Raw genomic sequence first — 486917 nt, 5'->3', positions numbered from 1 at the left:
ATCCTTTAAACATGTCTGGAAAGTATTATTTTAATGCATCAGTAAGTTGGTCAAAGCTTCTACAGCCATTGTTTAATAACATCTAAGCCAACTATCTCTGACTAGTCAGCACAGAAGTGTATGTTTTCATTTTACTTATTATAATGTATATATTACTGATTGTAGTCTATTGTATAATACTTATGCACACACCTGAAAATATTTTCTCCATTTTTTTCAGAGAGCTATATTTCCTAAATTACAATAACCAAATAATTTGACCTTGATTCCCAGAAAATTAAGACAACTCTGTCTTACTTGCTGATCGATCTCTACTAGCCACCTATCAGCCCAGCTCACCACTGGCTGCCTTGTCACTAACACATTGGTTAGCGATTACACAAAGTTGTCTCCAGCTTTTCTTGGCCCTTTCAAAATAGTTTCTAATAGTTGAATTGCCAGGGAATGTTTTGTCCTGAATGTTGTGCAACAGCGAGCAAAGGCTGTAATTCCAGACTCTCAGAAAAGTGAGAGAATTTCATATTTTGCAGGATACCTGCAGGAAAGAGATGCCTGGAAAACACTCTGACGACCAGAAAGGCTAGCTGTGGAACAGAAGCACCTTAGCGGCTCAGAAGGGAACACAAATTCCTATTTTGCCACCTAATGCTTGGTAAACTGCATGTGTGTTTATGTGAATAGGACTGCTATGAAGGGTTAATAATGAAGAGAGTGCAATGGACTATATCATCTGGAGAGCTTGGAGATACCGAGCTACTTCAGCCAACAGGGTCTGAGGTGGAAAAATGCAGGTCAGGCCAAAGCTGGAAGGAATGTTCCCATTGCAGGGACAGCAACCGTGGAAAATGATTCCCAGCCCCAAAGATCAGGTTTATACAGCCACCACGGTTCAGATTGCTATGAAAAATTGGAAGCAGAGCCCTGATGAAGCATCATTATCCTTCCAGGTGTTGATTACCATGATATGTTTCAATGTAGAGCAGTAGCTGCAATTTTGGAGGTTGATATGACAGAAATAAAGGAAAACAAGCTGGGGGGTGTGGGGGTGTGGGGTGGGGTGTGTGGGGGGGTGGGGTGTGTGGGGGGGTGGGTTTATTTTTCTTCTATATTAATTCCCTCTTCCTTGGCTGACAATCCTTTTAACAGTGCATTTATACAGCCCTCACACTGGTATTCTGATTTCCTAGGAACTCGCTTAGTGAAGGGACAAAGTACAACTTCTATCCATGTGTTCTGTTCACAAATAAATTACCCTGGAGGTATATAAAAACAAATAGGTAATAAACGAAAGGGTTCTCTACTAATAGGGGAGAAAAGGTGATGTTTTACTGCCATCTCTGCAAACGTAGCTTTGATAATATGAATCATTGGGACATCTCTTTATAGATATCAACTTTGCTGACATATTGGGGAATAAACTGGAACCCTGAAAGCAAAAGCTGCTGCACATTGGACAATCTCTCTCTTTTTGGGGTTTTGTAAAAAAAGCCCTGCTGACTCTCTGCAACTTGACTAGAAGTTAACCTATGGTGTCATGCGTTCATCACAGATTACACATCCATTTCAGATTTGAAATAATTCCTTCAAGTTGTTATAAACCCTTGGTGGCTTACACAAAAGATGACATTTTAATGTAACTCCAACTCAGTTTCTTGTATCTACGTTAACTCAATAAGGATAATCACAAGTGAAAAACCTGCTTGCCAAGGTTAAGTTCAGCTGTTTCTAAACACTCATAAGAAGTATATCCACTGAATAAGATCTGTCTGCTCTTGCACATTCCTCTCTCTGGGCAGCACTGAATTTTGAAAATGGGTGAGAAAGTAGATCACCAATGCAATCTTCTCCCTCAAGGATAACTCTTCCATGGACAAAATCTGTAGTGAGATTGACCCATAAGGATAGAAGTTCTCCCTTCAGGTGCCTTTCTACCCCCCAGCCCTCTGCTAGCACAAGCAAGCAAAGTACACTGAGGCAGAAGAGCTTGTGGCTCTGCCAAGTCAAGATCAAAGCAGCTTCAGTCACTCTTATCTTGAGGAAGGGATCTGCAACAGCAGAAACACCTCTTGGCACAAAACAGAAAGGAGGGAAGACCAGCATTCTGACAGAATCCTGCAAATGGGGAGTCAGCAGAAGGGAAGAAACGCCAAACAGCAAAAAGAATAAAGACAATAACCAAAATGGATAAGAAATGTTGAACACTGCAAGGATTCATGAAGGCAGAGCCACACTGCTCCTTTCTTTTTAGGAGCTGTATGTGATGTCTGAAGAGAAATGTAAGTTGTCTTGATCCACACAGGGAGCAGGCAGAGTTAGTTTGTACTGATCTGGGCTGGCATTTCTTGGAAAATTTAGCCAAACACTTTTCCTCTTTCAAAAAAGCCTGAGATGCAGAGAAATACTAATCTGAGGTAAAATGGTGATCATACTGTTCTGCTTCTACTCATTACCCACAAAATATCCTCACGATTGCACATACATATCTTTGGTGTAAAACTCAGTGCTGGCTTGGTATCCTTCACAGCTTTGCTCTTCTAGTTACACTCCTATGTTTCATGATCAACAACTTTCAGATTATGCAGTTCTCATTATTCTAAAATTAAGTAAATCCTTTGTAGGAGGACTGATTGCCTCTCAATTCCTGAATATTTGTGATGGAAATAAACATGATATGAAGAGGTAGCCAAAATTATCAGTGTCTGACCTTTGTAGGTGCTGCTTCCTGCATATCCAGAATTAAACCAGATTCCATCTTCTTCCCTCCTACCACCTATTTCCTCCTTCCTTTCTCAATTAAACTGCCATCTTCTAATCTCACCATTTGGCCTTTCACCTCTGCAAAAGCTCATGATTCCTGATCTTCTTAATCTAGGATCATTACCATCAATCACTCATTTAGGCAAATGAAACTTTTTTTCACAGGGGCATGCCAGAGGACTACAAATCTTTCAGGCTGATAATATTGTTTTAGTTCTGATGCCAGCTGGGTTTTTTGGCTAAACTGTGTCTAGTGGTGTTTTGTACCAATTAGATCCTCTGGGTTGATCAACAGAAGTTTGCTTGGGTTGTGATTCCTTCCAGCCCAAGCATTTACTGGGAGAGGTGAAGGATTAACTTAATTAAATCAACTAATACTTTGACAAAGCATTAGGGATACTGCCAAGGTTAATGAGGGCTAAGGTTAATGAGGACCAATTTTTCCTTTCCTATGCCTTAATGTCTTTTAGATTGTACTGCTCACCAGACTTGCTTCACTGCAGCTCCCCTCACGTTTCTTACATTGTCCATGTACCCAAATCTAAATACCCTATTAATTTGTTTCTCTAAAATGGATCCTTGTGACTTTTTCTACATCTTCTGCTGAGCACAAGCTTTCCAGCTGGCCCACGTTTCAAGGCTCCTTCTCTTTCATACATTCTGTGAAGCTGGACATCTACCACAGTGGTCTCATTTGATTAACCTGCTTGTCAGTGCAGTGGACATAACACCTTTAGGTAACCACAAATTCTTACTGTTTTAACCTATGTCCTCTTTGTTCCCCTGTTGTCTGCACTGTTTTCATAAGGGCTAATGAAGCACCTTCCACACTACCAGGGCCTGTAAAAAAGACATACTAAGATAATGGAAACGTTATGAACAGCTAGGACTTTAAAGGCATACCAGGCTGCAGTGTTTGAATGCAATTTTTTCAGGAACTGTTCCTAGAAAGTGGATTTTCTTTTTTTTTTTTTTGACTCCTCTGGCACCATACTGTCCATCTACTGTGCCAAATGATAGCACACCATTTTCAGAAGTCCTACCTCAGGAGTAATACAACTGTTATTAACAATACGCTGATAGAATAGAAAGCCACTGCACAGAGCAAATGCATCTTCTGAATGCTGCTGAAGCTTTGAGAAGTATGCATTTTTCTGTTCATCTCTAGCTGAACTCTCTTACTGTTTGCCTGATTTTACACAGGTTTCTTGGATAGTTTTTAGGGATTTTTTTTCCTCCCACTCTTTAGATTTTCTCTAGTGCATTCAGAAGTATAAGAAGGAAGTGTGAGATTTCAGGAGACCTCAGGACAGATTTATCTGTTACATGTAGTTAATGTCAATGGGTACTATTTTAGAATAAAAAGTTTAGCAAAATCTCTTGGTACACTAGACATAATAGCCTGGGACTTTTTCTTGTGGGTATTTTGTTACCTTTTGGCTTACACTTGCTTATTTTTGGAAGTTCTTTCAAAACTTTCAGACAGGAAAGATCCTCAGAATGTTACATAAAAGCACTCTTGGACCCTTGTGCTTTTTCTAAGAGGATGTATGGAATAGATTTGGATGGGGATTAAACAAATGAATTAATTAACTTTATAATACTAATACCAGCTATGAAAAAGCTATTTCTGATGAGCTTTTTGTTTTCAAAGGTTTTGAAATTATTTCCTTAACAATATTGATAGATTAAAAAAAAAACCCCAAATATATTGATAGATTAAAAAAAAAAAAAAAACCAAATAAATCAACTATTGTATTTTTTTAAGGTACATCTTGTGTTCACTTGAAAAGTGCTGGGCAAGAGTATTAAAGATGCTCTTCAAAAAATGGACACAGCCCTGGAGGCAGCCACATTGAAAGCGTCCAAGTACTGCCTTCGTAAATGCTCCATCACCAATCTGACTGGGGAGGTTTAAAGGGTCCCACTCGATCCCTTGCAGAAGTTAGCAGTAAAAATGCAAATGAATTCTGAGTACGATGACTACTTTAAAAGAAAAAGTTGACAGCCACGCTTATAGAGGTGCAACCCATCACATCAACTTGGTTAAGCTATTTATATATGTTTCTTCTACCATCTTCTGTGGCATCCGTTATCACTGAGGTCACGGAGATATTAATGCCTGGCAAATTGCCAGTAATCAAACGCTGTTAGGTGTTTGTCAGCTTCCTTTCAAGCTAGTCTATCTTTATCACGAGGAAGACCTACTTCAGCAGCTACAGACCATTTGTTCTTAAACTGACGCCACCCAGGAAGCATGCATTATATCATTAACATAGCCATACTGTTGCAGAAACATTTGTTCTAAAACAAAACTGCTCAATGAGAAGTGAAGTCTGGTTGTGCCTCTGCAACAAATCTGCTTTCCAACAGCTGAAATGCTTTTGTTTCCCAGCTCCTAAGCCCTCTACCCCAAGGTAGTTTAGATTTTGGCATATATGTAGCGATGTTAGAGTTTTAGTTACACTTAACTGTTTGTTCCAGCTTTTCCAGTTGCTCTTTCCTGTAGTAATAGTTTGCTGGGCACAAAAAAAGATAGTCATCTACTCTCTCTTTCCCTAAATGGAAAAACATTAGGGCAAGGAATGATGAACTGTTAAGGTACAGAGACCTTCAGGCATGTTGATTAAAGCACTTTCTCACCATAGAATAATTACCCCCAAAAATCTGAAACAAGTAATCAGTTGGGGCAGATCAGTATAGCTCAACTGAAATAATGAGCCCACATCAGTTCATGCTACCTGTGCACTAAATTCAACATACATTCAGAACTACCCAGGTATTTAAAAGAAGAAGTTCTGTGAAGAAACTTCACAGTCTTTTGAGGAGATACATATTAAATCTAAATGCTCCTGATGAAATATGTAAGGAAGATATATCTGCCCATCCTATCAAGTTGTTCAGCTCTTTGCTGAGTAGAAAAGATATGGTTGTAGGAAGACTTAAATTCTGAATGTTAAATTAGTCATGAAATACTGTTATCAGTTGAAAGCTTTGGAGAACACCCACGACAGAATTTAATTGAGATTTAATTTTAAATGATCATTTATTATTAATAAAACTTCCTGCTGAAGGAGTCCTGTGCTTAGCAAGTCATAACCATTTTGTGAATCCATCATCCCAAATGTTATAGGAGCACAAGTCTGAAGAACTCTGTCCCTAGGGCTACCTTCTACCCATAGTAGGAGGATTACAGCTGTCTCTGGTGAAGCTGCATGTTAGGTTTTTTTGTCTCAGTTTTTAACAAAGAGTAATTTGCTCAAGCTGAAAACAGCAAGGTAACTGTCTTCTCTAGAAGTCTAACTGTCCCCCAGCATTTTTTCATGTGCACTTCTGGTTAAACTAAACATTTGAAAGATCAACCCATGAAATGAAAACAAACTTCTCCACCTAATTCTTTCCACTGGTCACATATACGTATGTATATATATACACACACATGTATGTATGTGTGTGTTTCTATGCTTCACTCACTGTGACAAGTTCTCATTCAATTTTCCTCAAGATATAGACCTTCATTTAACCTTTATACCTCCAGATTGATCAACAGTTGGTCACTGTTGATCCACAACAAACTCCAATATATTTTTATTATATTTTTATATAGTTTTTCTTATATAAAACCTGAAAACATACATATGTGGATAATATTTCCTTCTCTCCTCCCCAAACATCTCAGTATCTGTTATGTGGATTGTTTTCTGACATGGACTGCTAGAGCTTACGATTAGTGTCCAGCTATGAGTAAGGGAAAGGTTTCTTTTGGCAGTGCGAAGCGCTGTGCAATATTACTCAGCAAGGGTTGTAAAAGACATAGAATTTCTTTGCCCCAACAAAAGTCTAGTTCCCATTAGACGTTTCAAAATCAAACTACTGAAATGCAGTCAGACACTGAATGATACAACCCTACCAACCTGTGTTGGTAAGCTGCTTAGCTGGTTTAGCAACTCTCCTTTGCCCCTCTGTTTTGGGGATACAGTGTTGCTTCTGGGACCTTGACAGTCTGGGGCCAGTTACAGTCAATAGTTTGAGGGCTGCATTTACTTCCTAGGCAGCCACTTTCTTCCTTTTCCAAATCCTCTTTCCTCATGTTCAGGCAGCAAATAAATGATGCTGCAAATGCTGCACCAGGGAAGGCTGATGGTCTGCAGTGCCTAGTCTGGTTCTGTGTACGGATAGCCAAACAAACCTGAAGTATCCTCATAGAGTAGCCTTACTGCTTCCATTCCTGAGTTCACCATATCTTCAAATTAAATTTAAACAATACCTAAACAAGCTCACTTATTTTAAAATCATAAAATGAGAAGTCTAACTCTATAGATACATTTCTTTCAGATTATTTGAAAGACCTCTTCACTAACTTGCAGCAAGTGCTCAGTGTATGGATACATTTCACAACTGTCCAACAGCATGCATCCTGAATACTGTTGGATCTCATTCTCTTCCTAAAAAGTTCTTACAACCTACAAGTTTGGGTCTCAACCCACAACTACAAGGAGCTGCCATAAAATATCACATAGCTATTGGTACTAGAACCATCCTCTGGATGCAATCAATGCTCTTTGTGCATAAACACAGCTTAAGGAGCAATAAAAAAACCAGTCACCTTACTCCCTCAAAACAGGATAGACAGCACATCAGTATTCTGGTTAGTCAGCCACCTCTCCAGCAATCAGAATAAGCAACTTAATAACATACGATATTTTTGGAACTTGAAAGTACTGTTACAGCACAGAGGATGTGATCTATCTGCATTTATGGTGCTTTCATCTGTAAATTCATCTTTCAAGTAAAAGCCGACCACATACCTACTTGATATAAATTTATACTTTCTCTTACCTTGAAAAATCCCAGACCTATCAGTCAGTATCCACATATCAGGATTAACTGATTTCTGCTGAGAAGAACCATAGGCCCCCAAACAAGTTTTAGAGGCCTCTCATGCCAACAGCTTGGTGGGCCTGAGGGACACCCCCAGGCCATAACGATCGTCAGTATAAAGAAGCCTGTCTTACCCTGAATTGTGCCTGTGCCTGAAGTACCAAAATACTGCATTTGACTTGTTTGCACTTGTTTCCTCCATCATGAGACCTACAATAGCATTCATTTGCTAACTCTGGAAAGTTCATGTGATTTCACAAAAACTTCAAAAACACCCAAATAGATCCATGCCAATTTTTCTCTCCACTCCCATCTGTCAAGAGCACTACATCTCTGCAAGATCTTTAAAGCTGTGCTGCAGGGAGTCAACACGCTTTTTAGGTGATGGCAGTGTACCAATGTTAATTTGACTAACCTAGTTCTGCATGCAGTATGCAATTATTTCCTACTTTCCTGATTTTCACCCCCACCCCCGCTATTTTCAATTTAATTTATAGTTTGGTAAAGATTCTACCTTTAGAAAAGATAGCTAGTCCACAAGCCTTCCATCATGCTGCAGCTGCTGCTGTTACATTTGTCACTAAGAAAAAATCTCACCTTGTGTGTGACAATGCAATTTGAATCACAATCGCTAAATATATCATGTGTAGAAATTTGATTGCTTTACCTTTTGTCCTGAAGGGGGGAAATGTGAGGGCAAAACCTTACGGTTTATTTCATGCTTCACTACAATGTAATCCTAGACCCTAAGATTTCTAACGTTCCTATTCTGGTAATGAATGGACTGTAAAAGGGAGGTATTTAAAATTAATTGCAGCAGTTCTGAAGGTTAAACCTGCTTAACCCAACCTTTTATTAAGAGAATGTCAACAGAGCATATATCTTGTCTAGAGACTGCTGGGACATCATTATTCTTCTACCAGCATGTTTAATTCTAAAACCTGGTATTTCTTCAGGTTCCTGTAGCCATCATGCACATGATATACCCATCCCAAATTATAGCATCTGTTCTGAGCTACTCACTACAGCAGGATTTGACCTGAGAAACTCGAGTTTTGTTTTACTTTATTAACTTGGAGTACTTTTAAACAGTTTTTAAACAAAGTTTTTCCCTCGACCAGCAAGGGAATTTTCAGCCTGAAGTTCTCAGCAGCATCCGGTGAGGCTCTTGGCCAAGTTCTCCAGATACTGTACATCCACAAGGACAGCCTTGCTGTGGCATTTTCTTAATCCTCAGAACAGATTTCCTGGATCTAGGAAATTTAATTCCTGACTCCTTTGACCCAGATGCTGGCGAAAGTGTAGTCTGCAGTCTGTACGGAATTGGGTGTGTTCATTGTTTCTCTTTTTTTTAAGTTTCTTTTTTTTTTTTTTTTTCCCCTAGGAACTGGCCTTGCTGTTAAATTTTTCTAAAACAGTCTTATTAATATGTTCAAAAATCCACTGCTGAGTTTCAGATAAAGGATCACATCTGTTCATGAAAATCTTCTTCTCGGCTGGGTTGCAATCTATGCAGCTGCTGCTTACCGGATGGAACAAAGTTTTGTCCTACAGGAACGAAAAAAGAAATTAGAATTAAGTAGCAAATGCCAAGTCATTGGAAGTGTTCTCATTTTACAGAACATGGGTTAACACAGCCCTATCTGAAATGATTCTGCGGTTTCTGTACACTAAACTTGTGCAATAACCACAGCTATTCTTAGGAAGCTGTAGAGAATGGAGTGGTTTCTTTTTTCCCTTGGGTTATTATCCTTCATGAAATGGAAGACTCAAGAAAGAACGAGGAGACATCTTCTTGTTAACTAACAACCACATAATATAATAAAAAACCAGAATGTCTTTTAATAATCTTTGCATATCATGTACTTGCCTGGCGCCTATTTAAATGTCTGAACCTGAGAAGTGGTGGGTTGCTTTCAAGTTTTTCTTTTTGTTTGGATTTGTTTCTGCCAGTTTCTCTGGGTAGGAGGATCTGTAGCAATCTCTCTGGAAAATGGATGCTCTTCAACTTGATGAAAGTCTTAAAAATGAATTATTAACTGAAGTGGTAAGATGGACAGATGGACACAAGACTGATGGTCTCAGTTCTCACCCCCTGAAATGCAGACTGCCCATGGCCTTGATAAGACCTGCCACTGAAATACGCTCGCTCCTAATAAGAAGGGAATCCTAACACTGTTTTAGCTCCCTAGGGAGACTTTTGGAGGATAAGCATGGATTAAGTTGCTTTAAAAAGGATATTTATATTATTATCTTTATTAATTTTGCTTTATTAATTTTGCTTCATAAACTTAGCAAATAACAAGTAACCTGACTGTGAATATTTGGTAAAGCATAAATTACCCAGACAAGCAACTGGTATATGTGGGTTGGGTAGTTTTAACGTACTTAGTTCATGTAGGCAAGTGTTTGAGAGTGACAGATGTGGGAGTGATTAGACGGCTTGAAAGTTTCCAGGGACTATACCTTTACTGTATCTGTTGAAATAAATTTGAGATCACTTTCGGTAAACCACATCCAGGCTTTTCGCCTTTGTGCCAAACATGCCCTGCCAGTATTTTAATACTAATCCAGGATGTGCCTGCTTGCCCAGTTTGTGAGAGGGGGAGTGAAAAAAAAAACCCTGTCAAATTGCAATTGATTAAAAACTCACCCAAGTGCTCTGAATGCTGAGCAACAATCATAATCATACAGAAGCTTCTCTTTACCTAAAAATACCCTACATTCAACAAAGAAGTCTGAAGACAAAAATAAAAAGGTTTTGGGTTTTTTTTGTTTTTGTTTTTTTTTTTGGGGGGGGGAGGGGTTCTTTGTTTAGGAGAGCTGAAATGGATTTTGTGGGTTGCAAAACACTGGTAATGCACAATGTCTTTCTTTGGTATTAGCATGCAACTAAGAGAGGTCAAAAGCATCTTGTGCTATGTCTGAGGGTGCTGCTGTTACATCTGACTTTTGCAAACCCTGGTTTTCACCTCCACCATCTGCCCTTCACCCCAAACAGTGGGTAAACACACACAAGGCTGTAATTCAGAGGGATGACATCAAAGCTGACAGGACTCAACCAAATGGGTGGAGTCCTTTCCATCATGCTCCATTTTGTCCTAGGAGGGGAGCAGATAGGATACTACAGCTTGCAAGAAGGGGCTACCTGTGCCATGTGCAAATGGCAGTCATGTCCCTACTAGGAGGCAGGCCCGCAAGGTCTCCCAAGAATCCTATGGGGTGGTGAGGCACCTGTTTTCATCTTGTCAGCTCCTCCTGTCCTGGCACTGCCCAAAATCAGAACACACTGTCTGTGCCACCGCCACCAGGCCTGCTGTGTGGCCTTGGAGGAAGGTGGCATCTGCTTTTCCTTGCCTTATAGCTGGGCATGAAGGTCAGCCAAGCTATTAGGAAGCCAAGGTTGGAACAGTAGAAGCTTTAATAGGACAGCTGGTACAGGAAGAAAGGAAGCAGCTTCAGCACAGAAGAAGCGTGCTATGAAAAACACTCCAGCCTTCTGAAGGGACCTAGGGCTCTTCTCACAGAAATGTCCAGGGGATGCATCTTTTGAGTGAAGCATTGCTGGCGCTTTCTTTCAGACAGTCTGGTTACTCTGAGAGAAGAGTGTCTTTTAAGAGCATGGACACGGTTACCACTCTGCAAAAACTTCTGGCAAAGTTCTATTAATTTATTATCTCAAGTTTACGCTGACCTAAGGTCAAAGCCTGCTGCTCTCACAGATTTCAATGGGGACAGACTCAGGACTTTAAGGCGTAACAGTTGCATGCATGCCAGAAAGGAGTTTCTGAGAGAAATATATAAATTTTTCTTTACACTAATATAAAAAAACCCACAAGAACTCTTGTGGAGACACTTCTAAAATCTGAAAACAGCAGAGTGATTTTTTTTCCCTTCTGCATGAAGGCAGGCTTAAGATTATTTGCAAGAGGAGAAACTTCTCCGTAAGATAATGGGCCTTGACAGTTCAGGGGATTGGTAATGAGGCACAGAGTCTTTCATTTCTTCTAGGTCACTGCTATAACGATGGCCAAGGTCAATAGCGACTGGAAGTCATTATCAGCTGGTGGCTGCAGTAGTTTATCTGAAATTAGTTGGTAGCCCCAGCACAGTTTCAGTAGGACACATGTCTACATGATAAAAGCCACTATCACAATGACATGTCTTTGGTTGTCTAAGGAAATAATCTATGCACCTACTGCGTGAACAGTGAACTTACTCTTACAGTTTGTCCCTGAAGCTGTCAGGAGAGTATGAGCAAACCATGCTGTTCTTTCTGGGCACAGCTTTTGATGTTGTCAGTATAGCGTCTATCATAACCACTGGGCTCAGGGTAGAATCACCGTATAATGAAATTGATTTCACACAATTGTTTCTTTTTAAAGACATACTAAATCAGCCCTCTCTTGGATACTTGCACTCTGCAAACAGCACTAATGGGCCTAAGGCACATAAATTGAATCATACTTTATCACAATCATTGTATTACCTGTCAATCCAGAATGGTGGTACATTGAAAGCCAGAGCCATATCCCTTCACCGGGAGGAATGGGAATTTGTAAGCACTGTTGAACTTTGGCTCTGACATGCTTAGGAACCTCAAATAGAGTCAAAGAAACGGCTTTAGCTTGGAAAGCCACTGCTCTCCCACACCTCTAATAATTTCAGGTTCTTTACATTTCTCTAATTTCTCACATTGCTCCTGTCATTGATGGGAGCACCATTATGGTGTCATTATTTATTTTTTTTTTTTGCCAGTATTAAACTCACTTTCTTGTATTTCCAACCCTCAGTCATGTTTACAGTACTACCTGGATTTATTTTACTCCATTGCTTCTTACAGGGTTTTCTTAAGGGTATACTTGTCTGTAGACCAATACTTTGGATTGGTCCTAAAAGAATTGATTACTTAATATCACAGGCTTACTAAACTTTCAAATAGTGTCTCAGATGTACTTCAAGCAGTATGGGAGTAAGAACAGTTTTCTGACGTCTATTAGTGGTGGTTTTGGTTTCATTCATCTGTAAAGAACGCAGTTTGCACACTCTGAGGCTGCACTGCAATAAAAAACAAAGTGCAGGTAATGGGAATAAGCTGGATGGGTTTTTTTTTCAGAAGAGTACTCCTTACCCAAAGTAAAATATTAATGTATTCTACTTGCCAATAAAATATTTAATCTGTTTTTATTTGTCAGTATCCAAATACAGGTTGCTAGGGTTTCTATGCTGTAGGAATATGGAATCTTAAAACAGTGCCTGGCTTCAAATAGCACTTTGTAATCATTTCACAGCCCTAACTTCTTCTTACCAAAGGCTCAAGGATGCAAATGATTATGAGAAGAGACTCATTCTTAAAAGAATGGAAACCTCCTATCTTCTGGTTTTGTAGGAACAGTATGACATCATAAGGTAAGAAACACTTCCTATTAAGCAGCTTATGAAATAGTGGACAAACAAGGTAATTTTTCCTAAAAACTGTTTCCAGGATGGATACGTGACCGTTAGGAAGTTACAGTGTCTGTAAGTGGTGCAGAGAACAGAGCAGAGTTGTTGACTTGCTTTCTGGTTTTTAAAAGGAGGCACTTCTTGCTTAACCAGACTACTACTCATATTTACTTAGGGTATAATTTTAGTTGCATACCATCCTCCAGATAAGTATCTAGTACAGATGCAGTTAAACCAATATAACATCCATTTATTTTCTTTTTTTTTGGGGGGGAGATGCCACTGTAAATTCTGTTGCCAAGATGCTTTCAAAATCAGGTAAGGATTATATCACCAGGATTTTGGAGATATAGCTGTACCACCAAAAACCTCTAGGGTAAATCTGCTCTGTACCTGAGGAAATAGACTAACTGAAACAATAAAAAACACTTCCTGTGTAGCCAAACTAAAACTAAGCCTAAAGAAAACCATGAATACATAATTCTATTATTCCAATGTCATTTCTTTATTTGAAGGTTTATGTAAACTAATCAGCTTGCTGTCAGGTTGGTATTACAGTTAAGACTGTGTCAGTACTTCCATCATAACAAAGTTCTGTGGTGTTTCTTGTTGAGATGGAAATGCTTGCCTTGCATTGAGAATTTTTATATCAGCCTTGTCAGCCTTCTGGAAATTAAAAATGAAGCTGTGAAGAGAATTTAATAGAACTCACAGTGTATCTTTTTCAGAAGTCATTTTTGTTTTAGTTATTTGCTGTATTATGTCCTCATCAAAGGAGATGAGCCTTAGAGAGGGCAGCTTCAGACCTGAATTTTGTCTTGTGAACTGGCTACATTAAGCACCAATGAAGTGCTAAAGGTATGAAAGCTTCTTCCTTGCAGCTTGGGTAGGTAAAAAGATAAATCAGAAGGGTTCTGAAGCAAGAAGTTATTATTATGTCATTATAAAGCCAGATATGCATCAATACAGCCACAATGATTTATATCCTTTAAATATCTGGCCCATACATTCTGACTTTATTAGAAATAATACTTCAGTTTCAAAGGGATTATGGTTCTGGAAAATCTTGTGGTGGAGCTCCAATTTCAATATAGGTTGTGTAAAAAGGCACAGGATGATAAGTAGGCACTCAGAAAAAGGGTGAGGGCAAACCTATTTTTAATGGTTCCAAATTGGTTTTCTATTATATATAATTTCAAACTAGAAAGCAGTATTGAGGTTTATCTGACAAAGACCAATTCCTGGCACTTTGGTTTCAGTTTAAACAAGGTGGTGGACAAGGCACAGTGGTCAAAGAAAAGTGAAAGATGTGTAACAGGAATCTTCAGCACTTCAAAGAAAGGCATGTCTTTATCCTACAACTTGCTGATTAATCTTGTAAAAAACCTTAACAACAACTTGGTAGCATTACCAAGACTTTACCCTAAATGAGGCTCTGACAGTTTCCAGCTTGACCTTTTGTTTCCAGTGATTTATAAAAATAGGCTGAAACTCAGCAGATCAAAGCAGTGTCTAAGCTGCTTATCTTTATAAACTCTGGCTTTCTTTGGGCATACAGCAGTGCTTTTTATGTTGGGTGTATTTTTTTTTTTTAACGAGAGATTTTTAAAATCTTTAAAATATAGATCTTAATGATCTTCAAAATCTTTTAAGATCTTAAAATGCAAGATTGTAATACTTAACTCATGAGCAGCATTTCTTGCTGCTGTTACATTCAATGACAACATTTGAAGCAGCACCCCTGTTAAAATATCACAAGCATCTTGAAATGTCAGAATGGCAAAACACCTTTCAGGGAACCGATCCAACACAGATACCCTCCGAGCTGGATCAGATTAATTTCCACTTAAATTTGACCTAAACAGCAGAATGCTTAAAAGAAATATACCTGAGAGAGATTACCACAAAATTAAATTAGAATAAGATGGGGTGAATTTTAAAACAGAAGCTCTCTGGCAGAAAAATACAAGTCTGTGTTAAACTGAATATAGGCTCAAGACAGTCTGAACCTCTGACCTTCCTATAGCTCCAGTGCTGGTTTCCCTTCATCCCGTGACAGTCATACAGTGTGACAGGGCTACTGTGCGAAATGGCGTCGAAGCAGAACTTCCTGGTGTGAAGGGGCTCTCCAGGGCGGATGTCTTCTCTCCAACCAAAAGTGAAGAGCTAGAAAAACAATCAGGCAATATAATGCTATATTACTAGTGAAAAACGTTTAAAACCACAAACAAAGCTTGATCCTTCCTGTGTACGATTCAGTGATGCCAAATGCCTTAACTGAAGTGCATCAGTGCCAGCGTGGAATATACCCCAGGAAGGTACAATCCCTACAGCAAGGAATTAAAAAATCTCTGGTGACACAGTACAGTGCAGGTGAGAGCGGATATGCTGTATTAAAGCCTTTAGTTACCCCAGTTAAAGCATCACTGGTCTGCAGTAGAACTACAGCTACTTAGGACTCAGAAAGTCTCTCCTAGTGATGCTCCTCTAGCTCTTCGGGTCTGAAGCAGCTACCTAGAGAGACCTTCCCATCACAGCATCGTTCCCATGTTTAATGAACAGTTTCCTTCTGTTTATATGGGAAACTGTTAGCATACCCTCTCTCAACTGTCTTCCCTAAACAACACATGTTAAATGAATTTCATCTTCCTACTGCGAGACTTGCGACCTACAGGCAGCTTGTTAAAGACCTTTCTCTTACTGCCTGAGAGGAATCATGGAGGGTCACAGTTAACAGAGGCATCTTTCTCAATTAGATACCAGCTGTCTGAAATAATGCTTTGACACTGCAGTCTTTCAATCATCAGATGAAGGTGACAGGTCTGACAGCACCAGATTTAAAGATGCAGAGTGCATTTTCCTCTCCCATGGACTAATCCTTGCAGAAAACGGGTTGCAGGTTGTAAATTACTACCTAGAAGCTCTGCTGAGAGCTGTGAGGTTTTATTCTCTCCCTTTCCCCCCTCCTTTTTTTTCCTTTTTGATGTCAGTGCTATTCTTAGTCTTTCTGCATGACTTTTGATTTTCCATAGTATAAACTGAAACATAACATTGATAAAGTGAAGCTCTTTCTAAATGAGCTGTGAAGGTTCATGCGGAACTGCATGCAGGCTCATTAGCCGGAGAGGCAGCTCCTGATACTGTGCTCACATTGCCTCCAGCACCGCACCTACCCCATCTCAGGATCTTTTCAGCCCTTACCTAGCACCCTGCTCCTTGCAATCTGTACATTCCCATGTAGAATCAGTATCTACAAATCACACTCAGTGTAGTGTGAGTCTGACTCTGAATACTTCTGCTGTGGTTCCCAAGTTTTAAACCTTTCATTGTGATAGCTATCTTCTTTCTGTGTTCCTTCTAAAAGATACAGCTTTGAAACAAGCTGCATCCTTCAATGCTGTACCATCCTCCAAATGCCTCATTTGAGAGGCATTACTGTTTGCCTTGGCCTGCAAGCACAAAATACAAGCATATATCTGAATATTTGCCTTTTTAATTGTGTGTCTTATTGTAAGCTCTTGCTCCCTCTGTTTACTGCTGTTGCTCCCTATTTACTTCAGCATTACAGGTTTTCTAGACAGCATTTTCTTTATCTACACCTGTGTCCTGCTTCTTTATTCTTTCTCCAAGAGTTCATTTTACATTTATCTGAAGCAAAATGCAATGGACAGTGGACTTTAACTTCATTTTCAAAGCAATCTCTGCTTTTTAAAAGGTTAAGTCTTTTTCTGCGTTTCTTCATGTTTCCTGGAACCAGCGTCATGGATGCCCTACAAACATAAGATCATTTCACAAGCAAAGACAGAAGATTTGGTACAGAAAAAAGCTACACTGCTGTTTCTGTAGAAAAAGAGAAACCCGGGATAATTTTCCCTTAAGGAAAAAGCAACAAAAGACATTTCTTTCTCTTACTTTGTACCTTTCTACAGCCAAGTAATAAACCTGGAGTTCAAAACGATGAATAACAAATACCTAGAGGAACTCTGTGGAACAGTGGTTTTGCAGTATTCTCACTCCCATCACTACTACAAGACAGGGATCCTCTTGCAGGACATTCCTCATCTTTCCCAGTGGGTGGCTCTCCTAATTTCTCATTCTGTGCATGACTGGTGAGCTGAGGGGCCAATTCCTTCTGCTCTTTGGACCTTGGCCCAGCAGTTACCATCCCACTGAATGCATCGCTACACCTGAAAGGCTCAAGCTAGCCCTTACATCAGGTCATACTGATTCAGGCTATCTCTTTCCAGTCCTGTGTGGTTTCTGAAGACTGCCAGGGCCGTGTCCTGTTTGAAAGTCAAGATGTGGTAACAGACAGGGGTTTTCTGATCCCTTTCACTGAAAACCAGGATCTGTGCAATAGTAGATCTCAATGTTTACACTAGCACAGATTCTTTGCCTCCTTCCTAGCCTCCTGTTTTGTAAAACAGTTTCATTTTAAGTCAAGAAGCACATCTTCTCCCTAGTGATACTATTATAAAATAAATTTTAGGACGAAGAGAAGAGAAAAACAATTGATCAGAAAAAGGTTATACTTCTCCATACACCTAATTAATGTTAAGATTTTGTAATTACAAACAAAATTTGAAGGTCTGCAGTCCTTCCAATCTCATAATTCTAAGCTATTCTCCATTTCACAGCCAATTTTCTTTAGTTAACACTAAAAGTGATAGAAATTCTCCACTGCCTAATGTGCCACAATGTTACATGTTATTAGCTGAAGTCCTGAGTTACACAATGCTCTGCTTTGCCACCGTCACTTTGGATTTTGTTGTTCCTTCAACCTAAGCTGTTAGGAGCCACCTGTGATTTTATGAGAAATGGATGAACCTTTTTGTACCCTTTCATTCATTCCTGTCTGCTTTTTGATTTGCAACAAGGCTGCACCTACATTTCCAGACACATTATTGACAAACAGCAGGCTGGTGATAACCTGCAACTTGCCAGGCTGCTGTTCACTGCTCCATGCTGCACCCAAGAAACCTTCTGTCCCAGCGGATGCTCATTCTCTTCCTCTGCCTTCTCCCACACCACAGAGCCCATAAAACAGCCCCATCATCTGCATTTGCATCCAAGCAACCACTCAGCCCTCATGCTTCAGCTTTTCATGCAGCCTAGCCTTGTCACACAGTATCTGGGGAAAACAGAGCTTTCCAGCGTCATGTATAATTGGCACAGGGCCTGAAGAATGATTGCCTGATACAGCCACTGGCTTGGGACTGTATATAGGACAAAGGCCCTTTTGATAATGTTAATGCTTCCCAGCCTGACAACATCGCTCAATTACCTGCTGCCTGGCTGGGGTCCGTCAGCTGGCATTGTGCTTTGACTATGGGTTAGACTTGAGTGGACAACATGTGCCCAGCACAGAGGAAATGCCACGTTTCAGAACTGCACCCTGACCTGAACTATACCTCCAGGCAGAGAAGAAAAACTCAGCAGGCTGCACAGCTGCTTGCTGGGATGTGCTGGAGATGATGCCTGTTCACCTCACTCCCTGGCCAGGCTGGGGCACTTGAGCAGGGAGAGTGATACCCGTCATTTTCCTTTGCTGCTGGTTATCAGTCCAGCAGAGACCCAGTTTTCCCTGAAGTTAGCTCTTGGGCAGACAGAATTGGAAGAACACCACACTGTGCTATCTTAGAGTCATAGATTAGTTAGGGTTGGAAAGGACCTTAAGATCATTTAGTTCCAAACCCTGCCATGGGCATGGACACCTAACACTAAACCATGTCACTCAAGGCTCTGTCCAGCCTATCCTCCTGCCCCTTTCCTTCCCTTTTGTGTTTTAGTTTTGGAGAAGTTTAGAGAAAGTGCAGTGATCTCTGTCAATTTATACCACAAGTTACAAAAGCAGCTCAGTGTCAATCCAAGCTATTTGCAATATGATAATAAAATGCTTGATATTTTCATTAATGCTGATAGTTTCTACTGGCATATGTGAAAACCACGTAGGCAACAAACTAAAAATACATAAGCAATAAGGAGCTTGCTCTGAGGGTCGGTCAGGTGTTCAGCCCTTGTTCCCAAGCACTCTTTAACAAAGTTCATCTTCACAGCTTACTATGTTGCAAGTAGAAGACCTCATCTCCTCAGGAGATGATTTATTAGACTGTGGTCCCACACACACTGCAGGTAATATTCAGCTTTTGGGACGGAACATGAATCAAGGAATTTCATCAAAATATACCAATCTAAACCACACTTCTATCAACTGTCACCAACCTAGGGCCAGATTTTAACACACAATGCCACAACAAACGAGTTGAAACAAAAGAAAACAGCTTGCTTTGAGGGTTCAATAGCTAAACAGCTGCATAATTAAGCTGCCTTTGGGTGTGTTTGCATTTGCTTACCTGGAGCTGCAATAGCCTCAGGAGCAGCATTCAGCAGTGCCCACCACCCAGTCCCTCATCTACAGCAGCCCCTGAGAAATCACCAAACTGAGCAGCAAATGGATCTTTCCCAACCCAGCCACACTGCTTAGGTGGGAGAAGTGGTGTACCCTGGCAGTATTTTCCCTGCTGTTCCACAGTAAGAAGGTACATGCTGCTCCCCCACCAACCTGGCAGAAACAACTCATGCTGTCCTGGAGCGCAGTTCAAGCATGGATGTGCTTGAGGCTAGCTCTGGTTCTATGATCTGAACTGGTCGATTGAACTCCTCTCACTTAACCCTACCTATTTTAATGAAGTTGCTTTTTCTCATTAGTATAGTATGAGACCTTTATATGGAGTCTGATCCCAAACCTTGCAACGCACTGGATTACACTTGAAACACGGATTTCTCCCTAATATCCTTCTCCCTTTGCACCCCTTGCCCTTTCTCTCAAGCATTTACTGTTTCAAAGGATACTTCAAGTCTCCCTTTGTTCTGCTTTCCTTGCTAAATTTTTCTTTTCTCACCTTTTCATCCAGTTTTCTTCCCTCCTTTCTCTCATGTCTGTCAGGACATGACTCCCTCCCTTCTGAGAAAGGTCTGGAGCTCTTCAGGTTTGCAGATTTTAAAGCCAGAAAGCACTGTGATGATCAAGTCTGGACCATCCAACTTCTTTCAATTAATTGCTTGAATTACTGGCTGTCTTTCATAAACAAACAGGATTATATTTATCTAGTCTTGGCATCCTATCACTGTGCTACATCTTTGGTAGCTATGTGAAGAAGTCTTCTTTCAGTAACTTTCTTTTTCCCATGTTGGCACTTCCCTAAGCTGCAATCATCCTTCAGCTTCTCCATTTCAGGCACTTGCATCTCTACCCCTGCATTTCTGAGTGTCCTCAGAGAAGGATTTCTTGACCTCAGCACTTCAAATACCCCTTAGAACCCCCCTCTCCTGAGCTTTTTAAGCTTTTACAAAGTGCCATGTGTGACTGCTAGGTCAATTTTTCTCCTAAGCACTGGGAATTTTTTCTAATCTGGGACCTCTCCTGTGAAAGGTATGCTCACTAAAATTGCTAATAAATGGTTAGGTTGTACTTTTCATCTGGATTCTTTTTGCTCAGGTTGGCCAGACCCATAGCCTTTGGGTCACGACCCCTTTCCTATGGCACTCACAATGAGTACAAATCAGAGCTCTTTTCCCCCGTTCTCCTGAGAGCTAATATATTTTTACCTAGATAAAAGCTTTTTTTTTTTGAATCTTTATCATTCCCTGTCTTTCTGAAATGCTTTTTTTCTAGCTTTTACCCATTCATCTTGCTTTTGTCTCATATTCATTTAAAATATAACCACTTACAGAACTTATTGAAATGAAAGCATAAAGGCAGTCTACCACTAGAGCTTTACAAGTCCAGGTACTATATTTAAAATACTTTCAGGTAACTGAACCAAAACCAACATGTTTTCATGACACAGTGGTGAGAATGGCGCACCAAAAAGCAGTTTGGGCATTTTGGAAATTAAGACTAATACCCAGACCAGGTGGCCGCTGGAGTTTCTGAGGTTATGATAAAGAGTAGTTTGTAAAAACCATAAAGATCAGCAATAATTCACAGATTATTTTGACACCCTGCATTCCTTTGCCTTAGGATAAGGAAAAGCCCTCAGAGAAATGTTTAGAAATTGGAGAAGCAAGAGTTTTACACTGCTTTTCTCCTTCTGCTGTTAAAATACCTGTTCGTGTGACCATGTTCGTTCTGAGCCATCCTTTACACAGATGTCCAGCCTCAGCTCAGTCCCTGTGGCTCCATGTTTACTGTCCACACAGAGGTTGGCTGCCACATTTCGTATCTGCAAAACCAAGCAGTAACATTTCACATCATTACATCAGGCTGCGGAATAGGGCTTCCAACATTGAGTCTACCTCTGAAGGATTTCAGACTGACCATTACATAAAACTGGTGGGAACCGTTTTTTGCAGAGTAGAGGACCATGTCCTTCATTGAACTATTTTTTTTGGGGGAGCAGGTTTAGAAGCAGCAAAGTTTCTGTTTGACAATTTACTCTACAGACAGACGGGAAAAGCCTCACGCTTGCAGGCCCTTGTTCTCATGGGGGATTTCAACCACCCTGACATCTGTTGGAACGATGGCACTGCACGGCACAAGCAATCCAGGAGGTTCCTCGATTGCGTGGAGGACAGCTTCCTTCTGCAAGTGATGGAGGAGCCGACAAGGAGAGGTGCCATGCTCGACCTTGTGCTCACCAACAGGGAAGGGCTTGTTGAGAATGTGGTACTCCAGGGCAGCCTTGGATGCAGCGATCATGAGATGGTCGAATTTGAGATCCCCAGGACAGTGAGAAGAGCGTGCTGCAAGCTCACTGCCCTGGGCTTCAAAAGAGCAGACTTTGGCCTCTTCAGGAGCCTGCTTAGTAAGGTTCCATGGGATATAGCCCTGGAGGGCAGGGGGGCCCAAGACTGTTGGTTGATATTCAAGGATCACCTGCTACAAGCTCAGGAGTGCTGCATCCCAACTAGAAGGAAGTGCAGCAGGAGGGCCAGGAGACCTCCCTGGATGGATAAGGAGCTGCTTAGGAAAATTCAAAGGAAAAAAGAGGCTTATAAAAAATGGAAGCTAGGACAGGCACCCTGGGTAGAGTACAGGGATGTTGTCCGGGAAGCTAGGGGCCAGGTTAGGAAGGCTAAGGCCCAGTTAGAATTAAACCTAGCCAGGGATGTTAAGGATAACAGGAAGGGATTCTACAGGTACGTAGCAAACAAAAAACAGACTAGGGACAAAATAGGCCCCCTGAGGAAGCTTTCGGGAGAACTGGCTACACAGGATTTGGAGAAGGCTGAGGTTCTGAATGGCTTCTTTGCCTCGGTCTTCACTGGCAAAGGCTCTGACTGCACCACCCAGGTCTTAGAAGGTAGGCACAGGGACTGTGAGAATGAAGACCTTGGGCCCACTGTAGGAGAGGATCTGGTTTGAGACCATCTGAAGAACCTGAACGCACACAAGTCCGTGGGACCTGATGCAATCCATCCGCGGGTCCTGAAGGAGATGGCAAATGAAGTTGCTAAGCCACTGGCCATCGTATTTGAAAAATCATGGCAGTCAGGTGAAGTTCCCGACGACTGGAAAAAGGGAAATCTAACCCCCATTTTCAAGAAGGGGAAAATGGAAGACCCGGGGAATTACAGACCAGTCAGTCTCACCTCTGTGCCTGGTAAAGTCTTGGAGCACATTCGCCTGGACAGCATGCTAAGGCACATGAAATAACAACAAGGTGCCTGGTGACAGCCAGCATGGCTTCAGTAAGGGGAAATCCTGCCTGACCAATTTGGTGGCCTTCTATGATGGGGCTACGGAACTGATGAACAGGGGTAGAGAAAATGAACATGAGCCAGCAGTGTGCGCTCGCAGCCTAGAAAGCCAACCGTATCCTGGGCTGCATCAAAAGGAGCGTGACCAGCAGGTCGAAAGAGGTGATCCTGCCCCTCTACTCTGCTCTTGTGAGACCTCACCTGGAGTATTGTGTGCAGTTCTGATGTCCTCAACATAAAAAGGACATGGAACTGCTGGAACAAGTCCAGAGGAGGGCCACGAGGATGATCAGGGGACTGGAGCACCTCCTGTATGAAGACAGGCTGAGGAAGTTGGGGCTGTTCAGCCTGGAGAGGAGAAGGCTGCGTGGGGACCTAATAGCAGCCTTCCAGTATCTGAAGGGGGCCTATAGGGATGCTGGGGAGGGACTCTTCGTCAGGGACTGTAGTGACAGGACAAGGGGTAATGGGTTCAAACTTAAACAGGGGAAGTTTAGATTGGATATAAGGAGGAAATTCTTTCCTGTTAGGGTGGTGAGACACTGGAATGGGTTGCCCAGGGAGGCTGTGAGTGCTCCATCCCTGGCGGTGTTCAAGGCCAGGTTGGATGAAGCCTTGTGTGGGATAGTTTAGTTTGAGGTGTCCCTGCCCATGGCAGGGGGGTTGGAACTAGATGATCTTGAGGTCCTTTCCAACCCTAACTATTCTATGATTCTATTCTATGAAAGGTAGGTCTGTATGAAATACTTTCATGCAAAGAAACTGAGAGAAAAAAGTCTCAGAGGTTGAAAGCTTGGTCTGACTGCTCCTACCAGAGCAAGAGAGATCAACTGTATTAAGAGGAAATTATTCCCGTATGAGCTCCTCACAGGCTTTGGAGCTGTATTTCTTAAAGAACCAGGCACACCCTGTTCCAATCCTTGTTCTTTGACACAGTAACACTGTTGTAGATAAGGTCACACACTAGTGCCCTAAGTCCATAAAATCAAAAAAGTATTCCTCAAACCTGTGCTGAAAGTATGCTTACCCATGGAGGCTCCTTGCGCTGTCTGCATGAGTTCTGCAAACACTCTGCAGTGTAACTTACTCTTAAAAGGAAAATCTCGTTTTTGAGACAGAAGCAAGGGAGTCATAATTAATCTGTGACCATCAGTCGTAACAGTTATGTACCACTGCTGCCACGTGTATGTTTTGAAAGACTGGGTTGAAAAGGGGTAGGTTGCCCGCTGCCACCAAAAGGTGTGAGATCCTAATTTACTGTGCAAATACATGCACATTTCTCCTTAAGTACTTTAGCTGGGCTATTGAAAATTCCTTCAGATACCTCCAGAACAAAGAGGATTTCTTAAAATACTTACCCTGTCAATGAGATACACAGAAAACTGAGTAATCAAAGTGCACATACATGCACAGAAACATACACAAATACTTTATATATAATGTATAGAAAGCAGGTGCGCATTTTAACATTCTAGCCACCACTTTGATCCTTAATTAAAAAAAAGAAGAGCTAAATGCTAAATGGAGATTGAGTTGACATGTATTTTTCCACGGAAAATATTTCAGAAGTCAGTATCGTTGCCATATTATGTTAGACAAATGTAAACATTGCAACTGCATACCTCATACACATCCAAAAGATGGAAAACTTCTCAGCATAGCACAAAACATTGCAAGGAGAAGCAATTCTCTTGCTTGCAAGGCACATGAGAGAGCTATTCTGCCCATTTTCTGATTCTGGGAGGACTGGAATCGAGTCTGTTCACCATGATCTAAGCAACAGTTTGACAGATGGGAAAGCAACAAGAAGTGGAGAAGATGTACAAAAGTCACCTTCAGGAAAGTTTTTAGGAGCTACATTTGCTTAGCCTAGAAAAGAGCAGACAGGGCAAATAATAGGGGAGCATTCGTTTGAGTGACTGGCTCCAAGAACCTTCACCAGATCTCAGAGTAGTATTCTTCTAAAACTCAGACAAGCCAATCTCTAGGGTAATTTTGCTTGTTTTTAATAGAGTAAAAATTGCTATAGGTGAGGTAAGCCACTAGCATTTCATACACACCACCAGATGCAGAAACTGCACTGAGCAGCTCCGTAGTACAAAGAATCATGTTAACCGAAAAAAGAAGGATGAAAAATAATTAGTTCTCAACAATCCTGCCTTCATTTTCATATCACTCAGCAAGAGAGACTGGAAAGATTAATGAGGGGAACAGATTTTAATTTCATATTCTTAAAGTTTTATGTGAAATACCTACTTCAAGTATAATTTTTTTAAGAGTGTTCGATCATTTCTCAGTGCACTTAAATTTGCATAAATAAAGATTTCTGGCTTAATACAAAATTAAATGATACATAAGTTCTGTTCTTAGAACATGAGAGCTAATTAAAATGGAGCTGCTAACAATTGCCATTAATAGTTGGGGTATATTTATGTGATTCAGAACTATAAAATGATGGTGAATATACTCCACATCCAATGAATGCTTATTGGATTAAAGGGCTTTCATAATTTTGTCTTGATTAGCATAACTCCATCCCATTCTCAGTCATTTGGACTATGCAGCAAATGTGTCCAACACATTTCTGGAAAAGGTTTGGGCTAAAGCTACATTTAGTTCCTTCACTGCTGGAATCTGTCTTCCCTGTTCTTTATTTCCTCTCCTCTTCCCTCTGCTCCTGGAAGGTTTCCTTGCATTAGTTCTTCCTCTAGTCTGTTGCAGCTTACATGTTAGCTCATCTTTTTTTTGTTGTATCCTTCCTTTCCACTGCAGAGGGGTCATGGTTTGTTTCTCATTTTCTTTTTGCAATACAGGCATTTCAGTCAAGTCTGTGCTTTTGTTCTCTGGCTTTTTCTGTGTGGCCTTGGCAGTTGCTAGAAATTGAACTGAGCCATCATGCTGCTGCCAGAGCCATGGGGAACATTCTGCCGAGCACCAGTACCACACAGCCTGCAAATCCCCTAAGATGCTTTTACAGACAAAAGAAGGAAAGCAGAAGCAGAGTAAGGAGAGGCTTTTTTTCTCATTTATACATCAATATGCATTTGAACTGCCTTGTCTTCAGTCACACAGCACAATGGATTTTAAATTTCTGAGGTGATGAGTTACAACTAGAAAAGAAACAGCTAGTGATCCTAATACACTCATATTTCTGACACTTGCATTTGGGAAATTGCAGGGACTGGGTATGAACAGGAGGCAGATTTTATCACCCATGCAGGAAGGGCACTGAGTTGCTACATAGAAAGCTTACTTGCTCAACCTTATGCTGTCATTTGTACACACAGCTATACGGGAAAAGCAGGCTTTCAAGGAGTCTGTGTGGACTAACAAGGATGGTTAGTGGTGATCTTAAAGGCTGTTTCAGAATTAGACATCCTGAGAAAATCATGGGACACAACATCTAAGTCAGGCATATTTAGTTCTTGAAATGCCATCCTAACACGTGTTGGGAGAGATACTAAGACTATGGGGTCCTGTGGTTCTTATGGAGAGTGGATAAGGTTTGAGAACACAGAGAATACAAACCCTAAGGGGTCTGTTTTCTCCCTGTTTTACAAGGGAGGTGTCTGAGCAAGGATGTACATACAGGCTTCTTAGTGCTCCATTGATGCTCGTGAAACTAAGATGAGTCACCTGGGTGGGATTTCTGCTGGTGTAATATCTGACTCTTGTGCTGTAAATGAGGTAGAAAGCCATAAGGGGAAGCCGCTGGGTAAGCCTAGATACAGTAATCCGGGTTTTACAAAAAAGCGGTGAACTTATGTTAAAACTACAGCTTGCATGCTCTACGTTAGCCAGCCCATGTTAAAAAGACTTTTCTCCAGTGCAGGCCAGGCCTTGAGAGTAGTTTAGCTCGCTGGCACTGTGATGGGGAAGGAGCTAACCTGCTTGCTCATCACAGCACAAAACTGTCTGTGCCAAAAGCAAGAAGTGGGAAAGCATAGAAATCTAAACTCAAATTCATGTTTAATACGGTCATCTGTTAGAATGATGAATGTGGAGATGGTGTTGGGACATCCTTATGGTGCCCTAGTACATCAACAAGAGAGGCACCCTGGTGCTATCAGTTTACATAATGCTTTCCATACATCTGACTTAACGGCTCAAATAAGAAAGTGTCTGTAGCTCTTCAAAGACATTAGCAGTGTCCATTTATATTGCTTTTTTTTTTTTCATTTGAGCAGCACTTACAGCCAGTTTTAGCTTACATTCTCAGATAAGCCTAGGGCCATCAGTGTCTACAGATCAAATATGGAAAAATGAGCCACCTTTCCTGTCAACTGATACATAGTAATTTTAAAAGTTTTTATCTTTTGTGTGAGCCATAGAAAGGAAAAGTCAAAGTTAAAAGGAGCCAAGTGCTGCCAAAGACCTCACTGAAGAAACAGGGGACTCTGTTATTCAGCACGACATTGATCCCGATGAAAGAATTTGAACAGCCCAGCTGTGTGCAGCACTTGCTCTGTGCAGGGTGGGGAATAGCTGGTTATATTGCTTTTGTACAAAAGACGTGTGACACTTGGTGGGCTCAGATTGACTCATTAGGAGTATGAGTATGACACTTTAAAAAAAGGAAGTTATCAAAAGAGAAGTTAGTGAGTTCTTAAGCTTTAATCCTTTTTCAAATGTGCTGCTTGACTTAACTTCATGGGTGATGTTTTCATGCCGGTGCTGTAAAACACTTCTGTAAAATCTGCAAGTTTGGGACTGAGAAAGAAGTATTTTCAGGTCCTACAGCTCAGCAATAACGCAGTGACTGAAAGACTTGCTGTGTATTAAGTCATTGAATAACAAGTTGTCGTGGTTTAAGCCCAGCCACGCAGCTAGCTCTCTCACTCCCTCCCCTTGCTCCCCTCCTGCTCCAGGAGGGATGGGGAGGAGAATCGAAAGAATGTAACTCCCACAGGCTGAGATAAGAGCAGTCCAGTAACTAAGGTATAACACAAACCACTGCTGCTACCACCACCAATAATAATGATAAGGGAAGTAAAAAGGGAAGAGAATACAGCTGCTCACCACCCATCGACTGATACCCAGCCCGACCTAGCAGTGATCTAGCCCTTTCGGGTAATTGCCCCCAGTTTTACATCCTGGGCATGATGTGCTGTGGTATGGAATATCTCCTTGACTAGTTTGGGTCAGGTGTCCTGTCTCTGCTTCCTCCTGGCTTCCCCTCCTCCCTGGCAGAGCATGAGACTCAGAAAGTCCTTGGTCAGACTAAACATTACGGAGCTGCAACTAAAAACATTGGTGTTATCAGCGCTGTTCCCAGGCCGAAAGTCAAAACCAGAGCACTGCACCAGCTACTGAGAAGGAGAAAAATGACTGCTACTGCTGAACCCAGGACACAAGTTCCTGTAACAGCAAATGAAACCAAGCCTAAATATTTCCCTTTTGACTGAATAAAACATTTTTTACAGCAGTCTATAATAAATAACAATGGCTGACATTATATGATTGATTTACTGTAAAATGTATTTTCAAAGATATTGTTGGAAGCTGTGATATCTGCACAGTATATTCATGCTGGATCACAGCTTGCAGATTCATGAATACTTCCTAAGAAAACATTGGGTGTCCAAATCTCACCTAATGAAGCTATTGTTTTAACTTCCTTCAACAGGATTTCAAATACACATTACAAATAAATTATTCTGTCTTAGAAAGAGAATGGGATGGGTATTACTGTTTTTCAACATGTAGCATACTTCCCAATATATTCAGAAGGGTAAGAACAAAACCTAATTGAAAACTTTCATTTTTTCCATGGTGGGAGAGGAAAGAATAGTTATCTCACCCAGACGCAAAACTGACAGTCTCACTAGGCTTATTCTGTCTGGATTTGCTGTTACATTGCTTTACTACACGTATTTGAGACGTTAAGAGGCAGAACAGGATATCAAGGGAACATGCACACTGCCAGCCACAAAGGACAAAAGGCAGAAACATGCAGAAGAGATAAGGCCATGACAAGCATAGTGAAGAAGAATGGGGTTTGTTTTTCAAATTTCCTTCTTTTCCATTATGAAGAGACTTGGTCAAGAAATGTAGAGGGTCACATTTTAAATAAATGCATTCGCAAAAAAGGAGTTGTACAGAGGCTGTTTATGAGATGCCTGCTTTCCCACCACATGCTTTTACTAGCTAGATAACAAAATACTGGAGCCAAAAATCGTCTGAGTAGCTCATTGTTTATTCTTCCTCAGACTGGCATAGACAAGCAGACATAAAGTCTTTCCAAGTGGAAGCAGAGAGGGTACTAAATGACAGCCTTGGCACAGACTTCTGGTGTGTATAATCGGCAAGGTTTCTGGAGCTGCTTGATTCTTACAAAGCAGTAACACACAGTCTGTTTTCCTCTTTCAGCTTCTAATTATGACAGCCATTGACCTTCAAGTTTTTTCAAGTATCTTGCAAGTGCCAACAAATTAATTAAGACTTCATAGGAAAATGACAGTCTCAGGAAAAAATTGAGTAGTAAGGCTGAAACTTCTCATTGTTTAAGAGAAAGTACATTTTAGAGGAAAAAAGAAAGCCTTTGGTCTGCACTTCCTTCCTAAAAGCTCAGTAAGTACTTTTAAGGTACAGATTTGATTCTACTGCTAAGATTTTTTGTTTCCTTTGTCAAAGTCTTGCTTTTATGCAAAGAGGATATTAATACTGCTGTAAAAAAGAATGAATACCTGAATCACAATCTATTCTACTTAGACCCTCTGGTTAAGGGTTGTTCAGCTGGCCAGAGAAATTACACATCTCATAATCACAGTCATCCAAGGACACACGTGTATAGATGTGGAAGATGATAGTGAAGGAAGATCATAGTAGCAGTTGCAGCACCTGATCTAGCCTGACTTCTACTGATAAAATCCGTACCTCTTGGTATACATTAATCCCATAATGTGTGGACAGCAGCAAAGGTAAAAGGTAAAAAGAAACTTTAACAGCAGAGGAATTCATTATTGACAAAAAGTAGCAAACAGTAAGACACAAGTAAACTGAATTTCCTTGAACATCTGCAATTGGTAGCTTACAAAGAGGACTTAAGGACTGCTACTACCACAGAAAGCTATTATTAAATTTGGAATGAGGTAATTTGCTTTTTAAAAAAGGAATTGTAGAGAACAGTAGAGGCACCTGTTTAGAACCCCCCTGCATGGTCCAGCCTTAACTACTGCGGATATGCACAGGTGTGAGAGGTCTTACCAAATGTTCTGGTCAAAATACTTCAACCCCATACTTCAAACTTCAGCCCCAAGAACACCTCCAGCAAATCAGAGAAGGCCAGAATTCACAGTACAGGTATTCCTATGATGTTTTTAAAAGTAGCACAATACACTGAAAAAGCAAAGCCTTCTTTATAAACCTTAATGAACTGAGAGGCAAAAACCATCTGCATTGCCAAATTTCCATGGAGTGAATGCACTGTAGCTCCTTGGGGTAAAAGGCTACTGCAAATTTCAGCAGAGCTATGGAAGTAATTTTCTGCCTCTGCACTCTTTGTGTTTTCATTTCTCCTACAAAAAACAAACTGTCAAAGCAAGATGTGCTACAGCTTTCCTCTTCAGAGAGGACTGAATGCAGAACACCTTTGAGCACAGGTGGAGAGTTCCATCAGGCTGTTTGCTTGCCCTTACTCTGGAGTGATGCTCAGATTCCGGCTTCTCTTTGGTGGTCTCCCCCCCTTCCCTCATTCCCCAAAGGAGAAATTGCATTTGTCTGCTACTGGTACTCAGTCATGACAGTATGCATAGAATGCAGATGAAAAGCTGAGCAAAACCAGTTCTTTTAAAAGAAAAAGTTTCCACGCTTCGATTGTCACACTTGCACGTGTGAGCGAAACAGAGCAAACCTAACTCCCCCTACATACAATTGTCCTAGTAAGAACAGGAGGAGGTATGTAAGTGGATACATAAAAAATAGTGTTGACTTCAGAGCTCCTTTTTATTAAGGTGATTCTCAGCATCTAAATTCATCTTGTGACATGCAATAATGAATGCTACACATTCTTTCCCACATTCATGTGCTCATTGTCTATGCATCTTATGGCCTCTACACATAAAATTGTAATGAATTATAAAAGGGACAGCATAGTGCTAAGACATGATTTTTTCCTCATTTTAATGGCTCATTTCAACCACTGTGAATTCCCTTAATAACACTACTTATCATAGGAACTAAATCTAGTTTCATAATTTTAATTTCCTGCAATGTAAAATGCTAGACTTACTTAAATTTGATCCAATTTGTGCATTCCTTACCTCTCCCCAGGCAGCAGGTGGAGGCTCCACTGGAGGGTAATATTTGGGGACATCCCAAGCCACTGCAGCCATGAACCACTTGAAATCTTTACATTTCAGGTGCTTGCGAAGTTCCTTCTGGGCAGAGATATCGCCAGTTGAGAGATGTCTATACTCAGGCCGTCGCTGGTAAATGTACTCTGCGAACTCATCCATCCATGTCTCTGCCACACGCTTCAGGTTCTGCACAGTAGAAAAAAAGCAATAATTAATTTCTTCCTGGTTTGAGTGAATACTGTTTCTAATGGTGAGAATTAAAAAAGGAAATTCAGTAGCCCACACAACTTTTAAGCTTAGTTGGTCTAATTCCTCTGTCTTAAAACATGGAAAAACACTGGTAAATGTATGTTATCTTCATCACAGTGTTGAGCAAATACTACAGAGTATTAAGTACATTGCTTTCCTGCTGTCTCTATATGATATGGTCTTCTGTCTGTTGAACAAATTATTTTCCTTCACATTTTTTATGCATTTTCACATGGGTTTTTGATTAATGATAGATGTTGAACAGAAGTTTTCTTTCAGCTGCTCACATTGGTACCCATGCTTTTTTTCCTGTTAGTTCAGAACCTCCTAATGTGCTTGAATGGTTCAAATTACTCCTGATTTATTGAACTTTGCATTTGAAAGGCATCTGAACTTTCAGCTGTCATCATACTGCTTAATCAGCTAGCAATTCCTACCTAAGCTTTAATGGTCAGGTCTTACATGCATATGTATGGGGGCAAACAGCCAGGAGTTTGCTCTGCCTCATCTCACAGCTGGCTATGCACTACCCTGGGACTAGAACCTTCGCTGTTTTGGTGTGATAATAAGTATGTGCAAAAGCATAGCACATAACACTGAAGTGGAGCTGACCTGAAGCGAAGCAGCTCATGGAATAGGTATGGTAATGCGTGGCTTTCTGCATTCATACTGTAGACACATATAAGACTGTTTCTGTTCCATGAAACCCAGTTCTTGCTTATGACCCACAAGGTTTATTTCTGATTGCATTTTACAGGAAATAGAATTACCTATTTTGTTGCATAGGAACTTATTCAAATAATAATTATTTAAATTAGCTGTCACAAATTAGAAAATAATAATAAAAAAAGACATAAGGAAAAATCCTGAGTAGATGAGACTAAAGAGATCTATTTTATTGGTATTTAACATCATAGAGTATGAAGAGCCTGGGGGCAAATTTTTCTGTATTCTTTGTGCTTTTAAAATTCCTCTTGCAACTCAATCCACACAAATTCATATGCAGATGTTGTAGTGGAGTACACGCTTAGTCTATTCTGCATTTCCACAGCTGCCCAATAACCTCTTATCCCACCAACAGAGCAACATCTTAGTGGATGATATTGAGAAACTAGGGTGTTCTTATTGCTTTGTTTGTAAAAACAAGATAATCAAGTTTTGTAATATTCTTTTTATAGAACACTAACTGCAAAATGCTGGGATTCATTCTGCAATAAGCTGGAGGACAATATACATCTGATTATCATCAACATAAGGTAATGTTTCTTCTCAGAACATTCTCTGCATCTAAGTAAGCCTGATTCGTAGTCTGATTTGCTTTCGAGATTCATTTGAAAATTCCTTTCTTGAATTTTATTAATCCATGCAAACTAAATGTCTCTGAACTAATAAGGCTTATCTGAATACAAAGACAGCAAGATACAGAACAAATGAAGTACTTCTAGCTGACACTGCAAGATAAGTTTCTCTATGATTTCTTTCTGGGATCAAATATGCTAAAACCTGCAGGGATAGAACAAGTAAAATTAAAGCAGTGTAAGAATTAACATTTATAGCTTCATTCGAAAATGGCTCGTGCTCCTTATAAAGTTGACTTTCATTGTAATTTATCTGACAGTGGTATTTTAATATTTAAAAAACATACTGTAAAACGTACTATAAAAAGAACTATACAGTAAAAATATAGTAAAAACATTCTCTTAGGAAAGAAAAATTTAGAGTAACTCTAGCAGCAACTTACCCCATCAATACCAAGAGTAGGCTCCGCTGGAGTTTTCTTTTTATTTATTTAGCTGAACTAAAATAACTGCTTTCTGCCTTAGATTATTATAACTGAATAAAAGAGGAGTCCAACAGAAATCTTGATACCATACCTGGTCATTAGCTCGAAATTCTCATTCACCAGTCAAAATTTCTTTGTTTTCCAACAATTGCTTTATCATTTTTGTGTGTGTGTAAACCCACCAAAAATTACATTAAAAAAAATATCAGTTTTTCCCACCATTCCTCACCTATAAGGTAAAACACTTTAGACAAATCTATTTAACACTTTGTTCTCCAGTTCTTCAAACACCATTTTCTCTACGGTATGCTAAAAATCTTCCCAGAATTTGCCAGATCCTGTAATGAACCTATATATTATTCTTAGCGCGTTTATACACTGCTGTCCTAAACTGAACCCTTATGAGGCAACCCTTTGCATTTCAGTACGTTCCCTTTTAAAAATACAAACTCTTGATTTCCTAGCTCTAAATCTCCATGCTATTTACAAACATGACTTCAAGGAACTCTCTGTCCTGGAGTAGTGGGAAGCTCTTTCTGAAACTACCAGTTACCAGGAAGCAAGTACTTGGCATCCAAACACTTTAGTTTTAAAAATGTTTGGTGACTTCAGTTAGCATGCGTTTCTTATCCTTATTATCACTATACAAGTCCTGTAATCATACTTATTTTTAACATAAACATGTACAGACTAGTAGTAAAACTTCAAATTGCAGTTAATCCCTGGACTTGAATTGAACATAGTCAGGAAGAGCTGCTGTCCCAAAAGCTAGGCTGGTGCAACCTTGCACAATAAAGGCAAACATCATTCACATTCCCATTTAGAACATGCTAATCTAGCATGTTCCGGGCGTAAAAACACAGGCTGTCCAAGATGAAATGAGTGAACTCTTGTATGCTGTAAAATTCCTGGTCTGTTGCTGTCTAACAGCATGAAAAGTCACCCAATGTGAAGAACCTCTTAGGAACAGAACTCTTCTCTCCAAATGTCAGTGAACTGCTTTGTCTTTTACTCATCACAATAGAAAGGCAGAGGACCACAACCAAAATGAGAGTGCTGATCTCTGAGTACTTCAAGGCCTACTGATCAAGCGACTTACTGTAAGGTAAGGATCTGAATCAAGTTTTTTATGAGTCTCCCAGAGTTGCCTTTCCCACAAGCTGGATGAATATCCGACATGGTGGAGAAAGGAGGACAGTCACTTCCTCCATACCTGAGCCTTAGGTGAGGCTAGACACAATCTGAGCATGTCAACATATTAAACCCCAGAAGTGGGAACGGTTACGAATAGCTACCAAATCTTGACAGACTCTAGCTGCAAAACAGGTGCTAAGCAGTTTGACTTTGTTAGGACGTCATTCTGTGTGTGTGTATAGTGCTGCAGAACACGCAGGTCAAAGGAGTTTAAGAGACTACCAGATTAGGTGGCATTTTGTTAATGTTTTGTAGCATCATTTAAGTACTCCTCAGCCTCACAATAAATCTAATCTACAACGAATTTAGAACAAAATAAAGAGTTAGATTTGAAGCTTCTTGATTTCTGTTTGTATGTAATCTTCAAGAGAAGACTCCTTTAAATACCGGTTTCTCAAATTGCATCAAATATCTTCATCAATACGAAGAATTAGTTTTGGGATATCTTTGTGGTTGATCACACTTGCCTAGATTCAGACTGAACACCTCATATATACACATATGGAAAAGAAAAACGAAATATTTTTACAGCTGAAAACTGCTTAGCTTGGTTGTCAAATTCATTGCAGGGTTACAGATGCCCAGATTGCCTACCCTGGTCTTTAAATAGAAATAAAGGAAAAATTAAAAATTAAATAGGAGCAATTAAATGAAGATCAAGTCAATATTAATCAGTTACATGATTGACACACAATGTAAGGAAATCACAGGGACTCTAGATGAGTATCTGAGATGTTTCTCAGGACCTATCCATGACAGACCAATGATAATTTGTTCTCTCTCTTGTATTTTCAGTGAAAAATTTCTGTACAAGACTGAATAAGGCTCAATAATATTTCAGTAGATGCATATTTCTATATGTCAGGGTGTGAGAGTTGTCACCAAAAAGCTGTGAGATGCATATAAGAGGGATGGCAAGCATACTAACACTAACTCATCAGCTGCCATCAGTTGCCTATGCACATATTCTTGATATAATTAAGTTTTGTGCCACTTTGTGTTACAATTTTACTCTCCAGTAAATCCTTTATTGTTGGACTTACATTTAGACAAGTAGTCTTTAAATTTGCATGAACTCACACTTTGAAGACTGAATTTGTTTTGTATTTTCACTTGGCAAGAGTCTACAAGACAGTAAGTTACAATGTCATTGGTACCTGGATGTCATGGTTTAACATCAGCTGCTGTCATGTTTTAAGCCCAGCCCGTAACTCACAACCACGCAGTTGCTCTTGCACTCCCCTCCCTTCCTCCCCCTGGCTCCCAGAGGGTTGGGGTGGAGAACCAAAAGAATGTAACTCCCACGGGTTGAGATAAGAGCAGTCCAGTAACTAAGGTATAACACAAAACCACTGCTGCTACCACCAATAGTAATAATGATAAGGGAAATAACAAGGGAAAAGAATACAACCGCTCACCACCTGCCAACTGATACCCAGTCCAAACCCAGCAGTGATCTAACCCTTCTGGGTAACTGCCCCCAGTTTACATCCTGGGCATGACGTGCTGTGGTATGGAATACCTCTTTGGTTAGTTTGGGTCAGGTGTCCTGTCTCTGCTTCCTCCTGGCTTCCCCTCCTCCCTGGCAGAGCATGAGACTCAGAAAGTCCGTGGTCAGAGTAAACATTACTGAGCAGCCACTAAAAACACTGGTGTTATCAGCGCTGTTCCCAGGCTGAAAGTGAAAACCACAGCACTGCACCAGCTACTGAGAAGGAGAAAAATGACTGATACTGCTGAACCTAGGACAGCTGGCAATTAAGCACCATGTGGCCCTCTCCCGCTTAGCTCACCACCGGTTCAAAGGGGGAAAGAATTGAAGGGTAAAAGTGAGAAGACTCATGGGTTGAGATAATGTCAGCTTAACAGGTAAAGCAAAAGCTGTGCGTGTAAACAAAACAAAACAAGGAATTCATTCACTGCTTCCCATGGGCAGGCAGGGGTTCAGCGACCTTCAGGAGAGCAGGGATCCATCATGTGTAATGGTTACTTGGGAAGACAAAAGCCATCACTCCAAACATCCCCCCTTTCCTTCTTCCTCCAGCTTTATATGCTGAGCATGACACCGTGTGGTATGGAATATCCTCTGGTCAATTAGGATCAGCTGTCCCAGGTGTGTCCCCTCCCAACTTCTTACGTATCTGTACTCTCCTCACTGGTGGAGTGGGGTGAGAAGCAGAAAAGGCCTTGACTCTGTGTAAGCAGTGCTGAGCAATAATGAAAACATTTGTTTTTCAACAAATTACCAGTATTATCAACACTGTTTTCAGCACAAATCTGAAACATAGCCTCACACAAACTCCTGTGAAGACAATTAACTCTACAGCTAAAACCCGCACACTGGACCTCAATAAAAGACTTTAAATCAACTTGACTGGAAAGAGAGAGATAAATGCAGACTTCTCCACTTGAAAAGAGGACATTTTTCATGGACCATTTTGTCCCTTTCACTTTCTTCAGTGAGCAGGGAAGATACATCTCTCTGATCAAATGACTGTCCCTTCTTTTTAAGTGCGTAAGATCATCTGTCATTTTCAAGAGACATGATATTACTCAAATAAATGCAGTGAGAAGAAAGTAGATGCTGGCCATGAGAATGGAAAAGTGGAGTGAGGCAGGGACATGTAAAAGGACAGATTCATAAATATTCCCTCTAAACAAGGTTTAACTAGATGGGTCTCTAACATGAGAGGTAGTTCTACATTTCACAACTGTTACTGGTATGCTGGCTTGCAATGACAGCAAGAGAGAGACTCTGTTCTGCATTGCAAGCCTGCACAGCTCCATCCTCCAGTTGTGTCTTTTTCAACTGACATTCCAGATGCAGCAGTAATTCCTGTTTTCAGTTTTTCCAGATGTTCTAAAGTAGATTTTTATTATCTTGTGGCACTAAAGCAGTACAATGGTTGCATTATTGGTTTATTTTCACCTGCACAACCTGTCTTTCACCTGCATGACCTTTTCTTTTCTGCTTTTGTGCCTGTCTCACTGTTTACATGAAACTAACCCTGACTGCAATCCACAGACTTTACTTTTGTCAATATTAAACTATTACAGGAACGTTTGGATCCTGTAACAAGTTCCTGTTGTCAGAACATTTAATCTGAACATCCTCCGGGAAGCTGGATGTCACCAGCTGGTGTAGTCTTTTCTATTATGATAGTAATTTCTCTCATCAGCCAGAACATCAAAAATCATTTTCAATTATACCAATCAAATATGAATCACCACAGCACGTCTGAAGCCTGACTGTATTTCAGTTGTAAAACAGAGAGGATATAACTGTTTATTTGCCAAAAATAACACAACAGTCTCTGCAACAACTGACATACTAATCTCTTTTCCTTCCTGGTAAAATTCCAGTGGGGTTACGTTCACATCATCTACATAATCTTCCTAATTTATTTTTCTTATTGTTTATTTTGTGAAGCACAGTGTTGCTACTTGAAAATGGGTGTCCTGATTACTTGTGGAAGCAGATGAATTTCATCTGCCTGGAAGGAATAGAATAGACAATTTATTTTACATAAAATGTATTTAAAAAACTCATAGGGATCCAGCCAGCCAAGACAACTATATGTTATGTTTCTCTGGAATACAGGTAGCATAATGTCACAATCAATCATCATGGAGGAGGAGAACAAAGTATGACTGGAGGAACCCATCTGACAAGTATAGATTAGTATAACAGAGGCAGCAGGGTACAAAACTCTAGAGCACTCACATGGAGAAAAATGGGACCCTCAATTTCATGCAAAGGTCCTACCAATAGTGTTGGAACAAAGCCATCTACCATTTCATTGTATTTCTGCAGTGAATGCACAATACAACATTTCCTGGACACCAGTTACAGCTTTGTGACGTTCGGTCTCAATATCTAAGCTGCCCACATTAGTTAAGTCTAAATGTGGATTTTCATCCCTTTCCCCTTCTTGCCTAACTCCCTTTTAATTTAGACAGTACTAGTGTTTGTCAGTCTTTCTCCCTCTTGGGCACTGTATTTCGGTCCTTTACACTTAACTTTGTTTAAAACTTAACTGGGTTTCATTCCAGCAATAGACTATTTTTGTGTTAAAAAAACAACCCCCAGACCAAATAAAGAGATGTCTGCAGGCAAAGGGAATGTTTCTCCATGGAAGAGAGTATGCTAACTAGGTGACAAAGCTGGTGGTGTGTTTAAATAAATTCTGTAAGAATTAGCACAGCTGGCAGAGAAGCAAGAGACTAGTTAGTCTGTAGTGGGCAAATACCTAGAACTGAAATTCCACAGATGTAATCTGCAAACAGCCAAGATTTCATTCTTTCTACACAGGTTTTCATCTCCACTGCAAAAACAAACACACAAACAAAAAAAAACCCCAATGGTGTACACTTTGGCAGAAAGTGAAATAAAGCAAAAACCCCAGCCCACTGACTGAAGACTGCATTTCTGCTCACTGGCTCCCTTGAGGCCAGCCTGCAGGGCTGGGAGGGCAGGGTCTGGCACAGTCCCTGGAAGGATGCTGTCTGCCCACAGCTTTCAGCCATGTGTCTCTGCAGGCTGGTTGCAGGGGAGCTGCAAAAAGCAGAGTGACAGTGTAACAGCATCTTCATAGATTTGTTGGCTACTGCTGTGCTTGTTTTACACACCCATACTCTGGGGGCACATACAGACCACAGCCAACCTCTGCAGCTGGGCCTGGAAGAGAGTTCAGAGGTTTGACTCCAAATAGATTTCTTTAGCCATGTGACTTGGGTTCCAGTGCTAGCTTATTGAATGAATCCTGTAAAGCAAATACCACCACTTTGATCTTGTTATTGTCCAGAAACATCTAGTTCTACATCTTCTTTGTATTCCTTTTGGATACCTAAGCTGCCTGTCCTGTTGCATTTATTATCTCAAAAGCAAAACTTGTATTCAGATTGGAGAAAATATAAAAAAATACATTTTAAAAAATTATTTTGACTTTCTTGTAGTCAAGGATTAGAAGACATTAATGCAAAGATTTTCTTTGGTAAGTGCTCTGTTTGAGGTCTTGGTTTAATTAATTTTAATAATGAATTTATAAATCTGTTAAAAAATAACGGAAACTTAAAAGATGTATTGTATAATCATCATAATTATTATGTCATAGCTGCACTGTTGCAAGAAGGTGATTCTTGCTTGATTCCTGAATAATTTACTTATTCTCAGATGATGTTTCAGCTGCTTACTGTGACTACTGAATCACAACTGACTTTGTGATAGTTTTTTTTGTGTTACAGAGTGACTGGGAAAGTGCCAGCAGTGCTTAACAGCACACCTCGTCTATTGGTTTGCACCCCAGTCACGACAAAACATAGCCATTACCTAACTCATTCTGCTTGGCTCTTTAACTTGCCTAGAGCTGAAAAAAAAAGTGTTCATGGGCTCCTTTAAGAAAATCCCAAACATTATCTGCAGCTGGGAAGAAAATAAAGAAGACCAAACTGGTCATAATATTAAAGGAAGTTCTGTCCAAAATGCAAATATGGTTACAGCACCGGATGGTATAGCTACAGCAATTTTCTTTGAAGATCCTTTTTGAAGCCACATGAAAAGGCTGAACAAATGGTGCAGGTGGGAATTTAAACCCAACTTTATCAGCTGAATTCCTGAACCCAAACTTGTGCAAATTCCAATTCAGCGACATTGTGTAATGAGGCACATGTAATCGTGCTTGTGCCTGCTTGGTCAGAGGATCACTGCGCTCTGGGATCCTGTGTGCTGGTGTGCAGGGAGGAGTTCATCCTAAGGTTAGGATTCACCACACTGCTGGGTTAGCATCCAGACTTGAACTTCAGTGGGATTGTCCTTCCCTTCAAAAAGGCCTAATGCTCTAATGTTCTGGAGTTAATACTAAGATGCTACATAAAATACCTGCAAACGAAAAAGATTTCTGTAGAAGCATAGAATGGCTTGGTTTGGAAAGGGGCTTAAGATAGCCTAGTTCCAACCCCTGTGCCATGGGCAGGGACACCTCACCCAAGGCTCTGTTGAACCTGCCCTTGAACACTGCCAGGGATGGAGCATTTATCACTTCTCTGGACAGCCTGTTCCAGTGCCTCACCACCCTCACAGAAAAGAACTCCTTCCTTATTTTGAATTTCTGAGTTCATCTCTGCATATCCTGTGGATCAGTGAGCTTTGGTAAATTTCTTATGGCTTTTATAGAATCACAAATAGAAACCCTTCCCTCCAGTGGGAAACGAGATAAAATAAATAGCAAACTAAGGTACACCTACAAGAAAAAGCTACTGATTTAAAGATTTTAAAGTCTAATTTCGCAGGTAACTGGCTAAAAGAAAACGGCTTAGCTAGAATTGTTAAAAAGAAACAAAAGTCAAGAATACCACTAAAATAATCCAGTAACGCAATTAGAAGTTTTTAATAGGGCAACACCTTGCATACGACTTCAAGATTTTGGGGTTTGCTTTCTATATGTGTTACCTAATATAAACAGGGAAAATAAGTTATTAGTCACTGCAGTTTTGTGCAGAGGTTGACAGGTTTGGAATGAATGAAAAATTATGTGGTGCTTCCACATCATAACGTGGAGTCAGAGTTGACATCTGCATGCCCATTAATCTTGATGCCCAATTACCTGTAAATTTGAGACTGACTGCATTTGGCAAGCAGCAACATCTTAAAATGCCTCCACACAAAAATATTCAGCTTTTTTATCTGCATTTGGCTGTCACATTCTGTTTTATAAATCTACTATGCATGTTTACAGCTTGCTTTACTTTTGCTCTGTGTCACCAAACAGTTCTACTGACAGGATTTCATACGATGCTTTTCAATTAATGGGGTATGTGTCAGCGAAAACTACATGCAGGCTTTGCAGGTCTTGAGTGACAGATATGAAGATAAGAAATATGATGAAAAGGACATACAAAATTGATGTCATGATACATACCACTGTGTGTGGTACACTAATGGTTACTTATTGATGGGGAGGTAGAATAGAGTTTTTGACAAGTCTCTCCTTTAATAAAGCATATATGATCCTCATGCCAGGTCAAAGCTCTTTAAAAATATATCTAGATCTGTCAGGTGTTATGTAGCTGCTTGAAACTGTGTTGAAACTTACTGATAAAAGATAATAGAAATGTGAAATCCCCAGGGAAGGTAAAATGCTCACCCTAAGCATTATTTTTAAGGGCAAACATAAGCTGACACAGCTTGAAAGTAAACCCATGATGTGATTTGGGCTATGCCTGAATTTGTCTAAAAGCTTTGTCCTCTTTGTAACTCTAGTCTCCATATCCTTCGTGCTGCTGCTGTGGGATAGAATGGGAGAATCTCTCATTCTTTAACACAGTATCTGTACAAGGTTAATGAAGGGGCTCTTGCGATCATTTACACAATCACAACACGGCTTCACAGGACTCATTCCTTTATGAACTGCATCTCCAGCATCCTTCTTTACATACAGAAGATGGAAAAGGATTTAGGAAAAACCTTTGTGGAAACTACATAGTAGTGAAAAGTATTGCTTTTGGCAGCAGGAATAATACTTCCAGATATTCTTGAGTGTGTTATTCATTATAGTCTTGAACAGGAGGGAAGTTTTAGATAAAATATTCATAAGGGCTAGACTATAACCTTTCAGGATGTAAGATAATATTTGAAGGATAATGCAAAGATAGCTGAAATATCCAGCCCACTCTTCAGTGTACTCCCGTAGTATTATTTCGGCTAACAGCTCCATTTAAGGCACTTTATTTGGAACACAGGCTGTCTGTACCAAAGGGGCTGACACACTTATGATTAGTATTTCCTTTCTTTTCCTTTTCTGGCTTGGATGAGGAAAAGAGAGTATTTTTAGTTTTAAAATGACAGACAATTTGATGAGGCAGGAACCAAACTCTCTCTTCCTTGGCTAGTTATTGAGATAGCCCCAAAACTAAAACATACAGATCTTATGCTCTTGGCAGCTTTGATGCAATGTATCCTAACATCAATTATTTGATTTAGAATATTGTACTGGGAAGAAGCTGGGAACCTTAGAATTTCCTTTTGGTGATAAATATATGCTAGAAATTTACCTAAGCATCATGTTTTGGAGCCCAACATTTAAGAAAATATCTATTATCTGAATGGAAAGGATAAGACCTTCTCTAAGAGCAAACTATATCTTTTCCCACAAGATATAGTCACTCTGTGCACTGGCAAAGAATTATTTTTTAAAGCTAAGAATGGTTTTTGGTAATATTTAATTACAGGTTTATTGAAATCAAGCTAAATTAAATACTACAGAGGGGCTGCAGGCTGTTGCTACCTGATGGTTCTAAGTACTCACAGTGCCTCCGCAAATGCTAGTTAAGCGTAGAACTGCATGAGATGCTAGTAGTCCAAATAGAAATGATTGTATTTTGCTCCTGCAGATAATGCACAAGACAGCATATTCTCTAATGGGATACTTTGTGTGTAATAGAGAAAAATAGAGACTGAGTTTTAGATTTCTTATTTCAAGTAGCATGTGATTTTTGCAAGGGATACCATAAATGAAGCAGTTTCTTTCACCCAGTCCAAAAATCTGGATGGGGAAACTCTGATATTACACAGAGTTATACTGGGGGAAGATTTTAATCTCACAATTTAGTCAATACAGTTTTTGTCACTATCATTAGTGCCACCACTAATACCATTACTGTATTGTGCTGTCACACTGTCTGCACTGGTGTTCTTTTAAGGTAAATCCTTCTTTCTACCTAGGCAGCTGTCAGGCAGGCAGCACAGACAGCCTCTTTCCTCTGCTCCAGTTACTACAGCAAGCCTTGTCCTGTGGTACTGAAACCAAGAATATCTTCCCCTTAAAGCAAAAGATTTATTCTGTTATCCATACCACATTTTCATTATTAAGAAAAAATATGATTCATAAAATATTACCCTATGGCAATATGCAGACTTTAATACTAATGCCATTTTATAAAAAAACCACCCCAAACCTTTAAAACAGAAAAGATTAAACTCAAGCATGAATAAATACTAGTATCTGCCTGGAAGCTATATCTGTGTCCTTTGTCTCTCATCTTTTGACATCCCGTGAACATCTCCAGAAATTTGCAGAACATTTTCTCTTGAGCACATCATGGATATGGATGTGTTCAGTAGTCCTTCAAAAATGTCTAGAGGTCTTGCGATTTCTCACTCACAAGGCTCCAAGCTGGCTGTATTCCACAACCAGGTTTTATACAATAATTAGACAATCACTCAAATCACTGTTACTCAGTCCTTTTGTCTCAGAAAACACCTCTTCTGTGATATTCTACCTGTTCCGTTGACCAACAGAAAATGTGCATTCAGATTGGTCCTGCTTGTAAAAACTATGACTGGCAACTGTGCAATTCGAGAACTATAAGCCTTAGGTTATTCCTAGATTATGAAACGTTTCTCAGCATGAAGCGTGCTTCTATGCTGAGATGTCCAACCCTGTATTTTTAAGCTTCCATTTTATTCTTGGCAATTTTATCTCTGGAAGGCAGCATAATTTCAGCAATTACACATCTCATTTCAGAAATATAGAAACCCATTCAATTTTCCATTTTAATGGTTTACTGGAAACGAATTCACAGGGAATGAGGAGAATGATGGTGAATGGCTACAAAAACCAGCAAGACTAAATTACTTACCCGTGCTAGGCTGGTTCCAGAAGGGACTTTATATGGGACATACTTCCTGTAGATATGCCCAACTCGAGAGCACGGAACATCAAACATGCCACCTCCACACATCCATACCTGGAAAGCAGTAAGAAGGCAAGTGAAAGAATGATTCCTGGAAATAAATGAGGCAAAAAAGGCATTTTAAGTAATGGGTATGTGAAAATGACACATTGTTCTGTACTGAGCCCCTCTCACATAGTGGTGGCCTTCTCAGTATGATGATAACTGGGATTGGGTAACATGGCAGACTTTCCTACCTGGAATCTCACTGTGCAAAAGCAGAGTATGTTCAAATAAAATCATAACATGTATTTAGAATATCTACCAATAGTCCTCCTGAAAGGCAACCAAGATGTTGTGTCTGTTGTTTTAAAACACCTGGGATGAAAATTTAAAGAAGGCTCTGTGAGTAAAACAGGCCATCAATCAGAAGCATCCCCCCCCTGCAAAACCTGGCTTATGTTTTGAATAGCGAATACAGTGCTTAAATATTAAGGTGCTCTTCATTTAGTAAAGATGTTCTTTATTCTTTAGTAAGCGCACTCTTCATTTTGTAAAGAAAAAGGAACAAAAATCAATTCACTTCTGATCAAATTTACATAACAGAGGAAGAAGAAAATGCCACTACATTTCATCATTAATACTTTAATACTAAAACAGATGGAAACATTTTTGTGGTGGTCTTGGCAGTCCTGGGGTAATGGCTAGACTTGATGATCTTAAAGATCTTTTCCAACCTAGTTGATTCTACCTGGAGTATACAAGTTTGATGCTTCAGGTCTGAGCAACCAAAACAGTTGAGCTGCAAGTACTTCATGGCTCTAAAAATTAAGCTGTTTCCTGATAAACAGCAAGTAAGATATTATTCACCCAGCATGACTAGTCTCTACCAAGTGCATGTGAGAGTAAGGTTTCAGAACTATGGCAATTACGACAACCTATGGGCATGATTTTCTATGCTCTGGCAATGCGGAGACACCAAACTCCAACATGGCCATTAGATGACTTATGTACCTTACTGACAACATTCTCAACTTTCTGATTTCAGAAAAAGCAATTTGACTTTGCAAATCAGAAAAATGGAAAGCAGCATCAAAACTACCCTGGAAAACTCCCAAGCAGAAATCTTAAAGTATCCTAAATCCAATCACACAAGAGTTTATTTCAGAGTAAAAACATTGGTATTGTAAAAATTATTTCCTAGTCCTGGCTAAACAATTTCTGCTCCCCGCAGATTTAGAACAAAATAGCTGTTATTTCACATAAGGAACACTTGTGGTCTCAGTTTTCAGCCTTTAGACTAAAATCAAAGAAATTGTAAACCCCACTCCCATTTAAAAGAAAACCACTCCAAAGCTGGGAAAGAGAAAGGGCTTGTCCTTTCCATGTCTCTTTAGGTGGACATACATATAGATGCTCATGAAACATTGCCATGAATCTGGATAAGAACTTAGGCCCCTGCATTACGTGTATATGCAGGAATTTTAGCTCTGTGTATCTGATGCACTCTGGAGCAGAATGGCATGAAATCAGTTTGTAATAGAGGCTAAAGCAGAGCAGACATAGACAACTGAAAGTTTCACCAACAATTTCTGTTCAGAAAGGAATTAATCCAAAAGCTGATACACTCTGAATAAAAACAACAATAACCAGACTCTTAAAAAAAAGAGGTATAGGAAAATATGATGTGATCACAAGTACTTGGCATTCTACGTGATGCCTGCAGAAAACAATGTGCATCTCTACACTTTTTTACCATACATTTCTCATTCAGTCTCTTTTGTTCTGTCACCCAGCTGGCTGTAGCTACTGGCTTTTTGAAATCAGAGAAGAACAAACACATAAACTCCATTCATCTAAAACAACAGTGAAAATGGGCAAAAGTTTGGCATCTTTTGCTGTGCTTGCCTGTTTATGTTACAGTGGGTATATCTGCTTGGTCCTGGGCAGTGTAACCTTGAGACTCAGTTTTAGTAATCTGAACATGTGGATGCTAAACACTGCAATATGGGACAACTTAGTGCGTGAGCATGACTTAAAGCACTTGCTGAAGGTAGCACGCTGCAGTTCAGCCCCTGAGACTGACTGTGCTACATATGCTTGGCTTTGTTCTAAAATTCTATAGACACCCTTCCACAGCTGGGTACAACTGAGAGTCACCTGGGAAGCCTAGCCAAGGCATAGGAGCTCTGGGTAGGTGCTTCTGGTACACACCAGCATCTCAGAAGAGGAGACAGGTTTTGCAGGTTAGTGGCATGGGGTAATAAAAGCAGCCATCCTGGGCGTCACTCTGCCAGTATGTTGATGGAATCAGAAGTATTTCAGTACCTATTTCTGTGGTTATCCTGAAGTTATCTGTGAAATTATCCTGAACAGTCTCCTAGTGAGCACAGTCCTTCTCAGGGAGGAAATTTACTGGTGGGTTGGAAATAGAGACCCAAATGAACGCTCTGCCTCCATGCCAAAATAGCTCATTACTGTCCGGAGCAGTCTTGCAATGCCATGTAGACATAACCACTATTTTCTTTTCAGAAAACATTTTGTAAAATTCGCTTCTTAAGGAAAACCTTGAAATCCTCACCCATTTAACCTCATGTTACCTAATTCATTGGAAAACGTGTTCATAAACATATTAAAAACCCCATAAAAATTATAGTGTTAAGCTGGATAATGTCATCATTACAAAAAACAGTTATTCACCTCTCTATTAATATTTGATTTCTATGTTACATGACTTGTACCTTTTTTAGCAGGAACCTCTTCTCTGTGGCTGTCTTCAAACAGCCCAGTGCACCAATGGAAGTGCAGACCTATTATTTACTATTTGTTCTTGGTTTTTAAACTAAGGTGTTATTTCAAAGGCTAGACAGGATATTACAGTGATTAATCAAGGTTTCATAGCCTTCAAAGACCGGGTAGTGTACGAGTTTGACTCAGACAAAGGTCAGCCATGGAAGTTTAAGAGACAAGAAAGCAGAAATATACGTATAGGCCAGTATTACTTTAACTCAGACAGTGAGAGCTGAAGTAGACATATATTGCATCCCTTCTAACGTAGTAGGATACCAGCAAAAGAAAAGGGGTGGGGTGGTGGAGACAAATACAACTAGATATGCTGAGGCAATCACATGTGGGAGGAAATAACACTTTGTGTTAGGCTTATATTTGATAGATGTAAAACTTGAAAATGCTGTGCTGCACCTGAAGTGCACTGTGCAGGGTAATTGAAATGAATCTTGGCTGCCCTGAAGGACATTTAGCAGCTGTTCATGTTCATCTTCCAGCTTCAGAATGATTTTAAAGCATTTTTTTTTTTTGTATTTTTCTGGGAAGAACTATTCTGGCAACTTTGTCTTTAAAATGTGCACTTTCATGTCACATGCACTAAGTGCATGAAATTGGAGAATGATTTCTGTGTTAAATATTACAAACCTCCAGTGTACCACGAAAGGAATTCAGGTGGTGTGGGACATTTGGCAAAATGATATCAGAACACCGATGCCTCTCTGTTTATCTAAGAAATGAAACTCTCAAGATCGTTAATGTCTCCTCCTCACAAAAGCAATGAATCTGGTCTGCAGCTGAGGTATAAAAACCAAAACAGTGCAATTTCAGCTTGGAAAGATCAAAAGAAGAGTAGTTTATGAGTCAACAATATACTATATCACAGTGTATGTTTACATACGTCATCCAACAGAATGTTGCAAAATCGTTTATAAGGATGGTCGAAAGCAAAAGGCAGGCATTAATGCAAGCCTTAAAAGAGATTAAGCTGTGGTTATGTGTCTTTGCTCCTAACTGGAGCTTAGATGTCACAGACGCATTTTTTTGGCTCTGTTCTACAGCTCTCATGGGATTTTGGGTGAATCACCCTTTTTTCACATCACTGCTTTGTCTTTAAAATTGAACTCCGTTTGCACTTGTAATTTCCTTTCCTTTCCTTTCCTTTCCTTTTTCCTTTCCTTTCCTTTCCTTTCCTTTCCTTTCCTTTCCTTTCCTTTCCTTTCCTTTCCTTTCCTTTCCTTTCCTTTCCTTTCCTTTCCTTTCCTTTCTTTTCTTTTTTTCTCTTCTCTTCCCTTCTCTTCTCTTCTCTTCTCTTCTCTTCTCTTCTCTTCTCTTCTCTTCTCTTCTCTTCTCTTCTCTTCTCTTCTCTTCTCTTCTTCTCTCCTCTCCTCTTCTCTTTTCCCTTCCCTTCCCTTCCCTTCCCTTCCCTTCCCTTCCCTTCCCTTCCCTTCCCTTCCCTTCCCTTCCCTTCCCTTCCCTTTCTCCTCTTTTCTTTTTTCTGTCTTCCTCACCTATCTAGTTTATGAGTGATCCAGCTTGGGAACAATCTGGAGAATGTAAAGACTATGCATGCTAGAATGAGACTCCAATCCATATGGTACACTGTAATCGTAATTACTGTAGTAAGAGACTCATGATTTCTAGTCTAGTCTAGATGTGTTGCTGTGGAACACGAACATAAATATACAGCAAATTATGTAAAAGATTGAGGGGAGACTGAATAGATTTTGGATCAGGCTTTAAAGTAATTGAGAAATACACTGCTTCTGAGAGTCAGTAACAAGACAGACAACAGTGAGAGACACTGAAATGGATGAATAAACCAAACAGTAAACTGCTGGAAGAGGAATATAAAGTATGTCATGGAAAGCTGTTAGCTAGGTGCTCTCTGCATTGTGCGAGAGGGATGGACTACAAATAGGAGAGATTTATTATCATAATGGGGCTGAAAAAGTTGTAGAAAATAAGACTATAAAAACTTCATGGGATTTTTCGGTCACTATTCCTGAAATATAAGCCAAAAGTACAGATTTAGCAGTTGTAAAAGAGGAGAAAGAATTCTATCCTGAGAATTTTTCCATGTAGTGAGGATGTTCAGTTAAATGCAAGAAAAAATTGAAAAATAGGATCACTGACTGCAAATCTGCAGTCAGTGGGTTCACAAACAGGAAAACCATTTGTGGTGCAGTGGGATTTCTGTCAAGGATATTAAAACTGTACCTTGTAAACTGGGAACTGATGACTGTGGGTATTTGAACAATACTCACTGGCTTCTCTAAAATGCTGAGAAAAAATGGCGATATTCCATGTTTGTCAGTTCTTCATATAGATTACAACTGCATTAACAAGTGGCAGTGCTCCCCCACTCCTGATCTCCTGTCAAGATTTCCAGCAGTGGAGGGAATTAATAATGATGAAGATGATGATAAAGAAAGGGATTAATAAACTTAGAGGTGCTGGAAAGTGTGTCAGCATGGATAAGGATAAAATAACTCTAGATACAGGTGACTAGCTTCAAAGAAGCTAGGGTATCACTGCCAGCATTTTTGTTATGGTATGATTTATGATGCCTTAGGAACATCCAATGTAAAGGACTGTATTGAGTTTTCATGGCAAAGTTTTAGCAACGAGGGGACTACAGGGGTGGCTCCTGTGACAAGCTGCTAGAAACCTCCCTCATGTCCAATAAAGCCAATACCAGGTGTCTCCATGACATCTACTTGGCCAAGGCCAAGCCCATTGGTGACAGTGGTAACTCTGGGATAACAGATTTAAGAAGGGCTAAAAAACCCCTGTGCACCTGCAGCGTCAGAGAGGAGTGAGACTACGTGAGAGAAACAGCCTTGCAGACACCAACGTCAGTGAAGAAGGTTAGCCTGAAGGGGGCTGTGGCCCTGTGGAAAGACCATGTTGGAGCAGGCTTGCTGGCAGGACTTGTGATCCCGTAGGGAACCCACACTATTCCTGAAGGACTGAACCCATGGAAAAGACCCGCACTGGAGCAGTTCGTTAAGAACTGCAGCCCATGGGAAGGACTCACGTTGGAGAAGTTCATGGAGGACTGTCTGCCGCGGGAGAGACCCCACACTGGGACAGGAAAAGTGAGCAGTTGTCCTTGAGAGGAAGGAGCAGCAGAAACAACATGTGATGAACTACCCCAGTTCACTATCTCCCTGCTCTGTTGGCAGGGAGGAGGTAAAACAAAATGGAGAGTTAAGCCTGAGAAGAATGAAGGGGTCTGGCAAAGGTGCTTTAAGATTTAGTTTTATTTTCTTATTACCCTACTCTAATTGGGTTGGTAATTAATAATTTTTCCCCAAGCTGAGTCTGTTTTGCCCCTGATGGTAACTGGTGAGTGACCCATGAGCCTTTTGTTATATTTTCTTTTCCCTGATCTGCTGAGGTGGGGAGTGACAGAGCAGCTTTGGTGGGAAACTGGTGTTCAGCCAGGGTCAACCCATGACAAGGATCTTCAGCAAACACATGAAATCAGTAGAAATCAGTAACTTTCACTACTCTATATTTTGGAGATTGCTGCATAAATTTTGCCTAACAGATTTAAATTTAGGATTTCCTAGCTAGTGGCTTCCTTGGTTATTGAGCAGCGACACTATTAATCAGGTCTCTTTCAGTGCTTTGCCAGCTTTCACAAGTCTAGCACACGCTGAACAGTGTTGTCAGCAAGATATCATACATCTTTCTCATTAAAAAAATTGATTCTGAGGTTACACTGCCAAAGATTAAAATGCTGCACATTATTTCTTATGTAAAACTTAATCTAAGAAGCTATTTAATGAAGAAGTCATACTTTGAGACATGGGTTGTGTCTGCTTCACCATCCACTGAATGTGCATGTGTCCCCTGATTTGGAAAGAGCAGTCAGCTAATCAGCATGGCACCCAGTGCTACAGTTGCTGCTGTCCAAGCAGTAATGATAGCAAGCAAGAGAAGAACAACGGAGAAATATGTTGGGTTTTGTAGCTGGGGAAATAAAGGTCAAACAAATTTTTAAGCAGCAGCTTTTTTTTTTTTTTTTCTGTTTTTTTTTTAACCTGTCATCCTGTGTTCCTGACAATGTAAGCACCTGGAAGAATCATGCCTGAAGTCGAGGAAGTTTCCTTTCCTACTATGACACAATTTCAAATGTCACAGAAACATTATAAAGCGCACTGTGTTTTGAAGAAACTTACTACATTATGCTGCAGTAAATTTAGATTCCCTGCAGACTCACTCTCCCTGGTATCTTTTTTTTCCATCAAACACCCTTTCCCCTCAAACACATGCACATTTATTTTTGCCCACACCACCCACCTTCTGTCCCTGTACAATGAGATAATGCAACCCTCCTCCCTTAACTTTTGGTTAGGACCGTGCTCTGCACTGAAGCCTAGTGTCTGTCACCCCAGGTCACGTCTAGTGGAACAGCAAGTGAAAAACATCAAAACTGACACTTTCCCTCCAAGCCTCCCAGCCTGAATACCTTTCCTAAATCTGGTTCGACCTCTTCTTGTCAGGAACTGCTGCCTGACTCCCCAGGCAACCCCTTGTCCTGCTAATACAATTTTTAATCAGTCCTTGAACTCTGTCTTAGCTTCTTGAACTCATAAAGCAATTAGTGATCCCTTTGAGCTTGTATGGCAGCTCTAGATCCAGTACCAGGCTTCAGTTCCTTGTGTGTCTGGGGTTTGCAAAGTGCAGTAGAATATTACAGTGAGCAGAGCAGAGTAGTTGATATTAAGTTCATGATGAAGAAGCTAATAATTCCTTAAGTCAGAGGACTTTAGACAAACTATTTTATTGTGTCTAGCACAGACATAGCCATCATATTTCTCTGAAAGATCCAATATCTCTGACTCTCTAAGCCCACACTTGGAACTCATGGCTTCCCACCTGATTTATAGCAAACACTTCTGTAACTTGAGCTGTGGGGATGACAATGGAAGTCTCTGGTACAGTAGTATAGAGGCTTTTGGCTGAGAAGATGCTTTACCTTAATAAGATCTTTAAGTAAGTAAGAACTGTATAATGTGTGAATGTTTCTGTGGAGTAAATTTTCATTCCAATGTCTAATAAATTCTTCTCCAAATAAAATTAGGCAGAGAATATCAAACATTTACTGTTTCTTAAATGTTATTCAGCATTTGCCACCAGTGAATTTGGACATATAAAAATGATCTGTGACACAAACATTCGTGAAAAATCTTTCTGAACATGTCTGTAAGCTTTACTTTGCATCAAAACAGTGGTGCTAATTAAAGTCATGCCATAGCTTACCTGGATTCTACAGTACCTGGACTGACCATTAAAATGTTAAGCATAAGGGTTACAGTAGACTGTCAATCCATAGAGTTTAAAATGCATCACTGAGGACCAAAAATGATCTGCAAGCACTCTGCACTCCAGCTCACGGAGCAGGGCAACTGGTTCAAGATGAACCAGACGCTACTTCATTTCAGGGAGCACATAACAGCACATGGAGCATCTTTCCAGAATTACATCGCTGCATTTGAATTAACCATAAGAACCCTCAGTCTGACACTGAGAAGGTCATGTCATCAGCATGTTCATAGCAGAGAAATTGTTTACTTCTTTGCCTTTATATTGCAGGTTTCATACAAATGGATCTCCAAGTTAATAACAAGATAGTGGAAAAACATAAAAGGAACATCATGTCTGCCTCTGAGATTAAAGATCGTCCTGAAACAGTCCTCTAAATACAAACTTCCCACAATTATGGGACATTTCAAACAGGCTTCTTTTTGCAACTTCTTAACAAAAACCCGTCATATTTTTACAAAATACTTAAGAATTGCTTAATCTAAGAGGAATGTGTGAGAATAGCTAATCTGGTAGTTAGAGAAATTCTTGAGTCAGGGTACTCCAAGTAATCATTTGCCAAGGAAAACTACATTAATGTGGGACATGGAATCAACACAGGGCACCCATTCTACCATGCTTCCAGAGGCCACAGATGTAAGAGGTAAGACATACCAAAAAGGTATGACATAGGTTCAGACCAATCCAGCCGGCTGAGGAAACTGAACCACACTGGTCCTCTGCCGTTTTCACTGACTTTGTGAATAAGAGAGAGATGGCAAGTCTACCATTCTTCCAAGTTTTGTGAATTAAATTGAACTGGCTAGCTAACTTCTTGTTTTCAGTTAAGTAAGTTTTAAGACGATTGAATCTATAGCTACAGTAGAAACTATTGAAGCAGAAGCCTTTCCCAAGCTGATATTGGTGATTCGATATAAAAACCAATCCTTTCTGTTTCTCCCTTTTGCCTCTATGAGTTTTCTCTCCTTTTTTTGTTATTCCAGACCAAACAAGAGTCTTCTTTTTAAAACTCTCCTCTGTTAAATTCTTCCAATAGAAAGTTATTTCTACTTGGCAACAATTTCTAAAGAGTATTTTTTTTTCTTCTTCTAACACTAATAAGATAGGACAGGGACCCTAAGGTCAGCGTATACCAGTGAAATGAATCAGAAGATACGACTGAAATGAGACCCAGTGTGACACAGCTGCCTCCAAAAAAACCTATCACTTGAACAAAACACACTGGGACAACCTAGTATCTCAATTTCCAGTGCTGTAACCATGGTTTCTATAAAAGGACAGGAGAGCATTACAAGTATAGTTTGTGATGATAAAAAGAAAAAGAATATTTTTAATAGGATAATAAAATCATGGGTGACCTGTCAAAGACTGCTGTGACAGCTACTCGGGACTACTTACATTTGCCTGTGAAACAATGTGAATGGACAGAAGGTAAATCAATATATTCTAAATACACTTTCTAGCTACTGGGTTTCCTCTGCCTTCCTGTTTTATTTTGCTGGCATATAAAATTTATTTGGAGAAACATGAGAGTAGCTCATGTAGTTAATACAAACTATTTTGCTGTTCTTGATAACCCCTGTAAAGACAGCCTGGCAGTCCAGGTCACACTGTATGTTTCAGTCAACAGAATTGCCTCAGCTCTGTTGTTTTAATTGCTGTTGAAACTCAGATTAAGCAAGATGTATGATATTAGTCATGGCTGACATATTACATTTATTTACTAAGCTTTACACTGCCAGAGTTTGGAAGTAGGTTGGAAAGATCCTGAAGCTAAATGTGAATTCTGATTTCAGTACTAAGTTTTATCCAAATGTGCTTGACTCAATTCATCTATGTAATGAAATTCTATCAAGTTACAGGTCTACTGCAACACAATAAACTCAGTTTTCTAAATTAGACATGTTAGTTCTCATCAAGGTAATCCAAATACTTATTTTACACGTGGAAAGTAACAGGACTTTCAACTCAACATCTAAAAGCCAAGTAACTGATTTGGATATGCATGTCCACATAGAGGATATGAAGATATAACATGAGGATATAACATAGAGGATATGAAGATATAACAAAACACCAGCCTTTGAAAACTCCCTACATATTTAGTCATTACGATACTTCAAATGCAATTGAAAAATCATCTGATTTTGAAAAGCTGGTCTGTAGATAACAGCTCACAGCAGCTGAGCAGATCTAGTGATTCACTGCTACTGAAAGGGGTACTTTTGTCTACAATTGTATCTTTCCATTTCCACCCATTTCCCTTAGCTGACTCCAAGAGATCATACCTCCAGAGTTGATCAAACTTATTGATCTCAGCAGAAAATTATGCAGTTTTCTTTTTTCTGGATTAGTTCTCTGTTGGCTTATTGAGCTGAGCTCAACACTTGCACATGAAGTAAATGCAGCCTGAGAGAAGGAAAAGACTTTTCCACTTGGAAAAGACTGGAAGAAAAAAAAAAGGCAGAGCTTTATTCTTTGATGGCAGTAAGCTACTGCACTTTCAGTGGGAGCTGCACTCAAAGTGATTTTTGTATGGCTTCTGGAGCATATTGTTATAGCACAATTCTCTGTGAAATAATTGTGAATTCCTAAAGAAGAGTCTTATTGTACTAAATTAATTTTAGTTAAAAGATAAAAGCCAGTTTGAATCATAGAATAGGTAGGGTTGGAGAGGACCTTAAGATCATCTAGTTCCAACCCCCCTGCCATGGAATGAAAGCATCTTGATTACCAGTCCTGCACCCAAAAAGTAAGGAAGTATTGTATCAGGTGACTTGATGACTTACCTTAAAGGAGATTTCATACTGCTCTCCTCCCCATATTTCTAATCCTGGATCATAGCCTCCCAGCTCCCAAAACCACTTCCGGTTGACGGCAAATAGACCTCCAGCCATCACAGGAGACCTGAAGGATGAATAAACCAATACAAATAATAATGAAGATGTTTGGACCGTGTGTGTGTGCCTCTGTGTGTGTTTGTGTGAACTGCGAAATTATGGAAGGCACAGATAAAGGATACTGTAAGCAAACACCTTTTACCTCTTCACCCCAAAATGGGCTCTAGATGAGAAACAGTCAATGTACTAGACATGTAGATAGATATATAAAGCATTTGCTATGTTCCCCATGTTCCTGTTTATTCATTGAATAAACATGCAGAATTTACTTTAACTCAGGCTTTTCTACAAATAATATAGAAAACTAATTCGATATTTAAAGTTAGCTTTAGAGAATATTTAAGAAAAGTGCATTTAAATTTACAAGCAGGAATTTTGTAATGGAAACTACGTGTTTGGTTTTTCTTTACACTACGAAGACCGTGTTTTTAATGCAGTAAATACATTGCCAGCTCTAAAGATGTAAACGTTGCTCACTGATTCCTTGAAGTTGTGGTGGAAGGGGGATGCAAAGGGATCTACACTGAACAGGAAGGAAACAACAAGCTGAAGAAAGTCCAACTCAAATGTGCAACTCAATCAATGCAGGTCAACACTTGCCTTATGAGTTTTAGAGCAAGGGGTGAGAAGGAACACATTCCTGTTGACGGCAGGTCGGCAAGAGCCATATGATGCAACAGGGACCTGCATGGCTTCCAGGCAGTGCTTTCTTATCAAAGAAGCAACATGAAACTGGATCCTATGCTGTATGCTTTGTCACACTGAAGCTCCTGAGGGAAAATTACCCCATTTAGGGGCATTTTTCTTCTGAATTACATAGATGGTTTGTTTGGGGCTATGGAAGCAGATGGTACCATCCCTGAAGAGCTGACTAGAAAATAAGAACTTCCCCTTTGCCGCTGATTCAGGATTTAGCAGTAAACTCAGGGCTGGTCGGTATCACAGGAATCCATGCATAAGTTGGAATTTTATTAAAGAGGGCATCAAGTTAATGGAATGACATCCTGTCATATTTTTCCTGTCATAACAATTTTTATATTGCTATATTTTATCCAAGCCAGCAGAGAAGATAAAACAGCAGGCAGTGTGTCCTCTGCCACCATTAGGATGCCAGTGAATCCTCATACGCCTGAATGTTAGAAAAATGATTCTCTCATCCTCATTCTTGGTAACAAAAAACATTGTGGATATTTTACCTCTCACTTCTATACGATAGTTTTAAATATATACATATATATATCTTTTAGATTGTATCTTATATTAAACTACCCATTCTCACAACTAGGGAGCTCGGTTTTTAAGTGATATTCTACTTTCCTTTAGAGATTGTATTTTTAAAAGCACATAGAAGCTTTGTGAAACAAAGCTGCAATATTCTAATTGGCAAGGTCATGCACTGTAACATACACCAAATGCTAATACTTTTTTACTTTTATTGACATTTCATATCTCAAATATTGACTGTTCTTTCCACATATGAATAAATTAAATGGAGATTTTACTAGAAACCTTCCCCTGGGGATTCTGATTACTACAATACATTTTCAATTCATACTGAAGTAAATCTAATTACAACATGCCCTTTGTGACTTCAGGTTCTAACTAATCAAAACACAATGTCCTTTTATAAAGATGAACTTGCATGGAGAATGCTTATAACTAAATTGTTACAGACAGAAGAAATGTAGCCCCAGAAATCACTGGGGAAATGCAGGATTTCTTTAATTTACTTAGGTACATCTTTCTCGAGCATTTCTCTTGGCACAGTGAATAGCCTCTGAAAGGCAATCCCTGCAGATGAATCAGATGGAAGATAAAGAAAAAACAGAGACTTCAAATTGCAAAATAATTGGCAGATGCTTACAAATGATACTTTATAACTAACCTGTAGATTTTCCAGTGCTACTACAGAATAAAGAACCTCCCTGTTATTTAGATGTGAAAGTTCTGAACATTTATGACAATTCGCAAAACTCCCAAACAATGACTGGAAAAGCAGCAAACTCATAGCTCTTGCACTTACTTAAAAAAAAAAAAAAAAAAAGAAAAAAAAAGAAAGAAACTGCATGTAATGTCCCTTCATTCATTCTTATTCTACAGCGTGTTCTGACATTTGTTGCTTTGCAGGAAGAGCAATGAAGAGGACAAACAGGATGGCTTTTTGATTTTCACTGGAGTGTGATGAGCAATAAGCTGTGCGAACCTGACCACTTGGCACAGGATATGTATTCCACTCCACACCACAAGCCTGCTGAACAGGCTTTAAACTGTCTCCAAAATATGTCCAGTCCTACAATCATGACTGATATGAAAAGTCCTTTTGTACTCAACGGGATCACTCACACAGATAAGAACTGCACTGAGCCCAGAGGAGAAGAATTAATCTCTTGTTTAATGGCTTCCGTATAGAAATGTCAAGTACAAAGCTATGCTTGTAAAACGAATTTTTCATGAGATGTCCTACTCAGACACTTAAGCAATCACACTTGAGCTGCTGGTAGCATAATATTATGTGAGCAATTATAGTGGGAAGCTGTAAAATACTTTTTGTCAAAAACTTAGAAGGACAAAGAATCACAAAATATCAGAAAGGCTGGAAGGCTAAGGTTGCTAAACTTCCACATGAGAAGTTCTGCACAGACTCACTGACTATACAATACAAGAACAATATTGCAAGTAAAAGCCAGTTGATCCAAAAGCGACTCGAGAGGTCAGATTGCTGTGCTAAGATAGTTTGATTGAGTGGGAGTGCAAAAAAATACACCAACAAAATTATGTTTTGCAATAAAAGCAATAAAAGCCAGGCTGAGGAAAAGGCAGGTAAATGGTTAATGTGAAAGATTACAAATTAAAAGTGCACTAAAAGAAGTGTAGCAGCAGCTTAAACTGTAGCCAGTGAAGAATTTTGTAACTTCTTGTAATTTACATGCAGAGGAAGAAAAGAGATAATCTTACCTATGAATTTTCAAGGTGAGAGAATGACACATATTTAAAAGGAACATGAAGTTACTTGCATTAGAAACAAATGTGGTATATTGCAAACAAATGAATTACATAGCAGGGTCTGGAATCATTACACTGCAAGAGTGATACATACAGCGGAACTAAAGGATTTGAGAAAAGGAAAGAGGAGCTTTGAGAGCATGCAGAAAGACACTTAGGAAATGAAAATGGGAAAGCACTTGTGCTAGATGACGGGTGCAGTAGGTACGCTGATGTTGAGACTGGAAGATTTCCAATTTATGATACATTTATTCAGTGTCATATAATGAATGTTTGTGTCACCTGTTATTCAGTGTAAAGAATTTATTACACTGCGCATTGATTATTGTTAAACTGAGATGCTGCTGCACGCCCGATGCTTTGGAAAGCATAGGATAGAAATCATCTGCCTGAAACGGGTGAAATTTGGTCATTATAACTGTATCCAGTGAATGCCATATTGCACCATGCATCTCTTTGTATAATGCAGACTCATTAAAGGCTCTGTGCTGAACTGCTGAAGAGAAATGGATGAATGCCGGAAAGAGACATCCATCTCATGCAGGATATGTTAGACAAACTGACCTTCCGTGCCAAACCGACTGGCACAGTGTACAAAACCCGGGGTAAACGTCAGCTGGGGAGTCAGCGCTGGGTCATGCTGACCTTGTGGAGTCAGGGAGGTGATAGACAAGGAGGAAGAGGCCACATTGCTGCTGGCAGAATGACAGTCCCAGAAATGACAGGTGAGCTACTGAGTGCAGCTTTGAGCTGGGCTTGTGCACTTTTTATAGTGAATTTCAATGTCTTGTTAATCAAGGAGAGTGCCCCTCTCCACCATAGTGATACCACATAAAGGCACCTCAGAAGAGTGAATAAATTCAAATACCTTGCCTTAGTGGTTACTGCTCCCAGTGCTCTCTGCAGTGACTCCTGATACTGCACCAAAGCTTCTTAAAGCAAATAGCAGAAGCTGACACTAATCCTAGATAATAAAAGGTTCTAATAAAACTAAAAACTGTAATCTGTGTATGTGTAATGTGAGAGACAGACTTGGTCACCCACATGAAGTGAATGCAGAAATAGAAGAAACTGAAATTGAGTTGCTAAAATGTCAAGCAAGTGATATAGATTAATAAAATAATGACAAAACCCATGAACTTAAAGGTTGCGCCAGCTAAAGATAAATTGAGGGACAGATTATACGCTGTGCATAGAAAAAATGTTGATGTAGCCAGAATGAATATGGATCAGACTCACTGATTTTTTAAGAAATAAAAAGCAGAATCTTTTATATACTTCACTCTACAACCAAGTAGATTTAAAAAATGTATTTCTAAATGTACCAACTTTTAACATTCAATATATCTGCAAGACACTGTTTTCTCTTTTATCCATTCTAACAACATGAGTCATCGCCATCTTTATAAAACATCAAATTTAAAAAGTAAAACCTGTGACATTATCCTATAGGATTTACTCTTTCTTTTTTTTCCCACTAAGAGCAAGTGTCCTGTCTTCTGAAGAATTTCATCTTTGATAAATTTGTGCCCCTATCTGCACCAAATGATCACATAGGTTTTGCAAATCACTGCATTATTACTTCCTTAGAGAGTCTAGAAACAGAATCTTAAAATATATGGCTGACAACTATGTAATGAAAAGGTCTGTCTTAAAGTCAATTTGCTCCCCATAAGAACTGTCTCCACCCTGGTTTATTCACTGTACATTCAAACCTGTCACCACAGTACACTGTAAATTGCCAGCTTGGTTTTTTTCCCCTCTGCTAATGTACGTAACCCTGACGTCCCAACTATTTACGGTAAGGTACCCCAGCAATTTTCACAAAGCAAAAGGAAGGTACTGTCACACAAATTCAAATGTACAGATCTGTATCCCATTGTGCAGACTCCTTCTATATATCCAGTTGGTTTCGGTAATCTGTATTCTCTTCTTAAACTGTTGTATAATTTTATTGTCAGTCTTATGCAGTCGGGATATTCTTATGTTAATTTCCCTCTGCTATATCTTTCTAAAGAGTTGATAGATTTAATATAGATGCATGCTGTCTCCATCTTACCTACCATAAATATGCATGAATGTTTCATACATTTCTACTCACTGGCATCCAGTCAACTATTTTACAAGTGATAATTAAATTGTGAGAGAACTGTCCTGTAAGAGGCAGAGCACTCTTATGTTTATTTCTGTGCTAAATATTCTCCTGATTTTTTCCCCCAAACTTTCTAAAACACTCAGTCTAAAAGAGCACTCAACCACAGGCTAGCATAAAATAGATAACTTTGCAATGATAAATATCTTGCTTTTTAAGCAGCTCCATTCAAATTCTATTCAATGTTGACAACAAAATTATTATCTTTTCCAGAGCAGAGTTGCATTCAGATTTAGCAGAGTTCCATTATGTTTTAAAGTAATATCTTTCCTGGACAATTCCAACTTGTGAAATGCTAATGTGGCAGAAGAGTGGGTATGTACTCAACAATATCCACTAGTGATAGTAGCAGCTTATGACAGGCTGTGACAGAGTCATACAAGCTTTTCCTGACGCGTGGCTACTTCCCAGTGCAGAAGGCACTATTATGCAGGATAGAGATCAGAGCTAATTTACTTTGACTGGTACTTTTGGAGCCTGCATCTCCACCTAATCAACAGTCTCTCTACTAAAATCGCAACCAGGCCTCATCTTGATGCTAAAAGTGGCAAATTTTTCATAACCAGCAGAATTCAAAAAGTTTTGATGAAAATTTGCATTCTTATGTAGTAACTGTTGTTGGAAAGCATGACCAGTTAGTTTCCTTACATGAAAATTGTCTCAGTGGCATTTTACACTTGAAGCTTTAAAGCACAAATTTTTGGCATTTAAGCAAATATTCTTAAAAGTATGAAAAAGACAAAAGCACCAGGCTTAGTTTCCATGCAACCTATCAGTTCAAATCATAATTGTGCTGAAACATGTAGCAACCAAGTCTATATGGGGACTTCCAAGTCCCTATGTAACTATGTTTAATTTTTTAACAAAACTTTAGTTTGGGAAGTATTAAAATAGAGCCCCATTCTTCTCAAATGGACAGCCAGAAAGTCAGCTGCAGAGTCAGCGACAAAGAAAGCTCTAAAAGAGCCTGAGGTTCAGTTTATAAAAGTATTCACTGTGATTTCATCACATGGTTTCTTTGCATATTTTTCTTAGCACATTGCTAAACTGCATAGAAAAAAAACCCCTTTTGTTGTAAAACAGTGATGAGCCCTTATGTGGGTAACGATGTTGAGGCCCATTTAGCCTCCCCTTTCATATTTAGAAAATTAATGAAGCTGTAGAAGAGGTGTGTAAGTTGTGTAGAGAAGGAAGCCTCTGAAAAGACTTCCCCTTCTCATAAATCAAGAGAAATCTATCTGAATTATTGCTAGAGGAGATCTACAGGATTCTAACTGAGGAGGCAAATAAGCAGAAACAAGCATTCTGAAGCCATTGGACAGTGTTCAGAAGGATAAAACTGAGGAGCAAAGTAACAGCAAGCCATACTAAAGAGACCCAGCAGTTTTAAAGACAGAGGCCTGAATGCTGTAAGCAGGAAAGGGGAGTTGGGAACAGCACTTCAGCTGAGCCACATTCGTGTCATGAGGGGAATGGATCTTGAAATTAAGAGTTCAGCTGCAGCAAAACCCCCTTTAGCCTATTAGTAGGAAGTGAGTAAGAACTGCCAGGGGAAACAAAAAAACCCTCTAAGCAAAATTTGAAACAAGTCTATCGATTTAGCACCTTTCCATATTGATGGGTCTCATTTATATTCAGTGTTGTCCCTTGAAGATGTAATATTTGAAAATTAAATGTAGAAATAAAGATTGATGAGAGGCAAAACATTATCAGCCATTCTAAAATAGGAGCACTTTAGCCCTCCTGGGTTTTGGTAAGCTTCAGTTTGAAGCATATTGAAAACTAAACACATTTTTAAAAAGTATACAGTCTTTCTCAACATGTCTAGATTCTCAACCATGCTAGATTCTGCATTTAAAGTTAACCCAAGATGAGGATTCAAGCAGATAAGCAGTGTTTTGCAGAGGATAAGAATTCTGGTAGTGTAGGAAGTCACTCTGTTTCTGGTTCTTGTGAAAATCCAATTATTTCGATTAGGAAGGCGCAATGAACCTCCTACGATCATCTTTTCCCTCTGGGTTATTATGAAATATGAAGCTGGAATTTTAAGACAATGCCAACACTCTAACCCAAGTGCACATCTTACCTTTAAACAGGAAAAATCTGTTCAAGCTAAGAAGGAAATCCACGTCTATGGAAAGTAACACTTCGGTAAAAGTAATCTCATTTGAGATTACACTTCTATTTTCAAATAAGGAACAAGGCCAGCAGCATATCTTTAAATTATCCATCCTGGCTGCACAGTGACTCCATCACCACCCCCCTTACGTTAGGGAATAACAACAGTTCCTTAAATCTCACTACTATCTGTTCTCTCAGAATATATAGGGACAGGAGCTGAACAGAATTACTGTAAAATTACAATGTTATCTTCCCCTGTTTAGATGTAGTGGTATAAACCAGAGAACTATCTTCCATTTCCAGTGCTTACTTTTGCTTTATTGTTCTACTTAAGCCCAGTGCAGCATCATAAGTAAAGTTTTCTCAATGAGAAATTATAAAATAAAGATGATAAATGATTCCTCTTAAAACGTTGCCGCTGGCCTGAACACAAGCTCTTATTTCCAAAATAGCCTTTTAATTCAGACCCTGTCCTCCCAACAGAGATTCCTGGATAAATAATAATAACAAATCCAACTGGTAAGCAGTCTGCTAAAAGTTACAGGTTATTCTGATTAGCTCATTTGGATTACTATAACTCTATGACCTGGATTTCTATAACTCTAAACCACTATGTATTTATTCCAAATTAAAGTAGATTTTAAAGACATTACAGCTCAGAAAAATAGTTTTGTACATAATATGCAAAAGAGCCTTCACAGCAGGGTCACAGACTGCTCCAGGAACGGCCTTTTTTTGCATAGCTGACACCTTGCAGCACAACCTCACAAGCAGACCGGGGCAGCTGGACCACAGAGTGCTCTGGCAGCACTGCTCACCCTAGCCTCTGCTCTGCAGGCAGGACCAGTGGGGCTGTGTCCATTGGGCCTGTATTGTTTCCTGTGCCATACGCACTCCTCCACAGGGGCTGCTAAAACATCTGCTTGGATCTTTTATGGATGCCAGGTGAGGAACAGAGGTCATTCTGCTAACTATACAGCACGCTACTGTGCAGCACCACATGCATATTCGCAACAGTTGGGAACTTTGGAAAAAAAGGCAGTTGAATTACAACCACCACTATAAACTCCACACAAAACAGAAGCCATTTCCCCCCCCCCCCCCCCCCCCCCCCGGCTTTCCTGCAGTATTTCAGGCTGAAGCTTATTTGTACAACACTGAATGACTCAGGTGGGGAAATGTGATGAGTTAGTACTGAAGCACTGCAAGGAAATGGCAACCCAGTTTTCAGTGGGTTTTCTTTTTTGTTCACCCATTTCTGAGTTGCAAAATTTTAAATAAGGGGAAGGATAATCACAAATAACCTGCTCCTGATTTTTTAGCAGAGTCTTTTAAAATACTGCTGCCTAGCATGCTGATAGAATCTCCTTTTCTTCAGGGTCCCACAAACTACCCCTAGTGACTCTGATTCAAGCAGACAGAGCCTTTACACTGGGCTAAGTGGATGAGACACACAGTTAACGATATGGTCTGTGATCTGCCATGGAGCTGAGGATGCGGATGTATGTTATTCCTTTGATCAGTTCTTCAGTAGTACCGTTAGCAGCTGCCCCCACTCTACCTTATGCACACACACTGCTTCAAATGCAGGCAGGAAATGGGGACAAAAGGTAATTTTAGTATTTTATCTATGTCTGTCTTTGGGGGTTAATACAGAAGCTTGAAATGATTACGTGCTGACAGGGAGGAAGACTGGAGCCTGTGTAGCCAGGCCATTGCTACAAAAAGCAGGTCATCCATTTGCAAATGATCCAAGATTTCAAGACCATTATCATTCAGTTTTAGGAAGGCAAAAAAACGCTGCCTGAAGAGGCAAATATGCAGACAAAGATATTCTGGGACCCTGGAAACGTGCTCTTAGATGTATGACAGCTATTTATTAAAGCTTTATAATTTGTTGTGCTATCCTATTACAAAGGGTAATGGGGAGGCAGGCACTTCACTACAAAGAAATTGGATTTCTCTTGTCTGCACCAGAGGCACAACAATATTTTCTTGTAAAAACCGTGAAACAGTGAAAGCAGTTTTTCAAAAATGGAACTGACAGAAAAAACACTGGAAAACACTTCACACTGAAGGATGAAGGAGCTGAAAACTGATGAGGTTGAGCACTTCATTGTTACATGACTGCATCTGCTTTTAATTTGATGTTGCTGTAAAGGTGGGCAGGCAAGGCTGTAGAAACCCAGAGAAATGAACCTTCTGCTTTTATCACCAACTGCAATGAAATTACGCTGTTGGTCTAATTTCTCAGTTTTAAAACGTGGAAAAACACTGGTAAATGTATGTTATCTTCATCACAGTGTTGAGCAAATACTACAGAGTATTAAGTACATTGCTTTCCTGCTGTCTCTATATGATATAGTCTTCTGTCTGTTGAACAAATTATTTTCCTTCACATTTTTTATGCATTTTCACATGGGTTTTTGATTAATTATGGATGTGGAACAGAAGTTTTCTTTCAGCTGCTCACATTGGTACCCATGCTTTTTTTCCTGTTAGTTCAAAACCTCCTAATGTGCTTGAATGGTTCAAATTACTCCTGATTTATTGAACTTTGCATTTGAAAGGCATCTGAACTTTTAGCTGTCATCATACTGCTTAATCAGCTAGCAATTCCTACCTAAGCTTTAAGGTCAGGTCGTACATGCATATGTATGGGGGCAAACAGCCAGGAGCTTGCTCTGCCCCATCTCACAGCTGGCTTTGCACTACCTTGGGACTAGAACCTTCGCTGTTTTGGTGTGATAATAAGTATGTGCAAAAACATTGCACATAACCCTGAAGTGGAGCTGACCTGAAGCGAAGCAGCTTACGGAATAGGTATGGTAACGTGTGGCTTTCTGCATTCATACTGTAGACATATACAAGACTATTTCTGTTCCACGAAACCCAGTTCTGGCTTACGACCCACAAAGTTTATTTCTGATTGCATTTTACAGGAAAGAGAATTACCTATTTTGTTGCATAAGAACTTACTCAAATAATAATGAGGTCTGCTATTTTCATATAGCTGGAAGGTATAGTGCTGAGAACAGCAATAAGAAGGGGAGCTCTGGTAGCAATTCAAAAGCAATTCCCCAGAAGTAATCCTCCCTCATATGGGATAGGCCTAGACTGGATACACAGCTGGCTTATGGGTGACTCACCGACAGAGACTGCAGTTGCCTTTCAGGCGTTCTGCCGCCCTGATGCAGAGGCTTACACAGTCCAGATACGCTTGTGCAGCATCATCCTACTGCCTGCCATGAGATAGCACAAGGATCAGGAGGGGTCCCCCTAACCTATATGTTGATGCATGATGAAAATACTGCAAGAAAAAATTGAAAACTGAAAGTACTGGAGCTGCGTTAACCCGAATCCCAAGACTCCTGTCTATGCTTGCTTTCAGGAAACACTATTCTTTTGCATTCATCTAGACTAATAGTACACAGATAAAATAAATAATACGGTTATTTTAAGAAATATCTGAAGAGTTGGGAGAAACTTGGGGCAGTCATCCCTGAATCATTTCCAAAACACTGCTAGTGAAAGCCCCATGGCTTCCAAATTAAGTTGGAAAGCACACAAAAAGCGTATCAAATCCTGAACTGGCAGGAAGGTAAGCCAGAGAGTAATAAGGACTCTTGACCTATAAAGGCTTTATTGCTAAGAGTTCACCCCCTCCCTCCCGCCCCCCCCCCCCAAAAAAAAAAGCCCAGAACATCAAAAGAAAATTCTTAAAAACAAATAATCAGAATAATCTTTGTTAGAAAGTGCAGCTACCAGCCCCAGTGAAACTCGCTTCATCTGATCTGCTCAATCACAGTCACATTCACCACCATGAACAAATGGACTCTATATTGTCTAAATGGGTACTGACAGATAGTCTTGTTAAATAGATGATATTCATAGGAGGGAATTGGTAATACTGTTATCATTTTACAGACTACACAAAGATGCTCAGTCCTTCTGATCCAACAGATCTCTTAGCTTCTCATGGAAACACTTCAAAGATTATCATCAGTGGGTGCTTGAAGGCTTTGAGTCCACTTTTCCCTAGCTTCTCAGCCTCAAATGTGGAGGCTGTCCTTGGGAGTATGGACCTAATCTCTCTAAGAGATCAAGGTGCTGCTGTACCCATGTTCAGTACCAGCATGTAGGTGGGCTTCACATCTCAAATCATTGTTTTCCCTAGTACATTAAACTGCTCCATCCGCCCAAAAACTTCTCACCACTTTAGCCCTGCAGGTATTTACATCACCTCTGTTTGTACCACTCAGTAATCTACCCTTAATCTTTGAGACTGCCATCTGTTATTTAGTAGCAGGGTCAGCATGGATTATGCTAACTGAGTAAAAGTATACTCACTCTGACCCTGACCTAGCTCATTCCCCATCTCTTCCCTTGGAAACTCCGCCAGCTCCCGTGAAAGGGGGGAACCCTCAGAAGACACTTCTCTCTGTGGCTAGTGTAAGCCAGGAAGCATGGATCTCACTAGCAGGTTGCACTCCCTCCATTTATGGCAGTCCTTCCTTTACTTTCATATGCAAAAGTATTCCCTGTCAACCAGCTAAAAAGAAATGGGAATTATGATGCCATAAACGGCAGGATAATAAATCTGAATACTTTGCTAATGAATACATTTTTAAACCACTCATTTCCAGCTAGCAGAAGAGAAGAGAGCCCCTAGAAACTGTAGAGAAGAACAATAATTAGGTCAGTCTGACATTTGTTGTCCTACACTTGTGAAAATATTTTCCTGAAAACTTCAGTTATACAACAACATATAACCAAACTTAATACACACAGTAAATTGTTGGCTGTCATTACCAGTAATAAGAGAGAAGAGTTATAGTTGCAAAGCAGCTGCTGTAGCATTCAGCCATATTCTGCTGGGAAGAAAATAAAACTAATGAAAGATTTAAAGGAATTATGTTATGCATGAGCTTTCTCAGACAAGCAATTAAATACAAATTGCAAAACACAAATAAGTACACTATAAAGCACAGAATTGCAGGTCAAAGATTGAAATTATTAACACTGAAAGAATCACTTTATAGCTTTCCTTCTGAAGCTGCACACAGGATGCCATACTTCTAAATCTATGCTTATGAATAAAGATAAAACAGAACACTGCAAATATTTCCCCCTTATAACTGTACTTTAAAAGCAGAACCATGTATCTACCGTAATTACATAAGATGCTATTCCATTAACAACTAGTATTAGGAGTGAATGGGAATGCAAAGAAGCCAAAGGGAAAAATCTGCTTCCAAGTAATGCTAAAAGAATCCCATTCATAATTGAGTTTGCTGTTTAGTGATGAGGCTTAATCTCTCAATGGAGGCAGAAAAGCAATACAGTCACAAGTGAGCTGTGTTTTGGGGTCAGGTGAAGTGGATTCCTGACAACATCTTTCAATCACTTGCAGATGCAACCATTCCTGGAGGCCAAAACCTGCTCTAGCAGGAGGATACAATTTCTTGACAGTAATAGCAAGAAAGAAAGACTGAGTACATTTTCTCAGAAGAAGAATGAGCTTCACAGAGGTCAGCATTTTGTCTTTGCTGCTTCTCTTCCCGGAGCAGAGACAGCAGCTTCAAGCAAATCTGACACAGCATGCTCTATATTAGCTGTTTTCTTCCTCCATATATCACCCTGCCTGCACCAATACCCTTTAGGTACCTTCCCATTAATTTGGGAGTGGTTCATACACCTGCGTTTCCCAAGGAGAAAACTCAGTGTACTTCAACTCCCCATATAGAAGCAACAGACAAAACACTTTCTCTCCCTGCATCACAGGGGAAGGATTTACCTTGAGACATGATTTCACTTCCTATGGGATTTATTAAATGAGAGAGCAATGAAGCAAGAGGTCAACTCCTACTTGGGGTTCAGTTTTTAAAGACAGCTGCTGCCGGATACAGTCTCTTATTTCTGGTTCTACAGGTGCAATCTGAAGTAAGAAGAAAATCAAGGAACAGTGAAAAAAAGTCTTCCTATTTTTGCTTCAGTAACTTGAGGAACTGTGAAAGTACACAGTAGATGTCAGCAAAAGATCCATGTATGCATCCCTGGTAGTTCTTCAAGATCAACACATTATTGGCTGTGCGCTAATAATAAAAATGAGTGCTAGGCAAAACTCCAAATGAATATCAATCTCCACAAACTCATATTGCCATGAGCAATGGTGTCCACATGATGAACACTGTCCTACCAAGCCAATATTCCTATAATAGATCTTCACATCTCTGTGGAACAATGAAGTTCACACCACTGTCAAGATATGTTCAGAGCATGTGTATACGTATTTCATTATCAAGAAAAAAGCCAACAGCTAAGTATTCAGCAAGAAATATGTATCATGTTCTTGACAAATACTGTAACTAATAAAAACCTCCTGTTTCAGAGAAAGGAATATAGTCAAGAACATTTTTCTTCTTGCATGAAAGATTTTGAGTTTAGTTTTCCAGTGACAAAGTTTTATCCATGAAGCACAGCTAATTTGTACTCTAGGTGGAGATTAATGAAAGATCTTTTGAATATATTTTCTAATAAGATGTCAGCATGCAATCTATTGCAGTAAGTATCAAAACCATAAAAATAATCCATTTTCAGAAAGTGCATGGCTTGTCTGCTGATGTAAATAATCCTTTGAAACATCAGTTCTTCAGAAAAGGTGTTTGTTTAGAAACTGATACAGGAAAAGGGCTTTTCTCAATCACTAAACTGCTCTAGGGGGACCTGTCTCCTACAGCCTCAGTGCAATCAGACATTCTGCATTCACGACAGCTTAGTTAGCTGCTGAAAATGCCTTGTTTTAAGAAGAATTATTTTCTATTTAAAGAAAATATTGACCTATAATACCAAATACAATCTTTTCAGTGCTACTATTCAGGAAGCTACATTTAAAAGAATCCTTTTAAATATGATTTCACGCAAGCCCCTAATCTTAACTTTGACTATATTGTTTGAAGTTTGGTTGAATTACTTTTCAGTACTCTAAATCTTAATCTTTAAAATAAAACCTTTTACAGTTAAACATTTCCTGTTATTTTAAGCCTTGCAAACTGAATTTACAACAAAAGGTTTAATTACTGTATTTCCCTCTTAGGAAACAAACACATAAATGAAGTACCTCAGTAAATTAAGAATGCTCATCCCTATGTCTCAGTTACTAAATTAATTTCTTTGATTAAGATGAATCATTCAACAAATCACTGAACACTGTTCTTTGTCCATGGAAAAGCAGTTTTCACAGCAAGACAAAGTGTTATGCACAAGTGAATCACCACCACTGAAGTTTTACACAGAACTCCCTAAAATATGTGTATCTACACTATATCACCTTTATGAGAAACATTGGCAACACCAAAAACCTTGAAAGGAAGATCATATTTAGTGCCTTCCTATTCTTCTAGGTAGCCGAGTTCCTAATACTGCTTAACACATCTAAGACTTTCTGGTACCAAAGGGAGAGACCTCACCACTCACTGACTCCTCTAATTCTCTGCAAGTTGTGTGGTCTCTTCCCCATGGAGTAGCTTTGTCCTCCTCAAACTGCTTTATTCTCTCAAATGCTAGAAAATTACACTTTTTTTTTTTTTTTTTTTTTTTTTCCCTCCTGAGTGTGGGGTCTTATATGGCTTTTGGAGATTGGTACTACAAAGCACAGGAGACAGCACTAAGTCAGTAGTGCGCCAGACAGTAGGAGTATTCTTTCCCCAACTTCATGGCAAGGAGCTGGTCATGGTCTTCCTGTGTCTCATGGCACCATATCCTCTCTCACAGAAGGAAACTGAGGTTGTATGACAGGGTCAGCTCCTGACAAGCCCATATTAATAATTTTGTTATCTTTAAGATAACTGCAAGTGGATTATTTTATATATTTTCCAATTTTTGATTCATGCTCAAATTGAGCCTTATTCACTTTTTTCTGATTAAGTAGCTTATAATAGCCTCCAAACACAGATTAAATATTCTGTAATATCTACCATCATTTCTTTCCCCTTCTTCCCTCATCCACAGTCATTCAATAAACCTGCTTCTTGCCTGTCTCAAAATTTCATAGCAAGTATATATAATCTTGTATACCACACAAATCCTCCTCCTCACTCTGATCTAAAGATCAGATTTGCAAACCACTGGGGAAATCCTTGTGTCTGCTTTACCAGATTCAGCACTCCTGGGAGCATAATGAATTTTAGGCTGGTTCTGGGACCCAGGACAGTATGGCCATTCTTTCCAGTTACACTGTACCCAGCAGTATCATTTGCACCTGCAATGATGCCCCAAATCTGCATATTTCTGAGTGCTTCAAATCAGAATTGCAGAATCACTTCAGTTTTGGAAGAACTTGGAGAAGCCACAGCCAGCACAACCTCCATCTCAAACAATGTTTCTCTGGCTCACCTCTTCTGCTTCTTGTTATTATCAGTGTGCTGACCCTACTTTCAGGGCAGGAAAGTGTGTCTACAAAGTGCAATCAGACTGACAACATCCAAGTTTCCCTCGGAGAACACCAGCTGGAGTGTCCCTGCAGCCAACTCTGACATCACTCTTGCAGGTAACTAATACGGATGGATGGCTGTTGGCTTTAAGCCTGTCCTCCAGGGTGTTTTCCTCAGTAATCAAACTTACTTCTGATAATGATGAAACATAACAAGTCTAACAACACATTTGTTTTTATACCTACATTTTTGATTCTTCTAATTTCTCTTCCATAACATTGATATTTGCATTCAGAAAACTCAAATTCAAAACATTTTCCTTGTTGAAATCAGCTTCTCTTTAAGCTTATAAAATACTTGCACAAACTTTTGCTGAGTATCTTTGTCACTTGAAATTATTCCATTAATAATAGCTTGAAATTTATCTTCATGGATCAGAAGTTCCATATTCTGAGCTGTGTTTGTTGTGGCCAGTCAACTGAGTCACCTTGTACAAAACTGCTGTCTCTCCTTGCTTCAATATGAATATACAGCTGCCCATTTGCTTGCCAATAAAGCCTGTACACAGAAAGCTGAAATACAATTTCCATGTATTTTTGAGATAATAAAGCTATGTATGCATCGACTGAAGACAAGCTGAAAGGGGTTGTAGAGCTGACACGAAATATTGGTGGATTTTATTTTTGTGTTATTTCCTTAAATTTATACACAACAGCTAAATGTCCAAAAATATTTTAGGAAATGCTTGATTTTTTAATTTTATTTTTTTTTTTAATTTTCTGCCAAAGAGCTGATGTCGTGGTTTAAGCCCAGCCGGCAACCCAGAACCACGCAGCCACCTGCTCACTCCACCCCCTCTTCCTCCCCGCCATAAAGTACAATGAAACAAGAACCTTGCTAGTTAAAGTAGTTGCATTATAAAGAAAGATAACAGCTAAAGAAAATGAGGGAAGAAGGCCCAAGGTGTTTGTAGCAAAATCTGGCCTCAAGAGTCCTCTGTGGACACTTCCATATGGTTTTAACAATTCAGCGTCATACTGTATGGGGTTCTGAATGAGACGTTTTATAGATAATTGGACAGTTGACAAATTCTTGACAAATCGAAATGCAGATAGCTGCATAAGCATATGCACTAGCAGTAACATCCAGCAACAAGAAGCACAGCCCTTTATAACCTGTATTGCTGTGGGAAAGTGCTATTTCTTTCCTCAAGACCCCGCTAATGGTTCAAAATATCAAAATGGCTCTGTCATGGCTTAAACCACGACAGACCCAAATCCAGAATATCTAATTCCTTTGAAAAGACGGGGGAGAGATATTTGTGATAGTTACACTGGATTTTGCTCTGTTCCTAGCTTTGCCACATGCCTCTCCAGTAAGTCACTTGTTCTGTGCTTCATCTATTCAATACAATACTGGTATCTTTCTACTTCAGTGGGATGCTTTATAACACATTCATTAAAGCTTGTGATGCAAACAAAAGCTTTTAAGAAAGATCTCATTTAAAGGCTCCTAGCGAAAGGTCAAATAAAAACATAATTTCTTTTCATGAAGTGCTCATAAGGAATCAACAATTTAATTTTCTCATTTCATTTCTTAAAACTGCTCCAATCCCAAGAACATGTGTGTCCATTGTTTTTCAGGGATTTCAAGGGTCCATTTAAGCCAGTGCCCATCTGACACAAATACCTGACTTCCAAAGAAAAAAACAAAAGTAGGTTCACTTGGCACTAACCAAGGGACCAGCAGCATAGCCTATTTTTCCCATATACATCAGTCACAGAAAGACAGAGGTTTGTATTCTGCATAGCTGACAGTACATTTTGCCATAGATTAGAGATGCAGGATGATTGCCAAGAAGGAGAATGTTTTTTTAAGATAAACAAGTCTATTCCGACTGAGAAGAAACCAAGTGGGAATACTGACTTACCACGAGACAAATATTAAAGCACCTAGATACCTAATCAAAAGCTTACCAAGCTCCCAGTCCCAAAATGTCACTCCTTGTTTTAGCAAAATGTAGCTTCAGCAAAAAGAGCACTAAATAAAACACTAGCTAAATAATCTTGTTATTATCTCAGTAAGAACTAAACTAATTTCAATTTCCAAGAGAGGTGAGACATGGAAAAAACCTAACTAGACCATTTAACATATGGAGAAAGGGACTGTCCTTCCATTTCTCTTAACAGTGAGGTAGATGTAGGATAGATCACATTTCGGCATTAGTTTAGGTCTATTTTTTTTACGTGTCTTGAAAGGTTTATCTTTTGTCCTGTTTCTTACAACATGAGTTTTGTTATTAACTTGACTGAGACCAGGATATCTCTTCCAGAGTTTCCCAGTCCTGCACTGCAGATTTCTTTGAACTGTAGTTGTTATTTTAAACTGCTATTCGAGTACTCATAAAGCAATGAACATATAACTGGGATCTTTCTTTTTCCCTGGTTTTAACCATTGCTTAGCTAGTTACACTCCAGAGACACTAGTTGACTTAGCAGCAGCAATGCTGAATAATTCAGAAATAAGGAATATCAAGTGTGCAGAAAGGAAAGCTGTCATGAAAATCCACAGGCGTCTGTTTTAGCTAACAAATCTGACAGCATATCAGTTGCCAGCCCTGCCTCTGGCACTGTGATGAGCTCCTACTGTTCAAGCTATTGTTATCATCTACAGGATTTCTGAGTCCCAACAAGAGAATCTCCAAACTGGTACATTCTTCAGACTGAAACACCTAACTTTGAAAAATGGGTTAAGGACACCAAAGTTTACTTTTTCCATTACTACCATATCTCCGGAAGGATGTGTATACTGCTAACATTACTCTTACAGGGACAAAAAGCAGAGAGAGGCAAAAAAAAAAAAAAAAAAAAAAAAAAAAAGCTCAGAAAGGCAGAATTCTCCAAAGTAAATATTAACAGACTCTGACCTTATGGCTAGCACCAAGTTTATTTAGACAGATAGCAAATATACAAGACACCAGAAGTCTCAAGATATATTTCAAATATCAAAATGCTAGTCATCTCACTCATGCTTCCACCTGGCAAAGTTTACTTACTAAAATCTTGCTCACCAGTAACATATACTCATTTATGGTTTTCACAACTTTCAGGATGATTAAGTGCTATAATTCTTCCCTTAAAAATGTACTGGTTTTTTCCATGTTATTACATATGCAAAGCACAGTAAGAAAATTAAATTGCAAGAATGAAATTAATGTGTTTACTTGAGCTTTTTAATAGAACAGTATCTGTGTTAAGGTTAAGTGATGCTACCAAAGAGTTCAGAGTCAAAATAGCTTTCACATCAGATTCACAAGGATTGTCTCCCCGCAAACAAATAGTAGTTTAAATGTAGAGATATTAAATATCAGTTATAGCAGGAAGGATTAAACAACTCAGCATGGTCTTCCTCCCAACATACAGAACCTATCCAAAATACTTTTCTGTTTCCAGCTTTATAAAAACTATTCCCAGTGCCATACTACTACTATCAATGATGTTGTTGCAAATAAGTAAGTAAACAAAAAAGCTATGTTCATTTCAGGCTTCATTAGAAACGGAAGTGAAAAAACATCAACACTTATTGAATGAAAATGGAGGCAAGTATTGGAAAAGCAACATCAAAGTTCTCAGGGAATCTTTCAAATACATCTCATCTTGCTGCTTTCCCATACATCTTGTGCCTGTCACCTCGTCAGAACCATGACTGGAACATTTGAACTTTTGCAAGAATAGCTGCTCCAAGTATCTGAGATACGCAAGGTCATATAGTTCAGGAATGGATGAAACAAGTATCAGATAAGCTTTGGAAAGGGCAAATGCAGCTTTAAGATCTATTAGTAGAGATCTTTGCAGCAGGTACAGATCAATAGCACTGCTGAGGATAGCATGTGGTATGATGCTGCATACAAATCTGCCCTTTTCAAAAAAGGGGAAATGAACCTAAAGTTAGAGCTGTGCCAGAACAATCAGAGGAATTATGGATCCAGTATTTTATGAGCAGAGGCTGAAGAAGGCCACTGAAATGAAGACTGAAACAGGATGTGATTTCTCTTTAGCAAGAGACTAGGGGTTATATGACGGATCAAATATTTTTAAACAACCTGTCTGCTTAGATGTGTTCACTTAATTTCCAGAAAGACCACCATTTTCAGATATCTGAGGCACCATCTCTGCTGCTAGCAAGTTGCAAGAAGCCCTCTAGCTCTGCTGGTGTTCACGGCTTTACGTGTTGAACCCCATGTTCTTCTGTTTCAGTTCTGCTCTCAGGCTATTTCATATTTTCTATTCTATCCAGAAGGTCACAACATGCAGAAATTAAAAAATTCGTTTAATAATTTTAATTAAATTTCAAAGTTTCAGGATTACTTTCTCCAAGTCAAATGAAACCATCCAAAAATCAGTTATCTTGAGAACTACAGCTATCATCTTTCTAGGTAATTAGTATTTCTGCAGGTACCTATTGTTTACAGATAGAGAGCAAAGAACCTGTCAAGTTTCTTTCAGTTACCTTCCACATTTCTGGAAAAATTCTTTTCCAGCTGGGTAACAGCTGGTTTGTTGTTGGTTTTTTATTTATTCAGGGCATGCTCCTATTTTGTGTTATTTTTGCAACTATTTGAAGTAATTGCTCAGTGCAAAAGAAAAATTAGAAGAAAGTCCATTTAGCATCTGGATTCTAGCACTGTTTAACACAAACTTCTGTAGAAAAAGGTACTTAATTCTAAATGGCTTGTATGACTTTTTTGTAGATCCACCTGATGTCTCTGTAAAACCAACAGTATGTGTGTGAGAGAGTTACTATTACTCCACTCCAGCATCAGATTTCTAGTTTCACCATGCCTTGTACTGTGTTTGTTCTTTATATGACTACTAGAGAGATTGTGTGATTACTATTCCTCACAAAGGTTAAGATTTTACTAATGTATCTTTAGTAGAAAGCTTTCTGTAGCTAGAAACTTACTAATTAAGGAGAAATTAAGTAAAAATGCTAGTCAAAAGATATTAAGATGCAGGTAGACAGGACATGATATCATCTCTCACAAATGAATGCCCCACCATAAAGAATGAGAAAGCAAAATCTTTGGAGCTGTAATTTTGTGTCTATTTGATGTTTTTCCCTTCTCCCTGGGGAAATCAGGAAGAGGTTGTAGTGTCTAAAAGACAACAGAAGCATGACAGATTCCATCTGTGGTTGAGAGGAGATGACATCCTGACTTGTGAGGAAAAACAGTAGGGGCAGCTGAGATTCTGTAACCATGAAGGGACAAGGGCTACAGGAAAATAAGTTCCAGGATTGCATTTGCCCTTTTCACAGCTGCCATCACACTGGAGAGTCATTGTCTATGATCATCATTTTTAAAAAACAGCATTTCTCTTTCTCTACCGTTACCAATGGATGAAATCTATCCTGACAGAAATTTTCATTATCAGTTCACTTTGATTTTGAACTCCTCGTTACCAAATTTCAGCCTTTTCTCTTTGCTAATCTCTAAACTGCTACTGGGATTTTTGTGTGTTCCCTGCCCTCCTTTTTCTTTTTCCTGCTGGATGCCAACACTGACAATCACCCAATGGGGTCAGTTGTCAGAGTCCTTTTCTAGAACAGATTGTTCTGTTTGTTTTTCTTTTTTTTTTTGTAATTAATTTCCTGTAGTGATATCATTATTGCTATTAAGCTTTCCTGAGTTAACAGAAATCTTTCTACAGGTCTACTGCACACTTGACTCTCAGATGTGCTCATGCATTCTCAATGAAGGGATCTCCAGGTGATTTTAAATACATTTTTTTTTTTGACTGAAAAATCTTGTTATATTTTCTTTATGAAGACATAGGCTAATATTCATAGGTCAAGGACTACGAAGTCAATGGCTTTATTACATACGTGGCCAAGGAACTCTGAACAAACTTCCCCTGAAAATCGTGCCTGTAAATGATTTTAATATAAGAGCTTTTACAGGTAAAACACTACTTCGACTTCATTTAAACTACCATTTGAATGGAACTTTGCCCTATTAGCCAGTAGGTGGAGATGTAAGTCCAGTAATTACTGCAGAAACCAGCTCTTGATCCAATTGAAGGTTTGTATAATACAATTTAACCGAGGTTAGATTTCTTAATAAGCATTAGATGAGACAGATGAAATCTGTCTGTAGATAAGGCCCATCTATCAGCCTTCCGTGACACAGATATTCTTGCAGCCTATGGTCAGCTGTGCCTGCTGAGCTTAGAAAGCTTTCATATCCCACGAGCTAGTAAGGAAAATAAAAAGGCAAAAAATGAAAAGGCAATCAAAAGACATATTTTCTATTGCACTTGATCACGTGTTTTAATATTTTAAAATACCTGAACATGTGTTAAGTATTCTAGAAAAGCTTGATCAGCATTCTGTTATACCACATTAAAAAAATAAAAAGGCAGTATAAAAATTGCATAGTCTCAGTCATCCTAACACCAACATTTTGAAAAGTTTTGAGTCCTTCCATGTCTACAGAAATTATGAGCATGTTATTACCTTCCACTAGATATATGAATGTTCTTAAATTATTACCAGTTCCACTGAGACAGTCAAAATACTCTGTTTTAGTATTAAAGATTTATGAATCTATTAAATTATCATTATAGGAATTCAATAGTGGAAATTGGTTGCAGTATCTTGTGATTTACAAAAACCTCAGAAATGGAAACGCAATTACAGTAATACAAGATAAAATGCAAATATTAAAGCAGTATAGTTGTACATTTATAATAATTTCATTTTGGTTATGCTGTTTGATTTAAAGTCAAATGAGAACACCCCTGAAACAACAGGGCCCATCTGAATTAGCTACATTGACTAGTTATATATATTGTAACTACCACTAACAAAGGACTATTCTTCTTCTCTGAGTGCCCTTTGCGCAAGTCAGGAACAAAGACTGTGCTTCCAACAGTTTTGCTGTTTAACCTGTCATTCTGTCGAAAAGAATCACTACAAAATGGGCTAAGCATCAAAACCTACTGCAAAGCAGTGAGCTGGGGTTTTGAAACATTTCCTGTGGGTGAGAACTAAGGGAGTTTGCTTTCCTTCAGTGCCTTCTGGGAGTCTTGAAACCACTACCCTCAGGTCCCTGGGCAGTGGTCTGCAAATACTGCTCGAAACTACTTTTTCCCCCACCGTTTATCTTCACCTCAGGTACTCTGAGAGGTCCTTTGCATGGTCACAATGGTCTGAAAGGGAAAATGTTGTTACTGTTCTCCCACTGCGCTCCTGGCTTATCACCATCTCTTGCACTTCCAATTCACTGCATGTCCACAGGTCATTTGTACTCATGGGAAAACAGAGTGGTTATTTCTCCTAGCACAGAAAAGCCAGGGATGTTCTGCAGAATAGCTAAACTTTCTGCTGGATAACCAGTATCCTCAATCCTTGCAGGCACCTCATTCTCTGCAGGGGGCAAATGGACTTGTGTAACTTAAAGCCTACAGCCCCTCTCCAGCACTGAAAATAACACTGACACATTAACTTAACGACAGAAAACATCAGAGGGGTTGATTTTCCAAATAATTCACCTGAAGAGACAGCTGTCATCCCCCAAAGGAAATGGGTGTTTTTAGAAATGAACAAAGGTGATATATGACTCTTCTTCCCTAGTAAAGGACACTACCTTGGCACTTCACTGAAAAACAAATGTCAACTGTTTTGAGCCTTATTTGTTCCTGCTCTCTCAGATATGCACAGCATCTTATAAACTAACACAGCAAAATTTGGAGTGTTTAGCATGATTTTCACCCGCACAAGTTGCTGGAGGCATTTGCCTTTGCCTCTTGACAAAACTTGTCTTCCAGCTAGAATGGTGATATTTTGGTTAATTACATGAAAAGAAAACAGATGCTAGTGTGTCTGGGGACAATTTAGAATGTGATCTTGAATGTCTTATTTCTAAAGTCCTCATCACATCAATACCTATAGTGAACTCCCCATATAATTTAAACAAAATTGGTATTAGCTCTCTTTTTCTCATTCAGGTTCTTAGATCTGATTCACAGCTAACTTTCAGGGTTACTACAGAAATACGGAAGAGAAATAATTGCTGTCAGAGAGATGCAAAAACTGCTGATAGCCATCATTAAAAAGCAATCACTTATTACCCAACATCAGAACGGAAATTTTCTTGAAAGCGTATCTGCAAACACTGTCCTGCATCTGACTCAGTTCAGTGTTGCATTAAAACCCTACATGGTGCAACTCAGCAGCGCTACTCCATGGAGCTTTAAACAGGGCTTTGTAAATAACTGTATTGGTTTGGAACATGTGCCCATGAGGTCTTAGACCTTGGTGTCAGGTTTGGAAGGGACCTGGAGAGACAGCTGCCATTATGCTATAAGTTCAATGCCATCCAGAACATGTGGAGGAAGTCTTGTGTACCATTTTATAAAGGTTTCCTTGGCAGAAAGCAAGTCTTCCACATCTGACAAAATTTCCAGGGCCACAGAACTAGTACATGCTGCATTTTTGGCTGAGAAATTGGAGGAACCACTGGATGCATTGTTTGAAAGCCAGAGACTTTGCATATCTTGGTTTCTGGCATGGACCAAACAGACATTTCTACAAATCAGAATTTAGAACAGAGTTTGCCATTTGCATGAACCTCAAATAGAGCTCAAACATTGCAATAGGCTGTAAAAAATGAGTGATTAATCAGAATGCAAAAACCTTAGCAAACTGGAGAAGTGAAGGCAAAAAAAGATAAAAATCAAAATGTTCTCCTACAAATATCATGCTGATCTAGGGATAATGAAGACAGATCACCTTTTTGGACACTGCACTCCAAATAGATATGAAGAAAAATACCTTGCCTTCAGACATACAAAATCTGAATTACAAGATGGGAATGATGAACACTTGGCTAGATACCAGTTCTGCAGAAACTGATGTAGAGGTTTCACCACAGCACAAGCCTGGCATAAATCAACAATGTCAAGGAAACGTAAAAAGGAACACAGTCTCTGAGACAGACAACATCACCTGCTTATTCTACTAGGCAATGGTAACGCTTTGGCAGTATCTGCTTTCAGTATGGAAAAAATCCCGAGGAGAGCCAAGAATAATCAGAGATCTAGAAAACATGACTTACTGAGACTGAAAAAAATAAATATAAATGACTTGAACAATGAACTGATCTGACATGAATCCTCAATTATTTAAAAGGTCTTCTCCAAGTGTACAGTGTATATGACAAAATATATGGGGGTTAAAGCTGTGGCAAGAAAGTTTCTGGTTAGATATTATAACAGTACTGAAACACTAGCTATACATAAATTTCTTCCCAGCCCCATTTTTTTTGTGCTTCCAGCACAAACTGCATTGGCAGCTTAATTTCTTCAGAGTGGAAGCCAGAAAAACCTCTTCAGGGCTAAGGGAGTCCTATGCCAAGATAGCTGGACAGTCACTATTATTCTATGTGGACAAAAAAATCAGAAAGTATGTATCGGCAAGTGAAGATGCTTCTGTGCCATACTTAGTTGGTCACTGCCTCTGAAAAAAGAGCCATGGGCACTGGAGAGGAAAGGAAGTAAAGCATTGTGATACTGTGGAGTATCTGACAGACCCTATAGAGTAAGGGAAGATGACACACACACATAGACCCCCAAGCCCAACTGCTCATACTGGACAGAAGTTAAAGAGTATCAGTTAATATGAGGCAATGAGCGTGTATGGAACATACATCAATGCACAGATTTGGAAGAGGTTTGGCACAGAGGAGTCTGACAAAATTAGTCAGTTTAGACTTTGCTCTCTCTGTTCGAAGCAAGCGTGGCACTAGATCGAGTCCTTAGATAGAAATTGGTCTTAGATAGAAATTCTTTAATAAAAACCCACAACAACAAATAGAAATGGAAGTGGATGCATAGGTCACTCCTAACTTTATGCAGGCAAACACTACAAAAATGAGTCTTGGTTTTCCATTTCTTAGTACCAATAGGTGTCACCAAATCCTGCATGAAAGTTCTAGAGCAAATGGCTTGAAAATACACAATTAAGAACAGAAATAATTATTTTAAAAGAGTGATTTCCTTTTTTTTTTTTTCTTAGGAAAATTGTTTGGACATGATTTTATAATTTTGAATGCCAAGTCATCTGTATCAATAGCATGTTGATAGCGTTAAATAGCTCACATGTATGCACTGAGCAGCATCTTTCTGTGTTCTTCTTGGCCACCCTCTCAGTCTTTTATTTATGTAAAGAAATATTAAATTCATGTCCAGAAACGACTTAGTTTTCTAATTATTGGTAGTTATGGTGACCCACTCTCTGAATTTGCCTCAGCATATGTGCATATAGACTGTCAAGCTCTAAAGTTAATACTTGTTTTAAGTAGCAGTCTAACAGCTCTAGAAACTCTACATTCAAGGTGAATTATGAACATTTTGAACAAAATTAGTTCCTTTTCATCTTGGAAGGCAAAAGTCACTAGTAACATTGAAGTGTTGTGTATCAAACCTGAATCTACCCATTTCAACTACTATGTAGGACTCGAATAATCCCTTAAGTGACTCTTGTGAGGTTCAAAAAACTATACCAGCAATAGTTTTTTATCCTTGGTTGTTTGTTTTTTAATGATTTTTAAATTTTACTCTGATGGATTACACTCTCTGTAGAGTTCTCACTTCTGAACTGGCCTTCAGAGAAAATGTACTGGTTGTACAGAACCTCTACACTGAATATGCATGTCTTCACTGTGCTAGTGCTACGGGTGGATGGTAGTTTGTAAAAGCTATTGTTATCTCCACTATTGTTATCTCCACTAACAGTCTTCTACAGACCACAGCTTGTAAAAACAATAAATCAAGACCTTAAATTACACAAACTCACACTGTTTGGAGACTGCTTCTCTGCAGGATAATGTCTTCATATCAAACATTCCTGTAGCACAGTTCAAAACAGTAGATTATACTTCGGCTTTATAAAAATAGACGATTGTTTCTGGTTGCGAGAGGTTTTATGAATATGTTTATAGGCAGAAATCAGCCATAAAAGACAGACTATAAAGCTCTGGGAGCTATAGAACAGAAATCATTGTCCAAAGTACTTTCTAAACTTTGGAAAATGATAATAAAATTGTAAAAGTGCTTGTCAGATTTGAAATGTAGTCTTAGCAAAGACTTTCCTTGCACAACATGTTGTAAAATGTACATATAAGGACTGAAAGAAAGGAACAGCAGAAAGAGATTGTTTCTGAGAGTATGTCAATTCAAATAAAAGAGCATGCTTACAACAGCTTGCATAATAATAATATGATTTTACATATGTAATTCAACAAAAAGGGCCACGTAATCTTCCTGGTTTCTTTAAGGTCACACATTACATCCAAGTTGGAGAGTCTGTGATGAAAGGGAAGATAAAAATGTATTGATTGCCTCATTTTATCCCCTAAGCATGTCTGAAATTTTACCAGAAAGTACATCCATAAACCATAAGCGGCCCCTATAACTGTGAGACCTCAATCCTATAACCTTTGCCAGACTCATACGCAAAGTAGATTTGCAATGGTGGAATGATTCCTTATTTTATAAATAGGAAACTGAGTACAGGAACTAAAATGCCTCATCAAAGTTGCTTCTACTTCCTCAGCTAACCCAGTATTTGTCAAACTACTGTCCTGATCCTTTGCTAGAATAATATGATTCTTCAGCTTTGTCTCCCTTCAGTGACATCTGGAGATGACAGCTTTACATCAGAAGGCAAACAAAGAACTCTTAGAGAGTAAGGAGCGGTCATAAGCCAAAAAAACTAACTTTCCCAAATAGGCGCTAGAAGTCTTGGCATCCAGTAAACAGCACAACACTTCTCTCATCAGTTACACTTTCCATCTTGAGTTGCAATTCAATAGCAAAGCTGTTAGATCTCGGCTGCACCTTCCCCTCTCTCCTGAATCATAACGTTACCCCAGCATAAAACTGCACCAAGGAGCTGTGCAGCCCTTTCCTACCCTACTTGATTGGTGCTACATTAACTCTCTCCATTATTTGGTGGGGTTTTGTTTTTCTTGGATTTTTCATTTATTTATTTATTTATTTATTTTTTACAAAGAGTTTTTTCAGTTGAATTGTTTATGCTTTTGTGCCTAGTTAGGTTCACTGCTGCTGGCATGGATGGACACCGATGCCCATTTTCAGATCAGGCATGTGATAACATGAATTGATGTAATCTAAGTGCTGCCAGGAAGTAAAGGGCAGTCATCCCCAGCAGGCCTGAGCATATCAAACCTCTGTTTTAAACTTCCACAGAGCTTTTAGCCCAGACAGGCTATTAAATCATACAAACTGACATGCTGTATATCACAGTCCATTATAGTAACAAGGTTACCCTATTAGTTTAAGCGGCAATCGCTTGGGTTAGGCAAATTCCTCCAGAGACTAAAGTGGTTGCACCATAGAAAGAAACAGCCACACAAGAGCACGCTCTTATATCCTAAATCTACATGTCCCATAAGGGCACGCTTTCAAATCTTTGTCATGATAAAGAAACAAACCAGTGAGAGACAATAAGCTAAGGTCATCCTTGCCACAAAGGAGGTAAACATCTCTGGTCCTCCCAGTTTATAGATGAGAAGATAATTTCCCAAGTCACCTCAAATTCTGCTGAATAATCATTGACCCTGGATCTAGACCGTAAGCATCATCATGACATGGTGATAATTGCCTGACAATTTCCCAAAATACATCAGAACACCAATTTGCTCTGTGTCTTTTATACAACCCTGAATGCATCAGAGGAAAATAGCATGAAGCCCCTTCATAATATATTGGGGCAGTTGTACATGAATCTCAGGAGAAAAATCACTACAGCCAATTGTCATGAGCTGCAAAAGTGGCATGTCAGTTGAATGCAATAGAGAACTTCTGCTGTTTCTATGGCACATGAAAAAGGGAAATTGACAAGGAGTTCACAGATTTAGCCTCTGGATGGGAAGGCAACATTTTATAGGGGTGAAGTCCAACTTCCATGCTTCTAAGGACTCAATGCGTCCTTAAAAAACAGCAACACAGATCTTTGAGAAAAACAATCTTAAAGGCTACTCTATATCTATTTATGCAATAGTTGCTAAACTTTCTTACACACCACAAAGAGCACAGAAAAACAGCCAGTAATTCACACAGGAGCTTCAATTAAAACCATGTTTTATAGTTTGGTTCAAGCAAAACCTATGGAAAACTTGGAGTGGCCAGTAACATACTACATGTGAACCAAACTGATACATTTTGGAGATAAATGCAGCCTAATCCTAATGTCATTATAAATTTGTCATCTGTTTCCCAGGCTGGCGCATCTGTACCACAATTTGACACTGGGTAGGCTGGAAGCAGTACAGTCCTAAAGTCATAAACATCAAGCCAAATCATGGTGTAAAGCTACTTGTGAACAGCTGTAGTTGCCTGAGGATGGGTGTGGGTGTACATCAGGAAAAGCTGAGATCTGAAATGAAACTTCAAGTTCTATCACAGCAAAGGGTGGAGATGGTGCTTGAGTGGCGCTGTAATGTATGAACAATAAACCATGCTCAGTCTCACACCACAAATGGATGAGAATGTCTAGATTCTTCACATGAGGCATTTTGAACTGGAAGATTGTGTCCAGGTAGACAGCATTAAGTAGGAGAGTACCTGTCAAACACTAACCAAAGTGCAGTACATTAAAAAAAAAAATACAATAGAAGCAGGGAAAAAGTAATTCTAGAAACACTGCCACAGCTGGCACTGGAGCTCGGTTAGCTCCATGATACTGTCGCATCAAAAGCCTATCTGACAACACTTCAGTTTCTTGTGTCAAAAGCAAACAGCTGATGTTTGCTACAGCAGTATTTACCATAGTATGGTTAGGGTTGGAAAGGACCCTAAGATCATCTAGTTACAAACCCCCTGCCATGGGCAGGGACTCCTCACACTAGACCAGGTTGCTCATGGCTCTGTCCAACCTGGCCTTGAACTCTGCCAATGATGGGCATTCACAACTTCTTTGGGCAACCTCTTCCAGTGCCTCACCACCCTCACAGTAAAGAACTTCTTCCTTATATCTAACCTGAACTTCCCCTAATGAACAGTCCCTCCCCAGCATCCTTGTAGGCCCCCTTCAGATACTGGAAGGCTGCTATGAGGTCTCCACGCAGCCTTCTCTTCTGAGCCTGTCTTCATACAGAAGGTGCTCCAGCCCCCTTATCATCCTCATGGCCCTCCTGTGGACTTGCTCCAACAGCTCCATGTCCTCCTTCTGTTGGGGACACCAGAACTGTACCCAGTACTCCAAGTGGGATCTCATGAGTTCAGACAGAAAGCCATATATCATTCAGATAATATAATTCAGACAATATAATGACTGGTCTTAGGTCTTCCATCGTTTGATCTGGTTTTATGTACATCAGTTCTTAGGCTAATGTGATCTTTTCTGCTTAGCACATGTACTGAGTTGGCACTTTAAGCCAGGGAAAAAGCTCATCAGCACAATTTTTGGATCACGTACCTATTATTTGCTGGTGTTTTACTAAAAATGCTGGCAGTTTTCCAGTTCATTAAGGATCAGCTCAAAACTGATGCTGCTGGCAAGAAATAAAGCTATTAGGATACCAATAGTAAAATATTTAACCTAAATAAATAAGAAAACCCCAACCCTACTGCTTACAAAAAAAAAAAAAATAACATAATGACTGTGGTGCTAGCTGAAGCCATTTCTAGTTTTAGCGTATATGCACAGGAAAATTGTTCTGTCTCTTAAATTCTATAGAACTTGTCTTGGTCAATTAAATTGCTGATATCTAAAACTGTTTGTAATTTTTACCATACTTCTTGTAAGCAGGTATTAAAAGCTCAACGTGTCAACAGAGAGGGCCCTAGGAGAAAAGCAGTACTGACTCTGAATTAGAAAATAATTCCTCCCCTAAGCAAAATTCATACTGATTATTTAAAACACATCTAAACCCTCACCATTATAGGCAGAGGGTACTTTTGAGCAAAGTTATTGTCCTAGCTCCACCAGCCTTCAATCATGCTGCCATGTGTGGGGTTTGACATAGTGATTCATGTGCAATGCTGCTTTTCCACCTGCATTAGTCTGATGCAGATACTGTCATGGGGAAAACAAAGGAAAACTCTCACTGATTTGTGTAAGAACTAGGAAGCCTTTTTACCTCTCTGGGGAAACAAGAACTCAGATTACATGAGACTACAGGTCGCATTGTTCTTTATGTTACTCCTTGTGAAGCCATTTATGTGTCTTACGAATGCAGGCACGGCGAGATGAGCATCACCTGCTGCCAGGTTGATCGTAGCAACAGTTCATGCAAAACCACCACATCTGTTCTGTACTGCACAAAGCCATGTCTGTTCTAGGAAGTGTCCTACAAATGCATACTCTTCTGTCCTCTCTTGTCTTTGAAAGAAGCATACAACAAACTGTAAATGGGTGAAATAGTAGATAAGTAACCCTTGCAATATAGGAGTTTTACTCATATACAAACTTTGAATGCTGAACCGAATTACATGATATGCTAGGTGGCTTTCAGTAAGTAGAAAGAAATTACAGCTACTCAGAAGACCAGGAAGACTTGTGGAAGAGAAATGGAGGTTCTAGATGCTCTGGAGTGCTATGTGATTGCATTAACTGCATCTATGATGTAGAGTGGTCACATTGGCAGCTGATGGAAAGTATTTCATCAGGACTTACACTAATGCAAGATGAAGACTGACGAGTCTAGATGGAGATAAGTAAAAAGGAACAAGCAGAATAATGAAGATAAGTAAAAAGGAACAAGCAGAATAATGAAAATAAGCCCACTGAATGCCACAATTACCTATTTCTCCCTATACCCATCTAGTCATTCCCTGGACATAAGGGTCAATTTCTGCATGAATTGGATCCATTACTTCAAAATAGAGAAGAGTCTTGGTCAGAGACAGAAGTTTTCTGTTGCTATTGTTCCCAGGTTTTGTTTTGGGGAGGGGAAAATGCTGAGTTTTAAACTGCCAAAACCTGCAGCGAGTTTCAGCCAGAGCTAATGACAGCATCAGAGACAGTCCTGCTGCCAGTCCTGCAAGGATCCAAGCTCTGTGACAGCCCTGGAGACTGTCACATTGAATCATGCCTGTCTGTCTGTCCTCTCTGCTAATGAGGATTAATCCTAGCTGATCCTTACATGAGAATAATTAAAAAAAACCATCTACTTTTGTGAAACGTAGATGATCATTCCTGTGAAAAAGCTTATGTATACAATACTGGCTGGCTTATAACAATTTATTTACAAATCAGCTTGACACTGCTCAGGTTTGACAGCTCTGTTTAAGTTATAGCAATACATATAGAGTAGCAATATCACAAGTCATAAACAAAGCATCTGCTGGCAGAATGTGGACTCAGCTATTGATGCATGCATTGCATCAATCTCCAGCAAATAAAACATTAAACTAAAGTCTGTTCAGTGCTCTGTGGAATAAACAGAGTAACTGCAGTCACATTCACTCCTTGTCCAATGGCAATAATTTCTCTTAACTACCAGTATGTGCCCCTTTCTTTAACGTATGACCACTGGGCCAGAAAAGATGTGGAAGGTTTGTATTTCCAGGCACAGCTTGTGAATCCTGCAAAACATTACCCTGATCTTTCTGCTAGATTTGGGGTTTCATAAATATGTACAGAAGTTGTTTGCTTCTATGACCTTCCATTAGTATGGAGTGGCCCCCACATGGAAATTTCTGGGCTTGGATACTTCTGCTACTGTTGCCTTCTTTGCTTGTTCTGCTTCATGTTCCCACTCTCCCCTTTATCACTACTTACTCAAAGGGGTCGCTGGGATCAGCTCTCTGGAGCTCTGGAGGAATCGGTATTCTTTTGTAGTACATTTCCCAGTCAAAAGCTCCTCGCATGGCATCCCCCGCCTGTGCCTCGTAGCCAAAGTGATTGTGGTCAATGACATCGATCATAGGACACACGATGGTTTTGTGGTTTAGTGCAATCTGGTCTGAAAAATGAAAGTAGAAAATAGGAAACGGCATGTCCAGTCAAGCCATCTATCATATTACTGCAAAGTGAATCCCACAGGTTTTTCTGATGTTTGAAGATTGCTTGCTTTGTTCCCTGTGGCCCCCAAATAATTTCATTTTTCAAATCTGTATCAAACCTTTATCTAAAGTGGACTTAATGCAGTTGGGCAATGATTAGAAGCATTTACAGTTCTTTAAAGGGAGGCATATCCCTGTGAGACCCACAGGAGTCCAGTCATCTATATCTCTGTCACTTTGCTACTCTGAGCTGTCCCCAATCTGTCAGCTATGGAACAAGCCAGCAAGCAAAATGTAAAAATACTCCTTCAGATGTGGGGAGTGTGCATGGCAAGCTCCCATGAGAGAGATTTGTGTTCCTAAATGTGAATCTCAGCCCTTGCAACCATTCAGCTGCTGTTCCTGTGGCGCTAGTGTGCATCAACTTTGAGATCAAAAGCTACAAATTAAAGGCAAACTCCAACATGAACAAAATAGGGCTTGCGTCCTATTTGTTTTGTACTAGTCTTTGAGATATAAAGAAGGCCCCACAGTGTTGCTCTTACTCATTTATTTTCCAAAGAAACGAATTTCTTTTTGCTTTTTTGGAAAAAAATAAGAGAAGTGCGAAGCTAAATCAAATTCCCACGTCTGGTGTAAGGGCAGGGTGAGCCTGAGTCTGCTTTGGTAATTCCTGCTGCTTAATCCCACACAGCTCCTCAGAAAAGAAACAAAAGTAAAGAAGACATTCCAACTGCAAGAATAAGCAGAAAAATAATGGTTTGAAATTAGGAAGTACAGGGAAAATCTGTACTGTAGAAAACCTATCTGTGAACTCTTGAGGAAACAAAATCTTAAAATTCCAAGTATAATAAAGCTTTTTCTCTGAATGATAGCCTAGTTTCTTGCATTGTAGGGAGTATGGGGAAAACTTCTTTTGTTTTTAAGGATTAGATTTCACTGGTGCTTGATAATACCCCAAAAAAATAATCAGGGGGCTGAGTGTGGAACGAACACTTAGATAGGAAGGCAGGTAATCATAGTGTAAGGATTAGCAATACAGACTCTGCTTCTGTGCTTCTGAAGGATTAAAATTAAGAAAAAAGATTATTTCAGTGAAACATCTGTAGTTTTCATATTTATTCTCAGTTGCTGTTTATAGACTGTCCAGATGGGGGAAGAACGCCGACTGCTAGTGAGAAATTACTGTGCCTGGAAATTCAGCAGGTTTTTATATTCTTATCCTTTAATAGTGAAATAAATTTAAAGCACAGGCTCTCACAAAATTATAGGAAACTCATCTCAGACATAATGGCTGCATTACTGTTGCTATTGCCAAATATAATTTCATTCACTGGTATACTGTGTAGTGCTATCTGTAATCATTATGTAAAGCCATTTTTACATAACCTCTTTCATGTGATGGTCCCTCTAATAGTTATAATAATCTGTCTCTGATCCCTCCTTTCTAAATTGATTGGAGGAGCAAAACTAAATGGGATTGATTTGGCTGGAGCAGGTCAAAGGAAGACTCATAATACATTAGCATCATTCTCCTGATCTTTAAAAGCTGTAGCCTTAAATAGACTGAAGGATTGGAACTCTGTAAGTCACACACAGAAATGGCCATGGAGAAAATTATTTGAGGAATGACCAAACTCAATCCCAGCCTTCATTTATACAACTCTGCAACAATTTTGCAAGTAAGACGATGCTTACCTGCCTGTTCTTGTGTGTTTCCGCAGAACCTACTTCTCAGCCCACAGAATGTTTTAGAGAAGACGAGGAACCTCAGAAATATCTTAACTTTTGAAGAAACCAGAGTGTTTGTAGTTGTGCGCAACAAAGGCAGCAAATCAAACTTACAGCCTAAATGTTTCTTTCAGTATGCCTAAATTTATTAATTTTGCATACATACTTCTTAGGCTTAAATGTAAGCCCAATATGAATTTAGGAAACAGAAAAAAGGGCTGTAGGGCTACCTTACATTTCACAAGAGTGCTGGTACCATAGCTTAACAGATGTGAAAATGCTGCTGCCTTTGCCAGCCACTGCTCTTTATTCCACCTGCTCCTCTGCAAGAAGCTGAAAGCCATAGCTGAAATACTTTACAGTATTTCTTTTCCGCTGCATTTACTCATCATCCTGTTATGCATTCCTATGTCCTGAATTCCTATGTTCTGAAAATTTCTGTGTATTATTTCAAAGCATATATGCTGCAGTTAAAGGGAAGAACAGAAAGATAAGCATCACCATACACGTAAAATTTTTGCAGATTTGAGGGAAATCCTAGGAACAAGAGGGAACATCATTGCACAGAGCTTCCTCCCTTGCAGTTTTAAGCAATATATACATATATATTTGAATTCAGCACTTATAGTATCAAGCAGAGTGTGTATATGTGGCAATAAACAGAAGTTTTCAATACTGGTTAAGTCAGTATCTCAAAAACCTAGGTTTTACCTTTACGAGAAAGATGCACCCCTTTAATTTCATTTGCTGGTTTCAAATTGGCCTGGTTAAAGCAACAATGCCACATTGCAAACACTGTTATTTTCCTAACTGAATATGTTGTTACAGATGGTGACAACATTTGAATGGCTCAGCAAATTATCTCATTATCTGAGTTGTCATAAGTACTTGTACTCTTAGTATCCCCACTGGCAAGTGATGCATTATATAATGTTGTGGAGATGGTCGGCTATAGCTAGCAGGTATCTTGATAACTTGCTAAGCATAATCTAATAATGATATAGTTTTAAGTCTAGGTCAGAAAAAAAATCTATTTTAACAAAACTAGTTCTGGTAGCATATGACATTACTAATCTATCTGTTGTCCATCTCCCCTCTTACTGCTCCTACAGCAACATCAGCAGAAAGAAAGAAATGCCTTCATCTTTCAGCTGGTTTGCTGCTCAAGTTTCTTACCTGCAGTAGCAGTGATTTTACACTACACCAGCTGGAGCCCAAATCACATCTTTCCTTCTGCTGACTATATACTATTGAGGAGTGATGACAAACAGCTGTGTTTGCCAACATTTTTACATGACCACAGCTACCTGCTCAGTGAATATCAGGCTAAACTCTCTGAGATCTGAAAGTTGTTTTTCTCAGTTTAGAATCACATTTAAGCTAAAAAAATAAACTAAATAAAGCTTAAAGAAAATAAAGAAAAACCATGTTGCACCTGTTTTTAAGAAAACAAAACGAAGGACTGTAACTGAAACCAGCTGTGGCTCAGCACCACAAAGCTATTTAGATACCTAACAAGTACTAAAATAACTGTCTTCCTGACAGTCAATTCTGAAAATGTAAGTTAGGTGACTAAATAACTTTGAGAACTGTTTTTATGTGATTGCTCTTGCTTTTCTCAGTACCTCCTAGTCCTCTAACTTTCAAGGTCTCATTTTGAACAAAACCTGGTTTGGAACAGTGGAAACCACTGCACCTCTTCAGAGGCAACTCCAGAGCAGGGCTGAACTGCCCTCCTGTTGAGGACTTCTTACTACACATGACAGATAAATCAGAGCTAAAATAAGGCAGCTTCAAAGCAATAAATACACAATATATCCTCTGTTGTGGTTTCCTTGAATGACATTCAGTCACATGCAGCACTGAATGAATCACAAGATAGATCTTTGGATAAACACTTGCAAAAATTCATTAACTTTACTATTATTAGTAACTGGTTGTCCTCTGATTTCAGTATAGTAAATATTTGCCACCTATTGGGTATGAGAAAGTTTTCTCATCCCTTTAGGAAAAAAAAATGCACAGGGCATCCTTAAAAGCTGTGTGTTCATTGTCTGGTTCTCCTCATGTAATGCTCCACATTTTCTTTTAAATTATGCCTGTTGATTCTGGGTTCCAGTATTCCTAAAGATTAATTTCTAGATCCCCTGGCTGGTTAGCTATGGGTATTTCTACTGTATGTGAAATGAGAACTACATGTGGAACATGAGAACTAAGCAGAACTGGGACCTGGTCCCTGATGAAGACTCTCACCTGTTCTCTGGCTTGAGGCCAGGGGCTGCAATCATCAGTTCAACACCCAAATGCAGCCCTACTGCAATTATGAATCCTTTGTGACCATGTGAAACCCAGCTAGATGTATCTTCATTTCAGACAAGAAATCAAGAAAAGGAACTGGCTTCGCAACTTGCAATTTCCCCATCTCTAAGTTAGCAAAATAAAATGTCTATATCTCATCTGCAGTAACATAGCAAAAGATTTCAGGGGACAAGACTGAGAGTCTTCTGGAGAATTTTTCATTAGCAGCAATGTGTTATGCACAGTGTGGCAAAATCAGAAAGCAGAGGAAAGGTGGCTGTATATGTAGAGTACTCCAGAGTGTTTAATATCTACTTGTTTATAGATGTTTGTGGAAGGCTTGTTGAAACTTCTCTCTGCTCTTTTGTGTTATCTAGGCTCTAGACAAAGCTGGAGGTTTTTTAAAAGAATGCTGATGTTGTGCTTAAGGACAAATGGAAACAAGAGGTAAGACTGTATGTGTAATTTGATAAAGAAGCTAGAAAGGAAATAAATTTGGAATTTTGTACATTATTTTGTTACTGATATGAAGAAGAAAAACTAGTTCCTATGGTTGGCTTTGCTTGGTTGTTTTGGGGTTTTTTTGGTTGTTTGTTTTTTTTTTTTGTCTCAAGTGACAGTTCATTAGCAGAACATCATTTCTTGACTGCAAATACTTATTCACCTTATTATGTGGCCAAACAGTTCTAACAACAAAATTCAAGAAACAATAACCATTAATTGGTGAAAACCTATCCTGTTCTGTATTTATGACATACTCTTCTAATTAATACAAATACTGTCCATAGTAAATTCAGAAATTTTCTTTGTTTTTGCTAGCAAAAAAGCACTCGTTTTGCAAAGCACATACTTTTTGCATGCACTCAAGTGTGTAGGAAATGGGACATTGTTTCCTGAAGTGAAATCCTAGACTACAACAATTGATTCTTTCCATTCCTTTGACTAATGGAGCTTTGCTGGCTGCAGCTGGAATCCAGCAAAGCAGTCAATAGCAAATCATTCTTTCTGAGCTTCCTATTGTGAATGCAGTTGTTACTGGATTTAACTCTGAGGTCTTAGATACATTTACAGCAAAAGCTGCTTTAATGGAATGTGGACTGGGAAGGAGTACAATACCTGCATAGCAAAAGTTTACAGGTGTATAGTAAGGGCATACCATACTACTAGATTTAGTAGTGTATTTTGTAGCAGTAATAACAAAATAAATTGTAACTATAATAGGCCAAAATGATACTTCAAAATTTTACCAGCTTTTTATTCACAAGAACCATAAAATAGAGCTGGTTACATTTCTCAGAGTTCTGTCTCATACTGACTCTTCAGAAACTGCAGCAGAGCTCCAAACTCGTCTGTACAGTGTAAATCCCGCTTATTGTGGGACATGGCTTTGAGTGCTTAAGCTATACCATATGCTCTAATTTTAATGGCTGATGAATGCTCGTACACTTACTAAGCAAGGGAGGCAGCCAATTCACGTTGACTTCGCAATGGGAATCCAGAAATGTCAAGACTTCTCCTCTAGCCAGCGAGGCTCCTAGCAGTCTGGTCCGAATGAGCCCTTCTCGTTTCTTGGTACGTACAATCCTCACTTTGCCAAAACGGACCATGTATTCCTCCAGCTTCTCTTTTAAATGTTCTAGAAAGAAGGGCAAAAGAAACTGTCAGTGGTGCCAGGCCTGGAGGAGCCAACAGAAAGACAGGTTGGCATATAACCTGCAAGCAGCTTATCTACTTCCATCTTTTGTCACTTCAAGTCCTCCAAAATCTGCCACAAATCCTTCCTGAGACAGTTTGGAAAGCGTAAATGGTCTCTATTTTATCACACAGAGGAAGACACTGACACTCTGGACCTTTTACTGCAGTTGCTACGGGCAACCTGCCATCCACGATATAATCATGGCCAAAACAACTGCAGGATATTCATCCATCCTCTGGTTCCTGCAGCCCAAGGCCAGCTAAACATTCTGGCATGCTGTTTTATAAACAGTGTCCTTTCCAAGTGGGTTTCCTATATCAACTAATTATGAAGAACTATGCATGGAAATAAATTCTTTAAAAAGTAAGCATTAAACTAGCACGATTAGATTGTTTTTGTAATGGGAAGGGAAACAGACCTGAAGGAAGATCTTAATAGTTGAGTGCCAGCATGAAGCAGCTGGACAGCTGACTTCCTAATAAAATTAAGCCGCAAATGTAGAGTAAGTGATAGGTTCTCTTATCTGCATAATCCTGGTCTGTTTGTATTACAAAACAGCATCTATGGGAACATTTTTTGTTTTGACTAGAAACACACACAAAGAATCATAAAAAAAACCCCAATGATATAAGACACCCTACAGTTTTGCCTCTTCCTAAATACATCTGCAACAGAAATCCTGATCTTTCGTCTTTGACATAACACCTCAGCTTGTCAGACTCATTACTTCGGAAAAATCTGATAATCTCATATGGCAGGGAAAGAGAGAGAGAAAAGCCTAGTGTTCCATAGTTAAAATTCGTGATAAGCCATATCTAGTGATGCTAGGTGTTTCAAACTAAGTCTCACCAAAATGTGTTTGCCAGGTTATGACTGCTTCTCATATCAGGCTACTAATTCTTTGGACTTGTATCATCAGCACAGGCTCCGATCCAGACCTTACATCATTACAGATTGCAAGAAGTTTACTACAGACTACCTGAAAGGACTACCATTTAGTGGTACAGTGGAGCATATAATGCTGACACATAGATTAAAGGCAACAAGCAAATGAGCCACAACACAGAAAATACAGGACCTTGTGTTTAAATAAAATCAAGCTCCACTGAAACAGAGCTCCCTGCACATGCTCCTCCCTGTCTCTGTTCCTTTCCTTCCTAGCTGATCAGCACACAAGACTTCTCCAATCTACTTGCAAAAAAGGAAGGAGTAGAAACTGGTGTGTAGTTATATGTATTTAGTGGGAGAGTACTGCATGGTATTGCGCACTGAGGAATCCTGATGTACACTGACACAGAAGAGGGAGCAGCCTGAGACCTGGGAATATTAGCCTGCAAGGATTACAGTACAGGTGGGGTTTTGGTGAGAAGAAACTTAACACTGGAGACCTGGTGAGTCAAGAGAGTGGTCTGTGTCCATAGTAATACCTGGGAGAAGTATTAGATCAAGCGAGGAAGGCAAAGTCTGAGACAATAAAGAATGACATTCAGCTAAACACTAAATGATTTTGTCCTCTACTCTGGAGCTGATTGAAGAATACACATTTAAATTCCAAAATATGTGGAAAAAAGGTATCCCTTTTTTGGTTGCAAGGGCTGAGATTCACATCTAGGAACACAAATCTCTCTCATGGGAGCTTGCCATGCACACTCCCCGCATCTGAAGGAGCAGTTTTACATTTTCCTATTTACGTACTCAATAAAAACCAGCACAATTCCTAAACAGTCACAGTAACAAGAGAGATACCGTGTCTTTGAATGGTGGTCTTTGTATAACCAACTGTGTTCATGGGACAAGGGCTGTATGCCACTGACTCATTTTAGCTGCAAATCAGTATGATGACTGAACTGAGGTTAAATCAAGTACTTTGTGCCCACGTGCAAGACTGTCTAAAGCATATATTTATCAAACTGCTTTCCTGCTTTTATGAGCTCCATTGAGGCTACTCCCATAGTGCAGAAATATAGAAGAAGGGCAACAGACGTTGAAAACAAAGATAAAAGGCCTTGCAGGTAATACAGGAAAGTCTGATAGGGCCGTCAGTCTGGATTTTTTTCTATATTGTAAATTGTATCATCTTATAGCCTTGAAAAATGAAACTGTTTCAAACTGACAGTATATTATACATTTCCAAAGGAAATCAAATGTAACCTGCTAGGACCATAGCTTATGTTAGCTCTCAGACACTGGAAATTTCCTATAGCTCCTTAATGTCATCTAGTCCTTCTCCTCTGACCTCTTCCACCCCCAAGTCTGAAGATTGTTTGCACTGAATAGCACAAAATAGGAACCCTACACCAAGAGCAAGACCACATTCCTGCACACTATGCAGACAACTGTATAAATAAAAAAGATTCAGGTTACTCAGCCTGAACATGGCTCTCCAACTATGGAAGCAAGCACTTCTCACTATAGCTCCAGTGCAAATCCTCCATCTTCACCTGCTGACCTTCAGACTTGGGTTCACTGATAAGACTCTGGCTGATCACAGAATCCTACTACACAGCTCTGAATTTGGCATTGTATCAGATATGATTTGCTATTCTCTATGAGCTGGTTCTAGGCAGTTTCCCCCTTTGTACGTAAAGGCAGCTACCAAGGAAGCACATAAACTCTCTGATAAGAGAGAAGCAAAAGCCTTACTTGGGCAGCCTAAGTTGTTCATGGTGTTGGTAGGCTCTGTGTTGCCTGTATAGAAATTCTAGGTCACACCTTAACTGGACCTTTGCTAGTTAGGTATCACAATGTCTAAGGAAAGTCCTTTGCAGTAGACAGTTTGAATATGGCCACTGCTGATTTTTAAATGAACTAATACAAAGACATTCTTTTCATGCATTCTGATTGCTAACACTTGTCTTGGGCTAAACAAACTCAGTGAAATTCAGTCTCATACAAAGGACAATTTTATTCCTTTCACATCTCTCAATGGGCAAATTGTAAAAGCTGAGTGACTGTACCTTCAGGAAAACACATCAGTGAGAGATGATGTAAACTCTCATGTTACGATACATTCTTTTCTGTTATTATATCAATTTCTAAATAGAAAAAGGGTTGAATAAAATAATTTGACTGTCATCAGCTGTTGGGGCTTGAACTCCATGAAATAAACGGCAATTTGTACTGTTCTTTCATTGCTTCAAGCTTCTTGAAAACACAGGAAAAGAGGTTTCTCAAATTTTATTATTTTTTCTTTTCAAGAATAATATCTGAAATTCTGTGAAACAAACAAGAGTGCTCTGCCGTAATTTCCTCCCTCTGTCTCAGATAACTCTTCACACATTTCAGACAGCATGTCATCCGATTTGTGAAGAATTGCATTAAAACATCCAGCACATCTTCTAAGGCCAGAATCACATATCTGAAAACTGTCTTCATCTACTCAATTAGTCCCCTGGTTGAAAAATTGTATTATTTTCTCCTTGTCACTTAAAGAACAACTCAAAAAAAGCAGAAGAATACAAACAAAATTTGCATGTCTTGTTCACACAGAATTCTAAATACAGCCTCACTTAGACATATCTGAAAGTAATCAGGAAGAAAAACAGAAGTAGCGTTTATTTTTATAGAGCTTAGACAAGTGACATACAAAGATCAAGTCTACACAGAAATAAAAGTATATGGATTGTTAGAGATAAATAAAGCATCCAAATTTGTTGAATTATATTTTAGTAGTATCCTAACAAGAAGTCATGACACAGTCAAACAGGTGCCAGCAACGATACCTACTCTATCTTTAATTTTGAGATTTGGCCATGATGACAGTTTGGCAATTTATCTGGAAAACCTTCTCAATAACTACAAAACCATCATGAAGTATTCAAGTTCAACAAGCAACTCCAATGTGGCTGTGAAAATGAAAATATCTTGGAGGAAAAAAAATCCCTTTTGGATCCATGAGTAATGATTTTCTTAACTTAAATCAATATGAAAGTGCTCTCATATTGTATTTTCCCCTGCAATGTCTTGTGGCACTGTCTGTTTCAAATCTTGCCAATCTCTAAAAGCATAAACAAACACAGAGTAAAAGCCACAGAGAGTAGAACAGTGGTATTTTAAAAGAAAACTGTAGTATTTTCTACTATTTATATCAGTAGCAAAACCTTATGTTTCATGTTAAATCACTCATTAAAGCAATTCTTGCATTACTGAATATACTGGTATTATCATAGGGTGGTCAGCAGCTGGCTTTAAAGGCTAGCTACTTCATAAAAGAGCCCATGTTTCAGGTGCTCTGACAAAGATAGTACCTGTGAATCTCACAGCTCAAGTCTTGCTTAAAGCAGACCAGACAAGACTTTAGAATTCTCTGTCTGAGAATAATTTTTGATTAACAATTGATCTAGGTGCTTGTGATTACTAACAAACTTTTCACAGAATTCCATAAATTTCTTTCACAGAAGAAAACACCAAATGTCATTTTATTTCCTATTGAACAAGTGCATTTTCTTACAGTTTCTAATTATTGTATTGCTAATATTATCTCCAAAAGAAGCACCTCACAAACACTATATATTACACATACACATTTATTCTATGAGTCTATGATTTAAAAGCAAGTGCCCAAGTAAATGTGCATCAATGTCAGAGCAAAACTATAGTTCTAAAGAAATTCTCTGAAAGGAAGTATATGTGGTGTGTGAAATAGAAACCAACCTGCGCTAAGAAGGCCTTTAAACGTCCAGGGGATAACACATTCTACGCATTTGTTACTAAAGGAAACAGTTCAAGCAAGCTTGCCATGACAATAAAACAGAGAGGCAGGATGGTTTCATTTATATGATATAATATTGCATAAATTTAACTTTTAGAATTAGGCATGATAGAGAAGCCAGTATTTAAATTCTACAGTGAGCTATAAATAGTGCACTTCAAATAAAGGAGCCAAAGCCCTTGTCAATGGATATGGGGTACAAATGTCTAATTTGTAATTTAAAAGAAAATACATCACTCTTTTCTTCACAGTGTTGATCAAATGAACCCATGAATCATATGTTTGACACATGCCAGGCACCTGCTAGGGCAAGAGTTGGCACAGGCGGTGACAAATAAAGAATAATGCATGGGCAGGAGGTTTACAGGCTGTCACTGCTATGACAAGTGATGATAAAGGGAAGCATTACATCTCTTCTAGCAATAGCCTGTAAACAAATTCTCTTCTGTAATTGTTTTGTGTGGGCCTCCTCTGTCTTCATTTAAAGTCTGGAGAAGTTACTCTAAAAGAATAACAGGCACACAATTGCCTGTCCCTAGTAATTAAAGATGTACACAAGCAGAGTACCCAGTTATTTAGTTTAGTGCCCAGAAATACATTGGAAATCAAGGTTTTGTCTTTGTCAGGAAAAAAAACAATTATAGTAGTAAAAAGCAAAACTGCATTTCTTCTCTATTGTTGGGATGCACACAGGGAAGATTTCATTACTGCACTGGTACCCTGTGGCAACATGTGCTGTGTGACGAGCGATGTTGCTTCAAGGTTATTGAGAAGGTGTTAAGAAAGACTTAAAAGATGATGTGAAAGCTGGAGCTGGTCTTCAGGACTTGCTTGACTGCAGCATGGACCGCGAAAGAGGAAGTAAAATACAAAGAAAATAAAGGCTTTTGTTGAGCCCCTCTTCTGTACAACCAGGCAGGTCCATTCCAAATCCAGGTCTGTTACACCTCTTACCCTCTGCATCCCTGTATCATCTTGAAGTTTTGTTCCAAAGTACTGACAACCTCTGTTATAGTATCACTGACTCATAAATTGTCAATTAAGAACAGCCACAGAGCCTGCTAAATGCCCTGATAGGCAATCTGAACTAAATGTTTCTTTTTAACTTTAGTTGACAGAGTAGTACATAATTTGAGCTGTTCTGCCATTCTTAACATGTGCCATATAACAATAGCTTAAGAAAAGCTTACAGTAGCAGAAAATGTGTGTTGGCCTCTCCTGTTACCTCAGCTCAAGCATATGGGAGGAAGCAATGTGGCTAAAGCCATAGCAGTCTGATTTTAGGTCAGTAAAATAATCTGCAAGTGTCTATTCTGTTGGTGAGAACTGAAGCAGTCAAATGGCTGTTTTGACATGCAACAGTAATGAGGCCAGCTCAAGAATATTATCTTTTCTTTTTTTTTTTCCCTTTGGCAGCAGAGCTTTGCCCAATATGCACAGAAAAACCTGCATTTCTCAACATCCATGAGTCTCACTGTGGAAAGGACTTCCATCACTTTATGTCCTTTACTGCAAGATGGGATTATCTTCCCAGGTAAAATCAGCAAGGATACTCTCCATTCCTTTCCTGAGGCCTTGAGCACGCATTTTTCCTGGAACACTTCAGCTTAATCTTTTGGGGACTGAAATGCTTCTGTCTAGTTTATGTCTTAAGCTCAACAGAAAACACAAAACAGAAACTTAGTGGCCTATGACTGCTCAGTCATTGTTTTCTGCAATGACTGACAAAAAAGTCCTCTCCAGTGCACTGCCATTATTTTTACTATCACTGCCTCTACATATGCTACCATAAATGCAAGTCAGTCTGACAAGTAAATACAAGGTGAGCCTATGAATTTGATACATAATTTTTCTTTCTTCCAGTTTCCCTTTAAGCTTCTTATTTGAAGAAGTTTGGTTGGAAATGCTGGTTGGATATAGAAATATTGCAAAGGCTGTACAAGGTCAGCTACCACTTTTTCTAGTCAAGCTGAAGACTCCAAAAGGGCAATTCCCCTGGTTACACCTGGGGTTAAGTTACTCCACTGCCATACTACCCTTCTGGTGAATAACTTTTTCCTAAGGTTCAAACTTAAACTTCCAAGATGCATCTTGGGGCTGTTGTCTCTTATTGCACCATCTATCAGTACTAGGAGGAATTTGGTTCTGCCATCTGTGCAATTCCCAATCAAGCTGCTGTGGCCAGCTATTAGATCACCACTTAGCTGCTGATTTGTCAGACTAAACAAGACTAGGTTCCTCGGCCTCTTTTCAAAGGTCACATACTTATGGCCCATGACAGTCTTGCTAACCTCTGCTAAACTGGCTCCAGGTTTTGTTGTCCTTTTTGAACTGCAGAGCCCAAACTGGATGCGGAATTACAGGTGTATGCAGCACCAGCATCATAAAAAGCATAACTTCATTTTATGTGCTCACTCTCATCCTAATACAATCCAGTTTGCCTTCCTGATGAGTCACAGAACCACAGAATCATAGAATGATTAGGGTTGGAAGGGACCTTAAAGATCATCTAGTTCCAATCCCCTTGCCATGGGCAGGGACACCTTCCACTAGACCAGGTTAGCCAAAAGAACTATCCAATCTGGCCTTGAACACTGCCAGGGATGGGGCAGCCACAACTTCTCTGGGCAACGTGTGCCAGTGCCTCACCACCCTCATAGTGAAGAATTTTTTCCTAGACACCACTTCATCATGTTCACCTAGTATCCACTGTGACCTTTGCAGGTCCTTCACAGTACACCAGCTACCCAGTATAGCATCTTTACTAGCACAAAGGGTTATTCACCTATGCATACAATCTTGTTGAACTCCATGAGATTTATTTTGCCAAGTCCTAGAACTTCTCTAGACTGACACTATACTACTTGATGTGCCAGCCACTTTTTCCATTTTAGTATTGTCCACAGACTTGCTGAGGGTACACTGTCTCATCATTCACATTATTGGTTAAGATACCGACTAACACTGCCCCCCGTACTTACCTTAGATATTCTGCTAAACAGACATCAAGCCATTGATTACCTACCCTTTGAGTCTGTCAGCCTAACCCATATAACAGTCTTTTTGTGCAGCACGTGCTTCCTCTGTCTACCAGTAGGAATGTTACAGGGACGAGAACTTCTTAAAGTCAAAATAAATTACATCCATCACCCTTCCCTTGGCCACCAGCATAATAACAGGCAATCAGACTGTTGAAATATCTTTGCGGTTAGTATATATGTGATGAACATCCTATATATTTTCTTGTCCTTCATGCATTTGCAGATGGCTAAGCATCACCCAACAAGATGTGCTTCATGATTCTTCCAGGCAGTGAGCTGAGGCTTGTTGGTCTGCAGTTAGTGGTTCCACTTTTCTCTATCTCAAAGACATAAGTAGCACCTTTTTCTAATTGCCTGCCATTTCCAATGGTTGACCAGTCTTTTGGTTATCTTCCATCTTGCAGTTACTTTTCACCTAGATGAGTGTGATAGTACTATCTTTTCAGATACCCAGATCTAAAGTCTTTTACTCCTTATTAGTCCTGATGGAGTAATCCTGGAGGAAGAATCAGGAGGTTTTCTACCAGGCAGACTTTAGCACCTGATCCATAGCCATAATAGACTAAAACAAGTTCCAGCAGACAAGTACTGTGAAAACTGTGGGATACAGTAGATCTGGCACAGACTGATAAATAAGAGCAAAATTTGCAACTGTTTGGTACAATAGCAATTGGCTAACAGCAATCTCATTTGAGCACTAGGTAACGCATTCTTTCCAAACAGTTTTGTACGCCACTTGAGAAAAGCTATGTAGTTACTGCTGATCTGGAAGCAGCACTTTTAGAGAGACATTTGTGCCAATCACTTGGAAACTTGCTCTCCTGACTGTGATGTTTGGGTTTGCTGGCTTGGAGCAAGCTAAAATGCAGTCTCTTTTTCTGATCCTAATAATGAGCCAAAGTCCTTGGATGATAAACTGCAAGGCTATGAGAGTATCCTGAATGTGCAATAGTTCCATTCATCACTTGCACATCAGTGGCTATAAACTTCCAGATAGCACTTTCATTTTGATGTTGAATTTCAACTCCAGCCTGTTAAAGTTGAAAGAGCCTTCGAACTTGACAGTAAATGCACATTCTTTTGCCACAGCCTGAAAAGGTCAGCATTACTAAGAGCAGGAGGCTGAACAGAGCAGATGAATACATAGCTTAGCTTGATTTCATTCAGGATAGACTTAAGATAAACTTCTCCGAACAAATCTGTTTTGTACCGTGTGGGCTTTCATATAGTCATGAAAGGAGAGACTGGGACTGCAGAATCTGTGAGGCTAGCTGGATTTGCTGAGACTTTCTCAGAGTGTAGCTCCTGTCAGTAGAGACCTGCAGAGATCCTGGTATCTCTTTATTCCACTTTCCTGAGCCCATGTAATTGTGACTTATCACAGTCATTCTGTTGCCAGCACAGAAGTGCCTAGGATCTTTGTTATCAAGGTGAGTGTCCATGTAATTGAAGACACACAGGAGGTTACTCAGATATAAGGTGTGATGGCTTCTTATACAGATGCCATGGAAGCATCATTAAACTGTTGAGATACATTTCTATTCCAGATTTTGCAAACAGGGGAAGGAGCAAAACACTTCATTTTTAGGTTGCAGTAATGTAACAGTATATTAGATCACACCATGAACAGCTAGAGCTGGCTTGCTAGTTTGTTGGTAGTGCTGACACGGCTCCAAATTTCCCATTTTCACGAGGAAAGAATAAAAGATAGCTATCTATTTTTCTGGATTTATTCCAACTGCCAGGTGTACAATGTATTTGTTGATATGCTCACTGGTGTTGCATTTTGATAACTCGTGTTTTCCACAGCTGAGAGCAGACTCCTTCATTTGCTATCTTTGCAACAGTCTAGTTCTGAGAAACAGGTCTCCAGCTGGGAGAAAGGTGGTGCTATCTTTTACTCAAAGACTAAATGATCTAATCATTATTTATTGTCTGAAAGCCTCCAAAGTAACCAAATTCCCCAAATTGTATTTTACATATCACAGCTAAACCCTTCCAGGATGTAATCAATGCTCAGTGTATTTTGTATCTCCAGAGACAAAAAGAGCTTAAGAACTTACTCCTTATTAATTGATCTTACATGCTTAATACACAAAATTAAACAAATTTACAAAAACCTTCATATCCACATGTTTTATCACCCATCCTTTGCAGCCATGACAATTAAATGTATCTCCCCAAAAGAATAAAATCTTTTAAACTAAAATATTTTAAATAAAGGCAGTTACTATTTCTTTGTATTTTCTTTGCATCCATTTTTAAAGCAATTATCTTTTATATATTCATGCTGTTCACATCTCTTTAATGTCTGTGTTCAGAAAAGGGTTTTGGAATTGCCTGAAGAAAGCCGATGATGTTCTGCTTCATATATGTGCCTGTACCTATTTCTGAATGCTTCCCCATTATTAGCTTTGAAAAAGGTAAAAAAAAAAAAAAAAAAAGAGAGAGGAAATATCTGTTTTTTTTATAGCTCTGTTCCTCTGGCTGTATCCAATGGTTTGCCAGCTGTAAAATGTGGAGGAATAATCTTGTTCACCAGAGGAATGACACATTATTAAATGTAACCACCTTATGCTGGATGAGGAAGTTGGTTAAGAATATACAATGAAGCAGTCTTAAATAGGAAGTAAAAATTAATTAGCAGGAAACTATTTTTGCTGCAAGGCAAATATAATAATCACCTGAGTTAGAATATGAACAGGAAACCTAACACAGCTAATGATACAGCAGATTAAATGGGAGAGAGCTCTTAGCTCACAAACAGGAAACTAAAACTACATTCCTCTCTGCCTCTCTTCCTCCTAACTGTATGGGTTGAGAGCACTAAAAGTAAGGTGCCTGACCTTAAGGGTGGAAAGAAACCATATAACTCACATTGCATAGCACTTGGCAGAGCATTCTGCTCCCTGGAATAGCTTCTCCACCACATCAGCATGGCTCACGGAATAAAGTTCAACCAAACTCAGAAGAATTTGCTCCCCGTACCATCTTGGCAGCCCTGAACCTCATGTGACCTGCACAAGTGCGCTCAAGGATATACTGCCCATTCAGGTGATAAGACGGAAGGCAGAAGAGCTTGCAGAAGCTTTTTTTTTTTTTTTACAGAAAAGAATTTACTGTGGATGGACACACTTCCTTTGGGGCTTTCTTACACCACTCATTCAATGAATGCAACTCTGGCTACAGCTCAAACAAGAATATGGGCAACTGGATTACTTATCAGGGAAACTATGATAAGTATACAGTAAGATAACAAGGAAATATAAAGTTGCCTCTACAGATCATTCTCTGGACACAATTATGGAGAACAGACCTGTCAAAAGGGTTACCTTGCTGCATTAAATTTTGATTCTTTTTAACAAGCCTGTTTACTTCACAGGTACTTATGCAGTAACTTGTCCCTAAGGGAAGCATGTTGTGAGGTTTCTTCCAGGTCGCAAGGACAATTAGAAGAATGTTATTTTGAAGTGAAATCTGGAAAGTGCAACTTTCCTTGGTATCAACACATTACTCACAAATGTCATCCTCTTGTTTTCAGTCACACTTCTGCATGCTGACAACAGTGATTGTTAAAAATTGTAAATGATGACCTGTCAAGCAAGCTTTTTTTTGGAACATATTTCTAATGCTGCAAACAGTCTTGCAGATTTTGAGACCTGTCTTTACACTGACATTTTCTCTGTTTTGCCTGAAACTATCTTTGACGTGTTTTTAGTTCTTCCTCCAAATTATATCACTGACTTTTACAGCTGGTGCTGTCTTCAGAGAACGGTTTTCTCTCATACTGCTCTTTTTAACCTCTCAAATGCCAAGGACAGATTGTACTGGAGAACTGATGAAACACTGCTGCAAGGATGGCACTGACCTTATATTTGCAGAGGATAGTAACAATGGTCCTTGGGAAGGGAGGAAATAGAAGTCATACAACTCCTGTAATTACTTTTTAAGTAGTATCAAATTCTGGTACAGCTCCCTACACTGAACACTTATTTCCCAGAGTAATTCTACTGACATTATAACTCATTGCAAACCTTAGGCTCTACTAACCTAAAGATATTGGAATATGGCCATTTCTTAACAGAATATTTGAACAACTTTCTGCCTAACTAAAGATGCTGCACTTCTGTAGCTCCTGTTGATTCAATGTGCTAACCATCCCAGGTAAATGTTCAGGTCCTAAACAGAACTTGCAATTAGTCTTTTCCTCAAGAATTCAGTTGGTGTTTTTTCCCAGTGGATGAGTTTGTTCTTGTAAATGAGAGAAGTCCTTGAAATACGCTTTGAAATTTCAAAATACAAAAGAGATTTTGGGCAATACCTTGAAGTTTGATATTTTATCAAAAAGGTTGTTCTTGTCTTCCAACATTTGTATCAGCATCTGTTGTTTTAAAAATGCCTTCTCTGACATAAGAACTGGAATTCTGAGGCACCATAGTAAACTATGAGGGGATAAGGATACCTAAGCTCTGCATCCTGCAGCAGGATAAAACATGAAGATACTCAGTAGGGGTTCTTTAACCTACTGAAAAGGCCTTAAGTTCCTAATAATGCAAATACTAGAACCAAGTATGTAGCCATAAATTTTTAAATATTATTTGCATCTCCTGAATTTTATGTCCTACAACATAGCACATGGCATTACTTGACTTTTCATAGCTGGAACACAGGTCTTCAAAAGCTTCAAGAACACTTATTTTTGAAGCAAGTATCCAGTTTCTTCTTTTGACATATGTATTCGATCATCCAAACATTTTACTTTCTTAGTTGTTAAGACTTTTCAACTTTGTCCAGAGTGGAAATATCTCCCTTCTGAAACTCTGATACTAAGAAGTTTCTGTCTTTGCTACAACTGTAGTTCTCAATTTTTTTTCACTCATTTATTTGTAAAAGCTAGCCATGTTCTTGGTGTAACTTTTGCAGTCACTGCTATGTCAAGGAGTGCAGTGAAAGAAGATGGAGTTTATATTGCTGAAGATGTTTTCGGAAAGTTGCAGTCCATGGGAATTCTCTGACAACCAACTGGCAAAGAAAAGCAATCCGTTTGAGTCATGTTTCTGAGATTAGGTTGGGTGTCTTTTTTCTTTTCCCCTTTCATTATCTGCAACAGTTTGCTTTCAAAATAAGGTGCACAGAAATCTTACAATGAAAGAATGAGACTGCTGTTTGGGTTACATACTTTGAAGCATGAGAGCTAATTATCAAAAAGGAAACCATTCTCTGCTCGTAGACTAATCTGCGATGATGATGTTCCTCTATATAATGAGGCAAACATTGATGCATAATTAGGCATCTCCTAACATCAGTATGAGCTATTAATCAGACAATAGCACCATGGGTTTTTTTTATAGATAGATGATTGGCTTTTCACTTTTTATTTAAAACAAGGAAAGGAACAAGTAAATGAGCTGCTGCATATATCACACTTCAGAAGAGAAGACATCAAGTTCTTTTCTTTGTATTCTTTTCTCTCCATTTGTTTTATACATTGAATCAACCTGTCTTGTCCTATCTCTCAGCTGTCACAACTGTTCTGCAGTATCACTAATGCTCTTCACGTTCTCTTTAGTCTGGCAGGTTGCCTCATTAAGGATGTGAATTTAAGAAACAGAAAGACACAGTGAATATTAAATGAGCAGCAAAGATCCAAAGTTTAAATAAATAAATATGGAATATTAACTAGTAGATCCAAGCTCCTAGCAGCTTTCATATGACAACAATGGGATTAGGCTCAGACTACACCCATACATTTATATACAGCCTATTTTGAACACTCCTCCACCACCTTCCCTCCCCTAGACTGCTGTCTGTCTAGCAATGTCAAAAGACAGAGGATGTGACATAGGATATAAACTAGTATTTTTTATTTTATATCTTAACAAAGTTTACCATGACATGGTCATCTCTGCATACAAGGAATAAGCATGCATGAACTGTTCTAAATCCTTTGGAAAGATGAGCATTAGGCTTGTTCCATCTCCATATGGGCAGCCACACAAGTCCAGATCCAAACACAAGAATTTGTTCCATATAACCTTTAATGTATGAACAGAGTCTCCTCCTAGTGATTTAAAAAAAAAAAACTTTCAAAAGCAAAGGATTAAAGGATTAGCACATATCAAGTGAAAAATAAACCATTGCCATAAACTTGTCTTAATACTCTTGGAAAGTGTAAAGCTGTTTCAAAAGCAGACTTGTATCTGCTTTATCCTTAAAGATGGATAAAATGCTGTACTTCTGAACACTTTTTTTAATCTTTATTACTGTATAATATTTATATCTTTATTACTTTATTATTTTATATTTTGTTACTGGTAAAGCTACAGATTATAGATTCAATGGAGGAAACAACTTTTTTATTTCAGATTTCCTTAACATACAAAATATAACTTTGTCCAAAACTGCACTTAAGTGCATAATAGGAATGCCTGAATTTAGGAAATATATAAACAGAAAAACAAAACAGTATATTATTTTCATTTTAAAGCACTTAAAGTATTCAGCAGACTGTCTATATTTTGGCTGACCAAAGAAACCCCACTGGTCCTGATCAGAACTATAGGCATCTTCCCCTCGTCATCTTTTGGTTGAACCAGAAGTGCCATGGTTCACACATAGTATCACTAGAAAATAATAAACAATTGCCAAAGAATGAAAATTTGACTTAATGTTCTGATTAACTAAGGCACTCCTAGATTCACTTAGCATCAGCTGTAGTGGCAGATGCTTGTCAGGCTCTGGAAAGTAAACTGTAACAAAGCTTAGAGGTCAAGGAACATGTTTAGCTTAATTTCAAAGCTACTTCAGAGCAACAGCTCTGGATTCTTTTCCAGAGTTAACTTTCTCTTCATATTTTTTGGGAAGCAGCTGAAAGGAAGCGAGGGTAACAGAAAAACAACAGGGGAGTAAATAAAAGTTACAGTGGGCTAAACTGAACACAGGAAAAACATAAAAATCAAAACAGTAGAGAGTACATAAGTAAAAAGTAAAATACAAGTAACTACAATATTCTGAAATGAATATGACTTCTATTAATACCAGGCTATCATTCTGCTGAAGTAAATGTTGAGCTTTTAGTTCTGCTGTAAAGGTCAGACTGCATTTTAGCTCTACATCTCCTACTCTGGTTCACTTGGAGTGAAAGGAAGAACACTTAAAGCTCACAGAAAAATGAAATACAAATGAACCTGATTTCCAGATGAACAGTTGGAGATGTTCAGGAGAAACAAACAATATACTACCTGGTTTCTTTCACTGACACACGCTTCACTTTGCCCAGAGGAAATTCTCCTGAGGATAAGATTCTCTTAACAGGAAACTTCCCTTGGTACAAAGGTAATGTGTTCCATTTATTAAGTATAAATTTAATTTTCAAGGGAATTAAGGACTGAAGCAGTCATTTATACTGTAGTTCTGTGGACTACTCACTTTGGCATTGCCAAGTGCTAGCAATAGGCCGCTGTTTAAAAATAAATTAAACACATCAGGACATATTACTTGTTATATCTTGATTTGCTGTATCTATGAAAGTATGTAAGAAACACAGAACAGACCCGCAACTTGATTAAAGATCTGACAATTATCATCTAGCTTGCTCTAGCTGCGACACCACAATTATTGGTGGTAAACTGGTTGCTGCTAATCCCGTGTTTCTGTGCTTTAGTTACATTATTTGATTTTTTTCCCTGTCGCATTTTGCTTAGCCTTGTGTAGTTGCAGGGTTCTGCTCTTAGAAGAAAATCATAGCACCTGCAGTGAAGGATTAAAAAAACCTTAGTAACTAACCCTAGGAAGAAGAAAACCTCACCCTCAACTTCATTTTCCTGCTGGCAAAGAACTCAACTCAATGGAACAATGCAGAGGGAGGGTGCGAATAACACCAAAGAAAAGGGCAGAAAATAGGATGCTGTCTTACAGCTAGTTTACTTGCATCATAACAAGAACAAGGAATAATTAGATAATTTGCATAAGTGTAAATACAATTTTAACTGCACTAAAATAACTGTGGTATTTTGATTAGGTAATTAAAACAATAAATTAACAATGCAGTCTAATTTTTGGATGAAAAGGTGTACTTTTTTGTTTTCCATGACTAAATTGTATAAATAGCAGCCCACTTACATGATGCCTTTGGAGGGATCTCACTGAATGCGAGAAAATCAAAAATACTTCAGTTTCCTTTGAACATGTCTTAGTGACTTTTCATAATCTCTTCTTTCAATAACCCTGCTGTGTGTTTTTCTTTTAGCAGCTACTCTAGCAAAACTCTGCAGAATACTTTGAAAGCAACAAAGTCAGCAAGGCAGTATTTCATCTATTCGTCAACGTCAATAATGTTTTTACTTTTAAGACCCTTTGCAGCCACCGAACACCAGAGCTATCTGTTTAGTCAGACAATTGTTTACCATGAGACTTAGGGCTTGTTAGTATAATGATTCAGTATCTGCCATAAGACTGAGGCAGCTTTACACACACAAGCAACAGCTTTATACATCAAGTGAGTTTATGAAAATGCACTTTGTTTTAAACCAAGATCTTCTGAAAGGGTTTTCCACATAGCACAGATAATTTGTGAACTATACAGGGGAAAACTGGGCATATACAAAAGAAGAGGAGATAGAATTCCTAATGCCATCGTTGTGTTTGACTTTTCGGACAGACATGAGCTTCACTAAACTTGAGAGAGGTACAATCTCTCCAAGAGCCGCTGTTCACCAAAGCCACTAAGGTACTGTGTGACTACAATCAGTTCCTGTCTCATTTCATTTTTCCTAGAGCTCATTTCTGGAGTGTGTGAAGGGCTCAAGAGTCCCTAACAAAAGGAGTTTTAAGAACTGCTGGGGAGGCAAGGAAATTTCTGACTCCAGTGTGCCAGTTTATCCTAATTACTGCAGAAGGTAGCGCCAAGTCTTTACGACATTACCCCCAGATAATAATACAAAACACTACCTGTGTGTGTATACACATGAGGATGGGAGGTGATAGCAGATGGGAAATTCCACTCCCTGTGAACCTCCTGTCTCGCTCTGGGGACTGGTTAGACAACACAAGCGGATGAATTGCCATCTCATGTGGCTAAACCTGAGAACAACTCTGTTCGAACTTCAGGCTATTGATTTTATGAAAAGCTTTCTGAACCAAAGTTACCTTTCGTAACTGATAATGACGAATGTATTCATGAGAGGCCTTATTCTAAGGTGCCCTTCTGAAGTCCCTGAATATAAGCTATACCTTGGGATCCACCTGCAAAGTGAACTAGGTACCTTATCCAAAACTAGTTGCCATGAATTTATCCATAGACACAGGAAAAAGCCACATGTGCACCAAAATGTCCTCACAAAAGTAACTTGAAAAACAGTATTAAAGAAGAAACAGGTACATAAAGCCAGTCAAATCCTTCAGGACACAAAGTACTTTGAAAAATAAATTATGTTCACTGAGGAAATAAATCACTAATTAATTAAAAGCTGGATGCTAATACAAGTTAAGATTTGGCTAAGCAACAGGAGTCAATTTAAGACCATGATATTCTATGACTGAGCTTTTCTATGTATTTCTGCTACATTTTGGTGTTTTCACGAAATTGTCAGACTACAGAGATTTATTTTTCTTTTCTCTAATGAAGTCCAGTTTGCTGGTTTGTCCAGAATTTTACCTATGCTTTAAACATGTGGAATGACTGTGTGGAGTAACTGTAGCTTTGATTCTGTTGCCTGCTTCTGATTAATTTAATTTTATTTTTCCATAGGTTTCACATTTCTTCACAGTCTCTCTTCCAGGACAAAAATGGATGTATTGTAAAAAAAAATGGAACGGGATTTTTAAAGTCAGTCAATTATGTATTCATGTATTTTCACACAAGCTACATTACTGTCATTAGAGCTACAGTTACATGAGATTAAAGAATAAACTTAGACTCTGGGCACTGTTTTAGGAAAGACAGACATCACTTGTTATTTTTCATTATTAAAAGCTAAAGTTAATCCTCTTTTCATATTTCTGAACGAAAAAGGTGATTACCTTAGTAAAAATAGAGAATGGTTACTATTGGCAATGTGAAACACTCTTACTTGTTCTGCACTGGGATGACATCATGTATTTCATGTTGTGTGTGACTTGCAGAAGTGCCCAAACTAAAAAGACTCTGCAGGACTTGTTTTCTTAAGTATTTGATAATACTCTTTTAAACACCCAATGACTTTTCGTGGATGTCCGGATTTTTTTCTGAAAACAAACCCAGGGTGAATGTATGTGTGTTTAAAAAATGCTTGCATTGTACTGAATATTCTCCTGGAAAACTTCAGCTAATATAGCAAAGCAGAAATTGCTGTAGTCATCTGATCCACAGTATCATTTGTCTCGCATATTTCTGTCATCAGTCATGAAAATCATATGTAAAGAACAAGCTCTTTCTTCGCTTTCTTTACATTGTACATCTCCATTTCAAACAACACAGCATTTGACCCCTCCAAAATACAGGGATGCAGGCTTTGCTGAATTTCTTTTTTTTTTTTTTTTTTTTTGCAAAATCATTGTAGTCTATATTTCTTCATTTTTCGTGTCATCTGAATGACTTTCTTTCTACCTCCTGGCTTCTTTTCCCCTTTAATTGCCACATTAACACCTGCTCTTGAATCTGAACTGTTGGCAGGACAATATAGAGTTGGAAAACTATGACTGCTGTTACCACAGATCAACGCTTAAGGGAAGCACAGAACGATCCATCCCATGGTAGCAATTAAACTACGGCTTGGCAGAACTGAAAATTCTTCCCCAAGTGTAATCTAGATCCTATAAATGTTCTTGCTGAAGGCAAAATGCAAAGACTGTTTTCAAAAAGACCTCACTGAAAGATTCATGTTCTTTTTACTTTGCACAATTCATCCCTGCTAGGATAACTAATGAATATACACTTTAGCAACAATTCCTCACATTAACAACTTCAGACAGCTATGAATTGCACACACCAGGCAGGAAGATTTTTCTACATAATCTAAAATATTCACAGTTCAACCTCGTGTTACAGAGCATTAGGGAATGGGATGCCATTTATTTAATCTCTGAAGATCACTTTGCTTCTTTATCTGAAGTGAGAGGAATTGATGGCAGTCAGGTGCTTTTAGAAATCTTCCTTGCTTGCATTCGTAAATTTTCATTAAGTGATATGGCTAAACTAAGCAGAGAAAATCCTTTAACAGGCAATCAGCACGTCAGATAAGCTAATCAGTAAGTAATGGCCAGAATGCTAAAGGTCTTTAAGCCTTGAGTGAGCACTGATAACAATGAAAGATAAGTATTTAAATACTTTTAAAACTCTCATTAATAACAAAAAGTCTTAATAGATAAGAATAGTCTGACCTCACTTTCTGCTCTTTTTCTTCATCAAGTTCATTTGTAAAAGCTACGTGAAAAATAGAATTGGTATAATTAGGGAGCAGTATTTATCAATGTACAATGATTTAAAAGCAGTGCACAAGTAATTACTAATCCAAGCTCCATAACTCAGATAAGGAGGAGAGTTGTGAGCAAAACCAGAATTTTGAGTATTATTATTTAACTGATTGGATTTTTACATTATGAATTATCTTTGCTTTACAATTATCTTCCTTTGTGAACAAAACATTCTGGTCATCAGTAGTTTTTAAAAATCTCTTGTTCCATATGCCATCTGCTTTGCCATGGCTAGTGGTGCTTAGAGTGAAGCAGACCATTGCAGTGGGATGTGAGACTGAAGTGAGAAGTACATGCATGAACAGCCACAAAAACACATGTGCTAGAACATATGTTCCCAATGCTGATGGGACTGGCAAAAAGTGAGGCTTAGCTTATATCAAATGGCCTAAATGTCAGAAAAAAACGCCACCAACCCCCCCCCCCCCCAAAAAAAAAAAAAGCCCCAAACCCCCAAAACAAAACCCAAAACAAGCCCAAAACATCTCTACACCTCTATTAGTTCAGTTGACATGGATAAGGATACGGAGACCAGTCAAATGCAGATTGACAGGATAGCAGATAAGTAAAACTAAATCTTGCAAAATGATGGCTTCAGGATGATGAAGACAGTGAGGAAGTATCATTGTTACACACTCTCTAGCACATTCAGAAAAGGCTTTGCAATTTTTGTAGTAGGTTTGCAAATGTTACTGCATAAAGTAATTCACTAATAGTAATAACATGGAAGCAGACCATCACTGGCAAAAAAAAAGGAAAAAAGACTTGATCCACGATCTTGCTGAATCTGTTCAAAAGTAGAATGTTAACCCGTACATCTTAATCAAGGTCTTAGAAGATGCTCTTCCTTAGAGGTGAAAATTACCACTTCATGACTCATGACATTCAGAATTTATCATCCAAGCTAACTGCATGTGTTATTGTGATTATTATCAGTCTGATTTACACTGTGAAAATGTTTATCTGGAACTGTTTACGAATTGTTAAGATGCCAACCATTAAAGTACATTTTGCTGGCATTTATTCAGTGGTAAAAACAGAGGGAAAGAGAGGTGGAAAAGTGACAGAAATATTTTCTTTTTCTCTGGCTTGACCAAGTTGTAGTGACCAAAAACTATCCGGCAGGCTTTGAGACAAAGATGAACAAAATGGTACATACCTATATTTCATATGCCACAGAAAGGATGTTTTTACAGCTTCTGATATTTACAATGCAGGACCATACACTCTATCTTTGCTTTAACACATTCTACTCTTAAACAAAAATTAAATGCACACATTGAAGAAGTTCTTCAGCCAGAAGTTAGTGTACTTTAAGCAAAGTCATCTCAATATCTTCAGAAATTAACAATTTGATCCAACAGCTTTCACTCTGAGAAAATTCCCATTGATGTACCTAATGTAGTACAAGGCAATTAAAGTGGCAAAATCACTTTTGGTCATTGAGCATTATCAGACTTGCAAAAAAAGTAAACTCTTTTGACCATTTTAGCCTTCATTAAGTAATTACCATGCTATGTGAACATTTGTGGTTCAAAGATATCAGGTTGTTGAAAGTCAGGGTTCTAGTCTATCCTACCTTCTTCCCCATTCTGAGACAGCCATCTGCAGGCCCTATTCTGAGACAGCCATCTGCAGGCCCTATCTGGATAGCTCCCTTTCCAGTGGAAACCAGAGCCTAGGGAGTGGTAGGTACATGTCCAGGTACTGAAACTGGGGTGAAACCAGTCATGTACTTGTATCTCTATGAGTCTATGGACTCCTGGGACTCTGCCATCTGCTCAGTTGTGAACTGACTCTGGCTGCCTTTGAAATCTGAACCTAAGATCATACGAACTCTAGAAAATGAAAACAGTTTTAACCATGAAAAATTCCAGTGGTTACCATCTCTGAACTTTGGCCCATGAATGATTCTAGATATCAATATGCATTTGCAAGTTGCATTTTTCGTTCTGCTGGAAAAAAACAAGCAAACAAATAAAGTAGCATTCCAGGTCTGAACTTGTCTAAGCTTAACGAATTTAGAACATGAATCCCTGTTCGGCAGTTTAGATTGGTTCCCCCAAATTACTGATATGCACTGAAGAAAACTTGGGAGTCTATTTTATTATTTGGGGCACAACCTGCATTATCATATTATGCTTTATGCATTAGAAAACCAGTTTCACAAAGAAGGGTCAGAATAAGAATAATAAAGAAAAGGTGAAATAAGAAAAAAAATTGGCACTGATACAATACATGTAATAAAGGGATTTAGAAATGGTAATAGATATTACCCATTAGAAATTCAATCCTGATGCAGTTACTTAAGCATTGATATGGTAGGCACTTGTCCATTCTGTAAGCTCAAAGGCTGGTTTATCTACAAATTTCACTGCGCAAAACTTTCTTTGCTATGTAAGGTTTTTCTTCTGAGATTTGGAGCTTTCTCCAGCATAATAGTGCAATGCCTACAGAGACTCACTCTCTCTTGTCCCACACCTCTCCCCCCACCCCCAGCCCCAGTATATTTAGTTCTACAAAGAAATATTTCACTTTTCACATCTGCAAAATTAGGTAGTTTGTACACTTAACAAAGTCGAGTTGCTAACTTCAGTCATGATATGTTTCTGGAAACAAGATTAGTGGAGAGACATCTATGATGTTTGAACTGGAAAAGAAAATAATGATAACGATGAACATACAGGATAATAATGGCAATGGTGTTTATCCTGAACACAAATCCTTACACACTCAATAATAAAAGAAATGATATTGAGCACTTCAGGGAATTTTATATATTCCCTAGCATTGAGTCAAGATGCCAAAATCATATATCCTTTAAAGTTGAATAATTTCTTAAGTATCTTGCATATATCATATGTGGCATATACAAAACATGCGATGGTGCGAACTAGGAGCTTTAGTTAGACATTAACTTGGGATTCACAGAAAATCTTGTGGTTTTCTCTTGCTGATTTAAACCTTTACACTTTACCGCATTACTGTATTTGCTCTCTGCACTGTTGTTCTCCTCACATTAGTATCTACACACCCATTTGTGTGCAAAAGCATTACAAATTATGTCCAGCTACACTTATCAATGACTTACCAGGGATGAACAAAATGCTATTTTCTGAGAAAGTTCACATTAAACATTTTCCATTAACACAGGAGACCTTATAGCAGCCTTCCCGTACCTGAAGGGGGCCTATAAGGATGCTGGGGAGGCACTCTTCGTTAGGGACTGTAGCAATAGGACAAGGAGTAACGGGTTAAAACTTAAATAGGGGAAGTTTAGATTGGATATAAGGAAAAAATTCTTTACTGTGAGGGTGGTGAGGCACTGGAATGGGTTGCCCAAGGATGTTGTGAATGCTCCATCCCTGGTGGTGTTCAAGGCCAGGTTGGACAGAGCCTTGGGTGACACGGTTTAGTGTGAGGTGTCCCTGCCCATGGCAGGGGGGTTGGAACTAGATGATCTTAAGGTCCTTTCCAACCCTAACTATTCTATGATTCTATGAACACTTGGAAAACGTGGTGTGAATTTGCAGACCAAAGTAGGCTCATCTATTTTGAGACAACCATAAAAAGATTTAATGCTGCAAATACTTAGTCTTTGCTTTAAGAATCTGGATAGTCTCATTCAGGTAAATTGGATTTTATTGTTTAAAGTTGAAATACTTTTTATAAGCTTGAAGAGTCAATGCTTAGACTAAGAAAACAGGCAAAATCAAAGTTCAAATGTTAAGCTTTCAGATATCCTTAAAATATTCTTACTCAAGTTAGCTAAAGAATTTCATAGTCTACTTCTCAGGCGACTGATTAGAGAACAGGCTGATAGGCACTTGAGTCAGATATTGATTGAACATCATGAGAAATCAATTCCGAGAGTCTCTTTTAGTATGTCTATACAAGAACTGGTAATTTAAAATATGTAACATACGCACAAATGTCAGGAACTATTAATGCAACTCCAAAGAGCAGAAATCCAGTTTAATTTCTAATATATGAGGAGAGGACTCCTGAGCAGCTGAGAGCAAGTTTCACCAAGTTCTTACTACCCATTATTTTATGCCAAGGCTGAAGTCTGAAGATACGAGACTTGAAAGACACAAGATAAAACCCAGAAGGGAGAAAGAGGAAGAAAATTGTTAAAGCTGCTGTTGATGGTAGTCTCACATCTTTTAATTTTCTTAATGTAAATGCTTTTAAACAGTACACAGGTAATTTAGTTACCTAATGCACTCAGGGCAAGAGACTTCCTGGTGCTTTAGGAAAATTATGCCTGCATGAAAATTACTAATATCAGTGTTATGTACCTGTGACAGTTTGAGTACAGGGGAAACAAGGGTTTGCAGTCTAGATCAAATATTACATTAAAGTACATGATGTAAGGAATATAGCTTTTTTTTTCAATTAGATCATCAGGTTTCATAGAAGATGTTACATAGATAAAATGCATGTTAATAAATAGTAATCTCGCTTTAAGAAAGTCAGTGGGATGTATTCAGGTTAGCAGTCTGTAATTTAAAGTGATTCATGTCCAAGGCATTTAGCAACACATTCACAAAAAACAATACCAATGTTTCAAAGCATTCAAAATACTAATTTCTCTGCTAACATAATGCTGAAGTGACTTGCAGAAGATAGCTCATGATTCTTAGAGTAAATCAATGTAATACTTTCCTTGCACTTAGGAAAAAAAAAAGAGAGAGAAATTCAAAGTTTGCTGAATCAGAAGAGCTCAGACATTTATAAAGGTGAAAGACTTTGTATGAATATTATTGTGAAATAACATAAACAGTGCAGAAAAAATCAAGGAGTGAATACAGACCTATTAATGAAAGGATCTTTTGCTACCAGTGTTAGCAACAAATATTCCACCCTTGAGGAAGTTAAACAGAAACGTAAATATACAGTCAGGAGAAAAACATTCTTTAAACCTATGGGCTGGTGATCCAGTTTTTTTTTAATAATCTGCTGTATATATTGGGGTAATATTTATTTACAGACAAAATAAATACGAGGCAAATTTGTTTAAGGACAGTCAAGGAATTTTTCAGCCCCTTAAAGATTTCTGTCAAGTTAAGCATTATGTTGCCTGTATTATTTGTGTCCTTGTCCTTTGATTAAGCAAAAGAAAGTTGAAATGACTGACTCGCATATTCCTATCATGTTGCTTGCCCTATTCACTGGTACGAACATAAACAATGCACTCACTACAGGATACTTCCAGTTCCCAAAATCAAATGAAGTCTGATGAACTTAAGCTAATATTGACGTTCTTTCTTCCACACCTTTGAAGCGGTACCTCTTAGCTTTCTCTGTGCTTGCCATTATAACAGAATTTGCACTGTTACTCCACTTCCCAACTTACAGGAAATAAAAGAAATTCATCATCTTGCTACCCAAACATACCCAATGTGAATATTTATGCATTGGGTATAAGCTGCTGAAATCACTACTTAAATCCAGTCCTCACAGCATATTTCAAAGTAACAAGACAAAAATACTAGGAAATAGCATAATTATATATAAATATATATATATATAGTTTCGCCTCAAAGCTTATAGTAATTGGATCTTCTCAGATGTACTTAAAATGCAAGAACATTTGAACACCAAATAAGAAGATGGCTTTTGGGATTCACTTTCAGTGCTTAAAATTTACCTGTGTGTGAAATCGTGAGGTTTAATTCTCCAGAAACTGACCTCTCAATGAAAACAAAAAACCAAAACCAACCAAAACCCATGAAGTTTCAACAATTTAGTTCCCGGACCACAATGTTACAGAGTTAATGATTTTTCTATAAAACTGCAATATCGAGAAAATTCAGTCACAACTGAATGATGGGGAAGGCAGGAAGCCCTGGAATAATGCTGATAATGCCTTTTTTCTTTTCTTCAGTAACAATAGTTTCTCTATAAGAATTATTTTGCCTGACCTTTAGCAAAGAGTAAACATTTCAAATCTTTTACTCCAGGCAATAGCAACCTGGGCTCCCCAGAATTGTTGGAGGAACTCAGCACCTTTGAAATGCTTTGCTTTTTCCTGAAAGACAGTTAAAATTCAAGATCAATACTACTCCTACTTTGCCATCACGATTAATGCAGGGTGTCTTGGAAGACAGTAATATAAAGTTTGTTTGGTTTCCTATTGTGTTTTTGTAATATGAGTAATTATTTAAAGATTATTAATAACATGGAAAATAAAGAATACTGTTTAAAATAATAACAGTTCAAAAGTGAATTGCTTAAAAAAAAAAACCCCAAACTGACTTTCACATTTCTAGTGTACTTAACCACAAGCCTTAATAGTCAACAGCATTCGGAAAAAGTGAATGCGTCTCTCAGAATACTGACTGTTCATGAGAACTATACATTATTAGATTACTTGGGCTTTAGATCAAAATATTTTTCTGATGGTCATAATTTTGCTATTGAGAGGAGTAATTCCACTCTTTGCCAGCCACATGAGCAAGTTAAAATTAGTGAGAGTGAAACAACTTGAAACCATCTTACACTAAGCTACTCTGGCATGGGTAAAAATAGCAGATGATCTGTACTGTTAGTAAAAAAAGTCAGAAGAACTGCAAATACTGAGAATGACCTCCAGCCTGGTCATTTATAATCAAAACCCTCATAAATACCACTTTTTTTAGTGCTATGTGTAGTAAAACTCTAATTCAACCTATTTCTTATACACAGTTCATAACAGCCATTACCAGTCTTTCACGACACTATTTAAGTGTGAGAAATTGTCCCAGACTCGTCAAATCTCAGGTAAAGTCATCTCACTGAAGTCAAAACTAACCTCCTACGTGTCAAGACAAGAATTTCTATCTCTTTATTTACAGTTCAGGTCTCCTACATGAACATACCCTGTGCTAATTCTCATGAGCTGAGGGCGTATAGGTTTTATGGTGCCATCCCACTAGGTACAGAAGTCAGGATTATAGTCCAGAGATTGATTTTGCCCCTTAAGACCAAGGCTGGAGAAAAATACACACATAAGCTCATATGCAAAATGAGATAGTAGCATTCCAGAAAAGATTACGCTTATTATCTATGCAATTATTTTTATTCTATGGAAATTAGTACTAGTAGCTCTAGTCTGTTACTGAAGTACTGTGCTGGGCTCTTTTCACTAGTACTGCTGCCAAGACCCCAGCAGTACATTTCCAAGTTCCTCACTGGGCCCAGGTTAACAAACCTGTCCCATTAGACAAACAAAGAAACAGAAGAATCCACTGGCCTAAAGCTACTCTCACGTGCCTACTCTGTACACAGCACGAGGGACCCAAGGACAAATCAAGGTGTTATTACTGTACATGAGATGCCCTCATGGTACAGAAAGCTAAGCATGTACATACATATTTGCTATACTATGCTCTGCATTCCTCCTTTGCCAGCACTCACACCAATTAGACAATCTCTTGCTTAGCCTAATAAAATAGCAGTAAAAGTTTTTAAAACTGTACCTCTTTTTTAAAATACTTGGGATTCTCTACAGTGAAGAAAAAATCAGTCCCTATATATAAAATTTAAATTTTTGTTTGCCTCAAATACATGAATATTTGCCACTTTGGGATCTTAACAAAGGGATACATAAATACCATTTCAAGCCAAGCAGCTTTTGCGTTTGCTGATTTACTGCGGACACAAAACCTAAACACTGTGTCTTTTCAAAATTGAGCAGCAACATTAATCATGATCTATAAATAGGAAGAATATGAATACATGACTAAAACTTATTTTTTTTTTTTTACACAACCTATTTGCAGTATTTTTGTTACTAAGCAACAAAATGAACAAAATTCTTCTGTTATCGAAAACACTTGCATTATTGCCAGGGTCGCCTTAATACAACTTTATTATCTCAATTGCTTCACTTGCTGAGCATGTGGAGCAGCAGATTAGGGATAATTAGACAAGGAATGAATGAAACTCCAGTGCAGTCACATCCTGAGAGACAAATGAAGTATTGATTTTGATGATTCTACTAACAGCTATTTAATATGCATAGCTACTAAACATTTGAATTGGTATGACTTCACTTCCAATATGTTGTTAAATGTATTCTGGGTTCTGGCTGAGCAAATGATGTTCAGCCTTTATGACACTGCATACCATTCATAATTATTAAACACAATTAAGCAATGCAGAAAAAGTGTGCAGCTTGAAGGAAAGCTCACCAGAACAGCTTTACATTTATCTTGGTGTCTGAGGTAGGATAGAAGGCTGAACATGAGAAAAGGTGCCTTTCCAACATGCACACTCATCTGCAGGATGTAGCATTTCGCAAGATGTTTTGTGGCATAAATCATGTATACGTTTCAGTATCGGGGAACAAAATAAGGTGCAAGCTAGGGAAAATCTGAGATGTCCCTATCTGAGCATACTTTAAAATGATTAATGATTTATGCACCAACAACTGTATAGAAAATAACCTTTTGAGAAAGGTTAAAATTGATTCTCAAGAATGTAAAAACCATAGAAGATAAAATTTTGCCTTCAGTTATATCATTACAAATACAGGCAACAGAAACTAGTGGAGTTAACCAGGATTTATGTTCCTGTAACTCAGTGTTGCATTTTGTTCTTAGACTGCAGAGGAATTGCTTCTCAGATTAAAAACTGGTGCTTTCAAGCAGCTTAAGAACCATTTCGCAGCACATTACTCAATGGAGAGGTACAGAGGAGAAAGGGAAGACTGCTGTGCATAACTGAGCATACAGACGTTTTTATCAAAAAGTTACATGAACTCAAATATCCCCAATACGCCCATAATTTTATGACTCTTAAATAAAACAGACCAGATTTTCATACACTGCAATATAAATCTAGATCAACCACACTGCCCACAAGTCCTGCATAAATAACTTCTTTGGATTCAAGCCAGAAGATACAGCAGTATAAATGAGATCATATCCCATTCTCCCGAGTGGTCAAGACCTCATTGTTCCTGCAAAGGACTCAAGGGCAAAGACAAGAAAAATAATGTACTGAGAATCAATAGCAGTGTGTCTAGTGCATCCTCATTGTAGTGGATAGACTTCAAGACCTGGAAGTTAACCTGAAAGCCTAAAAATACCATGGCTTTTTAAGCTGAGGATCACTCACAAAGTTTACTTGCCTGCATGGGTGATTTTGTGTTCATTTGCTCAGGCCACTCTGCAAACAGACCTCATACTATCCAGAGCCAGACCAAGCACAATTTCTGCACAACTGAATCATGCTTGTTTGGTCTATGACCACAATTGCTGTATGGCTTTCGGTTCATGCTGGATGGTATCTGGACAGCCTGAAACACAAGTGTCTTAAGCATACACCTCAGACCAGTGCAGAGTTCAGGAATATCAGAACAACTCAATACTTCAAGCATTTTAATAAGCTGATGCAGTTCTATGTAAGGATGGGCCTCGACTGCCTAAGTGCCAAAAAAGGAGACATTGGCATACTGCATTACTGTCACACTGTGTTCTCTCATCAGGCCTTTCAACACCAGAAGTTGCTCAATGCCTGTGACAAGTGGGATTTTGGTCCATGACAGAGTAGTAAACTCAAAGCAGTAGAGACCCTAGGGAAACTTTCCAACACCCCACCACAACAGATATACTTCAGACTTACTATATATGTTGTGCAACAGACTATCAGCGATATCAAGGAGGGAATACATGCCCTTCCTGTCACCAGCATCCTTAAAAGTAGCAAACTGAAAGCACTGCTAGGGTTTAGGAGCGCAGGGGCTAGCCATGGCTGGAGAGATTCTGATGAGAACAAAATCAGGAAAAGAAGTAGAAAATAGATGTGAAGCAAGGATTTGATAGGTTAGGGATGAGCAGGGAATAAAGGACTAGCAGGGCTGAAAACGGAAGCTAAGATTTTATACAGAGTGGTGGGATGTATGTCACAGATTAGTTTGCATTTATTTGAAAAAGGTGCCTAAAATGGCGGGGCTCTTTGTGTATCAGTTTGAGTTGGGCTTTTTAGAACTAGGGCAGTACCAGGTAAGATTGAACTCAGTCACTAACATGCAACTCGTGGGCATCAGTCCTGCAGTGGAGAGCCAGAGCCAGCATTATGCTGGCTGATGTTAATTTCTAGTGGTGTACGGGCAGGTGAGACAAGCTATGGCAGGCCTTTCAGATGCAGCAGTGTCATCTGCCGGGGGTCCATCTGAAGACTGACACCATCAGTGGTGCGAGGAAAAAGGAGTTGGGAAGAGCAGCTTGACAGCAGCTTATACTCTAATATTTTTTTTACTGGCTAAGGAATTAACAAGTAGATTTTATTAATTTTTTTGTGAAATGATTTGCTATTTTTTTTAATAAGGGCAACTTTACCTGCAAGGCTTATCATAATTTGGCCTGAAACCACCAGCAGGAGTTAAAACAAGGACCTTCTAAACTTCCCTGTGTTGACACAGCAAAAATACTAGCCAGGGACTTAAAATAATTTTGAGTTACAGTAAGGAAGCAACTGTTATCTTAGTGGGAAGACAGGAAACACCAAACCCTCCCTGTGATGCTTTCTGCGGTAGATGCCCAGCACAGCAGTGTAGATAAGGCTGCAGTTTCCAAACTAGGGGAGGCCAAGTCTAAACAGAAGCACGGGCCATCAAAAATTCAGCTGCTGATATTAGGCTGATACTCAAGCTGTGAACCTAAGAGCAAAGAAGCAAAGCTTTAAAAAGTAAACAAAGCTTCAGATCTTTCAGCTGCTTGCTGGGTGGTGGAAAAGACCTGGGATTTGGTGCTCCTTACTTCATGCGCACTAGTGATATGATCTTTGGCACCACTAATTACAAGCTTCAGACTAATATCTTGCATAGCATGAAGTCTCCTTCCCATAAATAAAAATATAAACTGTTGGAAACCATAGACAACAACATTTTGGCTATAAACTAATGTCATATCTAATGCTTTAGTCCAATAAATTTAATTCAGTTAGCTTTCAAGGCTGTAAACCACTTTGCTGTAAGTTATATTTATATAGTGCTCAAGAAATTCACCAGACATGCCAGGAGGCCTTTCAAGGGGAGAAATATTGGCTTATATCCATTGATGCTGTGAGAGCAGTGTTATTGAAAAAAACACTGAAAGAGTTTTAATGCATTGCTTTCATGATAGCAATTTGAATTTTAGAATGATTTAACAGAGTGGAAATCATTCTTAAAAAGTACTTAACTGAAGAAAAAACCAATTTTGATAGCATGGGCCAAAATACTGTTTGAAAATCACAGACTGGATGGTAGGATTATGAAGTTATATCCAGTGTTGTCAGATTAAAGAATACTGAAAATACAGATGCTTCTCTAATATTCCTGTGAACAACAAACACATAGTTAACTGAATGAACTACTATCACGTTTAGACAACCCGCATACACAAAAATCTTCAGCATCGGCCTATAACTATAAATGTTAAGAAGAGACACACAAAAATCCCTCTGAAATTGTGTTGGTGTCTGTCTAGGATCACAGTCCTTGGAATCCACCTAATCTTCGCAGCACCTAATTAGGCAGTAATGCATATTTCAAGGCCCAAGCATTGTGCATGTGTGTGTGAGTCCGTACTTGCACTTATCCAGCTATGCAGAAATACCCATTTTGTCTGATATAGGGTAGCTACTTCACACCCTTCTATCAGTATTGCATAAAACAACCATTGGATAAAATATGTATGCAGTATGTGGAATAAGAACTTCCGCTTCAGTACGGAAACTATGCTACCTGGTGATAACTCACTTTCCCTTCCTCTAGCAAGTATTTATGGTGTCATTTTTACTCCCACATCTACCATACTTCAAAAGAATTATCTCAGCCTTTTCTACTGTTTGGAAGCAAATACATAACTACAGGAGACAGATCCAAGCAGATCTTGCCAAAGGCATGGGAACTTGTAGTCTGTCCAAGGTAATGAAGGTACGTTATGCAAATCCCTCACATCGAAATTTCTTACCAGAAGTAACGGGCAGCGTGCTGTTTCTTTTGAATGCCACTTAGCAGCCAACAATCCCTAACTATGAAGACATGCATGTGCATAAACATTACAGTCATTAAATGCCTCATCTGGGACAGAGGACATACTCTCCAAGCATCTAAAAGGGATGCTCACAGAGCCTTTGTGTCTCCATCTCTATTCTAGGGCCTTACCCTTGGGAGGGATAATTCAGCCATGTAGCACCCATTAAAAAGTATCACACTCACCCCCAAAAGGCCATATCTTGCAATTAGGAGTACTTTACATTTTCATCCTTGTTTGTACTCTCTCAAATATGGTATTTATTAATGTATTCTACAGATAAGAGCCAAAGCATCTCTACTAACTTATTCATTGGGCTAGCTTTCTTTTGAGAAACAATTCTGCTGAACTGGAATACAATACTGTTCAATCATTTCTAGCTGACTTGGCTTTTCAAGGCTAGCAGGAATGAATAGATGAAATCATCAGCTACATGACCACACTCCTACAGTTCTGTTCCAGATTACAATGACATTTTTTCTAAATTATCTTACATGGCACTGATTAAACCACATTGTCACAAGAAATAACAGTGCAATACAGAAAACTCTGGTTATTCTAGCAGCCAGCTGCTCTCATTGCTCCATTAAGTCCACGTTCCACACCAATAATTAAAAGTTCATCATGGTGCTTTCAACACTTTGAGTCATAAACAAATTAATAGTTAGATTGGACAATGTTTCTGGTTGCCTTTCTTCCCTGTTCTACTGCTTGCTATTTAGGCAAATCATGACTTTTCTGTAGCAATAAACTGTGCTTTTACCAAAACTTCGCAATGCATGAGGAACACCATGAAAGCTACTGTGCAGCAGCAGCTCAGGATCTCAGCATAGAGACAACAGCAATTACTGAGTCAGCTCAGGGTTAGTATACTGTTTTATTTTGCTTGCCATTCCCTTTGGCTCATCCTGCAAACAAGAAAGCACTTTGTGCCATTGACACAAGAGCAGCAATACAGAACAACCCCCCCCCTCCAAAATGATAGACAGCTATACAGGACTGTCAAATATGTTTTTTTGGACACCATTATATTAAAATAGTCTTGCTGATTCTTATCTTCCCCTGTGCAACTTACAGACACAAAACCAGCTTCAAATCCCCATTAAAGGAACAGGCAATGCAAATTTCTGCAAAAACTAATAGCACAGACAGTGAAATGAACCCTATGAAGCACATGCAAATCAATCCAAATCCAGGAGAAAGTAACTTGCTTTGGCTTACAACTGTTATCTGAAATCTTTAAACAAATTTTACTGAAGTCCGCAGATTTTACATTATGAAAACAATTTTATCCCCTTTCAAAAGCTGATGACCCTTACCACTGTGTTAACGTGACCTAGAAAAAGAGACAGGCTGACAACAAGATTTAGGTACAAGAGGACCTTCCACTGTGATACTGTTGAAGGTTGAACTTGGTATGTTACGAGATATTTGGCTATATATAGCTGTAATAGAAATGTCTTCCTGCAATAGGTGTACCACCTTTAGCATCAGTGACAGTAGATTATATTTTAATTACACATGCCCTACACGCAATTATCTGGATAGGAATGTTTTGTAAACTCTACAATGACATACTGTTTCATATTTGTAGTGTACATTGCTGGCAGACAGAGATAAATTCGCTTTGTAAGAGGATATAAGTTTTTTACTTTTTTCTTATATCCGTGCAGGTTTCACTTTGTTTTGTTCTCTTTTTAGTCTTTCATTTTGCATTTTGCCTTATATTACTTTTTATTTTAGCTTTTTTAATAGAATACATTACATCTATAGTAAAACTAATACCTCCTCCTCAAAATCATTCCGGGCATGTGTAGGAAGTCTCATGTTTCTCATCCATGCAGTTTTGACATTGAGTAAACAGACAGCTTTTTAAGTTGACTGATTTTTAATCTCATTTCAAAAGATATGCTCTTCATAAACAGAAATTGGATACTAAAGTCAAAAGTAAAATGAATAATATCACAGTAACTGAAGACAGAAAGCACCAAAAAACCTCACAGAGCCATAATATCTTGATGCTAATTGTCATACTTATGTAAGTAATTCCTACAACACAATTGAACCAAGAATATATAGTCAGCTCTCAAACTGCATCAGTGGGTAGCAGGTGGGAGTGGGGCAGAAGTGGCATGCCAGGGGATTTGTAGTGAAAATTTAGGTTTGCAGTGTTATTGAAAAATGTCAGAACTAGTAACAAAGCATACTACATCACATCAAAGAGTACTGCAGAAGATTGTTGGCTTTTCTTCTGCTATCACCTGTGTGTCTTTTTGTAGGACTTGCTTGCAAGAATTTGCTGTTTTCCAAGCAGACTTTGTTTCAAATAGTGGCACTGAAATAGAAACTGGTTGCAAAATTCTGTCCAAAATCACAGCTTTCCCCCTAAAATGACACCCCTCACCCCCAACGTTAAATATAAAATATTAAAGTGAACCTGCAAACTACTTTTGAAATGTTACTACCCCTTGCAAGTGCCACCAACTCTTTGGAAATATCTTTTCCCATACATGTCATGATTTTTAGGTAGATTAAATGCAGCAAACATGGATTGGCAGCATTTTGAATCTTGCTCCTTTTGTTAGTAAAAATTATAAGTTTAACATTAATATTTAACACAGCTTACTTTAGCGTATATGACAGCATAAGCATTTCTCAACTCAAAGAGAAAATTCAGTGCAAAGTAGTCTTGTAAATTTTGCAGAAGCCTCACCCCCTAAAAACTCCCAAATACTTGCTTGTTAAAGGAATGGGGAAAGGGAAGCTTTTTGAGTGGAAATTTTCAATCAGGTTTCCCCCCTGCCCCTCCATGTATTTTGGTATTATCTTTAGCTTGCAAGTTATGGTTGTGTGAGGATAAAATTGGAGGCTCACAGACTGCTGTCAGCTCTGCTCAGGCTAGTTCTACCACCTGTACAGCCATTTCTGTACTTTCCTGAGCTTTTAATAACAATTCCTTGTTACTTAAAGAGTAAAGACTTTTCACTGTTGCAGTGAACTGAGGGTTTGTGCCTCTACTTTTGCAACTTCGCAAAAATACACAGAGAAAGCCTCAATGACAGTGCAATACTAAGGGGGAAACCATTTCTGTTTCCACAGAACATAAAAGAAAGACATTTGTTCTGACTTGTGCTCAAACGAAACAAATTGCCATTTCTGTTTCTGCAGCACACTTGCTTTTAGTTCTCCCTGCTTATTTAGGTCTCGAGGAGAGGTTCAAATGCAGGCAAGGAATCTTCAGAGTAATTTAACACTCAAAATCCTTCAGTACTCCAATAAGCTGGATTTATCATTCAAAACTTCAACACCGTTGGATGAAAATCAAGAAAGATCTTGTAAAACCCCATACACCAGAAAGAAATGAGCTATATCTCTGGTTGGAAAGGGACTATAGCGATGCAGGAAATATTTCTTTGGCAATATTTTAAAATATTTATTCTCCTTAAAATTTAATGTTTCACATTCGTATTTTCCCATATGAATTCTTTCTGGAAAAGGGTTGATAATTTCACAGATGCTTAAGTTGAAAATCATCTTTCCATCAGATGGTGTCCTGGGATAGAAGAGTGTGCTTGCACCTAGAAAATACTGAGATTCAGCATCTACTACTATGTGCATGTCCTTTTATAGTTCAATAAATCATGTAAGAATTGATGCAAGGGCTATTTGAATGGAAGGATTTATCACTCACAGGTACATCCTGGTAGTGTGAGGGGAAAGTGAAGCACTGGGAAAAGTCAGCATTAGTCACAAAAATGTGTCAGTCAGCATGCCTGACCATCACCAAACTGCCCATTTGCCTCAAAACAACATGATAAGGAAGTATCAAAAAGCACTGAAATAATCTACAGTTAATGATTGTTTTAAATATTGTAGTGAGCCCACTGGTCTTTTCTCCTAGTGCACTACAGGCTGGGGAAACACTCCTCTGAAGTAATGTCCCAGAGCTTGAAAAAAGTCATTCTGAAGCAGAACAGCTTGCCTCAGGGGAACTGTCTGCTGGACTCCATGCCTGTAGAACAGACCAAAACCCAATATATTGTCAGATACTAATTTACATGCTCTCAAAGCATGCATTTCAATATGATATGACAAGCATCACACACCAGATAAGCCAGATCAAATATCAAACACACAAGATAAGCCACATCTTGGGTAAGGGGAGTTACCTTGAACCACTGCAAGTAAGTGATGGTAGAACTGCATTATCCAGGTATGGCTGAACAACAGGCCCATGCCATCAAACAAACAATTCTCAAATAGACCGCACGCGTGCTTCTGACAACTCTGAACAATAGGGGAGCAGCCAGCAAGGACACTGAGCCTGATTCATTCAATGTTACTCTGTTGATCCCTGTATATAGCAAGCCTTAGTTCCAAACTTTGACATTGCTGTGCTATCATATACTCATTCATATAGTATGCACGGTTTCTGCCTGAATCTTAGGGAAACAAGGATGTGAAAAATACATATAAAACTGCCTGAAAACTGATCTTTCATAGCTTACAAAGATAATAAAAGACACCTATTTGTTCAAGATCTGTATTCTTTCTTGGTACAATACTTTTTCCAAACGACATTGATTAGGCTCAGCACTCCAAGCTTGATATACAGCTCTGACTGCAACAGACAGTGCAGCTACTCCAGATCCAAGCACAGCAGCTACACCAGCCCCAGTGACAAGTACAGCAGCTACCCAAACCCCAACAACAGATAACCGCAACCACTATGACCACAGTGATAATCACTGCAGCTAAACCAGAGGACCAATTCGTGCCAATATCGGTTGCCCCAGTACGCAAGGGGAAAAGCAAAAAAGAGGCAAGAAAGATAAAGCAAGATGAAGAAACAACGTACTTACCATCAACAGCATCTGACCAGGAGTTATTAGTACATGAATCGGAGGAAGAAGAGGAAGAAGAGGTGACTTCCTGACCCTGGACCTCAACCGAGCTACGGAATATGCAAAAAGATTTTACCCATCAACCAGGGGAGCACATCATCACCTGGTTGCTCTGATGCTGGGACAATGGGGCCGATGGTCATGAACTAGAAAGCAGAGAAGCCAAACAGCTGGGATCACTTGCTAGGGAAGGGCTAGATCACTGCTTGGGTTGGGCTGGGTATCAGTCAGCAGGTGGTGAGCGGTTGTATTCTCATCCCTTGTTATTTCCCTTATCATTATTATTATTGGTGGCAACAGTAGTGGTTTGTGTTATACCTTAGTTACTGGACTGCTCTTATCTCAGCCCGTGGGAGTTACATTCTTTCAATTCTCCTCCCCATCCCTCCAGGAGCTGGGGGGGGAGGATGGAGGGGGGAGTGAGTGAAAGGCTGCATGGTTTTCTGGGTTGCCGGCTGGGCTTGAACCATGGCACCAATAACGTCCTGTATGTCTGCTGGCGACTTCATATGAGAAAGAGAAGTCATAGAGAAAAACTCTGAAAAAAAACTTTTCATAGAGAAAAACTCTGAAAAATCTGCATTTCGCAAGATTTAAAATAAGCTCTTTCACAGAAAAGAAAATTTAAAAAAACAAAAACATCTCAGGTTGATGAATCATCTGCTGTCATCCACAGCAAATCCTTTATTACCAGAATTTTTCTCTCAATGCACACAATAACTAAAGATGTTGCATTCCAAAGAGCAAGCCAGAGGCCGAGGTTTCAAGTTGTTAGAGCTTCATGTTAGAAAGCTTTCAGATATCCCCCTGCTTCCCCCAAATCCCAAATAAACAACAGAAATGTCAAATACATACAGTGGAAGCTATAAAACAGCTTATGTAAAAGATCAATTTTAGGAAGAACATACAAAAATGCTGAGTTTGAAGTCTAGAAAGACTTTCTGGCTTCACCTTGTCCTTTGCCCTTACACTTTGGGTGGCTTTAAGAAGATAACAGAGAAAGAGGGCATGTGCAGTCAACGGATAATATTAAAAACTAAGTGATGATTATATCATGAAATGGCCTACCACATAAACTGCTAATTAATTATTTATATATATATGTATTATATTATTTATATAGATTAGATAATTATGACTACCATATGTATTATTTTTCACTCATTTGTTAAACACAGAAGTACTGTTTGATGGATAGAGGATTGTCGAACTGACTACTAATATAAAGATTCAGTTATCTATGACTCACTTGTCCCTGAACCATCTTATACTTACTGGGGGAAAAAAACGTCTGTTTTTTATCTCTATTACTTCTGTTTCTTTATCTGTTTTGGTGTGGGGTTTTTTGTTTGCTTTGTTTTGTTTTTTAATTTAGTTCATTAGAGGTAATTAGATTACTGTGTCAGAACAAAACACAAACAATTTCCTTCCCCACCCCTTTCAACTGCCTTGAACCACACTTGTAACTAAATTTTTCTAGATTCATACAAATATATGACTCTGCTTTCTTAATTACTTTCTACTTCTTCATTTCCAAAGTAATAGAACAGGCTTGCTATTGTTATGCTTAACATAATAATGAACAATTTCCATCTCTCTCTCTCCACCTCCGCTTGAACCCATGAAGTTTGGGATTCTGTCAACACTTACGTGGTAGCTATTCCAGCAGAAATCCAGAGCTATTGTCTGGTCTACTCTGCTAATACTCTGTACATCAGTTAATTCCTATCAGGGTATTTTTCTTCTGTCTCTAAAGAATATCCAAACTTGATTTAAATATTGCCAGGGAGGTGATTCCAGCAGAGTTTTTGTTATGTTCTATTTCCAGCTGTTGGATTATATCATTGGTTCGCAGATCTAAGGTTCTAGTAGCACATTTCCATTTTGGTGTGGACATCTATAGACAAAATTTGTGCTGTTAATCTACATAGACTGTGCTCCTGTATAATACATGTTTTTATAGCTTTCCTCTAAAGTCTTTCAATTTTTATCAGTCTTTCCTGAATTACAAACTCCAGAATCGGACACCCTATTTCAGTACTGAATATCTAAGTAAGGTAATTCTGCTTTCAAGATCAATCTTGACTCTATTTTTCTGTCTAATCTGTTTTTAGGAATAAATATGTCTTCACTTGCCCTCCCCATCTACTCCACTGCTTTATGCCAGTGAGAAAGTTTTGCTGCAGTTGAATACCAATCAACCTTGCTGCAGCCAGTTAGGCCTATTTTGCCCTATCCTGTCCACCATGAATTTGAGATGGTCCTTTTTCCTACAAAGCAGCTTTTTATGTGCGTGAGGACGTCACTTCCTTCAGTACAGACACCTAAGGCATCTCATAGCCTCTTCAAACAATCTCCACATGTCTGAAACTTTGCCAACTTCTGGAAGGACTTCTATCTCAACTCTTGGCTGCCTGTTGGTAACCAGTGGATAGCTTCTCATGCATTTGTGATTTACTTTGTGCTTGGTCAACCTAAAAAGTCTGTAAAGTTTTTTACAGATTTAAGATTTAAAGCTGCTAATTTACCCAGAAAGCTGCGTAAGAGATTTCACAGTCTCTGTCATTTGATCTGACTGAAAGCAAAAAGTGAACCTTTCTAAGTAACCGGAGAAAAAACAGCTCTGGCTTCTTCCAGTTTACTCTGGAAAAATACTGTAGGCAGCAAGTCGTGATTCAGGAGCTGCCACACAGTCTTTTTATGAGCTCAGTGGGACAGCTCAAACTCCCTTGGTCTGTAATCTCCTGATTTTTCCCAGTTTTAGCAGACCTCTCATTGGGCAAATTTCTGTGATAGAAAACTCTAATTTCCAGACCAGAACAGCTGTTTTCTGTATTTCACATGAGCCACTGAGAAAAACTCAAGTCCTACCTGCCTCACTGGCTGCTCTGCAGCCCCGGAAGCTGTGCAGGCTTCCTCTTGCACACCTGCCTCATCATTTTGCCGCTGCATTTAAATGGGATCTCTCCACATCTGACTGACTGCAAGTGAAAAGATCAGGTGCAGGGAAAACAACAGCAAGATATTCAGTGCCCGAGAGCACCGTTTTATAATTCTCTCTGCATATAAATATCAAAAGGCATTTTAAACACTATCTTTTAATGTTGGATCCTTATGGCATTCTTTTCCCCAGATATGTTGCTAAAGACAGCAATCAGATAAAGTTCCTGTTGAGTGTACTCACAGCTCTATTTCTGGGCATGAAAATACACAGTTGCTGCCTTTACAGAGAAAATCAAGGATTTCAATATTTATGAGGTTGTGAATATGTGACAGAATTTGTTGTCCTCAGATGCTTCCCCATAGCCTAAGGAAAGGAATGAATTCTGATATTCTGGCGTATCTGGCAGCTGCTAGCCAAAGAAAAAAGCATTATCTTTACGTCTCCACTCTCTCAAGCTGTTTGTCCAGTCTGAAGGAGAAATAGGAACTCAACAAGTCTATCAGAGGAATGACTGAACCACTCTTTGCCTGTCTCAAACTGAAAGGTAACACAGCAAATAATCAGCCTTCAGTGTTAATGGAGTTTTGGACTAAAGGAACAGTTTATTTACTTTTTGTCATGTTAAAGCCTGCACCAGGGTTATTTTTCTCTTGCTTTACCTGGTATCATTTGCTTGCTTTCAATATGAGAAATTCACTAGGTGTTTCTTTAACCATAAATTATTACAGGATAATACTGGAATATACTAAAAGTAATAGAAGAAAAACTGTTTTATGGAGGAGATGAGATTTTCGGTTAGACTGGTTTATAGAACTGTACCTTTATTTCCTCTGTGTAGCTTTAAAATTTCCAGATGAATTTATAGTATGTACATGGTTCTCAATACTAAGATCAAGAAGATGTCACACTACTTCCCTAATTCTCCCTAGTTTCCAATATTCTACAATTCTATACCTAAAATCAGTCTTCAGAAAGGAAATAAGATGAAAATTTAAAACATGAAACTCTCCTCCTACCAGGGAAGGGTGACAAACTCAAGCTATTTATGAACATTTAACTAACAAAACTTGAATTTCAGAGCCAGACACTACTCATTAATTCCCACCACAGCTTTCAAATTCATACAGGACATTTTGTCTAAGTCAAAGGAGTTCAAGTGAGTTGAACTTGAAACATGTATCTTTTATTAATGTGTATCTCATTTCTGAAACTAAAATTAAAAGAAAACGATCTTTCTTTTTACCTATGGCATGTAAGAAAAGAAGTAATGGTTTTAAACCACAATGGAAGAAATTCAGTCTAGAAATATGAATGAAACAGGAAGTGAGCAGAGGAAAAAAACCCAGGCCTAGGTGATTCTAGGAACACCAAAAAGGCAAGTTAGACAAATATCTGGCAGGAGGGACACGCATAGAGACATCCTGTCTTGAAGTGGGAGACACACAAGATGGTTTCACGAGGCTCATTCCAGTTCTGCTACCCAGGATTGGTTATGGGTTAATACCTTAGAGCCTGAGGGAACAGACATACCCCTACACTTGGCTAAAAGGAACCATCACACCACACCTATAATAAGGAACAGACATATCTGTATTTGTGACTGCCACAAACAGCTCACCTAACTTCAGTTACCGGTGTAACACCTGCAATCTTAACAAATGTTAGCAATCCTTCTCACTAGAAAACTGATTTATAATGTGTGAGTATGTGTATATTTATTGCACCTTGCAACAGTGTGTGCTGGGTTCTCAAGAATCTGCAGATTTTCTCCTTTTCAAAAACCCATGTGATCTCTACTGCTTAGTTCCTGCTCTTGAAACATGAATTGTTTGTATTTAATTCTATTTGATTAAAAGGCTGAGTGAATGAATTGATTAATAACTGTTGGATGTTTCAACATCAGAGTGAAGGGACTGCAGAAAAGCTCACATTCAGCTAAACAAAAGTGGTAGTTTTAGGACCAGAAGAGATGGTTCCTGACATTTAACAAGACTTTTTGTATGCTACAGAGCACAGTATTTTGCTCAATGATGCCCTCTGACATCTGAAATGGTAGGAATATCCCACTTGCAGAGCAAAATTAACTTGGATATCAGGATGTCTCACATACCCATTCTACTATTTTCTTAGGCATTCATCATATGCTGCTATGCATATGATAAGAATTGTGCTACGATTCTTATGCTCTTCAGCAGTAAACCTGCATTTGAGTCCATGGAAATGGACTGACAGAGCTGACAAAGAACAAGGTGAAGCCATAGAAGTTTATATGTATTCCTCCCACTAGCGCCCAGACTGTGGCTAGTGTGCATCCTGTTAAGGTTTTTTCCTGATCTTCCCCATCTGTTTTTTTGGTTACTACCAGGTTATGGTTCTCATCCTGTAGAAATCTGGAAAGGGAAGCTTGCCCCAGTGGACTACATATGAGGTAGTCATTGGTTTGAAAGTCAAAAAAGCAAATTAACTCTATCCCAGTCAAAACTAGGACATTCAGGTATCACTCTGTAAGACAGCAGGTGGAACAAAATGAAAACAGCCATCTACACTTATAGATCTTTTGCTATTCTTCCCAATGATATTGTGTTTCCTGCCCTGCTTATTACAAAATGGTGTAAATTCCACAATCTGTAAGAGAAAAAAAACAATTTTCCCCACATGTAATCAAGCTTAAATTACATGAAATCAAATTTAGGATTTGTAAATGGAAAACACTTAGCTGCACAAGTTCCTGTAAAATCTTTCTTGATCTTCTGAATGTATCTATACATTTACAAGAAGCACGATCCATTATATTTATGCCCTTTCTCTTTCAAAATCCTACTATCTTAGGATAAGACCAATTACAGCTTCTTCAGCTATGAATATTTTTCTGTTAAGGGAGAACATAATTATTTTGTTAACAGCTACCTTCAAAAGCAGACAAATTTTTCCACTCCAAAACAGCAGGAAAAGCAAGACCAGTTTTCATCCTTCGTAAAAAGACAGTACTGTACATATTCTGTACAAAATGGTATAGAAAAAGCAATGCATCTTAATATAGGCTGAAAGCAAAGCCAACAGCTACTATGCATCTTTATAACTCCCATTTCAGCCCACAGCAATACAGAATATTAAGAGAGCTTTCTTAAACAGAGTATTAAGAGAGCTTTCTTAAACCATGCCAGTGTGTAAAACAATGCTAAACACTAACATCTTGTTGGATCACATTCAGGTCCTCTGAAGAATTCAGAGGGAGGTAAGGTAGAAATGCCTGAGCTTCCTGTGCAGCTCATAATCTTGCAGAACTATATTCCTGTCTGACAGATTTCCTTAGCTCCTCACAGTTTAGCTACTACTACAGCATGAATAACACATTGCAGCTCTCTCAATTGCAACAACAGTAGTTGTTCTCAAACTCTAGACACCCGGCTTGCCACATCTTAACACACTGGAGTTATACATCTGAAGGACAACTCTTCATATTGGGATTCTTTTCAAAAAAGATAAGGCACCAGAAGGATTTCACTTGGAATATTTTCTAAGCAAAGACAGACCTCCATTCCATTTTGATTCGGTTTACAGAGACAAAAGAAAGGACACACTAATAGAAACAACTCAATGTGCACAATTCAATGAATTCATGAAGAAACACTAGCTAAATTAACTTTAAATTTCCATTTAATTAAACACCTTTTGAACTGCTTGTCTCTTCCAAATCCTGCATGCTTTACATCAAGAAATTTACTGTGGCATTTAGGTGTTTTTTTCTAGTGAATGGACCATTATTACACTATTTTTAAAGGTATTACATACTCTTAATTAAAAGTGACACAGTTACAGAATTAATTGAAGGAAGCCAACCCTAGCTTTACTGCGTAATAACTACAGAACACTGCTATATCCCCACAGGTGACAACCTGCAGGCAAAGCCAGCAACCCTGGAAAAGGTGTTATTTTCAAACAAGGATGAGGAATGGGAACAAGACAGATGGTGTGAAAACTATTTGAAACACTTCCTAAAAACACTGATAATGGTAAGCCAGGAAAGATTTATCAAGATATGTAAATCTTGAGCTTGACTACCAGTGTTGTTTCTTTCAAAGTAGTTTTTCATGGGTCAAAGACTTGACCAAATAGACTGTTGTGGAAGCTCCACCATTAGAAATATTCAAAACTGAACTGGACAAGGTCCTGAGTCACCCGCTTTACCTCTGAAGTTGGTCTTTTCCCTTCCAACCCTAATTACCTTTTGATTGTTAAAGAAACAAAAAGAAAAGGAAAGGAAAGAAAAACAGAAAAGAAAAAAGAAAAAAGTGAAAAAAGAAAAAAGAAAGGGAGGAAGGAAGGGAAGAAGAAAGGAAGGGAGGGAGGGAGGAAAGCTTCTAAATCTGGAAAATTATTAGTACTTGTGCAGAGATTGTATACTATTAAGCATTTTTAAGCTTGAGTTATATAGCTGTGATGGGGAACAGCTTCAGCAATTATGTTCTTTCAGGTGAGTTAAAACCTTGCTTGTTTTGAAGTCATAGTGAGCTTTCCTTCTTTAGCAAGAACTGGTCATGCATGATTAAAACAGGCTGCGATTTATCTTTGTGTATTCAGAGGCCCTAACAACCATTAAAGGTGATATTTCATGAACATTTTAAGCTGGCAGTTCCAAAAGAAGCAATTTGACCACCCTTTCACCCCATCACTTGATCTTGTTCCTTTTACACTGGCACAAGCATTTCTGCAGCTGTGTTGTAAATCAGATTAGGGAAATCCAGGTCAAAATTTATTTATTTTTAGGCTGTTTTGCTTTTATAGGCATTAGCAAATTACTCCTGACAGCATGGCTGGAGATCAGAAAAGCTGATGATTTTCTTAGATGAGAAAAGGGAACGATGTACAGACAACGAGAAACGTGCCCAAATTAGGCATGAAAGCTGCTAGAGACAAGAATTTAATGAAGACGCCCAAACTTTGTCTTTTTTACCAGCATTTTCTTCACAAGAAAGCATAATTAATTCAGTTACCCATCAATGTAATTATATACAGAATTTAAAGGGTTTTCTCCTTCAGAATGATGATATTTTATCAACTAAATTATACTAAGCAATTTCCAGAAGGACATATTAATACTCCAAACAAACACAAAATTGCTCTACTCTGTCTTAACTATTAAAAATGACTGGATTTTTTTTTTTCTCAGTGCACAGGTCATCTTTTTTCTTTGCAAATATTTAGCTAAGCCTGAGTGATAATGCATAATTAGATTGATCTGGGTTGTTCTTTTAAACACAAAGCAGTAACCCCCCTGACAGTGGTAAGAAGCTGGCAAGACACAACAAGCAGTTATGTGGCACATACTGTTCAGAAGTCCAGAAAATACTTGCACTTCATTTTGCTTCAGTAATAACAGTATTCTTACAGTTCTAAAGCATTTGGAACCTTTGTCAAACTCCTTTTGACTTACATACATATCAATTAATTTATTTACAAACTACAACTGAAAGTGTCCCAAGAAAAATAAGTATCTGTAACATGACAATTGAATCCCAGTATTCAGTGGCTGACATCACATTATCTATAGAATTTTCCTGTCTAATGCCTTCATTGTGTGCCTTCTTCTAGTGCCTTCACAGAGGCTGTGTACTTAAATATGTTACATGTGTGACTTAAATGCATGCATACAAAACTATATCCTTTCACAAAGGACACCAGTCACAGATCTTCGCACCATGGTTTTATAGTCTTGAAAGCTTGTTGTCAATGTCTTCCACAGACTCACTCAAGCCCAGTTTTAGTGGATTCCCCTACAGCATGGTAGAATATCAAGCTAAATGATTTCCCAAGTAACCATCAAGTTTACTTCGAGTTGATGGAAAGCTCAAGGAAAAACATTTGCAGTGCTGATTTCAGACTCCTCTCTGACATTTGCTTGGGCTCTCTGTACACCTACCTGGCTTAATAAATGTCCCTGTGAGTCTTCAAATAATTATTTGATTATAAAGCCATTTTGACACATTTACTTTGTTTAAATATATTGGATCATGCCATAATTTCAGTTTTGAACGAACCTTGTGGACTAAGGCTAATTAAACTACCTTCTGGGCCACAACACACACATTGCCACTAAAAACACTATTTAAAATGGCAAACAATCTAACACTGTCTTACAAGCTGCAGAAAAAATTATATGCACAATACTATTTATCAGAACAGAGTCCAAGCATGCTGTGCTTAGGCTGCCCAAAGCACAACCATTCATTATAATTCATTCTGTGAAAACTGAGTGAAAAATTGGCATGCTACAGAAGTCAGTATGCTCATGTTTCACATTGATTTTGGGGAGGTGTAAAGGATTAAACAAGGTGCAGGAACATGCAGACTTGAGCCTGTTGTCTCCACTTTTGATGTTCTAATGGATTCAACAGGAAGAATGAAGAGCAACTGCCTCCTTGCATTTCCTCTTCTTTCTTTCCAAATCCCAGCCAAAGGGAAAACACTGGACACAGTAGATGCAAAAAATTATATGTGGCAATATACAATTACAGAAAACTAAATCTAACTTAGACATTTTTCTCTTAAGGTTTTGAGTTAACTATAACAACCTTTTAGTTTTAGAGTTATCAGACCATTCTTGTAAAATGGAGAAAAAAAGTCAGTTTTAACACCCCCCCCAACTGAAATGTATAGTCAAACCAATTTTCAAATGAAACATTTCCACTTTCTGACTTAATCACTCATTTAAATTTCATACCACAATTTTACTAAGAAGTTGAAAAATATTAAAAAAAAAAATCAAAACCAAAATGTGTCATTTTGATCAAAATGTTTAATTCAATCCAAACCAGTTATTTTCAGTATCTTGGCTAGTAATAACTCTACTTGAGAAAAAAAAAATGAAGCAATCTGATATGATGCTTCTAAAATAACTACTAATGTTTCAAAAAGATCTACTGTGCTTTTCTCCTGCAGCCAAAGAGAAGGATGAAGCTCTAAGCTGTGAGGATACTGAGTAGTGGAGATTGATGGCATTTCTGGAGACACCTGCTAAGGCTTATTTTGTTTTCAGAAGGGATGGGCAAGGAAGGAGAGGCAGTGGGGTAATCCTGTATGTCAGAGAGTGTTTTCATTGTCCAGAGCTGGGTGATAGTGATGACAGTGTTAAGAACTGGGGAGAAGGCCAACAAGACAGATATCATGGTGGGAGCCTGTGGTAGACCAGACAATCAGGATGAAGACAAAATATTCTATAAGCAGCTGCGAGGAGTCTCATGATGGCTAGTCCTTGTTCTCATGGGGGACTTCAACTTATCAGATATCTGCTGGAAATACGGTATAGCAGAGAGGAAACCGTCTGGGAGGTTCCTGGAGTGTGTGGAAGATAACTTTTTGACACAGCTGGTGAGCGGACGAGGGAAGGCACCCTGCTGGACCTACAGGGAACTACAAGCCAGCCTGACCTTTGTGCCAGGGAAGGCTATGGAGCAGATCATCTTGAGTATCACCGCATGCCATTCAAGATGGTCAGGCCCAGTCAGCAAGGGCTTATGAAGAGCAGGTCCTGCTTGACTAATCTGATCTTTTCTGTTACAAGATGACCTGCTTAGTGGATGAAGGAGAAACTGTGGAAGTTCTCTGTCCTGCACAGACACTAATAAAGCCTTTGACACTGTTTCTCTCAGTATTCTCTTGGAGAAACTGGCTGCTCATGGCCTGGATGGTCGTACTCTCTGCTGGGTAAAAAACTCTCTGGATGGCCAAGCCCAAAGAGTGGTGGTGAATGGAGTTAAATCCAGTTTGTGGCTGGCCACAGGCAGTGTTTCTCAGGGCTCAGTATTGGGGCCAGTTCTGTTTAATATCTTTATCAGTGATCTAGACGAGGGGATTGGGTACATCCTCAGTAAGTTTGCAGATGACACCAAGTTGGGCAGGAGTGTTGATCTGTTTAAAGGTAGAAGGCTCTACAGAGGGTTCTGGACAGGTTGGATTGATGGACTGAGGCCAATTATTATGAAGTTCAACAAGGCCATGTCCTGCACTTGGGTCACAACAACCACATGCAATGCTACAGGCTTGGGGAAGAGTGGTTGGAAAACTGCCCAGCAGAGAAGGACCTGGGGGTGTTGGTGAACAGCCACTGAACACGAGTCAGCTTGTGCCCAGGTAGCCAAGAAGGCCAACAGCATCTTGGTTTGTACCAGAAATAGTGTGGCCATCAGGACTAGGGAAGTGATCGTCAGCCTGTAGTCAGCACTGGTGAGGCTGCATCTAGTACTGTGTCCACCTCTGGGCTCACTACAAGAAAGACATTGAGGTGCTGGAGCGTGTCCAGAGAAGGGCAACAAAGCTGGTGAAGGGTCTGGAGTACAAGTCTTAGAGGAACAGCTGAGGGAACTGGGACTGTTTATCCTGGAGAAAAAGAGGCTCAGGGGGGACCTTTTCACTTTCTACAATTATCTGAAAGGACTATGGAGCAAGGAAGGTGTCTGATGTCTCCCCCCCATTTTGTAGGATTTCTGTAAGAAATTTAATGAAATATTAGTTTTCCTCTCTTTTGATTTTTTTTAATTGTTTGCTTTTTGTTATAGATTTTTAGTAGTGATTGAAACAGAGCTACACCTGAAACTTTATTTGGCACTGTACTTTTCTTTTGATTGTCATCTTTTAGAATATTTTCTGCCTAAGTAGAAACTACATCTTACTATTTCAACCATGTTTTTACAGAGCATACACAAAGCCAAACAAACCTTTCCCTTACTTCTCCAGCTGGGGGTGTCACATGCAACCATGGCTCCTCTATATTGTCCTGCGAAGACACTAGCATACATCTGGTAGATAATGAGCATACTTCTACTGTCCCCAGAGCAACATCCAAAGATAGGTCAAATTTCTGTAAAAGTTTTATAAGCATGAAACATATATGGCATAAAAGTGAATATCACGGTCAGAAATGTCCCCATGTGGGGATGTAGCAATGCAAGGTGTGGTAAACATCAGAAGTTTCTGAAGCACTTAATTTTCCTTATGCTGGAAATAACATGCTCTTTCCAGGTTTGTTACTAGAATAGTTGTTGCCCAACCCTCCTTTATGAAAAACAAATGAAAACTAAAATCCCCTCAATTTCTCTCGAGTTGGACTGTGCTACACTACTTAAAAATCATCAGAAAAGATTTGCAGTCTACTCAGAAGAAATACAGAAGGAAGGCGGCAGGTCAAATGGCCTTTTCTAACCTTTGATCTCTATCTTAAATTCTTAGGAGTTGACTTGATGATCATAAGCCAGCTCTTAACTAATTCTCAACCTGTGTCCCACACCAAGTTTCAGGTAAGTTCCAGAAACTTCCTAAGATAAGGAAAAAAAGCAGTAATGGGTTCAGTTTTCAGGTGTGCCTGTCTGCAGGGAGTCCCTGTCTGCAAAAGTTATTGATCACCACGTTCTTCCTTCAATTAATGTGCTGCCTCTTTTCCCAACCCTAAACATGAAGAATATTCCTATTTTTTCAATTTCTGCATTGCGGTTCCTAGAAACACATGGTATTTTATGCTGCAATTCTGCAGTGGTCCCAGAAGCTGTTCTGTTCAAACCAGTTTTCTTTTGATCTGACCCAAGAGCATTCTGTTTGATCCCCTTTAGACCTCCCCAACAACTAAAACTGCTACTGAGGCTTGGAAACTGCCCTTAAAAGGCTACACAATGCAGGGACCTCACCTTGGAAACTAGATGTTAACACAATTGCTTCTCTTACTAGACACATGTAACTCAATTTTTTCACACCTCATTGCTTCACATGCTTGCTAGTCCCCTTCTGCCCTTCTGAAAACTGTCTACCTCCAAGGCCCCTCTCACTTATTACCTTATCCTTGTTTTATGCATCTATAAACCCAGCATTACACCTTTCAGGCACTGGGAATATTATGGAAACTTCTCTTAATAAAATACAGAGATAAAATCGAATTGCCATAGTTAAGTAGATCACAGATAGGATACCACAGATTTACAACATTTACAGTGGGAAAAAGTCCCACAGGTAAATGATAGAGCATACCTTTAAAAACTGCCACTATGTACATAGTGAGAAAGACTAAGCAGGAGGATGCAATGAGTATTAGATCTTTCCTCTACACCCAAAGAACAACTATTTTGTCATGGATAGTGCTCTTAGAAGAGCAGCTAAGAATTTTGTTATTATGTATTTTATACTGATCTCTCATTTGTGCATAACATATTCTAGTAATTTTAATGCAGTGGTTGGCAGCACTTCAGTGGCCTAGGGAAATATTAAGATATGAGGTCATATCTCAAATAGGATACATATTGGTAAAAAAATAAATATTTTGTCTGATATTATAAGGATTACTAATACAATCTGTTCCTCTAATCTTCATCCTTAGTGCCACCATACAGATTTTTAACTCCTGCAATACACAAGGATACACAATCTTTTGGGGTCTTTACAATCTCATTCTAACAGTGCCATCAAAAGAGCTGTTTGGTAGTTTCGAAACATTTTGAGGCTGTTTTTTTTATTATAGTTTAATAACTGCTATGCTGATTCATACATTTTTAACCTTGACATTTCATTCCACCTTATTTGACAGTTTAGAGTGCACCAACTTCAATTAATGTAGCTTTACGTAGGTCAGTCTGATGCATTCTAAAACCTGTTACCTCACTGCTGCCTGTGATAGACCTCTTGTCATCTGCTTAAGCATTGAATTGCATGATGGTAAACTTACAGTGTGAGCAGATGAAGGGTGAGGAAACAAGCATCATGAGTAGCATTTTTTCCCCTTAAACTATGACACTTGTTTCAACATTTTGTCTAACGAGCAAGGAAACACAGTGACAAAGGGCTTCCATGCTACAACAGAAGAAACTACAAAGTAATTTCTGTGGAGTATTCATTATGAACAGAATGAAAAAATCTTAGTCTTCAGAGCTGACAGCACTGCCTATAGGTAGGTTTAGAGCAGGCAAATGGCATTCACAGAAATTAAAACAAAGTTTTAGCAATCTGTAAAACTCTTACAGATATAAACCAGACAACCTCTGACACCTGTACCATTTGACAAGTTTTGCTACTTCCATATCTTATAAGTACCCATCTCCTTGCTCTCACTTTTAAAACAATAAGAGAATTAGGATTTTTTAAAAGTATTTGAGAGTCAGTACTATTATTTGTCTTACAGTGGTCCTAATGACCTACATGAAGAAACAAGCCAAAGTGGAGCAGAGATAAGTGAAAAAGAGAGGTCCTTAACAGATAGTTGTACGTTTGTGGAGAGATAAAATGGAGAGACTGCCTGGATAGAAAAGTGGATGGGTGCAACAGTTAGAGGAATGAAAAGTACAAACCAAAAAACATACACGAGGTGTAGTAGCTGCAAGTCATATAAGACCTCACTGTTTTACACAATATTTTTCCTGCCTATTTCAGCTTTGCAGTCCCTCCTTTTTACAGGTATTTTTGCCTTAATTAAAATGCATCTTGCTCTTTCAACTTTTAAACCTATCCTCAAAGAATAACTGCTTGTTACTGAATACTCTTCAGTGATCTTTTTACTTCTGCATTTTAATTTTTATAATGCATTTAATACTACTTTTTATGGCTTTAAAAAAGATTAAGTCAGTAGATATGACAGTACTACCTTGTTACTTATCTATCTCATTTTTATGTGCAGGGACAGAAAAACAATTTAACCAAACTACCCAATTCCCACTGAAGGAAACAATAAAACAAACAACGTGTTTCTTCCCTGGCCCCATTTTTCTTTTCCTTCTATGTTTTTCTGTTGTTTTGTTTTGGGTTATTTTAAAGGCTGCCAGTAAGTGAACCCAGACCATTGAACTAGCCTTATTTGACATTACTTATAGGAAGTATGATGAAAGTTTTGACAATATTTTAGTAAGTATCAGGCCTTTCTCAATTGCAGGAGAAAGTTGCAATATTATGAAACCCAAAGCTGAAAGAATTTATGTTGTAAAATAAGAAAAATAATTTCAGGAAATGATGTTAATACTTAAGATATGGCAAATTAATTAATCGAAAAGAAGCCAAAAAAATGTGATAATTCCCAGATGAGCTGATCTTGGTCAACAAGATGTCCTCTTATGCTCATTCAATACATACAACATGATAAAGCAATGGTGAAGAGAGGTGAGCAGTTCAGGAAACAGGGTGGCATGAAAGAGATTAGGCAGTAGTGGCTCTAAACAAACTATAAAAAAGCTGCTTTGTTGAGAGGTTATGAACTGATTAGCTAAAGAAAGAACAAATTATTTTGAGAGAAGTTAACCTCTTTTCTGCATTGAATTCTCTCTGTGAAGTTCAGGACAGAGGAGGAAAAACCAGCAGAGAACCTACCTTGGCTTGTACTACTGAAAAGAGCTATTTGCTCATGTACAAACTCTCATTCTGTACAATGGGAAACTTATCTGGATGACTTTAGCTTTCAACATTAAAAGTTCTAGTTTTACAATGGAGTCCAAATGCATGTCCCTCCTCATCAGAGCAAACCCTGGTTTCACTTTCCCCTGTTTGCTCCTGTATGGTCTCACAGACAGAGCTTTCTCCCAAGTAGTGCTTTTGATCTGATTGAGCTCTCTGGCTGAATTTTAGATCCTTACTTCTCTTGTAAAAGAGTAAACCAGGCACCCTTCCCTAATCTTGCATCCTCTTGAGGAGAGATCTCTATCTAGGGTCTTTCCTATACTAAATGATTAAAATGGAAAAGAGGAAAGTTTTACCATTTTTGCCTCAGATGCCTAATTAACAGCAAAATCATAACATTTCTTATTTTTCAGAACTGTCAAAGATGAAGGTGATCTTGCCCCAATTTATAGACTGCAAAACAAACACAGGGAGGAAACTGACTTGCTCAACATCAGCAGCAGCTGCACAAAAATCCAGGGGAAAAAAATTATCCAAAACCCTCTAGATTTTCACTACTTTCTCATCAGCAGACCATAATATCTCTGAAAAAGCCTTAGTTCATAGAAATAATTACTATGTAATATGGAATAGGTCAGTGTTACAGAATTTTATCAAATAAGTAACAAGGATTTCAAGTACCCAGAATCTGACAAAAAATACTTGAAAACAACAGTAACTGCAAGGTAGAGAAGCATCCCAGAAAGCAAATGAAGGTCTGGTATAATGTGTTGAGGTTATGAAAGATTTCACTGGAACTGGAAAGTCAGAGGATGAAAGAAAACTTCAGCAGAATTACACAGTAGTCACTCAAACAGAGACAAGAAGGTCCACACACCTTGCGTGAACTCTGACAATTAAAGAGGATTTAAAAAATAATAAAATAATGAACCCAGTGCTCTGCATTCACTGAATTATGTTAGCAGAAAATGTGTACATTTAGAAATTGTCTGAAGCATGTGAAGCAGAGTAGATATAGTGTCAATAAATAACATACATATACATAGGCTGAATTTTGTCCAGAACCACTACTGAGAAGCTGTTGAGTTTTTATGTAAAATATAGATCAAAATAAAAGAAAGAGAGCTGAAAGGGTCCTTAAGAGTTAACTAGTCTATCCCTCTACTTTGAGGCAAGATTTCTTCATTTTTGTGGCAGACTCTTATCTCATGTATACTTAAAAGTACTCAGTGTTGGAAATGTCACCAGTGACAGAACATTAGAAGTCTGGTTGATATCAGTAGACAAAACAATTACCTCTTACTTAAAGAGAAAAGGATGGTGTAATTAAGTACCCACTGTATGGCCACACATGGTGCAGTCAAAAATCACCTGCTCAACCCACTGGGCTGGAAGGCAAGGCTACTTTAGGGTATATTTGGGGTCTAGTTTAAGGTTCATTGGATACAACGGATGCACTACAACTTGGGTCTAAAGAACGCAAGTAGCCATAGAGCTTTCAAAGAAGCATGGATCAGATTCTTATTGGTAAGATAGCCACACTGAGTCAGACTAAATGTCCATCTCACTTAATATCTTACTGCTGTCAGACAGACACTGACTTTTAAAACACCACAAAACCCACACTCATTCTAACGATTTCCTAAAGTACTGCTTTCTATAGACTAGATTTTTTATGTTTTTCTTTAAGAAAAATAAATCAAAGATTGATCCTTTGGACTGGCTTTTTGTTAGGCTAGCTTCAGGTGGAGCGCTCATCAGGAAGGAAAAATAAGTGGAATCCTATCTCATCTGTATTTTGTGACAAAACTTTCAGGTAGAAACAAGCATAGACTGAAATAGTGCAATCTTTGTCACCTGCTTTTCTTTGTTACTACATTTTCCTTCTGAAGTGTTCACTAAGCTAGCAATTGCTCAGCAATGGCTTGCTATGCTGTGCTGTGCCTGCACCCTGTGCTATAACACTAAGAAGCATCAATGCCCTATTGTGGGATCCTGGACTGAATGACTACCCAGGGAGGTTGTGAGTGCTCCATCCCTGGCAGTGTTCAAGGCCAGGTTAGATGAAGCCTTGTGTTGGATGGTTTAGTGAGAGGTGTCCCTGTCCATGGCAGGGGGGTTGGAACTAGATGATCTTGAGGTCCTTTCCAACCCTAACCATTCTATGATTCTATGATTCTATGACTAAAGGTGAATAGCTATAAGACTGGAACTTATAAATGAGATAGATATTTGTGTAGCATTATTCTCCAATGCCACAAGGAAGGGTACACACTATCAGCTGATACCACTAATCAATGCTGGGGGTAGGAGGGAGTAAAAGAGTAGTACTCACAAGTGTTGAGAAAGCCTGCATATAAAATTAAACTTAGCAGTAAAGCAAAAGTCAACAAGAAGAAGCCAACAAAATTTTCAAAGAGAAGCTGTGAGATGCTAATGTCAAGTGACAGAAATTAATGCTGGCATGCTCCTTTCTTTCTTCTTTTGAATCTTCATAAACCTTTATTACTGCAGCTACATACAACCTGCTCTCCCTGACTGCATCCAGTGTGGCTGAGAGATTGAAACATTGGACTACAACGTCTGTGGGAACCATACCACCTTAACTAGTACTAGGTAGGTTCAGGGAACAAACCACAAAGAACTTCATGCTTTCTAATAGTTTTCATACAATAACTTACAGCCAAGACACCAAATCCTTAGAAGAGAGAACTTTTTCAATGAATTTGAGAGGAGATGCCTTGATGGAACATCAGTCATCTCCAGATATACTGCCAAAGAGTGTTATCAAATATTCATGTTACTTTCAGGCATCTTCTATTGATCTTATGGGTATACTTTATGTCTGTTGTGAGTATAGCAACAAGAACTTCCACCCTTGCACAGGCTTCTCCCCTCTGACCTAATGGCAAAACTAATATCTCTAGTTTCTAATTTATCAAGTATCCAACTCCTCTTACTATGTACTAGATGGAAACATAAAAAAGAAAAAACCACCCAAGAGTATCAAAGCTATATCTTCAAATGTGCATTCTTTCCACTAAGCTATTATTATCACTTCCATGGACGATTTCATCAAACCCTACAGAATAGTTTAAAAGGCAAAACTGGAAGATTGATTCGTAGACAAGAGCTACCAGCTATAGGATCATTATTCTTTATGCTCCAACCCTGAACTGCCCTTTAGAAGAAAAATTTCTGCTCTGCTGTGTAGTTTCTGCACTATGGCCCCATGATTAATTATCAGCTGCCACATGCAAAACCCACCATGATAGATTGTCTGCCCACATGAGCATAATTACTAACCACAGTCATTGACAGTCCTTGTTACTGGAGCAACCAACCAGTAGGATTGAGAGGTGAATGAAAGTACTTTGTAAGACAGGGCACAGAAATGCAATTAGAAAAAGGAAGACCTATCAAAGCAGTTAGCATAGTGAATATTGCACAACAAATCACTTAGGAAATGCAGCATCTTTAGATGCTGAGTCTAAAGACTACAGCATTCAACACTTAGAATTTTAGTCTGTTGTTTAATAATTTCTAAAAATCTCATCAGTTTTTCCAGTCCTTGATGGAATGAATCATGATTATATTCATATAAAGATCTGAAAACTTTGAAACTTTTACAGTGACCATGGCTTTCTTCTTAAAATGACAAAATAAAATTGGATTCTGAATTATGATAAATTGTAAAACTTCTGAGCTTTATTTTATATTTACACCAAAGCTTTGTTTTTAGAGTTTGAAGTCAAGAGTAGGACACTTTTTGATGGGTCTAGACACTAATTACTATTTCACCCTTTAGTAGTCTACAGTGAACTTAGCTACACAAAGTGGGATTCCTGTAAGTCTGACATCTAACGGCTGCTTTCAGATCTTGTGTTTTCACTTTTTGCTTGTCTTTAGGGGCTTTCTTGAAGAATTTGAGGAGACTCTTGCCTTCTGAGCCTACCTCTTTCCCTTACCTTGCTTCCTATGTCAATGGAACATAGGTAGAGGCAACAGGCATCTCAAAGAGTAATTAATTTGGTTATTCAGAAAATGTTACTCCTGTTCATGTCCCTTGAGGATTCAATTCTGTTAAAAACAGACATGGGATGTATGAGAAAGACAGGTAAGGGCACTCAATTCTACTGGTCAGCTATCACTGGAAAACAAAGGTAAGCATATTTTCTTCCCCTAATGTCTTGGTCCTTCAAAGCATAAACTTTTATTCTCCTGTCCTCCTAGTGTGAATTTCTTCAGCAGAAATATAAATATTTATTAAGCTCTTAATTAAGGTGAAAAACAAATGGTGGGGATAGAGAAGAAAAATCCTGCTGCAGGGAAAGCTGTGTATGCATGCTCTTTTGTGATATGTGATGAGAGACCTTGACAAGCATAGATTAGCTGTATGCCACTGAGTCATATGTTGAAACTTAACTGCACAAGAGTGGCAGGCTAAAATGAGACAGGTTTGAAGGAAGGAAAAAAGGAAAAAAGGATGCGTTTAGGTAGTTTTCTTGTAGCATTAAGATCAACTTGCGCTTGGTCACAAAGTGGACCTGTCATTCAATGATGCAACAGCTCTCACAACCAGGCCCATCAGGAACATTAACTATAAGTGCTCCCTACTTAGACCATTGCAAGCAGTATCTTCAGTAGCTGTAATATATTTTTGTACTTTTTCACTAATAACTGCAAATGCAAAATTACAAAATAAGATTTTTTATATGGAAATCTGTAATGTCTCCTCTATGGAATTTAGTTAAAGTCTAATTAACTGAGAAAAGAAATAAATGAAAAGGGGTTTTCTATTGCTGCTGCTATTTTTAAAGCTAAAGGTGTTTATTGAAGAGTTTTTCATTGTTATAAAATAAATGACAGCACTGTCTGACATGGGTGGTGAATCAGCATAGTAAGGCACAAAGATGGTGGCAGTTTGCAATTGCTCAGTGCTGTTCAGGATATTGCATTGCAAAAAGCACATATCTGATTCATTTTAAATAAGATTAAGACAGCCAAATCTTACTCAGAAGCCCAACCATTTATTTATCAATGTCTACTCAATAGACATCTCCTGAGCCAAGAAAAAATACATTGTAATTACTGTACTAACAGAAAAGATGATTATATTAAATAATAGAATTTAGTATTATTAGGATGACCAGCCAAGGATTAGGAATTGTAAAAACTGTAACACGATAAGACAACAACCAGCTCATAGAAAACAACCCAAACTGTAGGCAAAGTTAATATATGAAAGCTTAGCCTATATATATAAAATGAGAAATATATTTAAATATGCAATATAACTTAAATATCACAGGTTTATTAAATATTTGACAGGATTAGGCAATAAATATTCAATTACGTAGGGACTATATTTCACTAGGTAAGGAAATACATATTCCGTTATTTCACTACAGTGTTGCTACAGAAGTTCTTTCTGACAGGAAGCATTGCACCTTTCATATATGCCAACAAAGCACATTTTAGAACAGTAACAGGTTGTGCAAGTCTCAAGCCAGATGGCTACACTCTGACAGAAACACACCAATATTTCCATGAAACAAGAAACCCGTGGAATGAGGTAGGTGTCTAAATATCAATCACGGTTCACCTCACCATAAATGGCAAACTTCAGTAATTAAATAAGCTTTTCATCTTCTATTTGAAACTTCTCTGCTGTTAATACAACTTTGTTAAATTTTCTCTTGTGTAAGTATTGACATGTATTTTACCATGGAGATCTTGGACTTTTAAAGGAGGACTGAATTGTATGTATTCTTTCTATTCCAAGACCACGAAGTTCAGTTTCACTGCTATCAGGCATTGGAGAATAAATTCCAGCGAAATACAAAAGCACCTCAAAGAAGGGACTGGCCGGTATGTTTTAACACAAATTCAGGCAGCCCATAAATCTGCTGATTGAGAGAAAGATCCTATAAGCAAATTGTCCTAAAGATATCTGATCTATCATCTTCATTCATATTGGCAAAATCCGTCATAAATGTGAGACAAGGAAATGCTACACCAATTATTACCATTTAATAAGTTAATACTATTAATCACTGATGATTTCCTCAGAAAGGTATGTGGCTTCTAAAATTTATAAAACAGATTTGTGTATGAACTGTAAGCAATGAAATACTTTATAAAGTAATATATTGCATTCTGCTGTTAATAATCAAGATATCCAAAAATGATATCATCATGGCCAAGACTGATTGTTTTATACACATTATGTTACTTATGGGTAATTTCATTAAAAAACTCCTAGCTACAGGCTGTGGATAAAATCCTGGCAATGTATGGTTTCAGGTGTTTGGCATGCCACAGAATGTTCAAGATATAACAGCATGTGAAATATGGCATACTTTCTTATATACGTTATTGCTAAAGTATTTCACACTACTCTGGAGTATTTGGGAAAGGAAGAAATTTAGGTTTCAGAAAATATGGACCCAATATTCTTTTCTTTATAAGGTTAGACGTGTCAGAGCTATAAATTCACTAGAAATTATTAAATTTAAAGTATTAAAATTATTAATAATTTCAATTATTGTTACTTGAGTTACTGCTCTAATAAAATTCATAACCTAATATGGCCAGATACTTTAGAAAACAACCATTACTATGAAGGGCTATGTCAAACTACAGAAGTAGTTTGAGATTAAGAGCAGCTGTAATTATCTGTGGTATGCCCTAGTACAATACTGTGCTAACTACACAGACAAAACAGAAATACCTTCAATTTTCATTCCTACATTTAACAATGACATACAAAGGAAGACTATATATATTTATGCTGATCATCTTTCACTTTTCGTATTTCCATGCATCTTCTTTCTTTCTACAAATGGATAAAAATGTCTCTCTTCTGTGTCTATAAGATTCTCTAAATCCTTTCAATTTTCATGTAAGACATAAACCAAAGAATTTTACATACACAATTTCCCATTAATACTCTACACTAGCAGAGGGGAACTTCCTAATGGTATCTCTAGGATAAGTAAAAAGGCCAGATACAATGTTCAAAGTTAACTACTTTGCTTGCAAACTGCACCACCTTTCTCAAAGACTTGGAATCTAGCACAAAGTCAATAAAACTTCTTTAGGCAGAAGGGTCTAGTCAGATTTGGCTTTTTTTTCAGTATATGATCACATCACTGTACCCAGCAGAAACGTAAAATGATTTTATCTTAAAAATTATACTCTTACTAAAATTATACCTTTCTCCACTTAAAGTGTAATATTTAATTTTTGCATCACTTACTGCATACGTTCTAAATTATAGCACCACAATTATCAGTTTTAAATTACATGCTGAACGGCTGTAATGCTCCACAGGCTTTATGTGAAGCACCATGACTTTTGACATAAAAAAAAAAGTACTTGCATCCATGTACATGCATAAAAAAACTTAAAACAATTTTTAAGGTAATGGCTTGGAAATCATGCCTTTATATTCAGTCTCAGAAGAGAAACATGCAACCCCTTAGCTGAATTTCTACTACATGCTATTAAAGAAAGTACCTATATCTGCAGCCACCTGGAAACACTCTCCCATGTAAATCTGGTCAATAGCCAATTTAGGAACAAAAGGCTTTATGGTGACAGTAAACCCGAGGTTTTAAGGTAGCCGGCAGCTGACTTCAAGGAGAAGAGTGAAGGAAGCTGCTGGTTCCCAGGCTGGGAAGAGCTGTTTGGGAGTTTTATAACTTCCAAATATATTTTTACCTGTGTAAACTATTTTAACAATGGTGATCAAATCTCATATTTCAGCATGTAAAATGATGACCTAATGGTCAGAAATAATTCCTCTCTCAATCTTATTAATAATTTTTGCACACTGAAACATTGTAGAGTTTAGTGTTGAAGAGTTTAGAATATTTCACTATAACAAAATCCTGTGCCTTCATTAGTGTGTCCATATTTTTAAGGTTATATGGAAGAGCCACACACTATGAAATTCCTCAGTTTAGTTCAACTAATTACCAGTTTGGTATGACAGAAAGGTGTTTGATGAATACCCTAAAACTAGAGTCATCAGATAATTTCGAAGTGTATAGGCAATCAGTGCTGTGCTTTTTTTTGTTTGTTTTTTATGATTTTTTTAATTCCCTTTCCCCTTTTTTTCTCTTTCATGTGATTCAATCTATGGATAATAAAAAGTGAAATAAATGAGTGCAGAGAAACTGGGTTGTTATGAGAAGAAGAATACATGGAGATGCTGCACGATTTTACTATAAATACAGTTGCTTATATTCTGCATTTTAAACCATGTGAATCAACACAAAAAAGTCTATTTGGAAAATATATCTAAGAGGTTGCAGCTTCTCAGAGAGCCATTGTGAACAGCTGGCTGCTTCTCCTTTTTTCCATCAACCTTGCACTACAACCATTTTTGAACCTTTTTTGTCAGTCGTTATAACTTCTCTTATCAAATTACAACTTCTAATCCCCCTGATAACAGACCTTTTTTTTCTCTGCTTCATAAATTACATTAATCCATTAATTTGGCTTATTATCTATTTTCACATGAAAAAGAGAAGCAGAAATCTGGAGGATGGTGGGTTGCAGATTGCTGTCACTGTTAGTGGAGAAGCAGGACAACAAAAGTAAGGATAAAAATAATGCTGCTACAGTAAAACAACTGGGAGGAAGTTTGTATTTTCTGCTACAGATTCTGTGATTATAATGCCAGAAAAAAAAAAAAAAAAGACAATTTAAGACATTTAAAGCCTCTGGACAGCAAGGAAAACAGTCATTCAAGAAATAATTTTGTTCAAGAAAAAAGGTAAACACACTAACATGGGTCTTATCAATGCTACTGGTTTCTACAGTTTCATTTCAGACTGCTTTCCTGAAAGGTTTGATGCAGTGAAGTCTGAAATAAAAATAGTGAAATAACTTATAGGGGCTTATTTCACTATGTGAGCACATGTGAAAGGGGCTTATTTCACTATGGGGGTATGTATGAAAGTTCACATACTGAAACATTAGATTGACATCATTATTATATAGCAATCAAAACTGTAATAAAGAGGACTATTGCAGTTTGCATGGAGCAGATGATAAATGTGTGGTGAACAGAAGCAATATGCTTCATAATTAGGTATCATGAAGAGATATTATGGTAACACACTATCTATGACTTGACCTTCAGCTGGCAATAAAGTGATATATAGAATTAAACAATTGGAGGCAGTACATTCTATGTCAGCACTAAGGGGAAAAGACATGGTAGTGGACACAGCACAAGTAAGATGCTAAATTGAACTTGGAGGTTTCTGGTCTAGCAGACGTTATTCCTAGGGGCCTTAATTTCCCCATGCTTAATGCCTCTCAGATCTAGCTTGTATACTAGCATGGGTCAGTGGTGCAGAACCCAGCAGAATCATAGAATCATAGAATAGTTAGGCCTGGAAAAGACCTTAAGATCATCAAGTTCCAACCCCCCTGCCATGGGCAGGGACACCTCACATTAAACCATAATAAAAAATGGCCTTTTTTGTCTATGTATGGAAACATGGAAAAAAAAAAATCATGTTAAAACAACTTAGACAGAAGTTTGAATAAATAATGCACATTCAAATGTAAATGCACAGACACAAATATATCCTTTTATGTAGGTATAGTTACATATTATACAATACACATTTATATTCCATATGCAATTTTGTCAGATACATGTGTAAATATATATGTGTATGTATATATGATTACACATCAAATCTGCAGTAAAACTAATCAATGCTTACAATGCATAACCATGAAAGGAGGGGTTCAAGGATTTATTAATTATTTTTTACTGAAAAGACCTGTTCTTTGCCCACTAATGCTCTCAGGCCAGCACAGCTACAACCCTATTAGCTCTGCTTGCATAGGATCTATGAAAGCTGCATGATTTATATGTAAGTGAAACAGAAAGGCTTTTAAACCCTTCCTGTCTTCAAACTCTTTTATTTAAGTACCAGTCTTCAGAGAAAGTTTCAAAGAATGCTGTGAGATTTCAGTAACAAATTATGAGAAGGTAAAACTGAAGGACATCTCACCTGGGTAAATACAGGAAAAGGCAGCATGGTGGCTGCACTGCCAAAATTTCAGACTTCTTTGCACAGAGAGAGAAGGGTGGGTCTAGCTGATTTAGTTCACTTGGATTTCCATGAGGTTTGAAAAGAATTTAATAAGCCATAGCATAAGATGAAAAACCTGAGGTATAAATATACAGTGACTGAAATATATGGTGTAAAGCATAAAATTATATGGCTCCTACAGGAGATTGCCAGTAAACCTTTGCCATAGCATGTGCTAGGCAAATATATCAAAAAATTACCTGGAAAACAAGGGGTAAACCACAGGGGTGATATTAGTTTGCTGATGATGCAAAGGGTTTTTAAATGCAGCAAGGTCAGCTGTCAGTTGTGAAGAATCACAGAAGAACCTGCGTAAGACAAGCCTGGGCAATATTTGAGCCTGATGTACCAGCATCCATCTGCTTCAGGGAAAGTCTGAAAACCACTGTTACATTATAAGTTTGAAAAGATTGTTTTCTTAAAAAGCTTATATGAGAAAGCTGTCATTTTTTTCTGCTGTAACATTATTTTCCAGTAAGCAAATTTAAATGCTCTTTTCACTGAGGTGCCAGTTGGAAAACAGCCCTTTTGATAAATGAGTGGGAGATTTTCCTTCATCAGTATTTTGTTCCATGTGAATCTCCATGAACAAAGTGAAGAAAAAAACCTAAAAGTGATGGTGGCTTAAGTTTACAACAACTTAGGTACCTCCTCTTAGATTAAGAACTTATGACCTCATATTTACTGTCTTTTTTTTTTTTTTCCCCATTGTTGGCACTGGTTTTATAAATCTGACTGTACAAGGACCCAGTGCCTGCACATATCAGAGTTTTAAAGTATAACATATGACCATAATATCTGAACCACTCAGGGAAAACTGGTATCAAATAAAATCCCTAAACAAGGCTTTAAAGAGTTTCTGGCACATCTTGCTTTATTGATGTGGCTGTATTTAGGAGAAAGTATGTTGTTGGTTTTGTGTTAGAAACAGCAGATGGAAATAGAAGATTTTGTGAAGTCTGTCAATAAAGGAAACAGTTGTGGTAAACATATATAACTGCACCAAATTGCATTTGTACCTAGTGAAGATTAAACTAATTTGTTTAGAGAGCAACCAAGACAGTTGCAGAAAGATGACATCTCAGTAACAAGTTCTTATTAAAGAAACTGGTCCGGATCTTTAAGTTATGGGCAGGCATATGCTGACTGAGCAATGCTGTCTCTGAAAAGACAAAAATCCTGTAAGCTTTTCTCTGTTGGTAAACCATTTGATGTAACTGTCAAAGTTTTGCAAATAAAAATTGCATAAAAAAGGCAAATCCCTCCTATTCAAACAAGACAAATGTATGCCTGTGGAGCTAATAAACAGAAAAAGACTCATGTTATTAATTAGCAGAATGATATCAATGTTACACATTAAGATCCAGCCAGTGCAAATCTACTATGCATCTTGGCAGCATTTTTTAGGACAGCAGTAATTTAGAAGCCAAAAAGGATGTTATAGTGAGGAAAACTGTCATATTGTATCTCCAGGGACTCACTGCCATCACCAGAGAAGTAAGAGTTATGCATTTGATTCATAAGACACCGACATTCTTGGTCTAGATCATAAAACTAATTGTGAATAGCACAGAAATAAAAGACAATGAAACTCATTTCTTTCATCTCATGGGGAACTAAGTAGACAAAAATAGCATCTTCAGGCTATAAAGCATGCTTAATCTGCCCAAACCAACAGACCTGAAGAAGAAAATAGGAGCAACAGAAAAAAACAAAGCCACTGATAAGCAAACTACAGTGTTACTCATGTGTCTATGCAATTTCTGCCTTTCATTCATTGAAATAAATAATCTTCTTGATAGATTTTGGAAAAGCAGGGGCTGAGGAGAAAGGGGAGCAGAAAAATATGGAGATTGCTAGTGGTTAAAATACATTTTAATTTTCACTCTTTATAGACTACCATAGCATCGTTTGTAAAATGCAGTCAACCATTTCTGGAACAGACAAATATGTACACATAGATAATGGAATGTGAATTGGCTGAATTGTCTTCCATAAGAAATTATGCAGATGTGAACTAAAGCCCACATCATCATCTTCAGAGTTAAAAAAGACACCATAAATATGTTCCTTCCTTGTCTTATTCTAAGTTAAATAGTCTGTATGGTATTCTAAAATACACTATTTCCTTAGAACTGTCTTTAAAGTTTATTATTCCTTAACATGCATACTAACAGTACATTAACGTACTGCTTTTAAAAAGTGCAGTATAGCATACAACTTAATTTTAGGCAAAACAAAGCTCTTACATGTTATCACCATGATAAAATACAGTTAAATTAATCAGAATCAAAAGAAAGAAGATACTTTCTCTCATTTGTAATTTGGAAAGTAGAAATTCCCTTTGGAATACACATTTTTCATAATTGCAGATCACGCTTGACCTCACCTCTTTTGTTTAACCCAGCCTATTAATCAAATACATCCCAGAGGTGGCTAATGATCTTCCAGAATTCTAATAGAAGCAGAAAGTCAAGGACAGCATGAATTGATCCACATCACTTACCTTATTAAGTTTACAATGCTGACAATGCTTCCCTAATTTTACTCAGAATTGCAGCCCATGTTGTTAAGACTATTGCTTAAGAATTAAAGCAATTTGACATACTAACTCCCAAAGGACCAGATGACAGGTTTTTTTGTCTCAGTGCAATATATTCCTTAAAAATCTCAGTTGTAGGTTCTTTCCTTCAGATACAAAGTTAAGGGGCAGCTAAAGTTACTTTTATAAGCCATCCTGAAGCATGTAAGCACCCTCCCACTGAATGACCATTGATGACCGAGTATTATCTGAACATAATTTTTAGAAATAACATATATCAACTTTTTCACACAGTTTTGTTCTCAGTTTTGCCTTCATTTATTAGATGACACTACATTCAGTTTTCAGTCTTCACATGTATAAGCAGAATTTTGTGCTCATATGACTAAGGCATTGAAAAGACATGCTAAAAAATGCAGATGAAAAAATGCTAAACAGGACACAGTAGCAAACAGCATTTCTGTCCTTTATGGGACTCACAAAATAACATGGATTTCCCCCAAAAGGCAAAAATTGGAAATAATACTTCCTATGCTGCCTTGACACAGCAATCTCAGCAACAACAAAATCAGATATCCTTTGCTGCAACAGTTACTCATGTGGGAATGATGGTTTTTATGCTATGTTTTGCATATCTCTATTTAAGAAGATTGGAATATCTTTTATTGGCCTAGATGGGGTCACACAAACCTACTAACTCAGTTCCCACTCAAGAGAAACTGTGATGGCATATGGCAGTTCCAGCTTAGGGCGTCACCGCTTAAAGAATATACACTGCTATCCCACAGCAAAAGCTTGAAGGCAGCAGAAGAAACACTGCCTTCCCATTTCAAGGGATGAATGCCTATGATATCACAGAGATTAATTAATGAGTTGGAGATTATTGTTAGTTGCTGCACATACTGACTTTTTACCTAAAAAAAGTGTATGAGGAAAAGTTAGAAAGTCTTTAAGGCAGAAGTAGGAGGTGATCTGCTATTAGAGTATATACAGAATACTTTTCTTTACACCCTTTTTGTTTTTTACTGAACTACAAAAGGTTATAAATAAAACAGGATTTTCAGATTGAGGAATCTATGTGCATATCTGCTGTTAAGAATTGTGTCGTGTTTGGTAGAAAGAGGATGCCATGAGCATAGAAAAATGAAGGATTCAATTCAATATGTGCTGAAAACCCAATGGAGTGAAAGATCTATTGTTATTCACGTCTTAGGTAGCAAACAGAAGAATGGGAAGGCAATAAAACAGAATCCTCTAAAATCCTGTGGCTTTTCAGAAAAGGAAGACAAACATTTGACACAACAATTAGAGATTTACTGTATGCTTTACTGGTTGTGTGAGAAGAAAAAAAAAGATTAACAGAGCACAGAAAGGTACAAAGGGGAAAACATAAAAAAGGTGTGAGGATAATATTGTTTAAACAAAACTACTTTGAAATGATGCATTTACTTAAATTGAATACATGGAAAGTATTATGAAAGAAAAACTTCAAGGACGCTATGACTTTACCAAAGCTTAAAGAAAAATGAGAGGAGCTTTGCTCAGAGCCCCATTAACCAAAAGCTTTTGATAACATGGTTAGAATCATCTTCTTAGTTTCCCATTACTCCGGGGAAGGGACTTAATGCCCCAAATATAGCACATACTCTCATATTTGAGGTGAAAACGACTAAACACTTAACAGGATAGCCACAGTTCTACTCACTGCCCTCCTTCTGCTTTATTTAGAACTGGAACTGGAGCATCAGAGGATGTTCTTATCCATCTTTCAAAAGCTAAACTAAATGTATTAAACCATTGTCTATAAAATAGTTTTATTCATGACGGCCTCCTGAATGTATTTTTTTCAAATAGAAATGCTCAGTTTAAAACCACTGGTTTGTTTTTTGAATCTAGGAAGACTATATGACAAGAAAGTCTGAAAACTATTGATCAAGCACACCGAAGTTACCAGAATTCTGAGTAGAGAGAGGTGGCAGACCTGAATTACTCATGATTTTGCCAGAAGAAAAAATAAAATGACAATTCTTCTAATTACATCAGTTCTATAAAGACATATGAAAACTATTATGACAGAGAAACAATCATGAAATAAATACATGAAATTTTATCAATTAATCTGGCTGATTTGAAGGATCACTGTGCTCATCTTCAAGATTAGCTATTTTATTCTCTCTTGTTTAGATGACGGAAGAATGAATACCATTATAGGATTTTTTGAGGAGCAGATTTCTTTGGCACTTGCTCCCATGCTTCTAAGAGACTACGGACTGTTTACTTTGACACAGACTTGAAAGAATGGGTCAAGTCTGATGTTCACATAAGGGCTTTGAATTCCCTAGAAATCAACTACTTTTGAAAGACAACTTAAGTTAAAAATAATATAACAAACAAGAGGTGAAATTTGCACAGCATCCAAAACAGTAGTTCCCATAACATAAATTTATTCTTCTTATGGGAATGCCATAATGTCCATGCTACAGTGTTATAATTTCTCTTTTTCCCCATGATCCTAGAGAACATGTTCTTAGGATGTATCTATATTTCATACATAGGATACTCTTTTAGTCATAGAATTGGCTATTTACTGAAACTTTTTGCTTTATATACTTTTTAATATACTTTTATTGTGTTGCCTTTTATTCTGCGTTTTTTTCTCCACAATGATCAGCTAATTGGAGTCACCATCCTTAGAGATATCCAGAAGCTACCAGACATGGTCTTGGGCAACTGACCCTAGCTACCTCTGCTTGAGATTGGACAAGATGACCTCTAGAGTTCCCTTCCCACCTCCACCATTCTGTGAGTCTGTGATGGCATTGCAGAGCAAGTAAGCTGTAAAGGAAGGTAAGCTCACTGAGTCCAGGAACACTTCATGATGAGCCAAAGCACAGTCAAGTGGGAGAGGGAGATTTTCTTTAAAAGCACATGCCTGCTTCTGACTTAAACAATACTAAAGTGGCACCCACTGCATGTAAGACATAGAAACATGAGATTTGGTGAGTCAAGGCTCTTATCTTTCTGGAGCAAATTTCTGATGAGTATGACATTTTGTATTATCCTGTGAACTGCCAAATCCTCCGCCTGCACTGAACAGAGAGCTTTGTATCCTAAATGTAGGAGAAAACTTAGAGAGCCAGGGCAGATAAAACTGAATGCTGTGATATGAAAATATAATACTGAATAAAAGCTGGAGTTCACTACTGTTCGTAACTATGTTCACCATGCTTATAACAGGGCTAGGATGCTCTGATACTGTAAAGAACACCAAGATGACTAGCTAATGAACAAACCAGCTCAAAATGGAGAGAAAAATATTTTATGTTCTTAGAGAAAATGACTTAGCTATCAAATTACTTATAGGCTAATCCACCTACAGAACCAATCTCCATGCAAGCAACATTAATTTTTCCTAAAATGGTCTAAGTGGACCTGATTGAAAATCATTCTCTTCTCCCTCCACCTTTATGAAATCAAGTTACTCTTCTTACGATGGGAAAGCTTTATCAAAGCCACTACAGAATATCCTCCACAAAAACAGAATGTAGAAGGCATTCATCAGTCTCCTTAAAAGGCTCTTTCTACAACCAGTACACCTCATCATAGACTATTTTATCTCTGGCTGCCACATGCATCACACTTGGCTTGGTGAGCTGCATATTTCTCATGTGAAATCAACTGGTCTGGATAGTCATAGGCAACGTTGCAGTTGCTGTTGTGCTTGGGTACCTTAACCATTGAACTGACAGAGGCACAGATTTTGCAAAAAAGCAGTGAGAGCCCAATAAGGTGCCATCTGTTTGTGTTGTGTAATGACACAGGGACATCTAAAGTAGCAGTGCTGCTGAAGCAGTGGCTACTCTGGTCTGGTCTGTAAAGTTTGTGTTAGCATTTAAGTAACCATCACTGAGCCTTAAGTAAAATCCTACCTACTTAAGGTTTTATTAGGCTTAAAGACCTTAAGAGATACTGAGTGTTTTGACTAGAAAATGCCATATGTATCTTATCTTTGTTATCAGTGAAATAAATAAAAATCCATCCCGCAGCAAACACATAGCTGATCAAATTAAGGTGCACAAATAATCAAATGACTAAACGTTATGATGATTATTCCTATCTCAGTGCCATGTAACCTGCTAAGTGAAAACTTGCAAACTAAATAAAATTATCCATTAAAAATATTTCCCGTAATTTAGAAGATTGACATCCACTTCCTCCAACATGATAATACAGGTCTTGCTCTATTACTCAAAGCACAAATAAATCATATTTAATGACACTAAAGCAGTACAGGGCTATTGGTGATTCCTGAAACATTGCTTCAGGGAACACTGAAATACAGAATGATTTATGATTTAAATTAATCTAAGTACAGTGATAACAAGTTTTTTAATATGTGAGAAAATCATATCAGAAGCTATGCTATGGTGATTTGATACAATGCAGTTTTTAGAATTGAATGAAAAGTAATCAAGCTACAATAAAGATAATTGAATATAAATGTGCATAGAACTAAAGTAGTGCCACCCCCAATTAATGTCCTCTGGTAGCAATTTATTAGTTTTGCAATGGGGATCCAGGAAGATGCAAATGAAGAGGGCACTGGGGACTTTAATTACAAGTGGTAATATTTATTTTACTAATATTTTCATTTATATTACTGAACAACAAAGTTCCATAAGCAATTCAATCTGGAACTTTTACCAAAGCCATCTTCTTACAAGAAAAACCTTAAGGAAATTATGACATGTATCATCAGTAAGAGTTCATAAAATAGCATGAAACTAACACAAATAGTTTACATGTTTTCAGCATCACAGGTTGTCTTCATAAAATATTGTAACCTGCCAATAATGACCACCTTATCACTACACAGACCTGCTGTATTGCCTGCACTCGCTGTCAGTCTCCATGATCTCCATGAAAGCTAACTGAAGTTATCTGTGTGAATTTGTTTTTGAGCTTTCATGTATTTGTATCTTCTGTATCTCTACCACTGGAAAAAAACACAACCCTCTCCTACATTACTTTACTTGTGTATCCTTACATTGTAAGGTTTGTTTCTGGAGAGGCTAGATCTGTAAAGAATAAAAGTTGTGTGACCTGAATGCTTTGGGGCTCTATTCTGTAACCTTTGCTCAGGAAAGTGGAACAATTATTCATAACATTAATCCCATTCAAATTTACTGTAATCAGTTGCATAAGTGATAATCAAGACTACTAAGAATTTAATCACTACATTGTTGGATTTCAATCAATATTTACTTAGGAAGCTATCCATTGAAAAATTCACTGCTCCAATAGCTATACAATGAAGTTATGGATTTTTCTTCCCAATGGACTAAATTATATTTCCTGTTGTGATAGGGTGACATTTGATGTTCCAAACACATAAAAGAATTCTGGACTCAGGAATGTATTTAATCTTGTGAGACTGAATGGTCCTTTGTCCTCCATCACACTTCCTCATCAGCAGTCTTTTATGTTTTTTCTACAGATCCGAACAAAACGTTTACAAAGCAAAAGAAGAACCAAATAGGAAGCTGCTCTAAGGAACTACCATTAGAAATGAAACAACCATCAAATGTGCATGGAAGCTAAAAAAGTTTTCTCTAAAAGTAGGACAATTATTTTTAAATTTTGTTCCTTAAGTACAGAAAAAAATAAATGACCCAGTGACTATTTAATTCCCAAATGCATTCTCATTCCCTTTGTCCTGCAGCAAAAATCCACTTTATGACACAGCTGAAAAAGTAGTTTTAATAGGAAAAATGTAGGGGGCATAATATTTTTCTCTTGCTTCTCCAGCTTCGTTGTGGGCATAAATATGCTATTCCCAGCTCTAGGGAGAATCTCTCTTTAGTATTTGTGATTTTGAAAAGCTTATTCTAGCCTCTAGTCTCCCTGTACATTAATGAATTGCTTGGTGGTACGGTCTTAACAAGACTAATACCGTCTACTTTTCACTATGTGTATCATGCCTTAATGCATTAAACATCATTTATTATTTTAGATTCCACAGAAGTTATTATTAAATATCAAGAATATGACTGAATTTTCCTGAGATTAAATGAGCCTTGTAACTTTTCATTTGCCTTTCAGAGGCCTCATTTTAGGGCATCTATTGTACATAAATAAACATTCTGATTTTAAGAAGTCCATTTAGTATGGCTTAAAATTTAAGCATTGACATTACATAATCTTTGAGTGTGAAATTGAAAAGTAAATTTTAATATTCTTAGTCAGTGAAGTCCAACAATTTGTTAGATTGCAAAGAATCTTATTTAAAAGCATAGTCCTACAGAATAAACAGAAAACTAAATGTCCATTGTCTTTCCTTGCCTAAACGGTTGGCATAGATTTCATTAATTAAAAAGTAATACAAGTATTTGTTAAGGAAGAAAATAACCCACAGCAGTATTTGCTGAAACCTCGTCAGATTTCTATACTCTGAAGGATCTGCCCTGAAAGACTGTGCCGCATCTTCTCCTGTACATAGGATTATTGTAAGGTTAAGAACCAGATTAACTTCGTAAGTGAAAACACATGAAATTCAATTTGAACATGAAAGCCCACTATTTTTTTTACTGTGAATTTGGCCAGACACTGAAACAGATTGACCAGAGAGGTTGTGGTGTCTCCTTCGTAGAGATACTCAAAACCTGACATCATTGTTTAACCCATCAGGTAACTAAGCACCACACCTGCCCATTCACACCCCTTCCTCCAACACTAGTAGGATGGGGGAGAGAATTGGAGGAGGGGGGAAATTTGCAAGTTGAGATAAAGACAGCTTAATAGGATAGAAAAGGAAGTGAAAATGTTATTACTTACTAGAACTAGAATATGCACACTGCACAATGCAATAGCTCACCACCTGCCAATCAACACCCAGCCAGTTTCTGAGCAGCAGCTACCAGCCAGATTTCACCCTAGTTTATATGCTGAGCATGACATCATATGGTACGGAACATCACTGTGGTCAGTGGGATCAGCTGTCCCATGTACGTCCTCTCACAGCTTCGTGTGCACCCCCAGCCTACTTGCTGGTGGGGTGGTGTAAGAAGCTGAAAAGTCCTTGACTTATTGTAAGCACTGCTCAGCAACTAAAACATCAGTGTATTACTGACATTATTCTCAGACTAAAGCCAAACCACAACACTGTACCAGCTACTAGGAAGAAAATTAGCTCTATCCCAGCTGAAACCAAGACACTGACTGGATGTGGTCTTGGGCAACAGAGTCTAGCTGACCCCACTTGAGCAGGACTGTTGGATGAGTTGATCTTAAGATCCCTTCCAATCTCAACCATTTTGTGATGCTATAATCATATCTTGTCAATAGTAATGGAATATATGAATGAAGGACAGACCAGTTCTGTGTTAAAAGATTGTTCAAACAAATGACTCTGCAGGAATCAGGTCCATCAGCATTGCAGACTCTTTGCAAATTTAGGCAAATATGTCCCCAGGCTATTTCTGTACAGACTCTGTGACATGTTACTGACCTTTTGCAATCTTTTTCTGGAAGGAAATGAATCTTGATATCAAAGGCTCATGAAACAATAACAGTATAGCTGTTTCTCAGTTATTTTAATGCTACACTGTCAACAGCAGTGTTTATGAGGCTGATAAATGTGCGTTCATGCAGAATAGGGAAAAGGCCACATTTGCATTGAAATTCAATTTTTAATTGTTCTTATTCTTTATTGATGCTTGGTGTATTGGATCTATAAAGAATTGTTTTTAAGCAGAACAGAATTTGACAAATAGCATAGCTGTATAAACAATTTCAGTAATTATGGCAGCAATTATTCTCTGTTCTATCTCTTGGTAGCTTTAAAAAGGGGAGGAAAAGAGTGATGAGCTTTAGAAACCCTGTGGAGATCACAGCATCATGAAAGTTAGAGAAGCCAGATATCAAAAATCTATGCAATGTAGGTTTAGCACAGTAAGATAAACACTGTCCCTATTCCTGAGTTTCAAAGAGGAAAACCCTTCTTAGAGAAATCAATACACTCAAATTGATTAAACACATGGGAAGAATGCCACCCACAAAAAACTTCTAAAAAGAGCATACAAAGTTGTGCAGTCACGAAATGTTATACAGCACCCTATTATTTATACAACTACTAGAAATCATACTGGCATTATTATCTATTCATGCTCTGTTAGAAAAATCAATCATTGCTCAGGATGATAATGAGGACACAGTGGCAGTGAGAGATTAAGTCTTCAGATAAATTTTGCTGTTTTCTTTAGAGGCCTGGTTACACAGCAGGTCTTTTAATCTGAAATTATTGACATTTCCTGTGCAGGGGGACAGGAAATACATTCGAGCTGCTCTGGTGATAAAAACCATGGCTATACTGCATACAAGAATACAAGAGAGATCAGATTATGATAACACTCCTTTCTAGACCTAAACCTCATTAATCACCCAGTATCCAAAGTGTAATAACTCCATCCCAACAGAGAACTACTTGCCAGTTTCTTATTTCACACTAACTACAAGTGGGACCACTGGGAGTACTGTCATACACTGACTACGGAAAGTAGAGAGTCCTGAGCATATCAGTGAATTCCTTCTCAGAAAAAAAAAAGCTCTGAAATCAGTTAGAAAAAAGAAAAAATGGCAACCATTTGCTTTAAGATCTTAAAATACAATGCAGAAGATAGAGAAAAAAGCAGACAAAATTAATCTTGCAAAGAGGAAAGAAGCCTGTGAATTCAGAAACAAATAAACAAAGAGCTTTAAAGATTAACAGCAACAGAAAAAAAGTATCTTTATGACTATAAAATGGTATGCCAATACTCTGGAGAATACGTTACTCATGAGAAGCTAAGCTAATTTACAAGCTCCTTGGTCCTCCAGCTTTTTGTTTTTCTGAAACTCAGGAATATTTGGGAAATGCAGAAAAAAGACAAACATTTTCATTACCTGTCCATTAAGATGATTCAGAGAGCTGCTAGATGCAGAGAACGGTACATCTTAGCTAGCAAATTAAACTCAAATATTTCAATTCATTCTTATACCAAAGCCAGTTTTGCTTACTTTATTTTTCCACTGCTTATAGTCTCATACAAAATGCTGAAAGCTATCTGGCATTGTAAAGAAAAAATGTGTACCAAGGTAGGTGGCTCTCTCTCCTTCACTAGGTAAGAGCCAGACTGGAGAACATTATCCAACAGGGCGTACCACATTTAAAAGCTGTGCTAAGTGAAGCTGAGGTTACAGTTTCTTTTGTGGTATCAATCCTGACAGTTCTGCCCTTCAGTGGATCTCAAGGCACAGAAAGGAAGCAAAGAACTTGGAATCTACAATTGGGCTGGAGACTTAGGTCTAGAAGCACTGGCAAGCATCAGCCACTGCCACACCACACATAACACAAAGCTCTGCAGTTCACGGATAAGACAAAAAGGCAACAAGAGGGTAATCAGGATAATAGTGCAGCTACTGTGACTAATCAAATGACCAGCATCACCAGCAGAGGAAAGATAGATATTTTGCTGGCATCCAGCACAGGCTGTTACTTTAGAAAAGGTTTACAGGATGACCAGCTAAGAAGTCAGAGATGGTCTGCCTGCACAGCAGATCTGCACAGAAAGTATTTATTTAGCTCCTGGCAGGATACACTATCAAATATACTGCTTTGCAAACATAGAACTAACTTGCCAAGAATTAAAAGACTCCTAATACTTAGTGTCAGACAACTGACGACTTGGTTGCCTTTGTATATGTTGGAGACTCATGGTTTCCATTTCTAAAATCCAGAGCATGGCAGCCTTGCTCTCACTTCATGGACTAAGAGCTTCCTCCAAGAGGGGTACTTGTCATAGCCCCAGTCAATCCATCAGCAGGAGAGGCCTGTAGAACAGTTGTTACCTCTACCCTTAGCATGCAACTACATCCCTTCTGCATATAAAGCTCAGAGAAGAGTTTACTTTTATATGTCAATATTATTATGAATTACCTGTGTGGATTAGCAGTGAAGATGTGTTTAATTAGGCCATACAAGTATGGGCTACTGCATGACTAAAATGTAATTAATCTCTTAAAACCTTGGAGAGCTGATGTATAGGGTAGTCTAATGGTAGAAAATAAAATTTAATGAAGCACAGTTAAGCATATGCAAATGCTAATATTATCAGCAAATAACAAACAGATTGCAATATTAAGAACATGAGTGTAATTACTACAATTTCGCATTTTTAATACCGATCAGAAATGTAATCCTAGCCCTCCCCTCATAACATAAATAACCATGTTTAATTATGTAGCTTTTATTTTGAGGGATGAAGAACTGTGCTCCTTATTCATGCCTACAATTTATTTCTTCCCATTTCATTACATTTGACCTGTTTACTATGATGCCTTCTCCCTCTCCTCCGAATCCTACAACACACTGTGAATCAGCTAATTTAAAGACATGATGAATACAGTTGTCTTTGTCTCTGACTCTTTCTTAAACGTGTTTTGTTTTATTGTGTGCTGGGGAATACCTCGTTGATGATACACCAGTTTTCAAATCCAGGTAGCATTCCTTATACATCATAAAAAAAAAAAAAAAGATTAATTTCACAATTCCTCTGGCAAACAGATACATTCATTGTAAATTGCTGACATGTGCATTCTTAAACGAGCAAAAAACCAAACCAAACAACAAACCAAGAACTACAAAGCCAAAAAGACAAACAGAAGGCAACTTCTGTTGTATTTAGAACCATATCTGTGGAGTATTTAGGACTTCCCTGGCCTTTTGAGGTATACACGTTGTTTATACCTAGGAATCTCACCAGAAAAGTAGCAAGGAGTAGTAGTAGTGAGTAACATTTCATCAAGTATAGTTTAAAAATTTGCTAGTTAAGGCTAAAACCAGTAGAGATGGTTGACAAGAGCAATTACATGGTATGTCTATGATTTTACTAGATGGCTGAGTTAGAGGATTAATTTATCACAGTAAAAGTTGTTGGGCTTCTATATTTAAAGATTAAGGAGATATATATACATATCTCTACAAATATATGAGGAGAAACTGTAGGAAAGATGATGGATATTAAATATTTGAGACATCAGCAAGATTTTGTCAGGTGCCATAACCAGGTGACAACACTCACTTGCGTCCTTAAAAGCCATTTTTGCCATTTGAACGGTATTCAATATCTAAAGAACTTCATATAATCACTTTCAATGTGGTATAAGGTATTCAGGAGATTATGATCTGTATAAGAACATGACTATACACATGGAATGATTCTAGAAAGGGTCAGAAATATCTGACTAACCCCAAATCGAGAAAAATTGCAATGTCTCTCCTAAGTATATTATTTCTGTTCAAGAGAATTTATCACATGAATGGTGCTAGTAGGTATTGGTAAAATTGATATAACGCTGTCTGTGCCCAAAACCAACAAGGGATCAAGGTTCCTTGCACAGGTGAGTTTGACAGAGAAATTTCTGTTTGCTTGTCCTATAGAAGCAACCTGAGAGCTCTACAGTTAACAAAGGAAATCTACAGGAAAAAAAGATGGAGAATTTTAAGATACTGAAAATTAAGTCTTTGTGGCAGTGTCCACAGAGACTGAAGTTATCACAGATACCCAGTAAAAGTCTGCTAAAATTGTACAGCAAAACCCAGGGGTTCCATATCTCAGAGAGTAATATGAACTATATAACTATATACTTATACCATACTGATTGTACTCACATGGAATAGTTGGTTTGACAGTAGTCCATCAGCACAAAAAACATCTACAGGAAAACATGCCTTGTGCAGGACAAGCCCATGTTAAATAATACTGACAGCAGACTGTTAATATTATAACCAGTTTCTAATAAACATTCCCTAGAAAATACAGACACTTGGATTTTTTTTTATCCCTTTTACAAATTCAACTTCAGAGATTGATTCCAGAAGAAAAGATGCTGCTAAGCAAGACTCACAACTAGACTGCTTGTTCAAGAGGGAAAAAAGGAAAAGGAGCTAAGCACATCTGCCTGATATCACAGGGAAAGTGGAAACTGCTTAGACATTTAATCATTTCTGTCATTGCCTGATCAATAGCAATCAAGACCTCAAAGTTCCTACAGCTTCTTGAAACTCATGGTCTATGTCTGTAAGAGGAAACAACACTCTCTTTGACATAAAGATATAAATGCACAAGGTTTCCCACACACAGATATACTCCAGGGAGAGGAATATTTAATTTCAAAATTAAAAAATGGGATGCAGGGCACCAAATCAGTGTTTTGCCAGAGAAAGTCTCAGACAGTGTGCAAGCCCACCAGCTTGAGAAAGATTCATCTCAGGAGATAACAGACAGTGCTGAGGAATTTCTCACCTCTTGAAGACACTAAAGCAAGTTACTTTCAGTGACTTTGGTGGCACTGAAAGTTAGTTTGTATATTAGTTATGGATAGTTGAAATGTTGTACTGTATTAATGTTATGGATATTATAATATGCTGTTGATACAGAGAAGCCTCAGTATGAGAATTTCTTTGAAATCTTTCTGAAACTGTTACTCCATACAGGGTCCACCAACTAGGAAGTAGGACTCTGAATTAAATTTGGCTGCTACTCAATTCTTAGCTTCTGACTGGTACCTGAACAACACCAGGGACACCCCTAACTCTTCTTCAAGACACTGGAATGACCAGAGGCCGCATACATGATGGATGCAGCTAGCATAAAGCCAACAGAATTAACATGGTCTGCTAAGGGCAGACTGAGTATTGAGGTTGACCATTGGCACTGTGCTATAACAAAACGTTGGATAACGAGCAGCAAATCTATAATGAGTCACATTTGCCCCTCAGTGGTCATCTAGACCTGCTTCAATTAGTAAGATCACTGCGCAAGGCTACAACAGGTCCTGTTTTAACCACCTACATAATGGCAGTTGAAGCAACTGAAAATTTTTCTCAGCGTATTCTCTGAAACTGCTCCTTTATTATGGCAATGAGAGCTAGAAAGTTTGGTCATTTGCCAGATGCCAGTGTCCTCACAGAAAAATAGAATGAAAATAACTATTTTAATACTTTGCATCTGGCCCAAATCCACACAGCATTTTAGAGTACAATGGAAACTCCGAAAGGGGTTTGAGGAGCAGGCACTAATCTGAAAGTCTGATCCTTATAAGAGTCTCACAGTAGCTGCCAGAGCTACTTCAATGCTCCTAAGTTCAACATGCAAAAATTAATTTTCCGTCATGGGGATGAGTCCTAGGCCATTTCTTCACAAATAAAAAGGCTTCAGGGAACTAGAAGCAGGCCGGAGACATAGCTTGGACAGTCACCCCCTGTTCATACTTCCATACCAGATACTCTTTGCCTTAGAAACTACCCTGCTGGAGTCAAGTCTGACACTGTCACATTTCCCCACTGGTTTTCCCATCAATTAGTATTTCTGATGGTGTTCTATCTCCACAAAAACATCTTTGGCTGCCTGTAATGAAATGAAACAGAGGACAACTTTCGAGCAGGCATGACATTTCAGAGGTTCTTGCACATCTAAATTTTAGATAATCTTACGTTCTGTGATTCTTGGTGCTTTTGGATAATTTAGCAATATCAGTTCCCAGGGATCTACAATAAAGCACACTCATACAGGTCTGATGTGAAAAATTGAGAAAATAATTACTATACTCTGGGACATTTGTTCTATGGAGAAATTCCTATTGTGCCACTCCTGGATTTACAACTTTTGAACATTTTTTCTCTTAATTTTTATGCATATCGTTAGATTTTTAAATTTTGGCATTTATCTTGTAAGCTCATTTAGTGGTTATTGACAGCATCTTAAATACTATAGCTGCAGTGGTGTTGCATCATGATCACGTCTACATTATAAGCATCACAAGGCATATTTCTTCCTCTCCCCCACAAACACTGACATTTCAAGTCAAAGCTCCTCAAAATATTATCATGTTACTTCCGATTCAGCATTTCCTATGGTTACTGGCAGTGGCTGACCTTGAAGGAAGCATGCACTGCACTCTTATAGATTAGACTGTGCCTGGCAAGCTATCCTCAGCACTTTTTTCCTTTCAGCTTATTCTTAGCTACTTAAGTGTCTCTAAAAATGCAGGCAACAGCCAGCTTCAAATATGGTTTGAAGATTATTGGCACAACAGAGAATCACTGCTGGTATTAGACCCTTCCAAGTTTCAATAACAGCAATTCCCTTTATTAAGCAGTGTTGTCTTTGAAAGGTTTAAGTAGAAAAACAAACAAAATTTCACAAGAAATTCAGACCTCACAATCAGCCATGCAAATGCCTAAATGATTTTGCAGAGTCAGAACAGCGAGGACCAGCCTGACTTCCAGACAGTTACTCCACATCTGCACTGTAAACGTGTGGGGAGAGAGCGTGAAAGAGAAACGAACAGAGAGTTTTGTTTGCTTCATTTCAAAAAAACCCAATATGAGCTGCTCTACTACATAAGGAAGCTCCACACATTTTTGCACTGGGAATTACGCAATGATTTTCCCCATCGTAGAAGAATCACTGGCAACAAGAATACAGTGTTTTATTTGTACTACTTATTGAAGGAATTAACAGAAACAAATTTATCAGTATTACCATGTTTGTCTGATTCTATCTTAATTCTTAGCATTCTTAAACTAGGGAAATCCAAAGGGGAAAAACGTTTTTTTGCTTTCCTTTTTGTACTCAGGGTTCAGTTCTTTTTAATAAATAATTTTGGTAATCTTCAAATCTATCATGGAAATAGCCCCACAATGTTTCTGTATTAATAAAAATCATGCAAAGTCTCTGCTTTTCCAGGTAAAAGAGTGTGCTCATCTCAAAGAACTAATAACTTGCAAAATATAAATGAATAAATGTTTGAGTATTAAGAGGACATTTCAAATTAACATACATAATAATTAAAAGTACTTTATCTTATTCATTTTGCATCCCTTGAAAAATCATCTGCACTGTAAAGGCCAGATCCACCACCTGGTAAGTACTTAGCATCCTCTTTACTGGAAGCTTTAATTTCAGAAGAATCAGTTTATGGCTCTGGGAAACTCACATTCTGTATGTCACAAATTTTGGGGTAGGATTTAAAGGACAGAACTATTAATTTCAAAACCAAGGCTAATTAATAACATTAAGACTTGACACTGAGACTACCATTAAACATTATCTACCCAAATACAGCTCTGACTTGCAGCATTTCTGCTTACCTACTGCACTGAAAAACAAAAATAACAGAAGACTGAAATACAAACCAGTGAAAAAAGTTGTTGCATGGATCTGACTTAACTGCTAATTGCATATTGAGACTGTAATGCTTCTTAATGAGACAGATTAGTTTATGAGGTAAGTAGCCTTATAAACATTTTTAAAGCACCTGTGTAATGTATTTGAGTTGTGAGCCAAAGAGTATTTCAGTATTTTAAACAGTAACTAATAGTAATATGTAAAACTCAAAAAGCTTCTAGAAGGTGAAAAGATCTTTGACCTTATCCCTAATTAATTAGCATGGAATACTCAGTAGAAGTGCAAATGCTCTTACACATACAAGACATTAAGTTACAGTAATTACTATGAACCGCAGGATACTTCAGAGTCACCTCTGTAGCTTCACTTCCTTTCAGCAGTGAATATATTAATATTTTAGAGTACTTTGTTTTTATCAAGGCACCTTTTATATGAAACAGAGAGCAATATATCAAAACACCGAGATATTCTGACTATTAAAACAAAGTGAAAATAAGTGGTAAAGAAAATAATTGAACTGAAACTAAAGATGATCTAAATTAAATCTTTTGCAGCTAAGTTTCACAGTATTAAGTATTATAAAACTAGTTTTCAGAATCTGTCTTGCGATGCAACCATTAAATGTTTAAACTGGTCTCTGAAAGGCCCTTATGAATTATTTGCATTTGATTCACAGATACAGATTTACAGGTATGACTATACACAATCTCGTAATCTTCCTGATATATCTACCAGACAATAAACACCAATTAAAATCCTGGAAACCTGTAGTTCTTTGTTTCCTCCAATAATGCAGATGAAAAATGAAAAAAAAACCCAAAACAAACCACCGAAATAATTATGACAAAAATTCCTTAATCTTATTTTTCCTGTATGTGCATTACAGAAGTAATTTAGTGTCCATTTTAGAATAAGCAATAAAAAAGTTTACTTCAAATCTGCTTTCAAAAGTTTTGTTCATTAAAGATTTTTTATTTTGATATATGATATCCTCTCTTCATAACAATAGTTGCCTCTGAAACGATCAGTGGCATCTTTTCATTAGTGAAATGCATGTGTAATTAAGATGATAAATAATATTAGTTTGATTACATTTCATGAGAGAAGGTCTGAGGTCTGGATATTAGTGTGTTTGAAAAATCTTTTCATTTACAGTGCAAAAATTACAATGTTTTCTTAGATTAAATACCAAACATTATATTCCCAACTTTTAGAATTCTTAACTGTGCATTTTTGAGAATTTGGTAGTAATAACCAAACCTATAGATAGTAACTCACATTGAAGAAACATTCCCCATCTATGGTGATAACTGACTGCAGAGAATAGATCTGAAATCCAGCAAGAGGAAGCAATTACCCTTTACAGACCCAGCTTCCATTTGAAGTATTATGAGAACCTTTGAAATATTTGCCAATTAGCAATTTCTAATAGTTATGTTCTGATGAAGAGGAGATGCCAGAATAATTTTAAACTTGTGGGTTTATAGCCTTTGATTTACTTGGAAATGCTAGACATCAAGAGCAGTGTGGAAGAGAAAGGAGATCTTTGCCTTTTCCTCACAGTATGTAAGGAATTAAAGCAAGGGACATACTATTAAGTTCAGCCTATGAGATGCAGGTAAAGGAAAGAAGTGATGTAGGACTGCCTTTTCTTCACGTTGCCATGCATATTCACCACAGTCAAAAAAACAGGGGTATATGGGAGAGGAAAATCTCAAGTAATGTTCTTCTGTTATTTCTTCTAACTGAGCCAAATCAATTCTTAGATCTAAAATATTAACATGGAAAATTGGGGATTATAGCTTAATTTGTTACTTAATTTTAGGAGTGTTTTCACAAGAGGAGAACATTGAAGGGTCATGCTTTTTCAGGAGGCAAATTTAAATGAGTATTCCATCCAAAAATTAAAAAAAAATTACCAGGGTTGAATTCCTGATCACACTAATTGTCAGCAGCATGAAGGAAGGAGAAAGGGGAGAGCAGGCTTTGCTTTTGGTATAGGGATAAGTGAACTAACATTTTTTTTCTTTCCTTCATTAAATTACATATAGTTAATTTTGGATTTAATTTTATTTGTGTTAAGATAGATTTAATGGATAGTGAATGACATCAGGACATACCATCACAGTGGCAATTTGTAAATCCTTGATACTACAGTGTTTTGCACTAAAGAGAACACTAGTACCTATTTTTATGGAATACTCAGAACACATCAAGCTGTTAACTCCCCTTAATATGCTTAGCTGGGAATTATAGAGTCTGTGAAGACATGTCTTCAAGAGCCAGTGTTAGCCAGGAAAACTTAATAGATGGCAGGATTAAAGGTGTACAAAGATACCCGCTAAAAATTGCTTTAACTGAATTTAGAAAATGGAAATTACTCTCCCTGATCAACTTTATTGACTCTACCAAAGGGATCATTATTGGTGGGAAAGCAGCAAGGTACAAATAAAATATCAGAATAGTTGCGTTTGGTGCTGTTAGCAACGGCCAGAACTAGACAATAATGATGTAGCTATTTTCTTTGTTTCATATTGGAATTCAAGAAAATGTTTAATGAGATCCTTCAGAGAATAGCTTTTCTTTTTCATCACTCCAAGGAGTCTGGGCATCAGGAATAATACACTACTGTTGCATATATTACATTGGTTCAATCTTACATGTAAACTGAAGGGGAATTTACTGAAACAGAACCACAGCTAGCGTTAATCCATATGGCTATCCTGAATTAAACAGAATGACACTTATTGATGTAAAGTGAGAATTTAATCTAAGATTTCATGTAAGTAAGGATATCAGTACACAACAGAGAATATTGTCTTGCTACGTCTTGTATGGCAATATTTCAGCTCACCCTAGAAGCTGAAGCAATTTTGCTCAAACAATTCTACAAGATTCAGAATGAGCTCAAAGCTGACAGTTGATAAAATAATTTCAACCTAAAAATATTCAACAAAAAATGACGGTATGTAGGCGCGCAGGTTACTAAATACATGTATTAGTTTTGTTTAAGGTCTGAAGAACTGTTCAGGGTAAATCAGTTCTCTGCAAATACTGAAGGAGTGCTAAGAGGCAATTCTGTAAAGAAAAAGATTTCTTTTAGGTGACAGCTGAAGCATAACAGACATCAAAAGAATGTAGAGTTTTTAAAAAGGAACAATCTCTAGACACAGTAGGGAACTAGGAACAAGGAAAGACATACAATTTTCTACAGTTAACTGAAAGCAAGTCTGTTCAGTTAGAAATTAGAGTAGCACGACCATTAGGAATGGTTAAAAACACAGAGAATGTGTTTATTTTTTCCTCTTAAAAGGCCTCGTCTATTGTTGATATAACCACTTATTTCATAAGCCTCCTCTGATTGTAACATATGCTAGTGCCCACAGCAAAGAATCACATGCACTAAAGATGGTCAGATCTGCTGAACATAAATGGTTGCTACATCACAGTACTGTATCTAGTTGAAAATATTACATGAGAAATGAAGATTCATGTCTAAAAATCTCCACAGAAGCATTCAGAGATATGCATAAGGAAACAAAAGCACAGCTAACCCTGTACCTGTAAAGTCTTACATTGCAAGAAATAAAATATTATTATAAGAAACCCCAAAACCTAGTACTGGTGAACACTTTGAAAAACTCAAAAATAGCTGTAGATGTTTGAGATAGAAGTATAATTTTCAATGTTTTACATATAAATTTTTAAATGAATAAACATTTACCTTTTTTATTTCATACAGCACAAGTTGTAACTTCCTATTCTTACTTATCTTTCAAAATTTACACCTAAAGCTAAAAAAGTCAGTGAAGATGGTAAAAGAGAAAAAAGCAGCAGCTCAGCTTTAAGGTTTTCAACTGTCTTGAGAGATGTATGTTACCTGGTGATTGTCTCAACTACACAGGGAACTTGGTAATACTTCCTCATTGAACAATTGTCTAAATAAGGAAGGAAAATGGTGCTTTGCTCCAAACACAAGTAATGAAAGCCAGAAGGGAGCATAAGTTTAGAATTCTAAGTGGGTTTCTTTCAGTTTTTTTTAAGACAGCCCATGGTGATTGCTTTAAGCCTGGCACAACCACTTCTACCAAGCCCTGTAGCAGTCTGCTGATGTGAAGAATGCATTAGCCAAGGATGATTTTCATAGTTTTGTTATGAAAAATATAGAACACTGACTGAAATGACAGACTTTCTAAAAACTTATCAAGATCCTGCAGCTGTTCAAACCTACACAGGACTGATAAATTTGAGTGCCACTATTGACATCTGAATACTGTCCAGTTTAGCTTGCGCTACAAACTGGAAAACACACTCTCATGTATAGTCTTCAGGGCTAACGATACACATTTTTGTTATACTCCAGCTTTCTTTTTATCAGAGCAATTATTCAGAGATTCGTCTCCTTTTCCCTTCTGAAGTACTGCAGAAAAACACTTTTAAAAGCAAGTAATTAGCTGTGTAAAAGCATCAGCTTTGCTGCCGTCCAGTATTTCTATGATGGGTTTGCTCCTCTATGTTAAAAAGAATACGCTCAACTCTACCATCTTGTTTGATGGGGGGTATCTATGTGCGGTGCACAGAGAGGAAAGAATCCTTGTCTTTATAGGGCCAGAGGATTTGTAAGACCTTGAGGTTCATCAATCTTGTTCATGCAGAGCGTCATATTTCTAGGCCTATATTATAGATAGACTACTGGAGATGTTACTTAAGTGGTTAGTACATACTTGGTTTATTTTTTACATTATTTATGATTAAAATGTTCTTTTATCTCTTCTACTCAGTAAGCAAATATTGGGAAACTATTATTAAAATAAAAATAAGTAAACATTGGATTATTAAAATGAAAACTTTAATGTGATGTGACCCTACACTATGTAGCTGGAAGAGTCTCATTTTTAGCATGAGACTTATTGCAAATTTAACTATATAAAAAAGTGACTTTGTAAGGTTAAAAAAAAAGGCACTTCCAAACATAATATTTAATAAAATGATTGGAACATTACTAATTTTTACTCTTCCAATCTGCAAATTTATAAGACATATACATCAAGGCTTTTCTTAGCAACCCATGAGAAAAGAGTCATTAGAGAAGATCTGTGGGTAACAGGAACAATAATGCTTGCACTAAAAATTCCTTTGCCTTTCAAAAGGAAGATCAAAGGAAAATATTAATCAAACTGATTTTTTTTTTCCTATTCTGACTAGCACTATCCAGGGCTTCAGCTAGGTATTTTCATTTAAGGTTAAGGTGGCTTGTGCATACAAGAATTCCGTAGATTACTTCTGAACTAATTTAATTTTCTTTTCCTTTCTTTTTTCTTTTTTTCCTGTGACGTTACAGAATGTGTGCTGCTGACTAATGGCTTTGTAATTAGAATGAAAAATAGTAGGAATAAAACCTTTTCTTATTTTGCATTTGTAAATGAGTAAATATATGTGAACTGTCATGGAAAACTAATGCTCATGAAACTTGATTCTTTGCTCAATGAACCATCATGACTGTAAAAGTAAATCAAAGCACAAGAGAATTAAAACATTTCGACCACACTACTGGATGTTTTACAAAATCTCTCTGTTGGTAATTCACCAAATTCCATGTTTCACAGGTTACCACTTTTTTCTAAAAGGCACATATCATACTAACCCATAGTGGGCCTAATACATTGTTATTAAAAAGTAGTCAGTACACACTGAATGTGCTTGCTATTTATTTATTTATATCAGGGGAAATTGTAGCATTATTTACTAATAATGCTTCTCAACAATTCCTTGTCACAAGACTGTTCTCAGTATGTTAACCTTACAAAAATTTAACGATCAGTAGTGAAATTTTCCATGTCATGGACTTAATGAAGATTTATTTTCAGTTTCTTAGTATTAGAATAACTTCAGAAAAAGGTTTAATAGGTTATGAATAACTGGAAAGGGTATGTTATTTCTTTGAGAAAACCAATTCTCAGCATGTTTGCTCTGGAAAAAAAGAAAGGGAAAAATCCTCTTGAAAGTCTTTGATTATAACAGATAATTGAAATTTCTCTGTTGGGTGAGGCTTGTGTCAGAAGTTGGTTTCTGTCATTCCTATGGCAGACTTTTCATTGTAGCTTGCAAATGTTCCCTAGAGATGGAGATTTTTCTTCGGAGCTAAATCTTTTGTAGCTTCCCTTTATTCATTTTACTCCATATTTCTTGTGATTGCAGCTTTAGTGACTATTCACAAAACCCCTTCTCAAGACAAGCATTATATAAATCCAGTCTGCAGCTGAGATACATTGCGCCATTATATAGTTGATAAAATGAAGAATAATATTTGGATTAACCTGAACAGAAGGTCACATTCAAGCTACTAGTTGGACTCAGCTGGATAAGGGATGTTTCTGGGTGCCAGACAGAAAATGCAGCACTTGCCTGACATACATATAGATAGATAGATAGATAGATAGACAGACAGATAGATAGATAGATAGATAGATAGATAGATAGATAGATAGATAGATAGATAGATAGATAGAATAAATAGATCTGTGCTCTCCATGCCTTTCATTCACAGGCCATCACTTCAAAAGGAAATTAGTGACAGCTACATACATATGCCTAAAGATTTATTGCCCCTTGACACATAAAAATGCTCTCTATACACACACTTATTTGAGAAATAAAAAGTGAATCAGAGAATAAACTTAAAGTAAAGAAAACACTTCCATTGAAAATCTGTATCTACCTTTACTTCAGGTACTGGAGCACAAAAATTGTTTATTTAAAGGATTTCTTCTTATTTTAAACATTCCTTTATAAAATAATATCACTTAAATGAAAAGTCTTCTAAGGAAATACTTTCTACTTTTGCACATGTACATAACAGTGCAGGACTACACCTAAGCATGATGAATCCAAACTGTTCATAATCACAGCAATTTTTTTCAGGTACCAACATAATTGAGAGCATATTAGGCTCACACAGAGGTAACGGTCAAAAGCTAGAAAAGGTCAGTTACCAGAATTGTTCCGCCAAAACCAACTATAATCTCATGTAAATATTTGCACTGATATGATGGAAAAAATAAACAATGCACCAATCATCCTCTTATTAATCCCCTTATCATCATCATATCATTTTGTGGCAACACAAAGGAACAGACGGGGAAACATATGACATGCATTATCAGATCCATATCTTGCTGGTTGAAGCCACCCGTTTTAGCCATCATTCAAAAAAATGCTTTTATTTTGTACTTTTCTTTTATAAAAGTTGGGGGTTGCATTATCAACCACCTATTTTTTTTTTTTTTTTTTTTTTGTTAGACAGAATATATAAATGGGAACTATGCACACAGCTGTATGAAACTAACTCTTCATCTCCAATTCCTATTTGACTACAAACCACCAAAATAATGGTGGCTTCATATATTCCCTCTCATATTTTTATTCTATGTATTCTGTACCCTTGGGGGTGCAGAAGATACTGCTTACATTCCTAAGAGCTTTATAATATGAGTAAGACTTAAGCATTTCAAACGAATTCATATGTGTAGTGATACTGACTGATATTAGTGAAATTAATAACCTTAAACTAGGACTTTTTATATTATACCAAATGTGAATTTGCATAATTCATGTTCAGATACACAGCTGCAATTTGCACTTTGAAAAAATAAACAGTAAATTAACCATATGATTTTAGAACCAAGTGAAATGCAAAACTGCAATTTACAGAATAAAAGTGAATATTTCGGCAGTACAAAAAGACACGAACTGACAACCTCAATAAAATTAATTTTTACTAGATTTAGACAAAAAACTTTTATGAACTGAATTGAGCTGCACATCAGTTACTAAAGCTCAGTAACACTTTATTTAAAACAATTTAAACTCTTGGTGAAGCCACAAAGAATATAGATAGCATGATTCAAAAGGTAATAAATGTAATATTAATTTTGAGGTTACATTAAAACTATCTATTTAAAAACTCTTCCTTACATTGACTTCACAAGATGGTAGATTCTGAAACTGCAAGAGAGAATTAGGCTAGATGGCATGTATTTGGACCTATACAATGAAATGCTTTCCTATTCTAGCCCTTGTTTAGATCACGCCCCCAGAAGGACACTTGCAAGAGAAGAAATTTTCTTTGGAACACAAGTACAGCAGTCAATAGCTGAAGCACTAGCAAGGTAAATCAGTTCAAAACGACTCTCTTCTACACCCCACTGCAAAGTCCACTATTCTCAAAAGAAATATCATCATGGAAGAAGTACATTATTTTTTGGGATTAAAAAGCTATGTTAAAGTCTTTCTATTCAAAGAAATTTTAATGGCTCATCTCCCCATGAAACTCCGAGAAGCCGCTTTCCACAAGAATAAGGACTAACCCATGCCCTTATCCTGGCATAAAACATGAGTTTATATTTACCAAAATATAAGGTGTTGCTCTGAGACAGACCTTCTTAGACAATACTCCCACATGCCAGCCAGAGTGGGGGGCAATATATAATCCATATCATGTTAAAAAAAAGGAAACCAACCAGAACACCCATCTCACACTTTATGCTGAAATTGGCACACTTGTTTTTGTAGAAAACACACAGAAAAAAAATTTAATGAATTTTTATCCTTAAGCCTTGCATTTCTTAACATTTGATACGATGCAAAGGAAACAAAGCGCCTATCTCAAGAGTCACCTTGCTGTACTATTAATCTACCATAGACCACAAGTTCCTAAAACTGCCTTTTCAGCGAGTACTGAAATGCCATTAACCACAAGTACCCTAAGTGAATGGAAATCTAAATCTAATTTTCTAGTAGGCCTCATTTGTGGAATAAAATTTACCATGTTACATTAAGTTACGTTATTGCTTTGAAAATGACCACTCAAAAAGAAAACGTCTAGGGCCAATCCACTGCAAAGAGTTTCAGCTACTATATATTTTCCAGATAGCATCTGACATTACCGTATCACTGGTGCCAAAGCTGTAAAATGAAAGCTAAAATAAACATTTACAGAAAGTATGTTTTCCATGCATTCTGGAGAGCGTGTCAGAGTAGGGGCTAAAGTGCAGTGCTTTCTGTAACTCAAACTCTGGGCATCCACACTGCCACCTGCAAAATACCTGCTAATTCAGGTTGAGCACACAAGGAGAAGCCTGCCATCAGCAGCCCAGCCATGTTTCAAGCAGGGGAGACATGGGGTGAGGACATAGGGTAACACATGCTCTTTCTGTCCCCTACACCTCTACTCAGAAAGTAACAACCCAATGAACTCCACAATAAAGATTATTAGCTGAGCACCCTTAACCACAATAGTTAACTAATAGCTCAAAAAGACAATGTGAAAAGTGAAAGGGCAACAGACAATGCATATTGGTTTCAGGAACAATATTTCCAGCCATTCTCATTCCTTTCTAGCAGTTAACATATCAGCAACCATTATCTTTTGTCACTTTTCTTTAGTATAAGGACAGTAATTAAGCCTGACACAAAACCAGATTTAAAACCATGCTGAGACAATCCCAGTTTGCCATTATATTATCAGATATTTTAATGCAATAGGATTTAAACTACAGAAAAAAATTTTTGTCTCTGAACCTGTCACTTTAAACCAGTCAAAACTATCTAACTTAGATTAGTGAGCTTGGTCATTTTTAGGAAACGAGTGGTTTGGAAAAGAAATTATTTATTTTGAAATATTTTTAATTTATGGTTGGAATAAAAGAGGATTTAGATCCTCTTTTAGAAAATACATATTCCTTTAAGAATCAGAACTGTAACTTCCAAGCACCTGGTATTTATTGTGTGAAATTTGTAACTTCTCATATACTGGACACCATCTCTTTTCTCTTTCATATTCAAGTAATAACAGCAATTAACTACTGATTCTTGGCAGTACTTTCTGAATTAATGCAATTAAGTATGAGTCTAAAACTCTAGTCACACAGATGCAATACAATTGCCTTCTCATGAAACTGTAATGAATAAAATCAAACAGCAGGAATTTCACTGGAAACAATGAATAGTAGCAATCTACTTCATCTTATATTACACTGTCTGCTTCATATAATTTCATTTCATTTCTACATAAAATGGAGAATTCTATTGTCTGCTCTGCTGCCATTTCTCTTGATATTTGAAATATATTTAATTATACAAGGTCACATTTGAAGAGCTAAAGCTCTCTGGAGAGAAAGAAATTGAACTTTTCCATATCAGATCACTTCTCTCTCCAGAAATGAATTCTTTATTACCCCAAAATTACATGGTATTATCCTGAAATGACATGATATGTCTTATTTCTCATCCGGCACATTCCTGGAATTAGGCTGGAGTATAAAAGAAAACTAATGGTTCTGAGAATTGGCTGCTCCAAAGGCTTCACTCTTTCATTACTCACTCTTGACAATTGGCAGCCCACAGCAGGAGAAGCAGGAAGAAATATGCCAGTTGCATTTAGAAATGGGAGTTATTGCCTTTTTTTTATGATGTTGCATAAAAAATTATGACAAATTAGAACAACTGTTATGGATGTGTTCAACCTGCCAAAGGCCTGTTTGTACTAAAAGATTCTTCCCCCAACCGCCGCAATTCTAAATTTAGAGTTCTTCAGTCCTTCATTGCCTAACAAGAGTGCTTGCAATAGGGTGGCACAAATGGAAAAAGTAATTAATGGGAAGAGAGATGTCATTGAAGATGATGTTAAAAAATTTCTGAAACTTAGCTCCATGTTGAATATATGGATAAAACAGACAAATTTCATAGCTTAGTCATCAATGCATTTTGTTAAATGTTACACTTTTTGGATTGCATCTAATACCCACAAAACATTTAAATATAAAAAACCCAGACCTATTCCTTTTCCTTTACAAAGAAAATAAGAAACTGCAACTAAAGGGAGAACAGTTTTTTCAGCCTGGGCATTAGAGATTACAAAGCTCTCCTTTCAAATTGTTCATGCTTTCTAAAGATATGCAGAACTGGCAAAATCAAAAGAAAGTCTTATGAAAGCTGTAGGTATGACCTATAAAAGTTCATGTTCTGCCATCTAATTCACAATTGCATGCACCATCACAGCACACACATACAGCATAATACTATTATATTATTAAAATTTTCTGCATTCATTAAACTTTTATTAGAATTTATTTAAACTTTTATTAGGCTTTAATAAATAGTTGGAAATCCTGTTTCCATTAACATATTGTTCAAAAAACAGATTTCCCAAGTCTTAAAATAGAGTAACATGGCTACCCTTTGATATGTCTTTGTTACAAAGTTTTCAAGGCATTATGCTGTGTACAAGTTTGTGTCCACAGATGCTTCCTAATTTATTACTGAGTTTTATTTATATTTGCCTGTTTATCAAAGCTAAGCAAAATAACAAAGAAAAAAGAGAAAGACGTAGAGATAATTACAGACTGACTTCTTTGAACAGCTTCAAAACTGTTTAGCAAAGCTTAAAAGTTTAAATATATTCAACTGTTTTCATTTCCAAGAGTAAACTATTATGCAAGATAAAGTGAAAATGGTTTTGAAATCACTTGTCCTTTTTTTTTTATTTATTTTCCATTATTACAGTATTGAAGTGTTCCAATGCAAGTGATGATTCTTCACAGAAGAAATGACTGATTTTCAGAAAACCTTATTTTCCAAAGGGGAAAAATTTCAATAAAAAATTATGAAGACTTTCTATATTATTTTCACAGCAGAAATTATCTTCTTTCCCTTGGCTAACAAATGTCAAAATTAAATTAACATCCTAGCTGTAGAATCTGTAAATGCCAGTCGAAAGTTTGATGTGAAAGACAAACAAAACTTCTGAGGCAAGAACAGTCTTTCTTGTTTCGTAATGATTAATATGTTCGTATACAACTACAGTATGAACTAAAAAAGTAGCAATAAATAAAAGGATAACTGGTCTAAACATTTAACCTTGGCATTGTGGAAATCCTGCGGGCTTTTTTAATTCAATTAAATTCTTGACAGTTTTCACTACTCTGATGTGCACATTAAAATCATATATGGAGCACCTCCCATATGAAGATAGGTTGGCTGAGAAAGTTGGGGCTGTTCAGCCTGGAGAGGAGAAGGCTGCATCCTTCCAGTATCTGAACGGGGCCTACAAGGATGCTGGGGAGGGACGCTTCATTAGGGACTGTAGTGATAGGACAAGGGGTAACGGGTTAAATCTTAAACAGAGGAAGTTTAGATTGGATATAAGGAAGAAGTTCTTTACTGTGAGGGTAGTGAGGCACTGGAATGGGTTGCCCAAAGAAGCTGTGAATGCTCCATCCCTGGCAGTGTCCAAGTCTAGGTTGGACAGAGCCTTGGGTGGCATGGTTTAGTGTGAGGTGTCCCTGCCCATGGCAGGGGGGTTGGAACTTGATGATCTTAAGGTCCTTTCCAACCCTAACTATTCTATGATTCTCTGATTCTAATAAAACTAAAAAAATACTGATGCAATAATTTAAATTTCAATAACTGGAAAGCGATTATCAAATGTTATCTGATGTTTCTTTGTGATTTTTCTACTGCTCCCTTAGAGGCTTTCAATACACCATAAGCTCAGTATCCCTTAAGTCCAGTCTAACTCTACTCCCTGGCAAATAATTTTGGTTTGTATTCTTTGAATTTGTTAAGCCTATACCTCCAGCTGTATTGCCTTCTTGAAGTGTTATTCCTTTGCAGTAGATCCCAGTACAAAAGGAAAAAATGACTAAGAAAAGCCAATAATTTTATTTCACAGGAGTGAAATATTGTCCTACATTTCATGGCATTGGAAAGCAACCAGACTTCCAAAGACTAACTTCTCTATGAGCCTTGTTACGACAAAGAAGAGGAGAAGGCAGCAATGAAAGATTGAGAAAGCGCACTACATATGAACTTTACTTTTACTTTTTCAAAGAGCAGGATATTTTTTGATTACTCGGATAACCTAAAATTCTATTTTTTTATTTATTTGAGTAACCTTTTTTTACTGAGACAAAAGAGGATCAGAACTGGACCTTGATTAACTTGGAGCAAATTGGCAATAATTTGAGAAAACTGAGCACCAGAATTCAGCTATCAGCCATGGGTCATTAAATTTAAGAGTTCTCACAAAGAATTAATAAGACGGTTATTTAACAGTAAATCTTCATTGGTACCTCAGTAACAATACGAAAACAAACAAACAAAGAGGTTTCTATTAAACTTAATCCTTTTCACTTTCTTAACACAACAGCATAAATATTCCTCTCCCATTAAATATTTACTCACTGATCTAAATTTTGTCTGCTAAGACCATACTTTTTGAAGACTTCCCTTGGAAAAATAAAGAGGAGAGTAACTCTGCAGTTGTAAACCATGGAAAATTTCATTCACTTCAGAGAGGGTATATAAATGCTCTAAGTCAGGGTTACATGCTCAGCTTAACACACCTGTGTGAAACTTGTTTCTAAACCCAGATTTTATTGTATATTATTCTAATTTTACTTTCTTTTATTGCAAAATGAATTTTTAATGTATGTCATTTTTCAGCTTCACTTTTATCTTAAATCAGTTTGGAATAGGAGTCCTTTGTGGCTTCAGTTAGTCTAGTATCTTCTGAATGACTGACAGCAGGTAATTTTGAAAGCAGATGAAAACAGTTGAGTTTACTATTATACCTTCCCACACCTCTCTCTGTTTCCACAAGTGTGAACCTTGGCGTGCTGAGGTTAAGTGCTTGCCTATGTACTTATGAACCCCTCAATGAATTTGCCATAAATTTTTCCAGTCTTCCAGACCGATATAATCATTTAGCATATATAACACATGTAGCGAAGCGATTTCATACTTTTGAGCATTCATGCTACTCTTCTACAAATCTATCCCCATTTTGCTATAGCATTTTTGAGATGAGAGCATTGCTCATGGGATTCAATTTGTGGATGGATCCAGGGTACATTAATTGCATATTGATGTTTCTGTTTTCTTTACTCAACTCCTTTCCTAATTTGCATTTTTGGCCGCTATTTCAGAGTCAATTTTTCAGTCAACATTACCTCTTTCAGTCAACAGTGAAACCTCTAAGTTGGTATCAGCAAGTTAAACTACATTGAGAAAGAAAAAAAACATAATCTTAAAATCCCTAAACTATAACGTTATAACTCAAGGAATTGAAAACACATGATCCTTATGGTAAATACTTTGTGAGATGAAGGACTATATCAGAATTTTACAGGAACTCCAGGCACTGTGCATGGAATTAATTTTAGTCAGCATAGCTCCTTCTTTTAGTCAGCAAAACATCAGAGGGCATTTTTAAATTGCTATCTATTTTCAGCAGCCGGTTCATTTTTAATAGCTAACAAACAACCACACTGTCTCTCTTTGAAGAAGTCACCAACATGAGACATGACAAAGAGAATTCATCAGATCTTTGACTATTGTACCGTGCCAGTTTCTCAGATAACAGTTCTTATTCCCTCCTTCCTCTCTCCCTCGCCTTTGAGGAAGAGTTATGAAACTTTTCAAAGCTCTGTAGAAATTTACTGAGATAATTTACTGTTACTTTCCCTTTGCAAAACCTTGGATTTCTGGAATTGTCAGCAAATCTTATACAATGGATGTAGTTCAAATTATTTCCTTTGATCACTGCTGATACAGCTAAAGGTACGACATCATTCACACCATCCAGACATCAGCAATCCTCTCATCCTTTCATCATCCGGTGGCAGAGCTACTAGGTAGCTTGAGAAAGAACCATAAACCTCCAGCTGATCCCCAGTTAATTTTTCTGTTAATGAATTTTACACTTTAACTTCTATGAACTCCCAGGATTCAGATGCTTAAGGCATTTTCTATAAAAAACCCTTCCTCCTTTTGATTAACTTTCTTCTCTTCATGAGTAATACAGGCACGCAGTCATTCACTGGGCCTAGTGCACGTACCAGCTCTCCAAATTAAAATCAAACCAAAACACCACACCTTTTTATCTTGCAGGAGTCATACTCCCTGGCTATTCTAAAGACAAAGCAGTATTATCGTCTGCATGTCTGCTGACAGAACATGCTAATTACTTCCATTAGCATATGGAAGTTGTGCTGATGGCACACTAGGCCTTACTCCTAGTTACCAGAGATGGAATTAAAAACCCCATACATTTCATCCTTCATATTTTAAAATCAGAGAACAAGTTTACCTCAGATACTCTGACCTTCCAACAGGAATTTCAATAAGGATGACCTTTTAGATAGGCAACATTCACACAGAAGTCTGAAGTTCCACTCAAGGGGAAATACATTATTTTTGTTGAATACTCAGCATTTGTTCTAAAGATCCAGTTCATGACACGCCCAACTATTTATTTAGAAGTATGTAACAGACTGTTCGGCCTTTCTCTGATTGATCTGAGTGTAAAAGGAAACTCCTATTAACATCCAATACCAAAAATACCTTTTGCATATGCTCTGTGCAACAAAATCAGAGTGCAGTCACTCATGCTACCTGCAGGAAGCAAGCAGCAGGCTGCTATCTACAGACTGACCTTTCTAAGAGAATACATTCTCAGGTAGTATTGCCTCTCACAAGCTTAGCAGGACCACACTTTTAAAAGTTTTATGAATGAGTACACTCCTACTGAATCAGGTTATTGAAAGTAAGATAGCAAAACCTTCTCAATACTTCAGTGATTTAACTTATTGATTATAATTGTAATCACAGTGCATATATGCACAGATGCCATGTATACTAAGTTTTCTTTTGAGTCTTAGACCAGGTTGTGATATTAAACTAAACAGAAGTTAGTCACAAAGTCATCCCTTAACACAGTAATGCCTCATCTAGAGTTAATACTTGTAATAAGCAAATCAAAATAACAGCTAACTAAAAAATGAAAGCTGCAAGTCTTTGAAACCCTTTTGAAGCAACTGGTACAGTGAGATATAACATGATCATGGCCACCATCACCAAGAAAGAAGAAATTAAATGGAGGAAACAGCAGGAAAGAGCCTAGAGGAAGAGTATAGAGAAGGGCAGCTCAAAGTTGAAGGTAGTGACTTCCAGGAGAAATGCAGAGGTGTGTGCCCCAGAAAAATCCTGTGAGAGAAATCCCAGTCTCAATTACCCTTTTAATAAGGTAAGAAAATTCTGAATTGAATATCCATGAAGGAAGAAGGTAGGAAAATACTCTGGATGCTAGAAGATCATGCTATGTCTCTACAATACTGTAGTTAATTTGCCTGGAACCTGGCCACTATCAGTAGACAAGAGTTGGAATTTTTTGAAAGGTGATGAATGCTGAAAGGATGGATGCTGAGTAGTAAGTAAATGACTAAGCTTTAGAACAGAAGCCAGGATCAGCTCATGGGAGTCAAAAAGAACTACTGCCACACTGTGGTAAATGGTAAAAAAAAAAATGTAATTTCTTTATCAAAATAGGCTGGCAAGAGAACTTTGGTCAAAGAGAAGATTTTTTTTGTTTGTGACCTATCTGCTTTAATACACTGCCAAAAATATGGAGAGAACTATTGAATTGCTTGGAACCTCAGAGTTCATCTCTTGGGAAATGGCTGTGCAGTCGTGATGCCATGTTCATGTAGCAAGGGATGAATCAGACAAAGGAGTTAGCTTACCGGAAAGATGACAGTTTTGGACTAAACTACTCTTGGCAGAACAGGGGAAAAAAAAAGAGGTTATTTAATAGATAATTAAAATTCTACATTTTGTAAACACCGCAAGAGTATGGAGTACAATCATATATACACTACATATGGTAGCTGAAATGCTTCAAGATGCTAAACCAGCTTTAAAAAGGTTAAACAAACCTTAAAAATGCAAAACTACAGCATATTTTGGAATAGAGTTAATTTTTCATTAACAAGTTGCTGAACATATCTTCCAAGCAACTCTTTATTTAAACTATGGCATAGTAGATGATGCTATGAAAAGCAAAGATAATGATTCTACCTTATACCTATTACAAAAAGATGGAAATAAATGTATATAAAGTTCTGATTTTTATACATATATATACACGCACCCAAGCACAATAATTTTTACTCAAAAATTCTTCCAGCATACATAACAGAAAAAACAAGTAACTCATGCCAATTGCAACTTTTGTAGAAAAAGAAAAAAAGTCATCTGTTGTGATTAGTAGTTGCCTTTGGGTTTTAAACTTTTATCATTAGTGTTTGCTCAAAAGTACTCCTAAAAACCCCAACCAGTTTAGAGAGTGATGATTGAAATGTGTACAGATGTGTGGAATTAGATTAGAAATACCAGAGGAAACAAGTTTTTGATGTTCTGTGAAACTTTGAAAGGAAGTGTCTAGCACTAAAGTTGTAAAGAGATGAAAATCAGTCTTGACAGCCCTGCTTAACATTACAGGCTGTTGAGAAGTCAAGCTCTTCAGGGCCTGAGACCCAGAACATGAACATGAAGCAAGTATCTCTCAACTTACTGAAACACACAGAAATGTGTTTTCCTCAAAAAACAAAACAAAAAAAAAAGTGCTTTTTCTCATTTCATAAAGTCTAGAACTGAAATCAAATTACATTTGTTCTTTTTACCACTGCCAGAAAAGGTCTTGCTTTTGTGAGTTAACTAACTGTTCTATTAGTTGAATCAAATACATTTTTTACACAAAAAAAGGGTTCATAAGCTAAGATTTTGTGCAAAATGCATTCAAATTATGCAGAAATGGAGAGACAACCAAAGAGACATACTAGACAAATTAGGATAAGAATTATTTTTAATCAAGAACTAGGTTCTCAAGTATATCTTGATATAATTTGATACTAAAATCAGGGCATGAAGTTGCTAGATTGGTAAAAGTCAGTTTAAAACTGGGCATTGGCAAAGCTTACATCTGTTATATTCATCTGCTGCGTAAAGTTAGTGTGAGGTAGTTTTCATGGATGTAAAGGCATGGAACAGAAACAGCTAAACCAGGTATTATCTTGTCTCCCATCCCCAGGAATTGCAATGGCATAGTAAAAGTGCCATCATAAGTAGAAACAAAGGCATTCAAAATGAAAAGGCTGTATCTTCTTTGTACTTCTGCCTTGGTGCAGTCATTTCCATTCCCCCATGTAGCTGAATACATTCCAACTGTGCTTATTGCAAGAGACGCAACTGTATTTTACGAGTGGAAGTATTCATTCCAGCAGCTTAGGAGACCTCTGCCTTTGTGCCTGGGAGGGATCAAGCATGCCTTATCGCTAACTTTTTTTACAGACTTCTCATTTTATGGACTTACTATGCTGAGCCCACAGAGCTTTCATCTTGCCACAGAGATGCTCAGAAGAAAGGTGGTGTATTCGGCTGCAAGCTCTGAGGCTGACCAGCAGATAAGGAAAAGAAACGTCTTGGATACAACCCTCTCTGGGAGGGAACTGTAAGTCCCTGAGTGAAAGTGGCAGAAACAAGCAACTCCCTTCCGTCCTGGTCTGACTTAACCCAGTGTTTTGCACAGAAATTGAATGTGACCAACTTAGGGGACCATCTGCATTGTTCCTGTATTCTTTTATAGCACCAGTAGAAGTAGAAATGCTTCTAAGCTGCTTTATTACTTTGTGGCAGCACCACTCAAGATTGCAGGCTCAAAAGTCATATTCTGGAGACTGTATACCTGAACCACATACTTTTGTGCTCTCAGGGATTTAGATTCAGCTCACCTGCATGTTCTGGGAGGGTATTAGAAGTTACCAAGGGATTCTATTTCCACATAAATCTAGCTCTGATAGTTTGATTTTGAAGCCTTCAGTTTTCTCAGTTAAAAAAACCCACCACAAAACAATGTAACCCAACACCATCACAACATCTGCACTGCCCAAAATCCCTCACACTGTTTTTTCCCTCATAATGAGGGCTATCATGATTAACTGTACAATGACTTTGTGGGTCCTTTATTTTTTCCTGAATCACATTAGACCTCCTGGCCAGCTTGCAGTAGCTCCTGTAGCTGAGGTGTCAATAAATATTGTACACTCAGGACTAAGAACTGAAGAATAGACTTAAAAAGAAAACAAAAAAGAGGGAGACTGACTCGTGTACCTTAGGCTATATTTGTAATGGGACTGTGAATTTAAAAGGAAAGAAGCCTTATTTTTTTTTTTTCCGCCAGTTTTCAGTAGCCTGCTCCAACATTTACCACAATTTATTTCCCTTGCTACTTTGACATTCTCTACACACTCTGAATCTTTGTTAATTTCTATTGCTGTGACCAACCAAACCTTTTCCCTGCCTTTTAAACTCATACAGTAAACTTGGAGGCAGAAAGGTTAGCATTAGCCACTTTTAAGCTTCAAGGTCAACAACCTTATTGGTAGTGTTTTCACAAGGAAGCAGTGGCACAGGGCACTGACTATGACCAGACAAAGGACAGTTAGGTACCACTAACCACACAGTTCTCATGAATGAAAATGGAGGAAAGAAAAAACAAATTGCAGGAGAGATGATAACTGACTTTTTCAAGTATTATCACAAATGGAATCCTAGCCCTAGACAGAAATGATGCATGTGAACAAGTTGCGAAAATTCAGATAAGGATACAGGTTTTGGGATGGGCAAAGCCAAGGCACTGTTCTAATTTCATTAAAGTGCAGCTTGAGTTCTACTATATTAGCCAGGTCAGTTTAGTGTGATCCTAAGTCTAGGCAACTGCTTTTCTTTCCCTTTATTACTTAGGTAGGTTCTCACACAAAAAAGCAGGATAACTGACATTCAGTACAGTTTAATACTCAATGGAGCACAACTATGCCTTGTCTTCTATTGTGGCTCTATCATTCTACTTCATTCCAATAATTATTTAATTAATAACACAGTACTTTATTTTCTTAGAGGGCAAACTGCATTTTTTTCCTCTGAAGCTCTGAGGATCAAATTGATCACTGTTATTACAACATGTAGTTTCCACGTACATTCTGATCCTTTTCTTTCAGGAATGACACTCTGCTGCTACCTTTTTCCCTTCAATTTTGATTTTCTTTAGGAGATTCTGGTGTCCTGATCAAACACTCTTGTTTGTTTTCCTCTTTACAGGTCTTGATAGTGTTTTCCAGATAATGCATTCTTCAGCTTTGAAATGTGCACTCAGTGAACTTCCACTTGCATCTGTATTGCAATGAACCAGTAGAGAAGCTTTTCTAATTCAGCAAAAGAGAGAAATTTCTTCTCATAGCTAAGCATCTCCAATTCCAATATTTCTATTTCCTTTTTAATTGTGTTTTGTTTTCAGGTAAACTGAAACAGGACAATGATAAGGAATGTGAAGGAATATAACAAGTTGAAAGAGGGTTTTGAATAGTCCGAGATACACCATTTTGCAATCTGTTTCTAGTTGTAAAAAGCAGAGTAAACCCAGAACCAGCCACAATGACAGGTGAGATAAAATCTGATTACAGTTTAAGTACTATAATGCAGAACCTGTGTTATAAAATGAATAATGCACATATTAAAGATCATTTCCACTGCTTTTTTTTTAAAGGAAATTGAGTATCCTAGTTCTTGGAGTAACTGAATAAGCCTCATAGCATTTTGTTTAAGGCTTCCAAATAGACATGTACAAAACTAGGAAAAGCAAGATTCTGAAAGGATAAAGCCAAGGAAAAAAAAAAAAAGAAAAAGAGGAATCAGAATTTAACCAATATACTATGTTTGATTCTGTATGTAAAAGCAAAACTGCTTCATTTTAAATCCTGTGCTGTTACCTCATTTTCAGTTCAACTCCTAAAAGGCTTATTTCCTTCTGATACTGCTCCAGTTGCTCTCTGTGGGAAACTATAGAGTTTATATATTATTCATCCATCTAAAAACCCTGAGGCAGGACCCCTACGGAGCTTCTTCAGTAATTGGTCTCCAGATGCTGGTGATATGCAGTGCTCTAAAAGTCCTTAAACATCATGAGAACACAATTCCATCTGCTTTTCAAGCTGTGTATGTTTAAAGGAACAACACCGACTGCTCACCCGCATTTACACCCAGCTCCTACAGTACCCAGCAACCCATGTGCACTGAACTACAATTTATGTGGCTAATAAAACAGCACAAAAATTTGCAAATGAAATAATCATTGCATTATTTAATAAATATGTGACACAGCTGAGCAATCTATCCACAAAAGCAGTGTACATTGGCAGCAAAATTATTGATCACTTTAATGGTTTCAGAATACACATTACCAGAAGGCTGAGAGTGAAAAGTTGAGCAGGAATCATTGTGTATTAAGATATTGCGACAACATGTAAGCATGTGCTGTGAAAGTTCATTTGGCATTTGCATTTATACCCTGAAACAGTAGAGACAATAATAACATTTAAATCTTATTTCAATGTGACTCCAACATGGGAATTTAGGCAATTCACTGACACAGGGACTTGAAGCAGGACTAAAATTATTTTGTACTACACTTGAATGGTCAATCTCTGTATTTCCTTGAGCCCCCCCCCCCCCCCCTCCACCCCGAAGCCATTAATAATAAGCATTTTAATAATTCTTTTTCCAAAAACACCATAATCAAAAATGCATTAGTTTTCTAGACATGTTATTTGTGAGCGTTGCTTAAACGTTAATCTCAGAAGTTATTAATGTTAAATTAATTTAGATCCGCAAGGGATGCTGACAAATCAATCACTCATCTAGCAGTGCTTTCCCCTTTCTGAGTCATTTTGACCTATCTCCAGGGCTCCCTGCTACAGCCTATACAGTATCACCATTCTTTTTTCTGTCTTCCCCAATACCTTCTATTTCCTTCATCTGCCATAAAGACTTGCCCAGAGACATGAAAGGCAGCAGTTCAAGGCTGACAAACTAATTAAGTTCATTTAGCCTAGAGTTGCTGTTTGCCATCAAGGTCAGTGAGAAGCAACTAATACAATTTGTACCCTAGTGCCATAAAGTAGGCACATCTACGTGGTGAAAGAACTACAACATGAAATCAGATGCTACACACACCAGAAACAGCAAGCATGAGCAATCACAGTTGATAGAGACATGCCTCCTCAAGAAGGGTGAAAATAAAAACTGAAGTGGGAATGTAACAATACACATCAAGAAGATGAGTATGCTAGGTAATAAAAAGGAGTAAGACAGAAAAAACATAACCTACTTGGATTGAAAACAAATTTTGTCACAAAACGATGAAAGAAGTTCTGACAAGAGTAATACCAGAAGGCAAGTACAGGTCTTCAGGGTGAGACAGAAGGTTCTCTTCCCAAGGGGAGACAAAATGACCAACTGTTGCTTAGCAATTGCAAGAGTCAAAAGATTTTTCACCACTGTCATTAGCCAGTAAGAAGGAAAGAAATTTTGGATGTAAACTTTTGGCCACCTATAAGAAAAGCTGTCAGGACAGTATCCTCAGAATAATCACAGACGACTAAAAAATAAATTAAAAATTAGGGCAGTAGCTGAGAGAACATATAACATCACTGTCACTGCCTACAGTAAAGCAACCTTGACAAACTCATGTGGCAATGATTTTGTGGTCCTTATTTATGCAAATCCTTACACCTGTAATGAAGATGTACTCTGGATCTCAGTAGCCAAGGACAAATGTACAGGAATAAATCAGTAGAGTGTCCTACACTGGAGAGCCAGCCTAACCTAATTTGGAGATAGTATTAGGGCAGTCTGCTTGAAAACAAAAATTCATTTATACAACCTTTAGATCATAGATGCACTGCTAGTAATTTTAGAATTATTACTGCAGGTATCATTTACCTAATTGTCATGTGACGGGAGGTTGGTGGGAAGGAGAGATTTTCTCTGCTTCTAGTGTTTGATCTATCAGTGCTCAGGAAAGCCAAGACCCTTGTGCCCGACCAGTCTGTCAGCATCCCATTACAGGGACTCTTCACTGAACAGTCCTGCTGGATCAGAGGGTGAACTGACTGACTTTTTCAGGGAAACGCACAAACATCATAAGGGGGACCCCTAAGCAGGTCTTCCCACTTTGAATGTGTTACCTGCTGCAGGCAACTGCTAGCACCCACAAAGGACTAATACTAACAGTTTATGGAATAACACTGTTAATATAAAATTGTGACAAATTACGGTTCATGACTGCCAGTGATAGAGACCGTCTGCAAAAACAAGCTTGAAGTGAAACACAACCAGACTATAATCACTAATAACAGCTAGCATTAGTTATTTAACATGGATAAGATAAAGTTCTTACCCAATAAGCATCCCTATGGGGGAGAAGACAGCCCATCGACTGATCCCAGAAGTTATGATGGAGTCTATCTATCTCCCTCACTTCTCATTCATTTTTATACTTTTATTTGCTACTATAGATCAGGTGGATCTTGAGTAACTCTAGTCATACATTCTTTTATTACTCATTGGTGTAAAATTCTCTTACTTCTCATTTAAAGATATAGCCGATAAAAAAATATAAAGTGCATGCTTGGTGAGGGGTAGTTGTACCTTGGAGGCAGCTAACTTTGGGATGGAGGCATGCATTACTGTTATAGTGAGATTATCATGAGCAAGGTTCACCTAAGGAAAATGATTTGGCCACAGCCGTTGGCTCAACAATGGACATCTCTTGTATTTCCCATTTGACAGCTGCCATGTGGCTTACCAGCTGCATGGTACCATTAAGTTCCCCATCCTGCAGGGGATGTCTCCACCCCACTCCACCCTCCATTGCTCCTCTACGATAGCAAGTTGTGTTGCCTAGGGAACCATAGTGGAGTAGATTCTGTGCATACCAACCATCCTGAAAGTGGCAACAGTATTTCATCCCTAAGGTTTCTATACTAGAACTTCTGTTAGACCTCAGTTTTCTCTAATTCCTTCCCCCAGTGATTTTCCCACACTAATAATTGTTAAATAATGCACGGGCAGTTGCAAAGTCCAATAGAGATCCACTCTTGTGTAAGGCTTTTCCTCATCACTGGTATGTCAATAATAATAATAGCTGTTGTAAAATGGTACCACTTCAGCGAAGCGAATGGTACTGTGTTGATACAAAAAGACAGCATCTTTTTTAGGTTATCACAGCAACAAATACTCTGTAGAGATGGGACAACAGGAACATTAATAAATTCCTGCAGCACTCAGACCATGAAAATATGATGCATGTATTAATGAAATATTCTCAAGAAACTGTGCCACAGTAAATTATAAATTATGGCAAATTTCTATGAAAATAGGAACATAATAGTAATTGCTAATGGGAAAGGCATCTATGACCCTTGTCAGTAGCATAACTTCACCTTAATTTACAATGATAATTAAGTCTTTATGACATTCTTTAGAAAGTCAAATGTAAGGTTTGCTTCATAGATTATTGAATTCTATTTACCTTTATTGAATTTCACCTTTTTAATAAAGTCTGGCTGTTTGGTTACTGCATACAAAGCTACTAAGAACCACCTTCAATCCAGACCCTCTCGCTTACTGCAGGCATCAGTCTGCTTTTTTCATTGGAGAGAACATCGACCTCACAGTGTTCACCAAAAAAGGAGGAGGCTTCTCTTAGAGAAGATACTACATCTGACAGAGGAAATACTGGTGGAATGAAGCAACTTATCTGAATACAGAAACATTATAAGAGAGAAAAAGAACCTCATGGTGTTGTTTTAGAAATTCATGACAGATGCACACTTGCAGCATTAGGAAAACTGAAGAATACATGTTTATACAGGCAATGTATTCCAAAGCAACATTTGATTTGTACATATTTCCACCTATATTTCCACCTCCCCCCACCTAAATGTACATACTGAAATAATGTTGTGATAATAGCAGAAAGCTGCAATAGAAACAACTCTTGCAGTCTTAAGTACGCATTACAAAGTTTTAAAATGCTCTCGAGTAATCCCACCAGCAGGTACTTGAAACTTCTGCGAAAACCAAGCTATTATAAATAATAATTAGAGAATATTTTTTTTTGAATGTGAACATATTTAAACATTTACAGTTTAAAATATCACAGATACCTAACAAGAAACTGTAAAAATGCAAAGCTTGCAGTCATTAGTATATGCCTGCCTACAACAGGGCTTATAACTAGCAGTACCTTGAAAAATTCAAGATAATTAGAAATCAGCATAACAACTTCTTTCTTTATTTTTCCTTAGTGAATATGATACAGCTTTACAGCTGTCACACATTAATTTCACTGCCTTAGAAAGCTCACAGTTTCTCCTAAGGCTATTTGCACTGCAGAGAGGTGTACTTTCTATGAAATACAAGTGAGAACATGGAACTGTCTTTTTCCTATTCCTCGCCCTAGCCCCTGTGCCTGTCCTAGCTCACATACAGTAGAGAAAAGGAAACTCACCTTGGAAAGCATTAAAGAACACAATTCTCCATCTTGAACAGTGGAAAAAAAGATATAATTTCAATGTCTTTACACCGGTTATCTCAGATCAGCGTAAATGTATACCGCTCTCACCCTTAACACCTTTGATCTGGACCACAGTCCTTGCTGCCCCAGGCAGTCTTAAAGTAAGGTCTAGTAGTGCAGTCTCTATGCAGCACTACCAGAAGTCTTTAGCCATATAATAACTAATACTTTTTGCTCTTCTACTTTGTAAAAAAAGTAGAATTTTCTCTTTTTTGAATTCCTCTTCCAAGAGGTTGTACACTCTTCTGAATCTCCTCTTGAGAAGTCTCCATTTTAGATCTGGAGAGAAGAAATGCAATGCTTTTCCAGCTAAACTGTGTATTTTTGTGTCAATTCACATTTGGAGGCAACATTCAGCAAAATACAATCAATCCTTCATAGACTTATTGCCTTAACCATCTTCAAAATGTGTATAATCACAAGGGATGACAACTAGGTGATGAGAATTTAATGCTACCTGCTATAAACAGTATTCACCCTTTGATATCTATGTTCTCACATACACACGTAAACTCTTTTTTGTCAGTAACAGGAATTAAAGATGCTTAAACTCCATCCAAGAAAAATGAAAATCATAAAATTTTTCTGCATAGGTGCGCAGAAAGATGTGATTCTTATAACACACAACACATATGTGTGTGTCTGTGTCCATGTGTACATTTACCATTTGTAAGAAGTCTCCTCCTTTCCACAATTCTTATCACTCTGGAAGTCACAATCCAAAGTTTTTACAGAGAGTTAGGTAAAAAATTCTCCCAACCAATATGATGAGAAAATTGTAAACACAGAGATATTGTAAACACTGTAATCAGATAATTGACACAAGCAACATAATGCTCAGAAACACAATATTTGATGCAATTACAAATTAATATTTGAAGCACCTGCTATTTGAAGCATTTTAATGGTATTCCATTAAGTATTTGATGAGGTATATATGGAAAAAAGTATATAATTTTTGCCTGCTGTTTATACACTGCAGTATTATTAATTTAAATTTTAAGATTCAGAATATTCTTTGGTGCATTGGGTCACTCATGCATATTTTTCCTATATCTTTTTATTGTCCAAAAAGCTATCCACAAAGCTACTGTATTTATACTTGTGAGGTTATATCAGCAGGTTATGTAGCTCTGAACCTGTCTAACATCAGACATTCAGGACAGGATTTTTTTAATACACAGAGTTATTATTCGAATGCGTCTCATAAATGGGGTGGCATTCTGTGATTCTTGTACTGCAAATCTTAAAAGTATTTACTATTTCCACTTCATATTACTCTATGCCAGCAGTCCACTGGAAAATGACACTTTGCTATGAGATGACTTCCCCACGGAGCAGCTAGGGAAATGCATTTATAACACTTAGAAAGTTAAACAGCAGTTCAGAGAGCTATGGCTCACAGCTGAGAATTTTAAAGAGATTCCATTAATTTTTTTGGAGTAAATCACTGTGGTAGAATCATCAAATTTATGACTAAGAGAAGTGTATAAGCAAAATAATCCTGGGAGGACTGGGAACATGAAACAATTACAGTAAAAGGCAACTTTATGGATTTCTGGTTTACATTGGCTGCTCCCAAACTCCTGTGAGTGAGGCCTATTTCTGAACTTATTTGTCGAGGGAAAGGTGAAACAAAGCAAACATCGACATACAGGGATAAATATATAGCATATTGAATTCTTATATGTAGTTGGTTAAATAACACAGTAATCTGGGATAAATTTTCATATAGATTTAGCATGCAGTTGGAAGGCAAGAGCAGAGCATTTATTTCCTGAATTAAAAATATATCTGGAGATTAGCACCACAGTACAATAACAATCGCATTAAGAACTAGATGATACTAAGGTCCTTTCCAACCCTAACCATTTTATGATTCTGTGACTCTATGAGTCTACTAAAACACATAGGCTAGCATCTGTGAATTTTCAAATCCTTCCTAAGTTGCTTGAAAGGATAAAAGTTAACTATCAGTTGTTACATTATTTTGAATTCATAATCAACAATGTATTCTACAGTTTATGGTTGGTTTGCCTGATATAAAAGACCCTACATTAAATCACTATAACAGCATTAAAGGTCATAGTAAGTAAGTTTCCATAGACTAATAACATTATAGATTATAGAAGGTAACTATAGTTATACGATACTGATGACTCTCTTTCCACGGGGGAAAATGTTTACGAAAGATGCCAGTGGAATTACAATGGAAGTCAATGATCCTCCTAAACAGAGAGTCAAAGAAAAACATCAGATCACACTGATGAAATGTCTTTTCTGTCTTCGGTAGGAATTACTTTATTAACTGAGTTCATTCCTTTAGCGTATTAAGATGATATTAATGTCTTGAAAGCAGCAAGACTTTGGCATCAATATGCTTTGTCTCTCTTTAAGACCTTCATATTTCCTTTAGATCAAAGGCAGACTGTTTTTCTTCCTACTGCACATGGAAATGTCTTCTGTAATATAACACATACTAGAACATACACAATTTTACCCATAACAATTTTACAATAATTTAGTGGGGGGAAGCAAAGCAGTAAAAACATTCTAAAGACCTATTAGGACACATTTGGAGTCAGTAAGAGCATTTTATTCTTATTGCTGAAGAGCTGAGAAAATAATCTGTATCTATTATGTATACAACACCACGTACATTGAAGTTGCCTTCATAAAGATGCATTGGAGATACAGATGAAATGTAAGCCAGGAAATTATTACCTTAATATCCATGCAATAGTACTTAAAAGCAATACAGAATCATTTAATGACCAAAAAAAAAAAAGTTACCTATGATGCTCCACCTGCCTAAATACCACATGTATTAGCCAATAATGTGTTGCTAGAGTGTAATCCTTTTATCTCAGCTTCTCTGAATTCAGATTAAGTCTGGTGCTACCTAAGCAAACAGATCACCTGTACCATAAAGATGGTTTCTGCTAAGAAAATTTGAGTTGTTTCTGTCCCATAACAAACACATAAATTTGTATAGAATCAGGTGTACAAAGCTGACTTTATAGTTGGGTGGGTCCAAGCCTTTCTGGCTGGAAAGCCCAAGAGGTGCCTGAATGAGGTGCTGGAAGGCTAAACTTGATGCCTTAGGTGGACATAGCCATCTGCCAGGGAGCAGATCTGGCTCACATCCTTTCAGGTTTCACATAAGGATCCAACCCAGGAACAGAGAAAAACATAGGGGTGCACTGTCCCACTTGTTACATTGTTCAGTAGCAGACAATCAGAAGGAAACACCTGGGTATAGAGTGGTCTCTCTACAGTAATGCTTCCCTATGTAGCAATTATGGGAAACACAGATTAAGAAGTTGCACCTAGAACACCATTTTCCTCAGTAATCAATAAATCTGGTCTGTATGACTTCACCTGATGAAATTTTGCACACCCAGTTACACATACAGCGTCCATTGTATTTTGAAAGAATGAGTTCCAAGTTCGTAGGATAAAGAGGGATTTTGTTCCTTTTTGCGTTTTCTCAGCCCAACAATTTCTTAAATATCTGTCCGTTATTACATCAACATTTTCCTCACCATCTCCTTTTGCACATACCTGTGGAGACCAGGTCTGTTGGGTAATGTCATTACAATGCACTAAATCATTCACTAAGATGCTCAAGATCCTACAGATATTTAATTTATGCAACCATGCTTAGCATTTACTATCATTTTTCTTTACCATTTAGTCGAAGCGCATGCATAATACTGAAATTGGAAACTACTTTCGTTTTCTTCTTGATGATACAAAATCCTCCTAGGTAGAGCTGATGGTTTTACTTTAAATAATAGAAAATGTAAACCAGAAGTATACACGTGTCCACGGCAACATGCTACAATGAAGTAAATTTATAGCTAAAAACATATAACTTATCACTTCAACTGCTTAAGTCATGGTTAAAAAAACCATTATCAGGGTATTATCGCTTTACAAATCAATGGATAAAACAGTCTGTGTTCAGTGAAGACCAGTTAAAAACATATATATATTAAAAAAAAGAATATAAATATATTAAAAAAAGAATAAAAAAAAAATCAGAAAACCATTCATCTCATTTCCAACTTTTGCCTTTAAGGTTTTTCAGTTTAAGAAAAGGTGCAAATCATTTCTTTCCCATCAACTTGCCAAAGCTCAAAACTGTGTCCCAGAATCAAATGGGATTCAGCTCATCAGATTTCAGGGCAGTGACAATGAATGACTTTTGGCTCTCAAAATAACTGCTTTTTTGGAGGTCAATAGCCAAGGAATTAAACAAAATATTTTCATTGGGATTTGACATTTTCAGTTTCCATCCCAAATAAAGTCCACAATGTAAGAAAGGCTTTCTTCAAGCATACAAGGAAGTGTGATGAAAAAGAAACATTTTTTACCCAGAAATTGGCACTGGAATTAAATCAAGTAAGAGTAGACCAGAGCTGTCCTTGTTCTCATTCTGCCCTGTAGCCACAGAGGTCGGCACAGCCTGAAGACAGAAAGCAACAGCAAGGCACCAAACCTAGAATAACCCATTTGATGATTAGGAAACCATCCTAATTAAATAAAAGATGCAGATCACATCACTGTCATACAGAGAAGGAAATCTCTGAAACTTTGGGTAAGCATTCGACACCCCAAAGAAAGCAAATTAAAAAAAAAACCCAAACACTTGGAGGACTGAAACAAAGGCATTGCCTGTTGTTCAGCCCATTATCTGTATAAACTAATTATTGACAGGAGCCAAACTCTAAGCTATTAACTAGAACTAAATGTAGAAATAGTGGAAATCAGAAATTCTGAAATGATTCTCCCCCTAGTCTCCACCGACTGTGCTTTTGTGGAAGAGGCTCAGAGAAAGTAAACTGGATTGCATTTGGATGATATTAAATCAGAAGATTCTCTCCAGAAACACACTTCCTAACCCTTCTGTTACTAATGGATGTGCAAAACTAGTCCAAAGTAACTCTAATAATAACACTGCAGATTTTGGCTCCTCAGGACATACAGTTTCCTTCTGCACAGCATTTTCTGCTGCATTGCATCGCTTGCTGCAGGCTCAGAACCCCCTGCTATGTGGGGATTCATTGAAATATCACCAGAGGCAAATGCACAGCACTGGAAACAGCATCAAGAGGAACACCATGGCACAGAGTTTTACAAAATAGGGTTCCGAGAAAACCACAGACTATAAGCAAGGGTGAAAGTTGCTAGAAAGGAACAATAAACACTTTCCTAAAAAACTAATGGAACTAGGTGATCTTAAGGTCCTTTCCAACCCTAACTGTTCTATGATTCTATGTACTGGAAATGCACTGTGGCATAAAGCACATAATGTAACTGCTTTAAGGACATCTTCATGGAGTTTTGAATCAAAAAATATTCATAAGAACAATAAATGGTGCATAGCTATTCAACAAGATTAATCTTTAGGACAGAAGGCCCAGCCCAGCACTTGATGGAATTCACCCTAGAGTAACTAAGTAAGCATCTGAAGCAACCTTTAAACCACCATTGTGAACTTACAGAGGCCCAGCATCCCAGAGGAGTGGAAAAGGGTAAGCATATTTTTATAAAATGTAATAACAATTGAGCACCTAAGAATTTAGAGAGTAGTACAAATAGATTCGATGGCTAGAAAAATACTACAGCAAAATATACCCAAACCAAACCAACACCACCAAAAAACCCCCAACAAAAACAACAATAGAAAAATACATGAGCCTCTATAAAAGAACAGGGTGAGAAACTACCACCACACTTTTGCCAATAGAAAAGTATCACAAACAATTCAGTATTTTTCTCAAACAGGATAACTGCCAGCTGGATGAGACACTGTAGAAATGCAGTGCATCTTGTTTTTTAGCTAGTTTATCTGACCTGACGTCCTAGGACTTTTTGTAATGAATATTGCCCAATATCCACAAATATTTCAGAACATTAAAGACTTATGATATACAAGTAACTTCAGTTCTTGTTTTCCCTCTATATAAAAGAACACATATAATTTTTTAAAGTCAAAATCAAGCACTGATTTAGTTACACAATCTTAAAATACAGGGACTGGAATTCACTCCCAATAAAAGAAAACATGGTACTTTGTCTACTGCTACTCACGGGAAAAAGCACAGTAAGATTCATAGTTATCAAAAAAACAGTAAAAGAAAATCATGAAGGACAGTGTAGGATATTCCCAGATAAGACAGACAGATACTGAGATTCTGCAGCAAGAAATTGCTGCAGTCTGATTGTGAAAACAGCCATGAGTGCAACTTGTGCAGAGGGTGAAAAAAAGAGAAAAGCAAAAAAACAAACTAAAGACAGTATGACAAGAAAAAAATAATTTAATAATTTATAAAATATAAAATATAAATTTATAAAATATATAAAATAATAATTTAAAAAATACTCTATTTCATGTCAACATTTTTAAAGGATTGCACAGGCCCTTTTAAATAGATGTATACAACATGGTTAAGAAGTTATGTTTGCAAACTTAGTTTTGGTGAATGCAACATGATATCTGGCACAAATGGTAGTTCCATGTTTGCAAGTACATGTAGGAAAACATCAAATAAGCAAACACATGCATTAAAGCTGACTCACATCAATCCTTATGGATTTGATACTCCTGTAGCAATCCCTTTACGAACTTTTGTTTTCACAACTAATAGGCTTTACAAGAGCAGATGCAAATGCTGCCAGGCACTGAAATATATTTAATCTCTCCTTCAGTTTCATGAAAGAATATAGTTATGGTGAAGGCTGGGATACTAAAACTACAGGAAGAGAAAGGCTTGGATTATCACAGGAGAGTCATGAAGAGCCTACGAAGACAAAGAATTCAGAAAAGCATGCAATAATTTAGAAGTAAGCAGGAGATGAGAAAACTTGTAAAAGGAATCAGAACCTTCCCCCAAACACACACAAATACTATAGCAAATCTACTACAATATATATAAAAGGGCTCTTATGAGAAAAATGGTGAAGATACTGCAATGAAGAATTAAACAAATCTTGGAGCTCTCTTGCTTTGATGATTAACTTTGCAAGGTTTATTTAGAGTATTAATGAAGAACAGTTCAGAGATTGGTAGAAAAGAAAAAAGGGATGAAGCTGCTCTCTGTCAGCTTTATGCACACATTGGAAGATGCAGCAGTAACAAGCTGCAGGCACTTAAAAGTGAAAACCACAACCTATTAACTGAAATAGGGGAATATCACCTCCTGGAGCACTATACTCATGAAGATGGGAACCCCATGGGAAAGGTGCTGTTGAGAAGAGAGCACCTGCTTTCACAGTAGGCAATGGTTTTCTGAACAGAACAGCATCAGAAACAAAGACAATATAGAGCATTATGGTAATAGCCTCCCAGTGGGAGAGCCATGTGTCTGTTCTGCTTTAGGAGGACATGCACATTCACTCTAGAGAGGAGGTAACACAGGAAAACAGCAGGACAGGCTGCCAGCTGACTCCAGTGGGTCAAAGGAGGGTCTTCTTGAAGAGAACGTATGCTCTTTTCTCATTTTCTGGAACAGGAAGCGAAACCAGCCTACCCTTGATGGCCTATGGAAAAATGCAAACTATATGCAATCTGATGTGTGTTTCTTTGTGGTTTTCTACTTTCCCTTCTACTGTTGAATTTTTAGATACTCAAAGCTTGCTTCTGGGGAAAGCAAAATGGCAAAAAAGTCCCTGACCTAGGATGCATTAACAGCATCCAGATCATTTTAAGTGAAAGATTAGGGACAAATAAATATTCTGATTTTAGAAAAGTTTTTAATCTCAGCTAGTGCTTTTCAATTCTGTTTCAAGATTTCGTTTAGTAAATGCACAGTAGCATGCAAACCAGAACTTGAGGTTTTTTTAACTTCTTTCAATCACCTGTGTTCATTTTGAATATTTTATACAATATTTGCTGCCTTTTTTTTTTTTAATTACAGTTTTTCTTTTATATTCTATGAAGAGCCTCCTTTCACAGATGACATGGGTTTCTAGGTTGTTTCCAACCTCCTTATCCCAAGAAACGGCAAGTGGGCTTCAGTGTCATGTGACGGGATTCTCTTGCACAGAATAGCAGTATTACAGCATTTTACTTACTTTTCAAGTTAATTATGGAGAGAAAACACACGGATAAGAATATTAAAATACATCACTAAGAATTTGTTTTGTGCAATATGTTGTGCTGTTAGCAGTAGTGACTTTACAACCGAAGGTTTTCTACTGCTGCTTTCTGTTTGGCTGTTTGTGAAACTCCTGCTATGGAGAAGCCCACCAAGGGTGGTAACAAAAAAGCACCTCACAAAAAAAAGCCCATGGAAGATGCTCTCATTCACACACACTGGAAAACATTTTTCACATGCATTTACCAATTCAGAGTGTAAGCCTGATTTGCTTCTATCTAACCTCCCCGCATGTGGCTTTCTTGGGATTCATCCCTACCATCTCCTTACAGGTACCAAGGCAAAGGTAATGAAGGAAACGCAATGATTAATATATCTCTCTAAGGTGGTTTACTTTTTAAATAAACAAATTAAATGTAATATTTAGATTCAAGAGTTTTTGCCTCTTTCACTGACCTCCCTTTTATTTATTTTTGTAGACTTCTTTAATTGCACAACTATGCTAATGTCTTAATTAATATTAGGTTGCTTTCTTGTGCATGTTCAAATCACGTCCATAAAAAAGGACAGAAAGGAAATTTCAAAACTTGATTTTAACATCTCTTGAAATATTGCATTTTTCTGTTGAATTTCAGTGGGTAAAAGCCAAGGTAGTTTACCTAAAAGTTAATGGAGGATTGGCCCCAATAATTAAGAAAATCATTAAAAAATTCAATAACTTTTGCTCAGATACCCTCAATAATGAGGGTGAATTCTGCTCTCAATTGTAATAAACTACATAAACATCAACGATGAAATAATACTAATGAATTAATGTGAATATACATCCCAAGAGGCTTCACTTGGACTAGAGGGACAGAAAAATTCAAGGCTGGCTTACGAGTAAATTATATCAAAATGGATCCCAACTTTGCTTTAAAACTTCAGTGGACTTACTGGGTATTCAGAAAGTAACACCGAGAGCATAACTATTTATATAAAACTCTTTAAAAAAACAAAGAAAAAACCCCAAACACCGTACAAAAAAGTTATTTTTTATTGGCTACGAGAAAAAAGATACATGGAAAAAACACCACAAAAAATGTCTGGAAGGGGAGCCATTTTACAGCTTATTTATAGGTGCTATGTAAGTGTTGCTGTAGCTCCATTGACTCATTAGAATTAACAAGTTTATCAGGTGAGGACCTGCTCCTAGATTTATTGCATATTCAGACATGGCTGGTCACAGTTCACCCAGAAATTAAATGCTAAAACTCTATGCATTATCTTCTTAGGAAATAAAAAATAACTAAAATTCACTGGCAAGGATTAAGTTTATATTTAAAAAATACTTTACAATGAGTATGGACATACCCATGCAAAAACACACACACACAGACTTGTCAAAATAAAATGCTGACACTCTTCTTATCGGATGCATTCATTGGGTGTTTTCATTGTTCTGCATATGGAAATGTATACTGTGCCTTCGGCCACACAGCAGTTTATGCATTATGTGCAAACATTATTTTCATATAAAGATGTGAATTAGCAGAGGGATGCACTATTTATAGTTGGAAATAAATTCCGCCTTCTACCATTCTGTTCTCCCTTATCTGAACTGTACCAATTTTTACCAAATCCTGCACATCAGCAGTAGTAGCAACAGAGGAGGAGAAAATCAGCAGTAGAGAAATTACAGACATTTTTTTGTGCTCTTTTCTACTATTTTTCTGTCCTTGATTCCTGTCTTAAACTGCATAGCATGAAGATTCCAATTCACAGAGACCTGCAAGCAATACAAGACAGACTGCAAAGCAGAAATATTTCCACTATATTATTTTTACATCTTCCTCTGTCCTTCTATGCAGCTTCCATATAATTCCAGGCTATCAGAGTTGAATATCTGAACAAGCTAATACACGAGAAAAAAATAGAGACACAAAATTAGAGACACAATTGCCTCTCATGACTTAAGAATCATTTCTGCGTTCATCCCTTTCTCTGCATTGGCACATTCACACTGCATTGACAACGCCACATATTTACTGCAAACATGCACAGAGAATGCTCAAATACTGCAGTTTAAATTGACTGAAATGACAACACATATGTGAAAGGAATTCCTTATCTTGTCTCTCTAACATATAATGGATAAAATGAACAAAAGAACTGAAACTGTCAAAAGGCATTTAAACCACCCCATTTCCCTGTTGAAATGTCATCATTTTAGTCCTTTAGTCCACTGAGTCGAGTTCATTCAGCACAACCTCAGGAATATACACCACACTGCAGACTGGGCAAAGAAACTCACCTCCTGATGCCAGATTGTGGTAGAGGCTAAAGGACGCAGTACAGAAACAAAACAATGATAGGCTTTGTCTAGTGTGACAGATGTATCAGGTAACGTCTGGACAGTTTGTCTGATCAGACAGAAGGACCAAAGGACCATCAAGAATCCCAAATCACAAGTTACTTTCACTTTACAAGTGTATGTACTATGCAGAATTTAATTAGCACTTGTATAACTCGGTCACTAGGAACGAAGGTGCTTCACTAAGGTTATTTTCTGCTTGACAATATTGTGAACATATGTGATTTGTAAAATGATGGTGACCCAATAGTTTTCACTAAATATTCATGGAAATAAGGCTTATCAGATGTGAAGGAAATCAAAGCGGACAAATCAAGAACCTGGTTGCGATCACACTGGAAAGTTCTCTCTTCTTCTTGATTTGCGTCCCAGACTCATCACCCAGAAGCCTGATGATGCAAAGAAGTACTGAACAGACTTGATCATGATAAAGGTGTCCAAAAAGTGGCTGAGCATTGTCAAGCAGCTACTGTAACCTTAGTGTTTCAAATTGCTAGGCTGACACCCGCTCGGTGAATCCTGCCTGCATGCCTCCCAATACCTACCATGGAGCGACAAGCTTGACAGGTAACCAGCTCAATGCGTCAGGAAACAAGAGACCTAATGGTGACCATTTGTCACATAATCAAAGGTACTAGGATTATTATTGCCTGGTTGTTTCAGAGGTATAGAACTACACATCAAAATTGATATAAATGTTTTAACAGTATTTTTCTCCTTATTTAGTTGGAAACTTACCTGGGTTAAAACCAGAGATCTCACTTGGATGATTTTGATTAATTATATTATGTTATATGAACTGTATTAATTAATTACATTAGAAGCTGTAAGAGCATTTTTACTGCTTTTCTGTGGCATACAGGCTGAATTGTTACCCCAGCAGAAATAAAAAAATAGAAATGGAATCCCAGCTATCAATGAAAAAAAGAACAGCAAACAATAAGAACCAAATGAATTTGGAAAGAGAAGTAGAAGGGAAAAAATAAACCAAGAAAATTTATTGAGGAGAGGAATTTACTACTATGTTCTTTGCCTCAACATTTTTGTGTCTGTTTGAAGAGAAAATATTTACTGATTTTATTTTTTTTTTTTCCACTGGGAACTATGAGCAGTAACATTGATAAAATACACAGTAATGCTCAGTACCCCAAATATCAATTCACCAGATGAAGAAGAACAGCCTACCTATTCAGACCATTCCTTTAGTCTAGAGACTCTGAGAGTACAATTTCTTTTGGCTGCTTTTACTTAAATAATTAAACAAGTGTCTTTCATAATTTTGCCTCAAACACAACTAAGTGTAAGCCAAAAATGTTTACCAGTGGTATCATCTGTTTTGTTAACTGTGTTACAAACTGTAAAGCAGTATTTGCTCAGGACAGTCCAATTATTCTTTTAGCCATTTCTCACTGAACAGGGGTTTTGGTGCTAAGCTGCCTCTCACCACCTCAGCATGTCAGGTGAAACACTCTAGTAAATAAAGTTTTTGCAAGTCTTGGATATTAGTCCAATCAGATAGTATTTCTAACAGCTTGGAAAGCATTGCCATGAGTAGGAACAGCATTGTTACACTGAGACTGGAATCTTGGTTTTTTTTTTGCCACTAGGATGTTTGTGCATTATGCAACTAACAATAGATAACGCCCACAGCACAAAACTCAGATACCTGTGCCTTAAGCCTGTGAACTCTTCCAATCCCTACTGTCAGGTGAGAATAGTTTCCAATTCCTTAGAATACACAGGGGTCAAAATTTAGAACTTTTAACAGGAAGAAAAAAATCTTTCAAACTCTGAATGTTCACTGTGCTGTTCTCAGTAACTCACATTCCCCTCTGCAGCACAGTTTAATGATTTTAGAGCTTTAAGGAAGAAAACATGCTTTCCAAGGAGAATAAAGAGGGCTAAGAGGGCTGCACTTAATTGGAAGACTAAATTTACTCAAAGCGTCTGTGGACATCTGCCAGATTCTTCTCAGTGACATTCACTGCAATCTTGAAGAAGTAAAAAAACCCCAAAAATCCTAGTGAGACTCCCCAAAGCTAAACTGGCATTTAATATACAGAAATAAATTTGTACAATGAAAAGCAAATTCAAAAGATGGTGAAGATAGAAATGTCATCACATTTTAAGCAGGTTTTTTGGGGGAAAAGAAAGAAATAATTTCAAAATTACTTTTTCAAAACCATCAGCGTGGTAATGGAAAGTATGTCTTTATGAAAGCACAAGAAACAAAGAAACAGATTTGAAAAAATCTGCTGTCTTTGAATAGCAGATATTCAGAGTCTGCAGGCTGGCCAGCTAATCATTTAGTCATTCTAGCCTATTGTTATGAATTACATTATTCAGACTATGCAAACTGAGCAATGAAAAAAAGGCATTAAATGTGTATAAAAGTAATAAGTGAAAATGACTCCTTACTTCAAACATTATTCTGCATTATTAGTCTCTTACGGAGAATGCAAAAAAGATGATAAAAGCATCGATGATTGTGGTGCTTGGACCTACATCTGTATTTGCAAAAAAAAAAAAGCAAAAAAAAAAAGGAGCTGACAGACTTTCTAAAAGAAAACTTCAGTATTAAGATTCATTCTTTTCCATTACAGCAAGAGAAGAGTGTTTACCTCATACACATCAAAGCACTAGAATACAAGCAAATACAAAAAGGAACCTGCTCCAAACACACACAGTTTTAAGTGCAGCCTGGGATATTTACATGAATGTATAAAGGTGTTGGCACTATGGTTTCAAATAGTATTTAGGTTGCTGTATTCAGACAAGGCTTAAGTACATGCGCTACACACCAGAATAGAGTCACACTTGTACCTGAGACTACTCATTTCCGAACTAGAGCAAGCCTCCATTCAGATGTGGTAGTGCCAAGTTTTTATGACACTCTCTGCAGTCTCAGACACATGCGCATACCCTCGTCATCACGGTGAAACCAATAAAAGCACAATTATAACTGCACACAAAAATTTTAACGTGTGGCCTGCAATAAAGCGATGATCCTCAATGGCAAATTCTCTTTTGCAAATACATGGGTGATATATCTCCTCTCCTTCCTCTCTCAAGAAGTAGGTTTGTACAGTGCAAGGATTTCAGAAGTACTGGAATAATACAATGAATATTCAGTTCATCTGCATTTTAAGCAGTGTAATGTTAGTGTATTTTTACTTTCACTATAAGCAAGAATTGAAAACTAAAAATCTCAAGCACTAATCAGACAGCAAAGATTTCACACCTTATAAGTAAAAAGAAGTCCTAATTTTTCTGTCATATAATTCTAATACACTTTATAAATAGTGCAAGTCTATAGTAGAGATTCTGTAGTTTTTTTCACTCAGAAACACTGCACTGAGGACTGAGTAAAATGCCTAATGTCAACAAAGATTTATTCCAATTGGGAATTTAAGCATCCAAATGAGTGCAAGTAAACAAGACATTAATTTGTGTCTGGCCTAAGATCAAATTCTCTTCAAGACTGAAGAAAGAAAACCCTCAAACAATCCAAAACCAAAAACCAAACTCCAAACCGCAAAACATTTCTACAATTTGGAGTGGAACTCATGTTTACACTGGGTTGCTGTAGTTTGAAAATGAAAAACCTGACCTGACATTTACTCCCCAACTCTGGTCTACTTTGGGGTAAAGGCCAAATAAAGTTGCTGCACTAACACCTTCATCCAGTAAAAGAATTTGAGGACTCATTAAAATAGCATACGCATGAAGGTGGGCCAATATATTTTTGTCTTCAAAAGTTAACATATATTTTAAGTTTAAGATGGAAAACTGCTTACGTCAAATGAAACAAAGCAATCATTTAAAACTCAATGAAAATTAAATTCTCAGGAAGAGAATTCATCTGTCAGTATTTTAGAAATAAATTCAATCTTCATCATGGTCCCAAGAAAAGGACAGTGTAAAGAAAAAAACATGTTAGTGGAGTCTGGAAATTCTTAGAATTCTGGCTCTTCAGTGATAATTGAAATGCACTTCACATGGTAAGTATGCATTGACCCACATCAAGTAATGTGTATTTTAATGATTTTAATAATGATAAATGTATATGATTAAAATATGACCTCCAAGGCTCAAGAAACTGCCTTGCATGAAACCTTTATTCTTGAAATTTACTCGTTAGTCTAAAATGCATTTCACATACTGACTTCATAAAAGTATCATTTACATTTATTAGCTTTAGTAGAACATGTTCTTTATAATTAATGCTATATCCTAATGTAGTTAAACCAGAACAATAGTTCAGATTTTATCCTTGGGCTCATTACACTGTTATTTTCAAAGACAAAGGATGACAGCAGTTAATTCACATGATGTTCTTTTGATATCTGTCTCTTGAAAAAAACCCTCCCCAAAAATACAAGGCATTTTAACTATTACTCATAGCCTCCTGTTTCTTCACACAGTTATTAAAACTTGACTCAAACCCTGGTACTATTGAGCCAATACTATTATTAGTGAATTCACATCTTGCATAACTGTGCTACACAGAATACTTTTTACCCAAAATGTACACATACTATTAGATGTTATGTATTTAATAAAACAGACATTTAGCCAGGGCTTCCTCCTGATTAAGTTCTCAAAATCTTACCTTTGACCTAATTGTGTTTTGCTGCTTTAGGTATTTGCACTGAATTCAAGAATGTATTTTAGAATGACAAAAATTTTAGAAAATTAGATGCTCCCTCAGCCATGAGCACTGCATATTGCTATGTAAGACTGTAGCTTATGCTTTCCTAAAGCCTCTTCAACTATTATTAGAATGTAAATAATCTGAGAAAAATATAGTAATCTTTGACTTTGCAGCAAACAACACACTTAGAAAGAAGAGCACAAAAGTAAGTGTTCACAAGCATGTTCAAAAATACGTTGCTAGGTACAATTGCAGAATTTTCAATAGCTCACAATATAGAATCATAGAATCATAGACAGTTAGGGTTGGAAAGGACCTCAAGATCATCTAGTTCCAACCCCCCTCCATAGGCAGGGAAACCTCACACTAAACCATCCCACCCAAGGCTTCGCCCAACCTGGCCTTGAACACTGCCAGGGATGTATATTTATTGAATACATTGTGTAAATTACACACAGTGGAAGAATAATAATGCTAGTATAAGTACAGAAGAAAATCACTTCCATTTCAGATATGCAGAAGAGACAGAGGACAGCAGATGGAAGGACAGAAAATGGTCTCCTCATGAACTACAAAAAGGATGTAATTGGTCAAAAATTAACAAAGGGATTTTTCATATAATAATGTTTAATTTTATATATATAAATAAAATATTATATGCAACAGCCTTCACTGTGTTTCCTTGCAGTGTAATTTTTTAATCTTCGTTGTTAGTTAAAATTTGAATGGAAACAATGCATCTTAGTATGAAGCAATAGACTGTATGGACTATTTTTCTTCAACATATGCTCTTACATCTGATAAGCTATCTATTGCAGGATCACTTGTCTCTGAAAGTGACATGGTGAAAGGAAAACCACAACTTCCAGCTCTGTGTCACTATTCCTAAAAGCTGGGAAAATTTTCTTTGAGAACATAATATTTATGTTGCTTTCATCAGGAAACATAACTTGCTACCTTCAGCTGCTTTTATTAAATATCACTAGATATTTTCAAAATGTTAAAAATTGAAAAGTACCTGGCAATGAACTTCTGAAAACACTAAGTTCTGAATATCCATATATAATTTTTGTCCATCCTTCAAATATTCAGACAGGCAACCAAATAAATTTTTAATCTTATGGACCTTATTTCACAAGTACAGAATTTTTTCTGACAGGATGCCAATTTCAAAAGTACTCAGACAAAACACAATCAGAAATGATGCTGTATAATTAATGCACCACCGCTTGCATTAGACTCTTGTGCATTTTTAGGCAAACCAAAATACAGTAAACTTATCTATAAGGTCTTCAAATATCATGAGAACTTTTATAATACCACTTGGGTTTTTTTTAAGGCATTTAGATCATGCTCCACATATAAGAAACTGGAAAAGGCTGATGTAGTGATTTTATTTATGTCTGTACGTTTTGTGTTTGTTTGGTATTTGTGATAAGGTAGAAACTCAATGTGTGCAGCTGAAGCTTATTCTGCCTGGTGGCCATGATACAATACATGATTTTACTGTATAGTTGGGTGCCAAGTCTGGGGTATGAAGGAACATGATGGAGAGAGCACAGATTATTAAAATAGGTACGTAGAAAATTGTTTCAGGTAGAACAGCATGGTCTATAGGTGTCTATGAACATGTCATCAAGGGTACAAAAATATTAGGAAAAATCATTTAGCTGTACCAATGCTTTGAAAGAATTTCTTTGGTGTAGGTTTATCAGAGCTGGAAAAGAGTCTTTTCTTCTGTGAGAAATTAGCCTTCTCAGCTGTAATCAGGTTTTTGATTTAGATCATACATGAAAAGAAAACTGGTTGAACTAAGAAGGGTTGGCAACTATCACCTAAAAATTTCAGGGGAGGAAAGGGTACACTGGAAAAATGTTTCATCACACAATTTTGTTACTGTGAAGAAATAAAATCTTTCTTGATTCATTAAAGATATAACCACAGTATTAAGCAATTGTACCTAGCGATCTTTAACACTGATGCTAATAATATGCTTGGCACAAACCAGATTTACATACAGGGGCAGTCAGCTGCAGCTGTTGTTGACAACTGGAGAATTTTATGGTACAAATAACTACGTGAATTACTTTTATTTCCCATTTTAAAATCAGTAATTTTTAGAAATGCTCTGAGACTTCTGATACAGATCGTCATTACAAAGGGAAAAAATTCACTGAATTGTATAGCTCACCTCTTTCTTTAAGTTCCAGCAGAACTGCACAGAATTCTGCAATAGGCACACACTGGGCTGCCTCTCTCATAGTCTCCCCAGATTAACAGGCACAGGGAGGAATTATTTGTAGGAAGATGCTTGCAGCTTGATCACTGTGACCAAGTGCTCAGCTGTTAAGGACTGTGTTAAACCAGCAGGGAACCTTCAATTTCACACATGAAGAGACGAAAGGATAATTCTTGTGCCAAACCTAGACCTCAAATTAAGAGTCTGGTGCATCTCTAATTCTATTTGACATGAAACACTCTCTTGGAAGGGTTAGGGTGAATTAGCGTATTTAACTGAGTTTTATTTACTAAAATTTTATGCATAACAAACTGGAGGGACAGACCCAGCAGAAAAAAACATTGTTTTCTTTATTCCCTAAGGACTGGGAAAGAATTGTCAGAATTAAGCAGTTGAGAAATTTGATTCAAATGGACCAGCTAGTTGTTAACAGATAAGCACAGATCCAAAACCAAGGACACAGATGGCAATATGTCAAAACAAAGGTGCATGAAATTTTTAGTTCAGGACCTGGCCCCCTGCTATCCAACTGATTAAAGATGATTTGGTAACTACCATGCTCAGCTAATGCACAAAGGTAATGCTGTAAAACCCTACAGTGACTGACCAGTTGCCTAGCAAATAGCGAAACAAGGCATAGCATATCTGTGGAGTTTTTCATTAAATCACTCTGGTAAAGAACCTCCTAGATGGGAAGAAAGCAAGCACAATGTATACCGTATTAAATACCACGAATATTAAATATGGTCTACATGAAGAAGTCCCCACTGCTTGAGAACACCTCACCTATTATTACCTAGTCAAGTAGTCTGGAAGCTCTTCTCTCTTTCACACTTGTGTTTAAAAAAGTGGCAGGGTAAGGCAGCTAAAATCAAGTTTTCAAATAACACCTTTGAAGTTTGCCTTTGCATAATAGTCAATTGTGATGCAAATGAGAACATGTATTCTATACTTTCAGACATCAGGTGAATTTTACATCAGAAGGATTAATCTATATCTACTCATCTTATGACCAGGGCCCGGTCTGGGAGCTCTGCTCTGGCTGCCCTGGAGGTGGGCGGCGTAGGCACCCAGACAGAGCCGATGAGAGGGGAGGCTGCAGTGCAGAGCTCGGAGTGTGGAGAGTGCCTGCACTGGTCTGGTGAGGGAAAGGAGCACAATGGGCAGGGCTGTGCTCGGTGCCCCTTGGTGGAGGCCCTCCTGCAGCAGGTGGCTTAGCTGTGGGACGCTGTCAATAGGCTGCAAGATGTCAGGGGAGCTGAGAGGAAGCAGGAATGCTTGCTCCAGGGCCAGACTATGCAGGGGCCTCAAGCTTCCCCTCTAGCTCATGAAGGAAAGAAGGAGGACACCAACCCGGGAAGCTGGAAATTAGTAATAAAAATAACCAACAAGAAAAGGAGGAAGTTGACAATTAAAAGCAAGGGGCTTCCTCCTAAATCTGTTGTCCCCACACAGAACCGCTTTGCTGTCCTGCCGGTGGCTAATGAGGAAAAGCACTCACACCAGAAACAGCCGGCTGATGCACTGGTAAAGAAGATCTGTACTGGTGCTGAGGCAAAAGTGGCGGGTCGTAGTAGTAAGGGACTCTACTTTGAAAGGGACAGAAGCACTCGTCTGTCAGCCTGACCTGGTCTCAAGGGAGGTGTGTTGCCTACCTGGGGCATGGATCAAGGATGTTGCAGAGAGGCTACCTGCTCTAGTAAGTCCCGCTACCTATTACCCACTTCTAGTGGGTGTTAGGGATATAGAGAGTAGTAGCCTGGGGAACATAAAGAAGGACTGCAGAGCCCTGAGAGAGGTGGTTAGGGGCTCTGGAGCTCAGACTGTCTTTTTGTCAATTCTCCAAGACACAGGGGAAGACCTAAAAAAAGCTAGGAGGGTTAGCCAGGTTAATAAATAGTTAAAAGGGTGGTGTCATAGTCAGAGGTTTGGGTGTCTTGAACACGGGACACAAGTTTGTAGGCCAGGTCTACTGGGGGCTGGTGAAGCTGGTCTGATCAAGAAGGGGAAGAGCGGTTTTGGTAGGAGGCTTGCCAGACTGGTCAAGGAGGCTTAAACCAAATGTGTTGGGGGAGGGGGGCATCATTCCATCCCAACACACCCAGTCAGTTGCCAGCACCTATAACAAATGCTCGGAGCAATGTAGAGATATTCCAGCCACTCCAGCCAATGAGCCGGCTTCATTTGGAGCTCGGCTCAGATGCGTCTATACAAACGCCCGTAGCATGGGGAACAAACAAGAGGAATTAAAGATGTGTGCACGTTTACAGGGTTATGATATAATAGGCATCACAGGAATATGGTGGGATGGCTCCTATGACTGGAGTGTTGGAATGGAAGGTTACAGGCTCTTCAGAAAAATACAGGCCCAGCAGATGGGGAGGGGGAGTTGCCCTTTATGTTAGGGATAGGCTGGAGAGTATGGAACTCTGTCTGGGGACAGGTGATCACTTAACAGAGAGTTTGTGGGTCAGGGTTAAAAGGAAAACAGCTATGGGAGACATTCCTGTGAGGATCTGTCACAGACCACCTGATCAAGAAGAACCTGCGGATTAATCACCCTACAGACAGATAGGAAAAGCCTCATGCTCACAGGCCCTTGTTCTCATGGGGGACTTCAACCACCCTGACATCTGTTGGAGCAATGGTGCGGCCCGGCACAAGCAATCCAGGAGTTTCCTCGATTGTGTAGAAGACAACTTCTTTCTGCAAGTAATAGAGGAGCCAACAAGGAGAGGTGCCATGCTTGACCTCGTGCTCACCAACAGGGAAGGGCTGGTTAGAAATGTGATGCTCCAGGGCAGCCTTGGATGCAGCGATCATGAGATGGTTAAATTTGAGATCCCCAGGACAGTGAAAAGAGCGTGCAGCAAGCTCACTGCCCTGGGCTTCAAAAGAGCAGACTTTGGCCTCTTCAGGAACCCAGGTTCCATGGGATATAGCCCTGGAGGGCAGGGGGCCCAAGACTCTTGGTTGATATTCAAGGATCACCTGCTACAAGCTCAGGAGTGTTCCATCCCAACTAGAAGGAAGTGCAGCAGGAGGGCCAGGAGACCTCCTTGGATGGATAAGGAGCTGCTGAGGAAAATTCAAATGAAAAAAGAGGCTTATAAAAGGTGGAAGCAAGGGCAGGCTGCCTGGGAAGAATACAGGGATGTTGTCCAGGAAGCTAGGGACCAGGTTAGGAAAGCTAAGGCCCAGTTAGAATTAAACTTGGCTAGGGATGTTAAGGATAACAGGAAGGGATTCTATAGGTATGTAGCGAATAAAAAACAGACTAGGGAAAACACAGGCCCCCTCTGGAAGCTCTCGGGAGAGTTAGCTACACAGGATTTGGAGAAGGCTGAGGTTCTGAATGAATTCTTTGCCTCAGTCTTCACTGGCAAAGGCTCTGACCACACCACACAAGTCTTGGAAGGTAGGCGCAGGGACTGTGAGAATGAAGACCTTGTGCCCACTGTAGGAGAGGATCTGGTTTGAGACGGTCTTAAAAACCTGAATGAACACAAATCCATGGGACCTGATGGAATCTGTCCGCGAGTCCTGAAGGAGCTGGCAAATGAAGTTGCTAAGCCACTGGCCATCATATCTGACAAATCATGGCAGTCTGGTGAAGTTCCCAACAACTGGAAAAAGGGAAATATAGCCCCCATTTTCAAGAAGGGGAAAATGGATGACCGGGGGAATTACAGACCAGTCAGTCTCACCTCTGTGCTTGGCAAAATCTTGGAGCAGATTCTCCTGGAAGGCATGCTAAGGCACATGAAAAAACAAGGTGCCTGGTGACAGCCAGCATGGCTTCACTAAGGGGAAATCCTGCCTGACCAATTTGGTGGCCTTCTATGATGGGGCTACGGAACTGATGGACAGGGGTAGAGCAGTTGATGTCATCTACCTGGACTTCTGCAAAGCGTTCAACACTGTCCCACACAACATCCTTCTCTCTAAATTGGAGAGATATCAATTTGATAGGTGGACCACTCTGTGAATAAAGAACTGGCTGGATGGCCGCATGGAAAGAGTTGTGGTCAACAGCTCAATGTCCAGTTGGAGACCAGTAGCGAGTGGTGTCCCTCAGGGATCGGTGTTGGGACAAGTCTTGTTTAACATCTTCATCGCTGACGTGGACAGTGGGATTAAGTGAGCCCTCAGCAAGTTTGCTGATGACACCAAGCCGTGTGCTTCGGTTGATACACTGGAGGGAAGGAACGCCATCCAGAGGGACCTCAACACGCTTGTATGGTGGGCTGATGCCATCCTCATGAAGTTTAACCATGCCAAGTGCAAGGTCCTACACCTGGGTCAGGGTACAGGTTGGGCAGAGAAGAGATTCAGAGCAGCCCTGTGGAGAAGGACTTGGTGGTGTTGGTTGATGAGAAAATGAACATGAGCCAGCAGTGTGTGCTCGCAGCCCAGAAAGTCAACCGTATCCTGGGCTGCATCAAAAGCAGCGTGACCAGCAGGTCGAAGGAGGTGATCCTGCCCCTCTACTCTGCTCTTGTGAGACCTCACCTGGAGTATTGTGTGCAGTTCTGGTGTCCTCAACATAAAAAGGACATGGAACTGTTGGAACAAGTCCAGAGGAGGGCCACGAGGATGATCAGGGGACTGGAGCACCTCCTGTATGAAGACAGGCTGAGAAAGTTGGGTCTGTTCAGCCTGGAGAAGAGAAGGCTGCATGGAGACCTCATAGCAGCCTTCCAGTACCTGAAGGGGGCCTATAGGGATGCTGGGGAGGGACTATTCATTAGGGACTGTAGTGACAGGATAAGCGGTTATGGGTTAAAACTTAAACAGGGGAAGTTTAGATTGGATATAACGAAGTTCTTTACTGTGAGGTTGGTGAGGCAGTGGAATGGGTTGCCCAGGGAAGTTGTGAATGCTCCATCCCTGGCAGTGTTCAAGGCCAGGTTGGACGAAGCCTTGGGTGACATGGTTTACTGTGAGGTGTCCCTGCCCATGGCAGGGGGGTTGGAACCTGATGATCTTAAGGTCCTTTCCAACCCTAACTATTCTATGATTCTATGATTTTATATTGTAAAAAAACACATTTGAGAGAGAAAAGATATTTTCATTCTTGGGCTATTTGTCCAGCAAATATACAATCATGGTGCCAGAGTGATATGTCTTGTAATCTTTCTCCATTTGCCCATGAAGTGCAAAACTACCAGTATGCAGGACGAAAACTATTAATATCAATTCACACAAATAATGTAGTAATCCAAGCAGACATATGTAGAGATCACTTGTTTGCATTGCAAAGTCTCTCAAAGGAGAAAACTGGAATAACCCAAGATCAGGGTTTAACTTTAAACTTGCTCCCTGCAGGAATTCCTTCCTGCCAAACTTCCAAGCAATCCAAGGCCAGAAGCTTTCTTTGGATGAAGAAGCAAATGCTGTTACATAGATCTCCTACTTAAGGCATTGAGGGAGGCAACTTAGCAGCTTCTGGTTGCAAGTTTACCAAAAGTGAAGCAGCAATAGTAGCTGAGGCTTCCCAGGCACCAGACTTCTTCTGAAAGTCATTATATGGTTGATTGACACGGCAAAGATTTGTTCCAAGTAATGAACTATTATACCCTGCTCTCCCTGGAATGTTCTTTCATTCCCTTTCCTCTGACTTGTCACAACCCAGCAACTTCTGTCACTTTCTGTTCTGAGCCATGCACCATCCAGAAGACTCTGGAGGGAAGAAGAAATTTGAGATTTTAACTCTACATGTGCCATGCTATTTGTGCTAGTCTTTAGCCCAGACCTAGAGAGGGCAACACTAACAGAGATGAAGCCTTTTTCGACAGTAGCAGCCCAAGACAACCAAACCCCACCCTGACTCAGAGCTGCAGTAGTTATCCGAGACAGCCTCAAGAGCACCACCACCTGACAAGAAGGATAATTTCTTCTGCTGCTTTCCGGCCATTCACTTGATATGTATGGACTCAAAGAAGCTCCTGCAGTAGATCAGAAAGACAATGCTAGTAGCAGAGCAAATGACCAACAGATAAAGCCTCCAACCTCCCAGGAAATACTTAGATGATGTGCAGTTATCTATTTCTTTCTAAACCTTATTTCTATTTCTTTCCAAATCTTATTTCTATTTATTTCCAAATCTGTGACAAAAAAAAAAAAAAAAGCTCCTTGACGAAAGACTAAAGCTCAGCACTAGGGACATTACAAGCTATAACAGCAACATAAGTGACACGAGTCATCTTAAAGCAGGTCATCTTTAAATAAAGTCCCTATCCAAGGCTAATGATGAAACCACTTTTCAAAGTTATGGTAAAATTTCTTCCCGAGATCATAAAGCCTAGTCTAAGAAATAACTAGGCAGGTGTAATTTTTGCCTTCTAATGCAGAGCTTGTATATTTGGTTGTTTTCCCCAGTATCTTTTAACACTCATGGAAATTGGTTATTCAAGCTTCTCCTACAGAACATCATCAAAGTCCATGGAGCTCAGCACGAACAGCATTTTTTTTTTTTTTTTTATTTTAGAATTCTTGGGGATATCTAGAATACTGCCAGCTGCTGAAGTACAGCAACTGTTTCACACTGTTGTATATAAACAGTTATGCACTACAAAGGAAAAAAGTGGCAATCACAAAAATAAAGTCGTTTCAATTTTAAGGGTCCATTAATACGCATGTAATAAACACGAGGACTTTTTTAAAGAACATTTGCAGATACAGCAAAACATTAAGACTGTTTTTCAAGGTCAGTGAGCAGCCTGCAGCTATTGCTTATTCTACAGCTGAAAAATCAGAATATATACATCCACAGGGGGAGAATTTGCTAGACCTGAACAGAAATGTGCAGCAAAATTCCTTCTTCAAACCAGAATAGAGGCATATGAATTAGAATTCAGAAGGAACACCGTGCTGAGAAACTGTTTCCTGATAAAACTACCAGCTCTTGACAATGAGCTCTTTTGTTTAATTTCAGAGCTTAAAAGAGACAGACTTGATGTCATCATGACATGATACTTTCACTTTTTAGCAGTGACCCTAACAAAAACTACTGAGGGAGCTCTGCATTACCTGAAAAGAAGAGCAACCGTGGGCAGATCTGGCTACCAAGGCAGGACGGTAGGTGTTTTCCTCCTCCTTCCCAAATCTGTCTTACATATGATGGTCTCACTCCAGGTCTGCTACTGCACTTGTGGACTTCCTTTCTCTTTTGATGCCTCAGTTATTCCACCTTTTCTGCAACCACAGGAACTCTGAAGAGTCCCCAGAACATACTTTTGTCTGACATGTTTTTACCCACTGGAAAATTAGCACTGAAAGATAGCCACAACTTGCCAAGTATATATGGTCAAAGGTCAGGGAGGCTATGAAATTTTGTGCTGACTGCAGAAAGGTTATTTTTGAAAATTGGCCATTATAAACATAGATCAAAAGTTAATCTAACTCAAGAGGAGATTATTTCTTCATGAAATTAGTCATGCAGCATAATGAGATTAATAAAAGAAAAAAATCTTGCTCATCTGGCTCTGTCATTTTCCCAATATGATATATTCCTTATTTAATAGTAGGAAATAAGGAATTCATAAGTAAATTAGATTTTTCCCTTCACCCAATAGAGAAATTTCTTCACACTTCTGTTTTCTTGCTCCGCAGATGCATATTTATAATAGGCAATAAGCAAGTGTTTTCAATTCATTGCTGATTTTAACATGTCATAGAATCATTAAATGAAATTGTTCATGAGGGGCTGAATTTTAAGTATTATAGCTGTAAATATAAGACAATAAATCCTGCTATGTAATCCATTACAAATCTGCTACGCAATCAAAATTCAATTAGATTTAATCCGACAATGTTCAATAAACATGTCAAAATAATGTTTATAATGAATAGTTAGAAATCACTATCCTTTGTCTACCAATGAAGATACTTATCCAAGGCAGAGTTATCAAAATAAAGAATTCATTGTCCAAATTAGACAATTATTTTGACTAATTCAAGTACTCAGTTTGAAAATCTGGAAACCCTATCATCACTTTTCATTTAGAATCAGTAAAATTTCTGATTAGGATGCTTTACAAATGACAGCTGTTAACTAGTCACTGGTATAATTACAGCTTATATAATTGTTAAGATTTCAACAACATTATTTTAAGAAAGATTAAACCTGTGGTGTTAGTCCCAAAGCATTTAATGCAACTGCAAACAAAGGACTTCTGTTGTAAAATCGCTGTCTGTTCCATGTTTTCAAACCATGCTTAAAAGTGTGGAAAAAAGGGTATATAAATGTCTGTAAACTCTGTATGAATTGTTGGTATCAACCAAAACCACTGAAGAAACCTGAAAGCCTTCAATAAGAAAAGCATCTGTAGGTCTGTCAAAAGCAGACTCATAGTAGAAGACGAAAGCAGCTTGTCAGTCCCACAGCCTGCATATTTCAAAACATTGAAGATTTTACCATTTAGTCTTATTTCTGAGTGTAGTCCACAATCAACTTAAGTGGCATAACACGAATAACAACTTTTCGCATGGGAAAGAATGTTTAAAAAATATTTAAAACTTCAATTTCTAATTTTTCAGAGACAGTCTTGGTTCTTAAATTTATTTTCACTCATAATCAATTGAAAGCACAGATAATAGAATTTAAACACAAGTAATTAGTTACACAGTGTATCTGATAATTTGCTACTCTGATTACATACATAAAATTAGAATCAACCTTTAAGAAGTGAATATTATTAATAGAGTAACTGGCAGTCTATTCTGAGACAGTAATGATTTGTGGTATGTCAAACATGGGATGTGAGAAATAGGATCAATTTTTATACTTCTGATCTGTAACCTTATTTTCAGTAACAACTTCATCTCACCAAACTGTGGAATAGTCATATCACATAGCCTGTGATATGACAAGGGTACATCATTTGCTGTTTCTATTTTGTATTTCCCTTCTTCCACTTACATACAGCAGATGGTAGCTGTTAACACATCAGCACTCATAACTAAATCAGACTCAATATCACATCTCACCAAAATTTTAAATATTATTTATTTGTGGAGTGATGCATTTTAGAGTCAGATGGTTGCACAGAAGTTCATGTCAAATTTAGTGAATCATTCTGATAAAAAAGTTAGAATTTTCATTTAAAATGCTTTAAATGCAACAGTTAGCTTGATTTTTTATTATTGTTATTTTAAGATTCAATAGAAGTATTTTTCTTCCAGCAAACTGAAATGCTTTATGTAAAGAAGCATGTTTTATGTAATGTTTTACTCATGTTTTCAAGAAAAATAGAGGCACTTTCAAGCTGGTTTTCCAACTCCCTGATTTAGTAAACAATCAGTTACAAAATGGAACTTTCCATTCAGCTTAATTTTCAATAAACTTCAAGTTGTAAGATCTGAATGATAGCAAATTAGATAGAAAGCAATTGTCTACCAACAGCCACACAGAAATTATTCTTCTACACAGCCAGTAGGATTAGCTAAAAGTAAAGCATCTCTGAGTTCAGGTCCACATTAAACCAGACCACTGCCCACATACGTACATTTATATATATTATATGCTTGAATGAAAAACAGTAATATCTGCAACAGTTTGGGTTTTTTTAATTGAACCTCCTTTTTTTAGCAATCAAAAAGAATTCAAAAATCTCTTTAAATCTCTTTGCTATGTCAGATCAAGTCTGAAAAATTTATTACCATAATGTGAAGAAGTGAATGCTAGGAAAGTAGTTTACCTTCTGTCTTTTGATAAATTGGCTACTTTACTGACTCTAAATCCAGTGTTTTTCCACTAACTGAGGCTATCAGATCCCAAATAATAAATGTTTAAGTAATGCACCATGCAACGTCTGCCTGAAGCAGTTATCAAAATTTTCAGCAGGATCCTGTTAAGCCTCATGGCACCAAGTGGGTGTTACAAGATAAAAGCCTTCCTCACTGAAACCTAATAGGCTTGATTCTGATGTTGAATCTCTTTTAAAATGATCAAAAGAGCACTTAAAATCATATCTACTTCTTATCTGCTTTATACTCCAAGAAAATATTTCCTCAACTTTTAAAAGGCTATAAAATGATTAAATGTTTCCTTTCACCCTAGCTTTCAGAAGAATGTCTCATTCTCCCAGCAAGTACCCAAAGAGAATTAAATTTTTTCTTAAAATTAACTCAGATTTGTATTACTCAGAAGGGTACTTTCTTTTCCTAATAGCTACAGCACTTTTCCATAAGGTCCATTGTACTGTTCAAGCCTGAACACACTTTACAAATACAATCATACTGTAAATCACAGGAAGTGTGAAGATGTAGGTTGCTAGAATCTCATGGACAAGAAAAAGCAAAATACAGATGCACAAACACAGCATTTTACAAGGACAACTTTCAACATTTTATATATTACTCTTTTGATGGACTTAAAAGAGGGTATGCCATTCTCTGTCATACTATACCTAAACAAACTTAATTTTAACTACTTTTGTTTGGTCTATTTACAGGCATTGACTTTGTAACTTGACCTTTATGCTTTAGTAGAGAGTCAGGAATGACTTTCTAGACTCCACTGAAACTTCAGACAAATAAAATTAATATTATACTACACACTGCATTATATTGTGCATATCTATTATAAATCTGAGTTGTAAGTTTATTACTGTTTCTTCAACAGGTATAACAAGATCTTTGGGTTTCCATTCAGATCAAAATTAAATACTGAACTTAAAAAAAAATGTTTTTGGTACAAAGTTCCTTTTGTAAATACTTTCAGCTATGAATCAGTCTACGGAGCAGGGAAGAAGCCAACAACAATTTTCTTTCAAAAGAAGCCATAAAGAGATGTCCAGGGAAAAGAAAAGCAAAAATAGGGCAGATGTACACAATACTTCCCCTAGTGCTCTTTCAGACTCCATTTTAATTAAAGGTAGTTTTGGAACCACGTGGCTTCTATGCATTTCTGAATTAATTTTACAGTCTTGCCTTGAAACTGTCTACCCTGTTAGCGTACACAGAATTGCTTGCTAACTTCTACAGGTTTGGTTAGAAATCAGCTTCAACCAGATCCAACTGATATTCTCTACCTATTCTACAGTATAAATAATGTTTATTAGATAATGAGTGCTAAACATATTCCCTTAATATTCATGTGAGAATGTGCAAGTATGCTTAATAACCAGCAAGCAAACTTTGTGATCTCTATTTAAGCATCAAGATGTGCTTATAACAATACATTTGAAAAAAGAAGTGCCAAATAATATTTCAGTATCTTAAAAACAAAACAAAACAAACAAGATGTATAAGAAATCAGGGGAATTCAGTTAGAATAAGGAATAGTATACAAGTTCATCTAAAGGAAGATCTTGTGCAAACATGTCAGCTTGAAGTGCAACATATATTTGAAAGCTAGAGTGATTTGAATAGTTAAGATAAAGACCACTCAATGCGATTTTGAACACACTTTTAGCATAAAATTAAGATTCCTTGCTGCTACTGAAAATGCCTTATGACTTCCTTAAAGCAATGTTGCAAGAAGACAACCCTATGAGGCTGAATAACAAGTCTGTACCATGATCATAAGCCTACAATTATAAATTTACTACAACATCTATATCGCTTGTACTGCTGTTGCTTACCATGCTTGGTCAATAAAATTGAAAATGAAGAGTAAACCTTTAAAGACTAAAATGAAAAATAAAGAATAAATCTCAGTAACTCACTTTACACTAGAAAAAAAAAAGAGCATTGCATATGGTTCTATGCAAATAATAAAAATACACTGTAACTATTTGATTTTCCTTTCGCATTAATCTAACTTTCATAGCTGTGAATTGATAACATTAAATTATAGAATAGAATCATAGAATAGTTAGGGTTGGAAAGAACCTAAAGATCATCAGGTTTCAACAGCTGCCGTGGGCAGGAGCACCTCACACTAAACCATGCCACCCAAGGCTCTGTCCAGCCTGGCCTCGAACACTGCTAGGGATGGAGCATTCACAACTTTCCTGGGCAACCCATTCCACTGCCTCACCAACCTCACAGTAAAGAACTTCTTCCTTATATCCAATCTAAACTTCGGCTGTTGAAGTTTTAACCTGTTACCCCTTGTCCTATCACCACAGTCTCTAACAAAAAGTCCTTCCCCAGCATCCTTATAGGCCCCCTTCAGACACTGGAAGGCTGCTATGAGGTCTCCATGCAGCCTTCTTTTCTCCAGGCTGAACAGACCCAACTTTCTCAGCCTATCTTCATACGGGAGGTGCTCCAGTCCCCGATCATCCTCGTGGCCCTCCTCTGGACTTGTTCCAACAGTTCCATGTCCTTTTTATGTTGAGGACACCAGAACTGCACACAATACTCCAGGTGAGGTCTCACAAGAGCAGAGTAGAGGGGCAGGATCACCTCCTTCGACCTGCTGGTCACACTGCTTTTGATGCAGCCCAGGATACGGTTGACTTTCTGGGCTGCGAGCACACACTGCTGGCTCATGTTCATTTTCTCATCAACTGACACCCCAAGTCCTTCTCCACAGGTTTGCTCTGAATCCCTTCTTTGCCCAGCCTGTAGATGTGCCTGGGATTGCTCTGACCCAGGTGTAGGACCTTGCACTTGGCATGGTTAAACTTCATGAGGTTGGCATCAGCCCACCTTACAAGTGTGTTGAGGTCCCTCTGGATGGCGTTCCTTCCCTCCAGTGTATCAACCGAAGCACACGGCTTGGTGTCATCGGCAAACTTGCTGAGGGAGCACTCAATCCCACTGTCCATGTCAGCGACAAAGATGTCGAACAAGACTGGTCCCAGCACCGATCCCTGAGGGTGTCCCTACTCGCTACTGGTCTCCAACTGGACATTGAGCTGTCAAACACAACTCTTCGCATGCGGCCATCCAGCCAGTTCTTTATCCACTGAGTGGTCCATCCATCAAATTGATGTCTCTCTAATGTAGAGACAAGGATGTTGTGCAGGACAGTGTTGAAAGCTTTGCACAAGTCCAGGTAGCCAGCTGCTCTGCCCCTGTCCATATATACCTTCATATGTCCTTATACATTCATATATCCATATATACGTATATATACCCTTATATACCTTCAAAGTACATAATTAAAGTTTGACTAGGCTTTTTTGGCACACATGACAACTACATAATTATGAGGGATGTCTGGCCATCTCGACTGTTCAGGTGGGGTGTTACTGGCCTACCAGGGAAACCCCCCCCCCTCCCCCGGTTTTCTTTTTGAAAAGGAAAAAAACCCAACCAAACAAGCAACAAACAAAAGCCATTAATGCTGCAATATGTAAGGATACCATAAAGGATTGGCAGGTTTTCTAATGTTTCTGGCTGTGTGCAAATGAATGTCTTTTAGTGTATCTCGACAGTTACAAGTTAAAAACCAGTAATGTCATCAACTTTTGGAAGACATGCTGTGTTTTGTTCTTTGAAAGGAAATTGACCTTTTTTTTTTTAAGTATTTTTTAAACCGATTGGAAAGTCTTACTGCTGGTGACTTCTACCATCAACTACATAATCTCTGAAGATCAATGCTGATGCAAAGCTCATAAAATGCAACGTTGAATGAGAAAGATTTTCATTCTGAAAAATCTCCTTCAAGCTGAAGTAAAAATTCCACATTGTAGCTTAGAGGAAAAAGGACATTATTTAAACAGTAACTCACAAAAAACATAGCAGGACTCATTATCAGTTAGTTACAAGGCTGCTAATCCTCCTTCAGGAAGCCTAAAAAACCATGTGAAAGTGATGCTGATTTGTCACATTCTGTCCATATCTCTTCTTTGACCTTTATTACTTTTAGTACAAATGCTAGTATCTCAGTGAGGTTTTCAATTGCTACTATATTTTAAAACCTTATTTACTAAGGAAGCATAAAGATTTTCTCACGAAAACAAAGTGTTTCTTCCGAACATATCACCTCTTATGAACAGTTTCTTCTCTGTTTTACTGCAAAATTATTTTCACAGTATCAGTTTAATTGTAACTGCACAGAAATAGAAGATTATGCTTTCAGGAAAAGAAAATAAATGGAAGAAAGTAAGCTTTGCATAGGTGTGACATGCTTCAGGACAGCCTTATTTTTAGTATTTGTATTAAAATAGTTCATATCAAAATTATAGCATGAGAGTTGGCACATTCTTAATGTTAACTTTAAAGTCCATGCTATAAGTACATTAGGAAAAATGTAGACATGCGCTGTAGAAATATGGCCATATCTTGTATTTGCAGACCACTACAGATCCTCTCAATCTTTCTTGTGCTTTCATGGCAGAAGAATGGGCAACCATTGTGAAATGGTGTCAGTTTATATTCAGCTGAGAGGGAACAAAATCCCTTTAGCAGAAAGCTAGAGAGAAATCCACAAGCTTCCTGTTTTGTAAAGGTTTGTGAAGATGACAGCTAACTGGAGGAAAAAGTATCTTTTGTACTGCTGTTTATACAGACCACTAGAGCTTTTGTGTCTTTTTTTATACAACCATTACTTTTTGTTGTTGTTGACTCATTGGCTGCTTTAGATTAGCTATACTTCAGTTTTCTGTATACACATAGATGACAGACTTACTACATTTTCTTAAGCTTACCCAAGATCTCCTCATCCTATACTTACAAGTTGAATATTTTTGTTAAAAGGAACAGCAACACTTCTGTCCTTGTAAGCTGCTTTGTTGCAAAAATATATTTAACAGGCACATGTTCTATCCCATCTTCCAATAGCAAAAATACATAATGCTATCAGAACCAGAGCACAACCCTAACGATCACAGAATCATAAGACTGATTGAATGGTGTGGTTTGGGTTGTGAAGGATCATAAAGATCATCCAGTTCCATCCCCCCTGCTACAGCCAGGGGCACCTTCCACTAGACCAGGTTGCTCAAAGCCCCATCCAGCCTGGCCTTGAACACTGCCAGGGATAGAGCATTCACAACTTCTCTGGGCAACCTGCGGACACACACCTTGGTATTTTGATTAGGAGCCACTGTGAATCACGGCATGCCCAGTTGCACATGCCAGGGTAGTTTCACCTATACTATAAGTTGCCAGTTTATGTGAATGTGATTTATAAGTTTTTAAACTGAAGAGCGTATCTTGACACTCTCAGCCACAGTGGAAATGATATGTAACTAGAACTCTACAAAAGCACAGCCACGCAAATTGTAAACCAAAGTAGCAACAGCTTCAGAAACATTTAGACCAGGAATAAGGGGGAAAAAATAAAATAGCTTAGCATCATGTAAAGGAAAGTAGCAAACATAAGAAAGGGATCAACATATCTCTTACAAAAAACATGCATGCTCATTCCATTCCTAACCCCATTTGTTAAGTCTAAATATTGCAACACTACTACGCTATTAAGAGTAAGAAACCATAACCCTGCCACTGGACATGCTCTTTGTTCAGAGGACACATATATTGAGTGACATGTTTTTCCACACACAACCCTGAATTCCCAGAAAAATCATGTGGAATTTTAATGTATCTGACCCACACAAAATTCTGGTAACTTGCTGTTTGCTTCCTGTTGCTGTTTTCCTTCCTTCAGGTAGTCTGATTGTAGCTAAGTTATTCACTGTGGGTTCAAGCATTTATGTTCCTGTTGTTACAAGTATATTTACACAGGCATGTAACTTAATTGTTCTTCCAAATTATCCAAATGAAAGCTACAACCATGGAAGTGAAATGAAAGAGAAGAAAAGAACTCTGCAGGCTGGCACTGGTTAACTTTTCACTTTTGTTTTTAAATATGACCTTGTCTTTTTTCCTTTGTTGTTTTTTTTTCTTTTTTGGCTCATCTCTGTCTTAGCATATTGTCTTGTAAGAGCATGAAGTACAGATGATCTGCATCTCAATGAAAATTGTATGTGGGGAATACATGTTCAGAAATATTCCAGATCTGTAAGACTGATGTCATTTTTATGATTTTAATAATCATAACTCAATTTTATGGACTTGCACATTTGTGAAGAAACTAATTAACTTTTAAATGTAGCATCTCCTTGGGGGAAAAATGTGTTAGACACTAAAATATATTATGATTCAGAGCTCCCAACCATGATGGAGTGGTGGTGAAATTAATGAAAGTGAAGACAAACAACATTTGTGGTTCAGCAACATTAAGGGAAATTTGGATTTAATTCTGATCATGTATTTAAGAGATTGTCAAAGTCTATTCCTCAATTGTATGAATGGCTAGTTTCTTTAGGAAGGGCAAACTTCTTTCCTTAAAAGTCCCGGACTGAAGATTCCACTAAACAGAATGTGGATAGAGTCCACAAGGCAACACGCCATCAACACTCTGAAGTTAAAAAAACACCTAAACAAGTATAAATATAATTTTCTATCATGTTTCATTCATTACATATCTAAGTGCTAAAAATTTAGTGTACTGACAGCACACATTACTAAAAATTTAGTTATACAAATAAAAGGCTAATTCTTTTGGCTACTTAAACCATGTGACTCCCTTTGAGAAACCTGTTCTGCTGGGGGTTGAGATGGGGTCCACCTCTCAAAGAAAGGAAAGAATGCCTTTGGTCACAGGCTTGCCAAACTGGTGAAGAAGACTTTAAATTAAGTTCTTCATGTAAGCAGAATTTCCAGATACCATCTACAGTATGTTTTTAGCCTAAAAAAAAAAAAAAGTATTTTCAAGATATAAAATTTCTTCAAAGGCTTGTATGTGATGATAACTCAAAGTTTTAAATTTATCCTGTAAGTTGGGGCATTGAACTATGAGGAAAATTACAGTGGACTATACAAGTAATTCCTTGTGAAATGCTAAAAGGCAGGCATTTAAAGGAAAAAAAAGAAAAAGATAATAAAATACAAAGCAGAAAGTTTCACTTTATCAATTAGATATTTTCCAACAGTTACAACTTCTCTGATCTTAATTAAGAGTCTAATTAAACTGGCTGTAATCTGTTATAAAGATGACTAAATTTCACAACAAACAGCAAATCTGTAATATCCCTTTACAGCTAAAGATGACCATTTGTTGGAGGCACACTTCCTCTTTTCATTAACAGCCACCAATCTCTGAAAAGTTTGAAATCTGTGGCCTGATCTTTAATTTACTAAAGCACTCTGAAATTAGATTAATAATAGAGAATTGCTACAAGACTTTAATATGTTAAGTTTTCTGACAAGTTCTATTATTCAAGGTCATTCCTACAATAATATTTTCCTTGTGGGCAGGTACAGGTGCCTACTTTCACTGTTAAGAAAAATCCTCCTTTTCTGGCATTAGTGTCAACAAGTATCATGAAGTGTAAAGAGATGCTTGGCAAAACTGTCACAATGTATGACCTTTCTGTAGCTAAGATAGCAATTGCAGTATTGCTCAAGATTCCTATCTAAAACATGTTTATTTGGCACCTATTAGAAATGGGCTACATGCCATCTTCACAGATGGCTGTAAGTGTTCAGTGCTAAACTATTATACTGCTTAAGAAATGTGAGAGATCAGGGCAGGCTTTCTTATACAAGAACATTCACATGTTGTCATGTTTAAGTTATCCATTAAGTTGCCATTGTAATTCTGCTGTGAGCTATATTAACCTTCAAAGCATGAAACTGTATTTTGCACACAGGTAAAGGAATACTTAGAGAGACCTACAAGGAAAGAACATGAATTCAAATGCCCTGAGTATTGTCTGCATGCAGCTCACTTGACTTTCAAGGGTTTCAAAAGTAAATACTACCTTCCTTTACAGATGTGAAAAACAAGTTGAATGATATTTCCAAACAGGCAATGCAATGTACTGCAAATCTTGGAACTAGGAAGCAGGAGATACTGACACATTATACTGTTTACCTCCTGTTCTAGAGGCAGAGATTTATCTCAGTCTCCAGCTGACTGGCATGCAATTTGGATGCTGCAAAGTATTAAGACTTTTCACTTTTCTAACAGCTGCTTGTCAAACCATGTCTGTTTGCAGAAAACAATTCACATTAATACTTCCTGACACTTTTAAACGCCATTTTTCTAAGGCTCCCATGAACACAGCCGTATGCTGACAGGTACTGAGTAGGACTGGCAAAACGGGAAAATACCCTGCCTAGTTTAGTCATACTAACATAATGCGGAATTTGAGATCACCTGGATATAAAGGGCAGTTTAATTTCTAAGATTAAAAATGTATTTAAAAAAATATCTTTACTAATGGCAAAATGTGTAATGAGACATTTTTAAAGCTTATATAATTAGAAGTATGCACTAGAGGACAGAAAAGGAAGCTAGGAAGGTATACTGATTATAGGAAGAATTTGCCTCCACTGTAAAATTGGATAATGAGGTTTATAAGCCAGTAATTTGACATGAGAAGATTCCAAACAACACAATTTTGAACATTATTATTTTTAATTTCAATAACTGCCTTATGTAAAAAAATTATAAAAGAAGAAGCAGGCTCCTATTCCTCCCCCTGTTACTGATACGTTCAGTGATCACAGAGAAACTGTGATTGTATTTGTGCCTCCCTGTCGCTATCTGCAAAATTGAGACAGTAATGCTGGCTTCTCCAGGAAAGTGTTCTCACCAGTAGTTTGAAATACAGTGTGTTAAAGTATTACAAACATACCATTAAAAGTGTGTAAAACAGTACTGGGGATCTCTTTGACCAACACAACTGCCAAACAGTGGAAAACCGGAAGATTAATTTCCATTTGCACTGTTAGCTTTTTAAAAAAAAAACCAAAACATTTAGACAGTGCTCCACTGAATTTCTGTTTGTCAATTTAGAATATGTCTGGCTTAGGAAAAAGGACTTTGCCCATGGTTTGATTCATACACTCAAAGCAATGATGATCAGACTTTGATTTTAGTGATGTTTGATGAAGAAACTAAATACTTCCTTGGGATGGTATAAAGTCAGACCTTGAGGCTATACTGAATGACTGGAAGATACTGTAGGATGACTAATATATTCATTGATTTTACAAGGCACAGCAACCTTCCTATAATTAGGGAATGCTGTACTTTTTCATGGTTAGAGATATCATTAACCATTTTTACACATGCCACCAAAATTTAAGATTAAAAATAAAAAAAATCTTTGGAAAGATCATAACTGGTCTTTTGTCACTTCCTCTGGTCTGTTCATGCACTATTTGTGGACTTATCAAGATTCCCATGCATAGATTTGTAACAATAATGGGCCAATCAGCTTATGCAAAAATTTCTGCTTGGTAACAGGGTCAGCAAAATACTGCCAGTCAAAACTTGAGCAGAAATAACAGCTTCAGATCTGTAACGGTATAAGCATAGCTTTGAGTTTCCCCAGAATTATAGTTTAAGATTCTTTTAACAACAGAAATCAAGCAATATTTTTAAGACACAAGTTTTCACAACTATTTTTATCAGTAATTTACAAAAAAATATATGAAAATTATGTTTAAAATGTTTTATATAATTCAGACAGCTTCTTACTGAAGTTTAAATGTTTTGATAATGCTCTGGAGCCAGTATTGAAAATACTGTAATAGCAAAAAGTACATCAGAGTTTAGTCACGATTCCATGTGCTTAAATGAGTATCATCTTTTTAACACCCAAACCCCATTGTACTGTTTGTCATATCAACTACTGGTCCTTGATCCAAACCCTTTAATAAATTGCCATTTAATTTCAGAAAGGAAACAACAGCACTTTCTGGATAATATTTTCCTACGAGTATACCATAATTAATGTTGCAGTTTTTATATCCCAAGGGAAAATGATAGTTTGACAACTTTCTCTTTTTGTCTCAGATACTAAGAGAAGAAGCTGATATACATGAGATATGGTCATGACTACGTAATTTTATTTGTCTTTCAGAAAAGCAATATATTTGTCAGTGCTCTCAGTGGGTGCTTTTTAAAGCTTCTCTGAAATTCATGCACAAAATGTCTCACTTGGTAATTTTAAAATTTTCTGCATGCTTATCCTGTTTCCTTTCACTAGCATGTGATTTTCAGCTTCACTTCCTGAAGGATGAACTGACAGCTCACTCTGAGAGTTATGGGCCTTTTTGCCCCAGAGTCTATCCTCATGATATTGCTAACAAAATACATTTCAACTATCCATATACTGCTATAAAAACTGGAAGTGACACTGCAGAAGAGTGCAAGGAGTTTTTGTGCCCGACTTGATTCCTGCTTCCAGTCATCTGATTTCCTTGGAGAACTTAATCTCACTTCAGCTGCAACACAAACCGATCCTGAAAAAAAAGAAATTTCCTCCTTTTCACTTTCCTTTCTTCTCTTTGGCTAAATGCATTTTACCAATACTAGTTTTCACAATTAGTTTCCTAAATTGTGCAAACTGGACACTAATACTAATCGGATTGCTACAACTAGTCTCAACTGCTTATCTCGGTGATGGTTTTCATCTTGGTGTGAGTGATCCATTACTATTGCTGGAAAGACAGCAAAGCTTTAATACAGCCAATGATATGAATAATGAAGAAAAATTAACCCCGAATGATTATCAGCATATAAAATCTTATGCAGTGGGCTTGTACTTTGGAATTTATAAATGACCTTTATACTTAAAAGCAGAAGTAAATTCAATCCCCCCCTTCTTCCAACTTAGGTAGAAAACTTTTCTTAGATTCAAGGCAGCAAAAGGCCTTGATGATTGAAGTTTCTACCATATTCAACGAAAAACTGAATACAAATAATTTTATTTTCCAAGACAGTGTATGAGCATATTTCAATTGATAACTATTAATATTCATCTATAGCTTGTTGTAGGCAGAGGAAATATATGAGCACTCTCTTCAACAAATGAGGATGAGAAACAGCACACTGTCAGGCTATTGCCAGTATTTGTGAAAAATGGGGACATGTGGAGCAAAGTCCAACCAATATTCCCTTTGAGGATGGCAATGTGAACTGAGTGACAAGCTATTAGTAAACTTCAGTGGTGCTTTTAGTATTTCAGTAGCATCAGAAGATGTCCTAATGGCATATTTGCAATATTGAAAAAAGGCTCAAAGCAAAGCAACTTCTCACATAAAATGAAAATTCCTCTCCTTCAAGGGAGACCTGTACAGGGTTTGGAGAATGGAACAGGAAAATGAATGGGTCTTCTAACAATAACATCTTAGATGATTTATTCTAAAGGTTTTCAGGCAAGTTCTCAAACTTCAGCACTGACTGAATTGAGCTGATGTCAAAAAGTCTGTACTGCAAGTTAGAATAACTTACATTTGCCTTAACTCTTCGAACTTTCTTGTCATTAATATGCACTGTCTAAGATCTCAGTTAACAGCTGCCCTCTACCACTTAAGGAGCTGTAGTCCAAAAACACTTCATGAGAACTGTTGTGTAAGTGCAATACAGTGCTACAAAATAATTGGCTTAATTGGGATATGTTGAATGGGACTGTCATTTTATTGAGAAGCCCCAGGAGACTGATTCGGCTACCAATATAGAATAGCAGTAAATGTTATTGGAACAAGACACTAGTGGCATGAAATCAGTGTAATGGAGATGATTTTTGGATAGCATTAAGTTGCTTAATGAAGTGATAAATAGAACTCATTTGCTATTACTTATACATTAATACACAAATTGTCAAATATTTGAGTGTAGGTAATACTTGAATGTAGGTAACATTCAAGTACAGCTGGCTTCAGAAGACATCAAACCAAACAATTTCACAAAAAAATCACAAATACAAGATGATTTCAGTCATTAGCAATCTGTTAAACAAAATAACTTTTCTACAATTACAAATTGCTGTCTAAATGAAAGCACTAAGCAAGATACCTACTTAATACTTCTGAAGACAGGTGTGATTTAATGGTATTGTACAAGGTAGAATCTAGAGAATACAACAATGCATACATACATGTTCAAATGCAAACCTTATTCAAATGTGCAAATATCTACAATGAAAGCAGAAAGCCACATATCTTACACTTCTTATGCCCCTGTCATGGTTTAAGCCCAGTCAGCAACCCAGAACCACGCAGCCGCTTGCTCACTCCCCCTTCCTTCCTCCCCCCACTCCCAGAGGGATGGGGAGGAGAATCAAAAGAATGTAACTCTCACGGGTTGAGATAAGAACAGTCCAGTAACTAAGGTATAACACAAATCACTACTGCTACCACCAATTATAATAATGATAAGGGGAATAACAAGGGAAGAGAATACTGCTCACCACCTGCCAACTGATACCCAGCCCGACTTGAGCAGTGATCTAGCCCTTCCAGGTAGCTGCCCCCAGTTTATATGGCAGGCATGATGTGCTGTGGTATGGAATACCTCTTTGGCTAGTTTGGGTCAGGTGTCCTGTCTCTGCTTCCTCCCGGCTTCCCCTCTTCCCTGGCAGAGCATGAGACTCACAAAGTCCTGGGTTAGAGTAAGCATTACTGAGCAACAACTAAAAACATTGGTGTTATCAGAGCTGTTCCCAAGCTGAAAGTCAAAAACACAGCACTGCACCAGCTACTAAGGAGAAAAATGACTGCTATTGCCAAACCCAGGACAGCCCCATATACACTTCATCCTCTGAAATTATTGCTCATTTTATTCTTTAAAAAAGGCAAAAACATCCCCTGATGTCTAACATCAAACGTAACTGAATCACTGAAGTGCTGCAACGCAAAATATAGTATTAGCATTCCTAAAACAAATGCCATATTTATCCATAACCTACATTAACACTTTTCAATGGTATTGTTGCCACAGAACCATGCATGAATAATCCTGCAGCTTCCATCCTTTTATCATCTCCAGTCAACTGAGTCACTATGACTTCAGAATAAATGAAGCCTGCTCTGTGGGCCAAATCATTAATCAGTCTTGCCCTGTCATTCCCTTTTTTATTCAGTAACAAACCAAACCAGTTTGGTAAAGTACGCCCAAGAGGGCATCATAAGCATCCAAATTAAAGACTTATAAAATGTAAGAAATTTGAAATAGCAAAATAAGATATAGTACAGATACAGCATATGGAAAACAGAGTACCATAATAAGCATTTAAGCATTTCAAGAATATTTTCATGCTAACTTCTGCAAGATCAAGTTTATCTGGGATGTTCACATGAGGATTCAACAAATAGGTTTTCTTTTTTTTTTTTTTAATATACAACGCCATCTCATCCCACCAATGATTTTCAGACAGTTGAAGCTACAGGCTTATGGTAGAATTTGTTTTACATTTGCTGTAACTAAACCCAGATTTACTAACTTCACAATTTGTTTTCCTATTACTAATACAAAAGAGAAAAATAGAGATAACTGTACACTTCATTTTCCAGAAACAACAACAAAAAAATCCTAGGTCCTTTTCCTTAGAGGAATCATGATCTAGATTTCATATAGGACAATAACAAAGATAGATGCAAATACCAAAAGGGAACAAAGTGTCAATGCTGATGCTCACAAGAAATAAGACAAAAATTCATGCAGATACCTCAGGCATCAGCCCATTTTGAGGTGGTTTGCTCCTCTGTTCCATTCTCCCACCCCACCAAAAGGAATACTTTGCTTTGAACTCAGCTTTAAAATTCAGATTAATGGGAAATCAAAGTAAGAGAATAATTTGTGAAAGGTCTATCTCTAATACAAATCTTGGTTAGGGAGATCAAGGGAAGAAGTAGATGAATGTGTGCTCTTTGAAAGCATGGATAAGGAGACCAGCCTGTAAATCTGAGATCAAAAGAGAAAGCTGGGAGACACCCTTAAGACAGAGACCAGCCTTCACCCAAAGTGAAAACTTTCTTCCTGAATATGAATATGAAATGGTTCTGTTCAAATTATTTTGGAATCAACTGAAATTACTGAAATCTGACCCTGCAGATTAACAGGAAGACCATCTGTAAATGAGAAAGAAATACTTCAGTCAGTAAAATAATCTTTTAGCACTCTACTGGCAGTACTGTCCTGTCAGGTAGAAAGGGAAAGGAGAAAGAAATTTAGCTGTCTACAGATATCTTCTAGAATGGTATGACTAACATGCACATTAGTTTAATATACAACCATAGTACCTTCCTTGCTGTCTCATATCTAGTCTGAAAACTGGGAGAATAAATTTGGGAAATTATTTTTGCTGTGCCTTTGTAACATTCCCTTCCCATATTCTCTGTATTTCCTTAATACACAATTAAGGAAATATAAAAACAATTAAATTCGCTACTGGAATATTTTGGCTATGTCTCATGAAACGTAAAAATATGGTTTCTTTGATAGTCTTACTAGCAGTTATTAATATATTAGTTTTGGCACAGAAGATCTGTTTAGCTAACCAAAGTTTATATTAGAATATGGTGCTAAAATGGAAAGTGTCTATAATCTCTTGTTGAGAATGTATACTTCACAAGATTGAGGCAAAAAGCTTTGTAAACAGTGATTAGAAAAACCTAACCAAACAACAGTGTTCTCATGCCTAAGAAATACATAATTAGAAGAAATTTGCATGTATTCATTTCCTCTCTGAAATTTCAAATAACATTGCACATACGTGCCTTCTGTTGGAGGTTATATAAAAGGACAGCCCTGATAGTCAGTAACTACAAGTGACCTATATTTTTCCTACTAACTTCTTTATATTCTTTCTCCAAGAATTCACTACTGACCACAAGGCACTGATCGAGATATTTGGCCTGGACTGTCTTCATGCTATGTACAAGCTCCAAATGCAGTCAAAACTGAGAGGCATCAGAGCAAACAGCAACTTTGGAGCTAGTGGGGGAAAACTTCACTACTCGTTGGAATTTAATATCAAATATTTTTCCAAGAAGCCTGCTTCATAGAAGTTCCAAGTCCACTGCTGCTGATCAAATGAAATATGCACTTCTGTATTTGGGGTGTCTGTCCAAATCAGACCATTCATCAAGGGTCAACTGTCACTAAGCAGGATTAGAGAAGAAATAATAAGAGGGCGCAGCTTCATTATTCTGTGTTACAGGAGAAAGAAATCAGGATGGAGATATACAGGAAGAAATTTATTCTGTGCTATTGTGCCAAGAGAGAAAGTGTATCAGGCAATTTTGTAGGAAATCAGTCCCAGTACACCATTTAATAGATTAGAAGCCTTTGTGTAAAATAGCATTCAATCTACTCTGGGTGTCAGGCTTAAAATCGAACAGGCAATTACACACATCTATTGAGAAATAAATTATTCCAATTGCTTGAAAGTACCTATAAGAAAGCATGCTTCATGGAACTCAAAGGAATTAATAAAACCCAAAAGATTAATGGAAACTTCAGAAAAACTAGAGAACTTATACTGCACTGTGAATCTGTACAGTGACCAGTCCATCTTTCTGCTTGAGCTGGTTGATCAGACAGTATGATTTAGAATTAAAAACTGAGAGTTGCATCAAGTCACTACCAATTTTAACTTAAGCAGAAAAATATATCAAAATGTAGAATTCTAAAAAACTTTCAATCAGCACAGTGCCGGCACAAACAATTCTACTAGAAATTTTCTTTTAGCCTTGTAACTGCTAAGAGGTCACTTGACTCCATGTTGTGAAGGTACAGTGGGTGAAAATGAAATGCAAAAGGTCATACCAGACCTCCAGTTGTCATTAACGGTGAAGGCTTCTGATCAAACAACATTTTCAAAGCCTATCTGCCTTAAAAGGTTAGGAAGAATGCTTTCTAAGTCATTTCATCTAGTGGTGGGCTTTTCTAGAAGTGCTATTTAATTTCTTCCAAGGAGTGACAAAAGTGTTGGGGATTTTTTTTTTGTTGTTGTTGTTGTTTTTCTGTTTTTGTGGTTTCTTGTTTTTTTTTTTTTTTATTTTATTTTGTTTTTAAGTCATAACAACAGAAGGGAGAGGTAATCACTCTGGCCTCCTAAAATAGAGAACAGTTGCTCTTTGGGCAGAGCTCCACTGTTGCTTTTGTAAATGTACTAATGAGCCATTGTCATACGGGTGCCAACCTGGCATTAGCAGTCACCATAAATTTACTGCAAGAACACTGCTGTTTGTAATTAGCTCTTCATTACACAATCAGGCTGATTTAGAGAAGCTCTCATATGATTTGTTCAGCAAATGAAGCAATATAATTACATCTCACTTGAAATCAACAAATTAGACTGCTCTTTGCAATTGGCTGTATTATATGCTGTTAGCATTCTAGCACTTGCAGGCCTGTTGTGGCCTTTAGCACTTAAATAAAGTAAGCATAATTAAAGTACTGAATATTTTTGAATTTGCAAGATCAGCTACATAGTAGTCACAATTCTTTGCAATTTAAAAGGAAGCCAAGATTTATGCACCCCAAGCTCTCCATAAGATTAAGTTGCAATGTTTGTAACACCTAACAATACATATAGAAATCAGCTAAAAATTGCTGTAAGAGGATAGTTAATGGGGCTAATGTTTGCTATGTTGTGATTTATTTCACAGTCAGCACTGGAGACACATAAGTCTATTGAGATCAAAGGAGTAGGGGGCTATTAGCTATGCTTTTGGTATTGCACATCTTTTATAAAAGTGAAAATAATCTTCACTTTTTGCATTTTACAAAACATTTCTGAGATATTTCTCTTTTCTAGGTACACTGATGCAAATCTCTTGGCTAAGTAAAAGCACAGAGGAATAATACAACTGTTTGAATACAGCATAGAAATTTAAATAGAGTGGTTAATCAACAGTTCTTGCATGATTACTTGGGGCCAGGCTGTAAAATGATATAGGAAAATGCAGTACTGAATGTACATCTAATAATTTATAATAAAGACTAACATCAAGAAGTAAAAACATAAAACAAATCTTAGAAATAGGAGACAGATGAGATCATGAGGGGAAAAAAAACACCAAACCTTTGCAGAGAGTCTGCTTAGGAAGGACATGCATTATGCTACTCTAACTGATCAGATAAAAGCACAAATGTCTTGAAGATACAATATTTGATGACACTGAAAAGGCAAACACCATAACAAGTCCAATATTTGCTATTATGAGCCAGCTTGATATACTCACAATAGCAAGGAGGGATAATCAGCTCTTACACTTTGTTTTGGCAAGACTTTTAACAAGGTACCCTCTTTTACGCACCATGGTTACTAAATCCTGTGATTTTGGGATTCTATTGGCTTGCCAGAAGAGATGTCAGGAGGCTAATACTTAAAGACCATATGCATATAGATCTTACTTGAAAAAATCCCCAAACAAATTAGGAAGATGGACAGTCTGAGTTTGAGTTGCTGAGCAGCACTAACCCATTCATTTTTCATTAGGATTAAAGACCATGGTAAGTCACTTACCAGTATAACTGAACAGCTCTAATTCCTTCAATATTTGGCAATCTAGCATTCAAAAGTGCAGTGAAATTACCCCCCCCCCCCTTTTTTTTTTTTGGCAGACAGTAAATATGGACAGACATTTCAGATCTGATGAGGGAAAAATAGTACTATGCTACAAATTAAATGATGACCAGGACTGTATCAATGACTGTGATATCCTAATGGGGATACTAAGATTTGTGTATAGGAAACATTACAAAATCAGCAACGACTTCATTACCAATGCAATTTATCTAAAGTTTAGGTCAGGACACAATTTCAAAGACTTATTTTTTTAGTATCATGAATAAGTACTATGTGTTAGTGCACATGAAGAAAATTACATGAAGAAGAAGAAAGTTTTAGTTGATCCTGAGCAATACTCAAGATACAGTTTGAATAATTTATTGCAACTTCCACACAGATTTTTCAATTCCCTATATTCTACATTTTTTTTCAGAAGATTTAAATAAGACAGTTAAAGAAGAATTACATCAGTAAGAGACTATTAAGAGAAACATCTTATTCTTAATAAAGTGCTATTACACTGCCCTAAAAAGCACCCCTGAAGCATTGAGGAATTTTGGGGTCTGGCAGTCTTTGTTTTTGGTTTTTTTTTTTTTTTTTGAAACAAAATACATTTCAGTCTTAAATAAAGATACAACAAGCTAGAAAAAAAGAGAGAAAGAGAGTGGAAGAAGCTCACTTGGTCAATCAGCAAGACATCAAAGCCTGTTTAAAATAAGGTTATATTCCATGTCAATTCTAAATTATTAAAAAATCCCTCATAGCTGGAAATCTGAGTGTCCTACCTCAAGAAGGTAGGACAAAAAAAGATGTTGAGGGACAGATTGCAAAGGCATGTGCCTAATAACAAGTATTTTACCAAAGAGGGAAGCTTGCCAAAAAGATTGCTGTATAAAAGCAACCAGAAAGGATAACAGCAGAAATCTATGCAAGTTATGTGGCATATGCACTGTAGAAGAGTTTGCAGTGATTTTCACATTACAACTTCTATTTATCACAGATATGGCGGATAGCTCTGTCTCAAAATTAATCGTTAGTAGAAGCAGCCGTAAAACAAGCTTATAATATGATCAGTATCAGAATGTCAAAATCAGAGGCTATTCCACTTGGAGTGTGAGGGAAACCTTGCATGAAATGGCTGAAATACAACCACAGCACATAACCATCACTTAACATTTTGACACTAGAGAAACAGTAGGTGTCAAATATAGCCTCAGTATTTAAAAATGTGTTCGCAGCACCTGGGAAAACAGCTCCTAACGTCTGACACTGGTATCAAGAAAACTGACAAAAAGTGCAGAAAAATAATACCAGATTTGTGCACTTATGGATAATATCCCACATGATCTGTGGGGGTTTTACCAAACATAAAAAGAGAAAGCAACTGAAATGCTAGGGAAGGAAAACTGATTTCATGAGAGGATTACCAGCTAATCACAAGAGTAATGGGAAGCAAATTACTAGTTTTCATATTAGAGGTAAGCCAACGCTGGAATTCCAAAGCCTGTTTTAGAACTGCTTTTCAACTTATTCATATAAGATACAGAAAAGAGTTAATCATGAAATGACAATTTTTTGCTGACAAAAAGGCTATTAAAAAAGACTAAATTATTCCATCAGTTATTGGATGGCAGATGACTTTCACTGTAGAAAAAATTACTCTCATGGGAAAGAAACAGCTAACTTCAAATATATGATGGACTGAGCTGACAAATGCAGAAAAAAATATTGATACTAGATATAAATAGACGCGTCAGTGGAAATGACAGCTCAATGCTCACTAGTAATCAAAATAAGAAATAGAATGCAAAAAAAAATCTAAAATCCCTTTACGCCACTCAAATCCGTTGTGTGTCTGGATCCTTGTTATTATCCACAGCACTCTCTCTACCATGACCCAAGATACACGACAGGTAGAAACAGTGAAAGAAAGAGCAATAGAGATGGCAGGAAAACATATTTCTGAACAAGGAATGGCAGGTTGAGAATCTTCAATGTAGAAAAAAGTTGACTGAAGACTTAATGCAACCCTTATGCATGAAACCATGAAATGTTGGAGGAAAGATAGAGAGATAACCCTGCTTTTATTTACTGATTTGTCCAATACAAGAACCAACAAATATCAAAGCAAATACAGACGAACTAAACAGGTACTTGCCCTATACATGCATTTAAAAACAGAACTTGGTCCCATAAAGCATTCTTCAAAAGAATTACACAAGTTCCTGGAAGAAAAAGCCAACAAATGCTAAAAAGAAAGATGCCAGTACTTCTGCCTGAGTTACTAAGCCACAGATTGAGGAAAACCTGCAATAAAGTGCTATTACACTGCCCAGGCAAAAAGCAAACATTTGAGAACATTTTAAAATCTCAATATGAAAGAGAATCAACTTAATACCTCTGTAAGAGTATGCCTTCTTTAAAGTCCATATGTAATAATAATGAGTTCCTGATGAAACTGGCCTTAAAAAGATCTTAGGCATTTCATATAAGCATTGGGCTACTAAAGGTGGTTTGTAGAAGTACAGTCTAGAATCTTTTGCAAGCAAACTTTAGATCAGTAATACACCAGAATACCTGCAGTGGAAAACATTCAGCTGGGGTTAGGCAATCCAACCATACCTGGTAATTCTTAAAACTTGCTTATTTGAGATTTACAAAAGATTTAAAAAATACCAAGTGGAGGCAGAGGGGTTGTTAATTTTCCTGACAAATAAAACCCAAAGCACACAGACTAACAGATGATAAAATACGTTAAAATCAACTGAGATAACAGGCTTGATTAATGTTTACTTAGATATATGTATAAACAGCTGCATAAATACAATCACTGTGAAGACCAATAAAAATATTACTACCTACACAACAAAAATACTTTTTAAAACAGTAAAAACAATATTTGTGAGGATGCAATCCTAGCACACCTAAAGAGAAAAGCTTGCTGCTCATAGGTTTAGTTTGTGTCTCAATAAACAAGAGGGCAAGCAGCAATACAAATGCTGCAAAGTGGACCGAGGGAAGTGAAACAGATAGAGAAAAACATTGCAAACCTAAGAGATAGATTCAAAAAAACCCTCAAAAAAAGTATATTGTGTAGGTTCCACACAAATGCTGTCTGTGCAGAGATCGGCATAGAAGTAGTAGGAAAAAAAGCCCATATGCTTAACTTTAAAATAAATTCTGGTTTTACTTTCTACTGTATTCTTTATCAAATAACAGGGTTCCTAAGTTACGGCTGAATTTCATAGCAGATTCTCTCCCTCCCCCCAGTGCAACTGTAGTTCTGTTTTGAAGAAAGCTTCTGGACTTTTTCAGATTTTTACTTTCTGGGTAAGTTTTTTTTTTTTTTTTTTTTTTTTCAAATACACAGAAGCGTCTGTGAGTTCTTTTGCAAAATGTTACTAATTGGCTACTATGTTTCCATTCCTTACCTCTCTCAATTTCACGTCAGAAGTAAAGCAATTCTTTCCTAGTTTCTTATCATAAAGTGATTCACATCAACCCATTTGGCTGTCAACTTCGCAGTGCAAACAGAACTGCTAACTAGGGAGGAAGGTGGCAGGATGCTTTAATATACACTGCTGGCTTTCACCCCCTGAAATTAAGTTTGACTCATGTTTCATAACTGGAATAAATTTGGTTGCCTGGGTTGTGACAAATAATCCTAAGAAATGACAGGACAAAATGAGCAACATTCACTGATTTGAGAAGTCCAGGAATTAACTTGTGTAGGTAGCTCACCAGGGAATTAACTCCAGTTCTAACAGAGGTGCTTTAAGAAGTACTGGGATTGAGGCTATACACATAGACATTCATACTCTAGAAGTAAACTTTAAGAACAGAGCTAGGACCATGGGGTTAAGAGTGCCCATTAACATGAAAAAGGAATATTTAACTGCTTTCAATTATCATTGTCTACTTGGAATGCCATCATTTTCAGAATATATTGTGTTAGAAAATTTCGCAAGCTATTTCCATGGAAAACTATATGCCTATCCAGGAAGGTACCACCTGTCACACAGAATGAGAAAGGAATTAAATAATTAATAAACAGAAAAGCATAACTGACTCACATAATAGCAAGCTTCATTCAGACTAAAGCATTCTTTGAATATTTAAGTCATTGCTACTTGTTACCTTTAAAAGACATTATTAATTATGAGGTAACCCACTTTATACTTTTATGTCCTTTGTAGTAATTCCTACACATACCAGTTGAGATTGGGACCATGCCAGACATACACAGATAACCCACCCACCCACCCCAGTTCTTGTTTCAGAGGCTGCAGCTGACTGCACGATCATACAACTGGATAAAACAATAAGTGAAAAAAATTGGCCCTAAAAAGGCCATTGGCATTTGTTTCTTTTCTTATTTGACCTCACTGTTGCAGCACTTGTATCTCTTTCTCTGCAAGACATTTACGTACATCTAAAGTTTTGGGAGCAATATTTAAAACAGTCCCAAGGATGGTTTAGTTGTGTTTGTGGGGGAAAAAAAAAAAAATTAAAAAAAGTTAAGTTTCCCTTGTGTCATAATTTCCATCTTTATTGAAAGAATTTTGTGGCTGTTATTAATGGACAGTTAGGAACCACTTAGAGCATAAAATGTCTCAAAAATGTAAAGTGAATACAGATGCTGTGCTGTAAGTTTTAGTAGATAATTTCTTAGGAAACATTAACAAAATTTGAGCTAATGCCTAAAATAATGATCACTTCTGAGACATAAGAGCAATTAGGCTTCGCTGAGTTCAGAAGGCAGGCAAGACAACTGTGCTCAGAATTCAGCAATACGTGGTGAATTCAGACTCCCAAAAGATTATCTGTGTTAATTTCTCCTACATTTCCATCTTAGCTGTCACATCATCTATGCGAACACATACAAGCTGAATACTGTCTCAAAATACAGCATTACTGAAAAACTGTTAAGGAACAGATAGGAGTGGAAAGGAATAAAACTTGTACTTTATTCAGAAGTCTATTTCCCTCTCCTATATAACCTGGTCATGCCAGAAGCCCCTAACATTTAATTTTTCACATGTAACATTGTAACGTCATTACAGATTTAATTAAAAACAAACAAAAAAAACCACAAACAAACAAACAAAAAAAAAAAAACCAACCCCAAACAAAATGCAAAAATCCTTGGATAAATTTGTGCAGAGAACATACCATATTTGCAGTTCCTTTCTTGAAAGCTAATAGCAAAAACTCCAGTGTCTGACCAGCTAAAATCAACATTCATCTCCTAAGGCAAATGGATCGTTCATGATCTGTCTAGCAGCACATTCCAGGTGTGTGACCACATTTAATGCAGAAATTATCCTCTACCTAAAACCTACAAGTCTGGTTGATGCTGGATACATAAGAAATGCATGTATAGTTTCTTGCTTAGTGTTTAAAATAACAATGTTACAAATTACAGTGTACTTTACACAACATATATACTAAATATACTTAATTGCTATGAAAGTATGTGCTTTAAAAGTTAAAATGATGTGTTAAGTAACCATAATGGTCTGAGAAGAAAGCTAAGCACTGATAATGTCAAAAATTTGCTAGGACTTTTTGTCCTTTTTTTTTTTCCCACTGTCTTTTCTTGCTTCAGTCTTGACCTACAGCCACAGCTTAAATCACACCTGACAGCCCCACCGAAAGGCTGTAAAAGCAGCAATTAGGAACACTGAAAACACCCAAATAATTTATTGTCACCCTGGGATCAATTTGTGTCTGTTACTAAAAGACTACAGTCCATCACATCACAAGAGAGTCACAGAGCAAGCTGTCTCTCGGCATCAAGAAAGAAAACCAGGGAAGTGCTGGCAAGGAATGGAGAAGTGAGCAAAGCCTGTGGCAAAGCTCTTCTTAAGGCATTTGGGAAAAGGACAGCATTCAGTGTAATTTGGCCCCTTCTTCCTATCAGTAGTAATTCCCCCACCATCCATCTCCACCATCTCCATGTTATGTTCTGCCTGCAATGCACAACTTTTCAGGGGAAAAAAACCATAACAAAACAAACAACCAAAACCAAGCAGAGTTAAATAGATTTACATAATGAGCGAGAAAACATCGAGACAGTGATAACTGCTTTTAAGGATCAGGTGCACCAGGTGAAAATCATCTAATTTATTTCCTTTATAACATAATTCATGCTATGCTTCCATATTGGTGTATTCACTAGTATCTTGAAGCATTGCCCTTTGTAACATTTACTTTATGAAAAAATTAAACTGATAGTTGAATAATTTACTTTATTAAAACCAGTATCAGTACCCAAACTACAGTTCTGTGACCAAAATAACTTCACTGTTTTAACCCTTTGATCGTGAACTACTACTTCACTGGTTTATCAAATTTTTTCAAACATGACTTTAATGCTGAGGCTAGACATAATCAAAAATTACAAATCAGAGGGCTGGAACACTTCTCCAATAAAGCCAGTCTGAAAGAATTGGGCTTGTTCAGCCTGGAGAAGAGAAGGCTCCAGAGAGACCTTACAGCAGCCTTCCATGGGCCAACAGGAAATTTGGAGAGGGACTTTTTATGAGGGCATGTAGTGACAGGGCAAGGAGGAATGGCTTTAAATTGAAAGAGGGGAGATTTAGATTAGACATTAAGAAAAAATTCTTCACTGCGAGGATGGCAAGGCACAGGAACAGGTCGCCCAGAGACATTTTGGATGCCTCATTCCTGGCAGGGTTCAAAGCCAGGCTGGATGGGGATTTGAGTAACATGACCTAGTGGAAGGTGTCCCTGCCTGTAGCAGGGGGGCAGAACAAGGTGATCTTTAAGGTCCCTTCCAACCCAAACCATTCTATGATTCTATGAAATCATTAATACAATGCCAGTGAGGTGACTCAAGTTATGGAAGCAGCTTGCTCTATACAGCTGCTGACCTTCCACTTTAGTGTAAGGTCAACAAGCTTAACATGATTCACTTCATTGTTTAGCCTGCATCAAACAATTAAGGAAACCCCTTTCGAAGATTATATCATATCAGTGTGGGTGATTTTATTAGTATAAAAGCATTTACACTGTTAACTTTTTTCCAGTACATGATACTTACAGAAGTTGCCGTAATAGCAGTATAGCAACACTCAAGGTATAAGCTGCAGGGAAACTATCCACCCTAGATCACTTATTCTGTTGAATGCATGTGTAAGTAAAACTTATGCCCTGCCTTAGTTCCTGCAGTGACCTACCTGACACATGCCCACGCAAAACAATTTTCTTAAGGTTTGCAACCTTTACAGAACAAAGATTAAATCAGAAGCTAAAACTGTAGTGACCATTAAATCAAAAGGAACACAGAAATACAGTAACTCAATTAATAGCCATATTCCCAGGATGGCAGATATTTGACAGTAATGAAACATAGACATCAAGAGAAGACAGTAACCTTCTCCATCAAAGTGCAAAATCAATTTAAACGTTCCTTACTACTCACTGGTTTTGTTGTGCCACTAGAGCACACTGCTCTTTACACATATCTTGTTTTCATTGCATCCCACAGCTAACACACATTTGTCTTACTGTTCAAACACTGAAGTCATTAACATGTGCTTTGAGGCACCACAAACCAAATGTTTCCAATTGCTGTGTAATAATCTGCTGGCAAGGCGAGAGATCTGATCAGAGCACCAGGGAACCATGTAGAAGTTTAAAACACAAAACCAAGCATAAATGTATGCAAATCTTTAGGCCCACCTGAGAACATTCCCACAGCAAATCCCTTTTTCTCTGCTTGTATTATGTTAATAACAAGAAGTTAATGTAAGATGTTCCGTGCCTATGGAATATCGCTGGATACCAACACCAGCGATACCCATTCAGCATGAAGCTTCTCAAATGTATAATCTTATCTGCTGGCTTAGAATTCCAGCTGGCTAGAGATACTTCTGGGCAAAGTAGTGAATGAGATGCTTTCCCTGGTATGAGACCATCATACAAATCAACAGGAAATTCAAGAAAGCTAAGTTCATTCTGCTCAATTAGATATGATGCTGGTTTCCCAGTTGAAAAATGATTGGACAAAGACAAAACTAAAATTAGATTATGACACTGGCAAAGCAAATTGACTGCAAGATATCAAAAAAACAGGCAGTCAAGAATGACTTCAGAGTTAATATGCTCACAGATGCCCAATATCAAGCAAAGACATTCTAGACAGAACTTAAAGACAATTAAAAAAGCTGAAAACAAGATTAAGGTAAAAAATCCTCTCTCCCTCTAAGACATGCTCCAATCAAAATTAAGTATCTTATACCAGACTGCTTAATGGAAAAGGGATAACTTGAAATGTCCATGAGAAATTGTAAATATGTTTCCCAGAAATTCATTATATTTAATACTGTCTTGTACTTTAATTTTTGCTCAACTACCCTTCATAAACCAGCAAAAGGCACAGTGCTTAGTTGTACTGATCAGAGTGGAAGTACAATTTATTAAAAGCACCCATCACTCACCAGCTTTCAGCATAAAATTAGACAGCTTTATATAACAGAAGACCCATTGACATAAACAAGAAGAAATAATGTTAAATACAAAGTTTTAGATATAGTGAGTTTTCTGTTTCCCCCTTCCCCTCAGTAGTTCTTGGAACATAGCCACCTAGCCCTACAAACTCAAAGAACATAGAAAAAAGAAATCATGACAGTGCATTAGACAACTTCACACACCTACAGGATATAATTCATATGGGTTATGAAGTTATGAGGTTATGAAGTTAGAATTAAAATGGTAATTTTCATTAGAAGATATACATGAGAATGACAATACAATCTTAACACTCTACTCTCTAGATGCCATCATAACCAATAGTGTGACCTACAAGGTTGCCCAAGATAGCAGGGACAAGTGTTAGATAGATCCATGTATAGTTGGAAACACACATTCCTGTTGCAATGAATACAAAGACAGCTTATTTCTTCTTGTTTCCACACAATAAATTTCTCACTTATGTTTTACCCTAAGGTTATTTGCTTTTCATTATCATCACTGGCATAGAGTTTTTTGGTTCAATTTTAAAAGGAAACTGTCTAGATGAATACTATACTCTCTTGGCTAATTCTTCTTGCTTACTCTTTCTCATACATAATCAATTTAGTCTAAGCCTTTCCTTGTAAAACAGGTGATATACCAAGGAACAACATGCCTTCTGGGACAAAGATTACATCACTGACTTTTTACCTTAACACATCAATCACTCTACTTCAGTTCTCCATGACAACTAATAGTCCCTTAAAGCCATGCAGAAAAACAGCGAAGAGTGGCATTTTATATAATCCCAGAGCTGCTTCATCAGAGACCTAGAAATGAGCCGTTTTGCACATCTTTGATTTCTCATGGCCTAATCCAAGTATTTTAATTAGCCCCTGCACTTTCTGAATCTTACTCAAAGAAAGAAAATCTGATCTGCAGGTCATTATTAGTCATGTTAATCAATTTCACCCTGCATTCACTGTTATTGCCCAGTTCTAGGTGCCAGTCAGCTAAGCAACCATCGATTTCATGAAGTATGGTAAGGCAGCTGTTAACTTCTGGTCAGAGATATTGACCTCTGTCCAGAAGCAGCTTAGTTCTATTTAAATATGAAAGACAACAACAAAAACAACAAAAAGCTAATTTTAGTACTTTTAAGTAATATTTCTTATGAAACTGAGTAAAAGCAAGTGTGTTGCTCATAAAAGCTTTAATGCATTTCTTGACACAGTGAATTTCTGTAACTAATATAATGGAGAGGATTGGCATGCCACAGAAGAGGCATGCTCATTTTGGTAATTTTGGAGCAAAGTATTCTTTCAAACAACACAGATACTGAACATTTTTCTTATTTTATATGATGACAAACCAATAAAAGCATAAGTGAATTCAAGAACAATTCCCATAAATATCATATTAGTGGTTTTCCTTATAATTTTCCATATTAGTGTAATACTTTTAAAAGAAACAACATTAATTTATATATAAATATTTTTGGCAGCAATCCACAAAGTTGTATTTGAACATTCAGTAAGAATCTTTTTTACAGAAAGATACCATTTGAATGATTTAGAAATTTAATAGAAATTATATAATACATTTCACAACATGGCTTTCCATAAAACAGTCAATTAAATAAACGAGCATGTTACTGTCAAACAACCAAAACTGCGCATAGTTCTGGACTTGTTTTTTCAAAAGATACCTCTGACCAGGAATACTAAATTTACTAGATTGCTTATATTCACATCTAATACTGAAATAACTCCATTTATACTCACACATATGTTAGAGAGACACACTGTACCAACAAGATTTATATATCTAATCAGAATACTAACCAGAAACAGCAGCATAAATAATTTCAAAGCTCTGTCCAGCTATCTAAAACAGTAAGAACTGCAGTTTTAGATTGTATTTGTATATAAATATCATCAGAAAAACTACTTTTACCTTTACAGAAAATGGGAACTGGCTTTTAGACATGATTAATATACTGATTAATACACTGAGAAATTAAAAGAAATACTGCTGATTCATGTTAAAATGCAACCTTATGCAGAAACATAAAACTAAAAAAGCAAAAGCATCTCAAAGTTTAAATTAATTGTATCAGAACTGTGTTTCTGGTCTGAATTAAGGTATTTCTACCACTCAGCCCTTTTCCCTACGATCCCCCTCTGCATTTCCTGCAAAACAGATTCTCATTCTTGAATCTATTCCTCATCTCCCCAGAGACTTCACTGATAAGATCCCCTTCAATATATTTTTCCAAGAATAACTTCACCACCATTCCTATTCTTTCTCCTCAGTTACTGAAACCTGGAATCATTCAGATTCCCTGGGATTTTGTAGCCTATTCTGTAAGTTTCAGCTTCAGGGACACTCTTTTTTGGCCAAATATCTGAGAGCAAGAAAAAGTTTCACATGATGCTAGAGAATCTAGCCTGAAGGAGCAGAGGGAAAACAGGATACAGAGAGAGAATTTCTGTTTCTCCTCCACTACTTGTCTCTTGCATGCATGGAGGGATGTAAGTTGGTTTGCAGGGTTCCGTTACCTCATTTGATGACAAGAAGGCATACACTTTTAAGGGGCTTTACAGAAACCCTCTGCAGGAATGCATTACCAAAGAACCACGTATGCATCTGCAATAGGACTTCTAATAGCAAGAGATATTAGACTGGCATCTTACAGTTAAAAACTGCTTCATACAGACTGGTATACAGTTAAGAGTACTGTATCCCTGACTTGGCCTTCAGTTTATGCTGCTGCTTGTGTAATGTAGGAGTGCCACATACGATTTTCACATCACAGCAAGACTGTGAGACAGCCAATACGTTGGAAGAGAAGTCGACTCTTATCTTGAAATAAAACATCATTTGCCTAAAGGAAAACTGATTGCAAACCAGACTGAAACCAAAATGTCTATGCAACATTTTTCAAAGATTTCATAATTCAGCATACAGTTCTGGGGTGGTTTGTTGTAGGGGAGGCTTGGTGGGGTTTTTGTTTGATTATTTTTAATAGTTCTTGGGCATGATGGGTTTTCTTATTTTTTGATCTAAAGCGGTTTGCTAAAATTTAACCCAATATATGCCAACTTCATTAAGTATCTTACGTGAGATACAAGCTATTCCATCACAGATCTTTTCCAGCCAACATAATTGTTTTTAATAGAACAAGCCCATCCCTTCTCTAGCCTTTACGTGAATTTTGAAAGTACCCAAAGAGGACAAAGAAAAAACACTACAGCACAGCGAAATGCAAATGACTGTCCCTATCAAAAACGAAGATGACACCATGATCAATCAACAGGCTAGAATAATTTACTGTTTGATATTTGCATACGGTTTACAGATTTCACACCTCTCTGCTTCCAAACCCTACAGGTTTGTATAGGGCTTCCAAACCCTATCTTAATGAAATAAAGAAAACTTAATTTTAATTTATAATGATTATTATTTTACTGTCATTCATACTCAAGTCATAGCATTTTAAAGTATGCAGTTACAGCATAAGCTACCCACTCCAAGAAGGAAACAAAGTTGAAATAGATAACACTTCAAAAAAGCTACAACAAACAAAACCAGGGTGGGGACATGAGAAAGGGGGAAAAGAAATTAGCTCACATTTCTTGCTAAGCTCTAAATTTAAAGTTTCCTCAACAAATGACATTTACAAGACTCTGCAGAAATACTCCATGCAATTCAGAAACAATAATCATCAATTACCTTCAAACTTTAATCACCCTACAGGAGTACACATCAAAGAAAAAAAATTGAAGGGCTCCAGCATAACTGGCACTGCCAATCTATTTTACATTTCATGCCCTTCTATTCACAGTTGGCATCCAGATTGTCACTCACTGGTTAAGAACATGTTTAACTTTCCTCCACAATAATAAAACCCCATACAATGAGGAAGCATGTCAAAAGAGGATATTTAAGGTCTTCTTACTGACATTCTGACTAAATGAACATATTTTAATTTGTCCTGTAGTACACTTCAATGCTGTGTTCATGCATTTTTAAAGTCTGTAGTGCAAAATCTGTTTCCCGTAATTAACATCAAACTGCCAATAGGAAAACAGAAGCAGGAGGCTTGCAGATAAAAAGCAAGCACTCAGCATTTTCAAATGTGTTCAAGGGCAGCAATAGTTTTAGACTTAAGTATAAGTTTGGATTATTCTTATTTTTCTATTCATTAGCATAATCTACCATTGTTTTCTTCAGTTAAAAACTCCAATACCTTTGAAAGGTAGTCCACTCAAGAACAAGACTAACATCTGCTCTGAATTATTTTGTATTGTTAAAGGATACTGAAGTCAGTATCTTTTTTTCGTGCATATTTCTGTCTTTCTGCACACCTGGATCTACTTTATGAAACAGAGTGTGGGACAAAGATGCTGGAGTAAGCTCTTTTTTCTTAGTTGTCATCTAAATGAATCAGTTGTACATGAAGCATCTTTTAAAGCACCATCACTTTCCATTAGAACTGCATAACATTTTTTAAAAGAAACTTTGTGAAGTCAGAATGTTTACAAATTTGTCTTAAAAGTGAACAGCTTTTCTTTCAATTAGAAATATTTTACCACAAATACAGAAAATGCTGCAAAAAAGCAAAGGAAAGTTACTCACAGCTACTCTATAGAGCTACAGTAGAAACAACTGCTACTCATAAACATCAATGGAAGTTTGAAATCTTATGCCTTATAATTTCTTTAACTCACCTTTTCCATCAATACTGATTTTCAGTCTGAAGGATGATGTGGTTTTTAACATGGAAGACATAATTTTATTTCTTTTGTTGGAAAGAAAATGTTTAATGGTATTGTGACTGGTAAGATTACTGGATACATATGATACTCAGAAAGGTTCATAGATTCATAGACCAGGTAGGGTTGGAAAGGACCTTAAGACTGTCTAGTTCCAACCCCCCTGCCATGGGCAGGGACACCCCACACTAAACCATGCTACCCAAGGCTCTGTCCAGCCTGACCTTGAACACCACCAGGGATGGAGCATTCATAACCTCCCTGGGCAACCCATTCCAGTGCCTCACCACCATCACAGGAAAGAATTTCTTCCTTATATCCAATCTAAACTTCCCATGTGTAAGTTTTAACCCATTACGCCTTGTCCTATCACTACAGTCTCTAGTGAAGAGTCCTGCTCCAGCATCCTTGTAGGCCCCCTTCAGATACTGGAAGGCTGCTATGAGGTCTCCATGCAGCCTTCTCTTCTCCAGGCTGAACAGCCCCAACTTTCTCAGCCTGTCTTCATACGGGAGGTGCTCCAGTCCCCTGATCATCCTCGTGGCCCTCCTCTGGACTTGTTCCAACAGCTCCATGTCCTTTTTATGTTGAGGACACTAGAACTGCACACCATACTCCAAGTGAGGTCTCACAAGAGCAGAGTAGAGGCTCAGGATCACCTCCTTCAACCTGCTGGTCACGCTTACACAACACCCCCTCCTCGCTCAAGCTGTTGTACAGGCTGCATTACTTATAGATGGTGATAATTAATTAGTTGATTCAAACATTTAGAAAACCTTAAAGAAAAAGCATCAGCAATTAAATGTTACATTTCTTACAATAACATACTGGACTGAATAGGCAACCACTTTACTTGGTGTAGCCAGGAGACATCAGAAAAATCCATGAGGTATGGAAGGGCCCTCACACCTGCAAACATCTAAAGACAATTAAATTCAATATCTTCTGCAATTAATTGAGGTAGAAATGGAATAAGACGGCAGACTCATGTCTGTCCTGCTAAATCTATAGCAGCAAGTTTGCTATTTTGATAACTATGCACAAGCAGCACTTTTACAAAAATATGCCAACTCTGTTTTTCTAAATTAGGTGTGCTGCCCTTCAAATGAAGGGGGAAAACAAAAAAAGACCTTAGCCAGACATCCTCACCTCAATTTATTGAGAGATTTCAATCTGTTAAAGATTATTAGGTCCCTAGTAAGGAATCAACATTTTGCCTGAAAATTAGTATTATGCATTCCCTCTGATTATTTTTTTTTAGATAGAAAATATTGTGAAAAGTATCCTGACCTAATAGTAAGAGAAATTAGCTATATACATTAAAAAATCCCAACCAAAAACCCAGAACAAACCAAAACCAAAGCAAATCCACCAGAACGCCACACACCCATCTGACAATAGCAACTCTCGCTCAAGCTTCTGAACCCAGAAATTAGCAGACTGGAAGTTTGCACCCCTGAATGCCATACAAATACTTACAGTATGTTTTACAGCTCTAATTAGAAGTGTTCCCTCCACCACATAAAAGCAAAATCCCTAACAGTCACTAATGGTCAGGAGTTGTTGGCTTGGGGCTTTTTTTTCAGACAGACACATGCCTTTTATTTTCATTATTAGCTCCATTTCAGGTTTGAAGCATTTGCCCTAGCACTTAGTTCTGGAATTTGTGCACCAGAAGGGCAGATATGGGGATCCTACAGCAGGTGAACAAAGGTTGCTAAGCCACTGACCATAAATGAAATCAACAGATTTGTTTGCCTCTACATGCTGTATCTCGTCAGAATTACACAGCAGCCCTGCAAAGCTGGAAAAACTGAAGCATGTTCTATCACAATGCATAAGCATGCAACAGGATAAAAAGTAAAAAAATCTTCCACTGTATGTGGAGCTTACTCTAACTTAGACAGCCTGATTTGACCCAGTCCTATTAAAATCAATCCTTTTTAATTGCTAGATAAAAGTTATTAATGCCTGGTTCACAAACCAGTAACATTTAAAAAACAAACTATGCACGACAGATCCATTAAAGCATTCAGCCATTTATAAACTTCATTAAAATGCCCATCTGCCTGAAAGATGCATAAGCTCAATTTGGGAAAACATCATAGACAGAAAAGCCCCCAAAGTTGACTGAAATGTCTGGCTAGTGATTTCTGAGAGCAACAAAAAATTCCTTTTCAAGCTAATCAAAATTATAATTGTGGTTTTGTACAAGAGATTTGTAACTAGACAATTCCAAACGTCATTAATGCCTCCTGTGAGACATCCAAGATGCACAGAGAAATGAACAAACACGCATAAGTACACTTTTGATTTCTGACTGCACAAAACAAAAATCTGCATAAGCACATCCAACACTAAGCAAAATAGATGCTTTTGGCAACAAGGCCTTCGTTTATGCAGGATAAATAAATTTAATAAATACAGATGATGGTGGAACTGTTTGCCATTAGCCAGGAAAGAATCATCAGAAACAAATGCTGTCAAATTATGTATTGTGTTATCTCAACAGAAAAGCGTCGAGATTAAATGAATACAAATGAATTGCAGCTCTCAACACTCACTGAAAAGATTCTGTAGGCTTTTTTTAATTTGTTTTGAAAGAAATAGAATATACCAGAGCTCCAATGGAAACCAAAACGATTTTCTGTTTAACTCCATGTCAAAAGCAAGGTCAGGATAGCTTTTAGAACTTTAAACATTTCTGATTTTGTCAGGGTTACCAAATTAATAGGACAGGTCAGAACGTTTACTCCTCGCACATAAAGATCTGAAGGCATTCATTGCTAAACTTGTTACAGGATTATTTTTTTTTTCTCTAGGTCATGTTATGAAAAACACTCACTGGGATTCCTACATGTAAGAAGCAGTCTAGGAAAGACGCCAACACTCAGTTTGGAAGAAAACGCATGCAGTTAGTAACTAAATCAACATCCTCCACATAATCTCCCAGAGAAATTATTGGAAACTACTATCTACACTCAGTATCTGACTGTATGAGCTTTTACATGCTAGAACTCTTGGTTTAAAATTCTCTTACAAGTGCCAATTGCAATTTCCTGCTTTGGTCATCTCACGGTTTTCCTTATACTACCCAACTGTATTCCTTATGTGTACATCAAGTTTGGTTACACTGAATGAACAGGAAAATAACTGCTCATTTTTATTATTGCTAATATACTTGGGATAATGTCATCAGATCACAGGCTTTCCAGAGATTTGCGAACAGAAAGAAAAAAACCCCAAACCCAACCAAAACCACCCTGAACCAAACCACTAAACATTTATAACACAGTAAAAGGTTTTCTGGAGTTAAGATGCATAAAATGTAACTCAAGGTATGCACAAGTTATCGCCTGCTCTTTAAGGATGTTGCTACTTTGCTGGATTATAAGCCTAGTTGAAGGTCTACATTCAGAAAAGAGGAAAGATACTTTTAAAGCCTACTTAGGTGAACTCAAATGTTGCAATTAAGACAACGCCGACTTTAACAAACTACCATCTTTGGAAATACTACTAGGATGTTAATTAAAAAAAATTGTCATACTTTGCTAAAATGCATTCAACTCTGAAAACTAAAAGTTGCTAGCCCTTTCTGTGTACAATAAGAAGTTAAAGGTTAACATTGAAACAATGGTCATACATGAAAAAGATCATGAATGAATTTTAAGTAAAAAGAAAGTTTCTAAATAAAAGACAACTGATGTTTAGCAAGAACCCTTTGTGTTTATACTAGGGAAAAACCTAGTTGATTAGCTCATGAAAGACAATACTAAAACTATACAAGTAATGACAAAGAACTACCAAGAAAAAAAATTATGATTGGTTTGAATGGACTGTTTGCAAGAGGTCCAAAGCAATAGATTTCAACAGTTATGCGATATCATCTGACTATGGGTTTCATACTGAATTCTTGAGACGGATAATCCAAAGACTAATTACTTCTGTTACGCTACTCACTGAAGTTGTGGAAGTAATGCATTCGGAGTACTAAGGATTGCTAAATGCAATCCCAAGATCGCCCAACATGCCATGAACTTCGACATAAAAAAAAACCCCCAAAAAAACCCAAAAAACCCCAACACCAACCACCCCCCCCCAAAACAACTTCTTGAAACTTATTACACCAAGAGACAGGAAGGAATGTAGGGAAATGTGCAAGATCTATATATTTTCCAATTTTCAGCTACTAACGTGCATCTTTTCTATAGTTCATTAATTATAATAGCTGAAGAAAGCAACTGTGAGCTAACTGTTCAAGTTTCTTGTCAAGTTAATGTATCCCTGCAATATGTTCATGCTTTTTCAAGTAGAAAGTAAACAGCTGATTTTTGAAAGGAAACCAATGTGTAAACTGGTATTTACTCATTTTTAGAAGTTTTCTTTCCTATTCATGAGGACAGATTTGAATACTTCACTTGAAGAATTTTAAAATAATATAGTTTCAGCCATAATTCACTTTAAACTTAAAAAAATGTAAATCTAATTGAGATGCATAGTAGAAAAATAATAATAATAAAAAGGAACGCAAAACAAGAATGCATTTAATTTGGTACATGAAGAAGTATGTTTCTAGTATTTCAAGATTACTCAGAGTTAATGTACTGATTTATTTTTGAACCTACTTTGAGTATCTTATAAAGCACACTCCATACAAGTCTGGCATAAGCATTTTTATAAGTTGACATACAGAGAACACAATCTTGCAAAGCACAGGCTACCCATTGGTTCCTGCCTCCAAAATTCTTTGCATGTTCACATGGGAAAGGGATGCAGCCTACAGCCATCAGCATGATGTACACCCAGAAAGCATTTCATGGGGTGGGCAAGCCAAGAAAGATTGACTAGAACAGGGCTTGTGGAAATACAATCTTCATATTCTGACTCCACAAGTACTCAAAAAGCAAACCTGCTTATCTACTGCAATCAATTCAAGGAACTATGTGAAATATAAAAATTTGTTTTCATATTAATTATGCACTACTGAAGTTTTCATTTTTACAGCAGTTGTATTTGAGTTGCCCGAATGCTGGCAGCATTGGAATGTGGGGATACTCCTAAATTTTTCCTACCACAGCCACATTCCAAATTAATTCTGTCTAGGGTGAAGTGAACAATCTCAATTATTTGAAGTTTTTCCCACATCTACCTTTCTTGCAACATGATCATATATTGTGCTTCAGCAAATTAAAGGATTTTGAAATGGGCTGCAGATGCATTCAAGATGACCATTCTGAGCTGAACTCTCCCCAGCTTCAGGGCAACCCTTTCTTTTCCCATTGGTAAAGCCCTTCTGTCAAGTCAGAATGCCTTGAATAATGAAACTGCTGTTGCAAGATACAACAAGGAGCTGAAGGCAAAACCTATACTCTGCAATTTCAAAATAAACCCCCAGTGACAGAAATTTAAGTATTAAATAATCAAACCTGAGACTAGACAATGAAGAACAAAAAAACTTGGTATTACAGATTCAAATCAGTTCATTATAACTCATGCTCAGCTATCCTCTAAGTTGTACTTGTCACACCGACAGTACTTTAGTTTGACCAGAAGCAAGCCCAAGTTTAATAAAACTCAAATAACATCTGTGTGAGTGCATTGCAGACAAAATGAAAGAGGCATTTTATTGCTCAATTTCCAAAGTATGAAAATGTAGATCCTGTGTTTAGTTAGATCTCTAGTCAACACAGACACATCTTGAAATAGAATGTTTCATTTTCCATTCAGCTTTTTCTTTTTTATTTAAATATAGTGATGAATTATTTTATTAACTTCAAATAAGAAAGGTTTAACTTTTAACTTTGAATGAGAGCCAGTTTCAATTTTTTTCTGATGTTGCACATGAAGCAGCAATAACCTAATGTTAAGGTCAACATCAAAATTTTGTTGCATTAAACTCTGCCCCTGTAAAGGTTTCCTTACCCTATCGGTGATATAAATAGTGCAGCTGAAGTTTGTTATCACTCTGGGTTCCAGGATGTTACAGTAAGCAGGGGTGAAACCACCACAGATTCTCTAGGGAGTAGAAAACATCTATCTTTACCTTTGTCTAATTACTTAACTGCAGCAATAACTCTCAGCTGCTAAGGATATATGTTCCAGGTACAGCTAACACTGCAGTTAAACACTTAACTTGACAAAACTTTCCAAGATAGCAATGTTAGCTTTCTCAGGTTTACAGCTTTCGAACACCTAGGGTGCGTCAGCATCAGGTGTGACTTTCAGATGACACCAATTCACTTGCAAGTCCTCTTTCTAGATATTGTGCCTACTGCAAGAATCATGCTGTAATTGATAGGGTCACTAAACATCCTTATTACTAACAGCTTGTTAATCCTTCCCAGGTAAAGAGACAAAAACTGGGCTGCTCTAACAGATACAGTATTGCCTCTTGTTCTCAGCAATCTCCCTTCTGTCCATGATAAACCACAAAGACAGTTACTTCAAGGAGACAGGAATGGAAAAAACAGACTGCTGTGGCAAGACAAGTCTATATTCTTAATCCTTCACAGAAAGCATATTTTACAATGCAGGTACAGACTGCTCCTTGCAAGTCACTTCCAAGTTCTCCAGTCTCCAGTTTAAAAGATGGCAAGACTTTAAAAAAAAGATGGCAAGACATGGCCTAGCACTTTCACTGATTGGAAGTTTACTTCAGTGAACCACTCCCTACCGATTTAGCAATGCTTCTCACCACAAACTTCTCTGGCAGAGACGTGTTCTAGATAAACCTAGGAGGGGTTTTGGGGAGGTGATTTGGAGAAATCTCCAGGAACCCGCCAACAAAGTTTAAGTTGACAAGCAGGTATTCTTTATTGCAGCGTCAGGAGACACGGGGGATAGCTCCTCCTAGCGTGTCTCAACGGAACCTCAAACAGACGGTGGTTATATTGTTGCTTAACATGCATGTTCACTAAACATCATACATATTCATTAACCATCCAAGAACCACTTCACATAATTCCACACCCATTTTCACATGCTCACAGCAACGTGGTAGTGGTCTTTGGGGGGTCGTTAATTCTTCCAACAGTCTTCATCACTTCTGTCAGTCTTTGAAGCACGGGTAGTAGATAATGCTTACACCAACTTAATTGGTTTGGTAACACTGCAGACATAATCATCTTGTCCTTCTACTTATCAGTTAGTTTAGCTGCAACCCATCCTGGACACCTGCTAGTTTCAGATACTCTTTATCTACACGTCCTGTTTTTCTATCCTGTTTTTCTTACACTTTTTTTGTACTAAGGTTGTAGGACCTAAAACTACTGCAACTACAACAGTTTATCTTATACAAGGAGTCTCATTATGTTGTCTAGCTGCACTCTAGTTTTTTATTTCTGTGAAACATGTACCTCAGTTATTTTCCATGGCTACTGTTACAAACCCATCAAACTTAATGTTACTTAGAACTGATTCTACTTATTTACAAAGGTTTGTATTTCATTTTGTGCCTCCCTGTCTCAGAGGGTATAAATAATAAAATTCCACTTACAAAAGCATATGCTTGTTTAATCACTGTTTTCATTACAGTTCTATGCAGACACTCACAGCTTGTTCTTAATAAAAAATAAAAAGACCATTTAAAATATTTCAGAGCTAAGCCAAGTACCAAGTCTTATCCAAGGACTTTTATTAGCCTTTATTTTCCTATTTCCTGACATTTCTTTTTGTTAGCAATACCCAGGAGTTCGCTTCAGAAAGTTATAACACCACACTTGGATTTTGTTGTTGGGATATGAATAACTGGTTATTTCTCAAAGTTCTTGCCAATGTGACACAAAATAGCGATGAAAAAGATGATGCATGTCATTCAGAGATGCACAGAGATGTCTTTTAGAATAAGTGCACTTCAAAATCAATGTTCACTGCTTAGTATTTTTCTTTCTCAGCTGTTCCAAAATGGAGCTGATGTCTCTAGTCTGTGCCACATAATTAGTATTCTCCAGAGGACCCATGTATATTGAAGTCAGCTTAACTTAAATGGTGTGGTGTAAATATTGTTGTACACGTACTACAGCACTAATAGATTGTTTTCAACTATAAAAGCTAGAACAGAATTAGCCTGAATTTTTCAACTGAATTATTTCAGTTTAGTACTCAGTAAGTCAAGGCGACAGATTTCTGTGCACCTTTATTCTATTCCTTTTTAACTCTCAGTACTTGTTCGATCTATGCTACTGTATAGAAAAAACTTTTGAAATCACCTTTTATTTATGAACTTCCAACCAGGTGTTAACTTAAGCAGGTAACAGAAAGTTGCACTGGCACAGGTCTCCTACGATAGATATTCATGCTGTACAGCATAATACCAGAGAGACTGTCCAGCTAGCCTCGGTTCCAAAAGCAGTCTATTCTCATAAACACAGCATTTCTCCCCATCTCATTAACCTTACTCAGCAACAGCTGGGTACTTTCACTTGGAACCTCCCTTTTCAGTACAGTAATACCTGTAGAAGCAGAGATGCTCCTCCTTCCACCTTTCTCCTCCCACTGTGGTGGGTTTTTTTTTTGAGCACGTGTGTGTAGGTTTTTGGTTGGTTCCTCCCCCCCCCGCCTTTCTGCCAAAGAGGGGTACTGTAATTACATAAACAATGCTCAACATGCTCAATGTCCCATATCATCACAGCATGGAGAACCACAACAAAACAAAATAATACTGCTCACCAGTGATTTGTCAGAAGATACTGCCATAAAATCACTTGCATAGAATTATTTTTCTATATTTATAAAAGCTTGTTTCTCAGCTTTCTGAGAAGCCATACACAGTTAGGCAGCTGTCAACTTGCCATCAAGAGCAAGTACAGTCCTTAGCTCCTTCATTTGCCACCACTGTTGCCTCCACACACACCACTAATGGTAGCTAGGTCTTCTCTCTGGCTTCCAGTATTTCTTCTCCAAGTTCTGACTTCTGTTCCTACCAAATACCTTTTAGCTACACCATTTCTATTCAAAAGAAAGGCATGTTAGAGAACGTCTTCCCAGCTGCTGTCACTTTGGCTGTACACAGCACCAGGAGGCAATCCCAGACACTTTCCCATTAACACTTAATAATGCCCCATTACTTGTCCTACTGTATCTCCAGGAAGAGCACTAATGAACTATGCCCGCGTACTCCTTTGGATATGTTCAGCATGGACACTGAAGTGTTCTGTTTAGTGCCCCAATACCTTAAAGGCACATGGTTTTTGAGGAGAAGGGTGGTTAATTTTCAGGGATGGGCAGACACCCAAGTTCATGAGTAGTCTCTGGTATGTAAAGGTTGAGAATTATAAATATTTAAGATGAAATAAATCACTTGTGTAACTTTAAAGAGCTCACCTTAAAAGGAAAGTCAATGAGTAATTACAAGACTACAAGACAATTACTACAAGAATGTTGGAGAAGGACTTTTTACAAGGGCATGCAATGATAGGATAAGGGGGAATGGCTTTAAACTGAAGGAGGGGGAGGTTTCGAAGGAAGAAGTTCTTTACTGTGAAGGTAGTGAGCCACTGGAAAGGGCTGCCCAGAGAGGCTGTGGCTGCCCCTTCCCTGGAATTGTTGAAGGCCAGGTTGGACGGGCTTTGAGTAACCTTGTCTAGTGGAAGGTGTCCCTGCCTGTGGTGGAGGGCAGAACTGGATGATCTTTAAGGTCCCTTCCAATTCAATTATTCTACAATTCTATGATTATATACTATTTTGAAAAACAGGTTCCTAAACTTAAGGGACAGAATTATAAGTGCTTTCTTTGGTAGAAGTTGACTTTCACAATATTATAACATCCTTTTTCAATTTTCTTCTTTAAAATGTTGCATATTTTGACAACAATGACAATTTTTGGAGATGTGAGCTTTCACCATATCAGAGAATAACTGTCTACAGCAGAAGTTTCCTATGACAAGATAGTCATTCATACAATATAACCTTCACTTTCATTTCATCAGAAAAGTTATACCCAGCCATAATCTGAAGCAAACATCCATAAATTGGAATCACAAGTGACATGTTACATAAACTAGCTGTCTGCAAGCAAAATACGAGCAACTCGATCTTCATGCAACAAATAGCATGTATCTCTGAAGTGGGAAGTTGTGCAATCTGTACCCTGATAGAGCTCCTTTGCCTTTAGTGTAAACTCTCTTATACCCTACTGTATAATATGACATAATTTTCAGAAATACAGTTAAAAAAAAAAAAAACCAACACAACTCAGACCACCTTTTTAGGGAAAAAAAAAAAAAAGTTTAGCAGGCTATCAGGGCAACTGGGCCATAGATCTGATCTTCCTCCACATTCACAGCAGATAACTGGAACTGGAGTTCAGTTACTGACTAAACTGAGCTCCAATCAAGGAGTTACAGATTGCTTTTGCAGACTGACTTGCACATAATTAATCTGGGCTATTCAGAGGTGTGGCACAAAGCATATGGTACCCGATATTGAACAGTATCATACTCTCAAATGAGTAGTAGCACATAAAACAGAGCTAGGCAAGGGGACAGAGACAGAATAACAGATGACAAAATGAGTAGAGACTGGCTTATCAACATGAAAAAAAAGTTCCCAGTTTCTCATTTTCCATCAAAACACCAGTTCATTGCCAGTGACAGGAACTAGTTCTGTCCTGCAGAAAGGTGTTGGCTATCTAGTTCACCAATTTCATTCTGTTATTTCTGGCAAATCTGATTGACTTTCTCAAACTAAAAAACTCTTGGCTGTGGCATTGCTTATTTTTAATTTTAATAGCTGCTGCACCAGTTAGAGAACTGTAGGGGTAAAAATACTTGGTAAGGGCACATGATGTGTTAATAACAGCACACAGGCCTGACTATGCTAAAAAAGTCATTTAAACACAAAAGGAGTGAAGTTTCATGTACAAATGTATCATGTTTTAGCAACATGCATGAACTCTAACTAATCATGTGAATCTATGTTCCCCAAACTTTTAAAACATTAGAATTTTTAGCATTCCTTGTATTTGCAAGCTGCTCCAGAACATGACCAATGAAAACTTGCTTCTTTTATTATTTTGCCCTTTTCTCTGAAAGTTGCCCATATCCTGCTTTTTGTCATGTTTTCAGGGATCTGTCTGCCAACAGACTGTAACTTCAGAGCAAACTATGTCAACAATAAGCACCGCATCCATAAATATAACCCTGCAAACCAGCACCCTGCCCCCATTTCAAAATCCTCTCATACTAGAAAAAAACCCCAAACAAACAACAAACCTCTCAAACCCCCCATTTTCCACAAGTCTCATTTTCCCAGAAAGCAGGCTTACAATACCAGAGCTGCACACAAAGCCACTGCAGAGATACCTGACACAGATATATGGAGGTACCTCCAACATAAATATGTTCAATGTCCACAGCAGGTGACATTACAGAAACTGCTAGAACTTTAACTTACACAGTTAGGAATACAGGGCTTGCATGAACCAGGTATTGGAATTACTATGCAAAACCATCACAAAGTCATAAATATTCAGCATACCTTAGATTGCAAAGGTATGTATATCATTACTCGTTTTTTTTTTTTGTGAAAAAGCTACAGAACTTGAATATAGAACTGAGTGCTCTACATTCTGAGTATAGAGTGGAAGTCTCTAGCCTCTACAAGACCTGATTCTTAAATCAGCTGGGAAATGTAAAGTGTCTGCCAGAACACAGCATAGCCAGTTCCCTTACCAACAGTTTTCTAAGGCAAACTAAGTTGAAGCCTAATACTTACTTCTTTATAGAACTTGTTAAGTGACAACATATTTCTTTCTTGCATGTTAATAAATTCTAGATTCAGTTTCCGTTCATCTTGCCAGTACACCATGATTCAGCCATTTGTGTTTACAATGTAAATCAAAAATGTTACTTTTGTTGAAACAAAGAGGTCCATTAATTTGATCAATTTTCTCCCTTCCATTCCTTCTTAATTTTAAGTATATAAACTCTCTACAAACTACATGAATATAGATATTTTGCAACTTTGGGTACCTATATTCAAATCTACGCTGATTTCTGTCACAGATGATTTCTTATATACATGTAGGGCTTTTTGTATTAAATTTATCCATAACTGAATACTGCACTTTGAAATTTCATAACATTTGCTTGCCTCCCTCTTAATACCAAGTCTCTAATCTGCATTATATAGATATTTCGAAGGTGCAGCTGTCCTTTTATAACATCTAAACTTCATAATTTATGGTGAATATTATGCATGAACTATCTAAACCTTTTGGTTTTGATCACAAATTTGAAGAAGTAAATATGAATAAAATGAAGGCACTCAAGTAATTTTGCAGACAAATCAGCAAACTGCTGCATACCTGGCTGTGCACTAAAACATTTTCATCATCTGTTATCAAATGTTCTTTATGTGCATTTCAGTATTTATATTTGCAATACTTAAGAAAACTAAAAAGCTCCAGCATTTTTAGCCATCTTCCACACAGCTTTCAAGTTTGTACTTTTTGTCATCTACTCTATTTCCAAGAGGGACTGGCTTTTCATAACAACTTCTTAGACTTTTGTAAAAATTAAAAGTTTGATTAGTAGAACATCCTAGAGAAAAACATTTGCCATTTGACCACTACTTTTAAAAAATAACAGTGCTGTTGAAATATCCCATTTTCACTTTCAACTACGTACGGATATTTAGGTTCCTATCAGAAAACTCTGTTCTTTTCACAAGAAGTTTTGGAACAAGTAAAGCATACACAATATCACTTAAATGGTACATAACTGGTTTGACAAAAGAAAGTAATTGCCATTTGTCAGCTATGTGACACATTAAACTTCATGGAGAAATTATAAAATGAGAAAAAGGGATAGAGATTTATTACTAATCACTGTACTGCTTCAACACTGCAGTAAAATTTGCTTGCAATGTTTCTATCAGTTTTGACAACAACTAAACACACATATTTAATTTTTTATCTAATCTGTCCTCAGTGTCTTTCACAGTGCTTTATTGAGCTCATCAATCTAGGATAAAGCAACTAAAGGGTGAAGGATTAATAACAGTAAAATAGGCATCTATTTAATCACTCTGAAAAAAGATAATTGTGTGAACTGGGAGAGGGAGAGATATCAGTCAGCATTCTTTCAACATAAAATAACCCAACTGTATTATGGCTACTTCATGAAAAATTAAGAAGAGTACAAGAAAATGATACAGCCTCAGTTATGTACAATTTAGAGGATCTCTAAAATACAAGAATAAAATCCAATTCAGATGTGCCAAAATGATTCACCCAACTTGAAATTCAGAGGTACTGAATTCAGAGTAGAGATGCCAATACATGTTTCTTGTGTGTTTGCTCTTCCCCAAACATACGAGAGCAAATATGCTACCAAATATGCTTAAATTCAAAACAGTCAAGCATTCAAAAATGCATTTCTTATCTTTATTTTAATAATACTGAAATCCAGATAAGTAAATCTTCATAATGGTTCAATGGTTCCAGACCCAGCTCCATACAAGTCTTTTTAGTAAATTTCTTTCAGATTTTCAAACCAGACATTTATGTTAAGCATTTGCATGCTATATGAACCACTTCATCCAGCTGAAAACTGTTCAATTGAAAAGTTATATAGGCTTATATAACTGGAAATTAAGATGATGGAGATTTTTACATGATGGAGATTTAAGGAATTAGTATTACAGGCAATATTTACTCCCTAACAGAAGTTAAAATGTTCCCTGCTTACTGGCACTAATTCTTTTTCTAGTAACTGGAGAGTAGATACGCTTTCTAAAGCATTAACACATTTAAAAATATATCAACAGTAATCAGTATGATCTTCAGTAAAAAAATGCTACAGTATCACCATATTGAACAAACATAGCCTCAATAGCAGTGCTCTCAATATAAAAAGCATTTTTACTTGTCAGACACCTCATAAAACAAACTTACAGGCTTCCCCATAAGTTGTTTATTACTAGAGAATTGTTAGCCTGCAGGAAAATTGTTGTGGTACTTCACAGTTCTTGTTTTGAAAACTTTCATCCATGGTCTATATTTTTATAAACATAGAATAGCCAGAACTGTACTCACTTTACAATTTCAATTCAATTGCATTACAGATAGAGAGGCAGTTCGTCAAAGGACACTTTGCCACTAAACCAGCAAATATGAGAGGGTAAGATAGATGTGTGCAGCATTAATCTTTCTAACCCCTGAAATATCAAGCTTAAAATCTTATAAAAATGATTTCACTGCAGTGCTCCCTCTCGGTCACCCAGGGACTTCTCACACTAGTAGTCAGAAATCTGATCCTGTTAAGTTGCTAGCTGAGAAAAAGATTCTACCTAAAACATTAGCAAAGAAGACAATACTCTCTTTCGTTTTCTATCAATCTGCTGAGAACAAGGGCTACATACACACTAGCAACTAATATTTCAACAGAAACAACCAAGAAACCCCATACACCGAGAAGTGAAAGCTCTTCATTCTTGAAGTCATAAAAGACACACTGAAATTTGAAATAAAACCTATTTCCCAGTTCCGTATCATTGTTATGGATTAATTTACCTGAGGAATTGTTAAATTTCACTTAAGGAACTTAGGGCATTCATTCCTTGTGTTGCATTCTAGAACTAATGATAGAAGTCTTTAAGTGATTGCAGTTTTCTTACCTTTACTATATATAGATAATGTAAACTTTGATTAACTTTTCTTAAGCAGTTTTTCACATTCCATTCAGAACAGTCTCATTTCTCTGCATGGCTACTTTACACTAGTATATGAAGCTCTCTAACTCAATAAAATTCCAGGATTAAAATCTAACAAGTTGCATCCCAAATGGACAAAAGTTAATAGGTTTGCTGCATCAAAGTGAAGCCTAAGGAAGAGATGACAAAACACTAAAACTTAAAGTATTTCAGAAATAATATAGTTTCAAAATACTGTATTAATAAGGCCCAATGAACAGTTCACAGTCTCTTCTCTTTGACATGAATTTCAATATTCATGCAAAGTAAAACAAAAGACACTTGTACACATTTATCCCAGATAACAATCAAGCAGTACCTCAAAGCAAGCAGTCCAGCAGGCAGACTTTTCACTTTTTTTCTTCCCTTACACGGACTACAGCACATTACAAAATTCAATTTAAAGCAAAACCAGTTGGGCCTTACCTCTGTCACTGAAGTCATCCACAAGAATGATTTCTGCTATCAGGCTATCTGGAGTGCGGTTGATAATACTGTGTATTGTTCGCAGGAGTGAAGTCCAGCCTTCGTTATGAAATGGGATAATTATGCTAGTATTTGGTAGCTTTTCCAAGTACACCTTGTGCTTACAGCTGGAGAGACAAGAAAATAATTGTATAAGCATACTGAAAAGTCTGAGTTGGCATATACTGTGGGCCATTCAACCATCATGGTTTCTGGCATGAAATCCAGCAGTGTAATCAAGTGGTACTTTCATATAACAATAACTAGTTCATTTAAAATATTTATATTGCTTATGATATGCAATACATCTGAACAGTGACCAAATTTAAGTGGAATGAACAAAAATAACAAATCACTGGTTTGAATTAAATTCTTTTCCTTCACTGAAAACTTTATCTTGCAAAATGACAGAGGACACATCTTCTATGACATTACTTCCAGAAAACAAAACCTCTTATCAGAAAGAATTCTGAAACATAATCTGAAACAAAAGAAAGTCTGTAATTATTTCTTTTTTTGTCCATAGTATAAAAAAAGAACTGTAAAAACAGTCTACCACAAGAGAAACTCTATAGACAACAATTCAGTATTATCCTGGGTGATGCGTGCTTATAGCATGTGAAAGAACAACATCCACAAATACAACCCCAACTTCACAGCTAGGTATCCAAAATAATTGCTGCTATTAGATATGGAGATAAACCGACACATGATTTTCAAAATGCAGACTGATACAAACAAGAAAATGTAAACAACCTTTCATTTTTCAAAGGAAAGCACTGCACCTTCAGCATTTTAATGGAATGGCATCTATGTAATATCAGTGCTTAGCCTTACTGTTTTCAGTATTGAGTTGTTTACATATTTGTGCAAAACACCCCATTTTTAAAAATAAATAATGGCCTTGCAATTCAGTTTCTCCTGATAGCTGAGAATATTTCAAAACTAACATTCAGGTTAATGGAACTGATAGGATTTCATCTTTCATGTTTTGTTGAAAAAGGGGGGGAAAGGGACACATTTCGCTGCTGTTAATACACCGTGGCATTTTCAGCTCTGGGGACAAAGTAACTGAAAGATTTCTCATTCTGCACCCAGATAAGGGTATGCCTACAAGCAGAAATGTCAACCTTGTGATAAACACACAAAAACAGAAAAAAAAAAAAAAAAAGAAAAGAAAAAGAGAGATGATGGTGTAAAAGTAAGACCTGCAACTTCTAGGTTTAAAAAAAGGGTCGGTATCTTTGATGCGTATCAGAAAGAATAACTATGCATAACAATTACTGCTGTAGGTTATAATGTTGATTTACACATATTTGCAGCTTAATTTGCATTTCCACTTATCTTGGTTTTGGCTGGGATAGAGTTAATTTTTTTCCCTAGTAGCTGGTACAGTGCTGTGTTTTGGCTTTACTCTGAGAATAATGCCAATAACACATTGATGTTTTAGTTGTTGCTATGTAGCAATTATCCCCATCAAGCACTTCTCAATCTCACATGCTCTGCCAGTGAGGAAGGGCACAAGAAAGCCAGAAGGAAGCACAGACAGGACACCTGACCCAAACTAGCCACAGGGGTATTCCATACCACAGCACATTATGCCGCGTATAGAAACAGAAGGAAGTACCCGGAATGGACTGATCATTGCCCGGGTTGAGCTGGGTATTGGTCAGCAGGTGGTGAGCAATTGTACTATACATCACTTGCTTTTCTTGGGTTTATTCCTCTTTCTCCTTTTCATTACAATTATTATTAACAGTAGTAGTATATTTTACTTTGGTTTGTTTCAATTATTAAACTGTTCTTATCTTAACCCATGGGTTTATCTTTTTTCAGATTTGCCCCATCCCACCAGAGGCTGGGGTAGGGGGGAAAGCGAGTGAGCAGCTGCATGTAACTTAGTTGCTGGTTGGGGTTAAATCACAACACACTTTATAAATGTCACTTACAAATCAATATTTACTAGCTCATTGTACAGCTACCACACTGACAAAGTGTTCCAAAGATATAAGAAAATGCTCACAGCTACTACAGTTGTATTTGCAAAATATAAGCTGTTACGTAGTTGTGAATAAGCGACCATGTTTTTGGATGTTTTCTTAAAAAATTAGATTTAAATTTGTAATTCAGACAGTTCTTCCTAAGATATGGCAACAACAAATTGAATGAGAAGCTATTTGCAAAAATAATACTTTTTGAAGCTTTTTAATAAGCTGTTTGCTGGTAGAACAGATATACCCCTTGGAAAATGGACAGTCACTTTGCAAGAATGAGAAGTTCTGGAGAAAACAGTACTCATTACCTAGTGACAGAAAAGTCCAAGCATATATTCTAACATTTTGGGGGGTGAAAGGGGGAATAATCCACTGCAGCAACAGAATTAAGTAAAAATTCTTTTGCTTATCTGTAGGTAAAAGAAAGCTGTCAAATTAAGAAAGTCACCTAGCAAACCCACCAGCTACTGCTGGCAGCTGTTTGCCAACAGTGATGCTTCCTGGACTAGAACAAGTGCAACTAGTATACGTGTACTTATTATGCTATTCTTCAAAGTACATTTGTAAAATGCTACAAACTCCCAGTAAGTATGATTTTAAAAATGAATAAGTTCTCCATCACCATAAAACCCTAATATAACACACAACCCTCCAAAATACTACAAAAAACCCAAGAAAAAGAATGCCACACTTCAGACTACAACTTTCAAAGGGTAAGGGTAAAAAGTAGTAACACTCAGAACATGCAAATACATCAGAATGTTGCTTATTTCTAAACAACATACCTTTTGAAAAAGATTGTACTGAAATTTGTGTATTTGCATGATCAATATTATAACCTCAAATGTATATGTATGGGAAGGTCATTAGATTTGGACACACTCATTGATGGTTCCAGGGTAATTGCACATCTGAAGTGATGAGAAGCAGCAGCAACATTGATGGGCTTGGCTTTAAACTAATTAATTCTTCCTACAGAATAGATTTTTCTATTAAACTCAGAAGAAAGACACACTTACAAGACAGAAAAGAAAAACACCTTACATTTTCTTAACACCTCCACCATTCCAATTTGACCTTTAATCCTCATGTTATTTACTTTTACTTTGATAGTGACTGCAAAGGTACCTGGCTATGTGAACAGATTTCTAGTAAGAGCCACAAATCACCAAAATGATTTTTCCTACTTTTTTCAAATAAGCTGCTCAGATTCTCAAGTTAATAGAAATGGAAACTTGAATTTCATCATCTTCTATTGTTAAGACAGTCTCTAAGGTTTCATAGTGGTGCCCTACTTGCCTTTCTTCAGCAAGGTAAATTCTGCTCAGTTTTACCCCTTGGTCTCTGACATGAGACTTCTAACTTAACAGAAGGTCACTGTGTTTTAGAAGATGTGATAGAGAAATCCATTTTATCTGAAGTTCTATTCAGCATTATCTAAAGCAAGGTATAGCTGGCTCTGTGCTGTGATGGGCTGCAGGACAGATCTGATAGATAGCTGTAGTGTTCAGAAAAGGCCCATGAATTGTAATAAGGACACAGAGATCCACTGCTGAGAATTTGATTTAACAAGAGAATAATCATATACACGTGCAGCATTTGTTCAAAGTCCATCAGTGTGGTTCTTCATATTCTGCATAATAGAAATGATGCCAAATACCCTGGCTGTAACAAGACTACTTGGAAGCAGAGTAATATTGCTTCTTGTAAGCCATTGCTAGTCTTCAATGTGATCAAGTCTTTGTGCATAAAAGAAAAAAAACTAGTAATCATATCACTAGGTCAGAGTACAGTCCACAGTCAAACTATTATTACATTTAAACTTATTCATGTGTCTACAAAACAGAATAAACCAGTCTAGGTAGATGGATGATTCATGTATTAAGCAGAAAAGTTTTTATATGCAACAGTAATTAACACAATGATAAATCTTGACACACATAGAGTTATCTTATCTAATACTTCAATTCACCTGCGTTTTAGTGATGATAATGACATTTAAAACCAAGAAGTATCAGCAAGTTATTAGACAAGCTACTAGAAATATACTTTTACCATTAACTGCAACAACTTTGCCTCAGCATCAAAAAATTTTAGAAGTGTTTTTTCAACACTTTTCTCATAAAAAAATTCTGTGGAGTGCATTTACAGAAGCGCTGACAAAGTTTGAACATAGCTTAAAACTAACCTTCCTTTATTATTCATGCTGATTTCAAGGTTCCAACATACATCTTAATAAATATCTTATTTTTCACCCACCATAAAGAAGGCACAGTTTCAAGACTACATGCTTTTTGCTGTCACCAAAATAATCCAAACATAACAGTGTTTTAAGCATTCCCAAGCAAAATACAGACTGATTTTAATATGTCTACTCTATAAAATTAATCTGGTTAACAGCTTAAATACCCTGTGGAATGAATGTTTTAAAACTGAGATTCCTGATTCTCCAAAGTAGTGAGAAATTATTATACCAGAGACTTTTATATTTCCTGAAGAATGCAATCTTACCAAAATTTATTAAAATAAAATATAAAGCAATATTTACTGTAGAAAGAAAATATGCTATGTATAAAATAAGGATTAATATTGCCATCAAATTTTAACAGTTTTTAAAATGAGCACTAATATTCATTAGGGTTTTTTTTTTTTTAATTATGGCATACGTTCAGTGAAACTGAACTGGCTTCCTACAGAAATACTTGAAATACATCTGAGCAAAATATTTTTATTTTTCAAAGACTCAGAATTTACCATTTACTTCTAAATTTCAGCGTTCATATATCTGAATCAACAAATTGGGAAGGGGTAAGGCAACAAAGAAACAACAGTATGTACCTAGGACTCATTGCGGGATACTATTGAAGGGGGAAGAATAACCCAACAACCCAAACTAGAAAAGCACTAATAAAACCTTAATAGGATACTACAGATTGACCTTACCAAAATATTACAGATGCTTTCCTAAAGATGCGGTTATTTTTGCAATTAATGTATGCAAGCACAGCACATCACCACTTATTCGTGGAACAATGCTGAATAAGAGGTTCAATAGCTAAGGTTAAGAGAATGACAATTTCTTAGCACAAATGTTAATAGATTTCTTCAAACTTATAATTAAATAAATTCTTAAATCTTAGAATAATTTCTGTTTTAATACAGAAAATTATATACAAATGTCTTGGTAGAGATACCTAGAAAGAAATTAACTATGATAAGCAATTGTCATCCTGCTAGGTAGGTAGCTCACACCTGTATTTTCTGACTGAACTTACTACATTAGCATCCAGAAGAAAGGGAGTTTAGAAGAGAACATGCAAAGGGCATTACGTACCTCCCTCACACAAATACTCAGAATTATGAAATAACATTAGCAATTTTGACTTTGCCAGAAAAATATTTTGGACACAAACCCTTGTTGTGTAGGTGTGAAAAAAACCTGACACCAAATGGTGAATTTTCTGATGAATCACATACAATGACATTTTCAAGATTATTATCCTGAATGTAAAGTTATGAACTTTGATTTATGCTTTCAAATATTGCTATCCTTGATAGGTTGTGTCTTTCTTTCCATGATATTTCATACCTTGAGATCTGATATTTCTTATCAGAGAATAAAACTACATCACTAAATTTGTCCCTTAAAGAGTTTCATATAAGATTCTTTTAAAAACAGGGGCATGAGCTGTTCTCAAATTAATTTTAAAAGCAATAAGTACCTCTTCACTATCTCTGGACAAAGAATCTCTCTCTTCCCCTTCCATTATAAGATAGACTACTAAGCACTAATCATATGTATGATACAAGTATGTCATTGAAAAAAACAAACTCTGAAAGCTTCACAATACTTTTTATTATACACACCTACCACAGAGTTGCCAGGAAATGATGAGTATGAAATCAAAGTTCTTTACTAAAAGCTAAGGTGGAATTTATTTGCAAAAAATCTGTATAGTGAAATATGTTAAATATATATATAATTGACAAAGTGGAACTTTTCACCAGTTTGTGTTTGTCGTGGTGCTCCTAAAGTTTCTCACAGCTGAACATTTGCACCCTGGAGTTCAAGGCTTTTTTATAAAAACAATACACTCGTACACTTGCCCTTAAAACACTTAATACTGGTTTAGTTATTCTTTTGAGATATAAAATTCTTCTACTGGGTTGAAATAAGAGTCAAACCCGAGTTTCTGAATAAAACAATTTTAGAGCCAATTTCGAAGTTGCAGGTAGACTTTCAGAAGGCTAAAGGAATAAGAAGAAGTTCCTTTATTCCTAAAATACTAACCTGGCTGAGGAAGAAAAAAAAATTGTCACAGAAACATCTGGAAGCTATTTGCAGCAAGCACTAATAAAATACAACTTGAAAAGAGGACCAATCATAAAAAGAGAAGTAGTGAAAGGAGTTAAAATTACACTTTGTTATTCACTACTGAAAGTCCTAAGATGATTATGATTTCATTTTGTAGGTTAGCCTACTCTATTGGGCAGAAATAAAGAAACAGCTTCCTTTTACTTCAAGGTATAAGGATAGTTCTGTTTAATTCCCTGATGAGTATACAAGTAGGAAGAAAAAAAAAAGTCCTAAACTATCATACTAGCTTAAGATGCAGAACTGCAAAATTCTCCATCTTTACAGCTTCTCTGTTAACAGAAACACGCAGAAATCCACTACCTCTGTAGAAGAGCAAATGGAAGAAAATGGGCTTCTAAAGTGATGAAAAAGAAGAGCAGGGCTGGCACCATTTCAGCCACTTTACAGCAAAAGCTGATTCATAAAAGCAGCAATGTGTTTGACCCTGTAGATGTAACAATAATATTTTAGGCACATTAAGGGATGGAAATAGCAATGCCTTGGCCAGTTACCAGGCTCTGTGCCTTCTAGACACAACAGCCTTGTAAACCGCCCTTTCTGATAGATAAATAGCATAGGAGGAGTTAACTGACTTGCAGGTATCCCTTTGCTGCATTTAGGAAGCAAGGTAGCAGCCTACTACTGCAGTTACTTGATTACAAAAGTCGCCCACCTCCAATTTTCTCCTCATTCATGAAGTGCCAAAGAGCAAAAACAGAAAGAGATTTTCAAGCTTCTACCCCTTCTCCTCACTGCACCATCCCACACCTCCCCCTCACCCTGGCTTTGTCAGCGCATGCTTTCTTAGCTGAGCAGCATTTTCAGATCTGACCTTTTCTATCCTTTATTAAACCAACTACAGCACCCGCTGGGTTCCCAGTGGGAAACTACTACTGACAAGCCCTCTATAAACTACCAAGATAAAACATTTTCCAGTGAAAATTTACATAGTATGTGTCTTAGCATGTCAAAGTACTCAATTCACAGCAACAAGCTTCAGTTGCACCTTGTTTCTGTTCCAATCTAGCTTTGTCAACAAAGCCCAGTGAAGTAGTGGTAACTAGTAATTTCTGCTGCCATCTGACAAGGCTGTAAAATTAGCTTGGGTGTGAACTGACGGAGGGAAAAGTAATCTTTATTTTCACAGTGGCTCACAGCTGGGAAGCAAGCAGACATTACTGGGTACACGCCTCAATAAATGTTACACCACTTTTCCCTACTAGAACAAATAAGCCTTCTCCAGAACATTATTGCTATTTTCACAACAATTAAAAAAAAAAGAAAGAAAAAATCAAATTCTACAGCAGTGTCCTTGTTTCCGCTGGAACATATTTAATTTTCTTCCTAATAGCTGGTAGTTGTTGCTAAGTAATGCTTACCCTGATCAAGGACTTTTCAGTCTCTCATGCTCTGCCAGGGAGGAGGAGCACAGGAAGCCGGGAGGAAGCAGAGACAGGACACCTGACCCAAAGGGGTATTCCATACCTCAGCACATCATGCCCAGTATATAAACTTGGGGGAGTTACCCAGAAGGCCCAGATCTCTGCTTGGGTCAGGCTGGGTATCAGTCAGCAGGTGGTGAGCAATTGTATCGTGCATCACTTGTGTTTCTTGGGACTTATTCCTCTCTCTCTTTGTTGTCTCCCTTTTCCTTACAATCATTATTATTCTATGCTATTTTGTTTCAATTATGAAGTTGTTCTTAACCCACAGGTGGTTTTTTTTTTCTCTGCAGGGAGAATGGAAGGTGAGCAAACAACTGTGTGGCAGTTGTCAGGTGGGGTTAAAACACAAGCAGAAATAGTCTGCACTACCACTATTAAACACACAACAAATAACACTTCTTGGAAACTAAATAAGCAAAGCCTTGCACTCTTTATGTAGGTTTTCTTCAGTATGGACTTCATCAAAGCTGATAGACCTGAACTAGGCACTTGTTACTTTATGCCATAGCATGGTTAGGGTTGGAAAGGACCTTAAGATCATCTAGTTACAACCCCCTTGCCGTGGGCAGGGACACCTAGCACTAGACCTTGTCACTCAACACTCTCTCCAACCTGACCTTGAACACTGCAGGGGGGCTGGAACTAGATGATCTTAAGGTCCTTTCCAACCTTAACTATTCTATGATTCTATGGAGCACTTACCACTTTTTTGGGCAAGCTGTTCCAGTGCCTCACCACTCTCACATTAAAAAACTTCTTCCTTATACCTAATCTAAACTTCCCCTGTTTAAGTTTGAACTCTTTCCCCCTTGTCCTGTCACTACAGTCTCTAATGAAGAGTCCCTCCCCAGCACCCTTTTAGGCCCCTTTCAGATACTGGAAGGCTGCTATGAGGTCTCCACACAGCCTTCTCTCCTCCAGGCTGAGCAGTCCCAACTTTCTCAGCCTATCTTCATACAGGAGGTGCTCCAGTCCCCTGATATTCATTGTGACCCTTTTCTGGACTTGCTCCAACAGCCCCATGTCCTTCGTGTGTTGAGGACACCAGAACTGCACACAGTACTCCAAACAGGATCTCACTAGAGCAGAGCAGAGGGCTTGACCTGATGGTCACACTTCTTTTGATGCTGCCCAGTATATGGTTTACTTTCTGGGTTGTGATGTCAATTTGCAGTCTCTCCATAAGCACTGCATTTCTTTGAAAAAATCCATCAGTGAGTTTGCCTCAGTTGGTCCTTAGAACCAACAGGTGTCTCTAACCAAGCAAAGAACATGAGAGGCAGATAAGCCTGAAGACACAAAGCTCATCTGTGTTTGCAAAGCTTGGTTTACAAGACAGTGAGGTATAAAACCATAATGGAAAAATCTTATAAAAAATTATAAAAAACCCCAACAAACTCTTTTACATGCTTTAAGAAACTTTTCTACTCACCCATAGGTATTAAATTTAAGCTTGTAAAAAAGAAATGCATATAGAATTTTATACCATCTCAAAATCCCTCATAAGCAAGCCTACATCAGCAAGCATCTTAGTACTATAATTATATTTCAGCTAAACCTTGCACTTTATCACCTATGAATTCAAAAATATCATCAAGTAGCCCGATTTATATAATATACACACCCCCAAACCACTTGTGAGAGAGACTACAAAAAAAGAAACTACAAAAACATTGATGTACTCATAAATCATTCTCTCACACCAAGCACACTTATAAGATCAATAAAACCCCTCTGTTTTGAGTCTAGGTTCATCTTCCTGGCTGAAGGAGAAGAAACAGGATTAGAATCTCAGATTTTTGCATCTCAAAGTGCATCTTAAGCATGCTACTGCAGGAACAAACCAACTGGTACTTTGGTCAACCACCCTTTAATTTCTGTTTCATAAATCCTTACTATCCTTTTACCAGTCCCTCTTACACTTCAAAGCTATCCCAAAGGCTTCTAGGAACCTGCTGGTGGGTATCAGCCACTCCAGTTTTGTGCCAGTCCTCAGATACTTGTCCCAGTTGTCTTGATCTTGAGAGGGACCTCAAAAAGATATCAGTTCTTCATAGGTACATCCTATCAGGGCGTAAGGACTTACTATGTCCAGTTTGCTGAAGTATTTTAAGATGGTTCTTTGTGATCTACCTCCTTCTCTTCTCCACTCCCTTTCACAGCAATATATGACCAGGCTCACACCTCTCTCTCAATATCATCTCCTGTATACAATATATGAAATAAAATAATGGGTAAGATATTACTAGATCTGACCAATATCTATAGCACAAAAATCCCAGCCAGTAGACATGGGAACAAAAGCTGTGAAAGTGCTGCCTCCAGGTGTCATGGACCACATGTGCCTGTAAGACAAGCAAGTTCTCTTGCCTGCTACCACATCCTGTGGCCAGTGCAGCTTTCAGAAAATAAGCGCTCAACAATGTTATTCATAATCAAACTAGACAAAAGAGAAAGAAACTGACTTTTTTTATTCCACCCTGCTGCACATTTACTGTCCCTATTACATGAGTCTAACAGTTAATTCTGTTGCCAGCAAGAATGTACTGCTGGCACTTGCTGTGTTTTGTTGTTATTAGAGCTGAAATTTCATTTGTTTAAGTATCCAGTCTTACGCAAATTCACATTAGATACATGCCTAATTCTATGGAAAAAAAAAACCCCAAACTTGGAAAGGAAGCAAGAATGGATGTATAAAGGAAGGTGTACTGAGGCTTTTCATAAAACTATTAATGGCATATATCATCACTTTCACCTGTGAAGTGCAAAGGTACAGATCCCCAGAACATTCCACATCTCACAGATCTTACTGGAGTTACACATACTTTCCAAATTTACCATTGTATTATGTGAGAGTTAGAAATTCTCTTTAACTGCTGCCAAATGCTAATAGACTTGGCTATCCAGATGTACAAAACTGGCTGGAGGGTAATACCCTTCAGTATTGCTGTCCCTATTAAGTTTAGATTTCACAGTTATGTTTACTGCAGCTTGTTATTTTCTCAGGAGTGTGGGAGGCTTCACTGGATTTTAAGTAACTTTCAGAGCATCTAAACACACAAGAACTACTTTCCTCCACTTGTATAAACAGCTTATTTCTTTATCAAATTCTTTTCAGTAAACAGAAAAAGACCATCAGGCTTGCACTCTCCTCGGTGGCCTAGTAAACACTGCAGCCTGTTTCTCACCAAAAGGACGGAAGGGGAATCATCAATCTTTTGCCACATTTCAGATGATGCTGTCAGAAAAAAGGACACGCAAAGTACCCAGAAAGCACTTGGGAATTACTCCATGTTATTTGTTACTATCAATACATATCGTGCAGAGGAACTGACAGCAGGCATGACAGAGACAGAAGACCACAAGTTTTCTTAGCTATAAAATATTCCTGTTCCTGTTTTGAGAAGCTGTACTTCAAGTGTGATGCCCTGAAGCAATTGCAGAGAACAATCTGGTAAGGTTTGGAAATGGGGACAATGCCTTTAAGTTTTTGGGCCACACGACTTTCCACCTACTGAAGGTGGAACACACTTTGAAAAGCAGTCAGAGTAAGGACCTCCAGCTTTCTCACTAGCCCACTAAAAGTACAATTTGAGTTTAACCAGTTGCTCTGTGACCAGATGTGGTTAAGGTAATAGTAATAAACATCAGAAAGAAGCAATGCAACATACGTGTGTATTAAGACATTTCAGATTTCCCACAGTGAATGAGAACTAGAAAGAAGCATTCTACTGTTTCTTTCAAAATATAATAAAAAATTCAGTAGAAGATAGATCCAAACACCCAATTGCTTCCATGACCCTTATTAAATATTGTGAAGTTAAGCATATTTAGATTGAATAATTTTTATTTCAGCGTCTTGAAGCAAGACAACCTGAGCCTGTCTTTAAAATCACAGAATGATGAGGGAATTTATTGGATTCTATCTTGGAGTACTGGACTAAAGATGGATTTTTAAGGACAACATACATATCTTAAACTGTAATAAAGGCACTGTATTTATAAAAAAGTTATTAAATACCTTCAATGCAATTACTGAAAATTTGTAGAGGCTTTAAATACAAACTACTGCATGACTGTAGCTATAATTTATAATATATCCCTTTTCCATAGGAGTCCAGTAGTTCTAGTCTTTCTGCAAAGTTTACCAAAGCATAAGTAAGAACTAACAGTAACCCTCCCACCTTCGGAAACTTAATACATATTAATTTTAGCTTCTTTTAAAAATACATGGAACAGGAATCACACTACATTCAAATATTCTGAGGACCATTCAGACATTCTCTCAGCTTTTGCTACTGACAAGGAAGGAGAGTTAGTGAGTTTCCATTATGCAGAACAGGTAGAGTGAAATTTTCCTTTTTTATTATTGAAGACAACCTCATTAGTGTTCAGAACACAGAAGATCTCACAGCCTTTAGCTAAACACCTGTATTTCTTTGAATATTTCTTGAGGCGTGTGAAAAGTTTAATGTTTAAGAAAAAGGAGCACAGCTCAGACTTCTGAAAAGGAATAATGCTGGGAGTGACAGTGAAGGGCCACCACTTCACACAGCAACAGCAAGACCAGCAGGCGATGCTTAAGAGCACTGATCCCAGCCCATACAGCCTAAAATCCAGACATCACAAAAACCAGTTTGTATATTGTATGTCCTTAATGTAGACTATGACCATTAAGAATTTCAGTACAAAGTGAATATATCTATGCCCAGAGAAATCTAAAACGGATGGGATTTCTTGTGATAAATTATTAAGACAAGCCAATGAGGATTTGTGCCTCTGACTTGCGACTACACAAATTATCAATAATTGACAAATTTTATATAAAAATGAGACCTGTTGTTGAAATCAAGCTATACAAGCATACCAAACCCAAAGATTTTCAATGATAATGCTCACAGCTCTATCACTATCAGGAATTAACTTGAATTCCTTGATTCAAGAATGAAAAGCTAAGAAGTTGGATGCTCTGGTCTACAAGGACCCAGGAGTTTGAAACAGGATATGCCACAAAACTTATATTTATGGTAATGTTAAGAATAGATGACCGCAGTCATTCCCCTGAGCCTCATTAAAATCACATTTTGAATAGCATTCAAAATGTGAATCAGATTTAGTTTTGTTTGTTTGAACAAACAAAATGGTAGGATATTTAATAATGCTGAGAAGATAAGAATTAATGGTAACTTCTATATTCAATTATTAGAATAAGTAGCATTTGTGTCTCTACAATAGAAAACAATACTGCCAGCATTTTTCCTATCTTTAGAAGTTTTGCTGCATTCCAGACTACAGAAAGTAGCACAGGACAGGTGAAAAGAAAAAAAAAAAAATCAAAACACTCTTCTTGTGGGTTTTGAAATATTTTTCATACTGGTACAGAACTTCTTTTAAATAGCAATTCCATTGGCAACCCTCAGTACTCCCCAAACCTCATAAAATTGCCTTCCACTTCAGGTGATGAAACCTCTCATTTTCACTGAATCAGTCCTGAACTCCAATGAGCTGACCTGATAATCTTGTTTCACATTTTTATTTGAATTATAGAAGGAAAAATAATGAATGCTTGGCTTGTTTGGATTTTTTCTTTAACTTAAAGCCAGGGGGTGATCATGGGCAAAGAACAGAGAATTAGCTAATGACACTTGGCAAGAGCACCCACTATGAGTGGGATACAAACAAGACAAAACCTCAGAAATGAAAAATAAAAAAAAAAAAAATTCTTCAAGTGTAGCTATAATGTAGCTATGAGATTAAAAACACTGAGTAGTATAAGAGATGCAATAGAATCCATTAAGCACACAGGAAAGCTGTTAAGTCAGCCTTAAAATAGAAGTTAACTGGTTTATTTCTCTAGGGATTTTTACAACACACACATTTTACTGTCTTAAAAAGGAAAGAACCATCAATCTGAATACATCTTGCTGAAGTGCTTTAAATATCACACTTAAAGGAAAAAAAAAAAAAAGATTGTAAAAAAAATTGAAAACTGAATTTCTTAAAGCTCAGTCATCCAAGCATTTGTTCAGTTCCACCCGTCCACCTCCCAGAAGATATAGTTTGCAAATCCCAAGACCAGTTTCCTAAGAGACCAAGAAGGACAAATTTAATTTGGATTAGACAGAGTAAGGTCTGGTTATGTGCCATCTTTGCATACTTTGAAGAAAACCAAACATTTAGAAGTAGGACTTGAAACTGTTTTGGTCTAAGATTTTAGAATAAATATTTTTTATGAAGTTATTTCAGAGAAATGTAGAAACTCCTATAGCTGCTTTTAAAATTTAGATAAAATTTGATCCAAATTACATGATTGATCACTCTGGTTTTTGTTATATTTGAAGATTCATTTTGTGAATTTCCTCTACTGATGGCAATAAAACCATTCTATTTGTTTTTTTAAAACAAATCCTAGACAACATTTTCAGAAATGTTAGTCCTTGGCACAGGTAGGCCCCTGTGCAAATGGTATATGCTAGACAGAAAATCAAAACCTTTGTATCCATATAATAACAGTATCCCCCACAAACATGCAAAAGAAGACAGTTAAAAGCTGAATGACAGGTAGAAGCTCCACAAATCAAAAGCCCTTTATAACACTCAGAAGCTGACAAAATTAAATTTGCCTGCTATACCTCACCTGAATTAGCTGCACTCATTTCAGTAAGACCACCCTTTTGTGGCATAGAAGCTATATAGTTTTCCAGTGAGTTTTTCTGAAAGCAACCTTACGAGCTGTTATTCCATTTCACACATGCTTCTGAAGAGAGGACATGCAGTCCCTAAGTGAAGTGCATCATACTTAACACACAGCAGCTGAGAGATTGTTTTGTTTCTGACAGTAGATCAGAAAGTATTGTCAGGCTTCTGTGTGTCTTAGAAGTTTAAGATAGAGACTTGCTTCAAGGTGCAACCACCAGAAGTATAGGTTATAAGCTTTGTCATCTTATCAGTGTAATACTTAGCACGCAAATTAGCAAAAAACATTTTTTATCTCTGTATTTAGATGATAACAACTGGACTACTTGTGTTTGAAGTCTTTAACATAAGGAAGGTTAGAAGGACATGATGCAAGTCAGTTCACTCAGGACACTACCAAAACATCTACCATACGAGACTTCACTGAATGGTATAGGAACCTAGCTGAATTGGAACATGAAAAAGATGCAGATACCAAGGATTCACACTTGCCAAACAAGATGCTTATGTGAAAGTCACTAAAGGGTTTGTGAAGGGGGAAGAGTGGCATAGAAGGACCAACATAGCTCCTAATATGTCACTTCTGACAACACATCACTCCCAATGCTTCTGGGGACTTGCACGGAAATGTCATTGACTGTGTGGACATTAGCGGGTGAGAAACAAGTTGACAGAAGACCAACTTATAAAAACACTAAGGTAGGATAAACGTCAGCTTCCTTTTGTATTTAGTAGTAGTCCTATGCAGTTTTGCTAAGACGCAATGCTTGATGAGCATATTATTACTCCAACACTGTAATTTAACACAGCTGTGATGCTGTTCAGCTGTACACTAAACCTCAAACATTTTGGAAGCATTCTTTCTACAAATAATTTCCGGTATCTTGGTAAAGTAGAAAGCAAGCAAAATATATAAAATGCATATCTTGTTAGAAAAAGTTACTTGACTTAATTCTAACCAGTGTTTTCTCAAAACAATGATACATGGAAATCAAATAAGAAACACCTCCAACAAAAGATTTTTTGAAAATATTTTGTCAATTCCTCCGCTGAGAATTACATTTAAAAATCTTACTATGCAAACATTCATATACTGCTCATTCTTTGAAAAGGATAGCTCTACATCTGACAGAACAAGATGTGTTAGTTGCCATGATATTTCTTTTCTTCATCTTCCCCCCTCAAGAACGTCTGTCGAGCTCTCAAGTTCTGTTCAGTTCCCTGAGGAATTTCAGTTATTCACACAGCAAAATCGTACAGGTTAAGAAGTAAGTAGCTATCTTAACCTGAAACATACTGTATAAAGGGAATTGCATCCAATGAAAAATACAAACCTAATCATGGAGAAAAAATAGTTTTCTCACACTCCTGTACCTTTCCCCCTTTGACTAGTTGCATAACACCCTATTAAAAGAGGGGGGGAAATGCTATGTAAAGAGAAAAATTAAATCATCCCTCTCTTCAGAGGTCAGAATGACTCTTGAGGATTAGAGCTTGAAGCCTAGAAAAGCATACATGACCTTTCCTGTTGCAGACAGAAAGCCTTACTTCTTGTATATGGGAGAAAAAATTACAGAAAAGGTTTGCTGAGAACTGCATGACCAATTTAACTCACTGGTTATTTTCCAAAATAGTCTTTATCCTGTTTCTCTGTAGGATATTACTGCTATTAAGGAACACCACCATCATCCAACCCCACCAAATTCTGCCCATATATTTCATTATGGCTCATTCTCTTTCATGCAATTCTACGCTCATTATCTGTGCTATCAGCACCCAGTAAGCTGTAGCTATTAGGTTGCTTTCACTTCTTACGTAACAAACCAAAAGAAACATTTTGGAAACACTGGTCCAAACATTTAGCCAAAACCTTTATGCAAATTGTTATGCTGCCCCCCAAAGGAAAGATCAGCTATTACCAAATGAAAACCTGAAAAAATATGTAAAACGTTATTTATCACTGCCTAAAAAATCACTACCCAGAAATGCCATGAAAACAATTTTGTTATTAAGAGAGGCCTCCTATAGTCTTGATGTGTTACTAATAAAATAAAAGTTAAATTTATAAGACAGATAGTGCAAATGATTTAACAATGACGATAAGCTTTCCATTTTCTATTTAAAGGAATGGCCGCAATTTTTTGTCTGAGGGTTCATGACTGACCTCCCAGAAAAGCAAGTTATTTAGAGATATACAAAGATACAAACTAAAAATCAAATAATCCAGGAAAAAAAATTACGCACTTAGGATGTCGGATGTCTGGCAGGGATCGTTCCAGTGCTATGTTGTTGCTAACAAATATGTTGAAGCCATTTTCTCTATATGCAGAATCATCATGGTCTTCCTCTGTAAGAGGGTACGGCTTTCCATGTTCACCTTTCCCTACAGAGAAAAAATACAATTGTTTGACTTAAACTGACAGCACAAAATGGACTACAAAGACAAAAATAAGTTAGATTGAATTTCAATTAGTACACTGTGTCCGGAACATCTCTAAGGAACTTCTTGCAATGTCTTTAACAATGCTTTTGGTAATTGCAATATAAAAATATGAAGTAGCTACAAATAATGGGACTTGGAGGCCCCTCCGAATTCACCCAATTCATTTAGCTTTCCTTCTTTCCAGAGACACAGTAAGCTTAAAGCATTTTATATATAAAAAGGTGGATTAAGCTAAGGCCTTTTTGCATCAGAATCAAGCTTTCATAGCAGTCATAAACAAATGGGTCAGTTATAGCAATTCTGATTGATATGAGTAACATAATTACTCAGTTATTCTATATTTCAGCAGCCAGAGCAACCCTCCCACCCCTACCACCTTTTCCAAAACCAACTTTTGCATTGAAGTTTAGAGTGTCCAACTTTCAAAAACAAATAGCAAGGAAACCAAATGTTTTGCTCTGGGCTCCTTGAGCACCCTTGAACTTGAAGAGACCAGCCAGATCTACTCAGTGCTTCTGATGTCTCAGCACTGCTGATTTGTTTTCAGAAAGTTGTCACTTTGGTTCCCTAAAGAAATTATCTGCTCATTCCCTGGCAAAGAACAGGTCTTCTATTCCAGCTTCTTATTCCCAAGTTATTTCTCATCATCAGTCACTTGGCTTGCTTAGTACATACCTCAGGCAAACTACACCTCTATCTCTTCCAGTCAAAGAGTAGAGAACACACAAAAACACTTCAAAGAAAATCAAAACACAAAAGCCTTCACTTCTCAATTATTTTTATTCTTATTCTTTCAGAGGATGAACACTTCAGAGTTTCTAAGCCTTTCATGCCTACTCAGGTTCCCAAGAAGATACACTTTCTTCTACATCCAATTGATCAGCTTATAACATCTCTATCTTTCTCCCTCCAGGCCCACTTATAAGAAAATATCTCCTTCTTCCTGAGCTCTTTTAGAGACATTTATCAACTTCCCAGCTAGATTTGATAAATGACCACCTGACCCTCAGCTAATCAGGAGCAGCTGCAGGAGGGGATGAAGAGAAAGTGACTGTAAGATGACAGAAACATCCAGTGGTATTCTTAAAGCCTGTGAGCTTCTCTCATTGCTCTATTTCATCTTGTAGAAGCATAAAATATTAACAACATAGAATATGCAGCTAAAGATTCTGTAGCCACTACATTTTAGACTTTTTTCAGATAAAATAATATTTTTATTTAAAAACTGTGCATATAATTGCAATTTCATTTAAATTCTTAAAGAAAACAAGGTTACTTACAAGGGAAAAAAGTTTCTATGATGAAACACTCTTTGTTTATGCTATTTCATGGCTAACAGGTACCTTGCCATTTTATTTTTTTTTTCAAACATCCCCAAATGCACATAACATACTAACAAAATACAAAATCTAAGACTAAGCTTCTACATGAGTCCTTATGATTTCATACTAAGCTTGGGGAGGAACCATAATATTAAAGAGGCATCTGATGAGTCAGAGTACTACTTAAAATTCAATAGTACAATCATATGAAATCTGTTTCATAATACAGTAACAACAAGCTAATGTTGTTCAACTCCCAAGTCATAGAAATTTTAGCCCCTCTTGTAGTACATATTCTAAATAGACTAGTACATATGTCGTACATATTCTAAAATTTTAATTTGCTTTTAATAAGACATTTATCCAGGTAGTTACAAATATAATGGAAATTCCAGAATAAATTACCTATATGATAAAAACATACTATTGCTAATTGATGTTTTTGCAATATAATTGTCTGTATAGTCCAGCTATTCACCCTGTCTGAAGAAAAGTGGATTCTTTGTTTTTCTTAAAGGAGTCCATTTGGCTATTCAGGAGATGAGTATTTTCCATACTGATATAGTTTCTTCATATTATCCCCTGCTAGTGAGACTGAAAGCAAGTACTTCTAAAGTAGACTTCCACTCTTACTCACTGAATATGGAGCACTATCACTGTGCACAAGCCAAAAGAATAGGTATCTTGGTTGTTATCTAGAACAACTCAGAAATGGGCTGAACCTTCTCATACTGTACTGTAGAAGTGTTTGACCAATTGCAGTCTATAAATTGCTTCTGCACTTACACAGTAAGTTGGGCCATGAAGTGTACTAGAAATTGTGAAGTGTGACTCTTTCCTAACACTATATAAAAAGTATGAAATAAAACATGTAGGGCATGAACAGAGGATTGTGGGCTTTTATGAATCCCATGAATACTTCTCCCAGCTTTCTTACTTGCTTGCTTTTTCACCCTGCAGCTCACACTGATTAGCTAGGGATCAGGTGGTCATGTAAAAAGCTGTTGGCTAATTTCTGTAAAAGACCTCAAATAAAACCAGACTATTTCTTATGAGGAGGAGAGAAATAGAGAGCTTGGAAGATAAGGATTAAAAAAAATAAAAATAAAAAAGGAAGTACAGCTTTTGGATAATCAGTAGGCCTCAGGAGTTCCTTTTGTACAAAAAAATGCCATATATAAGTCTCACAGCATTAGAAATTATCGTAAGCACATTAAAACTCTTTCCTGTCACTGATTTGCTTTCCAAGATGACTGTCAGTAATTGCTATCACTGCACACTGGTTCGGAGATGGACTATCCAAAAGTTAGCCTGAAATGACAGGGTGACAAGGGGAAACTTCACAATGCAAGAGTAAAATTCGGGTGAAAAGGAGTGCGAAGGAGTTCAATGTCCCATTAGTGGCTACAGAAAGCTACTTTAAACCCATCAATAGACAGATACAAGCCCTTCTATACTATTTGTTCTGCCTGAAGATAAAACAGCAATGCAGAAGGCGTGTAAGGGGTATTAAGTATTTGTAGAGAAGAGAATAAAAAAGCCCAAATTTTTGGCCAATTTGAGTTTAAAAAGGGGCTTACCCAAATGTGGCGGATAAAATCAGTCCAGCACCTGATACTCTCTCTGAGACTCATTTGCAATTGCAGATTAAAGAACCCCAGAATATTAGAACAATCAGAGACATTTTAGTTCAGTTACTTGGATTTTGATTTTTCAATGAGGTGGGAAAGAAGGGAAAGAACCCAAAAGCATAAGAATGACACATATTCACTGTGGCCCAAAAAATCCCATTAGAATGCTCCATTGTCTGAGAAGCCTAACAACACTGTTTAATTCATACAATGTGGTCTTTGTGATTACAGATATTACATTGATTTTTAATTCAGTACTCAATGTAGGCAATATTTTGAAAATATGTTTGGTTTTTGGTGTTTTTTTCCTAAAACACTATGATGGTTTTGGAGTTGATATCTCTACATTGCTTACTATTATGTTATTGTTAGAATGCACCATTGATACACCATCTCAAAATGCTTCTCCACAGATATTCATATAAACAAAATAGTGAAGTAAGGTATTATAACCATCCAGATAAAGTACTAGCATAGCCAAATATCAGATGCTTGTAAGGCTTTTTTTTTAGCCCCACTCAAGGATGTTACTGTCTCCTAGGAAACAATATACTCTATACCTAGCCCTAAAGGTTTTAAGTTTTATGCTTGACAACTTGTGATAACTGATAGTTCAAGGACACCTCAGTTAAAGCATCTTCTGCTTATTTTAAACACAGATACACCAGAAGGAGAATAAACCTTCTTGAAAAACAGATGGCATGAAGGACAGAGGATTAGGGTGAGAAAGAAAATAAAGAGAAAAACCCCATTCTGTATACTTGATACAAATCTGCAACAGCAGTATAATGGCTCTGGATTAGCAACAATGGTACAGTTGCCAGGTATGATAATTATAAAGAGAATAGGGATATTATTGGCAAAATCTATCAGCTGTAAATCAATTCGCACATGCAACAGCTGTTCTGCACTGCTTCAGCATGAAATGGACAGGGGACCTTGCTTAAAATTAAAAACATCAAAACACATTCAAACAAGTTCGGGTTTCATGGTCTCCTGGGTTTTGTTCTGTTTTTTTTTATAATTGAGATAAACATTATTTATAATTAAACAGGCACGGTAAAAAAAAATGGCTTTGCCATATAAGTTAAAAGAAGCTAAATAGTTGCTTGACATCTTAACACAGGAAACTAAGTAGATGAAGAACAAAGCTACTCAGTGTCTGTAGGGAGGAACTGTGTACAAATCTGAATTATTTACAGTTTATATTCACTGCTATTAGTTTACCCAGGGAAGACTTCACAGCCACACCAAGTCAAGACTATAATTCAGTAAAATATTTAAGCACACCCTTTACTTCAAGCATTCATGCATCCTTTAATCTAGTAACAATTGTAATAGGGAAAAAGAATTCTCTATGATGTGCTAAACGCTTTACTAAATAAAATGAGTTTAATACATAAAACTACAAATAAGTAAGTTGTCTCAGTTACAGTGCATCATTATTTTGGATAAAATACTTTTGCTATTTTTTTTGAAGTTTATGAGGAATTTTGCCTACTACCTCTAAATATTCCATCCAGAATCTAGTACAACATTGTGCACACCATACATAAACTCAGAGCCCATTCTCTCATATGAAAGTTCTCATGGATAGAACAGATACCTAATCTTATCCTAGAGCAATATTTCGCTACAAAACTGAAGTCCTAATGGTGGGGAGACAGACTGTATGTCTTAGCAAGGGTAGACAGAGAAATACAAAGTCAAAATTAATGCAGTCACATGTCAGCTTCAGAAAAGAAGTGTAAGAGTGGAAATAAAGATCATCAGCTGAATAAAAGCATTAAGATCAGACATCATCTTCCACCTTCTTGCCACCTAAACCTCTACACAATAGCCTTCTATGCTCCCTGGTACAAGAGTAAGAGAGCAACTGCTCTGTTTAAAGCAATGTGTACTATTTCCTATAAAATTTCTGAATTTCCCTGATGCATGTACGTATATACGTTTCCCATCTTGTGCTGCGGAGATGAACTGCATATTATTTCAATTAATAACAGGTTATCAATTCAAACTGCCACCAGATTCTGCTTTTTGGTGAAGTGCATTTCCATTTGAATATAAACAAAACCATTTTATTCCTTACTTTTCTTTATCCTCAGAGACAAAGGGTGCAGCACATCTGCTAAGATACTGGTTACATTTTCTTGAACAGAGAGGTGGTTTAATAAATGCACTAAACAGTGAATGTCTCAGCTTCTCCTGGAAAATCTATACTTGATGGAATTCTCATCTTGTTTGCAAATTTTGCATTTTCAAATCTTTAGAAGACATCTAAGTGAGCAATTTTTACCTAAAATTAGTTAAGAGTCAAATCAAGCGCCAGTACAGACTAGTCCTTGGGGAAAAAAGTTGTTTTATCAAATCACTTTCTCTTTTTATACCAGAAAAGAAACTGCTTACTTTGAACAAATGTTTTGTTTTGTTTGGTTTGTGGTTGTTTTTTGTTTTCTTTTTTTTTTTTTTTTTGTGTGTGACTCTACATGTTAATACCAATTTTCTGTAAAAAATATGAAAGCTTTAATTCAATAAAAGCATGAAGAAATTTTGTTTGCTGATTTTTTATGGAGAGAGAAAATTAAAACTGCACATGCCTTACATGAAAGTAATTGTTTCATACCAAATGGGACTAACCAAGTAGTAAAAAATGTGTTTGTGTGTATATGTGTTATGGTTTTTCAGATAGCTAATAAGAACACCTTACTAACTGTATGAGTAGTGAAACAATGGGATAGGCAATCCAGGGAACTGCAGAATCCATGAATAGTCAAGAAAGAAATGACAGCATGCCCCACATGTATGATCAATGCAACTTTAGCCATCTGTTGAGGTTGATCACAATCTTAAATTTCTTTGAACTTTATGAGAAATAAGAGAACTGCAGGTAAATTGCTGGAATTACATTTTTCCCCAGAGTCAATAAAACATGTATCAGAAACTGAAATTTACCACAAGTCTATTACACTTTTCCCAAACTTCTTAGAGTATCCCATTAGTTGTACAACTTCACAGGCCTAATTTATAGGCAAGAAACTGAATTGATTTTACATCAATGGAAACAGGATCAAAAATACTTTTTTTTTCCCCCTACTCTGCCTAGTAACAGCCAAGGCAGTAAGATTTACAATAATTTTAACTATTTATTACATAACTCATACCTCTGTCAAGGTCTGAGGCAGTATTAGGAAAGGCTTTTCCTTAGCATTACAGACACAGCTATAGTCAAACCTTATGCTACTGGGAAAAATAAAAAACCCTGTCAAGGATATCCTGAGCAATACATTTGCAAGTAAGAATAAATAATTTCTTTCTAAATATATAGCAAAAATTATTTATGACTGTTTCAATATCAATCTACTACAGAACACAATTCAAAATTCACTCATTTTCTGGTAGAAAGCTTTAAAATTTCTACTATTTTATTAACCTTGAGATGACAGTAGCATATACAGGTATTTCTTTCAAAGACCGTGTAGTCCTCAGTAAGTGGGATAGATATGTTATTGTCCTTTCTGTATTGCTGCTACAGTAGCATGACAGTCAGCAAAAGAAATATGAACTAAATTGTTTCTCTCTTCAGGAATGGCTTTATAGAAGAACAATAGGTTTGGAGAAAAAGGGAGAAAAACATATAACTTTAAAATTTATTATTTGACTGCTGGCTCACATCCAGAATGGAATATTTGTTTTCCCAGCAAACCACAAACCAAACCACAGGAACATAAAAAAAATCCTCAAAGAAACCACAAAAACAAAGAGAGAAGAATATGCTCCTTAAAAAAATTAAAAGGGTATATTCATACTGTACTGTAGTTGGATCTTTAGAATATTGTTTACTTATCATTCACATGACAGAAAAATGAAAGTAAACTCTTGCTAACACAGAAATGAGATCTATACTTAAAGCAGTGATGCATTTCCCCACCCCTCAAGAAAAAGAAATCCCATACTGGGAAGGAGGTAGATACAGGAAAAGCATTTACTGGAGAGAAGGGGAGATGAGAGGGACAAATGGGAACCTCTGAAATGTACTTATTTTACATATGTTTGAGAGGCATTTCTATACAGAGAAACAGAAACTGCTAGTAAAAGACACACGGTGCGTCAGGGCAGCTAAAAGATGATTACAGCAGCAGTGTGGTGAGCAGAAGAACGAAGCAGCATGGGTAGTACAGCAAGAAAAAATAACATCAGACAGGGCAGCAGAAGCACCAGGTCACAGCAAGCTCCGACAACTTGACCTGGGTCTTGCTGCCTCACAGGAATCCACAGCTCCCAAAAGTAAGGAAGGATTTCATTCAGGAGTGGGGAAAAATCAGCTGGCCTATCCAAAGAGGACTGCAAAATTATTATTGCTATACTTAAGGAATTAGCTGTTATATGTTGTTTGTTTATCTTTAACAAAATATTGTTTGCCAGGTCAATGATTTGCAAGAGCTAAAAATAAGCTCAGTGCTCTCAAGATTAATTCCTGCAGGTATCTAGGCATTGTATTAGATATCACTTCAAATTTCAACCTGGCCTTTGCTGTTGGCAGTTGTGTTCTAGTAGAAAAGGTGCACTGTGCAGGTAACAGTCGGAACAATCCAACTCTGCTTATTGTAACTTTTACATCACTCATTTCATTTTGGTCGTTTTAAATTAAGACACTGTGCTTTACATCTTAAATATGTGCATTTTCTCAATCAGTAATAAATTCCTAAACCATATAGCCCGTGCTTTATAGAAAATAAGAGTAATGTATCCCTCACCTTTTTTATCCATTCAAAACATTAAAAATGCAGCCTCTGAATTTCCAACATACGCATCATGAAGTACAAACACATTGTGCGGAGAAAAGTGATTGCTTTAAAATACATCATGAGGTTAAACAGTGGCATCATTGTGTTTCAGCAGAAGAAAGACTGCATATGGTTCTGAAAAGTAAGTTGTCTGAAGGCTTGAACAAAAGCTTCACAAAAATAAATAATGCTTTTAAACAATCTATAGCTTTTATCACTTGCTGCAAGTACTACAATGGCTTGCCATGCAGAAAGACTCATTCTAATCCCCTTCCCACTTTAATAAGTCTAGAAAAAAGAGGAAGAAAAAAAAAATCATACTATTTAGTATGTCCAGTGTATTTAGAATGCAGCAGTGTACAATCCAAGATAAGCAGGAACACATTCTGTTGTGATATGAGTTGCTCTATCACCACAGCAGAGCAGCAATATCCTCAGTAGTGTTCTGCAGGCTGAGCTGAATCTAATCATAACTCTGTAGCCAGGGGATGCACAGTACATCTTCGATTTAGTCTAACTACTTATCACCAAATGCCACAGCCACTGGAATGCTTTTTTCATTTAACATTAGAACAGGCTGGCTGTAGACCATTAATCAGAGACAAATGCTGAATGAGCAAGCATGTGGGCAACAGAACACAACCATAAAAAAGGGTTCACAGTTTGGTTTAGTAACTGAGTGACCTGCTAGGATAAAAAAAAAAAAGACCTACTATGGAAGAAGATTACCTGAAAAAAAAAAATCTAATACTGTTAAGGTGTTTGTTTCAGTCCTTAAATAAGTTAATTCACATAAACAGCATCAAGAATGGCATTCTAATAGTCTCTAGAACCAGTGGGTCTTCTATAATTAATGCATGTGTCCAAGCTGATCTCTTGAAAGAGCTCACAGTGTTACTAACATGGTATACACAGGAACAAAACAGCTCCACAAAGTTTATGTAAAATTACAGCTGCATAGGTACAGTTTTAGAAAGCCCAGAAATACAAAATGATGGGGTTCTAACAGCTGTAAGAACACAACACTTTTTCCTCCCCTTCTTTTTTTTTTTTTTCCTTCATTCTAAAATGTAATATAACCATGGACCAATTACTGCATACCATCACAGGAAAACAAAGGGGATGTTCATGGAATCAGCCTATTAATAACAGTTCTTTAATTCTCTCTTCTTTTTTTTTTTAATGAATTCAACCTAAACTAGCTCTAGAAGCTGGCTTTCTGGCTGTTGCACAACAAAGATGGAATAACCTGTAAAAATCAATTTAGCTATGTATGATTCAACATTATGCAACAGCACAGTCACTCTTGCACTGGAAGCACTGCTTCATGATGTGTATCCTACAGAGAAAGAATATATGAGCTGTCACAGCTCCCAGTAAATTTAGATTTAGCTTGTAAGACCCCTAACAGATGAAAAAAAATTAAATATATCCATTCTTACATATGAAGATAGCAAATATTCACAGTGAAAGCCTGAGACAGACCCAGGAACAAACTATGTCACCTGATTCCCCACATGGTGATTCAGTGACAAGGCCATCCTTCTTCCTACTGTAAAGCTGAGAAGAGTGCCTATAAGCAAGCAGAGTTCGCACACCCAGGGCCAAGAAGGTACCTTCCTCAGGTAGTATATATGTGTTTTCTTGCTTTCTCAGGTCCACTCTGGTCTATATATTATATAATGTAGCGCCATATTTCTGAGATGATAATTAATATGAAACTGGAGCTAAGCATGAAAATAATGATCTGATTTAATAAAAACACAGCCACCCTCACCTCCACACATTCAGAAATACTATTATTATCCTTGAGAAAAACAATATAAGCCTATGGAACTGTAGTGACATTAAAAGATACAGCAAAGAGCAGTAATGACAGATGAACAACTGAAACTCCAGTTATGTCACGTTCTTGAGACTGGTCTACCTAAGTCCTTCCACTTTAATTAAAACATTATAAATTTTTTTTTCTACCACACCTAAAGTAGCACTTTGAACCTCAACACCCTTCTCCTTTTTGTGTTTTTATTTGCCAAATCAGACACACTACTCTTCTGAAAACTGCTTTTGATGCTGCGTATACTCACTGCTACCACACTTCCCAGTGACTGGCTTTCTTATAACATACTACTAATGCTGCAATCATTAATATTGCTTTTTATCATTCATTTTGTGGTTTAGAACACATTCTATCTTTGAAATGATAAAAGATTTTCCTATGTTAAGGAGATTCCTGTGGTAAGGAGAACTACACTTAATGCTTCCCCGCTATGAGCATAGCTCTGCACAGCCCTCTTCCTCACTTGCCATTGATTCACCCTCTCTCTCAATGACAAGTGTCAAATTAATGCCAGCCTTTTTTCATATCCGTGATACAAAAAGCCAACCGAAATTTCCTGTCAATATATGCTGTGGAATCAAGCAGAGGCATATGTGGAGACTCAAAAAATCTTCAGCCACGAATTGAACAGATTTTCAGTGAGTTAGTTTGAAACATTTTCTATTTAAAAGGACAACTCATCACTTACAGAACACAACTAAATACTTACTCCAGAGCCACACTTACACATCAGCAGGAATCCGCATATACTCATTTGGAACTTTTTGGAAAAAGTTAATTTGCCAAAAACTGGTGTTTGTATTCAGCCAAATGAAACGGTTTTTCATTTTGTTGATGTCTGAGTTGAAGCAAATAAAAAATACATTTTGAAAAGGAAACTGCTAAAATTACAGGCTCTCTTTTTCAAAATCTTATATAAAAAACAAAACTTAATTAAGATGATGAAAGAATAGGCATCCAAGTTGAAAATCCTGTTTGTGAACCAAAACTAGACTTCCTCATTTTATCACAGATAGAAAATTTTCACTTTTTGTCAGTTGTCACTGACATAAATCACTAGCAATGAACTCACTTCCTTTACAGTAAATTTGTTATCCAGATGATGGCCTGTGAAAATGCATGGAATACACTTAAGCTTATTGAAAGAATCCTTCAAAATGCCTTTAAGAGCGGTTGCTAAAAACAAATAGATGAATATAAAAAACATCCCTACAAAGTACATTCACATTTTACACTAAGCAAAGAGGAATCTTCCAATCAATTCCTTTTCTTCTCTCTTTTCCATTTTGTTTGTATCAGTTGACCAAGAAATACTTGAAAACAAACTGCTCATCCAGGCATCTAGAGAGACAGCTACCTCAAGGATTAGCATCAAAGGACCTTTTCAAAACAGGGATGCAGTTCCAGAACTTAGTTCTTAAGCTTCCCTCAGATGAAAGGTCTGAACTGAACTACACCACCTGGCCAAAACTGTAGCCAAGAATCTATTGTTTTATCAGTACTTTTATTAGCATTTTTAATATGTGTAATTCTTATCCACTAAATAAAAGAGACATTAAATTAAAAAAATGTTACTTGAGTATATGACATTGCCAAGAAATCCTCAGGGTTTCCTAACTTCCATGTAAAACTTCAGATTTCTCAGAAAAGAACCCAAAACAGATGAAAACATGGTCTGTATCACAGTTTAATGCGAACTTTAAAAAACTTAGATGGTTGTATAAGTCAGGTGTAAATACCATGCTGAAAGGACAGTATGTTAGTAACTTGCTTAACTTACTGATTAATAAAATGTTAGCTCTCTAGAACATTAACAGCTCACATTTTTCACTCTTCTTTCTCAAGCATGTGAAGTTTGGATTTCTTCCCAGTATAACTGCATTAGCAAAAGCTGGGAACAAAATATATAAAACCCCCCAATAAACTAATATGTTATTTAGTTCAGGCTTCTTTTAATTTTCATGTGACAATATCAAAATTGGATTAATCTCTAACCCAAAATTCTCTCAAGAGTGACTTGAAGTTTTCAGTAACAAAAATATCCTTTCCCCTAAAGAGCAGGAAAGCAGTTCACAGGGGAACCATCAGTGCTGGGAGGACAAAAGAATCAGCATCCTTTTAGTGTCTGCAACTTGCCCTCTGGAGACTATTCTTTCCCTGATCTACACACCAGTACTGTGCGCTTCACGATCAGGGCTTCAGGATCAGTCTCGCCTTTTGTAAGTAAGTTGCCTTACAAACGAGCAACCAGAAGTATCAATAGCCTCATATACATTGACCAAAGTTTACAGAACACCTACATGACACCCAATTAATTAGCATATAAAATAGACGTAATAGTCAGGGTAACCTGAAATTAATTTAAGTATCATTTAAAAATGTAAAAAATATAAACCTCTTTTAAGAGTAAATTAACTAAGGAATACCAAAAGCAAGACCATCTCCATGAACTAAGAACACTGATAATGCAATTTATATATATATATATTATATATATATATATAATCAATTTGTTTGTTTATTTGTTTTTCCATTGAATTTCCTGGCAAGTCTTGCTATTCACATTCCAACATGACTTGCAGGACTTTTAAGATTGCCTAAAAGAAGTTTGTTTCCAGCTTGTAGACAGCAGAACTTTGATGCATGTTGGCAGAACAAAATGCCACTCTCAGAAATGTGGGGATTTTTTTACTTTCCTTTGTTAGAAGGAGGACGGATTCTCCCAGATATCACACCACCACATCATTTGATGAGCTAGTATCTATAAGGCAAATTATAGCAAAACAATCATATATCTCTGCCTTTTCACATATATTGACTAGATGTCAGACAAATTGTTCCACCAGTCCAATGATTTTTCTCTGTCAGCCTTGTTTAATGAAAACAGAAAAGAAAAGAAAGTCAGTTTCCACATATTTCAGTCATAACCTTTATTGAGATAACTATACTAGACATTCACTTGTGGAGTTAATTCATACACTCAGAAGAAAAAAGCTGTGACATGAAAGTAGGCACAGTTCATTGGGTTTTAATAAGGAATGATTGTTAAATCCAAATATCTTGTTGGCCTTTTGAAGGGCAAAAGGCTAAAAAATATTCCAAATTTGTGTTGACGAATGTAACTATGTAATCTTCTAAACCGCATTTTCTATAAATGAAAAAAGTTTACAATATCTAGTCAAATAGAAGCACACAGCTAGTATCATACAACAATACATTATATACCATCTTTGAAGAATCTTTATAGTTGTAATGCTAAGGAAGGCAACTGGTGAATTTTCAAGTGTAAAGAGATTTCTAATTTCTTTGGAATGGAGTGCTTATGATTATCATCATAATTATTCCACATATGTAACATGCAAGATTACTGACTAGTGTGCGGGTAACATGTGACACTGGTATACTATGCTGATAGCAAATTCCCTCAAGTATTATGCAATTAGGCCCCCTAAAGAGCCTTGGTCAATTGCTTGGCTAATCTTTAAAACTGAAGTTCCTCTTATGGGTCATTTGACTTGGATTCAGGTTAAAGGACTGTCTTAATTAAATCTTTAAAAGAAATAGTCTTTATAGCTCATTGGCAGAAGCTTATTCCATGTTTTAAACTTAAAAATATGACACAAAAATAGTAAGGAAAAATCCTCTTTTGTCTTTGCTTCTGAATTGAAGAATATGGTCTTGACATGCTATAATTGCTGCCAAGTACTTGTTCCAGCTCTTTTGCCACAGTTTTGTTAGGATTCATTTCCCTCTTCTTCTTTGAATTGGAATTTTCATAGCAAAAAAAAAAAAAGCAACACTTCAAAACTGGCATACAAAAGAAAACAATGTTTCTTTGTGCAAGTGAGTCAAGCACTAATTGCTCTAAACTGACAAACTTGGTAATTTTTACACCTATCACAACAGACAACTGACTCAATCTAGATGGTCTATAATGCTGTCCTCCTCCTTCCACATGGACAGGTCTAGCCTGAAAGTCTCTCAGCTCTTCCTTCATTTCAAACTCTCCCTGCAAATGAGCCACAGGTTTCAGAAGACTACCTAGATGGAATAATTTTTAGAGAATCACTAAATCTTTCTCTTTCTGATGACCATTTTTGCTGATACTGAAATTATAATTTTCTTTCTTACTGTCATGGTAAAACTCAACATACCAGTGCCCAGTACAGAAGGACACACTGAAGATCACTTTCAGTGCTCTAATTAGTAAATCAAAGGGATGTATTATGACCTCTGTTTCCCCTTCCTCGGCCTCTCTGGTAGTCCTTAAATATTAGGTTACCAATTAGACTTAGGTGGTATCACTGATGAGTTTTCAAAGGTGGGTGGCAGACAGGGAAGAACAGGGAAAGAACTTGGGTAACTTCAACCACAAGTAGGGCCTCAAATCTTTGCTGTGAGTACTGACACCACAGAGTCATTTGTGCATTAAAAAGAAAGCTTGACTGTGACTTACACCCACACAAACTCCTTTTTACAAAGAGATTTAAGTGGCAAGAATTAGTTCTAGCATGTGAACAGTTTTCTGACAGAGACAAATGCTATTACAGCCATAGCCTTACACTTCCTGGCTTCTTCTGAGCAGTGTAAATTTGTTTGTAAGTTGCAACTGAGTGGGGGTGCTTACTAACCCAAAATTACCACTTAAGTAATTCTGTAAAATGCCATTCCACAATCTGACATTTGTAGTCAGCCAGGGGAAAACTTATGCACTTGTGAAAAAAACCAACCAACACGTATTTTCTAGATACTAGGCTTTAAACTTCTGGAGAAGTCATCATTGAAAAATCTCTTTACCAATCAATATCTGAGAGTATAATACGCTTATTTGTATTTGGCACCTGGCTCCAAACTGCTCTCACTGTTTTCAGTATGACGTTCAGACCATTAAGCCTGAGTAAGAGTGGTAGAATCAGACCACAGTCTAAAGAACTTTATATTTACGGGGTAATTGTGGTTTAATATGTTAAATACTTTATGTAACTGCAGTAGACTGTAATTATCTTTCATATTACATATCCTTTACATGCCTTCTCCTTGACAAGCAATGATTAACATTACATTTTTGAATTTTTTTAGTCATGTCAGACTTGCATTAAGATAAACTGATGAACATTTTCTCCTTTTACAAGAAAATACACTGTAAACTCAATGAAGCATATTCATGATTAATGCTATGAACAACTAAGCTATGATTGTTTACTGAGACCTTGGCTACCACTACAGTTCCAATTATATTGCAAGTTCTTAAATTCTTTCTACAGGAATTGCAAGTTCAGAGGCTTAAATTAAAGTTAGCAAATTTGTTTAATATATGATGATGACACAATTCCCAGTATATATAATCCCATCTGACATATGGGATAGGTAAATCAATATTTTAATATGTGCTTCTTTCCCTGCACAACTTTTATTACATTTAGCTGTATAGGTATCACAGAGCTAATTTTTTCGTAACTAATAGGGAAATAAATTTAATGCTACTATCTGTATGATGCTGCCTCATATCTTCCAGAGGCACTTTGAGACTAGGCATTGCTTTGACAAGTTCTTCTGAATTTAAGAGTGGGCACTGTTCAAAATGATAAGGATTAACCATGCCAGTTTGCAGGAATTATTCCACTCCGCTTTATTCTCAAAATTTCTTGAACAGAAGTTACGGGTTAAAAAAGAAATCACCTTTGCACAATTTCTTTAGGTCACAGAGAAGTCAAATCTCAGGTGGTCCCTACTTTTTATTGCTGTACAAGAGCACTCTTGATTCTTTTTCCTCCTTTTAACATTCCACCCCAAGATGGAGTTTCATTCTATTTCCATTTTCATCACACACATATACAGTTAATTTCTTTTTCAGTGTCTGTTTAGTTTGTTTATAGAACTAATCTGTATGAATATTTGTTTGTAGAACTATAGAACATACTGCCTGTTTATAGAACTAATCTTTATGAAATGCCTGCACTGAGGCATGTAAAGGTCAAGATCTTTAAAATCCCCTTCTCCTGGTCAAGATAACATTTTGAAGAAGCAGAATGGCAAAGACTATACTGAATATAGGAAATTCCTTCTGTCCACACAAGGTTTGACCATGCTACTTAAATATACAAATAGGAATAACAAAGACTCTGCTAATGACTCTAAAGCTGCTGGGATAACCATTGGGTGATACGGTACATTCCTTAACCAATTTATTTTGAAGACAAAAGTTTTTATAAGCTTATATTTAGTGCTATAAACACAACTCCTCGCCTGTTCTCTCAGAAATTTGCTTTCAATTACACTGCATTTTCAATATCCCTCATTTTGGCATACATATGCAAGATGCTAAAAATATCTCCAAAAAGTATTTAAAGAACAGAAATTGAAAAGAAACAAATAATCAAAAAAACTCTACAGAACTTGCAGTAGGCAATCTTTCTACATCAGTTTATAGGCTATTAATTTTATTAATAGAATTGATAAAACATTTTTCAGAAATTAAAGCTTACTTTTTGTTTTCAGTCAGGTCTGCTCAGCTGGAAAGTTTCCATTTTTCTATTCCTCCAGTTCCCCCACTGCAGTATTTTACAATGAGAATGGTATCACTTGTAGTTAGAAATAGCTTTTCGTGATTAGAAATGGTGCCATATTTATATATAAACATTCAATCTGTACTTCTTAAAAGCCCAAGAATTATACATTTGAATCCTTCCTCTTATCTGAGAAGGGCTGTAATTCCTCATTACTGCTATTACTTGTAATTGATGAGCACATACATCTGAGAATTTCTTGAGGAAAATAGATACAATAACTTTCAGAAATGGAGTAACAATGACATTGACAGATTTTCTAGGACTTTTAGTCTTACCACCCAGGACATAAAGACAGAGGTGGATTCGACAGAATTTCTTCTCATGGGTACTTCTGAATTACTACCTTAGGCCTTCATGGCTCTCTCCTGTGAATCTCATCCCTCAAAGGAGCATTCAGAGATCTCAAAATCCTAGTTCTGAACAGAAAGTCTGGAAAATCAGTGGCCACAGGTGCCACAGCAGTTGCCATGCTCCTGAAATGAACATCTTGATAGATATGTCCTCAGAGTCCTCACCAGACAACCAAAGGGAAGTAGGGAAACCTCTGATGTAACCTCTGAGGAAATTGCTAAGTCAGTAGCTGATAAATAGTAGTATCAGGAGCTTCAGAGTTCAGGTTCTCTATCAAAAAACATAGGCAGATTCACACTGCCCTGATACAGCATTGCTGTAGCTGGACAAATAAGCATACCAGTAGCTACCCGAGTTATTACTACACAATCTGCATTCATATTTTACTACAAAATCTTGCACTCACAACTATGAACTGAAATTCAAGAATGCTCTTCTGATATAGATATGACATTGTTTACTACTTACACAAACAAAAATTGGCAGATGTAAGATTTGCATTTGTTTGTAGTTCTCATATTTTTTAATGCAAATTAAGCATATTCTTCATCAGAGCATGTCATCAGTTGAATTCCCAGAGGAAACTAAATTAATAGAAACAGTTCTTATTTTAAATGCTGATTTCTTGTCAAAAGATGGCATGACATATCAGCTCCAATAAAGTCAGTTTCTCTGATTAGCTTATTCTGTTCCCTCCTGCTCCATCGTAATATCTGCTCGACTTAATGGCTTACTTCAGAAAATTTAAACAATTAAACCTCTTTTTTTTCTTTTTTCTTCCTGAAGTACCTATCCCAACTGTTTAGTTGGGAATCACATGGTTTTTTTAAGGTAAACTTTTGCATTCCTTTTCCTGCATTTGGCTTTGAGGTTATGACAGAAAAATATTCAGAGAAAAATGTAAGTAATTGCATTAGCTGAATTAAATAACTTTCATTCACTGTGTCTATTCTGTACTGATGAGCAGTGTATTTAATATAAATCATTAAGGTCTCCTTTCTGCCTTTGAGGAAATCAGGGCTTGGGTAGCTGGCAACTAATTGGCTATCTTCCCTATTCTACCTTCAGTATAGCTATTAGTACTTTTGCAACCCAACAGCACATTCCCTTTATTGGCTTCTTGCATTCTTGTATCAAAATCAACCAAATAAAATTCTTAGAGCTCTTTTGAAAATCTTATTTTCACTCATAGAGATTGAAAATATTGAAACTGCATTCAAGTCTTGGTGAAAAAGAAATAAGCTGCATGTAAAATAGTGAATTAATTTGTATTAGACAAATAGTTCTGGTACTTTTCCTAACAAATATTAAAAAAACAACAGTAAACATGATAGTATACAAAAATACACAATTAACCTCTACCTGCAGATCTGTCAGTGGGGAATTTTTAACTGCAAGTTGTTGAGTGTAGAGTTGGGTCGTTTCGGTTTTGTTTGTTTGCTTTTCTAAATCAAAATGACATATGGTTTGAAGTCAGAGAAGAAAATCCAGGCAGAGTGGATGATAACTTCCTTTCAGCGGTGGCTATAAAGCAGGCATTCTGTTACACAAGATACAGCTGGGCATAGGTGTAGGAGACAATTGCTGTCTTGTGCATCTGGGCAACAGCATCAGTAAGGTCATGGCAGTATCTCAGAAAAACCTGCGTGTAGTCCACTGGGCCATGCTGTGATAAGCAAAACTAATAGCAGTGCAGTCCCACATCACATGATAATTTACAGATTTTTACTAGGGTCCAGAAAAAATATGATGTTGGACAAATCAGCTGTCAGGGAATTATGACTCCAAAGATTGCTTTGCATTTTCTCCACCAGTATGAAACAATATCCTACACCATTCTTAACAGAGCCTGAAAGTGTCCTCTTCCCAAAAAATCGAGTCACAGAGAAAATTAAATACCTGTGGAAATTAAATTTATAGACTTCCAGGCTGCTGCCTTAATTACAGGCCATACCACCTGTGATATCTTACACTGGTGTACCTCATTGACGAGTTTATTTCTTTCTCCAATGTCATTAGCATTCAAATATATAAATATATATATACACACACAAATACATACATATATAAATATATCTCACCTAAGAGTACATTGCTTCTGTGTTGAGAACAGAGTAACAATCTACAAGGCCACTGAAAAAAGATGATCTGATGTCCACATCTAGATGTAATCTTATGCACACTTGAAGAGGCTTGCCTGGACTTTGCTATGTGAAAGAGCTTCAGATTTGCTTCTCTTACTCTTAACAAACAAAATATGTATTTTCCAAAAGTAAGCACGTCATCCCAAGAAATACCCACTATGAATACGTATCACAAGTCTTCAGATTACATGTGTAGCAACTAGTTAATGTGTCTTCTGCTGTAAAACTGACATCCTAGAGAGTGGGACTGTAAGCTATAAAGGAATGTTAAATAAAACTACGCGCAGCACAAGTGGACACACTAGGCAGATTTAGACCATCACTGACAGAGCAGTGCCAACAAGCAATAGCTGCAGTGTGATTGCATCTGTACCATCCCTTGTCTTCTCAGGTGGGAAGACCACAAAGCTGTCTTCCTCTCAAAAGGACTTCAGCAAATCCAGCTGAAGGAAACCGACCTTAGAAGGATCTATACCATGAGCTAATTCCATCTAAGTTAGAAGTTGAACAAGTAGTACCAGTTACTGAAGCCTCTGTCTCTGCAAGAGTCTTTGAATATCAATTATGTTTTGGCTAAATGCAAAGCCTTGCCACTCTTTTATTCATTTCCTTCCTTCTCAAGTACCATTCCATGCTTACAGAATGTGAACTAATGGTAGAAACACTATGAGCATACACTTGAGCCTCAGATGCTCCAACAAATGGCTTTTCTCTTTAGCTTTAAACCAATCAATGATTTCCATTGAGGAGAGACCACAAATTCAGGAATATTGGTTTTAATTTGGTGGAATAAAAGGGGGTCAAAATATTTGGTCTTGAAACAGAAGAAATAGCCATGAAGAAGCTAGCACCTCTTCATAATTAGATATATGAAATTCTTTTGCCCAGTTCTTATATATTGTAAACTTTACAATTAAACCTATACTGAATTTGAGAAAGTCTTCACTACTTTTCTGTATAATAAGCATTGACTGCCTTTCCTGAAATGCCCCAAAAAGCCCTTTCATTGGTGTTATTTAATGTCTTGATTGATTTTTAACTAGAAGTTGTTTTCAGCTATATTTTGCTTTGTTATTCAGGACAGAAATTATATAGTATGTTCCAAAAGTGAGCACTGAGATACTTCAGCTTTGCATTTGCATTACTGTGTTGTGATCATCAAAGAAAAAAAAGGAAATCTAATTAATAATAATGACATGGAAATCATTAAAAAAAGATTTCTTAAATGCTAAAACTCAGCAAACACTATCACCAGGAAGCCAATGAAAATATAAACAAGTCTGAATATTTTAGGTATTATTGTTATTACCAAAAATAGAAGTTTACTGGAAGGAAAAAAAAAAATCACTAGGGCATTCTTGTATAGTTATAATGTAAAGAGTAGGACTGGGATATAATATTAATGTAATTAATGTATAATATAATAATGGAATAACATTTTACTCATTTCTTAGTCCACTCCACGCAGTGGCTTGCATTACGTTGCCAGTGCTACAGCTATCCATCAGATAATCATAAGTAGTATTGTTTATTTTCCAAAATATATGGGATCTACACAGCAGGAATCAAAAGTACATTGCCAAAGCATCAGTGCACATCCCTCAAAAAGGTGTATTCTGATATTCGTTACATATGTGCATGCTTATACAGACATGCTGCTTCTATTTTGTATATTCTGTATATTCTGTCTTAGATATTTGTCATTTTACACTTAGCAGTTTGGAACACAATTAATATTGATCTGACAATAACTTAATCCCCTTCCCACATTTTTTCCTCCTAAGATCATGTAGGAAGGAAGGATAATATTTTAGTTACTGATGTCCAGCTGTAGCAGCCATTTTTTCTCCTCAGTAGCTGGTACAGTGCTGTGTTTTTGACTTTAGCCGGAGAACAACACTGATAACACACCAATGTTCTGAATTATCGGCTGGGCTTAAATCACGACAGTGATCAAAGAGATTCAAGAGAAAGAGAAAAATGGTTTATAAAATTAACCTATACTTGCAATATTTTACTGGTTCAGGCTACTGCAAAATCAAATACTTACTAAGTCGTATGAATCTGTCAACTGGATTCAGTTATAGAGGCATTTTGGGGGCGGCGTTGGCTGTCTTCTGACAGTGGGATCAAGACAGCATAATTTATTTTAGAATAGTAGATTGGCCTTTGTAAAATAATGACTTTCAGACACTGATTAAGGTGCAATTCAGCTGCTGCTTCCTTTCTTTCCTTTTAATTTAATTCATCTCACGTTGAATAATTGTAAATTATATTATAAAAGAAAAATTCAAATCTGAACATGTTCTGATGACAGAAAGAAGAACATAAACCTTTCTTTGCACATATGGCATACAGCGCATGAAGGTACGTTAAAATTACATTACTTGCTGTAACAAAGTGCCCTTCAGTGTATCTACAAATAGAATTTGCTTTCATTTTCAAATAATTTTAGACTGTCAGAATGAAGTGAAGTAGCTTCAGCAAAACTAAAGGATTTGGGCTCGGTAATGGTGAAAAGGGTCAAAATTTCATTCTAACATAACCTTGGATGCTCTTGGATGTTCTTGGCAGTTATAGGGACTGGATTCAGGTTTTATTCAGTGATTTAAGGACAACTCAACTTCAGCTGTGACATACATCCCTTTGGAAACTGACACTTTTGCTTATATTTGGTCACAGTATAACAACTGATTTGAACATTAAAAATAGTGTTATAATAATATTTTTGCCCATTTCCTAGTAAAATCATGACATAGCTATTAGCATGAAACACATTCTTTTTATTTTCACTTGCCTATATTCAGAGATAAAGTATCTGTGGTTGGTCTGACCCCTCAGTTCAGGACATTATGTCCTTGTGACATGCTGCAATCAAAGAAAGGCTGTTAGGAATGCTTTTTTAGCTGACTTAAAAGAATAAAGAACCATATGGAGAAAGAATGAATAAACCACTTAAATTTGCTCTGAATTTATGTATACCTGAACGCATAGCATCTTTTTGAATGCTTTCATAATCATGCCAGTCCTTCCTTTTCAAGCCATCAGTCCAGATAAAGAGCTGTCCATCTCCAAGCCCCAATGGAATTGTCTATAAAAACAGAAAACAAACAAACAAACAAATAAATGCATACCTGCTTATATGTTTGCATTATTACAGAACACTTACAATATGACACAAGTAAATAAAATGTTCAGTATATACAATGCAAATATTGAAACTTTACTGTGATAAATGAAGCTGTTTTCCTAAATAGTGTGAGAAAACCACAAATTTAGTTCTTGACAAACATTAATCAAAATATGTCAAACAATTCATGCTTAACATTTCTCTTTCCAGCAGTGTCCTGCTATGGTGGTTTAGCAAGAAGCTCACAGATGTTAAATGGACCACTAAATAAGTTTTGTTTGTTTGTTTTTGTTTTTATAGCTAAAGATGAGTTATTGTTATTCATATAAGGGCATGCTCACGCATTGGAGACAAAAGAGTAAAGAGACCCTCAAAGCACTCCCATATCCTGTAAATCTTTCTTCGTCATAAGAGATAAGGGGAAAAAAGCAAACAAACCCATCCCCCCTAAAAAATACCCAGCAAACAAACCCCGTGCAACATGCAGTTGGTACACTGACTTCCCCTTTCCAGACCCCAATTTCTTGTGTAAACCTGAGAACTGCTTTTGACTTCTAATCGAATTTATCTTTCTAGAGCTTTCCTTTTTTCTTTCTGCAAAAATGCTGGTATTTTAGAAAAATAAATTAGAAAATTACCATCAGAAGTACTTTTGAAGTACAAAATTTAGATCCATAGGAAGTAGTACAAAGCTGCAGAATATTTCAAGTTAGCCATTTTCTAAATGCTTAATCTATAAAAGATGTATGAAGAAGTTGAGAAAATTTTATCAAGCAAAGATAACCTACCATATATGTGCTGAAGGAAGTAAAGAAGCGATTCACTGCTGCCTAGGAGTAACATGAAGCCTCTAGTTCTGATAATTCTAGGTTTGAACTAGTAAGTTGTTCAGAACGAAAAGCATATGTACAATGCATGTTATAATACTGTTGTCAAAGGGTATATGACAACACACTTAAAAAGCAGTTCCAGGGAAGCAACATTTGATCAGCCTTCTACTAGGAAATACTGAAAGCTCCATAATAACCTTACGAATACGTAAGAGTGATGCTCTGAACTTTATGTACGAAGTGTGTAAGCCTAACAAATATTGGACTCACCCATCTTCTTTCATTGACTTTGCACAAAACAGGATGATACTTGATGGCTTCCAGTGAAGTTGTCCAATCATTTTCAGTTAGGGTTTCTCTTTTTAAGACAGATAAATGTTTGCCAAGGTACATGATACGGGTCTGGAAGGTAAGCCATCCTTAACACTGGGGTTTGAAGGCTTTCAGAGTTGTAAGCAGGAAGTGAGGAATGCCAGGTGTGGCTGGTTACCTCCAAGCAAAGGGTACTAGTAATCCTTTGGATCAGTTAGTATTTCTGAGAATGTTGGATTTTCAGAGCAAAGTGCTGTGAGCTCAGTGCTCTCCATTAAATCCCTGAATTACTGAGAAAAATTCACCACATTCAGCTAGCATGACCCACTTTCTTTGGTTTTAATATTAAAGGTACTCATGTTGCGCATCACCAAAATGCGATCCAGCCTGTACTTATTCCTCTATTACAAATTGTGCAGACATACTCCAAGACAACACTGCTGTCTTGTTTTAGTATAATACAGTTCAGAGGTTCACACGTGGAAGAACTGAAGAAGAGCTAAAGATATCCTGACACAACTATTCTATGTTATCAGAATATCTAACCTTCCACATCCTTGAAATGAACTCATTAATGTCAATAATTCTTGAGTTCAAATAATGCTAATATTCTAATGGTAATATGAAATTGTTTTTTTCTTAAAGTCAGAAGCATAAGGTACAACTCAGGCTGTTAGTGGTAACCATGATTTTTGCAACCAAATTCCTAAAATCATCCACTCTGAAGCTCTAACTGGTTAGCTAAAAGTCAGCCCCAGACAGATAGGCTTCAATTAAACTTCTATCACTTGTCAATATGGGTACAGCTGGTATGAAACACTTGGTCTCAAAAATTCAAGACTGTCAAAATTATCCTATCAAGAGCAGGATAAACTTTACTTTTGTGACCCTTTATTCCTGTGTTGGCTTGTTTCCCTAAAAACAGTGATGCAAATGGCAAGTTTATAGCACACTGAAAGAAAGTTGAGTAGTGGAGTTTACAGCTGGTTTTCTGTTGCCTATTTGCATTTTGATGCCATTAGTCTTAAAAAATATTAATTACTTGTAGTTACTTTACCTGATAACATTTACAAGTCTAATGTACCAGGGGGCCCTCTTGCAAGCATAATATAGTTAAATAAATACATCCACCAAAATTAATCTAGCAAAATGATAAATATAAATCCAAATATCATGTGATACACAAAAAGCTAACTGAAGCCTTGCTGTGGATGATATGTTGGATAGGTTACATAGCCCTAAGAGGAAATACGAAACTAACAAATCCAAAAAACATAGTTTTGGAGCCCTCATAAGTCCCTGTTTAGTGACTAAAAAGAGCTTTGTTTAGATTATTTTGGGTTTGTTTATTTTTTTTAAATACATCCCTTACCTCTCTCCCATCAAAATATACATTGTTAAGAGCAATCAATACCATGGTGATCCTTCAGCTCTAGCATCCTTTCAGTGCCTTGAAAATACAATGCCCTCACAAAGTGGCTTCCCAAGGGTGGTATTGGGGAGCACATATTGTGGCCCTTAGAAGGACTGAACTTCATGAAATTCACCCTGTGTACACACTAATTTCAGTTCTGCAGTGAGGATGAAACAGGGTTTATGAAGGGATTCAGAGTTCCAAAGCTACACTCTCTGGAAAGAGCAAGAGGTTTTGCAGTGAAACTTCTAAAGCTCTGAAGAAACCAGAAGTGCTTTCAGTCCCTCAACTAAGTATCTCCCTTGTCAGCAACTGAAGGAATTTTTTTCATTATTATTTTATTTTATTTTATTTTTTTTTTAGTTTTTTGATGTTACTCTATTGCTTAGCAAGATACAAAAGCACCAGGAAAAATTGGTTCCTCCAGTTCACTTTTGTCTAAGGGTAAACAAATTGCATTTCGAAACACAGTTTCTGGAATGTTTTTAGAACTGCTAAAAGGCTACATGGTAAAATTCTGTGCTCACATACCTCCTCCTTCCAGATGACAATGACTGGAAAAGCCCCCATTTCTAGAGCATTTCTGTCTGGCAAGTAAGAAAAGAAGCTTAAATAAATAAATAAATAAATAAATGTACATCTTATTCTAGCCTTGTCTTCTCCCTACATACTCTGTACTTTTCTTTATCTGCTCTGTTTTGGATATATTGATAAATTACACCATTTTATATCAAACTAGAACAAACTCTGGTTTTGTTATATACAGGCTATGATTATCCGCAATGGCTAGATAATAATAACCAATATAGTGTTGCTAGTTTTAAGTACACACAAGAAAGCCCAGAAACCACATCCCAACCTCTATGGTCAATCTCAGAAAGACAAATTCTGAGTACGTGAATAGGAAGTCACTTCACAAGATCAAATGTGCTAACAGATTCTGAATTCTTGCTGATCACACACTTAACCATAAACTGATGGGCTAAACTGAAATAAAATTAATCACACTGCATTAGTAGAAATGCAAAGAAAGCAACAAGAGGAATTCTTCATTTTAAAGGTAATGTATAAGCAGCCAGACCAAAAATGATTAATTTTATGCTACCTTATGACTTCAGCACAAAATCTGGTTTAGACATTTAAACAAATAATCAAATAAGCTTGGTTCCAGACCATAAAAGAAAAATTTATCAAGGATTATTAATTTGTGGATAAGTAAATTACTGAGGCATAGGACACAAGAGACAAAGGATTACGGAGAATACGCTTGCTATTTGCACATTCTGGGTTCTCTTATATTTAAATAGTGGCAACACTGCAACACTGGTGTAAAGCGTTGGTTCTACATGTGCCTGCAAGAGGAACAGTACTCTTTTTGGTATATGTGAAGGCCTAAGAAACGAGAAGTATGATTGGAGAACTTTATGGTTCCTCCCAACAAATGTAGTTGAGCTTCTTTCCAGTGGAAACCAAAGTATGAGAAAGGAGAAGGCACAGGCTCCCCTAACTCCCCCAAGCACCTCACCCTAACATGTAAGCAATGTTTATATGTATACTTTAGTGATATATAAATATGCAGGAATGAGAAACCAGCACAGCTGATTAGCTGAAACATATTCAGTGTTTTCTCCTCCAAACATATCTGTAAGTCACCCACAAAATCGTGCAGTTTGCCTCTACAGCCCACAGCCTCTGGAAGTCAAGAACTACTTTTATCATGGCAACACTATTATAACAGCAAACATCACTCTGCATACAGACAGCTGGAATTTGACTGGCTGTCAAAAAAATCCTACAACAATTTATCATCCAGTCATTTGTTACATGTAGTATGCAGCTGTGAGTTGAACATTTTTAAGTGTTTCAGTCCAAAAGGGATTAGCCACCTACAGCAACATTACATACAGCATCTGCCTTACTATTTCATTTTCACATTAACCTAAAACCTTTTGGGACATAAGAGTGATACAGCACTACACAGACTCTGAAGCCCCTTCTCCTCCAAAGAAGACTCAACATCTGGTTCAATTACAGAGAATATGATAAGCCTCCAAAATACTGCAACCATCAAAAACTCACTCACAGACTATTGAAGACTATTCCTCAGAAGGAAAAATAACCCACCCTCTTCTCTGCTTTGACATTTGAAAGCTTGAACTCAGAAACAAGTGCCTTCATTGAATAACTCATTTATTTTTAATTTCACTCTGTGGAGGCAGACAATTAGAAGGGACTCAGGCAAAGGAAGATGATATATCAATGGAAATGCACCTTTCTAAAAAGAAGAGATAATTACAGATTCGCTTTTAGCCTGAGGTTACTAAACACCAACATACAATCAAATACTGCATTAACAAAACATATGCTGATCAGCATAATCACTTCCAATTGTTTAATTTATTTTAGGAAATAATCTTGCCTAGAACATAAGCACTTGATCCTGCCCAGAAAAAGATGCACATGGGAAAGAAAGGTGGTAAAGTACTGACATTAGACACCTTCAGGGATGTTTCAAGAGAAACATGAAAACAACCACTGTTTGATTCTCCTTTGTTCTTGAAGTAAAATATTCTGTATAGTGTTTGCAAACAGTGTTGTGTAAAACAGAAAATCCACTATTTTGCTTGCATCCTCCTAAAACAGGTTTCAGGACTCTAAGCTCTGACCAGCTACTCTGATCCAACAAGACAATAATAATAATAAACAAACCCAGAACCCACTGAGCAATTAAATTCATTCCTTTATCAGATTATATTCGAGGAACATGTTTAAAAGAGTGGTGCCATCAGATATATCACCATAATTTTATTATAAATCAGCTGCAAAATCACAACGTGCATTTCCCAGATTTCGGTTCTAGTATTATCAGAAGCATAGGAAGACAGACTTTCTCATAAAGCTTTACCCAAAGAGTTGGAGTGATCATGAAAACTACTCATTTTGAAAGATTTCCCCTCTTTCTGTTTATGCTGAATTTTAGCACAAGACCATCAAAGTGAGATATTAGCACTACAGTATCCAAATCTAAACCTGAAGGGCTCTCCCACTTACACAAGCACAAGAAAAATCCATTCTGGTGCAGTGACTGGCTGAGGATAGTAGAGATGAAAACCAAAATATTATTTCCCCTAAAGATGTGCTTGATATAAGGCAGCCCAACCTATAGAAAATGGATAAAATCCAAACATCACACTATCAAATCTTTCTGCCTTTATGCTTAAGCTTTGGATGTCACTTGGGTAGCTTTTCTTTCTTGTATCTCTTTAGTATTAGACGAAAAACCAGAAAAGGCCTTATGTCTGAACTGCCAATGCAACTGAGATCTCCATATAAGTATTATGCAGAGCAAATAGGTACAATACAGTCCTTAGGGACCTGTGAAGTTTCCATCACCATAAAATCACATGTAGTAATTTGGATCCACCACGACCTTTCCCAAAAATACCAAGAGCAGGCATCGCACAGACTGCAAATACCAGCCGATAGTTTCAAACCCTCATGCTACTTGTTTCTCAGGATCCTTCTCTGGGATGCTATCCCACTAGGAGAGGAGAAGTGGCTGCAGTGAGTGCACCGGCAGGCTGGGGTGGGTGGACAGTGGCTGCCCTGGCCACCAGGGCACCTACCTCTCACTGCCATTCAGTCTGTCCTACACCGCTGCTTGCTAGCCACTGCCTGCCAAAACTGCTGGCCATCAGAGCGATGTTTGGGGGACCTCATCCTACAGTGCCACCCTCCCATATAGTTTAAAGAAATAACTGCTGTAGATCTGAATATCCTTATTAGGTTGGAAAACAAGGAAGATGAAGCAAAGGTTGTTTGGTAAAATAAAGGGAACTATTACCTGCTATCAAGAGAAGGTGGTAAAGGCTCTAATGCTCAGAATCTTTCTAAAAGAATAAAAAAAAAAATTAAATTTAATTATATTTTTAAGCAACTTTAGAACATTTTTAAAAATACAAACCTGAATTGTTTTCTAAACCCTTGGCTTGAAGCAATATAATAGAGAGTTGGGGACATGATGAATTTCTGCATATGCTCAGATTTCTTGTGCCATTTATTTGTTATGCCAGAGCAAATAAGTGTTCATTGCTCTGACATTTACATTAGTAGAAATAATTAGCCCAGCACATCAAAAAAAGGGCAGCACTTGATTTAGTCTGCGACATCTGAATGTCTCAAGGTTATTTCATATTTGAAACACATCAGACTTTCTGTGCTTTTAGTTTCTAGAATATCATGGGCAACCCAGTAGCATTGTGTCATCAATTCCAAATTAAAGCTTTTAATAATGTTATTTAGAAAATGCCAAGCTCCCAAAGCATTTAATTACCAAGATTTTAATAGACAGGTACAAAAGCTGTTATTGCTCCACTACAATTATATTGTTAAAGTCACAAATCCACAGAAAAAAAAAACCCTAAGTTAAAATATGAGTTTTAAAAACATTGCAATTTCCTATTGACCCAGTGTATGAGTGCTGGAGTACTGGATGAACATAAACTCTCTAAGGATGCATTTGCATGCTGAGAAGTTGTGATTTATCATGTCAAATTATGGAAGATTACAGCTGTGTACTAATATACATTGGTACGAGAAGACTAACAGCTTCTTTAACTCAGATACTGCCTTGCATCCATCATTCATAGGTTAAGAGCTTGTAGTATGCATTCAGGATGCAGAATTTTAAACATACATATTTTACAAGTTATGAGGAAAAGGATTCACAGACACCTACTATGTTGACTATATCAGGTGATACCCCAAGGGAAGTTCTGTGCTTTGCAACTCTGATGTATTTTGAAACTATCCTCAAAAAATTATTTCTCATTTCTTTTAACATCACACATTTCCACAACATCCATTATCACCACAGTGAAAGAACCAGTGCAATTTCAGTTAGTTTGTCATATGAACAATGAGTTACATGTTGGCATCTCTAATTACTATAAAAGAGAAGTAACCAGAAAGTTGACATTTGTATTTCCTGACTTTTAAGAATGACTCAGGTAACACATGCAATCCCCAAAAGAATACAGCGGAGTAGGACAGAATAACACCAAGTTTCTATCCTGGGCACATCACAGTATGTCCAAACGTATTTTTCTGTATTCCAGCCAATGCCCATTGCCTTTTGCTATTTCCCTTAGCACTACTAGAAAGATCTGGCTCTGTCTTCTTTACTCCCCACAGACCACTGGTATCCACTGGTATGATGGCTATAAACACCTTGTATTTTTAAGGCTAAACAGGCCCATCTCCCTCAGCTTCTCACCAAAAGACAGATGTGCCAATCTCTTTGGAGGAGGAGAAGAGTAATACTAGTTCCACAGATAGGGGATAAAATTCCAGAGGAACTGGGACTTGTTGACCTGAAATACCATGAAACACCATGGTGACCTACGAAGTCTGGCAGTGAACCTTGGCTTCCTAAATGTCACAATTTCAACTGACTGTAGGAGAGGAGGTAGGGTCTAGTCTGAAGGGGTAACAAAAAGATTCCTCAGAGTAAGCAACTGCCATCTCTTTCTTCCTGCTTGTGTAAACTGATGACATTTGCTCAATAACTAAAACACCTAAACCAATCTTTTCTTTATGTTTTATTTTTATTTGTCTTACTTCCAGCTTGGTGAAAAGAAACTCAAGAAACATTGTAAGAGGAAAGGCAGACACAGAAACTGACTTTAGCCAAACTTTCTACGTGTTTTAGCTCTAAATATGAAAAATTGCTACGAAAAAATAGTTTCTGTACCAATGAGAGCGTATTCTATATTTTTGACTGCAGTAGAAGGTAAAACTTCATTTGGCCTCTTAGAGTATTTGTAAAAGCTAAGAGCCATTTATTAATAGATTTTTTAATTGATACAGTAGAAAAGTAATAGATTTTTTAATGATGGCTTTAATGAGCTTTAAATTCTAATCTCTACAGATAAATAACCACACTATGAAACAGCCTCCACATACACGTGAAATACAGTAACTTAACATTTTTACAAACAGCAGAAGGAAAATACTGATTTGTTTAAAGAGTATTTCTGAAGTTGTTTGCTGATCAATGCCACAACAGAATTCATGTTCCAAATGCACTGATTTGCAGAATACTCAAGTTTTTGGCAATACCAATATGGAGGTGGAAAACACTTTACCATCTTACTGAGCACCCCACAGTCCTAGCCTGTTTACAAATACCCCAGAATATCTATATTAAAAGGCAATCCTTTAAGCAAAAAAAAAAAAAAAAAACCAAAACCCACCGTGAATGTAATGCTGTTATTATTAGAAGTCACTTTCCTGCAAAAACATCCATCAGTTCAAGAACTGGTATTAAACCACACCAATTAAAAGCATCACTAATACCCAATTTTTGAATTTGCAGGTTAGATTACATTGGATTAAAGAAAACATTGTTTAATTAACTAAAGTAATAAACCCACATTGCTGAAGAATTATTACCTTGCACTTTAAAGAAGACCCTGAACCAAAGTAATCTGCCCAAATGCAAGTGCCAACCCTTATCAGGAGGCTTTTGATACTGCAGTGTATGTATCATTACTCAATCTCTCAAACAATTCTTTCCTTATGTGGGCATTCAATAGTAATACCCATTCCCTAGGAGACTTTCAAACAAACTTCACAGACTGCTGTAGAAAGAAAGCCAATCAAATGTAACTGACAGGTTTATATTCTTGTCCACCATTCTTAAGAAAATATGAAGCTGACAAGAAGGCCTCTTCCAAGGTCCTTGATTTTTTTTTGTCTCATTATGCTTTCTGAATGTGACTTAACTCCACGCTCGTTCCCTTCTCAGTCTCATATTCCCACAATAATTTCTTTCCTTTCTTCTGAGTGTGGTTAAGTCAAGCTATTCCACACAAACACCCTTTCATAGGTGAATCTCTAAAAATAAACTGAGGGAGATTTGACAAAAGAAATAACATTGTTTAGTATACTCCTTTCATGTAAGAAAGGTTTTCAATCTTGCTTTCTACCAACAGAACACCACCACACAATGAATGTCTTAACATACAAAAATAGAGAAGAATATGCTCTCCTGAATCCATTTAATTGCAAGAACAGGTTAATTAATACTGAAGGAGTTCTGACTAATCTTAATATTAAGATATTAAGGTAGCTCCTGTTGCTGCCCTGTCATGCTCATTTTTGTTGAAACACCAGAAATAAATTTAATACTACAGAAAGTTTTAAGCCATGTTTTATTGTGTGAAATTCAACAATCAGTCTCAGAATCATGAAAATATATCTGGAATGTCTTATGAAACATTATCTTGCCCCAACTCAAATCAGGACTGGGTATGCCTAAATTACTTCCCTGAAGTATCTACCTAATCTGCACTTGCCCACCTCCAATAGCAGAGATTGCACAATCTCTCAAGGCAATCTACTTCGATACTTCATTATCCTTGCAATTAGAAAACTTCCCCTTTCATCTAACCTGCATTACTTGCTGTAATTTAAGCCTTTTATTTCTTTGTTCTTTTTACCAGGGTAAGGAATAACATATTTCCTTTCCAGCAGCTACATTTCATGGACATGAAAATTATTCTCTCCTCTAGACTAAATGCTCTTAGTTTTTCAGTTTCTTCTCAGCTCTTGTTGCTGACCCTGTGAGTATATGAAACTTTAAAGAGAACAGTATTGCTTTGTTAGTAATTGGATAAGACTAAGAATAGCAAGTACAAATTGCTTATTAAAAAAAACCCAAACAAACCAACAAGAAACATTAATACTAACTGGACAAAGAGCTAAGTACCTCAAGGAGACCATTTCCTGAAAATAAGAAAAATTATTTATTGCAATATGTTTTTCCCTCTCTGACAATGTAATAACATACCCATGTTGTGCATTCATATACTTCATACTTTCAACCCAGCCTCATCCTAATTTAAGAAGCAGCAGTGAATTCTCTTAAAGTGGACAAGTGACTGAAATGTTTATGCATAATTAAGGCAGTGAAGAATAAATTACACCACAAACCTGAAAAGCTACTAATCAATGAGATTCTTACACTTAAAATTACTAAACTACTAGGAATGATGATCTACCAGGTTTTGTACTTCTGCTTGTGCGGGTGAATGAATGCTGATTTTTCCCCTGGCAGTGAGAGCATATTTAAAGAATTCAGGTATGCACAGAAACTCTTCCCCAGGTGGGAAAATAGCAAAAGGAGTGGAAGGATGGAAGACTTATGAGAGGTTTTAATGAAATATTTCAAATTCTGCCAATGACCTTATTTCTTTCCTCTGAACGAAAAACCTTGAAATTGGACAAACAGGTGATCTTCTCTGCCTAATGCCATTTAAGCTGACCTTTCCATTTTATGCCAATAGTTTTCAATTATAAAACCAATCACACTATATTTCACTAACAGAGTACTGTGATTAGTTAAATCTATTTTTATCAACAGCCTGAATGTGAACAGCATATTAAAGTAAAGTGAACAGCTTCGATTGATACACAGAGTTTTAATTTCTAATTCCTTGTCTCCCAGTCTTTTGGTAGGAATTGAAGGTTACACATTATTGAACAGCGTAAGCTACTGTAACTCAAAAGTAGCTTCAAGGATTTGACCTTCATTTTTTCTCAGACTTTTTTCTCCCATGTAGTATATAGACACCAAATTGATAGGTCTGGAGCTATGTGGAAAGTTATTAAAATAAAATCCTTATTTAAAATAAAAAAAAAAAAAAAAACAAAGCTCAAGACTGACATTAAAATTAATTACCACAGTTCTTTCAGGAAAAGAATCTATATCCACCCACCTTTGCTACATACCTTTTATAGATTTTGTAAAAGTCTTTAAAATGCAAGACAATAATTCTTCTCTAGTGTGTGTTCATTAGTTGAGCTAATTGAAAATGCCATTTAGTATTCTAAGAACTAGAACCCATGTCCAGAGCTAGGTATTTAAATCTGTGTTTACTTTATGTTAATACAAGCAGCCTAATTTTCATAGGCTACTGATATCAGCATTTAAGTCTGAGAATGTTAATGTTACTTACTATATCTGAGCATCTTGTACTTGAGACCCTGCTGTGGCATTGCACTGTAGAATTCACAAAAAGACTGCGCTGAATAGCCAAGTAAGTTCTGCAAAGAAACCGTGGCAGGCAGAGAAATGGTAATGCAATTCCCACAGCCTCCCCCCGGAAAAGGTGCTAGAGCATGGTCTTACAGACCACTTCCGTAACCCCCTCCTCTGAGAGCAGGTTTTCTAGTAAACTCAAGACAGCAGCCCGTCCTGCCAGACTCCTGCTGGGTCACAGCTGCAGTACCTGTTAACCCCAGCCCTTGCAGAGGCTTTCATCACAGCAGGCTCACATCTTCCTACAGGCTAGCTCTCACCAGGCCTTCTGGCTGAGAACTTAGGAGAGTCTCTGTTCTGCCTTTACGAAGTCTCTATGCATAAACATAAAACACTCTTATTCCCTCTGTGCTACCTTGGCTGAACTCAGTATCCTTATATTCCCCAGCAGATCTGATATACAGCTACGCTTCACTGGCTCTAAGGCAAACTCTAGGGCTCCCTTAAAGGCCAATTCTCTCTACAACCAGGACCATTACTATCATGTAGACACAGAGAAAAAAATACATTATCTCAGCTAGGACCATGAAGTAGCTGTTCTTTCAAAACTGACTTTTTCCTGATGACTGTTACAATTACAGGGATTAATATTATTAGTCCCCTTTTTCTCTTAGCTGGATATTTCCATACCCAAAAAGCCTGAACTTTAAAATGTCTTGGGTCTGGGGAAGAGTCAAAAAGGAAACACATTAAATTGTCAGTTTAATATATATATATTAGATTCCATGGTGACATTAAATTTCCCTTTTTATCCATGAATATTAAACATTAATGAGGTCTCAGGTACAAAGACATTAAAGTGAAACATCAGAGAGCTATCACTTAGCTCATATACAGAGAAAGAAAGTTCACAAGGGAAGCTAATAAAGGTCAAACCCACAGAACTACCACAAAACCAGAACATACAACAGAGAGACTCAAGCAAACCTGCTTTCAAAAGGGCTATTAAGAAACATATACACATTTCCACAAGCAGAATTTTCATGCAAAACACAAAGAAATGGAAAGTAATTAAATGCATGAAACCTATTCATGTATGTATTCCTAACAAAGTAATGCTTGAACTGAGAGCCTACAGACATATCTTGAGTGACTTGTGAACAACATGTAGAGGAGGCTAACAAACCTTAAAATGAAGAATTCATACGCACAAACAAAATCATAGTAATAGCTGCATCCTGATATCCCTTTTTTTCTCTCATGTCTCCAGTCCTGGAGACTTCCACGCCTACAAGTTTTAACATAATAATTCAAAAACCCAAGCACACAGTGACTACACATAAAGATAATAAGGTAATATGCACTATTTGCATGCCAGCATACACAAAATACAAGGAAAGAAATATATAAGGATGAGTAGGAAAGCAAAAGATCATAGGCCAACCAAGTGACAGCTTATTTTCATATACTTGTAATTGACTTTTCTACCTCTACCATTTTATTCATACACACAACACCTCCCCACAGGTATATAAGCAGATATTCCTTTTCTCCACCCTTGAAGAGAAAAAATTATTGTTACAAAATGAAAACCTACCTGGGAGACATTCAGTATTTGGAGGCATAGTTTAGTACATCTGACAGAAGTATAGTGAGGGGAAATTCTATACCAGGTGTTCTATAGGTAAAACCCAAAACCAAAAGTCATAGATCTTTCTAACTTTATATAGAAATTACAATTGTGTACCTTCAGCCAATTGTGTATCCAGGCTGTATTTAAAAATTAATTTCTGTAAAATCAGAGTTATTATGGTGCATATGATGGCTAGCATATCATATTCTGAATACATAGCATCCATTTAACTGGAATATTTTCACTTCTAAATATCATATTATCACTCTGATATAAAATGGCTTTGCACACATACCATAAATGAAATATTAACAGCTCAACAGTAATTTGTAAATTATCTTCGAACTGTAGATAGGTATACTTTAAGCTGCTTTTACTATATTACAGCATCTGTCACCACATTAGCAGTAACCAATACATGAGACTTCACAAGAGAGATATCAATATCTGTACCATTAGATCTTGGATAAAGCCATTTGAAGAATCCTGTCATTCACCTAAAGCTGATCAGGTCACCACAAACCCTAAACGAAGCAAACCCCTGAGAGTTTTCTACTCCAAGTCATTTTTCTAAACAGCAAAATCTGAACCCCCAGAAACACCTTTCCATAGTCAAGTACATCCCTGAGTTTAAACAAGTGAAGCCCGTTAACCCTCTATTTGCAGGGGAATTATCAAATCCAGTGAGGGTGAAGGAGTTACGCTCAAAGCTGGGCTCAGTATGAACAATGTTAACAGAAGTAAAACAAAAGGATATGGTTTTGTTACTGAATTGAACACCCATACTGCGCTCATGCTAACTGCAAAACTAGTGAATAAAAGATATCTTTTTTGTTTTTTAATGGAATTTCAAAGTGCAAACAAATTTTATTAAGTTTTTCCCATGGACACATTTTCAGCAACAGTACCAAGAACAGCTGTAATTAAAGCTTTACTATAGATCCTTCACTATGACAGTGTCTCACATCCCTAGTGATCACAAGACTACTGTGCTCAGCAGCAAAACCTAGTTTTCAGTTTGTCTTCAAACAAGATATCAGACACTATCCTTAAATCACAAGTAACTCTTTAGCTCCCTGATTTTTCTTGTAATTGGTCTGCAAAATTTTTAAGATACAAATTTTTTCATACATACCCTTGTTCATTAAGCATACTTGTTGGGTTTTATACAACTGGACCCACACATTTCTGCCCCCCAGCACCTCTTTATTTCACTCACACAGGCACAGCACTGATAACACAGCTTGTGACACCAAATTGCAATATCACATTGCCTCATGTCCTTCTGCCCTTCCTGAAGAATATGTTCATGATATGGCACATTGTCAGGTCTTTATTTCAGTAATTACCTGTATCAAGCCAATACTGTACATACAAATCCTACAGAAAGTATATCTATCTCTTGAGTATTGCAACATCTCTCCCATGATACGTCCTGACTTGGAGAACTGACTCCATCACACCTCCCTGCATGCAAACATGCACCAGACATGCACCCACTGTTTTTTCATCAGCTACTCTGTATTCACTATCATTCAGTACTGATTCAATACCAGTGTAAGTCAGTACTTGTCATTCACCTACGTTCAGGTATTCTTCCATGTCAGATTGTCTGTATTTAGCACTATACATAAATCTTTTATGAACAGTTCCTTTCAATGTTTCTGCCACCCAATTTCAGTTCAACATACAGTTCTCACTATGAGTAAGAATAGTTCTTCTTAAGCTGACCTGAATAAGAAATAAGAGCTTCAAAAGAAGTTATAACCTAGTCCTTCTCATACCAGAGACGGGGAAAACCCCTCCAGGTACTGTTAACAGTCTCTTCCAAGAGGAAAAATATCACCGTTTAATCTCTAATCAATATCTATTATCGATATCTATTATTGATATCTGTAGCAAGCAAAACTTAAGCAAATCATTCAACAAGCAATTCAATGAAAGCAATTCATTCAACTCAAGACTCATTCAATTTCTGCATCAACTGGCTGTAACTTCCCTTTCATACGTTAACATTTCTACATCTCTTTAGTGGGATCGTCCTTTGAATCAGTGCTTCACTAATCACCAGGTAGGTGCCTGTAGCTAATACACATGTGGAAATGGAAAACCCAGTGCAGAAAAATCTTTAAAAAGACTTTTACTGGAATTTGTTTTATATATATACCTTTTTTCTTTCTGACAATGAATTAATATTATCTGAAAAAACTGTGATTATCAAACCAGAATTTAGATCATAGAATCCTAGAATGGTTATGGCTGGAAAAGTCCTTAAGATCATCCAGTTCCAACACCCCTGCCATGGGCAGGGACGCCTCACCCTAGATCATGCTGCCCAAGGCTTTGTCCAGCCTGGCCTTGAACACCACCAGGGATGGAGCATTCACAACTTCCTTGGCCAGCCTGCTCCAATGCCTCACCACTCTCACAGTAAAGAACTTCTTCCTTATATCCAACCTAAATCGCCCCTGTTTAAGTTTGTACCCATTACGCCTTGTCCTGTTGCTACAGTCCCTAATAAAGAGTCCCCCTCTAGCATCCTGGTAGGCCCTCTTCAGATACTGGAAGGCTGCTATGAGGTCTCCAAGCAGCCTTCTCTGCTCCAGGCTAAACAGCCCCAACTTTCTCAGCCTGTCTTCATACGGGAGGTGCTCCAGTCCCCTGATCATCCTTGTGGCCCTCCTCTAGACTTGCTCCAACAGTTCCATGTGCTTCTTATGTTGAGGACACCAGAACTGCACACAATCGCCCAAGTGAGGTTTCATGAGAGCAGATGGGCAGCATCACTTCCTGTGACCTGCTGGTCACGCTTCTTTTGATGCAACCCAGATACCAATCCTACACTGAAAATATTCCTCATTTTCCAAAGTTCGAAAGGCATGAAAACCAGTTTTAAATATCTAAAAAAAAAAATACATAACTCACCAGAAAGCTGGAGATATGTATTTATATTGTTGTGGATAATGTGTGTCGTTATATAATGCAAATTAATACTTAGCATAATAATGATTGAATTAATTAATCATTACATAATGTGAAATAAGAACAGCAGGTCATCTAAAAAATCAGCTACAGCCACATCACCACTACAGGATCACCCTTTTGAGCTGGAAGCTAAGAAAAGACCACAACTGAAAAATTTTCTCTAGCAAGTTGTGATTGAAGCCTGAGAGCCATCCATCCACATGGTGATCTGCAATACAAAACCCCAAAACCCAGCACCATCCATAGTAGACCATCTGTTCAAGCTCTTGTGAAATGTTACCTAAGAAATACGCTAAGCCTGGGGTGAACTAAATCTGGGCAAGAACAGATGGAGGTCAGTTTTCTGTGGCTTATGATGAACTTGAGTTTATGGTCACCTAGAGCCTTCCTCAAAGTGCCTCTGGTAAAACCACACAGCCAGCTAATTTCTGGACCCAACACGAACCATTTACAAGAAAAACAACATACCGCTAAGGCTATAATGTGCTCGATTAAATTAACGTACCTGAAAACAAATGCCATAAACAGCATCAACTCCTTGTGGAAAATACGAGGCTACAGCCATGCAATACTATCTAATAAAAAGGAAAAGGAAGACTACACATCACAGAATATACTTACCAAAACATATCTAAGTCATAAAAAGAGAACATAAGGTAAAATAAAACCAGCAAGGGAAGGTAAAGTCATGAAGAAAAATTGCTTGCACTGAAAGTCAAATCAGTAGTGAAGAAATCCCTGTCATCTACCAAAAAGGTCTAGATAACTGAGATATTACAAAACAAGGCAGTACATGAAAGCTCTAACAACTGATGTAATTCATTAATTTAAGAAAGGGAATACTCTGACAGGGCAGATTGTAGCATATTAAAGGCAGTAGGCTGTATCTGCACTAGTACATTTAAAAGTGTTTGGGAGTAATTTTGAGCAAGGGAATGTGCTCTTCCTAACTGAGAACTGTTAGAAGACTCTCTGTCATGCTTTTGCCCCTTGCCACCTAGCCCATACATATTTCTGCAGTGATCATATACTGAGCACCAATTCCCATCAGGTGCTGTTCATTGAGAAATCCTGTTTTAGAGATCAGGAGCTGCATAGTGCAGATGCTGGCCACTCTGTGATAGCTGGCTAACATTCCTGGCAGAGTTAAAATTTTGGGTTATAGCATAGAAGAAAAGCACTGCTTGGATGGAGCATGAATGCAAACACAGTCAAATACCAGCTGTCACACTGCACAATACAATTTCTGACATTTCCATTTAAAAGCCATGAAAAAATATTAGCAAACTCTTTCATACCTGCAAAACAGTTAACTGACTTCTTGACAAAAATTCATAAATATGTTAGCTGTAACACTCCTAACTTTCATTTTTAATCTCAGTAACAAAATCTTCAAAATACCTGCTGAAAAGACTACAGACATTACTTGTAGTGTGTTGTAGAGTGCTGAGCAGCACAGATTTTCATTACTGTGTTTAATTCACAAGGTTTGAATCATCAGTTGGTACATTTCAATTCGGGCACAATAAATACACATAAGAGACATGGCAATATTATTTAGGTAGGATTCTGAGAAAAAAAATAAATCTATAAAACAGTCTTTGCAGACATAGAAATAAAACCTGTAGTTACATTGTTTATTATGTATTGATAACTACTATAGCTTGCATGCTTATTATCAGAAAGTAGAGAGAATTATTAAACACTTGAAAGTTTGGTTGTGTTTTTTTTCATGTTTCCTTTGTGGCTGCTCTAAGTAGCAAATTTCAATCAAGTCTTATAGCAAACTCTTGCAGAAACTTTGACTTCACCCAAGGGATGAACGATGTTATCTCTGTAATAGTGTCTATACGCTATCCTTATGCATTTGCTTCTACAACTTTTAAATTTATCCCTGTTTAACAGGCTGAAAAGTATTCTTTTGATCATAAATTTCTCTTGAAACTAATTTCTGCATGGTGAACACTGTACTTTCTGGGACTGCACAGAATCACACTGAATGGTTGGGGTCAAAATGGCCTCTGGACATCATCTAGTCCAAACCCTCTTCTAAAGCAGGTTCACCTAGAGCACATTGCACAGGAACGCATCTGGGCAGGTTTTGAATATCTCCAGAGGAGACTCCAGAACCTCTCTGGGCAGCCTGCTCCAGTGTTCTGTCACCCTCAACATAAAGTTCTTCCTCATATTCTGATGGAACTTCCTGTGTTTCAGTTTGTGAACATTGTCCCTTCTCTTATTGCTGGACACCACTGGAAAGAGTCTGGTCCCATCCTCTTGAGTTTGTATGCAAGTGTACAGAAGCATGGTTCTGAAACCACCTACCTATCTCTGTTTTGACTTCTCCAACACTGTTTCCTGCAACTCAGCCACCCGATGTAACAGATCATCAGATCATAATAATGCAGGTACCTATGTTTTCTCCAGAAGGTCTGGGCATTCATTGCAACCTACTGCCTTTACTGAATTCTCCTTCTTTACCAGTTCCATCTGGGTGGATGCGTCAGCTCAGGGGCTTTCTGTGTAGAAATGCTGGTTTTAACTCTGCAGAGAGTGCGCACCATTATGCAGAGACCTGGAGCACTTCCCTGGGCTGTGGGCCTACAAGCAGCATGCAGAGCCCTCCTTGCTTGCCTTCTCACACCATGCCCTGATTGCTCAAGCTCCCAGGGGCCATTCAGATCTCCCATGGTTGCTCCTGGCAATGTCCAAGCTATGTCAGCCTCTCTCTCTCTTTCTTGAGCTGCTGGCTTCTGGTGGAGCTCTTGGCTCTTTCTTGGGTTTCCCTGGCTCTGTGAACACCCCTGTATGACTTGATCTAGTGCTCAGCCACAGGACTACAACCATTTTAAAAGTAAAATTACGAGGTGCATTTTTAACGTTTAGAAGGGTTTGTTGACTTTTTTTTTTTTCCAGAGCAGATATATAATAAAAAAGCAAACCAAGAAAATTATAAGCACACACATCAGCATATACAGCATTTAGGGAGATATTATTAAAATTCAAATCCACCCAGAAACAGAAATTCTAGTGGAGCAAACTGGATCCTGGTTGCGTGGCACTCTGTACTCTGGTTTTTGTTACGTGCTGAGTATCTAGTAAATTCACAAAATAGCACTGGCTATACTGTACTGCAGAAAAGTACTCTACTGACGAAACATGACTAGTCCAGAATGGGGAGCCCACAGCACAACAAAGTACAGACACTGACTCCATCTGTTCCCTGGAGCAGTACATTTTCTTTGCACAGATGGGATGAGTGGGACTAAGGAAAGCAAGTTGAATTACTCAGCTCAACTTGTGGAAATAAAAGATTCCTTTCAAAGGAAGACGACATTTTACTGACACCATATGTCCTGGATCGGTATCATATACTGAAGAATAAAGGTCAAGGTGCCCTCTCTGCCCAATCCAAACACTCAGCTTGAACTGTAAGGGTATTTTTAAAATATCTTTCTCCAAGTGCTCTTAAAATTGGCTATTGCTATAAAGGTCTCCTGCTGTGCCTACACTGTTTGCTATATAGCATATCTACAAATGGATTAAAGATGATGCCTGAGTATCATCAGGTGCTGGGGGAAGGTATACACAAGTGAGCATGGGATAGAAAAGTGGGAGACTTAAGACACTGACTTCAGAGTTGAAACGCTGCAGTCAGCTTGTTTAAAGAAGGGATGTTAGACCAGGGTCCCAAGACTACAAGAGGGACCAGAAACCCAGAACAGAAACAACTAATGCTTCTCTCCTTAGGCTGAGGATTTCAGAACACTTCAGACCAACACACACGTGATCATATGGTCGTAGGCCAGGCTGTAGCATGTGTGGACATGTTTTTAATGATGAATTTCAAATTGCCAGATATTGTTGCTGCTTCACTCACATACCCTCTGGAGCTCTGGTCAAAGTTTGATTTTTATCACTTTTGCTCCTCCTCAAGTCAGGGCTTGATATTGTAAGAGTAAGGGTTTTTTAGTTAGAATTGAGCAACAGTACCTCAAATCGCAATGTTAAATACACTCTTTCTGTTTAAATTAAACTAGAGTCAGAAGAGTTACATTTACTTTCTGGATGTGCCAAGCAAGTGAGTAAGGAATATGGAATTAGGTTTGCAGCTTTTAAACAGGAGCTGTGTAAATAGCTTAGCTGCTTTAACCCACTTTGGGCTGTGACAACCCTAATTAGCAGATCTCATCCTCTCTACCTGGTCTTCCTCCAAATTGTCTTGAACACTACTGAGCTCATAGCAGCACAAGTTCCCTGTGCAGGTGTCAGGACAACTAATCTTGTGCTCTATCTTGCACAGGATTTGGCAATATATAAAGACAAAGAGCAGATTTCAGAGGATATGCACTGAAGCATGACGGTTAAGGTCAAAAGCTTTATTTGACATGACTAATGTATGTTTTTCTTAAAACATTTGGTATTTTTAAAAATTTTAGTAATCATGTAACAGACCTACATTACCCTAATGTAACAAATTGTTGTATATATATATTACACAGCTATCGAATACACGTATGTCATATATAGAGCATATAATAAATATTTTTCAAGTTATATCTGACTTTATGATGTTACTTTTTATAGAGTAAAGCATTGAATCACAGTAGATTTTGTTACAGGGGTGTATATTAAATTGTAAGCTAACAAAAATCAACACATGATCAATGTTTATGGAACTACAAAATACATGTTCTAGTTCTCCTAAAATAGATGATGCAACATCGTGTTTTGAACTGAAGCACAAAAGCATTCTTGTGTTGTTAAAAACCTTACACATTGTGACAATCATATGACCTTTTTAAGATAATAAAGTATGAATATTGATAAGAATGTGTATTTCTGTGACAGCAAGCATTCATAATCCATATTAAACTATTTTAAACATATTAAACATTAAACTATATTAAAACATATTAAACTATAATCCATATAAATTGCACTACCAGTCTGTACTACATGTCCATGTTTAATTTCCATGTATGTGCTTTTATTTAAACATATGGGCTAATTATTTTATCTCTTCGTCATGTCATAGATTTTTAAGTTTCATTTGATACAGTCTAAATAAAGCACAGCAAATGTTTATTATAAGTATGGTACTATTAAGAATACTCATAAACATCTTCTGCGTGTTGCAGAAAAGGCAAATGAAACTCACACAGCAGAATGCAATTCATTGTACACACTAAGGGCTCAGAACCGAGTGTCTGTCTAGCTCTCAGCCACACCAGGATATAGCAACTAACTGTGGGATAGAAAGGGGACACATTCAGCAATTCTCCACCTGCTCACAAGCATTATTCACACCTGTAATACAGTGATAAGAGTAATGAGCAGATCAGGTATCAGAGTGGAGTCCAAGTGCAGTGGATGTCCTAGAAAGCAAGGGTAAAAGAGAAAAGAATATGCCCTACACATGCTGAGAGTACAGAGAGGAGAGAACTTACGGAAATGTTACTTCCAATTGAGATTTTTCTGTCATTGACCTAGAAGCTGTTATCCCTGCTGCTGACATCATCATTAAGAATATTCCAGCTCACATGGTGTGAAAACACAGATGACTGTGCATGCAGACAGGGTGATCAGATGTGTCAATATTTATCTCTTTCATCCCTGTTCATTATCCAAAACAATACAAAAGAAATTCCAGATTGCTTGGGCAAAAAGAAAAAATCATAAAATAAAACCACTTGAAGTCAGAGGCATGAAAATGAACAATTTTTACCTTTAAAAACCAATTTTGTTAAGCCCTGTTCTGATGATCTGCAGTCATACTACTTATGTTGAAATCTGAAAAAAACCCACCCAAAACTGAACTATATATAGTCAAGGGGATTCTACTTGGCATTCAAAATGTTTTAATTTCATTCATATGATCCCCAGATGAGACTTGGGTGTCATAAGCATATCTGAGGTTGACTAAATTCCCATGGGCTTATATCTAATAACGTAACATAACTTATAGAATAGTTAGGGTTGGAAAGGACCTCAAGATCATCTAGTTCCAAACCCCCTGCCATGGGCAGGGACACCTCACACTAAACCATCCCACACAAGGCTTTGTCCAACCTGGCCTTGAACACTGCCAGGGATGGAGCACTCACAACCTCCCTGGGCAACCTATTCCAGTGCCTCACCACCTCACAGGAAAGAATTTCCTCCTTATATCCAATCTAAACTTCCCCTGTTTAAATTTTAACCTGTTACCCCCTGTCCTGTCACTACAATCCCTGATGAAGAGTCCCTCCCCAGCATCCCTATAGGCCTCCTTATTATTATTTGCACATACATTAGTATTAATAACACCCATTAGCAGTTGTAATATGAACTGCAGGTTAAGGAAATACAAATAGTGAGCAAGTTTGTTAGTGTCAGGACTCTATTTTTTAAAAAGTGCAATTTACAGGTAACTGCAGAATTTCACAGGAGATAAATCACACTTGAGCTTTTTCGGTCTTTCAGTCATAATCACTGTACCAAAACCTCAGCGATGCTGAGGCTGACGCATATGATCTAAAGTACATCCATGATCCTTTTAAACCCATTCCTGAAACACACAGGACTGAATAGTCTGTACGGCAGATAGGTCAACCTTTCAATAATAAGTTCAGCTGCTTTAGTGACTGTTGAGATAGATTAGACAAGCTTTTTCCACAGGCTTAAAATCATCAAGATATGCCATTTTCTTTATCAGAATTCTGCAGATGCTTTATTTCTTTCTCTGATAGCATCACTGTACTCTCATGAGAAAACACTTCTCAACTGTCACACTCCTGAATGATCCACAGCTTTCTATCTAAGCAGATTTTATGTAATGAAAATAAATTATGCCTTTCCATAAGTATTGCGGAATCTCTACATTTTGTATCCCAGAACCTTTTGATTTAAAAATTGCAGTTGTTTAGTCTCAAGGCGTTATTTTATGATAATCAGGATGTTTTTCACATTTCTATGTGAAAATTTATATTAAAAATTCAGACTAGTCTCAAAAGTTACATCTGCTGGAATGAAAACAAGAACTGCCGACTCCAATGCTTCAAGACTTCTATAACAAGAAATAATTGCTTTGTATTAGTATTAGAAGTTTATTATAAATTCTTTTATTAGGTATCTGCTCTAGTCTTTCCAGCCCTCTTCAAGATAGTGGATAAAACACTGGTTTAAACTCTTAGACTTAATTCTCATTAACATTAGCATACAAGAAGGTTCAGTATATCAAACTGAGGGGAAAAAATAGACTGAATAATTTTAAAGGATTATATACTGAATAAAACTTGAGACAGTGACACCATAAACCCACTGAAAAAGGATATTGGAATGGGTTTTCTGTGGAGCTCAGGTTTCAAACATTTCCTTAATTGCAAACCTGTCATAGAGACTACTGGTCTCAATTATTTAGATCCTTCAAAGTAAGGCTCAACTTTAAAAATTTTCTGTTTTACAATGTTGGCTTTTTATAACACATTATAGCTTTTGGATTATAATTAGAGCCCTGCTTGCTTACTTCAATGATAATAATTATAATTACCAAGTTTCATTAAGAATATTACTTGCAGGGTCTTACGAGCAATATAGTGTGTTACATTATATTACTTTTTCTGCAGCAATAATAAATGACTCAAAATCAGTAATTAATGCCTTGATCAACAACCGAGAATTGGTATAAAAATTTCATCACAATAGACAATATGAAGAAAATAGGACAACATCAGTGTTACAAAGGTTTTGGCACTTTTAGTGAAGATGATAGAACAGAAGGTAGAGGTGGCTCTTGGAGCCTTGTTCTGCCTATGACAGAAAAACATGCTTCAAGACTGGAACTCTTGGGCACTATAGCAATCATAAAATAAAAAATTAAAACCATAAAATATTACAGGAACTACTTTGCCAATGGCAATAATTTAACCGAGTTCCAGAATCTTCATTTCGTATTTTCAAAGAAAGAAGCATGATTTTAATGGGAGTTTCCAAGATACCTTGTCTCAGGTTATGAATTTGACTTCGATACATCAGGGCTCTTTATGTTCAAAGCCCTCTCTGCAAATTACAGTACCCACTCTTGTATCAGAAACTTGACAGCAGACATTCTCTGTCTGGGAAACTGCAACAGAAGAATCAAGAGCTTTCAGCACTTAATAGCTCTTCAGTCCTGGAATAATATATTTCTTACCAGCATGGCCATTAACTCTGAATGTCTATTTACTCAGGAGCTCATGATAGGGAACTGGATAAATTCCAGTAGCAGAGCAACAAGAGGGGCACGCCCTTTTTTTCTTTTTTTTTTTATCCTTAAATGGTGTATTTCTTTGCAGAATTGAGTCTGAAAGGACTACCAGGACCAAAACAAGACCAAGAAAGCCAGAAGATACCTCAACAAAGGGGGTACAAAGACTGAGGTGTAGTAAGATGAGCCTGCTGCAATGATAAAGCCTGGCATTCAAAACGCTGAATTTCAAGGTGTTTGAAAGGCAACATCTGTAGACAACACCAGTTCCAAGCACCTCTGAGAGCTGCAGTTTCTATTCAGCATTGCTAATTCAAGACAAAAAAACTCCAAAATCATAAAGTACTTCTTAGTATAATATTGCATTGCTAAGTGTATGTGATCTGCTTTGCTTTATTAACATAGAGGCTTTCAAGAATGCAAGTAGTTCAGAGCTGTGAAGATAAAAGATAAAAATACAAATATTAGGAGAATAGTAGCACTGATTCCAATGACAAAGTAATTCACTTGTGAAATGCCTCTGCCTTCAATGTCTGGCAAACATGTGACTCCACAAAGCTGTCAGCTTAAAAGGCTGATCAGAAATAGTTACGATGAAAGAACAAAAAAGACATGAGGCACTTGGCGGGTCAACTGTGTTCACACCAGCTCTGGTAACTGTTATGAGCGGAAGTGGTCCTCATAATTTTGATACACATTTTACTGTTTAGTTCTAGTGTTCATTTTAAATGAGATGATTACATTACCATAGCAATGAAAAGCTATACACTGCTAGATGAAAGCTAAATCTTATCTTTCAGATTTACTTTTTACCTTACCCTATTTTCGTATTTACAGCTTGGAGGTTACATGTAAAAAAAAATCTGTGATGCAACTGTGGTTGTGTATACATAAAAGTAATATACAGAAAAATTTATGTCAGAGCTGCTTCTCTGTTTCCCACAGCCTGATCCTCCACAGCACCATCTGCATCTCTCAGTAGTAATCTTGCTATTATTTATCCTCACCTTGTTTCCATTACTACAAAACCCATCTTGCTTTTCATTCCCCAGCCTCTCCTCCCCTTCTCCCCCCACTTCTGACATTGATTAGGAGAGGACTACCTGAACATGTGGGCTTAGTTAAGTGTGGAGTTTCTGTCTAAAAATGTAGTAGCTACTTAATTATGCACTTTTAGTTATCACTGATACAGAGAATTTATTTAAAATTATATATAAAAGAATAAAGAAATACCACCAAAATTACTTTCACAGCTTTTTCCTTTATTTTTCATTCAATAGAAAACTATGAGTAGGCATACAACCAGAATCACTTGAAGGCAGATAAAGTATTATACTTCACTTAATTTAGCCTTTTCTTCAAATTCAATATTAGAGCAATAGTAAAATAATCAAAATTATCTGAAATGGATTTACCTTCAATGTCACCTTTATAAGCATTTTTTTGCACTGTACTGCAACATTAGGGAAGTTTACCTGGGTAAGATATTTGCAACTAGGATGTCACAAAGATTCCTGTATTCTAGTTAGGCAAAGAAGACGCATTGCAAGGTTTTCTGAAGGACCTTGTAGCTCTTCATTCTGCATGGCATTCACTTTCAGTCTCTTTCCAAAGCTCAACAGTTGCAAGACTCTGTCACATACTAAGGACTTGAAAGAAAAGCCTTATCTTTCCAATAAAATTAACAATCCTTTGAAGAAACTCAAGAACACCATACCTGGTTTCAGATTCATGACTGAATCACAAGTATCATAAAATATGAGCTGCAACTTAACTTGTAAAAAAATAATTTGAGTAGTCTGTCTTGATGGTTTAAATAATACTTATTTCCCTCCTACACTCTATATTGAAAATCTGGATAACCATATAGCTGGAAAATAGCAAGTCAGGAGATAAGTGTACTACACGGAGAAGTGGATTAATGTTTGTTATGTTGTTATAGACTTGGGCTGCAATAATTTATTTGAGCTCTGTGAATAAAGGCTCATATGTTTTGGCAGGTGTGTGTGATTTCTTCCTTCTTTCCCAAAAACACTGTAGTCATCACATAGTATAGTTATTACAGGTATGAAGGCAAGTTTGTAGAGACACAAAATGGAATGGCAGGGATGTTTGGAAAAATCATATCACTGTCCTGGATATTATGGGACTTTGGGGCAGAACTTGGACACACACAGTTTAATGATGATTTTAATTTAAAAGAAAGTGATTGCTGAAGCAATGTTTTTTAACTGCTTCTACACAGTCCTGAATCAACATGAAAGACAAGTGTTATTGCAGACACACGTCAGCAAAGAATTAGTCAATAGAAGGTGTGTACAAACTAGGACAGAAATGAAGAAGTGCCATAGATGAGTAAAAGACTATGTATCACACAGGCAGGAAAAGTATACGGATCTAAACCTTCAACTTTACGTTTACATCACAAAAATCTCTGCATAAAAATTACAAAATATTATTTGCTATTTCTCTTTGAGCACATATAAATGATGGAAAGAGAAAAATCTTCACATATTGTATGTTTTGGATACCTTCTTTCATATGATTATCAAACATTTTATTGTGATCATTTTAGAACATTTAGTGGGAATAATTAAGGTCTATCTAAGATCACTGAAGGTCAAGAGTGGAAAAAAGAGAAGGGACAGACTAGGGGATGAGGCATAAATGTTAACATTGAGGATGAGGAGAAGGATTTCATGGAGATGCCTCTATTGACATTTGAAATTCTCTTTCTGTACAGTGCAGAATAATGCAAATAGTTATCTTGTTTGGACAGTACGTGTCTCAGGATAAGTTGCAATTACCAATGACTTTGATGGATAATATATGTCAATAAAGTCCCCTTCATCAAATCAAGTGTTTAATATGTCTGCATGGAAAAAGCTTATGACTCCTAATGATGTCTTTGTTTAACTGCTTTTTTTAAGATACAAGGGCAAGACTAGTATTACAATGAACACAGCCAAACTAGGATGAAAGTATTAGCTGAAGAACAAAACAGAGATCTCAGTTGGCTTCATCACATGCTAAGGAATGAAGTGACAAGTGGTAGTGAGCATGTTTGATTACAGAAGGAGATGGTTATACACACTATGCGGATAGCAGGAGAAATAACTCAGTCTCCTAACTGCAATGAACGACCTGAACGAAAAATTAGTTTAATTTTTCATAAGCATTTACTTCCAAACCCTCTTTCTTCATATGCTTATGTTCCTATCCAAAATAACAATTGTTTATGCATAAGTTGTCAATTATATTCTTTAATTGTTGTAAGTGTTTAAAAAATGACACAATTTTATTGTCTAGAATGGTTGGCAGCAGGAAAGCAGTACAAGCTCATACTTCAGACCTTGACGTGCAAAACCTAACTTTGTAGGAGGGAGTGGAAGAAGTCACAGAGGTTTGATCTAGCAAGTTGCCACAGTTACACCTTGCATCAGCCTTCATAGTATGCATTACTTCATCAGACATAGGGAAGAAGATTTTTTTCTTAACAAATCTCCTAGCAAAATTCTCAGGAAAATCATGCTTATTCTCATGCCATAATTAAGATATTTTGCCATTCATAGCCTTGATTCTTACTAACTCAAAGCTTTACTAAATCAAGACGTTTGACAGGATCTAATTATTAAAAAAAATAAAAAAAAATCTTTAAAAAAGCAGAAGGAAACTAGAGAAGCTTAGAATCCAAATCAGCTTTGTGTGTGCAATTAGACACTGTTAGCAATAAAGATTTAACTGAAAATTCAAAGTGAGTTTATTTGTTATAATAGAAAAAAATAAGATAAAGCATCATTAACAATTACAGATATTTGTTTAAAATTAGTAAAATACATGCATTTGTATTTCTAAATACAAACAAAGCCCAGAAACATTATCTAACCTGATGATCCTACTGCAATTTACTTTATAAAGTAAATACATTACACTTGCAGCTCTTCTCAGATTGACCACTAAAGTTCTTGATCTGTCTGTGGAAACTGTCAGCAAAAGCTGATGTCTCCTGAGGTAAAAACTCCCTCAAATAACAAACAAAACATTGAAAGTCCATGAACTGAAATGAGACCATCCCATTTCAGAGGTATTCATGACCAACTGGAATGACAAAAAAGCTCTGATCACTAATCATGGTGACCTTATTTACACTGGTTATTCAAAGGTAATAGATTATAGATCCCATTACCATTCTCTTGAGCTATACAATTTCCTAAATACATAAATTAGATAGCAAACTAAATATTCTTCCAAATTGTGCCAAGATCTGGCTTCAGTTTTATTTGCTTCACTTTCAAGCCACTGAGAAAGCCAAGACTAATCACAGAATTATAGAATAGTTAGGGTTGGAAAGGACCTTAAGATCCTCCAGTTCCAAGCCCCCTGCCATGGGCAGGGATGCCTCACCCTACAGCATGTCACCCAAGGCTCTGTCCAACTTGAATTGGAGTAGAGAGATTTATTCCTTACATTGAATTAGATTCACCTGTACTCTGAACACTTGCAACTGAAGATAAAAGCTATGAATACTGGTTAATCTGGATCATTAAAAAGAAATATTTTTATTTGTTTAGATGTGGTTTTCCATCTATCTTTTTTAGTTCCAAGGATACTATCCAGTCTAAAATCTAGCCTTTAAGCAATACATGCTTAACACCTGGTTTCACATAATGGCTGAAGTGGGGAGTCATGTCTGGAGGTCATCTTGGTTCAACACCCCTGCTCAAGCAGGGCCACTTAGAGCAGGTTGCCCAGTACTATATCCAAACGGCTTTCCAGTGTCTCCAGAGGTGGAGATTTCACAGCCTCCCTGGGAGGCCTGTGCAAGTGCTCAGTGCTTTGGAATGGTGGTGCAGTTTTCCTGTAAAGACTAGCATTTTTTAATACTTAGGTAATTTTTCCTTAAATCGCCTTCCAGGACCTGAGTTAATGCCTACTGTCCCATCCCTACAATTTTGAATGCAAAAATTCCTTTCATTTTATCTTTTAGAAAAACTCTATGACCTGTTGACAAATTGTGTTAATTAACACTATATGTCAAATATGAAAATCTTCCTTCACATTTAAAAAGAAAATATTTCAGCTCATTTTACAAAAGCTCATTATAAAAAGTTTATAATTTTATTTATAAAAGTAATGCAGGAAAAAAAGAATCTGTCTTAAACCGTCTAAAGCAAACTAAACCAATATTATTACATTGCCTAATGAATAATGAATTGAAAATTACCAGTTTAGCATAATTTATGTTTACAATAATCCTTACATTTCAATGCAATAATTTTGGCCTCATTTTCAACCTATGCAAAATTAGTGTCTTCCAAAGACTTACAGAAAACTGTCAAAAACAATGGAAAGAAGCAATTTTTACCTCTTCTTCAGAAATGGAAACATTCTCAACCCCTCCCAACTAAGAAACAAGACCATCCAGTAAACATTTGAAGAAGGTAACCTAAGTGATTGTGATGTCTAGGTAGGAAACATATTATTTAGGCTACTGAAGCAAGTTAATGATGCTAATTCTCCATCATGGTTAAAGCCTCCTTCCTAGCAACTAGATTTTTATAAAAATATATTAAGCACCTTTCTTTTAATAAATTAAGGTTCTACGAGTTCAGAAAATGTAACACTTGAAATGTATAAACCTTACAAAGTATGGCTTCAGATACACAATAAATTAAAACTAACACCTTCATCACTTAAGTTTGAGGGGTGAGAAGAGAGAAAGTGCCCCAAGTCACACACATCTCTTCATAGCAATGAAACATGCAGTTTTTCTCCCAGGTGATGGCAGTGTGGATTTACCAAGGCATTGCTTACAGTCTTATGAGGTAAAACTCAAGGGAATGAGCAATCCCAAATGAAGAAGAAATGAAGAAGATCTACCATCTTTATCCTGTATTTTGAGGAAATCTTAAGGAACCATATTTGTTAAGTATGAAATCTGCAGATTAGATATGATGTTCTCAATGCCCTCAGTACATTTAAAGACAATAAATATTTATTGATGGGCGCTGAATTTTGCTAGAATTTACCCCTGAAACTACACAAAGAAAAGAGATAGTTGCTTCCTCTGGGAAATCATAAATACAGGCAGATGTTATTTCACATTTGAAACTATTTTGAGAATCCCATAGCATTAACATTCCAAATAATCAATTTCAAGAGCACATCTCTACTCCTAAATCAAATGAGAAAAAAAGACATCTCTACCAAATTAAAATTCATGCTGAAAGAGCTACACCTTGTAGCTCTCTCTCTGTCATACAAATAAATTTACAGGCTCACCTGCAATCAAATAAGCCATGAAGCAATAACGTACCATCCACATATTTGAATATATACCTAGTATTAATGGCTCTTAACTGCTGCAGAGACAAGGGCAGGACCAGTGGGAATGATGATAAATTTCATCAAGTTAAAATAATTTCACTTCTATCTTTTCCTTTCCATGTCTACTGTTGCCCTGCTTAGGAGGCAGCTTTATTCTGGGACTTAAAACACATTCTTTAGTACTGTCTGGAATGCAAATGGTCTTTGGTGCTTAATACGAATTTTGAATCAGATCTTGTAACATGGAGAAAAGGGGAATAATTTAAAATACCTCCTAAATCTAATCTTCAGCAATAGATGAAGACTCCACAAAATCATCTGCCTCTCTGCTTATCTGTATTTCATCCTGCTTTCACTGCCTTGTTTCTCAAATACCACACCTATCCTAGTGCAACCATCACCAGATCAAATTGCGCAGATTCTCTTCTCACTCCTAACTTCTCTTTGTTCTGGTGCCTTTGTAAATCCAGTCCTAAATTCTTTCTCCCATACTCATCTCCTAATGTGATCAGATTCTATGCCTGTTTTTCTCCATTCTTCTTCCCATGTCACTTATAACACAGACTTTGTGTGCCACATTTTCAACTCTAAGCTTCCTTCAGCACACACCATGCCATTTTTCTCCATCTTTCCCACTTACTAGTCCTCAGGATTCTGCTCTGATGCTCCATGGAATGGAGATTAATGCTGCTAAGTGACAGAAAGATCTTTGAAGATCTAGTTATCTATGAAGAAGTGAAACATTTTTGTTGGTAATGCAAACAGTGGTATTTCTAATAGTTTTAAAACTTGTCCAAATTTGGGCCTATGAAACAGACAATAAGCATGGATCTGATTCAATCCCCTTCTCCATGTAATTTCACCTTCCCTCTTCACAGTAGGACAGTAAGACCATTGAAAGTAAAATAACAGGTATAAATAAGCAAAACACTCTTTTCCTTACTTAAGGATTTAGAAATACGTATTTTGCCCGAAAATCTCCCTCCAACTATGTAACCTGATAAGACATATAATGTGATATCTCACATTAGGAATTCCAACCATTATGCCTTATGCTCAGTAGTGTCATAAACCACTTAAACCTGAAAATTATATTAAGAAATATTGAACAAACTTAATAGACATTTCATCAGTTCCACTTACGGTAATTGAGTGCAAAATTCTACCATGTATTACAGTATAAACTGCTTGAGCTAAATCATGGAAGTCCCTAAATTGCTCTTTTACAGTATTAATTGTTACAGCTTGCAAAAGGAAACCCCTGTCAAAAATATTAAAAATCAATTAGACATTTAAAAGTATTTGGCACAAGAATTGCAATTATTTTTACAAAGCAGCACACACTTATACCATACAAATGACTTGCAATTATCATTACTTCACTTATTTGCTCGTTTTAATGAGAGAGAAGTTATATACAGAGTTTCCTTTTTTTTTAGGTATCATTTCAAAATTTGAAGTTTATATAAAATAATGTATAATTTCTCTTTAAATAAACCTACTGCAAAATGCACCTCTATTTTCAGACGCATCTACAAATTAATTTATATATATATCTGAACTCGACACTTTCATGATGTGTAAGGAGAACCAGGTGTCTAGGAAAGGAGTTTACTACAATCAGCAAACTGAACACAGGGCACCTATGCTAGTCACTACAAAAAGCTGGCAAGAAAGCTGAGTCGTTTTCCTTACAGCGGCTCCCGGCAGCTCACATTTGTAACTCTCAAACTTTCTGAAACACAGTTGTGAGCTTCCTCCTGAAAACTAAGTAGTGTGGATTTTTTCACTGGTTACAGTGCACGTGAGATTAGAGAAAGCATAGGTTCAAAACCCCTTCAACTATACCGCATCTGAATACTTGCTTTACGCTTTCAGAAGACTGCCACAGTTAGCTGTGGTAACAGACTGTATTGATCCTTGTACTCTTGTAGCTCGCCTCCTTGGCACTGCAAAGGACCCTGAGATACCTGCTGGATCAGCAAGCACATAGGAATTGCCAGAGCTCCATGATTAGGGTGTTCATTCGGGGGGAGGGAGCACCAAGTTCAGGTCCCTGCACTAATGACTGCTTAATTTAGAATACTGACTTTTCATTGTAGTGGAATCAGAAAGCCTGATTTCCCATCCCAAAGGGCTTCCCTAATCACTGGGTCACAGAGTTCTGTCTGGCTTAAAAGATATTTTAGTACTTAATTCTAAATAGAACAGCTCCATCATGAAAGTCTCCGAAAGGACCAGCCAACTGATTAACATGAAAACCTGAATGTAAATCCCTTGGAAAAGGCAGGAGGTGTGCCTCTGGTCTCGCCAATATTTCAGCAAAATATTTTTAAGCAAAACCATCTTACACCGTCTTTTCTGGCAGCTCTTGTCTCATAAGCTCCTTTAAGGACATCCTCTGCCTATCACCACAGAATAGGGGACATAAGCATCCATGCTACATACACGTTGTTTTCAGAAATAAGGTCAATGACTCACAGGTTTCTTGCAGCTCAGTTCACTGGTCACATTTTGCAAGCCATGCAAATACTGAGAAGCAGCAAATTATCATCTTATATGGCTATGGAATTTGAAACTAAAAATCCGAAGTTTTCTTCTCAGTACTTGACAGGTGAGGTATGAATACATTGACATTTAAATGCTTGATTTAAATGCCTGCAGGGACATTTAGGCACTGGCATCCCTCTTGTAAATTTGTCTTTTAAACACTTTGAGATTTACAGACAAACAATACTTGTAATAATGAATTTGGAGAATTTAATAATAATGTCATCAACTAATCTGTTTAAATTACTTGAGTTCCTTCAGCTAACCTGAATTAAAATGTTGCTATTAACTTTAAAAGAAATAGGATTAGACCTGTTTTCCATTGCTGAAACAAACAAACAAAAAACCCCACTTAAAAATCTGGTAAAGATTACTAAAAGCCAGAAATGTTCCTGTGACATCATTCAGAAAATTGGAGTATTTAAAGAAAGGAATAAAATAATTAGCTGAGTCTATCATGTCTTATACTGCTTGTATACAATAAACATAAATACAATTTCACAAAGTATAAGAAACCGCTTTTTGTCACAGGTAAGATTTACTGGCTTCCAATTCCACTTGGTGCTGTATAACTCACAATGTGATAGAACACCATAACTGGGTAAGCTTTACACACAGAAAACAACAAGAACAACGTGCACCTGGCCCCTAAAACCCAACCCAATGCCAAACCAACACATTTCAAAGAAGAAAAGGAACCCAGAAGAAGTCAAGGCGTTCTGACAGAGCTCAGGACAATTTCTGCTTGAGTCAGTGGGCAAACTGCAAAGGTACAGACTCAGCAACTTCTAATGCTTACTGCCAATGTTCTACACGCAGAGATGTAATAGAATTGCATTACTAATTACCTCCATTATATTCTCCATAGATTTTTACAAACAACTAGTTTCCCACTGCATTAAAGTGATCTACATTTTAGTCTGATATGGGTGGGTGGGTTTTAAGAGTAATAATGTAATGAAAACCTTCTGGTTCCTAAAAGAGCACTATGACATCCACAAGTTGAGATTTAGTCATTTTCACCTACAGCTTCACTAAGAAGAGTCAATGAATAGCACTCATCTAATTTTGGAAGGATAAACTTTTGACCGTGTTAATGATTTTGCTTTTCAAAAGCTTTTCCTCTGTGAGGGAATTGCGGCATGTATGCTTTTACGCATTCAGGCCATAATAAAAATCCTGTTGCTTCAAATGTGGATCTGTGTTGTTGTCAGTTTACTTTAAAGCAGACTTTGTATTATACAGAAACATAGACAAACATTCCCAACTACAGTGTGCATCTTTGTTTTCAAAAATAATTAATTAACTCTCTTGTTCAGTGCACTCCAAATCACAAAGGCTAAGAGGCTGCTTTTCTCAATGATTTGACGCTACCATTACAAGATTAATTGCCCTGGAGTAAAAGATAGAAAAAATAATTAATTTCCAAGCAAGCAAATTGTACAGTAAACACAGAAAACCTTTTCTAGTTTAAGAACACCTCAAGAACCTGACGAGGTTATTAAAAAGTGTTTAATCCTGTAAACTACTTTGATATTACTCATAGTACAAGTAAAGCCCAACTTCATGAAACCTTCAGTTTGGATGCTGTGTTTGGAACCCCAAATCCTTACAAAAAATAATCAAACAATTCTATCGATGGGGAAGTTCTTTACAAATTTGTGAGATAGTTGACTGACAAAAGCATTAAGAATAAATCTCTTTCTTGATGTCCTTCAGTATATAAATTCTGTTATACTTCAAGCAACTAAATAACTGCCTCTTCAGGATTGCATATCTTCACTGCCACATACATACGTAACATAAGATTTTCTATGCTATAAGCATTTTCACAGACATATGTGACAAGAAACAGCTTAACTGTTCTTCTATTCATGTTCACAATGTGATTTTTGAAGAACAGAGACATCACTAAAAGGCCTGAAAATTCCTATACATCCTTCCAACCATGGATTTTATATGAATACCTGATCCACATAATATGGTACATATGATCTAGTCATACAGGTTTGAAGTTCTAAACTTAAAAACAAATCACAAGATGTAGGGATTTCATTAGAAAAAACATACTCCCAATACTGGACATTCACTGACATCAAGTCACTTAATAGGCATCAGTATCTCCAGAGATCAGCATTCTGAGCTAGACAAGTAAATGACAATTAAGATCACCATGTGAGGCAACTATTAATAATCTATTAAAAGAAAATAAATCCTGTAAGCATGAGGAGAGATTTCCTGCAAGCAAAAATATAAGAAACTGTGTGTGAAAATGTGTTGGGGTGGAAATCAGTCTTTATTTGATATATCTTGATATTCTATATAATTGCTTTTCTTATAAATATATCACTTATTTATTATTCACATTTTTAAAGTACATAACTAAATGGAAAATAATCACATATGGTGCAGGAGATAAATCTTTCATGTAGATTCAAGCACAGTAATCTTAAGGAAAGCAGAGAACTTGTATGAATTTATAAGAAATAATTAAAAGTATGAAATAAACTAAAGAAATTGGACAGGACAGTGAAAGGCATTTCATAATAGTGAGGTTAATTAAATCTTAGTAGTTTTCCAAAGACAGTGATTACATTTAATTAAAATTCCAAGGGAGGAAAGGAAGGAAAATGTGGTATTTGTATATACCTACATAGTAGTATTAACTCTGCTTGGGCTTCTAGGCTACATCTATAGAGCCTTCTGTGGAGAGACAGGGCAGACTAACTGCCCAGGCTCAGAGAACTGAGCTTTTCCAGATCTACCAGCTAACAGCTAGTGAGCATGCAGTCCATAGGACCAGTCTAGAGCTAGTCCAGAGTGAAACCCTCTGGAGCACACATAAACAAGACATTTGGTCCTCAACAACAAACACTGCAGTATCAACACTATTTGTTGATGTAAACTCAGCGGATGGACACCCATCAAAGCCAAAACTTAAAAAAGGCATACATCAGTTTGCATTCTGCAGTGTGGAAACACAACCAAATCAAATCTTGAGTTACTCTCAGGAGCACACTCATTTGCAACTGCCTCACTATCAGCAAAGTCTGCTCACATCAATCTGCAAAAGGTTATGTGGATTTTCTGTCAGCAGAGTTTGAGCACTTGGCTTTAAAGACTGCTGGAGCTGCAGAAGTCAGCCAGCTGCAGTGGTCTTTCCCAGTTACGCTGCCTCACACCAGACTTCTCTGGCCGTTGATGCTGTGGCATGACATGGTGCTTCAAAAAGACAGTGAACCTAAAGCAGACACAGCCTCACAGTGGTTTCAGTCACTCTAGCGCAGTGCTCAAGACTGATGGGTAAGCTCAGCTAGCCTCCACATTTCTACGTTGTTCATGGGAACCTTCAATGGTGGCTGTGAATGTATTCATGCTGCAAAGCTCCTCAAAGAAGAAGCTCACTTAAGTTTTATTTTAAACTCAGCATTCATAACAACAAACTGACAGAATATAAAGAATAGAATACCCTGAAAATCAGGAATTTCTCATCATTCCTATACACTCACCAGCTGCCTATCCTTCACACTACTTTACTATATTCACATCTATTTCAAAGCAGTTTGGAGGAAATCCAAAGAGCTACCAGATGCTGTTTGCTGTTCCCCAAAGAGAACCACAGATTATATCATAATAACAGACTGCAAATCAGAAGTAAAACTGATACATCATAAATCCCTTTTTAGGGTTCTATTCTGTAGTTTGAAGTTTCTAAATATGATTTTGTGTTTTTTAATATCTGCTTATATTTTCTTTTGTTTTCCACAGCTGGTTTCTTTGGCTAACATTCATACTGCCCAAATTGCAGGCAGAATATTCTTCCTCACATTGACCTTTGTGGCACTGCTTGCTGAGAGCGTATTTTTATTTAGATTTCCAATACTGGCATGGAGAAGTGTGCAAGGCTGCTTTTCACATTAGTGGAAAGTGCCAATAAGCACACAGGAGATGTGACATTAGACACAATCCAAGCCTTATCAGTAGTCAAAACAAAGATAATTAATCTCAGTCCTGCCCCAAAAGAGACACTGTTTATAGAACGTAATGAACATTTCCATCGGATCTACAGGCAGTAGTGTTTTCAGTAGGACAAATTTCCATATTCTGACCATAACAGCAGAAAGCCCTTAGCAGTAGGAGATCCATTCACAGATCTACTACCACCACAAAGTAATACTTGGTAATTTACCAGATTTTTTTTCCCATATATTTTATCATCGCTGAAGAATTACAATAGAAATATACTAACAACCTTCCAAATTCCTGTCTACTTGGAGTTTTTTCCCCAAATTATACAGAGGACCAGCCCCCTTGAGTGCTGAGATGATTCTCTTTCTAGTATTCACGTAACCCAAACTGGTCTTTTCTCTCAATATGTATTTCTCATCAATACGCTTCCTATGTAATTATACAGAAACACTGAAATCATATTCAATACCACCTTATCCATCAAAAGCATCATACAGTGCTTTTGAAGCTGGCATATTTGAAAAGCATCCAGAATGACCTATGAGGCTACTGGGTCATTTTGCCTTTCCTCTGAATTAACAGAAATAATGTTCCTCATCCCAAAAGGCGAACTTCTTACCTAAAAATTCCAAGAAGTTGTCTTTTGCTTTTTGAGTTGTGACACACTGCTCTCCTCAAAATATGATAAAGGTAGTCAATGACACTTTATCATTTCTGGTTTTATTCAGTATCTCTGCTCATGGTGGAAGAGACACATAATTAGCAAATAGCACGACTTCTGCACCTCACACATCAGGAGGGCTGTGATGTTATGCTCCTGCCACCATTTCCCATACCAGCTTCTGTAAGGCTGATGTGATAATAACACACTTTCAATTCACCAACAGTAATAGGAGCACTGAATTCTTTGTACAGTAAAATTACAAATGAAACAAAGGAAAAGCGTGAATGTATTAAGATTAATGAAGCTTCACATTTAACTTAAATGTCATGTTGTGGGTTTTTTTAAATGTTAATACTGGAAGACAATACTTGACAATAACTGTTCTGCCACCCACAGAGTAAATGCAAATAAATTGGACAAGTACTGAACTTTTTATAAACCAGACCTTTAAGTACCAAAGGAAATCTTGCACATTTACATTACAACTTTCATTCCTCCTTCTTTGCATCAGACAGCACATGGAAGACTTATTTAACTTACCTGTTAACTGCAAAGCTGACACAAACACAAAAATGAAAAGTAAAGCACAAAATTCTTTGAAACCACTAGTGCTGTAATCCATTCCTTTTCCTGCAACTGCTAAAGCTGTTATATCTCTTGCTTTCTCTTCTCCGCCCCAGCCTAAGTGAATTTCTAATTTTGAATCAATTCAAGATGACAATTCCAAAATTGCTTTCCTTTATTATACTATCTTATTGCTATTTTAATTCTATTTCCTACTGCATTATACCCTATCCCCTATCTTATGTCTCCACCTCTTTTGTATAAAAACTTTTTTGCCTTCATATTCCAAGTTTCCCATAATATCAAATCTGTCTTCATCCAAGCCTCCAATTAACTCTTGCTCTAAAATCTCCCTAAAAGCTTACTTTCAGGGCTTGTGTTTCACAATACCTTTGTATGTTGTTCTGGGGAGACAGGATGGGTTGTTTTGGTGTTTGGGTTTTTGTTTACCCCTAGGAGAGTGGGGGTGGGTGGTGGTGGAGGGGTTCTTCCATGCTGTTATTGTAATTTTACATTTTACAACTGTATATTGCATTAAGTCAAATATGCTCCTTCATCACAAGTATTTCCAGCATACTCATGAAAAAAATAAATACAAATACCATTACTAGTGAGAGATTTGAAAGTTATTTAGTTTGCCACTTCAAGTGAAACATACAGATTTCTCTGAAATCCATTAATCTGTCATTTCCAAGCTATTAGGATGTGTTTCTTCCAAAAGTTTATGTTTCATGATTCGAACTAATGATTCATAAATAGTTAAATGTGCCTTTTGCATAAGTGCATCATATATTTTTGAAAAACAATAAGTCAGATATGGAGTAGAGGAGCGATTCTAATATATAAAGATTAGTGAGAGAGTGACACTTGCACTTTATAAAAATTAATGTCAGCTGATCTTTGCTGAAATTTCTATAGCATGCTACAAAAATGGGAGCACAAATCCTTTTGCTTTATCACAAATGCAATAATATTGTGACAGGAAAAGTCTACGGCAAATCTCTAGCAAAAATAACCCATTAGCTCCTTCTGGTTCGTTAGTTTTTTGAGTCTTTTGACTTTTTTCTTTCAAGTATGTTACTATGGCTGCTAGTTGTCGTGACATATTATTTATGAGGCATATGTCTTTAGTTAAGCACTGTTTTTTTTATGGATCTTTTTGGCAGGTTTTACTTACTGCCAGATCACAGAATCACAGAATCACAGAATCCCAAGGGTTGGAAGGGACCTAAAAAGATCATCTAGTCCAACCCCCCTGCAAGAGCAGGGTAACCTACAGGACATCACACAGGAACTTGTCCAGGCGGGCCTTGAATATCTCCAGTGTAGGAGACTCCACAACCCCCCTGGGCAGCCTGTTCCAGTGCTCTGTCACTCTTACAGTAAAGAAGTTCTTCCTGATGTTAACGTGGAACTTCCTATGCTCCAGTTTACACCCATTGCCCCTTGTCCTATCACTGGATATCACTGAAAAAAGCCTAGCTCCATCATCCTGACACCTACCCTTCACATATTTGTAAACATTGATGAGGTCACCCCTCAGTCTCCTCTTTTGCAAGCTAAAGAGACCCAGCTCCCTCAGCCTCTCCTCATAAGGGAGATGTTCCACTCCCTTAATCATCTTTGTGGCTCTGCGCTGGACTCCTTCAAGCAATTCCCTGTCCTTCTTGAACAGAGGGGCCCAGAACTGGACGCAATATTCCAGATGCGGCCTCACCAAGGCTGAGTAGAGGGGGAGGAGAACCTCTCTTGACCTACTAACCACTCCCTTTCTAATGCACCCTAAGATGCCATTTGCCTTCTTGGCCACAAGAGCACATTGCTGGCTCATGGTCATCCTCCTATCCACCAGGACCCCCAGGTCCCTTTCCCCTTCACTACTTTCCAGCAGGTCACCCCCCAACCTGTACTGGTACATGGGGTTGTTCTTCCCCAGATGCAAGACTCTACACTTGCCCTTGTTAAATTTCATCCAGTTTCTCCCCGCCCAACTCTCCAGCCTGTCCAGGTCTCGCTGAATGGCAGCACAGTCCTCTGGTGTGTCAGCCACTCCTCCCAGTTTTGTGTCATCAGCAAACTTGCTGAGGGTGCACTCAGTTCCCTCATCCAGGTCATTGATGAAAATATTAAACAGCACCGGTCCCAGCACCGACCCCTGAGGAACTCCACTAGTCACAGACCTCCAGCTAGATTCTGCGCCATTGACCACAACTCTCTGCCTTCTTCCTTTCAACCAGTTCTCGATCCACCTCACTACTTGATCGTCAAGCCCACACTTCCTTAGCTTATCTATGAGGATGCTGTGGGAGACAGTATCAAATGCCTTACTGAAATCAAGAAAAACTACATCTACCGCTCTACCATCATCCCTCCACCTAGTCACTTCCTCATAGAAGGCTATAAGGTTGGTCATACATGACTTCCCCCTCATAAAACCATGTTGGCTGTTCTTAATGACCCCCTCATCCTTGATATGCCTAGTGATGGAGTCAAGAATAAGTTGTTCCATCATCTTTCCAGGGATGGAGGTAAGGCTGACCGGTCTATAATTACCCGGGTCCTCCTTCTTGCCCTTCTTATAGATTGGTGTGACCTTTGCCATCCGCCAATCCTCAGGCACCTCGCCCATTTCCCACGACTTACCAAAGATGATGGAAAGTGGCCTAGCAATGACCTCCGCCAGCTCCCTCAGCACCCGTGGGTGCATTCCATCCGGACCCATCGATTTACAGATGTCCAGTTTGCATAGCTGATCCCTAACCCAATCCTCATCTACCAAAGCAAACTCCTCCTTTGTCCTGACTCCTTCTGGGGCTATAGAAATCCGGGGCCCTCGGGGAGAGTCTGCAGGAGTAAAGACAGAGGCAAAGAAGGCATTCAGCACCTCTGCCTTCTTTATATCCTCTGTCTCCAGGGTACCCACTTCGTTCAGCAGTGGGCCTATATTGCCTCTTGTTTTAGTTTTATTTGCTATGTATTTGAAGAAGCCCTTTCTATTGTCTTTAACCCGACTAGCAAGATTGAGTTCCAAGGAGGCCTTAGCTGTCCTAATTGCCTCCCTACATCCTCTAACAACTGTCCTATATTCCTCCCAAGCGGCCAGCCCCTCCTTCCATAATCCATAGATTCTCCTTTTCCACTTGAGTTTGCCCAGCAGCTCCTTGTTTAACCACGCCGGTCTCCTAGATCCCTTACTTGACTTCCTACTCATTGGGACGCTCCGATCCTGAGCTTGGAAGAAGCGGTCCTTGAATGCTAACCAACTATCTTGAGCCCCTTTACCGCCTAGTACACTTTCCCATGAGACTTCCCTTAGCAGTTGACTGAAGAGGCCAAAGTTGGCCCTTCGGAAATCCAGAACTGTGGCTTTGCTAGGTATTCTATTCCTCCCACACAGGATCCTAAACTCCACCATCTCATGGTCACTGCAGCCAAGGCTGCCATTGACCGTCACCACTTCGACCAAACCCTCCTTGTTGGCGAGTACTAAATCTAGCAGCGCTGCTCCCCTAGTTGGTACGTCCACCATTTGCATTAAGAAATTATCATCAATGCACTCGAGGAACCTCCTAGACTGTGAATGACTGGCTGTGTGAGTCTTCCAGCAAATATCGGGGTAATTAAAGTCCCCCACGACGACTAAGGCATGTAGTCGCGAGGCTACTTCCAGTTGCCTGTAGAAAGCCTCATCAACTCCTTCGTGCTGATCAGGAGGTCTGTAATAGACCCCCACAACTGTATCACCCGTGCCAGTCAGCCCCTTGATTCGTACCCACAGACATTCCACTTGCTCCTCATCCGACCCCGGACAGAACTCAATACATTCTAGTTGCTCTCTCACGTAAAGAGCAACTCCACCACCTCGCTTCGCTGACCTATCTTTCCTAAAAAGGACATAGCCATCCATGACCACATTCCAGTCATGTGAACTGTCCCACCATGTCTCTGTAATCGCCACTAGATCATAACCTTTAGCCCGCACACAGACTTCTAACTCCTCCTGTTTATTCCCCATGCTGCGTGCATTGGTGTACAGGCATTTCAGGGAGCCAGTCCTAGTACTCTTTTTCCCCTGCGGGACAGGGTCTAAAGAGCTATCCTTTCCCACAAGTGAAACAAGAGATTGATAGTCCTCCTTAGCCCGCCACCCTTCAATCCCTAGCATGTTCCTCTTGGGCTTGTCCCCAACAGGCCCAGTTAAATCCCCTCCCCCCTTCCTAACTAGTTTAAAGCCCTGTCAATAAGCCCTGCTAACTCCTGCCCCAAAACCCTTTTTTTTCTCTGGGACTGGTGTATCCCGCCTGTCACCAGCAAACCAGGTGTCCCATACAGCAACCCGTGACTGAAAAACCCAAACCCCTGCCTTTGGCACCAGTCACGTAGCCATACATTAACCTGCAGAGTCTTCTTATATATCCCTTCACCCTCGCTTGCAACAGGTATGGAGGCAAACACCACTTGCGCTCCAGACCCTTTAACCAGCCGTCCCAGGGCCCTGTAGTCTCTCTTCATTGCCCTTACGTTCCTCGTAATAATTTCGTCACTGCCAACCTGAAAAACCAGCAGTGGGTAGTAGTCAGACGGCTGCACCAGTTCAGAGAGCTTATTTTTAACATCTCTAATCCGAGCCCCAGGCAGGCAGCAGACCTCCCTGTGGGGTGGATCCGGTCGACAAATGGGCCCTTCTGTTCCCCTCAGAAGGGAGTCACCCACCACAATTACTCTTCTTTTCTTCTTGGTTGGGGAAGTTCTGAGGCATGTGGGTGAGTGACTAGCCCTGGGTGACTCACTAGATAGATTTGCCTCACCATCTCCATTCACCTGGCCCTGAATTTCCAAGACCTCGTACCTGTTATTCAAGGGCAACTGGGAGGGAGGAAGGGATTGTGAGGGTTTTCGCTTACCTCTCCGAGGAGGAACCTCCCTCCATCCATCCTTGTCCATTAAGCTCTCTCCTTCTGTCTGATGGTAGGAGGGAAGGGGATCCATATCTTGTTGAACCACTTCCCTCTGCCCTTGCCTTAGGGTGTGGTTCCACCAATCTATTTCACTTTCACACTCTCTAATGGCTCTCAACCTTTCTACCTCCTCCCTCAGTTCAGCCACCTGCCTGAGCAGGTCATTTATTTGCTCACAGCGAACACAAGCAGTGTCACTGGCTCCCTCCAATACAAGTGCCAGGCTCAGGCATTCGCTGCAGCCAGAGACCTGCACAGCTGCATGTCTGCAGGAAGGCTCAGTCTGGATACCCACATTAGTACTCACTACAGCTTTCGATCGTGTTGTAACCATGATCTATCTGGTCAATCAATCCGTCTACGTCCCTCAGCACTCCTTCCCCCTCCTGTACTCCAGGCGAGTCCTCTCGATGAGGCGGATGGAACGCTTCCCTGCCCGCTCGCCTGCCCACTCGCCTGCCCGCGCGAACTGCCGCGCAAACTGCCTCGACCCTCTGCCTCGACGCTCTCTGTTTGCCGGCTCTGGTCGCCGCGCTCCTGGTCGCCGCGCTCCCTGGGAAGGTTTTTTAGCCACTCCCAGCTGGTGCCACTCCTCTTGGCTCCGCCCCCTGTGAGTCAGCCCCTCGCGGGAGCTGAGCTTCCGAGTCCTGGGCAAGTCCTGTTGAGGACTTGAGGCTCCCTCCTCAGTGGCTCTTGTCGCTCTGAGGTGAGGCTCCTGGACGCTGATCTCTCCCCTCTCCGCTCCGGTGTTGCAGGCGTCCTCTCACAAGCTACTCACCTCAGCAAGTCCTACTCACCTCAGCAATATACTAGAACATTTTACTGGCATTGGTCATGTTAGGACTGTAAATTAAAGCATCCTGGATGGGGAACTGGAGCTTACTAACTCAAATTATAACCGTTAAAGAACAGGAAAGTTGTGATATTTGATTAATTAGGAAAAGAAAAATTTCTGTATTACAAAACATAGCTTACTATTCGTGACATTCTAAAATAATCATATAAAAACGATCCATCTGCATCAAGAACATCTCACCATAAAACAAGGAAGGATAGCACTAAGTACGTCATTATTAGACAATTTTTTGTTTCATTGCTCCCAATACTTCAAATTTAAGCTAATTTACTTAACAGAACATTAAGAACTTATATTAGCCTATAGATATAAAAGAAGAAAACTTCTTTTAATCTTTTCTGCTCTGTTTAATTACCTACACTGAGAAGCAGAGTAATATAAACCCAGGTGGAGTACTGTGTTAGCTGCTAACATGCAGCTGTATGTAATTATCTTGTGCCATCTGAAAATCCTGTTCTACCAGGCTGAGCTAGCTTGAGAATCTGTGCTCTGTTGTGTTACACAAATCTAAACAAATGTTATTCAACAAGCTTCTCATTTTTCAGAGAATGAATAGGACGTGCCATTAACACATTAAACATCTGTTAGAAATCTCTACATCAAATCAACATACGAATGATTCATCAAGAGAGGTTTAATCTAATTACTTCACTGATACATAACTGTGGTATCATTTGAACAGCAACAGCAGTGAACATACACAAACTAATATTCAAGGTCTAGTAAAGACAGTATAACTGCACACAGAAATCTGTACAACCACAATGTCACTGATGATCCAGTCCAGCTCAATTAAAGGTAGAACAGGTGTGCCTAACTAATGCGCTTGTCACACATTTTGACTGCAGTACAGACATACCCACTGTAGTCAGGAACACCTAGGTGATATTTAAAATGCTTTCATATTTTCATGTTTCGTGTTTCCTTCCCCCACTCAAAAAAGAAAAACCCTCAAAAAAACCCCAACTTTTCTAGCATGGTATTATTATTCCATTTACTTTTCCTTTGTTTTTTTTTTTTTTTTTTTTTTGACTCAGGTGGGTACAGTTAGGCCAGAATTAATTACGTAGAGGAACTGAAGGGACAGCAAATCTCTTCGCAGTTCTAATGCAATTACTCCAATTTAGGAAACAGCCTAAGCAGAAGGTTGAGCTAGCTCAAATTCAGTCTATTTTAGGAGGTCCTACAAGGCCATAAATTGGCTCAGTCTCAAGACTTTTGGAAGCTCAGTACCACACAAAGCCTTTCCTAGCCTTTGAACTCACTTCAGAGGCCTGCTGGGGGGTGGGGATTGAGTGATCTCTCTCTATATTCGTGTGTGATCAGCAAACACACAAGTATCAAGTAGAAAATCACCTATAATTGTGACATCAATTTCAAGACTTTCCAACAATATTAATGGAAACATGCAATTTTAAAGCAAAATGAACAACATCCCCACACCAACACTATAGCCTCTGCTAGTAGGTAATAGCTGCAAAACTCCCAAGCTGAGTTCTCCCAAGCTGTAACTTGGCAGTTGCTATTTATGGGGTCTCAGGAAAGACACTTACCTTCAGGAAGGTAGTATTTATGACTGTGCTGTTACCTCTTGCAGAGACTGCCTTTGAAAGACAATTCAGGGGAGATGGAATACCTATCAGGCTTTATAAAGTACTGCATCTTAGTCACACCTAGGAATTTGTAGATTGATGAGTTCTTTTGAACAACCTCTTTCAATCTACTTCTGGTCTTCCCCATGCATTTAGCCCAACACCTGTGTGAAGCACTCTTGTGATTTCTTGATACAAAGCCTGGTTTAATGTAATTTTAGGCCTTTTTTTGCTGCTTCTCAACAGGAATTCTGGAACTATAGAAATAAGAGACCAAAGTGGACCATTTAGCCTAAAATTACAGAATCTCCCAATAACTAGGTCAATATACACATTCTGATTCCTTTTTTGGATACCTACCTTAGCATACTGGTAAATAATTAGTAATTATTAACCAAGCTCCTGGCTTATTCAAAGGACAGCAATAAACTCCTCCGGAGGACAATTCAGAGCCTTAAATTAGGCTTCTGCTCAAGAACTGCTCTCTGGGGAAGTCATGTTCTCACATATTTTGAAGAGGTCCTAGGGAGTCTAGTCAGGTAATTTAGTCTGCTCAATTAGATGCTAATAGTCATACCATACTGATATCCTCTAAGTTCAAATATAGTGCAACTCCACTTACATATTTCACATGCAAGTTTGTTGTGTTGCTCATCTGCATGTAAACAGTTCTCCAAGGCAAACAAAATGTACAAGCGCTACCTTTGTATGGACATCTTGTTAAACATAATGATTATCATTAATATCTTTTACAGTATTTGTATTTTGAAATGTCTCCTAGCTCCATAATAATCTCATATATAATATTTGGTGACATGCTCAATGATTTAAGTTTATTTAGGACTGAAACAAAGGTAAAGAACTAAACAAATGAATTCTTACATAATATTCATTTGACTGATTCACAGCTAGTTAAGCTAGCTACAGAATTAAAGACAGGCAAGGCTCTTTTTCAAAAGTGAAAAAATACCAGTTATGAGTTTCTTAAAGCAAAAACTTTGATAGCTCTTGATCAAAGTATCTGAATCTACAGATTATCTGTAATGTCATATAATAACCCAAACCTCATTAGATAAACCTCAAAGGGGTAGAGGAAAGAGAAAGAGAGTGAGTGAACAGCTGAGCAAGAAAGTAATCACTTGAACAAAGGCACAAAAACAATTAACAAAAAAGAGTCATAGAATACGACCAAAAATATTTCTCATCCACTGCCCATGGCTCCCTGGTAAACTACATCCCTAGTTCTTTTTTCATCATGAAACTTAACTTGAGAAGAAGTGTGACCCCAGGGTTACACTTTCCCTGTCCCAAGCAAGAACAGAACCACCGAAGTCACCTTCTGAGGCCTCACTCCCGCAATGTTAAAATCATGAGAGGGGCATAACTGCAATTAGCTCAGAAAATGAGTCTGTCTCTTTATCCTTGGCCATATCTAGCCTTGCTGCAGCTTTATCATTATTCTAAAACGGTATGTCAGTTTTTCAATTTACACCATGATCTTGGCCATAAAAACGCTTCAAAGCCAATCTAAGGATGCATATGATTTATTGCCCTACTGTAACCTAAGTCACATTAAATTAAGTAGTATAATTCATTACTTTCTCAAGAATAAATACTCCTTCATATATTATTCTGTTGGAAATAACAGGAATAATTGAATCCTTGACATAAACTTTATGAGAAATACGAAGATGTGGATTCTGCACCTACATGCCTTACACTTACAAAACTATGGACAGGGAGAGACCTACTTTTATATTTTATTTCTGTGTTGTATAGTAGCGAGACACCATTTAACTGCCAAAGGATAGCTGTTCCCTTCTCAAATTCTAGAAGAGAAAAAAAAAAAATCAATGAAATTGTGAGATAAAAGCCAATTACATATTAATAATGCAATATGATAACAATGTATTTTTTATCAGAAAAATAAACTAAACATTCTGAAGTTTTTCAGTAGCTTACTGTTTCTTCTCCAAGTTCATACTTCATGGTGCAATATCATAACTATTTGGACCAATTAATGGCCCAAGGAAGAATATCTAATACAACAAATATACAGAAATTAGGTCCTCTACATACCACCTCATGCTGCTTCACAATCAATAGATCAGTTATTGGCGTAATCTTATGCCATATTCAGCTTTTCATGCCTCAAGCACTAGCTTGCTATCTAGCTGATTTCAACTGGGATATACTGGGCTCTTCCCAGCTGCTGAAATGACTGTTATAGAAACTCTTAAATTTGTCAAGGTAAGGCTGAGGAAAAGATCAAGAATTGAATATGTGTACTTATTATAGCACTTTCCCGCATGAGTAACATGCAGTGAAGATACTATAGCTGCAGAAGTTAAGTAGCCTTATCATGATGTAAATGGACTTCCATTTCCTCCATAAGAAGTTAAACAACTCTATCTGTTTCTACTGTATTTACAATTGAAATATGTCACTGATTACTAGCAAGAGAGGCCAAATGATACTCTTGAACAGACTCAAGAGCTCTTTTACACTGAACTGAAGAGCTGCTGAAGAACAAATTGAGTAATGTGAAACAGGTGGCAACACTGACATACATCTACTCCAGCCCAAATTCACAGTGCAGCTGAAGAGAAGAGCACATAAAAGGTAACACTGATCCAATGTCAAGTGTCAAAGGAGAGTGGAAGCAGGAGCTTTTATTCAAACATTCAGCCCACAAAATTACCGCTGCTTGAACATCTTTGCTTTCGATGTTCAACTGACACCCTCGCCCTTAGACTGGCTACTTCATGATGTCAACATCTGCATCACTTCCTTTCCCCTCTACAGTCAGCATTACAAGAGATAAAAAAATTTTCAAATCTGCACTCTGTACTCTATGTCTTACTAAGACCCTAAAAACTGTTTGCATAACCAAAAACATAGTCACAGAATTTAACAACTATTGCTATATTTATAATAATATACTATAGCCCTGAACACAAGTGTCACAAAACCATAAAAAGCAGCAATTCCTGAACTTCAGTAGCAGTCTCCCTGAATTGCAAATATGTGACAAAACCATGAAAAATGCACGAAAAATGCATAGCTTTAATACAAAGGCAGTAAAAAACAAAATTGTGTCTTAACCAATCTCTGTCAAATAAGAAGGAGGTGGGTAAGCAAGGATAAGGTGAAATCATAATTTTTTCAAGAATTAAGAGGAAAAACATTTATAGTCAAAGATACAAAGTGGTTAATATGTTAACTAAAGATACAATATTACTGGATAAATATGACAATCATTTGACTGAGATTTTATCAAGATACACTTGAGGATGAAAAGCTCTAAGGGACAATATAAACTACAGAAAATACTGACTAGGGAACAGCACTGCAGGAAAAGATATGTAGAATAAGATACAATATACCAAACGTGAACAGAATTAAAAGATCAGCACTGTACGGTAGAGATTGTATGTAGAGAGGCTGTATAGGCAGCTCTAGCAGAGTAATTAATTCTCATGTATTGATGCAGCTAAACACAGAATACTGTAAATATGCTGCTAAGCTGTTTAGTCAGAGTACTGATAGCAAGAACGCGGAGCAGTAAAAAGATATTTTGCAATTAGCGTGGTTTAAACAAAGTCAGCCATAAATCACGCAGTCGCTCTCTCACTCCTCCCCTTCTTGCCCTCCCCCTACTCCCGCAGGGACAGAGAGGAGAATCAAAAAGAATGCAACTCCCACGGGTTGAGATAAGAACAGTTTAGTAACTAAGGTGTAACACAAATCACTACTGCTACCACCAATAATAATAATGATAAAGGAAATAACAAGGGAAGAGAATACAACACCTCACCACCAGCCGACCAATAACTCCCCCCACCCCACCCCGACCGAGCACCGACCAGTAACTCGTCCAGCCCCTCAGTCCTAGCCCTTCCGAGTCACTCTCAGTTACATCCTGGGCATGACGTGCTGTGGTATGGAATACCTCTTTGGCTAGTTTGGGTCAGGTGTCCTGTCTCTGCTTCCTCCCAGCTTCCTCTCCTCCCTGGCAGAGCATGAGGCTCAGAAAGTCCTTGGTCAGACTAAAACATTTGTGTTATCAGTTCTGTTCCCAGGCTAAAAGTCAAAACAGAACGCTGCACCAGCTACTAAGAAGGAGAAAAATGACTGCTACTGCTGAACCTAGGACAGCAATGCAAGAGCAGTAAGTCTGATAAAAATCAGAAGGCATACTGCATAAATAGGAAAAATTAGTTAATATACACTAGAGGAAAAAAAACTTATTGAAAGAGCATAGTAACTTCTTATAGATACATAAAAAGAGCTAATGAAAACAATGCAAAAGTATATATAAAGCAGTTATTGGCAGAATATGAAGAAAGAGCCCTCAGAGTATGAAAAGAAATATAAGCCTAAATAAATGCAAGTATATTTAGTGAAGCTAATTGGGTTGTTTTGCTGAAAGGAAGGCAACAGGGTCACCATCTTGGAAAGTGCTCACAAAGAAAGAAATGAAGAGAGGTGTGGGTGGGGGGGAGTCTAATGAGCATTCTGTAGAAAGTCATAAATAACTCTGAAGCAGCCGGAATGGAGTCATTGAACCAGACTCTCCTTCCAACCCCATCATCCACAAATGCAAGTATTGAATTATGAAGGATGCAACTATTAAGAGTAAAAGTGCTCTTCAAAGATATATGAAGTTGTCAGAAATTGAGGGGAAAACATGGAAAAGAACTAAAGATGCTGTATTACACAGGGTCAGTCCTGGCTCTACTGAATACAGTAATGTGACAAAATGACAGTACACAAAGAAAAGAGCACAGTAATATTAATCGTGAAACTATTCTCATTAACATGAAATAAAGTAACACATTCTGTCTAGAAATAAATGTAAATAGTCATGTCGATTCTTTTTATTTAATTATAATAATGCTCACAGCCAAATATTTGTGCCTATTTAAAGCAAATGAGGCATTGGCTAGAAGGTTAGTCAGACTCTGTGTCTGGCCTTAATTAATTTTCGGATGCTGAACATCTTTTGACTAGGAATTTCACGGTCAAAGGTCAATCCAGGAGGCAGGTGACTTAAAAAGAAAACAGGTTTCTAAACATCTTTGAGGATCTAGTGCCTCCTCTACCTCTTTTTGCTCCAACTTAAAATATAAGAACGAGTGAAATGGTGTTGTGAAGCCACAGTCACTTCATGTTGAGTGCATACATGTTCTTGGGAAAAGACACAATTTCATATTCATAATTCTTGGCTTGTATCTTTTTAAACAATACAGTGATCAAATATCATGTGGGATGTTCCATGCATCCTGTGACATAATGCTTGATTTCGTAGAAAAGAGAAATTGAAGAACTCTAAACACAAAAAACCCCAAGAAAATCTACCAAATACTTTAGGCTGTGTAAGAATGATAAAAAAGAAACTAAAGAGAACACACTAAAATAAAATAAAATAAAAAAAATATATGTACTGGACAAGATAGACAAAGTAATGGCAGCATCAACAAAACCCCAACATTCCCCATAGTTTAAATAACTTAAAAAACAACTAATGGAAAAAGCCCTCTAAAAACCTGCTGTTGCATTCAAAGCAATGTTCTAGCTAAAACAAGTTGATTCACCAATTAAGAGAAGTATTTTTTAGTAGATTTATAAGGGAGAAGTGCATAAATGCCTATATTGACAGAGCTGGAATCACAAGAAAACTGCATCTCTCATTCTTAGGAAGGTTATTACAGAATTTTTCATCATTGCCATTTGTACTTAGCCAGCTTATAGTATAGTAAGAACTTCGCTGCTTCCTTTAAGAAAAATACTGTCACAATAGATGTACTGCAAGCATTTTCCATAATATGAAGTCAGATCATAGAAAGATGATAATCACTTTATGAAATATTGACATCACATCCAGCCTCTAGAACTTTAAGCCATTTCCATAAGAGACAGTACTGCTCACACTGTAACAAACCAAGAGACTGTAATTACTCCTGAAAACATCCTAGAAGCACAGCTAGAAATTTAAATTAATTGCATAGGTAATATCTTGGTAGTAATTGACTTTTATTTCTCAAGAATTGTTTTAACTTTTCAACAGAGAGCTATTCAAGCTAGTATGTAAACTTATTTAGGGAAGTCAATTTGACATACAGCAGAGCAATAAAGAATGGTCTGGCAAAAATCATGTACACTAAAAATAAGTACTTTTATGGTCCTTAAGTAACTGTGGTTGAAAAGTAAATTTTTAATACTACCTTTGTAAGGTCAAGCAGTAACCTTAGAAACTGCTTTTTAAAAAGCCTCATTTTACATTTTTACCTATTCATTATTGTAATACAGGTTTTGCTACCATTTCCTCTTCCAGAGCAGCTCTGCTAGTCAAAAAATAGCAGAAACTTTAGTATTTTGAAAATCTTTCTTCTTGGCAGGTCAGAAATTAGACAACTTAAAAACACCAAAATCATACTTTCATGACTGATAGAATAATAAACAAAACAAAACAAAAAAGAAAACAACAAGGAACATTTCATATTAAAAAAAACAAACAAACAACAATGGTGAGAGTAAAAAGATGACATTCCAGGTGAAAACAGTATTGTTTCCTTGGGCATTTGGAATAAAGTCCTAGAGAAGACATGGGGACAAAATGGATAGTTTTGGTTCTCACAAATACATTTCTAGTTTTCTATATTTTCATTGAGGTACTTTTGAAAAAAAAGGAAAGTTAATTTATTATCATATATTTTAGCTTATTTGTGGCAGAACAGCCATGCCTCTTGTACTTTACTAACATTCATGTTGATATTATTAATATTTATTGATATTTATTTTTTACTGCACTAAGTAATTAATGTTTTTCTTAGTTTCCAAACAAAAATAGAATCTTCTAACATGTGAGGGTTAATGCTCACATATTTATAGTGAAGAAGTTTTATATTTAGTCATCCAGATTTCAATTGACTGGAAATGTTCTCTTAGTTTTCTGAATCACAATCAATTACTGGTATAGTTTTGCTTGGATTTTTTGATTAGTCTAACTTGATGTCAACAACACTAAATCTTTAAAGTAAAGGTGCCTGCAAAATTTATCATGTTGACGTGCTCAGCATCTTTGAATTCTGCACAAACCAAATAGAAATTAATGTTTCTTTAAGCTTGCTAGGAGTAAGTAATGGGTATACCTGTGCTGTGGTTTAAACTCAGTCAGCAATGAAACACCTTGCAGCTGCTCACACGCTCCCCCATGGTCGGGTGGGGAAGAGAATTGTAAAAGTGAGAAAACTTGTTGGTTCAGATAAGAACAGTTTAATAACTGAAAAAATAAAATGAAATAAATCAAATCAAAACAAAACAAAACTGTAATAGAAAAAGAAAATGACACACATGGGGGGGGGGGGGTGTGGGATATGAAATGGGAAAAAAAAAACAAGAAAGAAAAGTGATGCAAATGAAAAACAGCTGCTTACCACCAACCAAACTGTGCTCAACCTGTTCCCAAGCTGCAGCTCCTGGCCAGCTTTCCCCCAGCTTCATATACTTATCATGACATTATACAGTATGGAATACACTTTTTTCAGTGAGGTCAGCTGTCTCAACTGTGTCTCCTCCCTCCCAGCTTCTTGTGCAACTCCCAGGCAACTCACTGGTGGGGTGGTATAAGAAGCAGAAACGTCCTGTGTAAGCACTGCTGAGCTGTAATGAAAACATCCCTGTATTATCAACACTGTTACCATCACAAATCCAAAACATAGCCCCATACTACCTACTACGAAGAAAACTAGCTCTACGGCAGTCAAAACCAGCACAAACTGGAAAATAAATCTTTCCAAACTGAATTTATCTTCATCTGTTTCACTCTTATAACTGTTCAAATGCTTATACTATGATAAGGAATGAGATCTATACTATAATCTATACTTAAAAGGTAAACAAATTGATAAAACAACTGACTGGGCAGTGACTGAGCTGAAGAGTATGTGAGAAATATTCAATACAGCTGAATTCATGCATTTCTTCAGTATATCTAAGTCATGCACACGTAATTCATTCTGAAACCTGACATTTGCACAAACCCATCAGGTAACTAAATTCACAAATCAGAAAAGAAAAACAAAATCAGTTTTATAAAAAGCAATATTGCGGGCCCTACAAATCAAAAAGTAATTATTTGCCTCTCCTTTCCATCACAGATATGGCAAAGAAATATGATTTTCTGAAGCTAACAAAAAAAATTTGTATTTTATTTATATTTGACATACTATTTCAAATTAATGTTTTTTGTCTTTACGGATCACAGTCTTTGTCTATTCCTCTCCTGAAGCCAAAAATACAGATTTCCAAGCAAGGACAGGAAGATGTCTTGCCTGTATTCCACTTTACTCCAGCTCCCTCCCACATGCATATGAAGTAGTACAAAAGTTGCCAGAAGTATTATCACTTTGGAGAAACATTCACAAAAGATTTATGCTGGAGCAGTGGAACAATAGTAGAAATTATAGCTCTAGCATAGTTTGTACTATATGCTGACTTGCTTGCCTCAGTGCCTGTCTAAGAGTAAAGAAAGATACAGAACAAATGTTGGGCTCTTTATTTCCAAAGAATAGGGCACAGAAATATGAAAACAGAACAGAACAGAATAGAAATAATAGCTTTTCCTGCATGTAACAGATAATTTTTGAAAGCCAGGCCTTCTTCAGATTGATACAATTCCTCTGTATATGGCTTGTGGTTTTTTTTTTAGTAGTTCATATGTCACTGGATATGCCAATGACATATGAACTAGTTCTATCTAATCATTATATAGTGTGAAATTTTAAATTATTTAGAGATATTTTAAAGAAAGACAATAGTTTCTGATTTGCCAAAGCACAGGAAGTAAGAGAGAAAAGCAACTGTAATAATTACGTTAATACAATAGAGAATACTTCAAACTTGATTTTGTATTCCTTTTCTTTTCATTTCTTTTAAAAGACTACTTTTTGAAGAGGCCTGTATAAAGAATGAACACTGAAAATTTTAAATGGAGATTTTCTGCCTTCTTTTTCCAACATGATCAAGCATTCAAAATATTGAAGGCTAAAAACTTGCTCAAAAGCTGCATGTTTTGTCTTTGGTTCTCGGCAAGTGAATGAAGGTACAGAGGGGAATTCCAAAGACATAACTAATACATTGGCCTTAACTCCTAGAAATTAATGTGGGTAGAAAGCACTATTTCTTACATTCTGTATTTATAATACGCATTAATATTTTAGTTTTTGCAGTGTCAGATGTCAGTACCTCCACTCGACACTCAGTGTATTACATCAAATGTCGGAAAGACTTTAATTTGAGGTTGAGAGATGAATTGCTCTCTTTCCTCCTCGGACTTCTAAATCTTATGGTCAAGCAAATAGCTCAGCTGTCAGACATGCCCAGGAAATAGTAACAGAGCAGAGCATAAATCCCAGACCTGTTCTAACTTAAAAATAAAAAAAATAAAAAATAATAAAGACCATCGATGGGAATTATTTATAATAGTACTGACAAATGTTATAGATACATAAATTTCTAAACTATCTCACAACATAGAAAGTAAATAAAGCATATTTGTTTCTGAACTCAAAAGACTATATCCTTCTAATATACGGGTTTGTTCTGATCAGTAGCAATCACGCAATTTTTTTCCTCTTGATGCTTTAACTCGCCTACCTACCTTTTTTCTTCTATTAAGTGACATCATCTTTACTAACTCTTTTGTTCTAATCACACTATATTAAAACAATATAACTTAATTCAAAGTAATACATTAAATAATGTGACTGTTCAATTTAAAGTATTTCTAAATTGGTTCAGACCTTCTATTATTAAAAAATGATAAAATGTTATAGCATCCAGTCTGGACCATTTTCAGAAGGAGCTGCCATCATGTCACTAGCAATAAAGCATCCAGCATTCTAGGGGATCCAGGTCTAAATATTCTAAGTCTTCAGAAGAAAACTAAGTTATGATTGGTAATTTTCTCTTTCAGAATTGCCCAATGAGGGCAAGTGCTCCAATTCATACTAAGAATTGAGTATGAAGAGATTTAAGTTTTGAAATATTATCAAGAATGAACTTTGAATGAGCTTCACTTTTGCCACTAACAGAGAAGGTGCCTTATAGGTACGTTTGCTGGGTGAGCATGACTCACAGGGGACCTGGCTGCACTTCAGAGCTTCAGTTCCTTACCTTGGAGCCACTACAGAGCCATCCCTACAGAAACCCCTTCCCCAACAAAGGCAATTCTCAAGTGAAAACACATAATCCAAGTCCTGCTTGTGGCCTTAAAAGCAGGAAGAATATCCTTCCTTGCTTTCATGAAAAACACATCAAGGTTAGAATATGAAGGATTATGTGTTTGAAATAGAGTGTAATGACTTGAGAATGTTGTAAAAAGCATGTAGTAAGAAATGAATATAAGGGAATGCTCCTTAGTACCAATTATCTTCTAATTTTTAGAATATAATTATATCTAAAAATTATAATAGTACTTATAATTACATATTTTTTATCCAAAAAAAATTGAAACCCAAATGCTGCTCCAAAAGTTTCCATTATTTTCATTGATCTCTTCATATTCATTTCACACACTTATCGCACTGAATTGCTTTCTCGCTGTGAGCTGTGTACACTTCAGACATCAGAAAACTCAGGGTTTTTTTCTCTGTTGAACTAATAATTGAAAAATGTCCAGCCAATTTTTCAATATTTTCACAAGTTGTGCGGGGCAGCATGGCTCCAATCAAAAATTCAGTAGATAATGAGGAATCATATAAATGTTTAAGCTGAATATTTAATCTCTGGAGGAGTAGCTTAAAAAATACCCTGCACAAAGAAGCAACTTTGTACATTAGTATTTGCAATATAAAATGTCCTGCAGAATAAAACTTCTGAAATGAAAATCTGAAGTCCAAGCTTCCCGTTCTTACTGTCTGCAGAGTTCACAGACAGCTTATTGCTCCTCTGCATTAATTATTTTCCAAGAGGTTGCTTAAGAAGCCAAGAGCTTGTAATCCTGGCAGGGAAACAAGAGGCTCAGGAGAGTCTTAGCAGCAGTCCAAGAGTTGTCTGTTATACACAGGATGCTAATATATAAAATATAGATCCTATCTCCATTTCCAGCTGACAGCACAGGGTTATGCAGCAGCTGGAAGGCAGGATCAGAGCTCTCCCTTCCAGCAGCAAAGAAGATGAAAGAAGATTACTTTGTCATCCTAATTGTTTGGATTTTACTTTCACCTTCAACATACTCAGAAATATACTCTTGAGAAAAACAGATGGGGGTGAAATTAACTGATACAGAACTCTCTGACAGTATTAATTATAGCATCATTGTCCTATGCCATGGCTAGTTCACCTGTTGCAGCATGCCACTGATTTCCTTACTGTACCATACAGCCCAGGGAGCAGACAGGGCGTCGAAGAGCAAAAAGGGAAATCTCTGCCAGCATGTTCAGAGAGACTTAACTAGTATGTACTCCTGAGACTGGAACTCAGGCTGCAAGTCTGAAATTCCAAATTTCAGTGTGCCACTGAGCTGCTATTTAATGCCACTGAATATCCTATGCTAATCACACACACAGGATCTAAACATAATACCATAATATACTAGCTAAGTTAACAAGCCTTGAAAACCTCAAGGGAGAATTTTCTGAGAGAGCCAACTGTGCCTCGGAGAAGGCTAGTGCAGTGTTGTCTGCTACAAGCCTTAAAATCATCTGTGACTTTCGTGCATTTTGATGCCAATATGTAGCACTGATATAATTATTCTTCACATTGTAGATTAATGTAGATAATTATAATGTAACTAAACATTTAAAAATCAAACATGAAAAAAGATATGTCAATATTTTTAAAATATCACAATATCTAGCAATGGTTATACCCATTTGCAAGGCCTCAGGTGACTTTTTCATGCACCCTTCAGAATCTTTTAAACTCAACTTGAAAAGTGTTTTGATGTCAGTTTATAATATTGACTAAAATACAGGCATCAACTGGTTAAAATTAACTGGACAGGCCACACGTAGTTGTGAATGAGAACAAATAACTGTTTAGTATGGTAGTTTTTTAAAGTACTAAGAGTACTCCAAAAACCTTTTGAAACTACTGAATACTTTGTTCTCATTTGAGAACAAGTTTTAAGTAAAGCTTTACGTAAAGGAACAGAATTATCTGTGACCTCAGCATTTCTTCTAAGCCAATTCAAGATATACTGTTCAATTTTTAAAAGGGCAAACTTTGAAAAAGGAAAATCATTATCTGCCAGAATTGTATTTCTCTATTCCAATCTACTACTTTTTATTTTGTTGAATTTAAATTAGTATGACATGCTTTTTTACATCAAATAAGAATTCATAGCAAGCACTGCACAACTGTAAATGGATAAAAAGTACCAGGAATTCTTTGGGCTAGAATCACTCTCTCAGTGCCAACAGAACAATTTTGTCATATGCTCTTGAATTAAAAAAAAACCCTCTTGGCTAGACTCCATCCCCCTATTCAAATAAACACTTAAAATGCTGCATTCCATTCTGTCCATTTATTTTATAATATTATAGCAAAATGTGGTTTAGAGTTTCAGATAAAGTAATTTATTATATTCTTCAGGGTTTCACGCTTGAGAAAGGCAAAATTGTTTGACAGGCTTCATAAAATTGCAGCTATGAAATAACCAAGTATTTAACATACAGCTACTGTACAACTGTTTATTACTATTTGTTTTTATATGCAATTATACTACTACTACATCTCATATGCACACCAGGTGTTAATAAGTAATATTTCTGCAGGCAGATTTTAAAGATGCTCATGGTGGACATCAGCTGTCAGCAGCAACGAGATGTGGTCACAATTCTCCTTCTCTTTTTCACACTGTGCACCCTCCTAATGATTGTGCTAAACCTAATTGAATGTGTCCTGGTTTAATTTAATCTGGGTTGCCCTCTATCAGTAACTTTATTGCCTCACTCAGAGTCTCTATTGATCTAAAGGTGTAGATACACAACTTGTTTTATACCAGGAGAAAAGCTGTAATGCTGGTTTAAGAGATCATACATCCCAGACCTGACTATCTTAAAGTGTTTTTGAGATGGCAGAGGGAGATTTTCTAGAGCTCCATAAAGAGTGGGATTTGGAGTTTTCCAAATTTTTAGCAATTTGGAAAACTTGGACATGTGGATTGATAAGAGGAAAAGTCTTTCACACATTCAAACTGCATGTGTCTAATCATGAATGCATGCCTTCCTGATTTACATGAGCATAGGTGCTAGGCATGTGCAAATAGATTTAACTACAGAGCAAAGGTTAGACACTCACTTTTCCATTTCACATATTGCTGAAGGGAGGTGAATCACTTCAGTAATGAAAATCTAACTGTTCAAAATGCTTTTATTTTCTGAAAATACATCATTTTAACAAAATGAAGGGTAATACTGTATGGAACTTTCTTTTCTAATGAATTGACAAATTAATTAAAAACATAATTTCTTTTTTTGGTTCTGAAAACATCAGGCTAAGTCAACAAATGCAAAAACCAAAATCTATTTATTCTTACAAGATCTACATAGTTTTTTAAATATAATTCATTCAACAATTCAGTTTCCATCTCAGCTACTTTCCTAACCACTGCTTTGAGATTTGAAGTTTCTTTTCCAGGTTACAGTGCAAGAAAAATATAGCCAAATAAAATTCCACTAATACATCTTTTTGATACATTTTTATTTAACCAGGGGTACAGAGCTTCCTCTTGCTGATACAATAAATATTTACTGTATTTCAATTTTAATTTTAACGAATGCTTTAGGCAACCATAATTGTTTAATATATTTCTACACTATACATCCATTGCAAGAGAAGACCACAGATTAGCCTATTTAAACAGACAAGTTCAAACTAATTGAAAGCAAAGCCCAACGACAACAAAAAAAACCCCACTCTAGATTCAAGTGCAACTGTCTCAGTGAACTTTTTTAACCAGAAAATCATTAGAGAGCTGTGGGGGACACAGCAACTGAAGAACAGCAGCTGATGGGTCAGTCAATTTAACAGTGGCAGGCAGTAGAAGAGGCAGAAGGCAAATACTGGTCTGTGCTTAATCTCAGTCTAGTGATGCTGAGAAACACTGTCCCAGAATCATACAAAAGCCATGACTCCTCTCCCCACTCCAAAATTCCCAGAGTATACTGGAAACCAGAGTATATTGGAAACCTTAAAATGATGGCCTATCTCCTCCTGCCACTTTGGAAAAACAATGGGCCCAGACAAAGACTGAGAGACCACAATATCTGAGACAAATTTAGTATGCACCTTAGTGAAGTCCTGACCTTTAACAGAATATCTGATGAGCCAAAGAGAATATTAAAGTGTTGACCTTTCCATCTAAATCTTCAGCATAAAGACAGGACCTGGGCTTTATGATATATTTCAAAATTACACTTCTACTTCAAAATTCTTCCTTGCATATATCTCTGTTTATTATTTAAGTTCTGCACTGCTAATGAGTAAAAGTCATAAATCATGAGTTGTCTAGCTGAATTAACTAGAAATACAGAGATACAAACAAGTAGGTAGGTAGAGATGGTTTTGAGGATTTATTAAACTATTCTTAAACTATCTACAATGTCAGGATACAACTTAAAAGAAAGAAATGAAGTCTGAACATATTAGAAACATTTTCATACTGAAGGAATTAAAAACTAGTCACACAGGTCTGGCAAGAAAGAAGAGATGATGTAAGGTAATGATTCGTCGGGGTTTGTTTGGGTTTTTTTTTTTACCTATTTTTCTACTTGCTGATTCCTATGAATTTCATTTGGTCACAGACATGTCAAAACTTTTCCACATGTAGGCAACAGGGTGTCATCCTTGTCCTTGCACAGGGATGATATATCTTCTGTGTTAACAGTGATATCCTAAAAGTTTCAGGAAGATTTGAAAGAGTTGGAAAGACCAATGCAAGTTTTTGGGAACTGAGGTGAGAAAAGAGAGAAAAACTGGCAGACGATTTTGGATGACCACCAGAAATCAACAGCAGTCAGTGGACACTGAGAAACAATGAATAATGAAGGGTGAGCAGAGCCTGAGGAGGCTGTGACTGGAGGTAGGACAAAGGAGAGTGGTGCAATAGGGACCAGAGATGGCTGACGTGGAGAGAAGACCTGCAGAGCTGGTGAAATTAATGCCAAGAGATGTGCTTTGAGGAGTCCATCAAGACAGGACATAGTAGATGAATGAAATGGTATGGTACCTTACTGACTCACAGCACACATTAACTTGGACCATATCTTTCTAAAAATGGATAGGCATATATTTCAGATGAGGGGAAATTACCACATAAGTGCCATATATTGTACACAGAATTATCATTATTATTATTATTTAAACTCCAAATTTAGAATTGAAAGTTCTCTGCTGAATGTTTAGCACAACTTTCCCAATCATCATAAACTGAAACCTCATTATTTTCATGTTATTCTGCTGAGTTTGTCAATATTAAATTTGGCAGATTGCATGCTAAAAAGCACTGGCTTGGATTTGCATTTATGCCCAGTTCCCAAAGTCAATCGTCTCATCTGCATTGTCTTCCGAGCCACTAACATTTTAGATACTTTCCGAGAAATCTTTCTGATGCTGCCAAGGAACAGAGAGAGAAAACACTCAAACTGCAATTGTTTCTTCTGAATTTGCATTCTTGCATCCATCCAGTTTTACAAATCCTATCATTACACAAAAGGTCAAAAACTGCCACTGGCAAAGACTGTACTTGTCTCACTGCAATGTTAGTGTTCAGTTTACTAGCATGACTAATTATCTCCCATTGCTGGCTAACATTTAAATCAATACATTTAAACAAATGTCTCTTTCTTAATAGCATGGAAGATTAAAAAGACATGCCTATGGTATAGGTTCCTAATTTTTCATGTTTCATTTTTTGCATGTTTTATTGTATTAATTTCACTAAAATTAGCATCACAATATATCCTTACTTATATAAAACAACACCTATCATTGGAAAATGTAACACACCCCCCCCCCCCCTTTCATGAGTTGTACTTCATTGGAAAATAAACTAAAATTTAGAATCTGTTCAAAACACTATAATATCAAAATTGAGCATAACTATAATGAAGTAATATGAAAATAGAAGATTGATGGAAAATAACAGTCATGGGGGAAATAAAGATTACTGAAAATGTTACTGTTCTGAGCAACTCCTCTGAAAGTACAGCTTTTTATACTTTTCATGTACAGCCAATTGGTGCAACCTTTCCTCCCCTCAATCATGATTATCACAACTGATTCGAGGTACACTAAAATTAATTTATAGTTAATTGAAAATGAGAAAAGTCCAGTGTATTTCACGCTACTGTCATGCCTTTTTAGTGTATACATCACAGCAAGTCCAATCTTTCTTCTACTCACTTTCTTGCTGTTTTCTGAACATGTACTACATGCTCTAAATAGAACATGCCAGTTTATAATTTAAAGTTCAAAAGTTTCCACTGAAACCTATTACTTCTTAAAAAAAAAAAATCACTTGTTAATTCATGAAAAATACCCACACTTTGCTAAACTTTATTCACATGAGAAGTAAATAAGATGAATTACTTCAAGAACAACATGTGTGAACAGTATTCAGATTTTTTTATCATGTTACCCATAATTTGAATTCAACATCCTTTCCTTTGAAGAAGAAACAAATTCTTTCTGTAGTTTTATCGAAAACTGAAGGCCAGAGGTGAAATAATTTGTGACTCAGTCAATAAATACAATAAAGGACTGACATCTGGTAAAAGGTAGCTTTACATATGTAACTGACAGGTTGATGGCAGATTTAATAGCTGTGTAGGCTTACAATAAATTTGACTTCAGCTCTGGGCAAATCATGTTACGAAATTCTGTCATGTCACAGAATTTCTTAGAGATGACCCTGTTGTATAATGGCATGTCACCCAAGAATATTCTCTAGTGACCTGTTTCTCATCCAGAAGACGAAAGAGTCGGATTAGTATTCCTTATTTAAAAGTGCCATAGCACTGAAAAACATTTTGATCATCCCACATCAGACAACAGTAACTACAGAACTGCAATTTTTTTTAAACTTTAATATATTACTCTGGAATGTAATATATTACTTCTTTAACACAAAGTTGCATAATATGAAAAAGGCAGGGAAATACTTTTGTACTTGGGATTCCAAGAGAAATACAGTTACCTCAGTATCTTTATGATCTCCTTGACTTCCCATCTCCATGTGGCAAAGTTGATCTTGAAACTGCTAATACTGATTGACTAAATGCAAATTTTGATAATCATCAAACCTTAAAACTTTTACGGGAAAAAAATCAGCTGCTATAAATCACTTCACTTTCAGTGAAAGCTATGGCTTTATTTCAGTTAATGCCAGGTGGAAGTTAATTCTGTGGTTTCTATCTAGAATATTAATAATCTGAAATGCCACTTCCACAAAGCTTATGCATATATAATTTTATGAGAACTCTTCTTGAAGTTAATGGAAGTTCATTTGAATTTATATACACATGCACATAAGTGTTTAGTGGATCAGTATTTAAGTTCAGAAATAATTATCAATAAATGGAAACAGTAAGCCAGTAGAGTAACAATTCATGGCTACCCTCATCAGTATTTATGAATCTTCATGTTAATTTCTTAATCAAAACAATTAATTCCCTGCTGTCCCTCTCTCTCAAGGTTTAATTTTCTGTGGCACCGACCACAATGAATACATTAAAGTAAAGGTTGTCTTATGGTAAATCTGAAACAAGTCAAATGTCTTTCTTCAAAAAGTAATTTTTACAGGGAATAAACATTCTTTAAAAAAAATCATAGCATTTCTATAATCTACAAAAATGTGTTAGAATCTTAAAGTAACTAAAATCCAAATAAATTATTTTAATTGACTCAGACAAGACTGAATTACTGCAAGGACAGATGAATGACTACTGCTACAGATTTCACAGCTGACATTATCAAAAGATTGGATGCTTTTGCAGATTTTGCAACTGAAGAGGAAGTTCAGGATTGTTCCATTGTTATATCAAGTCTAAACCTTGCGTTCAGAATTCAAGACTTAATTCAGATGCCACACCTTTTCATTGAATACTAACTTAAACATGCTTAAGTGCTTCCCTGACCACAGATGGACTGAAGAAAATGTTTGTTCATTATTCTGAAATGCGTCTGGCATGAGGTTAGCTCTGTAGAGCTACTCTCTCAGCTATGTGACTACTCAGTGCAGTAAATCACTTACTTGCCACATGGATATCCCCACTGCTCAGGATCTGCCATCGCACAGCAATACTTAAACAGCAGAAAAGGAAAAGAAATTATGAAGAACTCTCCTTACAATCATTTCATCTTCAGATTACCTTCAGATCTACTACTACTGAATCAATAGAATGGTATAACAACTGAATTCTGACTATAGAGATTTCCTTGTGAATGTAATGGAGAAAATATTTTTTGGTCAAGAACAAGCAACCATGTCCCATTTTACCATTTCCCTGCACTGCACGGCATCTTAAGCCTACGCAGAAAATGATTCCACATAACTCCTTAATAACTCTACCAAGAGTGGTATGAGGACCAAATCAAGCACTGAATAAAATGGAGATTAAAAAACACCTCTGTGCAGCCACAGTACACTGCTAAATGAAATGGAATCACAACCTGGGTTGAAAACAACTCTAAAATGTATGCATTTAATTATTTTTAATGCAATTTGGATCACAAAATCTGCACTTGGCCCTGGGATGTCTTTTCTTATTGAGACCAAAATCTGAAAAAATCCCTCTAACCTGTGGTTCAGATGCAGAGAAGAAATCACATTAATTGCAACAGTTTGAAGCAGTTAGCGATTGCTTTGAGCTGGAAGCACAGCAAAACTCATGAAATTCTAGTGATAATGATCTAAATCCTGTTCATGTTTGAATGTAACATATTAATTAAAATGAAATTAAAATCTCATTGTAGAAAAAAAAAAAAAAAAAAGTTTTTTTGTTTTCTTTAAGTTTTGATAGAACCAGAGCTCCAATTGCAACAGAATTCAGAAAGAATTCAAATATGGAATTTTTTGCTTCATCAGAAGATATTTAAATTAAACTAATGAGAGACTGTACTCTTTCTGATCTGGCTGTACTGCTTTTAAGCAAAGCTGTATGTGAGACAGTATGGTCTTCTTATTCTACCAACATGCCCATGAAACTCAGGATCCTTGTTAAAATATTGTGTGCTGGAACTATAGAGAAAACTTCCCGTCTGTTCTTTGTAGTACCATTGACAAAATACATTATAGCTGACTTAAAAGCATGTCATTACTTAATGTTTAGCTCAAAGATGCTTGGCTTCTTAGCTTCCTTAATTTTCATATCTAATTTATAACAAGGACCTTTGGTGTGGTCCAAACAATGTACTTGCTTTAAAGCATATGCTCACATCCTGATCATCACCTCTTTTTTAATGAGTACTGGATGAACTGTAAGGAGTTATATTATACACGCTTTTCAAGTTTTCATACTGACAGCCTTATTCTTTAAAGTGTATGAGAGGTTATAGAAACCCCAAGCTACACAGGGCTTCATCCACTAGGATAAGGCTTATATTCTGCTCTGTTTCTTCCTCTCAGAACACCATGTTCTGCCACTACCTTTGATTTTCCTTACAGATCAGTCCAATTACTTTAGAAAGCTTTTGTTAGCATATCCCCTCCTGCTGTTCATAATTCAGTATGAACATGATCCCCACCTGAAACTTTGTTTCAAAACAGTATGACTTCCTCCTCAATCTCTTTAAAAATCCATTTCTTACATAAATAGCTCAGCTGTCTAGAAAACAGTTGCCTGTAGTTTAGTTTTATATTTGCCTCTTTGATAACATAAGTTAATATTAATTATATTTTAATAATATTTAAAATATTTATAATTTTAAAATTATTTTAAATATATAAAATTTTAAGTCACTAGTTTCAGTGCTGATCAGGATTTTTTCCCCCTGGATTTTTGTATATTTTCCTCAAAGTTACTATTTTAGTAATTTTAATAAATGAAAATCCATTTTTAATCAACACAGAAAAATGCAATGGGAAAAGAATACCCTCATTCATGAATTATACGTTCTATAGACGACAAATATGGAGATAAATGTTGCATGTTTGTTCATGTGGCTGAGTATGAAGAAGAAATCACAAGTAAGATTCCTTCTAATTAAGCCATTTTTCTAGCTGACAACTGCCAAAGCCATCCCAGAAATCCATGAATATTAAAGTGCTGTTCACTGGCACATTCGGCATTTTGAAGCTGGGCAAATAGAAGTCATGAAATATGAAAGGAGTGACCCATGTCATTTCGTAGAAAATGTTGCCATTAAGATGATATATGGGAAAATTCATCTTCTGGAAGTACTATACTATATTTTCGGTACTACTTTGCTTCAGAAGCATTACTAGTGGCTGACATTTTTCCTCCTTTGGCTGAAAGAAATTTATGAGAGATATTACAGTCAAGATCTTAAGTGCCTGTTAATATTGATATATATACTTATCTAAAACAAGTGCATATTTTTATTTATAATGAAATTCTCTGCTGACAGCACATTCTAATGCAGCCTTTCTCGTATCTACTAACAGTGACACAAAATCATTACATTAGTTCTAAAAGAATTTTACAATTTTTACAATTAAAATCCACTATAATACAAAAGTATGGGACATTTTTACTTTAAAGTAAAGACTCAACTTTGTTTATATTTCAGTCTTCCCAATTTGGGATGAGCGAAAGTCTCAGAAGATTTAAATTCTCATCACACGTCATAATTCCGGTCTTCCAAACAGCAAAGTGTTTCAGAAAGAGAAGACATTTTCCCAAATTTTAGGGGTATAAAAATCATAAAAATAGAGCCTGCCTGGGGTTAAATCTGTCTCATAATTCATAAAGTGAGTTATCATTAAGGGGCCGCCCTTTGACTTGTTTCAGAAGTTCTTCACTATGTATATTTACCTGTCACTTAAATTACATGTATCTTACAACTTCTGATTACACTTTTTTTTTCTGGCCTTGGTTCAACTAAGCAAACCCAACAGAAAGAGAAGGATGAGCTTTCGGGAAAGTAATATTACTATTCAATTTTCATTTTGTTTAAAAAAGATATTTTTAGCATTATCATTTGAGCCTGAAACCCCGAGTTCCTGGCGTGTCTGTGAGCTATAAATCAATACATCATTTCATCAGTGATGATTTAATTAAGATAAAAAGGCAGCCACGTGTTAGTTTCTTTGTCTAACTGATAGCCATAGGAGTTCATGATGACATCCTGGACGCTTCAAAGAATACTTAGAAAAGAGTGTTGCTTAAGCAGGGAGTTTTCAGTCAACATAGCTTGCACACATTGGAATAAATTACCTTGAATATACCTTTGTGAATAAAGACACTGACGTTCAGCAGCTGGTGTTTCAAATCCTTACTCCCTAAAAGTACATTGATTTTAAGCTGTAAGGCCTACTGTAAATGTGGACAGGAAAACCATCCCTTTTTCTGAAGTCTGTACAAAACGACTCCTGCCTTTTGGCTGCATAGTGATCTGCAATAAATACTTCTCATGTTCCTATATCTTTAATAATTCACTTTGAAAAGCCAACAATAGCTGTAGGCACAGTCTGTTATGATTAATGGCAGAAGCAGTTGCCTTTGTGTAACAAAGCTCTAAAGGTTCTAGAAGTTTTCAAGGTCACCATTTCATCCAGAAATGTTCTACTTATGCTAAATATTCTTTAAATATGACAAAATTGTCATGCAAAGTAAGATGTGTATTATCTTAAAGGAAAGATTATACAAAAAGTGCATCACGAAGCTTCAGCTTAATAAAATTCATATGCACGTCAAGGAAAACTGCAGTTCCAAGGTAAAGTTTTTGTCATCCCCTTCTCATTAGACAGTGGAAGTACAAACCACAACTCAGATAATTTTGCCATGTTACCAGTAATTTGCTATATTAATGTTCTCCACATAAAGCTGAAGCTAGATAAACTAACTTTAGTATGGTCTGTTATGAAATTAAATGATAAAAAATAATGCTGTGAAACTATAGATGTCATTATAAAGAAAGTCTGATTTTGCAGGCAGCCTTTACAAATAGTTGTACCAGAACAGAATGATAGCTTTTGATGCAAAAGTTTTGCTCTTAGCCTTTACAATACCTGAGAGATTTATCTGTGAGAAATTGCCACCACTTACATACTGAAATATTCATCAAGTGTGAAAGATAATTATCCCCAAACTTTCCACTATAAATATATGTTCCTGGAGCTTTAAGTTCCTATATTATTCTTAATAGTCATTGCCATACATTAAAACAATTTGCTACACTTCACAGGATGTCTTCACAATCTTAAAGAGGACAACAAACTTTTATATGATATCTTTCACAGAGGGCATATGCTAAAATACTTCAGAAAACTCAAAGTTTATAGCAGTGGTAAAAGAAATAGAAAGTAAGGTAGATGATCATACAACAAATAAACCCCCTTCTTTTATATTGTAAAATGATAAAGAAAAATATGAATACACATAAATAGCTAATCTTAAGCTTAAATCAGAAACAAACCAGTTCAAAATAAAAGGAGCTTTATGCAGACTCCATTATGGCATAGAAGGAAATGGCATAGAAAATTGCTAAATTTTTAATGATTCTTATTTCCAAAGAACATATTAAAGTTGTTATGTTAATCTCTGTCCCTCAGAATCACCTGATTTTATGAAAACCCTATCTTTCACTTAGCTAAATATATCTACAGTTTCTTGAAGAAAAAGAAAGGAAAAAAAAGAAAGGCACAAAATTTTGACCCACAGAAACCTAAAAGTTTTTAAATCAACTGTGTGTTTGAACATAGTTTAAAAGAGAGCACACTGCTTTCACAGCCTCAGCAAACTGTGATGCTGAGTCACATGCAACAAAGTTACAAACAGCAAAAAACCCTGCAAATTTAAGTAAGCTGCATACAAAAAAGGATTTACAACTGCATTTGGGATTACTTGTTTGGTGAAAAAAACTAAAATAATTTTCACGACGTTTTGAGCAGTATAATACACAAACTGCCTCAGAATACAAGGGGGTGAAGCAGGAAATGGGACAGAAACAGAACTGCCTGTCCTGGTAGTGTAATGCTACCTGGTACTTACGGAGGGGCTAGTTTGCACAAATAAATCTTTGTCTATTTAATTTTTTGTGACTAAAGAAACTTACACACACCTCTGTTTGGAAAAAGTGCTAGTAAATCAGCAATATTTTTTGTCAATGATGTGTGACATGCATCAACACAAAATTTGTTTTCTTCCAATGATAAAAATAAATTATTGATATGTTTTGCTAGCAGTACTATTAGGGACATAGATGACAGCAAAACTAGTTAAGATCATTCATTATCAGCAGAACTGATGAAGTAAGTTGCAGTCTTTAGTGTTATTGATGCCTCTTGTCAGGAGAACCTACCCACATTTCCAATGTCTGTAGGAAATCAGTGTGCAAGAACGAACATGACGGTAACAGAAACAAAAAGAAAAACTCATAAAAAATAGTAACAGATATTTATAACCAAACAAAAAGAAACAACCAGCAAACCTCATAAAAATCGCATACAACACTGTAAAAAGACACTTTTAACAGAGTTTAACACAGCCAGATGCTTGCTTAAGCAATTTAGAGACAGTGTCTAGACAGAAAAAAAAAAAAAAAAAAAAAAAAAAATTATCACATTTCAATCATCCATGACTAGGATAGAATTCAAGTTAAAAAATCATAAAAGAAAGTCTGATTTTGTACTCTTACAGTAAGATTAGCTTAGCTTTAAACTTCAGATTCCAGTCCAGATGAAAATGTGGAATCACAGAATCATCACATTTAGTTGTAGAACAAAATGAAGGGGATAAATGCATATTTTGAAGCAGTATAAATAAACTCCATCCAGCAGAACCAAGCCTGGCTCATGACCTGGTCTATTAAATCATGCAGTACATCATCTTGGATTAGTGCAGAAAACTGGAAGATACAGTCCTTGTCTTACAGTTGAGTGTTATAAAATAGATTGTGAAGCAGCACATAATGACAGGGTGCAATGTAAAGGTCTACAAGTGAAATAAAAATGGACATATAACAGCTGACTGTGATTGCTTAAGAGAAACAAGATGTTTAAAAGTGTTCAAGGGTGAGCATATCCCAAGATATACTGACATACAGCAGGACATAAAACATTCCAAAGCACATGACAACCGATTTAATCACATTTCAAGTATATTTTAGTACATTAAAACTACGTATACTGTGGGTAAGATTCAGTTAGGATTTCAAATTGTAATAGCAACTGACTAAAAGTACCAAACCTACCATAGCATAGATATCTTATATACTCTGTAGCACAACTACTCAGTGCAATGTGTGTACATACACTGACTTTATAATTCAGCTCTTCACATAATTTTTAAACACCTCTCTGGCTGTATCTTCTGACGCCTGTTGTATTTCATATACAAATGAAACGTGAAAAAGGAGAGCCCTGAATGTTAAGCTTGCTTTCACAGATTGAAGGATGGAGGCTCCTAGTCCCCAGAGACTCGTTTAGTAATATTTCAATTTGTTCACAATAAATATTTAATGTGACCTTCAATACGTCAGTGACTAAGATACCACATTATGCATCTTTCCCATTTTTAACAGTCTAAAGTAAAAAGTCAGCTTAATGAATAACTTGCATATAAAAAAAAATCCCTAACTGTGCAAATTATTCATTTTCTAGTGTAAATGCTCAGAGATACCAGTTGGTGCTTTTAGAGCTTTGTAAAAAGTGCTCAAGCTTGTTTTGTAATATAAGTCTGAAAAAAACCCAAACCAGTGCACCCTTGTGCCAGCAAAGGGAGTTGTAAAACTGACACTGGGCAAATTGCCTTCTTTCCACTCAATAAGACACACTGTGTGTGGAGCGATGGGGAGACACAGAGCTCCTTTGTGTATAGGACCTGTGTAGGTTTGTCGCCTTCACTGAACTTCATGGCCTATTTCTGTTACTGATTCAGTGGTTTTTTTCCAAGTAATTTAGTAACAGCTACATCAGGTCCATGAAGCCCAATATCCTACTGGTGACCACTGCCAGGAGCAGAACCTTCATACTGGTTTCACCAGCACAAAAGGAATCTTAAAGATGGTCCTGAGCCTTTGTTTAACAAATGTTCTTCCACTCCCAAATATTGTGGGGCCCATTAGAAATATCTCAACATATGCATATGAAGGAAGATTTCCTGAAATATACTCCAATGAAATGCATAAAAATGGCTCAAAATTTTGTAATACATTTCACATTGGCAAATAGCCATGCTAACTAGCTGCTATTACCTTGGATTTCAATTTCTGCTTGATATGTTTGTGCTCGTCCTAATGCCAAGTGACACCTACAAAATTACGATGATCATTGACAAGTTCCTCTCTGCCTATCCATGACAACTGGTGATAATGCTGATAACCTTCTGTTATCACAAACTTTTACTTCAGCAATGGGGAAGTAAGTGTTTAACATCGCAGATGCTTGTGTGTGCCAAGGCAGAATGCAGAGACAGGGAGGGTAGTAATTAGTTCTTTCATATTAGGTCCCCCACTGTCTTACTATACCAGCAGCAAGACAGACCTGCCAATATACTGTCTTATTTTAGATTCTGTATTTTGCTCCTCCACATTCTTTGCTCAAGACATTAAAGCATTCAAGAAACACTAAGTTTCAATGTTTCTTTTTGCATTCAATATTTTTTTAAAGCTTTACTAGCAGAAACATTGGGAGATGGAAGTGCAAGAGGAAGTTTTACAACTCTGCAGAAGTTGTTTTAAGGATTTTATTTTAAATTCAAAATCAATCTAACAAAAGCACAGTAGCCAACTACCATATGCTGCTTAAAGCATTCAACATTCTATTTAAAATTAATCTAATTGCATTAAAACAAACAAACAAATAAACAAACAAACAAAACCCCCCTGAAGCTCCCATAAAATCTGTATTTCTAAACTGAATGCTAACAGCATCATGCAGATCCAATATCTTAATCTGGGAAAACAAAAGTTCCTGTAGACAAGAGACAGAACTCAGTGAAGGACTGAGATGCCTCTTGTATATAAGGAAAGGACAAACCATAGCAGCAAAGACATTTGGAAAATAATGAACAAGAACTCGTCATTCACTCCCAGTGTGCTTTGTCATCAGAGGAAAGTGAAAGAAAATGGACAAGGACTGTAGGTGAGTAAGAGAAAAATAGCCCTCAGATAACAGCTAGAAATTTGACGAGCAGAGAAAAATAGTCTGAGTGCCCTTCTGCCAGAAAACATCTCTATATCAGGGCATGAGGATAACACCAGTAGTAGCAACCTTTCATAAAATAAAAGGAACATCGCTGTTCTTATCTCACAGGATACATAGTCATTAAGATAATTTGATAATCTATATTTAAAACACCTAGAATAAAGATTTCACTAGGTCAATATTTCATTGGCATTTTAATTAAATAATTGGTCTAAATTCCAAACTGGGAAATGAAATTATGATCTTATTTAAGCAGAATAACTGGGGTCATCAAACGACTTTTAATTAAATTGTTAATAGATTTTTCTGTAATTCTTTCGGATGATTGATGACTGCACACTTAGTTGCTGAGTTTGTTAATTACCATTATGAGTCAATTCCATGCAGTGCACTTTGGTATGGCTGCTCTAGTTATCTCCCTATTAAAAAAAAAATCAAGAATTATCAGTTTTACTCCGCTGCTTAGCATTACTCGTGCATGCTTCCTGATGCAGTTCCCTTTTAAAAAAGTTTGATCATTTCCAAAGTTAATCTGCTAGTGAATTACTAGCCCAATTGTATTTCCCAGCAAATCTTGCTCCAATCGGCTTAGTAAGCTTTCTTGGGATTGTCAAAAGAAACGGTCATTTCATTTTCTGAAAATCACGCAAGACAAGCTACCTTAAACTTCCTTTAACATGAGCTGTAGAGATGGCAAGTTTTTTGGCATGTTCTCTAGCTTCATTTACAGAGTTCTGTAATCTCCTGACAACAGGTCTGTGATTATGCATTGAATAAAGACCTGGAGAAATGACAGCTTGATTTCACGCCTAACTACTGCTATCTGTCCTTAGTTTGTTGACAGCATAATTCCTCTTACCACCAGCACTACATAAGCAGTGTAACTATTTCATCTTCTGCAAATATAAGCTCTGGATTTAAACTTTTTTTACTTTGAGTTGAGATAAGCAATTATATCAGCTTATAGTGCTTTAAAAAAATTGAAAAATACAGAATTCATCTCTGCTTTATTCCTAAATTCTACAGCCCTGAGGATATTGCTACCAAGACCTGAGCTTCCATAAAGCCTTTCTAAATGTATATCTAAACAATTTGTGAGTCGTATTTCTCACTTTTATCAAAAAAAAAAAAAAGGAAACAAAAAAAAAAATACTAGTCCCAGGTTTACCAAATCAGCCGTCTCAATGCACCTCAGTATCTCAGTAAAAAGAACATCATTTCACCACCTCAGCACCATCATGGATGGCAAAGAATCACAATCCATATTTTTAAACAATATTAATAGAAAATTCACAAAGGTTTTATGGAGAACTGCACATCTACACTACCACCTTACTGATGATGTGTTTACCACTCTATAGTCAAGAGCCCAATAAAGATTATAGGATCACTCTTATTATTTTACCTGTGATTATTATGATGGGAAAAACCTTTGCCCCTCACCACCATGCAGGAAACATTATGTTGACAGAAGAAATGCATCTGCTAGGCCACAAATAAAAAGCTAAATAATACTTTTTTCTAAGTATTAATCTATTTAGATCTGAAAAAATACAACAGGGACACAGTTAGTTAAAGCAAAACTGAAGAAAAAAACAAAACCCAAACCCAAACACAGACAAATGCATAGGAAGCTTATTTTCTACAGAGTTCATTTTGACCACAATTACTTTCTTATTGATTTCTTTGGTGGCTTTTGCTGAAACGTAGAAAGTTTCAGTTCTCTTATCAAGTAATTATTAACACTCTGATGAAGCCCAGGGTTTTACTTCAGTCTCCATTTGTTTAGATTTGGGAGGCAGAGTTAGGAATAGAAAATCATACATCTGGTAAATTATTTTTTTTTCTTCCAGTTTACCCACTATGTTTAAGTAGATGAATGGCTACTTGGCACCTCTTTGGACTTAATTTGCGTCTTAAGGTCTGCTAAGCCAACTTTCTTGAATAAGGTGGAGGTTTAAATCAGGCTTTCTACCTGTAGGCACATGCAATTCTAAGTTACATTTAATTAAAAGAAATGTTTTCTGTTCCAGCATATCCAGGAAATTTTGAAATCAGGAATAACTTGATGAAAAAGAACAGTTCTGGAAAGGAAGAAAACCGAGAAAATTCAGAACAGTAAGTGCTACAAGCAAAAGGCTTTGCATCTTTTGAACTCTGGCCTGAACATGGGTATCTGCAAAGCTTTACTGCTTCATGCAGGACGGAAAGGGGAAAAACTGGAAACCTTGGAATTAGCTGCTAGGTGCAAACAAGCCTTCAGGAGCCAGCAGAGAGAGCATAGAGACCATTTGAAATTTTATCTGAGAAGTAAAACATACCTTATCAAAGGTCAAAGGACTGTGAGAAAAAGTTAAATAACAATGAGATTTAGTTCACTGGATTTAAAACTGTGACTTTATGTAGGTTTTTTGTTTCCAGTCTAATACATATTTCATCAGCCTCCAAATATGCCTGCTTATGAAGGGGATGGCCATTTTAACTCCAAGCAGCACTTTTCAAGAACTAAAAAAACCTCTGGCCTTCATCAAGATGTCTTCAGACACAAGTTTCATGCTTGTCTTAGTGAATTAGATCCTCTTCCATGATTTTCTGCATTAGTACTCCACTAATAAAGCAACTAAATTGAAAACACTCAGTTTGTCTTCCTTAAAATAATTTTCAGCACTACTTTACTTGCTTATCCTCATTTAGCAAAATGTTGTAAATTCTTACACGGGAGAACAAAGACTTTCCCTCCCTCTCTATTTTGGGACAGCTAAGCTTGGAGGCTAGCATGGACAGAAAGGCACCCATGGTCTTAACATATATACAGCATGGAAAGTAAAACGTATTGACTTGCGTTTGTCGTTTTGCTTTCCTAGTTAAACTTATGAAAAGGATAAGCCAATGGAAGCAATATCACAGCTTATAGGCAGGAGTTAGGAAATCATGTAGGGCACCTAGAAACAAGACTAATACCATATAGGGTTCAGCACAGAAACTCTACCATCCTTCAGGTTGAAGAGAGATTTTAACTACGAACTGTGAATTGCAGGATTTTTTCCTCTGTTTACATTCTTGCTAAGCCAGAGGCAGCGATTAACCCTTACAAGCTGTTTTACAACATGGGTCATGTCTTCCTGTTTTATATCAGGTTGTCACCACTAAACAAATTACCTCCATAGCCATGTTTATCACTGCAGTGTGCAAGTCAGACACAAACTGAGTTTTGACCCTTCAAGTACAAAATATGACTTTGGATATTTCTATCTCTGTTTATAAAATTGGATTTAATCTCAACAGGATAAAATAGGATCGATGGAATCATGAAATGAAAATCGTTATACATTCATAACAATAAAAATAAATAGAAAATTATGAAGATGATTGCAGGTGGAAGTTGAGGGAAATTATGCCTCAAAAATCAATTTCCTGAAAACACATTTCCCTAAGACAAAGTATTTAATTGTGATATATGTTTTTGAAACACAAGTGACCGCATTCTGTTGTTAACTAATGGAATCAAAACAGCGTAAGTGAAAACAGAACTTATCACTGCATTTTAATGCTATTCTATAAAAGAAAATTAACTTTAAAAGAAGCTTAATTAAAACGTGGAAGGTTATTGTTAAGAGAAAAACCCAGTATGCTGTGAGTTAGCTAAAAATATTAATCAGGTTTTAGAGTTTAAAAAGAAATCTCTCACACATTCCCAATACAGCTCCAGACAGTTATGACAAAACAGTAAGAGCAGATTATGTAAGAATTCAACAAACTTTTCCAACTTGCAAGGCTTCAGACTTAACAGACTTCTATTGTAAAAGCAATTCTATAACCTACTTGAAAGCTTCCCTAGCAAATTCATGAATAAACTGCTTAACCAACATTACTGCAAAGAAACAAGAGACGTGCACCATTTTTTGTTGTTGTTTGTTTTCTTAGGAAAAAGTCCGTATAGACAGAATTACAGAAAAAAACCCCAAAACACACAGTTTAAAAAATGTGTTTGTGTAATATGGCTCCTTTATTGATTTTTAAATAAATGTAACATAAAGAGTATGTCAACAAAACAATTCAGCTACTGCTTATGCTATGAAAAAAACAGGAGAGGAAATTAAACGCTGTCAGCTGTGGCACACTACAACAACAGAACCACAATTTACATTTATTCCTTAAAATAACTCAAGTAATAAAAGCAAAGCATAACAGTGCTTTCTTTGGGCAATGCAGTAATAATGTCAAATGCAATGGCTGTCATAAAAAGGTAAGAATACTGAAGCATACATCCTTTTATATAAATTCTCTTCAAGCACAGAAAATTTTCAGATTCGCAGTAATTTTCCACACTTGTTATAGATATAAATCCCTTTGTATCAACTGAGGTATTATAGATATTCACAATCTAAGATGACCAATACTGGGACAGAAAAGTTTGTTGATACTGAAATCTAGTCCTACTCAACAACTCCAGATTTAAAATCACCCAGAATATATGACACCTTTTAACTATCAGGAAATACTTACCTAAACAAAGCTCTCACTTTCTGGCCTCACTATTGTTAAAGAAGAAACAAGAAAGCTGTAATGCTCAAAACCCAAACTCCTTGGTAATCCAACACCTTAAATACGTATTTAAGAAATATCAAAGTATATATATACCCATCAGTATATAATCTCTTAAATACAAACATCTCTCTAAAAAGAGTTTAAACAGATTCACACACTTAAACCAAAGTTCCCAACTGCGCTTGAAACAGGGCTCTCAGAAACTCAGAGTTGAACGGCAACTTGCAAGACTGGAGCTCATTTGGGTGTGAATATACTGAAGATTTCTTGGAGTAACTGAACCCCAAAAAAGAGCTGACAAATAATAGCACACTAAAGCTAGTATATCAAAACGAGCAGGAGAAGTAATTAGATGTCTGTTTCCTTCAGCAAGGTGTTAACTTACCTAAAACTGTGGTTTAAAGGAATTATTCTAAGAAAGAATTTATATAAAAATAAAAATCGTATACCATTAACTGTCAGCCAACTCATGGCCTTCTGTTACACAGCTCTCTGAAAAATGAATCAAAATGAAAATTTTGTTTCACACTAGGGATGTCTTATTTAAAAAGCTAAAAGAAAAATTTACACAAAACCCATTTCTGTTAAGAAGAGGAATACACTTTTTCATAACTCAGTCATAATTTTCAATTAATTTTCAATTAATTTCAATTAATTGAAATAAATTTCAATTAATAAATACCTGATAATGTATTTTTTAACTTAGATTTTTCCTTCCAACACCAATGAAATTGTCATTGTCAAAGAAAGGAAGCCTAGTTTTTCTTTATTCTGCTATTTCCTCCTCTATATGCTTACAGCATGACTGCTGTGCTAGTCCCTTCACAAATCTCATGGAATTACAAAGAAAACTCCCAAAACAGCTGCCAAAACTCTCTGTAGGAAAGAAAATTAGGGATTTTGTTCAGGAAGTAATGCAACTGGCAGGTAATCAGACTCCCTGAGAGCTCAAAACCATAGTGCTCTTCCACCCAGAAGAATGCTGTTTTACAGAGACTAAAACATCTTTGCAAGTTTTATCTTCTTAAATTTAAGGTTCTAAGGAAAAAGAAATAAAAATAATAAAAAATATTAAAAAAGAAAACCCCACACCACCTTAAGGCTGCTGATCACACAAACGACTATTTAGTGTTATTGTACCTTTTCATGTCTATCCTTGAGATACTATTTTGTGAAACACACTGGTTAACTAGGTAAGATGTGGTTAAAAATAGTTTCAACACTCCAGAAAAAGAATCCACTGCATTTAAATAATATTAAAAAAGATTTTCTTTTTTAAGAGAAGCATGATGAACACCAAAACAGGCAAATACAAATCAGAGATTTCACCAGAAAAATACCAGAATATTGCAATCCCATCCTTCTTAAGGAAATCTTAAGCATTGTTTCAGCCCTTGTAACTATAAGATGATGTAAGCTACCTGAATTAAATGTGCTTACTGTAAAGAATGGATGCAAATCTAAATGGCAAGCTATGCGCCCACACAGCCATCACATGCTGTACCATAGGCACCTTATTTGTCTATGTCACAGACATGAATTTTCCATGAATATAAAATCCAAAAGAAGTCAGGAGCTGATATTTCCTGAACTCATAAACCCAAGTTTATATCCAGATTTGAGTACTACTCCCTGTGAAAACTAACCTACTGCAACAAAACTATGTTCTGAGCATAAGGAATACAGACTAGTGGAAGTTACACATCAGAAGGAAAGGTTCCTAATACTCATTTGGGATTTATTGCATTCATGTTCAGTGGAGTACACTTAGCAAAGTCACTCTCAGTGGAGGAAGATAAATGCTTGTTATGATGGAAAAATACAGTTTTTCAAGTGAAGTGGAGCTAAGAGTGACCCTGTGGTTAGGGACACAGACAAGCATCACAATGATCTTGAAAAGAGCGCATATTACCTGCAGGCTGGAAAGAAAAATTCTCTTCATCCAGTCCATACCTTTGAAAATTATTTTGTGACTTCCCATGAGACAGACACCTTGGACACAAGAGGAAAAAGATACACTATTTGAACTTGCTTGAGCAATGCTTATGACTACAGGAATTTTCTTGTCACCTTCACTTTGTGTCAGGTATTGTGGATCAATATAGTCAGTAAAGAGTAGTGCAAGGAGTAGTTTTTAGCACACAAAAAACTAACAACAACTGTATAGGGTGCAGAACTACTTAATCATGGCCAAACTGAAAAGAGAAACATAGCAAAGCTCCATCACTTGGATCCTTATAGGAAAAAGAAAAATCTCTAAAATAAAACATACTTCAGAAAAGATTCCCTATCATTCAGGAAGGTACGAAACCCCAAAATGCATCCATATGATTAAGTGTACTCTGCCCATATAGTGATGCTGTTTAAGCAAACTATATACATTTTAACAGAAATAATGTTTCCTCGTTTTACTGACAAAATGAAAAGAACATTCGTTGGATGGTGCTGTTTGCATACTGAAAGCTACAGAAATGTAAACAGTAATCACAATAAGCTAACTGCAACAAATGCTTCCCTTACCGGTAATTCTATTATAAGCTACATGGAATAAAATATACCTATTGGAGTAATCAAAAATTATACCTGTATTTTACAGGTTGGAGAAAAATACTGCATGTAAAAATGCATCAGTGTACCTATTTTTACCTACATAAAAGTGACTTTAACTAAGCTACTTCTAACACATTTTTTAAAAATGTTTTTATACTTCCTTAAGAATAGCAATACTTAAATATTTCATGATTAATGTTAACAATAATGACTTAAAACTGGTGTTCTACATAAGTAAAGAGAATATATGTAATGCAGGATTTTTTTCTCAGAGCCAGGAGACACTAAAATTTGATTCTTTTGTCAAAACTTGTTAGATGACAGTTACATTTCTAATACTATTCTAAAAAAGATAATCTCACCTTTTGTTTCAGGAAATATGTTTATATATACAACTGCATGAAAGACCAGCACTTTGTCTTTGATAAACAACAAACAGCAATCTGATGCCCAACAGGGTGGAAAATTTCTTCGTGAGATATGAATCTCATGCTGGTTTCCAACATGAAGTTATTTGTTTACTGCAACGTCAAAGATGTGCACCTTTCAAAGATACAAGAAAAGACAGTCCTGCTTTTAAGGACAGATCTAAAATTCAGGAACAGCAACAATTAAAAAAAAAAAATGCTCCACTAGATAAATATAACCCGAATTCATGCAAGATATCTGTCCCTATTTATTTGTGGGCAACAAGGATACTGTTTACAGGCTAAAAAGAAGTGCCAAGGGTGACAAGATCAGAGGCAGTCAAAGAAAACACAGTGGTAAAGCAAAGATAGAATTCATAGGACTCTGTTTTGCGCTGGAAAAAAGCCACGTGTGTGGATATTTGTGTATGGACATCTATAAATGACAATTATGCTTGTGCACAGGTAGGTAGATTCTCAGAAATACTGAAGCACAGCAGACGGGGTCCAATGAACATATTCAAACAAAAAATATGATCCCATCAGTGAACAAGGATTTAAAATGCACATTCTCTGTATGCAAAGAAAAGCAATACTCACTTGAGAAGCCAAAGATGACTGTGCTTCTGTGATAAATGAATAGACATTCCCCTTCAGCGAAGAATGAGAATTAGAAAAGAATGAAGGGACTGAATATCTGACTTCACTGGAGCTGTGTAAGCACTGAATTGGAAACAAAAATGATAAATAAGAAGCCCAACATGGAATAATGATAAATACAGGGAGGTGGTATCAAATCAACGTAACAGTCAAGTAACAAAGAATGATTAGTTTGAATTATTCTTATCTTTGCAGTATGCAATGCTGAGTGAGCAGCCATTTCAGAAATGTAATTCCAGTAATACAAGCTCCATGGCTGAAGGCTGAGATGTAAACGTGTGCTGTTACATTACCCGAGATATCAGTGTGGGACATAAATTTATGAGAAACAGATCATTGCCAGGACTAAAACCAGTCTATTCAGTATGGCACAGAGAAGTGAGTATCACCAAAGAAGGAGTAGCAAGACGTATTTGATGACCCTGTACAGACACCCTCCCAGAAATCAAAAAATTGTGTTGTATAAGCACTTCTACCAACTGGGGACACCTCTACAGGACAGCTGTGACCAAAGAGATGCATCATACTTGCAAATATAGTGCATTTATCTCCTTATAGCATGTGCAGACCATACAACTATGGCACTATTTTGTTAGTGGAATAGCAAACTTTCTAATTTTTAAGACCTATGAGGAAACACAATGGATCCAAGACAAGCTCCTGAGAAATTGCTTGCTCCTCAGGAAAGCAGTCTCTATAACCTGTTCTTGCTCAAGGGACTGAAGTGACACACGTGTCAGTAAATATCTGGATACCAAATCTCGAAAAACATGTATCTAGAACTTGACTTTACACATCTTAAATTCTGGTAATTGGATCATTGCAGATGGAAAAGATAATTAATTGATTAGTTACTGAGACAGACAGACGGTCTAAAAATATAATGATATGACACTTTCTATGGTATTTGTAAAAGTGAGTAAATAATACCTGGAGATTAAAATTTTTCACTGCTGGGGAAGGCAAATTAAAGCCCCATTTCCCATTTCAGAACTTCACTTCCTTTTTAATGCATCAGAAGTCTCTGAATGTCATCTATGCATTTACTGAATCCCACTTTGTTTTTAAAGCCCTTCCAAACTTCTGAGAGACTGACACATGAAAAGATGGAAAAGGAAGAACACATTTAAAACAACCCACCCAACAGGCATAACAATCAGCAACAACACACTACAATTACAGCAACAGACTTGCTGCAGGTTTCGAGTATGTAAGCCTTCAGCGAGGTCCTTAGTGCTGCAGGCTTAGATTACCATTTCTGAAACAGAAGTGCTGATGACACACTAAGCTTTAAGCATAAAATGCACTGATCTCCTCTGGAGGTAGAGTACATGGTATTGATCTTAGCACTCCTGATACAAACAGCAAGCTGTGACTGATAAAAAGCGTTGTTGTTCTTAAATGCTCTTGAGGGGACTAAGAAAGCAGATGCAAGGTGGCAGAAATTAGAAGGGATTGAGCACTGTGGGTATATTTTGAGGTAGTTGGCTCAATAATTAGAAAACAATTTTGAACAGCATTCCGTAATTCCTGTCTCATTCACTTGCTTCTAACAGACAAAAGCACGCAATTACCTAGATAACCATTTAAAAATTTAAACTCCTAAACTGTGCATCACTGAGCACTGTTTCCACTGCCTATCAAAATGTAAAAACAGATTATTTCGCCTCAGCAGCCAGCTGTGGGCTAGAGAGGTCAGTGGACTTTTTGCTCTCATGCGATTATGCATAATAAAGGTTTGGTAATCCAAAATGGACTCTGAGCACCAGCTGCTTTTGCTGGAGCATCACAGATGTTATTAGCTGTAGGTAAGCCATTCTGCACTAGAAGAAATTTCAGCGAACTCAGCTGATGATGTATTATGGTGTTAAACTGTGCTAGAATGAACAAACATTAAAATAAAACTCATCACTATATGTAACAAAATACACAAACCCAGCAACTACTCGACACTCTGGTATCACTTTTACACATGTAGTCTAGAGCAGAGTAATGCTGAGTCAAAGAAAATCGTATTTATTGAACATGCATCAGGCTACCCAATGGCAAGGATAACTTGTTTCTCTTGCATGTTCGACCCTTCCTTCAGTCATCTTATTTGGAGGGGGAGAGAAAGAGGTTTTGTGTTGAGTTTTGGAAGAAGCATGCACTGGATACAGGCAAGTTAATTTCTGCATAACAAAAAGACATGAAAAAGTAAAAGCAAAAACTTGTTTGTTATTCTTTTAATATAAAAAAGCTATTTGACACATATTAACTTATGTTCAGCAGATTCCCAATCCATAAGCTCTTTAAAATTCATTGATGCCCAATACACTTAAGAGTTTAGGAAAATTAACAGAACTTACTCTTTTTTTACTGACCACATAGAGATGTGAAAATAGCAAATTCAGCTGCCTGCTTTAGTCATAATTTCATATTCCTAATACCTCAAGAGAACATAATTTAAAGGAGAAAGGCATTATTTGATTTTTGAGCTCTTTGATTTGTCTCATTCAAAACTTACAAAGATTTTAACAATTTCTTATTCACAAAATGCATTACCAAAAAAAATTCAGTGTTATTGATATATGACAAGCCAGTAGATAAACTCATTCTCAATACACAATAGATAATCCAACTACCAACATTAATCAGACATCTTGAAAGACATGATCTCAGTTTTAAAAAGCTTCAAAGAAAACATCATCTGAATCTTCTGTCAGTCAGCTGGCAGATGAATTTAAAACGTATTGAAGTGAAAATGTGAGACCCAAGTTTAGGTTTTCCTTTTCTTTACAAGCTTACCTGAAGACATTTCACTTAAATCTTCATAGGAATGTGTGAGTATTCTCAGCTTGCAAACTAAATATAAGTGAACACATAAACATGCAATGCAACATAAAACTGTATTTGTGAGGCACATATAAATTAAAGGATAATGAACAAAACTTGCATTTGGGTGAATAAAGTTTCTGCAGTCAGAGAGCACGATCTTTCATGTTGGTACTGCATGTTATATGTTTAGAACTGCACAGTAAATGTTACCCCTATTTATCTTTTTACAGTATCTTGGCACCGCGCTGTTTACTGTAGGCTATTTTCACAGTAAGAACCCCCCAAGATAAGCATGCATTTAGGAGCCTATCCAATGGCAGGTTACAGAGACTGAATGCATTTACAAGGAAAGATTAAATCATCAGAAAAGTCAGTAGGAGTGCTTATGTGCTTAAAATCAAACAAGTTTATACAGTCCCAGACACTAAGTGAACAATTCTCACAGATGTCACTAACATTGATATACAACATTGTCCTCCTCTTGATTACCACAATCATGTAACTCATCAAAAACAATAGAAGAAAAGTATCTAAATGGCAATTACTTTTTACAGATTCAAAGCTTCTCAGAACAGGGATGAAATCCCTCATCTCTCATTTAGATCCCCACATAATAAGTTCTCTGAACCTCATCTAGATTAACATAGAAATCTGCTGTCTAAATGAGGCAGTTGGGTTTTAACTGGAGAAGCACAAAATTACATGATGATGCAGAGAAGTAACATTGCTATTTTTATAGATGACCACTGGTTTTCTGTATTAAAGGGGTATTTTGGTCAGGGAAGGAGCAAATACTTTACATATTCCTTTCTCTATGCCTGGATGTTTACAAACCACAAATAATCTTCTGGCTGGGTATATTGGGTCTGTGTGGCAAGATTTTGGTAGCGGGTGGGATATAGGGGTGGCTCCTGCGAGAAGCTGCAAGAAGTTTCCCCTATGTCCAACAGAGCAAATGCCAAACAGTTCCAAGACAGACCCATTGCTGGCCACGGTTGAGCACATCAGCAATGGTGGAAGAGCCTCTGGAAGAATATGTTTAAGAAGGGGAAAAGAAAACTGCACACCTGCAGCCAGAGAAGAGAGGATTGAGAATATGTGAGAGCACCAACTCTACAGACACTAAGGTCATAATGAAGAAGAAGGGAGAGGAGATGCTCCAGGTGCCAGGCAGAGATTCCCCTGCAGGTTGTGTGAACACCCTGGTGAGGCAGACTATCCCTCTGTAGCCCATGGAAGTACACAGCAGAGCAGATTCTACCTGCATCCTGGGAGAACATCACACTGGAGCAGGAGAGTGCCTGAAGGAGGCTGTGAACCTATGGGAAGCCTGTGCTGGAGCAGGCTCCTGGCATGACCTGTGGCCCTGTGGAGAGAGGAGCCCATGCTGGAGCAGTCTGTTCAGGTTTGCTGGTGGGACTTGTGCCCTTGTGGGGGATCCACACTGGAACAGTCTGCTCCTGAAGGGCTACACCCCATGGAGGGAACCCATGCTGGAACAAAGGAAGAGTGTGAGGAGTCCTCCCGCTGAGGAGGAAGGAGCAGTGTTTTTAAGACTTGGGTTTATTTCTCACAATTCTGCTCTGATTTGATTGATAACAAACTAATTTCCCTAAGTCGAGTCTGTTTTACCTGTAACAGTAACTGCCAAGCGATCTTCCTGTCCTATCTCAACCCATGAACTTTTTGTTGCATTTCCTCTCGCCTGTCCAGCTGAGGAGGGGAGCAATAGAGCAGCTTTGATGGGCACCCGGCATCCAGCCAAGGTCAACCCACCACACTGGGTCAGGCAGTTTTTGGACTGTTTCAACACTTGCCTCTTACAAAGCACTCCCTCAGTGCACTGGCTATAAGTGTTTTCTGACACCACTTCTCAGGCTTAACCTCCTGCGCTATTCAACACCTCCAAACACCCCTTCAGAAACCACCAACCAACTTCATGGCCTGCTCTGAAGCAGTTACATTCAACTTGATACAAGAATGACTGACAGTTTATAATGTTGTAGTCTACAAAGTGATTTTTATTTTTTTTTTTATTCTTAGGTTTGAAGACTCTTAATAAAGTCCCTTTGCACAGATGAGCTGTGCTGAAGGAAAACCTTAAGGATTTTCAAGGTCTCAAATCCAATCTGGCCAATTTTGCCTCAAAACCTTTCCCAAAAGCCATGACCCATGTAGCAAGGGAAATTTAGAAGTTTCAGATACAACTTTTATTTTGCCACCAGCTGGGGTGACATGATGTTTAACAGTCACATTTTGGACATTAGCCTTGATAATCAAGCTCTAAACACCCAGGCAGGAAGGTCCAGATACAGATATACCCATATACTTTTCCCCTGTGCATTTCACATTTTTTTGGTTTGGTTTACAGTAAATAAGCAGTATACCAGAAGGCACCCTATATTCTTAGCCTGAATAACCCATCTTCGAGATTCTTTACATCTCTTTTACAGCTGATCAAGGGTTAGATGTAACTGAAAGCCCTACAATCCATCTATATAACCCTAAGGGGCAAATTTTTACCTCTGCTGTGATTTTAACCATTAAGACTTTGCCACTACACCTGATGGTTAAAGGCCATGAGTTTTTGCAAAGGCTTGAACTCCTCAAGAAAGATAACCAGTGTGACAATGTTTCGCAGGCACATCTGGATCTGCAAACACCTCGTAATGACCTTAAAAGGTTTCTCAACACCTCTGAAAAAGTGTGCATCAAGGAATAAAGGCCAGTGATTTAGTCTGACTTTGCTGGATGACAGGAAATATTCTAACATTCTGGTTCTGCTACTCAAATGCTCATTTCAAACACTTGATAATGTGCTCAACATTTAGGTATCAAAAATGGCACAAAATTACTTCAGTCTTGGGGTTTCAATTTTTTCTTTTTTAATATTTGCAGTTGCTCAGAATAAGGTATCACCTAGGGACACATAACTAGGAAATTACTGTATATCATAAGAAAAAACGTTTCTCTAGGAAGGCTATGGATTGTCCTTATAAACATACTGCATTTGAGTCAGTTTTCATATATACAAAAGTTATCAACAATGTAGATTTTCTTGACAAAAATCTCCCAAAACTACATAAAACGCTTTCTAATCCTGATGCTTTTAACATTATGCAAATTATTTATCCATTTACTTTATTAATAAAACATTATTGTATTACAGAGACACATTCTGCATTTCCGTTTTTGAGCTATTTTTAAATTAGGTTAGATTTGACAAGGGCCTATTTGCGGTAATGTGGTAATTAAGATTTGAACAGATGTCAGTGTTAATAAGGAACTCAAATGAGGTGTAGGGAGATGAATATACTCTTTTAGCTGTGCTGGCACACCAGACATCATTGAGAGGAGAAGCCAGCATGGCGTCAGCAGGTTTTTTTTTCAGATTGCTTCTGGAAAATTGTCCAGTAACTCAAGTTTTCTGATATTATTAAGTCATTTCACACCACCTTTCAGACTGGTTTATTCTTAAAATAAATTACTGTTCTATCAATATTTATGACATTATAGATTTTAATTGATTCTTTATAATTGCATAACTCTTTATAACAGAAATTATCTTTTTGTTATTGATCACAATTTTAAAAATATTCCTTGCCTAGATTTATTTTTCTTTTTCTTTTTTAGATTTTCTGTCATTACAGGTTGCATGAATACTTAATGCTATGAGAAACAATTTTCAGAAATTACAAGCTAAATTCATAGACAGGTCTGAGTCCTGACCAAGAGTTTTAAATGCAGTGCAAAGAAACCAGTATTCACACTGTGTGTACTCAATTGGAAAAAGCAGTACATAAATTCACCATTAGATAACAAAGATGATAAAAATAATTAGTTACTTACTTCATTCGCAGTCACTCATTTAACCTGCATCTACAGTGGTAAATGAAAGTGGTCAGACACCATTCTCTGCCCCAAAAAGTAACTGGTAGAGCATGTGCCAAACCCTCCAAGCCCTCAAATCAGTGCAGTCACTTCCAAACAAATGGTGACAAGCCATCCCAAGCCCTGAATTTTGCTGATGCACTGTTTGAGAGGAGTAGCTGGCATAAGTAACACCATGTTCTTTACACTGCTCACTGTACAGCAGCATGGGAAACTGGGTGCTAGTGGTCTGAGCCACACCTTGGTCTTATTTCTTTTAAATCAGCAAATCTCCCTGTCTATTCACCTAAACTACTTACATGCCTTTCTTGCCTCACATCATAAATGAACAAATTTTTTACTAAATTCTTAATTGGTTTCTCCATTGCTCATCTTTTTCCCAAGGTCACTTCAACAGAGTTTGGATTGAGTCGGAGAAGAAACAATACAAGAAGCTCTCCTGATAAGGAAGGTTGTTTGTTTCTTTTGGTTTTGTTGGGTTTGTTTTTTTTTAAATCTCTTTAAGAGAAATCACTATCTTGATCTCTTCTTTTCCATTTCTCATGACACATTTCACAGTCACATTCTTCTAGTACCATCTTAAGAACCTCTTCCAATTACAATATTTTCATGTCTCATTAAAAACTCAGCAAGAAGATCCATTAATTTGACCCATAATAGTTTATGCAAATATATTTCAATCTAGCATTCATTATACTTTCAAAATAGAAAAATAAGAGATTAACATATAATAACAAATTGCCTCATCACCATGTAAACACTGGCATGTGTCTAAGCAACATCCACTCTGCAAACCATATCAATATATACTTTTGACCCTGTGAACAATTATACTCAGAATATACCTCAAGAATCATAGAATGACAGAATGGTTTGGTTGGAAAGGACCAACCCATCTAGTTCCAGCCCTCTTGCCATGGCACAGGGAAACTAAACCAGGTTGCTCAAAGCCCCATCCAGCTTGGCCCCGAAGTGTTTATTAAAAGGCTTGGGCCATTTAAACTAGTTGTTGGAACTTGTTCCTATCTTATGCAGAAATCATGGTATGCAGATTAAATTACAGGCACTATTAAGTAGAACTTCATACCTCTATGCAATTTCTGAAAATAGAAAGTTAGTTTAAACAATATTCACTACAAATATTATAAAAGTCTTTAAAAGAACAGAAATTAAAAAAAAAATCAGAATTAAAACTATTATTGAGCATTACTTAAAAAATATTGCTGCTTCTCAGTAAGGATAAGAACCGGCTCTTACACAGTTGGTTTCTTATTTTTTTTCTTTTTTTCTTTTTTTCTTTTAAATGAGCAATGAAGTGCCACTTAATTTAAAGCAGGCATGTTCAGAATGGGATGGATATCAGAAATATTAGAATCTGCCTAAAAGTCTTACAGAATAGTGAGGACCTGAAACAGGACCAGACTGTTCTGGACCAAAACACTCAAAAAGATACATCCTGGCATTATGTCTCAAAGTAACTCTTGCAAATCAAGCAGTGCCTAAATTTGGCAGAAGGTGCAAAAAAAATGGCAATATGTTATCCACTTTACAAGAATCAAAAACTGAATGTGAAAACACAGCCAGCCAAGTGCAGCAATGAGAAAAAGGGTAAGAAAAGTAACATTAGTTCAATAAAGGTCATTATAGAAGGACTGGACAAATATTGCAACAGAAAATTACCAGCTTGTCAGTGTGAACTGATACGAGGAGTTTATTTGTTTCAGGTTTGACAGGGACACAGAGGCCCATGTGTGCCAAGAGCAGCAATATTAGCAGTGAGTAACAACCGTGGGCAACCTAAAACTGATAACCGTGATTTTAATCTTAGTAATGTAGAATTCACTTGAAACAAAAGACAGATTAAAGAAATGGAAACAGGCAAGATTTTAAGAGAAAGAAAAGTTATTACTAGGCTTAAATCCACATAAATTGTGTCATCAAAGTGCTGAACAAAACAGAGGAAGAGTCAGAAGCTTCTTTTTTTTTTTTTTTTTTTCCAATTTCCTATTTTGTTTTTTCAGATATAAATTAAGGTGCCAGTAACAGCTACCAAGTGCTAGGAAAAAAAATGTCATTGTCCTAATCCAATACAATGCTGCAAATGGTAGTCGTATCATAGATGTGCAGTTCTCACCCATGCAGACATGTACCATGAAGAAGTAGGAAACCATTATCTAGTTCCTTAAAGAGGCAGAGAAAGAAATCAACATACTTTGGTTTTCAATGGATCTTCTTCAGATCAGCAAGACTATAAGACATCAAGAAAAACTACTAGACTAACTGGCACTCGCCAACAAACTAATGATTAGGGGAGCCCTGAAATTTCACCCACTGTTGCAGGCACTGGTGTTTCAAACTAAGGGTTTGCAAAGTCTTTGACATACAAAATATTGGTCATTGTTAATTTTAAATCTATTTAACTGGGGAAAGAAGGCACAGGGGATTGTTTCTGCCAAGAAACAATAACACAGACTGGTTCATCTGATTCAGGTGCTGGACTCCTTTTGGCTTTGAGTAACTACTGAGCATGGCAAAAAGCCGACTCAGACTGAGCAACAGGTCAGACTAAACCAAGCAAAAATTATTTTGGATTATTCTGTCATATCAAGAAGAAAAAAATGTTTTCAGTTATTATTACTGCTAAACAGTAGTTCAGCTAAACCAGATGAAAATCCAGTATTGAAGCACATACCAGCTTTATGGTCTGTAAAATGCTCACTTCGAAGCCTACATCTCCACTTCTGACACAATAATGAAATAATTCCAAAGCAAAATTTTAACTTGTTCTAAATTTTTGCCACTAAAGTTAGTAGTTCATAGTCCTAGTTACAGAGGACCAAAAGCTCAAATATTTAATAGGAAAAAACCCCACTGAAAACTTCAAAATAAAAATCCCCCCTCACACACAATCTATATATTGGGGTTTTGACTTATTTACGAATGTGATCTAGAATAACACACATTGCTATGCCAAATCTTAAAAGTAGTTCACCTGTTGACATATAGCACAGCATTCTCTGTTGGTGTCATTTAGATAAACCAGCAGTTCATTATCAGATCGAAATAGATGTTATACAAAAGATATTATATTGCTAAATTTTGACACCACTAGAGACACACTGGGAAATCTGTGTGCAGTTCTGTAGTGAGTGCTTTAATACAGTTACAGTTTTTTCTCAACCATTTCAGATGGATTACTGCTTAGACTCTAAAGAGTTTCTGGACTCTCAACAGATTAGTGCCATCGCATCTGTTTCCATGGCGTTCATTTCAGTGCCCTTTCGCTATGTTATTATTCTACCAATCACTCAATTTTCTGCAAGGTAAAGTACTCTTTTAGATAATTCTTGTTTCTCTGGCCTCCGTTATACATAGACAACATATCTCAGAAGGCAAACATGATATTTATATGCATTTATGTCTTTTTATTCTCTTTCACAGTTCAATTCAGGCAGCAGGATTTCACTCGTACCATTTGGGCTGGCAAAAACTGCAAGTACAGTGTATCCCATGCTAATCTTCTTGTCCTGCTTACTCCATGTGTTTTATTCTTCTACATTATTTACTGTTAACTGTCAGCAGCAAGAGTACTGATCTCCCTTCTGCTCTTCTTCCAAGCTTCCTTGAGTATTAAATATTGTGAACAATACTGTAGCTTCCTTTGAAGAGGTGGAAAAAAAACCCAAACACAAAACCAAAGTGAAAGCCCTTCAACATCTTCATCAGCATTTAAAGCACATGTATTTAAAATGTCAAGATACCTTGTAATGTCAAGGTACCCTTACCGCAGCACTTCATTTCTCATATGGCGTTACATGAGCCAACTTTCTGTATTATCCAAGATATGCACTGATACCACCCCACCACCCCCAAACAAACAAACAAAACTAAACAACACCACCTCCCCCCACACTATAATCATCACAATTACTACCTCCTCCAGGTCCTGAAACATGAGCAAAATAATTAAAAACTCATAATCGAAAAACAAACAAACAAAACTGCAGTAAAGCCTGTTTTTAATATATGATGAAAGTAAAGGTGTGTGGGGGGGGAACAGTTATTTTTGCTTTGTTTCCCCTCTTGCCACAAGTTTAGTGTAACACTTTGGGAAATTCACTCAGTCCTGTGATTTTGAGGAAGTCTACCACAGTGAATTCAGTCACATACAAAAAGTAACTACTGCTACAACTCTTAGAAATTTAAAGAAACTTTTCTTGCTTTCCCAAAGATATCTTGGATCCTCTCATCATTCCCAAATATGGCGTGATACTCCACAGCCTTAAGGTTTCTATTGCAGTGCCTGAATTTCTGTACACATCACAGTGACATGAACCTGGAGATTTTCAGGATCACCACAAGTGATACTTCCCTACTTGTCAGATAGTACCTACGATCTTGAAGGATCCTGTATGATCCCCATACAGTATGGGCTTGAAAGATCTTCCTGGGTTAAAATTTTACCATATCCCTCTGTACATCCATCCCCTGGTAGCTTTTGATGCAATATATCCTGTCTCATACACTGAGAAACAAAAAGTGGAAAGCTCTTATACAGGCCTGAGTACACTGCACAGAAGTTAATTAAGCTAAAGGATTTTCAGCTGGCAATGATTTGTACATTTGACGTAGCTTTCTGAGACCCATATAACATTTTTTGAAGTAAAACAAAAAGTGAAAGTTATGAAAACAGTAAATACTCTTAGCAGTGAAAAATGCTGAACTAGAAAAATAGCAGTAAAAAGAGTTTATGAATTTAATTACACAACATCACTTTGCTTGTAAAAAAATCAAAATTCTGTGTCTATGTGACATTTACACAGATGAGCTTTAACAACTGTATGTAGATGGCTGCAGATATTCCAATCTTATTATTATGAATTCAGAGAATAAGATTATTCTCTGAAATTCTGGCAAACAAAAAATTTCATCACTTTGCTCTTCTGCATGTAGGGCACAGCGCTTTACTCCTTTCCATGCTATAGCCACCTGAATGAGTCAGGAAGCCTGCTTTAATCTGCTATCCATCTTATGGCAGAGTCTGTCTATATTTTTGGCTCAATGTGGCCCTAAGTGATCAAGATATCAGACCATCTGTATGTAAAGCACTCTCTCACAAACACATCATATAGGAAAACTATTTTTTTCTGATTTTACATATGTTCAGTATAATAATTTAAAAGACACATTTCCAAATATATCCACTAAATGGTCTTTTCTATAAAGCTGTCCTTAGCAGTAGAACACCAGATAAAGCAGAGACGCAGTGAAAAACAGAAACCGTAAGCTTAGAATTATGGCCTTAGTCACACCAGTTTACAGCTTCTACTTACCCATCATAGCAAAAATGCAACATGGAGACAGGAGAGAACTATGCTGAGTACCTCCAACAGCAAAAGATAAAAAGGCTTTAGAAAAAAGACTGTATCACTATTTACTAACAAAGATACATAGGAAATGTTTTCTTGTTACAGGATGATGACAAGCTACAGTTTTCAATTATCCACAGCATCACTTTAATGTCAATGAGAAGGAGGTATTAAAGTTTGATTAGGTTAAAGGAGTTTATTCCTGCTGATAAATCTAACCATAAGCCTGACAATTCCTTATTTATGTTCTGCTAAAACATTTGCATTTTTAAAAAGCACTTCTTTACCATTCACATTCCTACATCCTGTGTTGTCGCTGTAGGGTTTTTTTTTTTTTTTTTTTTTTTTGTAATTACTAGTTAAAATCTCTGCCCTTTTACACCCAACAATATAAGAACCATATAGTCTCAAATAAGTTCACATGTTATTCTAACAACACAGCATTAGGACCATGGAAGATACTTGAATAGTCACACAGAGAATGTACATGACATGTATTTTGCAAATGAGCTCTGAGAGCCTATTTGTCCTCATTAAACTATTGCAGATCAGAATGATTACATTGGTATTAGTGTAATTCATGAGAGACACTGATGGAATAAGAGACATTACTGCAGCAGTTATCTATAATTGTCAAGTTATAATGTTGGTTCTTGGGCTTGTTAGGTAAACACATGGCCAGCAGACAGAAACCTCTATGAAGAAGATATGTAGTACCATCACTATTAATCACCACCCCATGCATATTTTCTGTAGCCCTATAAAAAAAATAATTAAAAAAAAAATCTTCTAAACAAAATTACTAACTTCAAGGACTCATAATGGTAAAATTATGTATCATAAATTTTTCCCACCAGACAAACACTTCAGGTGGCATTCCATGTAATGGTGTATAGCAAGTATCAGCTTGAAGAAAGTTATATTACACAAATATATATGAATTCTTATTAGTAAATTAGTATGGAAAGAATAGGCTGGTGTTATTGCCCATCTGACTTCCCAAAATGTTTTCACAGGTTTTCAAAATTTCTTAAAGAAACTAACTTGTCACGCAATAAAATCAAAAGCATTCTAGTAGAATATTATGTATTAAAAATGAGAAACCTATGGTCATTCCCACAAAAAGCAGTATTTGCAAGTTTTACAATATCTGTCTTGAGCTCTGTATTTTTCATTATGTTCAACAAACTATATGGAAGAGGGAATGAATGATGTCACACCGAAGTTTAACAATGATTTGAAATTATTCAGAATAATGAAAAGTAAGGTTAAATGGAAAAGAGGTACAAGTTGATAAAATGAGAAAATTAAGCATTGATGACAAGGTCACTTATGATAATTTTAAGAATAAGTTGTAAATTTGTTATTATCTCTTAGGAAAAAAAAACCCAACAAACAACAAATTAGAATCTCTTTTAGACAGAAACCAAAAAGATAACAAAATTTCTGGAATTCTTATAAAGAAATAGAGAATAAATTATTAGTCCACTCACTATGTAAGTTTGTGGCAATTGAAAACCTTGTCTATTGAACAAGGTTGACCCTATCTCGGAAACTTATGACTAAATTAAATTAAGCTATAAACCTTGTAGAAAGGAAGGCAAGAAAGGTGATCAAAGGCAAGAAAAGCTTCCAAGAGCAGCTCCAAGTCTTCAGCTTAGCAGGCTATTGAAATCATGAATGGTATTGTAGGCTTTTCTTTTACTGACTTTTGCGGGAACAGCATAAAGAAGTTAAATAAGGAAACATTACTTACTGTTTCTCATAATGCAAACTGTAAGGAGGCAACCTTAAAAGCAATAGGAAAAAAAAATAATCCCAAACAGTAAAATACTTTCTCAGACCTCACATGAACTGTGAAATCCCTTTTATTTTGTAGATTCAAAAATGTTTCTGGAAATTTCAGCAGAACGACCACTGAACATTTATCAATGAACATTATAGTTAAAGAACCTCTCAGTAAAGAAGGTGAACATTATTTCCTTTCTGTCCCTGAACTGAAAGCAAGGATGGTGCCTGTTCTTAAAAAGTTTAATTTGGCAGTAGGATTCCAAGGAAGGCCCTCTTCCAAGATATGCCAAGATATATCAAAGGCAGTTCATGTTCATCCCAACCAGACAATGTAGAATGGATTGGAATGTGGAAGCCAGATTAGGGGTTATTAAAAATCGGAGAGTGGCAAAAACATATTAGGAGGCAAAAATCTGATATTTTGAATAAACTTCTATTTTTTCCAGATACTCTAAAAGAACAAAATAAAAGCTTTCAGGTTACAGAAAGCAACTCTGTGTCCAAAATTTCCCTCCAGATGCAGCATTCCCACATAAGAAATTTGATGATACCTTCTACTTTCAAATGTTTCTAATATATTGGCTTTGGTTTTCAATGAAAAATAAAGTTTCTCATAAAAATTTCTTCTATTTTTAATATAGGAATCTTAGTGTTTATAGAGGATAAGAGAAGATCCACGTAAAGCAGTTAAGTGAGTAGGAGTGGATACAGAGAAACCTCAAGATTAAATTATAAAGAAAAAAAAATCTGATAAATTAAGTAACTTTTTCCCTTCATGTTAGCAATTCTTCACTTTTAGGTGAATAGAAAACCCCAACACATTTATCACTGCATTTTCCAAATAAGAAGTCAACTGTAAATCATCAATGTCATTTTGTATGCACATTTTAGTTAAGATCATAGCTGAGTAACTGCTGCTCTGCTGCTGTTCAGTTTGCTAAAACTTCAAAACATAGAAGCAGTTGGACTATGATAAAAAAATTACAAAATGGCTGGAAATAGCTCTCTCCAAACTGAACTCTGCTTTGATAAAGGATTAATTCAAGCTGCCAAGTAACCAATACTGTTTGACAATATTTTGAAACTGTGGTCAGTTTTGACCATAATACCAATGGCATTAAATCAGCTGACTCTGAAGAAGAAAATTTTGACCTACAGCCTTGCAGGCTTCCATTAGTCAAACAAATCTGTAAATGGCAGCCTCTACAGCAGAACTTGACACTGATGTGGAGACATCTGCTCTACTGCACCTCTGCCAACAAAACACAATAGCAACAAAGCATTTAGAGCTGTTTGATTTATAAAAGAAAAACGAAAATTACTAGTTTTCTGGAAGACTTTCAAGTGCATACAGGAAATCAGTCCATTCTTAATTATATCTATTTTGTTAAAAAATGAAGCAAAAATATCCTTTGAGTTGGCAGATTATTCCTTATTTTGCAATACTAACACATAAGTGTACAATAGATTTACAATGATGACATATAGTAAATGACATATAGTTATAGGATCTACAAAGGTCTATAAGAAAGAACATACTGTAAGGTAACATGAACAAACCTTAAAATTTGTATTCAGAGATCACAATCTGATTTATTTTTGAAAGGACAGCAACTTGCTTTACCTATGTTGTCTTCATAATCTATTTTTAAAGACATTATGATAGTTTAGAAAAAGTTTTCCCTGTAATATAAATGATGGCAATCTGAAATGCATATATATATATATATGACTGCTGTCTATGACATGATAATGATATGAAATCAGAATGTGCTTATCTTTGAAGAAAGCACATTGCTTTAAGAAACAGATAGGATTTTCAAATATCCAAGTCCACAGAAGAAGAGAACTGCAACATAAATCTGAGCAAATCTGAAACTTCATGAAACTCTTTGCCCTCTCACAGCTGGAGTGAATAGAGAAATCCAAGGCTCCATCACACCTATAATCCAAAGACATGAGTGGGCTCCAAGCACCCCTAACTACTAAATTTTAAGGACTAACATTAATACTACAGGCCTGGTTTCCTATCTCTTTATCACCTGGCACAGTGACCAATTTAGCAAAGGGTATAAGCTAACCCTCTATTTTATCAAAGACCAAAATTATTCCAAAATCTGAATTTGAAAATAAGAAGGTGCCTGTGTACCCTACTGAACCTGCGATAGTTCCAAATGCCATTGAAGTGGCAGACTTCACCTGAAAAGGAAGCATTCACACCAACGCTGGCACTTAGGGAAGGATCTTCTCTTTGCACAGCAGTTCTGGCACTACCAGCAGCTCACAAAAAACTAAGCAAAGCCTTCAAAGCGGAAAGCAGTTGACAGAGAAGTCAAACCAGTTTCTTCAAGTGCAGAAGAATGTTGCTGCTCCAGGGACACATTTTGAAATTATTAATAGTTATGCTTACAAACTGGATAACTGCTCCCTAGACACAAAGGAACATACACGCACACATATGCACGTGCACAGCATGCTTTAGATCACTGCCACTACTGCACTGAGGGAAGTACATTTAGATATAGAGCGTGTCCTAAGAAACATTCATCCCAAGATGAATATTCTCATGCATTCTTTCATACAAATGAAAACCTCATGCATTCTGAATGAACAGTCTCAGCAAATTTAAGTGAATGAGCATCTTTTACAAATATTTTCTTCAAAGAAAAGAAGTGTGTATGCTTCTGAACTTATTAGTCTAACCATTTCTGAATAGACCATATATTTTCTGCCCTCAGACATGATTTTTCAATACTTCAATACTGAAGACAGACATATACAAGTTACTATATATGTTACTTATTTTAGTTTCAAATTGAAGAATTCTGTAATGTCAGAACAAATAAAAAGACTCTACACAAAAGTTTTATTTCGTAAGACAAGTACCACAGGCTGACTCAACGCAACATTTACTTTTTTATGTCTCCTACTGATGCAAAAGAAATAAACAAAATATCTTTCCCATTTACTGCCACTTGCACAGGAAACTGTATTTTACTTTTAACCTTCTATTCCTTGTAATGTCTGCACAAACAAGGTGAGAAAAAGGAAGCACTCTTATTTCTTCCCCATGGAGAATCTTCTCTTCCCAGCTTTGTAAAAAAAGCCACCAAATAAACACAAAGCTAAACAAATAAAACCCAACAACTGCCCCCCCCCCCCCCCCCCCGACACACAAGAAAAAAAAAACCTACAGTGGTATTTAAAAATTGATACAAATGAAAATGGTGAAGTCTGGATATGTAGTTTCACGGAGATTTCAGAGATGCTGGACTTCAATTCGTCACTAGGTTTCTGCACTTGTATTGGCCATGTCTAGATCAAAACCTCTACAAACACTAAGAATGGCTGGAGCACTGGTTTAGATTTAGTATAAAGGGAAATGTACTACAATCTTGTTGAGCTGTGGTGTAGTAACAGCCACCAGCAATAAAAACAAATTGTAAGTTTCCCTTGGACCTCTCTCTGCCATACAAAAGAACTGGGTTTTACCCTGACATTGAAATACAAACCTTCTGGGAGACAGTAGGAAGCTGGGTGATAAGAGCTCTACCTCCTCCATCAGCAACAGTGTGGGTGCCACTCTGCCGACAGCTGGCAGAGACTTCTTTCCACAAAAAGAAAGGAGAAGAAACAGGAGTGGCACCTTTATCATTTGTGGAGACCTTTCCATGGCACAAGTGGTAAGAAAGCTGCTACAACCCAAACGGCATTGGTTTCAAGAGTTAATCCTTCAACATGAAAAGAGGGATGTACCTTATGGCATTTGCTTCATCAGAAAGAAACAGCTTACATACCCAACCAGCAGCCACAGAAGCAAACAAAGCTCAAGAATGAAAATTAATTGGAATCAGGTCAGGAAACCTCGTTTGCAGCCACAAATTGATGCTAACTTTGAAAAAAACTCTTATTTGTCATTTGGAAACCACATACCACAGGATCCTGGAGAATGTGCGTGCAGAATAAAGGAAACTGACTTCATTTGCCCTCATCAACAATACCGAAATATTTACAAGAAAGCATTTTCAGTTTTCAGTAGCCTGGTACAAAGGCTCCTCTGCAGTTTTAGGCACTTGGAGGTAACATTTTTCTTACTTATTGGTAAGAGTATGCCTGCAATGTAGCCTTTGTTCTGTTAATCATAACTGAATTTCTAGACACATCACATGAAAAAGGCAGCACTTGAGACGATTTACTAATGTGAGAGTAAAACTGTCAGATTGAAGTCAATAAAATTTTTAAAGAGTATTCACACTCCATATCCAGTGACTTCAGGAGACACTGTGTGCAGCAGTCACTAATGCTTAGGTAATCAATACGGAATTATGAGACTGGTATTTTTCTTTTATGGATATCTTTGTAATCAGCTTCCTGGCATTCTACCCAGTGTTCTGCACAATGCTTTAGAGGAAAGACTCTTTATAGAGTAATTAAAGGAAAATACACCTACCTGTTCATATATATGGAACTCTGGATAATCATTCTTGTGGAGAATTGCCAGATTGCATGGCGAAAAAATACATCTGAAACATAATGAAGTATCTTTATCTGGTGTTCACAATAGGGAACAGAGGAACCAGTGACCAGCTCCCTCCTTTTTCAGAAGTTGTGGAATGTTTAATTCAGCAAATGTATGAAAAAAATCGGCACAGCTTAAATACGGGTTAAAATCTGCACATACTGTGCTTTATACAGTGTTTACAAGATTCTTCACTTTAATGTTTGTGAAGTGTGCAGATGGCACTGTGTTTTGGAGGTTACTTGTTTGTAAATCGCTTTCTGAAGTATGCATAAGACATTTATGAATACACACACTTACACTTTGAACTCCAAGCTGGGAATTGTTAATATAGCTCAGCATCACACAGAAGTCTTGCTCCTTTCTCTGTCTTGTTTGCCAGATGAGATCATACTGAAGATGAAAGTAGGTTTTTTTACTATGTAGGGGCTTACAGTTGCTATAATGACTCTGCTTCACCTTGTGCAACCTGTTTTGCAATAAAGAACTAATGCTAGTGATAAAAAGACACTGTCATCTGTGATGTGGAAACCAGAATACTACAAGGTTTTAGGGAAAAGAATGAAGAAGAAGAATCAGGATTCTCAAAGATTATGGTCTTTGGCAAATGCATAGCATTTCATCAGGAATAACAATTAATTTAAGCTTTTCTTGTTCTGATAAATTATCTCCACAATAATAATTCAAGGAATCTCCTTAGTAGAGAAAGACATGTTAGAGCCTAGGATGCATAGTGTGGAACAATACAGCTTTAATATGTAAGGAATAAAAAAAAGGACAACAAAACTGAGACAACTTAACATGCAAGTCTGATGCTTCAAGTCAAACTAATGCTAAAAGAAGAGCAACCCACTGTCATGTAGCTGGCTGGTAAGTAATCCCATAAGCATTCTTGGAAAGAGCCTGGGAAGGTGAAAGGTATGATGGTCAAGCAGTACATTTAGGATAGCAATCTAGGTAACATCTTTCACCAGAGCAAAAGTGGAATCGATTCACAGAATCAGGTGTGCACTTGCACACACGTATCTGTGCACAGAAAATCTGCCCAGGGCAGCAGCTGATACTGCTGCTAGTACCTATTGGGAAGTCAAATAGATCAATCACAACTGCCAGTAACAGGGATCTTCTTAAGTCATAGGGTATTTAGCAAAGACTTCTTTGGTTTTGTTATAGCAAAATGTTTAATTTTGCATTCTTAACTGGAAAACAAGACAATGTGGGTGGTAGTGGTAGTTCTGAATTACAAAATCTCTTAATATCAGTTTCCCTCTGTGAATTAATTATAGAGCAGCATGCTTGGTGTTTGAATTGTAATCACAGATGAACAGCACAGAGACACATGAAGGAAAAGTGAGCACTAGCCATTCATAAAATACAAAGTATAGCTTCATATTTTAAATAACTTGCACATACACAAAACTTGAACTGGCACAAACAATAAACTTGCTTCTAAAAACTTCATGCAATTCTAAATGAAACTTCAATCATTTACAGGCATTCCATAGAAAAAATAACTACTTTTAAAATTAAAATTTAAATTATTAAAGTATTAAATTAAATCCCACCTCAGTACCAAGAATATTTTTAGTAACTATAGTGAACTTCTCCAATTATATTAAGAAATCCTTGTGTAAGAAGCTCAAAGTATGTTACAGTTTCAGAACATGATGGCTCTTAATACCAATGAGATCTTTTTATGTTCAAACAGACACTTCAAAATCTATTCATAGATGTAGCAGCACATTTATTGATTTCCTGCTGTGGGTAAATAAATTGCTTAAAAGCTATTCCTTCAAAAATACAAAGAAAATTTCCTGCAGTGAATATACATAAATCATGTCAGCATACATGTTTATAATACACAGTATTTTTTCCTCACAAACCTTTCTTCTTAGGATTTTGACATTTGCTTGGTTAATTATTTGTAGATAAACAAACAAACAAAAAAAAAACAAACCACCCAGCTGCAGGAAGAGAAACATATTGTGAAGGTATGTATTTGCATACGCATTTACAAAAGAACAAGAAGGTACTTCAAATAAGGTATTCTGCACAACTTCTGATACAGTCCATTTTGATAACAGTTCTACATCCATCTGTTTTATTACTACTAAACATGGCACATTCATTTGTATTAAACAGCCTGGTGGAGCTGCCTGAGATTAAAAAAAAAAAACAACAAAACCTCTAAATCACCATGAGCCACATCCTCAGCTGTTTTGCTTCAATGATACAATATCCTTCTACAGAGGGAGGTTGATCTTACAGCTGCTCTTTGTTCAAATTCTCATTGACTACAAAGAAAGTTTACTGCATAGAGAAATCACAGCAAAAATGATGGAAATAATTGACCTAGTTAGGTAGAAGTTTTGAGATATCACAAAAGAACAGGCAGAGGAAGACAGTATCATTCATTTTAGCTTGTCAAAATGGTTTCATTAAATTTTTAGTTATTCAAGGTAATGAATAAAAGTTTGAGCGCATTAAAGTAAAAAGGAAATACCTAAGTCTTCCCCGCTTTTCTCAGAACAATGTTTGCAATCATTATACCAATATTATTGCATTTTTCACAGTATGTATGTAGCATTTATCTGTATCACATTTGCAATTTTATACGCACAAAACCACACAAAGATTCATATTCAAAAGAAGATAGAAGCTGCAAACTCAGTATCACCTACTGCATATTATGGGGGTTTGTTTGTGGTTGGTTTGTTTGGGTTTTGCAGGGTTTTTTTGACTTCATTGTTTTCAGGAAGAAAGAAAAGCAATTAATTCTTATTTCCTTAGGAAAAATACAAAAATTTCTGTCAACTACATACCTGAGCTTTGATTCTACATATAATAGAGACTGAATTGCCAGGGAAATAGAAAAGAAAGAAAAACAGGGGAAGCAAGAAAGAGTAAACCTACAGATTTCTTTTTTTTTTTTTTTTTTTTCTATGCAGTGGGCTTTGTGGGGTTTGTTTGGTTTTGTTTGTTTTTTGCCAGGGCAAGACAGCACTAAAAAACAAAACAAAACACAAGAACAACAAAAAATACACCCTACATTGTAATATTTGCGTTTAGCAGAATTACAGGCTTGTCGCTGTGAACAGAGAAGGGACTGCAGATAGAGGTAGAAGAATTAAGGGAGAATTGCTGTGTGTATGTACACATAATATATAGTTTTTTTGTTCATGCTCTCCATGAACAAGCTATGAAAATGTAGCAGTCCAAATTCTGCAGAAAGCAGATTCCTACCTGAACTGTTTGTGAACACACATGTTTTCTCAAGAAGCAGACATAATATCATGATGCAGCTAACCAACAGGGAACAAGCTAAAATTGAGGCTAATCTTGAAAATATCAAATATACTTATTCAAAACACCATCACTGTATATATGCAGTTGTTCATTCATTCAGCTTTCTATTTTCCCTTTGAAATGGCACAGTAATCATCCATATTGTTGACACCTGTCATGGAAACACTTTGAAGACAAGGGGAAAAATATTTCGCTCCCTTATCACCAGTATGGATCACAGCCTCTTGTGCTAAAAATCTCTCTGCGACATTATATAATGAGATTTTCTGGTCCCCTTGGGCAGCCAACAGTTCTCAAATATGCAATAATCACACTATCTCAGATTATATAGCCTATATACCTCATCTTTCTCTGTACATATTATTGTGTTGATAATTATGGGGGGATGGGGACTATATACATATGGAACTATATACCTTATTAAGCAATACTTCCTGATTTTATTTTAAAGTATCTATGTTTTATTACACATTAGACTTAAGAAACATTAAATCATACTTCATATCTTACTTTTAGATATCTCATATTACTAAAATATTCCTTAAATCATATTTCTTTTTAATATTAATTTTCTCCAGCCTTTTGTATTAACTTATACACAGTGCCAAAAAATTCTCCACAACTACTCTGCCTCCAAAGCACTTCCCTTTCTTTGAAGGGCTGTGCAACAGGAGATCTTCATACAAACAAGACACCCCATCTACCAGCTGTTTCCCGTCCAGGATTTTGCCTCTGAAAGGTTTTAGCAAGCCCACTGGCTTTGGGCTGCTTTGTTCAGCTGCTCACCATTGATCATAAATCTTCCCAGGGCTCTCTTTACCTGCTACTAGTTTTTGTGGGGTTACCACATTGAGAGAAAAGCAAATCCTCTTGTAAAAGCTCCAATTATAAGAGTCTTATCCAGAGCTTCTTTATGAATGCTGTCACCAGCTGAGAGCACAGAACATGCATATTTTTGTGAAATAAACTCACTAAAACAAGAGTAACAAAGGACATGAATTTCAAATTCCATTTTTTCCCTGTTCTTTTTAAACTCTAAACTCAGCCAGTATCTTTCATAAGAGAGATCAGATCTTACACGCAAGCAGCTGACGAATAAGACTTGTTCTTATTTGATTATTTGTTTGTATTTCATCTGCACTATGATAGGTCTAATAGAAAAGAAAGCAACTGGAAGATCTAAATTAAAACACCAAATGTCTAGATTATAAGTGTTCATTCTGTTCAGAAAAACACTTATGTAAATCTTAAAAAGACTAAAAAACTCCATCTTCAGAGCAACAAACAATCTCTATTTAGTGATAATAGCAGCTGCTGATTCATAGCGATTGCCTTTCTGCAGCAGCTCAGTTTGGAAACAAGTATTCAATAGCAAAATAAAAGCATACAACTGATTTTTCAAGTCTATTCATTGAGGATGTATTCATATTCCTTTATCGGTAAGCATACTGTGAAGCAAAGACAATGCATTATAACAGCAGAAAAGATAACTGGAAATTAATACATTTATCATCATTCACTTTCCATCATCCAACCATATTAACAAAGCCTAAATTTTACACTTTGCTAGATCATTACTATTGAAGTATAAAGAAAACAAGATTTCAGTTTGAAGAATTTAGGTCCAAAGACAGATTAAGCAATTTCTAAGTCATACAGCATTTTAGGCCAATGTTTCAGAACAATTCAAATTTATTCATATTATCTGTCTTTGCTTCCTTAATGTTAATTCATTACATTTCTTTTTGGTTATTAACCATGCTATAATTTCTGTACTCTTGCCCATCTCTGATCTTATAGCAAAGATTACAGAGATACTGGGCATAAAACTGCCTCTTGTTTCTATTTGAGGAACAAAGGTCTTTACTGTAGACTTTCAGGAAAAAGCCCCCATGTACTTTTGGAAGGTAAGGCATACTAATCTTCTATGAACATACATGTAATCTCCTTATAGTATCCACTACAGATATACCTAGAGTTATTCATTATTGCTTGTATAAAATACAGCGACTCATTTTTATAAGCATTTTCTTTTCCCACTTTAGCAGAGAAACACTCATAAAATGGAGTAGGAAATAAAATGGTTTTCTGATTTTATTACTACTATTTTTAGAGATCCATATTCTTGAAAATAACTGGGTGTGAAAGTCTTTGGTTCATGGGAATCTCTGGGACAGATTCTGACATACTTTGCCAGTGGCATACTTTGTTGGTACATCATAGCAAAAAAAGGTTCCTTAATTTCAGCAGTCTGAATGCAGATTAAGGCAGTATTTACAGCAGGTGTTTGAACAAAACTGAGTGGGCTTTTTTTCTTCCACCTGTATTCAGGGAAGAAACATCTGTTGCTATTCACTACAACATCAAGAGAAATTGAATACTAGCATAGGACTAATTTCTGCTTGGCTCTTCTGTAAGGATGTAAGAGGAGCAGCAGGGGAATATTCCCTTTTTCATCTGTCAGGTGATGCAAGACATCATCATCATTTCTCTTTCAAAGGTTATTAAGTATTCTCATTGGCACTAACTAAGCCTGTGGAAAAAGGACTCATAAACTACAGAAACAAAGCGATAGACAAAGAGAAAGATACAGGGAAAAAAATAAAAAATGATACCACTTGGAGTTTAATTCTACAAAAGTATGGAGAAGGACAAAAGCAGAAATGATAGTCTACCTCCAACTCAGCTGGCCCAATCATTTCTTCTTTCTAGCTGGTTCAGTCTCTAAGCCTTCTTGCTGCAAAATTCTGAACCCAAGAAATGGTTTCCAGACAAAAAGATCTAGGAAAGATGGAAAGATGATACCTTTTGCAATTTAACTGCCTCCATCATGCAATGTGAAGTGAGACCAAAGCAAAGCTGGAAACTTTCTGGGTCTTCCAGGGCATCCCATGAAAGGTAAGGAAAAAGAAGTTATGTGAGTCATCTAGACCAAAGGTAAGAAATAAACCATTTTCCAGATAAATAACACAGTACAAAAAGTTAGTGAAAACCACTACCAATTTCAATTAAATTGAATTTTAATTGACAATTAGGTAAAAGAGATGTAGAAAAGTGTGTCCATTCTGTGTCTTTGTTTTCTATGATAAAAAGTGTCACGGGTACAGTAATAACAATAAAAAAAAAATCCTGTTGAAATTAAACGTTAACTTTCAAAGGGGTTTGCAACTAGTATGGTGTTCTTTTATTCTAAACTGCTTTATTCTACATTACTTCATCCATCATGACTTAAAAGTTATTTTCAGTTATCCAATGAGACATGATAGACTTCTACTCAACAGCTTTTTTGAAGGTGCTTTTTTCCCCCTAAGTAGTTTTCTCTTGACACAAAAGTGAAAGACTGTAAACTCCTTTCAAAAAATCACTATAAGTTAAAATATAAAACAGAATATCAACTCCTCTGTTATTTTCAAGAGGGAATTCAGAGGCATGACAAGTCAGAATGAATACACTTCTTAAGCAGGGTATTGCAAACTTCTCCACAAAAAAAAAAAAAAAAAAACAAACAAAACAAAACACCAAAAACCAACCAAACAAAAAACAAACAAACAAACAATCAAACAAAAAAAAAAACCCAACAAAACAACCCAAACATAAAGGCATTATGAAACTGATGTGTAGGTAGACTAGATAGCCCAAGTTTCCCTATTAAACGTGCTCTGACTGCTCTAGGCATAGCTTCTGCATTCTCCCAGTGTTGTCTATTTATTTACAAAAGAGTCACATAAGATTGGAAAGAAAAGAATTTTCCCTACTTACTGGAAGTTCTGTTTTGAGCTATTTAAAGAAAATCCAGACTTCAGGATGAAAACATTTATTTAGAACTTTTAAAGGGTTAAATTCACTTGTACATGGAACACCAGTTAAAGGACACAAACACAATCTCATTTTATCTCGAGGACAAAAGCTCAGGTCCAGATAGTCTGAATTCTATTTATGTTTCTGAGACTTACAGGCAGTCAATAAAGAAACAGAAATGAAGGGGGAACCTGGATGGAATTTAGCTTGTCTGGTATTTCCAGGTAAAATCCCAGGTTTGCAAGCTGCTGTAAGCTACCTTGATGACTTCAAGAACTCTGACTGAACAGAGTAAGCCCAAGAACAAGGCTGTTTCAGTAGCATGTGAAGAAGTGAACCACCACAGAAATTAAATTTTCCCTAATCAAATACATTAATCTATGGAGAAACAACACTTGACTGTGGTAGTTACTTTCAACACATTGCTTGCCTCTCTTCACCATCAACAGCTCTTACAGATTACTCAATGACATAGCCATAAATCATCTAAAAAAATGCCTCAAATCAATCTGACACAAAATTTCCATATAGTTTTCAAGACAATTATATTAATTTTTTTAAATCTCCAAATTCAATATAATTTATATAATGTGTTTTTAAGGTCAAGGATTATAGCTCAATGTTTCATAGAACTTGCTTAAGTTTTTTTTTATTGTACAATACAACTGCAATCATTTCAAACCATGAAAAAAACCCCACAACAAGAAATACCCCATAATATCTTTTCTATGATAAAATACATTTAAAGCAAAGGAATTAATTCCCAGAATTTTTCACAGCTAGGAAATGATATGAACCTCTTTCATTCAACATGACTCCCAAAAAATACAAATCTGTGCATTTTTTGGAAGTATGTCCAGTTCCTTTCCCCAACTGACTTTAGTATGCCTTTTATATCAGTGGCAAAGCTCTCTCTCAGCCTAGTGCCTAAAGCAATTACTAACCTAGGAACAAAGACTTCTAACTCTAAATCAAAATGTAATTTTAGGGAAGTAAATTCCTTATTTAAGAAAGGAAACACTCTTGATGGATTTATTTATACATTTATGTTTATACAGATTTACTGTCCAGCATTGACTTAATTAATCAGGAAACTAGTATGGTCTTGATCGAAATAATTCTTCAAATGTTGGGGAAAAAAGAAGACCAAAGGAAAACAAGTAAATTTATTGTGTGACAACATAAAATATTAACACACATTTAATCAATAAACACAGATGCTACACAAAGGCAACTCATAGGTGTATATTCAAATAAATGGGTAAGAGTGCTCAGTAGTGGTCAAAAAATGCTTTATCAGGCAGACAGAAGCTTGGGCTCTTCTTGATAGCTGTGGGGCTTCAAAAGAGAATTGACCACAGCTCAACTATGCTTCAAAAAGAAAAGCAATGAGGCACATCTACTTTGAAGCTATAAATCACCTTAATAGAACTGGGTCAGCATGATGTTCCTCTGAATCCTTGCAAGTACCTGGAAAGCTAGAAAGGAAGTCTTTAATTCCACTTTGGCCCCTTCCAACCAGATGAAAGAAAATATCTGATGTAGTCCTGAAATATCTAAAATTCTAATTATTTTTGGTCACATTCTTCTAGAAATATAACAGTGTAACTTCATCAGGCTCATGAGTTCTGTTCAGCAAGTCATTGTCTAAATCAGGGAGAGACCTTGACGTTGTAATCCTATGTTCCTTCACATTTTACATTTGCGAATTAGAATGGTATGTTTTAAAATGAAGAGAAAGAATGACTTCTGATGTCAGAAATGGCCACAGTTTCTACCCTTTTCAGAAACAGAGTAATACAGTTGTTCAGCTTCAGGGAATACCATCTGAGGATACACAGTGCAATCACAGATACGCTAAGTCAGGCACAAGCTATTCCCCTGCTCAATACCCCTGAGAGATGACATTTAAATTTAAAAGACTGTATAATCCAAAAAACCTTCCAGTGACTGTCAGCTCTGACTAGAACCTCGTCTTTTTTTTTTTTTTTTTAAGAATACACATTTCTTGTGTGGCACAGTGATGCTGATTAGAGTTATCAGATGACTAACAAAATCATGTCAGATGCACAAGTAAAATAAAATTAACTGGAGAGCCTGACTTCATAAAAAGATTAACTATTTATGAAAAAATATCAGAAATTCCTATCCAGATTTATTTGTTCCATAATCAATTCCCACTGAACTTATTGGGGGGGGGGGGGGGGGGGCGCGGAGAAGATCCCCTGTTTCTTTTTCTTTTCTCTGACATCTGGATAGGCCCAAAGAACTAGAATATGACTCCCCTCCAGCTTTTTTTACATCCCATCCAACAGGCAAATTATGGTTTGTTACATTATCCTCTTTCACTGCTATGCTGATAACATTAAACTGTATCACTCTCATGAACATTTCCTTTGAAATACATTTCTGATTCTAGAAAATTCAAGTGTCTATACCCATTAATTTTTTGTGCATTGATGCTTGGCATACATTAAAACTGCCATATGCATAAACCTTTCAAAAGACTGTTTTATTATGCTTTTTCTGTTATGCAGTCTACCTGGAAACAAGTTATGTATGAATTTACAGACAGCATGATAAACATTTTCCTCTTATGGGAAAAGTCTTCACTTATCAGAAATATTCAGTGTTGTGGATTTCCAACTAATCCTTGGAGTCATAAGGCAACCCAATCAACTATATTTTGACATGTTTGAAGTCTGAAAAAGTTTAGAATTTTGTTTTTAAAAGAAAAGTTCATAATAAGTGATCTCAGCTTTCCTTTGATATTCCACAAATGCCAGCTCATTTCTGCAACAAAGGAGCATTTTACTCACAATACAAAAGCATTTGCAACTACTCAAAGGTTTTGAAGTCAGAACTGAAGCATGCAGTCTCCCTTATTCCCCTCAGAAATCTGACCAGAGTAAATAAGAAAACTACAACTTGTGGAGCATAAACTCAGGACTAGCTGTGTGCTAACAGTGACTCCAACACATCCAAGATGACTCTACGGTGCAGTAAAATTGACACGTACATACTGAATCCAGCACCATCACAGCTCCTTAGACTCACCAGGCTCAACCTGCAAACCCAGACCACACTGACCTAGCAACTATGTGTCAACATGCTCCCAATAAGCCAGAAGCATCAGACTCACCATAAAAATGCTGCACTGATTAGAAATGAGAGAATTCTATGCCATATTAATAAAGACATGAAAGCCGATGGGCACATCCTGGATTAAAGCAGACTCAGACTTCAGAGCAAATTTCCACCATGTTTGTCAAATAGTTCAAGGACCAGAAGCTCCACCCATTCTTGTTCCTCAGTTTTCATCTCACATTATTTCATCTAAATTTAAGTACTTGTACAGTCTTGCATCAAGTACTGAATGGAAGTATTTATTGGATCTACAGGCAATGGATCATTGGCAATACTCTATGTTCAGTGAGATAAAGACTGTTTATTAGGACTCCACAAATTTAAATATATTCTTAAAAATACAAACTTGTATCATCCTCACAGAAGAGATCAGAAGAAGAAAAGTCATCATTTTATTAAGCATATAGTGTATGACTAGAGACCCTCTGTCTCTATGGAAATCAAAAAGCTATATAAACATATTTCAAAACAACAGAAAACAAAACAAAAAAAAAGTCTTTACACAGAAATTCTGAGTTCAACCCCTCACTTGCAAACACCTATAATGGCATTCCTGCTTGAAAACTGACAGTCTGCAACAGCCCAGCCTCCTGGTAAAACACTCATCATATAGTGTGCTCAAATCAAATAATGAAGAGTATCACACTTTCTACTATATTGATACTCAAATTCCTGAGTCACAGATGGCTTTTAAGTAATAGGTTTGTGACCCTTTGTAACGCTACCTATTCGGTAATCTGGTATTTCAGATCTTTGGATTTGTTTCAGGAGTCTCCACTAAATTGTCTTCATGTGAGGGTGGTGAGGTCTTGGAACGGGTTGCCCAAAAAGTGGTAAGTGCTCCAACCCTGGCAGTGTTCAAGGCCACGTTATACAGGGTCTTGAGAAACCTGATCTAGTGTGAGTTGCCCCTGCCCATAGCAGGGGGGGTGGAACTAGATGATTTTAAGGTCCCTTCCAACCCTATTATTTTAATTATTTACATATATGCACATTACAAAGAGCTAAAGTGGCCCCTCTTTCTCATCTGATAATTAAGAGAACTGTACGCAAAACAAATACCTGCACACAAAACAGAATACCTTTCTCTACATCATGTCTCTGTCTAGTGAAAACGTTGCCACTTAAGCAACCAAATCTCAGGTATAATTTCATGCGCTGTCAATTAAGATCGAACGCAACATCCTATAATTGAAATGAATGACAACATCGGTAATGCTCTCATTATATCTTAGTCTTTGTTTGGCAAAGCTGCTTCTTAAATAACAAATCTTGTACACCTGAGTATACGATATCAACCACATCAATCTTGTCCGAGTGAAGAAGGTTGGCAGCAGTATGAAAATTTTTTCAGTTATTTTTCTGCTTACCCATATAAAAACCAACTCAAGATATTATAGTCTCATTTCTCCATTATTTTCTAAAAAGTAGGTGTATGTGGAAACTCCACTTTTAAAGTTGTCCTGTTTTCAATGTTCCCTTAAAATAATGGAACTGGGCCAGACAAAATTTTAAGCAGACTAAAATAAACTGAACTTACTTACAAGAAGGCGTGTCAGTACTCTGGAAAAACAGCTGTTCCAACTGGCATTTAAGCCTCCTATGAAATTTATTGCAGGAACCCAGTGATTCGAGAAAATTAGAAATATAAGTGGCTATAAACAATCATTTTAGCAATAATTGGTAATCAACTAATTTAAATTTTCACCCTACAAATTGCATGGCACAGTTTTACCATTAGCTAGTAGAGAATGATGAGATCTTTCAACATATTTTATTAGCAACATCTGCAAAAAATTACTTTAGACTTAATGAGTTAAACATTATTTCAGATTTGCAAAGCTTTCATTATTTTTGAGCTACCAAACCACCTCAACCTTTCAGTAAATTTTAAGATGAAAATTAGTTTTTTATAAAATGCAAAAAATAGAATTTTTTATAAATAAATAAATAAATAGAAGGAAGCCCTTATAACGGTAAGTCCTACTGATTCAGGTAAGATCCTGTTTTCTGTTGTTCAGATCCTTATAGGAGTTAGACTCTAAAGCTGAACTTTAAAAAAACAAGATTTATTTATCTAATGGTGTGGATCTCATACGTTTAAATTACCTGTGAAGAGGTATATGTTACTTCAATTTAAGCACAGGTAGCATTTAAATGTAACTTTATTGTGCCCAAAAGCAAAAGCTTAGTGCAACACCTACTCTTAATTCCAGTTTCAGAAGAGGTTAGGAAACACCCAATATTTTTACCACTGAAGGTACATACAGAAATATGTGTATAAGTACAATGGGTGCTTCATGAAAACCTTTTAGAAACATTCCGAGTTGTGCTTTTCCAGTCAGCAGTTTATAACATAAGAGAAGCTTTACGAATAATTTTAAATCTTACCTTGAAAAGGACTGTAAAGATTCATATTCTATACATTTATCTGTACCTGGCATTTCAAAGCTGACACTCTTGATTCCTCAGACATTTTAGGAAGACTGTGGATATGCATACGTAACAATTTACAACAAAAATGTAAATGCACCTTCTTAGAGATCCGACTTTTGCACTTCATATTTACACAGCAGGGTCATGAAACAAGCATCTGCGAGGACTTGAAATACCTCTCTACTGAAGGTTGCTACCTACAGAGTGAACAGCTGTACGCAGCCATCTGGGTCACCACTGGCCATTTGGCATGCAGACCCATTATAACATCACAGAAATCAGGCTTATACTGAAAAGTTTATGAGAAAATTGCTTTATAGCTCTAAAATTTTAATAGGTAACTGTGGTGTCTATGCAGGGTTTTTTTTTTTAAATTATGCTTAAACTAGTAACAGCTCTGGAGTACATTCGCTTTTGTCTAGACAAAATGCCTTATGCCACCAATTACTTTCATTACCATAGTACTTTAGTACCAAAACCCTTCACCAGAATTTCCATAATCACTTTTGTTCTTTCTTTTAAAGTACACCTATACCAGGGAAATTTTGCTATTCATCTATAGTTTATATAGTTAGAATCTGAATATAGACAGTGCCTCGCTATGCATAATATGTTTACATCATGCTTTTCCCTCTCACCTGAAAGAACCTTTCTGGTTCATTGTGAGACTTCAGAAACCTTCTTCAGTATTTGATATGCAAACCATCTCATACAGGAATAATCTTATTCTTATGTGTATCTCCATTGACATGAACAAACAAGATATATTAATTGATACTTCAGAGTAGTCAGGTACACATTCCAGTGTTGGCAGCGTAACTTCATTAAGATACAAGGACAGGAACTCCGTTCATGGAAAGCATCCACCATAATCAGTGGTCCTCAGCAAATGTCTCTATTATCACAGATTTTGTGCAATGGTGTTCTCTCCAGCTACCTTGGAAAACATAAACACATCCTGCTACAAAATGTCAGCTTATAGTCATGATGTTTCAATGCAGTTATTCAGTGTTGCACCTGAAACAGTGCTTTTTTTTTCCTTAAGATCAGATGATCGGGGACATGCGTCTGGGGAAAACTTTTGTCTTTCCTCTTCCCACTAAGGTGAAGTTTACACAGTACAGTCCCGAAATATCAGAAAGATAAATGACTCAATAACTGCAAATGACACTATAAAGAAGCAGGGTTAGATGCAGTTTCAAATGTGGAAAGAATAAGGAGCTGTCGTTAAACATCGTTTTTAATCATCATTACTGATGTCGGTTACATTCAGGTACTTGGGCAGTACCAACTCAAGTATCTCTGATGTTTTAGGTGGGTTGCTGAGATAAATAATCATAGAATCATAGAATAGTTGGGGTTGGAAAGGACCTTAAGATCATCTAGTTCCAACCCCCCTGCCATGGGCAGGAACACCTCACACTAAACCATGCCACCCAAGGCTCTGTCCAGCCTGGCCTTGAACACCACCAGGGATGGAGCATTCACAACTTCCTTAGACAACAAATTCCAGTGCCTCGCCACCCTCGCAGTAAAGAACTTCCTCTTTATATCCAATCTAAACTTCCCCTGTTTAAGTTTAAACCCATTACCCCTTGTCCTATTGCTACAGTCCCTAATGAAGAGTCCGTCTCCAGCATCCTTATAGGCCCCCTTCAGATACTGGAAGGCTGCTATGAGGTCTCCATGCAGCCTTCTCTTCTCCAGGCTGAACAGCCCCAACTTTCTCAGCCTGTCTTCATACGGGAGGTGCTCCAGTCCCCTGATCATCCTTGTGGGCCTCCTCTGGACTTGTTTCAACAGTTCCATGTCCTTTTTATGTTGAGGACACCAGAACTGCACACAATATTCCAAGTGAGGTCTCATGAGAGCAGAGTAGAGGGGCAGGATCACCTCCTTCGATCTGCTGTCATGCTCCTTTTGATACAGCCCAGCATATGGTTGGCTTTCTGGGCTGCGAGCGCACACTAAAGCCAGCTCATGTTGATTTTCTCATCGACCAATAACACCAAGTTCTTCTCTGCAGGTCTGCTCTGATTCTCTTCTTTGCCCAACCTGTAGCTGTGCCTGGGATTGCTCCGACCCAGGTGTAGGACCTTTCCCCTTAGTGAAGCCATACTGGCTGTCACCAAGCACCTTGTTGTTTGTCATGTACCTTAGCATGCCTTCCAGGAGAACCTGCTCCAAGATTTTGCCAGGCACAGAGGTGAGACTGACTGGTCTGTAATTCCCTGGGTCATCCACTTCCCTCTCCTTGAAAATGGGGGTTATATTTCCCTTTTTCCAGTCATCAGGAACTTCACCTGACTGCCATGATTTTTCAAATATGATGGCCAGTGGCTTAGCAGCTTCATTCGCCAGCTCCTCCAGTACCCACAGATGGATTTCATCAGGTCCCATGGACTTGTGTATGTTCAGGTTCTTAAGATGGTCTCAAACCAGATCATCTCCTGTAGTGGGCCCAAGGTCTTCATTCTCACAGTCGCTCTGTCTGCCTTCCAAGACTTGGGTGGTGTGGTCAGAGCATTTGCTAATGAAGACTGAAGCAAAGAAGTCATTCAGAACCTCAGCCTTCTTCAAATCCAGGGTAGCCAGTTCTCCTGATAGCTTCCGGGGGGGGTGGTGGTGGGGGGTGGTGGTATTGTCCCTAGTCTGTCTTTTATTCACTACTTACCTATAGAATCCCTTCCTGTTATCTTTCACATCCCTAGCCAAGTTTAATTCTAACTGGGACTTAGTTTTCCTTACCTGGTCCCTAGCTTCCTGGACAACATCCCTGTATTCTTCCCAAGCCACCTGTCCTTGTTTCCACCTTTTATAAGCCTCTCTTTTCCTTTGAATTTTCCTCAGCAGCTCCTTATCCATCCAAGGAGGTCTCCTGGCCCTCCTGCTGCACTTCCTTCTAGTCAGGACACAACACTCCTGAGCTTGTAGTAGGTGTTCCTTGAATATCAACCAACAGTCTTGGGCTCCCCTGCCCTCTAGGGCTATATACCATGGAACTTTACCAAGCAGGTTCCTGAAGAAGCCAAAGTCTGCTCTGTTGAAGTCAGGGCAGTGAGCTTGCTGCACGCTCTTTTCACTGTCCTGAGGATCTCGAATTTGACCATCTCATGATCGCTGAATCCAAGGCTGCCCTGGAGCATCACATTCTCAACAAGCCCTTCCCTGTTGGTGAGCATGAGGTCAAGCATGGCACCTCCCCTTATATCAGCTCCTCTATTACTTGCAGAAGGAAGTTTTCTTCCACACAATCAAGAAACCTCCTGGATTGCTTGTGCCAATTCTTAATCAAGTAGAATATCATCATGAACTTGCTCAAGTTGTAATGCTCCTGCACTACGGATTTACCCTTACCACTGGGCTAAAATGAAAACATTGGAGAATTGGGTTTTTTTTTTTCATTGCAATGCAGAGTAAATACAACTTTGGATTCTTCCTGGCTGCAGCAAGTGTGCAGTGCTCATCTTTGGCCAAACACTCAAAAGAACACCTTTCAAAGATTTAATAGAAGATTTTATATTTTTTTTTTTTTGTCTTATAATTTCTCAGGCCTCACTTTATCAAAAGTGACACATTGTCACTCTTTGAAATCACCTGGCTAAAACGCTGTGCCTAGAGGTAAGTAGGTTTTGAAATGCTTCACCAAGTATGAATCTCAGAGCTCCTGCTTCCAAATGGCACACACAGGGACTAGCTGTATGCTGGTGGATGTCACTGTGATTTTGTTGAAGTGAAAAAAGTATGTCCATCTATAGAAGTTTATTGTGAAATAAAAATGTAGTTAGTAGTCCAAGTCTCTTTGGCTATTAAGAAAAGTTAGAAGTTAAAGATCTAATATGGGTTGCCCAAGGAAGTTGTGAATGTTCCATCCCTAGCGGTGTTCAAGGCCACGTTGGACAGAGCCTTGGGTGACATGGTTTAGTGTGAGATGTCCCTGCCCGTGGAAGGGGGCTGGAACTAGATGATATTAACGTCCTTTCCAACACAAACTATTCTATGATTCTATGACATTTACTTTACAATTGTCACAATTATGAAAATTACTTTAAAAAAGGACATTTGACAAAACTTCTTCAGGTGTTCCTCACTGCTTTTACCTGCTCTAGCTACAGCTTCTATTTTTAAAGTCCCCTTTTGAAGTACGTGGGAAAGAACAGAGGCTCCCATTACAGTTTGGTTGAAGACAAATTGCCAATGACTAGAAGATAAGCACCGTGTCACACTTTATAGCCCTTAATGCACAGAAAAAAAATACTTTTTCAGATATAAAATGCAGTATTTAATTAACAAATTTAGATAAGCCCAAAATGTGGAATGTACTTCAATACTGCCGGAGATCACTGTACTGATAGTATTGCATTAGAATGTATAGCTAATGTATTCACAGCATGCAAAACTCCTGCATTTTTCTGGGATACAGATTATGCTTTGTAGAAATTTTATTTTCCCCCTTCTTTCTAAACATGAAATTTATATCTCTTTTTTTACTGAAAGCACTGTAGACTCTCTACTATTTTTCTCTAAAAACCTATAAAATGTAAGCCAATAGAAATAAGGAACCAAATTCTTATTGGGATATCCATCCAGATCTCTCACTGACCTTCAAGTGAAATTAGAAGTTTCAAGACATTTTTGCCATTGGGCAGATCACATTTATGGATTACAGTTTCAGAAGTCTATTTCTTTACTATAAATATGTAGGCTATTCTCCAACTTGGGTTTTTTATTTGCTTGATTTTGCAGTCTGTGCAATAGAAAAAGCAGCATTACGGGCATCTCTAATTCAAACAATGTCGAGTTCATGTTCTCACAGAATGGCTAGAGTACCTGTACGCAGAAAAAAGCACATGCTTGTGTGCCTTTGTATGAATGAGTCTTCTAAATGAGGTATGGAAAGCACAGCCCATTTCAAATTGAAAACAATATTTTCACTACCAAAAAAAAAAAAAAAAGTAGCCCTTACTTACTGAATGAATAGGCTTCAGGTGAGTATTTCAACTTGGAGGGCATGGGAGGTGGAGAAGAGGGAAATCACATGGTAAAAACACCTACATATTGTTAGCTTTTACCCTTTCAATATTTGTATCTTTGCTAATGACAGTTTCATTACACCAGGTGCCTGTCTCCCTCAGTCATCCTTCTACTCTCTGAAAGAAGTGACATGACCATGAAAAGATCAAGAGAGAAAAGACAGAATGCACAAACTGCAGGGATGATATTCAAAATAAAACTGTTGAGGCATCCCAGCTGAGTTCTTCATAAAACCCAGACCTAAACCCTTACTCATTGTCCTTATGAGCTACGAATGCAGCTCCAATTAAAGGTCCTACATCTGTGGCAATCTTAAATTAACACTTTTTGCCATTCTCTCCCCCTTCAGAACTCATTAATGCACTGGCATTCCTCCTCTCCTGCAGATCATCTTTTATTATCACAGCATCCAAAGTAACTGCCTTATCTGAAAGTTTTTTTTTTTCCGTTCTATCAATTTTTTATACATGCTTCTACAGTTTACAAGATTTTACTATGAGAACTGAGGATTTACTTCTGAGCATCTATAAAGAATATAGTTATTTCCTCACTAGAGTTTCTACATAATCCAGATTACAAATTAGAAATGAATCAATCTGCTTGTTTATATCCTTCTTAGGATAAATTAAATCCCTGTAAAGGCTCCAGGGACTATATTGCTTAGCCACTGCAGACAAAACTGCAGATATACAAAATTTTGTGTTTATGCTGGTTCTTCTTTTAAGTATTTTCACCTATAAACGTATTTTGGTTTGGGGTTTGTTTGTTTGTCTTGGTATTCTGGGGAATTTTCTTTTATTATTATTATTTTTCTATGAAAGCAAAGATCATTATTCTTATAGATGTAGTCCATTTTCCAGCCTGAAAGTGTGGCATATTTCATAGAACCTACTTTGTTCACTGAGTGTTCTACACAAAGCATCTTCTACCACACAGCATTGCTGGTTAATGTGAGAAAACACCTTCACATCATGTCTGCTTTCAGCATGGAAGAATTCACACAAAAAATTCCAACGACACAAAGAAGTCCAATAACTCTCCAGCACTTATGTCTTTGGAAGTCAATAATCAGCATTATATATGTCACTTATTTGTATTTGAGGGAACAGAAAGAGAAGGTTTATAATGGTATTAGGGCTAAATATTTGCTTCAGCAACAGGACTTACAACCTTAGCTTTTTAATTAGGTGTATCAAAAATTATATTGCAACAGCAGATAAAAAAGCATTAAAAGCTGCTGCTACTGAAAGACCAAATATTGAAGAAATTCTTCTCCTAAGAAGATTCACCATAAACTGCTCAGTCTCCTTCAGCAGTTTCTGAAGTCCTTCTGAGTTTTAAAATAGAATACTTTTTCCACAATATAAACTGCATCAATAAACGTTTTTGCTCATAAACAGGATGTCATACATCAATTACTGTAAAAATTCATTTGACTCCCCACACACACTCAGGGCTTTTGCATTTTCTTTTAGGTTTGTGGAACCTAAAAAGAATTTTCCCTCAGCTCAGCTACTGTGATAAATTATTTAAAACATTTTCTCAACACATTAGAATTAACTCTGAAGTCAGTAAAATTACAGCATTTTATACCACTTAAAATCTGGTACAGGTGATTTAAGTGTTTACCTACAATTTTGTATGGTTTTGGAATATTTTGTTCTTGTTGAAAGTGAATGGTATAAAATTGTTAAGACTGTCATAATTTTTTTTTAAATGGCTGGAACATGCAACTCTGAAACCAAACTACAGCTAGTACGTTATTGTAGTAAATTACAAAAATAAGAATTCAAAATTAGATAGTTTTTATGACAGGCTTCCTATTACCACTTCTCTCTCTCAGCTAACAAAAAATGTATTTAAAAGCAAAATAATTACTAGACTTGGAACTGACATCTATCACAGATATCCTAAACATTAAATGTTTCCCTCTTTTGGGTTTCAGTTCGACAACAGCCAGAATCATCCCTGACCCATTCCTCCTCTCTTACACTAAATATTATGGACTGTCTTTTTTAGAATGTTATGCTCATTGCTGAGCAATACATAGTCCATAAATACAAAAGCTAACATGATTTTCCCCAGAAAGATTGATGGAAAAAATAGAAAAATAGAAATAGAGAAAAGAGGATGTAAAAGGGAGTGGAAGTCTGCAGTTACTTGTCTTAATATAAACTGGCAAATGTTCAAAGTACCACTCAGATTTCAGATGCGCTATTAGAATCTAAGAAAACAATACATTTTCTACAATTAGAAAGAATGTCAGCAAAAGAAAGCATGATTCTGGTTGCATAACAAATGTAACTGTAAGCTGAAATCTTGAAAATACACAATATTGCCTTCACACACACAACATTCTTCTGATTGTTATTACTTGTAGTTGGTTTCTCAGTAAGATGGCTCCCTGTGTGCACATTTGTATAATTTTGTATTTTGTTACAAAAAGCAACTCTTACTTCCTTGTGGCAAAATAGCAAAGGCACAGGTCACATATTCAATAACTATTTAGGCTGCAGCCATACAAAACCTGATATCTTGCCCTACTTCATGGGCCAGGAAGCTTCCTCTGACACTTTGTATGGAGCTAGACACCTCCTATGAGAAGCAGGGAGGGAAGCCTTGGAGAACCACTGATGACAAACAGATGACTTGGGCACACCCTCAGCACATGGCCTCCTCACAGAGACCAGCATCTGCCTGTTTCAGTTCTCCTCTAGTCTACAAAAAGTCAAATTGTTTTGACTTACACTATCTGCATCACTTTTCTGAGCTGTATGGAAGCAGATGATTAAAAAGCTCACCCAGACAGGCAATGCTATCAGCTGAGAGACAGCAGACATTTTCTTGGGCTCTGCTGTTCTGGCAGTTTCCAACTCCATGCTGAATACCAGCTGTTACGTTTGAGAAGAATTCTCTGCTCTGCTTCAGCATAAAATCAAATAGCTTACATTACAGATTTATCTGAGGTGTATCTACCTTATCACATGTTTTCACACTCAGCAACAACCTCTGATACTAGAACTAAGTGGCTTCTCAGGCCACGGTAGCTCACGTGCGTACTGCTTGCTGAAGGACCTTCATGGCATAGCACTTGGTGCTAGCTGGGGGCTTTCTATTGCCCAAGACAAAAATTTGTGTTTCCTATCTCAGTGCACTTGAAGGACTGTGAAGGCTGGGGTGCAGCTTGTCAGTACATCTATAACAGTCCTGAGGATGACTGCATACCATACAGGTATGCAGAGAAATTTAGGAGAAAAGATTCTTTCTTGGATAAGATTAAAAAGACAAGGATGTAGAAACAAGCTATTGAATTTGAAAGTACGGAAGCACAATCTTAGCCCACTTAATAACAATTTCTTAGTTAAACAACTTAGCCCACAATTCATCCCAACATTTATCAAACTTCTTATTCCCTTCAAGTCAGTGCTCTTATGCTGTATCCAAGACCTACAAAAGTAAAAATATTAATAATGCAAATCCTTCCTGTCTTCTATCTTTGCATTATACACATTTAAATGCCTTCAAACTCCCTATCATTAATCACACAAGAAACAGCTTTAAGATATGTAATTACATAGAGCAACAAGGTAGTCACTGTATGTCTCCTGTAAGTAAAGCTCCCATCATATGCAAACAGTATCACAAATATGCCTAGAATTTAAGAATAATCTAACAATTTTTAGGAAAGATTATGCTTGAGCTGAGCTTAAGTAAAACTTATCAATGTGTGATATATTTAACTAAAGTTAAAGTGGCTTGGAAATTATAACTTCTTTAATGTATTTCATAAAACATTTTGTTTATTAATTCTTAAATGCCCACTTCCTCTATCACCTTCCCAAATTATTGGTGTGGAAGAAACGTATCATGAAAACTTCCCTCTTGATTTTAGTTGTTTATAACAATACTTGTAACAGTGCAATTAGTGTATTTCATGTATATTTTAAAACACTAAATAGAAACAAGCCAAGCAGCCCTGGAATAAAACTGTTTCACCTTCTTCTTGCTTCCTTCTTCTTTGTCCATGCCCTCTGATGAAAATGCTGTAACCTCCTTTGTAGCAGAAAATTCAAAAGGCACTGTGATTTTCTTTCTTTTATACTCTTTATCAACCCCAGGCACCTTTGGCTTTCAATTGGTAATAAACATGTTCTCTTTTTTTTAGGAAGTATTCTTTCCTGCTATTGCCACATCACTCTTCTCCTGAAGTCTCCTACCCCACCACTTTTATGTTTTCCCCATCCCACTGCCTCTTCTCTGTTTCTATTCTACCCTAACTGCACCACAAAATGAGTTTATACTCATAAAATAAATCACAGTATATAAATATGTAAACCACACACAGTCTAATGGAAAGTACGAAGCCCAGGTCCAGGCAGTTAATTTTTACTAAATGTCACACAGTTTTCAGATCTTTGGAAAAAGACAGGAATGAAGGGATAGGGACATCAGTTTGTGCCTCCAGCTAGTTAGTGTGAACTAGATTATCTTTCAATATTTCATATATTTTAGCTTTTTAAGTACAGTGTTAAGTGTAAGCCCACGAATATCTCTGTCATAAGAGAAACAAACCAGTCCCTCCCCTCAGCATGGTTTGCCAGCAGCAACTCTATCCAATACTTCAGACACACTACAAGATTTTCTTTTTCTCTCTATTGGTACCTATATTCTGCTTTCTCGTATGTTCTGCTTTTCGCTCTGTAAAGATATTAGCAGGTACCTTGAGAAAACAATATATGTTCATGAAACGTCCCTTAGATAATCTATCTTATATTGGACAATAACATAGACATATTTCATGCATAAATCAATAGCATGATACAATCACTTTAGGCAGACAGAGGTTTTCTGTAATGCTGACCTATGTCACGGACAGAAATAAAGGAGGGCATAAGTCAAGGCGAGTGCAAGTTACCAAGGAGAAGGCAGTACAAATAATCATGTTTTATTAATTTAAACCCAGAAAATCTGAAGGTCTTACTACCTTTCAAGTCACATCTATAAAATCAGCAATATCAAACTTGGTTCCTGTGCTTTCAACAGTATTTCAAAGGAGGACTTATCTACTAGTTTCTTTATCTTATAATAAAACCGGGAAAGAACAGGTGCTGGTCCACCCAGCTCTTCAGTGTGAAACTCTTTACAAAGCTCACCACACTTCTAGATTTATACCTCTATTACTTTAAATGGATCACCGAGAAGAAAAGACGATCAACATACAAAGAAGAATCTTATGAGAATTCAATGGCGGGAGAAAACAAAACAATGCCCCCTCCCCAAACCTTTTGAAAAATAGACACTTCCAAGAGTTACAAAATGTGCAGAAGATTGTTCTTGTTGCACAGGTCACAGAAGTGTTTTCCTTCTTCACTGTGAGTGCATAGCTCTCCTAATATAGACGTATCAGGTTATAATAAACATCTCTTGCTCTAGTCTTACCACTTTTCTGCTCCCTGTCTTGTGCACAGGAAAGACCAAAGATAACTGAACTTCCAGCTCTAAAGTCAGTCCTGTTATTGACTTCACTGACAGCAGGAGAAGGAACAGACGGACATTTCCTCAAGAAGGAAAATTCACTCTATGATATTTTCATTTCTGGCTTACAGTGTTCTGGAGCAGAGGATACCAAGGCACATCTAACATTATGGAAAGTACTCAAGCCATCAGCCTGAGAAACTGGGAAACAAAGCTGCTACATCTGAGCTTTACCAAAAGATAATCTTGCCTTCTTACTGCCATACTTTTTCTGGTGTGCAAGATGTTTGTCTAACAAGACCTCATATAAGAAATCCCAGCTAAGAATTTATATTTAGAGATTAATTAATATTCCCTGGGAAAAAAAACAACAACAAACAAAAAACACAAAACAAAACAAACAGCAAACAAAAAACCAACATGTAATTTGTTCCAAAATTAGTCAATTTATTTCAGGATATTTGAGGACACTTTATTAAGATACTAAGGCTAGAACAGATGAATGAGAAAAACAGGAGTAACTCCTCCTGAAGAGAAAGTTCTTGGAAATATCACTGGGCACTAGACCTGTCTGCTTATTATCTATATTTGTTATAACGACAACTGGCACTTGAGCCCAAGTCATGGTAATGTCAAATCACTTTGTGACTGACATAGCAGACTCTGTTTTGAAAAATGGTAGGAAAACTAGCTTTTGTAAACTGTGAAAAACACTTCTTTCCTTGCAGGCTTTTGAGAGTTTGTGACTTCAGAGTAAGCAGGTCTCAGCATGCCCTGCAGAGCTCTTAATACTGCTTTATAGCTGATATCTGTATTTGTCTATGAATATCCACTGTGATAATTTACTGTGAAAGGCAGTTAAGGTGCTTAGAATGCAGAATTAGAAACACCTTTTTTAACTTGTCTGCAACTGTTTGGATCTGATCGATCTGTTGTAAGTTTTACATTGCCTTTCTTGAAGAGGATCTAAAAGGAGCTGGGGAGTACACTACCTGTACCACAGGGTATTTTCCCAGCTCTTCAAGAAGTGAAAACAAGGTTACCTGCAGAAAAACAAGCAACCAAAATACATACCTCATCTTCTTTTTGAGAAACACGCTTAAATATGGCAGAATGTAATTCACATGGCAGACATAAGCCAAGATGTCATAAAGGCACAAATCTCATTGTATGCCATCTTAAAAAAGCTTCTACCCACACGCTTTTCAGTACCTCCTCCAATAACGTCAATCAGAACACAACTTTCAAAATTCTGTTATGCAACATTTTGGTTACAGAGAAAATTACGCTGCAAATTCACTGACACTATACACTTCAGAAGGTCTGGGGGTTTTGTATTATCTGGCAAGCCATCAAAATTTGCTGGAGTCATACCACCTTACATAAGAGCTGTTTATATGTAACCATAAAAATGCTACTATTTTCTACAGTAAGGCATGCTCCCTTGTATAAAAGACCACTGCTAAACCCACTTCAAGGCCCCCACACACATGCTTAACACACACATGCAATTCTCTACAGTACCAGCTCCTTCCAAATGACAATTTATTTGCAGTGAAGAATTGAAAAAAATAAGACCCAGTTAAATCGTAATATATTTTTCTGCTACATTTCCAACTAGAAATACTTGCAAAACAAGATGCTTTGTTGACCGTAAGGACTGTGAAAGCTTGCATTTTAACAAAACAGTTATGGCTGCACTCTAACTTTTAATGCTATTTTTCTCCTTGCTTTGTCCTTTAGCTTCAGGCAGCTAAACAGCAAAGAGGAACTGAGCTGTTAGTGAGTGAACGGTATATCGAATGTCATCCACTTGCACAGATCTTTCCTGAAGATCTTGCACATCCAGCAGCTGAATGACTGATGAACAATGTCTCCATAAATGTAGATAATGAATCAACAATTGAATTCCACTCCTCACCCCCCGATTTATTTATTTATTTATTTATCCCCACATGAGAAGGAAGAACTAAACCCTTAAATCCTAATGGCTTAAGGATTGAATTATATGAATATCTCACAATAATGGAATTACCTTCCCACTGCAGGAACGGTCCTTGCTTAATCACCTCTAGTGACTGCAACTACCATGTCACCCCATGGACCAAAAAGAACACTTCTCACATTGCCAGGAGACCAGGAACTTCCATTTGGCTACTTTCAGTTACTGGAGCACAGCAAGTACAGATAGAAGGAATTGGTAAATCTCACTCCATCACTGTTGGTATAGTTTCCCTAGAAACAGCTAACTATAGCTAATGAGGAGAATGAATGACTCATTTAGCTCATTGTATGAGATTTTTTCCTCCTTTTCCCCTCAACAAAAATCTCACCAACATTATAGCTTCACACTTATTTTCTATAATGTTATCGTATTTGTTGGAAAGAAGGTAAGACAAGAAAAAATTAAAGCATCCAAAACCAACAGTGAATGATAGCTCAAAATACTAATGCAGTGAATATTTTAAATTGTTATTTTATTTTTATTTAAAAGACTGCATTTTTTCTAAATCCAATGGCAAAAGCGTTTCACCTTATTAACCTTTGGTGAGTTTCAGCTAGCAGTATTTAACCTGACTTCTTCATGGTTTTCGTATTCTGACATTGTAGAGCTACCAATTTTAGACCCTAACTAAGGAAAACGTAAAATAACCAGATTCATCTTCCTCTCTCACTACAACAAGAAAAAAAAGCCTTAAGGTATTAAACTAAGTTTTAATTTATAACAACACTGAGTTATCAATCACAGCACCTTTCTGTCTCAAAAGTTTTGCTGTTGTATTGCTTAACATTTTAGAAAACAAACAAAAAATATGAATCATTGTTTCAGTACCAGGCACCAACTATCTTTCAATCCTTGCTAACACACGGGAAATGAATTCATTCTTTACTGAAAGCACTGTCTTACTCCACTGGGGCTGTTTGTCAGTTCCTCCAGAGTGACACTAAATCAAGTTGCAAAGCACTGTAATGTAAATCTCAGCCTAATTTACTTGTCACTGTGTTGTGACATTTGGTTAAAAATGCTTTTTAATTGCGAGGATAAATTATACATTAAGAATTCTTAGTGGCAGTTTCAATACTACATCAGATTATTGCACTCTAGAGAAAGGAGCTGAACAACTATGCAGCCACAAGCTATGACAGAATATTTTTAAATCATCGGGTTGATCAGATTGATGGTGTTGGTAGTGTTGTGATGATGAGTTCTGTCCCCTACAAAAACAAAAGACATAATCAGTCTTTTACATTCAGTAACTCATAAAGAAAAAGTACTCTCTTTTTGTGAATCTTTCAGATCACTCTAGCTTCTCGCTTGTGAGTTATTAGTCAGACTCCCTAAAGTAATATGAACTGGTTCTCAGTCATGCTGAAAAATAAGCCTCTATCTCTTCTATAATCTAGGACAGGGAAATGATTGAAAATAGAACTAGCTATGTTAAAAAAAAAAAAAAAAAAAAAAGTTGTTGAATAATTTTTAGCAATTTTGAGCATCTCCACCTCCAGGACTGCAATTCTCTCTACACAAACAAGGTGTGTTGGAAACTGGACTGCATCTGACACCTCCTGCAGCAAGCAATGAGCAGTACTCAATCTGAGCTCATGCCATACAGGTAGAAGGCTCCACACTGCAATTAATAAAATTTGACCAGAACAAAGCATGTTGCAGAATTTAAAAGTCAATCCTATTGCTCACCTGTATATTGCATTTTGAATGTGGTGTTCCTTAGTTACATATTTTTTATAGTTCACCACACCAGTATAGTATACTAGTGTAACTACTACAGCCTCCAATAGTGCAGGTTGCTCTAATAGGTGAAGCTACTCTGCAATCCACGGCTTGACATACACAGAAATTCACCAACCATAACTTGCAAAAAATGAGCTGTCAGTAAGGTGCAACACAGATGTTGCTGGCCAGTGCAGATGCCTCATCCTGCTGCTTGGATAACTTTCTTAAAATCAGCCTTTTCCCAGATCTCCAGGCTGCTATTTTCATTGTCCATCAGCATGGCATGGTGGCTGCGGTGCCTCTGCTTGCACCCTGTGCCATGCTTTCTTTCAAGGCCTTTGCTGTTACCTCTACCCTTAGGCCATACAACATCATTGCAGCACCTGGCACCATAACACTGTTTGCACAGCAAGTCTTTATAGTTACTTGATAGTGAGAGGCCAGGACCAGGTCCTGCAGTTAGCATGGCTGTTCACAGGACACATAGCGAGCTTAAGGCTATTAGCAAATGACAAAATTGTTTTACTAGGTACAAAAATGCTTCAACCATTATAGCATACATGTATGTTTAGGATAAAGTAAGCCTCTGCTTGAGTTGCAAGATGAAGCATCCATTATGCTCACTGAAGTACCAGAGACGGAGCAGTGACTGCTGCTATTGCAAGTACCCTGGCAGTTACTCATGGCCTCTCAGGAGCCCAAACCTCACCTGCAGGGCAATGCCCACACCTTAACGAAGCTTCAGCAGCTGCTGCCCAAGCTGTAGCACAGCAGCTGTAATTGTTTCCCCTTTCCACACACAACAGAAATACCCTGCTTGGGAGGCTTTCTTGTCACCTTGCAAGAGACCTGAAACTTGTACTAGGTAACCTTTTGTATAATACAGATGTAAATAATTTAAAGAGGTATTTCTCTCAGAATGACACCGTGAGCTTCAGAAAATATGCACAGAACCCCAGTTGAATCTTTCCTCATAAAACCAAATCAGACTATTTCTTTAATTTAATTTGTGGTTTATACCGCTAGTAAGCCACCCTCCTGTTTTCTGACTTTTTCAGTGATACCAAATATATTTAAAAATGAGGAGGCAGATTTCCTATAATAATTGGGTATCTAAATAGCTCATAGGAGCTTAGAAGATTTCTTAGAAAGTACATAACCATCACTGAAATATGTAAGTGCTGACATCTAATTCAGTAATTGTGTCCTGAAACACGGTTGGTTGGTATTAGGATGTAAATTATTGTTCCTGGTATTCATAGTAAATCTGCTTATTAAAATTCCTTTTCTGAATATTAATGCAAAGTCTGCAACCCCCTATGCATAAGAGACCTGTATTATCACACAGAGTAACTTGGCAGTTTCAAAGAAACCTGACATAATTAAACCAAATCAAATCAGAAATGAAAGGAAGTATAACCATGTGAGGGGCTGACAACCTGAACTTTCACAAAACCGCGGTGTTAGAAGCATATTATAATACAATTCAGCCTATTACAAGCTCTGAAATACCAATTTAGGAAGTCTTTCAAAAACAAAACTCTTGTTTGTGTTTTTAATTATGTTCTTCAGCGAAATCTTTAATATTAAACAGATTAGCCCTTGAGCATTTCTGAGGCATCTCTACTTTTGGTAGTACATTTTAAGTGTGCCTTCAATATAATTTAGTATTTAGTAGGGCAGAAACAGCAAGGGAACCCCCAAGACACTGACTCTAGCTGCCAACTACCTCAAAACTGCTTATGTACTTCATAAACTAGTCAAAGATAGTCTTCAAGGATTCTTTACCCCTATTTCTGCATGATTTTTACATTTAAGGACCTCCTTCACATTTTCAACTTGATGTGTTTCTGACCAGTTTTGAATCTTTGGGGCTCTTTCCTGCAGTTATGCTGGATGTTTGAAGGTGGTCTGTGGTTTGGTTTGGGGTTTCTTTTTCATTTGGTTTGGTGGGGGGTTTGTGCTTGTGTTTATTTGTTTTCCTGAAGAGCAAAACACAAGAGGATCTTTTAATCTCCTCCTGTGTGCTCCATCTCCTCCTTTTCTGGTTACCAAAGAAGTCTCTCTGCACACGTGTTTACATTAATCGGTTTGGAAGAAGGGGACCCAGAGCACAGTACTACCAGCAATGTCTGGGTTTGTGCTAGCATTTCACTCTCCTCATAAAAATCAGTCACATGTCTTTTTCTTGCTGAATAGCATTAGTAGATTGCAATTACTTAATGATGTGATAAGACTAGGTGGGTTGTTCAGCTGTCATTTCCAGGTGATAAGCTCCCTTTTTAGAGAAGAAATTCTGAAGCTCTAGATAAAGCACTTTATGTGGTTTTGTATAATATGATTTTATTTCAATTCCATTACTTCAAAAAAAATCAGTTCTTTGTAGTGATGAACCATTCCAGCTTTGCAATGAAATTATTAGTATGACACAGTTCTAATGGCTTGCTGGTATCACAAATAGAAAACGTGTGCATCTAATTTTCAGGTGAATTTCCACATTACCAATTTTGCAGACATTTGTGATTGCCACATACAGATGCTATGCCGCTTGTGTTGTGTGACTAAAGGAAAACCAATGTAGAAAATCAGAACAATACTTGTTGAAACCAGATAATTCTCCCTCCCCATAACAATTCTGAAGCCAACAACAAAATTTACAGTATGATCAGAACAAACTACAGATGAGTTCTATATACAACTCAAAACCCTCAATACAAATTTGAAAGTACTAAAGGAGTTTGTAAAAGGCTGCATACCCATACCAATGATGGCTTCATAAACCTTATAATGATACAGAGATAAAAAAAAAGAATCTAAATAAAGAAGCATAATAATTTAATCCCATGGGGAATTTTCAACATGGCTTCCAAGAAGCTGATTATTTTCTTCCCTTTGGGGAAAATTTCAGGTTGATGTTTTAGGGAGTAGAAAATTTAAAATATTTTTTTCTTAGGAACTGTTTTGAGCTAAACATCTTGTTTGAAGTCACAGAAACTTTATTCTCTTTTTTGAGAGTCTGTCAGTATTGCCAGATGCCATCATCCATTAGCTGATGCTTTAAACTCACTTTTTTGAATTGTTTCTATTTTGAATGTAAAAAAAGTATTATTTTTCCAGATACAAAATTTGTAAAACTTTTGTGAAGTACTTTGTTAAGTATTGTTGACAAGCTGCGGCCACTTTCTGTTTCTTCCCCTCTTCAATTATTATTTTTTTTTTTTAAAGCTTTGAAAGCTTATTCCTCAAGGGCATATGTAAAATTCTGTATACAGCAGTTCCAGTGTTCTGGTAAGAATTTATAACACGGCTTTACATCTTTCCTTGAAAACATCTATTTCTGCTTATGTCTGGATATGCTGTTTACAAATATATTCTGTCAGTTTTAAGTTTGCAAAATGCAAACCATGTAATTTGAGTAAAATGCTGCAGCTAGACTGATGCAACTGAATTTCATGAGAAAGAGAAATGCATATCTTTAATAGACATATATATGAGTATGTTAAGAAACATAGCCAAAATATTTGAATTTGATGCCTAAAGTGCCTAAATACAGTTTATATTGTAACGTGCTCATCGCATGTAGAATTCCCACCAAAAATATTTTGCCTGTTTAGTACAGAGAATCAACTTGCAGTGTTTTTATTCCTGGCTGCTGAAATGCTATATTTACAGAACCTAGTTGTGTCAATGTACTTTTAAAAACTAAGGAGTTTCTCAGCAAGAGTAAACTTTTACAGCTCCACTGGCTTTAAATTAAAAACTACAAGTTACAGCAACTGAAGATCAGTCATGATATGTGTTTCTTCTTTTGGTCCTTAACCTCAACCAAAATTCTTCTGACATTAGCAATGTACCAGTAGTCCAAAGGTTTGGCTGGGGGCTTTGGGTGCGTTTTTTTTGGTTTTTTGGTTGGTTGGTTGAGTTTTTTTAATGTTGTTAGAGATCACAAATTTGAAATTTTCTAAAAGTTTCGTTTTTCAGAGTTGGCAGCCATTATCACACATAAAGTCAATATTGGCCTGCTTTAACCATATAGACAGTGCTTGCTGCCCTTAAATGAGTGCTGAGTTGAGATTTCCTGTTCCTAACCCAGAGAGAACTTTCCTCTATGCTTTTGGGTGCATTGATTCATATGATCTACCATTAAAACAGCAGAGCTCTGTAAGGACCTACCTGACACCAAAGCAAAAGAGAATCTTTCTACCCACAGCTAAGAGTACGGTCAGGTCACAAGGATCTAAAGATCAACTATATCTGAATTCCTGAGTGCTCTTCTGAGCTCTCCAGCTCCTCACAGAAGGTCCTCGTCCTCTGACAAGCACCTGGTTATGATTCAGAGTGGGAAAACAAAAATTCCTCCAGATCTGCTGGGAAAATTCAAAGACTAGAACAGGAAGGTGGGAAAATCTCAGGCTGTTTTGGCTCACAGTGTCTGTCTTACCAGCATTTAGCATCTCCCACTGCATCAGCTCCGTGGTATTGCATACTCAGAACTTATGCAGAATGCAAGTTTTAAGGATTGACTGCTTCGAATATGCAGTGACAAAGATTAATAATGTAAAAAAATATTAGCAGGAGGTACGGTGTTAATGATTGCCTAGCTTAATACAGTTCCGTTTTAAAGTTTAGAACTGGCCTGATACATCAATCTCCTAAACATTCCTATCACAGCAATCTCTAATTCCTTAGCTGATACACAGACTTAAACTAAGTTACACCAGGCTATTAATCACAGTACTTTACCCAAATTCTATGGTTTGCGTTTTTGCCTACTTGCAACTGTCAGTGCACTGACATATTCGCCTACTTGCAACTGTCAGTGCACTGACATATTCCCTTCAGTTACTGGCCAAAATTGCAAACTGTATGTGCTAAGGGAAAGTAAAGTATGTATCAGAGACAGTGCTCAGGAGCTCTCCAAGAACACAGCCAGAATGCCAAGAATTATTAGAAAGGTAATCAAAAAGCATTACTGTGCTGCTGTGTAAGTCAAGGTGTATCTACAGTTTGAAGGATGCATGAAATTTTGGTCCTTCCTAATTTCATACACTTTAGTAGCACGGGGAATGGATGACCACAAATGCATAACCCGCCCTCTTATGAGGCAAGATTAAATAAACCGGTGTACTCCAGCTTGGGAAGATGATGACTGAGGAGAAAACAGGATAGATGTCTGAAAAGCTCTAAAAATCATTAATAATATGGAGAACGAGAAGGGTAAACTATTATTCACTATGTATTTTAAAACTCATTTCAATTCCTACTTTTTCAGCTACTAGCAAACTGGGAAAAAAAAAAATCTATTCTCTGCAAAGCTCTCAGTACAAAAGATTTCAGTAAAAGAAGATCAATCTCACCAACCAAGAGAAATAGCAACAACAGAAAAATCATCCCACTGTTGCATAGCAAACAAGTATCCAGAGCAAAAGTGACTGTAAAAAGCAGAAATTAAGGTCAGTTTTATGTAACAAGAAGGCAAGCACAAGAAATAATGACTGTGGAGGCCAGAGACAGCATATTTTTTCTGATCAGGATGGCCCATGACAAGTGGGTTGGACCTAGATGATCTTAAGATCCTTTAACCGTAACTATTCTGTGATTCTGTGATTGGCTCATAAAGGAACCATATCGTCAAGATTTGCTCATGTGCCTAATTTCTGCTGCCCTAAATATCCCTCCCGGTACTTCCAGAGCATCCTGGAGAGAAGAGGATGGACAAAAGGAAGAAGAGTAGCTGTAACAAGGTCAGAGCACACACAAGCAAAGAAATTACCCAAGAACAACCAGGAGTGAGACAGAAACAGCATTTGTAATATCACTTCAGCTCACGAGAGGAGCTGATGATTGTTTTGAGGGCAGGAGGAGTAAAAGAGAGACAACAGTAGTTCAAACTGAGTCGAAGGGAAAGCAAAGTTGCCCTAGGGAGAGAAATAAGAGAGAATTTCCCCATGATTCAACTGCCACAGAAGCAGCGAAATTGGTAAAATACATAACAAGGGCGTGGAAGCAGGTGGTAAATTCACTAAAGGAGACAAGGAGACCCTGAGCTGCAGGCACAGGGGACTGGGGAGAGCAGGGAAGGAAAACAAGGGCGGAGGGACAAGGGGGAGGAACACAATTATACTGTAAATACCTTATACAAGCTGGAGGCAGAAGTGGGATGAATCAGAGCTCTCTTGAAAGAAATAACCTTAAACCCAGCCTTCCCACAGTTTCTGTTCTCACAGGGAGAACCAGGAGAAAGAAGGAAATCAAATAAGTAGTAAATTTGAAAGAGGAGTAACACACCAGGTGTACAAACCCTCATAACAGGACCACTGCAAAACACGTGAAATAAAAGCATGGTCTCTAATCTGTTTGTTGTTATCTTGGAGTAATGACCAGCAATGTTCATGTTTTCTTCCTGGCCAAGTTCATTTCAATTAAGTGTTCAGACGGCATTCTTTTTCACTCGCCTTCCAATCCAAACACTACATATTTCAAATGGGCACACAGCCTGAATTTTAGTTCTTAATTAGAACACACAATGATTCTGCCTCATCCTTAAATGAACGGGAAAGCCTATTAGTTAGATGATCAAATTTTGACAGGTTAATTAAAACTGTTTAAATACCCCTTACCCTTTACACTACAGTAAGAAAAAAAAATTCGGAGTCACAAGAGTTAAATTTGAGTTCATTAGTCAGGCTTTGAGTCAAATTCTCACTTGAGGTATAACAGCACAGGTCTGTTGAAGTCAATGGTGCTGCTACCATCTACACAGTCGAGGAACTGACTCATTATTCCACCCTAACTGCATTTACATCTTCAGATTAAAGCACGTCATTCTGCTATCAGTGATCAAATCACCGCTCTCTGGCAGGTGAGGGCCACACCAGCAATGAGCTCTTAAACAGTGATGAAGAATCACAGAAAAGAAAATCCCAAGGGTCCAGTTAAGACAATTTAAAAATTACTCTATAGTGCCGGGATGATTCCAAGCGATAAAGCAACGTTAAAGAATTAATATACAACGTTGGGTAATTTCAAAGAAAAAGGTACTGTAAAAAAGTAGATGTGCAGATACAGCACATCAATAGCTATGCAAAATACAGTCATTGCAGTTAACCTTAAAACAGAAGAAACCTGTAAAAAGTGTCAAGAACCACTGCAAACTTAACCCACTTGATACACTGTTCATTTAATGAAATACTTTTATGCAAATAATTATTCCCTTTCAACAGAAGTGCACTTATAAACTAACTCAAGCTCTTGCATCCCAGAAAAAAACTGAGTTTGTTTTATTTGAATTAGGTTTTATGTATCACCAAGTGCTTGCAGAAACGCAATCCACCACTTGCTGATTATTCAAGTTGGTTTTGATGTTTCACCTGATTTAAATGACCTTGGTCCGTCTGTGTGTGCTTAACTTCTGATATTTCCCATGCTTGTCATACCATCACACATAGCCCAAACAGCTGCATGGTTAACATCAGGTACGGATCCTGCTTTCTGCCAGTTTTGCATGGCTGGTGACCCACTGTGGATAAATACCCCTCAACACCGCCCCTCCAGGTCAGCTCAACCAGCTGGTGCAGTGTAATGGGGAAGGCACAAGACACACACTCCCTCTGTGTTTCCCAGGAGCTGGCCCATGGCCATTGATAGGTTATTTAGTCAGCACTTTCTTACCAAGGCCATACTCCTGACAGCTGACTTTCTGCTTGCAAAACACACTATCTATCCTCAGTACAGTTCTGAGCTACAGGATGGACTTAGACTTGCACTGAAGCATTGTCAGCACAACAATTTCCACTAGGGCAGTATTGGTACAGAAATATACCATCCTTCCTCCTTTCCCACCCCCTCAAAACTATCAAAATCTTTGGTGTAGATTGACAAGAGTCCTGTAGCTGATTTGGCTCCTGTTATTCAAAAGTTGAACTTGAACCTGCCAAGCAAGAATTTCTCTTGGCATGTGCTGCGTTTCCAACAGAGCACTGCAGTAAGGCACTGGTGGTCCTGCCACCTTAATGACAGTTCTGTCCTCTGTCCTGCACACAGCTCCTCGTCCCCCACAGCTTGCAAACATCACTGTTTTCACTCCTGAACTAGGCCAAAATTATGTTAACATTCAGTTAACCATGTGATACTTCAAACTGTTTCTCTTTAAGTATACAAAATAGAATTACAGTAGGAAAAAAAGAGGAAAAAAAAAGTAATATTTAAAAATCTCAGTGATTACAGGAGTTGTCAGACAACATCCAGATGAATTAATTCCCAGCTAAACACTAGAAGCCAAGAGTATTAAATCTATGATTCAACACTGGTGAGTCATTTTGTTAAAACATAGATAAATACCAAAACAGGAGGGATTTTTGAAATGGTGCAGGGATACATTGTGCAGATCCCATGAAACTCATTTCTCTTGCAAACTCAGCAGAACTGAAAGTCAGTCTAAAGTGGTTTACACTTTTTTTCTAGAGGCAACTGAGAAGTGTTCTGAGCAATTTTTAAAAAATTGCTTTTTTGCCCCTTCCAATATGCATGAAACAGGAAACAGCCTTTTATTTTGAGGCAAGCAGATCATAATAAAACATGCACAAGAACAGAAAAATTAAACTTTCAGCCATAAAGCAATAAAAAAGATATAAATTATAGAAATTGATAACTGATTTTAATCACTTAGTCATTATATATCAGGATTGTTTTAACTCCAGTTATTTTTCAAAGTACATACTAACTCAGAACTATAAATGCAACAAGTCTGCAACCTTATAATCAGTCAAACCCCCAAATTCACAGTACAGAAAAAGCAAATTGTAGTTGGCGTAGGTCAATTGCCCTACCGAGACCTTTCCTAAATGCTTTCCATGTTTCATGGAGCTTTAGTGACCAGTAAGCCAACCTGAGCAAATAGTTCTCAAGTTCAGAAATTTGGGCTAGATTGCAGAAAGGGAGAGACAGACCCTTTAATTGCTTTTTTATAATTATTATTGTTTTAAACTCTAAGGAAAAGTGAAACAAAATTGCTCTGAACAGTTGTGTTGGAATTGACTTTCAGCAAGGTTTATGGACCAATCTTTCGACCAATCTTACATCCAAGTCACAGATTCAGCATAAGAAGTCCTTTAAACTGATCACAAGAACACTCATGCATATGGTTAAGTGTTTATACAGAGCCACTGAATTCCCATTTTCATTAGGAATTGATGCATATATTTTTGAGAGCAAAGTTAAAGAAGACAAGGAGCTGTGACGCTGACCACTCTTTCTCCCGCTACATTAAAAAAAGATATTCCATGAGAAGGCCATGGAACACACTGAAATACTCCTACAAATAAATTAATGTTTTAAATCAACAGAAGACCTTCAAGACAAAATACTTTCTGTGTCTCAGTCTTAACTAAAGTTGCCAAGATAAGGGACACGAAGTTCTTTAAGTACTACACAGTAATAGTAACACTAATAATATAAAGCCAGAGGGTTAAAGGCATGTTATTTTAAAGACACAAAAAGCATTTAAAACTTGTGTGATAAATAATGGTTTATGTTTCTTTAAAGGTGCCAAGTTTATTACAAAGTTAGAAAAGGAAATCTAAAGGCAACACACGCACATGCACACAAAAAAAAGCACAGAAAATCACAAAGGATAAACAAAACTTTATTTACTAACTCCAGCTCCATAAATTCTGACTTTATATTCAAACATGAAGCTATAAAATAAGTGAAATTAATGTGCAGGGGGGTGGTTATTCAATATCATATTCAGCTCAAACATTAACTTTCTTTTCTTTTAATATGAGAATCCAGAATAATAAGCTGATTTGGCAATGCAGAACTACATGAGAAAATACATTCCAAATAAGTAAAAATCTTGGACTTCCCTCAGAATCATTTTAATTGTCTTGCATTGTATGGTGATACAACAAGCCTAACAATGAGATTTCTGCATCCTTCACAGTATTTCTAGTCAATCAGCAATAGCAACATAGTTGATTTCCTTAGGTTTTCTGAAATATGTGAATTTAGTTTAAGATTTCTACAAGTTATGGACTTGCATAGAGCTCAGAAGCTGCCCTCCAAAGCAGAAACCATTATAGTTTATTCTAGGAGGTCTATAGAGCATACTTTTTTCCTGATTTTTTTTTTTTTTTTTTTTTTTTAAGCAGGGGGTATATTTGGCCCTGCACCCCACCCTTTTTTTTTTTTTCTTTTTTAAACAAACTACCAGCATGGTAGGGCCAGAACTTAAAATCTACCCAAAGTCTTGTCTACCCGTGCCTGTTCTTAGCAGTTACCTCCCCTTCTATGCTCTTTCAATGACTTCATTTCCCTCTGCTCTTTTCCACCCAGAGAGGTTCCTTTATCAGGTAGAGTTTTTTTTCATTTAACATTCAGTTGTGAATTCCACTTAATCCAACTTGCTATTTTGTTTCCTTTCCACTTCACTACCTGAATAACCTCTTACTTCTACACAGATGGGTGTAGACGGATTACCGCCACAAAAAGGTGGCAGACACAAGAGCCGAAAACTCATAAACTAGCCAAATCTGTCTGAAAGCAACAGGCACAATACCGCAATCTGGCAAAAGACTGTCATAGCCTGTAGGAGAGAAAAAAATACCAGCTGCTGTCTTCCAAAAGGTAACGCTGTGAGTAACATTTCATAGTTAGCATATCTACATAGTCAGATGCTACAAGAGGAAAGTGGTATTAAATCTTCCCTTATTTTCTTTACAAAGGATTAAAAAACCCCAAAGCTAACACTACTGCAATCTGAAAAGCTTGGATTCAGACAGCAAAATCTGAATTTATCAAATTCCTCAAATTTGATAAAATCCCTGGGTGTTCAGTCTATACATTATTTATCTCCGTGATCTCCGTGAAACAAACATTTACCATTAATAGCTGTGTTTTTTCTAGCACACAGTACAACTAGACAATCTGTCCATATACAGGATGATGGCATAAAGATGAAGTGTCAGTTAAGATTGTGTGTACTTACATGTCATGTTTATTTCCATACAAAAACAGACATGAGAAACTATACTTAGATCAGATTCAATTTTTTTTTTTATTTTACAAGTATATAAACTTTCATGTGAGCAAAAGCAAAGGCCTGTCTTAAAAATGTCTGTCACTATAGCTATAAACAAGTAAAGATTTATCTGGTAACTCCCTACAGCAACAAACAAACAGAAAAATATTTTCAATTGTTTTATTTTCCATTAAAAAAAAAACCAAAATCTGAAGAACAGAGATTTAACATTGTGGGTTAAAATTCATAACTTCTGAACCAGGTGCAAAGCAGATGTGAAACACTGCTGTTCTGTTTTGATAGCAGTTTATTCCCTCTTTAAGAGCACACGGGTGACAACACAAGGTTAAAAACCAAGCTAATGTAAAACCCCAAAAAACACACAGGAAGAGTGGTCCCTTATGTTTAAAAATGTGGATCAAACCAAAATGAAAGAACAAAAATATCTCAAAAAACCCACAGCACAATACTGGGTCCTTTAGCCCCTGAAAAATGGCTAGACAACTTCCAATAATGCAAAATCACTTTGAAAACAGAACTTGGAAGCACCAAAAATTCCAAAATCAATCACCTTCTCTGCAATACACTTACTTCCATTTGCTAGATGAATTTCATATTTCATTGTTTACATTATTTTCCAAACAACTGCATTGCTTTATTGCATGTTATTCAGATTCTGAGCGGAATATAGTAAACTTTAACAGTAACCTTGATGAGACATTAGCTTTCTATGCTAGATCTGAAACTATATTACGTTACAGTATGTATTTGTAGAACTTATGATGACACTCTTAAGGTTGATCCTCCAAATACTACCAAAATAGTTATGCAGAAGATACTAATCGCACTATTCTATTCCCAAAAATGTTCACATCGTAGGTTACTGATTTAAGCACTGCAACTGAAGGACGGGGCACTTTCCGGAAAGTAACTTGCCTCTAAGGCTAGTAGACAATCTCAGCTACAGTCCAGAGCCTTGCAACTCTGCATGTAGTCACCATTCCCACCAAACAGCCACACCAAACACAGTGGTCATCCCTCAGCCGTCTTTTCTCCAAACTAAAAAACCCCAATTCCCATAGCCACTCCTCATAAGACTGATGCTCAACAGCTTTGTTGCCCTCCTTTGCAACACACTCCAGCACCTTAATTTTTTTCTTTTAATGAGCAGCCCAAAACTGCACACAGTATTTTAGGTACAATCTCACCAGTGTCCTTCTAATTTTCTCCCTGAATAATGTCACAATCTCCATGAAGTTCAAGTTACCTAGGCCTTAGGGGTCGTCAACATCTAATAACAGGACCTAGCATCAGCTCCAGGGGAAGCAAACACACACAAGTAAGAAGCAGTAAATTCTACATAGTTCAGACAATATTTCATCCTTGAGAAGCAGTATTATTTCCTGGTAGCATTGAAAATAGCTGAGTTAGAGCACTAGATACTCTTAAGCGCCCTCCACCATCATGCTCTTTCCCTTTTTAAGGGGTTTCACACACATAAAATATACATCTCCAAGTTTTAAAGAATTCTTCTAGTCCTAAAAACATCAGCTTTCATTTTCATAGAATTCTGGACATAAAAATAGTGCAACTTGTCTTCCTTTAACACAGGTGCCTGCTGAATTTAGGAAGTATTTTTTCTTTGTGCCTTTAAAATGTCTGTCTACAAAAAAAGTAGAAGTAATATATTGATAAAAATCTGTCTCATAACTTAACATCAGAACTCAGCTCTTCCCTGTCCTTTTAAAACATTTCAGATATTTATAACCTAATAAACCACATTTTTTCCAGTTTCCAAGCTTCAATGTTAGTGACAGATGTATACATTAAAAAAGCTCCAAGTCCCAAGTTAATTATCCTCAATATGTCTTATCAGAGCAGCACGAGTTCTACCAGTTGCCATGTCACCAGAAAAAACATATCTACAGCATTGTAAATTTTTCATCTCAATAGCCACATCCTTAAACCAACCAAAAACCCCACAACTGTTGAAAATTTACATACTCTTTAATGATAAGAAAAAGCATTGTCAAGTTCTCTGCATATGACTTCTGGTTTTATGTATTCTGGCTCAAGCTGTTATTCTTACCTACAGCTGTGTGCCTCTGTTAGCACCAGTGGGGATTACACAGATGAAACAAAGACCCTAAATTCGGCTAACGATGCTACACTGCTGGCAGAGCATAGCAGACTATCATAGATACTGACTAATCTTCAAATAGTTTAACAATTACTTAATTTCTTCCTTTTCCAAACCATGATGAGGCGATTTGACAAGCCCACTTTGTTAATGGATTAGTCTTAAAAAATCTGACAAGCATGTCCTGCAGAAAGTGAACAAACCAGGAACTATGAAACAATGAGATCCCTTAATAGAACACAGTGAGAGTATTTTAAAACAAGCTTTGTTGATACCTACTGTTTCACAAAAACCTGTAAAGAAGCTATTTTTTTGGGTTGCCAAACTAAGCTAAGAGATTTGATGCTGTATTTCCAGAACTCACATGAAATAGACTGATCTCACCTGCAGGCCTCCTTCTTTCAGAAATCCACCTACCTCTCAACTACTCAGCAGCTAACCTAGCCACATTAAATCTCTTCCCCCAAGCACAGCATGATTGTTGCTAAGTATCGCCTATTTCTTCAACCAGTTAGGTGCTGTGGATACTGAGCATACCCAGAAAGCTAAGCCACCTGCGAGACAGACACTGAAATAACACAGTTTCCCTAGACAGTAACTAGCAAGTGTTGAATTCACTTCAGGTGTAGCTTCAACAGGGAGCAGGAGAATATTTTTGCTTAAAATTTCCTCAAAATTAGTAGTTTCTTTCCCTAGACAGATGAAAGCTGACCCTTCCTTCCCTTCAGGCAAAGAAAGGACTTGAACCTAAGTCTACACATGCTTTCATCACTATGTTAATGTGTGAGAGAAAATGCTGAGGAAAAAAAATACCACCACTGCATCTCCTTTCCAGAAAGGATGTTAAAATACAGCTCCAGGGTCACTATAAACAAAAACTCTCTACATCTCCCCTTAGCCTAACTTCTTAAGAAGGAATAACATTCTGAACAGCACTTTTTTCCCCAGTTTCTCCCATGCAGGCCCATTCCCCTTGTCCTTAATTTCAGCAGGTCACAAGTAAGCATATGACTTACTTAAGGATTTGAGATGCTGAATACTCAGGGTCAAACAGGCTTCTGGATCACTTTGTAGCTTTCCTAAGCATTAAGTGCTGAAAAGCTCAGCACTTCTAACATTCAGACCTCTTTTCAGATGTAGCCTGAAGTTGATCAAGTCAAAGCACAAACTCACAAATTCCAAAGGTAGATTTCTGTAGCTACCAGAGCTGAGACACTACCCTGGGGCTCCAAACTAATTAAAACCTATAAACAGGTTTCTAAGTTTACTTTTGTATCATAAAGTCCCAAGACAAGTCCTAGACTGGAAATTCAACTTGAGAAGTAATTAGAATACCCTATTCAGTTTTCCTACTTACCTGCTGAGATTCTGGGGCATATAGATAGGTAGGTAGGTAGATAGACAGACAAACAAACAGACAGATAGATAGATAAACAACAACAAAACCATAAGCAAAGAAATCGCATTTTCTTGACATACTGCTTCTACTAACTCTTCTACAGAGAAGCCTATGTGCTCTCCACATTATTCCAGAGATATTAACAAGGATGGTATTACAGTAATTACTGTATCTTTCTATCACAGGTTACTACATCATGTTTTATAGAGTTTGGCTGCAGAATAAAACAAGGAAGGAGAGAGAGACACAAACCTAGACAATCCCAAGGAAATTAAGAGACCTGACATGTCTAAAAAAACTGATGGCTTAATACAGTCAGAAGGCAGAGGGGGAGCGCCGCCCGGAGGAGAGACCCACTACTTTTTTCCATTAAAGCATCATTTTGCAACGCATTTCCTTTTCTTAGTAGTTATGAGCACAGTTTTTCAAAGCATGTTTTCAAACTGTTAGCAAATTTCTGACAACAATCTAAAATTACTGTGTCCAAAGTCAGGAAACTTCACAAGCAGCAATTCTTTCTAAATATTGCACTCAATCATCTCTACTTTTTCATTGACAAATTCCATGTTGTTAATAGGTGTTAATCACAACTTCATCAGTATGCAGAGTGCCTTCTATTGTGTGGATGCTGATTACAGGTAATTTGGCAGCTGTTATAATGTGTTAGCTGCTTCAGCAATGTAGAATATATAATGACAGCTTTACTTGCTGAATTTTTATTTAGTTATGAATCTTTTTCTCCTTACAAACATCCCAGTGAAAACAAGTCACAATGCTCTGGTATTAATAGGAAAGAGAAGAAGCATGGGGTGTATTACAACTAAAAAGGGTGATGTAGTCTGAGTCACCTGACCAAAAGCCAGTCTTGAGGGATGAAATGGGAGGTTGCAAAGGTGGTTTGAAGTCAGAGCCCCTGGAAACTACAACCCTGTGGTCCATTTAATGTTAACTGTACCAGATAAAACCACAAGCTACCTAAAAGGAGAAAGAAGGTCACTGCAATAGCTAGTGTATTTTTTCAAATTAGCATTTTATTCCTGCAAAGTAACTAGTTACTGAAACAGAGAAGGAAAAAGGAAACGGGTCAAACAAAAACTGGGTGGCTGTCCCTGAATCTGTTTACCAATTTGAAAAACAAGAAATCTGTCATTATACAACTTGTCTGGTTGAATCATTTACTTTCTCCAGTAGATTTAAATCATAGGATTACAGAATAGTTAGGGTACTGGAAGGCTGCTATGAAGTCTCCACACAGCCTTCTCCAGGATAAACAGTCCCAACTTTCTCAGCCTATCTTCATATGGGAGGTGCTCCAGTCCCCTGATCATCCTCATGGCAAATATGCTTTAACTGAACCTAGTTGTATTTTAGCTCTGTTCTATGCTAAAACAAAAGACATTTTCTTACTGGTTTATATTACCTTCCTCAAAAAAAAATGAAACATAATTCAATTCAGGTACTCTGTTAACTCTGAAAATATTTTGCCTTTCCAATTATATGATTATACAACACATTGGCTTTGTATAAGCTCTGTACATGAGCAGGACATTGAGTAGCAGAGTAGGTCAATCTCAGGTAAAAAAGTAAACTAAATGAAACCAGTTTGCATTTTTAGTACCTCAAAAGAAATTATTAAAATGAATACGAGGTGCTGAAGGTCTCACTTAAATGCCATTACATGCTTGATAAGAGGTGCACAGGTTTTCAATCTGTATGCCCTAAAGCAGCCTGTGATTCCCCATATGTTTTGTGTTTTGGTTTTTGGTTTGGGGTTGTGGTTTTTTTTCTACCCTGCCAAAGTCAAACTTACCTTTAAAGAGATTTTTCACATGATAGCCCCTTATTGTAACAGAAAGATGCAATGTCTTGCTTCTGCAAATTTAAGTTCTGTTTGAAAGCATTATTGCTTTTCTCAAGTTGCAGAGCAGGTTTAAAGAGAACAATAGTCTCTAAAAATAAACATAATATATAACAGTCTCTCAGGCAATGTCAAATGCAATGGAAAAAGAGTGATGAGAGCTCTCCAACATGAGTTTTAATGAACCTTTTTTCTCTCTTGTGTCAGAGCAAGTATCATTTATTTTTAAAGCAATCGGTCACAGCTTTCTGTTAGAATGATGGACTCTTGACTGATTTTGTTGAAGTACAGAATAATAAGGAATAATAATATTCCCAAGCTGGAAGTCAATAATGAACAAAATTTGAAGTCAGCTAAAATGAAGTACTGTATGAGCTTAGCTTTAAAGTACATGGGATATAAGTCTTCAGACTACAGGACAGAAGCCAACTACTAACTGACAAGGATTAGGAAGAAATAATTTTCCCTATGGGCATGTAATTCCATAATCATCCATCACAGGAACTCACAAATAAGTAAATAAATCCTCTCCAACACTTCTTACTAGCCAGGGCTGGAAGGGAATTGGGGAAACTGACATAAACCACATTTATCCAACACAGAAGTTCATGTTTCGTAAATATATCATGATTTTTTCATTATAAATGAAGTGAAAAAGGCAAATAGTTACAAACCAAAGCTGACCAAAGTTTATTAAAAAGAAGTTTACATAGTAAAATTAAGTACTAGTAATTATTACCTAGTTCCTAATAATGCCAGATTTTTAAAGTGACTCTTTATAAAAAGTGGGGAACTTTTCTCGGGAAACCACTGCCTCACAGGAATTCTAAGGCACAAGCATGTTGTTAAGCTATCTGAAGCAGCTCAGTCAGACCGGGTACGACAAGTACGACTTAACTAAGAAACAGAAGTACACCAGGCCCAGTAGAGCATCTTTCCTAATTGAAAAATCCTTTTGCTCTAGATCCCGCACTATTAAATGCCTTTTCTTTTTACAATTTCCTGATGACTGTATGTATTACCATATCATAGAAGGTGTTTGAAATTAGCTGGTTTTGCAGGAACAAGACTGATTCACAGTTTATAAGAGCTCTGAAAAAAGTAATAAAATTATGGAATTGTGCCCACAAATAAGTGAAAGCCCCCTTACTGACAAAATACACTTGAAGGCAGAGACACACATCCAACAGAGTCTGTAGCAACAACAGGTTTTCCTGGGGCATATGAAAAACTCACATGAATTGCTTTATTAAGGTTTCAAGCAGCATCTTAACTGTATACAACTCACTGCCTGGAAAGAAAACCTAATTCATATACGTGATCTCTGAATACCAGTTGTGACATCACAAGCTCACTGGCCACTAGAATGAGGGCTGGCAGCATCCTAAGGAATTTGATTGTCGGCTAGGTGGCAACAGAAGAGTGGCTGCTCCTCAGACTCTAAATTTTTTTGCATGTTTGAACTGAATCAGGCAAAATTTCAAGACAGACAGAAAAAAAAAAAAGGCCGAATTAAGAGCTGCTGGAGCTCTGCTTTGAAAAATATGAGTTTGGTAAACTATCAGAGCTGCTGAAATATGATATACTACAGCCAGATTCCTCATCTTTGCTCCCACCTATTATCATTCCTCAGAAAGACACAAGGAACTTTGGTGGCAAAGTTAAAATCATACGGTTGCTGGGGGTTTTTTCCATATCTATTTGGCTGCTTAGAAGGAAGAGGGAAATGGCAGAAACAGACAGTTTTCCATAACAAAAAGAGTTCCGACTGATTGCTTGGGGACCCTTAAAGGTTTAATGTAAAATTGAAAAATACTTGTGTGCCACTAACCTGGGTGAAAAACCTCTCTAAGAAAAAAATCTTTTTCCTTTCAAGGAGGAAAAGCAAAAGAATAGGTGTATGATAATCACAGCTGTCCTATCCTAGGAAAAAAAGTACGGAAGTAGCCAGCTCTCTGAAGCATCTACCAGAAAGCAAAAAACTCTTAAAAAAAACATTGTCAGGTAAAGCTGAGCAGTCACACAATAATTATTAGTCATGTGGTTCTTATGTGTCACTGTCTTCATTTGTGACTGGAAACTGCTTTCCAGAGGAAGTTTTCCTAGGTGCACCTTAAAAATAAGGGAAGCTAATCACAGAGAGACAAAGTGATAAGCTAGACAGCATAGAGGGACTGAAAAGTCAGTCACATACGGATAGGCCAGTGTTTGGTCATTCAGATCACACCCCAGCAAGAAATGGATTTGATATTTGGAAAAAGAAAACTGTCTTATGATAACTTAGCTTCTCAGGAAGAATACTGCTTATTCTCATTTCAATGCATTTAAACAAATTAACTATACATATTGTACGTCACTTTCTAATCATTCTGCAATGTAGTTATACTTTTCGACACAGTCATCTTCTATTCATTTTTAAGCAAAACAACCAACAGCAACTATAGCATGACAAGGTGTTGGCAAGACTTGATCCTGTAAAATCTCTGTTTCAAGTTTCTGTTACACAATTGTCTGTTGCCACATTTTCTAACCTTTGAAATAAGCAGGGCTTTTCATCCTAAATAATATTTTCCTTGGAGAATGAATACAGTATGAACACAGTAATTGGTTTGTTTCTACCTGTAGGCTATCCAGTCACAATGTGAGAGAGTTTGGGGATTTTAAAACACACACACTAAAAAAGCCTACTGCTATAAAAATTACTGGTTTTTTCCATCTCTTTGAAATTCTAAATCATCCTTGTTTATACTTCAAATCAAATTTATAAACCAACAAAAGTTCACTCAAATTTTGTTTGGAAAAATCACATCCCCGAAACCACTTGGAAGAAAGGCTGCTGTTCAGATACATACAAATCTCTTCCACCCATGAATTATGTGAATATCACATCTGAATTATATTTAAACCTCATTAATTAAACCACATGTTATCTACTGATCTTTACTTCATTAAGAAGATGCATCTCTATTTAAGCTTATCTTGGATTTATTCACTTTCAATTTTTTTTCAAAAGTTAGAATCATAGAATCATAGAATAGTTTTGTATTTATTACTTCTAATACATTCTTACGCTTTGTTTTCTCTTTCAGACTGGAGGGGTTTAGGTTTGCAATTTTCATTCTATTTTCTTACAAAGTGTCAAATAAATTGTTGGCATTTAACATTAGCAATGTAAGGGTGGAAACACCGTGTGCAGGACTGCTAGCAACCATCAGCTAAAACCAAAAGCTTTTTTAACACTTTGTAATTATATGTCTTTACTGAGTAAGAGCCTTTCAAAAATGGTTATACTGTTAGATTAATGCTACTTGATATTATTTTTAAACCTGTATGAGCTGATGCTTTTGTAAGCTATTATTAGGTTAACTGCCATACTAACCGATTTCTTTTATTCACAGAAAAGGCTCAAAGTAACGAGTGGTTCAAACTTCTCCCTCAGCTACTCCTTTGAAATACCACTTGTAGGGATGAGAAAAGGGTTTGGGGTCAATGCTTTCCAAGCCTTGGCCTCATAACAGATTTTCTTCAGATGACTATGATGTTGCCTAGGGTTTGGTAATAGCTATTATTGCTAGGGTACTTCATTGTGTACACCAATGTTCAAAATGTATTTTGAAAACAGCAGGGAGAATGAAGATTTGAGAGGTTGCTTGGAGCACAAAAGAGGACATGAAAGAAGGTACAAAGGTTGATGCTGGAAATAAGTCAAAAGAAACTGCCTGACAGATGGCATCCCAGAAAGGAAGGGCTCTATGGTAAGATTCAGATATGAAACAGAAAGTCAGTCCAGATGGTGACTGACAGCGCTGATTACAAAACTCAGTTCCCATTGAAGGCAATGGGAGATTCACTCCAGTAATGAGGATGATGGCAGTGAAATCTATTCTTTAAAAAAAAAAAAGAATCCTGTTGTTTTGCTATGAAATACTCTGCAAGAACTTGTGTAGTTCTAAAATTCAAGCCTCAACAGCCGCTCAACAGTGTAGTGGACGTTACCACACTGAAACTTGTACATAAAAGCTAGAACTACATAGCAGGCATGTATTTAGGAAAAAGAGAAATAAAACACATTTCTAAATCATATGGAAGATGAGGAAGAAGGTGGTAGCATGGTCGATGTTGACCTCTTCTCCCAGGTAACAAGTGACAGGATGACAGGAATCATCCTGAAGTTGTGCCAGGGAAGGTTTATATCAGATATTAGGAAAAATTTCTTCACCAAAAGGGTTGCCAAGCAATGAAACAGGCTGCGTAGGAAAGTGGTGGAGTCACCATCCCTGGAGGGATTGGAACTTGATGATCTTAAGGTCCTTTATAACCCTAACTATTCTATGATTCTATTGTATTCCATGCGGTGGACTTGACAGTGCTAGGTTAACAGTTGGACTTGATGATCTGAAAGGTCTTCTCCAACCTAAATGATTCTATGCTTCCTTAAAAACATCTTTTCCATCTTAGATGTAATGTTCTGCATTAGCAACTTCACATTTTGCTATTCACGAAAAAAAAAAAAAAGAGAGGTGGTGGGGATGGGTGGGAGGAGAGATTAGCTTTTATCTCCACCAGTTATTGTCAGCAAACTCTAAAGTGGTGTTCTGGTAAGCAGAATAAAATCTGCCAAATCCCTGATCAGCACAGCCTATAGAATCATAATGATAATGCTTCCTGTAAGTAACCTCTATTGAGACAGGGGGCAGAAAAAAGATAGTTTCTTTATTACTAAATAGTTAAGATACATATTCCTGCAGTAGATTCTATTCATATTGAAACCCAAAGTACAGCCCTGACATCAAACAAAGTGCAATACCAGGAAAATGGGAACCATTTGGAAAGAGCAAAACATCACTTTCATATCAAGAGTTCAAATTACAGGGGAATGAATGTACAGCTCTGCAGATATTCCATGGAGTAATTTAAATATTTTAAGGCCATAATCTCCTCTTTATATGCAATGTATCAACATGAGTAAATATTTCCCTTCAGTATTAAGATAAAAACAAAAAACAAACCAAACTTAAACGAAAGTCACAACTCCCCCAACCTGTTCCCCATATACTGGCACAATACCACAATCTCAGACTTAAGATGCTACTTATGACACTTTGCCATATTCAACACATCCCTGTTTTACCCTGAAGAGGAAGAATTTAACATTATTGAGGTGAGAGAAAAGAGAAAATGTTGCATAAAAATTAAAAGTAAACTAAGTATGCAGAAGACTGTAGGATCCTATTGCTAGCACATAACAGAGCACGGTAATTAGGAGGATCAGTACCCCTATAGGTACCAATTAAAGTTTAGAATGTGTCTTTAGTCTCCCTCATACACCAAGACATGTATTTATAATGGTAAACTGAATATTGTTACAGCTACACTTAGTCTACGGTGCTGGCCTTCTTGGAGTGCCACACCTCAAATTCACTGTTGAGCTGCAACACTGAACCTGTCTGGCATTTATTATTCTTTCTGGCTCGCCAGAACACTCTCCAGCATCAAGTAACTCGTTCAAAATCTCCTCCTATCCTACAACTTGATTTCCTATCAGCAGCTACTATGGATGACTTTAACTTGCACATTATTAGTTTAAGAATGACTTTTATAAAAGTCATACAAAAAAGTTGTTATCTAGGCAACTGTTTCTGACAGTGATCAACAGCAAATCCAAAAGAAAGATACAAATACATGGCAAAACAACTTCACTTCCCTACAATATCTTTCCAGCCTTCAGCAACTGCAGGTCCAAGGACATTGCAAGCCAGTGGTGCTGTCTTTAGCCCTAATAGATTTTTCTTCCATGAATGTATTCAAACATTTCTTGTAGCTATATAAGCTTTTAATATTCACGATCCCTGGTTCAGAAGTTTCAACTGCTCAATAAACTATTGTACAAAGCCCTGTCATTTGTTTTGAACCTGGCACAGTACCTAATTTGATGCTATTATTTCTACTGAGAGAGTGAATGAAGTGATCCCTGCATATCTTTTCCATGTTACTCCCTTCTCAGATGCCTCTACCATATTATCAGTCCTTCCATCAGACACTCAGCAATGAAGCCTTTACTTAATTTGGTCACCCTTGATAGGTACTCTTCCACCCTATCTGTGATCATCAGAATTGCACAAGAATTGCATATAGTATTTTGAGAGTACGCAATGAATTTACACAGCAGTCATAATGTTATCCTCTTTGAAATGAAAGTTAACATTTTCATAAAACTAATATAAGCATCAAGAGCTCCTTCCAGAGTAGCAATTACCACGTCAAAAGTTATTGCTGTACATGTAAAACTAGGATTATTTATTTCCCCATATACATTATCTTATATTTATCCACATTTTACCTCAGAGGGCTAGACAAAGACAGACAGAAGTTTATGTAGAGAGATCTTTAGCTACAGCAGTAGATTTCTGCCTATAACCTAGCCCAAATTTCCTTTTTTTTTTTTTTTCCCCACCTCTTCCATGATATGAACTCTGTCCATTCTAATGCATCTTGTAACCACTGGGTATCGAACCCACAGATCAAATGTTCATGCCTGTTTCTTAGGCATAGATCATCTTAGTTTTCAAGCACCTTGTAAGTGCCTCAGACTAATAACAACCCCAAAACATAAAAGTGTTTTTATTTTCCTTCCATAATTATTCTGAAGCAATTGGGATGCATCTTTCTGGTCTTGCTTCACTTTTTTTTTTTTTTCTCCTCTTAAGGGGCTTAATGTTCAAGATCTCTGCTGATCTTTTAAGCATCTCAGTCACTGCTAAATCACTGTTCCACACATAACACTGGGTTTATTCCTCTTAGATGATTAATCAACCTCTAAACCAGTTGAAAGTGTCATTCTGGGGAGGTGTATATTCTGTTTATTTTAAGCAAAGTACTATGCAGGTGCACTTTTCGGCTGCGACTGGAGTCAGTTTTCAGATCCTCTTCTAGAAGACCAATTTAACAAAAAATTATAACTGCAGCCTAAAGTTACTGGTGACACTTAATAAGTTACTCAAGCTTCCATAGCACTGCCAAACATTTCCAGTCCCATGTTCAAGGGTGGGCAATGCTAGTTTTATTGAGATGAGACTGCATCACTAAATTTCGTTACTGAGCTGACTTCCATTTGCTTGTGTTTTGGGTTTGCAGTGTTAGCTGCCCATAATGTTAGAATCAGGACAGCTTTGCACAGAAAGGCAGACTAGATTAAAACATAGACGTATCTGGGATGTGAAAAAACACATTGCTGAATTTTGAAAAATACGCATTAAGCCCTCATTCCAGTTCAACTTTAAAGCAGGACACGGCAAGTAACACTTTCCACTTCTAAACGGGAAAATGTACATAAAGTTACCTGTGCAACAATTTAGGATGTGAATTTTACAAGAAAAATAAATGAAATGCACTGGTTTTACAAATTAAGTTTTGGGAAATAATCTGCATTAAAGAATTTTTCCACCCTGCACCATATATAAGAGTAATTTCCCACTTGTGTACTAAAACTGTGAATAAAACACACCTCCTGCTCCTGATTTTCAGTCTGGCGTACCTCACAGACCACCTTAACACCTACATTGCTTCACATTAAAATACTGCTTTATACCACACTCTGCCCTGCAAATGTGATTACCAGGCATCGATGTTTGTGTCCATGGGGATATGGGGTACTATGGCGAAACCAAGGCCCTCCTCTCCACATGCACTACTGTTCCTCTGACATTCTCTGCAAAACCTGCCTCCAGCTACAGACATCAAAAGCAAAGCAAAGCATCGGGAAGTGAAGTAAGGAAGCCCCACTAAGAATCTTCCCTTGGTTTTGGTAGGAGCTCAAAGAGCATCACCAAGCTACAGTTCTCACACCAAAACATCCCAAACTGCTCAATCCTTTCAAACTTCAGGCTGCAAAGGAAGAAAGACTTTTGCCCAGGTACAGGTGTAGCAGCATGGATCTGTTAAACTGGAGGGATACATAAGGGGAGAGTGCACTGATACCATAAGCAGCACCCACACCTCATTAAGTTTTCCCTTTATAGCAAAACAGCAAGCCTGTTTTTTCAGAACACTAGTACAAAAAGATGACCATATGTAAAACAGAAGAAAATAAGATTATAGAGTCTCCTTTCAAGAGGGAGCCTCAGTTTGCTACATAAAAGTATAAAGTACACTTTATTCACACATTTTCAATTCACTACAACATTAAAAGCCCACAGGTCATGTTTGTACAATGTGGTTAACATAAAACTAAGAGCTTACTGCAATCAAAATAAAAAATTCCTCGCTGGCACTACTTCAATAATTGACCTAGCCCAGGGTCATTTTCAAACAGTTTAAATGCATCATTAATCCAGAATATTCCAAAGCAGCTTTACTAATATGTTGTAATAAATTAGAACAGAGAAGCAAGGTTGCAGTTAGCATGCATTTAAAAAAATAATAATATGATAACAAGATATGCCAGAGATGCAGACTAGAGCAACATGAAAGAGAAAACATAGGAAACATGATAGCAACATGACTTCGAAGTTCCAGAGATATATTCAATGGGATGTATTTCCTTCATTTTCTCAGGGCCATACATTTTCATTTCTTTCATGTTTCCTTCCTGTCACTTCCATCCTAATGTTCTGAAGCTCCTTCTCACTCTCTATTATCGTTAAAAGAGAGTAGCTGATCTCTCTAATAACCAGATCAGTAAATTGGAGGTTACTCTGCAACATGAAGAAGGTTGCTAAATAGAAGAGAAGGTCAGTCAGTTGATTATTTTATGCCAGAAGAAAAGCAGGTTACAAAGTGTATTGTAAAGACTGCAGCCTTAGGCAAGTATTTTCGGAATAAACCTGTGTATGGCTTCCTAAAGAAATTATATGGGAGTCCATTGTCTAAATTGTAGAAACAACTAACAGGAAAACATACTTGAAGACTTGAAGGAAAACAGACTTGAAGAAGTAGAGAGTGAAAAAAAAGTTCAGTAGATCATCTAAAGTTATCACTGTTCAAAATCCAACCATAAAGTCAGCCCACATACAATCTGTGCCTAAAGAGGGAGGGGAGAGAGGGGGGGAATACATAAATCTACATTTATTAAAAAAACCCAAACAAAAACAAATAAAAACCCACCAAACAACAAAGGAAAAAACAACTAGAAAATGCAAAGATACTGTAGATTGTACTGAATTTATACTCATAAACATACGTTTTTGCATAGTGTCTCTCACGAAATGGTTCCATTCCTGGTAAGATTGTTAGGACATGTTACATTATAAAAAATAAGCTGCTTCCCTGTAGGAAGCAGATGGTCTTCTCACCTCCTCCTGCCCATAAACATACATATGCATGTGTGTACATATGTGTGCATATATATATAAAAAAACACAGGGAAAAGCTCAAAGCCCACGCTAATAACCATTTCTGATTAATCTATTCTACTAACAATTTAAAACGCATTGAGTCTCAATTAACTGAATTTTACCTTTAAACTTAATTCAGTGAGATTTTACCCTCATAAGTCACAGAACAAACTTCACTACAACACAAGTTTTTCCAAGGCATCCATCTGAAGAGGTTACAATGTGTACAGGCAGTAAATACACTTGTCTTGGGCTTGATATCCTGTGTTCATTTGTCATGCACATTCATTCCAGATGCAGAAGCAGGCTGCTGCTTAGCATGATGCCATCCCCATTTCCCTTCTCCCCACATAAGATACAATTTTTCTTCATTGCGTCTGAAGGAGACATCTGTTTTGCGTCTTGAGCATTTGAAGACAAATTTCTCTCTCACTTGTTTGCATTGAAGTTGTTTCAATGAAAACACCTTTATCTTCACCAACTGCACTATAACTCTGTATGGGGTCAGCACACAAACTGCAGCCCTCAGAAATTCTGAGTAGTAATTTGCTGAGATACCACTCAGATTTATAAAATGCCTCATGTTAATAACAACTCTTTGTCAAAGCATTTCTCTCTATGCTTTGTGTATGGATGGTTTAAACAACGTCTCTGCATCTCTACTGCTCTTGCTGCATCTTTTCCTCATGAAATGAGAGGACAGAGAAGATGGGGAAAGATAAGATAGTAGACTTTGTTTCCAGTCAGATTTACTTCCCACCCCACTGCAGCTTTGCTGCTTTCCCTGATGGAGCTCCAGAGATTCCCTGCCCTCCTCTGCAGCCCCTACTACATTGCATGTCTGTCTGCAGCGCTAAAGGTGGCATCTTTCAATTTTGTTTTATATTGCATTAGTAGAGGCAGTTGGTAGAGGTGAAGGCAATTTCACTTTCATGTTAGCAAAGCATAGGCTAATATGTATGTTCTGGCTGTGCCTCCGTTGGGCTTGTATTTCCTAAATGGATTACTTCAAGAAAAATGGAGAGACAAAACTACTCTTCTCTCAGACCACTGTATAGATCAAGAAGTAATATAGATCAAAATAAAATCTGATCATCATTAGAAGGAGTGTCTCCATATACTTGGAGAAATTCCCACTGTTTCACCATCACTGGGAATTATGTCAAAGATGCCCTTATGATTTAAAAGATTTTATTTGATGTGAAACCCAGGTTAAATATACTGCATGAATATTTTGCTGTGAGGCTTTTGCATGTCATTTTTCAGTTTTCTGCTAATTTTTATAGCCATCCCAAGTACTTTTTATGTTCATGGTATGCTGCATCTCTTAACGATTTTGTAACTTGAGTGGAGAATTTGTTACTTAATGTCATAAAAGTTCTGGGTTTACATTTTTATACTGGTGTTATAATTGCAAAATTTGATCAGCAATTTGACTGTCACTTTAGTTTATGTTGAGCAATTCTGGAAAAACAACATCCGTTCAAGCCTGTCGTTTGTTTTGTATCCATATCAAATGCAACTTAAAATGTAGTCATTTATCAGAGCCTGAAATATAGCAATATATTTCTTGTAGGATGGCACTGATATGTCTTTTCATGCATTCCCCATGCTAATGTGAAACTACCACTCTGTAAAAAAAGCAATCTAAAAATTTTCAAGATTCATCCCAATATAATAATTTACCCAGCAATCAAGTGAGATATCAAAAACTTTAAAGAAACTGAAATGTCCTTTTTTCCAAAAAAAAAAAAAAAAGCAAACAAAAAGGAGAGAAAGAGGCAAGACACTGAGGTGTGCTGATATGTTGAAAATAAGGCAGCTTTCCCCACTGAAGGGCCGCAGTAGATATTTTGCCTCTCAGATAAAAAACAGATACCAAAAAGTCAACTATTGCATTAAACCATGTATTACATTCTGTGCAAGACAGATTATTTAGAGCTGACAAACCACTGAAGGATACTGCTTCAGCACAAGATTTGATACAATTTACAGTCTCTTCTGGAGTTATCTGTCTCTGGCTAACTACTGCTACATCTGTGCAGGCTTTGCCAGGGACTGGCAAAATTTGCCAAGGGTATATTTAATCTGTGCAGAAGAGAGATTTCAGTTGCAGGTACCTGTTGGAGGAGATAAACTTGTGGGTGGGAATATCTCAAACCTCACAAGACCACATGCACTTGTTTCACCTTGCCTTCCTTGAGGCAACCATGTAAAGCTTCAGTAGCACTACCTCAATGTTACATTACAAGCAGAATTTATAGCCCAGGGACTGGATGACAAAACAAAGCAAACTGCCTGTGGCAGACAATTATGTTATCTAAAGCAAAATTAGAAGATTTTAATCACAATGAGACAAAAACATAATGGATAAAATACTTATCTCATGCTACAGAAGTTGTTAACATTGCAGAAATACATGTGCAGGGCCTATATTTCCCAGACATTGGCTCTGAACAGAGACACAGAGAGCCCTTTTTCTTCCCCATCTTCATCTATAAACAGAACTTGTCACCAGCTGGCTATAAAATGTTCTTCCTTGTTCTAAACATTTGTTTGCATTCTCCTAGTACTTAATCTATGGAAAACTATTTTCAGAGAGCAACAGTAAGTAAACAGGCTAATTTTTTCTGAATAAACTCATATGTTATTCTATTTTAAGTACAAGTATGAAAAAGAATGCTTTTTTTAAGCAAATGAGCACCTTAAGTTAGTCTGATAAATCTACACTTACACATTTCAGTGAGCAATCCAATTTCTAAAGCACCCCGTATCAACACTGGTGTCCTGACCAAATTCTAGTTCAGATAATTACTCTCTCTAGCTAAATGCCTTAGCAGTACCCCATCCTGTCATAAACTGCTGTATAGCACAGAATTAAACTGGTACACCGCCACTGCATCTTAAGCGCAGAATCAATGGCTTGTTGCTGATCAACAAAACATTAAAATTGTATGGGCCAGATTTTCTAGCCTACTATGTCCAACACAAATAAAACCCCGAAAATGTGAGGAAACTGCACTGGACATGGTAACTTTTAGCTTGCACAAGCCTAACAGATGTTTCAGGGCACTGCATGTTCATTGTGCTGCCAGAAAGCACCAATTCCCAAACTCCTTGTTGCCGCAGCTCTCACGGGAGTTACTGCTCACATGGCCCTGAAGAAGATATGCAAATACTCTTCAACTACTTCAGGGAAAAGTCTGGCAGATAGGCTTAAACTGTTGTGGAGGTGGTTTCAGATGATCCAGTGAAGCATCTGGCAAATGCTGTTATGTTCTGTCACCAGAAATTCGGCTGAAAAATTCAGGCATTGGATGGTAACCAACAGCTGGAGATGACAGGAGTAAAGGGATGTTGTAGTTGCCTGTTAAATCCACATGTGGCTAGATGAAAGCCTTGTATTTCAGCTAGTGGCTGCTTCCTAAACTAAGGGGCAGAGGTCTTCATTAAACAGGGTCTGACCAGGAAAAAGAGGTGACAGGAAACTCCTCCGAACAAGATCTGCCAAGAGATCTTAGAACAGCATTGTAAGATAACACCACACCTATGAAACACCACATTGAACAACTACATGGCAGCTCTGACCCTGCAGAGTACAAACATCCAGAGAAGCAGCCTATATATTTCTATATCAGCTGCACATACACTTCATAATTTTTATTCCTACAATTCTCTTTATATACTGCTATTAGTTTTGTAATTATATAGCTGACTTGAATCTCCAGGTGTTTGCATCATCTCTGTGAAGAAAGATGCATGCAAATTCTGGAAATTAAGGTGAAGAATTTGAAGGAGAAGCACGAAATCCTGTTAAATTTCTGCAACAGATTTTCTTCCTCTCCTTTACCACTTGAGCAAGCCTCCTGAGGTAGGTCTCTCCTATAGTGGGTTTGTTTTTCAGTTTGTGGGGGTTTTCATAAAGAAAAAAGAAAGGATTGCTCTGTTGAAGACATATTTTGAGAAAGATTACCAGCCAAGCCCATCACACAATGAATCTCCTCCAAATGCAACTGTTGTCAAAACCGGTTTGAAACAATAGAGCCTGACCTGGAATTCTCAGAAAGGAGCTGGTTCAGCAGGGTGACAACTCATAATAAATCCTTTCCACATCTTAAAGAAATGTTAAAAAACTTGAACTACTATTTCTTTCAATCAGTGTAATTTGGTCTCTTGACAGTGAGGGACATTTACAATAGACGTGGGTTTTTAGCTTGGGATTCCTGAGCTGCATTTTATTTACTTAATTTAACTTGCCAACCTCCAAGTTAATTTTTTTCAGCCTTATTTAAAGTAACCAAACATGTCTGCTCCCAGCCACGATCCATCAAAATAGTTAGCATACACTCAGCTTTGACGAAGTCAGTTGCTACAATTGTGTGATCAGCATATTGCTAGAACAAAGACCCTAAATTACTTATCTGAACACTAGAAAAAAACAAAAGAAAAGATTAATTGTTCTTTCTTCTATATGTGAACAGACACCTGCCTACACACACAGTTACACCTCCAATGAACGGCATGCACAATGAAGTCTGGCTCCCAGCTGGGATGAACCTACTATGGAATACTATGGAATTTCCCCTGACCCAAACCCAAGAGCTAAATTTCCTGCACAGGGAGATGACGAAGTTTAGGAAAGAAGTGAGCATCATGTCCCACTGAGACAAAACACAGCTTAGGTATGCCCCCCCCCCCCCCAGTCAATGAGCAGTCTTGCATCCCACCACTTCTGTAAAACCATGGAATCCCCTTCATTGCAGTGGCCTTTCTACAAGTCTCGGCGTGCATAAAGATTTCTTGACCTTGTGTTTTGATCTGGATGAATCTGAAATGACTGTGCTCAAAAAAAAAAAAAAAAAAAAAGAAAAAAAAGTAACTACACACAATAATATTAGCGTAAATGCATTACAAACACCAAGATAAACTGAAAGAAAACTAAATATAGAAACCAGTCAATTTTATCCTCTAAGATATACTCTGTTCAGCAGCATTCCTGAAAATTGATAGGTATTAAATTAACCACAGGAGGGCTCCCTCTGGTATACTCAACACAACAGAAACATACTGTTAATTGACAAAAATAATATTGTATCTTAAAAGTAACAAAGGTTTCAGACCTCAAACAATATTTTCCTCAGTAGGCTTCAATATATAGAGGAGAATAAAATTATACATGAACAATTCAGATAAAGAAGTGAATTACAGAAGTGTTAACTGTATGACTGTTAAATGGCAAACGCAGATTGCTAATGCACTGCATTTTAAGACACTAAGCTGTTTTGCCATTTCATATATAGGGGCTTTTGAAGCTGACACACTGGCACAGCAATGAACAGGGCTGTAGAATAAAAGAGGATTGAACACACCAGGTCCCAGCTGCTGCTGTGAGGAGAAAAAAAATGAGGACCTGCTTGGAACAGCACATGCATAGAAACTGAGAAACTGAGCAGAGAAATTGAGGCTTCATTCTAACAGTATTTTTTATGGTTGGCCATGCACTTGCCCCAAATAGTACAAATTAATGTCAGCACTAGCCAAGCAGCTGCTTTTATAGACTTGGACCTGTTTGTCACTCTATACTTTATTTAATTCTCTGTTAAAGAGAAACAAAATTTTCCTGCCTCACAAGGCTGTGGTGAAAGCAAAGGGAAGTAACCAAGACACTGGAATTAAATCCACAAGTAACTGGCAGCGCGATCATAGGAAATAGGTGTCTGTGACCAAGTTTTGCTTTCAAGATGCAGCTTTTACACAGCTCCAGGAACAGAGTCCACCAACCTTCACTGCCATCAACAGTGAGTAAATACAGTTAACTGTCCTGGAACAATTATGCTTATGAGAACCCATGTAATGAGCAGTAGGAAACAATACACTTTGAGGTAAATTTAATTTTTTACCGCTTTCACAGACTTCAGAAACGAACAACTATTTGCAAGACAGATTTCAGGCTGAAACCAGTTTCTGGATTCAGGAGCCAAAGTTAGTACTTTCACAGCCACCAGACATGGAAGGTGGATTTTGTGCCTGTTTGTCAGCTACAATACAGTCCCAAGATTTGTAAGAACTAAGTTCTCCTTATACTGGGGAGTCTATTTAAATCCCTACCTCACATATCGCAAGAGAAAGACCTAATCGTGGGGGCAACCAGACAGAAATACAGAATTCACAGGACAAGGGAAAGAGAGCATGACAGTATTCCATGGAACAGTGCTTCCTCCTCATAGCACAGCTATATTTTGGTCTTTTTTTTCTCAGCACCATGCGTGCACCAAGATAAGGAGGGCCAACACCATTCTGTTCCTCCTGCAAAAGTACCTAAATCAGGAGGTTAAAGTAGCATGCCCCACTGCACCAAAGGATAAGCTAAATGAAGCCAGAAATCTACCTTCTTTCCTTACTTTACACATCATAAAGCATTTCAGTAATACATCTATGAATAAGCATTACCGTGTGTTTGTGACTAAGAGATGCTGCTGTTCAGCCCAATTTAAACTGAGCAGATTTGACACTGTGTATCAGGGTGATGTCAACTGAATAAAAAAAGTACCAAATGGACCTGAAATAAGTTAGGGGTTACTTCACTAGATTGCTCTCTTTTCAGCCAACCACACAGGCATTCTATACAAATAGAAAGAAACATACCTCACACTGCTTTTTACCAAATACCTATACTACAGACACAGGAAAGCTGCTGCAAGAAATATGGTTTTGTACACAAAGCCATTTTTCATATATTGAAAGTATATAAACAGACAGGGATAAAAGCCTTATTGCAGCCAAATAAAGTAGCACTAACTTTAGACAGCATCAGACAACCAGCTTTGGACTACGATTACATCCTACTGGTTGTACTATATCGTTGCTTTTTCTTCACAGGAAAAAAAGCCCTGAAATTTAAAGTTTCATAAGTTTGCATCCAAACACCCTGGCCTTGGGATTTTATCACAGTAAAAGATCAAACAGGACACTTGTATCACATACATAACATTTCAGTGACAAAACCACAAACAAACAAAAAATCAAAGTTAAACTAACTCTAAAAGCTGTAATCATAACTCAAGGGCACCATAATGTGTTAAGAAGTTTATAAGACTTTGTTTAAAAGGCAGTAAAAATACCCCATTCAATTTCCCTTAGTCTCATAGTACAGCAAGGAAGACTGACTTACAAAGAAATAAACCAGAAATTGATTGTAATTTTTTTCCCTCATGTGTTCTGTTTTATTATCAAACTGTGTTTTATAGAGAGCTTGTTGCTTCATGTAACTCAGAACCTTAGTACCTGTACACTTGAAGCTCCATCTTAAATAGTGTGATAAGCCTAAAGTAAATAACAACTATCAAAATATAAAGGTCAGGCCTATCAAGTTCACAAGTGAAAACCTTAGGAAAATAGGATAGATTAAAAAATGTAAATTTGTATGAAACCCTCAGAGGCTGACAAATGCTTAGGGAATTAATGTACAGTGATCAAAATCATTAATGCTGTCTGAAATCAGGGTTGCCAATACCATGTTCTCATCTTTTAATCTTTCCTAAAGAGAGCTGCTCTGTTCAGACACAGAATTTGCACAATGACAAAAAAATACTCTTATGTAACTTATTGCAGCACTATTTTAAATAATAAAAAAGTCAACTTATTTTGTCTTATTAGACTTTCTAGATAGCACAAAAGAGAAGAAATGCCCATCTCTAGGCACTGGAAATGACACAGTCCCCAGGGGACACTGTTCTACCATCGATAGAAACAGACTATTTTTGCTCTGTGGACTGCTTTTGAACAGCTTCTTTGCTTACTGCTGTCAGGATATCAATGCCTCCTCCATCAGCCTACTACCCCTCCTTCGCTCCAATGCTGTAGCAAGCAGCTGAGGTGGTGGGAGAGGCTGACAGAACCCTCATTCACAGAGAAGTTTGGGGATATCTGCTTTAGCAATGAATTGGAAAGTTTAATTTATAACTAGACAGGAAATGAGAATTTCACCATGCCATCTCCTCGAAAAACACCTGATGATCAATAACTTTAACTGGTCTTAAAACAAGATGGTACATTTATAAACATTACTGCCAATGTCAGAATACCACTAAATGCACATTTTACTAATGAGGGCAAAAGCAATCCAGCCTATGGCTAACTTACTAAAATCATTGACAGCTCTTCCTCTCTTCCATGGTCAGGATGTACCATAGCAATCTGACTGGACTCCACTGTCATGTGCTGACTCTACATACATACCTACATAATCTAACAAAAGAAAAGCCTACTGCAGTTTCAGCAGAACTGACCTTTAAACTTGTGTTAAATATCGAGTAATTGAACACCTCAAGGGTAAAGAATGACTGCATTTTGCTGATTTCTTGTATCTCCTACTAACTTAAAAGGGGGAGAAAAAGTGTCATCTACTGTGACACACTGTTCCTAATGAAGTCTTTTCTAGTATGATCTCATGCCTGCCTAGTGTAGTCTTGAAAAAATGCACTTGCCATCTTCTTACAATTTCCTTTATATTTAAAGGAGTCAAAATTTGCATTTCAACCCTTGGTCCCTGTATGCATTTTGAGTTATAACATGCACATCAAAAGACAGAAGTACTGTAACTGCATTACTTCAACCTGCTAACCTCACTGGGTTACTGACATTGCCAACATGACTTCAATTCTGACAGTGATAACGGAATTACATTAGAGTCAGCTGTAAGGTTCAAAGTTTCATTGCTCGTTTTTACTGCTTTATTCCCATTAAAGAGTCCCATTATACATCAATCAATATTCAGGTGGGGAGAAAAAAAAAAAAAGGGTGGGAGGGGGAAAGAAACTAGTAAAAAGCCCCCTTTGGAAAACTCAGGATTTAAAATTTGCTGGGGTCTCATTAGCAAGTCTCACTGGCCCTTCATGTATGCTCAGCTGATGATCTCCAAGGTTTGCTTCCACCATTTAATCCAGAACTTTTTCTTAAAAGAAGTGATTTCCCTTTCAGTGTTATTCAGTCATCCTCTGCTTGCAGCCTTAAATATTAGAAATTTCATCTTATGGCATGGCATGTGTCTTTTAAACAGCCATACAACAAACATGGAAATCATTATTTGCATTGAATACCTTAGCTTTTCTAAATCATGAAGTAAATTAGAACCTGAAAAGACTACAGTATGCACCTTGTAAATTAATGACAGACAGTTATGATTGTGTATAATTTTCTTTCAGCAGAAATTACTTTCAATTAAAATCTAGCACCTGACACCTACTGCATTTCAAAACCCTTGGAAAGACAGAGTGAGCTCCAACTAAAGAAGCTATCCCTAACTTCCTCCTGTAGTAACAAAGTATCTTCCATTCAGCATATCTCATTAAGCAAAGTTACAGTACTTTGGAGGACTAACTTCTGTAAGGGATAGCTATGTTAACAAAGAATCAAATACATTATTGTTCAGTTGAAGCCACTGACTTAAATACATTTAGTATGGGGGGAAAGTGCACTATATACATGGGTGATGACCCTTGAAATTAAGACTACTAATACATTAAAATGATACATGATGCTGTCTAATACAGGCTAACATGATGGCTACACAAGTGGTAAACAAGCTAAAGGATCAAACTATCCCATAATTTCTTACTAATGATCTATGAAATATTATATTTAAATTACACTTACAATTACAGTGTAGGAGCATAGCTCTGTTGGACAGAACAAATATAAGCTTTGGTAAATTACACTCAGGGTTTCAAAGCACTGTATCACAACTCCCTAAAACTCAACTTCACTTAATGTGGGTCATACTGTGATTTATGAGCCATACATAAACCCAGCGAGGTGAAGAAGAACTTCAGGAAAAAAACAGCTTATGTCAACTGCTGTTACTAATAATGATGATTGAGGAGAGTGTAAACTGGAAATATTTGAAAGTTCGTTGTGACATCAGTCTGACAAGCAGTTACACACAGCGCAGTTGGATCAGGTCACATTAGCAACATTCGAAGAGAAAATGACTGTCAGTCACTTCAGCCGAGTTTTCAACAGAAAGGAGGAGGAAACAAAAAACCTAGGCGGTTTGTTACCTAGATGGACCCCGAGACGTTTTAGCGGACATTCAGGCACACGTCAGTTTAAGAAGTATTACAGACAGGCAAACAAACAAAAGTTCCGACAGAAACTCCACTTCTCGTAACGATAATCAGAGCCCAGCCTCACCCTGGGCTAGCCACCGAAGCATGCAAAACCCCACGTCCTCCTAATTTCACAGCGGTTCCACAGACTGCTCACCCTCACCCCTTGTCCTGCCCGGGGAAACCCAACCCGCCAGACTCATTTGTTCGCCCGCAACTTTCCCTCTTCAGCGCGGAGGCTGGGCCAGCACATGTGCTGTGCTGCGCTGTGCTCCGCTCCGCTCCGCGCCGGGGGCTGCCGCGCCCCAGACCCTCCCGCTGGTGCCGGGCCCCGCTCAGCCCCGGAGAGGGGGAACGGGGACCGCGCCCCGTGAGGCGGCAGCCCGCCAGCCGCCCAGCGCAGCGGAGCTCCGCCGGGCAGCGCTCCTGGACAGCTTCGCACCTACCTGCGGCTCGGAGGGATCGGCGGGCTTCACCAGGTGCTTCTCCTTGTAGAGAGACCAGAGGCCGATGTCAGGCAAGAAAATCAGCGCCGCGGTGAAGAGCAGCGTCATTTGCAGAAACCTCTTCTGTTTCCTCTTCATGGCCAAAGCCGGGCTGCTCTGGCGGCGGTGGCGGTGGCGGTGGCGGCAGCGGCAGCAGCTACCCCAGCACCACGGGGCCAGGTCCTTCCCTCCCCGCTGTCCCTCGGAAGGGCCCGGCGCCGCGGAGAAACTTCGCCCGCCCGCCTCACTCCCGCCCGCCCCGTGCCCGGGCGGGGCCGCCCCCCGCGGCGGCGGCGGCGGGGCCGAAGCTGGCGGCCGCTCCCCCCGCCCCGGCGCGGCGCTGCGCGGAGGCAGTGCCGCTCCCGCGGGAGCTCATGGATCCAGCAGCGCAAGGAGCGGCAAACAGCCCGGCGCACAGGGGCAGGAAGGCAAAAAAAAAAAAAACCCAAAATATTTCAGAGGAGGTAAAACAAAAAACCACAACCAGAGTGCAGCGAACTGCGCTAGCTCGGGAGAGCGCCCCCTCCTCCCAGCTCCGCAGGAGCGGTAGCGCCGCGCGGAACCCCCTCGTCTCGCCGCGCCGCTTGCCTCACGTCCCCCTGCCTGCCCGGGCCTGGGGTGGGGGGGCGCGGCATCATGAGCTCATCACGCGCAATTTGCTAAGCAGGAGTATAAATACAAACGATAAAAATAAAGAAATAAAGCGAGGAGCGCAGACGCCGGAGCCGCGGTACGGCGCGACCCTCCACGACGGGCAAGGGGGGCCGGCCCCGCGACCCCCGCCACCACGTGCGCCGCCTGGCCGGGCCAGGGGCGGACAGCACCGGTCTCGCCCCGCCGCGTCCCCTCATCCCTGCCGCTCCCTGGGTGCCCTCCGCCGGCCCCGCGTCGTTCCGCGCCGGCGGGCTATGCGGCGAGAGTGGGACCGCGGGCCGGAGCCGGGCGGCGCCACCGCCGCGGCCGCCGCGCACCGGGGACGGGGCTTGCAATTCCCGTTCCGGTCCGTCCTCCCCGGCGCTACGTGAAACGCGTGGGGAACCGCGCTGAGAGCCCGCGAGCGGCTCCTGGTCCGGGAACCCGGCCCGCTGCGCCAGGAAGTGCCGGGGCGCTCAGCCGCGAGGGGTCCCTGGGCTCCCCCGGCAGCGCCGCTTCTGCCAAGCCTGCCAGGCCATCAGCCCGAGTAGCCCCTGCCCTCCCCTCCCCGCACCGCACCGCGGGGCTGAGGGCGCCCACGCCTCGGGAGCAGCACAGGGAGAAGGAGATGTTCAAAGCCATGTCGCTGCGGCTGTCGGTTCTACCCCCGCTCTACCCTGTTGCATCAGACCCGTTTGGGCTCCTAGTCCGAGTTCAGCTGCTTGTTCTGACTGCGTGGTGTAATTACCTTTTCGTCTCAAACTATATCCTCTCTGCAAAACAGGACACATACATAGGTTAAGCTTATTGGGACCTGGTGCTCTTTCAGCTTTGTCATGTCAAACAGAAGGAAAATATGTTCCAGATGTAGTATTAATGTTTCTAGAATCAACATTGAAATATAAAGGTGTATCTAACTTCATTTTTTTCCTGCCCTTCATATAAAAAGCTATCACTTCAACTACAGTCCATGTTTCTGTTGGTGGCTAAAATATTTCTGAATGTCAAGGTCTAAATCCTGCAGTGAGAATCCTCTTTCTGTAATTAACATGCACCTCTAGAAATTGTGAGTAGTCCTGGCCTTTTCTGTAGGTGAGATAGATCTTGCCCATCCACAGAACTGTCTTGTGCAGAAAGCATTTCCTATCCATGCACAAAACAGTGAAAGAAGCAGTTAAAGGTTATTTTTAGGAGAGTAGCTGGAGATAAAGGAAAGCTTGTGGGAGGAAGAGAACTCTGAACACTGAAGGTGGGGGGGGGAGGAAACAGCATAATGCTCTTCACATAAAAGCAAGACTGGAAGGGACCTTACAAGGTCAGCTCCTTTGTGGCTCTGCCCCAAGGCACAATCAGATACATCTATGTCATTCTTGACATGTGTTTGTCTAACCCATTCCGAAGTCCTCCAGTGATAGCACCACTACAGCCTCCTCAGGCAATCTGTTCTGACTTGCAGTTACAAACTTTTCCTTAATGTTTAACCTGAAACTTCCTTGCTGTGATTTCAGAGTATTACATTAGTATTACAGACAGACAGCAAGCACAGTACTCCACTCAGTCTTTACACAGTTAAAGTCTGCTTCCAGATACTGTTCCATATGTACTCTGGGGACATCTGAAATGCTGACGTCTCTTACTGCTTTCATCAGGACTGTCTTCAACTTATTTGTATCTTTCTCGAAGTGCGATGGCCAAAGCTGGATATATTATGCTACTTGGGACCTCATAAGTGTTTATAAGAAAAGAAGGATAACTGTGCATGTGTCACAGTGCATATCCTTTTTTCATGCTTCCATGTGGAATGCTAGCTTTGGTTTTAAAAGCAGTAGGCTGTTAACTAATGACCCTTCTGTGGTACAATTTAAGCTCCGGCTGGTTTCATTTCCCTCAAACTAACTACCTTTAGTTCATTGTTCCTACTTCTATCTGCTGAATACTTCTCCCTTTGGCTCTGTCTCTATTGATTTTTTCTTTTTTCCATAATATTTATTCAGTTTTTCAAAATCACTTTGAATTTGAGGCTACCTTCCACTGTCATATACAAATCTAATAAACAATTTCTATGCTGTAGTCCAGATTGTTAGCAAGAACTTTAGCATGCTCAGATGCAGGACAGATCCTTGCAGAGCTCTTCAGAATGCATCCTCCCACACTTGAGAGTAAGCCATTGATACTTCACTATCTCTGTAGTTTCCAGTTTTGCATTTACACTGATGGTTGTAAGACCTACGTAAAGTAATCTTACTTAGAAAAGTATCATGTGCAATGCTTTGCTTGATTGTCTTAGTGACAAAGGGTATACATCATTGTTTTCTTTTCACCCCTGCCAGGCTATAAGGATGTCATGGAAGATCACCAAAAAGGCTATGCAAGTAGTTACACTTTTTGATTACTGCAGCTAACCAAGAGGATATTTAGTTCAACCAAATTTTTAAAATTTGGGTTGTATTCAAGAGCTGAACCCACCAAACTATTAGAATTCACAAAACCAAAGGGCACTGATGTTGTTGTCAGAATTTCCACTTACATTTTTAGCTCAGCATCCAGGGTTAGGAAACCTACCCAGCATATAGAAGATTTTGATTCAGCTGCCTTTTTGTCTGAAGGGATTCAGCCCTGATGTTCTTCCACTCAGTGCAAGAAGCATAATAGCTAGAACCATGCTAAGTATAGAAATGATTGCTATGAGATCATATAATAATTCTATAGAAAAAAGTAGGACTACTGGCAGAAAAGATTTAGGAGATGTTGATACTGAAATTCCACAGCATGCTGGTTAAGTCCCTCTCCAGAGGTTGAAGTGAATGCAAACATTCACTCTCAGGAGATGAAATTCAGTTTAATTTCCTGAATCCTGAGAATGATTTTGTGGTAAGGGCCATTGTCCACAACTGGCAAATTCAGGTCTGCTTTGTAAAGAATAAAGGCACATTTTCCAGCAAATAATTTTTTCTCACAGTCATGAACCACCCAGCCCAAACAAGAATTGCTGAATTCTTAGGATGCTAAGCTTGTTTAAAGGGCAGAAAAAATAAAAAAGAAGTACATCACTGTCCTGTGAGTTAAAAGCCGAAAGCACACATCAAGGCATGTGGCAATAACATATGCTTGCCCTAGAAGAACTTGTAGGGGAGCTGCAGAATATACAGTTTCTCCAGTGGGAATACATTCCAATCTTCAAATAAATATTTGCTCAATCTCAAGCCATATATGAAAAAGAATGAAAGAGGTGTATTCTGAAACCATGCACACCTTGGCACCACAATTTAGTGTATTTGGGACATACTTTCATTTCTCTTCTACATGTCATACTAAGCCAAAAGTTCTATCAAGACTTCTGATGTGACTCTAGGGCAGAAAATCAGAGCAGAGTGCAAAACAACCTAGCAGGCAGGAGAGCTGCCAGGTGGGAGGACTACAGAAGCTATTCAGCCACACATTTCAAACCTACAAGCTGAACTCAGCCTGTGAAGAACATTGTTTTGAGATCACAGCTTTATGTATAGAATTACTCAAAAGAGATTCCAGCTCATGCCTAATCAATACTGTTCATGCAGGAAAGCCACTATTCAGTGCATATATTGCAGGAGCCAAACTGCTCTCACATGAAAGATAGAGTACCCACCTTTATGTTCACTGTTATAAACAGCAGAGCTTGATGTGCTCTAAACAGAGCATGTGCTCTAAACATAGAATGAATCTAGTAAAATGATGATCTCTAATACTGCCATATAAAGAAGTGAATAAAGGAAATGGAATGGGAGTTTCCTTTAATTACAGTATTTACCTCCAGGTAACTCAGGATGTAAAATGGCCAGGTCTGGTTTCATTTGTTGTTTCAGTCTGCTTAGCTAGAAATAACACATAGTGTTGCAAATGACTCTCAAAGGCAGGAAGAGGGGCAAAGGGATTTTTAATTTTCCTAGCAAAAGCCAGATCTGAAACAGAGTTGCAAACAGATGGCAATTCTGGTATTTAGGGGGCTGACACGCTTTTCTCATGGCTGGGTTTCATCCTCAGACCTCCAAGCATCCCTCACAGCTCTTCACACCCTCTTTCTGTGTCTTTTGTCTTAGCATCAACGAAAACCTCAAGTGCATAATGCTGATAGCATACTAGAAATAGAAATGGAAATGAAAATTCAATGTGAATTCAACTCTTTTACAAAAGTTCAAAATCCAAGTCCAAACTCCCACAAAGAACATATATTTTCAATGTATTCTGCAGAGAAAAGTTTCAAGATATTCACCTCAAAAACTGAAATGTTCATATATATATAGACTCTGGCTTTAAATCGCAATACATGTAACAGTTTTTCATTGACATTCTAAGTCACTTGGCCTCTTCTGTCTCCAGTTTTGACATCAAGTTTCAAAATAATCATCACATATTTGTATTACTTCTAACTGTGGAAATATTTTTTGTAACTTTTGTTTGTTGGGTTTTTCATAGAACCAAACTCTTGGTCTCAAATTTGACTGAGAATTTCAGCCGAAAGAGAAAGCTAGGACCCCTCCTACTCATATAGGAAATACAGAAACTCAGTCTCCAGAGAGAAACTCGAGAGAAATTCCTTTTATCAAGACTTTTGGATCCTGCCTTGTATTTTTCAAGTTATTAAGTTTGGCAATATTGCACAGAACCAGGAAATTGACTTGATGAGTATACTACAAGCATTTATTAAAATAGAAGTTATAAATCTGAAGACCTCATCTTTTTAGCCAGTAGAGATTTTCTAGTCACAGTACACTTTAAGGGCCATTGCCTTAGATAAAAATCTTAATGGCAATGAAAAGAGATAAATTATAGGAAAAGATGATTGGGGAAGTCATGTGTGTGTATGTATGTCCATCTTTGGATCTCTGGCATTTAGAAAATAATGTCATTCCTACTTCAGAATTATAAAGTTTAGTTTAAATTCCAGAAAAACAGCAACATTCCTTCAGTGAAAGTTCACATAGAACTCAAATGAGTAATGCTAACACCATAAATTATTTTTACTTTCAAATATTTATTCTGTTTGACTGGCCGGATGAAGAATGATTGCTTCTTCATTGTTGCTGTGCCACTACAAACTCAAGAAAGCAAACAAAAATGCTGATGGATCAGACTTTTTGCCAGTTACCTCACAAGCTGCAGATTCGCTACTGCACAAAAGAAATCACTGAAATGTAAGGGTAATCAGAAAAGTTTATTTTGAGAGAGAAAATCAGTACAATATCAAATATTTCTAAATAGCTCAGTAATCATAAAACACTGATGTCAGGAAAAATAGTTGCTCATTCTTCCTTTCACAAAAATCCACAGTAATTTGGACCTAAATATGGTGCAGGAACATGGCATTTGCAGGAAGCTGGATGAAGGAAAAGTTAGCTTCTTTTAGTTCATCTTTTTCAGCAAACAGAAGCAACGCATTAGATTTACAAGAACAGAATAAACTCAACTCTGTTAGCTAGAAAAAACATTCAGCTTTTTTGAATGTCAGCTCTCTCTCTGGTCCATTTCAGAAAGGCCTCACATCGACAGTACTCTTTTCACATCCAAGAGTTTCGTTTGACTGAAAATTCATAGGGCCTTCAAACTCTCATCATGAAACTTTATATGGGTTGGATCTAAAATAACATTATATTACTGGAAATAAAGCCGTACAGCCTGCAAATCTTCCTTAACGAGATTGAAATTCTCATCTCACCGAATTTCTAAAATGTGAAGAATATATGAAAAGGTAGCAGATGTCACCTTCAGTTCTGATTTCTCACCAGAGCATCGCCAACAAACTTTGAAGATGTCTACGCTGATAAATAAGAGAGGAGAATGGGTAGATGGAGCTCCACATTGCTTAGCTGCTCATTTTACTCCAGTTTTGTTTTGGTCTGCTCCAAACAGTTATTTCAAAGACTAAGACCAGGCTCAGCACTGGGAATCATTTATTTCAAGCGAATCATATAAGGGGGTGAATGGCACCAGGTTGTAGCTCTGTCATCCTCCACTCACTCCCAGTCAGCTGAGCACCACATGCCCCAAGCCCTCCCATGCCTTCCTGCAGTTCACTAAGCTATGTTGCCTGTCCCTGAGGTCTGAAGAAAGTCACTTTAGTGACTTGCACAGAGACCTCATGTCATCTCAAACACTGTAGTGACCTGCACCTTATCCTCTCCCCATTGTGTCAGAGATCAAGATAGCAGCCTGGAACCTGAACAAACTAAAATGTTGGTTTGCTACTAACAGTTCAGTGCTAATAACATAGTATTTCCCTAATTCACCAATGGTTAACTATTTCTGTGAAGTATACCTAGGACAACAAATGGTATATGAATACTTCCTACAAATTTGATAAGGAAACTGTCAAAGAGAATGCAAATGTAGATCAAAATGTTGACAGCTCCGGTTCCATCAGTGCAAATTTCTAGTATAAATGTATATAAAAACATGAAGCAAGTAAGAAGCAGCACATTTATACTACACACTACTGCACTGAATTCCAGAGTGTACTGCAGAAAGGCATCATAGATGTCACAGAAAGCAAGACGATGGTTTTATATTCTGGGTGCAACCCAGCAATTACATAAGCTGCATCCTAATGACTGCATATTGCTCTACCATTAAGGAGAAAATGTCATTTTATTTAAAATTATAATTGCTAAATCCAGTGATTTCTGATGAGCTGTGTGAATGTGATTTGCAATATTGATTCCAACATATTCAAGAAGAAAAAAAATGCTGAAAGAAACAAGGTTCAAGGTAAATACATTATAACAAAGTATTTTTGTAAGGGGCATTAGTAAGAGATCTTCTGCTTTTCAATTATTAACATATTTGACATTTTACATGCAAATGTTGAAGACTGGAGATAAGGTCATCAAAGGTAAAACACAAAGGACTAGAATGCCACTCAGACAAATGCTTACTAATATCTTTATAAGCAAGTTACTGTCAGTTGATCTACAGTCTTACTAAACAGATATTTAGTGTTTTCCATGGAAGCTGTTATTCATATTTCAAAATAACCACCATGTGAACTGGAAGACTTTTTTTTTTTTTTTTTTTTTTGCTGTTGCAATTCAGACATCACAAGTTGCCTTTTCAGTCCCAGACTTCATTCAGGCTCATAGGATATTCAACAGTAGTAGACTCAGAATACATTAAAGGATCAAACATGAGAAATACAGACATCACTGAATATTATGAAGGAAATAAATATAAAACTAACCAAAGAATTTAACCAAAAGCTGACTGAAAATTTTGAAATAACCCCTTATAGCACAGAAGTTATAAAGTCTTCATGGCTATCAAATATTAAAAAAATGTTGCATCTACCTACGTGGCCCTGAGTTTAAAGATAATGTGGGTTTGTTTTTCCTTTTTTTTAAATTTGTTTGGCTTGTGTTTGTCTTGTTGTGGGTTGTTTGCTTTGCTTTGGTTTGGGTTTTTTTTTGGGGGGGGTGGTGGTGAAAGGTTCTGCTCATAGCATGAATAAAAGTCAGGAAAATTGCTATGAAGAAACTGAAGGCAAACACAATTTTAACACATGTGTGGACCTCTCAACATGCTTAACCCTTTTATTAATATTTGTGAGAGCTGGCAATTCCTAGTCTTAAAACATCCATAAATCCATTGTTTCAAAATACCCACCTTACTGAATGTTTCTGAATCTTGTTTTGCCTCCAAATAGTCAGAAGCACCACTAGGAACTGCAGTAACTTGAGAGCTGATAGTCCATAGACAACACTGAAATGTATATGGGGAAAGCCAATAACATCATCTGCTGCTGTAATGTGAATCAATAAGCATTCTATCCTGTCCTTTCACTTCAGAGTTAGAGCTCTTGAACACATGTATCTGGCTTGGAGTTTTTCCTTTTAAGTGAGAACAAGAACAGCTTCATTTTAGCTACAGCAATCAGGAGTAAATGAGAGGTGAATCAGGCTATAGGCAATAAAACAGTACTTGTTCATGTGGCTTGACAAAGTTACTTTTTTCAAAAAAGCTAACATTCTGAAACAGAAATGTTGTTCCATGCTAATGCCCAACCTTAGCAAATATAGCTGAGAATATTTCCCCATCATCATTTAGAGGAAACATTTTTTTCATAACTAGGATATAGAGGGTCTTCCACACCTTGGGAAGCTGATTTTAATTACTTAACACAGTATCAAGAGGATCATTCCATGTTCAAGGATAAAGAATTAAAAAAAAGAAGCTAAGAATAGAGCCAAATGGATTAAAAAACCCAAACAGCTCATCCTGGAGTTAATGGTAAATTTAAGAATAACTAATGTTAAGAGGTCTTTATGAAGTGATTAATGAAGTCTATCAAGTAGAAAATACTGAATTCTCCAGAACTTTTTCCAGGTACATGCATCTGCAATTTTACATATACTGGAGAAGAGAGAAAAAAAAAATTAGGAAGAAGCTTTCTGCTGAGATAATAGATTCTACTCAATGAAAAAAGTTAGACTCTGAATCAATGTGGAAGTAAATGGATTTGTTAAAAACTAAATATCAACAACAACAACAACAACAAAAAAAAAAAAACCAAAACAAAACATGAGCACTATAAGGACACTTTTAAAATTTGAAATAGAAAAAATATTTAAGACCTTTTTAAACAAAGTTCAAGGACAGTGCTCCATTTCAATGCATACAAGGACTTTTGTTTAGCCCAAAGTGAATTTCCTTCTTCAGCTCACCATTAGCCTCCTTCTCCTCACCACATGTGTTCCCACACACACATGCTTAGTTGAACAGTGATTTTCATTTGTGTCCTTCCTGTGCTTTAGATGACCTTGCATTGAGGAGATTAGCTTATCATGAATGTAGATGTATATAATATGGGAGCTATTATTCTGACTGGAAAAGCATATAACAGGCATGTGAAAAAGGTTCATACAAAATACTTACCAAGATAAAGGGTCACTAAAGTATGAACACCTCAGCAATAAGTAGGACTTTTGAAATTTCTTATACAATCTTCAAGCTCATGTTCTCAAGATGTTACAACTGAGTTAAATACTTTCCAGCCTTCAGGAAGCTACCAGAGCAGTTTGCACTACTGGTGTTAAGCCCACTTTATATGTTTCAAGACCATTTGGCATCTTAAGACTGAAGACAGCATAAGCCTATATACATAGCAATTAATATCATGCATCTCAGGCTAAGCCATAACAAAATGTCTCTTTTCAGATGACGTTTATGTATAAGTACAAGTTAAATTGTCATCTCTTCTTTCTTTTCAGGTCCCATACCATGGCATTTCGCTAGCAGAGAACTTCCTTGCCAAGATAGCGGTCCCCATCTGTCATTCACTCGTGTTTCTTGGCGGAGTTGAAAAGCCTGACAGTTTCCATGAATAACAATGACACATACTCATATCTTGTGAAGAGGCACAAATTTTATTGATGGAAAAGGGGGGAAAAACCCTGCAGTGTTTAAAGAGTTTTCTGAGCATTGCTTATGTCTGGTTTTGAGTGAAGATGGAACTGCCATTATGCGTGAGTTAACCACCATGCTTTTACCTGTCATCATGTAATTGCTGACTGAGGTCACGGCAACTAAGGACCTGTCTTTGCTATGACCACAAATCTGCTTTGCAACCAACACCCCATGTTTTTACAAGAAGGATTCTTCTGTATTTTGCCATAGCCCTTGGTTAGCTGGTGTTCCAACAGTTACATAGCTGTTGACCATGTTTATGCCTCTGCACTTAAAAAGCTGCTTAAGTACACTTGTTTGAACACCTTTAAAATTTCCTAAAATCCTATCAGGGAAGAATGCTTTGGAGGAGATGCTCACAAACACCATGTAGAAAACCTGCTTCTACTGCTATGAGTGGTTTTCATCATAGGCTTAGCAAACATAATCGCACAAACATTGTTATAGATGCACATCTATGCTAATTTTCAGGAGGACTGCACCTACCTTTTTGGTAATAGGTTTATTTTGTCAGCGCAGAAGACAATGGGAATAAACTCTCAAGAAAAGAAAGAGCTTCAGCCAAGCTTACTTGGTTTCTGTGACTGATTAATAATGCAGCACTACGTCAGTCTTTGGTCAGCCTTGTGTCAGCCAAAACTTTATTTCTAGCACAATCTTATGCAAATTTGAGTCTGAAAAATTTCGTCTGGTCTGCTGAGGTTCTTTACAGAGAAAAAAAGAAATTAACTTTTATCCCATATCAAATGTTATTATGAAAGAAAAGGGAAGCCATCTGTATAGACCTGTATTTAGAAGCATTTTTTTTTATGGCATGAGTTATTTGGCATTTTGTTTTTCCTTCAGCTCCATTCTTGAACTTCTGACTATACTCAAGTTGACTGAGAAATATACTCATGCCTTTAGGGAGTCTGCACTATTTCAGATTATAACTTAGTATACCTCTTTTTTATTATTATTTTTTTAATAGATCTATTTTCACTGTGTAAAAATCAGTTTTTTAGAGGCTGGTCAAGCACTGGTATTGAGGGAAAGATGCTGTTGAATATTATGTTAGTGATGTTGGCACTAAAGTAGGTATATGCTAATAAGATTTTGAGAGTCATCAGCAAAAAAGGAGAAGATTAGAATGTTGTATAGGAAGAGACAGATGACCTTGAGGGCTAGAATAATAAAAGTGAAACTGAGTTTAATCTGGAGTGGGACAAGATCATATATAAAATGTCCAAGGAAAAAAAAAAAAGATCATGAAAATTGAGAATGAAATTTTAGGTAATAGACTATATTTCCGTTAAGTATTAGGAGAAAACAACGAAATTTATTTTAAAAGGATCTTACTAACTGTATGATTAGGAAAATTCATTGTGACTACATGCAGTAGCAGAGACGTTGCTTAATAGATCCAGGGATCCCTTTTAGCCTGCTGGACTTGACTGACTTGTTTAATATATTTGACTAATGCTACTCCTACCTCCTTTCTTAATTACTGTTATAAAGAAGTCTGAAACTATCAAAATGTGTATTGCTCTTCTACTCAAGGACCATTTTCTTACCTAGTTTTTCAATTGTCTACTTCTTTTAAGAATTAGTATTTCAAAACTCAATCCTTTTGAAAATGCTTACAATTGAAACTGCTGATGGGCTTAGTCACTTTGACAAGTCAGCTGCTAAAGGAAAGGAAGATGAAGCAGATGAAGTACAGAAAGAGATAAATTGTTTCTGCCCAACTTAAACCTTATTGAAAACAAGCTGGAATTGTGTCAGAGTGCCTTTTAAGGGAAAAAATAAAGAGGCTTCTAAATATTGGGTCACCCGCTATGTACGCAGTCACGAAAGCCTACTATTTCTTCTCCAGATTATTCGGAACAAAAGTCCAAAAATAGAAGATAAAATGGATCTGAAGTTTTTTGTTTGTTTGCTTATTTTTGAAGGGAGTAAACTATGTAGTTCTGGTCAACGTGGTTGTATAAGGACATTGACAGTAAGTTGAAAAATGTCAAAGTTCTTCAGCAGGTATAACGATAAATTGAGACTTCATTGGAATTCTCCTTCTGGGGGAAATCCACACCATAAAGTTCCTCACTTAACAAGGTCTCAAATGCTGTTTTTCCCAGCTGGAATGCCAAGTATTGTGCATGGCCAAAGCTCCACAGAAGTTCAGCCAGTAAATGTTAGAAAATTACACAACAGAGAGCCTACTTTATAAAGTAGGTTCCTGAATTTAGGTAGAATTAGACTTTGTACATATTTATGAATATGGTATGTTCACATAATGCTTAAAATTCTGAAAAATGAAAATTCATAAAGTACCTCATTGATAAGAATCTGTTTCAAAATACAGTGACCCTAGGCAAATCTGGTTAGTCATCCCCCTTGATCAGTACACACACAGAAATCTGTATCAGACAGAAGGATTTTTGAATCTTCTCAATATACACAAAGCACGTCCTAAAAATAGTAACTGCCATTTCAACTGTGTCTAAAACACAGTGAATCTAACAATGTGAACTGCGCTATGTCCTTATTTGAGGAAAGACTAGGAGATAAATATTATGTGGCACGTCAGTGTGTGTGATCATTTTGTTATATCTCAAACTGCACTGATCTTTTTTTTAAAGATTTTTTTTCTTATGGGCATATGAAGGAGGAGTTATTCTCTTTGTGGAAGACAGCAATAGAATTTAAAAGCTGAGGCTAATGTGGAAATGACACAGTATGAAACATTAAATAAATGGTATATAGCAATTTTCAAGATGGAAACATGATTGAAAATCTTCATCAAAACAGACCAATATTCTGCAGTTTTGATATATATATACTGAGATTATTCAGTAAGAAAGAACACTTTTATGACTACTGAAAGTTCATAAGCAAAGGAAAATGATTATGAAGTTAAAGAGCTTGTGAAAGTCAGAGTTGTTTGATGAATAGGAATGTACTAAACCAGCTTCTTCACTGAGAACTTGAAAGAAAATTTTTCGTCATGTTTGCATTTCTAAATAAAGTCTGAAAAATGCATTAACTTGCAAACTATAATTATTACTTTTGATAGTTTAACAATCTTTCTACTCTTCATAACAATTTCTCAATAAACACCATGTGCTTTTAAAATGTCTTATGACTGTCTGAATTTGTCCTGCAATTAGGTAGGGTAGAGATACTAAAGATAATCAAGTTTGAGATCCAAGTCATAGGATGAGTGTCAACAGTTTAGTTGCAGTTACAATTGCTAGCTCCATGGTGGAGCCAAAAGCATGAGCTTTACACTTATTGCTGAGAGAGAATCAGAAACATAAGTGTGAGCGGATCCAGCTTCCTACAGGAATGCTTTGTTCCAGCATACCCTACATAATAACAATTTCTTAGACCCTGCTGCAACTGAAGAAGTGTTTCAGGAATTCTATTTTATTAACTGAAATACCTAGTTGTTAATGTAGATTGCCAGTCATTAAGTTTCACTACTGCTGAATGTAGATTATATCATAGGTATACCACAGCAAGGGGAAAATTCACATTTCAGAAAGGAAATCATACAAATGAAGCCGTTCCACAAAGATTTCGGACTATAACCAAGTGTCTTGGGGACAGTCAGCAACTTTGATTTTAGAGAAATGCCTTTATATGCCAATGGAAAATATCATTCACAGTGAAGCATCTGATGAAATGCATAAATCACTCCTTTGTTAAAGTATCATTCCAAAATTGGCTTCATAAAAGAAAGACTATTCTTCCCTATTTGCAAACATATTTTAAAATAGAAAGTACCATATACATCAATTTTTAGTGAAGGCTTAATCTCATTTCCAAAACTGAAACCTTTTTTGATCTTTAAAACTATTATTTTTCAAGTATTATAAATTTTAATGTTCAGATGTATATTAAAATGTGTGTAAAATAATAACATGCAATAAGAGCAATTCTAGGTTATTCTGTACTAGCTATGTAATATTCTTTCATTAAAAACAAATAAAAGCATAAAAAATGAATTAATGAGTGAAGGTCGATACTGCTCTCTATGTCCTGTCAGGCTAGATTATTCTTAAAAGCGGAATGGGTGTTTCCTCATGCATCTTTTCTTGTCACACTGGGGATACCCAAAAGAAAAAACCCTACCAGTTTACTACTTTGCTCGTGAATGTGTGGAAACAGAGTTCAAATGCCAAGTTATTACTCTGGATGAACCACTGAATGTCACAGACAGTCCAGCCTATTTGATGCAGGTATAGGATGACAGCCTCCTAAACCAGTTAGGGGCTATAAATTTTGAGACGGAGAGCTTCTTGTTGCATGTGGCAGTACAATTTTATTGGTTTGTAAGCCTTCACTTTGAAACCTTCTAAAAATCATGTTATCAGAAGAACTTACATCTAGTTACAGTGGGTTGTTTATTGTCCTAAAGCAAGCAGAGAGCACTCTGAGTTGAGGAACCTAGGTTTCAGTTCCCAGCTACATCTGGAGAAGATTCCTTTGACACTGCCTGGCTGACGTAAAGAATTAACAGCATCCTCCTAGGCTTTGACAATGTCTTCAGTGGTAACACACTAGGAATGACATTTGCTCCTCTTTTAAGAGTGGTAACAGGGTGTATTTTCTGCAGATTACTGGAGTTATAATTTTCAGGGCTGTGCCCTTCAAAAATACTCATAAAGGCAAATGAGCTACAAAAACGTGTTAAGTGTTCATTTGTATGTATGAAAGTCATTCAGTATATTAGCAGTTAGAGGGACTATCAAATTTTAGGTTGCATGTGCCACTGGCATGCGCATCCTGTACTCATTTTAGAAAGGGTACTTCTTATTCAGAGGTAGATATAGACTGATAATAGAGTACATTTTCATACATAGCTGTTGGCCTGTCATATTCAATCCACCTCCATTAATTTAAGCCATTCATTTAAACAGGAATGTTCCAGGTATTGAAATACACATTGTGAGTTAGTAGTGAATTTCCATTTGTCTTACTGTTAGAGGTTAAGTAAGCTCCAAGGTACGAATCAG

At 37.3% G+C, this 486917-nt stretch overlaps 1 protein-coding gene across 3 annotated transcripts; it reads right to left on the bottom strand.

Annotated features, from left to right (window-relative positions):
• Positions 1-8686: 8686 nt before the first annotated feature.
• Positions 8687-472124, bottom strand: GALNTL6 (polypeptide N-acetylgalactosaminyltransferase like 6). 3 transcript variants are annotated; one of them, XM_065665244.1, is made up of 14 exons: positions 355658-355708; positions 316173-316218; positions 312860-312915; positions 309625-309733; positions 287803-287941; positions 271028-271194; positions 93216-93401; positions 87513-87696; positions 54888-55005; positions 43945-44052; positions 31047-31268; positions 21192-21308; positions 15100-15249; positions 8687-9186 (listed from the first exon to the last, which is right to left on the bottom strand). In XM_065665244.1, the coding sequence occupies exons 3-14, from the start codon at positions 312896-312898 to the stop codon at positions 9019-9021; spliced, it is 1707 nt and encodes a 568-aa protein (XP_065521316.1). In that variant the 5' UTR covers positions 312899-312915; positions 316173-316218; positions 355658-355708; the 3' UTR covers positions 8687-9018. The 3 variants fall into 3 exon arrangements, with proteins under 3 accessions (XP_065521316.1, XP_065521317.1, XP_065521315.1); XM_065665245.1 differs by lacking the exon at positions 316173-316218 and having other exon boundaries at positions 355658-355682; XM_065665243.1 differs by lacking the exons at positions 312860-312915; positions 316173-316218; positions 355658-355708 and adding an exon at positions 471817-472124.
• Between the last annotated feature and the right edge of the window lie 14793 nt (positions 472125-486917).

This window comes from Lathamus discolor, chromosome 1, assembly GCF_037157495.1.
Source record: "Lathamus discolor isolate bLatDis1 chromosome 1, bLatDis1.hap1, whole genome shotgun sequence".
Lineage (NCBI taxonomy): Eukaryota > Metazoa > Chordata > Aves > Psittaciformes > Psittacidae > Lathamus > Lathamus discolor.
Note: the sequence above shows the minus strand (reverse complement) of the source record. Positions and strands in the feature narration are given on the sequence as shown.

Excerpts from the sequence above, each read along its gene's own strand:
- GALNTL6 (XM_065665243.1), bottom strand. The coding sequence starts at position 471,954 with ATGAAGAGGAAACAGAAGAGGTTTCTGCAAATGACGCTGCTCTTCACC. Across the intron at positions 44,053-54,887 it reads AGTATGAAATCTCCTTTAAG|GTATGGATGTGTGGAGGTGG; the intron begins GTAAGTCATCAA and ends ACTGCTTTCCAG. Across the intron at positions 31,269-43,944 it reads CTGGAACCAGCCTAGCACGG|AACCTGAAGCGTGTGGCAGA; the intron begins GTAAGTAATTTA and ends TCTACTGTGCAG.